A 576,716-nucleotide genomic window follows, 5' to 3' on the forward strand; every position below is an offset into this window, starting at 1 on the left:
TAATATCAGATGGCATGACAAGCTGATATTGGGGTTCTGGGATCTCATCAAATCTGCATCTCCAGTCCTGATCACTCTCCCTCTCTGCAATCTCTCATTTCCTCCTGCCTTTAAGACTTCTCTACTTGGTTGTCCTCCTATCATCTCAAGCTTAACATGTCCAAAACAGAATTCCTTAACTTCCCACCCAAAACCTGTCCTCCCTGGGACTTTCCCATTACTATAGACAGCACTAACACTATTCCTGTCTCACAAGCTCAAAACCTTGGCATTATCCTTGACTTCTATCTCTCATTCAACCCACTTATTCAATCTATCACTAAGTCCTGCCGGTTCAAACTTCACAACATTGCTAAAACCCATCCTTTCCTCTCCATCCAAATGGCTATCATGTTAATCCAAGCACTTATCCTAGCCCATCTTGATAACTGTATCAGCCTCCTTGTTGACCTCCCTGCCTCCTGTCTTTCCCCACATCAGTCCATACTTCACTCTGCTGCCTGGATCATTTTTCTACAAAAACATTTGGTCCAGGTTTCCCCATTCCTCATGAACGTACAGTAGTTGCCCACCCACCTCTGTATCAAACAGAAATTTTTTACCATTAGCTTTAAAGCACTCAATCAACTTGCCCCCTCCTACCTCACCTCACTTCTCTCCTACTAAAACTCAGCCTCCACATTTGCTCTTCTAATGCCAACCTACTCACTGTACCTTAACTCATCTGTCTTGCCACCAACCTCTGGACCACATCCTGCCTATGGCCTGGAACACCCACCCTTTTAATATAGTAATAATAATTATGGTACTTCTTAAGTGCTTACTGTGTACTAAGCACTATTCTGAGCACTGGGGTAGATACAAGTTAGGTTGAACAGAGTCCCTGTCCCACACAGGACTCGCATTCTTAATCCCCATTTTACAGATGAGGTAACTGAGTTCCAGAGAAGTGAAGTGACTTGCCCAAGGTCACACAGCAGACATAAGGCGCAGCTCTGATTAGAACCCATGACGTTCTGACTCCCAGGCTTGGGATCTAACCACTAAACCATGCTGCTTCTCACTAAGACGCTCTCCCCACCTACAAAACCTTATTGAAGGTACATCTCCTCCAAAAGGCTTTTCCTGACTAAGCTCTCATTTCCTCTTTTCCCATTCCCTTCTGCATCACCGTAACTTGCTCCCTTTATTCACCACAGCCTTATGTACATAACCACAATTTATTTATTTATTTTAATGTTTGTCTTCCCTGATCTGGAGTGTAAGCTCATTGTGGGCAGGGAATGTGTCTGTTTATTGTTGTATTGTATTCTCTTAAGCACTTAGTACAGTGCTCTGCACACAGTGAGTGCTCAATAAATATGGCTGAATGAATGAATGAATGTATATGTATACTAAAATGCTGAGGTTAAGTTTAGGTAAGTACTGCTAGAGAAGGTTTTGGGTTTCTTGATTTGGAATACTGGAAATTAATCAGTGTAATTAATTCTCTCATGTTCTTTCAGAGAGAGTACATGTGGCTCAGTGGAAAGAGCATGGGCTTTGGAGTCAGAGGTCACGGGTTCAAATCCCAGCTCCGCCAATTGTCAGCTGTGTGACTTTGGGCAAGTCAATTAACTTCTCTGGGCCTCAGTTACCTCATCTATAAAATGGGGATTAAGACTGTGTGACCGCAGTGGGACAACCTGATCACCTTGTAACCTCCCAGCGCTTAGAACAGTGCTTTGCACATAGTAAGCGCTTAATAAATGCCATTATTATTATTATTATTATCACAGCAGAAATCCATCCATCACTCAATCGTATTTATTGAGCACTTACTATGTGCAGAGAATTGTAGTAGGCCCTTGGAAGAGTGCTGTACAACAGAGTGGGTAGACGTGTTCCTTGCCCATACCGAGTTTACAGTGTAAAGGATGAGCATGTACACAGAGGTAGGGGTTACATATTTGTATGAATTACAAACTGATATATTCTCCTCTACCTATCTCTCTTGGAAATTAAATATTATTGACTTGCAATGAAGAAATCATTTTTAACAATCTATGAGAAAAAATGTGTTCTTTTGTAAAGCATAATGAGTCAATGAAGACAAAATTGTAAAAATAATACTCTGCTAATAAAGCTACATACAACAGGTATATTCAAATAATTATCTAATTTATTGACTAGCAATAAACCATTCTTTGGCTCTAAAAGGAATTAATTATGCAATCCAAACTATTAATGTCTCTTACCTTCAAGATTTTAGATTTTTTCTACAATTTAATTTACCATCTCGAGATAATTCGTCAATATACTTTTAAGAATGGACCTTAAAATTTGAAATGAGTCATCTCAATGAGTTAGAAAGGCAAGTTCAAGTAGACAGGGAAACAACCTCTCCCTCAGTTTAATGCATTTCCCCATGGAAACTTAACCAAAGAGATTTAAAAACTATGAAGCAGCATGTTTATCATGTTTGTGTGCCTTTTCAGGGTTGTAGTTTCAAGCCCTCTAATCCATTTTGGCATTTCCTCTGAGGGAAATATAAGAATAGCAATCAAGACTCCTTATTTAATCACAGGAAATAGCTCCGCTTTCCATCGATCAGAATATCACAATGACAAGGCGGTCAGGAAATTGATAATGAGGAATGGAGCCTGGTCCCCAATTAACTTAGTCTGGTGGCCACCTAGGAACCAAAGTAATTGCCATTCAATTATCTCCTCTTCCTCCCTCAGGACTACTGTCCTCACTTCAGTACTATTGCCATGGATGCTTGTCTCTCTGGTGTTAATGATCAGGAGGTGAAAGAAACTGGAGTTGAGTTAGAGAAAGATATTTTCTCCTAATTGATTTTCCCTCCAAGCTGTGGGGAAGCTGGCTTTATCTGGGCCTCCTCAAGCTTTGACAAATATATCACTCCCAAATCATACCTGACTCACGCAAAGTGGGCTGGGTTTTCAGAAGATGTGATTGCCCTGAGCAGTGGGGACCCTCTTGGGTGGCAGGGGACAAATCATCTGATACTAGGCCATGATCTGTTAGCCTGAAGGGAAACCTCCCATGGTGCAGTCTGAGTGAGCAGAAAATGAGGAAGCAGTGTGGCCTAGTGGAAAGAACATGGGCCTGGGCATCAGAGGATCTGGATTCTAATCCCCGCTCCTCTATTAGCTTGCTGTGGGACCTTGGGCAAGTCGCTTAGCTACTAATTTCCTCATCTGTAAGTGGGGATTCAATGCCTGTTCTCCTTCCTACTTAGACTGCGAACCCACGTAGTACAGGGACTGTGTCCAATCTGATTATCTTGAATCTACCCCAGTCATTCATTCATTCACTCATTCAATTGTATTTATTGAGCACTTACTGTGTGCAGAGCACTGTACTAAGCGCTTGCGAAGTACAAGTTGGCAACATATAGAGACGGTCCCTACCCAACAGCGGGCTCACAGTCTAGAAGGGGGAGCATAGTAAGCACTTAATAAATAGCATAATAATTATTATAAGTCAAATTTGGTTCCCTTCTAGACTGTAAGCTCATCTCTCTAGACTGTAAACTCATGTGGACAGTCAGTCAGTCAATCAACCTCAATTGTTGAGCACTTACTGTGTGCAGATCACTGTACTTAGTGCTTGGGGAGTACAATATAACAATATCACAGACACGGTCCCTGCCCACAACCAGTTTACAGTCTAGAAATGAACTTACTAGTCATCTCTAGACTGGGAACTGACAGGGAACATGTCTACCAACTTTGTTATAATGTACATTCCCAAGTGCTTAGTAAAGTGCTCTGCATACAATAAACACTCAATAAATACAATTGACTGATTGATTATTGATTATACTATCTCCACCCTGAGAGAGAGTGGATGCTGAAATGCAGCATTTTTGTGTGTTTCCTCTTGCTGCCTCTATGCCCCTAATTGGCAAGCAGCTCTGATGACCTGACAGGACTTGGAAAACTGAGTTAAGACTCTCTGCCCCATGTAGCCTGGCTGTGGGCAACCACAGCGATTAACTTACCCACAGCGGTTTGCCAACTACTTTAAACCCGATACTGGGAGACCAGAGGCTTTCTCCACAAGAGACAAGACAGTCTCCTGGCTGGTCAAATTATCCCGACCAACAGTATGCCAACATCAGTATGGTTTTGTTCAAACATGAGGATTAAACCCACACCACAGAGAGAACAAGGTTTTCTTCAGTAGGATGCTGAGCAAGTCAGTTTGGGATGTGCCAGATTGTTTCCAATGCTAACATTCACCAATAAGTATCGCATTTATCTTAACTGAGACAGAAAGGAAAGTAAAGATGGTCTCAGAATGTTTCTCTCATAGAGTTGGAGGGTGAATTATTGAGAAGCAGTATGGTCTAACCAAACAGAACTGGCCTGGGTATCAGAGGACCTGGGTTCTAATCCCAATTCTTCCACTTGGAGAAGTTGCTTAACTTCTCTGTGCCATGGGGATTCAGTAACTGTTCTACTTAAACTGTGAACCCTATTCATTCATTCAATTGTATTTATTGAGAGCTTACTGTGTGCAGAAAACTGTACTAAGTGCTTGGGAGAGTACAATATAGCAATAAACCCATACATTCCCTGCCCACAACAAGCTTACAGTCTAGAGGAGGAGACAGACATTAACATAAATAAATAAATTACAGATAAGTACATAACTGCTGTGGGGCTTGGAGGGGGGATGAATAAAGGGAGCAATATATGGGACAAGGACAGTCTCCAACCTAATTATTATGTATCTACCCCAGCACTTAGTACATTGCTTGGCATATAGTAAGTACTTTAGAAATTCCACAATTTCTTCTTCTTATTATTATTATTATCATCATCATAGTAATTCAGACACCCTAGCTAAAGTGTACTTATTAAGACCATTGAATAATCCCCTCACTAAAAGTCCACCTGAGTTATGTAAGCAACCTGCAGAATAATAATAATAATTATGGTCTTTATTAAGCACTTACTACTATATGCCAGGCATTGTACTAAGCACTGGAATGGATACACACAAATCGGGTTGAACATGGTCCCTGTCCCACGCGGAGCTCACTGTCTCAATCTCCATTTTACAGATGAGGTAACTGAGGCACAGAGAAGTGAAGTAGAGGAGGCAATTCAGGGCTGTGCCTTTCACTGTGAAAACATGCTGCAGTAGGAAGGAAAACTATAAAAACCCTGGGCAATTAGGACCCCAGGGAACATCAATCTCTGGAAATGCAAAGGAAAAAAGGGCAAATAGTAGAGAACAGTGACATTTAAGGAGGATCAAATTTTGGTTTGAGTACTCTTCTGGAAATGTTTTTCATCTACATTGTAGACAGTAGTACTGAGTTGGCTTTAATACTTTCTTTCAGTGTTGGATGAAAGAAACGGAGGTAGTCATATGAGAGAGGCACAAAATGGCTTCAGTAGAAACTGATTCTCTGAGACAAAGTGAGGAATTTAGATCAGATCCTGAGTAGCTTATTTCATGGGTTCCAAGTCTTTCCTTCACCCCAGTGGCTGGATGGCCTCATTAGCTATTTTTCCAGTAGCTGATGACTGTTGCTTGCAACAAAAACAGAAATGTTCTCATTTTCAAATACTAAAGAAATCATACCAGTACAAATCATGATGGGGTGCTGGGTCAACAAATAAAATACATTTTTCCAATCAACCTCAGAAGACGGTGAAGCATCTCACCCCCGAGTAGTTAATTCTGGGAAAAATCCACCCACCAAAACTCTTCTGCCAAACTGTTGCTTTTGTTCTAGTTAAACACAGTCTCATTAAGAAGTTTTCAGTTTGACACAGCCTCACTTTAGTTGTTTGCTCTTTTAAAGTTTCTTTTTTCAGTCACTAGGAGATTTGGAAAGTGTTATTTTAGAAGAGTGACGTGCAAATAGGGTTTCTACTGACCTGTGACTGAGCGTAGACAGAGCCTGTGGCGAAGAACTGGATTTAGTTAATTAGGCCCTGGCTGAGTTGGTCCAAATCCAAGTCCCAGGCACTTTACTCTTTCCTGTGGGGTTGGAGATTTACCTTAATGCAATAGCTCCCCCCAGCCTAGCAGCACTTTCCCAAATGCATATGTTATATCTTGACATACAGAAGTATCTGCTTCTCCCATTTTATAAAAACAACAGGAGTACTCAGGCTTCAACCAGATCTGGATGGCACTGTGCTTTTCCCACTTTTCTCTCTGTCCGTTTTCTTTTCTACCTCTTTTTTTTATTCCCACCATGCTCTTTCTTGACAAAATGTGTCTTTGCTCTTCTTTCCCTCAATCAAAAAAATCATACTTATTGAGAACCTACGGGCCATAGAACACTATACAAAGCATTTAGGAGAGTACAATGGAATTAGTAGTTGTGGCCCCTGTTTACAGGAGTTTGTACCTTAGAGGGGTAGACAGACACTACTTTAAATTTTATTATGACATTTATTAAACATTTGCTATGTGCTATGTGCTGAGGCAGATACAAGGTTAAGACACTGGATATATTTTCTGTCCCAAATGGGGCGCCCATATGGGGCTCGCAACTTAATGGAACTCCATTTTACAGATACGGATAAGAAAAATAAGAAAATAAGAAAAATTGTCACTTGTTCAAGTTTACAAAGCAGGCTAGTGGTAGAGATGGCACTCAAATTCAGGTCTCCTTGAGTGCTTTTTCCACCAGGACAAGCTGCTTTCCCCCAGAGTAGATTACAATAACACCCTCATTGCTGTTTCACAAGCCTACAACCTTGTCATTATCAGTGGCTCACTGCTGTCCTTGAATCAGTCAATCCACTGATTAGTATTAAAGCTAAAGTACTAAAGCACTGTACTAAATGCTTGGGAGAGTATAGTACAACAGAGTTAGCAGAAACATTCCCTGCCCACAGTGAGTTTGCAGATTAAAGGAGAAGACAGACATTAATAAAAAACCAATAATTTTTAATATATAGAGAAGCAGCATGGCATAATGGATAGAGCATGGGCCTGGGAGTCAGAAGATCATGGGTTCTAATCCCATCTCCACCACTTGTCTGCTGTGTGACTTTGGGCAAGTCACTTCACTTCCCTGAGCCTCAGTTCTCTCATCTGTAAAATGGGGATTGAGACTGTGAGCCCCACAGGGACTGTGTCCAACCCAATTTGCTTGTATCCACCCCAGCTTTTAGTATAGTACCTGGCATATAGTAGGTGCTTAATAAATACCAGAATAATAATAATAATTAAATTTAAAGATATGTACAGAAGTGCTGTGGGGTTGAGAGTGGGGCGAATATGCACTACCCAAAGGTCACAGATGCAGGACCATGCAGAAGAGAGAGCAAACTGAGGAAAAGATAGCTTAATCAGGGAAGACCTCCAACTCACATATTCAGTGAATGAATCATATTGATTCTACCATGGGAAAGTTACATAGCTTAGTGGAAAGAGCACGGGCTTGGGAGTCAGAGGATGTGGGTTCTAATCTTGGCTCCGCCACTTGTCTGCTGAGTGACCTTGGACAAGTCACTTAATTTCTCTGTGCCTCAGTTACCTCATCTGTAAAATGGGGATTAAGACTGTGAGCTCCACGTGGGACAACCTGATTACCTTGTATCTACCCCAGCGCTTAGAACAGCGCTTGACACATATCAAGTGCTTAACAAATACCATAATAATAATTGTTATTATTATAACCCTATCACCACATCATCTCCGGAATTCACTCATTCCTCCCCATCCAAACTGCTACCACACTGCTGCAAGCACTTGTCATATCTCATCTCATCTACTGCATCAGTTTCTTCGCTGACCTCCCTGCCTCCAGCCTCTCCCCTCTCTAGTCCAAACTTCACTCTGCTGCCCAGATCAATTCTATAAAAAATGGTTCTGCTCATGTCTCTCCACTGCTCAAGTTCCTCCACTGATTGTCCATCCACCTCTGCATCAAGCAGAACTCATCATCAGATTCAAGGCACTCAATCAAATTCCTCCCCACTATTTCTCCTCACTCCTGGCCCACTACAATCCAGCCCACACATTTTGCTCTTCTAATACCAACCTACTCACTGTCTCTTGCTCCTACCGCTCCCACCACCGACCCCTTGCTCATGGTCTCATTCTCACATGGAACGCCTTCTCCCTATGTATCTGAAAGACCAGCCCTCTCTTCATCTGTGAAGCTCTACCAAAATCATATCTCATCCAGGAAGCCTTCCCTGACTAAGAGCTCAACCCCCCCCCCCCCCACCTCATAGTCTCTCCCTACTGCCTCTCCCACACAGCCCATACTCTATCCTCTAGTCCATCCTGCTTCCCTAGTAGGAGAAATTCTTAATTTAAGTTCTGGGACACAAAAAAATAATAATAATGATTACAATGGTATTCATTCATTCAATCATATTTATTGAGTGCCTACTGTGTGCAAAGCACTGTACTAAGCGCTTGGGAGGTACAAATTGGCAACATATAGAGAGGGTCCCTACCCAACAATGGGCTCACAGTCTGGAGCCCACTGTGAGACTTCTAGACTGTGAGCCCACTGTTGGGTAGGGACCGTCTCTATAAATTGCCAACTTGTACTTCCCAAGCGCTTAGTACAGTGCTCTGCACACAGTAAGCGCTCAATAAATACGATTGATTGATTGAAGACTGTGGTAGTATTTTTTTAGCACTTAGTGGATAGAGCATGGGCCTGGGAGTCAGAAGGGCCTGGCTTCTAATCCCAGCTCTGGCACCTGTCTCTTGTGTGACCCTGGGTAAGTCACTTAACTTCTCTGTGCCTCAGCTAACTCATCTGTAAAATGGGGATTCAGACTGTGAATCCCAGATGGGACATGGACTGTGTCCAACTTGATTAGCTTCTATCTACCCCAGCACTCAGTACTGTGCCTGGCTCATAGTAAGCACTTAACAAATACCATAAAAAAATTTCCACATGTCTCACACTGTTCTAAACACTGAGTAGATCCAAGATAGACAGGTCAGATGCAGTTCCTTTCCCTCATTCATTCATTCATTCATATCGTATTTATTGAGCGCTTACTATGTGCAGAGCACTGTACTAAGTGCTTGGGAAGTACAAGTTGGCAACATATAGAGATGGCCCCTACCCAACAGCGGGCTCACAGTCTAGAAGGGGGAGACAGACAACAAAACAAAACATATTAACAAAATAAAATAAATAGAATAGTAAATATGTACAAGTAAAATAAATAGAGTAATAAATATGTACAAACATATATACAGGTGTTGTGGGGAGGAGAAGGAGGTAAGGCGGGGGGATGGGGAGTGGGGGAAGGGGAGAGGAAGGAGGGGGCTCAGTCTGGGAAGGCCTCCCTGGAGGAGGTGAGCTCTCAGCAGGGCTTTGAAGGGAGGAAGAGAGCTAGCTTGGCAGATGTGGGGAGGGAGGGCATTCCAGGCCAGGGGGATGATGTGGGCCGGGGGTCGACGGCGGGACAGGTGAGAACAAGGCACAGTGAGGAGGTTAGTGGCAGAGGAGTGGAGGGTGTGGGCTGGGCTGTAGAAGGAAAGAAGGGAGGTGAGGTAGGAGGGGGAGAGGTGATGGAGAGCCTTGAAGCTGAGAGTGAGGAGTTTTTGCCTGATGCGTAGGTTGATTGGTAGCCACTGGAGATTTTTGAGGAGGGGAGTAATATGCCTAGAGCGTTTCTGCACAAAGATGAACCGGGCAGCAGTGCATAGATTGAAGTGGGGAGAGACAGGAGGATGGAAGGTCAGAGAGGAAGTTGATGCAGTAATCCAGTTGGGATAGGATTAGAGATTGAACCAGCAGGGCTCACAGTCAAAGTAAGAAGGAGAACAGGTTTTGAATTTCCAATTTTACAGTTGAGGAAACTGAAGCACAAAGAAGTTTAATGAGGCCCAAGATCACACAGCAGACAAGAGCCGAGCTGGGACTAGAACCCAGATCCTCTAACTCCCGGGCCCTTACTTTTCTCACTGGGTCACGCTGCTTCTCATCACATCGTCAGATTACAGTTTAGAGGATTTGCAGCATAGGTATCACCTCATTCATCCATTCAATCATATTTATTGAGTGCTTACTGTGTGTAGAGCACTGTACTAAGTGCTTGGGAAGTACAAGTCAGCAACATACAGAGACAGTCCCTACCCAACAAGGGCTCCCACTCTCAGTCCTGAAGAAAGGTAGGACTTTTGCCATGTGAATATGAAAAAAAACCATGCACACATTCCTCTTCCTTATACAGGATTCTGAGAAAACAGGACAAGACACAGAAATAAAACATAATCCTATTCATGGGACTCCTTACTCCTAGAAACCTTAGTGGAGACAAGTCAATAGAAAATGACAATAGTGATGTCCTCCCAGTCTTCTCTCCTCCCCTAACCTTCCATGGCCTGGCTTTCAGGATTCTAAAACAGCCTGAGGGGAGGCAGATAATTAAAGGAAAGAGTAGAATGGAGCAGAGCAAGTCTTTCATATTTAATGTAAACATCTGTTGTTGGGGAAGTTGGAGGACTGGGTGGGTAAGTATGGAAAAGGTAGAGGAGAAAGAAAGAGGAGAGAGGTAAAGAAAAGGGAAGGGAGGAAATCACAAGAGAACAAAGGAGAGCTTCCTTCCCTCTATCTCATCTCTTCCCCTGTTTTCTTAAGAACAGACAACATCAGTGACTCTGTAGTCACTTAATAGGCTTAAAAGACTATCAAAGCAACCAAGGGTAGCCTCCCTCTACTAGGGCATAAATTGCCTGTAGCAAGACTCCTTTGGAACAACCCCATTAGAAATAAAACTGCACAAATACCTTCTGTCTGTGTCGCAGGCAGTTCCATAAATCAATGAAAGTGAGACATTCTTTTAGCTAATGGCAACATAGTCCTTTTTCAGGGTCAAACACCCCACAGTTTTCAAACTTCAAGATTTCTTACATCTTTTTACATGATTTCATTTACATTTCATTAAATTCTGTAGAAACAACTGATATCTAATTCTCCATTGTTCAACCTCATTAGAGACCAATTCAACAAAGGGGTTGGTTTTCTTTCTAAAATATTGCTGCAGTGAAAAGTTTCAACAAGGAGCAAGCATGTTGTAATACCTTAAATTCTTTTTGAATACCATTTTAGATATCCTACTCACCTTGAATAGTCTCTACTCAGCTGAGGCTCTGAGCTCAAATTATATTTATGAAACCCTCATTTGACAGTACCAGAAATTTCCAATTTCCTATTCCTATGCCAATTTCCAATTTCCTATTCCTATTCCTATGCCAATTTCCAATTTCCTATTCCTATTCCTATTCCAATTTCCTATTGCTTGAAATTATTATTTTTTCCATTTCCTAATGATATTTTCCTGGGTCAAATAGCTGGAGTTTCACTATTATGACTGACTCTCTTGGTGCTAATACATAGCAAAACCATTTTCACTCTTTAAATTGAGAAGCCTGATGTTGCTTAACAAGCAATTACAGCAAATCAAACCGCCATTGTTCAAGTGGCGTTAAATATGGTCCCTTGATAATGTTCATATGTATAATATATATAGCTATAGTTATATAGCAAATATGTATCATATATTCATATATTGTAAATATATACATTTATATATGTGTATACATATATAAAATCAAAGATCATGTGTTGATGAAAATCAATCACCAAAATATTCAGGTTTTCTTTCCCCATAGCTTGTGATACATTGTAGAAGTCCTAGGGATTTATTGCCATTATCCTCTGTCAATTGAGTGCATCTCCCATCCTCTGGAAGCAATAAGAACAATTCTGTGAGTGCTTGTGTAGTTAGAACTGTAATAAGTGCTTAGGGGAACATACAGAAGCAGCAAAAAATGTGATGCTTGCCTTCAAGGACCTCATCGAGATGGCAGGGAGACCAAATCGATCAATAAACAATACTTAAAGTGTGCTTTAAGAAACACAAATGAGAAACACAGGGGGATGAATAAACCCAGAACAAACGAGTGGTAGAAGTAGGTGAATGATAAGGTGATGGCATGATTGGGAAGGGGTACTGACAAGGAATGCCTGGCAGCTTTCTATTTCTATATAGCACTAGCTGCTGGAAAAATAAAACATCACAAAATCATAAAATTGCCTGGCTGGATTGGAGAGTTATCTAACATATTTGACTTGCTTTTGGGCAGATGCATATTAAAAACATTTTGGAAATAAAACTAAGCTACCACCCCTCGCTTTAGAAATCTCCAAAGAAAGAATCTGAGGAAACTGTGATTAAAAGAAGTGAAGTGACTTGCCCAAGGTCACACAGCAGGAAATTGGCAGAGCTGGGATTAAAACCTAGGTTCTCTGGCTCCCAGGCCCATGCTCTATCCACTAGACCACACTGCTTCCCAATATCCCACCATCTCCACTCTTAGAAGTCTGTTCTGTTACCCAATACTAGGGATGCAAGTTGATTGAGAATATTCCTTGCCCATGAATAAGAGCTCACTCATCACTGCTCTTTTAGTAAGCTAGTTGTCAAGGGAGAAAAGTCCCAGCATATTTTATGCTAGCAATATATTCCCAGGAGTCTGACTTTTATCACAGGTTTCATCCACAAAAGACTCTTCTTCCTGTAGTGGTTTGACCTTTAATTATGAAAAAGGTCTTTTCTTCCATTTCCTGTCCCTTTCTAAAGGCCCTTAAAATGCTCTAACTCAATTTTTCCAAAGCCAACTTCTCTAGGGCCTTGTTACTTTTGTGATATAAAGCAGTCATGCCCTTTTCATTGGTACCCTTGGAATCCATTTTACCTCTAGAAGAACTCTTTCTTTACATTTTAGTTGTTCTTCTTCTCTTCCTTGAACCACTTTTATGAAATTCTTTCCTGTTTTTCATTGCTTTCTGATAATGGAACCTACTACCTCATGCACTACATGATACTATGCACTTGATATTTTTCCCACCCTCAACCCCACAGCCCTTTATTTTTGTGTGTGTGGTATTTTGTCAAGTGCTTGCTATGTCTCAAACACTGTACTTATCCCTGAACTAGATACAACTTAATTAGGTAGGACACAGTCCCCATCCTATATGCCTAAGAAGGAGGGAGAACAGGAGACCTGAAGCCCAGATAAGTTGTTAACTTGCCCAAGGTCACACTGCAAGCAGTTGACAGAGTCAGGATTAGAACCCAGTCCTCTGACTCCCAGGCGCCTACTCTTTCCACAAGGTCTTGCTGCTAGCCCTTGGGCACCTGTCTACATGTTTTGTTTTGTTGTCTGTCTCCCCCTTCTAGACTTTGAGTCCGTTGTTGGGTAGGGACCGTCTCTATATGTTGCCAACTTGTACCTCCCAAGCGCTTAGTACAGTGCTCTGCACAGAGTAAGTGCTCAATAAATACTATTGAATGAATATTCTTAGTCTGCCATTTCCCCTATCTCTAATTTATTTTAATGCTTGTCCCCCTCCATAGACTTTCAGCTATTCCTCAAGATGTTCTCTTGTCTCCTTCTCTATGCTGTGAGCTCAGTGTTAGCAGGGATCATGTCTACCATATTTTGTATTATACTTTCCCAAGTTCTTAGCACAGTACTAGCAAACAGTACTACCAGTCATCATTATTTTGCCAAGATTTCTTCCTGGGAGATAAAGTAATGGGTTCACAGGCTTTCAGATGTAGCATCTCCATTTTGACCTCTGATACCTTGGTCTTTGGCGACGGGCAGGGAGTTCATAGCTTTTCAGCTCTAAGAACAGAATTACATTAAAATTCAGAGAAATTTATGCTGTTTCCCAAACAGGAACCCAATTAAAAACCTACTGCTTTCTTATAACACTCCTGTTCTCTTTCCTACTGAAATCACATCTCCTCAAGGAGGCCTTCCCAGGTTTTTTTTCTTACCAGTCATAGTCCCCCAACTTTCAGATCATAACTTTTGTGCCAACCCATACATTTTTGGGAAGAAGTATGGTCTAGATGAAAGAGCACGGGCCTGGGGGTTCCAATTCCAGCTCTACCACTTACCTGCTGAGTGATGATGGGCAATTTGATTAACCTATCTGTGAAATGAGGATTAAGATTGTGAGCCCCATGTGGGACACGGAAGGTTTCCCACCTGATCAACTTGTACCTACCCCTGTGCTTAAAACAGTGTGTGGCACATTGTAAGTGGTTAATCAGCACCATTAAAAATTTGATAATAATTATAGTTATGGTATTTGTTAAGCACTATGTGTCAAGCAGTCCATTAAGTGCTGGCATAGATACAAGATAATGAGATAGGACACAATCTCCATCCTGTATGGGGCTCACACACACCCTTAGTATTTCTGTACATGTAAACTTACAAACTCTACTATTTAAGCCCCCTCTCAGGATTGCACCTGGAGAGTTTCCGGTGCTCTTCCAGTCTTGGCTATGGGAGGGAGAGTCAAGCAGAGGCATATCCATTCCATTCCTAGCTTGGGCAGTGGCTAGCAAGTGGAAGGCAATCTACAAGTCAAAACTCACCTGTGCTGGGCAGCAGCAGCATGAGGGAGAGTCATGGGTGGAGACTCACATCCACTTCTGTATTTTTACCAATAAAAATTTATGGATACACTACCAGAACAACTGTAGATGGAGAGCGGAGTGTCCTGGGTGAGATGTGTCCCTGGAGTTGCTATAGGTCAGAATCAACTCAATGGCATAAGACAGGACTATTTAAGCTCTTAATCATTTACATAGCTGACTTCCTTTTCTCTTTTTTGTGTCTCTCTGAGAGTAAGAACTGTTTCTTTAAGTCCTATTTTACTCCCCAAAGAATTTAGTATAGTGTTCTCACAAAAGTTGATGTTTAATAAGTACTATTCAATGATTGGCTGATGAGAAAAATCATTTCTCCAAAGAGTAATTCTAAATTCTCACCAAAGTCAAATCCAAGAAGAGCAGGTGGAAGGGAAAAATTACATTAGCCAGAAGGAATTTGTATTCATAACTATCTCCCCTCTTGAAAATGTAATTGGACCCCAAGAAGACCTCTTCTTTATGCATCAGCTGACCATGAGACTTGTGACTGACTATATATAGCCTTTGGTACTTAGAATCCCAATTAAGGATCATCTAGGGGTTTTTCCCCTCTTTTTCTTAAGGAGGTGGTGAAAAACCCTAAAGCTTCTTGATCAGTTTGAGAATTTCAGGAGAAATGAATAGCTGGAATTGAATCTTGACATTTGCTACATTTAAAAATAATGATATCCTGAGGGTTAAAAAAAAAAGCTTATGTGGCTTTCCCAGTTAATGAACCACCAGTCTAGCTTGAGAAAGGGAAGATTCTGTTAATCTAATCTTCATGACTGCATTCTGGGTAGGGAATGTCTTGCAGTTTCCAATAATAATAAGATCTTTTTAAGGAGAGATAGAGGAAAGGCAGAACCTTGAGATCGGCTACGAGATCTCCACTTGCTCCTACAACATTGAATATGTGCATCTTGGTCAATCTAACCACAAATTTGACATGGAATCACCTGGATATTCTATGTCACGCTACTCTTTTAAGCATTTAGTACAGGGTTCAGCATTTAGTAAGCAGTAAATAAATACCACTGATTGATCAATCGACTGATGTCATGTTTGTGCAAGATACCTGCTAGCATTGCTTTTAACACAAAACATCTCATGTGGCAATTCCAGTATGAATAATGACTGTGTGACTTCCCATAAGAGAGTCTGCCAGCTGGCCAATGAAAGTGGATGACATCATCCCATCATCCCATGCCATCAAGGTCAGTTCAGTGCGGTAATGCAGAGATCAAAAAACACTCTGACGATCCCAGACAGCTTTTCATAGTCTCCAAAAATGGACCTCTTACAGAAATCTTGACCTTTCTTTCCTCCTCTCTCAGCCCCACAGAACTTATTTACATATCCATAATTTATTTATTCATATTAATGTCTGCCTTCCCCTCTAGTTTGTAAACTCATTGAGGGCAGGGAAGGTGTCTACCAACTCTGTTATAGTGCATTCTCCCAAGTGATCTGCACACAGTGCTCTGCACACAGTTAGTGCTCAATAAATATGACTGATTGATCGACCAATTGATGAGTCAATAGAAGAGATCCAGGGCTTATACTGGCTGCAAATGGCTTTAGCACCACAGGTATGTTTCTGACATATCTCCCAGAGAAATGATACGAGAAAGGGTGTAGGGGGAGGTTGGTGTGTGTAAATTCTACTTTCCTCCAACTCAGCAAGCTACCATTTGGTGACTTCTAAGGGAATTAATTCTTGGAACATGTGTGGACAGTATTGCAGCCTTAGGAGTAATTCTATAGCAGTAGCTTACCAGTGCTAGTGGGATTCACAATGTTTGGAGGCATACATGCTCCCGATATCACATTTCACAAACGTGTTTGTGGTTATCCTTGCCCTAGCTATGCAGATGAGCACTGACCATAGAAATTGGACAAGGTCTAGGCAAAATCATGCCAGAGGCATGCAAATATTTTAATAACTTTTGAAAGCATGGGCTACAAAGGCAGTACTGTATAAGTGTTGTCAATTTTCCATCACAAGCTCAGAGCACTGGTAACTATAGGAACAGCTAAGGAAAAATTTGTGATTCAGTAAAAATTTCGTGCTCATGAAGGATTTCAACCCCATCTATCAGACTGTCTTTTGCTCTGGAATGCCTTAATACATTAAGAAATGTAAGCCAAAATGAGGTAGCATGACTTTATGAGAAGAGCATAGAATTGGGAGCCAGGGTCTTGTGTTCTCCTCCCAGCTCTGCCACTTGCTGTATGACTTTGGATGAGTTAACTTCTCTGTGCCTCAGTGACCTCATCTGTAAAATAGGGATTAAAGCCTTCTCTCTCTGATTTAGACTGTGAGCCACATGTGTCCAACATGATTCTCTTGTATCTATTCCAGTGCTCAGTACAATGCCTGGCAAATAATAAGTTCTTAACAAGCACTATTTAAAAAAGGAGGTCAACCACTGGACTGTTAGCCTATTTCCTCTCTGATAATATTAACTGTAAGACTTACTGCTCTGGGAATTCATAAACTGGAACCCTGTTTTATGAAGGGAAGTCAACTCTTCTCACAGATACTATTTAATGCCAAGGGGAATCAAAGAATCTTTCACAGAGCAAAGAACATTCCTCTAAACAAAAGCCAGAGGCTCAATTTCAACTACTAGATCTTAGCACAGTGCCTGGCACTTAATACAAATAGAATAAAATGCCATTGACCCCAATTAAGAAGCCCTGTATGATCAAAAATCAACTGAGTAACCAGGATTCTGAAGATAAACCACCCACAATTCAATATCTACTGCTTTTATCTTACTCTTGTACACTTGTCTGCTCTGTGAACTTGGGGAAAGCACTTAACTTCTCTGTGCCTCAGTCACCTCATCTGTAAAATGGGGATTAAGACTGTGAGCCCCACGTGGGACAACCTGATTACCTTGTATCTACCCCAGCACTTAGAACAGTGCTCGGCTTGTAGTAAGCGCTTAACGAATAGTCACATGTGGGACCTGGACTATGCCCAACCTTATTAGTTTGTATCTACCCCAGCACTTAGTACAGTTTCTGGCCCATAGTAAGTGCTAAATAAATACCAATCAAAAAATTAAAAAGGGAATATTAGAATGGAGTCTGGGAGGGGAACCATCAATGTTTCCTCTGAGTTTCCTGGTGCAGCATGCTGATGGAGGCTAACACATAGTAAATTAATGGCATTAAACAAAAAGAAATGGCATTAAAAAACGGTGAAGGGAGCTGATGCTGTCAGGATTGTTGAGAACCCAGAAGCAGGAGGGTCAGGGAGCCTCAGAACCTGAAGCCACATAGCCTGGTGGAGAGAGCACAGAATTAAGAGACAGACAACTTGGTTTCTAATCCCGGCTCCGCCACTTGCCTACTGGGTGATGTTGGACAAATCATTTAACTTTTCTTGCCTCAGTTTTCTTCTCTGTAAAATGGAGATTCAATACCTGTTCTGCTGCCTCCTTAGGTTATGAGACCCATGTGGGACCGGGGCTAATTATCTTCTGTCAACCCCAGCATTTAGTGCAGTGCTTGGCAGGTAGGAAGTACTTAACTAATTCCACAATCAGTATGGCTACTGCCCTTTGATTCTGTGCTACGCTTTCTGCTTTGTGGTTGGTTGATCTTTAATGAGGTTTCTGCCTGACATTCAAGTTCTGTGGTGGGGCGGGTCAGAAGAAAAAGGAGTTAAAAAAAACCCATCTATTATTCATGATTTAAAGTGGGGAAAAGGGACAGGCATTTGCAGCTGGGAAGGAAACTGCAAAAGGAAAAGACTATTTTTTAAATTTCATTTTAAATAATTTTAATTAAATCCTGCCACAAAAGGGAGAACCAGGGAGGGAATCTTTTCAGCTGGAAAGGGAATAGGAAGCAAACACATATTTTCATGGTTAATGATTTTATTATTGTAAGGTGCACCGTTCATTTGGAAAAGGGGAATTCCGCAGCTGAACAGGGGAAGGAAAGATCGGTTGCTTTCGGTAGTCTTGTCATTTTAAAACACTGCTCTACATTTATACCTTTCAAAAAAAGGCCACTCTTCCCTAGCTAGAGAAGCTGATGGAGATGTCTGATATGATTATTTTGTATTTTCCACCATGATTGCCGTATACTGCCTGGAGCTTCATGTTGTAAGCAACTAGGTGAGCCTCATCCTAGTCATGAAGACTTTGGGATTGAGAATCCGTGCAAAGGAATTCATTAGCAGGCTAGTGGTTTCCATGGCATCACCTTCCCCAGTCTGTTGCCTCAGCCAGTCTTGTGCCCATTGAGAAACAGTGTGGTCTAGTGGATAGACCACAGGCCTGGGAGTCAGAGGACCTGGGTTCTAATTCCTGCTCTGCCAAGTGCTCACTGTGTGACCTTGGGTATGTCACTTAACCCCACTTTACAGTTGAGGAAATGGATAAGTTAACTCTCTCCTACTTACACTGTGAGCCCCAAGTGAGACAGGAACTGTGTCTGACCTAATTAACTTGTACCTCCCCCAGAGCTTAAAGTAGTATTCAACACATAGTAAGCTCTTAAAAAAATACCATAAAAAAGTTTGTAACAAGTGAGGAGGGTATGACATAACTGAATATACAAAATGCATTTCTGACCAAAGGAACCGCAGCACAGTGCTTACGCTTTGCTATGGTTCTAAAAACCAGCAGGTGGTTGCCTTGGTAACTACTGCAATTTCTACCCACCATCCAGGATTCCTGCTGGGTTTGTCACCTTGCAGAATGTCCTAGGTGGTTCTTTGGTCCGAAATCGTCATAGAAATAGTATAGTCAAGCAATCGATCAATCATATTTATTGAGATCTTGTGTTCAGAGCATCTTACTAAGTCCTTGGGAGAGATTAGTAGAGTTGGAAGATGTGAATCCCTGCCTTCAAGGAGTTGAAGTTTCATCAGCAGCACACCCACCGGATTCTTCCTACTTCTGGCTGTGTTGGCACTCTGGTTTCTCTGAGGTGTGGGTTGAACTCTTGAGGGAGAGGTTTAACAAATATTTAGTTATGCTAATAAGCACTTTCTAAGTAACTGATGTGGGTGGTGGGTGAGGAAGATCAGGAGGGGATGGGGAATAAGGGCGGGGACAGTTTTAAATTCCTGCCCATTCTCAACTAATCAAGCATGGATTACTCCATTTATGGAGAATCAAGGAACCTGGCTTCTCTTCTCATTCCTGCCCCATCTTCTCTGTTCTACTGTTCATTAGTATCTTCCCACAGGGACAGTGAGAAGCACATCTGTCAGACCTATTTTCATCAGATGACCAGCAGGGGATCTAGAATGCAAGCAAAGCAATGTGCCTGGAATACCGAAACATCATAACATCAAGGTCTCAGGGAGGCAGAGGCAAAGAAAGATGTTGGGCCTGACTGGAGCTAGGGTTGTGACAGGTGATGGATGATGACTCTCTTTTAGGTGAATCTGAAACCCTCTAGACTGTAAATTCATTGTGGGCAGGGAACGCTTCTACCAACAGTTACATTGTTCTCTTCCGAGAGCTTAGTAAAGTGCTCTGCACAGAGTAAGCACTCAATAAATACCACTGATTGATTAATTGTTCTGTGGGTTCACTGCTGTGACATGTGACAGGACAGAGGAAAGGATGGAGCAATTATTATACTTGTTAGCCTCTCCAGTCGAAGGTGGGATAGAGAAGAAAGAGAGGGGGGAGGGAAATAGAGAAAATATTGTAGCTATTGGCTTAATTCAAAATATTCTCAATTTATCTACAGTGTTTACATGCCAAATAATCAGAAGAAAAGTAACTAAAATCAAATGACCTAAAAAAAAGTCCAATTTTTGAATCACCCAAAGCCGGTAAAAAAGAAACTTTACAAAGGATAAAAGGTCAAATGAGAGCTTCCCGAGCTAGACAGTGACTGACTTTTAGTTGGATGGATTTGATTTCTGGAGTCTGCAATGATTTCTTTTTTTAGCCAATACTGTATCCCCAATCCCCAAGGCCATTGATAACTGAGAACGGCTAACGTTCTAAACGAGTTAAGCTTTCTTCTAAACCAAAGAGATCTTAAATGTTTGTTCTGTGTTTTGGTTTTCCCTCAGTTTGACAGCTTTACTAATTAAAATGTGGCAAAAGTAGAAAACGTTTGTCATTATTTCCGTTATCAGTCCCTTTATTACTAGAGGTTTTTTTAGAACATCTGCTACAAAAATTTCCACTCATCTGCCGCCTAACCCAAAACTCAATTTTGCAGACAATACATTATCTGAACATTCATTTTCACAATAAATGGAACTGTTCACGGGTTTGGGGGGCAGTGGTGGAGCTTTCAAAAAGCCCTTGTGAATACATCATTTGCATTTGTAAGAGTTTATATGGTCAATGTGAATGTAGGGTCAGAATAATACAGATTCAGCAGTCCCGTCCTCTATTGTTCATCTGCAAATATTCTGTAGATAACTTCAAAATTCCACCTCTCATAACATTTCACCTGTTCCCAAACAATTACAAAAACAAAGGAAAATAAGGAGAGGAAAAATACTTCATTACTTTTAATGATTCGCTAACTCGCAGCTAGTCAAAAAGAGAATTCAACCTGTAACCAATGATAATAATATTATTCATTAAGTACCTTCTATGTGCTATGCTCTGTACTAAGCCCTGAAGTACATAATAAAATAATTGAGTTGGATACAGTTCCTATCCACATGGGACCCACAGTCTATGGAGGGAAAAATCAGGTATCAAATCCCCATTTTACAGTTGCGGAAACTGAGGCACAGAGAAGCGAAATGATCTGCCCAATATTACACTGCAGACAAGTGGTGGAGCCGGGATTAGAACCCAGGTCCTCTGACTCTCAGGCTCACGCTATTCCCACTAGGCCACACTACTTTGGGATTCTAGGCACTAGGCCACACTACTTTCATCGCTAAGTATCACAGTAAGAATTCTTGGATCAGTTGCATTCATTGAGACCTTACTGTATGCAGAGCACTGCACTAAGTGCTTGGAAGAATAAAATATAACAGAGTTGGAAGATCCGTTCCCAGCCTACAAGTTCTGTTTGCACACCATCATGATTGTCTCCGTATCTCAAATTCCTTCATGTACTGGCCAAACTAAGCTGTATTTAAATTATTTTCATTTTACTTTCATATTACAATTGCTTTACCTTGTGTAGGATTCAAATGCTTAATCCATGTATTAACATTGACCCTTATCTGCGTGCTCTTTGTATCCATCTGTAACATTATTGCCTGTCTCATTAAAAGTATAAGCACAAGGGTTTTATCTTTGTCTTACTCTAGTGATCAGCAAAGCAAGACATTCACATAAATCTTAAAAATGATGAAGATGATACTTTCTACCCACTCATTTCCCCGTAGATGTTCCTGTATAAACAGAGGTTCTAACTAGGGCTACCTCTTTCAACTACCTCCTCCAGTTACGGAAAAAAAGGCAACATTTATTCAGTTTCTCTTACTGGAATAGCAACAGCATTTATTAACTACCTATTTGGTACAGATCCATGCATTAGACGTTGGGAACATGCTTTAAAAATGAAAGACACAGTTCCTGCCCCAAATTGGGCTCACAATCTTAATCCCCATTTTACAGATGAGGAAAACTGAGGCATAGAGAAGTGAAGTGACTTACCCAAGGTCATACAGAAGATGAGTGGCAGAGTCCTGATTAGATCCCAAGTCCTTCTGTCTCTCAGGCCCATGCTTTATCCACTAGGCAACACTGCTTCCGTTGGTGGCTTTGCCAAGAAACAACTAGATTCGTTGGATGGAAATACTAATAAATGCAAGCAGCTGCTAGGGACCATGAATAATCAACAGTGAGCTTGGATCCTGGACAGGAATTCCACTGAGAAAAATGTGACCTACTATCACACCAAGAAACTGGCACAAACCCAGCTATGCCAGATGAAGAAGAGGTGGTGAATGATGAAAGCTGAGAGACCTAAAGCAAAAAGTTTTTTTTTAAGACTCTGTGTAGGCTATGAATTGCATTTTATGAATTAAAGCCTAGTGGGCCTAATCCTATCCTAAATGCTGATAAATCTCCCCTGCTCTCAAATCACTCATTCAGGATGTTTCTAGCAGTAGGCTTCTTTGACTGGGTTTGACCCCGATGAAAGGAGATCCGGTCCAAAATGATAGAAACAATTCTTACACCTTCTTGGTGGGACCAAGAATGCACCCCAACATAGCAATGGTATTTATTGAGCTCTCAAAAAATACTTCTCCTTCCTAATTCACTCCCATACCCATTGCCCCTGTCAGCTGTTCAAGACATTTAACTCCCTCCTCAAACCTCCTGTCTACCACCCACCACCCTCTCCATCTCTTTCCCCTAATGTCCTGGCCACATAATTCATCATTCATAATTGTAACCATCGGATGTGATCTCCCTAAAATCTCCCCTGCTTCTCTCCAGTCCCCCATTCCTCTGTCACCCTCTTTGACTCTTCTGACATTACCTGCAGCATCCCTTGCCTCCTTTCTAAATCTACCCCCATCATCTGTGCTTCTGACTCCATCCCTTCATAACTTACTAAAACACTAACTCCCCGTCTTCCCTCCTTGACTGCCATCTTCAACTGTTGGCTTTCCATCAGCTTCTTCTCCACTGCTTTCAAACATGCTTGCATTATCCCCTATCCTAAAAATAACCCTCTTTTGACCCCATGGTTACCTCCTACTGCCTTATCCCTCCTACCATTCCTCTACAAACCTCTTGAGAGAGTTGTTTATAGCTACCGTCTTTACTTCTTCTCCTCCAATTTTATGATCCATCACCTCCAATCTGGCTTTCACCTCCTTCATTCCGTGGTAACAGCCCTCTCACTGTACTAAGTACTTGGAAGAATGCAACACAATTTCTAGACATGTTTCTTGCCCATAAGGAGCTTATAATCTAAAGGGGGAGATGACATTAAAATGAATAATGGACATGTGGGGCTGTGGGGCTGAGGGTGGGGCGAATATAAAGTACTTTAAGAGCACAAATCCAAGTGCAAGGGTGACACTGACAGGAAAGAGAGTGGGAAAAATGAGGGCTTAGTTAGGAAAGGCTGACATGTGAACCTTTTATTCCCCTTTTGTCCCACTAGGGCTGCCTGAGGGCTGTAATCAGCAGCCAAACACTGATAACGTCTCCCTTATAGTGTACATTCTACTCTTATTCCTCCGTTTCTGGTCCTGGTTGGGCTTGGCCAACATTCCTGGTTCCTCCCTCATGCTCTTCCTCATTTTCATCATCCTCTGCCTACCACTCCCCATTTTCCTCCTCCCCAGGATTTTGGGGGAGTGTAGACTCTCTGTCTCTGTGCCAGGCTTCAAACACTCATTGTAATTTCCCTTTCATCAGCTTGTCTTATTTGTACTAGTTCTGCATTTTAATCTCTTAGTGGTAGCCCTCCACCCACTTTTTTATGGTTGTGCTGAATATCCCATCACAAAGACTGGGTAAAAAACTCAAAAGATAGAGAAATCACCCCAAGGCAACCTCCGCTCAAAGACAACAGGGCCAAGGAGACTATTTCTCAAGTTAGGGAACCAGTCACAGCAATCTTACAGTATCAGTCAATTATGTGTTAGATCTCACAGGAAAGAACCACTCAGAGGATAGGACAATCCAGCCATGGGCTTGATCTCCATCCCTGTTTGGATCAGCCAAGTCAACCATCAGAACTTGTCCACTGCCTGGGCAACAAGAAACCCTGACCATTTAGGATGAAATCCTGGATGTGTGGGCTGAACACTCTGACAATGCTGAAATTGACCATTAATGATCTCAGATCCCACTTTAAGTGATCTGGAGCCACTGCCTATTATTGTTGACCTCGTAATTCCACCCACCATGTCAGAAGACTTGAAGGCTATAAATCAAGCTTCAGGCAAAAAATCCACCAGTCCAGACAGCCTTCCTGCAGAGGTATACAAGGATGGTGGGTACTGTAGATAGTACCACCATCCTTCCTGTCTCACAAGCCTGTAACTGTGGTGTTATCCTTGACTCATCTCTCTCATTCAACCCACATATTCGATCTATCACTAAATCCTGTAGGTTCAACCTTCCCAACATCACTAAAATCTGTCCTTTCCTGTCCATTCAAACTGCTACCATATTAATCCAAACAATTATCCTATCCCACCTTGATTACTTTATCAGCTTCCTTGTTCACCACCCTGCCTCTTGATGCTCCATACTCTAGTCCATATTTCACTCTGCTGCCTGGATCATTTTTCTACAAAAAGATTCAGTCCATGCTTCCCCACTCCTCAAGAACCACCAGTGACAGTGCATCCACCTCCATAGCAAACAGAAACTACTTACAATTGCCTTTAAAACACTCAATCACCTTGCCGTCTCCTACCTCACCTTGTTGCTCTCTCACTACAGCCCAACCCTCAAACTTCACTCCTCGAATGCCAACCTATTTATTATACCTCGATCTCATCTGTCTCAGCACCATCTCATCCACGTCACGCCTCTGGCCTGGAATGCCCTCCCTCTTCATATCCTATAAACAATTACTCTCCCCGACTTCAAAGCCTTATTGAAGGCACATCTCCTCCAAGAGGCCTTCCCTGACTAAGCCCTCATTTCCTCCTTTCCAACTGTCTTCTGCATCACCATGATTTGCTCCCTTTTAATTCACCCCTCCCTCCGCCACACAGCACTTATGTCCATATCCATAATTTATTTATTTTGATGTCTGTCTCCCTATCTGGACTGCAAGCTCATAGGGGGCAGAGAATGTGTCTACCAACTCTGTCATATTGTCATATTGAACTCTCTCAAACACTTCCTATAGTGCTCTACTTAAAGTAACCATTCAATAAATATGATTGGTTGATTGATCAATTGAGCTCAGAGTTTTCCAGTAACTTTACCTATCTGGCAGACACAATCTGATTTGGGAGGAAGTGCCGCAGTTATTCAAAGATGCATTCTCATCATCCTACAGAGGAAGTGATATTGTTAGAGGAAGTACAATATAATAACTGGTAGACAAAATTAAAAACCTGTGTCACACTATCCAGGAGTGAGGGAACTTTTGTTCCCCAATCAATCAGTCAATCATATTTATTAAGCTCTTACTGTGTGCAGAGCATTGGACTAAGTGCTTGAGAGAGTACAATTTAGTAGACAGACATGAATCCTGTCTTCAGGGAATTTACGGAAACTCCCTTTTCTGAGGCAGGTCAGTGTGGGGATACATATGAAGGAGAAATGGCTTTTTCTCCTGTGCCTGGATCCAGTTCGTACACTATCATTGAGTGAGATACTCACTTTCCATGTGTGAAATATTCATAATCACAAAGGGTTCAGTTTTGGGGATCCAATTACAGATAGTGAGAGTGGGGAAGCAAAAAATAAAAGGAAAATATGAGAAGTCCCGGCACACTGAACTTTACATTCTAGTCCAGATTAGCCTGAATCATGGAGCAGAGTAACCCCATATTTCCCAGAACACGCCCACTTCCCTTTTCTGAGCTAAACCAGCAGACGCTTGGCTTGTGTAATGTCTCCTGCAGCATAGAGTGCCTGGTGACATTAACAAACTCAGTTACCCAAAGCTAGACCTATACTACCCTTTAGGTCTAAATTAAGCTTTCCCTTCAACAACTATCTTGGTTGAAAGAAAGGGTGAACACACTTTTGATTTAGAGAAGCCGCATGGCCTACTGGTTAGAGTTTGGGCCTGGGAGTCAGAAGGATCCAGGTCCTAATCCGGGCTCTGCCACTTGTCTGCTGTGTGACCTTGGGCAAGTCACCTCACTTCTCTGTGCCTCAGAGAAGTCATCTGTAAAATGGTGATTAACACTTTGAGCCTCATGTGGGAGAGGGACTGTATCCAACCTGATTTGCTTATATGTACCCCAGCGCTTAGTATAGTGCCTGGCACGTAGTAAGCACTTAAATGCAATTATCATTATTACTATTATTATTTTAAAAAACATCCTTAACATACCAAAATAGGAACTTAGCCCTGAATGCCTCTGAAGGATGAAATCGAGTTATTAACCTGTCCAAATTCATCTAGAGCAGCTTGTATCACTCATCAGAATCTCATTTATCAGCCTGTGTCTGAATTTGGATATCTAGCACTTAGACCTTTCAGTTATAGACCTATTCGACATTTATTAAGCTTGTCCTAGCTAATCATTTAAAGTTCTGAACAGCTTCCTAGAAGTGGGCCTTGTTTTGCTGCAGAGAGGAGTTTATAATTTATTATTATGATTATTATTGTGCCGTTGAGTCATTTCCAATTCATAGCGATTCCATGGATATACTTTCTCCAGAATGTCCTGTCCTCTGCCATAATCTGCAACCTTTCTAATAGTTCTTCCATTATTGTTTTTATAGTCTCTATCCATCTAGTTGCTGGTCTGCCTCTTTCAAGTTTTCCCTGAACTTTTCCTAGCATTAGTGTCTTCTCCAGAGAATTAGTTCTCCTGATTATGAGTCCAAAGTATGCCAATCTAAGTCAAGTCCTTTGGCCTTCCAAAGACCACTTTGGTTTAAATTCAAGTTAATTTTTAGTTTAGAATTAGGAGTTTTGATTTCCTTAGCTTTGGTGCTGCTGGGGCCAGTAATTCTCTGATGGCCTACTGACAGTACCTCAATGAAATAACAATGAAATAGACAAAGCAATACCAGAACCAGAAGAAAAGCAGGACCCCAAAGAACAAAATGAGAGTTTAAGCAAATTGCTCTGCCAACCTCCACGTTAGTCCTGTAGAGACTCATGCCAGCTACTAGAAGTCCCAAGGACATGCTATGTTTATGTGATACCAAGAACTTGCTTTAGAATGAGAGGTTTATGTTCCAGTCCTGTTAAAAATAGCTAGATTGGTATGTTGATGATTTGCCAAGCACACAAGGTCTTTCCCTGCCTTTCGCTCTGCACCTTCTTTTACAAGAAACCAAAGACATTCCTTGTATGATCAAAACTGATACATTGCAGCTATTTTGGAAGAGCTCAGAAATCTGCGGTATTTTTGTCGAACATTTTTTATTCCTTAAGGGCTAGAAATGAGCTAGCACACTAGATTATTTCAGTAATTGCTTTATTGGTTAGAAATAACACAAATGGTGAAATGAAAAGAAAAAAAATGCTATTCCATCTGTCCTCTCTAAACAGTATAAGAGAAATATCTCCATTAGTTGCAGTCTATTGGAATAAGATTGCAATGTCATTAAGATTTGTTTTTATCAGCTCATCAACTTTCATCACACTGAACATATTGTGGGCAGCCCAAGAGCATCATCCCAATATACTTAAATACACAAAAAATCCAAGTAATATACTGTGAATCTGGAGTCCATCTTTTCACATTATGGGGGAAAGATGAATAAAACCAGGAATCCTCTTCTCCATGTACTTTTAATAAATGGGCAAAGAACAATTGCTTTTATAATTGGCTTCTTATTTAAGCAATGGATGTGAAACTGAGAAGCAGTGTGATCTAGTGGGAGTCCTGGGAGTCAGAAGGATCTGGGTTCTAATCTCAGCTCCTCCAGTTGCCTGCTAAGTGACCTTGGGCAAGTCACTTCACTTCTCTGTGCCTAAGTTTCCTCATCTGTAAAATGAGGATTAAGTCTGTGAAACCCCTGTGGGACAGGGACTGTATCCAACCTGGTTACCTTGTATCTACCCCAACACTTAGTACAATTCCTGGCAGATAATAAAGTGCTTACCAAATGCTACAATCAATATTATTATTATGTGAAGCAATCGGATCCTGGTTTGATGACCCTGGCCTGGTGTGGGCACTGGGGTGGGTGGCAAGACATGGGCCCATCTGGGAAAGGGAAAAGAGAATTCAAATCCAGATTTATTTTTTATCATTTTTTAAAATAAAGAGAAAACCAACATAAGGGATTGGGCGAACCCAGGTTTCCTCATGCTGGAACCTGCCTCTCTGAGTGGAGACATGGACCTCGGGTGGCATGAACCCTCAGGATTCAGGGTCTGGAGAATGAGCTAGATCAGTAGAGGAACTGGGATTAGAACACAGTCCCTCAGGCTTCCAGGCACATACTATTTCCACTAGGTCACGCTGATCAATCAGTAGCCATTCAAAAATGCCCACTTATCATATTGTCTAGGGGGAACCTTCTCCTCATTAACATTTCACAATGCAAAAATGTGCCAACCCTCTGTGGACCTCACGTCCTCAGTGCCTTGTTCAATAGTAGGGGAGGATTCATTCTCCTGGGCTGCATAATTGTACGTACAACTTTTCTTTTCTCCACCCACTCACCTTCCCTGTCCCCTCAGCCGATAGCCCTGATCTTTTGGGGCATCATTCTGTACATTCTTTCTGGTTTGTCACAAATGATAACCGCCTGGATGGTAGGGATATGGGCTTATGTGAATTTTATTTAATTATATTTCAATATCACTACGGGTGCAAAAAGGATGCTTCAGATTCCTTTAACGGAATATGGGATGGTATCATCTATACAGATGCAGGATCAGGGTGTAAATGATTAAAAATCAACTTCTGTTTGAAAGCTTGTTTGAGTTTTCAAAAAAATTGGTGTTCCAGAGATCATCAATCAGTAGGATTTATCAATGTCTTGAGGGCAAGATTTGTGTGGAAAACGCATGGATCTGGGAATAAGAGGTCCTGGGTTCTAATCCCAGCTCTGCCTCCTGTCCACTTTGAACTTGGGCAAGTCATTTTACTTCTTTGTGCTTAAGTTTCCTCATCTAAAAATTAGGATTAAATCCTACTCCCTCTTAGACTGAGCACCATGTGAGACAGGGACTGTGTCCCATCTGATTAATCAGTACTTACCCCAGCCCTTATCACGCTATTTCGCAGATAGTAAGAGCTTAACAAATACCTTAATAACCATTATAGTAATAGTGGAAGATATAAAGGTTCTTAGGTGATATAAACAAATAAGAATGCTAGATCATAAACTTCCACCTACACTAAGTCAGAGGGCAGGGACACATATCAATTTCTTAAGAATGATGTCAGTTTCGAGTGTGGCCCGGGTCATGGGCTGATATAGAGAAGCAGCTTGCTGTAGTGGAAAGAACACAGACCTGGAAGTTAGAAGGACCTGGCTTCGAATACTAGCTCCGCCACGTGTCTGCTGTGTGACCCAGGACAAGTCATTTCACTTCTCTGTACCTCAGATGCCTCATCTCTCAGATGAGGATTATGACTGTGAGCCCCATGTGGGACAGGGAGTGCATCTGACCCAATTATCTTATATCTACCCCAGTGTGCAATACAGTGCCTGGCACATAGTAAGCACTTACCAAATACAACAATTATTATTCTTATTATTCCTTTGGCTGGTTATCTGTGTGGGCCTAACCTCTTTGTTAACCCAACTCTATAGGCTTTTCAGAAGCCCATACCCTCTCAAAGTTGCTTTCAAAGTGGAAATGCAGCAGCGTGGTCTAGTGGAAAGAGCACAGGCCTGCGAGTTAGAAGGACCTGGGTTCTAATTCTGCTGTGCCACTGCCATGCAATCTTGGGAAAGTCACTTAACTTCTCTGTGCCTCAGTTACCTTATCTGTAAAATGATAATTAAGACTGTGAGCCCCATATGGGTGACAGGGACCACGTTCAACCCGATTAGCTTGTACCTACCTCAGCACTTAGTACAGTGCCTGGCACATAGTAAGCATTTAACAAATAACATTAAAAAAGCACACAAAAGGTAGATATTAAAAGTAGTATCCTTTATCCTTTTCTCTATAAAATTCCCAAGTCACCCAAGATAAAATCACAGCATTCCATGCATAATGAAGATTGTAATACAGGACGTTACCAGGATTTATCATTGCTGTAAGACAGTTTTGTCAAGCACATTGCATTGTGACTTCTTTTAATTTATGGCATACAATAAATCTCAACGTTCTAAAGGTTTTATCCCACTAAAATTGTTCCCCATGAACACAAAACTGAGAAAGAACCCCCACTGCATATAATAAAATAGTATACAATTACCCTAAATGTACTGTAACATACAATTGACTTTAATGTACTGTAAGGGAATTCCCATGAAGCCCTTTAATGGGGAAATTAGTAAAAGAACAGCCAAAGAAGAACACATTTCTCAATCTCTCCTACTGGCACCTGCCAGATAAAGTGCAGTTTGTTCTGCACAGTTCTTAGTTCCACTATCTGTATTGGCTAAAACATCCCAAGGGAATTGAGAACACTGTATAAGCGGTGTGGTCTAGTGGAAAGAATATGGTCTTGGGAGTCAGAGGAATTAGGTTCTAATCCCAGCTCCATCACTTGCCTGTTGTGTGACTTTGGGTAAGTCACTTAACTTGACATTAATATAAATAAATTACAGGTATGCACACAAGTGCTGTGGGGCTGAGGAAAGCGTGAATAATGGAAGCAAATCAGGGTGATCCAGAAGGGAGTAGGAAAAGAGGAAAGAGGGCTTAATCAGGGAAGGCCTCTTGACAGAGATGTGCCTTTAATAAGGCTCTGAAGGTGGGGACAATAGTAATTGTCTGTCGGATATGAAGAGGGGTGATGTTCCAGGCAAGAGGCAGGGTATGGGTGAGAGGTCGGTGGTAAAGTAGGTAAGATTGAGGTAGTGAATAGTTGGCATTTAAGGAGTGAAGTGGATGGGTTGGGTTGCAGCGAGGTAGGATAGGATGATGATGATGGCATTTGTTAAGCGCTTACTATGTGCAAAGCACTGTTCTAAGCTCTGGGGAGAATACAAGGTGATCAGATTGTCCCACGTGGGGCTCACAGTCTTCATTCCCATTTTACAGCTGAGGTAACTGAGGCACAGAGAAGTTAAGTGACATGCCCAAAGTCACACAGCTGACAATTGGCAGCCAGGGGACAAGGTGATTGAGATTTAAAGCTGGTGAGTTTGTGTTTGATGCCGAGGTGGATGGGCAACCACTGGAGGTTCTTGAGGAATGGGAAAACATGGACTGAGTGGGGTTTTTTGTAGAAAATCGATCCAGAAAGCAAAGCAAAGGATGGATTGGAGAGGGGAGAGGGGAGAGGCAGGGAAGTCAAAAAGGAGACTGAAACAATAATCAAGGTGGGATAGGATAAATGCTTGGATTAACATGGTAGCAGTTTGGATGGAGAGGAAAGGGCAGATTTTGGTGATGTTGTCAAGATTGAACCTATAGGATTTAGCAATAGCTCAAATATGTGGGTTGAATAAGAGAGATGAGTCAGGTATAATACCAAGGTTATTGGCCTGTGAGACAGGAAGGATGGTGATGCTATCTACAGTGATGGGAAAAGGATAGGGAAAAGAGCATGGGTTTGGGAGTCTGAGGTCATGGGTTTTCATTCCAGGTCTACCACTTATCAGCTATGTAACTTTGGGCAAGTCATTTAACTTCTCTGTGCCTCAGTTACCTCATCTGTAAGATGGGAATTAAGACTGTGAGCCCCACGTGAGACAACCTGATTACCTCATACCCCTCGCAGCGCTTAGAAAAGTGCTTGACACATAGTAAGTGCTTAACAAATACCATCATCATCATCATCATCATCACCATCATGATTACTATATAAGCTGGTATGTTAAAGCAAGTCATGGTATCTAAATTGTTGTTACATAGGCAGGCAAGCACAAAGCATAAGAACCAGTGAATTCTGTAGCAGAAGTTTCCCTAAGCCAGGGTTTGACAAAAATTTGACCCCTGTACTTATGTACATCTCCAAAATTTATTCATTTATGTTTAATGTCTGTATCACCCTCTAGACTGTAAACTCACTGTGGGCAGGGAACGTGTCTATCAACTCTGATAGATTGTACTTAGTACAGTGCTCTGCCCACCGTAAGCACTCAATAAATATGATTGATTAATTGATTGGATTGATTGATTGACTGATTGATTTCAGTGCAGGGGATCTGGGAAAACTGGAGTCCAGATAAGTGCTGCTGTACCTTGAGATCCTGCTGTTTGCTGTTGCCATGCAAATCCAAGGAAAGCAACAAAATTGGGTGGGGGGGGGGAATGATTAATTTTTTTAAAAAAGGTATTTGTTAAGCACTGACTGGGTGCCAACCATTGAACTAAGCACTGGGGTAGATACAAGTTAATTAGTTAAGACACAGCTCCCATCCTGCATGCGGCTCACAGTCTAAGTAGTAGGGAGAACAGGGTTTTAATTTCCATTTTACAGTTGAGGAAAGCAAGGCATGGAGAAGTTAAGTGACTTTCCCAAGGTCACTCAGCAAGCAACTGGCTTCTGACTCCCAGGCCCATGGATTTTTCACCAGGCTACACTGCTTCTCGTGAATGAAGAAATTTGTGGGTAAGGTTTACCAATTGATCAATCTATAGTATTTATTGAGCGCTTAGTATGTGCAGAGTACTGTATAAGCACTTGGGGAGAATACAATTCAACAGAATTAGCAGAAACGTTCCCTGACCATAACAAATTTACAAGGAAGTTAGTTCTCCCCTGGATGAAGATGATCTCTAGATCCAAATCTGGTCATTGAGAGAAATAGTGACCAGTGAGTATACAAACATTTCCTTTTCCTTTTTTAAAATGGAGCAATTATAAATTATACATTCAAATTATGAAATCAATCAATCGATGGCATTTATTGAGCACTTACTCTGTGCAGAGCACTTGGGTAGAGTACAGTATAATAGTGTAGCAGGCACTTTCCCCGCACAATTAAAACCAAAAGATTTGCCAGGAGACCTGGACTGTAGTCCCAGCTCTACCACCAGCTTCCTGTGTGACTTTGGGCAAGTCACTTAACCTATTTGGGCCACAGTTTCCTCATCTGTAACATGAAGATAAGATGAATTGTGAGGCCAATCTGGGACAAAGACTTTGTTTGATCTGAAAACCTTGTAATGAATCCCACACTTAGCACATCATAAATGCTTAAGAAATGTCATAATCCAAAGTCAACTAGCACTTGGAAAACACTTACTTCAGAATCAAAACATATATTTAACAGTTAAAGAATGATGGTAACTGAATATTGGAAACTCTACATGCTATTACAACACAGTCGTGAAGCAATGAAAACTTTGGCATTTCCTCATCTTTAATTTGTAGTCTCTGCCATGCTTTTTTTTACTGTTTAACATGATTATATTAATTGTATCAGATAAGATGCATTACATTCTACTTTGACTTATTGCCTGAACAGAGCTTTATAAAATAAGCAATCTGTCTAGCATAATAATTATATTTGATCAAGTGCCTGGAAGTTTTATTTATTTGGTGCTTTTCCCAAATGAAATGATTCTTTGACCAAGTAAAGCTTGAATCATTTGGCAAAACAACCAGCTAGAAAACTTTAACTCTGATCTACTCAATAAGAAATGTTGCATCCTCAGCCTCTCTTTTCCTCTGATTAAAAAACTCGATTATTCTTTAATTGAGGAGATTGGTTCTTGGAACCCCACCTTTCATCTCTTTGAATTTGATCTTGCACGACCATATATGAAGATGGAGCTGGAAAGGGCCTAGAAAGATTGCATCATCCCGCTCAGAAAATAGAGGTTTGCCTTAGACCTAGGGATTTTCTGGAAAGGTATATATATACATATATATATGACTCCATTCTGATCCATTAATTTTAATGATGTGCAGTTTTCTCCCTCCCTCAATTTCATTACCTTATATGTCTGTATGCACCTTCCTTAAAGAAACACCTTGTTGGCATGTTCCTTGGAAGTGATTCTAGCCCTTCAAAATTCTGTGAAGAATTCCATTTGTCAACTACAAGGCATGACCACTAAGCTTCTTTGTGACAAGCATTTGGCTTCACATCAAACAAGCACTAAGCCATATCTGTAAAAAAATGATTTTCTGTACAAAGTTTCAGTTATAAATTTATTAAAATATTCTGAAGTGAATACCATAGAGAATGGCAAAACATTGGAATTTTCTATTCCCATAAAAGTTGAGGTCTATTTTTCACATACTGCTTGGGCAGTATGGTCAGATACCATGTTGTTTTTTAAAAATGTGGCACTTCATTTGCTGTAGGATAAAGCCATTTCACTTGAAGTCACAACCAAAAATGAACTGCTCCCCTCAAAACACAAACCATAACTGAGCAGAATCAATTAATTATACTGTGAGTTCACTGTGGGCACGGAATGTGTCTACCAACTCTGTTGTATTGTACTCTCCCAAGTGCTTAGTACAGTGCTCCTACTACAGTCCAGCCTGCACATTCTGCTTTTCTAGCCCCAGTTTACTCACCATGTGCTGATCTTGCTTATCTCACCTACCCTTTTCCCACAACCTTCCTCTAGCCTGGAACTCCCTCCCTCTTCACATGCACCAGACCACCACTCTCTCAACCTTCAAAGCATTATTAAATTCACATCTTCTCCAAGAGATCTTCCCCAATTAAGCCCACTTTTCCCTCTCCCTTCTGAGTCATTTATGCACATGTATCTGTGACCTTTGAACATTTGATATTCACCTCACCCCCACAGCACTTATGTACATATCTTTAAATTATATATTATTTATCAGTCTTTCATATTTTAGATCTGTCTCCCCCTCTAGGCTGTGATCTCGTTATGGGCAAGGATTGGGTCTGCTAAATTATGTTGGATTGTACTCTCCCAAGTGCTTAGTGCAGAGCAGTGCAGTGCTGTGCCCATAGTAAGAGCTCAATAAATACATTTGATTGATTGATTGCTTTGGACACAGTATGCTCTCAATAAAATAAAAATGATTGATTCATTGATTGATTGATTTGGTGCTAGGTGCTAGTCACCAAGACTAGGTCTGGGGGAAGGATAATTTGGCAAGGCAGGAATCCCAAAATGTCGACAGCACTCATGGCTTCTGTTCCCAAGCTGAGCCAGCAACAAGCTGTTAGCATCTGGCGGGCATTACCTAGCAGGATTAACAACATTTTGTGTCAGAAATTTGGGGAGTGGGCACCAAATGACCACAAAAGACAGAAATTGGCATTATAACACAGAAGACCCTTGCAGGGGCCCATGAAGGGAGATTTGAACCAGGACAGACAACCCTGAATTGGGTTGGGGAGAAGAGGGACAGCATGGCCCTCTAGGGATAGCTACTTCTAGTGGATAGAGCATGTGAGTCCTTGTTCTGTGTTTTAGTCCTAGCTCTGCCATCGGCCTGCTGTGTGACTTTGGGCAGGACATGGCCCTCATGACTGCCATTTTCTCACCTGTAAAATGGAAGTAAAGATACATTGTGAGCTCTCTCCAGGACAGGGACTCTGATGTGATGACCTCCCCAAGAGGTGGACTTCCCGCCTACCTCCAGGACTTTGCTCTAGGTGAAAGAGTTGGGGATTTCACAAGTGGTATTTATTGAACCCTTACTGTGTGCAGAGTATTGTTCTAAGTGCTTAAGAGAGCACAACATAACAGAGTAGGTAGAGCCGTTTCCTTCCCACAAGAAACTAGAGAGGCTTTTAGAAGCCAATGTCATGCTGTCTTCAAAGCATGGCAAAAAAAGGTTTTCCATGTCTCTGAAACTGACATCCAAGTTCACCTGTTTTTCCACTAACAGTCAATATTGTCATTCCAAATCCATGAATTTATCTTCTAATAGTCTTCTAAGCCCTCATTTCCTCTTCTCCAACTGCTTTCTGCATTACCTTTGCAAGTAAATTTGTACCCTCTATTCACCGCCCAACCCGCCCACTCAGCCCCACAGCATTTATGTACATATCCTTAATTTATTTATTTATAATAATGTTTGTCTCCCCCTCTAGACTGTAAGCTTGTTTTGAACAGGGAATGTGTTTACTACCTCTATTGTATTGTACACTCCCAAGCTTTAAGTAGAGTGCTCTGCAGACAGTAAGCACTCAATAAATGTGTGAGAAGCATCATGGCTCTGGAAAGAACACGGGCTTTGGAGTCAGAGTTCATGGGTTCATGAGCCTGGGTTCTAATGCCGGCTCTGCCAATTGTCAGCTGTGTGACTTTGGCAAGTCACTTAACTTCTCTGTGCCTCAGTTCCCTCATCTGTAAAAAATGGGGATTATAACTGTGAGCCCCCTGTGAGACAACTTGAAATCCTTGTAACCTCCCCAGCGCTTAGAACAGTGCTTTGCACATAGTAAGTGCTTAATAAATGCCACGATTATTATTAAATACAAGTGATTGATTGATTGATAGTGTTTTCTGAATATTTCAACTAGTCTCGAGTTCTCTTTTCATTCTGTTTCTTGAAATGATAACTAATGAAAGCAATCAATATGGGGATTTTATAAGATGATTTCTTGAGATTTCCCTTCTATCTCTGGCATACTATTTTTAATGCTTAAGAATTGTAAATAAGTTAAATTCTGAGAGGAATGAAATTAAATGGAGCAGCATGGACACCTTGAACATCTGTTAGTTTCTAAAATGGAAAAGAAACAATGTACAGGCCATGGATTTGGTTTGAATTACCAGAAAGGCTGTGGGTTTTTCACAAAGAGAGTTTCTCATCAAAAAGGCTGTGAAAAATGTCTGGAAAGATGACCAAGAAACCGCTCTCCCTGAAAATCTTTGAGAACAGGATACAGTTGTATTTACCAAAACTGGTTCAGTTTTTCAAAGAGAGAAGGTAATTATCATTATTCCTTCTAAAGATACTTCCCAGTTTTGGCTTCTAAAATGCTGAGGCCAGAGTAGTAATTAATAACTGTGACATTTGTTAAGCCTTTACTATGTGCCAAGTACTACTAAACACTGGGGTTGATAGAAGAATCCCATGTGGGACAGCGACCGTGTCCAACCTGAATACCCTATAACTACCGCAGTGCTTAGAACAGTGTCTGGCACATAGGAAGAGCTTAACAAATACCATAAAAAAAGATAATCAGGTCCTACATGAAGCTTACGTAAGAGGGAGAAGAGGTATAGGATCGCCATTTTGCAGAGGAGGGAACAGAGGCACAGAGAAGTTAAGTGACTTGCCCCGTGTCATACAGCAGACAAGTGGCAGAGCTGGGATTAGAACCCAGGTCCTCTGACTTCCAGACCTGTGACTGTTTACTCCTTGAGGGGCTGGAAATGCTTCTGAGGAAAAGTACCAAATAATTAGTTCAGTACAGCAAGTCACTTCTCTGGGCCTCAGTTGCCTCATCTGTAAAATGCGGATTAAGACTGTGAGAGCCCCACGTGGGACAACCTGATCATCTTGTCTCTCCCCCAGTGCTTAGAACAGTGCTTGGCACATGGTAAGCGCTTAACAAATACTATCATTATTATTATTATTTTGCATTCAGTAACCATTCAGCTAATACCACAAGTCTGTATCGGCTGAAACTGAATTCAACCATGTACGGACTTCACAGTAACAGTACAGCGAAACTGACTCTATCCTTTGATTGCATTGTTAAAGATATTCTGCATTTAGGCCAAAGAAAGCAGTAGAGGCCTCAGGAATAATTTACCTGCCTTAGCTCATTGTGCATCAGCATATTAGGAACAAGAAGCTTGGCTATGTTGAATACCCACCTGAAGCTTGAAAATGGTAGATGGACTAATGATCCTCGGTGCATTTTGCATGTAATTATTTGCGGTTTTTTTTTTTTAATTTAAGAAAGACACCTAAGGACAACAGTGAAACATAACTCCTCCCACAAGGAACTGCCCTAGTCTTAAAGGGAAAGAGGAAGAGAGGAGGAGGAGGAGAAGGCGAGGTAAATTGAATACTGATTCCTTGCCAACAGTTTCAGCTCTGTGGCTTGTGCAAACAACTCTTGGATTCTATGGCTTTGGTACTTTAAATGGGCTCAAATGCCCTGCTCATGTGCAAATACACTGAGAGAAACCAGGAGCAGAAAACCACAGCTACAAAGACAACTAAACAATGAGCTCATGTGTTTACAAAAACAACTTAGTCACGGAAATAGCAGCCTAACAATGCTGGAAATGTTTGTGCTACGCCAGCAAAAATGAACTTTTCAATAGTTCATGATATTATTTTCCATTTAAATGACCCCAGAGACATGCCTCCAAAAAGATTAGACATATTGAAACTTTCATTATTAAATTTCATCCTTTGAACTCAGCTTAACAAGAAAGCAGAGTCTCACACTGATTCGAGATAGGAAAGAGAGAGCATTTTTTCTGCTCTTCCCTTATATAATGGCAGCACAGCTTATCTGGTTTTAGTCCAGTGTTCCAAGAAAGTCACACCTCTGGGTAAGGGGCTGATTATGGGGCTGAAGAAAGGGGAGCCGCTCTGAGTTGGCTTCATTAAGAAGTAGCGTGGCTTAGTAGAGAGAGCGTGGGCATGGGAGTCAGAAGGACTGGGTTCTAATCCTGCATCCACCACTTGTCTGCCGTATAACCTTGGGCAAGTCACTTCACTTCTCTGGGCCTCAGTTACCTCAACTGGAAAATGGGGGACTAGGAGGGACAGGGACTGTATTCAACTTGACTGATGTGCATCTACTCTGTGCTTAGAACAGTGCTTGGCAGATGGTGCTCAACGAGTACCATTTTTATGATTATCATTAACTGTATGCTCCCTGCCCTTGTCAACTTGGCCTGTGGCTGTGGCATTTGAGATGGCACCATACTGGACCAAACTAAAATGGCTGTGGTACATGTGGTTATGTCATGAGGAGGTGGGGCAGCCCTGGAATTGAAAAATGGTCCCTGCCATTCCCTCTGGCATTGCTTGTGCATGGCTGCTTTCTTAAGAAGATCTCACTTACCCAGAAACAACTGTAAAATGGGGATTCAAAACCTCGTCTCCCTCCTTAGACTGAGAGTCCAATGTGGGACAGGGACTGTGTCTGACCTTGGCTTAGTGGAAAGATCACAGGCTTGGAAATCAGAGGACATAGGTCCAGCTCCTCCACTTGTCTGCTGTGTGACCTTGGGCAAGTGACTTAACTTCTCAGTGCCTCAGTTACCTCATCTGTAAAATCGGGATTAAGATTGTGAGCCCCACCTGGGACAACCTAATTACCTTGTACCTACTTTAGAGCTTAGAAAGGGCTTGGCGCACAGTAAGCGCTTAATAAATACCATCATTAAAATTTGCATTTACCCTAGCTCTTTGAACAGTGTTTGGCACCTAGTAAGCTCTTAATGAATACTGTAAAAAAAGTGGAAAGTAGCTGAAGATGTATGACTCTCAACGATGAGAGTCAGTCATGAAACATAAGCATTTCTATGTTTGTATCATTGAAACACGGAATTCGCACTGGAAGAGCAATTTGCTCAGTTCTCTCTCCTTAATCCAGAGGCAAGATGAACCTCTCCTTGTCTTGTCTTATACCAGCAAGTCATCTCCGACCCATAGTTACGCCATGGACACATCTCTCCCAGAACTCCCCACCTCCATCTGCAATCATTCTGGTAGTGTACCCTTAGTGTTTTATTGGTAAAAATACTCAAGTGGTTTACCACTGCCTTCTTCTGTGCAGTAACCTTGAATCTCTGCCCTCGACTCTCTCCCATGCTGCTGCTGCCCATGCGGGTGAGTTTCGACTTTTGCAGATTGCCTTCCACTCACTAGCCATTCCCCAAGCTAGGAATGTAGTGGGTATGCCTCTGCTTGACTCTACCTCCTGTAGATGAGATGGTAGAGTACAGGAAACTCCAGGTGCAATCCTGAGAGGGGGAACCCCTCCTATTGAAACCTGTGAAATAAGTTCTCCACAAAGTGAGGAAGCATACGTATACACAAAGGAACATGATGGAAAAAAGATCATAGTCCATCTCTGGCCATTATCATAATGAAAGTTGAAATATGCCTCATCGAAACTCACGTGGCTCTTGCTGATCTGGACTGTCATCTAGACTGTCTTGAATAGTAAAGAGGTATACAAATTTTTACTTCTATTCATGTGAACTAAGTGAAAACACCATAGAAACTGACTGTAAATTCATTGTGGGCAGGTACCATGTCTATCAGTTCTGTTGTATTGTATGCTCCCAAGTGCTTAGTACAGTGCTCTGCACTCAGTAAGCACTCCATAAATACCACTGATTGATGAAGCAGACTACAGTCTATTTGTAAAACATGTGTACAATACCACATTCCTTTTCCTGGTATATATCAGAACTGTATTTAAGGAAATTACACTGAAAATCGAAGACTCTGAAGTAAATAGGTATTACTGTACTCTCACAACTTGTTTGGGAAAACTCTGAATCAGTTACAGATTTTCTACCACAAAACTTTAGAAAATAGCACTAGTGTAATGAAAATCACATGGCGTCTTCTACCTTAGCTGATAATAGGCAACAGATTTCTATGCCCAAAACAGGCACCCTGTGTTTCAATAAAAAGGAATAGAACCCAGTTCTTTGAACAGGCTAAAGGAATATCATTGATCTAATTCACTTCTAATTTACTTGACGTTTCATGAAAATGGGGAAATTTCTGAAAACTTTTAAGTACAGTTAACCAATGTCAACCTACTCTGGTTTTGGTAGGCAGTTTAAATAACATTATTGTAATTGATTTGAAAGGGACATCGGTTATTGTTGTATGTAAGCTCTCCTCTAGAGAGGGAGAGAAAGAAAAAAACTATAAAAAGAAAGGAAAGAGTGACTGAGTGACACATTCCATTCTTTCCTAGAGACAATTTTGTGTAATTTTTCTAGACATAGACAAGGGGGCCTGGGAGAGCTTTCATTTCATCTGGACCAGCTGTACTCATTTCAGAGGTAACTGTCTGTCAGCACCAGGAAATCGTGTGCTGCTGAGGGGTTCAGGGCAAGGGTAGGTTGTTTTTGATTTTTGCTTTGTATTTTAGCAAGGAGTTAACCAATTGTTTCCAACCTTAGCTCTTTGCAATCCTGCCACCCAATTCAGAGTGATGGGAGCTGACACCCGGTCTTGTGGAAGAACCAATATTTCTCATCCTTATCTTGGAGTTTTTCAAACTCCCTGTGAGAGTCTGATGAGGCAGCATCAGAGAAAGGAGTAAGTAGAATGGAGAAGGTCATGACTATTACACACGAGTTTGGGAGTCAGAGGATGTGGGTTCTCATTCCAGCTCCTCTGCTTGTCTGCTGTGTGTCCTTGAGCAACTCACTTAACATCTCTGCGCCTCAGTTATCTCATCTGTGAACTGTGGAATAAAACTGTGAGCCCTATGTGGGACAGGCAGTGTTTCCAACTTGATTACCTTGTATCGATCCCAGTGCTTAGAAAAGTGTTAGGCACATGGTAAACATTTAACAAATACCATAATTATTATTATTACAGTGATAGAAGGGAAGATGCATGGTGGAAAGCAGCTTGGTGAGTCTTCTCCCTCTCTTATATCTTTCTTTCCCCTTTATCATCCATCTTCTCTCCTCTGTCTCTCTCCCCCCATGCCTGCTTTGAGCTCCCTCTTTGTCATCATTTAGGTCACTCTTCTCTCTCCTCAGTTTTTCATCCTCCTCCCACACTCTGTGCCCTCACCTTGGCTTTTCTTCTTTCCCCAGATCTTTTCCCCTCCTCCACTGCTTTTCTCCCCAGTCTTCCACTTTACACCCCCAGCCACACATGCACACTCATTCATTCATTCATTCATTCAATCATATTTATTGAGCGCTTACTATGTGCAGAGCACTGTACTTAGCGCTTGGGAAGTACAAGTTGGCAACATATAGAGAGAGTACCTACCCAACAATGGGCTCACAATCTAGAAGGGGGGCAAAGACAACAAAACAAAACATGTAGACAGGTGTCAAAACCATTAGAATAAATAGAATTACAGCTATATGCATATCATTAACAAAATAAATAGTAAATATGTGCAAGTAAAATAAATAAGTAATAAATCTGTACAAATATATACAAGTGCTGTGGGGAGGAGAAGGAGGTAGGGCAGGGGGGTGGGGAGGGGGAAAGGAAAAAGGAGGCTCAGTCTGGGAAGGCCTCCTGGAGGAGGTGAACTCTCAGTAGGGCACATACCCTTATATGGAGACTGTGAGCCCCAAGTGGGAAAGTGACTGTGTCCAACCCAATTTGGTTGTATCCTCCCCAGAGCTTAGTGCCTGGCACATACTAAGAGTTTAACAAATACCATTATTATTGTTATTATTATTATTATTATTATTCCTGTTCTGTGCAAAGCAGAAAATTCAAAATGGCAGGGCCAAGGCTGGGGTCTGAGGGAATCAATCAATCAGTGATATTTATTGAGGGCTTACATTTTTTTTCCAATAGTATTTGTTAAGTATTAGTTAATTTTGTGCCCAGAATTGTACTAAGTCCTAGGGTAGATACAGGACAATCAGGTTGGACATAGCCCATGTCCCACATGGGGCTCACAGCCTTAATCCCCATTTTACAGATGAGGTAACTGAGGCCCAGAGAAGTTAAGCAAATTGCCCAAGGTCACACAGCAGACAAGTGGCAGAGCTGAGAGTAGAACCCAGGTCTTCCAACTCTCGGACCCTTGCTCTTCCCACTGTCATGCTGCTTCTCTGTAGTGTGCAGAACACAGTACACTTGGGTGAGTATGATACAGCCGAGTTAGCAAACATATTTCCCTGCCCACAAGGAGCTTGCTTTCTAGAAGAACAAAACGCCTAGGGTTGTCCCTCTATAAATGCTATGAGGGCCTGATTCCTCAGGGCTTCTTTAAACTTGGAACACAGTTTAATTTTAATTTTCAGGCTTTTTAGATAGTTTTAAGTTAAAGTAAGGGGTTTGGGATCTTTTCTACTATTGGGATTTATAGTACAGAGAGCTTTCCTCTCAATCCAATTTGAAATTTAATAGTTACCCTCTTCCACTCACATTTACTACAGTGAGAAATTGTGATTGTTCCTCCAGTTCCTGCATCAGTTCTTTTACATTTAAAAGGGAAATGCCTGCAAAGGTCATTTATCTTCTGGAACAGGTGTGTGATTGTAAAATTAAGAAGTCTTAGAGAATACTTTATCTGCCAGACAACCTAAAACAATAGGATTAAAATAATAATCCTCTGATACCGGAGGCTGTGGTTTATTTGTCATATAATTCATTTTTTGGTTAATAACTCTTAACTTTCAGGCCTGGGTTGGAAAGGAACATTTGTTTCTCTATAAAGTGAGCTAATGTTTATAGCCATTGTGGGATCTAAAATGTAGAAATATTGTTGAAAAATAATGATCAAGTGTGTTAGTAACTTGGAAAGGAAATTTACACTTAAATTAGACTGATAGCCTGATTTATTCCAAGGTCCTTAAAGCTAAAAGAACAGTACACTTCCCCTTTCTTATCCCGTTGTCTGAACAAGAATAGATTGGACTATTGGTTATTTCGTTTATGTAGTGCCACTTCCTGCACAAATCACATACAGACACCTATTATCTCTTGAAAATGAATAATATGGTGTTTGAAAATCAATCAATCAATCGTATTTATTGAGTGCTTACTGTGTGCACAGCACTGTACTAAGCACTTGGGAGAGTACCATATAACAGAGTTGATAGACATTCTCTTCCCATGACAAGCTTATATTGTCAGGGGTTGGGGCATGTCCTACTAAGCCCTTAATCAATCAATCAATCAATCAATCGTATTTATTCATCAGTGGTATTTATTGAGCTGTTACTATATGCAGAGCACTGTATTAAGTGCTTAGGAAAGTTGAATGTAACAGAGTTGGTAGACATGATCTCTGCCCAAGGAGCTTTCACTCTGCATGGGGAGGCAGGCATTAACATCAAGGACCTGAATTCCAACTTGTACTTCCCAAGCGCTTAGTACAGTGCTCTGCACACAGTAAGCACTCAATAAATACGATTGAATGAATGAATGAATAATCCCAGCTCTGCCACTTGTCTGCCGTGTGACCTGGAGCAAATCACTTCACTTTTTGGGGCTTCAGTTCCCTTATCTGTAAAATGGGGATTGAGACCATGATTCCCCTGGGGAACAGGGACTGTGTCCAACCCGATTTGCTTCTATCCACCCCAGCGCTTAATACAGTAAGCGGTTCGTGCTTAACAAATGCCACAATTATTATTATCATTTTTGTTATCTCTGCCTCAGTTCACTCATCTGTAAAATGGGGATGCAAAATGGGGATGTAAAATGGGGATTGATTGTGAATCCCATGGGGACATGGACTGTGTGCAACCTAATTAGCTTGTGTCTAACCCCAGTGCTTAGAAGAGTGTCTGTCACATAGTAAATAACAAATACCATTAAAAAAACAAAAACAAACAACCCCCCCCCCCCCCACCCCATTAATTCCTGGTACAGAAAATACTAGAGTAAGAATCTTTCCATATGTGCTATGGGGATGTGGCGATTGTTTTTTAAATTACCATTTTTAAACTAGCCTGCCATGGTGAAACAAAATTTTCGAGTGGCTCCCATCAAACTAGAACTGAAGACTTGTTCCAGTAGTATAATATTTCTGGCCACTCTGCAAACAGATCAATAATTCCAGGAATTCTGGTGATATAAACCATAGCCTTAGGATTATTGTATTTCTACCTACAATCCATATTTTTTATTCTATCAATTAAGATAATTTTCCTTTCGCATTCCAAAAAATGAAATAATGGTATATCTTTTCCACAGAACTGTATGATATCACCACTATGACATTATGATTTTCAAATTATCTGCTCTGGGGGAGTTTTTAAACCCAGAGCAAGCATTATCATGTGTGCTTCTGGGTGCCTAGGCTAGAATTTTTCTGGCACGTCATTGGTTTCCTTACAGTTCTGGCAGCATTTCAGAGTTGCAAAAGCATTGTAATCATTTTTCTGGGCTGTAGGGTACAGCTACTTATTTTAATAATGAAATGTTCAGGAAAGATTACATTTTTCTCTGAAGAGATCAGTGCCTATCCTAAGAGCTTCCCTTCACTGTTAATGGAAAACAAAACTTTGGAGATGAAGCCAAAATCCCTGTGGAAAGAAAATGGGCAGTGTTAGCTGGAAGGGATTCAAACAAGGAGCATTGGGGAATTTTCACACAGGGAGCGGTCTAACTGAAAATTCCCCCCATTCTTTTCTTTCAGATCAATTTCTAACTATCTCTCAAAGATAAAGGCAACTAGTTTAGGTGATTGGCACCTTCAGTGAATGTGTTTATCAAAGAATGTTACTTCTGTCAGATTGGATGATAGAATATTAAGTAGCATTAGAAACATCCACCTAACCTCAGTGTGGACTTTCCCTAGACCCCAGATATTTCACAGTAAATACTTGCATTGTCACATGAAAGAGAACAGGAATCTTGTATGGTTCTAGTAATAATAATTGTTTGTATGTATTAAGAATTTACTATGTGCCTGAGGTAAGTCCTGCAGTAGATACAGTATCATCAAATCAGCTCCAGTCCCTGTCCCTCATGGGGCTCTCTAAGGGGAGAAAAGATATTCATGCCTTCCTTCAATTCATCTGTTCAGTTTGTATTTATTGAGCACTTACTGTATACACAGCATTGTATTAAGCACTTGGGATAGTGCAATATAACAATAAACAGACACATTCCCTACCCACAATAAGCTTGTAAGTCTCGAGTTTTAAGTCTAGAGTTTACAGTCCAAAATATAATCCCCAATTTACAGATTGGGACCGTGTCCGATGTAACCTAATTATCCTGTATCTACCCTGGCACTTATTACAGTGCCTGGCACAGAGTAAGCACTTAACAAATACAATAAAAAAAAGTGAAAGACAAGATGAACAAAAATGAAGTCCTGGAATGCAATCAGCTCACTAAAATTGAATGAAGTGTGAATGGGTAATGGCAGGGTGTCCAGGCAACTATTGTACTAGTGAACTGAAATTGAAATCCAAGATACCATCTGGAAAATTACTTGCAGGGATCGATACACCCCAAGGTTAGATTGAGAAGGAAATAAATATACTCACGCCTCCCTGTACTGATGCCCCTGGAAGGCCGAAGTCTGGCTTTGTGCCAGCGGGGAAGGAGAATGTCTTGATTGCGATTTTGTTCCTGAGCTGCTGGGCAACCAGGCCGAATTTGTCATCAGTATCATGAACAGCTGACCCACCCTTAGATGGACTATCAAGGTCCTCACTTCATAGTCTCTCCCCATTAGCCAAAAGGCCAGTGGTACAAGAAAATGTTCCACTTTGGAACAGGGATATGGTAGGAACAGAGACAGTAACTGCTGTGATGAATTCCAGGAAGCTTGTGGTAGTGTCGAGCTGTGCGAAAGCCACAGAAGGAGGAAGGTTCAGCAGATGGCAGGTACAGCAGTGAGAAGAGCAGTTTCCATCTTTGCTCCTGCCTCTGCTGGGCCCAGGGAATGTTCTTTCTATGGGCTCTGCCCTGAGTGGTCACACAGTAACTTCGAGGAGCTGGCAGCTGCTGTAATTGCCTGCTTAAGTTTTGCTGCTTCCTCTGATTTTCCTTGACTGCTCCCCCAGTGTAGATAATAATAATAATGGCATTTATTAAGTGCTTACTATGTGCAAAGCACTGTTCTAAGTGATGAATGTGTATGTGTGTGTTTTTGTGTCTGTGTGAGTGTGCCTGGGTGTGGGAGTGTGTGTGTTTGTGAGACATCACTCCCACCTGTGAGTGCACGTGCCTTCTTCTGCTTTTGGAGGCTGGAAGCTCTACTCTTATGAATTATCTATCATTCTTTGCATTCGAAAGTCAGGCCACTGAATGAATTTTTCCCCCAAATGACTATGTGCTTGAAAAGGCTGATGTAGAATGGGTAGTTTCTCCCTCACAGTACAGGCTTCTCTCCCTTCCTTCATTTCCCATTTACAAACAACAATGCAGACTTGCAAATGAAAACTTTGGAGCATTTGAAATACTCACAGGTACTTGTGTGAATTATTCTTATACTCTACTATTTCCCCTATCCCTAATTTATTTTAATGTCTGTCTCCACTTGTAGACTGTAAGTTCCAGTGGACAAGAATTGCATCCACAACTCTGTTTTATTGTATTTTCCAACTGCTTAGTATAGAACTCTGCACACTCTGGCACCTGCATTTTAACACATCTCCTATTTAGTGCAGTGAACTATCCATTGGAAATGAATTCTCAGTGATGTGGGTTACAACCTTAAGTATGTTAAGGTTGTGCCTGGAAAACACATTCAGTTGTTTAAAGGGGTGATTAACAGGGATGACAGTTTTCTGCATACAGACGGATACCTGAAAATAGAAAGCAATGGACATAGATGTGCATCAGCAAATGTGTTATCAAAATTTTTTCTCCTTTTTTCACTTACGTTTCCTCTAAAAAGCACCTGAAAATTCCCACCCTGAACACAAAATGGACGCACAAAGGGAATGAATCACCAGATTTTATGAGGTGTGATTTCCCCTGCCATTTCACTGAGCCTTCCTGTATGGAAGGATTTGAAATCCTTTCAACCGACAGATCATTTGGGAAGATGTGAGTTTGGTGATGTTTCCACTCCAAAGGCCTATAGAATTCTAGTGCTGGCCTCCTGTCTAGTTAAGATCTGGAAAGTCCGTGAAACAATGCATGTGTTTTAGGAATGCTGGCAGAGAAATGTGCAGGTTAGGTGGAAGCAGGAAATCAGAGCAGTCTAAGGTTCACCAGTCCATCTGGAGAGGAAAATGTGGAGTCATTTCCAAGAGTAACAGTGTTGCCTAGTGGGAAAAGAGCACAGGCCTGGGAATCAAGGGACCTGGATTCTAATCCCTCTGCCAGTTGCCTGCTGTGTGATCTGGGCAAGTTACTTAACTTCTCTGTGCATCAGTTTCCTCATCTGCAAAATGGGAATCCAGTGCTGGTTTTCCCTCCTACTTAGTCTGTTAGCCATTTGGCCTGATTAACTTGTATCAACTCCAGAGCTTAGAACAGTGCTTGACACATAGTAAGCACTTAATATAGATCATAAAATTATCATCAATGACATTTATTGTTTACTGTGTGCAGAGCACAGTATTAAATGCTTGGGAGAGTACATACAACGAAGTTGTTTGCTCACAACGAGCTTACATAACAATAGCAATGTGAAGGCCTATGGCTTATGACCAGAGACTGACCAGCAAGGATGGATAATAATAATAATGATGGTACTTGTTAAGCACTTACTATGTGTCAAGCACAGTTCTAAGTTCTAAGGGTAGATACAAGTTAATCGGGTTGGACACAGTCCCTGCCCCACATGGGGCTCATACTCTTAATCCCTATTTTACAGATGAGGTAAGTAAGACCCAGAGAAGTGAAATGACTTACCCAAGGTCACACAACAGACATGTGGTAGAACCCAGGTCCTTCTGGCTCCCAGGCCCCTGCTCTTTCCACTAAGGCAGACCACTTCTTCAACTGCATGGACTTGGGAATCAGAAGGGCTTGGGTTCTAATTCCAGCTCTGCCATTTGTTTGCTGTGTGACTTTGGGCAAGTCACTTAACTTCTCTGTGCCTCAGTTAATTTATCTGGGGATGAGGACTGGGAACTCCATGTGGGATATCGACTGTGTCCACTTTGATTACTCTGTATGTACACCAACGCTTAGAACAGTGCCTGGAACACAATGAGTGCTTAATAAGGGCTCATTCAATAAGTGCTCATTCAGATACACTCAAATCCCACTTTGCCATTCCAGTAATCCAAAGCAAAGCTGCTGAGGCGCCCCAGAATATTTCTTGGGGTGGGTCCCTGTTGGGGACACGGAGACTGGCAGAGAGAGAAACGCAGGTTCATAGCCTAACTCATCCCTGCCTCTTTCCCCGGGAAGCAAAAAAGTGAATTTCTCAAGCCTGAGCTGGATTCAGGAAGCTTGGCAGCCTGAAAGTGCCAAGGCTCAGAGCAAGAGGAAATCCCAGGGCCTCTTTTCACCTAAACTGGCCCTCCAGAGCAGCAGCATAAAAGGCCAGTGGAGCTGAGTCATTTTGTTCCCTTTTTCAATTTGAAGTTGTGTTTCATCACAACAAGCAACACAAAAGGCTGGCATTTTGTTGCCGGGATTGAATGTCATGCTGACTGGAGAGTGAACTGTGTGACTGAAAGGACTGGGCCAATCCCTTACTCTGTTGGGTTATCTGTTTGTTCAACCTTAGAGAAGCAGCATGGCTCAGTGGAAAGAGCATGGGCTTTGGAGTCAGAGGTCACGGGTTCAAATTCCAGCTTTGCCAATTGTCAGCTGTGTGACTTTGGGCAAGTCACTTAACTTCTCTGCACCTCAGTTCCCTCCTCTGTAAAAGGGGGGTTAGGACTGTGAGCCCCCCGTGGGACAACCTGATCACCTTTTAACCTCCCCAGCACTTAGAATGGTGCTTTGCACATAGTAAGTGGGGAAGCAGTGTGGCTCAGTGGAAAGAGCATGGGCTTTGGAGTCAGAGGTCAGAGGTTCAAATCCTGGCTCCGCCAATTGTCAGCTGTGTGATTTTGGGCAAGGCACTTAACTTCTTTGTGCCTCAGTTACCTCATCTATAAAATGGGGATTAAGACTGTGAGCCCCCTGTGGGACAACCTGATCACCTTGTAACCTCCCCAGTGCTTAGAACAGTGCTTTGCACATAGTAAATGCTTAATAAATGCCATTATTATGATTATTATTACTATAATTGTGGAATTTTTTGAGCACTTACTGTAATCCAGGTACTGTACTAAGCTCTGGGGTAGATGCAAGATAATTGGGTTGGACACAGTCCCTGTCCCACATCCCCATTTTACAGATGAAGTAACTGAGGCCCAAAGAAGAGAAGTGATTTGCCCAAGGTCACACAGCAGACAAGTGGTGGAGCTGGAATTAGAACCCAGATCCTTCTGACTCCCAGGTTCGGGTTCTTTCCACTAGGCTACATCTATCAGCGAGGTGTCTTTGTGGCTCCAGGATATAGGCCACCCACCCATCAGTCAGTCAGTCAATGGTATTTATTGAGCGCTTACTATGTGCAGAACACTGTACTAAATGCTTGGGAGAGTACAGTACAACAGAATTAGCTGACACGTTCCTGGCTCACAGTGAGCATACACACTGGGGACAAGGAGACCCCTACCATCACTTGCCACATGAACCGTCCACTGGGATCTCATCATCCCCTGCTTCAGCGTGGAAAACCACTGGACCATTTGCAGTGTGGCTCAGTGGAAAGAGCCCGGGCTTGGGAGTCAGAGATCATGGGTTCAAATCCTGGCTCTGCCGCTTGTCAGCCATGCGGCTTTGGGCAAGTCACTTAACTTCTCTATGCCTCAGTTACCTCATCTGTAAAATGGGGATTAAGACTGTGAGCCCCACGTGGGACAACCTGATCACCTTGTCTCCTCCCCAGTGCTTAGAACAGTGCTTTGCACATAGTAAGCACTTAATAAATGGCATTATTATATTATCATTATCATTATTATTTGCAGAATGAGGCCTTCTCCCCCCATCCCATCTCTGCTAGAAACAGCAGATGCGGCAACTGGCTTAATTAGGGGCCATGCAAGCCAAGACATTTTCTGCCTGCTATAAAACTGAGTGCTTGCTTTTTTTCCCAAAAAATAAAATGCTGTTTTCCGAGCCGAGATTCAAATACAGTCTGCAAAGAAAAAAACGTAACAGCAAAGGAATCAAAATAGAATTCACCTCTTATTAGTGATCCTAAAAAGGATCATAGGTGAATCAGAGATATTCTAGAGGATTTGATATCGGCATTTTTGTCCCAAGTCAGCATGATGGAATTGAAATGCGGTAGGTTGAGCCGGCCGGAGAGGGATTTTTTGCTATAAAATTGGGTTCTTGGGCTGAGCTCCAAATTCATGTGAGAGGTTGCCCAGGAGGCTGGTGGTCTGCCTTGATTGCCCCCAACTCCCCTGCCAGGATTGTTCTGAATCTCTACTCCCATCCAAGAGGAAGCAGCATAGCCTAGTGGATAGACCACTATCCACTGACCTGAGGACCTGAGTGGACCGCCTGGCTCCACCGCTTGTCTGCTGTGTGACCTAGGGCAAGTCACTTAACTCCTCGGTGCCTCAGTTACCTCACCTGTAAAATGGGGTTTGAGACTCTGAGCCTCAGTTACCAGGGACTGTGTTCCACCTGATTAACTTGCACTTATACCCCATCACTTAAAACTGAGCTTGGCGCATTGTAAATTGTAAAAGTGCTTAACAAATTCCATTAAAAAATAAGTGAGGCAGTGATGGTGAGGAATGGAATAAAATGGTTAGAGTTGGAATTGGAGAAGATCAAAATGCTATTTGTCAATTAGGTGGAAAAGCTGCTTATGGACAAGAATTGTGTCTATCAGTGCTATTAGATTGTACTTTCCCATGTGCTTAGTACAGTGCTCTGCACACAGTAAGCACTCAATATATACCACTGACTGATTAATTGACTGAAGGATGATGAGCAAAGCTGTGGGAAATAGTGCCAGAAGCACTAGCCCTGTCCTTTGGGGTGATGGGTTTGGTGTGGACCATATCAAGGAAAGAATGAATCAATAAATCATATTTATCAAGCACTTACTGGTGTGCAGAGCGCACTGTACTAAGCATTTGGGAGAGTACAATGCAACAGAGTTGGTTGACACTCTCCCTGCCCACAAAGAACTGATGGCATGACAGTGCAGCATGGCTTAGTGGAAAGAGCACAGGCTTGGGAGTCAAACGACGTAGATTCTGAACCCGGCTCTACCACGTGTCTGCTATGTAACTTTGGGCAAGCCACTTAACTTCTCTGCACCTCAGTTACTTCATCTATAAAATGGGGATTATGACTGTGAGCCTCATGTGGGACAACCTGATCACCTTGTAACCTCTCCAGTGTTTAGAACAGTGCTTTGCACATAGTAAGTGCTTAATAAATGCCATCATTATTATTATTATTACTGATCGTACATCAGAAAATACTGATCATGGCATCAGCTTACATCAAAATCAGAGAAATCAAACATTCAAAAAAAATCGTGACAACAGTTTCGGACAATGATCTTCATTCAATCATAATTATTGAGTGCTTACTGTGTGCAGAGCACTGTATTAAGCACTTGGAAAGTACAATTTAACAATGGGCAGGGAACATGTCTAACAACTCTGTTATACTGTACTCTTCCAAGTGCTTAATATAGTGTTCTGCACACAGTGAGCACTAATTCATTCATTCATTCATTCAATCGTATTTATTGAGTGCTTACTGTGTGCAGAGCACTGTACTAAGCGCTTGGGAAGTACAAGTTGGCAACATATAGATACGGTCCCCACCCAACAGTGGGCTCACAGTCTGGAAGGGGGAGACAGACAACAGAACAAAACATATTAACAAAATAAAATAAATAGTATAAATATGTACAAATAAAATAAATAGAGTAATAAATACATACAAACATATATACATATATACAGGTGCTGTGGGGAGGGGAAGGAGGTAAGGCAGGGGGATGGAGAAGGGGAGGAGGGGGAGAGGAAGGAGGGGGCTCAGTCTGGGAAGGCCTCCTGGAGGAGGTGAGCTCTCAGTAGGGCCTTGAAGGGAGATAAATATGAATATGATTGATCGATTGATTGAACTAGCAGGATAAGTTCATTTAAGAAAAACAACTGAGTTGCATCAGGCCTCCCAAACCATTCTTCAAGCTCTCAACAACATGTTGGTTGACATAAGAGATACATATTTCTTTAAAATGCAAATGACTTTTAATATCATAACACATAAACCTAGTTCTCATGGTAACAGTATGTTCTTGGATTTTTCCACCAAAACTTTGAATTCATTTGTCAACTAAAAAGCATTTCCCTAGCCCTACTGAATGCTCAATTCTTAAAGCAAATACAAAAAAAAAATGATTTGATATTAGTTTCTTAGTAACTAAGCAGTCTCCAACTCAGGCAGAAATATCTAGATATGAATTAACAGTTCAGTTTCCTGGGATATGACTTGGGCTTTGAATAAATCATAAAATAAAAATGTGGAGGGGCTGAAATTACCACATGAAGCAGAAGAGAAAAAAAATCCTCGAACTTTAACGAAGAATGAGGCACCAGCTGAAGTTGCACTTGAGTCCATACCCACGAGCACCTTCTAAGCATCCAACCTCCGTTCTTACAGAATTTATGTACGTACCTTTTTACTCAGTTGCTTTCCTGATCTGTACTTCATTTAAATGTTGGCTTCCCCACCAGGCCAGAAACTCAAGGATCATATCTACTAAATTCAATATACCTTCAAATGATTAATACAGTGCTCTTCACAGAGTAAATGCTCAGTAAATATGAAGCAGCATTGCCTAGTGGCTAGAGTATGGAACTGGAAGTCAGAAAGACCTGGGTTCTAATCCCAGCTCTCCCACTCATCTGATGTGTGATTTGGACATGTCACTTCACTTCTCTGTGCTTCAGTTACCACATCTGTAAAATGGGGATGAGGACTGTGAACCCCATTGGAAACGTGGACTGGGTCCAACCTGTTGACTTTTTATTTACCCCAGTGCTTAGAACAGCACCTGGCACATAGTAAGTGTTTAACAAATAGTATAAAAAATCAAATAAATAAATAAATTCCATCAATTAGAGGAATGAGATCAGAAAAGGCTGAAAGACGTGAGACAACAGGGAGGAGAGGGGATGGGGGTAGGTGCAGGGGTGGGGCAAGACTAGCTTGAATAATAATCATGGTATTCATTAAGTGGTTACAATGTGCCAAGCACTGTACTAACCACTGGGGTAAGTACAAGATAATCAGGTCCCACATGGGGCTCACATTCTAAATAGGAGAGAACACAGACATTGAATCTCCATTCTGCAGATGAGGGAACCAAGGCACTGAGACATGAAGTGCCTTGCCCAAGGTCACACAGCAGGTATGTGGTGGAGCTGGGAATTGAACCCAAGTTCTCTGATCTGGATGTATAAAACAGGAGGCATACTTGATCTCCAATGATCTCAGTTGGAGTCATCTAAACATCTGATTTTTTTTCCCTCCAACACATGCTCCTTTTTGAGGTTTGTTCTTCCCGTCCTTGGGAAAGGAGATGCTGCTTAGCTGAACACAAACTGGGACATGTGTAAAAAGTCTAGTTACCATGGTGACAGTTTCGGCTCTTTGTGGTCACCATTTTTTCTCATATTGAGGTATGTATACCTCCTTGCATCGGGTATTTCAGACTCCAAGAAACAGGGAGAGGAAAAGCATTTATGAACTTGTGCTGAGCTTTCTATAGTCTTTCTACTGGGGAAAGACATGATGAATGATTCTGCTCGATTTCCATCTGCCCACCTTTGACCCTGAAGTCCAGTCAAAAGGGTCATAGCTTCTTCCAGTCTCACAGTGGCTACAGTCAGTGAGTAAGTAGCAGTCACAACTTAGCCAAGGGAAGGCACTGGCAGTGTGCCCTCACCCTTTTGTCTTTGGAGAAGATACTGTGCTGAGTGCATCTTCTGTCTCTCTTCCATTCTTGGCAGAAGTTCCACCCCTCTCACCCGGTGGCCTGAGATTCAGATCAGCTCCTCTTTTTATGTAACATTCTTTGAGATTGACTTTAAAATACCACTAGTGACCTTCTTCCCCTGACTTATATAAGGAATGAAGCTGGCTCCAGTCGAGAACATGGTTTTCTACTCCAACTGGCTCGGGCATAATCCAAGGAGAAAACAGCATCTCAATTCTAGCTCTTTTCCAACTCGCCAATGCAGGGCACTTTTGCCAGGAAAACCTTTGAAGAGGAGCCGGGCTGTTGTTAGCCAGGTCGAAGCATCATGGGAGTTGAGATATAGCCATTTTGGGGGTGAATTTAAACAAGAACATAATTCCATGTGCTCTTTTCCCCTTAGTAAACTCACTTGGTGAGTTTTTTTCGTTTTTCCTTTTTTTTTCCTGCCACCTGGGATTTTGGCCTTTAACACCTCCACTGACTGGTTCTTCACTTGTGGAAATGTTAGAGAAATTATTGTTTGAAGTAATAGAGCAAGAGAAGATGTTCTTATTTCATCTCCACTGTGCCTAGTGGATAGAGCAAAGTTAGAGCATGAGTGTCAGAAAGACCTGAGTTCTAATCCCAGCTCCGCCACTTGTCTGCTGGGTGACCTTGGGCAAGTCTCCGTGCCTCACTGACCTCATCTGTAAAACGGGGATTGAGACTTTGAGCCCCATGCGAGCCCCATGTGGGACATGTACTGTGCCCCCACCTGATTAGCTTGTTTCTATCCCTAGCACACATAGTTGGTGTTTAACAAATACCATTAAAAAAATTGTTATAAATGCAGAATGTGATAAGTATTTACACAGTAAGCACTCAATAAATATGATTGAATGAATGAATGAATGACTAGCAGTATTTGTCAAGCACTACCTTTGTGCCAAGCACTGTACTAAGCACTGGGGTAGATGCAGTATCATCAGAACAACCCCAGTCCCTGTCCTACCTGAAGCTCACTGTCTAAAGGGCAGGGAGAATAGATCTTTAATCCCTATTTTACAGATGAGGTAACTGAGGCATAGGGAAGTTAAGTTATTTGTTCCAAAGGCATGTAGCAGACAACTAGCGGAGCGGGGATTAGAATCCAAGTCTTTTGACTCCCAGGACCATGCTCTTTCCATTAGATGTTACTGCTTCTCTGTAGTGGTGATACAGCTAGGTAAACTGATACAACAGAAATAGATGGTGGATATTTATTAGGACAATATACAATTATTTTATAGCAGCAGACAGCTCATGAATAAGGACGTATGAAATGCATTTTACCTGTTTCCTAAAAATGAATTTCAGGCAAACATCAGGGTTATTGTTTCATTATACATTTTAAAGCTTACATTAGGCAATGTATGGGCTGACTTGATCCAACAAACCCTCTAATTTTTGTACTCATCAAAGTTACAACACCTCAAGGGTCTACAGGCAATGAAACTGGGAATATAGTTCAAGTTCAGGCTGAAGAATCAACTTGCTACATTCTGTTGATGGCTGGATGTTATTGCTGTACCTCCTGGCCCTGCACAAGTTCATAGGTACGAGTGAGACCAATATTCCATCACAGGAGTGCTTGACCCATCTGTTTCATTTTTCTGACTTCAAAAATGATGTCAGCTCATTGGCTGCTGGGTGGTGCCAATGGCCTGCCTAATGGAAAAAACACGGAAATAGGATTCAAAAGACCTGAGTTCTAGTCCCTGCATGGCCACTGACCTGCTGGTGACCTTGGGCAAGTCAATTCTATGGGTTTTCTCATCTGTAGAACAGGGATAAGATACTGTGAGCCTTGTCAGGGACCGGGAATGTTTCCAATTTGATCATTTGTGTCTTCCCCAGAACTGAGCATATTAAGCATGTGCAAAATCAATGAATCAATCAATAACTCAATCAGTGGTATTTATCAAGGGTTTAACGTGTGCAGAATACTAAGCTAACTGCTAAGAGTACAATGCAATAAAGTTGGTAGGTACCATTTCTGCCCACAAGGAGCTTACAGTCTATAGAAGAAGCTTACAGCCTACAGGAAATACTATTATTATTATTTTAATTAAATACCATTATTATCAATTGACAGTTGGCTATTAATCCTGAATAATTTTTTTCACTGAAATTGCTAATAGTGCTATATAGTTTGTGGGGTTTTCAAATCAATCACATCTTCAATGGCATTTATTGAGAACTTAGTATGTGCAGAATACTGGGTGCCTCAGTTTCCTCCTCTGTGAAATGGGGATAAAACATCTACTCTCCTCCCCTCCCTCTTGTTTGTGAGGGCTATTTGGGCTGGGGACTCTGTTTGATCTGATTACTGGCATCTACCCCAACATTAGCACCTGGTAAGCAGTTAATAGATACCATAATTAAACAATTTCAGCCAAAGACCTGGTGGAAATCAAAGTCTGGTCATGAAATCTAGGACATCTAGATTTAGAAATCTAGATAAAATCTAGAACATTCTATCCTAATCCTCCTCGACCTCTCAGCTGCCTTCAACACTGTGGACCACCCCCTTCTCCTCAACACACTATCCAACCTTGGCTTCACAGACTCCGTCCTCTCCTGGTTCTCCTCTTATCTCTCCGGCCGTTCATTCTCAGTCTCCTTTGCGGGCTCCTCCTCCCCCTCCCATCCCCTTACTGTAGGGGTTCTTCAATGGTCAGTTCTTTGTCTGCTTCTGTTCTCTATCTACACTCACTCCCTTGGTGAACTCATTCGCTCCCACGGCTTCAACTATCATCTCTACACTGATGACACCCAAATCTACATCTCTGCCCCTGCTCTCTCTCCCTCCCTTCAGGTTCATGTCTCCTCCTGCCTTCAGAACATCTCCATCTGGATGTCTGCCCGCCATCTAAAACTCAATATGTCCAAGACTGAACTCCTTATCTTCCCTCCCAAACCCTGCCCTCTCCCTGACTTTCCCATCACTGTAGACGGCACTACCATCTTTCCCGTCTCACAAGCCCGCAACCTCACAAACTTGGTGTCATCCTTGACTCCACCCTCTCGTTCACCCCTCACATCCAATCCATCACCAAAACCTGCTGGTCTCACCTCTGCAACATCGCCAAGATCTGCCCTTTCCTCTCCATCCAAACCGCTACCTTGCTAGTTCAATCTCTCATCCTATCCCGACTATATTACTGCATCAGCCTCCTCTCTGATCTCCCATCCTCCTGTCTCTTCCTGCTTCAGTCTATACTTCACACTGCTGCCCGGTTCATCTTTGTGCAGAAACACTCTGGACATGTTACTCCCCTCCTCAAAAATCCAGTGGCTACCAGTCAACCTACGCATCAAGCGAAAACTCCTCACTATCGGCTTCAAGGCTCTCCATCACCTTGCCCCCTCCTACGTCACCTCCCTTGTCTCTTTCTGCAGCCCAGCCCGCACCCTCCACTCCTCTACTGCTAACCTCCCCACAGTACCTCATTCTCATCTGTCCTGCCATCGACCCCCAGCCCACATCCTCTCCCTGGCCTGGAATGCCCTCCCTCCTCACATCTGCCAAGCTAGCTCTCTTCCTCCCTTCAAAGCCTACTGAGACTCACCTCCTCCAGGAGGCCTTCCCAGACTGAGCTCCCTTTTTCCTCTCTTCCCCCCCAACCCCCCGCCCTACCTCCTTCCCCTCCCCACAGCACCTGAATATATGTTTGTACAGATTTATTACTCTATTTATTTTACTTGTACATATTTACTATTCTATTTATTTTGTTAATGTGTGCATCTAGCTTTATTTCTATTTATTCTGATGACTTGACACCTGTCCACATGTTTTGTTTTGTTGTCTGTCTCCCCCTTCTAGAATGTGAGCCCGTTGTTGGGCAGGGACTGTCTCTCTATGTTACCAACTTGTACTTCCCAAGCACTTAGTACAGTGCTCTGCACACTTAAGTGCTCAATAAATATGATTAAATGGATGAATGAATGAATATCTGGTAGCCTTGATTCAATTTTTCCATATATGAATAGAAAAAAGAAACCCTTCTTAATCCCAAATTACAATGTTGTTGTTTTTTCTAGAAACTCATGTGGAAAAGATCGGCATCATTAAACTATAATTTGGTGAGGAAAAGCACAATGGCTCGTTTCAACAAGAACCTCACCATGGCAGCTTTATTCTTGATGAAAATTGAAATTTGGGTTATGAAATACAAGAACTGATAACTGGAAATGAGTTTGGGCTTGACTGATAAAAGAAATAAGCAGAAAAGATAATCTCCATAGCAATGCAGAGCTTTTGAAAAATGCAAACATGACATTTAAAACTCCCTGGGTTCCCAATAAAGCCATTTTCAGTTAACCGTATAGAACCAGATACAAGCCTTTGTAATATCAACTGGATAAGAATTAGAAAATCTAGTTTGAAAGTAGAGATCATTAGCTTTCAGAGCCATTTCAGAACACCCAGATTGTACATCCAGTTCTTTTGCACTCCCAAAATGTGCATCTGTGCTCGCAAATTTGTCACAATAACAGATTTGGGAACATCATTCCAAAACCCAAACACTTATTTTGAAAGAAACAACTCTGAAAAACCGTATCCTAGCCAACCTTCCAGTTCATAGGTTCCCATGGAATCCACAGATTTGAAGCTATATTTCTCACTGAACCCTACTTGTAGTGTGTGTAAGGGCTATCAGGGAGAATCGACTCTCCTACACACTGCACTTGGGTTTCTGGAACCTTGTATAATTTTTGAGATCTGTAGAGTCTGAATTTAATACAGTGGGCATTCAATGAACCCTAAAGGTGATTTTGAACATATATACCAAAAATTCAAACACACTGAATCCCTCCTAATATTATCATGGCTTCAAATTCTAGGCCTCCACTAGCATATGAGGTCATGGGTTCAAATCCCAGCTCCTCTAACTGTCAGCTGTGTGATTTTGGGAAGTCACTTCACTTCTCTGTGCCTCAGTTACCCTCATCTGTAAAATGGGATTAAAACTGTGAGCCCCCCGTGGGACACCCTGATCACCTTGTAACCTCCCCCAGCACTTAGAACAGTGCTTTGCACATAGTAAGCACTTAACAAATACCATCATCATTATTATTATTATATGAACAATTGGGGGATTTTTCTGAGTCCAAGCTTTCTGCCATTTGAGTTAGAATATAGGATGGTAAAAAATGAAGCATTCTTCTGTTTAGCAAAATACTTTTCAATTGAATAATAATAATAATAATAATGTATTTATTAAGCACTTACTATGTGCCAGACACTGTTCTAAGTGCTTGGGTAGATACAAGGTAATCAGCTTGGATTCAGTCCCTGTCCCACACAGGGCTCAGTCTTAATCCCTGTTTTACAGATGAGCACATTGAGTCACAGAGAAGCTAAGTGACTTGCCCAAAGTCACACAGCAGACAAGTGGCAGATCCTGGATTAAAACCTGAATCCCAGGCCTGTGCTCTATCCACTAGGGCATGCCGCTTCTCTATGAAATTGAGGTGTAGACTGTTTTCTAAATTAAGGTATAGATTGTGATTTGCTATGTAACCTGAAGTTTGTCTGTGTGGGACTGGTGATTTAAAAAAGACAAAAACCCACACATTTTCTGAACTATAGTTCATTAGGCTTATGAGAAGCAGGGTGGCCTATTGGATAGAGCATGGTCCTGAAAGTCATCAGGACCTGAGTTCTAATCCTGACTGCCACTTGTCTCCTGTGTGACCTGGGGCAAGTTACTTAACTTCTCTGTGCCTGTTACCTCTTACTTCATCTTTAAAATGGGGATTGAGATTGTAAGCCCCATATGTGACAGGGACTGTGCTCAAGCTGATTAACTTGTATCTACCCCAGCACTTAGTAGAATGCCTAACACATAGCAAGCACTTAAACACTATTTTTTTTAAAAGAGTGCCTCACTGGCTTAAAATGAAGGTATCTTTGCTATATACCCACAAATGATCCCATATTAGCCATCCCGTGTTTAGGATGAACAAAGGAAGATAGATCAGAATATGTCCAGGATCCAATTGAAAACTCTGTTTAGAGAATACCCTCCCTAATTTATTGACCAAATGAATCAGTTCTACTCCCCTTTTTCCCCCAAATGTAGTGGGAAATAGATTGTCAGAAGGGTCTCAGATGTGTTAATATCAGGGAGCACAGAGGATGCATCAGGTAGACAGTTTATCTAAATTGCTTCTTCTTGCTCTGTACAGTCAATTGTATTTATTAAGCACCTACTGTGTGCAGGACACTCTACTAAGCACTTGAGAGAGTACAATATAATAATAAACAGACACATTCCTTGTCCGTAATAAGATTACAGAGAGCTCAGCTCCCCTTGCCCAGGCCTCCAGGGGTGATGGCCTTTTGCTTCAACTAGTTAAAAATCCATTCCTCCCCCAGGCTGTCCCCATGGACTCTGGAAAAGGGATTAGGATAATATTTTGACCCTCTTTCTAAACCCTAGACCTGCTAACAGAGTGCAACACTGCTATATTGATATCTAATCCCATGTAGTTTGCTGCATTTTTTTTCCTTTCCCAAATTTTGGCATTGCTGCATGTACTAGTGCATTGAAATCTCTTAAAAGCTACACTTAACAAGGATGAATGAGAAGAGGTATGAAGCAAACACTCTTTTTGCACAAAAAATATCAGAAAGTGTAATAAAGTGATCTCAGATTCCTGCATAATCTAGAATTCATTTTTATCACTTCAGAACAAATGTGGGGGGCTGATTTCAGGGTCTTAAGACATAACCACCATTGTAAATTTAATTTCTGTAAATGCACGATACTCCATCTTGTGTCACTCTGGCAAGGAAGGTTAAGTGTTTAGAATCTATATTAAGCTCGTCTTTGTGATAAAACAGCAGCAAATATGATGGTGTATCATATGGAATGGTGTGGTCTTGTCTTGAAATCTGAGTTGAATGGCTCCAAAAAGTATGTGATCACAATTTGGATGAAGTTTAGCAGCTCATTAATTGTGTATATTTAGAAGCAGCATAGCTTAGTGGATACAGAATGGGCCTAGGAGTCAGAAGGCCCTGGGTTCTAATCCCTGCTCTGCCACATGTCTACTGTGTTACCTTGGGGAAGTCACTTCTCTAAGCTTCAGTTACCTCATCTGTAAAATGGAGATTAAGAGTGTGAGCCCCATGTGGGATAGGGACTATGTCCAGTGTGATTAGCTTGTATCTACTTCAGCACTTAGAAGAGTGCTTGGCATATAAGTAAGCACTTACTAAGTACTATTATTATTATTTAGGAAATGAAGCACCCTTGAAACAAAAACCCCTGCTCAAGGCTGCGGTAATTTTCTATTAGGTGGCAATGTTCCTCATAATTTCCTGGATGGCACTACAACATATCTCGGAAACTTTTCTAGATTGATCATCAAGGAATGCCAGATTAAAAACATGCTGTCTTCCTATTCCTCTATAGAACTATTCTCTCTTTAGTACCTGATAGGATTTCAGCAAGCAATTTAATGCTGAGTGGTTTTCATTTAATTGTTTGTCTTGATCATATAGCTATGCTTTGTTCAGGGTACAGCTTTGAGGTCACATGCATTCGAATCTGTAAATTGTTTAGAACTGCAAAGTATATAAGCAAAAACAGATCCAGCCTTGAATGATACAGCTTTAAAGCAATATGAGATCACACTCTCTCCTCTGCACTGGAAGTGCGTCTTGAAGAGAGAGGAGTTAGCAAAATACTGCTTAAACTCTGCTTCAAACAGAAGCAATGTCACTGGGCATCAGACTCTCCACAGCTGGAAATGGAGCTACTGGGTCAATTCCCTCATGGGAATTTGGTTAGGTTACCCATGATGTCATATTGCACTACCCAGTAATCGGTAGTTAGGTACTTGGAAAATAATGTGTGTTACACTGGTCAAAACTCAATGGCAATGATCCATCTTGACAGTTCACAAGTTGGCTTGCAGCTGCAGAATCGGCTCCAAATGGAGAAAAAATGAGTATAGTTGGAAGCTGATATTTTAGACCCCAAACCCCCAACCAGCCATATGGCTAACCCCTGCCTGCTGCTACAATAAACCCTCTCTTGTATTCTGTGAGCTCAGCCCTCTTTACAACACTTAGTAAATGTTCCAGCAACTCAGTAGTTCTGAATCACTTCAAAGACTGAGTGAAAAGGAGAGTGTTACTCTGTCGTATTGCAATGCTTCTAAAGAAATGGTTCCCCTCGGGTTGACTTGATTAGAAATCATGCTGGAAATGAAAAGTTCAGTTTCAACAACACCTTGAAGGAAAATGCAAGAGAACTTCTTGGAACACATTTGGCAAGACTTCCTTGACCACACCACAAATGGCTTGTTAATGTAAAAGAGAGATAACCCAGAAGACCATGTCCTGCCATCCTGAATGGATTGCGTATTTTCTTTCTCTGCCATTGTTTGTTTCACCCCAGTTATATGATTTTCACCCCATCATCTCTTCTGTATTAGAAGTCATTGAAGGATTCAGTTTCCTGTGAGGATTAGGAGTGTGCATCACACACAAGCATTCATTGTCCTTCGGGAGGAAATAAGCAAGAAAAAGCAATACATGTATTTTTTTTGATTTGGCATTTAAGAATTTATTATGTGCCAGTCATTGCACTAAGCACTGGGGTACTACTAAGCAAGCCAATCAGTTTGGGCTCAGTCCATGTCACACATGGGGCTGACAGTCTTAATCCTCATTTTACAGATGCAGTGAGGCACAGAGAAGTTAAATGACTTGCCCAATGCCACACAGCAGACAAGTGGAAGAGTCAGGATTAACTCCTAGCCACCTATGGGTGGATTAACACAATGGTACCCTCTGAAGCCTGGGGTCAAGTATAACTTGAGAAGAATGAAGAGGATGTCAGCGCAAGGAGAGGCTAAGTTAGGAACACCAGACTTTGCCTTGTGTTTTTTACTAAATGGAGATTAAGAGGGGGATTGGGGAAGTGCCCTAGGAAGCCTCATATGGGAAAGTGTGGCACTAAGAACAATTCATTAATGCAATTGTATTTATGGAGCAAATTGTGCAGAGCACTGTAGTAAGTGCTTGGGAGAGTACAATACAACAATAAACAGACACACAGTGTCCCTCCCACAGTGATTTTACAGTCTATCCTGGGGAGACAGACATTTATAAAAATAAATTACAGATATGTACATAAGTGCTTTGTGACTGGGACTGGGGAAGAATAAAGGGAGCAAGTCAGGGCAATGCAGAAGGGAGTGGGAGAAGAGGAAAGAAGGGCTTAAGCAAGGAAGACTTCTTGGAGGAGATGTGCTTTCAATAAGACTTTGAAGAAGGGAGAGAGTAATTGTCTGTCAGATTTTAGGAGGGAGGGTGTTCCAGGCCAGAGGCAGAAAGTAGATAAGGGGTTGGCAGTGAGAAAGATGAGATTAAGGCACAGTGAGAAGGCTAGCATTAGAAAAGTGAAGTGTGCAGGCTGGGTTATAGTAGGAGAGTAATGAGGTGAGGTAGGAGGGGACAAGGAGATTGAGTGCTTTGAAGCCAAAGGTGAGGAGTTTTTGTTTGCAGAGGTGGGTGGGCAACCAGTGGAGTTTCTTGAGGAGTGGGGAAACATGTTCTGAACATTTTTGTAGAAAATGATCTGGGCAACAGAGTGAAATATGGACTGGAGTGGGGAGAGATGGGAGGCTGGGAGATCAGAAAGGAGTCTGATGCAGTAATACAAGTGGGATAGGATGCATGATTGTATTAATGTGGTAGCAGTTTGGATGGAGAAGAAAGGGAAGATTTTAGTGATGCTGTGAAGGTGGGACCAACAGGATTTAGTGATGGATTGAATATATGGGTTGAATGAGAGAGAGGAGTCAAGGATAACACTGATGATATGGACTTGTTCATTCATTCATTCAATCATATTTATTGAACACTTACTGTGTGCAGAGCACTATACTAAGCGCAGGAAGGATGGTGGTGCCACCTATAGTGATGGGAAATCAATCTTCATTTTCCCTCATCCTAGCAATCCCTAGAAGTAAGTTGTGTGCCTGTTTTGGTGTACTGTGCCCAGAACATGGTAGAGGACCTTAAGTGTTCACGGGCCACTTTAAGTGGCTACCTTCCTTCCAGGAGTGTCTTAGACAAAGGGTCAATAAATAGAGTCTGATGCTCTGGAAAAACAACCTCTTAAGTAAAATGTGAGTCCGTTTGTCCAAAGGTGATGGCCTTATCCATACTTTAAAAACCAAAATTATTATGGATATCTGTTTTTAAGTAAAGGTGTTGAAAGTTGGGATACACAGTCAAGGAAATCATAACAGCAGAATTTTATCTTGCTTTGGGGAAGTAATAGTAAGGTTGGAAGGGGTTGGGAGGAAGGGAAAAACATATAAGGTCTTATAAACATGAAATCACCAAACTGCTGAAACCAGGTGTCGAATCAAACTCAAATAGGAATGCTTAAAACAAAACCTGACAGTTCATGTAAGAGTTGAAATCAATAGTATGTGTAGGGATAATATATGAAAAAACCAAGTTCATGAAAAGGGAAGGCAACGCAACCCAAGGAAAAATCTGTGAAAATGCAGCTTTTTTGTAATCAAAAGATGAAAAGGTTGAGAAGTAGTTAAAATATTGACCAGAGTTCTTGTGTATTTATCTTAATGGTGGCATGGAAAACAGGCCAAACATAAGTGAGCAACCTTGCTCGGTAACACACCTGCCAGCTTGCAACCATCAATAGTCTTCCAGTACTCTTAACTGTAAACACACTGTGGGCAAGGAACATGTTTGCCAACTCTGTTATACTCTTCCAAGAGCTTAATATTGTGCATCACAGATAGTAAGTGCTCAATAAATATGTTGATAAATGCAATTAATTGGGAAGATCAGTCCCATTAGTTATAGATAGGGTATGTATCTGCTATGTTGTCCTGTACTCTCCCAAGCAATTAGTAAAGTGCTCTGCACACAATAAGCACTCACATACCATGATTGATTCAGAGGTAAATTTGCCTCCCTTTGCACACAGACACACCCCAACTGCTGCACTCAGAATACCTCTTAATCTTAACCTGTTTCATGGCTGGGCTAGCTGTTTCCCTGGATTCAGCCACTAGGATGCTTAGAGAGGAAAAGACTGAGCCAAATGGAAGAGAGGAGAAAATCAGGGACACCTTTATCCTCCTAGGCCTCTAGGGACCTTCACCCATCCCTTGAAATCCCCTATCTTTGCCTCCTACAGAAGCTCTGGCTAAAATGGAGCAACATGTAATTTATCCTTCTACCCGGAGCTGCTTAATCTGATACTATGCTGAGCACTAGGTCTCTTGAGACATCAAGTAATAGTAATGAATCATCATTACAAGTGAGATTGTCAGTTGCTTAAGGACAACTAATGTTCATTTGTCCTTGGGTTATTTAGCTAATCGTTGTACTGACTCATAGTGTACTTGCTGAGGTCCTTTACTTAGAGTTATCTTACTGGTTATCTTCAATAGAACCAGTCGGCGGATTATTTATTTTTTCCTGAAGCAGGGAAGAAAAAATAGTTTATATTTTGTAGTATAAAAGGCATAAAGAAAACCATTACCCACACTACAGATCCAGAGTGACGATCCCTCGTCCATAGGGAGAAGAAACAGCTCTTAGAAAAGCAGGTACCAAGATTATTTGTTAGAGAGAGAAAATATTTATGTTCTCTCTTGGATAATCTTTTTCAATCATTCTGTTAGGGCTCCCCCAAGTGGTGAAATACAATCTGGGCCACAAAAGTGCAACGAAATAACTCCTTGGAAGAGCTTCTGCAAACAATTTCCTTTCAATCAATCAATCAATCGTATTTATTGAGCGCTTACTGTGTGCAGAGCACTGTACTAAGCGCTTGGGAAGTACAAGTTGGCAACATATAGAGACAGTCTCTACCCAACAGTGGGCTCACAGTCTAAATGGGGGAGACAGAGAACAAAACCAAATATACTAACAAAATAAAATAAATAGAATAGATATGTACAAGTAAAATAAATAAATAAATAAATAGAGTAATAAATATGTACAAACATATATACATATATATATTCCTTCCCAGACTTCCTACTACCAGCAGAATTTTCCGTTGCATTTCTAAATCTGCCTTGGAATGTTGCCAAAACTATTTTTGTTCACACCCAAAGCAAGTTGAGTCAAACTTTCTAATCCTAATCTTGGCCATATGGAAAGCATTTGTTTGATTATTAAGATAAAAATGATTTGGCATGATGGTGTCTCTCTCCGTTTGGCCCCTCAGTCCTCTGCTAAAATACTTACGGAAAATACAGGCATCTTATTTATGCACCTCAAGATCTAGACCAACCCTTAGCACAGGATTTGGCACACAGTAGGAGCTAAGTAAATACTATAAATAACAAACCAATCCAATAATCTGTCCATGTAACTTTGGGACATCCCAAACCAAAAGTCTAGGTATGTGTATCGCCTAGATATTGGATGTTCTGATGTTGAAGAGGTGACAGTGTGGTGTTACATTACAGTGTGAGTAAATTATGTTACTACAAATATGTGTACATATGTATAAAGATTATATATATATATATATATATATTTTTTTTTTTATTAACAGTTCACCTAATACTTCTATTTTAAGGGGACCATCTGTCCTAACAGCTCATTCGAATCCTATTTGCTCTTTAGCTGGTAATTAGGAGTGGAGTGGAGTTTGGGTATAACGGAAGAGGGAAGAATGGGAAGCAGTGCTGTCGGGCCTCTGGGAATCAGAAGATCTGGGTTCTAATCTCATCTCCACCACTTGTCTGCTGTGTTACCTTGGACAAGTCATTTAACTTCTCTGTGCCTCAGTTCCCTCATTTGTAAAATGGGACTTAAAACAGTGAGCCCTATATAGAAGAGGCATTGCATCCAATCCAGTTATCTTGTCTCTTCCCCAGGACTTATTACAGTGCTTGGAACATAGTACACACTTAATAAATATTATTAAAAATGGTATTTGTTATCTAGGTATTTTTTGCCTAGTGGGCAAAACCTATTAACCCTCATTTTCTGTTGGGGTAACTCAGATGGAACTTGAGTATTTAAGCAAGACCTCACTTCCTGATAGCTGGGAAGAAAATCCCCATTTATTCAAACCCAGCATTTTGGTTTTGATCCACTACAGTGGTCGTCATTTTGCTAATACAGAGAAAAACACACTCGTGGAAGTGATATCCATCAGTAGTCCATGGCTCAGTGGAAAGAGCATGGGCTTGGGAGTCAGAGGTCATGTGTTCTAATCCCGGCTCTGCCACTTGTCAGCTGTGTGACTTTGGACAAGTCACTTAACTTCTCTGTGCCTGTTACCTCATCTGTAAAATGGGGATTAAGACTGTGAGCCCCATGTGGGACAACCTGATCATCTTGTCCCCCCCTCCCCAGCGCTTAGAACAGTGCTTGGCACATAGCGCTTAATGAATACCATAATAATAATTATTATTATTATTATGAGCACTTACTGTGTGCAGAACACTGTGTTAAGCACTTGTGCTGAAATTGAGGAACTTTGCCCAAATGTAGAACCAAGCCAGAGAAAGTCTAGTAAGATACAGCTAATCTTGAGGTTGCCCCAACAATGACCAGAGAAGAAAAAAGCCCAGCCAGCCTACAGAGCTCGACTGACACTAAAAATTAATTCAGGAGATGCCTGTTAATGGTATTTAGTTCATCATGTGTGCAGAACCCTATACTAGGCTCTTGAGAATGCATCAATCAATGGTATTTGTTGAGAGCTTATTATGTACTAAGCACTTGGGAGAGTGCAATACAACAGAATTAGCAGATAGAAACAAAATGCCTGTTCCTTGTCCTCAAGAGTTTACAATCTAATGGGAGATATAAGCATAATAATAATTGTGATATTTGCTTAGCACTTACTATATGCCAAGCACTGGACTAAGTGCTGGGGAGGATACAAGATGATCAGGGCTCACACCCTAAGTAGGGAGAACAAGTATTGAATCCCCATTTTGCAAATGAGGGAACTGAGGCCTGGAAAAGTGAAGTGACTTGCCCAAGGTCACACAGAACTAAGTGGAGGAGTCACAATTAGAACCCAGGTCCTTTGACCCCTAGGCCCATGCTCTTTCCAATAGGCCACAGGGATTATTGGGTAGCATCATCTCCCAAGTGATCTGCCTTTGCACTCTGTTTACAAATAATCAAATGTACGTTCATTCAATTGTATTTATTGAGCACTTGCTGTGTGCAGAGCACTGTACTAAGCACTTGGGAAGCACAAGTTGGCAACATGTAGAGACAGTCCCTACCCAACAACAGGCTCACAGTCTAGAAAGGGGAGACAACAAAACAAAACATGTAGACAGGTGTCAAAACCGTCAGAATAAATAGAATTATAGCTATATGCAGATCATTAACAAAATAGAGTAGTAAATATGTACAAGTAATAAATCTGTACAAATATATACAAGTGCTATGGGGAGGGGAAGGGGATAGGGCAGAGTGGGGGTATTGGGAGGAGGAAAGGAAAAAGATGGCTCAGTCTGGGAAGGCCTCCTGGAGAAGGTGAGCACTCAGTAGGGCTTTGAAGGGAGGAAGAGAGTTTGGCAGATGTGTGGAGGGAGGGCATTGGTAAGACCAACTCACTAAATACGATTGAATGAATGAATGAACTGATGAAATGAGAAGCAGCGTGGCTCAGTGGAAAGAGCATGGGTTTTGGAGTCAGAGGTCATGGGTTTGAATCCCGGCTCCGCCACATGTCTGCTGTGTGACCTTGGGCAAGTCACTTAACTTCTCTGAGCCTCAGTTATCTCATCTGTAAAATGGGGATTAAGACTGTAAACCCCATGTGGGTTTACAGTCCCTCACTGTACCTCGTCCTCACTGTACCTCGTTCTCGCCTGTCCCGCCGTCGACCCCCGGCCCACGTCATCCCCCGGGCCTGGAATGCCCTCCCTCTGCCCCTCCGCCAAGCTAGCTCTCTTCCTCCCTTCAAGGCCCTGCTGAGAGCTCACCTCCTCCAGGAGGCCTTCCCAGACTGAGCCCCTTCCTTCCTCTCCCCCTCGTCCCCCTCTCCATCCCCCCATCTTACCTCCTTCCCTTCCCCACAGCACCTGTATATATGTATATATGGTTGTACATATTTATTACTCTATTTATTTATTTATTTATTTTACTTGTACATTTCTATCCTATTTATTTAATTTTGTTGGTATGTTTGGTTCTGTTCTCTGTCTCCCCCTTTTAGACTGTGAGCCCACTGTTGGGTAGGGACTGTCTCTATGTGTTGCCAATTTGTACTTCCCAAGCACTTAGTACAGTGCTCTGCACATAGTAAGCGCTCAATAAATACGATTGATTGATTGATTGATGTGGGACAACTTGATCACCTTGTATCCCCCCCAGCGCTTAGAACAGTGCTCTGCACATAGTAAGCACTTAACAAATGCCATCATTCCCCTTTTAGACTGTGAGCCCACTGTTGGGTAGGGACTGTCTCTATATGTTGCCAACTTGTACTTCCCAAGCGCTTAGTACAGTGCTCTGCACACAGTAAGTGCTCAATAAATACGATTGATGATGATGATGATGAAATGAGGTGCTGATACATGATTAGTAGGGGAAGGGGGGAACCCCTATTTGTGTGCTTCAATGTATAGCCAGCAGAGAGCATTGCTGGACCAATTTACACCAAAGCTGGTGTGACAGAGCAGAATTAAACTTGTAAAAAGAACACTGGTCCTGGTAATTTACTACCAACGCAAGAAAGCCCCCTAGCCTCCTCTGTGTGAATGCCATTTAGATAGTTTTCACTCTCCCCAGTTTTTATGGCTTTTAATTCAGGTACCTAGGGCTTTTTAAGGGTAGTGTGGGGGGACAATTCACAGAAGCAACATGGTTTAGAGACAGAGCATGTAGCTGGGAGTCAGAACGAACTGGGTTCTAATCCTGACTCTGCCACATGTCTGCTGTGTGACCTTGGACAAATCATTTCACTTCTCTGGGCCTCAGTTACCTCATCAGTAAAGTGGGATTAAGACTGAGCCCCATGTGGGACAGGGACAGTGTCCAAGCTGATTACCTTTCATCTACCTCAGCACTTTGAACAGTGCTTGGCACATAGTGAGCACTTAAAAAGTACCATAATTATTATTATTAATATATTATTAGTATTGTTACAGAAGTTTTTACAAGCAAATGAAGATTAAAATGCATTGCCTTTCACATCCCCTCCACCCTCGACCACCCCTACAAAACACACACACACACACACACACACACACACACGTAATGCTGCAGTCAAGTTCACAAATCCTTCAGAACAGGGGATAAGAATGAGTCTTTTTTTAAAGTTTTCTTAATAATTTTTCAATAATACTTTTGGTGTGTATTAAAGGTTTACTGTGTTCTAAATGCAGGGATGGGAATAACATGGTGGGATCACACACTATAGGTCACTCGTGAAATTCAGTTGACTCTCAAATTGACTTGCCAATTTTTGAATTGTCCACAATAATTTGGTTTAAATACAAGCTTTGACCTACATTCCTGAATATGTCATAATCTGCTTCAGAGAAGCTGTAGTGCCCTCCGGCAGACCTGGAAACATTTTATTGGTTGCACTTATTCTAAATGAAATATCACACTAAAGAAATTTAAAAGTTTTCATTTTTGCAGCTAAATATCTGGCTTCCTGGGTTGATACAACATCTTTCATTTTATCCCATTGTAAACTTCTATTGATTTATCTAAGGCTTTTAAGGTTTTGATTTGACTTTTCCCAACTAGTGTCTCTTAAAGCTTTTATGGTCACTGCAGAAACATGTTTTTGTTTTTTTTTCTTTGAACACAACTCCTCCCATTGAGGAGACACAGGAAAAACTTACTTACAATTCTGCATCACAGGAAAAAACCCTAGCTGCTTCATATTATACTTTTGAAGCAACATTAGAGGATAGCTGGCAGGGGGCAGGGAATTTCTACAAACTTTGCATACAGTAAGTGCTCAGCACATACTATTGAGGAGGAGGATGATCTCTGACTGCTAAATTTAAAGAATGAGCAAAACAGGGAATTTACTAATGATGGTATTTAAGTGCTTACTATGTGCCAGGCACCGTAAATGCTCTTGTCCTTCATGAATTTTGCCTTGCCCACCTACATGTTTCATCATATCTTTTCACCTCTCATCTTATGGAGCTAACTTTGCCAAATTCAGCTCCTTCAAGTAAAAGGAAAAATTAAAAACCTTTTTACTTACCACTGTATTGTGGAGTGGTGGAAAAAAAGTAGATCTTAATATTTTCACCTTCATTAAACTTACCAAGAAGAAAAAAAAGGATAATTCTGACATCAGATGTTATCCAAAATCAGAGTAATATTTTTTGCCTTCAAATGCCATACCTATATCATTTTATATTTCTTGCCAAGACCCTAACTGTATGAATTCATTTGACATTTTCCCCAGGCAATGTTATAGTAAATGGGGGGAAGAAATGATTAGACATCAATACAAATAAATAAAATGACAGATATGTACCTAAATGCTGTGGGCCTGGGAGGAGGGGAGGAGCAAAGGGAGCAAGTCAGAGCAACGCAGAAGGGAGTGGGAGATGAGGAAAAGTGGTGCTTAACTTGAGAAGGCCTTTTGGCAGAGATGTGCCTTCAATGAGGCCTTGAAGTGGAGGCGTATAATTATCTGTCAGATTTGAGGAGGGAAGGCGTTCCAGGCCAGAGGCAGGTTGTGGGCTAGGGGTTGCCGAAGAGGCAGGCAAGATGAAGGCACAGTGAGAAAGTTTAGCACTAGAGAGCGAAGTGTGCAGGCTGGTTGTAGAAGGTGAGAAGTGAAGTGAGGTAAGAGGGGACAAGCTGGTGGAGTGCTTTAAAGCCAATGGTGAGGGGGTTTTGTTTGATGCGAAGGTGGATGGGCAACCACTGGAGTTTTTTGAGGATCCAGGTGACTTGTCCTGAATGTCTCTGTAGAAAAATGATCTGGGAAGCAGAGTGAACTATGGACTGGATTGGAGAGAGACAGGAGGATGGGAGGTCAACTTAAAATCAGTCCCGTGAAACTGCTTCTTACTCTGTTGTGGGTTTTTTTTCCCCCAAAAGACCAACCTAAAACACATGCAGGCCCAATTTTCTCATTCTAAATATTTTTCAAACATCCCATTCTTTTTCATTCGTTAGAAAGAGGTTTCCACCGTAATAACAGGAAAGCAGCATGGCCTAGTGGAAACAGCATAGGTCTGGGTTCTAATTCAAGCTCCACGCTTGCCTGCTTTGTGATCTCGGGCAAGTCACTTAATTTATCTGTGCCTCAGTTTCCTCTGTAATGTGGGGAGTAAACATTTGTTATTCCTTACCCTTGGACTGTGAGTCCCATTTGCAACAAGAACTGTGTCTGAACTGATAAACTTGTAGTAGTAATGGTTCCTAGAAGTCGGAAAGACTGGGTTCTAAACCCGGTTCCACCTCATGTCTGACATGTGACCTTGCGCAAGTCACTTAACTTCTCTGTACCTCAGTTATCTTATCTGTAAATTGGGGATTGACTGTAAGCCACATATGGAACATGGACTGTGTCCAACCTGATTAGCTTAGAGTTACCCCAGCACTTGTACAGTGCCTGAAATATAGTCAGTGTTAATACCAAAAAAAGTAGTATTAGTAATATGCATTAAGTGCTGTGTAAAGGACACTCTATCTCATTAAGGGCTTAGTACAGTGCTTGGCACATAGTAAGTGCTAAAATTCCACAATTATTATGATTCTTAGTAATTCTCCTTTGTCAAGACTCGGAAATTCCTGAAACATGAAAAAGCATTAGTGCTAGCTGAATCTGTTGAAAGGTACCTGGGCCAGTCATTCAGTGTGTTGGCATGAAATGAAAAATGAGAAATGGAGCAGGACAGTAGTACAGTGCTCAAGCCAACTGGACCAGCAGGTAGCAAGGAAGCCAAGATTTGCACAGCTGGTTCCATTGGTTCCAGTCCCTCTAGACTGTGAGCCCATTGTTGGGTAGGGACCGTTTCTATATGTTGCCAACTTGTACTTCCCAAGGGCTTAGTACAGTGCTCTGCACACAGTAAGCACTCAATAAATATGTCTGAAAGAATGAATGAATTGGGTGGTAATGCAAACGTTTTCTAGCTGGCAGAAAAATAGAAGGAAACAGGAAGAGGTCGCTCCAGTTAGAACACTGATTAACTAGAGCTTACCTTCTTCACAGCCCATGAAATACTAATAGATTTTGATCCTGGGAGTAGTCAAACAAGTTCATTTCTTTCTGCTCTTCCTTGACTGGAGTGTCACGTCGCTGAGTCAGGAGTTTAGAAAAACAGGCTGGTGAGTTGAGTCACATTCGGTTCAGGCGATGCCTCCTTAAATGAAAGAAACTGTAGCAGTCTGAATCTAAAAATATGCTGGCTTTAAGTTTGGGAAATAATAATAATAATGGTATGTTTTAGGCACTTACTCTGTGCCAAGTACTGTTCTAAGTGTTGGGGAACATCCAAGCTAATCAGGTTGTCCCTCATGGGGCTCACAGTCTTACATCCCTTATTTTACAGATGAGGGAACTGAGGCCCAGAAAAGTGAAGTGGCTCACCCAGTGTCACACAGCTGACAAGTGGCAGATGTGGGATTAGAACCCAAGCCCTCTGACTCCCAAGCCTGGGCTCTTGCCACTAAGCCACAGGAAAGTTGGTTTGCTCTCAGTAATCGACAGGGGAAATTCAAATCTGTCACATCTCCTACTAGAGGCCTTCCCCGACTAAGCCCTCATTTCCTCTATCCACCGTACACTCTACATCGACTATGTATTTGACAGCATACCCCTTATCACTCTGATACTCCTCCCAGCCCACAGCACATCTGTAAATACCTTTTATACTTTACTATTTCCTCTATCTGTAATTCATTTTAACATCTGTCTCTCCAGGTAAAGGGTAAACTTCATGAGGCAGAGATCTCATCTACTGAATCTGTTGCATTGTGTTTCCCAAGCACTTAGTACAGTACTCTGAACACAATAAGTGCTCAATAAATGCAATTGATTGACTGAATGAATCGAGGCTTTGGAATTGTTTTCAGGTAGACCATAGTAGTAGAGAGCTAAGTGCAGAAATTGAATTAGGAATGGAGTGCCACTTATCTATTTCTTCTCTGAGTCACCTAATGCCAGTCTCTTGGTCCCGCTGGGTTTCATTTCTTACACCTTCACAGATATGCAAAACTGTGTTTGATTTGAATCATGTTACGATAGAGTAAGTGTACTTAAGTGCTTTATAGAGGGTGTCTGAAATTAAGCGATTTCGATATTGAAAATATCCTTCCCTGTCATCTATGAAGCTGTTTTTTTTCTTTTTCCCCCAGTGAAGTAGAAATTCAGATTGATAGTGGCAGTTGCTACCTTGAACCAAGATGTGCTTAAGAAATATGAGGTGTAAAGTGGTGTCCTTGGAGGAAAGAGTTTAGGAATATCAAGGAAGGATGATGAAGTTTCTTTCACTAAGAAGTCATAGAATTTGCTGTGAAAAATTGTATTTCTATATTTACAATCCCTCCCTTTGAAAATAAAAATCCTTTGGGGACTAGAGGTGATGTATTTTAGGATGAGAATTTATGGAGGATAGTTTTTAATGAGGGCAAGTCAATCAACCCCTGGTATTTGTTGAAGATCTACTATGTGCTTAAGTCTGGCTTCAGACACTTAAGTTCCCTGAGGCAGTCATTACAACGCGTTACGTGCACAATGCACATTCTAAATGATATCACATTGAATAATAATAATTATAGTACTTGTAAAACCCTTACCTTGTGCCAAACAGCTTACTAAGCACTGGGGTAGGTAAAAAGTAGTCAGACTGGACAGAGTCTGTGTTCAACATTGGACTCACAATCTAAAGTAGAAGGCAGTAGGATTTAATCCCTTCTATAGCTGAGGAAACTGTTAAAGAGAGGGTAGGTGATCTGCCCAAAGTTATACAGCCAACAAGTAGTGAAGTTGGGATTAAAGCCTAGGTCTTCGGTCTCCCAGGCCTGTGCTCTTACTACTAGGCTACAAAACCATAAATAAGAGTGTTTTTTGCTAGTGGAACCCTTGGCCCCATTCCCTTGTCCCATGGCTATAGAGTTCCCTCCCAGGCTTTGTTACTTCAGATGTGGCTCTGATGGGTGGGACTCTTAATTGCCTTCAACCAATTACTGCACCCCTGACAGTAGTTCCCGAGGCACCTGCCTCACCCTCGTACCAACTGAAACCAGTCCTGGGCAGAGCACTGTTCTGGGCATAAGGGAGAGTACACCCGAAGAAGGAGATGCAGACCCTCAAGGAACTTAAAGTAAAAAACCGATTTGAGTGAATGAAAATAAAATTACATTTCACATCTCCAGGTTTTTGCTGGCTAGTGGAATCAGTCAGTCTTATTTATTATGCACTTACTGTGTACAGAGCACTGTACTAAGTTCTTGGGAGAGTACAATATAATAGACCCAGTCCCTGCTCACAACGAGCTTACAGTCTAGAGGGAAGGAATCCCTGGTTCCTACTGTGGCTCAAGACAGAGAAAGAATGCCCAGCTAATATATGATTGAAGAGGGAGATGAAAGCAAATGATGAAGTCGCGGTATTGTGGCTGGGCATCAGCAGAAAGTGGCAGATTGCAAGCTTGGCCAGTTTAGCCCAACACATTCTGGGTCCATAGTCAATCAGTCAATGGTATTTATTGAGTGCTTATGGTGTGCAGAACACTGGGAGAATGCAATACAACAGAATTGGTAAACCCATTCCCTGCCCACGTTGAGTTTATAGTCTAAAGGGGTAGACAGTCCCAAGTACTTGCTACAGTGTTCTTCACACAGGAAGTGCTCACAGTAAGGAGATCGGTGAGTTAGGTGAACTGAATGAATGCTTTAAAGACTGGTAGCAAAGGGCAGGGAAAGTAATGGCCCGGAAAAGGTAGTATCTCCTTGACACCCAATTCAATAAATAGGGTGCCCCCTGACCACACTGGGGCAATGTGCATAGTACCCTTCAGACCTGTAAATTGTTATTAACCCAAGTCATTAATATTCTCAGGTAGTGATAATGTGTTCACTTAGAATCTGGAGGATAAATGGTATCCATGAGTGGAGTTAATAATAATAATGATGGTATTTGTTAAGCACTTACTCTGTGCCAAGCACCAGTCTAAGCACTGGGGTAGATACAAGGTAATCAGGTTGTCCCATGTGGGGTTCACAGTCTTAATCCCCATTTTACAGATGAAGTAACTGAAGCACAGAGAAGTTGTGACTTGCCCAAGGTCACACAGCTGATAAGTGGCAGAGCTGGGACCCACGACCTCTAACTCCCAAGCTCGTGCTCTTTCCAGTAAGCCTTTCCAGATGAAACCACACATAGGGCCCAAGAGTTTTAAGGGTACCATGTCAGAGAAGCTTAAAGTCTTGTGAAACAAAGACAGATCAACATTAGGCAAAACACATTTGGGATTTTGACAACAAAGCTTTCGTATGAGAGGGACTCATTTCATTAGGAATGCAAGTAGCTTGATTAATGACAGTTAGTCATTTTTATAAACACTTTAAGAAAATTGGGAAATTACACAATTAGTAATTAAGTTGTAATGAATGATATCCTTGTGGGCAGGGGTCATGTCTACCCTCTCTATTGTATTGTACTTTCCCAAGTGCTCAGTACAGTGCTTTGCACATAGTACACACTCCTTAAACTCAATAAATACCATTGATTAATCAACATCAGTGGTAGTTATTGAGTGCTTAATGTGGGCTGAGCACTGTACTGATTGGGAGAGTGTGATACAACAGATTTGGAAGCCCCCTCTGTACTTATTAGTTGTTTTACTGGAAACCCAGGGATAAGTAATTATTTTGAACCATAATGCCAAACAAAATAGAAAAGCACAGTACCTACACATCAGTCTTAGGTACTTTCAACACATGAAATTCGCTTCTGTGGCATATCCCAAAAGTAATCTTGCACTCACCCCAAAATGTACCCCATGTACCCCACCTACCTTCTCTACCACAGAAATCAATAATTTTTTTACAATGGCATTTATTAAGTGCTTACTATGTGCAAATAATTGTGGGGGATGACTGAGGAAGCTTTTGTCCTCTTCTGAAAGCAGCAGTCATAATACAAACAAGAATAATGACATAAGAAGTGCTCGTAATTGGTCATTAGAGTTGTGATTTACTATTGCTGCACCCTTTTTCTCCTCCTTCCCAGCAACATTTTGAATGTCTGAGAGATACGTGATTGGCATTACATAATTTGGCAGTTAGAACGTTTCCTTTTGTTCCCGAGTGTATACACTGATTCATCTTTTATGATTGTACTTTTTTTTTTCAAATTCTGATGAACCATCTCACATTTGACCAAACCAAATTCACTGCCCTGAAATTCTAGGGTCCTCAGGTTTAGAAGCAACTTTTTCCTTTCTTCACTAACTAGGTTCCACTCCATTCTTTGACAATTTGTACTTCCCAAGCGCTTAGTACAGTGCTCTGCACATAGTAAGCACTCAATAAATACAATTGATGATGATGATGATGATGACTGTGAGGTCCATGTGGGACAGAAATTGTGTCTAACCTGGGTAACTTTTATCTACCCTAGTGCTTAGAACAGAGTTTGACACATACTAAGTGCTTAGCAAATATAACAATAACAATTAATGATAATAACACTTATATTGTCAACTCCTGGAGGGCAGGGAATGTGTCTCTGCTTGCATTCTCTCAAATGCTTAGTTCAGTGCTGTGTGCACAGCAGGTGCTCAATAAATACAATGAATTAATGCAATCCATCAATAATTGGTTATTACTAGGTAGCATGTTTTAAGGAACGAGCTGATATAGCGGAAGTTGGATCAGAACACTAATTTTAGTAGGAGAAACAGGGATGCCCAGTGTGTCTGAAGGATTGCATGGATTCCGCCAAATGGCAAACATCCTAAACTACTCACCTGCTTTTAATCGAAAACCTGCCAGTCTCTTACGTTTCAGTGGAAGAAAGATTAGTTAAGTGCTCTTTAAGGATTCCCCTCTTAGTTTCCTTCTTTGTTTTTCTTATTTCATGAATTGTCCTGTAATTTTTTTCAATTCTCCTGAATTGAATGTCCCTCCAGAAACACAAGTGTTGGCTTGGTTTTGTAAGAGAGTGAAGCACTGGTTCTGATAACTTTCCTGTAGAATTCAGTCAGTAAGGAGGGGATTTACTGCTAGATAGTTGCCGATACCTTTTTCTCCATTTATGGAGTGATGAGGAGATGCCTAGATTTAAAAGTTTACACCAGTGCTTTAAGAAGCAGTGTTGCCTGGTGGGAGTCAGAGGACCTTGGTCCTTCTAATCCCAGCTCTGCCACTTCACTGTTGTGAGACCTTGGGCAAGTCACTTAACTTTTCCATGCTTCGGCTACTCCATCTTTAAAATGGAGATTAAAACTGTGAACTGTATGTAGGACAGAGACTGTGTCCAACCGGATTACCTTGTATCTACCCCAATACTTTGAGCTGTGTCTGGCACATAGTAAGTGCAAAACAAATACCATTAAAAAGTAAAAAAAAAGATAAAGACCATTTTCAAGGAGAAAGGAGACAGATATTACAATAAATTATAGATAGGTACTTAAGTGCTGCAGGGACTGAGGGTGAGGGGCATAGTAAGTGCTTAAAGCTTAATAATAATAATGGCATTTATTAAGCGCTTACTATGTGCAAAGCACTGTTCTAAGCGCTGGGGAGGTTACAAGGTGATCAGGTTGTCCCACGTGGGGCTCACAGTCTCAGTCCCCATTTTACAGATGAGGTAACTGAGGCACAGAGAAGTTAAGTGACTTGCCCAAAGTCACACAGCTGACAATTGGCGGAGCCAGGGTTTGAACCCATGACCTCTGACTCCAAAGCCCGTGCTCTTCTCCACTGAGCCACGCTGCTTCTAGTGATTAGTACAGTGCTCTGCACAGAGTAAGAGCTTAGTAAGTACGACTGACTGATTAAAGGGTACAAATCCAAATGTATGGACAATGTACAGAGCCGCTAGTGGGAAATACAAGGTGCCACCATATGTTCCTATCCGAGTGCTGCTTCATTACCTAATTAAAGAACATTTTTAGCTAGACAGGTGCACATTTAACACCTCAGACCTGATCTTCGCAACCCAACTGATAGGGGAAAGTCATTCAATCAGTTGTATTTATCAAACATTTACTGTGTGCAGAGTAATGTACTAAGCAGTTGGGAGAGTACAATATAGAAATAAACAGATACATTTCCTGCCCACAACAAGCTTACAGTCTAGAAAACAGACATTAATATAGGCACAAGACCACTATTACATAAATCACACAATCGGATCTTATTCCATCCGAGGCCTGGGCTCTGGCAATACTTAGCAAATCTGACTGCCAGGGTGGGACAGTTCACCAAAATCATGAGGCTCTTCATGTGCCAGAACTGTTTGAAAAATGGGACCAAACAATCCGAGTCAATGTGGTTAAACCGCTTGCTGTTCAGAATAAAAACCACAGGCAAACCCTGCTTGGTATGTGGCAATAGGAGACATGTTCTGCTAGAGCAGAGGCTTCAGGAAGAGACACAGTGGTACAGTAAAGGACTCTTTTAACTGCACACAAGGTGGATTAGATTATTTGTGATATTTTAGTCCTTTAAATCATGCACATTTGCATAGATCTCACTATCAGAAGGATAATCTTCAACCATGAAGATCAAAGGAGTGTGTGTGTGTGTGTGTGTGTGTGTGTGTGTGTGTGTGTGTGTGTGTGTGTGTGTGTGTGTGTGTGTGTGTGTATGGATGATAGGGCAAGGGTTCTGTTTTGACCTGTGAATTAGATTTATCCATTCTTTAAGGGCATATATATACCTTAAGCAATTGGGCCTGGGCTGGCCTCACTGTAGTTTGAGATATTTGTGGATTTACTGGCCAGTCTTATCTTCAAAAGGCAAGATTGTTTTCTGAGGCATGGTGTTTGAAGTACCTGTTTCTGAGCCAGATCTGCAAAAGCCAAATCTATCATTTGGCTCTAAACTGACACAACAGAGGAGAATGCTGGGAAATTCACAGATCAAGCCATGATCCTTTTAGTCCTGCTTCCAGCCTGCCTTAGAACTATTACATCAAGAGATCTAGCAGATAGACAGAGAACACTGTGGGATTTTCCCAACTTCTGTCCTGTCTCCTTAATGCCCTGCAACCTTGAGGAGTCTTGTATCAGAGTTCAAGCCTTGGCAAGTCACTTCACTTCCCTGTGCTTCATTAACCTCAACTGTAAAAGAGAGATGAAAAGTGTGAGCCCCATGAGGGACAGGAACTGTGTCCAATCCAAATTGCTTGTATCTGCCCCAAGATTTAGTACAGTGCTTGGCACATAATAAGCGTTTAACATACCACTGTTGTTACTATTATTATGTGGGCAAGAGGCTGGCAGTGAAATAGATGAGAAAGAGGTGCAGTGAGTAGGTTGGGGTTAGAAGAGGGAAATGTGTGGGCTGGATTGTAGTAGGAGATCAGTGAAGTGGGATAGGAAGGGTCAAGCTGAGTGTTTTAAAGCTGATGATAAAGAGTTTTTGTTTGGGGGTGGAGGGACAACACTGGAGGTTCTTGAGGAGTGGGGAGACTGACACACTTCTAGAAAAATTATGGAGGCAGTAGAGTGAAGTATGGACTGGAGTGGGAGGAGGCAGTGAGGTCAGCAGGGATGATAGAATCAAGATCGGTTAGGATAAATGCTTAGATCAGTGTAGCAGCAGTTTGCATGGAGAGAAAAGAACAGATTTTGGCAAAGTTGTGAAGGTGAGGAGGGAGGGAGTTTGAGGAGGTAGTTAAACCTCTGAAACAAGCAGTCAGGGCAATGGGCATGGAAGTCAATAAAGATAGAGAAATAATTTTGCTGGGTGGAGGAGAGGGCAGTGTTAAGAAAGTAAGAATGAATTTGTGATGGATGAGATCAGTTTGATGTCTGGATTTCCACCAGCAGCACTCTGCGGCTCAAATCCAGCAGTGAAGGAAGTGGACTGTGGGGGTTATCCAGGGCTAAAGGTTAGTGGTACGAGATCAGTGGAAGAACAGGGGAGAGGGAGAGCTGGGTTTAGTGAAGAGTGTGGTGTTGAGGACAATTTGTGTACCAAGAGAAAATAGTTTGATTCTGGAGACCAAATGGGGTATGATAACATTAGAAAATGGAGTGGGTCAATAGATTAGAGGACTCTAACTGGAGAACAGGGTGATTTTATGGGATGAGCCGTGTCAATGAATCTGAATGGCAAAGAGAGGAAAAGAGCATGTATCACTGCTAAGGGAACAGATTGAGCTCCAAGTGTGTACAAATTTGGGTTACACACTTGTTACCACGAGACCTCAACCTAGTCAAATGTGGGTTAATGTTCATATTTATGGCACATTCTCTGTGCTCAGTGTTCTATACAGTGCTTGTCACATAGTAAGCACTTAACAAATATCATAATCATCATTATCATTCTCTGTCCTACCTTTGGACTCAGCTAAATCACAAGACTGTAATGGATCGGGAGAAGATAAGCATGGGGCTTTTTCACTGTCAAATTTTGAAAAACGTTTTTGAAATGTGGCCATGATGTTCTCATCTTTGAATTTGTGTGCAAAACGAATGTGTGAAAGAATCAGCCCCCCGAATTGCACTTGCATGAGAGACTGAATGAGCAATGCTGAAAGTCAGAGACTTTCCTATATATATATCAGTATACATATAAGCATAAAAAACACTGTTCAGGGGATGCATAGACTACGATTGGAAGCATCTGAAAGCTTTAGATAGCCTAGAGAAAATGTATTTAAGCAAATCAAACTCTTGGAAGACTAGCAAAATGGCAAGGAACTGAAACAGCACAATCAGCATTGTCTGCGAAGACAATAGCAGTAATTAATTTCATTCAGAAACAGTCCTCCCCTGCAAACATGTATCTCATGGACTTAATTAAGGTGCAGTTTTCCCCTTGTGTAGGGAAGTCTTCGTTCTGTTTTATTTTCTGGGAAAAATGCTTTGTCTTCTGAGTTTATCCGGATTTTCTATCTATGAACTCTTCCAACTTCATCTGCTTTTTCTTCCCTTGCTCTTTGTATATCCCACCCAGGTCCAAAGTCCAACCCACTTCTCTCTGCAGAGGGAAACGTGAAACTGCCAGAAGTAGAGAAATGACAGTTGGGCTTGGGAGTGGTGATGAAGGTTTCTGATTAAAGAACCACCTAGGGTTCTTCAAGCCCAGCAGAAATCCCCAAAATAACTGGATAAGGAGGGTGGTATAGAACCAAATAACTACCTTGGCATCAGCTGGGTTATGACATAGCATTGGCATTATGCTGCAGTTGCTCTGGCCATGAATGGGTATAAATGTAAAACCCTTGAGAGTTACCATTATATTTAAGTGCTTACTGTGTGCCAAGCACAGTTCTGAATGCTGTGATAGGTACAAGTTCATCAGGTGGAACAAAGTCCCTGTACCACATGGGGCTTACACTCTCAATCCCCATTTTACAAAAGAGGTAACTGAGGCACAGAGAAGTCAAGTGACTTGCCTAAATTCACACAGCAGACAATGGCAGAGTCAGGATTAGAACTCAAATCCTTCTGACTCCCAGGCACATATTCTATCCACAGAGGGAGAGAGAGAGACTGATTTCGATTTCCCCTTACTTTTTCTGGTGGCTTGGTAGGATCAGACTTAAGCAAAATGGGGACTTAAGCAGGATGAAGGCCTGATCTGTCTCACTCCCTGGTCTGATGACTCTCCATCATACACACCAGGTTTGTATGATGAGATGAACCCATTAACCAATCCCAGTTGCTTGATGGGCCCTTTTTTATATTTAAAAGCAAAGCCTAGCCATGACTGCTTAGAACAGGGTTCTTCATTTCTATTAGAAACTGTACTAATACCCCTGAGGACATAATGTTTCACCTGTAGTTCTTTCTCCCACCAAAATACTTACTCCCTGCCCCACTTCAGTCAAGCCTTCTCCTCATTCCCAGAGTCCTCTCACAAACCTGGGGAGAGTATAAAGGAGTGAAGAGAGAAAGTTTTGAAATTTGGTGAAAAGGGGAAAAGCAAATATTTTCAATTCACACTGAAATAAAGTGGTCCCGAGTGGAAAATGTCTATTTAAAATTTCTTCAAAAGAAAAGAATAGCTTGAGATGGAAGACGGAAGCATCAAGGACTAAAAACACTCCGTATCATTTTATGTTAAATCTGGCTTTTTTTTCCTTCTTCAGGATGGGGTATGGTTCTATTTTTAATGCTTAGCCGATCGCTTTCAGAAAGCAATAGGAGTGATACTCCAAGGACAAAGGTCTTGCTCAGAAGGGTGTGGGCTGCTTTGTGCTGGGGCAGTCATCAAGTTTTGTTCCATTGATTCAGGGCCTCATTAGATCAGGTAAAAGATAGAAGTTCTAGCTGTCAGCAAATTGAGCACTCTTCCTTTCACTCATGCCAAATCAAGCAGGAATATAGCGTCCCTAGTCCTTTTTATCTGCTTCATCTTCAGAGACGATTTTCTAGTTCTATTTTGTGAATAAATATCAAGGAGTTCATTCATTCATTCAATCATATTTATTGAGTGCTTACTGTGTCCAGAACACTGTACTAAGCACTTGGGAAGTACAAATTGGCAACATATAGAGATGGTCCCAACCCAACAACGGGCTCACAGTCTAGAAGTTAGGTATCATGCCCAAGTCCACGAAGTTCCTAAAGGAAAATGTCCTCAAATAGAAAGAGCACAGGACTCTAAATCAGGAGACTTGGAATCTAATCTCTGTTCTGCCACTTGCCTGCTGTCTGGCCTTGGGCAAGTCAATGAACTTCTCTGAACTTCAGTTGCCTCTTTTTGGTAAAAATCAGGTTTAATATCAGTTAAGAAGCAGCATGGCATAGCGGATGGATCACGAGTCTGGGAGTCAGAAGGACATGGGTTCTGATCCCGGCTCCTCCACTTCTCTGCTGTGTGACCATGGGCAAGTCACTGAATTTCTTTGTGCCTCAGTTACCTCATCTGTAAAATGGAGATTGAGACTGTGAGCCCCATGTGGGACAGGGATTGTGTCCAACCCAATTTGCTTGTATCCACCCAGCACTTAGTACAGTGCCTGGCACATAGAAAGTGCCTTAAAAGTACCATAATTATTATTATTATTCTCCCTCCCACTTAAACTGAATCCTGCCTTCCAGGGACTGTGTATCATCTGGTTGCAATGTACCACAGTACTTAACACAGAGTGTGGCACATAGAAAGCGCTTAACAATCTCCATGATCAATATCATTAATATTATTTTATTCACAAGGAATCAAGGTTACACCAACACTGAGTAGGGCATGCCTAGCAATGTTTATAAACTTCTAGAGCTGAAAAGAACCTGGAAATTCATCTATTTTCTGCAGAATTACACAGACTCCCATATCTGTCCTCCTGTCTGTTCCCCTTCTCAGTAAATAGAAAACATTGTTTATTGGGGAAGCAGCATGGCTTAGTGGATAGAGCACAGTCCTGGGAGTCAGAAGGACCTGGGTCCTAATCCCAGCTCTGCCATGTGTCTGCTGTGTGACACTGGGCAAATCACTTCACATCTCTGTGCCTGTTACCTCATTTGTAAAATGGGGATTAAGAGTGTGAGCACCATGTGGGACAGGGTCTGTGTCGAACCTGATGAATTTCTATCTACACCAGCACTTAGAACAGCGCTTGGCACATAATAAGCACTTAACACATACCATTATTATTATTGCTTTTTTGGTTACTTTCCTTCCCAGGGAAGAGAACCTTTTAGAAGACCAGAACCCTGTAAACAGCAACAAAATCTTTGCCATAAACCCAACAGCCCATTTCTGATTAAACAATGGGAAGGTCCTAGGAAGATGAAACCAAACTAAGCTCTCCTGGGCTAAACTGGGTCCCATATCTAATCTGAGTGGTCAATCACCCAGTGGTATTTATTGAGTTCTTACTATGTGCAGAGTAATAAGCTAAGCATTCGAGAGACTACAATTCAACAGATTTGGTAGATGTGACATCTGTGCTCAAGGAGCTCACAGGCTACTGGAGGAGTTTACAGTCTCAGAGGAAGAATCAGAATCAGAGGACCTGGGTACTAGTCCCAGGTCTGCCACAGGCCTGCTGAATGACCATGACTAAGTAGCTTAACCTCCCTGGGCCTTATTGTATTTATGTTTAAAATAAGGATTAATAGACGTAAATGTTGTCTCTCCCTTTCTCACTGAGTCTTTAGGAGAACAAAAATAATGTGAAAACCCTCTGGAAAATATAAATTTGCTTTCAGTTCAGAGATATATAATCTATACTCAGGAAAACAGAGATGATTGTATTTGAAGCTAAAGTATTGCGTTTTTGCTGCAGAGACACATATTTGTTTGGTATTTGTTAAGTTCTTACTATGTTCCAGGAACTGTTTTAAGCACTGGCATAGATACCAGGTAATCAGGTTTGACACAGTCCATGTCCCACATGGGACTCCCAGTCTTAATCCCCATTTTACAGATGAGGTAACTGAGGTAGACAGAATCAATCAATCAATCAATCAATCGTATTTATTGAGCACTTACTATGTGCAGAGCACTGTACTAAGCGCTTGGGAAGTACAAATTGGCATCACATAGAGACAGTCCCTACCCAACAGTGGGCTCACAGTCTAAAAGGGGGAGACAGAGAACAGAACCAAACATACCAACAAAATAAAATAAGTAGGATAGAAATGTACAAGTAAAATAAATAAATAAATAAATAAATAGAGTAATAAATATGTACAACCATATATACATATATACAGGTGCTGTGGGGAAGGGAAGGAGGTAAGACAGAAGTGAAATGACCTGCCCAAGGTAAAATTGCAGACAAGTAGCAGAGTTTGGACTAGAGCTGTAGGTGCTCTGTTGTGTTCTGCCTCTAACTTGGCATATAATAACGATGGTGTTTGTTAGCGCTTATTATGTGCCGAGCAGTGTTCTAAGCATCGGGGTAGATACAAAGTAATCAGGTTGTCCCATGTGGGGCTCACAGTCTTAATCCCTATTTTACAGATGAGGTAAATGAGGCACAGAGAAGTGAAGTGACTTGCCCAAGGTCACACAGCTGATAAGTGACCTGACCCCTTTCAAGCCTCAGCTTACTCAAGGCAACAGAATAGCAGCCAATCCTGAAAGGTTGAGGTCATGACAACCTAAGCACACAGGGCTTTGCTCTCCCTGTGGGCCACAGGGAGCATGGGACCTGACCCAGAGAGCTTTGTTTTTGTTTTTCCCTGCATGCCTGTCAGGGAAAAACACCAGCCAGAGGGGAAGATTACCCAATCACCGCTGCTGCTCTATCCTGGCTGTTGCAGATGCAGAGCAGTAAGCAGAGCTAATAATAATAATGTAGGTACTTGCTAAGTGCTTACTATGTGCCAAGCACTGTTCTAAGCACTTGGGTAGATACAAGTTAGCAGGCTATGCACAGTCCCTGTCCCACCTGGAGCTCACACTCTTAATCCTCATTTTATAAATGAGGTAACTGAGGCCCAGAAGTTGTGACTTGCCCAAGGTCACACAGCAGATAGGCGGCAGAGCAGGGATTAGAACCCAGGTCCTTCTGATTCCCAGGCCCATGCTCTATCCAGTAAGCTATGCTGCTTTTTGAGATGTACCCACTTCCCTTCAATTGAGTGGCTAGCTTGCTGCCTCTGATTCTCTCCCTCCTGGCACTCTTCTCCACTGCTCTGTGCCACATTCAATCAAGGAGGTGAGGTTTGGGGTGCTGGCAGCATTTTATCATCCTAAGTGGTTGGGTTTAGGGTGTGAGTCCCCATTTCCCATCACATAGAAGCATGTAAGGGCATCCAGAAAGTTGTGCGAATTTTACCCTGTGTTCCACCTCCCTTGCCTGCAGGGAACATTTTGCCGATTGCAAAATGGGTGAGCTGGCTAATGACAAGCATGAGCAGTTTCAAGGTCTTCTTTGCCTGTATAAAGTTATGTGTGCAGGCACTGTCACCCATACCTTTCAAACATTCAAAAACAATAGAAAATGAAAGCATTGATCCTAAATCAAATGACACCAAAAACACCTATTATATTTCGGAGAGCCAAAAAATAGATTCAAAATTTCTAATACACTGTATGGAATTACTTGTACACTTTGAATAATTAAGATGTTAATTTGAACCTTGGGGACTTCAACCTCAATGTGGATAGTCCCCCTGCTTCCCTACTCCCTGCCAGCCATGATTCCTTTTTCAAGTGGTAGATCCGGGATTAGAACCCATGATTGTCTTACTATCAGGCCCATGATCTATCCACTATGCCATGCTGCTTCTCCCTGCCCACCATGAGCTTACCATCTAGAGAGGGCTTAACAAGTACCATAATCAATTTTGATCAAAATCTACTAGTGTTCTCCTTCACCCACACCTCATGTCCCTCAGATTCGATGCTCACCCCCTACCATGACCACCTCTATCCATCTTGGGCTATCTCATCCCTCCTGGACTCCCTGCCAGCCTTCCAATTCCTACATGCAAAAGTACACGCCCTCAACTCTGTTCTGTCCATCAGTCTTAACTCTCTGCCTCCCCGCCCTCATGTTGTTTGTTCCCCTCTACAATCCATTTCCTTCACTCTCGTACTTTTGAATGCAGCTGGGGGAAAACTCCACCCCACTGCCATTACAAATGCAGTTTGTGTTGCAATAGCAGGTCCCTCTTCTGATCAACAGCTCTACTATTTCTCCCTCACTGACTCCCGTAACTCTCTTCAAATTTTCCAAATCTTCATCTTCCTCTTGAAATGCCCTCCAGCTGCCTCCCTGATTCCTGATTTGAGCTCATCTGCACACATGCGTCAGCCACTATCTTCATCCAGATAACTCCTATATCTCCCTCTACAACACTGACTTCTCATGTAATCTTAGATCTCAGATCTCCAACTAGCTGTCCTGTTGGCACTTCAGACTTGAGCTGCCTGAGGAACTATTCATCTTCGCCTCCAAACACCCAACTCCTTGAGACTTTCTCATCTCTGTCAATGACACCATATCGCCTCTGCCCAGGAGTCTGCAAACTTGGTATCATCTTGGATTTGTGACTGTTTTTTAATTCTCACTTTGTTTACTGCCAAATCCTGCCCATTCTTCCCAAATAATTTCTCCCAGATCCATTGTTCCTCTCCATCCAAGCAGAAATCACTTTTGTACATGTTGTAGTCATATTCCCTGATTCCAAACCTCTCCCCATTCCATTCTATACTGTCCACTGCTACATTTATCACCTTCTTGAGCCTTGCTCAGCACACATACTTCTCCAAAACCCTTTCCTGGCTTTCTGAGTCCCTCTGCATCAAGCAAAGCTTCCTCACACTCAGTTTCAAGGCTTGCCACCAACTTGCCCCATCTTAAATATCCATTCTCTTTACCCTACACATCCAGATGTGCTTTCCTCACTCCTGTTGAGCCAACCTTCCAACTGCACTTTGCTTTAGCCTCTCTCACCTTTACTCCCTCACCCATGCTATTTCACCAGTGTAAAACTCCCTCCCTCCAGAAATCAGGAAGCTCAGAGCATTTCCCACATCTAAAACCCTTCGAAAACCCATCTCTCCCCACCCTCCCTAATTAGTTCCCAGGACTCCAAAGCCACAAGCAATCTCCAGTACTTATACCCATCCGGAGACCTCTCTCATGTATGCTATTCAATTATACCTACTTTCATTACTCAGTTGTAAAATATTTTCCTACACCCCCATTAGAGTGTAAGCTCCTTGTGGGCAGGACTTCTCTGTTTTTTGTACTCCCAAGTACTGAGTAGAGCACATTTTTGTACTCCCAAGTACTGAGTAGAACTCCCAAGTTCATTGCATCCAGTGAATGCTCAATAAATAATAAAAAAATAATTATGAAATTACACTATGATATGTTGCTACATAATTAATTACAATTTAAGGAAGCAATGCAGTCAGCATAATTTACCTTCTCGAAGAGACAATGCAGCCTAATGAAAAGAATCTGGAAATGAGGCGATTTGGGTTTTAATCTGAGCTCTTCCACTAGCCTTCTGAATGCCCTTGGGCAAATCACTTAACCTCTCAGTGCCTTAGTTTCCTCATCTGTAAAATGGTGATTCCAACTCCCTTTACCTGTTAGTTTGTGAGCCCCAAGTGGGACAGGATCTCTTTCTAATTGGATTATCTAGTGTTTATTCTAGAGCTTGGCACTTAAGTGCTTAGCAAATGTAATTAAGCTAAACTTCTAGAAAAATTGATACCCAGATGGTAGAATATTTTAGTACTACTATGGAAGAAAGTGGAGGGAAGTGGAGGGAGGGGACAGAAGATGCAATGTTGGGGGAAGAAGAAGAAGCAAGGGCAATGCTTCTGTGTCTTTGTACCATCAACGTCTTCAGCACCCAGGCAACTGCCCATTCCATCCACCCCTAAAGTTTGCCCTGCCTTGTGGAGGACCTGAAAAGGATTTGAAAGCAAAGCAATTAGTGGTCCCAATTACTTTGAGTTCAGCTTATAAGTTTCCTAAAACTCTAATGGAGAATGGGTTTAGTGAGTGGCAAGGGGTAATATCAGTTTGAATTTGGAAATAAAATAATTTAATCAGGTTCAAAAGAAAATCAGAAAATCATTTTCTGATTTTATAATGTTTTTCTTTCTTCAGGAAGCACCATTACTTAGTGAAAAGAGCAAAAGAATGGGAGTCAGGTGGCCTGGACTCCACTTGTCAGCTGTGTGATCTCAGGCAACTCATTTAATTTCTCTGTGGTTCAGTTTCCTCATTTGTAAAAATGGATTTTAAATACCTGCTTTGTCTCCCTCTTAGTCTGTGAGTCCCATGTTGGACAGGGACTGTGTCAGATCTGATTACCTTGTATCTTCTTTTACAGTGTTTGTTAAGTGCTTACTAGGTGCCAGGCACTGTAATAAGCACTGGGATAGATTCAGGCTAATCAGGTTGGACACAGATCAGGTCCAACATGGGGTTCAAAGTCTTAATCCCCATTTTACAGATGAGGTACAGAGAAGTGAAATAACTTGTCCAAGGTAACACAGCAGGCAGTGGAGCCAAGACTAGAACCCAGGTCCCTCTAACTCCCAGGCACATGCTCAATCCACTAGGCAACTCTGTTTCTCAGTATTATATCTAGCCTAGAATTTAGCATGGTGCTTGATACATAATAAGCATGTAACAAATACTATTGGTGGTTATTATTGTTTTCTTTTTTTTTGGCATTTTAACTCATTTGGTCAAATTTGGTGATTCATCAGTGGACCATTTAGAGTCTCTAAATCTTAGTGCATGGGCTGCTTAGTGGTCAATAAAAATATAACTTTTCCACCAGAAATTCAGGCAAATCACTGATGGAGTAAAAGGCATTTTTTTTTTTTTTGCTTCAGAAGGTTGTGTGGGAGAGAGAAAGGGAGATCAGAAGCCACCACTGGGCCAGACACTGGCCCAGAAAAAAAATCCAGCAATACTTTCTCTAGTTCTTTAGATCCAGTCCCTACCTTCTGCTGGTAGCGTCCATGGCCCCTAACAATAATATTAATAATTGTGGTATTTGTTAAGCACTTACTATATGCCAGGCACTGTACTAAGCACAGGAGTAGATACAAATTTATCAGGTTGGACACAATCCATTTCCCCCATGGGACTCACAGTCTTAATTCCTATCTTACTTACTTACTTACTTAAGGTCCCAAGTGAGACAACCTAATTAACTTGCTTTTACCCCAGTGCTTGACACATGGGAAGAGCTTAACAATTACCATCATTACCAAATATAACAATAATGCCATTTTACAAAAATGTCAGTTAATTCCAGGAAAGTTATGGTCATCAGCATTATAATCAATTGCCCACCTCTTAATGGGAATATTTTTTCCAAATGCCAATTTAAATTAAGCCTTTTTACTATATGTCAGTTTTGAATCTTTCAGGTTACTTCTCAAAACAAATCAAGCATATTTTAGGGGGGATACTTTACGACATAGCCAAGCTCATAATACATAATTCGATCATTTTATTGACTCTTGATCTTCTTTCTGAAATTTGATATCAACTGTGACATCTACATAACTTTAAAAAAATTTCAATTGGTTAATGATTTTTATTACCTCATTTAGCTTTACTAACCAGTTAACGTGGTCTAAAATCTTCCACATTTAACCATTACAATTTGATTATTTTGATTTTTCTAAAAATGTATAGTATGGTGATTACCACCCCAGAGAGAATAAGAAATTCAAGAAATGCCACTATAACATCAATTCATCATATTACTATGTGCTTGGTAGAGTCCAGTGGGAGTGAAGACATATCCCTGCCTTCAAAGACGGTCCATTCAAGTCTTTCTTGACCACTGAAATCCAATCATCCATCAGTCCCAAATCTACCTCTCAAAGGATGCTTGATGCCGCAGTGTGATGCTTGTTATTTTGGAGTCTATCACTGAGGAGAGATATACCATTTAATATTCTGAACCCTCCCTAACTTTTCTTTAAATAACCAGTTATGCTCCACAAAATCTTTAAAATTCCTCTTGAACCTGCTGTGACATTTTCAAACTGCATAGCTTCCTGTGGTAATGGATCCCACTTGTTTGTTACCAGTCTGTGGACTGATGTCTTATTCACTCTAAATTGTGACCTTGAAATATTACCGGAAAAAAAGTATTTAAATGTAATTTCATTTTTCTAATACTTAAGTTCAGATTCAGTGCTGTTTGGACTCGTCTCCTCATTCTGCTTATTGGAATTGTAAAATCTTATCTATTTACTCATCCACCTTGCATGAATGCATTTAAGTCACTGATAAAAATTAATTTTCAGATAGTGAACATTCACTAGTGAAATAAGAAATATTTAGCATTTTCCTTAAGGGATCAGAATTCATTTTTCTAACGTTAAAGCATCACCTCCAGCAAATATCCTGGTGAGTTATTTCACTGCCTGCATTTCACATTAAGGTGAGTTTGTGATGTGTGGTTTGATAATATTTTGTGATGCCATTATCAGCTTTGTGCATATATTGCACACTCCCAGAATTCACAACCTGGTATTTAGAGCTAGTGCTTAAATACAAGCTCTTTTTCTAACTTGGGGAGAGTCAATAGAAGGGATGTTATTGAAAAATAATGCTCTCCTTCCTAATAAATAGCTAGGAAAACAGAACATGTTATTGAAACAAAAGACATTGACTCTTTAACAATGTTCCATTTCAACTATGTCATTGTTTCATGCTGCCATGTTGGATACCACTGACAGAAATGGCTGTGCTCCACATGAAACAAGCAGATATGCATAATGGCTCTTGGTCAGGGTGATCTTAAGGGATCTTTCCCTGCCCTTCCTGTTTGCTAGGGACATAAATGAGAGTTGGAAATATAAGGAAAAAGAAGAAAGAAATTGGGGCTCAATTGTGTATTGGGCTCATTCATTTGTTGTTATGGTATAGAATAATGAGCAAAGAAGGGAAACACTGACAACTAGATCACTGATATGTATCTTTATTTTAAATAGAAAAACACATGCTACCCTTGTCTCTGATTTGACCACAATTATTTCAGGGATGGAATATTGACCCTACAGGGGACTTCAAGCATAGTTCATCAATTAAATCTTCTCAAAAATTCTATTTATCTGATAGATATTACTAATATATGCCATTCTTGGGGCAGATAGCATGAAACTAGATTTTGTGGCAGCTAGTGCAAAATACACTTTGTATAATCGTACATACTTAACCAAAGCAACAGTCTGCATTAGGCTGCCGGTAAACATCTTCCCTTAGTTATGTCCTTATTGTAAGAGGAAAGTGAGAAATAAATGAGCAGGGTTAGGGGTCAAGAAAACGAGCTTATTTCTGGATTCCCCATGGACTTAGGCACTCAAAATACCTTATTAACTGAACCCGAAATGTCCCTGTATTCTGTTAGCATATATTGGTAGGTTATTTTCCAGTGATGCCAAGCTTGACAAAAGTAAACAACAAATGAAGGAGCCTAGCTTGTGCACTGTGAGGCTGGCAGATGGCAGGACCAAGAGACCATAAAGTTTCAGATGAAATTAATAATAATAATGGCATTTATTAAGCACTTACTATGGCAAAGCACTGTTCTAAGCGCTGGGGAGGTTAAAAGGTGATCAGGTTGTACCACAGGGGTGCTCACAGTCTTAATTCCCATTTTACAGATGAGGTAACTGAGGCACAGAGAAGTTAAGTGACTTGCCCAAAGTCACACAGCTGACAATTGGCGGAGCAGGATTTGAACCCATGACCTCTGACTCCAAAGCCCGTGCTCTTACCACTGAGCCACGCAATAGAGCAGTTGTGGTCTCCAAATTATTCTAAGTCTGTGAGGCCTGGTCTTATCACAGATGGGAAGAGGTCTGGTGGAAAAAGCCAGGGACTGGGAATCAGAAGACCTGGGTTCTAATATTGCCTCAGCCACTTGTCTGCTGGGTGACCTTGGGCAAGTTATTTCATTTCTCTGGGCTTCAGTTGCCTCATTTGTAACAGGAAGATTAAATCTTCCTCCCTCCTATTCAAACTATGTAGAACAATCAATTAATGAGCACTTATTGTGGGCAGAACATGGGGAAATACAATATGAGTTTATAACAGAGGTGGTAGACATGTTCCCTGCCTCCATCGAGCTTACAGTTTAGATGGGGCAGAGACTGTGCTTAACCTCATTATCTTGTATCTACCCTAGTGCTTAGAACAGTGCTTGGCACATAGCGAACATTTAACAAGTGCCATAAAAACATGCTACATCTGACTTTTAAAACTGTTCAGTTGATACCACATCGATAACTTTCTTAATCTAAGACAGCCAGACTGTATCACTGTCAATGAAGTCCTGGAATACAGTCAGGCCTTCAGGATCAAAGCCATGCTCTTGGTATAGTCCTTTCTTTCAGCACTCAGCAGGAAGAACAGTGCATGTCAGTAGGGAAGCCAAACTGCTTAATGAAAGATAATACAACTTTGAAAGGTTTCTTCTGGAGGCAATTACAGAATTGTCACATGATCAATTAGAGACAGTGTCCCACATCACTTTTGGAATAAACTTGCTTAGTCCATCTTACTGACATTAGTTATGGTTAGCATGATGTAATATGGATGTAATCTTCTTGAGGGCAGGGATCATGTGTACCATTTCTGTTGTATCGCACCCTCCCAAGAATCCTATAAAGTGCTTCACACACAGTAAACGATAAATACATACCACTGATTAAATGAAGGCTTTAGAGAAGCGTCACCATTTAAAAATTGAAGCAAACTGTTTCTTTTGAATCAAATTTCAATTGAATTAAACCCCACCATGCACTTTCCACAGTGCTGAGAATTACATAGGTTTATCTTCTAGATGTAGATCGGGGAAAATAATTTCCCCTCTCAAGTTCCACATGTAACTTGAGAGTTGAATGGTACATCACTGCTCTTAACTGTGATGAGGTTTTTGAGCAAAGGGCCGTTTTAGAGCTGATGTTTAAGAAATTACAAGAGAGTAATAATGAGAAGCAGCATGACCTAGTGCATGGAGCACAGACCTTGGCGTCAGAAGGACGTGGTTTCTAATCCTAGTTCCACCACATGTCTGTTGTGTGACCTTGGTCAAGTTACTGAACTTCTCTGTGGCTCAGTTTTCTCCTCTGTAAAATGGGGATTAAGACTGTGAGCCCCATGTGGTACAGGGACTGTCTCCAGCCTGATTTGCTTGTATCTACCCCAGTGCTTAATACAGTGCCTGGCACATAGTAAGCACTTAACAAATAAAAGAGTATGAGAACTTCTTCACTCCTATTACAAATTACTTCACTATGAAAAGCCCCACCTCCACGACTACCACTCCACTTGGACCTGGTTCTGCAGGCCTGTGGAACAGAAAATGTGAGGGGCTTCGCATTGCCGGTAGAAGAGAGACAAAGGAGAGTGAGGGAACAAGGAAAACTTGGAGCTCTTCCAACTTCTGGACTGGTTACTCTTTCATAGTTGTTATTCCTCAACCTTTGTCTTGCCAGTTCTGTCTTATATGGTTGTCATTTTAACAGCAGCTAGGCAGATAAACAAAAAAAAATATGTGTTTGTGGGTATGTGTGTGTATGAGACAGAGAGAAAGAAGGGTGTGTGACAGTTTGTGTCAGAGAGAGAGGGTGTGCCTGAGAATGTGTGAGAGAGAGGATGCATGCATGAGTAAGAGAAGACATATGTTTAGGAGAGCATTTGTACGTGGGAGAGTCAGTGGGTGTGTGAGGCTATAAAGGAGGAGATCCTAATCTGTAAGCTCCTTGAAGGCAGGGATAGTCTATATCTACCTTGTATCTTTTCTTTTAAAATTGTATTTGTTAAGCGCTTAGTATGGGCCAGGTACATCTAATCAATTTGGACACAGTCCGTGTCTCACATGGGGAACACTGTCTTAATCCCCATTATACAGATGAGGTAACTGCAGCACAGAAAAGTGAAGTGACTTGCCCAAGGTCACATAGTAGGCAAGTGGTGGAGCCAAAACTAGAACCCAGGTTCTTCTGACTCCTAGATCCTTGTTCTATTGACTAGTCTGCATTGCTTCTCCAATCACTTATTACAGTGATTTACACACAGTAAGCGCTCAAGCACTGAATGAGTGAGGGAAAGTGTGAGACTGTAAACATGGAAGATAAAGTTGTGCTGCGGCTGAGGAGGAGACGTGTGAGTGAACACTTACCTTCTCACTGTACCTCGATCTCATCGATCTTGTCACCACCCCTCACCCAAGTCCTGCCTCTGGTCTGGGACGCCCTCCCTCCTCAAATCCCACAGAAAATTACTCTTGCCTCCTTCAAAGCTTTATTGAAGGCACACCTCCTCCTAGAGGGTTTCCCTGATTATGTCCTCCTTTCCTCTTCTTCCACTCCCTTTATTCAGCTCCCCTCCCAGTCCCACAGCACTTATGCACATATCTGTAGCTTATATTAATGTCTGTCTCCCCCTCTAGACTGCCAGCTACTTGCTGGCAGGGAATGTGTCTGTTTATTGTTCTATTGTACTCACCCAAGCACTTAGTACAGTGCTCTGCACATAAAGCCCTACTGAGAGCTAAAGCCCCACTGAGAGCCACCTCCTCCAGGAGGCCTTCCCAAACTGAGCCCAATTTTTCCTCTCCTCCTCCCCATCCCCCCCGCCCTACCTCCTTCCCCTCCCCACAGCACTTGTGTATATTTGTACAGATTTATTACTCTACTTATTTTGCTTGTACATATTTACTATTCTATTTATTTTGTTAATGATGTGCATATAGCTATAATTCTATTTGTTCTGACGGTTTGGACACGGGTCTACATGTTTTGTTTTGTTGTCTGTCTCCCCCTTCTAGACTGTGAGCCCGTTTTGAGTAGGGACCGTCTCTATATGTTGCCGACCTGTACTTCCCAAGCGCTTAGTACAGTGCCCTGCACACAGTAAGCACTCAATAAATACAATTGAATGAATGAATGACAATATAAGACTGACTGAATGAATGAACTTACACATGAGTGCGAGTGCCTCTGATTTGCACCTGAAACATCCAGGCTAGTTGCATTTTTAGCGCATTTTGGTGCCTTGCATATCACTCTCTCGGGGGAAATTCAACCACAGTGAACAAAATCACATTGAAAAAAATGAAAGAGAAACTAACAACTGCCATTATTGGTCCTGGGATTAAATCCATGGTATCCCAGCCCAGAGTGGAGAGAGAGAGAGAGAGAGAGAGAGAGAGAGAGAGAGAGAGAGAGAGAGAGAGAGAGAGAGTGTGTTCTGGAGCAGGGGAGGGGGCATCCCCTGATTCCTTGGTAATTCATTTAAATTCATCCCAGGATGGTCTCAGCTCAGACCCTAATCCTCTAAGTCTTCATATCTTAGAGTCCTGAAGCAGCGTGGCCTAGTAGATAGACCACAGATCTGTGAGTCAGCAGAACCTGTGTTCTATAAGGCACTGCAATTTATCTACTGTGTGATCTTGGGCAAGTCACTTCCCTTCCCTGTTCCTCAGTTACCTCACCTGTAAAATGGGAATTAAGACTGTTAGCCCTAAGCTCATTGTGGGCCGGGAATGCATGTTTATTGTTGTACGTATTTATTACTCTTTGTACATATTTATTACTCTATTTATTTATTTTACTTGTACATATCTATTCTACTTATTTTATTTTGTTAATATGTTTGGTTTTATTCTCTGTCTCCCCCTTCTAGACTGTGAGCCTACTGTTGGGTAGGGACCATCCCTATATGTTCCCAACTTGTACTTCCCAAGTGCTTAGTACAGTGCTCTGCATACAGTAAGTGCTCAATAAATACGATTGATTGATTGATTGACAGTATTCTCCAAAGTGCTTAGTATTGAGCTCTGCCCAGAGTAAGCACTCAATAATCACAATTGACTATGTGGAACAGGGCCTGTGTCCAACCTGATTAGTTTGTATCTATCACAGCTCTTAGAACAGTGATTGACACATAATTCTTATAATTATTATAGTATTTGTTAAGGGCTTAGCGTGGTTCAGTGGAAAGAGCACGGGCTTTGGAGCCAGAGGTCATGTGTTCAAATCCCGGCTCCGCCAATTGTCAGCTATGTGACTTTGGCCAAGTCACTTAACTTCTCTGTGCCTCAGTTACCTCATCTGGAAGATGGGGATTAGGACTGTGAGCCCCATGAGGGACAACCTGATCATCTTGTAATCTCCCCAGCGCTTAGAACAGTACTTGGCACATAGTAAGCACTTAATAAATGTGATTATTATTATTATTATGTGCCAAACACTGTTCTAAGTGCTGAGGTAGACACAAGGTAATCAGGTTGTCCCACGTGGGGCTCCCAGTCTTAATCCCCATTTTACAGATGAGGGTACTGAGGCCCAGAGAAGTAAAGTGACTTGCCCAAGGTCACACAGAAGACAAGTGGTAGAGCTGGGATTAGAGCCTACGTCCTCTAACTCCCAAGCCCAGGCTCTTTCCACTAAGCCATGCTGCTTCTCACATACTAAGTGCTTAACAAAACCATCATTAATATTATTCAGACCAAGCCTGGCTAGAAGCCTATTCAGCCTATCACACCAGCTAACAGACATTTTTTAAATCTTCTGTTTGCTTGGTATTTCTAATACATGTCTCTGATACCTAAGCAGGTTGGGAGTATAAAACGTGTTAACCATCAGATCGGTACCCAAATATCAGTGCTGTGGATAATGACTCAACACATCACTCCAAGAACTGCACATCCATTTTCCTTTCTGAGATGTTTATAGACCAGTTTTATCTCCATGACTGTTCTAGTGGTGCTTCAACCTACATATAATAGCCTACTAAGCCACACCTCTTTGCACTATTACAGCCATTTGAATAGTTTGCAAGCAGGTAAGGAGTGTGAGAGAGTACTGGCATGCATTTCCAGCTCCATAAAGAGGCATGAAAGCATTGCTAATTAACTCCAGAAAGTTATAGTTCTTGAATCATTAACCTGCTAGAATTGCAAGGTCAGAGACAGCTCATTCAAGTTGACAACAAAGCAAGAATGGAAGATTGTCGTTTGTGAAGTGGTTGGTGGAGCTAGGTCATTCCCAAAGAATTAGCAGGTAAGAAAAACGCTTTTACTGGTTCCGCCTTCAAATCCAAACTGAGATCACGACCGGACACTGATCATTAGAAAACTAAGGCAACTCAAGTACAGGTAAGTGAAATTCTGTTCTGTTTCTGGCACTCACCAGACTTATAAGGCATGCTACTGAGTCACCAGGGCTAGGGAATCAGGTGGGGGAATGAATGAATCAAAAAATAAAACAAAAACCAGGGCTTTGTCTCTTAAACTGAGTTCCAGCTGCTCCTGAAATTCTAGGGGCATATCAGCAAGGATGTGGGGAAGCAGTGTGGCCTAGTGGAAAGAGCAAGGGCCTAGGAGTCAGAGTTCTAATCCTGGCTTTCTCACTTGCCTACTGTGTGACCTAGGGCAAATCACTTAACTTCTCTGTGCCCTCATCTGCAAAATGTGGGTTCAATACCTGTGCTCCCTCTCATTTAGAGTCTATATGGGACCTGATTATCTTCTATCTACCCCAGCACTTAATACAGTGCTTGACACATAGTTAGCACTTAAAAAATACTACTGCTATCATTATCTTATAGTAGAGAAGCAGTGGCTCACTGGAAAGAGCACGGGCTTTGGAGTCAGAGGTCATAGGTTCAAATCCTGGCTCTGCCAATTGTCAGCTGTGTGACTTTGGGCAAGTCACTTTACTTCTCTATGCCTCAGTTACCTCATCCGTAAAATGGAGATTAAGACTGTGAACCCTCCGTGGGACAAACTGATCACCCTGAAACCTCCCCGGTGCTTAGAACAGTGCTTTGCACATAGTAAGTGCTTAATAAATGCCATTATTATTATTATTATTATTATTATTAGAGGAAGGTACAAAAAGGGAGAACCGAAATAAGCAATGGGATGGACAAGTACATATATGAAAACTAATTGTACTGGACTCTTCCAAGTGCTTAGCACAATGCTTTGCAAACAGTAAGTGGTCAATAAATATCACTGATTGATTACTGTGTACAAAGCACTTATGCCCTTGAGAGTACAATCTATTCATATCAACATCTGTCTCCCCCTCATTATGGGCAAGGAATGTATCTGCTATTTCTGTTGTATTGCACTTTCCCAAGTACTTAGTACAGTGTTCTGCATATAGTAAGCACTCAAGTACTGTACTAAGTGCTTGGGAGAGTACAGTACAATAGAGCTGGTAGACAGGACCCCTGTCCTCAAGGAATTTACAATTTAGTGATCTCTTCAAAGCTTACTGAACCCTCAAGAGAGGGAACAGAGTTGCAAGCCCCACTCCTATCCACCTTATTACCAGGCTCTCTGCTCACTTATCTGATCTGTGTCTACAGTTCCAGCTAATGGAACTACATGAATAAGTCAATGCTAATTCCATTTCCCTCTGGCCCATTTAAGAGTGGGATGGCTTTCACTCCCAGAGTCCTGTAAGAACAGTCTCTGAAATGGTAAAGAATTTCAATTGCCCGGTGTTTGCTTGGAGTCAGTTGAATGATTTCTAACCATATCCTAGAATCATAAAGTTGATAGAAGTCTCTCAAGGACACTTAGACCATCCTCTGCTCTCCTCTAAGAAGAACTTTATAGGACATGGATGGGGAACATTTCTTCAGCTGAGCGGGTGGAAAAATCCAAACATAACCCTTGGGCAAAAATGGGCAACTTTCACTGTGAATTACCATTTCACTTAGGGTAATGTGACAGTGACAATTCATTTGTTCTTACTTTCAATCGGGCAGGGTGGACTTTAAACTCATATTGATTTATTGTTACATTTTATCCCTGGGGATGTGAATTCATTCTTCCTAGAAAATTGGTGTCCAATAGCTTTCAGAAAAACAAGGTCACAGCATGTATGGGTTGACAAGAATCTGATCCTTCCTAGTTTCCTTCAGCTTAATCATAACGTTCCATAGTTGGAACTGCTGTTTGGTAATTTTGTGCCAGTCTGCAATGACAGAAAAAATGTGGTGGTTATCCACTGTGTTCACAATTTAAGTAGATTAAAACAGTTTCTTGGTAGCACAAATTTTGTGCTTTGAAATGGATTCTTTCTCCTGGATGAATACATCTCAGCAATGCAGTGAGGACCATTTTAGATATGCAAAGTGCCTGAGCAAAGACTGCAGGCCTGTGAGTTAGGAGACCAGTGTTCTAACCCCAGCTCTAATGCTTGCCTGTTGTATGACACTGAGCAAGTCTCCTAACATTAACTGTAACTCAGTTTCCTCATCTGTAAAATGGGAACTAAATACATATTCTACCTTCTCCTGAGACAGTGAGTCAGGTGAGTCATGGACTGTGTCACACAGGAATACATTTTATCAGCACTTAGTACTGTTATTGGCATATAGTTAGCATTTAATGAAACAAAAATTATTATTATTATCATTTCAGTTTTATAATGCCACTATTACATTCTTGCAGTATCTGCATTAAGAAAGACTCAATTTATTAAACTCCTGCTGAGTGTAAAACATTGGAAATATCCTGATGAGTACTAGCTTAGAACAGTGCGTGGCACATAGTAAGCACTTAAGAAATACCATCATCATCATCAACTAACAGTTTCTGTTACAACTACTGAATTTGAGTTCAGAATCCCTGAAAGGTATCAAATTTCAGATTATTTTATATCACATGATGTGATTTCATCCCATTGGCATGAAATTGAACTCCATCATATGCTATATGAATATATATATGTATATGCTATATGAATATATGTGTGTGTGTATATATACATATATTTGTATATAGATATATGAACATGCCATTCATTATACTAGCACTTAGTGCTAAAATGTATTGACAACCACCACTTGCCAATGGGTTAATAAAAAATATCCCATAATCTGCAATTCAAATTACTTTTATTATGTTTGTTAAGCACTTACTATGTGTCAAGCACTTAAGCATTGGAGTAGATACAAGTTAATCAGGTTGGACACAGTCCTTGTCCTACAAGGTATTTATAACCTAAAGTAAGAGAGAGAACAGGTATTGAATCCCCATTTAGAGAAGCAGCGTGGCTCAGTGGAAAGAGCCCGTGCTTGGGAGCCAGAGGTCATGAGTTCTAATCCCGGCTCCACCACTTGTCAGATGTGTGACTGGGCAAGTCACTTCACTTCTCTGGGCCTCAGTTACCTCATCTGTAAAATGGGGATGAAGACTGTGAGCTCCACATGGGACAACCTGATGACCTGGCATCCCCCCAGTGCTTAGAACAGTGCTTCACACATAGTAAGCACTTTACAAATTCCATCATTATTATTATTATTATTATTATTTTACAGAGGAGGGAACCCAGGGCCAGAGAAGTTAAGTGATTTGCCCAAGGTCACACAACAGTCAAGTGGCAGAGCCAGGTTTAGAACCTAGGTCCTCTGACTCTCAGGCCTGTGCTCTGTCCACTAAGCCCAGCTATTCTACTGTACAGTTGGATGCACAGAAATACAGAAGTGTGGAGGAGAATTATAAATATTCAGGTGTTCAGGGTGTTTAAGTGACTATAACTCAGGGTTTTGGGAATTGATAGGGGATGGTGGTTCAAGGAGGTGGGATTGTACAAGAGTTTCGGAGAACTAGCAGATGCTCTCTAAAGGCCAAATATTCCCTTTAACAGGATTGCAATCTAGAGAAATGCTAATACAATAAAAAGTAAATAACATAAACACAAACCTCTAAAGAGAGCAGCAGGTGGTCATTATCTTATCTGTTTGCTATTTAATATGGTTGTTTAAAGGGGCAAGTTGGGACCCACATCTGAACAAGGATCAGGACACAAAACAAGGGAGAATATCTCTCTTTATAACTCAAGGGGACTGCTGTGCTATCTTGTAACCCTGAATTTGGCAAGCTCCATTCTCAGGAAGATGTAGAAATACCAGAGGGATTTCAGAGGCACATTTCTTAAATATGATAATTGAGGATCCCACAGGGAGTGGCCTAAGAGGATGATTTTAAAAAGAGTCAAATAGGCATAATTTAATTAAAGGCTGGCTGAGTGAGAAGTAAGAGCAATCTAAAGGATGTAAAGTGCCATGGAGAATATTGGAAATATTTAGCAAGAGCTGATGGGTTGTAACACAGGTTAATAGGATGTTACCAAGTTAAATTATTGCTAAATGTCAAGAAAACTTCCCAGTGTTTAACACCCCTAGAATTAGAAAACCACTTTGCCAAGTGTCTGAAGCACTGAAACAATGGATAACAAGCAGTCCTAGATTAACAGAGGATGAGGTAGGTGATTGTATAACTTACTTGCGTAATTCCTATGATGAAATAATTTCCACCCAATCACCCTGCTGTCAATCATCACAATTCAGAGTGAAAGCTCTGTACTGAGCACTGTGGTAGATGCCATATAATCAGATTGGACACAGTCCCTAACCCTCATGGGACTCTCCATATAAATAAGGGGAAGTAAGATATAATGGTCATTTCACATATGAGGAAACTAAGGCACAGAGAAGTGACTTGCCCTAGCAGGCAAGTGACAGTAATAAAACCCAGGGTACTTATGGGTCCCAAGCATGTGCTCTATCTACTAGGCTGAGGGAGGCAAATGAACTGTTCTCTAGCTCTGGGACCAGAGTGCGGAAGGCAATAAGGGAAGTCTTAGCCTGTGGCCTTCCATTCATTCATTCATTTATTCATTCGTATTTATTAAGCCCTTACTATATGCTGAAGACCTTATAAGTGCTTGGGAAAGTACAGTACAATAAACAAATGAAATAACTGTTCCCTGCCCACAACAAGCTCGCAGTCTAGTAGGGGGAGTCAGACATCAGTACAAATAAAATTACAGATAGATATATAAGTGCTATGGGGTTGGAATCCATCACCAAAACCTGCCTATCTCCTCTCCACATCACCAGGATCGGCCCTTTCCTCTCCATCCAAACCACTACCTTGCTGGTCCAATCTCTGATCCTATCCCGACTGGATTACTGCATCAGCCTCCTTTCTGATCCCATCCTCCTGTCTCTCCCCACTTCAGTCTATACTTCACTTGGCTGCCTGGATTATCTTTGCACAGAAACACTCTAGGCATGTCACTCCCCTCCTCAAAGATCTCCAGTGGTTGCCTATCAACCTTCGAATCAAGAAAAAACACCTCACTCTCGGCTTCAGAGCTCTCCATCACCTCGCCCCCTCCTACTTCACCTCCCTTTTCTCCTTCTCCAGCCCAGCCCACACACTCCACTCCTCTGCCGCTAGCCTCCTCACTGGGCCTCGTTCTCGCCTGTCCCGCTGTCGACCCCTGGCCCACGTCCTTCCTCTATCCTGGAATGCCCTTCCTCCACACATCAGCCAAACTAGCTCTCTTCCTCCCTTCCAAGCCCTACTGAGAGCTCACCTCCTCCAGGAGGCCTTCCCAGACTGAGCCCCGCCTTTCCTCTACTCCTCCTCCCCTCTCCATCACCCCCCTCCCTCTGCCCTACCCCTTTCCTCTCCCCACAGCACTTGTGTATATTTGTACATATTTATTACTATATTTTATTAATGATGTGTATATAGCTATAATTCTATTTATTCTGATGGTATTGACAACTGTCTACTTGTTTTGTTTTGTTGTCTGTCTCCCCCTTCTAGACTGTGAGCCCGTTGTTGGGTAAGGACCTTCTCTATATGTTGACGATTTGTACTTCCCAAGCGCTTAGTATAGTGCTCTGCACACAGTAAGTGCTCAATAAATACGATTGAATGAGTGAATGAAGGAGAAAGAGCAAAGGGAGCAAGTCAGGGCAATGCACTGGGAGTGGGAGATTTGGAAAAGTGGAGCTTAGTTTGGGAAGGCCTTTTGGAAGAGATGTGCCTTCAATAAGGTTTTGAAGAGGGGAAGAGTAATTTTCGGGTTTTGAGGAGGGAAGGTGTTCCAGGCCAGAGGATTTTTTCATTTAATCGCATTTTTGGAGCGCTTACTGTGTGCAGAGCACTGTACTAAGCGCTTGGGAAGTACAAGTTGGCAACACAGAGAGACGGTCCCTACCCAGCAACGGGCTCACAGTCTAGAAGGAGGAGACAGACAACAAAACAAAACATGTGGACAGGTGTCCAGTCATCAGAATAAATAGAAGTAAAACTAGATGCACATCATTAACAAAATAAATAGAATAGCAAATATGTGCAAGTACAATAGAGTAAAAATCTGTACAAACATATATACAGGTGCTGTGGGGAGGGGAAGGAGGTAGGGTGGGGTGGATGGGGAGGGGAAGAGGATAAAGGGGGCTCAGTCTGGGAAGGCCAGAGGATGTGGGCCAGGGGTCAGTGGCAAGACAGGTGAGACCGAGGTACAGTGAGATGGTTAGCACTGGAGGAGTGAAGTATATGGGCTGGGTTGTAGAAGGAGAGAAGTGAGGTGAGGTAGGAGAGGGCAAGGTGATAGAGTGCTTTATAGCCAATGGTGAGAAGTTTTTGTTTGATACAGAGGTAGAAAGGCAACCACTGGAGATTTTTGAAGTGGTGGGGTGGGGTTTGGGGGGTAACAAGACCCGAACATTTCTGTAGAAAGGTGATCTGGACAGCAGAGTGAAGTATGGACTGGATGGAGTGGGAAGAGATAGGAGGCTGGGAGGTCAGCCACGAGGCAGATGCAGTAATCCAGGCAGAATAGGATGAGTGATAGTACTAGTGTGGTAGCAGTTTGGGATGGAGAGGAAAGGGCGGATTTTAGCGATGTTGTGAAGGTGAGACTGATAGCATTTGGTGATGGATTGAATATGTGGGTTGAATGAGAGAGCGGAGTTAAGGATAACACAAAGGTTACAGGCTTGTGAAATGGGAAGGAGGGTGGTGCCGCCTACAGTGATGGGAAAGTCAGGAAGAGGACAGGGCAGGAAGATGAGGAGCTCTGTTTTGGACATGTTAAGTTAGAGGTGATGAAATAACTTCCAAATAGAGATGTCTTGAAGGCAGGAGGAGATGTGAACCTCCCACCTTCACCACTCTGGGATCTAACAACATATCTCTTAGTTCTTAACCTGGGGATTTTTCCATTCTCCTGTGTACCCATGAGAACTTAAATGTCAGTACCATCATGGCAGAGGAAGTTTTCCTGATTTCGAGGCTCAGATTGACACTTTAAAGGTTGGACCCTTCCCCATCTCTCCCACCCACCCAATTTGCTGGCCCATTTGCTTTCACACTGAACAAGTACATCTGGCTAACACCACATCTGTTACAACATACAGAAGCTGTGTAACCTAGTGGAAACAACACAAGCCTGGAAGTCAGATGGCCTGGGTTCTAATCCCAGCTCTGCCACTTGTCTGTTGTGTCACCTTGGGAAAGTCATTCCATTTCTCTGGGCCTCGGTTCCCTCATCTGCAAAATGGGAAATCAATACTATGGGACTATGAGCCCCATGAAAGACCTGATTATCTCGTATATACCACAGTGGTTAGTACAGTACCTGGCACATAGCACTTAACAAGTAGTATCATTATTATTATTATTATTATTGTTGTTGTTATTATTACTCTTACATAAGCAGTAACTAAGCTATCTTCTAAAATTCCTCTGTCCCAACTCTGGGGTCCCCAATTTTGAATTCAGACTACCTTTGAGCTTCCTCCTAAGTGATAAAATGCTTGATGTGCACTCAGCATCATCACAGGTTCTTTGAGAAGGCAACAAATAAAGATAGTGCACTTGTTTTGCAGATGGTGGATCTAGCCCTCAGACAAGGTAACTGACTTCTGCTGAATCACCTAGAGATGGGTTAAGAACATTTTTTTTGTGATACTTTTTAAACGTTCACTGTATGCCAGGCATGTAGTCTAAGCTCTGGAATAGATACAAGTTAATCAAGTTGAACACAGTCCAGATCCCACATGAGGCTCATGGCCTTAATTCCCGTTTTACAGATGAGGGACCTGAGGCACAGAGAAGTGAAGTGACTTGCCCAAGGTCACACAGCAGACAGGTGGTGGAACCCAGGTCCTTCTGACTCCTCAGCCTCAGCTTCTGCTCTATCTACAAGGTCATGCTGCCTCTGGCAGGGGATGGTTCTACGTGCCCTGCCATCCTAGCAACCTACTGTGGTTCTCTCTTGTAGTGAGGGTGCCAGATATAGTCTATCAGGTATAGTTACAGTTATAAACACCTGTCTCAGGCCAAGCACTGTACTAAGCACTGTGGTAGATGCAAAATAATCAGATTGGACATAGTCCCTGCCCCTCATGGGACTCTCAGTCTAAATTTGAGGGAGTTGAATTTAATCCCCATTTTACAGATGAGGAAACTGAGAGACAGAGAAGTTAGGTGACTTACACAGCAGGTACGTGACAGAGCTGGTATGAGAACCCAGGTCTTCTGGCTATCAGGCCCATGCTCTTTCCACTAGGCAACAGTGTTATCTCTAACAAGTATCAAATCTGATTTGAAAGAATCTGGTCAGTGCTTTCTTTGCTTTTATTCCTTTACTTACAAATCAATACTTGCATGAAAAAGAATATTTGATCAGAAGGTTGATTCTTTGTGTGTAGGGATCATGTCTACCAATTTTATTGTATTGTACTCTCCCAAGCGCTTAGTACAGTCCTCTGCACGAACAAAGCATTCAATAAATGCCATTGATGATTCTGTTAGAATGCATTATTCTATTAGGAAATGTGCTTCTCGTAACACAAATCCGTTTTGGGTATAGCACAATTCTCAGGATGTTGGAAGCAGATTGGGTATAAGAATAAAGGTGTTACACTCTCACATGCTCTCAGTCAAGATTAAATTACCGTGGCTACAATTTCCAGTCTGTACCTCAGTTTCACAGCTTCATTCGACTATATAATAGCCAATCAATCAGTGGTATTTATAGAGCACTGATGGCGTGCAGAGCACTGTACTAAGTTGTTCACAGTTTTACAGTTTCATTCGACTATATAGTAGCCAATCAATCAATCAGTAGTATTTATTGAGCACTGATGGTGTGCAGAGCACTGTACTAAGTTGTTGAGTGTTCAATACAATAGAGTTGGTAGACACATTCTCTGACTACAAGGTACTTATAATTTAGGAGACAGACATTAAAATAAATTATAGGTGTGTGTATATAGTGTGTGGGACTGAGGATGAGGTGAGTATCAAGTGCTTAAATGGTAATAATAATAATAATGGTAGATGTTAAGTGCTTACTGTGTGCCAGGCCCTGTACTAAGTGCTGGGGTGGATGAAAGCAAATCAGGTTGGACACAGTCCCTGTCCCATGTGGGTCTTACAGTCTCAATCCCCATTTTACAGATGAGGTAAATGAGCTACAGTGAAGTGACTTGCCCAAGGTCACACAGAAGACAAATGGTGGAGTCAAGATTAGAACTCATGACCTTCTGACTTCCAGACTGTGCTCTAGCCATACTACTTCTACAGACATAGCACCTCCATATATAGGTGCTAGGGCAACACAGAAGGAAAGGGGAGTAGGGGAAATAATGGCTTAGTCGGGGAAAGCCTTTTTGGAGGAGTTGTGATTTTAGGAGTGCTTTGAAGAGTAGGAGAGTGGTCATCTGTCAGATATGAAGGAAGAGTTAATTTCGGGCCAGAGGGAGATCATGGGCAACTGCTGTGTTGATGAGATAGACAAAATCGAGGTACAGAGAGTAGGTTGGCATTAGAGGTTGGAAGTGCGTTGGTCGCATTGTAGTAGGAAATCAGTGAGGTGAGGTAGAAGTGGGAGGGCTGACTGAGTACCTTAAAACTGATGGTAAGGAGTTTCTGTTTGTGGAGGTGGATGGGCAAGCAGTGGAGGTTTTTGAGGAGCAGGGAGCTATGGATTGAATTTTTGGGTTTTTTTTTTTTAAGAAAAATGATGCAAGTAGCAGAGTGTAGTAAGGACTGGGGAGAGACAGGCAGGGAGGTCAGTGAGGAGGATGATGCAGTAAAGACAGAATGTAAGTCTGTACAGTATTTTCAGTTCCTTTGTGATTTTACACCTTTACAGTGTTTAATACAGTAAAACAGTGTTCTGGGTGTGTAATATTTTGTTAGTGGGCAAAGTAAAATTGAATTTTCATTGATAAATGTCAGTCTTGGTGGTATTTACGAACCCACTGATTGAAGGTTACTATATAACTTTCCTCTAGAACATAACTCCTGTTTCCTAGCTGTTTTCTGAATTCATTTTGAATGCCTATGGTGACCACTAGATTTAATCATTCAGCTATTTTCTCTGGAATATCTACTTGATTCCTGCTGGTGACTGCTATATTTGATCATTCAGCCATTTTCTCTGAAATATTGAGTTGTGTTGATCCCACAGCAGATATACTAGTACATAGAAGTCTGTGTTTTGCAAATTCTTTCATTTGGAGTGGGAACACCCCCTTGATCTTTATGTACATGAACTGCTCCCCTAAAGTCAGCCCCTGATTCAGCCAGAATGAATTAGCTGCCACAGATTTTTCATCTCTCTTCATCACTGAGAAGCAGCCTGGCCTAGTGGAAAGAACACACACCTGGGAGTCAGAGGATCTGGGTTCCAATCCTGGTTCCTCCATTTAAAAATAATAATAGTAACAATAATAATGGTATTAAGCACTTACTACATGCCAGGCACTGTACTAAGCCCTGATGGAGGGGTGTTCAAGCAAATCAAGTTGAACACAGTTCCTGCCCCATGTAGGGCTCACAGTGTCAATCCCCATTATACATACGTGGTAACTGGGGCATAGAGAAGTGAAGTGACTTGCCCAAGGTCACAAAGCTGACAAGTGGTTGAGCCGGGATTAGAAAACATGACCTTCTGGCTCCTAGGCCCATGCCCTATCCACTATGCCATGCTGCTTCTTGTCTGCTGTGTGACCTTGGGCTTCACAACTTCACTCCTCTGGGCCTCATTTGCTTCATCTGTAAAAGGGGGATTAAGATTGTGAGCCTCATGTGGGACATGGGCTGTGTCCAACCTGAGTAGCTTGTATCTATCCCAGCGCTTAGTACAGTGCCTGGCACATAGTGAGTCATTAGCAAATACCATTTAAAAAAAAAATGGTGAGCCCCTTGCCCTGTGTCACAACCTTCACAGGGCAGCACCTGCAGTCAGTCACCAGGGAATCTACCTGGGAATCTATTTTCCCCTTTCTTTCTACCTTGGCCTCAATCTGTTAACCCCGTTCTAACCAATGGGTCATATAGCAGCAGCTGATGCATCTGCTACCAAAGGATCGAAGCTGTTGGCTTCTGGGACCAAGGTAGACATGAGAGTGGAGGCCTGCACATAACACTGCTCAGTAATGTCGATCATTATAGTCTATTTCTTCTCCTATCATATTCAGGCTCCACCAATTGTCAGCTGTGTGACTTTGGGCAAATCACTTAACTTCTCTGTGCCTCAGTGACCTCATCTGTAAAGTGGGGATTGACTGTGAGCCCCCCATGGGACAACGTGATCACCTTGTAACCTCCCCAGCACTTAGAACAGTGCTTTGCACATAGTAAGCGCTTCACAAATGCCATCGTCATTATTATTACTATTATTATTTGAATGTATGTCTCCTTTACTAGATTTCAAACCACTCAAGGACAGGGATCGTGCCTGCCAACTGTAGTGAACTCTCCCAAGCACCTAGTTACAGGGCTCTGAACACAGTAAATGATCAACAGATACCACTGTTTGAAGAGGGGCTCTGAGGTGCTGTTGGATGGAAACTGAAACAAGGAAGTTAAAGAAAATCTCCTCCAGTCACATATCTCTTCTCTGCTCTGATATTTCCTGTGCCTTTCCCTTTTTGGTTGACTTTTGACAGCATATCTTTTCATTTTCTCATTAGCCAAGGTGCCACATATGGATGGATGCCTGTGTCTGTTTTCGACAGGGAAGAACTCCCATTTATCTATGCCACCCCTCTTCTTCGGTGTCACGGCTCTGCAGGTGGTGGATTTTCTATCTGACAGCTGATTTGGCAGGGATACACCATTTAGGGTGATGGCACCCTAAGGAGGTCACCCCCCTGCAAACAGGGTGAGAGAGGATTTCTAAACCAAAGCGCATTGCTAGAGTTGTGATACTAACAATGCCTAAATCACTTCCCTGAAATTTAGATGCGGAAGGAGGCTCATTTACTCTTGGAAGTCACAGCACCTTACTTCATTCATTTCCACCCTACGTGGTTGAACTTTTACTGTAAATCCTGATCTACCTCATCCTCCTACCTTATTTCCTCCCAGTCTTTGCAGTTGAGTCCATACCCGCTAAGCACTTAGGTACTCACCCCACTCCCTATCCGCACAACATATACTGCATGCTGTGCACTGTACTAAGCACTTGGAAAGTACAGTACAGCAATAGAGACAATCCCCGCCTACAACGGGCTTACAGTCTAGAGGATAAGCACTTTTTAAGCACTTACTTTGTGCCAATTATTGTACGAAGCACTGGAGTAGGTATAATCAGGTTGGACACAGTCTCTGTCCCACATGGGGCTCACTGTCTTAATCCCCATTTTACAGGTTAGGTAACTGAGGCACAGAGAAGTGAAGTGACTTGCCCCAGGTCACCCACCAGGTGAGTGGTGGGGCCAGGATTAGAACCCAGGTCTTTCTGACTCGCAGGCCCAGGCTCTAGCCACTAGGCTGTCGTCATTGGCTCCTGCTGCTGCCATTCCTTGTTTCCAGCAGCAGTGGCTCAGCCCTGCCGTGAGATTCCTTCCCAGTTTTCTTCCAACCCCACCCCACCCCCGCCTGCCATCCCCACCCCTGGGAAGCAAGCAGCCTTGAGCAGAGCCTCAAGTAGAGCCTTCCTGGTTGAGTGGGAAATTTGAGCCAGCCGAGCGGGAATGGGATAGAGGAAGTGGGGATTGGGTCTTGCTCGGCCTTTAATTGGCAACTTCGCTCAGGAAAAGTCACTGAGAGCCTCCATCTTCCAGGAGAAAAATGATTTCTCCTTTTCCCTTCCTCATCCTTTCCCTTTCTCCCCTCCCCCCGACCACCCCCAGCCAGTCACTCTAAAACCCACACACCCACTGCAGGCTGAAAACAATTTTCCTTGACTCACGTTTTGCTTAAGACTGTCAGCCAGATTTAATTTTTCTGGAGTTTATTGATCATGTGGCCTGGATTACGGGCCACTAATATATTAAGAAGGGAGATGTAGCTGTGTATTCTTCCCACAGTAGCATAGATCTGTAGGGAAAACTCCATCTTTTTGGTTGTGGAAGTAATAATTGGTCCAGTGTGGTATATAAAACGTCTGTAAGTGGAAAGAGGACCCCATCAAGGGGTTGCAGAGACTCCCCTGACTCCTCCCTGCAGCACCTTATAACAACAATAATAATAGTAATAATAACAATTACAGTATTTGTTAAATGCTTACTACGTGTCAGGCACTGTTCTGGGTGCTGGGGTAGATATTCATTCATTCAATCATATTTATTGAGTGCTTACTGTGTGCAGAGCACTGTACTAAGAGCTTGGGAAGTACAATTGGGTTGGACACAGTCCCTGTCCCACACGGGGCTCACAGACTAAATAGGAGGAATAACAGGTTCTGACTCCTATTGTACAGATGAGGAAACTGAGGCACAGAGAAGTGGAGTGACTTGACCAAGGTCACCATGGCTGAGAAGTGGCAGAGCTGGGATTAGAACCCACATCCTTGGACTTCCAGTCCAAGGTTCTTTCCACTAGGCCATGTTGCTTCTTTTTCTCCTCTTTCCTACTGCTCCTCATGGGCCTCACTGCCTATCTCCCCCAGTGAGATGGTAAATTTCTTGAGGACAGGAATAGTTTCTGTCACATCTGCCGTTCTTGCCCAAGTCCACAGTTCAGCACTCTGCACATAATTCTATTTTTGATGGTATTGACACCTGTCTACTTGTTTTATTTTGTTGTCTGTCTCCCTCTTCTCGACTGTGAGCCCGTTGTTGGGTAGGGACTGTGTCTATATGTTGCCGATTTGTATTTCCCAAGCACTTAGTACAGTGCTCTGCACACAGTAAGCGCTCAATAAATACGATTGAATGAATAAATGTACATACTGTTATATTCTGTGGCTTCCTCTATCATATATTGAGATATCCATCTTTCCTGCTAGACTGTAGGCTCGTTGACAGCAGGCATCACGTCTAATTACTCTATTGAACTCTCCCAGATGCTTAGTACAGTTCTCGGCCCGGAGTAAGTGCTTAATAAATAGCATTGACTGTTCCTCAGAATTGCTCAGGGCCTCGGAGAGAGGTGGACTCTGGTGTATGAGGTGGGACATGAGGCACTCACAGTGATTTATTTTGCTATTCCATCATGACATATTCACACTACCACCTGCTATGTTCTTGTAGAGAAGAACCATGGACTGGAGGATAGAGCACGGGTCATGGGTTCTAATCCCAGCTCCACCACATGTCTGCTGTGGGACCTCGGGCAAGTCACTTCACTTCTCTGTGCCTCAGTTACCTCATCTTTCAAATGGGGATTGAGACTGTGAGCCCCACGTGGGACAGGAACTGTGTCCAACTGGATTTGCTTTTATCCACCCCAGTGCTTAGCATATAGTGCTTTACAAATACCACAATTGTTGTTATTGTTCTTCCTTTTTTGTCCATTATTTGTAAATAATGTATACCTACCTATCTCTCTCCCCCAAGCACCATTCATTCATTCATTCAATCGTATTTACTGAGCGCTTACTGTGTGCAGAGCACTGTACTAAGCGCTTGGGAAGTACAAGTCAGCAACATATAGAGATGGTCCCTACCCAACAATGGGCTTACAGTCTAGAAGGGGGAGACAGACAACAAAACAAAACATGTGGACAGGTGTCAAGTCACCAGAATAAATACAAATAAAGCTAGATACACATCATTAACAAAAGAAATAGAATAGTAAATACGTACAAGTAAAATAAATAGATTTTCTGTACAAACATATATATAGGTGCAGTGGGGAGGGGAAGGAGATAGGGCAGGGGGGATGGGGAGGAGGAGAGGAAAAATGGGACTCTCCATATATAGTGTTCTGCCCATAGCAGGAACTCAATAAATACTACTGATTGATGTTTCACCCCAGGGGTCTATGGGATATGTAGTCTTAATAATGCTAGCCATTTCATAGGCCAGAATTCCTAAGACATCTGACCCACAAACACTTGGAAAACCTTCATGGGGTGCACTGGAGAGCCATAGACCTCTGCAGTCACTAACATGAGTTTGTTCCCTGTGAACATTTTTGGGAAGTATCTGGTAGACTGACCAATTTTGCCAGCCATGGTTGTCGCTGCAGCCAAACTTACCCTTCCTTTGAATGGGCAGTGACCATGCACACCTACCAACTCCTTTTAGCCAAAGACAGTGAAGCACCATATGCACCTGTACCGATATTTACTCCCTTTTCTCATCACTGGACTCACAACTGGTTTTCAGTTTAATCCTGGTGTCATGTTTCATGGATTCTGGCTGGCTGAAAAAAGCCGGCCTCTCTTTGGAGTTCTAGAAAAAAGAAACAGTCTTAATGCAGGGTTTAAACATATGTGGGTTTATGGAAGATCGCTTTCTTAACAGGTGACTCACCTTATATGAATGATTCCCAAGAGAAAACAACTCAGTTTTTACTGCATGAAGATGTAAACTGAGATGTATGTTCAACCTCAGTAAGGAAGGGAGCAATGCAAGCTGAAACTTTACAATTATATTCCCATCTCAGCCCCACCCTGTGAGTGTATATTCAGCCAGGTGTGGTGATGGCTTTCAGGCAAACAGTAATTTAGGTGTTCAAGTCATTTCAACTTCCTTGTCCTTCCCATCCTGCTCCATTAGCATACTCGGGTCCTTCAGCAAAATTTCATCAAACAGACACACAGGTGACTCTGAGATTCTCTCTACCATTCAAAACTGAATTACAGCAGAAGCTTCTTGTCCAAGAAAATCAGGCCCTATCGAAACTTGGTGGGATTGGGGCAAGGGGAGGAAATGAATCACCAAATGGGAATAAATAAAATCATTTTTCAAAGGCTTCCTTTCTGAATTCAAACATAGCATGGGGAAGAATCCCATCTCTATGAAGAATGTTATAAGAATGTAAAAATGTTAATAATCATAATAAGTGTGGTCTTTTGTTCCCTTGGAGAACAAAAAGAGGTATATCTCTTTTGGATAGCAGATTGGAATATAGATGATGTTCTGTTTGGGTTCAATTTAAGTACAGCATGTATTTGGGGAAGGGAGAGAGGTAAATGATGGTAAATGAAGGAAGACATTATTCATTCATTGTCATATTTGAGCGCTTATGGTGTGCAGAGCACTTGTGAGAGTACAAGACAAAAATACACATTCCCAGACCACAACAACAGACTTGAACCTTTTAATTTTTCTTGCCCAGTAAAAACTATTCCAATCTTTAACATTTTAGCAGTCTTATTTTCCAAACTTTTGAATGATTTTATGGAAGGAACTTACCACTATCTGGGGCATGTGAGAATCTTAAACTAGTAACAGTGAATCTACAGTTTGATGCAGTTGAACAATGGTACTTATTTAGTGCTTATTTTGTAAAAAGCACTGTACTAAACATTTGAGAGAGTGCCCTTGAGGAGCTTACAGTCTAGCTGGGGAGACAGACATTAAAGTGAATTACTGTCAGCAGGACCCCTTTAGACTGTAAGCTTGTTGAGGTCAGAGAACATATCTACCAACTCTGTTGTATTGTACTCTCACAAATTCTTAGTACAGTGTTCTGCACGTAGTAAGAGCTCAATAAATGTCACCAATTGATTGACTGATCTCTATCATATTGTATTTTCCCTAGCGATTAGTACAGTATGATGTACTGTGTGGCCTACTTGACAGAGCACGGGCCTGGGTGTCCGAAGGACCTGGGTCTAATGACAGCTCTGCCACTTGCTTGCTGTGTGACCTTGGGCAAGCCACTTGACTTCACTATTTCAGTTTCCTTATCTGTAAAATGTATTTTCTCCCTCTCCCTTAGAAAGTGAGGCCTACGTAGGACAGAAAGTGTCGGATCTTATTTCATGGTACCTACCCTAGCTCTTAATGCAGTGATTGGCACGTGGTAAGTATTTAACAAATATCACTATTATTATGATTATAATAACAAAAACTAAAACTGGCCCCAGAATCCATCCAAACAATACCCCTACCATGCGTGAGAAAAAAACTGGTCCATATAGCCACTCTGAAAGTGGCTTTTAGTAGCAGCTATATATCTAAGGGTCACATTATATGATGTTCAAGGTCCCCTCCCTTTATTACTTCAGCCTCTTGATTAGTAGTAATAAGATTACTACCCTAAGGAAAGCACGGGTCTTAATGTTGGAAAAAATAAACAGGTGAGTCTTAGAAAGAGTCCCTGGCTCACAGAGGGCTCACAATCTTAGAAAAAGGGAGAGAGGGAAGGTTATCCATAAGGATAAATGAAACATTAGAATGCAAAACAAGCTAAAAGATAAGAACAGTGATAAATATGATATGATCAATAATGGGAGGTGGTTCAGAGGAGCAGTTTCAGACCCCCCTTGGTTCAAAGTCCAGTAGTTCCAACAGGCAAAGCTGCAGCCAGAGCCCTATGCCCTTGCCTTCCCAACCCTCTAAAGGTTCAGAGATCCTCAAGCTGCTGCTTTTTCTTCACCCTGAGGGACAGAAGGGGATGCTGGAAAGTCCAGTATCAATCAATCAATCAATCAATCGTATTTATTGAGCGCTTACTATGTGCAGAGCACTGTACTAAGCGCTTGGGAAGTACAAATTGGCAACACATAGAGACAGTCCCTACCCAACAGTGGGCTCACAGTCTAAAAGGGGGAGACAGAGAACAAATCCAAACATACCAACAAAATAAAATAAATAGGATAGAAATGTACAAGTAAAATAAATGAATAGAGTAATAAATATGGAAATAGGGCAGATTTCTTCCCCGAGCCTGATGGTTGGCAGTCTGGAGATTGTAAACTCCTTGAGAGCAGGGTTTATGTCTATTAACTCTATTGAACTCTCGCAAGTAGAGTTCAGTAAAGAGTAAGTACTATTGAATGATTGACTGATAAAAGACTAGAGAAAAAATAGTGATGAAAGACTAACAGAGAAGCATCATGGCCTAGTGGGAAGAGTACAGGTCTAGGAGATGGAAGGACCTGTGTTCTAATCCCAACTCTACCACTTGTCTGCTGTGTGACCTTGGACAAGTCACTTCACTGCGTCTCAGTTATCTCATCTGTAAAATCAGGATTAAGACTGTGAGTCCCCTGTGGGACATCGACTTTGTCCAATCTGATTACCTTGTATCTACCCCAGTGCTTAGTACAGTGCCTGACATATTAGTAAGTGCTTAACAACTACCATGAGCAAAAAACAAAACAAAAACGTGGTCAGCTGAAAGTCAACAGCCAATCAATCATTTCCATGTTTACTGTGTGCAGGGCACTGTACTAAAAACTTGGGATAGTATAACTATAACAGAGTTACAACAGAGTCAACAGCAAAAGAAAATGGCTAGGGTAGGTATATGTCAGTGTGGCTTAGTGGAAAGAGCACAGGCTTGGGAGTCAGAGGTCATGGGTTCTAATCCCGGCTCCGTCACTTGTCAGCTGTGTGACCTTGGGCAAGTCATTTCACTTCTCTGGGCCTCAGTTACCTCAGCTCTAAAATGGGGATGAAGACTGGGAGCCCCATGTGGGACAACCCCCTTACCTTGTATCCTCCCCAGCGCTTAGAACAGTGCTTTGCACATAGTAAGGGCTTAACAAATGCCATTATTATTATTATTATTAAATGGAGTGAGTCCCTTAGAGCAAAGGCTTTGAGAACATCACTACACCAAGAGAGAGGCCAAATTGAAATGCTTCCAGACTGTGAGTTTCAAAGCTACAGCCCAGCAAGAGATACTCTTGAGAGAAACATTTTATGGAAGGGATCATCAACTTTATCAGGCAGAACTGCACCCACAGATTGCAATCTCTCTGCCTATAGCATCATCACTGAAGCCTGAAGGTAGTTCTACCTGCATATCCAATCCTCCCTGGTTGACAGTTTAGAGGAAAAACAAAGCAGCGGCAAGCAGCCAGCTATTAGGTTTGCACAACCTACATCACATTAGCATCTGTAGCCCAGAGACACACAACTCCTGCCCATAAGGAGTTCACAGTCTAGAAGGGGAGAAGACAGACGCTAAAATGGATTGTGGCTAGGGGGAATAGTAGAGTAAGGGCATTTACACAAGTATTGTGTGGCTGGGGTGAGTATCCAAGTGCTTACGGGGTCCAGCCAAGTGCGTAGTCATCACAGAGGGGATGGTGAATATGGGGAATGAGTTAGGGAAGGCCTCTTGGAGAAGATGTGATTTTAATAAGGTGGGGAGAGTGGTGGTCTGTCAGCTATGAAGGGAAAAAAGAGTTCTAGGCCCAAGGGAGGATCTGGACAAGGGGTCGGCAGCAAGATAGAAAGGATAGAGGTACAATGAATAGGTTGGCATTAGAGAGCAGAGTATGCTGGTTGATCCTTCTTTCATTTCTCCCACCATTGCCCCATGTGATCTCCTGTGACATCTGCTATGCCTACAACACCCTGTTATACCAGCCTTTTGATCCAACTCTCTCCATTCCAGTCACATCTCAAGACTTCTGGGAATCTTGAATCCTCTTTGAGCATTGAAAAAACTTCAAGCTGGCCACCTAAACCCTGGCTCTTGGTCTATGCCTCCTCGGCTGACTTCCTTCTTATGTGTTTATTTCTTTTTCTTCTCTCTCTAGCTGTCAAGCCTAAGTCACGGGACCAAAATGTACTCACATACAGTACTTTTAGAGGCACTCATTAAATGTGGAAAAACTGATAATGTTAAATGAAGTGATGTATGAACAAGGAGGCAGTTAAAACAGTACCTTGCTGGTTTATCTTTCCATAGGACCACAAAGGGAAATAAGGAATGTTTCTCACCAAAATGTCAAAGGTGAAAAATAGACTAGAGAAAACATTTTAAGTATATCTTCATCGAGGAGTTTTAAGAAACAGAGAGGCAAATCAACTTGAATGCAAATTCAGGCAGATTTGAAGGAAAATAATTTTGCAGTGCCTCATGAAATGGTTCTAGTAACATCTATTGTTTTCAATGTCCCTAAAATGTCTTAAATAGTCTTCCATAGTTGAATTACAACTTCTGATTTTAAGACACTCTGTTCCTGCTTGCACATTAGTCAGGTAATGAATAGAATATGGTACAGAAAAAAATATATACATTTTAATTTCAGCTTGTGTATGGCCTTATTGTTGACTTCAGCCTGCCCGGCTGAAACTCCTTGCACTACACGCCTCTGGTAGCATTCCACTCAAGACAAAGGCAGATTTTTAGGGGTGTACCTCTCACAAAGGGATATTGATGGACCAGGAATCAGCATTTGGACAAATGACCATTTCATTATAACACAGCCCATTTGTTTGAGCTTTTCTTGCTGTAGAGAATAAAAATTTCATTCGTCATCACTGTAGCTCAGAACAAACTTGTTCCCTCCTCCCCATCCCACCCTTCCTCCCACACACCCCTCCCCCCGACTTAATGTATAGGCCACAGTGGAGAAATTTGTTTCATGTTCATCAGCCGTTGACTCTTTTTTCAACATTCTGCCAATCCTTGTTCTTGCTAAGGAGATTTTTTGTGTGTCTTTTTATAACTAAAAAATAGTTCTGTTGCAGTTTGAAATCTTAATTGTAGAGATAAGTCTGTTCCCAATTTTAACTACCACTTCCTTATTGAGATATAACTTCTTTCCTTTCCCACCTAGGCCTGAAGTACCGAAGTACTTAACTACTTGGTTAGTCAAACTTTCTTGGAAGAGAAATTCTCAGGTTGCCAGCCAACAGTTAGAGAAGCAGTGTGGCTCAGTGGAAGGAGCCCAGGCTTGGGAGTCAAAGGTCATGGGTTCTAATCCCAGCTCTGCCACTTGTCAGCTATGTGACTTTGGGCAAGTCACTTCACTTCTCTGGGCCTCAGGTCCCTCAACTGTAAAATGGGGATGAAAGACTGTGAGCCCCATGTGGGACAACCTGATGACCTTGTATCCCCCGCAGTACTTAGAACAGTACTCAGCACATAGTATGAGCTTAACAAATACCCTAATTATTAATTATTATTATTAATTTAATTGGGAATTTATTAAGCACTTAGTGTGTACCAGGCACTATATTAAATACTGGGGCAGAAATGAGAAAATCAGTTCAGACCAAGCCCTGGACCTTACAGTGTTCACAATCTGAGAAGAAGAAAGAACAGATATCTCATCCCTATTTTAAAGATGGGGAAATGAAAGCAGAAGATGAAGTACCTTTCTCAAATTCACAAGCCAATGGTTGGCAGAGTCAGGATTAGAACCCAGATCAACAAACTCCCAACCTTATATTCTTTCCAATATATCTGCTTCCTCCTTAGACGTATACCCTCAGAAGCTCTCCAATCGATTGATCCATTTACTAAGTATCTACTGTGTGTGCAGAACACTATACTAATTATTGGAAGGCTAAATAAGGTTAGACATGAGCCTGTAAGCTGACCCCATGGGGCATTATGGCCATCTCTGACCTCCCTTTTGGCAGATCTTTTTGCCTGATGGTGGAACGCTGCTTTGACAGGGGCCCCTGAGACCACAGGATCTCAGGAACATGCAAGAGGTTGACAGCCAGTCTGAATTGACATTTGAGCTGTCCAAATGGAAACAGATGAGGATGTGTAGCTCAATCAAGTCTAACACAGTCCCTGCCCCACATGGGGGTCATGGTCTAAGTAGGAGGGAGAACAGGTATTGAATCCCCATTTTGCAGTTGAGAAAACTGAGGTATAGAGAAGTTAAGTGATTTGCCCAAGGTTACACAGCAGAGAAGTGACAGATTAGAACCCAGGTCCTTGGACTCCCAGGCCTGTGCTCTTTCCACTAGGCCATACTGCTTCTCCTTCTAGTCCTTGAACTACTATATGATGGGCCCCTCTTTGCAACATCTTATTTCCTTAAAACCTAGCTGAAAATGTGAAGTGCAGAGGGCAAAGGATCCATTATAGGTTGGGTCACTTGAGGACATTTATTCTGCACCACTCCCTCCTACCCTCTATTTCCACTCCCATGCAATCTCTGGTCACATATCTCTCAGCATCTGAATTGTTGGCCATATGCTAATGTGTCAGAATAAATGGGAGCAGCATGTTGTTTATATGCAGAGAAGCAGTGTGGTCTAGTGGATAGAGCATGAATTTGGGAGTCAGAAGACCCCGGGTTCTAATCCCAGGTCTGCCACTTGTCCACCTGGGCAAGTCACTTCACTTCTCTTCACTTCTCCGTGCCTCAGTTCCCTCATCTGCCAAATAGGGATTCAGTACCTGTTCTCACTCTTACTTAGGCTGTGACCCCCAGGTGGACCTGATTATCTTGTATCTGCCCCTTGCTTATGTCCTACTTCTGGCCTGAAATTCCCTCCCCCTTCATATACAGCAAAACACTATTCTCCCAATTTTCATAGCTCTTTTAAAATCACATTGCCTCCCAGAGGCCTTCCCTGGCTAAACTTTCATTTCTCCTACTCCCTCTTCCTTCTGCATCACCTATGTACTTTGATCTCTACCCTTCAATTATTTTATATTTACTCCACCATCAGCCCTATGGCACTAATGTACTTATCCGTAGCTGTAAGCTAGACTGTAAGCTCCTTGTGGGCAAGGAATGTGTCTACCACCTCTGTTGGATTGTACTATCCCAAGCTCTTAGTTCAGTGCTCTGCACATGGTAAGTGCTTAGTAAATTCCACTGGTTGATGGATTGATTGGTTAAGTGACTTGTCCCAAATCACACAGCAGGACAGTGGCAAAGCAGAATTATACCTCAGATCCTCTGCCTCTCAGGGCCGTGCTCTTTCCACTAGGCCACGCTGGGTGGGTCATCCCTGGAATTTGTGTTTAGATGCAGATTAGAATGTGATTATGCTGGTGCATGGTGTGTATAGCAAAGACTCCCAGTGGTCGCCCATCCACCTTTGTATCAAAAATAAACTCTTCACCATCAGCTTTATGACACTCAATCAGGTTTCTCCCCATTCTACCTAACCTCGCTGATCTCCTACCACAACCCAACCCACTCACTCTGCTCCTCTAACATCATCCTGCTCTCTATACTTCGATCTCCTCTACCTTATCGCTCACCCGTAAAGCACATCCTCCCTAGGGCCTGATACTCTCACCCGCTTCAAATCTGACAATCCACAATCTCCTTACCTTACCCCAGCCCCACATCATTTCTGTATTGTTCTACCATTCTATTTCTCCGAGCTGTAATTTATTTTAATGTTTGCCTCCCCCTGTAGAACATAAGCTTCTTGTGGGCAGGGATTGTGTCTTCCAACTCTATCATATTGCACCTTTCTAAGCATTTAGTACAGTGCTCTGCACATAGTAAGTGCTCAATAAATACCACTGAACGATTGACTCTAAATACTCCACAAAGCAATGAAAAACCCCTTACATCCTTTCCATGAATACTTCTGGAAAAGCCTCACTTGCCTTTGGTGCCATTTTTTCCTACCAAAAGGCTACTGTTCCTAGATACCTTATAAATTCAAACCTCACAATTGTATGCTATAGTTGATATGTAGGAGTCAACAAGAGTTGGCTTGACTAGCTTCCTTTATTTCTCCCTAGTTCAGTTCCCCTGTTGATAAAATGTGAATAGTGAAGTCAACCTTCACATGCATATTGGTTGTCTGCAAACTGCTTCTGAAGTGCCTGCATAAAAAATTAAAGTTGTTGATATTTTTAAAAACTATTTTACGTTCTTTAGAGGAAGTACAGGAGGTTGGAATCTGAGATCCTTGGAAGTAGAATACTACGAATTATGTTTATTACTTATGGGATGTTGTTGTTGTTTTCAAGTTGAGAACTGTGGTAAAGCCAAAGTTCTCTCAAGCCAATTTTCTAGGCTCCAAAATCCTTACCAAAATTAATTAATCAATTCATGAAAAGCAGCATGGCATAGTGGAAGAAGCACAGGCCTGGGATTCAGAGGACCTAAGTTCTAAACTCAGCTCTGCCGCTTATCTGCTGTGTGACCTTGGGCAAGACACTTAACGTCTCTGTGCCTCAGTTCCCTTGTCTGTTAAATGGGAATTTTAAGACTGTGAGCCCCAAGTGTGTCCAACCTAATTAGCTTGTATCTACCCTAAATTTTAGTAGTGTCTGGCACATAAAAAGCACTTAACAAATTCCAGGGGAAAAAAATAAATGCATAAATACAATTTATAAGGAATAAGCTCTTTGTGTTCAAGGATCATATTTACCTAGTCTGTTGTATTGTATTCTTCCAAACACTTGTGCTCTGCACACATTAACCATCCTATACCCTTGACTGATTGATTGATTACCTCAACTACCTTCTAACTGTGGTATTTGTTAAGCCTTTACTTTGTGCCAGGCACTGAACTAAGCGCTAGGGTAGATACAAGCTAATCAGGTTGAACACAGTCCCTGTCCCACTTAGGCCTCACAATCTTGATTCCCATTTTACAGATGAGGTAGCTGAGGCATAGAGAAGTGAAGTGACTTACCCAAGGTCACATAGCAGGCAAGTGGCAGAGCTGGGACTAGAACCTAGGTCCATCTGACTTCCAGGCCTGTGCTTTATCTGCCAGGCCATGCTGCTTCCCGTATGTCTACCAAATGTATTGTATTATACTCTCCCCAGTGCTTACTACAGTGCTCAGCGCTCAGTAAGCGCTCAATAAATACCATTTATTGATCGATTAAGTGTACCTGTGGATGCACCACTCTTGATTCTGCCCATGATGGGGAGACTTGACAGACCTCAAGTATGGCATTAATATTCTGGGAGTGCTACCACCCTGAATACCATCACTAAAGAAGGATATTGGTTTGGGACATTTTTACTCAGGAACAAGAGATTCTTGTTTATTTGGAAAAAAAAGGGGGGCAGGAGTTAAATGTACAGTTAACACCAGAAAAATCAATTTAAATACCTTCCACAAGTCTTTTTGAGGGAGAACACCATGTTGTTACACCCGTTTCCCTTCTCTTACTATTTACTATCAGTTCAATGCTTTAATTCTGAGATTTAGTAATGTTTGGGAAATACTGATGTCCTAGTGCAGAATCATCTTAGAATAAACAAAGGAATATGCTGCAACTTCAGACAGGTGTTGGGAGAGGGTGTGGGTGTGTTCCATTTTGTCAAACATTAAGGTTGTCAAAAAATATTTATGGAGGAACTTCTGGGTAATTGGCTCAGGAAAGGATTGAAGATGACAGGGAGAAGCCGGATGATCTGTTCTTCAAGAACTTGCAGGAGGTAGCAAAATGGTTAGACACACCACTTTCAGGTTTAATCCTATCATTACCTATACCTCTACTTGCCAAGGCTCCCAAAGGCCTCAACAAACTGTGGGACCACTAATAATAATGTGTGGCATTTGTAAGACACTATGTGCCAAACACCTTACTGATTATCTTGTATCTACCCCAAATACAAGATATCCAGATCTCACATAGGGCTCAATGCCTAAGTAAGAGGGAGAACGGATACTGAATCCTCATTTTGGAGATGAAGGAAATGAGGCACAGAGAAGTGTTAAGTGTCTTGCCCAAGGTCACACAGCAGACAAGTGACAGTGCCTGGATTAGAACACAAGTCCCCAGACTCCCAGGCCTGTGCTCTTTCCACTCAGCTCCACTCTTGATCTTGTGTATTTTGTCAATCATGCAGCCAATCTCTCGCTCATGTCCTGCCTCTGGCCTGGAACACCCTCCCTCTTCAAATCTGACAATTACTCTACCCCCTTCAAAGCCTTACTGAAGGCACATCTCCTCCAAGAGACCTTCCCTGACTGAGCCCTTATTTCCTATTCTCCCACTCCCTTCTGCATCATCCTTGTTTGCTCCCTTTATTCCTTATGTCCATACCTGTAATTTATTTATATTAATGTCTGTCTTCCCCTTTAGACTGTTGATGGCAGTGAATGTGCCTGTTGTTCTATTGTGCTCTCCCAAGCATTTGGAAAGTGCTCTACAATCAATCAATGAATCAATTGTATTTATTGAGCGCTTACTGTGTGCAGAGCACTGTACTAAGCGCTTGGGAAGTACAAGTTGGCAACATATAGAGACAGTCTCTACCCACCAGTGGGCACACAGTCTAAAAGGGGGAGACAGAGAACAAAACCAAACATACTAACAAAATAAAATAAATAGAATAGATATGTACAAATAAAAGAAATAAATAAATAGAATAATAAATATGTACAAACATATATGCATATATACAGGTGCTGTGCACACAGTGAGTGCTCAATAAATATGATTGATTGACCTGACTCCAAAGTCAAAGCTGTTCCTATGGCACACCCCACTGATGCTCTCCCCGTGGCTGGCTGAACCAATCTGCTAATTCAAGGTAGCCTGTGAGGATTTCAACATTCATAGAGTAGAAGGATCAGGATTAGGGTCCCATCAATTACCTCCTCTATTCCAGCTCTATTTTAGCTACCATCGATTTCTAGCCCAGTACAAGTCTCCTATTAATAAAGTACTACTATTATTCTTCTTCTTATTATTATTATTATTTTTAGAGACAAGCTAAATACACATGACATGCCCTCAGTTTGCAATCTAAGGGAGATCAGTGGGGAACAATAAAAGTGATTTATAAAGAACATCAAGTTCCAAAATCAACAGTCCAATGTCACAATCCTAACCCTGATGATCTTGCATCAACCCCCACATTAGTATCCTGTTTGGCACTTAGCAAGCCCTTAATAAACACAGGCCAATTAATCAATCAATGGTATTTAACACCTACTGTGTGCAGAGCAAACATCCTCGGAGCTTGGGAGGGTACAATGCAACAGAATTAGCAGAGGCATTCCCTGCCCATAATGAGCTTGCTGTACATTCATTCATTCAATCATATTTATTGAGCGCTTACTGTGTGCACAGCACTGTACTAAGCACTTAGAAAGTACAATTCGGGAACAGAGACAATTCTTATCCAAAAATGGGCTCGCAGTCTAGAAGGGGGAGGGGGACAGACAACAAAATAAAACAAGACGACAGACATCAATAGCATCAAAATAGACAAATAGAATTATAGATATTTACGCATCATTAATAAAATACATTGAATAATAAATATGTACAAATATACACAAGTGCTGCGGGGAGGGCGTTAGAGCAGATGGAGGGAGTAGGGGCAATGGGGACGGGAGGAGGAGCAGAGGAAAAGGGGGGCTCAGTTTGGGAAGGCCTCCTGGAGGAAGTGAGCTTTCAGTAGGGTTTTGAAGGGGGAAAAAGAGATAGTTAGGCAGATGCGAAAAGGGAGGGCATTCCAGGCCAGAGATAGAATGTGGGCCGGGGGTCGACAACAGGACAGGAGAGAATGAGGCACAGTGAGGAGGTTAGCGACAGAGGAGCAGAGTGTGCGGGCTGGGCTGTAGGAGAGAAGGGAGGTGAGGTAGAAGGAGGCAAGGTGATGGAGAGCTTTGAAGCCAACAGTGAGGAGGTTTAGCTTCATATGAAGGTTGATAGGCAACCACTGGAGATTTTTGAGGAGGGGGGTGACATCAGAGCGTTTCTGAAGAAAGATAATCTGGGCAACAGAGTGAATTATAGACTGAAGTGGGCAGAGACAGGAGTTTGGGACATCAGAAACGATGCTGATACCTCCACATCGCCAAGATCCACCCTTTTCTCTCCATCCAAACCACTACCTTTCTGGTTCAATTTCTCATCCTATCCTGACTGGATTACTGCCTCAGCCTTCTCTTTGATCTCCCATCCTCCTGTCTATCCCCACTTCAATCTATACTTCACTCTGCTGCCATGATCACCTTTGTGCAGAAAAGATGTGGATGTGTTACTCACTTCCTCAAAAATCTCCAGTGGCTGCCTGTCAACCTATGAATCAAGCAACAACTCTTCACTCTCGGCTTCAAGGGTCTCCATCACTTCACCCCCTCCTACCTCATGTCCCTTCTCTCCTTCTCCAGCCCAGCCCGCACCCTCTGCTCCTCTGCCGCTAACCTCCTCACTGTGCCTCAATCTCGCCTGTCCTGCCGTCGACCCCTGACCCACGTCCTTCCCCTGGCCAGGAATGCCCACCCTTCGCACATCCGCCAAGCTAGCTCTCTTCCTCCCTTTAAAGTCCTACTGAGAGCTCACCTCATCCAGGAGGCCTTCCCAGACTGAGCCCCCTTTTTCCTCTCCTCCTCCCCATCCCCCCGCCCTACCTCCTTACCCTCCCCCCAGCACTTGTATATGTATTTGTACAGATTTATTACTCTATTTATTTTACTTGTACATATTTACTATTCTATTTATTTTGTTAATGATGTGCATATGGCTTTAATTCTATTTGTTCTAATGATTTTAACATCTGTCTACATGTTTTGTTTTGTGTCTGTCTCCCCCTTCTAGACTGTGAGCCCGTTGTTGGGTAGGGACCATCTCTATATGTTGCCAACTTGTACTTCCCAAGCACGTAATACAGTGCTCTGCACACATTAAGTGCTCAATAAATACAATTGAATGAATGAATGAATGAATAATCCAGTCAGGATATGATGAGAGATTGTACCAACAAGGTAGTTGTTTGGATGGAGAGGAACGGGCAGATCTTGGCGATGCTGTGAAGGTGAGATCGGCAGGTTTTGGTGATGGATTGAATGTGTGGGGTGAATGAGAGAGCAAAGTCAAGGATGACACCAAGATTGCGGGCTTGTGAGGTGGGAAGGATGGTAGTGCGTCCACAGTGATGGGAAAGTCAGGGAGAGGACAGGGTTTGGGAGGGAAGATGAGGAAGCGGGTGGACATCCAGGTGGATCATCATTAATCGTATTTATTGAGCGCTTACTATGGTGGATATGTCCTGAAGGCAAGAGGAGATATGAGCCTGGAGGGAGGGAGAGAGAACAGGGGAGGAGTTGTAGATTTGGGTGTCATCTACATAGAGATGATAGTTGAAGCTGTGGGACTGAATGAGTTCACCAAGGGAGTGGGTACAGATGAAGAAGAAAAGGGGACCAAGAACTGACCCTTCACTGACACTGTGAGGTTCACAGTGAAAAGGCTCCAAAGTCAAAAAAGTTTCTGTAACATGTAAACTTGAGAGCAGCAGCCAGGGGGAAGACTGTTGATGTAATGTGAATGTGTAATATGCATTTTGGTTCTATTTTTTTGAATTGATTTTCTAATTTCATTTTGAAACCTCAGATCAACCCTGACTGCCCAGAGATTTGCTATGATAGGGGCATCTTGATTATTTTACACTTAAGCAAACTTCAGCCAAATTTCTAAGTTTGTAGCCATTCTACACCTCATCCAACTTGTACTTCCCAAGTGCTTAGTACAGTGCTCTGCACACAGTAAGCACTCAATAAATATGATTGAATGAATGAATGAATGAATCTTCTAGACTGTCAGCTCACTGTGGGCAAGGAACATGCCTACCAACTCTGTTATATTGTTTTATTGTACTCTCCTAAGTGCTTAGTACAGTGCTCTGCACACAACAAGTATTCAATAAATATGATTTATTAATTGATCTCTACATTCCAGATGGCAGTGAATACAAATGTTCTAATGATTCATGAGGGATGAAGGGGAACCAAGTCCTTTAAATATCAGTTTTCCCTCTCGTCCTCGGAATTCGATCCCTGGCAAATTTAAGTTTTACCTATGGTTTTGCCCTCCAGACTCAGTCATATATATAGCGAAGAAAATTTTGGGTATTTAGTTTCATTCAACCCAATCTAAAGTGGAGTGAAGGAGCTGAGTGAAATCCCATCAAAAGGAGAGTGAAGACCGACTCACTATGCAATTAGAAATATATAGGCTTTGAGTTATCCTGTTGCTTTGCTGTGCAACCTGAGGCAACTTGCTTTAACCTCTCTAGCTCTCAATTAACTCATCTTCAAAGAATAAAAAATAAGGATGGAATTCAGGTCTATATTAATAAGTACAACCTTTCTACAATTAAACAAAATCTATATAGACTTTTTGCAAACTGAAACTATTCCCTCAGATATATATCTGCTCCTTGGGCTCTTTCATACAAAAACCTGGATCAATTAACTAATGGTATTCACTGAATGCTTACTGTGCACAGAGCAACATACTAAACGCTGGGGTTAGGAGAACTAAGTAGACATGATCCCTACCCTGAGGGAATTTACGATCTGGTGGGATGATTCCTTTTGAGATCCTGGAAATACTGATAGGGAAACTGCACAGTGTGATAAAGGAACAAAAACTTCTTCTCTAATGATGGGGGAAATTTGATTTTTGTAGACCATTACACACCCGAATGTGGTTGAGTTGGAGAGAAACTTCAAAGGTAATTAATTGCATAACATCCCTCTTCTCCCTGGCCTTTGTGCTTAGAGGAGAAGGGATGGGCAATGCTGTCAAGCAATATCTTACTGTGATAAATCTCCTTTAGGAAGAGTCAAAGTTCTTGGGAAAAACTTAACTCCATATTTCCTGGACTATTTCCTGTAACCAAAATGGCAGTCAAAAATGTATTTTAAGTAAATGCTTTCAATTGCTATTATGGCTTGGTCTAGTAGATATAGGACTTACCAAAATTTCCACATTACATTGATCATCAGCATCAGTCAGAAGGTCATGGGTTCCAATCCCAGCTCTGCCACTCATCTGCTGCAGTGACCCTGAGCAAGTCACTTAACATCTTACTGCCTCATTTCCCTCCTCTGTAAAATGGGGATTAAGACCGGGAGTCCCACGTGGGACAAGGGACTGTGTCTGACCCGATTTGCTTATATCCACTCCAGTGCTTAGTACAGTGCCTGGTACAGAATAAGCACTTAACTAATACCATAATAATAATAATAATTTATTGATTAGTGTGTGCAGAGCACATAGAGCATTGGGTTGAATACAACAGAGTTATTATTATTATTATATTTGTTAAGCACTTACTATGTATCAAGCACTGTTCTAAGCACTGGAGCAGTTATAAGGTGATCAGAGTTGGCAGATACATTCCCTGCCCAAAACGAGTTTATTGATCTATGACAGTGGCCAAGTAAGTGGCTTACCTTCTTGGTATCACAGTTTCTTTCAATGTGCCATGAGTGGCTGGAAATATTTTCCACCTAGCTTCTCCAGAGGGATCTAGTGGGGATGAATGACATACTGTTTATAAAGTTCTTAGAGCTTCTCTGATCGAATTAATCTATGCCAACTGATATAGCAGAACTTTGCAAATGAGATATTACAGAATCTATTGTGGTGTTTGCAATCTATTGACTGTGCATTCTCTAAAAGCACAAAGAAACAGGACAAGGGGGAGGGATTTGAGAACATTCCACATCTCTATCAGCTGGGAGGGGAGACATAAGCATTGCCTGTGCTTGGGGGAGTTAGATCAAAGGCAGCTGATCTGACTTAAACAGTCCTCTTGGAGCATTTTACCTGTGGCTAAATGAATGAATGCTTCACCTGTACCTTTATTCTTCTTTTTTAATTCCTCACAACACCCAGTTCAGGGCTGTGCCCAAATGGGTGTTTTTGTAAACACTGGTGTTGTTAATTATGGTGATGACGATGATGATAAGATTGGGTCTAATGTATTGTCAAGTGCTTCAGGATATTAGAATGAGAAGTAATATAAAACACAAAATCCACTGGGTATCAATTTGTCCTAATTACCCTTCTAGTACCTGCATTTAAGATTTGAAGAACTCGTCTTAAATCTAAAGATCAGTGGGATGGAAACTTTAGTCTTTTTTTTTTTACTGAGTAGAAATTGTTTTCATTAGTAGTAGTAATGATACTTATTAAGTTCTTACTGAGTGCAGAGCACTGTACTAAGCACTGGGAAAGTATATACCAGTGGGAATTAGATGTGGTCCCTGTCCCTCAGAGGAGAGGGGAGTGGTGACAGACACATAAGGAGCAATGAAACGAAACACTAAAACAACAGACAAAAACAAAGTTCAGTAGGGTACTATGGCAGGATGGGCAGAATTTCAGGCTCCTCACAGCTGTGAATCCACAGTCCTTAAGAATCTCTAGTCGTTGCCCATCAGCCTTCACATCAAACAGAAACTCCTCACCAAAGGTTTTAAAGTTCTTTGTCACCTTGCCTCCTCCAACCTCATTTCCTACTCTCACACTACAGCCGAGCCAGTGCACTTTGCTCCACTAATGCTAACCTTCTCACTGTACCTTGATCTTGTCTATCTTGCCACCGACTTCTCTCCCACACCTTGCCTCTGGCCCAGAACACCTCCCCTCCTCATATCCCACAAACAATTCCTTTCCCCTCCTTCAAAGCCTTATTGAAGGCACATCGTCCCCAGGAGGCCTCCCCTGACTAAACCCTTCTTTCCTTTTTTCCCCACTCCCTTCTGCAACATCCTGTCCTGCTCCCTTTATTTATTCTCCCTCCCAGCCCCAAAGCACTTATGCACATATCTATAATTGTATTTCTTTATATTAATATCATTCTCCCAGCTCTAGACTATTAGCTCACTGTGGTCAGGGAATGTGTCCGTTATATTGTTATATTGTACTTTCCCAAGCGCTTAGTACAGTGCTCTGCATACAGTAAGCACTCAATAAATAGAATTGACTGATTGACTGATTGACAGGGATGACTGCAGCCATCATAACCGCTACAGCAGCAGCTGCCTCCAAGGTCTTCCCAGTGTTTTGCCGGTGGGGGTGGCTCCAGATTGTGGCTGCTGTTCTCTGTCCCACTGGAAGGCGGGTCTGGATGGTGATACCTTGGTGATGTGGAAGAAAGCCAGTAAGAAATCACAGGTGGGCAGCTATGGTGAGCTATATGAGAAGCAGCATGGCGTGGCAGCTAGAGCACTTACCTGGGAGTAAGAAGGTCATGAGTTCTAATCCCGGCTCCTCCATTTGTCTGCTGTGTGACCTTGGGCAAGTCACTTTACTTCTCTGGGCCTCAGTGACCTCATCTGTAAAATGGGAATTGAGACTGTGAACCCCATGTAGGACAGGGAATGAGTCCAACCCGATTTGCTCGTATTCACCCCAGTGCTTAGGACAGTACCTGAAACAAAGTGCTTAACAAAATAACATAATTATTATTATTGTTATTATTATTATTATTGTGGTCCCATAGAGGGGGCGCCAAGGGTCTGTGAGTCGTAAAGATGGGTAGTGGGTAAATGCAGGAATCACCTGGCTGTCAGGTGGAGAGGTCCAAGGCACAATCAGCTACTTAAGTCAATCAATCACCCTTATTGAGCTCTTACTCTGTGCAGAGCAGTGCACTGACCACTTGGGTGAGGATCCATACATTCACTCAATCATATATAGAGAGCGCTTACTGGGTGCAGAGCACTGTATTACTATCTTGGGAGAGTACAGTACAGAGATGGTAGACACGTTCCCTGCCTTCTACAAGTTTACAATCTAGCAGAAATAATAGTTATGGTATTTAAGCACTTACTTTGTGCCAAGCACTCTACTAAGCGCTGGGAGAGATAAAAAGATAATCAGGTCCCACAAGAGCTCACATTCTAAGTGGGATAGAGAACAGGTATTGAAACCCCATTTTGCAGATGAGGGAACTGAGGCACAGAGAAGTAAAGTGACTTGCCCAACATCACACAGCAGGCATATGGGAGAGATGGAATTAGAACTCAGGGCCTTTGACTCTCAGGCTCGTGCTCTTTCCACTAGGCCAGTACTGCTTCTTCTGAGTCCATGTGGGCAGCTGGCCTAAACTGATGTGAGACTACTGACATATGTGGATAGTGGTGTTGTCTAGGGCCTTGCCTATTGGCATGAATTCATCTGGGAAAGTTTTCCAGAGATTATATGGGTTGATCCATATAAAAATAGTAGAATGATTCATCATGTTTCCCTGCTTACGGGTCTAGACTAGAGGGAACTGCCAATGCCAAAGCAGCTATCAGATCTTCATATCAATCTCACAAATAGTTTAATGAAATGGGCTTTTTAGCTGACTTCTTTCCTGGTCAGGATCCTGAAAAACAGCTGTGCCCCAGAAAGCCCCACTGTTGCTAGGGAACCTAGTGAGAAAACTCCTAAAATGAGTTATCTAAATTAGACCACCGTACCACCTCTCCTGTTGTGAGACATCTACCCTTTTGTATGGTATTTGTTAAGCTCTTACTATGTGCTAGACACCATACTAAGTGCTGGGGTTGTTAGTAGAAAACCAGGTTGGACATAATCCCTGTCCCAAATGGGGCTCGCAGTCTTAATCCCCATTTTACAGGTGCAGTACCTGAGGCACAGAGAAGTTAAGTGACTTTCCGGGGTCACATAGCAGGCAAGTGGCAGAGTCAGGATTAGAACCCAGGCCCTTTCGACTCCCAGGCCAGTGCTCTCTCCAATCAGGCCATGCTGCTTCTCTACTTTGACATGTCTGTGGGGCTGTAAGGATCTCCTCCAGAAAACACTCCAATCTCTACTTTAATGTTATTCTTCCTAATACAGTACAATAACAATCTTCCTTCTGGTAAGTTTAGGAGAGATGAATTGGGCAAGACAAGATTTACATACACCTACCATGCCCTAGGAGACAAGGTCCGATGAGATTCAGTTAAACAAGCCACTCGCCTGGAGTGGATTTGTCACAAAAGCACCCAAGAAGCAAAGAAGGTTACCCATCCAGGAAGGGCTGAGAACTTTAATGTAAAACAGTTCCCACAGTAATCAAGTTGGCCATGGTCGTCACACCTCGAGGGCAAAGGCAACAGTGAAGCAGCTGACTGGGGACAAGTAAGGAGCAATCTGAATATGAATTGGCTTAGTGGGCTGGCTCCATCCTAGTTGCAGGCCTGGCTCCTTGTTATTCCCTGTGTTTGAGCTGGTTCCCTGTGGTCCAGGAAGCCAAAGAGTGGAGCTGGGAGACAGGTTTTGCCCCTGGCTGGAGTCCAGGAAATGGGGCAGCTCAGTACTCATCTCTCTTTAGAGCAGCATTCCCAGAAGGCCTTGCCAGCCATCAGGGAGGAAAGGGTGGGCAGAATGCTGGGCTGGGGGGTTACGACAGGAGTGAAGCATGAGTAATCAACACTATCTCATTTTCAGCCTGTATAGGGCCTGATTAACTCCCCAGTCCCTGTGAGCCCTGAACTAATGGATTTGGGGTGTCCCCTACATGATGTTACTCCATAATACTGTGAACGATGATGCTCTTGACAAACCTTTCTCCCCACCGCACCATCCTGGGAATTGGCTCCTCTGTGCCCTCTGCCAGCAGGGGCTCATGGGCTAGTAATAATAACAATAATTATGCTATTTGTTAAGCGCTTACGATGTGCCAAGCACTGTTCTTGGCACTGGGTTTGATACAGGGTAATCAGGTGTCCCATGTGGGGCTCACACTTCTAATCCCCATTTTACAGATGAGGTAACTGAAGCACAGAGAATACAGGCCTGAGGTGGGGTCTTTCTCCAGGGTCCAGCTGTTCAACCACCTTCTGAGTTGCCCCCTCACAGTCCAGGGTGTTTGGAACAGGGGGAGGAGAAGAGAGGGCAGGAAAGGAGGTGATCCTCTGCTCACCCTTCTCCCCTACCTTCAGGACTGGGCCCTCCCTCTCTCCCCTTCCTTCCCAACCTTAGGAAGTCGAGTTGGGGTCTTCTGAGCTAGGCTGGGTGGGGCAGTGGCACCCTAAGTCCGGGGGCTTTGGGATCCACTGCATCCTACACACTGATCCCAGTAGAGGGTCAGAGCTGCAGGGCAGGGAGAGAACTCTGAACTGGAAGGGGGAACTGGGATGTTGGGGGGAGGTGGTGGAGAGGGGAAGCCTGCTGTATCCCATTGTCTTTGAGGGTGGCTTGTGGCATGGACAGGCTTGTGGTACAGCCAAGTAGTGGCAGTTCCCTTAGCTGGGGGTGGCACTCTCAGAGTTCCAGCACCCCAACCCTTTAGCCCAGGGTGCCTGGGCTTTGGCCCCATGAGCCTCTGGGCCTATCCAGTTGGCAATCAATCAGTCATATTTATAGAGCACTTACTATGTGCAGAGCATTGTACTAGGCGCTTGGGAGAGTACAATAGAACAGAGTTGGTAGACACCTTCCCTGTCCACAGTGAACTTACTCTGGATATTTAAGCACTTAGATGATATGAAAGTGCTGATGGGGGGAATGCAAGCATGAAGATACTAGATTAATCAGGGAAGGCCTCTTGGAGGAAATGTGACTTTGAAAGGGCATTGAGTTTAGGGAGAGCAGTGGTCTGCCTGATGTGAAGGGAGTAAGTTAAGGCAGGAGGGAGAGTGTGATCAAGAGAGAGAGGAAGAAGTCACCAAGATTAGGTTAACTTGAGAAGAAAGACAAGTGAGAGCTAGGTGTACTTAAAGAGCAGGTATCATGTCAACAAACTCTAATGAACCATACCTTCCCTAGTGCCACCTACAGTGCTCTGCACACAGTGAGCACTTCAGGAGAACCATTGATTGATTATACGGTTCCACCCACATGGCCAGGGAGGAGACAGACCTTGTGAAAGATACTCTGTAGGCAATCAGTGGTATTTGATTGCTTACTGTGTGCAGAGCACTGCATAAGTGCTTAGCCCAGGGCTTTCTGGCTCCAGATAAGGTTGTAGGCCTCCCATAAATATTGGTGAAGTACTTCAGGTCATTTTGACTGGCAGTTTCTTCTCAGAAAATGTAATGTATTTCTGAACCCGACAATTGGTGCAGACCCCATATAATCTGGAGCTGTTGTATTGAAAACCTACTGAAGTGCACCAAAGGCACCTTAAGAAAGAATAAAGGAAATCAGCCTGACAAAAAGCTTACAGACCTACAGAGGGAAGACTGGGACACTGGATCTTTGGGCAGAGATGAATTTGTTCCCAGGGATTCCCTGACAGCAGGAGTGAAGGTGGGTAGGAGGAAGGGAGAAGGAGAAAGGGATTTGGAGGGAGGGTGAGACAGGAAGTAAGAGGGATTCTTTCAATCATATTTATTGAGCACTTAATTTGTGCAGAGCATGGTACTAGGCATTTGGGAAAGTAAAATGTTACAATAAAATATAATAGTATAACAACAACAATAACAATAAATAATAATGTAACACATTCCCTGCCCACAGCAAGCTTACAGTCTAGAGGACAAGCTTACAGGGGCAGAGAGACAAAGACATGTATACACTCTCACCGTGTTCAATTATTTCTTCAGGTATGTATGCTCATCATCGATTCTTGACATGGTAGGAATGATTGGAAAACAAAAAAAAAGGCTCTCCATCACCTCGCCCCCTTCTACCTCACCTCCCTTCTTTCCTTCTACAGCCCAGCCTGCATCCTCTGCTCCTCTGCTGCTAACTTCCTCACTGTGCCTCGTTCTCGCCTGTCCCGCCATCGACCGACGCCCCCTGGCCCACGTCCTTCCTCTGACCTGGAATGCCCTCCCTCCACACATCCACCAAGCTAGCTCTCTTCCTTCCTTCAAAGCCCTACTGAGAGCTCTCCTCCTCCAGGAGGCCTCCCCAGACTGAGCCCCCTTTTCCCTCTCCTCCTCCCCATCCCCCCGCCCTACCTCCTTCCCCTCCCCACAGCACTTGTATATATTTGTATAGATTTATTACTCTATTCATTTTACTTGTACATATTTACTATTCTATTTATTTTGTTAGAAGTGCATATAGCTATAATTCTATTTGTTCTGACAATTTTGACACCCGTCTACATGTTTTGTTTTGTTGTCTGTCTTCCCCTTCTACACTGTGAGCCCGTTGTTGGGTAGGGACCTTCTCTATACGTTGCTGACTTGTACTTCCCAAGCACTTAGTACAGTGCTCTGCACACAGTAAACGCTCAATAAATACGATTGAATGAATGAATGAATGAATTATCAAGAATAATGGAGAGTAATTGATGGATCTACAAATGTTCGAGGGAGACTGTTAGGCATAGCACAAGAAAGTAAAATTCAGACTGATTTTCATGTGGCAGTTGGGGAGGGGACTAGTTTAATGAGTATTTCATATGCATTAGTGAAATGTGGAGAGAGTTTGAGGCCAGCACTTGAGGTTTGGGTGAAGATGATGCAGTTAGTATGGACAGAGAAAGCAATGGAAGACCTCGAATTAACTAAACAAGACAGGCTATCTAAATGAAATGTCTAAAATTTTGTGTTAGAAAAGCAGCTGTAAAACTTCTGACCTGGAGGCAGGAAAGCAAAACTCGTTTAATTTATAATTTATAATTTTCAGTTAACCAGATCTGGAATATGTTATCAATTGACAATCTTTATTGAGCACTTACTGTAAGCTGTTCTTACTGTGTGTATATTCAGCAATTGGGAGAGTAGATGTGACCCCTGACCTCAAGGAGAAATTCTGAGCATTACTGATAAAGAGTAGAAAAAGACCCAAAAGACTGAGTTCCTTTTGGTAATATTCAACCGATGTGGATGCAGTTTAAATCATCTGGATTGGAATAATTATGAATACACCTTTATACAGAAGGGCAGCTCTACTACTCTTTGGATGGAGACACCTGTAAAGCAGTAAAGTGGAAAGAACCTCAGGGCAATATATTATTAATGAGTTTGCAATATGATATGTCAGGGAATAAAAAGACTAATGAGACAGTAAGCCAGGCTAGGCTAGATAAGGTTTGATTTGAGGTGTGGGAGTACCTCAGTCTATCTCTCTTCTATCTTAATTTAAACAGGCTCCAGGGGCCTGATTAGACTCCACTCAAGCTCAGAGTTGGAACCTCAACCTAAGCAGTATGAGCAAGTCTGCAAAAAGGTGGGGTTGCATGTGAACTTGAAGGGGAAGTTCCCCACCGCCACCACCCAAAAAAAGCCTTTTAGGCATATCTGTGGGAAAATCAGTATTGAGTGGGACTGGCATGGAGAGCTGCCAAAGGCAACTGAACTACAGAACCTGTTGGCTCATAAATGCTTTTTTTTCTTCCCAGAAAGCTAGCTGTGTACCAATAGGTTATAGGGAGAACAGGATTCTAGGACTCTAGGCCTATCAAGGATTAACTTGAGAAACATAGAAGCACTTTGATATTCATTCCCCCCTCAGCCCTGCAGCACTATATATCTCTATGCTAAAGTAGAGTGGCCTCGTGGAATGAGCACAGGCTGGGAGTCAGAGGTCGTGGGTTCTAATCTCCACTCTGTCACTTGTCTGCTGTGTGACCTGGGGCTAGTCACTTCATTTCTCTGTGCCTCAATTCTCTCATCTGTAAAACAGGGATTAAGAGGGTGAGCCCCATGTAGGACAGGGACTGTGCCCAACCTGATTATCTTGTATCTACACCAGCACTTAGAAAGGTGCTTAGTGCCTAGTAGGCACTTTAGAAATACCAGTTATTAATATTCTGCCCCTTCCCGTATATGTAACTTGTTTTAATCAATCAAATGTATTTATTGAGTACTGTTTGCAGAGCATTCTACTAAGCACTTGGAAGAGTGGAATATAACAGACACATTCACACAATGAGCTGAATGTCTGTCTCCCCAACAAGACAGTAAACTCCTTGAAGGTAGGGATCATGTCTACTAACTCCATTGTACTGGACTCTCCCAAAGGTTTAGTATAGTGCTCTGATCACAGGAAGTGCTTAATAAATACCATGGGTTAATTGGAAAATGGGGGCATGTTTTCTGGCATGAGAAGTATCATTGATTTCCTGAACTATCAATCAATAGTTTTTATTGAGCACTTAAAAGTGCTGGGGAGAGTATGACAGAGTTAGCAGAAACGATCCCTCTCCACAAGGAGCTGACAAACCAGCAAGGACCTAAAATTTAGCAGGGGTTTATATTGGAGGGGTTTGTTAGCAGGATGTGAAGAGGAAGCAAGGGGATTACAGGTAAAGGAAGAAGATGAAAGTCCTAGTTGTGAAAAACACCCTTAAAAAGTAGCACCTGCCTTCCTCCCCTCCCTCCTCCCGATATTATTTGGGGTTCACTGACTAATTGGGAGCAAGATGGAAGCAGGACAGAGTTTGCCTTTGTTTTGTAAAGAAAAGGAGCAATGCAGTCTAGGGAATAGTCAGGGACTGAGGTGAAAAACTGGGAGGAAAGAAGAGTGCGAGGAAGTGGAGAAAAAAACAGAAGGCGTAAATGTGTGATCAGGAATCAGTCATCAAAATTAAGAAACAGATCTTGGAATGGTAATGAATGACACTGTGAACATGCATCAGCAATGCAGCACAATTTAAAACAATGGGTGCCAGGGATACATGAAGAGAAGGTCTCTTCATGAAAGAGTTGTCTTCTAGTGTTATTTTCTGACAGCACAATTTCCATATGTTTACACATTAACTGGGAGAATTAGTACTCCCATTGATTTCTCATGAAACTTCCACCTTCAGATTTCAATAAGTACCCCTTTAGTCCTGGTATCAATTGGTTTTAGTGAACAATTCTGCCCTGTCCACACCTTTAATTATATTGTACATTTCCAATATAGCATTATCAATGGTTTTTATAATAATAATAACAATGGCATTCATTAAGCGCTTACTATGTGCAAAGCACTGTTCTAAGCGCTGGGGTGGTTACAAGGTGATCAGGTTGTCCCACGGGGGGCTCACAGTCTTAATCCCCATTTTACAGATGAGGTCACTGAGGCACAGAGAAGTTAAGTGACTTGCCCCAAGTCACACAGTTTACAATTGGTGGAGGCTGAATTTAAACCCATGACCTCTGACGCCAAAGCCTGTGCTCTTTCCACAGAGAGTGCTCATTGTGTGCAGAGCACTGTATTAAGCTCTTGGGATAGTGCAACACGAGTAGGCAGACACGTTCCTTGCTCACAATGAGTTTACAGTCTAGTAATCTCCTAACAGCATTACCTCTTCCAGACTGAAAAGGTCAAATTTGTTACAGTCCTTGGATAACCCTCCGAAGAGGTAAAAGGAAAATAGTGAAATTGAACATGGCAGAATTAATGCAGATAACTAAAGTGGTTTCATGACTTACATTATGGGAAAATAAAGCTTAATATTTTTCACCAAATTAGAGAATATAGTGTTCATGAGTAAGGATTTGAAATGCTTCCCTGGTCTTGGCCATACGTCAGTCCAGAAAGCTAGCCCATAATTTCTCTGAATTGCTTTAGCTTAGTTCCTCATCTGGATGTTTTTGGATCACAGGGAATTCTGGTTTTGTGTCTAGCGGGATCGGCTTTTCAATTTCTCTCCTTGAGTTACAGATGCAGCTCTAATTGCAAAAGTATACCTTTTACAGGCTTTCCCAAGGCTAAGGGGAATTCCGATCAAGTTCTTTTAAATGTATGAAAATTAACTTTGTAGTCTTGCCACTCACCATAGTGTCACCAACTACTCTCATCAGCAGCATTACACTGTAAACTCCTCTCTAGACTGCAAGATCTTTGTGGGCAGGGAATATGTCTGTTTATTGTTGTATTGTATTCTCCCAAACAGCACTTAGTACAGTGCTCTGCACACATTAATCGCTCAATAAATACAATTGAAATGAGTGTTTACAGAGAACACAGTGCTATCCTAAACCCAGTTCCCCATCCACACTCAACACATGACAAGTGTCCTGCCCTAAGGGAGATTGTAATCTAATAGGAGAGACAAGTGGACACAAATTGTCAAATGTACAGTAGAAAAAAAGCATAAATAAAAAAGAAGCTGCTGATAAACAGAGAAGCAGCATGGCTCAGTGGAAGGAGCACGGGCTTTGGAGTCAGAGGTCATGGGTTAAAATCCCGGCTCCGCCACGTCTGCTGTGTGACCTTGGGCAAGTCACTTAACTTCTCTGAGCCTCAGTTACCTCATCTGTAAAATGGGGATTAAGACTGTGAGCCCCACATGGTTCAACTTGATCACCTTGTATCCCCCACAGCGCTTAGAATGTGCTTTGCACATAGTAAGCGCGTAGCAAATGCCATTATTATTATTATTATTATTATGAACAGGTACAAGAAGGCTAAAGTAGTCGGTGCAAGTCATGGTGATATGACCAGTAACGGAGAATCTAAAATTGAAAAAAAAAAACATTTGTAAGCACAATGAAAACATAGCCTACACATGCCTAGGTTATTTTCCCTTTTTTTCATGGTATTTGTTAAGTGCTTACTCTGTGGCAGGCCCTGTATTAAGGCCTAAGCAGATACAAGATAATCACACCAGACACAGTCCATTTACCATAATGGGGCTCACAGACTTAATCCCTCTTTTACAGATGAGGGAACTGAGGCCAAGAGAAGTGACTTCCCCAACGTCAAGCAGCAAAGTGGTGGAGCCAGGATTAGAACCCAGGTTCTTCTGACTCCCAGGCCAGTAGTCTAACCACTAGTCCACACTGCTTCTCCTGCCACACCTCACCAATGTGGTTGTGGCATGTCCAGTTGTATTGTAAGGCACATTTGACTGGTGGCTGGGCAAATAGGAAAGTCAACATTTAGCTTTAAACCTCTCTGTCCCTAGCATCTTCCTTGGAGCCACCCCGCTTTCACCACAAACTTGAACTCCTGTTTTCCTATACCTCCCCAATCACTCTCCACTGGGCTTGATTTTTGTCTATGTTGGTTTGAACATCCCAATGTGGCATTGACCTGTCGCTTTCTCTTCCCATTTCCAGCATGTAGCCCCACCTTCCCTGGCCTCAACCCCCTGTCTCAAGGATGGGCAGGTCCAGGGAATTGAGGCTTCATGCTGGAGACAGGAAAAGAAAGGGGAAAGGCAAGGCAGTTGAGGCTACAAAAGGGAAGGGGAAGAGGGGGAGATTCTGTGAAGCAGCATGGCCTACTTGGTAGAGCAAGGGCCTGGGAGCCAGAATGTCATGGGCTCTCATCTCTGCTCTGCCACTTGTCTGCTGTGTGACCTTGGGCAAGTCACTTAACTTCTCTGGACCTCAGTTACCTCATCTGTCCAACTGAAACTGTGAGCCCCAGTGGATCAGGGACTATGTCCAACCTGATTTGCTTGTATCCTCCCCAGCGTTTAGTACAGGGCCTGGCACATAGTAAATGCTTAACAAATGTCACAATTATTATCATTATTATAGGGGTGGCACCAAGGCATCAGAGTTTAAAAAAAAAACTTCCTGGAACATGGTATGGGAGTACTGAGGAGGCCAAAGAGGCTATGCTGAATTTAGGGAACAGGAAAATGTGCATGAACAGGAGGGAGAAGAATGTGGGGTGGGAATTTACCTGTCACGATTGGATTTCACACTGGGGCTACATTTCAGGCTATCTGGGATATATCAGCTAAGGTGGCAGCTTGTATCCCCATCTTGCAGATATTGCAGGGTGTCAGGACTTTGATAGATCCATGCATATCTTATTCAGAGGAAGAGAGCATCCTGTAAAAATGGGATAGACACCGAACCTCAAAGCCTTCTTATAGTTTCACAATGCAAAGGTATAATCCCCATGATGGATGGAATGGAATTGTGCATCTTCTGTAGTGAGCATTACTAGTCTTGGTTCTCTACCACATAATGCAAGTTGAGAAGCTGAAGTAAAATCAGCTTAAAAAATCCTACCTGTTTTTTGTGGGCACTTGAGACAAATTCAGTTTTCAAGTTAACTAGGGCTTCAAGCGCTTAGTTCAATGCTCTTCCCAGAGTAGGCCTTTAATAAATATTATTGATGGATGTGATTTTGTGGAAATTGTGCCTAGGGGGGCTGGAAAATGTTAGGTTGGGATTGTTTCAATAGGTCTGTCTCTTTGGGAAGCCAGGAGATCATACAATTGACAACCGATAACTGATATTGGCGGTCCTGAGCCTTCACCTTCCCTCTACTGCTTGGGCTCTGGACCCAATAATAATAGTAATAGCCTTTGTTAAGCACTTACTACATGTCAGACATGGTACTAAGAGCTGGGTGGATACAAGCAAATCGGTTTGGACACAGTCCTTTGTCCCATATGGATCTCACAGTCTTAATCCCCATTTTACATATAAGGTAACTGAGGCACAGAGGGGTTAAATGACTTGCCCCAGGCCGCACAACAGACACGTGGCTACTGTGTCACAGGACTGTTTAGGAGGTGGAAAATCCTGAAATCCAGTCAATCAAGCCGACTTTAATACAAGGGCATTAGGGGCAGGTTTAGAAAACATAATGGATGTGAGTGGTTCTCCAGCCTCACCCCTTTCTAATACATTTAATTAAGTGTTTAAAATGCAATGTTTTGTAAAGTAAAAGTAATGGAATTAAATTTTACTGGGTTTATGTACACAGTTTTCGTTATTATGAGTCGACGATGAGATGACTTGACAGCATAAGACAGGACACAGAAATCCACAATAAAAAAAAGAAAAAAATCCTAAGCTTTTATAGAACCCAACCCTAAAATTAAGGCATGAGAAAAATACGTTTTTTTTTAAAGTGTGATGTGGCAATGACATTCTTTTAGGGTCATTAAGTGGCATTTGTAAATTACTTGGAATTTGCTTAGGCTGCACAAACCGTAAATGCCTCACCCTTAATGTCAAGGGGACGCTTCCTCTCTGAAGATTAGTTTTTTACTGGGTTCATGTACAGTTTTCGGGATTATGAGTCGACTAGGAGATGACAGCATAAGACAAAGAAATCCACACTAAAACAAAAGAAAAATAAGTCCTAAGCTTTCCACAAAACCCAACCCTAAAATTAAGGCATGAGAAAAATATTTTTGTTTAAAAAGTGTGATGCGGCAATGGCATTCGTTTAGGGTCATTCAGTGGTATTTGTAAATTATTTTGCATTCGCTTAGGCTGCGTAAGATGTAAATGCCCCACCCTTAAGGTCAAGGGGATGTTTACTCTCTGAAGATTAATAAACCCGTTGTTGGGTAGGGATTGTCTCTGTTGCCGAATAGTACTTTCCAAGCGCTTAGTATGAATGTGTGAATGAATGAAGTAGTTTTTCAAGTCTTAATTTTGGTGATAACTTTGCTTTGTCTTCTAGGATGAGGTATTGTAAAACATCACTCTTCAAAGAGAGTGGGGGTTTGAACAGCCAGCCCATACATTAGTAAAAACAAACAAACAAACCCACATATTAACAACAATGCTCAGAGAGCTATTTTCGAAAGGGCTTCCTTTTGATCTTCTAATTGCTTTAAAAGGAACAATGATCTTGAGGTTTTGAGTGCGGATATACTCAATCAGAGGAACTATTTGAATTTAGAATTGCTCGATTTTCAAGAAGGCCAGGTGGGCCCACTTTTGCGGTCTCTTTAGATTAAATGTCTGGAGGGCCAGCGCCATAGCTCTCATTTTTCCTCCCCTTCCTCTATTTATGCACAACACCTGGCTTGATGACTTTACACCTGGTGGTCTTTCAATCAACCGGTCTGGCTGCGGATCTAACTTTTCTTGAGACCAGTCCATCATACTTACTGAGCCCTTACTAAATGCAGAGCACTGTGTTGCGTGCTTACTGAATTTAGAATACTGTACCAACAAGCTTGGGAGAGTACAATTTAATAGAGCTGGCAGAATGTTCTACACCCACTACGAGTTTGCAGTCCTGAGCGCTTAGTAGAGTGTTCTGCACGTAGTAAGCAAATGTTGAGTAAATATGATTATTGGAGGATGAGCTTTGGATGTGGAGGGCATCTTATGGATCCAAGCTTTTTCTGGGGTGGCCAGGACTTTGTCTTGTAGTGGTGTACTGGGCACGATCATGGCCTAGACAAAGCCTGGGCAGGGTCACGGCCTGGGAACAGTCCGGGCACAGTCTGGGCATGGTCACAGCCTGGGTTCAGCCTGGGCAAAGCCTGGGTACCCGGCTCCACCAATTGTCAGCTGTGTGACTTTGAGCAAGTCACTTCACTTCTCTGTGCCTCAGTTCCCTCATCTGTAAAATGGGGATTAAGACTGTGACCCCCTCGTGGGACAACCAGATGACCTTGTAACAGTGCTTTGCACATAGTAAGTGCTGAAGAAATGCCATTATTATTATTATTACTGTGGCACAGTCACGACTTGGGTACAGCCTGGTCAGTTCTGTTAGTGGACAGGAAATTGCCCTGCATTTATCAGCAAGAAGGGAATAAATTACTTTGGGGTGGTGGATTAGCTCTTTCAGACCACTGTCAAATCATTCTCCAGAAAGTCTCTAAGTGGATGTCCTGAGTTTCAATACCTTTTCTCTTAGCTCAATTATTTCAACACTTGACAAATGGTATCGCCGACATACCAGTAATTAGTTACTGGACCTTATTCCCAGAGAATGTGTATTTGTGCTAATTTTTTTATGGTTCATTACTTGTCAGCTGTGTGACTTTGGGCAAGTCACTTAACCTCTCTGTGCCTCAGGTACCTCATCTGTAAAATGGAGATTAAAATTGTGAGCCCCCCGTGGGTCAACCTGATGACCTTGTAACCTCCCCAGCGCTTAGAACGGTGCTTTGCACATAGCAAGCGCTTAATAAATGCCATTATTATTATTATTACTGTGGCCCAGTCACGACCTGGGTACAGTCTGGGTACTTTCATTCATTCAATCGTATTTATTGAGCGCTTACTGTGTGCAGAGCACTGCACTGAGCGCTTGGGAAGTACATGTTGGCAACATATAGAGACAGTCCCTACCCAACAGTGGGCTAACAGTCTAGAAGGGGGAGACAGAGAACAAAACAAAACGTATTAACAAAATAAAATAAGTAGAATAGCCTAGGTACATTCATTCATTCAATCGTATTTATTGAGTGCTTACTGTGTGCAGAGCACTGCACTGAGCGCTTGGGAAGTACACGCTGGCAACATATAGAGACAGTCCCTACCCAACAGTGGGCTCACAGTCTAGAAGGGGGAGACAGAGAACAAAACAAAACGTATTAACAAAATAAAATAAGTAGAATAGCCTGGGTACATTCATTCATTCAATCGTATTTAGTGAGCGCTTACTGTGTGCAGAGCACTGCACTGAGCGCTTGGGAAGTACACGTTGGCAGCATATAGAGACAGTCCCTACCCAACAGTGGGCTCACAGTCTAGAAGGGGGAGACAGAGAACAAAACAAAACGTATTAACACAATAAAATAAGTAGAATAAATACGTACAAGTAAAATAACAGTCACAGCCTGGTCACGGTTTACGCACAGCCTGAGCGTGGTCTGGGCCTGGGCTCAGCCTGGACATAGACTGGGTACAGCCTGGGCATAACCTGGGCACAGCCTGGGCCCAGGGGGGAGAAGGGTGGGGCAGGTGGGGGGCACCCGGCTCTGGACCCCCCCTGGGTGAGTTACTGCCCTCTTGGCAGAGAGCGGACTGTGAGCCCACTGTTGGGTAGGGACTGTCTCTCTATGTTGCCAACTTGTACTCCCCAAGCGCTTAATACAGTGCTCTGCACACAGTAAGCGCTCAATAAATACGATTGATTGATTTGTGGGCAGGGAGGGGCCAATCAGGGGCTCGTCCTCCTCTTCCTCCTGGCCGGCTCTATCCGGGCAGGGGGTAGGGCATCGTTCCCAACACCTTCCTCGCCATCATCCCCCTCCTCCTCCTCCTCCTCCCGGGGCCGGCGGGCGGGGCCCCAGTGCGCCCAGCGCGGGGCAACAACTCACAGGGCGCCAGGACCGGACCGCCCCCGGCTCCCCCGGGGTGGGGGCGGAGCGCAGCGCTCAGCACAGCGTGGCAGCACCAGCAGCGGCCCCCCCGCTCCTCTAGCAACCGATTGGAGCCAAAGCGACGGGATTCTCCCCCTTCCGAGCCCGCCCGCGGCTCCCCGGGAGGATAGCACAGCCCCTCCAGCGGGGCAGCCTGGAAGCCAGGTGAAAACGGGGAAAATTTAAGGGGACGGGGGGGCGGCCGGGATTCTCCCTCCCCGTGCATTTGGGAATTGCAGGAGGGAGGTCCCGGATCATGCACGGGCTGGGGGAGGGGGCGGCGTGCATTACACCGGAGCTGCTGCACATGCATACTCGGGCTTTGCTGCCAATGCACGCCCGGGTTTGCTGCAGGTGCATGTTCGGGTTTTGCTGCAAGTGCCTCAATCAATCAATCGTATTTATTGAGCGCTTACTGTGTGCAGAGCACTGTCCTAAGCGCTTGGGAAGTACAAGTTGGCAACATAGAGAGAGAGGCCGTACTCAATAGTGGGCTCACAGTCTAGAAGTGCATGCTCGGGTTTTGCTGCAAGTGCATTCCCCGGGGGCTGGAAAGTTCCGCGAAGGATCGGCGGAGCCAACTTTTCTCCTCCTCGAGCCTCCCAACTTGGAAAGCGGCGTGGAGGTTTGCCACCGTTTTTTTGCCACCTTTACCCGTCGAGTTCCTACACCCTGCGGACCTGGGGATTCCCAGGCTCGGAGGTAGGGGATGGCTAGTACGCGGTCGACCCATCGAGCGCCGAACATTGCACTAAACGCTCGGGAAAATACGCTTTTCCTGGCCCACAAGGTAGAGGGTCCCGGTCCCAGGAAAGGGGGTGAGATGGGGAGATCCGGGCCTGTATTGTGCTTTCCAAGCGCTTAGCACAGTTCTTCTGTACTGTTGAGCCCGTTGTGTGCAGTGATTGCCTCTTTTTAATGCTGTATTGTACTTTCCAAGCGCTTAGCACCATTCCTCTAGACTGTTGAGCCCGTTGTGTGCAGTGATTACCTGTTTTTAATGCTGTATTGTACTTTCCAAGCGCTTAGCACAGTTCCTCTATTCTGTTGAGTCCGTTGTGTGCAGTGATTGTCTCTCTAATGCCGTAGTGTACTTTCCAAGGACTTAGTATAATCCCTCTAGACTGTTGAGCTCGTGGTGGGCAGGGAGTGTCTCTCTTTAATGCTGTTGTGTACTTTCCAAGCGCTTAGTACAGTCCCTCTAGGCTGTTGAGTTTGTGGTGGGTCTCTAATGGTGTAGTATACTTTCCAAGCGGTTAGTACAGGCCCTCTAGGCTGAGCTCCTGGTGGGCAGGGAGTGTCTCTAATGCTGTAGTGTACTTTCCAAGCGCTTAGTACAGTCCTTCTAGACTGTTGAACTCGTGTTGGGCAGGGAGTGTCTCATGCTATAGTGTACTTTCCAAGCGCTTAGTATAGTCCCTCTAGACTGTTGAGCCCGTTGTATGCAATGATTGTCTCTAATGCTGTATTATACTTTACAAGCGTTTAGTAGAGTCCCTGTAGACTGTGAGCCTATTGTGTGCACCGGTTGTTTCTCTTTAATACTGTATTGTACTTTCCAAGCGCATATTACAGTGCTCTGTGCACAGTAAACGCTCAATAAATACGATTGAGCGAGTGAATGTTCTGCACACAGTAAGCGCTCAATGAATAAGATCGAGTACATTGTGGGCAGGGATGGTCTCTTTTGCTGAATTGTACTTTCCAAGCGCTTAGTACAGTCTCTCTACTGTTGAGCTCGTGGTGGGCAGGGAGTGTCTCTTTAATGCTGTATTATACTTTCCAAACGCTTAGTACAGTGCCCTGCACGGAGTGGGCTTAGTACAGTGCTCTGCACAGAGTAATAGGGCTTAGTACAGTGCTCTGCACAGAGTAATAGGGCTTAGTACAGTGCTCTGTACACAGTAAGCACGCTTAGTACAGTGCTCTGTACACAGTAAGCACGCTTAGTACAGTGCTCTGCACACAGTAAGCGCTAAATACGATTGAATGAATACGATTGAATGCTCTGCTCACGGTAAACGCTCAATAAATATGATCGAAAGAATGGTCCGCACACAGTAAGCACTCAAATACGATCAAATGAATACTCTGCACACAGTAAGCGCTCAGTAAATAGATCGAACGATTGAATGTTCTGCACGCAGTAAGCGCTCAATACGATCGAATGAGTAAAATGCCCACAGTAAGCGCTCAGTAAATACGATGAATGACTGCTCTGCACACAGTAAGCACTCAATGTCTACATGTTTTGTTCTGTTGTCTATCTCCTTCTAGACTGTGAGCCCGTTGTTTGGTAAGGACCGTCTCTATATGTTGCCAACTTTACTTCCCAAGCGCTTAGTACAGTGTTCTGCACACAGTTAGCGCTCAATAAATACGATTGAATGAATGAATAAATAGATCGAATGATTGAATGCTCTGCACACAGTAAGTGCTCAGTAAATAGATCGAATGATGGAATGTGCTGCACACAGTAAGCGCTCAATAAGTACGATCGAATGAGTGAAAGGGGACTGGAAGAGGTTGTGTAAATTGCATGAGTAGCCCAACGTGCATTTGCAGGCGAAGGAGTGGTTTGGGCCTGGAGGGGGGTTGGAAAGCCCAAAAGGGAAAGTGAAATGGATAGGGCCCTGTGCCTTGTTGGAAGAGCTCTCGGTTAGCAGGTGCCACAATTGACTGGTTTCAGCTGGAGCGTGGAGAAAGGTGTCAGGTGTGGTTTGATTCTGCGCCATTTTCCTCCCTTCTTTCCCCACCCACTCCTCATTGCTGGGAAGGTGAGCAAAATCCCTTTCCCTTCTTCTGCAGGGGGTGGGGAGCAAACCCCATTTTCCCCCGCAGGCCATCGCCTGAGCCTCCACCAAGTGAAGGGCTATCGCCCTCCTCAGGATTTCAGAATTCCCTAAAAAAGATTCCTTTTCCGGGGAAACAGGACATGTCTGTCTGTGCTTTCACTTTTGCTAAGGGATGCACCTGCTGGCTGTTTCAACGTTCACCTCCCTGGCTCTTGTTCTTGTTTTTCTTAAAAAAAAAGAGGCTCAAAAATATTGCCTTTTGGTCTGAAACGTTCTGGTTCTGAAGCTTTTTGCCCCCCTGCCAAATTCAGCCGTTTACCCTTCCAACGCTCCCTGTTTATCCCAAAGCATTCACCCTTGCCCCCCACCCCCCGAGGAGGAAGATCAAAAATTGTTGGCTTTCATTTGGAGTTCAAAAAGTTAGGGATTTTACCAAGTGTTTTAATGGTATGAAGAGGAAGAGTCCTGTCAGAGGTGGCTTGCATAAGGGCATCTTTACTTTCCCACCTCCCTAACCCTAAATGCAAGTCAATCTTTGAGTTTTTATTTTCTTCAGGAGGAGGATAGAGGGGAGAGGAAATTGAAAGTGGTTCTGGATCATCATCCTCAATCGTATTTATTGAGCGCTTACTGTATGCAGAGCACTGTACTAAGCGCTTGGGAAGTACAAGTTGGCAACATATAGAGACAGTCCCTACCCAACAGTGGGCTCACAGTCTGGATCAGTCAAGATTGAGGTTGTGATACCTGGAAAATGTGTGACAATGTCACCCATATCAAATATGGCTTCGTGGGCAAGGAGGCTCTGAATTTCCCCTGCAGTCATTCAGAGAGGCCAGTTTGTGGTTAGTCTTTGAAACCTTTATGGTGTTCCAGCATTTTGGTTCCTGTCTGCACTACCTTATGTGTTGGTTCATTGTCCTGGCTCTGCTTTTGTCCTTTTCTGTGCTGATTTTTGGACTCTCACCACCCCCCACACACTTCACTTAGTTTCTCACTTCTTTTGCTCTTTGTTCTTTCTCCTGGATTTCTCCTCTCGTCTGCTGTTTCTTCTCCTTGCCAGGTCTGCCCCTTGAATAATCGTTCAGCTCCCTTTTATAGTCTCGCTGTGGGCCTCCCTGTCCACCTCTGGACCTTTCCTCTCCCTCCCCCTCCTGTGTGCAGACCACTGAGCCTGAGGTCTCTCCCAGGTTCTCCATTCTACTATGCATATTTTCAGCCTTTGTCATCCTCATGGCATTGTTGGAGTTTCTCCTGTGGACAGAGCACTGGACTAGGAGTTTGAGATGGAAATATTTACAAGAAGACCCGGTCACTGCCCTCAAGCAGTTTAGAGGCTAGTAAAAGGGAAAAAAAAAAAATCTTAACGCATTTATATCATGCCTGATGAGAACTGGCTCATGTGGGTTTTGTGTTTCTCTTCGAAATGTTTTATCTATTTAGGAAGTGCATTTTCAGTAGTAGTTATAAGAGCCTGCTCAACTCTGGCCCTAGGGCTGTATCCAGCCGTGGACTTTAATCCAGTGCTTAGGGTTGGGCAGCACGGGAGATTTTATAGTATTGCTGGCTAACATGGCCTGGAAGCAGCACAGGAGCAGAGAATAGATGAATTAGGAGCGTGCTAATGGCCCTTAAGCCAAAAAATGTGCCCCTCTCCTTCCCCTCCCCTTCACCTCCCCTCAACCCGGACCACCTGCTACAGACAGAGCTCTAGATAGAGAAATAGTAGCCCAACCCCTCTCAGCCTTACTCTCTCAGTAAATGATTATCTTGTATATACCCTAGGGCTTAGTGTTAAGTAACTGCAATACCATGAATTCCAATATAAAGATCACCATTGTTCATTGGTGGATAAAAACCCTATCTTAAGCCTCTTTTAAAATTAAAAAAAGCTACAATGATGAGTCTTTGCTACAGGTTGAAAATTTTAAAAATGATTGCAGAAGAATCAGTAGTCCGAATTTATATTTGAATATGAGCCACTCTGTTCTCTTATAACATGGGGCTCATGATCCTGAAGAACTCCACCTTAACAAAAACTTTTTCTTTTATGGTATTCATTAAGCACTTGTGTGTCGGGCACCGTACTAAGCTCTGCTAGTATGGTTAGAAACTAATCAGATTGGACATGGTCCTTCTCCCACATGGGGCTATGGTCTTAATAACCATTTTACAGATGAGGGAACTGAGGCACAGAGAAGTTGTGACTTGCCCAGAGTCACACAGCAGACAAGTGACAGAACCAAAATTAGGACGCAGGTCCTTCTGACTCTCAGGCCCAGGCTCTGACCATTAGGCCATGCTGCTTCTCATGCTAGTGGGTTTTCCTTGCATTGTAGTACTCCTCTCGTGCAAAACTGCACTCATATGTCCAACCATTTCTTTGACGCCATATCACATTCCATTGAGATTCGTTGTCAGAAGAACATTCCTTAAGGTGCAGTTATGTCCTCTCCAAAGGCAAATTAAAAATGCATTGGGAGAATTGGATGAACCTTAAAAAGCGTTCAAGGTCATCTATGCTTGAAAATCTAATTAGAAAATCATATTTACATCTGACCCAACTTTTCAAGAATCAAAAGCCAGTTAATTATTCATTTTGCTCAGTAATGTACTGAGTTTACTAAATTTTTCTTGTTCTGTGGCCCTACTTGATGCCACAGGTTTCTTTCTTTTCCTGGAATTTCAGATTACCTTTCTCCCAAATTCATTCCAGTTTTAAAATGCTTTTATTTGGGGCTTCATTTAATGATTAGACTATAAAAAGGGAAAATTTTTTTGTTCAATTTTAAGGAAATTTCTGATCTTATGAGAGCACCATTTCTACACCTAATCAGTCGTATTAAAATCAAAATAATTTTAGTTTGAAAATAAAGAAAACCAAGGCTGAATTTACACAAGCCAAGTAGAAAGTTGAGGTTTAATAAATCCTGGGTCTAAGGTTTTTTTAAATTAAGCAATCAGTTGTATTTATTGAATGTTTCCTTTGTGCAGAGCACTCACTATTCTGTGATACACAACTTTAAATTGTATATTCTAAGTTACTTACATTAACATCTGTCTCAACTCTATTATGGGCAGGGATCGTGTCTGCCAAGTCTGCTGTTCATTACTCTTGCAAGTGTTTAGTACAGTGCCCTACACATAATGCTCAACAAATACCACTGATTGCTTTAGAGAAAACAATTAGCAGACATGTTCCCTGCCTATAGAAAGCTTACAGTCTACATATATAACTCATCCAGATTATCTTGCATTACAACATTGGTTTTGCTTTGTGAAAATACAGGATATCGGAAATTTCATTTTTATAAAATTCTTCCGGTGCTCATGTTTGCTTGGGCATCAATTTGAAATGAGTTACTTTTGGCTGCAGATGTCACTATTTGGTGCCTTAAAGCAGAAACCTAAACTCAGGATGAGTAAATTCAACAACAAAATGCAAATGTATAAAACAAATTATCTGCTTGAGAAGTTCCAATCATCAACACAGAAAAAGAAGTGACTTGGGTTTTTTGTTCATAGGTGTGTTGACAACCATTTTCTCACATGTACTAGGTAAAATTACCTTAGCTAGTGCTCCAGAAATAGTAAACTTCTGAAGAATGGTTCATATTATATACATTTTAATGACTTATTACTGGTTCTCAGTGCCAATGAAGATTGTGCCCATGAGATGATATTTTTCTGTTATGACAGTCTGGGAAAGCTCCCTTCATAAAAGCTCTGCCCTAATCCAATTTTCAATATGTGTTTATAAATTGATCCCAAGTGTTTTGAAACACCAGACTCTATCCTATTCAAGTATTCAATTTGTGGTTACAGATTAAACCCGAGTGTTTTGAGACACCTGTCTCATAACGTTAACGAAAAACCTGTTCTTATGATGCGTGGTAAACAATTTGTCAAATCATCAATCAAAATCCCAACTGCTAAATGCCACAGGAAGTTGTGCCAGCTGAGATATTCAGCCTGTTCAAGAGAAGTTAGAGTAAATACATGAATGAATCATGCACAGAGGCTGCAGTCAGAAGGGAAAATTAGGGATGCAGCAGTTTAAATTTAGGGGGCATGTTAGCGAAGTCCCTCCCTAATTGGGAAGTTAAATTTGTGAGTGAGGGGCACATGAAGGAGTGCTAGTACACTTAATTACAATTCTTCTTTGAGGTGGTTTCCATTGTCACTATTTAAGGGTGTGATTGTTGCCATTAGATGTTGTTTGGCTCAGTCCTAAAGGAGGTTTAGAGTGGAAACTGCCTATATCAGTTTACATGATACTCTTTTTCCCAATAATATTAGAAATTATTACTTAGATCTTGTAAAATTATCTGGTAAAATAGCAATCATTCTAATATGTGGTGAAATACTGTGATAGTCAAGTATATTACTTAACACGCATGCTGTAGAAATCTAAGTGCATGATCTTAAGTAGAGCCAATTAAGCTGTCTTGTGCAAAATCATCTTCTTCTACATTAGAAATTTAAACTGAGACTGTCTTTACTAAGCCCCTGAGGGCAGACAAAACCAAAGTTCATGTTCAATCCTTTAATCTTTCAGAAATTTTTCAATTGTCCTGGAAAAGGATATTTTTCAGAGTTGCCCTTTCATTTTATCTTTTTCAAGGGAGGGATTTAGGAGCACTTTCTTTATGGATAACTATTTTTTTGCTAATCCAGACCATTAAATGGAGATGCTCCAGAGGGAAGGCTGCCTTCGTTGACCTATTTTATCATTTAAATAGCGCAATATATTGCTCCAATATGCTCTCTCTGGGGAGAATGGAAAATGCCTAAGGAGACTTATTTAGTATTAATGAAGAGAATGGTTGACAATTGGGGGAAGTAGTGTGGCCTAGTGGGTAAAGCACAGGCCTGGGAGCCAGAGGAGCTGGGCTGTAATTTTGGCTCTGCCACTTGCCTGCTGTGTGACCTTGGACAAGTACATCTCTGTGCTGTAGTTTTCATAACTGCAAAAAAGGGGATTTAGTACGTGTTCTTTACTGTGAGCCCCAAGGGTGAAAAGGTCTGTGCCTGGCCTGATTGGCTTGTTTCAACCCCAGTGTTCAGAACAGTCCTTGACACATTAGAAGCACCTAAATGCTGTACAAAAACTGGCTGATGAATTTGAACAGGGAAGACTGCCAAGTGCTGAATTTCATTAAAAACAAGAAAACTCCAAAACTTCAGTTGACTGATGTCAGCAAAATGCGTTTTTGGCTAGGGATTTTTTCCACTTTCCCCTCCCTCTCCTCAGTCATCCACATAGTTGTGGCTGAAGAAAAGCCTGATCTTTTTCATGGTAGCCAAGAGCTATTTTCCAGGTTAGCATCATCACTTCAGTGGTTGGGTGGTGTAGTGTCCTATTAGAGAGACAGCCTAGGGGGATAGTTTAAAGGGGCTAAAGGATTGGGAACAATCAGTTGAGTGTGAAGATCTTTTCAAGAGATGTTGGTTAGTATAGTGCTCCGCACATAGTAAACATTTAAATACCACAATTATTGAAAACGTTTTGTGTTTCTGGTGACAGTGAACAGATTTTTCCATATTGAACAAGTGACATAGATTTTTACCCAGAAAGGGTCTTGCTTTTTCCTTTTCCTATTTGCCTTTCATTCTGGCCTTCTGAGAAAGGGTATGAATTCTGATCAGTCCATGGGTCAAACCCTACCTATGGGGCAAGGTTTAACTCCCACCTGTGTATTCTCTCCCAGTGTTTAGCACAGTGCTCTGCACACAGTAAGCCCATAGTAATGTTAATACTAACCCATTTCTAGCCTGTGTGTGTTATGCTTCTCAAGGGCTGCATTTGGGTACAGTCTCCCCCTGAAAACAGTTAGGTTCTTGTGGACAAGGAACTTGTCTAACAACTCTGTTGTAGTCCCCCAGGCGCTTGGTGCAGTGCTCTGCATACAGTAAACACTCCATAATTCCGTTGATTATGATGATGGCTTTAAGATTATGCAGGGGCAAATGAATCAAAGGAAAGGATAGTCTAGAGGAAACTGTTCAACCTCTCTTGGCACGTAGGACCTTTATGGTATATTCCGTTATTCAGCCACTCATCCTGGTACAAATGTATTGTTGCCTGTTATTCTTGTTTACCCTCCTGGTCCCACTATTTGTAAGTAATTTGTGTCTACGTGTGTTCCCCCATTAGACTTTAAGTGCCATGAAGGCAGGGAATGCTTGATTTTGCTTTAATTATACTCAAGCACTTAGTACAGTGCTCTTTGCACAAGTGATCACATCAGTGCTGAGTGCCTACTAAATGCGGAGAAGTATAACTAAGCATTTGAGAGGGTACAGTACCTCAGAGTTGGCAAACACCTTTCCTGCCCACCACAGGCTTTCAGTTTAGAAGGGGAGGCAAACATTAATATAAAGTATTTTCTACACTGTAGATATGTACACAAGTGCTGTGGGAATGAGGGTGAATAGCAAATTCATAAAGGTCACATATCCTAGTGCATAGATGACACAGAAGGGAGAGGAAGCCAGGGAAAAGAGAGTTTAACTGGGGAAGGCCTCTTGGAGGAGAACTCAGGGACTGAACTTTTTTTTTACTGTTATTTAAGCAGTTACTATGAATTAAACAGTGGTCTAAGCTCTGGGGTAGGTACAAGTTAATTATGACACGGTCTCTGTCCCACGTGGGCCTCACAGTATCAGTAGGAGGGAGGACAGGTATTTAATCCCCATTTTACTGAGGTGGAAACTGAGGCACAGAGCAGTTAAGTGTCTTGCCCTAGGTGCCGCAGCAAGCAAATGGCAGAGCCGGAATTAAAACCCAGGACCTCATACTCCCAGGCCTGTGCTCTTTCCACAAGGCCATGATAATGAAGTTTCAAGAATTTTTAATGAGAAAGCTGAATATCTGAATAGCTGATTTTCTTTTGATTCACAATGAATGTGGTTCATTGCAGGACTTGATTTGAATTTGACCTGCCTCCTTTTTTTTTTTTCCTATAAGAGAATGCCTGATAGTGCAAACAATTCTGCTTATCATTCCTGTGGCTATAGAAAGACAGTAATTAGAGAACAAGTTAAATTGATGTTAGAATATTTGAGTTTAGTTTTTTTCCAGTTGTAGGACTTATCAGAATTGACTGTCACTGTGTTCTTTATTAATTTTTTTTAAATTTGTTCCAGAATGAGGTCAGAATCAAAACAAAGAAATTCTTTATTGGCCTTTGGATGCTATTGGCTGCTTAGTTTGTCAGGTGATGGTGTGACATGGGAAGAGCTTGTACAAGCCAGTCCCCATTGTGGAAGAATACAAGATGCACCCCTCCTTTCACAAGGCACATGCATTTTCCCCTCTAGTTCATTCTCAACCAAACTCAAATAGACCAAAATCTGTTTTCAACATGGGTATAAATTTGAAACGTAAGTTCCCTCTTGCTTTTAGTGCAAAATATATTGCGATGTGGTATTTGGAATTCATTTTTCATATTGAAATCTTTGAGCAAAGAACCATTGCTTGTGCAGGTGAGTTTAAGCAAATAAGGGTTGGCTTTAATGATTTGAACTCCCTTTCCCACCACTAAATATCCCTCTGATCCTTTCATCAGAGAGGTTAAAACAAACAAAACTGATCACTGTTATGGCATTTTGTTCTGTGACCCAGAATGAGAAACATATCTCAATGATGTAAAGGGAAAAAAAAAGTATTTTCACTGAAAAATGGTGAAAGGTGACAGATTTATTCGTTTGAACCTGTTATATTGAGCAAATACCGCAGGACTTGTAAACAAAAGTGATTAAGGGCACTAAACTAATGGGTAGCAATAGATAATTTCCCTGAAAACAGTCATGAGTCATGACTTTGAATTTGCAGAACTGGCGTAAGGAATGCCATCTCTATTATTCATTGCATGGTAGTTATCAAACTTCATCACGCTACACCAATGGTGTCTCAAACCTTGCAGTTTAGTTAGGTCTCAGTCTCCCTAAGAAGTCTGTGGACATCTCCAGTTGCAAGTATGACTCCAATTACCCCTAACCCTCACTTCTTAATGATGTTGTTACTTTCATCTGTTATTGGCTTTTTAAGAAAGATTGATCTTGTATTTTCCTTTTCAATTGACAACACTGTGCAGTTCCAGAATTCTCAGGTATGTTTTCTTTGTATCCTTGATCATTTGCTGTTAGAAAGTAATTTAGTGCCTGTGTATGGAAATCATGTACTCTTTTTCTTTAATTTCCCCTTTTACCCTTCAAAACTCCTGGAATCACTTAAAGCACTTTCTTTTAAACATAGTTCTTAGCATTTCCATATAAAGCACTGCTGGGGCAACAGCATTTTAGGCTGAGTGCGGTGTAACTACTAAAATTGCTCCGTTTTCTACAAAGACATTATTAAAGTAAATCAACGTTACTGTTATTAAGTGAGGGTTAGGTGGACGACTTGAAGGCTGACTGTACTCGATTAAAAAAAAGCATTTGATAAAATTGACTATGCAGGCTGTAGTAATATCCCGGAAGCTCATCACTAGTGTTAACACTAAACCAGGTGAATAAACTGAGTATGTAAACTATTTTGTTCTTTTCCACTTATTCTCTGATTTGGCAGATAAATTTGGTTGGTATTGAAGGCTAGTTAAACTCTTTAGCTTCCCTGATAAGAGTTCCATCAGAAAGTTGAATGAACAGTGTGACAATGCTTTTGATGAAGGATAAGGCACCTTCTGTGTTTTGGGTTTTAAACTCCAATATTAATGCAGGGTTTCTTTAAGCTGATATAGCACCTTCCCTAATTGCTTTTAAAACAGATTATACAGATTATTAACATCTCAGCACCATTTAGAAATGGTTTCTAGATCCCTGTTTTTTCATTTACATTTGGTTGTTCCTTATAGTTTTTGCTTTTGTTTTCAAATTATTGTTTTGTTAATACTTTTATAATTGTACTTTCCAAGTGCGTAGTACAGTGCTCTAAATATAGTAAGCATTCAATAAATACGATTGAATGAATGAATTGCTCTTTTTATGTAGTGCTTACAAGGTGCCAAGCACTGTGCTAAGTGCTGGGTTGGATACAATATACGCTGATCAGATGCAGTTCTGTCCCACGTGATGCTCACAGTCTAAAGGTGAGAGAACATAGGTATTTAATTTCCATTTTACAGATGAAAACCCAGATCTCCAGAAACCCTGTCCTGTGGTCATGCTGCTTCTGAACTTCAGTTGAAGCCTTCGTTAACTTTTCTGTAAAATGAAATGCAATGGATTCAATATGTAATCCATCAAGGTTTTTTTTGTTTTTGTTTTTTCAGATTTCTCTGCAAACAAGTCCTTAAAGGAGTGGTAAAATTATTCGAAAAATGTCAGGGCATCATATGTACCTCTGCTGGTAGTAATGATCAAAATTTCCCTATTTCCATTCTTTTATCTCATTTTCCCCATAAATTATTTTGTGCTTGTCAGTGTCCTTCATAAGACTGTAACCTTCTCAAGGATATGGATTTTGTCTCTTACTTTTATTGTACTATCCCAAGCTGTTAATTGAGAGCACTGTGTACTGTAAAGCCTGGCTCAACAAATACTAGAGAAGCAGCGTGGCTCAGTGGAAAGAGCCCGGGCTTTGGAGTCAGAGGTTGTGGGTTCAAATCCAGGCTCTGCCACTTGTCAACTGTGTGACTTTGGGCAAGTCACTTCACTTCTCTGGGCCTCAGTTCCCTCATCTGTCAAATGGGGATGAAGACTGTGAGCCCCCCCATGGGACAATCTGATCACCTTGTAACCTTCCCAGCGCTTAGAACAGTGCTTGGCATATAGTAAGCACTTAACAAATGCCATTATTATTACTATTGGTTGACTCGTTTCTGGCTGTGTTTAGGCTGACATAGCATCAGATAAAAGGGAGTTGTGAATTAACAGATTCCTGGTGGCTTAGTGGCCAGATGGAAACATAGAATGTAAAAATACTCTTTGAGACTCCAATTCAACAAATTATCCATTTTAAATTGCACTGTTGTGTTGGTAAAGGCCCAGCGTAAGTGGTGGATCTGTCCAAATGGCTAACAGGTTTGAAAAATAGTACCAAGCTTAAAAAGTTTAAAAAAAGAAGTACTAATATTGATTCATAGATATATTGAGGGAGGACATAGGAAAATAGTTTGCCTCCTTAAGCCATTCCTAGCTCAGATTTCTCTTGTCCCTTCCTACAAGTGGTAGCACTCAAATATGATTGAATGAATAAGTGATACAGCACTTGGACAAATGTGATTGTGTGTTTGTAAGGTCAGTTCTCCTCAACTGTGGGAGTAATATTCATGATGAAGCCCATGTTAAGGAAAATTCATGCTGACCGCCACAAATGAGCAATTCTTTTTTTCTGACATCATATCACATTCTATCCAATGAGACTTGTTGTCAGACAAATGTTTCCTCATTCCCTACAACGTCTTATCAAAGTTGTGTATTAAAAATACACATTGTGGGAGAATGGACTAGTTACATTTATTCATGATTGTGTCAGAGTTCTCACAAGAGGCAGACTTTTTGTGTGCATAATGTGGCTAGGACTTTGGGTCTCAGGTCGGCTCTTTTAGTCATATACTCATTTTTAAGAGAAATTCACCATCAGAGGTTTCTCCTTCCAGTGTGGAAATCAACTACATGCTTATCAGAGTGAGGTCATGATTTTATTTAAATGACCATTATATTCAATTGTATTAATTCAGCGCATAGTGTGTGCAAAGCACTTTACTGAGCACTTAAGCACTGTACTAAGCTCTTGATATTCAGCTCAGGCTATATTCAGCTCATAAGGAGCAAATGCAATACAGTAGCAAAATGAACTAAGACTGTCACATGCCAGGACTGACACTCATTTATGATTCTTAACTTTCCAGATCTAGTAGTAGAAGCATGTATTTTATTTCAGTGAAATTCACATCAAATCATCTGATCACATCTGGGCAATTATGATAGTGTCATGATAGTGATAGCCTGTAAGTTCGTTGTTATTATTGTACTCTCCCTAGCACTTAGTATAGTGCTCTGCATACAGTAAGTGTTCAATAAATACAATTGAATGAATGAAATATAGCTCTGTGGCACCAAAATTTGGACTTTGGCACAGCATTTTTTGTTCTCATCTGGACTGTCTAAGTTAATGGTAAATTGGTATATGGCAAACTTGGTCTTTATTAAGTACTTACTGAGTTTGGAGTACTATACTCTAGACTGTAAACTCATTACAGGCAGGGAACATTTGCTAATTCTTTTGTATTGTACTCTTTCAAGAGCTTAGTAGAGTGCTCTACATCTAGTAAGTGCTTAGTAAATATCATTGATTGGTTGGAAAATGCAGCAGAATTCAGTTAGTTTCCCTGTGATTAGCAAGCTCACAGTCTGATGCAGTTGACCAACCCAAAGTATTGAGCAAATAACGTAGGAGGGTAAAACAGGAAATAGTTCAAGTTTATTAGGATGAAACAGTTGTCATTAAATATACAAATGTCCATCCAAATAAAAACTTACACATATATAATATACATAAAGGCTGAGGCTAAGAATAAAATAAATATGCTAAGGGTGACTCTGAGTTCGCATAATGAGGCTGTTGTAAATTATTTGGAAAAGCATTTTGAAATATGTGGGGTTTTAGGAGGGCTTTGAAGATGGAAGATCTGTTGTCTGATAAATTGCTTGTGGAGATAACTTCAAACTGGGGAAGCAGCAAAGTAGGATAGATGTGAGAGACTAAGCTTAAAGGCAGGGATCCTAATAATAATAATAATAAAACTTTAAAAATGGTATTTGTTAAGCACTTACTATGTGCCAAACACTGTACTAAGTGCTAGAGTAGATGCAAGATAACCAGGTCCCACATGGGACTCACAGCTCAAGTAGGAGGGAGAACAGGTATTGAATCCCCGTTTTGCAGATGAGGGAACAGAGAAGTTAAGTGACTTGCCCAAGGTCACACAGGTAAGTGATGACCCTGGGTTAGAACCCAGGTCATCTGACTCCTGAGTCCGTGCTATACTTGTATACTTCTTGGTTTATGATGTCCCTTTTAGGGAAGAGGATAGGAGTTAGAAGTGGAAATTAAAGGAGGCCGGGAACACAAAAGTGGGAAGTGGAGAGAAAAATGAGATAGAAAAAAGGGGAGACATCTTCACCCCATTATTCAATTATTCAGCTATTCAGTGTATGCCTTAAATTTTCACTTGGTCTGAAAAAAATTTAAAATGACCAATATACATATTTGAAATTCAGAGGAGAGATGTTGCCTTTCAATTTAAATTCAAATGAACACAGTCATACAGTCCTGTCTGTATTTTGACATTGTGTCCTAATCTAGCAGTGTCTATTCTGGTATTTTATCCCTAATTTTGTTTTTTTTTCAGCTGTAAACAAGGACATTTCCTCTTAGGCATTGATGCATTTAAATTGAATTGGGTAAATTATTCTTCCAAAGCTGGGTATGCCCCATTTCCTTTGTGTGGATCTGTTGCCAAATGGTTTAATATTTAACTTCTGACTTGCACAGTATGTACATTAAATCACCCTCTTTTCTGGGGCACATGCCCTTGTTTCAAATATTAGTCACTCCCCACTTTGATTTCTTTATTTTTGAACCTTTCTGGGGACCTGCTGATATAGCAGGGGTCGTTTTTCATGTAGCATATTTTTCCTTAAAGAAAAATCCTCAAATGTGTATTAGATAAATATTCATAATTTCCAACCTGAAGTTGTACCAGAAATGTCTCTGGCCTTTGTGGAACATTTTATTTTTAATGGCCCTTTTCTTTTTCTCCCATTTTAAAATCACCTCAGTCATTCTTCAAATATTCCAAAGTAGGCTAATGTTAAAGTGCCAAAAGGAACTTTCAATTTGAGATTGGTTAGACATTTTGAGTTTTAAATATTTTAAGTGCTAATAAAATACTTCAAGATTTCATGCACTATTGTGGCATCACGTCTCCGTGTCCCATTTAGCTGTGTTGAAATGCTGACAATCAAAGTTTCTTTTTTTTTTTGACTCTTCGAAACTGTGACATAAAAATTGTGAGAAAGTCAGTCTTAGCCTCACCAGATTTCGTCTTTTAGTGAAGCATGCTCCAGTTCAGTCTTTTTTAACACTGCCTATAAATGACACGTGTTCTACAAAGCGGGAAGCCAGTCCTTAAATTTCTGAGATAGGCCCTAGTGTGACCATGACAACCTTCATAAATACTGGGCCAAGAGGCCCCAAGTGATATCACACATGTTATGCTCAGCCTTTGCACCATTTTATGGAAGTACATCTGAGTTTTTGGCCCATCCTAGAGTGTTTCTGTGGATGGGAGGGGGCGTCCAGCCCATTGACTTATTCCAGATCTTTTTCCAGGTCCCTCTCTAAGTGGGCTTTGTGTCTGAGCTGTGAAACTTGGTGGTGTAGGGAGAGACTGGATGCTCAGAGTTAAAATACTGGATATAAAGGTGTTTAGCATAGAATCATACCAGATAGGAGACAGGCCAGCTGAAAGCAAGACTCTCTACTATAAAGCTGTGCTTCTGGCTACCTTGATAATAATAATAATAATAATAATAATTGTGGTGGTTAATGGTATTTCTTACTGTTAGTATCATTATAAGATGATATATCATAATAATTGTAATAGTAATTACAATAATTGCAGTATTTAAGTGCTTACTATATGCCAGTACTGTACTAAGAGCTGGGGTAGGTACAAGAAAATCGGGTTAGACACAGTCCCTCGTTTTAGAAACGAGGTAACTGAGGAACAGAGAAGTAAAGTGACTTGCCCAAGGGCACATAGCAGTCACAGCCAACAGTAAGGAATTTCTATTTGTTGTGGATATGAATGGGCAAACACTGGAGGTTCCTGTAGTGGAGGAGCTCGGACTAGAATCCACGTCCTTCTGACTCCCAGGCTTGCTCTGTCCGCTACGCCATACTGCTTTCCCTCTTGTTATAATAATAATAATGGCATTTATTAAGTGCTTACTCTGTGCAAAGCACTGTACTAAGCACTGAGGGAGATACAAGGCAATCAGGTTGTCCCACGGGGGGCTCACAGTCTTAATCCCCATTTCACAGATGAGGGAACTGAGGCCCAGAGAAGTTGAGTGACTTGACCAAAGTCACACAGCTGACAAGTGGTGGGGTCTGGACCATGACCTCTGACTCCAAAGCCCAGGCTCTTTCCACTGAGCCACGCTGCACAGTGAGCATTTACTTTGTGCAGTGCACTGTACTAAGCACTTTGGGAGAGTACAGTACAATAGAGTTGGTAAATACATTTCCTACCTGCAAGGAGCTCATGGACTAGAGGAGGAGACAGGCGTATAAATATATTACAGATAAATATGTAAATACTGAGGAACAGAGGGTAGGGTGAATATCAAGTACTTAAAGGGGTAATAATCCAAGTGCATAGGTGAGCCAGAAGGGAGGAGTAGGGGGAAAGATGACAATCAGGAAAGGCCTCTTGGAGGAGGCTTTGAAATAAAGCTTTGAAGGTGGGGAGAGTGATCCTGTTGGATATGACTCGGGAGCCTGTTGCAGGACTTGGGCAAGGGTTTGCAGGCAAGATGGATGAGATTGAGGTATGTTGAGAAAATTAAAGTTAGAAGGAATGAAGTATGCGGTTTGGGTTGTAGCAGGAAATCCGGGACGTAAGTTGGGGGTGAAGTGACTGAATGCTTTAGAGCCAACAGTAAGGAATTTCTATTTGTTGGGAGTTGAACGGGAAAACACTGGAGGTTCCTGAAGTACTTTCTATTTGCAGTCCCTGTCCCATATGAGGCTCACAGTCTTAAAAGGGAGAGAGGCAAGGTATTTAATCCCTATTTTCTAGGTGAGGAGAATTGTGCGTCAGTGCGTGGGGGGAGAACAAAGGAAATGAGAAAGGTTTCAGTTATTTCACTTTCTTTTAAAGTGTTAGGCAACTATTCAGTAACTCTTGACTCTCCATATCACTCCGGATCTTAAAACTAAATTGATTTCTGTTGGAAACAATAAGATTTCATGATTGCACAGTGACTTTCTTTTCCACACAAACCCAAGTTATTGTTAGTGTCCCATTCTGACATCCATCCAGGCTCCCAGTCACACACCCCTTTCTCCCCCAAGCCTGTCTCCCATCCTTGTGGTCCTTATTTCCTACTCCACATCCCTTTGGTTTCTTGCTACTCTCCAGCTATAACCCATCCTGCACACTTCGCTCCTCTACTGCCAGCACTTCTTACTGTGCCTCGATCTCGTCTGTCACCGCTGACCTCTCGCTTATGTCCTGCATCTGGGTTGGAACACCCTCCCTCTTTATATCCAACAGACAATGACTCTTCTCCCCTTCAAAGCCTTATTGAAGGCCCATCTCCTCCAAGAGGCCTTCCCTGACTAAGCCCTTTCCTCTTCTCCCATCCCCTTCTGCGTCACCCTGACTTGCTCCCTTTATTCATCCCCCTTCCCAGTCCCACAACATTTATGTGCATATCTCTATTTTTATTTACTTACATTAATGCCTTTCTCCTCCTCTAGACTGTAAGCTCGTTGTGGGCTGGGAATATGTCTGTTCTATTGTTCTCTCCTAGGTGCTTAGTACAGTGCTTTGCACATGGTAAGCGCTCAATAAATACATCTGACTGACTTGGGGCCAGCTCAGTGCTCAAAACCAGTTCCCTTTGGAGTGACAGTTTTTAAACTTGTGCTGTTTTGGTCCCTGCAGAAGTTGAATAATTGCTGCCAATAACAGTCCCTGTTTGTGGGAGTTTGGTAGATCCAGGAGGTAGGGGCTGCAGGGTAGTGGGAGATCTTGGCCTGCAGTGGGGATGAGGTGGGCCATCGTAAGAAGGGAAGACAGTCAGTGATATCGTAGCCCAGTGGGAAAACTGCTGACCTGGGAGTCGGAAGACCTGGATTCCAGTACCAGCTCTGCTGCTTACCCATTGTGCTGACCTTTGGCAAGTCACTTAACTGCTCTGTGCCTTAGTTCCCTCATCTACGAAATGGTGTATAGTACCTGTTAAAAACAAATGGTATTTAAGCGCTTACTATGTGCTGAGCACTGTTCTAAGTGATAGAGTAGATACAAGGTAATCAGGTTGTCCCACTTGTGGCTCAGTCTTAATTCCCATTTTACAGATGAGGAAACTGAGGCAGAGAGAAGTTAAGAGACTTGCCCAGGGTCACACAGCAGACATGTGGCGGAGGCGGGATTAGAACCTACATCCTCTGACTCCCAAGCCCGTGCTCTTTCCACTAAGCCGTGCTGCCTCTCCACCTGTTCTCTTTCCTATGTGGAACAGGGTCTGTATCTGACCAGATTAACTTGAATCTACCCCTGTGTTTAGTACAATGTGTGGCACTAATAGGAAGTATTAACTATCACAGAATACTAATAACATTATTATTGTTTGTATTCTTGTCCATAATAAATCCTATTGATATTCAGTCATAGTATCTAAAGGGCTCTTTTTCAAATTCTCTTTGAAAACAAAATGAGCTCTAGTGCTAACGAGTTTTCAAGAGAATTCGATATTTCCCTGCTGTTGATTTTCCGTAAGTTGCTAGTGTTGGCTGATAGGCAATGGAAACTACTTCAGTTAGAAAAGGTAATGTATAATAAGGTTTTTTTTTAATCAGGAAATTGCGTTTGATCTAAATGGAATTTTTCTCAAGCCTTTTCCAGCATTTTGCCTTCCAAAATCCTTGCATTCTTAGTTGACTGTAAAGAAACATTCAGTAAGCTCATTGTGGGCAGGGAATCTGTCTACCTACTCTGTGTTGTACTCTCCCAAGTATTTAGTACAGTGCTGTGCTCACAGTAATCTCTCAATAAATGCCGTTGATGATGACCATTCAGAGCTCTTCCTCTCTGTGGTAAGATGGGCTACCCATTGTCTTTTTCACATCACGTGGTAGCTCTGAGCTTTGTGAGCTTCCGTTATCTGTGAAATTGGGCTAGTAATCACTTCTATTACCCTCATATGCTTTGTGAGACTTTTCAAGTTGTTACCTTTCCAGTTCTTCCTAGCAGAAGGGTGGAACACCCCAAGCCATTTGCCTGTCTGAGCCTTGGATAACATCATTATGTGGGGTCTACTGATGTATAAATACTCTAAATCTGATGGCTTGTCGGTTTTAACTGGTTTCCTGATTGTCATTTCAGCTATGAAGACCTACAGTCTGTTTCTCCTACTCCTGTGGAGTGCCAAGGCTGCCAAAATTGTCATCGTGCCGCCTATCATGTTTGAGAGCCATATGTACATTTTCATGACTCTAGCTTCGGCCTTGCATGAGAGAGGCCATCAGACGGTGTTCCTCCTCTCCGAGGGCCGTAACATCCCTGCCTCGAGTCACTACCGAATCCAACGCTATCCAGGAATCTTTAACAGCACCACCTCAGATGCGTTTCTCCAGTCCAAAATGCGGAACATTTTCTCCGGGAGCTTGACGGTCCTGGAGCTGTTTGACATTTTGGACCACTATTCCAAGAACTGTGATGTGATGGTGGGGAACCAGGCCTTGATGCAGAGCCTGAAGAAGGAGAAGTTTGACCTGCTGCTGGTGGATCCCAATGAGATGTGTGGGTTTGTCATAGCTCATCTTTTAGGGGTCAAGTATGCTGTCTTTTCGACCGGCCTTTGGTATCCGGCTGAGGTGGGGGCTCCTGCTCCCTTGTCCTATGTTCCTGAATTTAACTCACTCCTAACAGACCACATGAACTTGCTCGAGAGGATAAAAAACACCGGCGTTTACCTCTTTTCCCGATTGATGGTCAGGTTTGTGGCTCTTCCAAAGTACGAGAGGATAGTGCAGAAATACAGCCTGCAGCCAGAGAGGTCTATGTACGACTTGGTGCACAGCTCCAGCCTGTGGATGCTCTGTACTGATGTAGCCCTGGAGTTTCCGAGACCCACGCTGCCTAATGTCGTGTACGTGGGAGGAATCCTAACCAGACCAGCCAGCCAACTGCCAGAAGTAAGTTTTGCTGAACTCTCCGGTAATTCCCTTGACATCCAAGAACTTCATTTCCGAGATTCAACTTGTGGTCAATATCTGTTTTCTGTGAAATACTGTCGGAGGGGTTTCTAGCAGTCTGAAGTGGTAGGAGGGATGGGAAGAGGATTTTATGGTGGTAGTAAATAGTAGAACTCTGGAAACAGGCATAGACAGAAGTCCCCAGAGTGTCTTGTATTAGGAAATGGATTTTTGGCAGTGTGCTGCTGCCTTCCTTCCTATTAGATCACTGCACTCTATGCCCTAGTGTGAACATGGCTAGCAGGGATGCAAGAGTGAGGTGTTGTTACATAAACCACTGTCACTAGAATCAATTCAGGTGCACTTGTTCTCGGTCCTGACATCTTAGGACCTGTCTGTTGGTCTCTACAGTTGGCTGCTTCGTCGCCATCTATATGCAGAACACTTTGGTGTCAATCAATCAATCAATCGTATTTATTGAGTGCTTACTGTGTGCAGAGCACTGTACTAAGCGCTTGGGAAGTACAAGTTGGCAACATATAGAGACAGTCCCTACCCAACAGTGGGCTCACAGTCGAGAAATAGTGTCCTATTGTGTAAGTGACTAATTACCTACTAGAAATCACATGTACCCTGGAGACAAAAGAAGTTCCTCATTTTGCATGTTGGGGTCTAGGATCTCAGGTTTTGATTGGGGTTTGCAAACCCAATATATGATTGTAATGCTTTGGGTTTGGTCTCGGGTGATCTGGGAGGCCCTGGGGCAGAGGGAAGGAACAGTAGGGCTAATTTGGGTGTGAGTTCTGTTTATGTGATTTCATCGTTTTGAAGGGGTTGTTCCTTCACACTGTGACCGTGCGATACCTAAAAGTTGAGTGTGTCAGCTAGACTTTGCACGTTGTGTTATACAAGGTGTTGATGTATGGTGTCAGTGCAATCAATCAATCATTTATTGAGCGCTTACTGTGTGCAGAGCACTGTACTAAGTGCTTGGGAAGTACAAGTTGGCAACATATAGAGATGGTCCCTACCCAGCAGTGGGCTCACAGTCTAGAGTTTGAGTGACTTAAACTTGTGGGCCTTTTGATAAATTGCAAAGCTCATGTCAGTATGAGTCAGATCAACCCACTTGTATTTTTTAAATTTACTTTGAGATGCTTCATTGGCTTGAAAGGAGCAGTTGTTTTTGATCAAATTCATTTGATTATACTGACATAATATAAAGGTGAGTGGAGGTGCTTGGTTTTGGAACCAATAAAAAAAATAGTAGAGTCAACTGCTATTACTGGCATTTCCTTCCCTTCCTTCCTCCCTCCCTTGCTCGGGTGTGGCCAATGGAAAAAACACAGTCCTTGAAGGCAAGACACCTGGGTTCTAATCCCAGCTCTGCCACTTGTCTGCTGTGGGATCTAATAAAGAATTATAACTATGGTATTTGTTAAGTGCTTACTATGTTCCAGGCACTGTACTAGGTGCTGGGGTGGGTATAGACAAATAGGGTTGGACTCAGTCCCTGTCCACATTGGGCTCACAGTCTCAATCCCTATTTTACAAATGAGGAAACTGAGGCACAGAGATATGAAGTGACTTGCCCAGGATCATACAGCAGACAAGTGGCAGAGCTGGGCTTAGATCCCAGGTCCTTATGACTTCCAGACTTGTGCTGTATTCATTAGGCCACGCTGCTTGCCTACACCTTGGGCAAGTTACTTCTGTTCCTCTGTTTCCTCATCTGTAAAGTGGAGATTTATTGTATGGTGGTCAGTTAGGATAGATGTTCATTTTCCTGCTGAGATTGTTTACTGGCCCGCAAGGCCAAAGTAATGGAGAAATAGGCAGTCCAGAACTCTGTGGGCCTCAGGGAGTCAGTTGCCTGGTTTTATACCGGAGTGTCTGTTTCTTCAGCAAGTCTGTCCCCTGTCCCATATACCTTGTGTGAGTGCTGGAGTGGAGGAAGAGAGTTCTCTAAGTGGTGTCTGGAATTTTTGAGGGCCTTTATTGGGCTGACCAATGAAAAATTGTGAACAGTAGGGCCCCAATCAAACTGGGGTAATACTGCCTCTTCCGCTCCCGTGATTTTGTCGCTTGTGGCTGAAAATGCCTCTGTAGTCTCAGAAAGATGAACCCATGAATTCCTCCAAACAACAGTACATGAACGGTCATAAACTGGCATATTTAAGGAAAAGAAGCAGCCAGTGACTGAACTAAGCCTCTGTTATGCCCCAGTACAGCTGGGGGCGGGTAGGGGAGAGGGACACTACAAGTAGAATAGTGGATCTTCGTGAAAGATGGGCTGTTGTTTGCTAAGACCTACCTCCCATGGAAATTAAGATGAGACAGTAAGTACTGCTCACACTTTGTGTGGCCCCATATCCATTTTATTGTACTAGAAATATTAATGCAGCTTCTTCCCTTTGAGTTTTACCAAGCTGATCATTTTAGGCCAAATAAAAATGCCTTCCCTTCAAACAAGTTATAAAGATGGTGGTATCTGCACCTACCCCTTTCTCTGTTGCCTGCATTTTTTTTTTTGCTCCTTGAGCCTTTTATTTCAGTGGCCTATTAGAGGGAGATCAGAAGACCTGGGTTCTAATCTCTGCTCTGTCACCTTCCTGCTGTGTGACCTTGGTCAGATCTTTAAAAAAAAATACCAAAATTATTATTATTATTATCATTAAGTTGACTACTTACTATATGCCAAGCATTGTGCTAAGTGCTGAGGTAGAGACAAGACAGGTCAGACACTGTCTCTGCCCCACATGGGGCTCATAGTTTAGGAGGGAGAACAGATTTCCCCATTTCACAGATGAGGAAACGGAGGCATAGACATAAGTAACTTGCCCAGAGTCACCCCAAGTAAATCATGGAGCCAGGATTAGAACCCAGGTCCCCTCCCTCCCAGGCCTGTGCTCTTTCCACTAGGCCACGGCCTTTGGGCATTTGATACCTTTTCTCACTCCTACTTACACCAAGCTCCCTTTGGGATAGAGACTATGGTTAAGTGGGGATATGCCAAATTCTTGGAGCAGCGTGGTATCAATTTAAATGGAAGGGAAGGGGTGGATCCTGGAAATACTGTGAAGGAAGAACAAACAGAACTGGTGACAGACTGAATATTGGAGTGGAAATAAGACTGCAGAGTCAAGGACAATGCCTAGGTTAATAATAGTTGTATTTAAGTGCTTACTATGTCCCACTTATGAGAAGCAGCATGCCCTAGTGGATAAAATACTGGCCTGGGAATCAGAGGACCTGGGTTCTATCTTGGCTTTGCCCCTTGCCTATTGTGTAACCTTGGGTAACTCATTTTTAGCTTCTCTGTGCTTGTTTCGTCAACTGCAAAGTGGGGATTCAATTCCTCTTCTTCCTCCTGTGAGCCCTGGTATATTCAGCCAGATTATTTTATATCTACCCAAGTGCTCAAAACTGTGCTTGACATATAGAAAGTGTTTAATAAATACCATTAAAAGACAAAAAAAGCACTCTACTAAGCCCTGAAATTGTACAATCTGTCCCTGTCCACATGAGGCTCCAAGTCTGAGAGACTTGGTGATGTTGTCAGTTGAGTTTGGAAAGTCAGGTGGAGGAGAAGATATGGGAGGGGGAATGAAGAATTCAGTTTAACACTCAATCTTTGCAGCAGTGACACACGTATGTCCTGCCTCTGGCCTGGAACTCCCTTCCTGTTCATATCTGACAGATGTTCACTCTCCACACCTTTATAGCCTTACTAAAACACAACTTCTCCAAGAGGTCTTCCCTAAGCCCTCATTTTCCTTTTTTCCCATTCCATTCTATGTCAGCCTTACACTAGGATTTGCACCTTTTATTCACCTCTTTCCTCAGCCCCATAACACTCATGCACATATCTGTAATCAATTTATATTAATATCTGTTTCCCCCTCTAGACTCTAAACTTGTGGGCAAGGAGTGTGCCTTACAACTGTGATATATTGTACTCTCCCAAGTGCTTAGTACAGTGCTTGCACTGTAAGCACAGTAAGCCCTCAATAAATATGGTTGATTGATACTTAGACTGTGTGCCCCATATAGGACAGGGACTTTGACTTGACTAAATATTTGCCCCAGTGCTTAATATAGTGCATGGCACATAGTAAGTTCTTAGCAGGCAACATAATTATAATTAATGACATTAAGCATTTTTGTGCAGAGCACTGTATATGTGAGTGTGTGTTCAACTTTACACTAATATAAAACAGTACATTTGCAATGTAAAGTTGAAACATAATTACAATGTGGGTGAGTTTTTTTTTTAATGGTCTTTGTTAAGCACTTACTATATGCCAGTCACCATACTAAACACTGGTATAGATACAAGCTAATGAGGTTGGACATTGTCAATGTCTCACGTGGGGCTCATGGTATTAATTCCCATTTTACAGATGAGGGAACTGAGGCATAGTGAAGTGATTTGCCCAAGTTCATACAGCAGAAAAGTGAGGGAGCTGGGACTAGAACCCAGGTTCTTCTGACACCCAGGCCCATGCTCTGTCGACTAGGCTACGCTGCTTCTCAGTTCTGGGATTGGGATGCAAGACAAGAAGGTGAGTGGAGGGGAGGAGGAAAATTTTCTGAAGGAGATGGGTCCGGGGCTGTGACTTTAACAAAGAAAATGTGTTTTGGTAGCAGAAGATGGAGCAGCCTACTCTGAAGGTTCAGAGTGTAATGTATCACTCTATATTGGCTACTTAACCAGTGTATCCGTGTCCTTGGGACCAAATAATGCTGTAAGAGAAAGCTGTAAATTGCTGTATCTAGAAATGAAATGTCAGAGCTTTTCACACTGCCTGGGGAGCAACATTTATCATCCTAATCAACAGAATTTATTGAAGGACTATTAGGTACAGAAAGCACTGGAGCTGCCAACAAACAGCTAAATTCTGCTGGTATCATGGGAAATTCTCATTTAGTTTTCACTTTCAGCCTTCATTTGGTTTGACTCACAGGGTACAGTGCGGAAGCTTGACTGTCAAATTAATATTTTTCTTGCTGCTTGATCTATATGAAAGGCCACATCATTTATAATGTGATAGTAATGTTACCTTTCTGAAAACAGTACTGAAAGTCATGTCACAGCTGCAGTGAGTGGTAAATGTGTGGATTTGTATAGTGGAAGAAGTTGAACACATTGGAGAGATCAGTTCTGGAGGGATTTGAATAAATTAATGGAAGAGTGGTTCACAGTCGCTTGTTAGAATGTCGGGAATTTAGAAAGAAATGCTATGGTTGTGACACCTCACAGACCTAAATGTTAGGATGCATATCCAGAAGGAATCCAAGCATCCTGTTGATTTGGTCAGCCACAGAAGGCCGGACTAGATTGACCAAGTAATGCCTTTTTTATGTTCTCATGTCCTGAAATTTTGTGATACTTATGGCAATCAGGCAATGGTATTTTATTGAGTGCTTACTATATGCAGGACACTGTGCTGAGCACTTGGGAGAATAAAAACCTTAGAACTGGTAGACGTAAACCATACATGTAAGGTGAAGCAGCATGGTCTAGTGGAAGGAGCATGGTCCTGGGAATAAGAGGACCTACTCTGCCAGCTTTCTGCTGTATGACCTTGAGCAAGTCACTTAACTTCTCTGAGCCTCTGTTACCTCATCTGTAAAATGGGGATTAAGACTGTGAGCCCCCTGTGGGACATGGACTGTGTCCAACCTGATTATCTTTAGTATACCCGAGCACAGAGTAATCGCTTAACAAATTCCATTTTTTTTTAAAAAAAGGAGCTTACAGTGTGAGTAGACTAACATTAAAATAAATTGCCAGTAAGGGAAATGACAGTGTGTAAGAATATGCCCACAACTGCTGTAGGGCTGGGGGTGGAGTGAATATGAGGTGCTTCGGGGCTACAGATCCAAATGTATAGACAATGCAGGAGGAATGGTCATGGAATGCCTTTTGGAGGTGGTGTGATTTTAATAAAGGCTCTGAAGTTGAGGAAAGTGATGTTGTCAGGTGTGAAGTAGGAGGATGCTCCAGGCCAAAGGGAGCATATTGGCAAGGGGTTGTTGGTGAGAAACTCTCTTAAGAAAGTGGCTTAGCAATCAGCAGAATCAACTTTCAACCAAGCCTGGCACTTTCCACTTGAGCACGCACGGAATTATTGCAGCATCTGTTGGACAACCAGGCAGGCAGTGCTATGCTTTAATTCTTCCATTGACTCTCCATGTTAATCCGTCCTCAAAGAAACATACTTTTGTAGAGACTGAGGGTATAACTTCACCTGATTTCTAGTTTTCCAGTAGAAGTGAAGAAAAACCAGTCCCTAAAAAACACATAGGTTTGAAGATGAAGTGGAATCTTTGGGCTCTATGTCAGATCCATCCCTAGCTGGTGACCTGCTACCTTCATCTCTGTATGGAGATTAGTAAGGACATGAGTGTTTTGGGGATATTTGTGGAGGGTTTTGGTGTGGGATTGGGAAGAAATTTGATTACTGGGCTATAGTAAATGAATCAAATGAATCTAATTTCTTGGGAATTTTTTAGTAAGGATTTTTGGAATAAAAAAGTTTTGCGTTCTCAGACTGGACAGGAGTACCCCTTCCTCCTCCCATAAGTCTCTGTTTTGGGCAGTTAATTCCAGGGTCTTTATGACTGATGATTATGTAAACCATTCAAGTGGCAAAGATTATCTAGGGATACCTTCACGTTCAGATTGTTTTCACAAAAAGCAATGGAAAAATGCTCTTGATTGTTCAAATCATCCAATAGAACAAATCAGAAATATATTACCATCAACTCTATTTTTAGCAAACATCACAAAAATCTGTATTTTCATTTTCATGAGGAAACCAGATTACCAAGTACAAATCTATGGCCCCCTCAAAGTTTGAAATGAAATTAAAAAGGCAAAATTCACGTGCTATTTATACCATTATAAATCAAACCATTTGATTTTTAACCTAAAATGAAAATGGATGAGTTCACAGAACAGAGTATTATTGTGATCTATTAATATGGATCAGCATGAACCCTGAAGAGCTTTAGAACCATTCATTTAATTCAGCCAGTCCCTATTCTGTTTGTTAAAATCATTTTAAAACTTTCCCACTCCTGTAAAAACCATTTTTCCTTAAGTGGAATTCATAAATTCAAAATTAAACAATTTTTCTTACCCTAAGCATTTTTTCATGAATAGCACACTGCAGGACAGTCTTTTGCTGTTTTTACTAATTTATGATTATTTTCACAGCCAGTTATGGAGAAGGAAGATGGATAAACTCTTCTGTCTGCTGAAAGGAGGAAGCAGCCTCAAATTTTTGGCCCCATTATGTTTGTATTTGGGGATGTTGTTTATTGGGAGGGGCGGGGGGAACAACCAGTATTAGGCACCACTGGTTACTGCCAGCTGGAGATTTGCTCTTCAGTCCCAGCTGGCATTTAGCAATAACTTGTGCTAAGAATGGCTAATTAGAAACTCCAGTAGAACAAAGCTCACATAGAGGGAATAACACAATACCATTTTTGTCTACAAATAATAAGAAATCATTTTTTTTCCACAAGAAATTATTTTTTTCATAAAGTAATGACTTCAGCCATAAGAGTTCTGAGAATGCCAGTGCTGGGGAGACTTGAGCAAAATATGATAATTCAACTAGAAAACACCATGGCATTACTTTGGTCTTTTCTAGGAATCCAAAACTTCTCTCCTGAAAGTCTAATATTCACATACCCTAATCAACGCCCCCAGTTGGTTCCATGCAAATAGTACTTGGTGAACTATAGTTTCCTTTAGGAAGTAAATGTGAGAAGCAGTGTGGCCTACTGGAAAGAGCCTGGGTGTCAGAAGAGCTGGGTTTTAATCCTGCTCTGCCAAATGCTTGATCTGTGACCCTGGGCAAGTTACTTCACTATGCCTTAGTTACCTTATCTGTAAAATAGGGATTAAGACTGTGAACCCCATGGACCTGATTAACCTGTATCTACCCCAGCACTTAGTATAGTGCCTCGCACATGGTAAGTGCTTAACAAATACTTTTTTAAAAAAGTGGAAAGGGCAAATTGCATTACTACAGTCCCGTGGTCCAAAAAAATTGACCAAAACAATGTAAGTATAGTAAAAACTGACATTTAACATAGTACAGTTACAAGATCAAATAGCAACGTAAACATCATTAGTGAAAGATTTGAGTTCTGCTTTTTTGTATCCATTTGCAAAGACAGTACTTTATCTTCAAAGGGTGATCATTCACATCCTAACTAGCAAAAAGGCACCTTGTATTGGAGGAGCCATTATCTATGTTAAATAGATTTTTTTTTACAAATGCTAAATTGAAATGAGCATTAATGACTTCTATCAAGTTAGTCAAAAACTTCAAAGGTGGAGGAATGAAAGTACTTAAGCCAAAGTAAACCTAGCAGTTATTGTTACAAAGGGAAAGAGGGCTATTGCAAAACCACCAGAGGAAGAGCATTATAATAAGGAATTGCTGTAGTAACTGTTCTTTTGTGGTCAATGGATTTACTAGAAAATGTGGTTCAATATTAATCGTGACAGCTTCACTAATAATAATTATGATTTATGGTATTTGTTAAGCACTTACAATGTGCAAGGCACTGCACTAAGCACTAGCACTAGTGATGCTAGAGGACACAAAACCACTGGCATCAGTAAAGCCCAGCATAACAATAATTGTGGTATTTACTAAGCACTTTTGCCGAGCACAGTGCCAAGCATTGGGGTAAATTCACTCCAGTCATGTCGGAAAAAGTCTCTGTCCCACATGTGGCTGACTAAGAAGTAGAGCGAACATGCATTTTACCCCCATTTTACAGGTGTGATAATTGAGGCACAGAGAAGTAAAGTGACTTGTCCAAAGTCACACAGCAAGCAAGTGGAGAATCTGGGGTTGGAACTCAGGTCCTCTGACTCCCAGGCCTGTGCTCTTAACATTTCTATGTCTGTTTCCTCATCTGTAAAATGGGAATTTGTTCCTCCCCCTTAGATTGTGAGCCCTGCATGGGCGTAAGTTCTCTGACCTGATTATTGTATCTACTGTATCCACCCCAGCATTTAGTAGATAGATCACAGTGTTAGATACATAATAAATGCTTAACAAATACAATTGTTATTATCATCATTATTATTACACCTCAGAATCTGCTTTTTCCTGAAATCCTGAATTCTCTGAGTGGGTTTTCCAAACTATCCCAGTTCAGGAGTTAATCACACACTCCACGCTTTGCATGTAGACAAACTCTATGGACCATCAGAGTTACCAATATCTACGGTCACATAGTAATTCTCTATAGATGATAGCAAAGGATCCATAGGGGATGAGGGAAGGAAAATTTTTAGATATGATATTTCCCATCTTAGATTGTGAGTCTAATGCAGGGCAGGGACCAAGTCTCCTGCCTGTGTGTTCTCTCCTAGCCCTTGGTACTGTGCAAAGTACACAGTAATCACTTAATAACTATTACTACTACTACTACTGTGTAGGATAAATCAGTTCATCAATGTTTTGAGTGCAGGTTTTAGAAGATTGAATGGAGGAGCTTGATATACTGTTGTTCAAGGCTCTTCATTTTTTAATTTTAATTTTCAGAAGCAGCGTGGCCTAGTGGATAGAGCACGGGCCTCGGAGAACCCTGGATCTAATCCCAGATCGCCCACTTGTCAGCTCTGTGACCTTGGGTAGGTCACTTCACTTCTTTGAGCCTCAGTAACCTCATCTGTAAAATGGGGATTAAGCATTAGTCCCACGTAGGATATGGACTGTGCCCAAACCTAATGATCTTGTATATATAGTACAGTGCCTGGCACATAGTAAGCACCTAACACATACCATTAAAAAGTAGTCTGTAGGTTTTAGTAAAGTGTCTGGGATCTTCATATTGCCCAGAGCAACATAATTCTCTGAGAAGAAAAAAAATGTTGTGTGATCTCTAAACAGGATTCAGCAAATTTTAAGGAAGGAGGTGTGCATGTCACAGTGTCTTTGAATGTTTGTTTTGTCCTCCCAGGCCTCAAGGAGTGTGATAAAGCTAGGTTGGGAGAAAATTGCAACAGTTAACCTTGGCCTGAAACGTGACCATCAAAAATTGCTCTCCTCGAGCTTAGTCTTTGGTAAGATCAGGATGCCAAGAAGCCGCCTGAAAACAACTGACCCCTTAATCTGCAAGTGCTTCAAAGCAGTCAAGGGCTTCGTTCGCCGGCAAATAGCTTTACTGGTACATTCCAATTAGTATTCTCAATTAGTTTTGTGAACAGAGAATGTCATGTGAAGTACACTAGTGCATTGCCAAGATCAAAAAGAAAAAATGACCAGAGAATGTGTCAAAAAATGATGCTAAGCACAATCATTATAGCTGCATGATCAAATAGCAGTGAAAATAGATACTGATAATCAATAAACCAGTTAGTAGAGTACAGTACAGCAGAGTTGGCTTACAGTCTGGATACAGCAGAAAGGAACTTGCTAACATCATCTTGTCTCCCCACTCTAAACTGTGAGCCCATTGGATAGGAACCGTCTCTATATTTTGCCAACTTGTACTTCCTGAGCGCTTAGTACAGTGCTCTGCACACAGTAAGCGCTCAATAAATATGATTGAATGAATGAATGAATCTTCATCAATGGTTGAGTGCTTATTGTGCGCAGAACACAGTACTAAGTGCTTGGGAGAGTACAACATAACAGAGTTGCTAAGACATATTCCCTACCCACAACAGCTTCAAGTCTAGAGCCAGATACATATCTCTAGCAAACCAGAGATAGATGTCATTATCTAAACCAAAATTGGATTGGTTACTAGTCCCTCTATTTAAGTTTGAGTACTTCAAAAGGAAGGAAATGGAAGTTAAGGTAAGCTTAGCAGTATTATCTCCACATGAATGAGCACTATAAGTAATTCCACTGAGCTGTAGTAGTAATTTAATGTAAGAACATTAAAATGGGGAAATTATTTCATAATCAACCAATTGTATTGAGCACTTTGTGTAGCGCACTATACTGAAGTGCTTAGGAGAGTGTAGTACAACAGAATTAGCAGGCACATTCTCTGCCCATAATGAGTTTACACTCCAGAAAACATCAATCTTTAGTGTAACTAAGGAAAATTCCTTTAGAGACTTAAGATAACTGTTGTTTTCCAAGTGCTTTTCCTCAGTGGGACGGTTGATAACATCAGTAAAAGGACGGTTGATAACATCAGTTAAACCACATAACATCTGCTTGGTAATTACAATTGGTGTTTCGGGTGCATTACTCCAACAAGGAAAAAAATTGAAGGGTATATTAGCCATTCTTCAGGCCAGACTGCTTTTCAGTAGCGGTGTGATGAGGACTGGATCTTATTTTTGAAAGCATGACTGACTCAAAAAGCAGCTCAGAAGGTCATTGGTTCTTATCCCAGCTCTGCCACTTGTCCATTGTGTGGCCTTGGGTAAGTCACTTCACTTCTCTGTGCCTCAGTTACCTCATCTGTAAAATGGGGATTGAGACTGTGAGCCAGATGTGGGACAGGTACTGTGTCCAACCTGATTTGCTTGTATCCACCTCTGCACTTAGTACAGTGCCTTGCACATAGTAAGTGCATAACAAATACCACAATGATTATTACTATTAGCCCAACTCTCACTTGGATTCAGTGTGGGAACATGCATGTTTGTGCAGCTGGAAGAGTTTTTAATCACTGATGGCTGTGTTCAGGAAGTCTTCAGTCAGTCATATTTACTGAGCACTTACTGTGTGCAAATCACTGTACTAAGCACTTGGAAGCGTACACTAACAGTAAACAGACATATAATAATGATGATGATGGCATTTGTTAAGCACTTACTATGTGCAAAGCACTGTTAGAAGCACTGGGGGGATACATGGTGATCAGGTTGTCCCACGTGGGGCTCACAGTCGTAATCCCCGTTTTACAGATGAGGTAACAGAGACTCAGAGAAGTTAAGTGACTTGCCCAAGGTCACACAGCAGACGTGGCGGAGCCGGGATTCGAACCCATGACCTCTGACTCCAAAGCCCATGCTCTTTCCACTGAGCCACACTGCTTCTCCAGCCATGCTGCTTCTGTCCCCCTGCTGATGATGTTGAACTATCCTTCACAGTCTGGGAGTGATTACACGCTGACAATTTACAGATTCCATAACAGTCTGTAGCAGACTGGTTGAAATCAGGTGCAGTTCTGTTGTAGAGACTGCAATGCCTCAATACTGCAACGGTGGATGTGTTCCTTGTACCAAGGGGGATGGTAATCATACCTTCACACAGATGCTGTGACGATAAAATGAGATCATAGATGTGAAGGCACTTTGAGCTCTCAGATGGAAAAGTGCTACCGAGGGTATTATTATTGCTCTCCTCATGGTGGAGGAGACAGAATTTTCATGGAACCGACTGAGCGAGAGAAACTCAGGAGGATTTTTTGTTTTTCCCCTCAGCGAGGGGCTCCTCAAATTTCTTCGGCCTACAACTCCCCTCACTCCCCAACCACAAGAATTGGCTCGCTTTTGAGAGAGAATCATCTTCCGTCTGTGTAACCTGGAGAAGCCACCGAGAGGGGTTGTGAGGAGGGGGCAGAGTTGGGGCTGAGAGGTGCAGGGCACATGAGGGTGGGTGTTGTTGGAGGGGCTTTTCTGCCTTGTGTCCCTTATTTGTCTCCTCCTCCTCCTCCCTCCCCAGGAAGCATCACAGCAGGGAAGGGGGCTTATCAATCGATCGACCGGTCATTTGTCTTTAATGAACACTTACTCTGCACAGAGCAAGCAGCGTGGACTAGTGGAAAGAGCAAGGGAATCAGAAGACCTGAGTTCTAGTCCCAGCTCCACTACTTGCCTGCTCTGTGAACTTGGGCAGTTCTCTGGGCCTCAGTTTCCTCATCTGTAAAATGGGGATAAAATCCCTGTTCTCTCTCCTACTTAGACTGAGCAGTCCATGTGGGTTAGGGACTGTGTCCGACCTGATCATCTTGTATCTACTGGCACAAAGCAAGCGCTTATCAAAGCCACAATTATTATTCATTCAGTCAGTCATATTTATTGAGCGCTTACTGTGTGCAGAACACTGAACTAAGTGCTTGGGAAGTACAGTTCAGCAACAAATAGAGGCAGTTCCTGCCCACAACAGGCTCACAGTGTTAGAGCACTGTATTAAGTGCTTGGGAAAACAGAATAGAACTGGGGGTCATTGGGCAAATCACTGTCCCGCTCTGGTCCTCAAACGTCCCATCCATCACAAACAGTCATCAGGCTAACCTTGCCTCCTCTGGGCTGCTGCAGCTAAAGAAATTAATCCATCAATCAGTCAATGGTATTTATTGAGAGCTTATAGTGTGCAGAGCACTGTACTTAGCACTTGGGAGACTCCGTACCCCTTTCCCATGCCCTCCCTCCAGCCTGGAACTCCCTCCCCCTCCATATATGCCAGACCACCACTCTTCCCCACCTTGAAAGCCTTATTGAGGCTTATTAAGCTGTTCCAAGGAAGCAACAAGGCCTTGTGGAAAGACCGTGGGCCTGGGAATCAGAGGACCTGGTTTCTAATCCTGGCTCTGCCACTTGTTTGCTGTGTGACCTTGGGTGAGTCACTTAACTTCTCTGTGCCTCAGATTCCTCATCTGTAAAATGGGGATTATGTCCTACTCCCTCTTTATTGCTGTTTTGTACTTCCCCAAGCGCTTAGTACAGTGGTCTGCACACAGTAAGAGGGACAAAGAAAGGTGCTCCCTCTCTGCATGCCCCTTCCCCCCAAAATTCTCCTTATCCAATATAATTCCTCATTTTCCCTGCTTTTCCAACTCTGGTTTGCCTGTTCATAGCACTGGATCAGCAGCTGGCTGGATTAGTGTGGTGTATGATGGGATGTGTACTTTCTCTACGACCTTGATGTGGCTGATAATGATGGTACTTATTAATCAGTCAATCGTATTTATTGAGCACTTACTATGTGCAGAGCACAGTACAATGCACTTGGGAGTGTACACTGAGAAGCAGCGTGGCTGAGTGGAAAGAGCACAGGCTTGGGAGCCAGAGGTCATGGGTTCTAGTCCTGACTCCGCCACTTGTCAGCTGTGTGACTTTGGGCAAGCCACTTCACTTCTCTGGGCCTCAATTACCTCATCTGTGAAATGGGGATGAAGACTGTGAGCTCCACATGGGACAACCTGATCACCTTGTATCCCCCCCGCCAGCGCTTAGAACAGTGCTTCGCTCAAGTAAGCGCTTAACAAATGCCATTATTATTATCATTACTACTATCATTATCATTATTATTATTACAGTACAAGAAGTAGCGTGGTCTACTGAATCAACCACAGGCTTGGGATTCAGAAGGACCCGGGTTCTAATCCCCGCACTGCCACTTGCCTGTGCTGTGACCTTGGGCAAGTCACTTAACTTCTCTGCACCTCAGGTACCACATCTATAAAATGGGGGTTCTAGACTGTGAGCCCGCTGTTGGGTAGGGACCGTCTCTATGTTGCCAACTTGTACTTCCCAAGCGCTTAGTACAGTGCTCTGCACACAGTAAGCACTCAATAAATATGAATGAATGAAATGACTGTGAGCCCTATGTGGGACATGGACTGTGCCCAATCCAGTTAAGCCTGTATTTACCCCAGAGCTTAGTACAGTGCCTGGCACATAGCAAGCACTTAAAAAAAAAGTCAGTAGACACATTCCTTACCCACAACAAGCTTACAGTCTAGAAGACTCTATTATTAATAATTATGATGGTACTTTCTAACAATAATGGAACAGCCTAATAATGATGATCGTATTTATTACTTAAAAAGCATTGTGCTTTGTGCTGGGGTATATACAAGATAATCAGGTCAGACACAGTCCCCAACCTACACAGGGCTTTCAGTCTCAGAGAGGGTGTTTTTCTTATGTTCTTTCCCATATTAGAGTTACTAGGCAGTCACATCTGCTGCTGATGCCTTTTCTGAGCTCCTCCCTGCATTTGTTCTGTCGATACGAATTTACAAAGAGGCTCCTGGTTACATCAGATTTTCTGGAGAATAGAAGGGGATCCAGAACTGAGCCTTGAGGGACACCCACACTTAGGGGGTAGGAGGCAGAGGAGGAGCCCATGAGTGGCCAGAGAGATAGGAAGAGAACCAGGAAAGGACGGTATTAGTGAAGCCGATGTTGGATAACGTTTCTGGGAGAAGGGGGTGATTGACAGGTCCAAAGCATCTGAGAGATGGAGGAGGATTAAGATGGGGGATTAAGAGAAGCAGTGTGGCTCAGTGGAAAGAGCATGGGCTTTGGAGTCAGAGGTCATGAGTTCAAGCCCTGGCTCCGCCAATTGTCAGCTGTGTGACTTTGGGCAAGTCACTTAACTTCTCTGTGCCTCAGTTACCTCATCTGTAAAATGGGGATTAAGACTGTGAGCTCCCCGTGGGACAACCTGATCACCTTGTAACCTCCCCAGTGCTTAGAACAGTGCTTTGCACATAGTAAGCGCTTAATAAATGCCATTATTATTATTATTATTATTAAGTAGAAATCAATCCGAGATGATCCAAGTGTCAGTTGGATGTGGTGCCAGTTGTGAGATCTAGATTAAGGATAGATACAACCTCCCCTTTAAATAGAGCATTAGTGTCATCTCTAGTTTGTATTTAATATCAAATCATCCTCATCACTGGTATTTATTACACACCTATTGAATGTGTAGCCAGGCACAGAAGGCAAACACGATTTCCCTGCCTTCAAGGGGCTTACAGGTTATGGAGGAGTTTATGATGCACACTCCAGGTTAGGTGTACCCCATAATGCATTAAAATCAGGAGCTACAACCCACAGTAATTGCCGATATTCCCCAGGAACTTTAAGTCCCGACCCCACGTCATCCAGTCACAGCAGGTAAATCATTGCCTCCCCACGACAGACCCAGAACTCGGTCTTCCATCTTTCCTATCTGTTTCCAGGGGTAAGAAGCTAGGAGAGGATCGCCCTCAGGAGTGGAGAGGAGACAGGAGAAAATTGTCAAAGCCACAATTAGGGGAGGGAGAGTTTAAAGAGACCGAGGAGACAGAGTGGGCCGGGGGAAAATTGGAATTTACCTGGTCTGCAGTTGAGGACAACAATAGTGCCGGATAACAGAAGTCAGTGTTGGGTCATTGAGGGGGGGACTTCAGCATGCAAAGGGGCTTTTAATATTGGGCCAGTGAAATAGAGCTGAGTTGCCAAAGTTAGGAAAGTCAGAGTGTTTTTAAAATATGCATTTCAAATGTAACGGGTATCTTGTAACACTTGGAAACAAGTCTGCCAGTGAATGACCACAGCTGCCTGAATCATCGGCATTCATGACCCAGTGAGGAGTGGAATGTAGTCCAGCAGTCAAGACCTTGATAGAACTTTGCTGAAATAAATTAAAGCAAGGTAATGAGTCCTGCCACCTCCAATTTGTTGTTTGTGAAGAGGAATGGGGAAGATTAGAGAGGAGAAATTGCATCTTTATATTTTCCAGTCTTGGATAATACCTGGCACTCATCCCAGAACCTCATTATAAAATAAGATTTGATGCCTTAAATACCACCCTTTGCCGAAGAAAAGAGAAACACAGATGTTCTTCAGAGATTCCCTGCAATTAAAAATTTTCTAGTGTTATTGTACTGTAATTCTTTGAGAAAGGAGAGAGAGAAATTTTCCACCTGGCCAATCAAGAAATAAAAGCCCAGAGAAGTGAAATAATTCCTCGGAGTATGAGGAACGTGCTGACTGTATTTTCTCTGAGTTTCAGATCAGCAGAAACGTAAGCCCGGATGGATCGCTAAGAGTGCTCGAGGAAAGAAGCCTTTGGAGAGGGAATTGTCTAGGAATTCACAGATTAAAAACGAGCTCCTTTGGCAGCCAGTTGGCAGTGTGAGACATGAATGATAATTGCCCTTAGCACTTACGCATCATCTCATCTTACATGAATTTACACCTATTTATTTATTTATCCTTCCATACTCATGCTGCCAGGTTCTGTAGTACTGCTACCCCCTTTCTCCCCCGAATTGTTTGAGAATGGCTGATCCCTGTCCTCCACCTCCAATTAGATGCAAAGTCCCATAGGTAGGAACAGGGCCACTTAGTTGTGCTCTACGTTTATTAAGTGTGTTAAGTTGTGCACTTAATACAGAGCTTAGTACCAAATAAGGGTAATAGCATTCCTCAAGAGCTGAAATTGGGAAACCAGAAGCAAGGAAGGCAGAGGAAATGATGCATCCCACATGAAAACTGGGAGTTTGTTGATGAGGGCAGACTTGTCTGATTCATTGCCATCAAGAAAGAAGGGCCTCTCTTGGAGCAAAAGTTTTGTTTGGAAGCCAGTCAAGGAAGCAAAAGAGAAAACAATGCCAGGTACTATACATACTAAGTATAGCAACACAAGGGACAGCCTTTTTGTCTGCCCAGTCTGGCCAAGATTGTGGATCCCCCATTGGATTTGAATCTTGCACACTCCTACCTCACCTTGCTACTCTCCTACTACAACCCAGCCCACTCACTTTTGCTCCTCTAATGCTTGCCTTCTCACTGTAACTCGATCTTGTCTCTTGCCACTGACCTCTTGCTCACATCCTTTCTTTGACATGAAATGCCCTCCCTCCTCATATATCAATCGTATTTATTGAGCGCTTACTGTGTGCAGAGCACTGTATTAAGCGCTTGGGAAGTACAAGTTGGCAACATATAGAGACAGTCCCTACCCAACAGTGAGCTCACAGTCTGTGACAGACAAAATTACTCTCTCTGCCGTCAAAGCCTAATTGAAGGCATATCTCCTCTGAGGCCTTCCCTGACCAAGCCCTTCTTTCCTCTTCTCCCACTCCCTTCTGTGTTGCCCTGCCTTGTTTCCTTTATTCATCCCACATCCCCACCCCACAGCACATACGTACCTATGTGCACTTTTATTCAATTATATTAGTCTGTCTACCTCGCTAGACTGTAAGCTAATTATAAGCAGGGAATGTGTCCGTTATATTGTACTCTCCTAAGCGCTAAGTACAATGTCTGCGTACAGTAAGCATTCAGTAAATATGACTGATTTTTCAGCCACACACATACCACACACATAGGTGAATGTCATTGCTAGTGGTTTTTTTGAATACAAAGGACAGGTATCTATCCATCTATAATCTATTTATTGATCTCTATAATACTATTGATTGAAACTGGAGTATCAAATTATGTCCTATGTATTGTCAGTATAATAGGTGCTCTTGGGCAGAAAATTCTTCACCAGTTCATTCATACATTCAGTTGTATTGAGTGTCTACTATGTGCAGAGCACTGTGGGTAGAGCACTGTACTAAGCTTGGAAAGTACAGTTCAGCAATAGAGACAATCCCTGCCCACACCGGGCTTACATTCTAGAGGGGGATAGACAGACAAGTGCTGAGTACAGTGCTGTGCACACAGTGAGCGCTCAATAAATACGAATGATTGATCAAACAAGTAAACAAGCATTAACATAAATAGAATTATAGATAAATACACATCAAAACAAGCAAATAGTGCTGTGGGGCAGGGAGCAAAGGGAGCGAGTCTAGGTGATGTGGAAAGGGGGGAGCTGAAGAAAATGGGGGCTTAGTTTGGGAAGGCCTCTTGGAGGATGTGTGCCTTCAGTAGGGCTTTGAAGGAGGGAAGAGTGATTGGTGGATTTGAGGAGGGAGAACATTCCAGGCCAGTGGTAAGACATGGGCCAGGGGTCGATGTCAGGACAGGCGTGATTGAGGCACAGTTGAGAAGGTTAGCTCCAGTTCAGTGAGGAACTTCATCCACATTCATGTTGAGCTTGATGACTCCATCTCAGGCACAGATGGCCTCAGATGGAGTCATCAAGCTCAACATGAATGTGGATGAAGTTCCTCACAGAGGTTCACCAACTTGTCCAAGGTCTCCCAGCAGGCCAGTGGCAGAGCTATTACTAGAGCTTTGTTCTCCCTCTAGACTGTAAGCTTGTTGTGGACAGGGAACGTGTCTACCAACTCTATTGTTCTCTCCCAAGCACCTAATACAATGTTTTACACAGAGTAAACACTCAATAAATCCTGTTGATTGATGGATCTCTTGAGTTCCAGTCCCTTGGTGTTTCCATTAGGACTTGCTGTCTCTGAAGTGGATTTTAGTCTCTGAAATGGATGGGGCCCCTCCTTGAAAAGCAGCAACAAATCAGACTCTCAGGATCATATGAAAATAGGAGATGAAATTCAGTAACCGGAATCCCTCTACTCCTGTAGCTCCAATCCCACTCAAGAACAAATAGGATATTTTTCCACAGTTCACTGATTCTTTTTTTTAATAGCGCCTTTTAGTCAAATCTTACTTTTTTCCTTCGTAAATCTATGCTACCATCTTCCACAATTGTATTGTTATTGATTAAAGTGCTGACAATATCCTATTATTTTACTAGGTATTCACATCAGATGTTCCAGTTGGCTGTGTCCCACCTCTTTTTCCAGAGGGTTACACAAGCCTATTTGGACATCTCCATCCATCTGGTTGCCCATCCACCTCCACGTTAAACAGAAACTCCTCACCATTGGCTTTAAAGCACTTAACCAGCTTGTCCCGTACTATCTTACCTTGCTGATCTCTTTCTGCAGCCCAGACTGCATACTTCACTCCTCTAGTTCCAGTTTACTCACTCTAGCCCGATCTTGTCTATCTCACTTCTGACATCATCTCCCTAGCCTGGAGCTCCCTCCCCCTCCATATACACCAGGCCAACTCTTTCCCCAACGTCATAGCATTTTTAAGGTCACATCTCCAAGAGGCCTCTTTTCTCTGGCTCCCTAATCTTTTTGTGTCATCTATGCTTTGGAACTGTGACCTCAGGATATATGATATTCACCCCACTCTCAACCCTACAGAACTTATGTATATATCTTTAAATCATATGATGTAAATTTTTTTTATTAATGCCCATCTCCCCCTCTAGACTATGGTGGTTATGGGCATGGAATATCAGCCAACTTTATTGTATTGTTCTTGCCCAAGTAGTAGTGTGCTCTGCACATAGTAAGCTCTAAATAAATACCATTGATAAAAATATCACTAATAATCTCTGTAATGAGAGGCAGCATGGCTCAGTGGAAAGAGCATGGGCTTTGGAGTCAGGTCATGGGTTCAAATCCCAGCTCCGCCACTTGTCAGCTGTGTGACTTTGGGCAAGTCATTTCACTTCTCTGGGCCTCAGTTACCTCATCTGTAAAATGGGGATGAAGACCGTGAGCCTCCCGTGGGACAACCTGATCACCTTGTAACTTCCCCAGCGCTTAGAACAGTGCTTTGCACATAGTAAGCGCTTAATAAATGCCATAAAAAATGGCTTGGTGTAGGCATCACCCAAACCTACTAGGTGGTTTTTTTAATTATTATTTGTAAGTTCACCAGCTTTATCTTGGGTCACTTGATTCTTCTGGAACCTCATTTCTGCTGTTTGCTTTTTCTTCTGATTTCTGACACGCAAGCAGTGATTGTAAAGGTGAATGGTGATTCACCCATAGCGGACCTTGTACCTCCAAGTTATCCTGCCTGTCCAAGGACAGTGCCCTTATATCACGTCATTCCCTTTGTCCCTCAGCAAAGTTGTCGCAGGTTGTCAGTAAAGACTGTTCCACCAATCCAGGAAGGACAAAATGAGGTCTCCTTCCCCTTCAGCAGAATTTTTAAAAGGGATTGGATCTTACTTATGGAGAAGCAGTGTGACCTAATGGAAAGAGCACACACCTGGAAGTCAGAAGACCTGGGTTCTAATACTGCTTCAACTACTTGTCTGCTGTTTGATCTTTGCAAGTCACAACTTTCCTGGGCTTCAGTTTTCTCATCTGTAAAATGAGGATTAAAAACCTCTTCTCCCTCCTACTTAGACTGTGAGTGCCCTGTGGGATGTATCCTGCCCGGATTTCTTGTACCTACCCCAGAGCTTAATACACTGCTTGGCACAAAGTAAGTGCTTAATAAATGGACACTATTATCATTATTATTAATAATAATAATATTACTAGTTGTTGTTTCTCAGTAGTCTGCCACTATCTTGCCATGTTATTTTCAAGTGGCATTATTAAAACGAGGTTTGCCCCCCCTTCATGCACGCACCCATTTCAGTTCATCTTATAGCTGTTGCTTGGGCATCTTGCCATCATTCTCTTCGTATGACCTACCCAACTGAAGTTGTATTGCAATGACTATTGCCCTCGTGGGTAGAACTGGTTGTGTTCCAGGACCTCGTTGTGAGATTGCCTTGCATCTGAAAGTGCTGAATCTGCTTGAGATGCTGAGTATTAATAATAATAATAATAATAATAATGATGATGATGTTTGTTAAGTGCTTACTATGTGCCAAGCACTGTTCTAAGCACGGGGATAGATACAAGGTAATCTGGTAGTCCCACATGGGACTCAGTCTTAATCTCCATTTTACAGATGAGTGAACTGAGGTACAGAGACGTTAAGTGACTTGCCCAAGGTCACACAGTAGACAGTTGGGGGAACCGGGATTAGAACCCATGACCTCTGACTCCCAAGCCTGTGCTCTTTCCACTGAGCCATGCTGCTTCCTGAATGTGCCTTTGTGGTCTTACAGTCACATCAAAGGTCAATATCCTCACACCTTTGAGATCTTCTGTTTTATAGGAATCTTATTGTACCAAGCTCTTCTTGAAAGGGCTTTTTGATTTAGTTTGCTTTTACTATGTTTATCTGTATGTTGTTGGAAAAGGTGATGGAATTTGGTAGCTGAAATAATTGGGAGTTGTGTATAGGGTTTCCCTGATGCAGGCTATTATGTATACTCACTTGTTTTAAGATAACTGCCATTTGTAGCTCTGTACTGTTGTGAAAAACGGTGCCTCATTAACTGCCTGTCATCTGTTTAGCTCTCATATTGACCCTTGGGGATGCTGTAATCAGCATGCAGTAGTTCTTGGTTGTCATTCCAAGGCCATGGGTGGTCTTGCCTTTGCACTTAAATTTGCTCCCTTTATTCATCCCTCCCTCAGTCCCACAGTGCTTATGTCCATATCCATAATTTACTTCTATTAATGCCTGTCTCCCCTTCTAAACTCTAAGCTCATTATGGGCAGGGAATGTGTCACCAACTCTGTTATACTCTCCCTAATGCTTAATACAGTGCTCTGTGCACAGTAAGCACTCAGTAAATACAATTGATTGATCATTGGTGCTCCTAGCCTGTTGGATTGTACAAATTTCCTAGTGGAAGGCAATAAAGTAGAGCTTAGTTTCTCCACAATAAACCTGGTTCAGAGACCCTAAGATTAACAAATTTGTTAAAAAGGAATTCCATGATATCGGTTTTTTAAGAATAAAGAATTGAGGATGGTCAAGCGCCTAGTACAGTGCTCTGCACGCAGGAAGTGCCCAAATATGAGTGAATGAATGACTGTAATACTCTTGTCAGGTTTTATAGGTGGAGCTTATTGTTTAAGCACACAAGCATGTATCTACACTTATGTGTGCCCACACAAGTTAGACTTTTGGACTACAATTAATCTCAGTTTCAGTATTCCAACAGGTTAGGTAATGGAGATTCAGTTGTAATGTGAAATTCAATATTATAAATCCTAAGGGAATCCCCATTCGCTCTCATTCCCTTCTCATGGCGGTTTGGGGTTTTTTAGGTGTTTTTATTTTTTTTGTATTTGTTAAGCCCTTACTATGTATCAGGCACTGTTCTAAGTGCTGGGGTAGATAGAAGCTAATCAGGTTGGACACAGTCCCTGTCCCATGTGGGGCTCACAGTCTTAACCCCCCTTTTACAGATGTAACTGAGTAACAGAGAAGCAAAGTGACTTGCTTAAGGTCACACAGCAGACAAGTGGCAGAGCTGGGATTAGAACACAGGTCCTTCTGGCTCCCAGGCCCTTGCTCTTTCCACTAGACCACACTGCTTCTCCTCCTACTGATGCTGCCATCTGCACCAGTGCGAAGGACACATTAGGTTGTTTTGCTGGGGTATTCCCTCCACCCATTGCTCTTAGGGTCTCACCAACCTCGGGGATTCCTTGCAGTAGCTACAGTCAGGGCCTCCGGGGTTGCACCCCATGCTGTGAGTATGTGTGCTGCTCCCCTGACCGAGGCTGTAGCCTCAAGAAGCAGCCCCCTCCCCTGCAGGAATCTGTATAATAATAATAATGGCATTTATTAAGCGCTTACTATGTGCAAAGCACTGTTCTAAGCACTGGGGAGGTTACAAGGTGAACAGGTTGTCCCACAGGGGGCTCACAGTCAATCCCCATTTTGCAGATGAGGTAACTGAGGCCCAGAGAAGTTAAGTGACTTGCCCAAAGTCACACAGCCGACAGTTGGCGGAGCCGGGCTGTATACCATTCCCGCTGTGTGTCTCCTCCTGGGGAATGGGCTGGTGCCACAATTTCTTTTGCAAAGCATTAATAATAATAATAATGGCATTTATTAAGTGCTTACTATGTGCAAAGCACTGTTCTAAGCGCTGGGGGGATGCAAGGTGATCAGGTTGTCCCACAGGGGGCTCACAGTCAATCCCCACTTTACAGATGAGGTAACTGAGGCACAGAGAAGTGAAGTGACTTGCCCAAAGTCACACAGCTGACAATTGGCAGAGCTGGGATTTGAACCCATGACCACTGACTCCAAAGCCCAGGCTCTTTCCACTGAGCCACGCTGCTTCTCTTCTTCTCACAAAGCATTGTGGGCAGGGAACGTGTCTGCCAGCTCTGTTGTGTTGGACTCTCCCAAGCACTTAGAATAGTAGTCTGCGTACGGTGACCGCTCAATCCATAACATTGATTGGTTGATAAAGTCCAGTCCAGTTGAGGTCCAACCTGTCCAGAGATCCTGCCCTGCCTGCTGGAAAGAGGCAGGCAGGAGGAGAAATGGTAGCGACATTCCTATTCCAAACATCTGGAACATTACGGAAGGTTGTGGCAGTTGGACTCAGAACTGGCTTGCCGGAGTGGTGGAAATTGTATGACCTAATGGACAGAACAAGTGCCTGGGAGCCAAAGGGCCTGGGTTCTATTCCTGGGCCCAGCTCTTGGCTGCTGTGTGATCTTGGGTAAGTCACTTCACTTCTCTGTGCCTGAGTTACCTCCCCTGTAAAATGGGGAGCGAGACGGTGAACTCCATGTAAGTCAGGGACTGTGTCCAACCCAATTTGCTTGAATCCATTCCATCACTTAGGATAGCGCCTGGCACATAGTAAGCTGTTAACAAATACCATAATAATTATTAGTAGTATTTTTATTATGTTGTGGGCCCAAATGAACCAGGATTGTAAAAAACACAGCTACAGACTCCAGTGTGAATTGAGACATATGCTAGCGTTCAGTATTGTCTCCCAGCATTGACTCTTGAGCGTGGTTTGCTCTGCTATTTTAGTAGCTTCTCTGTTCTTCACATCAGGTAAGGTTTGCTCTGACTCTGCAGGGTTCAGTTCCGCTCTGTTCTTTGGGATGGCCCATCTGCTTGCTTGCACTTTCATGAGTTATATAAACCTAATTTCTATCCACAAAGTCAAGTGAGGGTTTCAAATTTCGCTGGCTCATTTTAATTTTAACCCAAGAAAATAAATAGAAGACATGCAAGGAAGGAAAAGGAGACATTGCAGAACTTCACTGAAAATGCATGCAATGGCTTCCAGCTTCTTACTTTACACTCTGGAACATTCCTCCTGATCAATAAAGTGTTTTCCTGTTCTTGGAGCTCCAACCTAGTGCCATCCTCTTGACCTTGTTCCTTTCCATCACTTCTGTCAAAAGTGGGATTATATCATTGTTATCTTTTTTTTTTGAAGCTTAGACCCTGTTCTTTAGGCCTGGCAGCCAGGTGAAAATCTGGGAAGCTGATGATAAATTTGGAATGTCATCAAAAATGCCACTTGGGTGTTTAGTTTTATTTTCAAAGTACTTTTTATATTATTTTACATTATTAACGTTCTTTCCAAAGCGTTTTTACATTAGCTGTATTCTTCAGAGAGCAGAGAATTGTAGAAGGGCCTCCAGGCATTTGCAATGACAGTTCATTCATTCATATTTATTGAGCTCTTACTCTATGCAGAGCACTGTACCAAGATATTGGAAGAATACAATTCAACAACAAATGGAAACATTCCCTTCCCACAACGAGCTTACAGTTTAGAGGGGGAGACAGACATAAATAATTAAATTAAAGCCTGCAGTCCCCGCTCTGCAACACCTTCACCCTACACTGTACATGTAAAAGTGACCTATGGGAGATGGTCTCTTTGGGGTTCCATCTTCATAATATCCTTAGTGATGGCCAGGCTGGTAGGATTACGAGGTACAAGACCTCCTCGTGTGGAGCATCGGGGTCTTGGAGAAGGTTATATCTGGGTGCTCAGGGGTTACACCCCAAGAACCCCTGAACTGATTCAGCTGGACTTTCAGATTATAGGTATCCTTTTTTATGGGAGCCTTGGTGGGTGCATTCACAAAGTAGTTGTAAAAGTTAATATACAACTAGCGTTAACTGCTATTAAAGCTTTCTTCATAGCTGAAGGTTTATTGATGCTAATTTTGCAAGTTCTTGGTTTTAAAGCATAGAGCTTTCCTTATCAGTTTTTTACACCATTAGGTCCAGAGATCTCTTACAGTTGAGACACAGATCTTTTTTTTTGTTACAATAAAAAGACCATTCTCAGAAGGCAAAAATGCTCTACTCCTCCCAGTATGACTGTTTTCTATCATATTCAGAACAATTTCATCCTGTATGAGCAAGCTAAAGTAGTTTTTGGTCTACACTGACACAGAAAGAAGGGTAAGAGAGCATAAGCATATATGTTGCCAACTTGTACTTCCCAAGCGCTTAGTACAGTGCTCTGCACACAGTAAGTGCTCAATAAATACGATTGATTGATAAGGGATAATGCAGTCCATTCTGCTGTTTTGTTGTAGTTGTTATCTTGAAGAACCTGGCATTAGGGAAAGTCATGTTTTAATACTAAGGCCTTAGTGGAAATCCTTTATATGTGGAGAACCACTTTGGGTCATTTAGAACTCCTCACCCTGGGCTTCAAGGCTGTCCATCACCTCACCCCCTCCTACCTCACCTCCCTTCTCTCCTTCTACAGCCCAGCCCGCACCCTCCGCTCCTCCGCTGCTAATCTCCTCACCGTAGCTCGTTCTCGCCTGTCCCGCCATCGACCCCCGGCCCATGTCATCCCCCGGGCCTGGAATGCCCTCCCTCTGCCCATCCACCAAGCTAGCTCTCTTCCTCCCTTCAAGGCCCTGCTGAGAGGTCACCTCCTCCAGGAGGCCTTCCCAGACTGAGCCCCTTCCTTCCTCTCCCCCTCGTCCCCCTCTCCATCCCCCCCATCTTACCTCCTTCCCTTCATCACAGCACCTGTATATATGTGTATATGTTTGTACATATTTATTACTCTATTTTACTTGTACATATCTATTCTATTTATTTTATTTTGTTAGTATGTTTGGTTTTGTTCTCTGTCTCCCCCTTTTAGACTGTGAGCCCACTGTTGGGTAGGGACTGTCTCTATATGTTGCCAATTTGTACTTCCCAAGCGCTTAGTACAGTGCTCTGCACATAGTAAGCGCTCAATAAATACGATTGATGATGATGATTTAGAACTCACATTGTGGGGAAAAAATTTCCATAGATGTTCTGTTTTGTTCTCTCCAAATTGTGTAGCACAGATCTCACTATATCAAATGATCACAATGTGGAATGAATCGAGTCTGAATTTATGTTGTCTGGCTGTGTAACCTTAATTGATAATATGATTGCTATGATTGGATTGGTAAGAGTAATATTCAGCTGCACAACTGTGATTGAAATGAGAATTGCTTTCTAGGCTCGGGCCCCTGGTTTTCTCACAAGATGTTCCCAAGAAGCTAGTAATAAACTGAAAGAAAATTGCTTATGAGAAAATGTCATGGATAATGGATTCTAATCTTGTCTCCGCCACTTGTCTGCTGTTTGGTCTTGGACAAGTCACTTTACTTCTCTGGACCTCAGTTCCCTGTAAAATGGAGATTGACTGTGAGCCCCATGTGGAACAAGGACTGTGTCCAGCCCAATTAGCTTGTATCCATCCTGGCACTTAGTACAGTGCTTTGCACATAATAAGCGCATAACAGATAACAACTCCAGTGGTTGCCCATCAAACAAAAGCTCCTCACCATTGCCTTTAAAACACTCCACCACCTTACCCCCTCATAACTTACCTCACTTCTCTCCTTCTAAAACCCAGCTCATGCACTTGACTCCTCTAGTGCTAACCTACTCACTGTGCCTCGATCCTGTCTTGCCGCTGACCCCTAGCCCATGTCCTGCCTCTGGCCTGAAACAACCTCCCTCGTCTCATCCTAAAATTACCCTTCGCCCCTTCAAAGCCTTATTGAAGGCACATCTCCTCTAAGAGGCCTTCCCAGACTAAGCCCCACTTTTCCTCATTTCCCATTCCCTTCTGCATCATCCTGACTTCCTCCCTTTGCTCTTCCCTCCTTCCAGACCCACAACACTTATGTACATATCTGAAATTTTATTTATTTTTTATTGAAGTCTGTCTCCCCCATGCTAGACTGTAAGCCCATTGTGAGCAGGGAATATGACTGTTTATTGTATTGTACGGTCCCAAGAGCGTAGTACAGTGCTCTGCACAAAAAAGTGCTCAATACAATTGAATAAATGAATGAAATACCACAATTATTAGTGAAACAAAATCATGAGGAAGCTGATATCCGTGGTACTATTTTAAACCTTTGTAGGGGATTGGGGAAAAAAAGTCAGAGACAACTGCGTGATAGAAAATGAGTTCAGGGTTTTGGAGTACTATGGAAACTATCTTGACTGTATTGAAGACTATATTATGAGTAAAGTTTATTGGCACACTGTCATTTTATAGTGTGGGTGTTAAATACAACAAGGCTTGTTTTTCTTCCTGCTGTGGCAGGTCTGCACAGCCCTATGATGCAGGCTTACTAGTCTGTGCTTGGAAACAACCTTGGTCATAGATATTTGGAACATTTATTGCTACAAGGGCAGTGTTTTCTCAGTCATATAAATGAGGTACTGATCTGTGTTATCAGGACCTAAAATATCAGAGAGTGTCTGAGAGAAATTTAAAGTCAGTTAAATATATTTTCTTTACCATCCCCCATGGTTTTAACAGAAATCTCCTGGCCTAGTGGATAGAACATGGACCTGGAATTCTGAAGGATCTGGGCTCTCCTCCCAGCTCCATCACTTGTCTGCTGTGTGACCTTGGGCATGTCACTTCACTTCTCTGTGCCTCAGTTCCCTCATCTGTAAAATAGGGATTAAGATTGTGAGCCCCGTGTGGCACAGGGACTGTGTCCAATTAATGAGCTTGTATATACCCTGGAGCTTAGTACGGTGCCCGGCTCAAAGTAAGCACTTAACAAATACCATTTTAAAAAAAATCTGTGACTCTGTGTTTGTGAGAATGTGTGAGCTACACATTCTTCTTCCTTCCTCAGTCCTCCTAGACCCCCAATAACCTCACATTGTACAGTGCTCTGCACAACACTCTCCAAGGTTTCATTGTGTTGGCCTTTTCTGCACAAAATGTCCTCTGACTCCAAGCTCAGGGAGTTTGTTTTATGGTATTCGATAAGCACTTACTCTGTGTCAAGCACTGCTCTATATGCTGGAAGCAGCGTGGCTCAGTGGAAAGAGCCCGGGCTTTGGAGTCAGAGGTCAGGGGTTCAAATCCCGGCTCCGTCCATTGCCAGCTGTGTGACTTTGGGCCAGTCACTTCACTTCTCTGGGCCTCAGTTCCCTCATCTGGAAAATGGGGATTAAGACTGGGAGCCCCCCGTGGGACAACCTGATCACCTTGGAACCTCCCCAGTGCTTAGAACAGTGCTTTGCACATAGTAAGCGCTTAATAAATGCCATTACTATTATTATTCCCACACAGGGCTTACCATCTAAGTAGGAGAGAGTAGGATTTAATCCCCATTTTGCAGTTGAGGAAGCTGAGGCACAGAGAAGTGACTTGCCTAAGGTGAGGGCAGTAGTGAGAGGGCAGGAATAATTAAAAGAGGGGTGACTTGAGACCTTGACACCCTCCCAGCCTGGTCCTACTGTCACTGTCCTCTGTGCCCAGCCCCAACTCATCATTTCCTTGACTGACCTGGCAGACGAGCCGGTGGGGAGTGTCAGAGACACAGAGCAGAGCAGATCTGTCTCCTCACCTGGAGGTATCTGGTCAGTGGGATTGGCAGAACTCAGACCCCCCGTGAGCGGGGAAAGGGGAGAAATCAGGTGAGCACAGTTGTGTGCCAATAGTCATTAAAATCCCTGGTGACCAAGAGAAGCAGTTTATCATTCAGGCCCCAAGGCCTAAAGAATTCCTGTCTCTGTGTGTTTCTGGGACAGTGGAGGAGTAACCTGAAGCATCCAGCATCAGGGCTCCTGGAAGGGATAAAAGCTGGAACGGTTATTGGGCCTTTATGATAGCTGCAAGGGACTTCACACTACAATCCCCACTTGTCTTGTCTTAGGTTGTTGAGTCGTTTCTGACCCATAGCGACACTATGGATACATCTCTCCCAGAACGCCCCACTCTCCATCTGCAATTGCTCTGGTAGTGAAAACATAGAGTTTTCTTGGTAAAAATACGGAAGTGGTTTACCGTTGCTGCCTTCCACACAGTAAACTCAAATCTCCACCCTCGACTTTCTCCCTTGCTGCCCAGCATAGATGAGTTTTGACTTGTAGCAGATTGTCTTCCACTCGCTAGCCACTGCCCAAGCTAGGAATGGAATGGGTAGGGCTCTTCTTGACTCTCCCTTCCATAGCTGAGACGGGTAGAGTACTGGAAACTCCCCAGGTACAACCCTAAGAGGGGGACAGTCCCCACTAGACTACTCCATTCTAATCCTCCTAGACCTCGTCATTCACAAGCTCTGAGTAATGTGGTTCATTCTAGTACAGTGTATAATAATAATAATAATTGTGGTATTTGTTAAAGGGCTTACTATGTGCCAGGCACTGTTCTAAGCGCAGATAGTCCTTGTGCTTTCAGTGGACAGAGTCACAGGGAAAGTCTTTTTAAATAGTAGGTTCATCCATTTTGAGGAACATTTGAGAACATCAGATTTGAAATGAATTTTTTTGTGTTTTATTTTTACTCCTTACCCACTGATGTGCCTGAGAATGTTTGGAACTCGACTTTGTCAGGTGGAAGATGGGCAAAAGTTATTTTGCACCCTGCTTGTGAGATCTAGCAGTGTGTAATGAAAGTGACCATCCAATTTTGTTGTTCACAGGATCTCCAAAGATGGGTAAATGGTGCTAATGAACGCGGCTTCATCCTGGTCTCTTTTGGAGCCGGAGTGAAGTATCTGGCGGATGATATTGCAACCAAGCTAGCAGGGGCGTTGGCGAGGCTGCCTCAGAAGGTGATTTGGAGGTGAGAAAGAGAAAACACTGCACTGTTCCATGACCCAGATCTTGTATCCTTTATGTTCTGTCCGTCCATGAGTCAAAGGTGTTTTTAGAACGCTGTACTAAACACTAGACGAGCCCCATGTGGGACAGGGGACCGTGTCTGCTTTGTTTTATGTCCAACCGATCCTCAACACAGTGCTTGGCACCTAGTAAGCACGTACTGTAAATTAGAATTATCCATTATATTACTCTCCATTATCACTTGGTGAGTACTTCAGAAGGAGGAGACATAGTATCTGCCCTCAAGGAGCTTATTATCCAATGGTTCTGAGTGGGAAAAACAGAGGAACTCAATTTCCCGCTGTTGTTTTCATTTTTCCTTCTGAACTGAAGCCCAAGATTTTTTTCAGGACAAGGAAGTCTCCCCAGGCAATCAAAACAACATTTTGGTGACCCCGTCACATGGGGCTCACAGTCTTAATCCCTCATTTTACACATGAGGTAGCTAAAGCATAGGGAAGTGAAGTGACTTGTCCATTGTCACACAGCAGACATGTTGCAGAGTTGGGATTAGAACCCAGGTCCTTATAACTCCAGGGCCGTTTTCTATCCACTAGACCATGATGTTTCTCTCCCTCAGCTGAGATCATGAAATAATGGTGTCCTTATTGATCATTTTCCCCCACATTTTGTTGGATAATACTGTAAAAAATGTCCCCCTCTAGTCCCCTCTTCGTTTAAGTTGGAGAAAAAAAGACATATGCATAATTTGTATCTATCTCTCCCCAAAATCCAACTCTTATCGAAGTAAATTGCTCATTTCATGTTTTAATTTTCTCTTTAATTTTAACTCTTCGAAGTGTCAAAGTTTGATTTTAAAAAGTTGGTCTTCTATTTCTCATACTAGGTTTTCTGGAATCAAGCCAAGGAATCTAGGAAACAACACAAAACTCATAGAATGGTTACCACAAAATGATCTTCTTGGTGAGTCCCACATAATTTTTGAATTTGATTGTAATTCATTTTATCATTTTGAACCATATTAGCATTCTTTGGCCCACATTAGAATTCTTTTCAATAATTCTTCTCTTGAAAATACAGTTTCATTTTGGAAGGGTTTGCTTCAAAAATGGAAAGTTCCTGAATGATTTAGTATGCTTCTAACCAAATGTTTTCTTTTCTGCTTGCTGAAGGCCGGCTGGCACATCAATTTGATAGATCATTTATTTAGAAAGATGACTTTAGTGAGTTTTTTAGAGGTCTTGTTGTCAAAACATAGAGAAGCATATGAATGTTTTTTTGAAGCAATATAGTCATACATTTTGATTAGTTGGAAAGACAAAAAGACATAAAACTAAAGTAGAGATGGGGCATTGATTAAAATGTGAATGAAATGTTTGAGTAAACTAAAAGGAAAAGTAAACTTCATTGTTTTGGATGGGAGGGCTTACATCCCCTTCCCTTCATGGAAACATCCCTCTCTGAGGTCACCAATGGCCTCCCTCTTGCCAAATCTTGCCAAAGGGAAGGAAGCAGCATTGCCTAATGGATAGAGCTTGGGCCTGGGAATCAGAAGGACCTGAGTCCTAATCCCAGCTCTGCTGCTCTGCACACAGTAAGCGCTCAATAAATACGATTGAATGAATTAATTTGTCTGCCGTGTGACCTTGGGCAAGTCACTTAACTTCTCTGTGCTTCAGTTCCCTCATCTGCAAAATATGGATTAAGCTTTTGAGCCCACTGTGCAGTGGCCTCTACTCTATCCTCAACCTCCCCAACTTCTCAGCTGCCTTTAACATTGTGGGCCACCCCCTTTGTCCTTGAAATATTATCTAATCTCAGTTTCCCTTACACTGTCCTCTCCTGATTCTCCTCTTATGTCTCTGGCTGCTCATTCTCAGTCTCTTTTGTGGGCTTCTCCTCTGCCTCTCACTCCCTAACTGTGGGAGTCCTTCAAGGCTCAGTTCTGGGTCTCCTGATTCTCCATTTCCACCCACTCCTTTGGAGAACTCATTTGCTCCCATGGCTTTAAGTACCATCTCTACACTGATGATTCCCAAATCTACTTCTCCAGTCTTGACCTCTCTCCTTCTCTGAAGTCTGGCATTTCATCCTGCCTTCAGGACATCTCTATTTGGGTATCCCACCAACCCTTCAAACTTAACATGTCCAAAACAGAATCCTCACTTTACCTCCCAAACCCTATCTGTCTCCATTCCTCTCCATCCCAACTGCTACTATGCTGATCCAAGCATTTATCCTCTCCTGCCTTGACAACTGTACCAGTCTCCCGCTGACTTCCCTGCCTCCTTTCTCTCACCTCTCTAGGCATGGATGGAGAGGAATGAAGATTTTTTGTGATATTGTAAAGGCAGAAATGATGGGATTTGGTGACAGTGTGACTGTGGGTTGAATGAGAGAGATGAGTTGAGGACAATCCTGAAGTTATGAGCTTGTGAGATGCGAAGGGAAGTTGTGTTTTCTGTGGTCATAGAAGCGCTGGTGGCAGGGTTGGGGGTGGATGTATTGTGAATTGGCTGCAATTTAGGTTATGCCTGTACTCTGAATTGATGGAGCTCTTTCAAATAAGCTCTCACCCCTTCGTACCACCTCAGTTAGAATTCATGTTTCCAGTCTCCTAAATCCCAGAACACACAGCCTCCTTTTGCCTCTGTTTTCCAGTGCTTTAACATTATGTACAGCACCTTGAAAACTCATGTGCCGTGGGACCAGCTGCTTGATGTCAAGAACAGCAGTTATAAATACTGTTCTAGCCTCTGGCTAACTCCCCTTTTTAGGATTCCCTGCTTCTGCTGCCCTAGAAAATCACTTTGGATTTAGGTTGCTCCTGATAGACCTTTTGGGATCAGGAAACGTGTCCTCACCTTTTAGAATTCCCATTCATTCCCTGGCTGGCCAACCATCTTAGGAGCTATCCTCTCACATTCCTACCCTAATTGACTTGCTTGGGATTTTGAGATGAAAGGCCAACCCCTGAAGTTAAGAAGCAGACCAGTGGGAATCCCGAGGCCAAACTATAAACAGCAGGTGGGGCTCCCGGAAAGGATCAAGTCTCTGTCAGCATCTCGGATGGGGCGTGGAGGATCATGGGTCACTGTGTGACTTGACACAATGATCCCTTTTGTCATTGTATCTCGAATTGGTGACCAGAATAAGCTGAAGTAGGGCCAAAGAACATGTTTCATTGGCAGGGTCCCTTCAAAAACAAAAATGTGTTTTGCCGGATGCACAGAGGGCACAAGCAGTGATCCTTTCAAATCCAGTTGGTTTGGTTTTTTTGGCTTGTTCGGTTTCTTTTGTTTGTTTTCAGTAGAAGCAGTCCTGCTAATAGGACTTCAGATAATGATAATAATGGCATTTATTAAGCGCTTACTATGTTCAAAGCACTGTTCTAAGCGCTGGGGAGGTTACAAGGTGATAAGGCTGTCCCACGGGGAGCTCACAGTCTTAATCCCCGTTTTACAGATGAGTTAACTGAGACACAGAAGTTAAGTGACTTGCCCAAAGTCACACAGCTGACAGTTGGTGGAGTTGGGATGAGATGACTCATACAGCTAAAACAAAGTGGGGGAGGGAAGGTGTTTGTGATGATTCTTCCTCCTCCCTGTTGTTGACTTTTTTTTTTTTTTTTTAATTGTTATTTGTTAAGCGCATGCTATGTGCCCAGGCACTGTTCTAAGTGCTGGTGAAGATATTAGCTGAACAGGTTGGACACAGTACATATTGAACATGGGGCTCACACTCTTAATCACCATTTTACAGATGAGGTAACTGAGGCACAGAGAAGTGAAGTGACTTGTCCAAGGTCACACAGTAGACAAGTGGCGGAGATGGGATTTGAGCCCAATTCCTTCTTACTCCCAGGCCCGTATTTTATCCACTAGTCAGGCAGAGTAGCCTCCTTCTGGCTAGTAAGCTAAGGGCCCGCCTCCGTATTTTTAGTGGTTTTTTTTCTGTCAGAGAGTGTCAGGGAGATCTGTTTTAAACCCTCAATAGTCTGAGTGGGGAAGGTGAGGGGGAAGTCCCAACAGCCACAGGCAAACTATATTATGGGCTGATTTTATCTTGGATTGGCAAAATTGTGGGGGTGAGGAGAAAGACCTCACTCGCCCTGACACTCTCCCAGAGACAGGCTCCAGAAAATTCCCGTTCTCTCTTTCAGTTCCAAACCCTCTCCCCTATGTCTTAAGCCTCCTCATCCCTTCCCCTGGCATCAGTGTAAGGCGCTATGCTTTCACTCATTATTCACTCCAAGAGCAAAGCTGCTTGGAGTGAATAATGTCCCTGGTTTGCCCAGCCCCTCAACTGAAATCCTCCTCACCGAGCCTGTGTTGGTCCATCCCTTCTATTCACACCCAGCACCTGCGGCCCAGGGGACTCCAGCCAAGCCCTGGTCGTTGGAGTAGCCAAGAACACTGGCAAGCCAGGTCCCTTCATTTAATTCAGGATGTAGACCTCTGCTCAAAGACAATGCTTTTAACATTGTGTTTGAAGTGTTAACAAGTGGGACAAGGATGACAACTAGCACTGGGGTTCCCAGCCCAGGGCAGTAGGAGAAGCCACATGGGCCTCAGAGTCAGAAGGACTGGGTTCTAATCCCGGCTCCAACATGTGTCTTCTGTGTGACCTTGGACAAGTCACTTCACTTCTATGCACCTCTTACCTCATCTGTAAAATGGGGATTAAGGCTGTAAGCTCCATGTGAGATACGGACTGTGTCCGACCTGATTAGCCTGTATCTACTGCAGTACTTAGTACAGTGCCTGGCACATAGTAAGTGCTTAACAAGTACCATAAAAATTAGAACTAGTGTTTTATTATTCCTTAAAGTGTTTTATCTAAATCATGCAATGTTCATCACGTCTGCTAGAGAAAAAACAGCATGGCCTAGTGGAAAGAGCATGGGCCCGGGAGTTCCCTGGGACCCAGATCCCGGGTTCTCATTCTGGCTCTTCCACTTGTCTGCTGTGTGACCTTGGGCAAGTTACTTCACTTCTCTGTGCCTCAGTTCCCTCATCTGTAAAATGGACTGTGAGCCCTATGTGGGACAGAGACTATGTCCAGTCCTAATATCTTGTATCTACACAGTGCTTGGTACAGTGTCTAGCACATAGTAAGTGCTTAAATATTATTATTATTGTTGTTGTTCTTAAGAGCTGAGTGTTATTTGGTTCTAGTTCAACATCTTTTCCCTGGATATGGTCCTAAACTGCAAAGGTGGTAATGACAATGTGCAGATACAGTGGGTTGTCATGATCCCGTTTTTTAGAAAACTGAATTGAAATCAAGGAATTCTGATGTGATTTCTTTTATGTTTTGTTACGATATTGTTGTGCACTAGTGTACCATTTTATAGCAGTCCTCAATTATTTAAAGCTATCTGAGTATCTACATTATTAATGAACTCTTGAAAACCGAAAAAAATACATTTTTAGAACCTTACTGTTTTTATTGATATGGCATACACCTCTGCAGTACGTAACATATGCTCTCTCTGATTTTTTGTTATTTTTCCCCTTAGGGCACTCCAATATTAAAGCTTTCCTTAGCCATGGTGGCTTGAACAGTATTTTTGAAACAATGTACCATAGTGTGCCTGTAGTGGGAATTCCACTCTTTGGAGATCATTACGATACTATGACTCGAGTTCAGGCCAAAGGCATGGGGATATTACTTGAGTGGAAGACCTTTTCAGAAAGAGACTTGTACGAAGCCCTCATGAAAGTGATTAATGATCCCAGGTAAGGAGTATTTTAAGTTGCTTTTAAAGTTGAAACCGAGAAAAAGCACGTAGGGCAGGTTGAAAAGCAAGCAGCGTGGCTTAAGGGAAAGAACATGGGTCTGGGAATCAGAGGAGTTGAGTTTGGGCTTGGGCAAGTCACTTATCTGTGCCTCAATTTCCTTATCTGTAAAATGAGGATTCGGTACCTGTTTTCTTCCATTTGGAGTGTGAGCCCCATGAGGGTCAGGGACTGTGTCCATCCTAAGTATTTAGTATTGAGCACAGTGCTTAGTATGGTTTTTGGCACATAGGTGCTTAACAATGACCACATTGTTATTAACATCATTGGCCAGTCTTCCAAAATTGTTCTCCACTGCGCCAAGCACAAACCTCTGTGTGTATTGGACTGTTTTTGCATAATGAGGCTAGATCGCCAGTTTGAGGATGCCAAGAGAGCAAGCTCCCTCCCTTCCTTTTCCGAATCCCTGCCCATCCCACTTGGGCATCAGCCTGATGGCTCAGGCTGCCTCAACAGCACCCCACCCCTACCTCACTGTGGAATACCCGTGCTGCTGTCAAACTATGTGGGAGCCAGTAACACTCCACAGGTAACCTGAGTAGAGCAGTCTCCTGTACACTGTTAAGCTCACTGTTGGCAGGGAATGTGTCTACCATCTCTGTTATATTATGCTCTCCCAAGAACTTAGTACAGTGCTTTGCACACAGTAAGTTCTCGATAAATACAATTGACTGATTGAAATGGGCTCCATTTCCAGTGTGGCTAACCCCGGTCCAACGGTGGGCTCACCACTGGGGAGATTTCTGTCTGGGTACAGGCAGACACTGGGCTGAGTTCCAGGTTTGTAGCCTGCTCAGGACTCTGTTCCAGAGGATCAAGGGTCTGGGACGTTCTGGGGAGACCTTGTTCCCCTTGTCTTGTTCCCCAGACAAGGTTGAGTTCCAGCAGGAGACCTTTTTTGCCACTGCTGCCTTTGGGGCTGGCCTAGGGAAGGTTTTTGAGGTTGTTTTTTTCCATGGTATTTGTTAAGTACTTACTGTGGGCCAGACACTTTACTAAGCACTGAGGTAGCGTTAAGAAAATCAGGTTGGACACAGTCCCTGTCCCACATAGGCCTCACAGTCTTAATTCCCATTTTGCGGATGATGTAACCGTGGGTAGGGAACATGTCTACAAACTCCGTTGTTATATTGTACTCTCCCAAGTACTCGGCAAGGTGCTCTGCACACAGTAACAGCTTAAGAAGTACGATTGCTGCTAGCGCAACATTCAAACTGTTCTGGCCTACTGTGACCTCTGTGTTTAGGTCACAGGTCACGTACTGTGTGAGTGTAGTTCCAAGCCAGGGGAGGGAAGAATCCCAGCTGGGAAAGGGTGCCATGGTGAACAGCATCCTTCTCCTTTCCCAGAGGGAGCGTAGGCATTGGCTTGCACCAGCTTGGCAAAGGCTAGAGAGAGAGAGAACGCAGGAGGGAGTTAGGATGAGAAGACGACACAGCACTAAAGGGTACAGTGGTGACCCTTACCTGATAGTGAGACACCCAATAGAAACCAGAATGAAAGGAAACTGTACCAATGAACAAAATCAGGAAGGGGAGAGGTTTGCAGTAAGATCGACACAGGCTTAGTTCCATAAAGGAGTGAGCTTGAATAGCAGGCCCAAGGACACTAGGGAAGGGCCACAGGGCATGAATTGGTCTTTCTCAACTCAGATGTGCCATTTGCTTCACAGCCCTGAAGTTGGGGGTGTGGGAGGGAGCGAGATGGACCAGTTGCTGCCGTGGAGCTGGTATCCCAGGGAGGGAGTTTTGGCACCAACTGGGATTCATTCATTCATTCAATCATATTTATTGAGCGCTAACTGTGTGCAGAGCACTATACTAAGCGCTTGGGAAATACAAGTTGGCAACATATAGAGACAGTCCCTACCCAACAACGGGCTCACAGTCTAGAAGGGGGAGACGGACAACAAAACAAAACATGTGGACAGGTGTCAAGTCATCAGAATAAATAGAAATAAAGCTAGAAGCACATCATTAACAAAATAAATGGAATAGTAGATATGTACAAGTAAAAAGAGTAATAAATCTGTACATATATACAGGTGCTGTGGGGAGGGGAAGGAGGTAGGGCTGGGGAGATGGGGAGGAGGAGAGGAAAAAGGGGATTCTGGGATGCCCGGTACGACCATCTGGAAGAGCCTTACCTGAATGTCAAGATACCCTGCACAACTTGGCAGAAAGCTGGTGTTGGCCTTCCCAAAAGAATCATTCAATTCTGTAGAGAATAGGTTCATATCTTCTAATGGGTGACATGGGATGGATATGAGTGATCTTAACCTGAAATTACTTCAGGCTCGTGAAAGGAGTTATATAGCCAGGGCACTAAAGTAGATCATTTCAGTGGTCTTCCAGCCTGGCAGTGTATAAGTGATAAAGGCATTAGGGTGCGGAGAGGAACATTGGAGGCAACATGGCCTCGTGGGAGGGCACAGAGGCAGAATTGGGAGTCAGGGGACTGAGTTCTAGTACCAACTCTGCCATCGGCCTTCTGTGTGACCTCAGGCAAACGTCTTAATTTATCTGAGCTCAGCATCCCAATGTGTAAAATGGGGAATATTACCCACCTCTCCTTCCTTTTAGGGAAATTATGAGGATAAAATGAGGTCATTGATGTGAAAGTGCTTTAGAATCAATTGATGGTATTTACTGGGAGCTTACTGTGTGCCAAGCCCAGTACTAAGTAATTGGGAAAGTGTGATACAACAGGAGTTAGTGGATGTGAATGAAAGCACTGGGTGAAGTTGGAGTATTCATAATATCATTATGCATTGTCAGGGAGCAGAGTGACCTACTGGAAATAGCATGGGCCTGTGTGTCAGAGGCCCTGGGTTTTAATCCTAGATTCGCCACTTTGCTGCGTGACTTTGGGCAAGTCACTTAACTTTTCTGTGCCTCAATTTCCTCATCTGTAAAATGGGGATTGTCATACTCCCTCCTCCTTACAACTGTGAGCCCCAAGTGGCATAGGGACTGTGTCCAACCTGCTTACTTCGTATCTACCTCAGTGCTAACTTAGTACACAGTAAGCACTCAAAAAATATCAGCATCATCGTCATTGTTATTATTAAAGGTATACCCCTTAGATTCAACTGGATTGGGAAACCTTGAAAATATACCTGTTCCTTAGGGTTCAGTAGCAGCCAGTATTGATTACGTTCTGTGGTAGTTGTAACCCACCAAATGCCTTCCTGGACATTTATCTAGCTATGGATGGTAGATTGTGTCACCCTCAAGCTTGCTCTCTCTTCCCTTACTCTGCCTCTAACCACTAATTGTGGATCCTTTCAAAGTAAATACTTGTGACAGTTCTCCCCCCACCCCACCAGTATCATGTAGGACTCAAAATTCCAAGTCCCCCCTGCCACCCCCTTAAAATACTTTTCTCATTATAAAACGTGCCGTGCTAAGCCTCTGACAACTAAGGCCAGCTGACATTTCACACCTTCCTCAGCAAAATAAAATATTGCCATTCTAGCCACTGAACATGCATCTCTTCCCCTCCTTCCCTTCTTCAGCTACAGGCTCCGGGCGCAGAAGCTGTCTGAAATTCACAAGGATCAGCCTGGTCACCCCGTCAATCGGACCGTCTATTGGATCGAATACATTCTCCGGCACAATGGGGCCCACCATCTCCAGGCCGCTGTTTACCGTATTTCTTTCTATCAGTACTTTTTACTGGATGTTGCCTTTGTTCTGTGTGTCGGTGCTGCCTTACTCTACTTCCTAATGTCCTGGAGCGTGAGATTTATCTACAGACAAAGCAAACATCTCTGGGCTAGCAGGGAGCACAGTGCTGTAAATGGACATTACCACAATGGGATTCCAAATGGCAAATTCAAAAGAAATGGCCGCATTAAACATGAAAAGAAGGTGAAATGAGCCAGCTGTCCTCACCTGATATAAACAAGAGCTGATCAAGAAATTGAATTTTATTGTTGTAACTTGGATCTAACAACTACTTAAAGTAAAAACTCAGTAAACAGTTCTAACATTCCCCTATATAATCTTACGGGATCAAGATGTCTTAAAAACGGAAAAAAAAGCACAAGCTTAAAATGCAAAAATGTGTTTTATTCCTAATGGTGATGCAGAGAGTAATTTTGGCACCAATTTTTAGAAGTCTAAATTCTTTACATCAGTTTATGACCTAGTGGTTCTTAGTTTTAAAATCTGAATGCATGTGTCCCAGGGCACAAACGTTACTTTTTGTTCAGTAAGGTGTTTTTTATACATCTTTTGGTTAAGAGGATTTTAGTTAGCTGCAGTTGCATGATAAATTAGTTGGAGGTCCATCACTTAAGAATGAAAGTTCTGTTTTCTGCTGGACTTGTCAACCGGTGTTTAATGTGTTTAGATTCAGGATGCTCTGCAGAGGACATTTTCTCTTAAAAAAAAAAAAAAAAAAAGAAAAAGAAAAAAAAAAGCCAAACAAAATCCCCAAAAAACTGAGTTGTAAAGAAGAAATCAGTTTTTTTAAAGCCCCATTTTTTCTCTTAAGAGACTGTATGCACTCTTTTGGTCTCTGCTATTGAGAAAATGAAATTAAATTTGTCCACAAGATTAGTCCACCTTTTTAATGTACACATTTTACTTCCCCAACCCCCTTTCCTTTCTTCTTCCACTGGCAGCATTTTATAGGATTTTAAAAATTATTTCAACAAGTAGTGGGGCTGGGTTGAAAAAACATTATTAATAAGAAGAAAGTGTCTCTAGAGACACAGTCCTTCCACTAAAGAATGACTGGCCCCGTAGAACTAAGCCACATAGGTTTGGGGGTCATCAGAACTTGTTTCATGGATTTCCTGTCTTATGTTGTTTACCTAAATGTTACAGATGTTCTCTTTCAACAGTTCTATCCTGAAAAAAAAAATGCAGTATCTTCTACGATCCTTCTCTGGTCTGGGCCACACAAACCCGGTTGCCAACACAGAATTCTCTCAAAGTGGAATAGCAACAGTTCATTATTCCTTGATGGTGAGAGGTTTGAGATCAGTCAGGACCTCAGACCAAGGGTAACATCTGTAAAGATCATAGAGTGTATATGTTTCCCTTCACCACGGGTCCCCCATTCCTTCTCTCCCTACCTGCCCCAGTAGCCATCTCTTTCAATCATTGTGGCTGACATGGGACACTGACAGTATTGCTTTGGAAGTGGAGAATGCAGGACGTGAGACCCTAACAAAATCAGGACCATCCTTCTGTTGGCATCTCTGAGTTTTATTTCCTTGTCATTCTGTTTACCTGGAATTTGCACTACACATGTTGAGTGTATGCTTTATTTATTTGTCGTTTGAAATCCCATGTCTGGCAGTGGAGGGAAGAAAAACCAACCCTTTATCTAGTGTTGTTCACTAACACGGGAAGCATTGTGCAAAATTATGAGGTGCTTAAAATCCTCCTCATACACAGTGATGTAATATTTCATTGCTAGCCCACCAGGAGCCACTTTTTTGTAGTAATAATTGATGTCACAAATAGGTGTCTAATGTACAGTGCAGACAGATGTACTGCTTTCTGAATACTTGAACAAACGGAACTCTAAGCCTATAAGTTATACCTTTTTACAATCTTATACGATGTGGCAAGCTAGGGACCCTGAGTACAGGCAATGAAAGGTGTGGCAGTAACAAGACTTAGTGTATGAATGAGTTGGTTTTACTGTTCTTGGTTTAGAAGAAAGTTGGTAGCAAAAGCACTGATCAAATGATTAAGCCTAAGTTAATCTCCACTGTGATAAAAACTTAAACAATAAACATGGATTTAATAGAGAAATATTGTTGTTGGAATTATGTTATTCTCCGACAAACGTAGATTTACATTGCATATGCATTTGGTGCACCTGGATTCTCTGAGCCTTTTGTAAGTACTGTGATGTGTTCCGTGATCAATATTTCACTTTGTTTTTCCCCTCTCTATCTTACCTTTCGGAAATCTACAAAAGTTGACATCCCAAGCTTGTTTGGAGGACAGAGATCATCCTAATGAACAGGGCCACATCCTAATGGGGCCACTTTTACAGTCCTGGAATGCTCTGTCAAGAGAATGTAATGAACAGCACGTAGAGACTAGCAGAGTGAACAATAAAGTGACCTTGGTGTCACAGACAGCAGTAGAGGTAACAACTACAGGGTGCGGGATATTTTAAATGTCATTTCTATCCTCCTCTGCTTTCTTCCTCACATCCCTCATCCCTCTGCCAATACGCTGTCCTTTCCATACCCACAGTGCAGAAATTTCAATCAAAAATGGGCCAATCATAAATACCAAGTTTCAAGAACCCTTTGGAGAGGAAAACTGTCTAAGTATCAAAAGTGTTGAGCTGTACTAGCCAATCATTTTTCTTTTTAAAGATCCATTGGAATTTGCCATCTGTACTGCTAGACCACTTCAGCAATTGGTGAGTGCACAGTCACATCTGAAGAGAGGCTAAAGGTAAGTGAAAGTTTGTTTACATTGTCAAACGCATTATAGTATTTCATTAATAATCCAGTGCATTTGGATGCTTTAGGTCCACCACGGGAGTCCTATGGTGCTATTATGAATTTTATTCTGATTTTGAGTTCTATCTGTTCTTTAGTCTGAGTTTGGGGCCTTAAGGTTTTTTATGGCGTTTACTAAGCATTTACTATGTGACAATCACTGTTCTAAGTGGTGGGATAGATACAGGCTAATCAGGTTGGATACAGTCCCTGCCCCAAATGGGACTCACAGTCTTAGTTGGAGGCAGAACAGTTATTGAATACCCGTTTTGCAGTTGAAGAAACTGAGGCATCCAGAGAGAAGATAAGTGACTTGCCCAAGGTCACACAGCAGGTAAGTGATGGATCTGGGGTTAGAACCCATGTCTTCCGGCTCCTGGGCCACACTGCTTCCCTAACCTGTTGACACAGGTACTGTTTCATTTGGTAGATGGGTGAATCATTATTCTAATTTAGCCTTTGAACGTACTGTAAACTCAGACCACTGAGAATTGGTATTTTTCTAGTTGCTTCAGTTTAAATGCATGGTTCCCAGGGGAAAGAGGAAAAAAAATACACGATGGATTAAAAAATGCAACTGCTGCAGTTTTAAGAAAATTCTCAGAAACTTGTTGCTGAATTCAAACATGTTCCTGTTGTTGGAACAGTGTTTCCTAATTCCTTAACCATGTTCTAGCCAATCCAAAGTGTGATAACACACATTCTCATGTATTCTCATGGGACTGGCTGTTATATGCCCAATATGCTCTTTTTAAAAAATGGTATGTTAAGTTCATACCATGGAGCACTGTACTAAGTACTTGGAATAGATACAAGCTAATCGGATTGGACATAGTCCATGTCCCATGGGAGTTTACAGTCTTAATCCCCATTTTACAAGTGAGGTAACTGAGGCACAGAGAAGTTAAGTGACTTTCCCAAGATCACCCAAAAGACAAGTGGTAGAGCTGGGATTAGACTCTGATCCTCAGGCCTGTACTCTTTCCACTGGACAACACTGCTTCTGAATATACTGACAAGTTTTAAATTGGATTTAATATTTAATATGCTGATTTCAACTAGCTGGAAGCAAAGTCATTGTATGGTTTTAGAGAAAATATAAATTCCTAGTGTGAGCTGCTTCTTCCCCATCCTCCCAGCATTAAACTGTGCAAAAGTTGAAGAACAGGAGTAATCATAGATTCAATATTTTATTGGAATTCACAGGGTAAGGAAGAATAAGGTCTTTCAGCCTTTTATAAACTTCCTAGAGAGAAGCAAATTTGGAAAAGTTCTAAAAATCTAAGATTTGGAGAGAGCTTAATTTAAGCAAGAACATTTGAAGTGGCTAATTTTATACAATAAAAAATCATATCCCTATATGACCACTCAATTAAGTCACTAGGTTTTTGAAGCCGCTGAATGTGCTCTTTTATTTTCAAGAACTGATGATTTTAGTCTACCACAGGATTTCTCACATCTGGGTGAGGATGATCACAGGGAAATCCAAGAGAGCTTGGATCGCATTGTTCACTGCTGTTTGTGGCAGCAGTAGGCTCTAGGAATGAGGAGAGTTCCTAGTTCCTCACCCTGGGCTTCAAGGCTCTCCATCACCTCGCCCCCTCCTACTTCACCTCCCTTATCTCCTTCTACAGCCCAGTCCGCACCCTCCGCTCCTCCACCGCTGATCTCCTCACCGTACCTCGCTCTTGCCTGTCCTGCCATCGACCCCTGGCCCACGTCATCCCCCGGGCCTGGAATGCCCTCCCTCTGCCCATCCGCCAAGCTAGCTCTCTTCCTCCCTTCAAGGCCCTGCTGAGAGCTCACCTCCTCCAGGAGGCCTTCCCAGACTGAGCCCCTTCCTTCCTCTCCCCCCTCGTCCCCCTCTCCATCCCCCCATCTTACCTCCCTCCCTTCCCCACAGCACCTGTATATATGTTTGTACATATTTTTTTACTCTATTTAATTTATTTGTACATATCTATTCTATTTTATTTTGTTAGTATGTTTGGTTTTGTTCTCTGTCTCCCCCTTTTAGACTGTGAGCCCACTGTTGGGTAGGGACTGTCTCTATATGTTGCCAATTTGTACTTCCCAAGTGCTTAGTACAGTGCTCTGCACATAGTAAGCGCTCAATAAATACGATTGATGAAGATGATGATGAGAGTTGACCTCTTACTGATTCTCTTTCTAGACATCCTCACCATCCTGTAAATACAATTGAGTGAATGAACCTGAGATCCATGCCATGACAGCAAAAGGGAGAAGTCCTAGATGATGATGTCAGGTGGATGAAGGGACAGTGAGAGATGGGATGGATCATGAGATCCCATAGAGGATTTCAAGGTGAGAGGAGTTGGATTGTCAGTGTTTCTGAGACTCTGACCATATTTAAGAAGACATCTTCTAAGCCCAATTCTTCAAACCTTGGATATCACTGCTGTGTGAAGAATCGAGGTAAGTCATGTGACCTTGACCTTCGTGTCAGAAGGTACGTCTTTAGCACTACCTTGTGCTACCTGAAGTGATTTGAATTTTGCATGAGGCATGAGTGAACAATAGTGTGAGGTTCTACACACGCAAGGCGGGTTAATAACTGGTCAGTAGCATGGAATTAGATATGTTTCTCCTCCTGGGAAAGGCACTCAATAAGGGTTTCTTGATGTCCTAGCAACAGGTCTAATGAGAGAGATAGAGGATAAGATCCATCTGAAAGGTACTAAAGATTTTGGGAGCTATAGATGGTAATGTTTATGATACATTCCAGGATAGTCTTTTGTGGATGAACTGCATCCTAGTACAACATCTAATGTGGTTAATAGGAATTTGGTGACTTGATAAAAATAAGGCAACTAGGTATCAACTGTCATTTCCCTCGCAGCAGTCTAATGTGGCCAATGTTATTAATACGTATAATTATCATTGTAGTATTTGTTATAAGGTTACTATGTGGCAAGCACTGTACTAAAAGTTCAAGTGGATACCCTCGAACTCCATCTGGGTATATAGGAGAAGCAGCATGACCTATTCAGTAGAGCACTCCTGACTAAGAGACGGAGATTCTAATCCTGGCTTCACCTCTTGCCTCCCTTGTGACCTTGGACAATTCGTCTAACTTCTTGGGGCCTCAATTTCCTCATCTGTAAAATGAAGATTAAATACTTAACCTTCCTCCCCCTTAAACTGTGAACCTAGTGGGGGACAAGGACTACATTCAGTTTGTGTCTATCCCAGCACTTAGAACAGAGTAAGCATTTAATAACTATGATGGTATTTTAATAACTATGGTATTTAAGTGCTTTCTCTGTGCCAAGCATTGGGGTAGATATTAGGTTGTCCCATATGGGGCCCTCAGTCTTAATCCCCATTTCACAGATGAAGTTACTGAGGCACAGAGAAGTTAAGGGGCTTCCCCAAGGTTGTACAGAAGACATGTGGCAGAGCCAGGATTAGAACCCACATCCTCTTACTCCCAAGCCCGTGCTCTTTCCAGTAAGCCACGCTGCTTCTTCTCATAGATCTTAGTAGTAATAGTATTTAAGTTCTTACTCTGTGGAGAGCAGTGTAGTGAGTGCTGGGATAGATTCAGATAAATCTGGTAGGACACAGTGTATGTCCCACATGGGGCTCACAGTCTAAATTCCCATTTTACAGATGAGGTAACAGGCACAGAGAAGCAAGTGGTGGAGCTGGGATTAGAACAGGGGTCCTTCTGACTCAGGTACATGCTGGGAAAGAATACACAGGTGTGAATTAGATATGGACCCTAGCCCTCAATGAGCAGTTATTATGATTATTAGTCATTACAAGCAATTGCATAGTATTCTATTGCTCAACTGCACCAAAAAAATGAGAAAATTATTAATTCCTTGACTCAGTGTGCAGAGCTATATAATTATATCAGTTGTCATTTGAGAAGTAGTGTAGCCTAGTGGAAAAGAGCACAGGCCTGGAAGTCAGAGGACCTGAGTTCTAATTCCAGCTCCACCACTTTCCTGCTCTGTGATCTTAGATAAGTCACTTAACTTCTATGTGCCTTGGTTTCCTCATATATAAAATGGGGATTCAATTCTTCTCCCTCTTAATTAGACTGTGAGCCCCGTGTGGGACAGGGACTGTGTCCATCCTATCTTGTATGTACCCCGTCATTTAGTACAGTGTTTGGCACAGAGTAAGTACTTAATAAATAGCATTACTAGAGAGAGGATATTAAAAATATCAATTCCACTAAGTTGCATAGGTATTTACACCAAGATTTTTTAAATCCATGAAACATTTAGTATTTCCTGCTCCAAAAATAATTTTAGAGTAAAACAAAGAAACTATTAGTTAATTAGAAACTATGGGCTATAGCCACTAAAGCAAGTGTAGGTGTTCTTTCCTTGGGAAAAAGCTAGTTTAACGCATCAAATACATGCTAAGATAGCATTTGAGTGAAGACTTATACAAGGCACTCCATACATCCTGCCCATGTCTGGCATTTTGTCTTCTCTTTATTCTGTAATGAGAAACATTTTTGGTTAGGAATCAAAGTTTGTCTTAAATTCAGAAGAAGAAATGCCCTTGTAGCAGTAAGTCTACAGGTTAGAGTCAAGGGACATGGGCTTGGCATCTTGAATTCTCAGAATCTAGCCTGGTGTGGGCAGGGATTGTCTCTACTGCTGGATTGTATTTTCCAAGCACGTAGTACAGTGCTCTGCATGCAATAAGGGCTCAATAAAAATGATCACATGAATCTAAAATTGCCATAGAGATTAAATAAAGCATCACCTTTGCTCTAGCAGATAAGGCCTGACAGGTAAGCCTTACCATGCAAATCCATTGTTTAGTTATCACTAGATTTCAGGACAGGACGAAAAACTTCCATTAACCTGTCCACTAAGATATTCACCAATCCACTTGCTTTTCACCAGCCCTCTAAGCCAGTTTTGCCTTCAAGACACAAAACTTTCCAGATATTTGTCATGGTCTGGCAGGTTTTGGAGAGATTCTGAAAAAGGAAGAGAATTTATCCTAAATCTGCAAAGCCCAAGCCTAACACCAAGTGCCTATGTAATGTTAGGGTTGATTAAGTTTTGCAACAAAGCAACTCGGTCATGACCAAAACACATGATCATTCTGGGAGTGTCTGGTGGTGCTAGGGTGACATGCAGCAGTAATCTAATAACTTATCTCTCTCTCCAGGGCAGCATTTGTTAGGAAACCTTTCCAACTTTGGTAAGTCTCTTTCTCTGCTCCCTTGCCCATGGGGTGTGTAAGACAGGGTGGCGTAGGTGTCCATACTGTTAGACTGTGGTATCCTTTCAGAAAAAACCCTCCAGCCAGCCCCTACCAACACCCAGAGCTAAGTCACAACAGGACAGACTAGTCATGAAGCCTCATGAGGATGTAAGTAATACAGGCACCATTCATTTTATATTCATGCCCACATCTCCTCGCATTCACTTAGTTCAGATTCCATAGGCAGTGAGGAAAATGAAGACGCTTTGTTCACATTGCAGGCCGGAATGGAGTCATTTGGAGGGAAAACCATTAATACCATTAATGTCATTTCTTCCTTCATGTTGCCCATGTAATAATAATTGCCTTATTGTTGTTTTGAAAAGGTATTTAAGCGTTCACTATGATCCGGACGCTGTTCTGCATGCTGGGGGAGATACAAGGTAATCAGGTTGGACACAGTCCCTTTCCCATGTGGAGCTCACAGTCTTATTCCCCATTTTACAATTACAATTTACAATTACAGGAAACTGAAGCACGGAGAAGTAAGTGACTTGACCAAGCTCACACAGCAGGTAAGTGGTGGAGCCAGACCTAGAACCCTGGTCCTTCTGAATCCCAAGCCCATGCTCTATCCATTAGGCCATGCAGCTTCTGGCTTTTGTTAAGCGCTTACTCTGTGCCAAGCACTGGACTAAGCTGTGGTGTTGATACAAGATGATTAGATCGGACACAGTTCTCCCACATGGGGCTCTCAGTTTCAGGAGGAGGGAGAACAGATACTGAAACCTCAGTCAGTGAAAAAACTGAGGCACAGAGAAGTTAGATGACTTGCCCTTGGTCATGCATATTAACTTGGATAAGTATAAGGGTCTGTGTGACAGTTTGAGTGTATTGAAAAAAATCAGTTCTCAGTGACAGCAAGGTTATGTTCTTGAAAAATCCCATGTTAAGGAAAACAGTGTTTTAGTATGCAAGCTTCAATGGGCACATCACACATGCACACAACCATTTCGTCCTCCATTGCAATATGTTGTATGCAGACAGGTATGATTTGGCAGAGGACTGTTTCCTGGTAGTGCACCCCAAAATATGTTGTCAAACAATCTGTGAGAACTGATCAACAAAAGCCTTTAAATCTGCCCATCCCTTTTATTTTCTTTCAAACTGTGAGAGGTCTGTCTTAGAAGGAGCCTGAATTAAAAAAAAAAAACCCTCAGAGTTGCTGCTGCTTCCTTGCTTCTCTCAGCATTATCTTGTGGTAGACTCTCAACCAATCTGCCCAGAAGGTTCCTGTTGTGCTTTAGGAATTCTGGTTGTCACCAGTTTGGATTATTTTCTTCTTGAGCAGGTACATTCCTGAGCGTAACGGTGCCTGCGCAGTGAGTCAGTTAGCAGTGCTTTCTGTCAGAGTATCCCTGCTGATGCTTCTCTGCTCACACCCACACCAACTCCCCAGAGGCACTGGAAGGAGGAGAACTAATAGCTAAACTGCCTTAAGGGAAGAAGCTGGGAACCAGTAGAACCCCAGACTCTAATGGTAGGTCCCACCAACAAACTTCACTGTGTAAGAAGCAGGATGGCACAGTGGATAGAGCATGGGCCTGAGAGTCAGAAGGTCATGAGTTCTAATCTCAGCTCTGCCCCTTGTCTGCTTCCTTACGAAGCCTCGAATCAAAAAGAGCCATTCTTGATGGCAGTACACGCTGCTTTTCTATCTGCACCATTTGACTTCCGTTTTTTTAGCTGAGAAGCAGCATTGTCTCCAGTTTTGTTTTTACTCAGTCTTTAGAAAACGTTTCCTTTGTTCTTGGTTTTGTTTTCCATTTTCAGCTGAGTAAACAGCAACAATTTGAGCATCCTACTGCCATCCATTCTCTGGGGATGCACTCAGCATTGTTGAGGTGAGCATCAACTAACTAGCTTTTTTTTAGAGTCGAATGGAATGGACAGTGAATGTGACCTCTGAGCTGTATTAGGATTTGAAGCCACATGGTCATTCAGGGAATGATTGGTCAGTGATGTTCTTTACATTTAATACAGGATTGCTCTAGCTAGAAGGAAGCTGGAGAAATAAAATACCACTGCTTCATGGGCAGTAGGTGGTAATAGGGCAGATTAAGCCCATCCTGATCTATTTTGGGCCATAGCATGGCATAGTGGATAGAACATGGGCCTGACGGTCATGGGTTCTGATCCTGGCTCTGCCATATGCTTGCTTTGTCAATTTGGGCAAATTGCTTCACTTTTCTGTGCCTCAGCTCCCTCATCTGTAAAATGGGATTAAGACTGTGAGCTCCAGGGGGATCAGGGACTGTGTTTAACCTGATCACCTCATATCTACCCCAGTGCTTAGAACACTACTTGGCACATAGTAAGTGCATAATAAATACCATTATTATTAGTAGTAGTATAAGGAAATCAACACAAACATGGATATGAAGATAACTGCTACACAAGCTAGATTGTTCCTAGCCGTAGGCACCAGTGCCCCCAACTCACCATTCAGAATTCTAACAACCCCTTCACTCAGCCCTAGCTTAGTGGAAAGAGTACAGAGGATCTGGATTCTAGTCCCAGCTCTGCCAGTTGCTTTCTGTGTGACCTTGGGCAAGTTACTTAACTGCTCTATGCCTCCATTATCGTATCTGTAAAGGAGGTTAAGACTCTGAGCCCCAAGTGAGACACAGACTGTTTCCAACATGAATGAATATCTTGTAACTACCCCAGTGCTTAGTACAATGACCAGCACATAGTAAGCACTTAACAAATTCCATTAAAACAAAAAACTAGGGGGACAGGCAATCGGCCCTTCCTTAACTTGTAGGTAACCATCCTCTGCATGCTAACCGAAGGCTGATATTCTCCCTGAGGCATAGAGAATTGGATTGCGTGAGTTTGGTAAAAAAAAAAAAAAAAAAAAAATTCATTTTGCTTTCTTTGAGTTGGATAGTTTGCTTCAGGTCTAATTGCTCCGTGTCCCCCAAACACCAGGGAGACTACAATCTTTGGGGTGTCACCCAATATGTCCAGAGTAACCAAAGAACCAAGTCTCCAGATATGGATGGAATAGTACAGTTGAGAAATCAAGTAAATCCTTACCTCTCAGTTGAAGAGCCCTTATCATTTCAAGATAAGAATACATGTCATTGCTATCCATATCGAACAAATCAAGCTGCTCTTTCTTAGGTGTGTCATCTCCCAAAAGGCTTTCTATTTCAGGGAAAGTTAAATACCCATTTGCATTTTTGTCTGCACCATAGAAGAAGACTTGTAGGTCTATTAAAATAAAAATGCAGAACACAGAGAAGTTAAGTGACTTACCCAAGGTCACCTGCAGACAAGTGGCAGAGCTGGAATTAGAACCCAGTTCCTTCTGACTCCCAAGACCAGGTTCTTTCTGCTATGTCATGCTGCTTCTCATTGTGGGCCAGGGACGTGTCTACCAACTCTGTTATATTGTACTTTCACAAGTGCTTAGTATAGTGCTCTGCACATAGTAAGCATTCAAATACGATTGATTGTGCTTGAACAAATGTATATGAAAGTCTCATTCATTCAATCATATTTATTGAGCGCTTACTGTAGGTAGAGCACTGTACAATTCGGCAACAGATAGAGACAATCCCTACCACTCATTTTTCTCTTTCTGGTGCTGACGACATATGATTATACTCACCTTCTATATAAATTCTATATAATAAAGAGTTGAACTCAGATCCTGTAATGGGGACTTGACTCCTTAAGCACTTAAGCACTCCATAAATTGTGGCTGTGTATAAGTGCTGAGGGGCTGAAGGAGGGGTGAATAAAGGATGCAAATCCAAGTGCAAAGGGTGCAAATCTAAGCACAAGTTCAAACTTGATCTACTCCATCTTTTACCAAGTAATGAGATCTTGTCCGAATTTCTCTTTCTTTAGCTCCTTGTTCTGTACCCTACCAAACTCACCCTGACAAGGTGGGGCTCCAACAGAAACTTCTGCCAATACTTATCAACAACTTTCCCAGTGATGTGAGTAAGCACTCTCTTTTAAAGTTACTCACATGCCAGACTAGCTAGCTATGCCAAGTGATAGCTAATAAGGACCAGTTCTGAAAGGTAGTTCGGGAAAGTAAATGTAAAGAGCATATTAACTGTAGAGAGGAACCCTAAGTACCTTTGAGTTCAGAGGTCAAAAAATCTGGTAAATTGCCTCTATCATAGTGAAAGGTCACTGTTCAAAAAGTCCAGGAGATGGTGGGAAGCTCAAAAATACCATTTATGGAACCGTACCTAAAAGGTCTGCTATAAGCATGAGAGAAAAATCTTATAGATGTAAGAAAAAACAATAGGAAACTTTCACTAAAATTTACCCAGGGCTATATATGCCTCAGAATACAGTAGATCATGCAACTACTATAGGAGCTAGTATAAGCAAGAACTTAGTACAATGGTCAGCATAGAGTAAGTACATTAGAAGGATTAGTTTAAAGGAAATAAGGCTTTGTTTCTTTTTAGATGTTGTGGAATATTACAATCAATCAGGTAATGATATTTATTTAGGATTTCCTGAGTTCACAGCACTGTGCAACATGTTTGGGAGAGTAGTTAGTTATGCAGTTTATTGGAGAAGCAGCATGGGCTTGGGAGTCAGAGGTCGCTGGTTCTAATCCCCGCTCCACCACTTATCAGCTGTGTGACTTTGGGCAAGTCACTTAACTTCTCTGTGCCTCAGTTACCTCATCTGGAAAATGGGGATGAAAACTGTGAGCCCTACATGGGAGAACCTGATTACCTTGTATCTCCCTCCAGTGCTTAGAACAGTGCTTTGCACATAGTAAGTGCTTAACAAATGCCATCACTATTATTATTATTATTTATTAAGCACTTATTAGTCAGTTGTACTAAGCGCTTACTACGTGCAGAACACTCATGAAGCACTTGGGAGAGTACAACACAAGAGAACTAGGGACACGTTCTCTACCCATAAAGCTTACTTATGTGCCAAGCATCATGGTAAGCACTGAGATAGATACAAAATAAACTAACCAGATGCAGTCCCTGTGTCATGAAACCACAATTAGAAAGGTAAGACCTTTATCCCCATTATATAGATGAGAAAACTGACGTTAAGGGATTGCCCCCACCTCCCCCCTCTAGCAGGCTAATGACAGAACCAAGATTAGTGCCCATACTCTTATTCATTCATTCAGTTCAATTGTACTAGTTTAGTACTTACTGTGTGCCAAGCACTGTAAAATAATAATAATAGTGGTACTTGTTAAGCACTTACTGTGTGCCAAGCACTGTTCTAAGGGCTGGGGTAGATACAGATTAATCAGATTGGACACAGTCCCTGTCCCAAATGGGGCTAACAGTCTTAATCCCCATTTTACAAATGAGGGAACTCAGGCACCCAGAACTGAAGTGACTTGCCCATGGTCACACAGCAGACTTGGTGGAGGCGGCATTAGAACCCAGGTCCTTCTGATTCCCAGGCCCGTGCTTTTTCTACTAAGCCACACTGCTTCTCTACTAAGTGCTTGAGAGAGTAAAATATAACAATAAACTGACACATTCCCTGCCCACAACCAGTTTATCCAGTAAATCATGCTCTCTACACAACAGAAGCAAAATACATGTTCCCTCACTGTAAAGAAGACTACAGTCAAAACTGCGTGGGTGCTATGTTTTTACCCTCAGATTTGTTCAAATCCTTTCAATGCTGAATATCAAACAGTACAATTTGTTTTCAGAAAATTGTCTTTAGTTCCTGGCTATCAGGGTTTGCCACAAACTGTCTTCCAGGAATGACTGATGCCTAGGATATTTCTCATCCAGTTCTCTTTATTTGTGATATTCGAGGTCTTTGACCATCAAAATCAGGTTAAATTCTTTTGTACAAATTCTCTTCCATTTCCTCATTCATATTTAAGTGCTTACTGTGTGCAGAGCACTGTACTCAGTGCTTGGGAGGATACAATATGAACAATATGATAAAGTTGGTAGACAGGTTTCCTGCCATAAAAGCTTACTGTTTAGAGGGGGAGACAGACATTAATATTAGGGAATTAGGGATATATATATATATATCTATATAATATAGAATTAGGGATATATATATTAGGGATATATATATCTATATATAATATAGAATTAGGGAGATATATATATATATATATATATATATATATATATATATATATATATATATATATATATATATGTGCTGTGGAGTTGGGGGGAGGATTGAGTAAAGGGAGCATATCCAAGTCCAAGGGTGATAGAGAAGGGAATGGATCTAGAGGAAATGAGGGCTTAGTGGAGGAAGGCTCTTGGATAAGATGTGCCTACAATAAGGCTTTGAAGGTGGGTAGAGTAATTGCCTGTTGCATATGAGGAGGGAGGGTGTTTCAGGCCAGAGACAGAATGTAGGTGGCAAGATAGACGAGATGCAGGTACGATAAGTAGGTTGGTATTAGAGGAGCAAAGTGTGCAGGCTGCCTTGTAATAAGAAAGCAGGAAGGTAAGGTAGGAGGGGGAAGGTAATTGAGTGCTTTAATGCCGAGGGCAAGGAATTCCATTTGATGCGGAAATGTTCTAAACATTCTTGCAGCTCTGTTGATGGCTTCCTGCCCTCTGGCCTAGGTTGCATTCTCCTTTTCCTTCCATCTGCTCCTCAGACTGACTATCACTCTTCACCTGGAGATATTTGAACTAGGTACAAGGAATCAGAGATTTGGCTCCAAGTTGGAAACACCCTTCTTCACATAATATACTCTTGTAGGAAAGACAGCTATAATCCTGTTATCTTGCTGACTTTCATTCCAGGATCCCCAGAGTCATCTTTGCCATCGCCCCCAAAACTCCAACCTGACTAAGAGTACATTCTTCTCATATTATCCATTTCTAGGATCCCCATATCTCACATATCAGTTTTGTTCAACTGAAACATGTCACAGATGCATGTGGGTTCATTAATAGCTTGTCAAATTGGAAACGTAGGGATTTGTTTCCCAGTCCTCTAATCACACTTTGGGTTCATATCTAATTTCACTTTTTAGTTTGTGTTTGATGACCCACCTTCTGTAGCTTGATTTATTAATCTCCAAATATCAACCTTTCCCCTTAATTTTATTTATGGAATACCAACTGTATGCAGAGCACTCTACTGTTTGAGGGGGTAAATTAGAGCACAATTAGGTAAATTAGGCACAATTACTGCTCTAATCTGAAAAACAGCCTGTCCTGAGGGATAGAGCATGGGCTTGGGAGTCAGAAGTACCAGGGTTCTAATACAACTCGGTCACGAGTCTGCTGTGTGACTCTGGGCAATTTGCTTAACTTCTCTTTGTCTGTTACCCCGTGTGTAAAATGGAAATTACTACTGTGAGTCCCCAGTGGGACATGGACTTTGTCCAACCTGATGGATTTATATCTATCTCAGCACTCAGTACAGTACCTGACACATAGAAAGCACTTAACAAATACCTTAAAAAATAATTTATCCTTAGTATAGTGCCTGGCACATAGTAAATGCTTAACAAATACCATAAAAAATAATCTATACCCAGGATAGTGCTTGGTATATAAGTGCCACAATTACTAAAGGGGGAGGTAGACAAAACTACAGAGAGGAAGGATAGGTTAATAAGTAAATAAATGCTTAAATTGAAGCTCCTTGTGGGCAAGGAATGTTTCTACCAACTGCTGTATTGTACTCTCCCAAATGTTTAGTATACTGCTCTGCACATAAATGCTCAATAAACACCATTCATTGAATACATAAAATCAATACTATATATGGTATAGATGATGTGAATGTATGAAGACAAATATGGTAAATGGGAGGCTATGACCTGGAGAGAAGGAAACTAATTGGGAAAGCTTCCTTGGGGAGGTGGGATTTCAAGAGGGATTTGAAGATGGGGTGAGCTGTGGTCTGTATGCCTAAGCCAAAGTTAATGTTCTCTCTGCTCTTCTGGAATGACATGAATAGTAAGCTCTATGTGGGCATGGATAGTGGCTACCAATTCTGTTGTATTATACTCTCCCAAGAGCATAGCAAAGCTCAAACTCCATTGATTAAACAAGCCTGGTCCTGAGCCTTTCAGACTAGGATTACATGCCAGTTAAGGCATGGGTGGTCTTTGCCCACCAGCGCTAGCTCCTGGAAGAGCAAGCACTAGAACATTATTAAAATCACATCTCCTCCAAAAGGCCTTATCCAACTAAGCCCGCATTTCCCCTACTCACTCTCCCTTCTGTGTCACTTATGTACTTGGATCAATATCCTTTAAGCAAAGCACTTATGTACATATCCACAATTTATTCAGTTTATTTAATGTCTCTCTCCTGTTCTAGAATACTTAGCTCCTTATGGGTAAGGAATGTTTATACCAACTTTGTTGTACCACTGGTAAATACCACTGGTTGATTATTTGTTAAGTGCTTACTATGTACCTACCACTCCCCTCTTTCAAGGCCTTATTAAAATCATATTTCCTAAGCCCTCCTCTCTCCCTTCCTGCATTGCTCTTGTACTTCGATATGTACCCATTATTCATTCCACCCTCAGCACCACAGCACTTACATACACATTCTTAATTTATTTTAATATCTGTCTCCCCCTCTAGACTAAGCTCCTTGTGGGAAGGGATTTTTTTTTTGTCTACCAACTCTGTTATATTGTACTCTCCCAAGCAGTCAGTACAGTGCTCTGCACATAGTAAGTGCTCAATAAACACCATTGATTGATACAGTAGAGTTTGTCAGAAGAAACAGCATACAGGTATGTGGCTCTGGTCAATCGTGGGAATTATAATGCAATTTCATCATCACATAAGGTTTCTCAAGAACACAACTGTATAATAGGAGCACTGACTTTTTCAGTTCAAACGTTTTATATAGGATACATTGTGGACAGGGAACATGTCTACCAACTCTGTCATATTTTACTCTCCCAAGTGCTTTGTACAGTGCTCCTCACACAGTAAGCACTCAATAAATACAATTAAGGGGTTATTCCAAACAATGCATTTGATTCCACATCTACCTCTTCACCCTGCTCACTGCCTTTCTTGTTCAGTGATCATTTTCACTATTTCTTATTCAACAAACTAGACATTGCCCCAAAACACTATGATTGATCGACTGGTTTAGTGACATTCACTCAGAAAGCCCCAGGGAGTTAGAAATTAGAATCCCAGCATTTAAACTCACATCTCTGTCCTAATAAAGATTTTAACAGATCAATTTTTCAGCAGTCACTGTAAATTCCCTAGTCCAGTCGGGCATCATTTCATGAAGAAAACACCAATCTCTCAGTTAATTTGAAGCACTTTAAGCCTAATGGAAAGAGCATAGATCTGGTAGCAGAGGACCTGGTTTCTAATCCAGACTGCCAATTGCTTGCTGTGTTACCTTGGACAGGTCATTTCTCTGTGCCTCAGTTCCCTCAGCTGTAAAACAGAGTTTAAATCCTACTTCCTGCTACTTGGACTTGAGCCCCATGTGGGACAGGGACTGTGTCCAAGCTGATTAACTTGTATTACCCCAGCACACAGAACAGTGCTTGCCATAAGTAAGTGCTTAACAAGTATCATAACACTTGGCTGAGCGCGATAAATTGAACCCTCATGCAAGAGTTGTATCCAAAATGAAGTTGCACGCTAGAGGAAGATTCCCAACTTAGGCAAGTTTCTCAGATGAGACTGTTAAACAGCTGTTCATCCTGTATTGTTAACAATAGCATCCAAGAGACCCTTACCTGAAAGGTTCTTGATGAAAGATATGTTGATTTTGGGCATCTTGTCCGATGTCTCTGGCTCCACTGCTGCTGCTGTGGAGGTTTTTGCAGTTACGTCCTGCTCTGGTTGATAAAAAGAGCACAGTAACCAATCCTGATCTGGGACAGTCTCCAAATCTAGCATTTCCTGGGATACAGTGCTTTTCTGTGGGACTTCCTCGCTCTTTGGGGCCCACTGTCCCTAGGGGTATAGAAACTTTGTTTCCGGCTTTCCTTCTCCTGAAGTGAAGGAGGGGAGGATTGACCAAACAGACAACTGTTTGCCCTTTGCAGCCTAGCCAGTCCACCACCATTCTTGGTATACTTTTGGGTGGCTCCCTACAGGGGCCTGGGATTGCTAGATCATAAAAGGCAAGGTCAACTCAAGAAACAGTGTTGCCTTGTGGATAGCACATGGGCTTGGAATTCAGAAGGAGTTGGATTCAAATACCAGCTTCACCATTTCTGCTGTGTGTCCCGGGCCAAGTTGTTTCACTTCTCTAGGCCTCAGTTACCTCATTTGTAAAGTGAGGATTAGGACTGTAAGACCCATGCGGGACCTGGACTTTGTCCAACCAGAGTAACTTGTATCTATCCCAGCACTTTAATACAGTACCTGGAGCATAGTAAGTATTTAGCAAATATGATAAAAAAGGGTGGGGGAGCGGGCTTGGATGAGGGTAGGATGGTCTGTGCCCTTCCAGGTTTTTGGTCTCCACAGGCCAGATTTGGGAAGAGTGTCTCATGGTGGGTATTATTATTGTGGTAATTGTTAAGCACCAACTATGTGGTGAGTGCTGGGGTATTTAATCAGGTTGGATACAGTCCCTCTACACATGGGACTCACAGACTAAGTAGGAGACAGGACAGATATTGGATCCCCATTTTACAGATTAGGAAACGAGGTACTTGTTCCAGTTCACATAGCAGGATTAGAACCCAAACTCTTCTGAATCCGAGGCCTGTGCTCTTTCCATTAGGCCATGAAGGCCATGCATTTGCATGAGAGGCAGTGTGGCTTGGTGGATAGAGCATGGGCCTCAGAGACCGAAGGACCTGGGTTCTAATCCCAGCTCCGCCACATCTTCTGCGTGACCATGGGAACATCATTGAACTTCTCTGGGATCAGATAAGGACTGAGTCCAACCTGATTGACTTGCATCTACTCCAGCGTTTTGAACAATGCTTGGCACATAGTGCTTAGTACAGTGCTTTGCACACAGTGCTCAATAAATACAATTGAATGAAGTGATTAACGAGTAGCATAATCATTAATATTATGTGGGCAGCTGTCCCTCTGTGCTCCCGGACCCACTGTCTGAGGAGAGTTTGCAATGCTTTAGAAATGGAAATGTCATGTCTGTCGGGGAAACAGCATGGCCTAGTAGAAAGACTGTGGGCTTGGGAGTCAGTGGACTTGGGTTCAAAGCCTGGCCCTGCCATTTTGCCTGCTGTGTGACCTTGGCCAAGTCACTTAACTTCTCTGTGCCTCAATTACCTCATCTGTAGAATAGGGATTAAATCCTCCTCCAATTTAGACTGTAAGCCTCATGTGGGACAGGGACTATGCCCAACCTGATTATCTTTTAACTAACCCAGTACTTAGAACACAGCCTGGCACATAATAAGCACTTAACAAGTAGCATATTTTAAAAAATGTTCTAGAACCATCTATGTAGGTAGAGAGATGGACTTGGAAAGTGTGTATAAATTTGAGGTTTCCAGTAGGAGCAGCCTGGCCTAGTGGGAAGAGCCCAGGCCTGGGAGACAGAGGACCAAGTTTCTAATCTCAGCTCTGTCAATTGCTTGCCATATGACCTTGGGCAAGTCACTTAACTTCTCTGCGCTTCAGTTCTCCTCCCTCCTGTGTGGACTGTGAGCCCCATGTGGGACAGGGATTGTGTCCAACCTGATAAACTTGCACCTACCCCAGTGCTTAGAACAATGTTTGACATAGAGTAAGTGCTTAAATACCATTTAAAAAGAAAAAAAAAAAAGAGAAGCCACCCCATAAACTATGGTGTCATTCCTCAGGTTCCCAGGCCATTCAACCTTGGAAAACTTGCAACATACCATGAGCTTCATTTGTTGGGTTGGTGGTTGAAGATGGGAGGCCTGGCTGAGACAGCATCATTTCTGGATCCTCCGTAGGTTCTGCTGGTAGAGCTGAAGGAGTTACGTGTTGCGGACTGGTGTGGTTCAGGGAGTGTTCAATCAGGTAGAAGTCATCTTTAAGTTGGGAGATCTGCAGAAAGGCTGTGTCTAGGCCCTAGGGAGCAAAAAGTCAGTGAAAGGATAACATCTTTTGGGGGAAAACTAAAATTTCCCTTCCAAAATGCTCTGATTGCCATTTATTGCCCAACAAATACTACTCAAGTAGATAATACTACTACTCAACTAATGAATACTGCAAATCAATAATACTCTTCCCCACAACCAAGCAATTTCCTTTGAATGAGTTTTCCCAAAGCAGGCCCATTGTCTTGTACCTAGAAATGGTGTTTATCGCTCCGAAGGATTCTAATGAGAACTAAACAAGGGCCGTGAACTGATCCAAACTAACCCATTTTGAAAAATAGTGTCTTTTCAGTATTTTATCCAGAATCTTTATTGGAGTTTCTGCTTTCCATTTGCTGGTAGGAAATATTAGAAAGTTAAGCAGTCTAGATCAACAGAAGGAGCACAGGATTGGGACTCTAGCGACCTGGATTCTAATCATGGGACTGTGGCCAAGCCACTTAACTTTTCACACCTCAGTTTCCTCATCTGTAAACTGCAGAATTGAATACCTGTTCTCCCTCCCTCTTAGACTGTAAACCTCATGTAGAACAGGGGCTGTGTCTGGACTGATTATCTTGTATCTATTCAAGGGGGAGAATTGAGGCTTTCTAAAGGGCCAGTAATCCAAGCAGAAAGATGGAGTGGATAGAAAGAGTCTGACACACAAACACACATACCCTTCCCCCGCCACCCACCCAAAGTCCAAGAAAAAGCTAAATGTGGAATATCGCTTGTCCCTAACATAACCCCCAAGCCCACCACAAACGAGGCTGCCCATTGAGGAGATATAGCAGATGGGCATTGGCTGTGCTGGAAACCTTTATGAAGGCAGTTCAAGCACTTCCTCTGTGGCTCTGGCTTCTGCCTCTTGTCCACACCCGCCTCATGCTAATATCATAGCTGGACTTCTTGTTCCTCCCACAATTGTCCGTACCTGAGCTGACCCCACCAACCTGGCTGAAAGAAGTACTGTTGGGGCAGCGGGAGGTGGCCTTGTTGGCTGTTCTCTGATTGTGAGGTGGGTACTTAAGGACTACGGTCACCACACAAACATACATCTGTCCCAATGATGTGGAGATTGTACTGAGCTAGATTTCACAGTTGCTGAATTGGTCATGGTTTGACACCTGTCTAGTTGTTTTGTTGTCTGTCTCCCCCTTCTAGACTGTTGGATAGGGATAGTCTCTGTCTGTTGCTGAATTGTACTTTCCAAGCACTTAGTACACTGCTCTGCACACAGTAAGCGCTCCATAAATACGACAATGAACGACTGAACCACCTCCCAAGAGACATTCTGAAACACTTTGGTCCTGACCTGACGAATGCACATTTAGGAGTGGGAAAGACATTTATTCTAGTGGCCGTTAAATTCCTAGTTCACACTGAGGAGCCATGGGTTTATGCCGCTCTCTTGGGCCTTTATCACCCTGGAGTTTTTTTAGAAGAATGAGACATCTTCTAACTGGTTTGTTTTTTTTCTAACCACAGAGACAAACCCAATGTTATCTTGGGTTTTTGTTATAAAGTGGCTTGGGCTAAGACAAACATTTTCGGGACTTTCTCCACCAAGGACTTGAAAAAGTAGTCTGGAACTGCTTCCAGAGGTCAAATGAATAGCCGAGGTTGGTGTGCTTTCTTCCCCACAAAAACAAGTCTGTCGTGACATCTAGTGGTGCAAAATGAAACCACATTCATCAGCTCTGTTTAGATTCTAATTAAGCAGCTGGTAGAACATAGAAATTTAGAAAGAAGATGAAGAAACTTTGAACCAACACACATTTTTTTGCTTTTTTACAAGACGCATCGGTCTACTAGTTTCTCCGCTGTTGGAGTGAAAAATTCTGGCAAGGATGGAATTAGAATCCTTGTATCAGCATAAAATGTAAAAGTTACCACCGCCCTCTCTGAAGCTCTCTAGCCATTAAGTATCTGTTCCAATTAAATTAAGGACAGCGCTATCTAAATCGCTAAATCAGCGATTTAGCTGATTAACACTTTCTCTGAAGCCCGTTCCATTTACTTTCTACATGGTAGGGCAGGTAAGCTTGCTTTTGTTGTTATTGGACTCCGGATGTCACAGAACCACTTTCTGGACAATAATAATAATAATATTTGTTAAGCGCTTACTATGTGCCAGGCACTGTTCTAAGCACTGGAGGGATACAAGGTGATCAGGTTGTCCTACATGGGGCTCACAGTCAATCCCCACTTTGCAGATGAGGTAATTGAGGCACAGAGAAGTTAAGTGACTTGCCCAAAGTCACACAGCTGACAAGTCATGAACCATAAAAAATTATTGCAAATACACATTCTCTGGGAATAAGGTCCAGTAATAGACTACTAGTATTTAGGTGATACCATTTAATTGTCAAGTGTTGAAATAATTGGGCCGAGAGAAAAGGTATTAAAACTCAGGATGTCCACTTAGAGACTTTCTGGAGAATGATTTGACAGTGGTCTGAAAGCGCTAATCCACCACCCCAAAGTAATTTATTCCCTTCTCGCTGATAAATGCAGGGCAATTTCCTGTCTACTAACAGAGCTACGATTTGCTGTTTATCACATTTCAAGGCAAGAGTGATAAACCTGAGAAGGATCTCCAACCCCTTAATCTTTGGTATCTTCAAAAAAAAAAAGTTAAAAAAATCTTGTATTGGAAAAAAAAAGCCCTGCAGAAATAAACATGCTATTACACTCTCATTCAATCACATTTATTGAGTGCTTACTATGTGCAAAGCACTGTACTAAGGGCTTGGGAAAGCACAATATAATGAACAGATGCATTCCCTGCCCACAACAAGCTCATGTTCTCGATCCACTCTGCCTTTTCACATCCTTAGGAGGCAGGGAGAAGAGCTTCTTGTGGACAGGGATTGTATCTACCAACTCTTGTGTTGCACTTTCCCAAGTGCAGTGCTTAGCACATAGTAAGTGCTCAATAAATGCCATTGATTGATTACTTGGTTAAGAAGCAGAAGCTCCTGGGTATGTGCTAGGTGCTTTAGGCCAATCATTGATCATTTTGCTGCTTCCTTCAAAGGAGCAGAGGACTCTGAAGAAATCAGGGCTTGGTAGGGAAGGAGGCTTTAGAGAGGAAAGGTAGGTGGGTGGAGGAGGGGCCAGGAGAGCTGAACTCCCAACAACATGGTATCATGGAGATTCTCCCACTACTTCTGCCCCAAACTCCTTGTCTGGTATCTGACCCCAATAATCATGTTTATTGAGCACTTACTGTGTGCAGAACACTGTACCAAGTGCTTGGAAGAGTACAATATAGCAGAAAAGGTAGGCATATTCCCTGACCACAATGAGCTTACAGTTTAGAGGGAGAGGCAGACGTTAAAAGTACATAAATTACAGATATGTACGTATGTGCTGTGGGGCTGAGGGAGGGGAGAATAAAGGGTGTGAGTGTGACACACCAGGGAGTGGGAGAAGAGGAAATGAGGACTTAGTCATGGAGAGAGTAATTGAAGAGGGAAGGCGTGCCAGGCCAGAGGCAGGACATGGGTGATAAGTGGCAGTGAGATAGAGGTACCATGAGTAGGCTGGTATTAGAGGAGCAAAACCCATGGTCCGAGTGGTATCAGGAAATCAGCCAGGTAAAGTAGGAGGGAATAAGGTGATTGAATGCTTCAAAGCCCATTACACTAGTTAGCTATTATCAAGGATTTTGCTTTTTCCTTAAAAACAGAGAAGTTAACATTCAGACAAGTCAAATAATCTGTCTAAGCTCCCACAGCAAGTCACCAGCAGAGCTGAGGCTAAAATCTTAATCACCTCATCCCATATCCTGCTCTTGGGTTGCAGGGAGAAGGAGGCTGTAGCCTGTGAGCTCCTTGTGGACAAGGATTCTGTCTACCAACCCTACTGTATTGAAGTTTCTCAAGTGCTTAGTACGGTGTTTTGCACACAGTAAGTGTTCAGTAAATATGAGTGATTGGTTGATTACCTTGATAAGAAACAAGGCCACTGGTTGATTTGCAGACTCTATCTGCTTTGCAATAGTCAAGCCAGTGATGTTCCTCATGTCCGGGGTAATTGCAAAATTCCTTCCCCGATTTCTCTCCAGTAACCCAATGAATAATTGGTTCAAATAATACTACTGCAGAACACATTGCTGTTTTACCTCCAAAACCCTCTCTTTCTGATTGGGGGCTGGGTTTATTTCTGCAGCCTGCGAGAGTGAGTGAGACCACTCACTTGGCTTCACACACAATGACTCAGAGGGCCTGAGGTGACTTGCTCACCTGCACAATCTTCCTCATGGAAGCAGTGTGGCCTAGTGGAAAGAACACAGGCCTGGGACTCAGAGGACCTGGGTTGTCATCCCAGCTCCACTATTTGCCTGCTTGGGTGACTTTGAGCAAGTCATTTAACTTGTGTGTGCCTCAGTTCCCTCATCGGCAAAATGAAGGTTCAATACCTGTTCTCCTTCCTCCTTAGACTGTGAGAGCCCCATGTGCGACCTGATTGCCTTGTAATAACAATAATGGCATTTGTTAAGTGCTTACTATGTGCGAAGCACTGTTCTATACCAGTGCTTAGTATAGTGCTTGGCACATAGTAAATGCTTAACAAGTGTCACAGTTATTTGTTATTATCATCAGTCCTGGAAATTACTGCCATTTCTCTACCTCTTTATTGTGTGTTGTTCTTTCCCAAGCACCTAGTACAGTGCCCTGCCCATAGTAAGCACTTTATAAATATGACTGAATGAATGAATACCTCACCCAGCACTAACACAAGCTGACTGCCCTACTTCCTCCTTAAAATGTATCATCTACGCTCTGCTGCTTCCAGACTCAAGGGAAGAGATGAAACTAGATTCACTAATTGGAGATGGAGTTTCCTGTCACTGTTTCCAGGAAACGTCAGGAGGCTCAGATCCACCTGGCTCTTTGAATGTCTTTATCTAGCAAGAAGACTGGGCTCCTTCGAATCCCAGGAACAGTTTCAAATGAAAGGAGGGGGACAGATGGCAAATCTGGGAAAAAAGAAAACACAATGTCTCTGTCTCTGGCCTGTCCTTTCGAAGGATGAGGGTATGTTCAAAGATGCCCCGATACAGAATCCAGGATGGTACACTGGACTGTCTACAGGCTGAGGACAAGGAGGCCATTATGAGGAGGTGCCCATTGCTGTCTTAAAGCACAAAAGCACAATTCAAGGAGAATTAAACTCGTTGTTCTTGAATTCTGCAGAAGACGGGATTGTGTTATTTGCAGCCCAAGTCCTCAGCATACATTTTAAATGTTAAACAGATGAGAAATTTGAATATAAACCTAGCTGTGAATAGATCTACTCATTTCACAGGAAATAGAATGTTTGCAAATGGCCCCAATGTTCCCTTAGAGATTTATTTGTTTGGGGAAGAAGTCGCAGAAATTCCTTCTCCCTCCCACAAAACAATTTGATTTTGGCTCTTAATGTTCAGTTACTCGTAAGCAGCAGGGGATACATTTTCCTTCCCTAACCCAATGTGGTCTGCATTATTACTGAATAAATACATTATGACATATTCTATACCTCCATCTGCAGTTTCAACAGCTGCGTGTAGCTCCCTGCCACCCACATTCAAGATGAACAAATAAATTACTCTGTGCAGAGGGAGTAACCATGTATCTTTGAAAATGGAATTATCATCCTGATAAAGGATAAGCTCTATTCAATTATTGGAAACAACTGTACAGAGCACTGACCTGCTCGAGGCGGTTTTCAAGGTTATTCAGTGCCTGGGTGGTGTCATCAAAGTGTTTCTCCATCGCGCTCATTTTCAAATCAACAGGATTCTGCAGGAGGTTGAAGACAAGGATCACGCGAGAGAACCAAGCAGGCACACTGAACACAGAGTTTGACAAGCTACCACTAAAAACTGTATTTTGAATATGCACACTCGAAATAGAGTTCTCTTCCGCAAGACATTGGCACTGATGCCAGAGGAATTTGAGTGGCACAACACTGACATTCTATGGAAATACCAATTAATCTCTGTTGCTTTCTTAAGGAGAAAAAGCAGTGAATTTCTCAGAATAGCTCTAAACTAAAGGCTCTGGGTTGATTTTAAAGTTCTTACATATTCTACCTACTTCATTTCCTGGTATTCTCCTTATGAGGAAATAAGGGAGAGATTGCATTTAATGCTATCTTTTTGGGTTGCTCATAGGCAAAACAGATTCAGTTGAACATATTCCACTCACTTATCTCTTAACATAATGGGCTTTTTTATACAAAATAATACATACCATATGGCTATGGGTAAAGTTTAGTGGCCATCTCAAAATGAGATAAGCGATCACTAGCTTATAATAAAGCATCTGGTAATTGTGAAACTTCATAGTTTAACAATGTTAGTCTGGGTGAGTGTCCTACTCTTCAAATACTTTTTTTAAATGCTATTTTTCAAGCGCTTACTCTGTGCTAGGCACTGTACTAAGCGCTGGGGTAGGTACAAGATAATCGGGTCCCACATGGGGCTCACAGTGTAAGTAGGAGAACAGGGATGAAATGCACATTTTAGCAGTTGAGGAAACTGAGGCCCAGAGAAGTTAAATGGCTTGCCCAAGATCACAAGCAGACAACTGATATAGCTGGAATTAGGACCCAGGTCTCTGACATAATAGGCTTGTGCTCTTCCCACTAGGCCATACTGCTTCTCTGGTTATCAGGAATGTCTACTGGGGCATTGAAGTTCCCGAGGATCAGTGCAGGTAAGGAGAAGTTGAGAAGAAAGGTGAGAAAGGCATCTAAAGGACTCAGAAGAGCAGGGGCGAGGGAGGTTCTGTAAAGTGACAGTGACTAGTAATTGTAGTGGGTGTGTGGACGGATTAGGTTTATTTTAGGAGTTGGATAGGCTAATGTGATCTAGGGGGCAAGGAGCAGGCCACTTTCCCCCATCATGGCATAGTGGATACAGCACAGGCCTGAGAGTGAGAAGGATCTGGGTTCTAATCCTGACCCCACCACTTGTCTGCTATGTCACCTTGGGCAAGTCATTTCACTTCTCTGTGCCTCAGCTACCTCACCTGTAAAATGGGGATTGAGAATGTGAGCCCCATGAGGGGCAGGGACTGGGTCCAACCCAATTTGCTTGTATCCTTTCCAGTGCTTATTACAGTGCTTGGCACATAGAAAGCACTTAAGCACCATAATAATAATAATTATTATTATTATTATTATCTCACAACCTTAATTATGCTGCTTCCATGTGCTGCCTGGCAGACAGGAAAACAACTACTGTTAAAAATCCAGAACCTTTTGATCTGTAAACTCTGTGGAAAGGGAACATGTACACCAATTCTGTTGCATTGTATTCTCCTAATGCTTAGTACAGTGCTCTGTCCACAGAAGTGCTCAATAAATACCATTGATTGTTTTTGTATCTACCCCAAGTCTTAAAGCTGTGCTTGGTGCATAGTAAGCACATACATCATAAATACACAACCAACTAATTTGTAAATAGGGAGAAAAAGACGAGATGAAGAGGAGAAGCTGTGTGGCCCAGTGGAAAGAGCATCGACCTGGGAGCCAAAGGACCTGGGTTCTAATTCTGGCTCTTCCAATTGCCTGCTGGGGGGCCATTAGACAATTCACTTAACTTCTCTGAGCCTCAGTTCTCCTGTTCTCTGTCCTATGTAGACTGTGAGTCCTATGAGGGACAGGGACTGTGCCCAACCTGATCTACCCCAGCACTCAGAACAGTGCCTGGCACATAGTAAGCACTTAAATACCATAAAAAAGAAGGTTCCTTGTCCAAGGAAATCTACTGTGATGTTGCTTTGGTGTCTTCATTTTTTTTTTGGTATTTGTTAAGTGCTTCCTATGTGTCAAGCATTGTTCTAAATGCTGGAGTTGATACACATTTATCACACTGGACATAGTCCCTGTCCCACATGGGGCTCCCAGTCTACTTTAAGGGAAGAGGATTTAATCTCCATTTTACAGATGCAGTAACTGATGTACGGAGAAGTAACTTGCCCCAAGTCACACAGAAAGCAATTACCAGAGCCAGAATTAGAACAAGGTCATCTTACTCCCAGGCCCATGCTCCTTCCACTAGGCCATGCTGCTTCCATAGGAGCCCAACACTGACTCTCCTAGAGGGTTTGGGTGCCATTTCTCAATATATTAGCCATATTATTGAGTGTTTGATCAGAAGGGTGGAGAAGGGGAAATTAAAATGGGAGGGAAAATCTACAAATAGGTTAGTCAGCCCCTGAATAACTGAGATGAGTCCTGAACAGTGGCTCTTTCATGTCACATTGAGGATAATCTCAAAATCTATTAGCAAGGTTTTTTTGTTTTTGTTTTTTTTTTACTTTTCATGTAGCGTAAATTAGGGAAAGACTGCACTGGGCTGTTAACTGCTGCAGGGGATGCCAGCAACAGAGCTAATGAAAGCCATCTATTACATTTTCAAAATGTATTAGCATTTTTGAACTGCTGCATCAATCAGTGTGTGGCTTTTTATTGGTACTCAGCCTCAAAATCGGTTAGCCTTCTTTTGAGGATCAATAGTGTTTGTGTTTTTATTCAGAGTAAGATGGGGCAGGAAGCATGGATAGGGGTTTGGGGAAAGCAGGTGGCAGATTCCCAGGTATAAAAATCCAAAACTCCTGAATGTCAGGTCCTGATTTTTTTTTCTCCCTTTTTTGGCCAGTGGAGCAGGTCTCTAATGGAAGGCTGAAGGAGTGTCACATTTTGGAAAAGTAGCAAATGTTTCATACCTGGGCACTGACAGAACGAATGAGAGAATCCATGGCAATCTCCGTGGAAAAAAAGCGGTCTGTTAAATTAAGCAGGTGGTTTTGCAGCTGAGTTATTCTGTCCTTCACTTCTTGAAACTCCAAAGCAGTGGACTCATTAAGTTTGTAAACACACTCAAGTAGGTGGGAAATCTCCTGTGGGAGGGAAAAATTACAGGGGTGAGAAAAACAAAACCATGATGATTATATCGCTCTGGAAATGACTAGTTACTTCCATAGCAACTACTGTGAGAAGGAACCAATGCTGTAACCAGAGCTGATGTTAAGTAAAATGGCATTTTTGTGAAATCTGTCTGGGTCCTCTGTTGTTGGCACTGTGCAGTTTACTATTGAAAAATGACTCCGTCTCTGGATTTTTTTCTAACTTTTGAAATAGGACTGCGCCCCATGCTATACATCCTAAGAGAGGTGGACATATTTCATCCACCTTCTTAAGCCTGCTTATTTGTGTGCCCCGGGTATATCATAAAAACTGAAGTTCTTAGAAATCAACCAGCCCCCACTATTGGATAATCTTCTTGGCTCTGACTGCTAATTGAAATCTTTAGTTGGTTGAAAAGACATAGATTTTCCTTCAGCCTCAGTAGAGCCAAAGCAAAATAGGACATGCCTCAGACTCAGTCTTCCATCAAGACAGCAACATCAACTCTCAAGTCTTCCACAATAATCCCACAGGGTCCTTGCTGCAGAAGTATGTTTCGTAATTATTGAATATTGAAGACTTGTGTGTCAGTTGTCACTGATGGAAATGCAAAACACCTCTAACAGTGGGTTTATTCTCAGGCACAGGGACCAGTGCAGATATGTGTGTGGTGTCACACATTACAAGGAAGAGGTGCATTTCTCTTAAGATATCATCTACTCAGAAGGACATGGTGTGAGCAGATCAATCCTTCTACTGCACAGAAGTTATCTTGTGGGAAAACTCCAGAGATGGATAATTTCAGTTTTTCCAGATTGGTCACACTGAGGAAATCCAGTCTAGCTCCAGTTTTTTGCACCTACTCAACAGACTTTGAATATCTTCAACCCTGTAGGGATCTCATTCAAGACAATAGATCATTGTTCTTCCTCTTGCTCCCAGTATTAGTAATTAATTTTGTCTGTCATCATTCTTGAAGACAGGGAAAGCACCCTTAATTTTCTCCATCCTCAGCCCCACAGCTCTTTTGTACATATCAGTAATTTATTTATTTGTATTAATGTCTGTCTCCCACTCTAGACTGTAAGCTCCTTGTGGGCAGGGAAGATATCTACCAATTCTGCTATATTGTACTCTCCCAAGTACTTGGTTTATAGTGCTCTGCACAGAGTAAGCACTGAATCAATATGATAGACTGATTGAAATGTGTGTCTTCAGTTGTACATTCCCAAACAGTGCAATGCTTTGCACTCCTTAGTACTGAATAAACTGATGCTTAACTGAACCTATATATTGTATTTATTGAGCACTTACCGTGTGCAGAGCACTGTAGTAAGTGTTTGGGAGAGCACAACATAACAGAGTTGGTAGGTATGTACCCCACCCAATTGAACATTTAAATGACACACAAGCAGTGTGAAAAACTCTAGGAAAAGAGGGGATCCAAAGAATGATAACCCCATGAACCACTCCTCACTCCAGACACATCAGTCAATTGTATTTATTGAGCACTTACTGTGTGCAGGTTACTGTATTAAGTGCTTTGTAGAGTACAAAACAATGATACTACAGAGTTGGTAGACACATTCCCTTACTACTATGAGCTTACAGTCTAGGGGGGAGACAGAAATTAATATAAATTACAAATTTATTCATAAGCACTGGGACATGGCGTGAATAAAGGGAGTGAATCAGGGCGATGCAGAAGGGAGTAGGAGAAGAGGAAAAGAGGGCTTAGTCAGGGAAGGCCTTGTGGAGGAGCTGTGCCTTCAATAGGACTTTGAAGGGGGAGAGGGGAGGGGAAGAATAATCGTTTGTCCGATATGAAGGAGGAGGGTGTTCCAGGCCACAGTCCGGATGCGGGCAGGAGGTCGGTGGCCTGTCAGTGAGGGAATCCCTCTCTTTGGGTCCAAATTTCAGAGTACTATTCCCTTACTTCAGTGCTCCCTCCTAATGTTAAGGTTCTTGGAAACTTCATTAATGAATGCTTTTCCCTTTAGTGGTTCTTGTTGAACACACGTCTGTCAGATTCCCTCGCTGCCTACTTAGTAAGACAACTACAACCACCTTCCCAACTCCTGTGGGTCCGATCTAAAATCAAAACGCTCTTTTGAAATGCCACTCTGTTAATCAACAGGATCCCTGAAGTCTCAGAACTATGCTAACTCATATGCGAGGATTTACAGTTGAATTTTGATAGGGGAGGGGGAAAGCCTGGAGTGAGCATTTTCTATTTAAATAGTTTTTCCCATTGCCTGTGATTGATTATGCAGAAGCCCTGGGCTTCCCAGAGATCAAAAATAAATCATTTTGAAATGTGGCCACCTGAGGGAGATGAATAACAGTATTTGCTTCATTTTTCTCTATCCAACAGACTGAAAACAGATCGGAAATTGTTGTTTCTCTTCAGGACTGTAGGGGTTGGGGTGTGTGTGTGTATGTGTATGTGCGCACACGCACATGTGCTCAATTCTAAATGTCCCTGCCTATAGCAGACCGAAAGATGTGGAAAAAACAGACAGAAATGAGAATATACAAGTTCATTTCCAAGAAATGGTAAAACCACATAAGGGGAGTCAGTCAGTCAGTCAACTGTATTTACTGAGCACTTACTGTATGCTGAGCACTGTACTAAGTGATTGTGAGAGTACAATATAACAATAAATGGACACGTTCCCTGCCCACGAGATTACAGTCTAGAGAGGGAGACAGACATTAATAAAAATAAATTATGGATATAAGTGTTTCTTTCTACTTCTAACCTCTTCTATCATTCTCCACCTAAGTCAAGAGTTAGAGGTTCTTCCTATCTGGTTCTCTTCTCACCTCTCTGACTGTGGCTTCTCTGTTTTGTTTGCTGACTCTTCTGCCTTCCATCCTTGTATTCTTGGCCTTCCACAAGTACTGGTTACTTTTGACCCCTCAACCCTCACTTCCTCACTTTGCTTCAGCTACCCTCACTATGCTCTCACAACTCATAACATCTCATAACTCTCACATTTATTCATTCATTCTTATTGAGTACTTACTGTATGCAGAGCATTGCACTAAGCTCTTGGGGGAGTACAATAGACACACTCCCTGCCCACAACGAGCATACAGTCTCCTCTAGCCCTGACCTCTACAAACCTCTTACCCAAGTGCTTAGTACAGTGCTCTACCCACAGTAAGTGTTCAAGAAATGTACTTTCCAAGCACTTAGTACAGTGCACTGCACACAGTAAGCACTCAAATATGGTTGAATGAATGAAGAAATACCACTGATGGATCGATTGATTTGAATGCTGTTTTCCTAATTTGAAGAGCAGCCAAATCACTAAACCTGAAAGAGACCTTGACATCCAGGACACTGTGGGTGCTGAGTCCCAAGCAGAGATGGAACGATCTGAACTCTGAGGTACCTCGCATAGGACAATAGTGACCCAAACTTCCATTTGCTAGGAATAAATTTGTTTTCTAATTTCTAAGTATGGTCAGCTCATCAGTGATGCCACATGCTACTTGTACATTGCCAGTTATTGGAACTCAAAGCTCATCCAAATGAGCAGAACATCAGGATGTCCAAGGTTGCATATTGGGCTACTCCGGAGGAATATTTTCCTCCTCAATGCTTCAGGACAGCATGCATGTGGAAAAATGAGAGTGAAACTAATAGCAATCCAGAGCAGATTGCTTAACTCAGCAAATGCTCTGCTAATTCCACTGCTGCTTTTGAACATCATAGTTTTCCATCCTTCTGAGAAACTGTATGGCAGAGGATAACCAATTTATCAAAACATCTCAAGAATCTGCTCCTTCCTCTCCAAACTGCTATTGCACTGGCTCAAGCACAAAATAATAATAATAATAATAGTTAAGCACTTACTATGTGTGAAGCACTATTCTAAGTCTTGTCTTGTTCTGTCAAGTTGTTTCCGACTCATAGTGACTCCATGAACACATCTCTCCCAGAACACCCCACCTTCAACTGCAATTGTTCTGGTAGTGTATCCATGGAGGATTCCTCGTAACAATACGGGAGTGGTTTGCCATTGCCTTTTTCCACACAGTGAACTTGTGTCTTTGCCCTCGACTCTCTCCCATGCCTCTGCTGCCCAGGACAGGTGGGTTTTGACTTGTAGTAAATTGTCTTCCACTTGCTAGCCACTGCCCAAGCTAGGAATGGAGTGGGTAGGCCACTGCTTGACTCTCCCTCCTATAGCTGAGACTGGTAGAGTACTGGAAACTCTCTAGGTGTGATCAAGAGAGGGGCTGTTCTAAATGCTGGGGTAGATACAAGATAATCAGCTCAGGCACAGTCCCTTTAACACAGGGGGCTCACAATCTAATTAGATGGGAGAACAGGTATTGAATCCCGATTTTATAGGGAAGCAACGTGGCTCAGAGGAAAGAGCATGGGCTTGAGAGTCAGAGGTCATGGGTTCGATCCCCTCTCTGCCACGTGTCAGATGTATGACCTTGGGCAAGCCACTTCACTTCTCTGTGCCTCAGTTACCTCATATGTAAAATGGGGATTAAGTCTGTGAGCCCCACGTGGGATAACGTGATAACCTTGTATCCCTCCGAGCGCTTAGAACAGTGCTTTGCATGTGGTAAGTGCTTAACAAATACCACTATTATTATTATTATTATAGATGAGAAAACGGGCATAGAGAAGTTAATTGACTTATCCAGGATCATATAGCAGGCAAGTGGCGAAGCCTGGATTAGAACCTAAGTCCTCTCACCCCCAAGCCCTCAATCTTCCTCTAGGCCATGCTGTTTCTTAATGTATCCTACCTCCACTACTGCATCACTTTCCATGCTGATCTCCCTGCCTCCAGCATCTCCCCTCTCCAGTCAAATCAATCAATCAGTCGTATTTATTGAGCACTTACCGTGTAGAGAGCACTGTGCTAAGAACTTGGGAAAGTACAGTACAACAGAGTTGGTAGTCATGTTCCATTCCCAAAAGGAGCTTGCAGTCCATACTTTGCTCTGCTGCCTGGATCATTTTTCTAAAAGATTATTCTATGCATGTCTCCTCAAGTCCTTAAAACCTTCCAGTGGGTTGCCCATCCATCTCCACGTCAAGAAGAAACTTTGCATCATAGGATTCAAGGAACTCAACCAGCTCTCACCCTACTTATTTGCACTCCTCTTCCACTAAAACCCAGCTTGCACACTTCGCTCCTCTAATACCAACATACTTTCTGTGCCTCAATCTCATCTCGCCCACTGTTGACTCCTTTTTCACATCCTCCCTCCAGCTCGGAACTCCCTGCCACCTTTTTTAATAATAATCGTTAAGTGCTCACTATGTGCCAGGCACTGTACACAGCACTGGGGTAGATGCAAGCTAATCAGGTATGACAGTCTATGTCCCACATGGGGCTCACTGTATTAATCCCTAGGTAACTGAGGCACAGCTATGTTAAGTGATTTGCCCAATATCCTACAGCAGACAAGTGGTGGAACCAGGAATTGAGCATGGGTCCTTCTGAAACCCAAGCTAATGCTCTATCCATTAAACCATGCTGCCACCTCATATCTCCCTTTCTTCAAGGTCCTTCTAAAATCTTACCTCTTCCAGGAAACCATTCCTAATTAAGCTCTCTCCCACAATACTATTTTCCCTTCCTAAATCCTCCCCCATGCATTTAGTCTCACCTGCTAAGCACTTAGGTGCTCACCCCACTCCCACATAGCTTTATCCTTGGTTGCTTCCCTTTTCTGTCATTTCCTTTAAGATCTGTCTCATCCATTAGATTGCAAACTCCTTGAGGGCAGGGACCAAGTCTTCCAATTGTATTATACTCTCCCAACACTTAATATAGTGTTCTACACATAGTAAGCATCAAAAAGATACCACTAATTGATTGACTGGCAACAGATAATCTAGTGGAGAGAGGCAGGTCAGGACTTGGAGTCAGACTTGGACTTTGAGTTCTAAGAAGCAGCGTGGCTCAGTGGAAAGAGCACGGGCTTTGGAGTCAGAGGTCATGGGTTCAAATCCCAGCTCTGCCAACCGTCAGCTGTTTGACTTTGGGCAAGTCACTTAACCTCTCTGTGCCTCAGTTACCTCAACTGTAAAATGGAGATTAAAATTGTGAGCCCCCCGTGCGACAACCTGATTACCTTGTAACCTCCCCAGTGCTTAGAACAGTGCTTTGCACATAGTAAGTGCTTAACAAATACCAACGTTATTATTATTATTAATCCCAGCTCTAACACTAGTCTGCTATGTTTCCTTACCTTCTCTATGGCTGTTTCCTCCTCTTTAAAATGGGGATGAAATACCTATTCTCTCTCCCTTTTACAGAGAGAGCTACATGGGAGACAGAGGCTGTTTCCAACTTTATTATCTGTATGCACCCCATTGCTTTTTTGTTATTGCCATGCTATATCAATTTATGGGCCGAGGTTTCCGTACCTGGGAACTCTCACCTCAATATTCTAGATCACACATGCAAGTTGAATTGATTAAAATAAAGGTCCTTGAGCTTTTCTATAACTACAGTGCATCCTTTTTTAATTCAATTTTTCTGTGTTAGTTTTGCATCTCATACAACTACTGCACTGTAGGATTCGAAACCAGATAGCCCCCTAGCAGATTTTAATACACTCATTTTTACCAACATCCTAGTATATGAATTGGAACACATGACTCAGGAATTCTAGAGCTCAAGGAAAAACCGGCACAATTCCAATTTCACTTGCTTTTTCCCTAGGTCTAGGGGAAGTTGCCAAACAATATACCTGGATTTTTTCTGGAAAGTAGCCAGTTGTGTTCTTCTCAGTCAATACAGACTGTTTTCTAGACTTCTTGGAAACCATCTTGTCTTTGGAAGGAATGCTCTGAAAGAAAATAATATTCCATTCTTGTTCAAGATCTTTACTTCCTAGGAAACCCAGCCCCACAAGAGAGTCACTTGAGAACTGGTGACTGAGACCCGCTTTGACTTCCAAATCTGACAGGGTCTTCCAACACTCATAATGCTAGTTCCATGAATGCTAGTCATAAACTCTTTTTATTTATTTTTTTTTGTTTTTAGGAAGAACAACCTAAGATAGTCATATGCCTAAGGTGTTCATAGGCAGAACAGCATTCTTTGTCTACGTGTTTCCTTAAAAATGATTGAGATTGCAAAGAATGACTCAAAGACTTTGAAGGAGCCTATTGGTGCTATTAGAGGTTGTGGGAAAGATCCACTGGGGACATTTGCCCAGCTGACAGGATTTTGCAACCTCTTAGAGAAGTCTGCAAAGTTATTGGTTGCTAACACATTTTCATTTTAGTTGTGCCCTCCTGTAGCTCTTTACACTTTGCCCACATCTGTTTCAGCTTTAACCAGTGTGTAAGTTCAAACCCGGTCTTGAATAGGGAAGGAAGCTATGAAAAGTCATACAAACTCAAATTCCATTAGACATGCCAGAGAGGAAAGTGTAAATCCTTGTTCACAAAATGGAAACAGTCAAAAAATTTCACAGTCCTGAAATGGAGGCAAAAAGAAGTAAAGGGAGAGTCCAAAGAGAAAACTGACTGGCCCATAAAACAGTTCTGTTCAGTATATTCTGTTCAAAATATGTCTACACGATGCAAATACACTAAACTTTTCTCATTAACTCTTTAAAATAAAATTTCTTCCTCCTCCTCCTCACTTCCCCTCAAATAGTCTGTCCTGTCAGCTAATCTAAAATACAAATCAAAGTTGGGTAGATCATGTATCTTCCTTACCTGCTGGCTTGAGTCTTTGAATTTGAATTCCGTCTGTTCTTCCCTGCTGTTATTTATTTCTGCATCCTTCTGCTCACTGGTAATACTCTTCAGAGAGACTGTTCCCATACAAAAATACATCATAGAGCATCAGTTTTCAAATCTTCATGGGCACCTACACCCAAAGTATACACAATGCATCTAGACATGGTCCTTTTATAGACATACTCACTAGAAGTACATTCATTTAATCTCTAGTCCAGACAATGTACAATAAAATGGGATTCTGAGTTTCAAAGAGATGTGAATTTACAATTGTAAATTAGAATGCCTTTCTGGGTATGATCTCTTGTCAGTTTAATCTTCTGTCTCATATTGACACTAAAAAATATAAGTGGAGAGGTGTTGGATCTTCAACTCCATGGTTATAGAGAGAATGGCTAATTTTCCCATCTTTTTCCTCTAAGACCTCATCGTGGATCGTTTTGCATGCAGCCGTTTAACATTTCTCAAGCCATCAACAACCCCAAGTAATCTGTCATCCTTACATTTAAGCAAAACCTTCTTGGACTTACTGATATGTTCTGCCTCCACAATTTCCTGTGGAATAAATTCCATATGCTCCCCACCCTCTGTACCAAGAAGGCATTTCTTTTATTTGCTTTAAACCTCCCACTTTCAAATTTCAAAAACTGTCTTCTAGTTTTGTTGCTGTGGGATTTGGTAAGCAACAGTTCCGTGTTCACTCTATCCACACGCTTCATGCCCTTGATAACTTGAATCATGCCACCACTCAGCCTCACACTTTGAAGACTAAAAATAACTAAAACTTTTTGTCTAGTAAAAACCGAAATGATAAATCAGTCAATTATCTTAGCTGCTCTTTTTTGTAATGTGCCCTCCTAATAAAGTGGTAACCAAACAATAGGTAGTATTCCAGGATCTGTCTTTGGCATTCAGTGATTTTATAAAGGAACAAAAATATACTTTTTGTTCAGTCATTGAGGTAATTGTTAAATGCTTACTGTGTGTCAAACACTATACTAAGTACTGTTCCTTATCTTACCTCCCAAACCTTGTCATCTCCCTGACTTTCCCATCACTGTGGATGGCACAACCATCCTTACCATCTCACAAGCCCGGAATCTTGGTGTCACCCTTGACTCTGTTCTCTCATTCACTCCATATATCCAGTTCGTCACCAATGCCTGCTGGTCTCACCTTCACAACATTACCAAGATCCACCCTTTCCTCTCCATCCAAACCACTACCACATTAGTACATGCACTCATCCTATCCCAACTGGATTACTGCATCAGCCTCCTTTCTGACCTTCCAACCTCCTGTCTCTCCCCACTTCAGTCTATACTTCACTCAGCTGCCCGGATTACCTTTCTACAGAAACGTTCTGGGCATGTCACCCCTGCCTCAAAAATCTCCAGTGGTTGCCTATCAACCTCTGTATCAAGCAAGAACTCCTCACTATTGGCTTCAAAGCTCTCGGTCAACTTGCCCCCTCCTACTTCACTTCCCTTCTCTTCTCCTACATCCCAGAACACACACTCCACTCCTCTGGTGCTAACCATATCACTGTATCTCATTCTTGCCTATCCCGCCAAGGACCCCTGGCCCACGTCCTACCTCTGGCCTGGAACAACCCCCCTCCTCAAAACCACCAAACAACCACACTCCCCGCCTTCAAAGCCCTACTGAAGGCCCACCTCCTCCGGCTTCCTTTTCCTCAACTCCCCCTCCCCTCCCTGTTGCCCCGACTTGCTCCCTTTCCTCTACACCCACACCCCACAGCACTTTTGTATATATGTATTTAAGCAATGTATTCTATCCAATATATTCTATTTATTTATATTTATTAAATAATTATTCTATTTATATTGATGCCTGTTTACTTGTTTTGATGTGTGTCTCCCCCTTCTAGACTGTAAATCTGGCGTGGGCAGGGATTGTCTCTCTCTTTATTGCTGAATTGTACTTTCCAAGCCCTTAGTACAGTGCTCTACACACAGTAAGCACTCAATAAATACATTTGAATGAATGTATACAAGATAATCAGATCCCACCTGCGGTTCACAGTTTAAGTACAAGGAGAACAAGTATTGAATCCCATTCTGTAGGTGAGGGAACTGAGGTATAGAGGAAGTAAGTGACATCCCCAGCATCACACAGTAGACCGGTGGTGGAGCTGGGAGTAGAACCCTTGCCTGTGCTCTTTCCTCTACGCCACACTGCTTCTCCATGACTGAATATATGCATGACTGTGTGCATATATCCAAGTAGCAAATAACAACCGCTTTACTTGCTCTTTTGCAAATTATGTGCAGAATGTGCTCTGAAGCTAACTAGGAGTAGTTTATTGACTTTTCCCAAGATGCTTTGATAGAATTCACTTTGAATGTTTCTCCTTGGTGTGAACTTCCAAAATCTAATCAAGACACAATGCAATGCAAAACCAGTTTGCAAGAAATGAAGATGGATAAAGGATACTTCAACACTTATCCCAATCATTCTCCCTCTACTGAAACAGTTTAGCAGGGCAATAAATGAACCAGGACTCTTCCCAGATATTAAATTTCTCAGATTGGGGTGCTCTAAGGTTTCCATATAAAGACTGAGCCTTTGAATCACCCAGAAAAGATACAAAACCATCTCCAAGTCACTGGCTGGAATGTTTGCTTTATAGTACAAATGAAATTCATAAATAAAAATATGAGTTTCCAGGTCTCTGCTTGTACTTAACCTAACAGTTGTGCCTTTTAAGCAAGAAACTCCAATTCTGTCTGGTGTTCCGAAGCATTTTTCCTAGTTTCAGTTAAAACTCAGCGTTGTCTATAGTGAGTTATACTGTTAGCCTTTCACTTCTCGAGATTTCACTTCACGTTTGAGATGGCCATGGATAATGACTTGGCTCATTTCATCCAAATTCCCATCTGTACACATTCTGAAGCCACCAGCTAATGCATCATATCATCATGTAGTTTGCAGGTTGGTAATATATACACCCAATTCTGTGTGGTAGGTGAAGACTGAAATTCATTGACAAAGCAGTAAAATAAATTTGGAAGATTCTCTATCCCTACTATTCTTTATTCAATTCCTTACTATCAATCCCTTTCACAACACTAAATAGCATAAATACAAATAACTCCAAGAAAACTCTGCCTTGTCCTTATATCTGAAAGCAAGAAACTATTTTAAGAATTCGATTTCAAGATTTCACTTCCAATATTTATATGAACTCATTGGATATACTCTGCAGTCACTTAGCAGCATGGCCTAGTGGCAAGAGCATGAAATGATACCTTCCCTTCCAAATTCTTAATGTTTGTCTTCCCCTCTAGACTGTAAGATCATTGTGGGCAGGGAATGTGTCTGTTATATTGTACTCTCCCAAGCACTTAGTATAGTGCTCTGAATACTTTAAGTGCCCAATAAATATGAATCATTGAATGAATGAAAGTTTCATCCTTCCTCTTCTCTTCCAACTCTCTTCCCTGGGACTCAATTTTCTCATCTGTAAAATAGGGATAGTATATCCGTTCTCCCTTCCCCTTAGAGTGAGAGCCTCATGTGGGGCAAGGACTGTGTCCAATCAATCAATCAAAGTTATTTATTGAGCGCTTACTGTACTAAGTGCTTGGGAGAGTACAACAGAATTAGCAGACATGCTCCCTTCCTATACAGTGCTCGGCAAATAGCAAGCAGTTAAATACCACATTGATTATTACTCCCCGATTCTTGGACTCTAAGACCCAGGAGATGATGGTGTAGGAAAACTGAAAAAGAGCAGTACAAGATGAAAGTACAAAAAGCCCCTCAAAACATGCCGGAGGGCCCAGGGACAGTAGGAGAGTGAAATGTGTCTGTTATACTGTTACACTGTACTCTCCCCAAGTGATTAGCAAAGAGCTCTGCAGAGTGGCTCAGTAGAGAAGCAGCGTGGTTCAGTGGAAAGAGCACGGGCTATGTAGTCAGAGGTCATGGGTTCAAATCCTGGCTCCACCAATTGTCAGCTGTGTGACTTTGGGCCAGTCACTTCACTTCTCTGGGCCTCAGTTACCTCATCTGTAAAAACGGGGACTAAGACTGTGAGCCCCCGGTGGGACAACCTGATCGCCTTGTAACCTCCCCAGTGCTTAGAGCAGTGCTTTGCACATAGTAAGCGCTTAATAAATGCCATTATTACTGTAAGTGCTCAATAAATACCATCGATTGAAATATATGAACACTGACCCCTACATCTGTCCCTTTAGCACTCCAAATCATATAAGAAATTATTAGAGCTCTCTAGAATTCTGTCAGTAATAGTAGCATTAGGAATAGTAGTAATAGTAATAGTAATGATGTTTATTGAATGCCCACTGGTTACACTGCACCATACTCAGAAATTGGAACATAACAACTGAAGCAAAATGATCAGTTCCTGCCCACAAGGAGCTCAGCCTCCCATCACTAGCCAGCAAGGTATAGTGAATAGAGTGCAGGCCTGGGAGTCTAATCCCACCTCTGCCACTTGTCTGCTGTGTGACCTTGGGCAAGTCATTTCACTTCTTTGGGCCTGTTTCCTCATCTGTAAACTTGGGATTGAGACAGTGAGCCCCATGTGGGACAGGGACTGTGTCCAACCTAATTTGCTTGTATCCACCCCAGTGTTTAGTACAGTGCCTGACACATAGTAAGCATGAATAAATACCATAATAATTATTAATATTATATATATTCACACTTCATCATTTCCCCTATCTCTAATTTAATGTCTGCCAGCCCGTGTAGACTGTAAACTCCTTGTGGGCAGGGCTTGTGTCTAACTCTGTAATGATAATAATGATGATGACAATTATGGTATTTATTAAGCACTTCCTATATGCCAAGCACTGTTCTAAGCGCTGGGGTAGGTACAGGTAATCAGGCTGTCCCACATGGAGCTCACAGTCTGCATCTCCATTTTAAAGATGATGTAGCTGAGGCACAGAGAAGCTAAGTGACTTGTCCAAGGTCACACAGAAGACAAGTGGTGGAGCTGGGATTAGCACCCACATTCTCTGGCTCCCAAACCTGTGCTCTTGCCACTAGGTACTCTCCAAGGCACTTAGGATAGTGCTCTGCCCATAGTAAGTGATCAGTAAATATGATTGACATGTTTTAGGAGTGTGGGGGGGGTGTGTTTGTGTGTTCTACAGCAGCAATGGAAGCAACTGGCTCCAAAACAATCTATCAGCAGGGGTTTGATAGGCATCATAGGATTTTACATTGGAAAAGTCATCTCAGCAATTCACTTGTCTTGGGCAGTGGATATTCTTTACCAGACTGTGCGGACTGAAAAACTGATTTCTTAAAGGGGGCAAGCACTGCCAATTTAGAACATGTCATCTCTTTCCATGTCGCTTTTTTCTTCCTTTTCTGTATCAAAAATCATTGATACTGTTCATATAGGAGTATTAAAGGTAGAAGAGAATACACTAAAATTGGACAAAACTCAGTATTTCCTTAATCTGGCTGATTGTCCAAAATCAAAATGGAAAAGAGTTAATGCATCATCTTGCTGGGGAAGGGAAGTGTACAGAATGCTAAATCCACAGGAAAAAGTCCATAGCACTTCACAAGGCCATCTCCACATTGCATATGTGTTTAGAAAGGACAGATGCAACTATGCATATGCCTGCAGAGAAGTGATTTGTAAATGAAAAACCACAATGCAAATGGATCAAAGGGGTCAGGTTCAACAAAAACCCGAATGTATCAGGCAAAAATTGATTTCTCCACTCTGAATGTCAATGGTCATCTCTAAAAACCACCTGACTAATTTTCAATCCTACATTCATTCATTCAATTGCATTTATTGAGCGCTTACTGTGTGCAGAGCACAGTACTAATATTCTCCACTACCTTTGGTATATGACTCTTATTGATGTCATGTGCATATAACATATACCCCCGGGGACAAGAATGATCAGAGAGGCTTTGAGAACAATAACAAAAGAGTGCCCTGAAAATACAACATGAGGAAAAACAGGAGAGAAAAACCTGTGAAGAATTAAAAGTCAGTAAATATTAAGGTTCTGCTTTGCATTTCTAAAAGTCAACCGCTCTCCTTTCAAATATGTCTTTCCATTACAAACATTACCAAGAAAGGACCACTAATTTCCTCCTCTAAATTGGACTGGAAGTTGGTAGGAAATCCACAGAGAAGGTGTCCATCCCATCACCCCCGCATCCCCCTCCAGCCACGACTGGAAGGTGGTCTCAAGGAATTTTCTATCCCCCTTCTGTCCTGCTGGAGGGGTTGTCCCAGGAGATGGGACTTAATGGATAGAGATGCAAAAGATGGGAAACTAAGTCAGGGAACGTACAAAAGAAACCGTAGCATTCGTCCTTGCTCAGGACAGTTTTTGCAGGCTACCTTTTCAATTGCATCCATTGTATGATTTTCAGGCATCTCTTCTTTTATCCAGAGAGCCATCTGGATCAAAACAGTAATAAAAATCTGTTGACGGCTGCCACAAAGCTGACTCTGTTCTCAGAGCCCTTCTTGAATTTCTGCTTAGTCACAGCCAGGACTCAAATGAATACCAGGAAGGTCTTGGGGAGCAGAGTCTAATGTTGGAGCACTGCCAGTGATCCTCTTAGCAACTTGCGTCAAATCTCACAGTAGTGATTGTGGGTTGTGGTGTCCCGGGGGGAAAGTATACCAGTTTCGGGCATCCCCTGAGGGACATTTTGACAGGGGAAATCAATGCAATGATAGATTCACAACATGTTATGACAGAAGCTGCCAGGCTCAAAATCATTTTTTTTCCCCCAGTCATTCAGTGACAGGGAAACTGTAAAATTCGGGGAAGAAAAACACAAGATTTCAAAGGTGTACCACTACCCAAGGAGGACGGGGAAGAAAGTCACTTCCCCTTGGGAACGTCAGCTTCACATCATTTGGGCAGTCAGATAATCTCTGGTGAAAGCTTTCGGAATCCAGAAAGCTGCCATAATTTTTAAGGCTCCTGCAGGGCCTAAAAGCTTGCAATGTATTTTCCGTTCAGCTTAGATCGAAAGGAGAGGGGAGCGGGGCGGGGAAAGAGAGAATTGTTTTTTCTGTCTGACATTATTTGTTCCATCCATTAATAGACAGGCGGATCTGAAAGAGGGTAATGTGTTTAACAAGTCCGGTCCTAGGTGGATTTACTGAAATAATCGGAAACATCATCAGCCAGTCTGAGCCTTTCCTCGCTCCGTGTGAGCAATTTTACAATTCGTTTTAAGAGACCACTGTGTAGATTTCACCGGTCAAAACACTGACCTAGCAGCACATGATTAAACTCTCAAACATACATAAAAAAGAATCCTGCAGGACATCTCCATTTCAACCTGCTAGCTTTTCAGGCATCTCACAGTGATGCTTTTTATACCAGTCGGCGCTATGAGGAAGAAGATGAATAACTTAAAGAGCAGTGAGCAGTGCTCAAAAATTGAGTTATACAAACTGCAGCTATTCCTGGGTATCTGAAAACCTTCCTAGGGCTACAAAGTTCATCGCTTATTGAAAGAGCAACATGCTGTGATTCATTACAAAATACCACATTACAAGTACCTAGCTGTAGGTATACCATATGTGAATCTATCAGTGCTTCTATTTTCAGTTGTTTCTGCTATAATGCATATTTTCATTATCTGATTTGGCTAGAATGCAAATGGAGGAATAAAGGAAATATACTTACCATAACGCGGTTATAAATCAGCTACAATTGCTCTGCCAGCAATGCTGTTTCAAGTAAACGACAGTATTATGGGGCTGCCCTGTTAACAACCCTTCATTAACATTACAAAGAGAACCAATTGTCATTATTTACAATTCAATGAACTAGAAATTTACTTTAGACAGCTGTAAATTGATTCCCAGTGGGGTGCCATCACCACTGACAGAGATATAGAGGAGGAAAGAGTAGTGTGTAATAAGTTCCATTCAAATTTCCACCTGGTAAAGTTTGAAGCAAGTTTGAAACTTTTTTATAAGGCTCTAGAAGGCCACCATATCCTTTTTAAATGTCACCCAGTGTGATACAAAGCCATAGCCTTTGTCTTCACAACATCTACCCAACCCTGTGTTTCCCACTGAGGCAACTGCAGCCGGATAGGCCAGTAACTTGGGGTTTGCTGCAAGCAACTTCTGTGCTGTAAGAGAAATGTTTATGGGTGTACAAAGCTGTTCTTTGTATTTGAAAACACAACTACTGTTTTCGAAAGGCATTACGGTGTTTGGATGGAACAAACTAAAGGAGGTTGTTCTAGGTGAAAAACGTAAACATTAGCCAACTGGGACAAAATAAGCATGTCAGATATGATTGACAATAAAAACATGACATCTAGGTGAACATTACCTGTGATACACTTTTCCAAAACTATTTATTTAAACCCAGTTGGGTAATACATCCCATGTTTCCTCTTAAAGATCTGAGTCTACTGCTTTAACAGTTCTTTCAGTATAAATGTTAGCATTATCTTTCCTGCTGGTGGCAGTAGATTAAAGCATCTAAATTACTAGATCACTAATGATACAGTGTTCTGCACAAATAAGCGCTCAATAAATATGATTGAATGAATGGTATTTATCGAGTGCTTACTGTGTGCAGGGTACTGTACTAAGCACTTGATCCATTGGAACTGAAGCCTCAAATTTGAAAGTATGCTGCAGGTCTCTACTTTTACCTAGCCGAAGAATATAGTTTATATATGCTTATATTTTACCCCTGAACTCCACATAACCTCCTTAATTCTTTTCATTTTGTTCATTCACTATAGTGGTAAAGGAACAATAGCTAGGAATGTCAATGCAACAATTATTAATTTTTTTGCCATTTTTGATGATGAATATAGAGCAATTAAATGAGGCCTTCCAGGATATAACATTTTTTCCCAGCTCCTTCTGTTTATGCACTTGTATCTGACCCCTTTGGGCATTTGGAGGCCTTCCCAGACTGAGCCCCCTCCCCCTCCCCATCCCCCCTCCCCTACCTCCTTCCTCTCCCCACCGCACCTGTATATATGTTTGTACAGGTTTATTACTCTATTTTACTTGTACATATTTACTATTCTATTTATTTTATTTTGTTAATATGTTTTGTTTTGTTGTCTGTCTCCCTCTTCTAGACTGTAAGCCCGTTGTTGGGTAGGGACCATCTCTATATGTTGCCAACTTGTACTTCCCAAGCGCTTAGTACAGTGCTCTGCACACAGTAAGTGCTTAATAAATACGATTGATTGAATGAATGAATTTGGAATTAGCCCCGCAGCACCTATGAATATGCCTATAAATTATTGATTTATGTCTTCCTCTCTAGATTGTTGTGGGAAAGGAATGTGTCTACCAACTCTGTTGTATTGTAGTCTCCCAGGCACTTAGTACAGTGCTCTGTACACAGTAAGAGCTCAATAAAAACCACTGATTAAATACTCTTGTGACCCTCATCGTCTGTTGACATTCATTGGCAAAACTGCAATTCGCTTCAGGATTCACATCATGTTCACGCTTTCATTGTTCAAATAGGTTACAGATTTTATCGCCAAATTGGAGATTATTTTTTTGGGGGTGACAAGCATATGACTTGCAAGGAATTAAGAGGTTTCATCTAATCTTGCATTAAGATACAAACGCTCCATATCTTTTTAAAACCACCTCCAAAAAGAGGAAGAAAACAGACATCCCTCCTATAGGGTCAGATTTACTACCACTGTTCTTTCTAGGTTCTCAAAAGCAAAACCATGACATCATCATCAAATCATAAAATGATAGAGGGAAGAGACCTTGCTTTGCTCCTGGGGGCAAGAGCCATCTTTGGGGATTGGAAAGCCAGGCACCGTATTAAGTGGGTAGATACAAGTTAATCAGGTTGGACACAGTCCATGTCCCACATAGGGCTCACAGTCTTAATCCCCATTTTGTAGATGAGGTAACTGAGGCACGGAGAAGTTAGACGACTAGCTCAAGGTCACACAGCAGATAAGTGGAGGAGCTGGGATTAATAATGATGGCATTTGTTAAGCGCTTACTATGTGCAAAGCACGGGGGGGGGGGATACAAGGTGATCAGGTTGTCCCACATGGGGCTCACAGTCAATCCCCATTTTACAGATGAGGTAACTGAGGCTCATAGAAGTTAAGTGACTTGCCCAAGATCACACAACAGACAGCGGGATTAGAACCCAGGACCTTCTGACTCCCAGATCTGTGCTCTATCCAGTAGGCCATGCTGCTTCTTTATGACAAGGAAGGGAAATGGTGGGTTCAAGATAGCAGAAGCCGTCTCTGGTGAAACTGGTTGGGTTTCTGAGGAAAGACTGGGGAGTCTGAGAAGATTCTGGAAAGGGCAGGAATAATTTTTAGAGCCAGGTCTAGAGGGATATGAGGGATGGAGTTACAGTAAAGTGCTCAGTCGCCTCAGGCAGAAGGAAATATGTTTAAGAGGCTCCAACAGGCATGGAAACAGTGGAAATTTAATCTGCAGAGGTCAATTTACATCTTATCTCTTTTCTGCATTTCGAGTGCTGATTCAAACTTTGGTTTCATTTTGCCCAAGAACCAAATGCCAGTTCCAGAAAACCAGTACTTCCATAAAAATAGGTAGGAACAAAACGATAAGGGATCTGAAGTTCAGAGGTCACTCAGGGATCTGTTTCAGAGGTGATGCAATTGAAAAAGTCAAAGCAATCCCTCCCCATTCCTTACCAGGCTTTAAGACTACAGCTTCTCTTTGCTTTAAGATCTCCAGTTCACGATGAAATTTCAGAACAAAGAAACTTAAAATCATTTGTGAAGTTAGTATCAGCAAGAGGAAAAAGGTATGGCAGAACCACAGAGGCCTTCTGGAATTTTGGCATCTAGAGTGTGGTTTCCTGCAAAAAACAAACAAAAGCAAAAGAAAAAGTTGTTTAATCAGTTAGACTAGAGATAACCTGCCTTCAAGAAGAAAGAACAATTGCATTTTGCTTTTAGTAAATACTGTTACTTATACATATTTACTATTCTATTTATGTTGTTAATAATGCACATATAGCTTTAATTCTATTTGTTCTGATGATTTTGACACCTATCTACATGTTTTGTTGTCTGTCTCCCCCTTCTAGACTATGAGCCCGTTGTTGGGTAGGGACCGTCTCTATACATTGCCGACTTGTATTTCCCAAGTGCTTAGTACAGTGCTCTGCACCCAGTAAATGCTCAATAAATATGATTGAATGAATGAATGAAAAACCTACCATAGTGAGGAGGGGAAATTAAAACAACATATTTGAGAGAAGAACATTACACAAAATCATATTCTTGTCATTCAGCAGCATTTGGGTGCCTCTAGCCACTTCTTTATCATCAGAGCCCTGAAGCCTGTCTCTCTGGAGAAAGAGCCCCCAGTCCAACCATCCTCCTATCAGGCCCTAATACAGCACAACTGTATGAAGTTCAAGACATTCGTTGATGCTAAAGTGCTCCTTGCACCCAGGACACTGGGAAGGATGCCTGGGGAAAAAAAACAAGGGCCTTGGGCCTAGGAGACCCAAGATTTTTTTGTTTTTGTTGCTGTTTGGTTTTTTTTAGTATTTGTTCAGCACTTTCTCCATGCCAGACATTGTAGCAAGCGCTGGAGTAGATATAAATTACTCAGGTTGGAAACAGTCCATGTCCCACATAGGCCTCATAGTCTTAATCCCCATTTTACAGGTGAGGTAGCTGAGACACAGAGAAGTGAAGTGACTTGCCCAAGGTCACATAGCAGACAAGCAGTGGAGCAGACAAGCAGTGGAGCAGGATTAGAACTCAGGTCCTTTTAACTCCCAGGCCCATGGTCTATCCACCAGGCCAGACTGCTTTCCTTAAGCAGCAGTTCTAGTCCTAGCTCTATCATTGGTTGGCTTTGTGATCTTGGGTAAGACACTCAGTCTATCCATGCCTCAATATCCTTAATCAATCAATGGTATTTGTTGAGGACTTAGAGTGTGAAGAGCGCTTTACTAGGCATTTGGGAAAATACAGTACAGTAGAACACTGTAGGCATGATTCCTGCTTACAGGGAGCTTCCAATCTACAGGCAACTGGGAGTCCCATGCGGTACAGAGACCGAGCCTGCTCTGATTGCACTCAATCTACCCCAGTGCTTGGTACAGTGCTTGGCACATAGAAAAGCACTTAAATACCACAATTATTGTTACAATTATAGTTAACCGAAAACAGGAATGAGATACCACCTCCGGCATAGTGGATAGAGCACGGGCCATGGCTTCCAATTCCGCTCCACGACTTGTCTGTTGTGTGACCTCGGGCAAGTCACTTAACTTCTCTGTGCCTCAGTTACCTCATCTGTAAACTGGGGATTGAGACCGTGAGCCACATGTGGGACAAGGGACTGTGTCCAACCCGATTTGCTTGTATCCACCCCAGAGTTTTCTACACATAGTAAGTGCTTAATAAATTCCATAATTATTAATTATTATCTTAGATTGTGAATGCAGGGAGGGCTGGGGACTGTGTCCAATCTGATTATTCATAGGCACACTCTCTGCCTTGAAGGACTTCAGGGAAAGACACAGATTGCCAGATCAGACTCAGTTCCTGCCCCTCATGGTGTTCTCACCATTTTAGACCTAAGAAAAGGAGGTATCTTTTTCCCCACTTTACAACTCTATTATACTCTTCCAAGTAGTTAGTACAGTGCTCTGAACACAGTAAGTGCTCAATAAATACCACTGATTGATTGAGGTCCAGAAATTTTAACCGATTTGCCCAAGGTCTCACACCAGAGGCTGGTGGCAGAGCCGAGATTAGAACCCAAATCCCCTGAGTCCTTGTACTATGATCTTAATTCTGAGCCACACTGTTTCCCTGTGAGATACTTAAAATTGTTTAGTACATTAGTTCATCTGTTCTATTGCCATGCTGGTGTAAACAGTATGTTTTGCTGGACAAATTATTTGAGCAAATTATTTCAAAATTATTTGAAATTTTGGCTCTCTCACCCATTTCTGGTTTATAATTAATTGGTTTCTATCACATCCTTCTAGACTGTGAGCCTGCTGTTGGGTAGGGACTGTCTCTATATGTTGCCAACTAGTACTTCCCAAGTGCTTAGTACAGGACTCTGCACACAGTAAGTGCTCAATAAATACGATTGAATGAATGAATGAATGAATCCAGAGGAACAGTAGACTTCATAGACATGTATCCTGGAGATAATGGCAGAGAGCAGTCAATGCCAAGGAAGAGGCCTCCCTGACAAACCCCCTCATTTCCCCACCCTATTAGCCCTCCCTCTGCTTCCCCTTAAGCATTTTGATACTCACCCCACTACCCACACCCTAATCAGTTATGTCAGTATCCTGATACTCTGTTACTTCCCCTATCTGTAATTTATTTTAATGTCTGTCTCCCTCCCCAGATTGCAAGTGCCCTGTGGGTAGGGATGTCTACCAACTCTATTGTGCTGTACTCTCCCAAGCATTTAGTATGGTACTGTGCATACATTAAGCACTGGTGGCTAGAGCACGGGCCTGGGAGAAGGATCTGGATTCCAATTCCAGCTCCACTACGTGTCTGCTGTGTGACCTTGGGCAAGCCATTTAACATCTCTGTGCTTCAATTACTTCAACTGTGAAATGGGAATTAAGACTGAGTGCCATGTAGGACAGGATTGTGTCCAACCTGATTAGCTCGTGTCTTTCCCAGGGCTAAGTATGGTGCCTGGCACATTGCATGCATTTAACAAATACCACTGAAAAAGAAATAACACTGATTGATTAATTATAGCACACATTTACCTCCATTACTCCTGACTACAAAGTCTTGGGCAAAGATCATCTGAGGAAGAATGAGGGCAAAATAGGGTAGAATAACCACTCAGGTCTTTCAAAATTTTCATCTCTGACTAGATTCAGTTTTCACTGGATCATCTGGGCTTGTGTCCATTTCATCTTGACGGTCTGTGTGAGTTCTACCTTTCCTTGTCTATGTTGTCTACTTAAAATCACGATTCTATATTATAAACAACCATTAAGTATAGTTTCATATTTGGAGCAATCTGCCAAAATGGCAAGCCCCACTTCCTTGAAAAAGTTGTTTGTAAATTAGAGGTGACAGGTTACTTGTGGGCAGAGAATGTGTCACTTTATTATTTTGTACTTCCTTAGCATTTGGTACAGTGCACTGCACCAAATAAGCATTTCATAAATGCTATGACGACGATTCATAAAATAAACTTCCTTCTAAAGTTAAACCAAGATGCACTATTTATTCTAAAAGATGTCCTCAGAAAATATCAAGTATGCAGGATCTTCAAAGGTGCTTGTATCAACCCATCCAAAGTATTGAGCTTTTGACACAAATAAATGTAAGATACTTGGAGATATATCTTTCAAAATGACTTACTTTATAACTAATCAATACTATACAAGAGGCATGTGGCCTTTCTATTTTCTGCTCTTCAATGCTCTATATCCACATCTGTGCCACAGATGGCAGAACACAGGTATCAGAGTTTAAAAATCAATATGAAATATGTCTTTCAGTTTACTGATTCCTTTCTACTGAGATACATAGCTTGATTTAATTCTGTGAATTACATTGATGTCAATACAGTTAAAAATGACTGTAGCTAAGTGCAATTAAAGAAATCTGGTAAATAGAGCAATAACTGCGATTGTGAATTTGTTTATGCATATATATGGATATACACCCCTCTCGCCTATATCAACATACAGTAAAGGGTAGTGTCCTGTGAATCCTTTGACTAGGGAAACCTGAAAAACGTATTCACAGAAGCAGAACAACAAAGGGAAGCAGAACACACTCCAAGTATGAAATCTATAACTGAATGTGTGTGTATCAGTCAAGAATGTTCAAAGAAAATGTAGCTGATGGAGATACTTCATTCTATATGTACACATACACATACGTTAGGGTTTCACATTTTGGGTGTGTGCTGGTATGGATTGGAGCCCTCCAAAAGACCTGAAGGAGTTGAAGAGAAGCAGTAGGCACGCAATACAGTAGTCAAACATCCCCAAATTTTTACTTACACCCACACACACACCCACACACCCACACACACACATCCACACACCCCCCCCCCCCCCAAACCTGGCTAAAAGGTTCTTTCCACCTTGTCATCCTGTATATTTACACTTATGTCTCCTTTAAAATAACTTGCTCCTTACCCAGCTGCCATGGAGTAGCAACCACAGCAACGTAGACTAGCTCAGTGGAGACTCCAAAATGACTAAACCTGTAATGTGAAAGGCTTGATGGGGTAATACAGTGTATGAGTCTTCATTCCACAGCTTTGCCCATAAATTCCACTAACTCGATGCCACTATTTTGACAGCATGTTTGTTCACTTAGAGCATAAACACATACACACACCCACACTCATATACAGAGAAAAATGAACCAGGTTCACTAATAGAGCAAACAGATCCTTTCCTCAACCCTCCAAACTCACCCATTCTGGGGATGTTGCATCAGCGACACTTTACTTTTATCAAACTCTTCCAAATCAGAGTCATTGTTCAAGAGGGTGTATTTTTCCTGCTTGTCTGCTTCCATCATTTTCATCTGGGGAAAAAAAAAACCTCGAGCTTCAACAGTCCCTGAAATCTACTCAAATTCCCTCTCTAGTTACAAAACAAACGTCGGCAAGCCCTGTCTGCCCTTCACCCCTGTGGCAAAGTTTCCAAACAATTTCAAAGAAAATGACCTCTTGGGTCAGCTCCTTGCCTCAGCTCACTCATCCCGGTGAATAGCTTTGGGGGCTCTTTCGGCTTTCTCCTGGACCTTCCTACAAGCCACTCCCCCAACTCGTACTACCGGTTAGGTTTCCAGTCCCATGCTCAGGGAATATCAGGCCGGGCAGTGAAGGAGTGTCTTCGGTGTACCTGAGGTCTGAAGCCAAAGGTGAGGAGTTGGCAAAGATGATGGAATGACAATAACCCCACTTTTCAATCCATAGCCCCGAAAAGTAACAAGGCACAGAATGAATGTACTGCTTCTCCAGTTCCCTCTCAAAAACTTGGTTGGGAAGCAATCATATTTATTGAGTGCTCATTGTATGTGGAACACTGTACTAAGCTCTTGGGAGAGTACACTATAACAACAGAGTTGATAGACATATTCCCTGTCCACAGTGAGCTTGCTGTTTAGAGGGGGAGACAGACATCAATACAAATACATAAATTACAGATATGGACATTAGTGCGAAGGGGCTGAAGGAGGGTTGATTAAAGGGAGCAAATCAAGGTGACACAGGAGGGAGTAGGAAAAGAGGAAATGAGAGTTTAGGGAAGGCCTCTTGGAGGTGATACGCCTTTAATAAGGCTTTGAAGGTGGGGAAAATAATTGTCTGTCAGATAAGAAGAGGGAGGGCACTTCAGGCCAGAGGCAGGACATGGGCAAGAGGTCGGTGGCGAGATAGATGAGATCTAGGTACAGTGAGTAGATTGGCATTTGAAGAGTGAAGTGGGTGGGCTGGGTTGTGGTAGGAGAGCAGCAAGGTGAGTTAGGAGGGGGCAAGGTGATTGAGTGCTTTGAGTGGCCTAGGGAAGAAAGCACAGGTCAGAACGTCAAGAGATCTGGGTTCTAATTTTTTTTTAATGGTAGTTATCAAGATTCAGTGCTTACTGCATGACAGGTACTGCTCTAAGTGCGGGGGTACCTACAGTTAATCAGGTTGGACACAGTCTCTGTCCCATATGGGCTTCACAGCCTAAATCAGAGGGAGGATTAAATCTCCATTTTGCAGAAGAGGTAACAGGTGCAGATAAGCAACTTGCTCAAGATCATATGTCAGGTAAGTAGCAGGGCCAAGATAAGAACCCTGGCCCATACTCTTTACACTAGGCCATGCTTTTCCCCCTAATTTTAGCTCTGCCTCTTTCTTGTTGTGTGATCTTAGGCAAGTCACTTAACTTCTCTGTAAAATAGGGATTAAATTCCTGTGCTATCGCTTCCGTAGACTGTGAGCCTCATGTGGGACTGGAACTGTGTCCTTTCTGATTATCTAGTATTTGCTCTAGAGTTTAGCACACAGTGAACATTATTCCTTATTATTGGCAATACCAGGAGTCTGGTAGACTGAGACAGATGAATAGTGTAGGTGGAATGAACCATATATATTGATATGAATACATTCTGAGAATGGGGATAAATAGATGAGAAATAAGGGGGCTGCTGGGAATTTTATTTAGTCTACAGAGAAGTTGATAGGTATGGTCAATCGGAAAATGCTAAGGATTTTTTTTCCAAATGACTAAGTCTATTGTACTGCATTCTCCCAAGCGCTTAGTATAGTTCTCAGCACACAGTGCTCAATAAATACCGTTAAATCCCTGGGGAAGAGAAGCTGATCCATTCCATAAGCAGAGGAGCCAAAGGTGCAGATATAATCACTAAGGTATTAGGTTGCAGCACTGAACAAGGAATGGAGGCCTTCCCAGACTGAGCCCCCTCCTTCCTCTTCCCCTCCTTCCCCTCCCCATCCTCCCCACCTTACTTCCTTCCCCTCCCCACAGCACCTGTATATATGTTTGTACATATTTATTATTCTATTTTACTTGTACATATTTACTATTCTATTTATTTTATTTTGTTAATATATTTTGTTTTGTTGCCTGTCTTCCCTTCTAGACTGTTGGGTAGGGACCATCTCTATATGTTGCCAACTTGTACTTCCCAAGTGCTTAGTACAGTGCTCTGCACACAGTAAGCGCTCAATAAATACGACAATGAATGAATGAATGAACAATGTGTTTATGCCCCAGCCCCTTGACAATGAGTTGCATCAACATAAACCAATACCACAGACGGAGTTCCAATCCATCACTGCCACCAGGACAGGGCCTTCCATGCTTTAACAACAGGGTGGCTTCTCTCCGGCTGCTTATTCAATTCCTGCCTTCCAGATTCTGGGAGACCTGGTCCTCCATTTCCTTAGGTGGAAAGGCAGTCTATCAAAATGTCATTATTCCGCAACTCTAATAGCACCATTACTCTTAGTTTCTTTGCAGGTTAAGTTGCAGGCTCTGTTTAGTAACTGTCTTGATGAAGTCCTGATGATTGATCCGCACACACTCAGCTCTTTTCCCGCTCACCAAAAACATGCTGATTTTAATCACCTTGGTCTCCTTTCCTTTGTCCATTTTTTAAGACAAGCAGCTAGATATGATTGATTAAAGGGACTCTGAAGGTCATGTGGCAGATTAAACGCTGGTGATTGCTGCAATATTGATGCCTAAAAATGACAATTTAATGAGACCTTAAACACAAACTCATTTGAGCTCCCGCCCGGCATGAGTAACCATTTGTATTGGGAGGCTTCATTGAATTCCCAAGGATTCGGGGCCTGATTTTTCCCCTTCTCCTTTTCTCGACTCTGCTGGCTGACTTGTGAGGTATTCACATCTCTTTAGCACATTCACCAATGGAGGGAGCTACAGAAAAATGAATGAGGAAACAATATGCCTAGTAGAAAGTGCAAGGGCCTGGGAATTAGAGGACTTGGGATCTAATCCTGGCTCCACTATTTACCTGCTGTGTGACCCTGGGCAGGTCACTTAATTAATGTGCCTTAGTTCCCTCATCTGCAAAGTGGGGATTCAATACCTGTGCTCCCTTCTACTTATATTATGAGCCCCATATGGGATCTGATTATCTTGTATTTCCCCCAGCTCTTAGTGCAGTGCTTGGCACATAATAAGCACTTAAATATCACAAATATTAATCTAACATGTAACTAATCATACAATCTTGCTATTTAGCAGCAGCTCTCAAAACCATTTAAGTAACTGAGGAAAGTAAAACTAAAATGAGATTTAGGGATTATCATGGCCAGCTCACTGCTTTTGGCTCTAGTTGCTGCTTGGGACAGGTTTATTTCAAGGCAGGGATAAATAACTTGCTCTGTACATGTAGACATGGACAATGGCTTTCATTTATCCATGTAGGCCCAGCTCCCATTACCTCAGGGAAAACAGTTGAAGAGTCATAAAGGTTGATTTCATTTATCCTATCCCCATGTACAGGCTGGAAGAGTTAGTTGGTTTTGAAACTAAGTGCGAACTGTAACTACAGACATTTGCAAAACTGCAGTGAAAATAGTTAGATTTTAGCTCACCTGTTTAATAGAACTTTATATTCATCCAGACCTCCCCAGGTACCTGACAGACATTTCACATTTTCAAATCAATCAATGGTATTCATTGAGTACATACTGTAAGGGGCCAGTTCATTTAGGGGGAAACTGAGCACCCTAAAAAAGGTTCACACAGAAAAAAAATAATCAATAACCTGATTTTCGATCATATGCTTCCAACCCAGAATTTCCACACCTGCTCCTATGGAGACCTCATTCTCATATAAGACAATTTCAGTGTTCCATGCTTGCTTCCCTTTCAGTCAATTAATGGCATTTATTGAGTGCTTACTATGTGCAGAGTACTATACTAAGCATTTGGGAGACTACAATTATAGCAGAATTAGCATATTGTTCCCCACACATAATGAGTTTACAGTCTAGAGGGGAAAACAGACATTAACATGAATATATAATTCATAAAATTCTTGCTGTAAGGTTTGGGGCCAGGTGAATATCAAATGTCCTGACATACCTGCATCTCCTGCTCTTGTACTTTCAGAAGACACTTAAAGTGAAAAGATCCCTGAGGTCAGGGACCATGTCTTACATTTACTGTATTCACTGCTGTGCTTCACCTCACAATGCTGCTGTGGGTCAAAGGGGGATCAGCTGAGAGTGTAGGTAGCTCAGCACATACTATGAACACTCCTACAGTCATCACTAAAGTGCATGTCCCATTGGAAGTGAGAAGCAGCAGGGCCAAGTGAAAAGGCCATGGGCCTTGGAGACAGAGGATTGGGGTTCAAATCCCAGCTCTTGCTGTGTGACCTTGGGGGAGTCACTTAAATATTCTGTGCCTCAGTTTCCTCAACTGTAAAATGGGGATTAAATCCTACTTCCTCCTACTTAGAAAGTGATCCCCATGTGGGACAGGCACTGTGTCCACCCTGATAAACTTGCATCTACCCCACTGCTTAGAGCACTACTTGACACACAGTAAACACTTAATAAATACCATAGAAAAGTAGGACATGCCATTCTCCTCTCATCCACTGGTGTCAAACAATCCTCTCCCCAATTGGGTGAGAGAGCACAAAGGGTACTTTCATGGGCAAAGTTTGCATGGGGATTTTCAGGGTGACACTCAGTCCCATGGATATGATCTCACTGTAGGGCAGCTTCTTGAGAAAACTGATATGGTCCATTTTCCTCTCATGGTGCACTTAGAGAAATTTTGTTTCTATGAGCATTACAATTACTCCAAACACTTTACTAAATCCTAGCAGACTGAGCAAAGGAGAATTATATCCAATGTGCCTTAAACTCAATAGCAAATCAAACTCCTCTACTTCTTTTAATCATCTAAAACCTATGCTCAAGAGCATTAGGAAATGGATTACTCGCACCAAGACAGGGAATTTCAGGTCTACAATTGAACGGTTCCTGATATACTGCAAGTGTCTTTTTAAAAGACAGTGAATCTCCCAATAATGTATAATATGGATACTTAAGATTTACATCACACTGTGTTAAAGATACACAATGTTTTACAAACTCCGGAGTGCACGAATAGTTCTCCAACTTGGGTGGAAAAACAGCACCTCGCAAAAATCTACTAACAATTTAAATATACTTTACAAAAGAATATGCTAGTCACTTGGGTAGCAAACCAAATTTAGAGAAATACCTCTAGAGAGATTCTGTCAGTGCAACAGGACTAACTTTATGCACCGAAGGGAAAAGGAAAAAGGAGTCTTGTGTTCTTTAATAATTATAGTTGGGGAGGGAGGGTTAAGATACAGACACACAGAAGCTGAATCTCCAAACATTGTAGGGCTCCATTTGGGTGCTTTACAAATAGATTTCACATATTTCCTTTAAGGTAATGGTGATGGGGAGTGGAGTCTCGCATAAAAAAAATGAGAATTCAGGAAAGGAATTGATGATAAAGCAAGTGGCTATGGCAGCCCTATTCATCCTACTCTCCCAACCCTGCCCCCAATATTTCCATTGGGGCACAGAGTGAAATGAGTGACTCAGTCTTTGGGGGCACCATAGATAGGAAAGGGCAGGTAAAGGTATTTTAATGGCCACAGTGACCTTAACACAGTGCTGAGGATCTGTCGGTGATGGCTACCTGAGGTTCAGGATTCCTACTGGGCTGCTTCTCCTCACCTAAGGATGCCCCAAGGTTACTGTGCTTCTGTCAGAAAGCTTCCCCACTGATGGAACGCAAGCATTTCCTTAATTCAGTGCTTTGCACATAGTAAGTGCTTAATAAATGCCATTATTATTATTATTATTATTATTTGCACAAATGGGACTAGATTCAAGGCACTGTACTAACCACTTAGATTCCATGTCTTCTGCTTCCCAGAGCTGTGTGGACTGTCAGCAGGTCTTTGCCTGCAGTTAATACTTTTTTTTTCTTCCCTGCAGCGTGGCTCAGTGGCAATAGCCCAGGCTTGGGAGTCAAAGGACGTGGTTTCTAATTCTGGCTCCACCACTTGTTTCTTGTGTGACCTTGGGCAAGCCACTTTACTTCTCTGTGCCTCAGTTACCTCATCTGTAAAATGGGGTTTAAGACTGTGAGCCCCATGTGGGACAACCTGATTATCTTGTATCTACCCCAGTGCTTAGAACAGTGTTTGGCACATAGTAAGCACTTAACAAATACCATCATTATTATTACTACTATGATGATGAAGGAAATTTTATATTTCCATATTGATGAATCTAATTTTACATCTTTTCAGACCCTGTCTGGATCAAACTCAGGGCATTTCCTTGTACTTTTTGGAGGCTGGAAACAAAAGCAGTAGCTGTAATGCACAAATTACCTGGCATTTTTATCTCTTAGTCGTATTTATTGAGTGCTTACCATGTGAGGAGTACTGTACTAAGTGCTTGGGAGAGCACAATACAAAAAGAGACACCTTCCCTGCCCACGACCAGCTGACAATCTAGAGATGAGCTTACTTAGTGCCCTTCTTCCAAGGAACTTGCTTGGTTGTTTATCATCTAATTTTTTGCTTTGCTTCAGGAAGGGGGTAGAGGAGTGATGAAAGACAATGGAGTTTGTTCTTATTAATAATAAATTGAATCATCACACTCAATCGTTTTTTATTGTCCTAGCCACAAAGACTCCTTAATCCCAGACTCCTGAAGCTTCTTGATTTTTATCTTTTTCCCCCTGTTTCTTTCCATAGCCCAAGGTGGCACATTCTCATTAACTGATAAGGAGGAACAGTGTTATTTTTCTGCTCTGTTTTCCCACAGGCAATGGAAATTTATTCCACTTAGCCTTATTTCTGTGATTCCCTGGAATAGGTGCGAAGCCCCTCTGGGTGGAGCAGAAGGCAGAAGAAATTCTTGCAAACCAGGTCACATATTAAGTGCATCCACAGGAATATAATATATACTATTTATTAATAGTACTTGGAAAATCTGACTAGTTCTTGGAATTAATGAACTATTAGAAGTGCTATTGGACTCTATTTGCTGACTACATCAGTTTCACAAGACTTTTAGGTGTGTTGCTTTTCAGAAGCCCTCCCTCCCCCCCAAAAAAAAGAAAAAAGAAAAAATGAACAATAAGAATCCAACATAACAATGCAAATTAAATAGTGAATGATGAACCAATTTGAGTAATACGGGGCAGAGGTTCTATGTCTTCCAATTACAATCTTGAACTAGCCTGGACTAAAGGGGAAGGAATAATGACTTCTGGAAGGAAGTGACTGATAGTCATGGCCTGTGTCAACAAGGGGAGGAGTTGCCCCTTTCCGTAAGATTATTGAAATCATCCATACGAACATACATCCACATGAATTACTCTTCATAGCTTAATGTCACCTGTTCTTTTGAAGCACTGGTTCCTCAAAAGGAAAAGGCAAATTGCTACCCTGTTAAAGTAGGACGAGTACTGTATGTGAAAGGGGTTTGGCAAGGGAAAAAGGGAAATGGAGCTCATCTTCAAGGAAAACATGATGTGACAAGGAAACTTGGAAAAGGCAAAATATGGCAGAGGGGATGGGCTGGGATAGTCACAGTAGGGGAATTAAAATTGGTTGCTTCTAGGGCAGAGACAATAGATTCTACCATTCCTTCCAATGTGTCCTTTCAGCCCTGGCATTGACACCAAAGGTGGAAATCTGAGCAGAGATTAATTTGGCTGTGATAACCAGAGAGCAGGAGGAATGGACCAAATTTATCCTGTCATCTTCTCTCATTAACATCTTGGACAGTTATTTAATCTGTCCATCACTCCTATTCCTCAGGCAACATTCTTAATTTGTGTTCATGAAAATTGAGTACAAAGCAAAAGAGTGTTAAATGAGATATAGGTTTCACACAGGGAAAACACAAGGTGCATTAATGTGCTCCCCCATCCCCCCAAATCATATAACTTTTAAAAACCATAATGATGAAAAACAAGATATAGCTATCAATGATTAAATAGCAATGCAAACACGCCTCAAGGACTTCCAAATGGTGTTACCTACATAAGTGCAGTCCTTCATTTTCAAATGATCTTTTATATCCTGCTGAGTAAAATGGTACCTTGTGCCAACAGATTAGCCATTATCTACAATAAACAGATATCCTTATCTATCCTAAATTGAAATGCGCTTTAATCACTGTAATCAAGTCGTCAAAACACTTCAAAGGATCAGAAAAAGAAGTGCTTAAGCCAAAGTCAACTTTGCAGTCTCATCTCAAAGTTAGTGTGTCCTCAGTAATAGCAGAAATAATAATAATAATAATAATAACGATAGCACTTATTAAGGGTTTACTATGTGCAAAGCACTGTTCTAAGCGCTGGGGAGGTTATAAGGTGATAAGGTTGTCCCACGGTGGGCTCACAGTCTTAATCCCCATTTTACAGATGAGGTAACTAAGGCACAGAGAAGTTAACTGACTTGCCCAAAGTCACACAGCTGACAATTGGTGGAGCAGGGATTTGAACTCATGACCTCTGACTACAAAGCCCGTGCTCTTTCCATTAAGCCATGCTGCTTCAATATTCAAGAGCACTTCTACCAAAAACCTCTAAAAGAGAGTTTTCTGAGAAGGTAACGTTTTGTACATTTCAATCAATTAATCATATTTATTGAGTGCTTAACTGTGTACAAAGCACTATACTAAGCACTTGGGAGAGTATAATATAACAATAAAACAGACACATTCTATTTATTGAGTTAAAATTGGATAAGACCCAGGGCAGTGAGTCCCATGTGGGTCAGAAACTATGTCCAACCTGATTACCTTGTATCCACCTCTGCACTTAGAACAGTGCTAAGTACATAGTAGGAGTTTAACAAATACCACAATTATTATTATTAGCAGCACCTGTCATCTACTTGGTGTAGTGCCCTGTACTAGAAACTAAGAAGTACAGTATAAAGATAACCTTGCATCTACCACAGCACTTTGAACAGTGTCTGGCACAAAGGAAGCAAATAAGTTCCATAATATAAATGAATACCTTAATATAGATGCTTTTTCAACAATTGATTTCCACCAAACTTTTCCTTATACTAATCTTCTAACACCACTTATTTTTTTCATTAAAGATCTTAACTACCCTGTTTTCTTAGTGAAGAGCTTGAATATTTCTGATGAGGTTGAGACCAATTCCTTCTGTTCTTTTCCAATTTCCCTTAAAACAAATGGCACATTCATTTTCCCATTTATTATCCAAAGGTAAACTTCCATGAACTCAATTTTACAGTCCTGTGTAACTTCATTGGGTTTTCAAATTCTGAACCTCTTGATATTTATCAACAGCATGGACGCTACTTCTCTCCACAAAGTTATGCCCTCTATGGAAGCTAATCAATCAAAACAGTGGTATTTATTGAGCACTTCTTATATGCAGAGCACTATAGTAAGCATTTGGTAGAGTACAACAGAGAAGAATTTGCAGGCATGAGCTCAGAGTTTGGGGGGAAACAGACATTAATATGAACAAATAATTTATGATGATATATAATTTAAAGATATGTACATAAGTGCTGTGGGGTTGGGGTAAATATCAAATGTCCAAAGGTCACAGATCCAAGTGCATAGACAATGCAGAAGGGAGAGGAAGCTGAGGAAAAGAGAGCAAGCTATTTTATGGTATTTATTAAGCACTTACTATGGGTCAGACATTGTACTAAGCTCTGGGGTAGATACAAGCTAATCAGTTCAAGATCCACATGCAGTCTTCACCCCCATTTTACAGACAAAGTAACTGAGGCACAGAGAAGTTAAGTGACTTGCCCAAGGTTACAGAGCAGACAAGTGGTGGAGATGGTATTAGAACCCAGGTCCTCCTGAATCCCAAGCCCATGTTCTAATCACTAAGCCACACTGATAACTACTGAGTGAAAAGCTCTAAGATTCTGTGAGATTTCAAAAGAAGCAACACTCTTGGTCTGCTCTGGACAGAACGGGATTATGCTGTTATAAATTTAGATACCTTAAAGGAAGAAATGTGTGTGTGCTTGGCACCAACATTTGAATACTAACATGCAGTGTTTTAAGAATGTAATCTCCACATTGCAGTGGAATGAACCTTACTTGGAGCTAAGCATATTTGAATCTTTTTTTCTGTCATATTTATTAAGTGCTTAATATGTGCCAGGCGCTGTATTAAGTGCTGGGGTAATTACAAGCTAATCAGATCAGACACAGTCCCTCTCCCACTTGGGGAATCACAGTCTTCATCCCCATTTTACAGATGACGTAACTGAGGCACAGAGAAGTTAAGCTACTTGCAGTCACATAGCAGACAAGTGGTAGAGACAGGATTAGAAGCCAGGACCTCTGACTCCCAGGCCCAATATCTTTTCTCACAGCACTTTATGCTGTGACATTTTAGATTCAATAAAGAAGTCCCTAGGACATTTTCCCTGATCATCAATAATAATATCAATCAATCAATCAATCGTATTTATTGAGCGCTTACTATGTGCAGAGCACTGTACTAAGCGCTTGGGAAGTACAAATTGGCATCACATAGAGACAGTCCCTACCCAACAGTGGGCTCACAGTCTAAAAGGGGGACTAATGATAGTATTTGTTAAGCTCTTACTATGTGCAAAGCACTGCTCTAAGTGCTGGGGGGATACAAGGTGATCAGGATGTCCCATGTAGGGCTCACAGTCTTAATCCCCATTTTACAGATGAGGGAACTGAGGCACAGGGAAGTTAAGTGACTTCCCTAAAGTCACACAGCTGAGAATGGGCAGAGCCAGAATTTGAACCCAAATCTGACTCCAAAGCCCGTGCTCTTTCCACTGAGCCATGCTGCTTGTCTAATGAGTAAAATGAGTAAAAACTATGGAACATTTCCTGTGATGTTATTTAAAACCTAATTACCCTTTAAATTAGACTTTGCCTTCACCTAAATGAACCAATTATGAAGCACCTTAACCCCCGCATCTTATAGTTCTTTAGGTCTGTGAAATGCCCTACACGGAGAACAACAGACAATCACGGAAGAGAACATTGCCCAAACTGTTTTCAGAATAGTGCTTAGGTTCCATTGGGTCTTCTCAAGATGACATTTTCCTTTTCCTTTTTTCCTTTTCCCCTTTTCCTATGCTTCCTTTGCAGTCCTTTTTGCTTTTGGTATTTCAGATCAGCCCATCAGATCGAAGTACACCTATCTCCTTTAAGTAGCTGAATATTTCTGAGCAGTTGGGATGTTTGTTTTTAGCCTTTAATTAGATATAGGATGGATTACAATGTTCCTGTTCTTCCTTGCTTCTTGTTCCTGGGTTCTCAGCCTCGTCTCGTAGCTAATTAAAAATGCCATTGTTGCTGTTATGCTGGTGGGAAAATTAAGGTCAACATCTGTGAGAACTTTGTGCATGAACAAGTTCTATTTTTAACCTCAAACTCTTTGTGCATGATATTATCTCTCCAAAAAAAGTGGGCAAGAGTGCATGGGCAGGTTATGGCAGCTGCTGTTTTGTTCTGTTCTTTTGTATTCTTTAAATGGCATTTGTTAGGCACTTCCTATGTGCCAGGTACTGTGCTAAGCACTGTCATAAGTACAAGATAATCAGGATGGACAAAATCCATGCTCCACATGGGGATTGCAGCCTTAATCCCCATTTTACAGATGAGATAACTGAGGAACATAGAAGTTAAGTGATTTACCCAAAGTCACATGGCAGGTAAGCGGGGGGAGCCAGTCAGGATTAGAACCCAGGTCCTCTGACTCACAGGACCATGCTCTTTCCAATAGGTCATGGTGCTCTTCAGTGGTTTAAATCACCTACCCTCTCTTAAAGGTCTAATCCAAGGTTGTGTGTTTCATGAGCTAGCTCATTCCTCACTGTTCCTTTGGAAACAAATCAGTGTGAAAAGTTAACTGAGAAGCCCAAAGAAATAGGAGGTCTGGAGTTGATGATGTGATTAATATTCATCAGATGCTCAGCTGGTGATATTCCTGCTCACTTTCTGGAATGTAATGTCTGGGGAATCTTTTACTATTCTTTTCTGATTAAAAACTATGACATTTGTAAAACCGACATCTTGCGGTTGTGATTAGAGCACTGTTCTACCTTCTTCTTCAGGTTAGGCTATCAATTTAGGTGACAGATCAATGTTACTTTTGACCCATTTTGGTTGATAACATTTCCTCTTTTGAGAAAAAAGCCTCATTTGAACACCCAAATTAATCAAAAATGATTAAGTCCTTCACATTGTGCCCCAAGCACATGTATGCTATTACAAATATTATCAGGGGTGGGTCTGCTTGCACGTCTGAAGACAGGGTATTTCTGTAATTATAACATCAGAGTGCTATGTTAAATAATAATAATAGTGGTGGCATTTATTAAGTGCTTACTATGTGCAAAGCACTGTTCTAAGTGCTAAAAACCAACATTCTTCGAGCCAGAATTGAACCAGCGACCTAAGCATGACCGCAATGCAACCGCTACAGTCCTCGACTCTACCGGCTGGGCTATCAAAGGCTTAAAGAAAATTATGTACCTTTAGACTGTTATTTCATTGTGGGAAGGGGTTGTGTCTACCTGCAGCAGCATGGCCTTGTGGATAGAGCACAGGCCTGGGAATCAGGATTTGGGTTCTAATCCCGGCTCTGCCACTTGTCTGTTGTGAGACCTTGGGAAACTCACTCACTTCTCTGTGTTTCAGGTACCTCATCTATAAAATGGGGATTAAAACCGTGAGCCGGGTGTGGGACAGTGATTGTTTCCAACCCAATTTCCTTGTATCTACCCCAGCACTTAGAACAGTGCTTGACACAAAATAAGCACTTAAAGGCCACAATTATTATTATTATTACTCTATTGTATTGCATTTCCCCAAGCACCTAGCACAATATTCTAGCATTAAATGGTTGATTGTTACAGAAAATTATTCAGCAAGGCTTGGAGCTATTCCTATAGTGGACAGTTTACTGTGTGACCATAGGCAAGTCACTTAATTTCTCTGTGCCTCAGTTACCTCATTTGTAAAATTTGTAAGCCTAACCTCAGTTACCTCATTTGTAAGCCTAACGTGGGACAGGGAATGTGTCCAAACTGATTATCTTGTATTTACCTTAGTGCTTAGGACAGTGCTTGGCACGTAGTAAGCATTTAAATACCACAATTGTTCTTATTATTGTTACTCTACGAGACCTGAGTCAGGGTACAGGGGGGCTAGTTGCATAAGAAGGGTTTGGTTGGCTCACAGATTTGTCTGGGCATCCTATCAGATCTACCAGGCCTGAGGAGATGGGATTGAACGACAATCCAACATGGTTCCTTCTCCTTCTCCAACCTGGTATCCACCTCCAGCGTATGACCCCGGTGTGCTAGGAAGTGGCCACTGCTCTGTCTGCTCTAGCAGTTTGAAGTAGGGGGGTCCGCCCCTCCCACCCCGTCTTCGACCCCTCCTGACCCTGGAATATTGATTTTTTTCTTAGGTTTTTAAAGAAACAGAAAAACATGAATCTGCTCTTAGGTGTTCTCCTTCTTTCCCACACCAGAGAGATGGATCTGAAGCCACATAGACACTCCTGAGGAGCTGGAACAGAGTCACTTCAGTTTGTGCCACTTTCCTTCTTGGAGGAGAAGGAAAAGGGCTTCTCCAGGCTTACAAGTGGGGAGATGGACCCCCAAGCCATGTCCCTGCCAGAGAAGTTTTACTATCCCCTGGTCTAATGGTGAAAACTTACCACATTAATACAAACACTTATCCTATTCTACATTGATTACTGTATCAACCTCCTTGCTGACCTTCCTGTCTCCTATCTCTTCTCACTCTAGTACATACTTTGCTCTGCTGCCTGGATCATTTTTCTACAAAAACGTTCAGGACATGTTTCCTCACTCCTCAAGAACCTTCAGGCTATCCAACAGAAACTCCTCAGCATTTACTTTAGAGAAGCAGCATGGCTCAGTGGAAAGAGCACGGGCTTTGGAGTCTGAGGTTATGGGTTCAAATCCTGGCTCTGCCTATTGTCAGCTGTGTGACTTTGGGCAAGTCACTTTACTTCTCTGTGCCTCAGTTCCCTCATCTGTAAAATGGGGATTAAGACTGTGAGCCCCTGTGGGACAACCTGATCACCTTGTAACCTTCCCAGGGCTTAGAACAGTGTTTTGCACATAGTAAGTGCATAATAAATGCCATCGTTATCATTATTAATTCAATCAACTTGCCCTCTTCTACCTCATCTCTCTGTTTGCCTACCCAGCTGCACACTTTGATCCCCTAATGCTAACCTTCTCACTGTATCTCAGTCTCATCTATCTAGCCACTGACCTCTCACCCATTCCCTGCCCTGGAATGCCCTCCCTCAAGTGCAACAGACAATTACCCTCCTCCCCTTCAAAGCTTTACTGAAAACATTTCTCCTCCAAGAGGATTTCCCTGATTAAGTTGTCTTTTCCTTTTCTTCAAGTCCATTCTGAGTCATCCCGACTTGCTCCCTTTATTCATTCCCCATTCCTGACCCACAACACTTACATACATATCAGTAATTTATTTACATTAATGTCTGTCTCATCCTCTAGACTGTAAGCTTGTTCTGGGAAGGGAATGTGTCTGTTATACTGCACTCTCTCAAGTGCTTAGTACAGCGCTCTGCCCACCGTAAGCACTCAATAGATACCTGTACCCTTCACCCTCAGTGCCGGGCAGTGGTAGCAATGGTAGCTTTCCATGACCTCCATGGAGGTAGCTCTCCACGCTCTCCATGAGAAGGAGTGTGGCTCAGTGGAAAGAGCCCGGGCTTGGGAGTCAGAGGTCATGGGTTCTAATCCCAGTTCTGCCACTTGTCAGCTGTGTGACCTTGGGCTTCTTTGAGACTCAGTTACATCATCTGTATAATGGGGATGAAAACTGTGAGCCCTAGGTGGGACAACCTGATTACCTTGCATCTCCCCCAGTGCTTAGAACAGTGTTTGGCACATAGTAAGCACTTAAATACCAACATTGTTATTATTATTATGACCATCCAGGAAAGCCCCTGGGCACACTATAAGTCCCCCTAAAACTTGTGGTGGGGGCAGGGAGGGGGGAAGTTCCAGGCTTATGCTTCTGTTTCAGAGAAAACCATGAATTACAGTATTTGCTAAGTGCTTACTTTGTGCCAGGCACTGTACTAAGCACTGGGATGCACCCAAGCCAATTGGGTTGGACACAGTCCCTGTCCCACGTGGGGCTCACAGTCTCAATCCCCATTTTGCAGATGAGGTAACAGGCACAGAGAAGTCAAGTGACTTGCCCAAGGTCACACAGCAAACAAATGGTGGAGCCGGGATTAGAACACATGACTTTCTGAATCCCAGGCCCATGCTCTATTCCACTATGCCATAAACTCACATCTCTAGAGAACAGAACACACGTCCGCTCTCGGTCTGGGGCCCTTCCTCCTGAGCTTCAAAGAAAGTCCTGCCTCCCTCTTTCCAGGTACCGCCTCCACAGCTTGGAAGGTTTGGCAACCTAGTAATTTAAACTATGAGCCAATTGATTGGTAGCCATTGTAAATCACCAGTTTGTCATGTCATCTTGATGGATTTTTCAAGAATAACATTTCATAGAGCAAATTGTGCCAACTCATGGAAGCCTGTAGACCATAAGCGCTAGACTATAAGCTCTTTGTGGTCAGGGAATGTTTGTTCTAGTGTTCTATTGGACTCTCCCAAGCGCTTAGTACAGTGCTCCGCATGCATTAAGTGCTCAATAAATACGACTGTCTGGCTGATTGAGTCACTAGCTTCTCATCTCACCCAGGCACAATGGCAGAACACCTCACCCTTTTAGACTGTGAGCCCGCTGTTGGGTAGGGACTGTCTCTGTATGTTGCCAACTTGTACTTCCCAAGCGCTTAGTACAGTGCTCTGCACACAGTAATCGCTCAATAAATACGATTGAATGAATGAATGAACACTACCAAATTTCAGTTCCTGATCCCTACCTGCTCTCCAGGAATAATAATAATAATAATAATAATGGCATTTATTAAACACTTACTTTGTGCAAGGCACTGTTCTAAGCACTGGGGAGGGTACAAGGTGATCAGTTTGTCCCACGGGGCTCACAGTCTTAATCCCAATTTTACAGATGAGGTAACTGAGGCCCAGAGAAGTTAAGTGACTTGTCCAAAGTCACACAGCAGACAAGTGGTGGAGCCGGGATTTGAACCCATGACCTCTGACTCCAAAGCTTGCACTCTTTCCACTGAGCCAAGCTGCAGGAAGAAACACTAGTCTAAACTGACCCATTCTCAGGCCAGGCATGCACTTTTCATTCTGGGCTCCAAACTCTTTCCCCATCTACTTGCCACTTGAGGCTCACAGTCTTAATCCTTGTTTTGCAGATGAAGTAACTGAGGAACAGACAAATGAAGTGACTTGCCCAAGGTCACAAAGTGGACAAGTGGCAGAGCCGGGTTTAGAGGCTGGACATTGCATATTTTCATTTTTGGAGCAATATCATTAGTATTATTATTAATAATAATACAGTGCTATTAGTATTGCAAACACTCTTGATGCAGACCATTGCATTAGGTTCTCAGGAAATAGAGAATAAAGTACACATTCTCTGGTCACAAGCAGCTTTCGCTAACGGGAGATAAACGTAAAATATTTACAATTAAAATGGGTAAAATAAATAACTGAATAAACTTAAGCATGATTGCTGGGGCTGGACATAAATCAGGCCACAGATGCCAGAAATGGAAAATTAACTGGGGAAGAAGTTGATGGAGTCAGAGTTGCAAAGCAGCATGTCCTATTAAAGCCCAAGCCTGGGAGTCAGAAGGACCTGGGCTCTTATCTTGGCCTCACCACTTGTCTGTTGTGTGACTTTAGGCAAATCACTTCACTTCTCTGTTTCTCATTTAGGATCTCACCTGTGAAATGGGGATTAAACAGGGAGCCCTAAGTGAGACATGGACTGTGTCCAACCTGATTAGCTTTTATCTACCCCAGCACTTAGAAGAGTGCTTGGCACACAATAAGCACTTAACAAATATCATTAAAGAATTGGTTGGGCTTCTAAGAAAGCTTTCAATGGGGAGCACTGTGGTCTATTGAATCTGGGGAGGGTGGGAATTCTAAACTTGAGGGGGGATCAGTTTGCATGAGGTGGGCTGGGGGGTCTTTTGAGTTGAGAGTGAAGTACAGCTGGAAGGTTGGTTTGAGAGGTACAAAGAGAGCAGCTGGTAACAACAGGCTCAGAGAAAGGGGTGACAATCAGAACAGCCTTCAGACCTTTGGTTTTCGTGATCAGGATTGGGGCAACTCCACCTTCCCCCTCTAAATCTGCCAGAGGATGGTAAGCCTATTCCCTAAGTAGGCTGGCAAGTGACTTACCCAAGGTCACACAGCCAACAAGTGGGGGAGCTGGGATTAGAACTCAGGTCCTCTGATTCCAAAGCCTGTGCTTTAACCACCAGGCCATGCCTCTCCCTTCAGCATTATCTATGCACTTAGATCTGTAACTTCTGGGCATTTGATATTCGTCCTACCCCCAACCCCACAGCACTTTTGCATATATTTTTAAATCGTATATTATAAATTACTTATTTATATTAATGTCTGTCTCCCTCTCTATACTGTAAGCTCAGTATGGGTAGGGAACATGTCTGCTAATTTTGTTGTATTTTACTCTCCCAAGTGCTTAGTACAGTGCTCTGTGCATAATAAGCATTCAATAAATATCATTGATTAATCATCCTCACTCTGGAATTTGTTGTTACTTCTGGAAAGATTTGTGTTGTTCAAACCCTTCTCTTTCTTTCTTCCTCTACCCTCATTCCTCTCTCACACACACTCTTTTATCTCACACTCAAAATTAAAAGTTGGCATTTCTGGCTAAGGAAACCCCACAAGGTATTCATTCATATTTATTGAGTGCTTACTGGGTGCAGAGCACTGTATTAAGCACTTGGGAACATACACTATAACAATAAACAGACAAGGTCTCAGTTCCATGGGGTATGAAAGTCATTTTCTCATAGGATCATTTTCACTTCCACAGCACATTTGAGAACAGTCTTTTAAGCTATTTATAATCAGGTATCATTTTATCCTCTTTATAAATGAGAACCTTGAAATCCAAACAACCTAATTACAAACTTTCAGCCTAGGTGCTTGACTCGATCTTTTCTTGACTACACAATAGAACGTAAAATCCATCAAAAGATCAACTCATTCCACTTTGCTTTCTGAAACTCTCAATGGCTTTAGCAGCTTACCCCATTGTACAATGTACCACCGATTTACTAGGTGATTTTCTCCATAACATGGTAATAAAAGCTGAGTTGCCCTCCATGACTTCTGCAGACTTTTAATTTCAGGTTGATAATCATAAGATGTGCATATTGTGTTTTAAGTCAGCAATGCCTTAAAGTAGTTTCCTGTCTACAAACAGTGAACTTTGCTCTTACCTTCCACAGGCTGCTTTCCAAAGGCTTTATCGACTGCTTTATCATCTGCTTTTCTTCTTCAGTCTTGGATACCCACACTAGTCTTTCCCTGCACAATGCAGAAGAAGACTGTCATTTTCTAACAAGTGGCAACATGTTTCTTTCTAGTCAAAAGTTCCAAAAACAATTTTCTCCAGAAAACACATTTCACTAGCCACAAGCACAGGGTTTGGGTGATTCTGAAAGAGATGGCGATGCTCCCGTCGATGATTCATGATTTGAATCACCTGAAAAAGGGTGGGTCAGGGTTCCATTAAAGTATGAACTGTGTTCACCTGTGAATTTCTAGGAATTTGGGAATTAACAGTGCTTTAGAGAGTAACTGACTAATCCTGGGAAAAGAATTAGCTGTTTTATCCAGTATCACCAATCCTGCATTTTAGGACTTCTCCACTTTCTACCCATATGATAATACTGTAATATTATAATATAATAATAATACTAATAATCCCCTAAACAAACTAGTTTGCAGATTTAAGCATACTGTCTTAGAAGTTGGAGGCAAACACCTTTACCAGAAGTACAAGTTTCAGGTTTATTTGGAAAAACTGCAAAATTAGTTTAACTTTGAAGATCTATGTAATCAATCAGTGGTATGTATTGAGCTCATGCTGAGCACTGTGTGACATTTGTTAAGCTGTTTCTATGTGCCAGTCAATGATTTATTGAACACTTACTGTGTGCAGAGAACTCTATTAAACACTTGAAAGAGTACAATAAAACAGTTGGTAGATACATTAAGCTAGTTCTCTAGAATGTAAGTTCCTTGTGGACAGAGAATGTCTGCTTATTGTTATATTGTGCTCTCCCAAGTACTTACTATAGTGCTTTGCACACAGTAAGCACTTAATAAATATGCTTGAATGAATGTTCCTTGCCCACAATTAGCTTACATGGAGATTGGGAGATAAGTATTAATATAAATAAACTACGGATAAATTCAGAAGTGCTGTGGGGTTGAGGGGGGATGAACAAAAGCTGCAAATCCAAGTACAATGGTGACACAGACGTGCCAAATACAGTGCACAGCTGTAGGTAAATACAAAATAATCAGGTCCCACATAGGGCTCGCAGCTTAAGTAGGAGGAAAAACACATACTGAATCCCCATTTTTCAGATGAGAGTACAGAGGCACGGAGAAGTTAACTGATTTGCCCAAGTCACAAATCAGATATATGGTGAAGCCAGAATTAGAACCCAGGTCCTCTAACTTCCAGGCCCCTGCTCTTTCCACTACGCAACTCTGCTTCTCTTAGGAGAAGTTCAATAGAATTAGGAAACACTATTCTCTGCCTTCAATAATTCTACCATCTAAAGGGGAAGACAGATGCTAAACTAAATTACAGATAACAAAGAGGATGGGAAGGGGGGATAAGTACATGAGTTGGTGATTAAGTGCTGAGGTAAGCAAGATATGAAGATAAACGCTATGGCTGGTTGAAAATGCTTAGGCATCCCCCAACATGCAGAAAGGGCAGTTGGTGGGGTATATTTACTGCCAATGTTCTCCTCTGAAATTACTAATTCTCTCAGTTTCAGCCTGGTGCAGGAGGCCTGACCTGGGAGAGAAAATCAAAATGAGAGTACAGTGAAATATGCATCTAATCATAGGAATATATTCATTTCTGTCATAGAGCAATTTTAGAAAATGTTTTTTAGCTAGAACAGGGAAGCAGCCTGGTCTAGCAGGAAGAGCACAGGGCAGGGAGCTGGAGGACTTGGGTTCTAATTCTAGCGCCACCACATACCTACTGTGTAATCTTGGGCAAGTCACTTAACTTCTCCGTCCTTCAGTTACTTCACCTGCAAAATTGGGATTTACTATCTGTTCTCCCTCCTACTTAGACTATGAGCACCATGTGGTATCTTATCTGGCATTCACCTGAGTGCTTAAGATAGAACTTGGCACATAATAAGCACTTAAAACACATTATTATTATTATCATTATTATTATTATTACGTGATTAAGGAACTAGGAGACATTTGTCTAACAAAGTCAGTTTGATTGGGCTTTCTGGGCAGTACTATGAAGGAAACTGTGTAAGCTCACTGTGGGCAAGGAATGTGTCCTTTATATTGTTATGTTGAACTCTTCCAAGCACTTAGTACAGTGCTCTGCACCCAGTTAGGGCTCAAATCATACCACTGATTAATCATATGTCAGAATAGATAATAATAATAATAATAATAATGGCATTTGTTAAGCGCTTACTATGCAAAGCACTATTCTAAGTGCTGGGGGGGATACAAGGTGATTAGGTTGTCCCACGTGAGGCTCACATCTTAATCCCCATTTTCCAGGTGAGGTAACTGAGGCACAGAGAAGTTGTGACTTGCCCAAAGTCACACAGCTGACAAGCAGCAGAATCAGGATTAGAACCCATGACCTGACTCCCAAACCAGTACTCTTTCCACTGAGCCATGCTGCTTAATGAATACTATAGTGAGGGTTGTGCTGAGCACAGGGTATCACCAGAATTCAACCTGTGTTTTTCCAGCAAACTGGGCGAGATATGTCACAGATGCACAGAATTTATGATTTGTTTCAACTCTACTAGTACCTGTGGTAAATCATGATCATGAAAATGGGGCACACTCAAACGTTTGTTCTAAGATTTTCTAAGACTAGCTGCATTTCTTATTCTTTGTTCTTCAATTAGCATTTTAATCAAATTCCTTTAAGTCAATCATTTAATTAAAACTTGCTTAATCTCTGTCAGTTTTCAGCAACTGCTTTAAAGAAATCAAAAAACAGGGAAAACAGTGAATATTTTAGCATTCTTTATCCATAATTTTTCACCTGTCGATTACATTTAAAGTCTCCTTTTGAACCACATTATTGGTTGCTAACTTATTACTTGTTAAATTATAATGTGTGGCAGTTAACTATGATTTTTAATGCCCCAAACATAGACTACTGTCTCATTCTGGTTTTTAGGATGTGGTTGAAATGTAGTAGCTTGGCTTGACTTTGCAGCTGACTCCAGCTATTCCAGCCCTGGTTTCTTCCTCACTGACCTAAATCCAGAACAGTGACACATATCAACATAACCCTTCTCTGCGGAATTAGTGATTTAGGAAGCAGTAATCAGCGTCAAGTGTGAGGGAGTAATTACAGCATTGCTGAACTCTCTTTGGGTTCCATTTAATAGCACCAATAAAATAATCCCCAGTTGGAGTTTAACAACTGAAAAGGAAAACGTCAGTTTGATAGGGCTTCTAGTGTTCTGGCCTTTACCTGTTTTGCAGCTCTAGGAATCAGTCCATCTGATGTGGTCTTGGCCTAGCCAGGGCTCCCTCTCTCGAACTCTCTTGTCTCCACATTAGCCATTCTGGTCATTCCACCTGCTCTTCTCAATTCTCATCTTCTTGGCTTTCCTCTATCTCCACAGCTCCTTGAAGTTCTCAGGGCCAGCCTGCTGTCCATCAGGCTCGTCAAGTTCTACGGTTTCTCCTTCTGCTTCTGTTTGCATTTCCGGGAAGGATTTTGTTATTGGTCAAGTTCTCTGAGGAGCTGTGGATTGTCAGTTTTTCTGGGTCACTAAACAGCAGGAAGCTCTCTTGAAGAAAGACGTATGTGGTATGTGCCTGGGAATAATTCAGTCTTCCACATCTGCTGGGTAGCGGAGAGTAATATGGTAAATCTGTGGTGCTTTCAGATGCAGCCTTCGAATCTTGCCCCCCACTGTTGAGCCAATAGGCTTCTGTGTCCTATGGGCTCAAAAATCATCAGAAGACTGCCAGGGGAATGGGCAGCGCAACATCTAGTCCACAAAATCAATCGTAGTGCCTGGAGATGTAATACACTTGGGACAAGTGCCAGAAAAGGAATAAATGGCATGTTTTGTTGAGTAATAGCTGGGTTTTCAGTGGCATTGTATTTCAGGGTGACCTTGTTTAGGGGTGCATGTGATGCTGAGGTAGAGATAGAGGACTGTGGTCCAGGAGAGGGGATCATGGGGAATGTGGCCATTGTGACTGGGTCCACAAGTCAGTGGATATCTGACTGGGGACCATTATCACCCAGGAGATCTGTGGTTTGCTAATGAGGGTTCCAGCTCTCTGGTTGGTTGATGAGTTCCATCCTGGGACAATGGGGAAGCTGAAGGACCCCTTGACTCTTCCTTTTTATCCCCCAAGCCATGTTGATTAAGCAACCAGATTCCTTTGAACCCAAAGTGGAAAGAGCTGCCACTGGGGAGCCCAACCTGCAACAAGCACCTGCAAGGTGCGAAGAAAAGAATAAATGAACCAGGAGAGCAAACACCTAGGCCAAAAAAAAAAAAAAAAGATCTGTGCAGGGAGGAGGTTTTTGTTTTTTTTTAAAGAGCCTCCTTCCCTCTGCCAACTCCAACCATGGCCTACTGGAAAGAGTCTAGGTCTGGGAGTTAGTCTAATTCTGAATTTGCCATTTGTCTGCTGTGAGACCTTGGGCAACTCACTGGACTTCTCTGTGCCTCATTTTCCTCATAATTAAAAATAGAGATAAGAAAACTGTTCTCTCATCCCATTAGACTATGCACCCTAGGTGGGACAAGGATTATTCATTATTCATTCAATCGTATTTATTGAGCACTTACTGTGTGCAGAGCACTGTACTAAGCACTTGGGAAGTACAAGTTGGCAACATATAGAGACGGTCCCTACCCAACAGTGGGCTCACAGTCTAGAAATGCCCGATCGATTTATAATTTTTCTATTCAAGTACTTAGTTCAGTGCTTAGCACATAGAAAGTGCTTAACAAATACTGTTATTAATTATTATTATTATCAGGGATGTGTGAGGAATTCTATATACATTTGCATACATGCGTGTGCATGCGCGCACACACACATACACACACACCTCTCACAGAATGGCTTGGTCCTCGAAGTGGACAATTCCAGGAATAATTTTTGAAATTCTTTTTATTATTCCCATCTCATCAAACACATCCTAATTCCTCACTAGACAGTCTCATCTATAAAATGGGGACTAACCTCTACTCCCTCCTACTTGAACTGTGAGCCCCATGTGGAACACAGACTGTGTCCAACTTGATTTACTTGTCTCTAAGTTAATAGTAAGTGCTCAACAAATAGCATAAAAACATGGCAGGGGTTGGGAGGACAGAGCCCTATGGAAAGACAATGTAAAGGCATGACTAGAAAAGTCATTGGCAGGTAACTGGGTGGCTTTAAAAGCTGTTGGTCAGAGGGTGATATGCCAGCTCAAATTTCTGAGGGCTATAGGGCAGGGTCGCTCATCTCCCTAGGAGAGCTACAAAGTGGGAAAGAAGAAAAAGCAAAGGCTCAGATGCAGTGGGGTATACACGGTGAAGGTATACCTTTAAATCTTTCAGAGGCAACAAAGATGAGCTTATTGTCGTGACATACCGGCAGAAGTGTTTATTCTGAAGAAATGAGAACCAATAAGTTGTATACAGTACATCAAGTATTTTGAACAATTTCAGCAAGTACAGATTTTCTCTCCCTCCACCCTCAAGAAAAATACTTTGAGTGATCAAAATTTAAGATCTTTCTCCAACACCAGATACCCATTCACATAGATATACACATATATGAGATTATGTATATAGCTATATTCAGAGTTGAACTGGATTTGTGACATAAAATCCCATTTTTTCCACAGCTAAAATGTTTGAATATGGCATTATTTTTGAGGTACTGCCAAATGTCACTTCCTGTGGTAACAAGGTGTCCAGTCACTGAAATACTAAGCATTTAAGACACTGTTTTGCTTCTTGAGACATTTTATTTTTGATTTTGTTAGCCTTCCCAGAGAGGATAGCAATAGGGAATCCAAGCCTTATGATGGACGGGTCTGGACCTCTATAGTCACAATAAAAGGAGGAACTGGAAAAACAAAAAGAGACAGAGAGGAAAAACAAGAAAAGAAAGGTAACTAAAGTAATTTTCTCAGAGCAGAAATCAAAACTCATTTTGACCTAAATGCTCCATCTTTAAAATGAGTCACTGGTTTATTCACCTTTATCAAAACAGAAAGATGCAGCAGAAAGCACAATAACTCAAGCTAGCCTGCCCCTATCTTATCTCAGATCTGATAAGACAATTAGATATTATATGATATTGTCTAGGAACCAGAACATCCTCACTGAAAAGAAGGCTGGTCAGTGTAGGGCAAACAGGTTTTTGGCAGAGAAGTTTTTCTTTAGGTAATACTAATTTAGTCCAGTGCCAGCCTGCGAAAGCCTCACCCAGCATTAAGTCTGCAGAGAACCTATATCAGTGTTTGGAGCTCTACCAAAGGGGAAAGTGATAAACTGGGGGAACATGTAACCAGAAAGTCATCAACAATCACAGCAGGTGAGAAAACACCTACATTAGGAAAACTAAGTTTAAAAGGAGATTCTTTTCAGGAGCAACCTTGCTCCTGCAGCTGGGTTCCAGGCCCAAGATTTTAGAAATTTATCCCTCCTCTGCACCTTGCCTTCGTGTTTCAGAACTAAGAGGGGCTTGGGAAGTTGATGGTCCCATAATTCTTTAGAAGAAAAACACTGTACCTATTTCTAAGGCTGGTTGAGCTTGACAGACAAAACCAGCATTAACTGAACCATGACAGCAGCATTCTTGCCATTGCTTATGCCTGCGGAATCATGGCTTGCTTGTCTGTCTGACTGGAAGACAGCATTTTGACTCTCAATCACAGTAGCTGCACTGCCATGGGCCAAAGAACCAATTTCCCAGCAATCCTACCTTGGCTACTCAGATTCAACATGGCATTTTAGGGGTCTCACTACCACCAGTAAGAAATAGACAAGAACCAGGTTAGGTAAGCCCCTTTAAGACATTCCTCTATGATGTCCAATATATTGACCTTGGATTTGACAAAAATGTGCAAGCCGGTGGAGAGAGATACACCATTGTGGGAATGGAACCTTTAGGATAATTGCAGACTAAGATAGAGGTCACAGTGAGAATCATCATGAAGGAAGCCAATAGTCTTTAAGACCATACCAGATACCTTGAATGGATAAAAGTTAAATAAATTCAGCACATGAAAAATGCCACCAAAGCATCTGATCAGTGATCCACGTAACCCTGTACTCTGTCTCCAACAGTGACCAAACGGATTCTCAAGACAATGGGATGGTTGCCCTCCTTTACATCCTTTCTGATGTTTCCAGAAGTGTCTTGAAACATACCTGCCCTTCTTCTATATTCTGTATTTTCCCTGTAGAAATCCATTATGGATCTCTCATCGATGAATTCATCCAGATCCCTTTTGAACTTACTGATCTTTCGGTACTGCTACTCATCCAGATGTAACAGATTCCAAATGCTTAGGGCACACCCTGCCAGAGTAATTTTTCAAAAGCACACCGTTTCCATCTGGTTTTAAAAATCAGAGAGAAAGGGAATGCAGCTAGAAGGGGGTAGGCCATAATATTGCCTTTTATTTTTGAAACTCTTAAGATCTCTTTCCTCTGCTACAGATGTGTAATGGCTTATAATGTTTCATTTTCATACAACAGGGGTAGATGTCTTTCATTTAAAAGATTCTTTTTTCAGTGGGTAGAAACTTCTTCCATTTCAGAATAATTGTCCAGGTTAGAATCTGGAGTGCAAACCCAAGGGTTCAAAAGAATTGGGGTTTTTTTTTGTTTGTTTTTGTTGACACCTTTTATCAGCTGGAGATACAAAGCAAGTTGAGGGGTGTTTATGGACATCATTTGGGGAAAAAAATCATACACACACAAGAGCCCTGGTATTAAAAATTTGGCATCATTTTACCTTCACTTTTAAAACAGGAAAATTATTGGTTCCAGTTCCAGTGAGGAAGACTGAATCATCTATAATAGTGGAATGTTTTCAATACACCAAAGAAGGCAATTCAGGCCCAGGGGTGGGAATAGCTTCCCCTAGTTGGTTTGATGTAAGCCCTTCCTGAAATGTTGAGCAGTGGAGATGCCTTGTGGAAAAATTCTTGTGGCACACCAACTATATATTGGAATAAAAAGGCATCTTACCCAATGGCCCAACTTAAACTCATTAAAGCTGAGAAGCAGCGTGGCTCAGTGGAAAGAGCACGGGCTTTGGAGTCAGAGGTCATGGGTTCGAATCCCGGCTCTGCCACGTCTGCTGTGTGACCTTGGGCAAGTCACTTAACTTCTCTGAGCCTCAGTTACCTCAGCTGTAAAATGGGGATTAAGACTGTGAGCCCCACGTGGGACAACCTGATCACCTTGTATCCCCCCAGCGCTTAGAACAGTGTTTTGCACATAGTAAGTGCTTAACAAATGCCATTATTATTATTATCATTATTAAAGCTAGAAGAGTCAGTTGGATTTCATAGTCTATGTTCCACACTCTCAGACACCCAATGGGTGAAATACTTAAACCTCGAAAAAAAATTGTACTGGTCTTTGCAAAACCCTATCCATACTAAGTCAACCTCCCAAATGTTTGAAATGACATGGAGAAAAGGAATATAAATTCTGGGTAAGATTACACTCTATGTAGTGCTTCTTTGCAGATCTGTGCTCCGAATACTTGGGTCCATTCACTAAGAAAACAAGAGTCCACCAGGTGTAAATTCCTGATAGTATTGATGAGTTAAATGAGGTTGTCATAAATCAAGCAGGTTAAGAAAATGAAAAAAATAAAATATAAGGGTAGGGTTATTTTTCCCTCTTGCTAAAAAGCCTCAGTTGGTCAATTTTTCTTTGGAAACACAAAGGCAGAAGCACATTCAGTCCTTAAGATGACAGAATCCTGTTGGCATAATTTCAGTGGGTTTAAGACAGTGGAAAGATAGACACCAAAACAGCAAATCAGTGCATCAAAACTGACCTCCATTTAGCCCAGTTAAACACCAGTGGGATAATGGTTTGCAATGCTCTTCTTTCATCCTACACAAAACCCACCATTTTTAGAGAAATGCCTAAGAAACGCACACAGCCACAGTAAAGACCAATGACAACTGCAGGACATAATTTAGTCATTAAATCCTTAAAATTGTGATTCTCTTTTTCAGAACCTAACTTCTATTTGCTATTCAATCTCAGACTTGTTTGGGAGTTTTTCTTGAATGGACTAAAGCTGGTCTTTCAGGATCTCAACAATTATATAAGGTCCGGAGCAGTGTTACTTAAATTACTTAAAGAGAAAAAGAGATTATTTACAGCCAATACACAAAGAGACTCAGGCCCAGCCAAAGTCTTCGAAGGAAAAACAGAATAGTAGGCTCATGTTGCAACAGTAAGTTTGATTCACTAATGCGCTGTCATATTATCTTCTGGTAGCATATTACATTGAAACAGAGACACATTAATTCTTGGTTGAATAATGTGGAAAAAATGAATATCCCAAATTAAGAAAGAACACTGAAACACAAACATTGAAAGGTAGATCAGATCCTTTGTCCCACTAAGCCTTTTAAGTCCTACAATGGCCTCAGAAATAGGACACTGGTGAAAGAATTAGTCGGGTCTTATAAAAAAAATTAGCTGAATTAAAAGTTTAAAGTTTGCTTTTTCAACAGGGCTAGATGACCAATCTTTCACAATAATAAAGTCATAAAATGTTGGTTTAGATAAATCAAAATGCTCTACATTTCTTGGCACCAGAAAACATGTCAATGCTTTGGATGCCTTCAAACAGGCTGAAGTGTTTTCAACTGTCAGCACTTGAAAGCCTTGAGATTAAAACCATTTTCTTTCCACCCTGGATGGTGAAAGTGTCCGAATTAAGCTGTTGCCAATGCACAAATAACTGGGCTAACAGCGTGGTTAGATTTTTGACCTTTAAGATGATTGTCGTACGCCCAGCGGTGAAATGATGACAAACTAGGGAGTGTGATTTCTACTCTCAAAGCTCTGATTTAGGCTCTGGGAGATTTAGACAAGCAGGATGGAAAATCTCTTCAAGGGCAGGGGTGGTGGTGGCTGGGGGGGTGGTGTGGTGTGTGTGTGTGTGTGTGTGTATAACGGTGAGGGGTTGGAGGGGGAGACAGAAATTGTGGCATAAAAACAGCAGTTCAGGGAAGCAAGTGCACCAAGTTTTTAATCAGCTAACTTTCTTGAGGTTCTTCTGCTTTAAAAAGCAAAAGCATCTTTATCTTTCACCTCAACATCCTACACCTCTTTCATAAACCAGGTAGAGAAGCCAGTGGCCTGACAGAGAGACCCAAAGATCTAGTCATGCTGAGGACCACAAAAGGTGAGAAAACAAATGGATGTGGGAAGATACCCTTTCCTGTCCTAAATTAAAAAAAAAAAGAACACAAAGAGAAAGAAACAGTTCATGAAATTCATACGCTAGGTTTATTACTAACCTTATAATCCACTGATGGATGCTTTGGTCCTTTGGTCTTATCCTGAAAGACTGTAATTTGTCCATATGAGATGAAGACTATCAGTCATACAAAGAATTTCCAAGACTTTCTGGGTAACAAAAGAACTGCACTAGGTTGCCATTCCCAATCTGGGTTCCAGAGAATGCTGCAGAATTCTGTATTAGTCCCCGGAAGCTGACTTCAGCGATTGATTGAGGCTAGAAACTGTCAGCACGTGCATATATATAACAGTTTTTCTTTTTCTCCCCCTTTTTGTCTGCCTTTTTCTTTGAGAAAGGCTGAAAGTCATTTACAAGTTCCTCTACTTACAATCACAAGTGCGTGGGGGAAGTGACGGTTGTGGAGTTGGTTGGTTTTTTTTTTTTTGTTAGTTTTTCCTTTTCTTTTTTGTAAATAGTGATGGTAACTGGCAGGAGAGGCTTGGTCCCTTGTTTTAGCTGCTACCTCACTTTCTGCAGCTCCTGCCTCAGCCAAGATGGCAGGGGCTGCCCCAGTCTATGCAGCAGTTTGGACAGCTCCACATTATGGTCCCGGTAGTAGTTGGAGAGGAACGCTCTGGACTTGAAGGGTGGGAGGAAAAGAAGAAGAGAGCATGAACACAATGGGCGGTTGAATAGCTTAGTAGTAAACTTTTGACAGTGTCCCTGTAGCCACAAGGCTGATATTTAGAACGATTATCCATACTCTGCCATTGTTGACAGGCAACAATTGGACTTTCTCTTTTCACCAATAATAATGATATTGAGTATAATAATAGTATTTATCAAGCACTTATTATGTTCCAAGCTGTCTGGTCTAGTGGGTAGAGCATGGGGCTGGGAGTCAGTAGGACCTGGATTCTAGTCCTGGCTCTGGCATTTGTCTGGTGTGAGAACTTGGACAAGTCACTTCACTTCTCTGTATCTTAGTTACCTCATCTGTAACATGGCGATAAAAACTGTGAACCTCACATGGGATGGGGACTGTGTCCAGCCTGATTAGTTTGTGTCTACCCCAACGCTTAGTAATTATAACAATAATTATTATTATGGTATTTGTGAAGTGCTTACTATGTGCCAGGCACTGTACTAAGCACTGGGGTGGATACCAGTAAATCAGGTTGGACACAATCCCTGTCCCACGTGGGGTTCACAGTCTCAGTCCCCATTTTACAGTTAGTAAAGGATCTGGCACAAAGTAAGCACTTAGTAAATACTATTACACAAAAAAGCAGTGAACTAAGCACTGGAGTAGGTATGCGATAATCAGGTCAGGCACAGTCCCTGTCACTCATGGGGCTCAGAGTCTAAGTAGAAGAGTGAGCAAGTATGTCATTCCCATTTCCAAGGAAAATAAAAGTTAAAGTCAGTGAAGAAGTTTAAATGCCATTGGCTGGGAAGTGTCCTATTAATAAGAATCCTGAACACCTCTGATCCCTGTGGGCATTAAGAGTCTCCTAGAAATTTCCTCTAGGAGATTGGGCTTCTCCTTAGCATTTTCAGGCCATGTGTATAACAGCAGAAGGGCTCACACGACATTTCTGTAGAGCTGAGCAACAAAAGGCCAATATTCCTCCTCTCATTCCTAATTTGCCTGTGAGTCAATCAAACATATTGAGCGCTTACTGTGTGCAGAGCACTGTACTAGGCGCTTAAGTCCCCAGTGGGACAGGGACTGTGTCCAATCTGATTAACATATATCTATCCCAGCATTTAAAATTGCACTTGGCCCATAGTGAGTGCTTAATACCAAAATTATTATCACTATATTCTAAATGAATCAGCTCAAATGATTTCTCCATTTCCTCTATACGCTATTGAACTTGTCTAATTCTGGATCAGAAGAGTTCTTTCCCAGTTTATGATACCAGGGAATGTGGTCTTGGAATGCGGCAGTGAACAAAGCCACTTGGCAGAGGCTCAAGTTTCAGCAAACTCATCACTCACTCGTGGGACTCCACACTCCTTGGGCGAATGGGACCGAAGGTGGGAAATGCTGTGGAACGATAAAATGGTAGTAGAGGGGAAAGATATTTCACAGTACCGAAGGAGAAGTGATCTAATAACAGATTCCTTTCATCTCCAGTTTTCAGATTCCTATGAATTATGAAGTTTAGGTTTCCCTGACACTTGTATTACTATTCTGCCTGGAGTGATTGATCTGTTCTTTTTGTTACAAAGGGGCTGTGAAGAGTAAGAGTCACTAGGGATAGCAAAGACATTAATTCCAAATCTGGGCTCTTTCTCTTATATGACTGCTTTGCTCGAATGCAGGTGTGTAAAATGGATAATGTTTTACCTAGTGGGAAGTCCCACTTAATTAACATAATCTCTAATTCTAATACAAAATAGGGGAAGCTACTTCAAGTGAGATTTACAAGACAGCCAAAGAGAAGATTGCAAGCTTCTGGGACAGGAAAGATTATTCTTATTATTACTGTAAGTAATAGTAATAATAATTGTGGAATATGTTAAACGTTTACTATGTGTCAGGCACTGTACTAAGTGCTGGGATAAATACAAGTATATTGGGTTGGACACAATGCCTGTCCCACATAGGGCTCATAGTTTTCATTCCAATTTGACAGAGGAGGTAACTCAGGCACAGAGAATTGAAGTGATGTGCCCAAGGTCACACAGCATGCAAGTGGTAGAGTGGGGATTATAACTTGGGTCCTTCTGATTCCCAGGCCCATGCTCTTTCCACTAGTACATGCTGCTTCTGTGTGACTATGGACTGAATGATATTAGTAATAACTGTGATATTTGTGAAACGCTTACTCGGTGCAAGCACTGTAGTAAGTAATGATAATGATAACTGTGGTATTCGTTATGTGCTTACTATGTGCCAGGCTCTGTTCTAAGCACTGGGGTAGATTTAAGGTAATCAGGTTGGACACAGTCCCTGCCCCACATGGGGCTCACATTCTTAATCCCCATTTTACAGATGAGGTATCTGAGACACAGAGAACTTAAGTGACTTGTCCTAGGTCCTAAAGAAGACAGGTGGCGAAATGGGGATTAGAACACAGTTCCTCTGTCTCCCAGGCCCATGTCCATCCCCTATGCCATACTGCTTTTCACTGCTGGGGTAGATACAAAATAAGCTCTCTAACATGGCACTCACAGTTAAGGGGGTGGGAAAACATATATTTAATCCCCATTTTTATATATGATGAAACTGGGGCACAGAGAGGTTATGTGATTTGTCCACAGTCACAAAGCAGGCAAATAGAGGAGACAGGATTAGAATCCAGGTCTCCTGACTCCTAGGCTCAGGCTCTTTTCTCAAGATCATGAAGCTCTTCACTTTCCCAGAGATGGAAAAATTGGGAGGAGGAGAAGGTTTAGGAGGGAAGATGATTTGCCTTCCCTTCTGCACCACCACCACTTAGATCTGTAATAATTTTTTTTAATGGTACTTGTTAAGCGCTTACTATGTGCAAAACACTGTTCTAAGCGCTGGGGAGGTTACAAGGTGATCAGGTTGTCCCACGGGGGGCTTACAGTTTTAATCCCTATTTTAAAGATGAAGTAACTGGGGCACAGAGAAGTTAAGTGACTTGCCCAAAGTCACACAGCTGACAGTTGGTGGAGCCGGGATTTGAACCCGTGACCTCTGACTCCAAAGCCCAGGCTCTTTCCACTAAGCCACGCTGTTGTGGTATTTGTTAAGCAATTTCAAGCACCGTACCAAGTTCTGGGTTAGACAGAAGCTAATCAAGTCCCACAAGGGGCTCACAGTCTAAGTAGGAGGGAGAACAGGTATCTACACCTTTAAGTACTTTGATATTTGATTCACCCACAGCCTCAAAGCACATACGTTCATATCCTTCTATTCTGCCACTTCCCCTATCTGTAATTCATTTTAACATCTGCCTCCCCAGCTAGGTTGTAAGCTTCTTGAGGGCAGGTATCATGCCTTCCAACTCTACTGTATTGCAGTCTCCCAAGAGATTAGTCTAGTGCCGTGCATATAATAACCGATCAATAAACACCATTGATGGATTGACTGGGCATTTGGTGTTTGACGTGTCCACGGGCTATGCAAAAGTGAAAATGTTCTGGTAGCAAGAGGAAAGGTGAGACTGAAAACCAGGAAAGGAGTCAGGGCTTTGGAGGTAGATTTGGGTGTCAGCCCCATCAAGGCAGAAGCTGAAGTCATGTGAGTGGATGAGCTAACCGGGAGAGTGCATGGAGTGAGAGAAGAATAGGGGTCATTCATTCAATCGTATTTATTGAGCACTTACTGTGTGCAGAGCACTGTACTAAGCACTTGGGAAGTACAAGTTGGCAACACATGCTTAGTACAGTGCTCTGCACACAGTAAGCACTCAACAAATACGATTAAATGAATGAATGAACATATAGAGACGTTCCCTACCCAACAACGGGCTCACTGTTTAGAAGGGAGCGACAGACAACAAAACAAAACATATTAACAAAATAAAATAAATAGAATAGTAAATATGTTCAAGTAAAATAGAGTAATAAATCTGTACAAAGATATATACAGGTGCTGTGGGGAGGGGAAGGAGGTTGGGCGGGTGGATGGGGAGGGGGAGAGGAAGGAGGGGGCTAAGTCTGGGAAGGCATCCTGGAGGAGGTGAGCTCTCAGTAGGGCTTTGAAGGGAGGAAGAGAGCTAGCTTGGCGGATGTTTCGAGGGAGGGCATTCCAGGCCAGGGGGAGGACGTGGGCCAGGGGTCGACGGCGGGACAGGCGAGAATAAGGCCCAGTGAGGAGGTTAGCGGCAGAGGAGCAGAGGGTGTGGGCTGCGCTGTAGAAGGAAAGAAGGGAGGTGAAGTAGGAGGGGGCGAGGTGATGGAGAGCCTTGAAGCCGAGAGTGAGGAGTTTTCGCCTGATGCGTAGGTTGATTGGTAGCCACTGGAGATTTTTGAAGAGGGGAGTAACGTGCCCAGAGCGTTTCTACACAAAGATGATCCAGACAGCAGCGTGAAGTATAGACTGAAGTGGGGAGAGACAGGAGGATGGGAGATCAGAGAGGAGGCTTATGCAGTAATCCAGTTGCGATAGGATGAGAGATTGAACCAGCAGGGTAGCGGTTTGGATGGAGTGGAAAGGGCGGATCTTGGCAATGTTGCGGAGGTGAGACCAGCTGGTTTTGGTGATGGATTGGATGTGAGGGGTGAACGAGAGAGCGGAGTTGAGGATGACACCAAGGTTGCAGGCTTGTGAGACAGGAAGGATGGTAGTGCCGTCCACAGTGATGGGAAAGTCAGGGAGAGAGCAGGGATTGGGAGGGAAGATAAGGAGTTCAGTCTTGGACATATTGAGTTTTAGATGGCAGGCAGACATCCAGATGGAGATGTCTTAAAGGCAGGAGGAGACACAAGCCTGAAGGAAGGGGGAGAGCAGGGGCAGAGATGTAGATTTGGGTGTTATCAGCGTACAGATGATAGTTGACGCTGTGGGAGTGAATGAGTTTACCAAGGGAGTGAGTGTAGATAGAGAACAGAAGGGGACCAAGAACTGACCCTTGAGGAACCCCTACAGTAAGGGGATGGGAGGGGGAGGAGGAGCCCACAAAGAAGACTGAGAATGAACAGCCAGAGAGATAAGAGGAGAAGGAGGAGAGGACAGAGTCTATGAACCCAAGGTTGGATAGCGTGTTGAGGAGAAAGGGGTGGTCCACAGTGTCAAAGGCAGCTGAGAGGTCGAGGAGGATTAGAATAGAGTAGAAGCCGTTGGATTTGGCAAGCAGGAGGTCATTGGTGACCTTTGAGAGGGCAGTTTTGGTGCAATGTAGGGGACGGAAGCCAGACTGGAGGGGGTCAAGGAGAGAGTTGGCATTGAGGAATTCGAGGCAGTGGGTGTAGACGACTCATTCAAGGAGTTTGGAAAGGAATGGTAGGAGGGAGATACGGCGATAACTAGAAGGGGAGGTGGGGTCAAGAGAGGGTGCTTTTTAGGATGGGGAGACGTGGGCATGTTTGCAGGCAGAGGGGAAGGAAACAGTGGAGAGTGAATGGCTGAAGATGGAAGTTAAGGAAGGGAGGAGGGACGGGGCAAGAGATTTCATAAGATGAGAGGGAATGAGGTCAGAAGCACAGGTGGCCGGCATAGCACTTGAGAGGAGGGAGGAGATCTCATCTGAGGATACTGCTGGGAAGGATGGGAGAGTAGCAGAGAGGGTTGAGAGGAGGGGGGTTGGAGAAGGGGGAGGAGTGACTTTGGGGAGCTCAGACCTGATGGAGTTGATTTTACTAATGAAGTTGGAGGCCAGATCGTTGTGGGTGAGAGAAGGAGGAGGGGGAGGAACTGGGGGCCTGAGAAATAGGGCCTTGTGGGACACTAGTAGTGAGTGGCTGAGTGCAGGAAAAGGATCCAGGAAGAGAAACTAAGCAGAAGCAGGCACTGTAGTAGGAAGAGACACAGTGAGCACTATCAATCGATCAACTGATTGACTGATTTATGAGAAGCAGCATGATCTGATGACTAGAGCATGGGCCTGGGAATCAGGAGGATCTGGGTTCTAATCCTAGCTTCACCATTTTTTTTCTGTGTGGCCTCGGGCAAATCACTTCATTTCTCTGTGCCTCAGTTACCTCATCTGTAAAATGGGGTTTAAGACTGTGAGCCCCATGTGGGACAGGGACTGTGTCCAACCTGATTGCTTTGTATATAATAACGATGGCATTTGTTAAACACTTACTATGTGTGAGGCACTGTTCAAAGCCCTGGCGGGGGCGGGGGGGGGGGGGGATACAAGGTGATCAGGTTGTCCCATGTGGGGCTCACAGTCTTAATCCCCATTTTACAGATGAAGTAACCGAGGCCCAGAGAAGGTAAGTGACTTGCCCAAAGTCACACAGCTGACAAGTGGCAGAGCTGGGATTAGAACCGATGACCTCTGTCTCCCAAGCCAGGTCTCTTTCCACTGAGCCACGCTGCTTCTATCCCAGTGCTTGGTGCATAGTAAGCACTTAGAAAATACCATAAAAAATTCAATGTCGTATTTGTTGAACACTTACTATATAAAGTGCACTGTACTAAGTGCTTGGGAGATGCAATCCCTGACAACACAATGTCAACAAAACCAAGACGTGATAGTTTGTGAGTCTCGAAGGCTGCTTAGAGATCACAAGCCCCCACCTGTTTCACTCCCAGGACCTACTGTATGCTTATTGGAAGGGTCTTGGACAAAGAGCTTCCCTTTTGTAAAGTAGCACTTCACTAACAAACCAAGCTGCAGCCCAAGTTCCGCCCTCCGTCCTGGACACCAGACACAACTGCTGTTCCCATCAACATCGACCCCAATCTGTTCTTTCCTCAGGGCCTGGAATGTCCTCCCTTCTCATATCCAACAGACAATTACTCTCCCCACTTCAAAGCCTTAATGAAGGCACATCTCCTCCAGGAGGCCTTCCCTGTCTAAACCCTCTGTTCTGCTTCTCCCACTCTCTTCTACGCCACCCTACCTTGCTCACATTATTCATCCCTCCTCCCAGCCCCACAGCACATATGTACATATCTGTAATTTATTTACTTATATTATTGTCTGTCTCCCCTCCAAACTATAACATCATTGTGGGCAGAGAATATGTCTGTTTTTTTGTACTCTCTCAAGTGCATATTACAGTGGTTGACACACAGTAAGCGCTCAAACAATACCATTTTTGACTGATGGGACAGCTGCACAACTTCTGACATTTTTAGAATGTTGGGTTGGGTTTTTTTGTTTCTGTTCTCATTGGATCTGTCTGTCACCAACACCCACAGCCCCTGTCCCACCTGCTCTTAGATGTAAGCCCTTTGGAGCCAGGAGCCATATCTAAGTTTAACCTTCCTACTTTTACCCAGCTGTTAGAACAGTGCTTTGCACAAAGTGCTTAATAAATACTATTGCTACTTCTATTTCTATCCAAGTATTAAAATAATTATAACAACAACAAAACTGCACATTGCTCCATTATCTCTCTGCCTCCACTCCCCTAAATTTCAGGGAGGGCCAAATTTTGGGCAAATTAATGGAAAAATCTGGAGCACAATACCTCTAGGTCCATTGAAGGATATTTTCGGCCTTTGCTTTTTCCAAGACATTTTGTCTTTCCTCCTTCCAGTAACTGACACCAGAAGCCTTTCTGAGGGTCAAACCTATAAAAGAATTTATTTTACAAGATGTCTGTGAGAAAGAAGTTATCATTTATCCAAATTTTATTTGAACTCTACAAATAAATGGTTCTCCCATAACGAAAAAGACAGGTACGTTTCTGTCATAGCCTCTTTTCGGGCAACCTTCATTCACCTTCCGTGATCCATTTATCTATTAAAACCCCTGGTCTAGGTCCCAGGGACACTTTGGTGAATCTGTTTAATTCGTTAACATTAACAAAGGTCATACACACATGCATTCAGAGAGGGATAACTCTGATTATTTTAGCCCTTGAAACACTCTGGGTTACTGTCCCGACCAAACTTTATCCTACTGGAAGATATCTGTGAGAAAGAACTTATTCATCCAAATTTGATTTGACCTTGGCAATTAAATGGTTCTCCTGTAATGAAAATCAGAAAGCTCCCAAAGGTACGGTTTTGTCATAGCCTCTTTTGGGGCATCCTTCATTTGCTTTCCATGATCAATTCACCCATTAAAGCCTAGGTCCAAGGGACCCCTCAGTGAATATGTTAAATTTGTTAACATTAACAAGGGTCATAGACACATTCATTCAGAGAAGTCTATCTCTTGGGTTGTTTTAACCCTTGAAGCTTTATGGGTTGCTGTCCTGACCACATTTTCTCCACTGGATTCCTTGGAGATACAACCAGAACACGATGGAAAATACAACCCCCATGAGTCTGAATCTCTTCTGCAATCCATGGTGGTTTATCAAGAGCACTTTAAAGCAGAAGTTGGTCCTTTTTTAAAAAATGCTTTTGTTAAGTGTTTACTCTGTTCCAGGCACTGGACTAAGCTCTGGGGTAGTTACAAGTTAATTAGGTTGGACACAGTCCATGTCCCACATGGGACTCACAGTTTTAATCCCCATTTTACAGAAGAGACAACTGAAACACAAGGAAATGAAGTGGCATGCCTAAAGTCACACAGCAGACAAGAGGCGGAGCTAGGAAGAACCCAGGTCCTTTTGACTTCCATGCCAGTGTTCTATCCAATAGGCCACACTGCCTCCTTATGTTGATAATATTTTTTGTTTAATTTCCTCAGCATTTTTAATGGCAAAGAGCTTTTAATTTCACTTCCCTGGAAGAAATAAAAATCCAATATAAATTATCTGAAATAATCTACTGTTGTTTTCCTGTGATTGAGACAGAGTACCTGGAATTGTAGCATTTCTTTCACTCTACTATAAACGTTCTGGTGTAAAATATGGGAATCTTAATAGAGATCTGAAGAAACTGCTTATTCTGTTGAAAAACTAAAGAGGAAGTTTAGATTAAGACAAGCACATAGAAAATGGAGATTCCCCAAAACCTAGGGTGGTGTATTTCAAAAGTATCACGGTGAAGTTGTTGGAAATATAAAACACTGGAAGAAGGTTTGCAGTGACTTTTCAGAAGGATGAAGTAGAATTGGCTACAATTACTGACTATTGTGTGGCTCTGGTCTTGTTTCCACAATCTAGGTGCACCTACAATTTGTATGGCATGCATGTGAACAGATGTCAGAGGAAGGGAGAAACTTCACAGCTCTGTGCCCTACCTATTGTCAGACACACCTGAACTTTTCAGCCCCAGTTGTGTTGCTATTTGTAGCAATTAAAGTGAAATCCATCACTGATTAAATGGATACATTGATGGTAGATCCAGCTCCAACCTTTTCAATTTGCTCCTTGCCCAATACGTTACTTTATCTGGCTTTCATTAATTTCCCAGGAGGAGAGAGAAGTCAACACGTGGGACAGAATGAGAAGTGGAACTCCACACACTCACATCTCAACATTTTCTGCCTCCAAATGAGTCAATTGAACCGCACCAAGGTAATATCCGATAGCAGAAATCCAAGCTGGGCAGTGTATGCACAGACTAAACCTACCTACTTTGTGCTCAGGCAGTAAAGAGAGGTGTCCAGATGGCGTATGATTTTTCTGTATTCTTCCCAGCAACTGATATGATGCAATTAGTGTGTGAGATCAGTGGCAATACTCACGGATGTAAAATCTACCTGATGTCAAGTCTTTGCTTTGGATGAGGCAGTCAGAGCCTTTGCAGTATGCCTGGGCACCATTATACTGGCTGTGAGTCCATTAATCAAGAAGCAACCTCTTTCCTATAATGCGACACTGAAAACTCACTGGTACATATTTCATTTTTAAAGTGGTACTCGATAAGCTAAGGAGTCAAGACTCAGAGATGTCTACTGGAACTCTGTCAGTGTATAGCTAGATATTTTACAGATCCATCAATGCACCAATTACAAAAGGGACTTTTCCATCTGATTTGATGTCTTGGCCTTTGACTACTCTGAATTTACAGTCACAGTATCGTTCAATTTTATCTCTCATTTGGTGTAAAACACATTGAGAGTCGCTGCCTGTATGTCTAAATCTCATCTGTTATTCTTCTAAACTAGGATTGTCTTGGCATGTTCAAACTGTCAAAAACTCTTTGTTTTAGTCACCAGGATAGGTCTGTTAGAAACATATCCAAACATCCCCCAGGTGGGCTGAGGCAGGTATTCAAGTGTTATTAATTCAGCCATTTCTCCAAAAGGACTATCAGTGCCTTGCCTACAGTAGGGATCACAGATGGTCAAATTACAGTTGAAAAAATCAAACCAATTCACCAATTAGAGGAAAAACTTGGGCCAACCGTATGTTGAAAATTTAAAAATCAAATCTCTCAAATATGAGATGAAACAGCCCAAACGGCTCTTCCATTTTGGTGATGAGACTTGGATCCAGTCAAAAGCCAATATTTAAGTCTGAAATGTGATGGAAAAGGCCATTGAAATCGGGGCAGGGGGAGGGAGTTGGAAGGTTCCAGAAATTGAAAGGCACCAATGCTAGTACAGTGCTCTGCACACAGTAAGCGCTCAATAAATACAATTGAATGAATAAATTAACAAGGCCATTCCTTCGATTGCCTCTGTGCTGCCCACCAAAGTATAAATTCATGGCAAATATCCATAATATAATATCTGCCTCTGAGAGTAGTAATTTAGGATTTAAAATAAAATAAAAACCAAATGCAAGGATGAGACTCACGTTAGGGCGTCAGAGTAATTATAATGAGGAGTAACTCCCAGGAATTTCTGTACTTCATCCATCACAGTAGCTGGATCAGTTCTCAACTGCTGTCCATCAATGATTAGCAACTGGAAAAAACAAAAATAGCCTATTTAAGAAAAAACCTCAGTTCAATAGACTAAATTGCCTCCTCTGCCCTGACCTGAGACAAAAGTAGGGCAATGTCAAGTGGAATAAATAGTGTACTACCTGGAGAGCTGCAGATTCCTGCTGAATCATGCCTCACTAGATGCCAAATCAGTACTTCTGAGCACTTCTTGGGCACAGAGCACTGTACTAGGTGCTTGGGAGCATATAAATAAAATAAATGTCATGATTCCTGTCCTCTAAGAGCTTGAAATCAAATGGGAAAGAAAAGGAAATTCAATTATTTAGTTGAAATAAGGCCAGGAGTAAAAATAGATATAACTGAAGAAAACAAAACCAATACATACAATAACCATTCAGAATTACATGTGAGTGCTAAGAGCTGGTTTATGGGATGACATAACTAGGGAAGATGGGAATTAGAAAATGATCCACGTAACCTCTTCCTCAGTAGGTGGCTCTTTGGGGGGGGTGTTGGAGGGTGACATAAACTTTGAAAGTAGACATTGCTGGGCCTTGCTCATTAGACTGAAATCAGAACCAATCTGGAACTATCCTAATTACAGTGAAAACTTGGTTTTCCATATCTGTATTAATCAGCTGAAGAGGAGCTTGTCATGAGCAAAACTCTGTGATGAGAGGCAGTAGTCAGTTGAACATAGGTACCGGTTTGGCTGAGAAAGTCTCAGTTATTTTTTAGGGTATCATGGCATTAAGTGCCTATTAGCTCCCAGAGCATTCTGGGGCTTGTCATATGGCTCTCTCAAAATCCTGGTGGACGTTGGTCTTTCCCTTTTAACTTCCTCCATCCCCTGATATTTGTAGCATTAGGGAAGCCCAATTCTCCATTTGCCTTATTCACATGCTCAAAGACTTTGCTATTTCAATCATATTCTTGAGCAAGCAACTTTCCAGCTAGATGGCTTATTCTTTTCACAGGGAAGGCACTCAATCCTCCAATCATGATGGTTGCTCTCTTTTCCTTTCCTAGTTCTTTATGACCTTCCTCAGATGCACCCAGCAGAAATGCATGCAGATTTCCACGTGTGGATGCACTGTCTCTCACAGAATTGCAGAACTAAGCTTTCTCTTGTTTTCAATACCCTTCCTGATGATGTCATATGGCAACTGCCGTTGACTTACAGATGCTGTGATCTGTTCTCCTGCTACATCTCAAAGACACTGTATTGATGTCAGATACCCAGATTAATCATTGATATTTCCCTTCTCCCATTCATCTTTATCTTTCTTAAAACTTGCATAGGCTGCTTCTTTATGTTTTTGTTTTCAGCTCTCTTGTTTCTATCCACAGCACATTGTAAACCCTTAGAGGGATAAGATGATATTTTTCCCTGTTCCTGCTTATATCTTCACAGCAGGTAGTACAATGCTAAGGGTTCTGTAAGAACTCAATAAATACTTTGTAGTCTGATGACATTTAGGGGAAAATCAATATTTACTATTTACTTATTGACTGACTGCTATTTACTTTGTCTTCACTGTGGTATGGATAACTGTGTCTTTGTGTGAACAGCTATGTTATGGATTCTGAAATCTCATTCTCTGGAGAGTCTTGAGAAAAAGTTATACAGATCTTTCCTGCTGCTATTTCCAGGGAGAAACTCTGCTTCTTGCAGGAGTAGAAGGTGGCTTTGGGACACCAGTGAGAACGATGCACATCCTGGTGATGGTTTTTCAAACAAAGTATTTTGTTCTGATCTGCGGACTGCCTGAGGACAGTGCAGTAAAATATTATTTCACCTTTTGTTGTTAAAATTGTTCAATATTTAATCTAGTTTTCTAATTGATTGATTGGTTTTCTCTGTCCTGTTGCATTTTCATTGTTGACCTTTTCCCGTGTGCTTTCCTTTGCCTTCTCCTCCCCTGATTCCTAGGAAGATCAATCCAAGTCAGTATCTAGGCATCCCTGCAGTGCTTATTTGTTCATTTTGCCCACTATAAGCATTACATACTTCTCAATTTTTTAATGGTATTTGCTGTGCACTTACTGTGCATCAAGCACTGCTCGAAGCACTGGGGTAGATACAGATAATGAAGTTGGACACAGTCCCTGCTCTGCATGGGGCTCGCGGTCTAAATACTGAATCCCCATTTTAAAGTTGAGGAAACTGAGGCCCAGAGAAATTAAGTGAATTGCCCAAGATGGCAGTAAGGAAGTGGCAGAGCCAGAATTAGAACCCAGTCCTCTGACTCGTAGGCACAGGCTTATTACCCCTAGACCAATTTTTAGAACTGTGGCTAAGACCTTCCTTCCAGGAGGTAATGGATGGGTGAGATCGGAGGTAGGAGTTTAAACCTTGGAGCAAACCAAACCCATCAAAGTATTTATTGAGTGTTTACTATGTGCAGAACATTATTCTAAATGCTTGGGAAAGTAATAATAATGATATTTGCTAAGCGGTAAGCACTGTAACTAAGTGCTGGGGTTGATACAAGCAAATCAGGTTGGACGAACTCCCAGTCCCACATAGGGCTCACAGACTTGGTCCCTATTTTACAGATCTGATAACTGAGTTACAGAGAAGTGAAATGACTTGCCTAAGGTCACACAGCAGACAAGTGGTGGAGTCAGGATTAGAACCCATGACCTTATGACTCCCAGGTTTGTGCTCTTTCCCCTATGCCAAAACAGAATTAGTAGACACATTCCCTACCCATGAGTTTGCAGTCTAGAGGGGGAGACAGAGATTAATATGAATACATAGGTAACGTATTATCTATAATTTAAAGATATGTACAGAAGTGCTGTGAGGTTGGGGTGAATATTAACTGTCCAGAGGTCACAGATCCAAGTTCAACTATCAAGTGGTGGTCCTGAGAATCTCTACTTCTGCCCACAGCAGCTGCTACTTGGACAGTTACTGGACCACTCAGCCCACTCTGGGCATGCTGGGCTGGGGAAAGCAATGGCAGGATAGGGTACAACAGAGCGGAGTCTCAAGTTCCCCTTGCAGGAGGAAGTGACTGATCTACTGCATTCTCAACCTGAGAAGCAGGGTGGCCTAGTGGAAAGAGCACAAACCTGGGAATAAGAGGACCTGGGTCCTAATGCCGGTTCTACCAATTGTTCTGCTGATTGCTTGCCGTGTGAACTTTAACAAGTCACTTCACTTCTCCATGCCTCAGTTTCCTCAACTATAAAATGGGGATTTGATATCTGTTCTCCTTCCTAGACCGTGAGCCCCATGCGGGACAGGGACAGTGTCTGACCTAAGCAACTTCTATCTAGCCCAGGACTTAGAGTAGTGCTTGACACATAGTAATGGTTTAATACATATCATAAAAACAAAGTGAAAATGAAAAAAACCCACAAACCCACTCTGCTCTTCACCAGCCAACCTCCCACAGTGACATAAAGGGCAAATGACCTTTGGGCCAAAGGAATTGATAATTACCCTTCAATAAACCAGTGGTATTTATGACCATTTACTGAGGGTAGAGGACTGTACTGAACACTTGGGAAAGTACATTAAAAGCAAAAGTCAACCATTCCTCACAGCAGTAGTTCTACAATCTAACGTGGTTGATCTCTCCTCATTCCTTCTAGACCTATGATTGAGCAGCTTGGCTCAATGGAAAGAGCCCGGGCTTGGGAGTCAGAGGTCATGGGTTCAAATCCCAGCTCTGCCAACTGTCAGCTGTGTGACTCTGGGCAAGTCACTTAACTTCTCTGTGCCTCAATTACCTCATCTGTAAAATGGGGATGAAGACTGTGAGCCCCACGTGATCACCTTGTATCCTCCCCAGTGCTTACAACAGTGCTTTGCACACAGTAAGTGCTTAACAAATGCTGCTATTATTATTATTATTATTACATATAATTCTGATGATTAGAGTTAGTGGTCAAGACCTTGTGGGTCTATTGAACTGGAGGAGATAACTGCAAAGCACTACCTGCGAAGTGGCAAAGTAATTGAGCCATCTCCCTATGTGGACCGCATACCATCCCGGGATCAGACATCTCTTCTGTAAAGCCTTTAACTCTGACGGTGCCCAGGATCCTGTCGTAATCACATCATAGAAGTTGAACCGCACAGCCGTTGGATCCTCATGAGATCGCTGATGCTTTGGGTGGGGGAAAAAGAAAATCCCATTAGAATCTGATGCCTAGAAACCCATGAATATATCCGTCGCCTAACCAAGATTGTCAGAAAATTAGCGAAAGAAATAATATGCAATGCCAGACTCCCAAACAACAACCAAATGGGCAGTTTTGGCTACTGAAATTTAGACATCTGCTTGAGGTTTACTTGAAAACAACATAAGCCTCAGAGCACACTGACTGAAAAAACAATACATTTTAAGTGAGTTTGGAAGACCTACAATAGCCGTCTTTTCTACAATGTCTAACTCTAAGACGAAGAGGAGGATAAGAATTAAGGAGCTCCTGAGCCTATTTCTCCTGCTGGCAATAGGAAAGCATATGATGTCATAAGATCACAGAGTTCCCTTTGGGGGAACTAGGGAGGCCATGGAAAAAATACTTCTAGTCTCTGTGCTGGAAAAAGGGGACTTTGATAGGTTTTCACAACTTAAAGAAGGCTGATGGGGACCACTGCTTCTAGGGCTGCCCACCCACCCAAGAAATCTCAGGAAAAGCAGAAACAGTCTCAACAGGGAATGGAAGGTCAAGATCAAGCCCTTTAACTGAAAACCTATAGATTCCAAGAATACAAAGATGCATTCAGAAGGCCCTGAAGGAAAATATGTCTATGCCTAGATGCTATCTTTATTAAAGAGAAGCTGTACTGGGCCTTCCAAGGAGAAACAGAAGATAGAGCCTGGGCCTGGGACTCAGAAGGACCTGAGTTCTAAACCTGGCTCTGCCACTTGTCTGCTGTGTGACCTTTGGCAAGTCACTTCACTTTCTCTGTTCCTCAGTTACCTCATCTGTAAAATGGAGATTTAGACTGGGAGCCCCACAAGGGACATGGACTGTGTCCAACCTGATTACCTTGTATCTGTCCCAATGCTTAGATAAGTGCCTGGCAAATCCCCTAAGCCCTCCTTTCTTTTTCACTCACTCCCTTCTGCATGACCCTGACTTGCTCCCTTAATTCTCCACCTGCCCGCCCCTCCCTGCCCCCAGCCCCACAGCACTTACGTATTTATTAATATTATTTTCTGTCTCCCCCTCTTGACTGTAAACTCACTGTGAGCAGGGAATGTGTTGGTTTGTTTTCATATTGTACTCTCCCAAATGCTTAGTACAGTGCTTTGCACTCAGTAAGTGCTCAATAAATACAATCGAATGAATGAACATAGTACACACTCAACAAATGCTATTAAAAAAAAGAAGACACTGCATTGGGCCTTAAGGGTGACCACTTTTGGGATCTACTGTATTCTTCCCATGGCCCCCAAGCTACCTGGGCTTGGAGCAACTCACACTTTGGACCCTCACAGCTCTTGGCTGTCACCCTTTCAGGATGTACCTGATACCAGGAGTAAGCACGGTCGGAGGGGTCGATGAGAATGCTGATGATCTTGGCTTTGGGGATCAGAGAGGCTGCTCGTTTTGGAGCTTCCTCCGAATGGAAGTAATTAGCGCTCTTCTCAAACAGAAAGTCTGTGGTGGTGTTGGAGGGCGTGGGGAAGAACTCCATGTACCTGGAAGAGGGAAAGGCAATGAGCAGAGTCACAGAAGAACCCTAATTTTAATCACATCTGGTCTAGACTAATTATAATAATGCATAATAATAACAATAATAATGATAACAATAAGAAGAAGAATGGGTTTTTATGGTATTTGTTAAGCACTTACTATGTACCAGGCACTATACTAAGCACTGGAGTGTGGGACACAGTCCCTGTCCCTCATGGGGTTTATAGTCTTAATACCCATTTTAAAAGATGAGGTAACTGAGGCACAAAGATCACACAGCAGACAAGTGGCAGAGCCAGGATTAGACCCAGGTCCTTCTGATTCCCATTCCTGTGCTCTATCCACTAGGCCATGCTGCTTCTCTAGGTATTTGTTAAGTGACTACTATATATCCCAGCACTATACTAGCCATGGGGTAGATACACATGAGGTTCACAGAGTAAGTAGGAGGGAGAACAGGTATTGAATCCCCATTTTTCAGATGAGGAAACTGAGGCACAAAGAAGCAAGGTGATATGCTCAAGATCATACAGCAGGTAAGTGGCAGAGTTGGAATGAGAACCCAGGGCCTTTGACTCCCAGTCTGTGCTCTTCCCACTAGGCCTTGCTGCTTCCCTATGTTTGAAAGTGCATTAAATTTTGCCATGTAACACATGTTTACACTATGCATTATGATTAGCATGCTGTTAGAGAATTAGGAACTGTTTAACCAATAATGCAGTGGCTAAACTGCTCATGGTGTCTTGAGAAACAGTTTGTGCACATTGCAACAAGTTGGCATGGATATTTCAGTGCAAGATTTCCTCAACATAGGAGATTGGACTCTCCACATGATAAGAGAACTCTGGGTATCTTAGCTTGTGGATAAGTAAAAACTCTAGATTATTCAATGACTTTTTGTTGCTGTTTTTTTTACAAACTCCCCAAATCAGTACCTGCAAAAGCAAGCTTGTTGAGGTCAGAGACCATGTTTGTTGCTTCTGCTGTACACTCCTAAGCACTTAGTTTGGGGTTCTTAGAAGGAGCTCAAGAAATTAATTAATTCATTCAATCGTATTTATTGGGTGCTTACTGTGTGCAGAGCAATGCATTAACACTACTGATTGAAAGAAACAACGAGTAAGTATGCCAAAGATTTAATCTACAGCTTTAGAATTGTCAAGAAATGGGCCAAAAAAACACCGAACAATGGAATTTACAGCCTCAGTCATTTGAAAGAGTTACAAGAATTTGGTCCAAATTATTTTACTAATTAACCTTTTAGGACAACAAACTCCTGAATAGAAACTTGAACATATACCTTCCACCTGTGCTTTTAGACCACTCTCTAGAACTTGTAAATGGTAGTCTGAAAAAGGCTTATTTTTCAGCCAACTGTGTTTTTTGGCGGGGGGAGGGTCAAAGCCGGCAGCGTTTTTTCAAAAGTCTTCCCAAGTCTGCACCCCAAACATGTGAGTTCAACTTGATTTCCTCTTTCACATAAAATAATCTTGATTAAGAAATTAATAAATACAACCATGTAGGAGAAATGGGTATTGTATTTTTTAGCACATCTTTATAAAACAGATTACTGGATATGAAAACTGATGGGGTATGTTTTCTTTTAAGCTTCTACATACTTACTGGCTATGAAAACTGTTGGGGTATGTTTTCTTTCAAGCTTCTATATACTTTGTAGGAAACATAATTTATAATAAAATAAAATACATTAGAAACTAAAGTCATTAAAGCAGTTCTTCTTCTTGGATTTATAATGCCTTTCTAGGTTGTTTGCTCCAAATGCCACCTAAATAAATGCATATGATGAAGAAGTGTGTGCTAAGATATATACAGTAGAACCCTTTAATGCCATCTTCAACCTCTTCGTATCTTTTACTGTGTTCTCCCCCAAATTCTACCCATCCCAGAAATGAACAGTGACAATACCTAGAAATACATAAAGATGTTTACGTTCGTTGGAATCGAGCTAATGAAAGGCATGAGGCCTTTACCAGATCAATGACAATAGCAGGCACTTTCCATTACAGTCTAGGGAAAAACAAATATGGGCTTCAAAGTATTTGTGGTCTTGGTTTTCATAATTTATGAAATAGAGTCGACGGATATTTCTCTTAGGCAATAAATATGTGACTAGGGATGAAGTGGTTTCGGTAATGTTCTGGTTTTATCTGAATGACAAATATCACTGTTCTCTATTGGAATGCATAATGTGTAGTCTATGTGTTTAATGAAGGCATGCTTAAAAAATACAGTATCTGTTGTTTCTTCCAAGTTTCAACTCTAATGCAAATGTGACAACTAAAAGTGTCATTGAAAGCTGTTTTCTGGGCATGAACAAACAATATGTTTAAAGCAAGTTTTAAATGTCTTCATTAAAGACTCAGGGTGAGAAAACCACCCATAATGCTCCTTATTTAATCATATCCATTTACTTGAAAAATTATTACTATTAATGAAGCATCTAAATAAAATTATGGCTAACAGTGATTAAATATTCCCATCATTATATATGAATTTCTAATTCACTGTGATAGCACTAAGCATAGCAAATTCATCTGATAAATATGCAGCTGTCACACACACTTCTATAACTGCTCCACTGTGACTTAACATGCGTTAGTAATGGACAGTCCTTTTTTGTTATCCTCCTTACCAGTCAATTCCCTTGTGATAGTTGTTTCCATTAAAGAACTGAACTTCTTCAAAGGTTTTTGGACTGGGGAGATTGCTGATGATGGAAGGATGCATAAGGAGAAATAAATAAAGTGCTGTTGTTCCTACAGCAAAAAAGAGGACAAAGGATTAAGTACCTAGAAATGAAAGGGAGAACCCAAAGATTTTCTTTACAAAAAAATGCATAAACAGGTCCAATTCTCTGTGGTGCCTAAGCTACTCTCTAGCAGTAAGGCATTTAGAGGAATATTATAGTAGAACTAAATTGCTCCCTAGGGCTTCAGCACTTGATGCAACTCTTAAAATGCTTAATTTAGTACCAGAGTAGAACCATAGGGTAGGGAGGTAAGAGTCAAAACAGGGCCTAAAGAACCCTAGGAGAGATGTGGGATCTGAATACCAGCAGCTCTCCTGTCACCAACCGATCTTCTGCCAGTCCTAGTCGAAGACGAAGTATTTCCACTTCTCTAGCCACTGACATGGCTCATTTTTGTTTCTGAGAGATTCCTTACTGTCTTGGGTGATTCTCACACTCCCTGAGCTCTTCCTTTCGGCCTCTCCTTCCCCAGAACAAACCCTCTACCCTCCCAATGGCCTCAAGACATGGTCAGTAATGTTCCCTCCCATGCTGGCTGTCCAAACAGTCATCTGGTCTACTACCATGCTGGTCTACTCCGTGGCTCAGCGGAAAGAGCACGGGCTTTGGAGCCAGAGGTCATGGGTTCAAATTCCGGCTCTGCCAATTGTCAGCTGTGTGACTTTGGGCAAATCACTTAACTTCTCTGTGCCTCAGTTACCTCATCTGTAAAATGGGGATTAAAACTGTGAGCCCCCTGTGGGACAACATGATCACCTTGTAACCTCCCCAGTGCTTAGAACAGTGCTTTGCACATAGTAAGTGCTTAATAAATGCCATTATTATTATTATATCTAGATATCTGATACTCACTTTCTAGAACAGCAGTTAGAATAACTGAAAGGATCTAACATTTCAACTCTATGGGCAATTGTCACTCAGAAGAAGAGTCCTTGAAGATCAAATGCCTTCAGTCCCTATCTTTTGGGCAATAAAATATTTTGTGACTTAGCATCACTGATATTCACATTTCTGAACTGGGAATTATTTCAATCATTCAGTGTGAGCAATGAGTGAAAATCCTAAAGGTGCTGATTTTAGTAACCAAAGAACCTGAGGAGGTTTGTTCTTGTAGGAACCATGTAGGGGACTTACAATTGCCTGGGGACATACTAGAAATGTGTGGAAGGAATCTTCAGATGTCACAGTAATGATAAATCTGCTATAGCCCAGGGTTTACCTCCTGGCATTCCCCTAGGAAGGCAGACAACTCTTTATCACCTTTTCAATAAATTGACTTTTTTAGCTGGAAATTCTAAAGACCAAAGCTGATGCTTTAAATCTGGGGGCAAAGGGAACATGGGATTCACTGGTGTACAGAATTGCAGGTTGAAAGTCAGACGATCATATTTATTGAGAACGTACTGTGTGCAAAGCACTGCTCTAAGCACTTGGGAGAGTACAATATAAACAATATAATGGAAACATTCCCTGCCCACAGCGAGGTTACAGTCTATAGGAAGAATGGGAAATATCTATTTAGTCCATCCCCTGCCTCTAAGAAGGATTAATTTAAAAAAAAAATAATCTGTCATCACATCTCTAAAGGCAAACTCTCTTGGAAAGGGTCTTATGATCCATCTCGAACACAAATTAAATGGAGGAATGAATGTGCTCACAGTCTTTAAAAATCCTACAAAAATATTTCCCTTTTCTCTTAGCCTTCTCTTCCTGATTCCAGTGGAAGCATTCAGACAAATTGAAGGGCTGTTTTTGATTATTGTCTGCCTAACCACAATAGTTGGTACCACCACAAAGAAAGTCCTATGCCTGAGAATTTCATGAGATTCTGAACTTCCTGAGGGAAGGGATCATGTCTAGTAGTATTGCTCTATTTTTCCGTGTGCTTGGTTCAGTGCTCTATACTGAGTGGGCCCTCAACTAATGCTACATTTTGAGAGACTGAAGTCCAGATAGACTTCAAAAAGAACATGGGCATTTCACTGCTTTCAGAATAAAAATTACAAATATTCTGGAGTCAAGTAAAAATCAAATGGGAATTGCAGATTCAGCACTTTTTCCTTCCAAGAACCACATGTGTATCATCATCATCATCATATTTGTTAAATGCCTTCCCTGTATCAAGTACTGCTCTAAGCACTAGGGTAAATACAAAATAATAAGATCAGAAACAATCCTTATTCCACAAAGCACTTAGTACAGTGCTCTGCACATAGTAAATGCTCAATAAATACCATTGAAGGGCCTCACAGGCTAAGAAGGAAAGCAAACAGACATTGAATCCCCATTTTACATAAGGAAACTAAGTTGAGTGACTTGTCCTTGGTCACACAGCAGGCAAATGGCAAAACAAGGATTAAAATCCAGGTGTTCTGATTTAGGTCTGTGCTCTTTCCACTTAACCTTGCTTCTCTTCATACATTGGATGGAATCCAGGGACTGATTCACCTTCTCACCTGTTTTCTGTGGTCCTATCACAAGAAACCTTGGCAAATGGTCGCAGGTTTTCTCTCTGGACCAGATGTCTCTGTGTCGCTTGTCATCACATGGATTCTGCAGAGGAAAACAACCACTCAATAAATAAAATCAAATGAATGAATGAACAATTATTCCCATGTTCCTGCTATTCTTATCTCTCCAGGTTAATAGCCACTTAAAAAATCATTTTCTCTGCATACGGAGACTTGGGGATTTGTCCATGACTACTTTATTCCTGGAAAATGGTTGTGCTCATTTCTAAAATAATTAAACTGGAATATGTGTTCTGCACGCAATAAGTGTTCCATGAATATCACTGATTGATTGATAAGTTCAATCATGAAAATAATTAGGGATGTAAATGTGGCAGGCTTATTAAATAATGCTCAGTAACATCTCAGTGTGATTCTGCAGTCTCCCAGAAAGAAGCTTATCTGGTCGAGTTAAACAAGCCACAGTGATGGCTTTCATAATCCATTATTACAGTTTATAACTCTCCTGGCTGATTTTTATGAAGTCATAGATTGGCCCAGTTTATTGGATATTATTTATGAAACTAGACCTGCCAGAATGGTCTTCATAAATTGATCATGAGTTTCAGAGACCTCCACGAGATAGCACACTTTAATGATCATGAAGGTAGTGGTACAGGATGAACACAAATATGAATGGTTATGCAGTGGCAAAAGATGATACCTTATCTTTCCTCTGACAGGGTACCAAAATTAGGTATTATGTAGGACAGATGCAAAGATGTCTTTGAGTTGATTATCCCTTGAAAACACAGTGCATCCAACAACCCAGAGAAGTGAAATAATTTACCAGAGACAGTATAATCTTTAAAGTTACAAATATCTCATCAAGCTTTAGCTTTTCAAAATGTCAAGCAGAAAGGTCAGTGAGAGATACCTTAGAAAGTTACCAGTGGCCTGCTTGCTGTCTGAGGAATCTTGAAGTTGGGAAATACATTAGAAATGGACCTTGTTTATCTATTTTTTAATTTGGACTTAGGCTTTTTAGATATAACAACATTCTTCCTAAGGCTAAAAAAAAAAAAAATCAGTATCCTTCCCTGTCCCCAGCCCCACTGCCCCTGTTATGGGAAAGTTTTGGAATGGAGGCTGCTGCTACTTCTTCTTCATGCCCATAGCCACTCCGACTCCCTGAAGAGCAGAGCCACAGAGGGGGACAGAGAAGAGGTGGAATAATAATAATAAAAAATAATGGGATTTGTTAAGCGCTTACTATGTGCCAAGCACTGGACTAAGCAAGGAAGGGTCTGGGAGTGGGTGAGGGTTCATCCTCGTTTTTCTAGAATACTCCTGGATTTTTAGAGGCTGACTGACAAGTTTTGGGGGAAGTACCGTGGCCTTCCCCCAAAGAGATGGACAGACAGAGCACAGGCTTGGGAGTCAGTAGGACCTGGGTTCTAATCCCTGCTCTGTAACTTGTTGGCTGTGTGACCTTGATCAAGTCACTTCACTTCTTTGTGCCTCGGTTACTGCATCTGAAAGATGGGGATTAAGACTGTGAGTCCCATGTGGGACATGGACAGGGTCCAACCTGGTTATCTTGTATCTACCCCAGTGCTTAGTATAGTGGCTGGCACATAGTAAACACTTAATACCATAAATAAAAAATAGAAAAAAATTGTAGGCCAATGTTCCAGGATTGGAACCATCCCATTTAATCAGGTCAACCTACCTTGCACCAACTCCCAGTTATTTTCACTTTTTAAATTATTATTATTATTGCAATGTGCTTATTACATGTGGAGCATGTTCTAAACACTGGGATAGATAAAAGTTAATCGTGTCAGACACAGTCCCTGTCCCACATGGGGCTCACAGAGTAAGGAGGAGAAAAAATACGTAAGACTATAAATGTCCCCAAACTGTAAGCTCACTGTGGGCAGGGAATGTGTCTGTCATACTGTTGTGTTGTACTCTCCCAAGAACTTAGTACAACGCTTTGAGCACTGTAAGCACTCAATAAATATGATCGATTAAATCCCCATTTTACAGATGAGGAGACTGAGGCAAAGAGAAGGTAAATGACTTGCCCAAGTTCAAACAGCAGGTGTGTGGCAGATCTGGAATTAGAACCCATGTCTTCTGACTCCCAGGCCCAAGTGTTTTCCATCAGATCCTGCTGCTCACTTACTTTAAATGTTTGCATTGGTAGGTTTGAGGTAGAGAAGGCTCAGTTCAGACATCACAATCATTTGGAACTTTCAGCACAGCCTTCTCAGAACCTAAGAGGACTGACCCCTGATTTCCCTCTCACCATCCTCTTTTCCCCAACTCCATGAAATGCTGTGAGGTAAGGAGATGGAAGCCAAGATTGGGAGAGTATCCCTAGAGTCCGGTTTTCAAGAAATATAGGGCCTGCCCATGACCCCACGTCTGCAAGCAAACTGACCAAGAATCGTCAGCTCCGCTAAAAAATCGACTGTGTTTTCCTTTTTTCCAAATAATGAGTAGATAGAATGACAATGCGGACAACAATAAAGCTGAAAAAAACCCAGCACTGGTTCTTATAATGTTTCCTTTAATAAAGCTGAGAACAAGAGTGCTCTTTTTCTTACTTGGTTGAGTCACTTCTACAGTTGTCAATACCTCAGGGTATTTAGGAAGTTATGTGATAGTCTTTGGATTTCAGCTGCTTGTTGTGTGAAAACAACTCCACCAGGCTGCTAAAATGTTACCCTAAATCCTTTTTCTTCATCTATGCTTATAATGTTAAATTCCAGTTTGCAGCCACTTAATCAATGCATTTGGCTGTCTATGTAAGGGGAATTGGCCTTTTCTTTAATAAAATCCTCTGCACATCCTTGGGGTGTGTCTTTGTTGAAAATTAAACCAGCCACTGCAGGTTTAATAAAACACATAACCCCTGTTTGTGGTTCTCTCTGTTTCCCACACCACCTTCCTTTCTTAAAGGAATATTACACACCAAAATCCTCCAAGAATACTGCCAGATTTCTAGGTGCTGGGAGAGATGGTACATCTATAGAGGGGGATAAGGGTGAGAATGTTTGGAATGGCACAAGAAATGATAATGAAGAGCCCTAGTATTTTCACTAAGGCTTGCCATAGGAAGACACTGTGCGAATATTTAGTTTTGCTTGTGTGTGTGTGTGTATTGGAGGTGAGGGGTATACATATGAACCCATTGGGAAGAAGTGAAAGAAGTGAAGATGTATAGAAGGTACATCTATAGAGGGGGATAAGGGTGAGAATGAGTGCTAGTATTTTCACTAATATTTGCCAAAGAAAGACAGTGTGAATACTTAAGAGTGTGTGTGCATTGGGGTCAGGGGTGCTCAGGTGTGAGGGGCATGCATATGTACACCCAGGGAAGAAATGAAAGAAGTGAAGATTCAGATTCAGCTTTCTGCATTGCTACAGGCAGGGACAGCTTTTAGGGAGCTGTAACTAAGCAGCATGGACCAGTGGAAAGATCAGAAGGCCCTGGGTTCAAATCCCTGCTCCAGCCAATTGTCAGCTGTGTGACCTTGGGCAAGTCACTTCATTTTTCAAATATGTAAATGGCTTCTGTTTCATCCTTATTCTCCATTGCACATAATTCCCCTTCATTGCCCTGACTGTATGAATCTGTCTACTCTCCTGCTGTTGGTAAATTATGGCTTGAGTTGGATTTCTGTGCCAATCAGTTGAAAATATGTCCTGATTTTTAAAATTCTGTATTCTCCTCCAAGTAAGCAAGTACACACTCACACATACACTAAACTCAATTAGTCTGAAGCTTGGCCTTGGAAAAAATTTTCATCCCTCTTGTTCTTTATGACACCTGCAAAGTACAGGAAAAGTGCTTGGCAAGCAAAGGGGTCTGTGGTTCACAGCTTATGCAAGAAATTGCTGCTTGATAGAAAGATAAGCAGTAGATTCATTTTCTAAGCTGTATCACTATACATATGAATATTCTATTTCTTGATCTAGCATCAAATGATTCTGATAAAATAAAGAAAAAGTATTTAATTGTATTATACCAGCATCTTGCAGCATCCTGAAGAAGAAAAAAAGATTATGCTGAAGAGATGAATAAAGTGAAACATGAAGAGTGAAAGAAGCATCACAGGTGAGCACAACTAAACAGCCAAGGAAGAAATGCTGTATTTTCACACTCTTTCCAAATATCCCACCAAGGTCAATGAAGGACACAAGATGGGAGACGAGGAGAGGAAGTGACTTACTAAAATATTATTGATTTTTCTATCGTCCCCTCCCTTTGCGACTTTCTTAATGAGAGGAAGCTGCTATAAGCCCTGGACTCAAGACTAGTGGGGGGTATTGAGACTGTGGAGTTTTTCATAGCTAGCACGAACAGACAATTATTATTATTATTGTGTTGTCGAATCATTTCCAAATTATAGTGACTCCATGGATATACTTTCTCCAGAACATCCTGTCCTCTGTCATAATCCGCTTAATGGTTTTTCCGTTATCATTGTTATGGTCTCTATCCATCTAGCTGCTGGTCTTCCTCTTCCATGTTTTCCCTGGACTTTTCCTAGCATTAGTGTGTTCTCCAGAGAATTAGTCCTCCTGAATAATGTGTCCAAAATATGCTAATCTAAGTCAAGTCATTTGGCCTTCCAAAGATCACTTTGGTTTAATTTGCTCTAAAATCCATTTGTTTGCCTTTCGGGCAGTCCTTCACAAAGGCCTTCTCCAACACCACATTTCAAAAGAGTTGATGTTCTTTCTATCCTGCTTTTTCACTGTCCAGTTTTTGGATCCATAAATTGTCAGTGGAACCACCACAGAGTTGACAATTTGTATTTTTGTAATACTAGCAGTGAAATGCTCCTAAAAGTAGTAGTAGTAGAAGACATACTGGGACTAATGGCATTCATTGGCAACTTAGTGACTGCCATGCATTGTACTAAGTGCTAGACAAAGCATAAGAGATGCAAAATTTGGGGGTGGCTCTGGTTATGACTGAGCTCCAGGTGATCTGAACTGCAATGTTGTGAAGATTCAGAACCCGGCCAAGCTTGGAGGTTGGAATGAATTAAGTCAGTGGCCTCCTCTCCTCTGTTTTAGCGAAATTTGGGGGTAATTGTAGATTTTTAAAAACATTTCTAAATGGTATTTGTAAAGCGCTTATTAAGTGTCAGGCACTGTACCAAGCACTGCAGTAGATACAAGCTAATCAGGTTGGACACAGTTCCTGTCCCCCATAGGGCTCACAGTCTTTATACCCATTTGACAGATGAGGTAACTGAGGCATAGAGAAGTGTCTCCACAAGATGCTCTGTTCTTAGCATGAACTTGTGCAAAAAGCACTAGCCTGGGAGTGAGAGGACCTGGGCTCTAATCCTGGATCCTCCACTTACCTGCTGGGTAACCTAAGACAAGACACTAAACCTTTCTGTGCTTCAGTTTCCTCATCTGTAAAATGAAGATTAAATACCGTGTCACCCTTCTACTTTGATAATGAGCTCCATGTGGGACAGGGACTGTGCCCAACCTGATCAACCTGTATCTATTCTTGTGCTTGACACATAGTAAATACTTAACAAATAACACAATTATTATTATTAGATATTCCCTTCTCCCTTCCCCTGTACTGCTCCTCTCTCAAATTTTGAGTGTGTTCACCAGGAAATGAGAAGCCCAGGAACCACTATATATTTGGTGCTAGAGATCAGAAAGTGATCTTAGAGCCAATGAGGTTTTCAGGAACTTATTTTGTGTGTTACTTAGTTGTCTCCATCAGCCTACCCTAGAAATCACAAATCACCAGGCACCAACTCTTATGTGGACAAAGTTAGTCAGGGGCACACCAAGGCTTCTACGTAGCCAGCAGTAATAGCTCAAATGCTTTAGTTTCTTGTAGGATAACATGCAGTTCACCTATGAGAACTAATATGTGTGTGTATGACTCAGTATATTTAAAGATAGCCTCCTGGAAACTAAGGCTACTTTTGCTACACACAAATCAAGGTGAATTAATTGGTTTTCTAAATGACAGTTTCAATAATGGAAAAGAAAATCATCATCACAACTCTAAAAGGTCTAGGAGGAAGCAACTGTTTCATCCAAAAATGCACCTCACTGGGGAGACACTATTGTAAGGATAAAAAAACACCTCACTGGATGGGTTATTTTAGAGAGCACACTCACCTATTTCGTTACTTCAACCAAGCCACACAGCTGGTGAGGGCTTAAAGGAGTCACCAAGGCAAGTATCTTGTGTTCAGAAAGAACTACCCCTAAATTAATCAGATGAATATCAATGGCATTCTTAGAGACATCAAGGGATGGGCACTTCATGACTACTTTCATGTGTCCCCCTGGATCCCTACACCTTACTAAAAAAAAAAGTTTCTCCTTTATGCCTAATTTAAAACCCTCTAGCCACAATTTCAACTCATTTCCTCAATCCCTGTCCTCTGTGGATTTGGCAAACAAGTGGTCTGTACAAGAGTCTTTCAAATAAATGGTTAAGGGAGATTTAAATCACCCTTTGGTTTTCTTTTCTCCTAAATAATCTCAACGCCAAAACTATTTTGTGCTTCAATTACCTTGGGTGTAAAACAAGAATGATTTTATGTTGTTAAATTATTATAGCTTGTTAATTCATATGCATGCTATTGAGAGAAAAATCAGGTTATAGATGTCAAGTGAGAGATGAGTCCCAGGGGAAACAGGTAGCATACCTGATTACCTGATATCATCCCATCTCCCTCTTCTCATTCCTGTCCAAACTCTTCAAATGGGTGCCTCAGCTTCCCCTCTTTGACCCTCTACAATCCAGCATAAAACCCCCTCACTCCACTGTGACCACTCTCTCCAAGGTCACCAATGATTTCTATCTTGTCAGATGAACTCTATTCCAACCCAATTCTTTTCAACCACTTTGCTTTGGTTGGTACTTCAGACCAACCCCTTCTCTGGAAATACCTTGTTTCTGCTTGACACAGACCCCTCTCCTGGTTCTCTTCTTTAGTCTCTTTCACAAGCAATTCCTCTGCTCCCCACCCACAAACTTTGGGAGTCCTTCAAGGTTCTGTTCTTGTCTCCTTCACAATCTCTACTCACTCCTTAGGACAGCTCCCCAGCTCCTACAGCTTTAACTATCACCCCTATTTGGATCATGTCCAAATCTACCTTGCTAACCCCTCTTGCTCACGGAAATCTCACATTTCCAATGGCCTTCAAGACATCAGTATAGGAAGGTCCCCCTAATACTTCAAGTTCCCAAGTTCTCTCCTCCATCTAACTTTTCCAACACAGTTAACACCACCACTACTCTCCCCATCTCTCAATCTTGGCATTGTCCTTGATTGTTCCCATTCAACCACCATATTCAGATTGTCTCCAAATCTCCTGGATTCTTCCCCCGCAATATTTCCAGAATCTACCCCATTCTGTCCATTCAAACTGCCATCATGCTGGTCCAGGCACACTTCATAGTATTGCATCAACCTGCTCACAGACCTCTCTGACTCTAGCCTCACTCCTCACCATTTCCTACTTCCCTAGGCTGCTTGATTTTTTTATGGTACTTTTTAAGTGCTTACTATGTGCCAGGCCTAGTAAGCACCCCAGTGCTAGTTGGAACACAGTTCATGTCCCACATGGGGTTCACAATCTTAATCCCCATTTTACAGATGAGGTAACTGAAGTACAGAGATGTGAAGTGACTTGCCCAAGGTCACACAGTAGAAAGTGGTGGAGTTCCCATCAGAGTTCAGGTTCTTCAGACTCCCCGGCCCGTGCTCCATTCAACCAGAGCTTGGAACAGTGCTCCAGCACTTAGAACAGTACTTAGCACATTGTAAGTGCTTAACAAATACCATCATTATTATTATTAGGCCACGTCATTTTTCTCCTCTCTCTTCCATACTTCACTATGATACCTGGATCATTTTTCTTTAGAAACATTCAATCCCTATCTTCCCACTCTTTAAAAGCCTCCAATGATTGCCCAACCACCTCCACATTAAAGAAAAACTCTTTACTATTGGCTTAAAGGCTGATCTCCTACTACAATTCAACCCAACCCTCCTTTAATGCCAATCTACTCATCTATCCCACCACCAACTCCTTGACCTGAAACTCCCTCTCCTCCTTGTCTGACAGACTACTACTCTCTCCGTATTCAAAGCCCTCCTAAATCACATCTCTTCCAAAAGGCCTTCCCTGATTAAGTCCTCCTTTCCCTTTTATGTCTTCTATGCACTCAGATTTGTACCCCTTAGGAATTTGGTATTTACTCCAACCACATCCCCACAGCACTTTGGCACTTTTTTACATCCTGCCATTTCCCCATTCTGCAATCAATCAATCAATCAATCAATCGTATTTATTGCAATTTATTTCAGTGTCTATCTTCCCACATAAGTTATACTTCTGTGAGCAGGGATTATTATTTTGTAGTAGAATTTATTAAGCACTTAGTGTGCAGAGCACTGTACAAAGCACTGGGAAAGAAACACAAGTGGGAATTAGACATGGTCCCTGTCCCACTTTCCCAAGTGCTTAGTACAGTGCTCCCTAGAGAGTGCTCAATAAATACCACTGACTGATTGACTGGTTGGGAAGTCATGTGACAGAGACAGGGTGAGGGGAGGAAGGGGGAGGAGGGATCTGATCATTGTACTTTCCAAGCACTTACTACAGTGCTCTGCACACCATAAACGCTCAATGGGAGTGAATGAATGAATCTGATCATCAACCATTAGTACATGATGCATCTCCAGATAATAGGGATTTTATTTCATTCATGGTTGGTATACTACACTTTTTGATAATTAAAATTTACATAAATAACTGTAGAGCTAGAACCGTTAAAAGCTGATAATAAGTATCAGCATCTTCTCTTTCTTTGCTTGGCAATTAAAAAAATTAAAAGTGCGAATTGAAAACCTAAAGAAAAATAACAGTTTATTAACTGTTTTTCAAAGCAGTTATCACTTTTCAGTTGTCTCTACAAATTTTTAGAGATGTGGTGGGACAGTTAGGAGGGAGGTATTTGATCAATGGAGTTAAGTGGAAAAAAAAAAGTAAATGCTTAATTATATGGGATTGTGGATTATCCAGTCTCTATGTGTCCTCCCCCACCTAGACTGTAAGCTCGTTGTGTGCATGGAATGTATCTGTCTATTACTGTATTCTCCCATGCGCTTAGTACAGTGCTCTGTACACAATAAGCACTCAATAAATACAATTGACTGAATGACTCTTGCTTCTTTTGTCTGTTTCTGACTTTGATAGCAGGGAAATGAAAGAAGGTGCAACTGAAATAGACTGATTGTACTAACTGGTCATGGCCCTGATCGAGAAAGGGAGAATGCTACAACTGCTGCTTAAGATAAGGTTTGGGGATTATCCATGGCTATCAAATAGCCAAGCTCCTCTGCCCCTGCTGAATAATCGTTCTCCTGTTTTCAGCCACAACTGCACACAGCCACGCAACATCTTTAAATAAAAAATGAAGCCCTGTCTCACTTCCCATAGTTTCCAATGGGAAATTAGCTGTTACCTGCCAGAGGGGGTCTTTCTGCTCCGGGAAGAGCTCAAAGTACTTGTGAGCCAGGGACACAGGAGGAAGGGTCTGCAGCCTCAGGTTAGTTCGGCTCTGCACGAAGTTGGCCAGGTTCACGAAGGTGTATAACCCCAGCCTGTCATTCCCATAGTTGGACAGGTGGGTCATGAAGATGCTGATCTGAAAGAGAGATAAAAGTGCTCATGAAGCACTCCAGGTTGAGTCCTCAGTACACTGCTCTGCTCTCAGTGGTTCCTCAGTAAATACCATTGATCGGTGGATTGATGGAAGTATTAAACCAGTAAATCATGCAGAAGATCTTGGAAGTCGTACTTGAGCACAGCTGTTCTGAATTGAGTGTTTCACTCTCTGAATTCTGATAGCCACTCTTGGTCTGCCACTCCTGGTTACACCTCCCTGAAGTGGGGAGCTTCACATAGCAGCTCTAGATGTATTTCCCACTCAGGTGGAGAATACATAAAAGCAATCCTACAGATGACTATGCCCTCCTCTGCAAGTCTGCTTAGATTTGCTGACCCCAATTCCACACTTCCATTCAAAAAATGGCAGACTCGGGAACTGGGGGTGTGGGAATGACCCGGAGTGGAGGGAACTCTCCTACGGAGAAAGTTTGCAGGCATTTCTTCCATCCGAAGTGATCCTCGAATGGAAAAGCTCAAGTGGGTGGACTATCAGGATCATTGTCACGTATTTATTAAGAACCTTTGTCACATATTTATTAAGAACCTTCCTCATGCAGAACACTCTCCTAATTACTGAGGGACACATAAAAGAACTGCTCCATCTCAGGATTGCCTCTGGGAAGGAGGGCAGTCTTGGGGATGGGATGCAGGAGCAGTTGACATGGAATTCCTTGCCCAGGTCAGACTGGTTTGAGGGAAGTGAGAAGAAGCTGCAGCCCAGATAGGAAAATCTCGGAGGCCCTGGCAGTGTCAAGATGGGGCTATGCCCTGCCAGTTTTGCAGAGAAGCACTGTGGCTGGATGGAAAGAGCACAGGCCTGGGTCTGGCCCCTGCCTACTGTGTGATCTTGGGCAAGTCACTTAACTTCTCTGTGCCTCGGTTTCCTCAACAGTGGAGATAATACCTCTTGTCCTGTCTACTTAGACTTTGAACCCCATGTAGGACAGGGGCTATGTCCAAGTTGTATCTATCCCGGTGCTTAATACAGTGATTGACAAATAATAAGCACTTATCTATTATTATTATTGAGACATCCAGCCTCCAGGTGACATATACCCATGCCTCTCGTAGAGGAAGTGTCATCTGTACAACCCCCTCCTCAGTTAGTCCTACGGATCTGCAGGGAGAGAAGTGTGTTCTGCAAAACTATCAATATCAAATGACTGCTTCAGGGCCATAACAGTTGAGGGCATAAGACCTCATAGCTTTATCAGAATTTACAAGCAAAAGAGCATTGAGATTTACATTTTAATTATGTTGAACTGATTGGGCAGGCAGTTTCCACTTATTGTGTATAAGGAATTAATATAAAACCCTATTTTGGGAAAGCCTGGGTATCCATGCAATCAGTGTAAGACCTCTTTACTCTCATATGAGACGTAATTGCCCTGTTGTCTTCATTTTTTCCTGCTTTTATGAAAATAAGAGAGATAAATTACAGCAATTTTCAGAGGGAAATGAAAACCTGCATAAAAGTGTTATCTTGTCAATGTTATCTTGCATAAAAGTGTTTTATTGTTTTCCTTTTCTTTTAAATCGACAGGGTGGGAGGTCAATGATTTCTCTAAATGAAAATGAAAAATTTCAAGCCTTTAGAAATTGTAGCTTCTCAAAGGAAACATCATTGATAGACTGTGTGTTTCTCCTAGAGGGCGGTATCAATCCTGTCCTACTTTTGGACTATTTTTTTTGTAATTGTACCTAAAGGTGAATTATTTCACCATTTTTTCACCTAAAAAAAACTACACAAGTTGAAGTTTAAACACTGAAATAAATTGGTTTAATCTAATCTCCATAATGGTGTAGGAAAAAAGACTTTGGTAAGAACCTGGAATCATGTTTTTGTGTTGACATCTTTCAAGAACTGGCCCATGCATGATTATTCCTTAGATTTAGTATGAAACTTTCACTGCAGTGGGGGCAGGACTCAATCACACGGCTTCCACCAAGTATTGGAGTGACAGTTGAAGTGGCTCTTTTTACAAGAAGGACTCTATAGTAATCACCACAGGATAATATGCATAGGATGATCATAAGAGTGGTATTTGCTAAATGCTCACTATATACTCAATACTGTACTAAGCACAAGATACAACAGAAGCAGATCAGATGTAATTCCTATTCTACACAAGGCTGACAATCTAATGGGGAGGGAGGACAAGTATCTTATCCTCATTTTTATAAATAAGGACAATGAGAAACAACATGTCCTAGTGGACAGAGCCTGGGCGTAGAAGTCAGAATGACCTGGAGTCAGAAAGACCTGGATTCTAATCCTGGCTCTGCCACTTGCCTGCTGTGCAACCTAGGGTAAGTCACTTCTCTGTGCCTCAGTTATCTCACCTGTAAAATGGGGATAAAGACCGCAAACCCCATGTGGAATAGGGCTTGTGTCCAACCCGATTTGCTTTTATCCAGCACTTAGTACAGCGCCTGGCACATAGTAAATGCTTAACAAATACCACAATTATTATTATTATTATTATCATCACTGAGCAACTTGTAAAACAGCAGGCAAGTTGCAAAGCGGGCATTAGAATCTGGACTTCCTGACTCTGAGGCCAGACCTCTTTCCACTGGCCCTGCTGTTTCTCAAAGAAATAGGGTACGAAGTCACTCATCACTGTGGTAATAGTAGTTTGAAACAGTGATACTTACTGAGTGTAAAGCACCGTACTAAGCACTTCAAAAACTACAGCAGAGGCAAAACACACATTTCCTGCCCACAAGAAACTTACAATCTAATTGGAGTTTACGGTTTAGCTTCCCCAGAATGGTTTTATTATGAGCCACTGGGCTGAAGGTCTAGTGACTTGAAAACTGTACTGCAAAGTTCTTAAAGAAACATACAACCTACAGGGCAGTGTTGTTATGGTAGAACTTTTGAATACATACAAAGTCCTGAAGTCTGATGGAAACATCAGTTCACTGGCTACCTCATTGAAAAAGCTCTTAGGATGGCAGAATATTCTGCTATTTTTTAAGTATTCAGCGGCAAATTTTCTAATTCAAGCTTTTTTTACCACAAAAAAAGTCCTAAGGTCCTGTTTTTTTTTTAAATCAAGTATATAATAATAATAATAATGATGGTATTTGTTAAGCACTTACTATGTGCAAAGCACTGTTCTAAGTATATGTAGATGTGTGGAAGGAAAGGTAAGGTAGGATGTGCGGAAAGAAAGGCAACAATCAGCGAATGCTATTTATTGAGTACTGACTGTGTGTAGAGCACTGTACTAAATGCTTGATCACTGTACTAAGCACTTAATACATGTGAAATGGAAGATCTGCTTGTTTGGACAGAAGAGGAGAGGATATTGTAACGTGATGTTCTAAGACGGGACAGCACATGCTGATGTATCACAATTTCCCATTGCCAGAGTGAAAACACAACATTCTCACCCTCCTGCTATTGCTATCATATAGCACTTGATATATGACAATGGATGACTGGATTACTGGATGACGACTGGATTACTGCATCAGCCTCCTCTCTGATCTCCCATTCTCCTGTCTCTCCCCACTCCAATCTATACTTCATGCTGCTGCCCGGATCATCTTTGTGCAGAAACACTCTGGGCATGTTACTCCCCTCCTCAAAAATCTCCAGTGGCTACCAATCAACCTACGTAGCAGGCAAAAACTCCTCACTCTCGGCTTCAAGGCTCTCCAACACCTCGGCCCCTCCTACCTCACCTCCCTTCTTTCCTTCTACAGCCCAGCCCACACCTTCCATTCCTCTGCTGCTAACCTCCTCACTGGGCCTCGTTCTCGCCTGTCCCACCATCAACCCCAGGCCTACGTCCTCCCCCCAGCCTGGAATGCCCTCCCTCCACACATCCGCCAAGCTAGCTTTCTTCCTCCCTTCAAAGCCCTACTGAGAGCTCACATCCTCCAGGAGGCCTTCCCAGACTGAGCCTCCTCCTTCCTCTCCCCCTCCTCATCCCCCCACCCTACCTCCTTCCCCTCCCCACAGCACCTGTATATATGTTTGCACATATTTATTACTCTATTTTACTTGTACTTACTTACTATTCTATTTATTTTATTTTGTTAATATGTTTTGTTTTATTGTCTGACTCCCCCTTCTAGACTGTGAGCCCGCTGTTGGGTAGGGACTGTCTCTATATGTTGCCAACTTGTACTTCCCAAGCGCTTAGTACAGTGCTCTGCACACAGTAAGCGCTCAATAAATATGATTGAATGAATGAATCACTTGGGAAGAAAAAGTGTAGTGGAGGAGGCTGAGTTATTAGAAGGGGAAAAAAATGCAGATGTGGTGAATTGTCCACTCCAGAAAAAAATTATGCAAGGGTATCTTGGCTGTACACACATGGTAAGCTAAGAGCAGCTGATGTGCAGACAGAGCATTTTTGGTTTTAGGATGACTGGCCAAAAGGATTTGTGTTTTTTTAATTTTTATTATTATTATTAAGCACAGTCATCACAGAGAAAAGGAATGTGGTCTAATGGATATAGCATGGACCTGGGAGTCAGAGGACCTGGGTTCTAATCCTTGCTCCACCACTCTTTTTTAAAAAATGGTATTTGTTAAGTGTTTACTGTGTGCCAGGCACTGTACTAAGCACTGAGGTAGAAACAAGATAATCAGGTTGCAGAGTCCATGTCCCACACTGGGCTTGCAGTATTAATCCCCATTTTACAGATGAGGTAACTGAGGCACTGAGAAGTGAAGTGACTTGCCCAAGGTCACACAGCAGACAAGTGGCACTGCAGGGTTTAGAACCCAGGTTTTTCTGACTCCCAGGCCTATGCTCCATCCACTAGGCCATGACGCTTCTCGAAAAATAATAAATAATTACGGAACATGTTAAAAAGCACTTACTGTGTGCCTGTTCTAAGGACTAGGGTAGATAAAAATCAATCAGATTGTATACAGTCCCTGTCCCACATGGGGCTCACACTCAATCCCCTTGGTGTTATCCTGGACTCCTCTCTTTCATTCAACCCACGTATTCAATCCATCACTAAATCCTGTCAGTCCCACCTTCACAACATCACTGAAATCTGCCCGTTCCTCTCCATCCAAACTGCTACCATGTTAATACAATCACTCAAACTATCCTACCTGGATTACTGCATCAGCCTCCTTGCTGGCCTCCCTGCCTCCTGTCTTTCCCCACACCAGTCCATACTTCACTCTCCTGCCTGGACCATTTTTCTACAAAAATAATCAGGACACGTCACCCTGCTCCTCAAAAAACACCAGTGGTTGCCCATCCACCTCCACATCAAACAAAAACTTCTCACCATTGGCTTTTAAGCACTCCACCACCTTGCTCCCTCCTACCTCACCTAACTACTCTCCTTCTACAACCCAACCCATACACTTCAGCTCCTCTAATGGTAACCTTGTCACTTTGTCTCACTCTCTCCACCGAATCCTAGCCCACATCCTGCCTCTGGCCTGGAAAGCCCTCCCTCCTCAAATCTGATGGACAATTACTACTGCCCCCTTCAAAGCCTTACTGAGGGTGTATCTCCTCCAAGAGATCTTCTCTGACTAAGCCCCTCCTTTCCTCTTCTCCCACTCCTTCTGCATCGACCTGACTTGCTCCCTTTGTTCTTCCGCCCTCCCAGCCTCACAGCACCTATGTACATATCTGCAATTTATTTATTTGAATTGATGCCTGTCTCCCCTCTTCTAGTCTTTAAGCTCACCGTGGGCAGGGAATGTGTCTGTTTATTGTTGTATTGTACTCTCCCAAGCATTTAGTACAGTGATCTGAATATGGTAAACTCTCAATAAATACGATTGAATGAATGAATCCCCATTTACAGATGAGGTCACTGAGGCCCAGACAAGTAAAGTGACTTCCCCCTTCTAGACTGTGAGCCCGTTGTTGGGTAGGGACCGTCTCTATATGTTGCCGATTTGTACTTCCCAAATGCTTAGTACAGTGCTCTGCACACAGTGAGCTCTCAATAAATACGATTAAATGAATGAATTTGCCCAAGGTCACACAGCAGATATGTGGCAGAGCTGGGATTAGAACCTAGATCCTTCTTACTCCCAGACCCATTTTCTATCCTACTTGTTTGCTGTGCAACCTTGGGCAAGTCACTTTACTTCTCTGGGCCTGTTACCTCCTCTGCAAAATGGGGATTAAGACTGTGAGCTCCTTGTAGGACACGGGACTATTCCCAACGTGACAATCTTGTATTTACCCTACTGGTTAGTACAGTACCTGGCACATAGTAAGTGCTTAACAAATACCACAAAAAAAAAAAGAAGAGAAGATTCAAATCCTGAATGGAGAAGTCTGACAGAAGTGGAAGGAGGTGGCGGCACAGTTTGCCTGGTGAGCAACCTCACCAGGATATAACTTCCTGACTCTTGCAAAGCTCAAACTCTGAAGTAACTATTTTTCACCTTATGCGGCCTGTAAACAGCTGCAGTTTGGCACTGTTTATTTCTGGCATCTTTATTGTTTTCCTCAGTTTATGATAAAAATGTTCCGGCTCAGAGCTCCAACAGGTGGCACCTGGGAAATACAGCACTGTGTTTTAGACTGTGACTGGCTTCTAAAAGAAATTCAGTTCTCCTTGAAATGCCACAGTTTGGAAATACTGATTGAGTACATGCAACTTTCATGTTCCAAATGGAGGTCCAAACTAGAACACAGACTCAGATGCCCCAGAATTTTCTGTCTATGGCGGGATGGGAGAAAGGTGTGGTATAACTATGATGATCATGAATGTGGGAAGGAGGAGAAAAGGTGAAGTTAGAGCCCTCCAGCATTCTGGGTTGTCCATTCTACAAATCCCAGAATGCTGAGCACTGAGCATCATAAGCCCAGATGTGGAAAATCAAGCCCTTAAAGTGAGCAAAAGGCAGTTTATTCTGGCGCAGTCTCCAAACCCCCAGAGTTGCTAAGAATAGACAGTCTAGCTATCAATCAATCAATGGTATTTACTGAGGGCTTACTATGTGCCAGCACTGTATTAAGGGCTTGGGAGAACCCAGTATAACAGAATTGGTAAACATGTTCCCTGCCCACAGTGAGCTTATAGTATAGTTATAAAGGATAGGACCAGCAGCTCATTTCAGGCAGGAAACATGTCTACTGACTGTTGTATTGGACTCTCCCAAGTGCTTAGTACAGAGCTCTGCACCAGTAAGCACTACATAAATCTCAATGGGTCTCACAGGAGATGGACTGATTGGTTGACTGACTGGGTTTGAGATAGAATAGGTACAAGTACCTACGGTAGTATTTGGTATACACTCACTATGTGTCAAGTGCTGTTCTAAGTGCTGGTGTAGATACAATCTAATCAGGTTGAACACAATCCATGTCCAACAGGAGGATAACATTCTTAATCCCCGTTTTACAGATGAGGGAACTGAGGCCCAGAGAATTGAAGTGATTTACCCAAGGTCACACAGCAGACGCGTGGCAGAGCTGGGTTTACAGGCCCAGGTTCTGGCCACCAAGCCCCGCTGCTTATCTCTCCTACCCACCCTGACTCTGTCTCCAGAGAAAACAGAACATAAAGGACTTTTTTTGTCTTTCATCCCAGTCAAATGAGCCATCTGGTAACTGCAGCTGTGCTTTTCTGTACATTCTTAGTTACTGCCCCATGATGGGCCACTATTTCTCTACCTGTACCCGGGGAGACCTGTGCCCACCAGAAAGGGTATCCAAGCCACAGCTGAGTCTCCTCATCCTCTTTCCACCACCGAAGCCAGGCAAAACATTCAGCCTCTGCAGCTTTGTCTTTCTGGGACTCCGACAAAACTCAGCATGACTGGTGACTGCTGTAGTGGGGTCACTGTGGCGATGGGTGTACCTTGAACTCTGAACCATGAGGAGCCTGAAATTTTGTTCTTTTAGCTAGAGAGCTCCTTACTTTGTTTTTTTATTTTAATAATAGCAATAACAACAATAATAATGACAATAGTGATATTTGTTAAAGGCTTACTATCTGTCCAGGCACTGTACTGAGCACTGGGGTGGATACAAGCAATTTGGGTTGGACACAGTCCCTGTCCCACATGGGGCTCAATGTCTCAATCTCCATTTTATGGATGAGGTAACTGAGGCACAGAGAAGTGAAAAGACTTGCCCAAGGTCATACAACGGACAAGTGGCAGAGCTGGGATTAGAACCCAGGTCCTTTTGACTCCAGGCCCATGTTCTATATTTTCTTGTCTCTTATGCTCATCTGAGTATTTGAGTATTTCATTGCTCCTGATGTGGCTGTGTCCAGTCACTTCCCCCAAGTATAAAGAGTGTGAGTCCCTGAAGAGACAGAGTTCGTGTCTTATTCTACTCTTCTTTCTTTTAATAAATTGACTAAAGCAAGAAAAAACCTATGTCTCTGCACTACTGACAACAAATTTGTACCCAAATTGGAAGAGCTAAAACACACACTTTCGGAATATAAGATTTCTAGGGATTGTCCTCTGGTCCCATTTGGACTATTCTGGGGGTGCCTCATATCAGTTTATCCCACCCATAAACCTAACTTTCTTAGTGATGGAGAAACCCCTGCCTCCCACCCCCACCCCAACATCTCCTAACCCTCCTGGCGGCTCTCTGACTCTTTATCTTTGCCATACGATGCCATGCCTGGAGAAGAATAATTGGGACCAGTGGTCATGGTTCATAAATCATTTCAAGATCCTCGGAAAAAAGCCAAGCTTTCAAACAGTAGAAGAGTAGAATAGTCTGAAGAATTAGTCCATGGGCGATCCAAAACCCTTTCACTCTCGTCCCCCACCAAATAATATATTTAAAAAAGAGAATGGTTGAGTTGAATCACCTTTTACTTCTCTTGTCCCACTTTCAGGTAGAGGTAAAAATGATCAAAAGGCAAGGATCAGAGAGGAAAGAAGAAGCAGAATGGCCTAATGGATAGATCACGGGCCTGGGAGATGGAAGGACCTGGGTTCTAGTCCCAGCTCAACTACTTGTCTATTGTGTGAACTTGGGCAAGTCACTTAACTTCTCTGTTCCTCAGTTACCTCATCTGTAAAATGGGGATTAAGACTGTGAGCCCCATGTGGGACAAGGACTATGTCCAACCCAATTTCTCCCCGCCTCTGGACTGTGAGCTCATTGGGGGCAGGGATTGTCTCTCTTTATTTGCTATATTGTACTTTCCAAGTGCTTACTACAATGCTCTGCATACAGTAAGTGCTCAATAAATATGATTAATTGATTGATTGAATTTGCTTGTATTCACCCCAGCTTTTAATACATTGTTTGGCATATAGTAAGCACTGAATGAATACCACAATTTATTATTATTATTCTTGGTATTATTATAAAGGAAAACACAAGGACATGGGTAATCCCCAAGAGGTTAAACCATCTTGCACAACAATCTGCAGTTGTATCGGAGTGGCAAATCAGGTCCAAAATAAACCTTTCGAGAAGAATTTCATTTACCCTTTCCCTACTTACTTCATTCATACTATGGAAGCATTAAAGGCCCTCAACTTGGATAAATTCAGAACTCAGTCAGTGGGTCAAAATGATTGTTTCCATTAAAATCATTATTTTCCCAGAACACAATTTTTTCCAAGAACAGGAATCATATATTCCTAGAGAATATCTGGGGTCTTTAAAACCTGATCATTGAGGCCACACACCTTTGGGGAACAAAGGCGGTTACAGCTGCAGATATGAGAGGGACCATGACACTACAGAGCTAAAGGAGACGCACAAACGTTTGCGGTTCCTTAACCTCATGCTCCAACTCTGTTGCCTTTTAACGGAGTTTTATCGAGTTTTAACACTGCCTTTTATCGAGTCAGGGCTGCTCGCTTCCATTTTCACCTTCATGACCTTGTGAAAACAGCTCCATTAGTTCCTTAAATTATTTATTATGCTTTTAGTACTCATAAGAGGTGAAGTTGGATGGAGCAGAGGGGAAAGGGCCCCTGATGTCCTATCTGCAGTGTTTTAGCACTGTACCCACTTTATCCCATAAAGGGTAATTTGTTTGTTTTATTTTGTTTTGAGCCACCTTCAAGCATTGCCTGGCAACAAGAGAGGTAATTTACTGAGCAGGGCCTGTGCTGAAATTGCCAGTTTCCATGCTGGGCAACTTTTGATTTGACATAGCTTGACACAAACCGTACAATAAAGTATCTAATGTGCTCATATTTTGGGCACCAACACATTCAATGCTCCCTCAGTCTTCGGATAATGACAACATGGCTAATGTCTGTTGTTTCGGTACTCAGCTAACAAAGGGGAGAAAAAAAAATTATTTCCATATCATCTTCTAATCTGCCACTGATTCATTACAAAATGATGAATATTTGTAGGAAATGTTAATGGTGATTACCTTATTTGCACAAAGCAACTCACTGTGTGTACCCAAGTATTTAGTGCAGTGCTTGACATATAGTAAGAACTTAACACATGCCACAGTTATTAACTAGTCTTTGAAAAGTCAGAGAATAGCCTGCCACTTGCCCTTATAAATCTTTGAGCAAATGAGGCATATGAAACATAAACCACTATTTTGTGTTTTCATATCACTGTTTCTCTGTCACCTTGAATTCCTGGTTCACAACCTGTTTAGAATGTGAGCCCCATGTTTTATATAAAAACACATTCAGTTCACTTTTCCACTCCTCAAGAACCCTCCAGTGGTTGTCCATCCACCTCCACATCAAACAGAAACTACTTATCACGGGCTTTAAAACATTCAATCAGCTAAACCCCTGACCTTACCTCTGATTTCCTACAACCAAGCCCACAAACTTCACTCCTCTAATGCCAATACACCCATTACACCTATCTTTTCTATCTTGTTGCTGACCCCTTGGCAAAATCCTCCCTCCGGCCTGGAACGCCCTCCCCCTTCTTACATATGACAGATCACCGTTCTCCTCACCTTGAAACCTTATCACAACTCCTCCAAGAGGCCTTCCCTGACTAAACCCTTATTTCCCCTACTCCATTTCCTTTCTGAATCACCTCTGCATTTGGATCTGAACACTTCAAGCACGTAACATGCATCCCAACCTCAGCATCAGCACTCGTGCCTATTTATAGATATCCATATGTAAGTATGGATATCTACATCTATACAATTCATTTTAACCTCAGTTTCCAGCTCTAGACTGTAAGCTCCTTTTGGGTAGAGAATGCACTTACCAACTCTGTGCCATTGCACTCTCTCAAGTACTTAGTTCAGGTCTGTGTATGCAATAAGCCATCAATAAATATCTCTGATTGAAAAGTTGGCTTTTAGATGTCTAAACCAGGAGGCATTCAAACTGCCCTCATACAGGGCAAGATTACAGTGAGCACTTCTGTAACTCAGGAAACCTGAGACAAACAGGACAAGCAGAACCCAGCTGAGTTAGACTGAGTTTAATAACTGATATAAAACCCCTTGTATTCCAAGCGAAGTTTCCCCTGAGAACACCGTTGAAAGAAATTGTTGGTAGGTTATCTTTGTCTCAACTTGAGGGTTAACAGATTTAGGAAGGTCAATGTTGGGGGGAAGACAATATTGATCTTGTTCTATCATGGACTTCAGTGTCCAGCCTCATCAAGTTACCTTCCAAACACAAAGGAATTTTTAAAAGAAACATTAAAGGTTGGGTTGGAAGGTTAAATTGTTTCCCCTTTCCTCTTGGTTGGTTTCCACATCCTCAATTTACATTAACAAGCGATGAATTGCTCTCCCATAATCCCCTTAATTCGGAAAAAGAAATAAAACGAGATTGGAAAAGCAATCTGTACTCCTAAAAGTTTGAGACCAGCTGTGCATTTCACATGACACTGCAGATTGCTAAATTACATTGTCCCATTTTTTTCATTCTGTTTTACATTTCCATTATCTGCCTAAATGCAACAGAAGTTACATTCCGCATTGGGTTATTTATCAGTTTCCCAGATTCTCAGTCACAATATTTAGTTGGTGAATTATTAACAAATCACAATTGTTTTGACTCAAGACAGATGAGAGTGTAAACACTGATCTTCCTGAATAAAGAGGCTGGGCAGTGACTTCAAAGGAGCACTAACAGGACAGCTGTTCGAACAGAGCACAGAAGGCACCCTCTATAATTCAGAGAGCAGGATCTTGACTTCTCATTTTTCTTTTCCCGCGATAGAGGCATGAGTCTTTGATAAGCAACACATGGTAACTGAAGTACATATCTTCTACCACAGGGTTTATAAAATTTGGTTTCCTTCTAGACTGGGGAATGGCACTGAGATTGGGGTTGTTGGGCTAGTCATCCCTACTCCCCTTCAGTTGTCCTTGCCTTGGAAAGGAGTGTTTGGGTCATTGTTCCAATTTGAGTGTGAAACAAACCTGCCCTCCAGCATAATAGTCCTAGGACAGCGCTCCTAGATCAGCCAGAGATTGGGATTTTTAAAATAGTTTTTATTAAGCATTTACTATATGCCAGGCACTCAGCTAAATGCTGGGGTAGATAGTGGTTAATCATGTTGGACAGTCCATGTCCCACATGGGGCTCACAATCTTAATCTCCATTTCACAGATGAGGTAACTGACACAAACAGAAGTTAAGTAACTTGTCCAAGGTCATACAGCAGACAAGAGGCAGAGCTGGGATTAGAACCCAGGTCCTCTGGCTCCCAGGCCTGTGCTCTTTCCACTAGGCTACACTGCTTCATTTCACTGAAAGCTCCAAGGACAAATGCCCATGCCACAGGAGCTATGGGGCAATTAATAATAATAGTAGTATTTGTTAAGCGCTTACTATGTGCCAAGCACTATTCTAAGCACTGGGATAGATACAAGGTTATCAGATTGTCCCATGTGGAGCTCACAGTATTAGTCCCCATTTTACAGATGAGGGAACTGAGGCCCAGAGAAGTGAAGTGATTTGCCCAAAGTCACACAGCTGACAAGTAGTGGAGCCAGGATTAGAACCCATGACCTCTGACTCCCAAGCCCGTGCTCTTTCCACTAAGGGACACCACATAGCTTTTGGAACTGAACTCCCAGATTTGCTCAGCCCCATTGAAAAGGTTCAGTTAGTGACTTTTGAGTCCACTGAGTCACTGTCTCCTTCCAGTCCTCATCCGCACTAAAAACCCTGCTTCCTTCAGCACCCACACTCACAGTTTGAAGTTGGCCCCATGCCTTTAGGCCACAAGAAAAACATCCATGGAACAGACTCTCAGATCTTGGTTAGGTCAAAATGCAAGAGGAATGTTGCTGGGGGATTCCAGTGGAACATCACTATTTAGACACATACATTCAGGAGACAGTCTGGTGGCCACCTGGATATTTCTTTCCCAAGTCAGGTAACACTCAGCAACCTGGATTTATAGAGAAGTTTCTGTTTGGAAAGAGCTGAACTGGTCCAGGACAAGTTCATAAAAAAACCCCTTCAGAATCAAGAAAACAAGGCACCTTCATGAATGGAACAGGAAAATGTGCCTTATGAAATGCACAAATGGGTTTGCCATTGTTTACTGATATACTGAGGCAACCTACTCAAGGATGACCAAGGCTCTTAGTTTTACTTGAGGCAAAGAGAGATAGCAAAGATGTCCTGAAACCACGCTGCTCCTTCATGGGATCTTTTTTTTTTTAATGGTATTTGGCAAGTGCTTACTATGTGCCAGGCACTACACTACACGCTGGGGTAGATACAAGCTAATCAGGTTGGACACAGTACATGTCCCCACATGGGGCTCCCAGTCTTAATCCCCATTCTATAGATGAGGTAATGGAGGTACAGAAAAGTGAAGTAACTGGCCCAAGGTCCCACAACAGGCATGTGGTGGAGCTGGAATTGGAACTGAGGTCCTTCTGACTCTCAGGCCTGTGCTTTATCCACTAGGCCACACCACATCTCAGTTTTACATTCACTGGTTAAATGAGAAGCTAATTACAGTAAAATTGTTCTTGCTGATTATCATTAAAGTACACTGAGAAGAGCAATCCTGGAGTAGTATCTCCAGTAGAGCTCTAAACCAAAAGAGGGCTCCCCTGCATCAGCTTTAGCCCAATCTCAAACAGTCCAAGTGCTCAGCTATGTAGGTGGGAGAAGGTCCATGACATGGCATAGATTAGCATAAATGCCAGAGCCATTAGCTTATTACTACTATTATGACTACCACTACTACTACTACTAGTCAATCAATCAATGGTACTTTTTTAATGTTATTTGTTAAGTGCTTACTCTGTGCCAAGCACTGGACTAAGTGTGGGGTTAGATACAAGCTAATCAGGTCCATTGGGCCCACCATCTTCATTCCCATTTTACAGATGAGGTACCCGAGGCACAGAAAAGTTAAGCGACTTGCCCAAAGTCACACAGCAGACAAAATGGTGGAGTGGGGATTAGAATCCAGGTCCTTCTAATTCCCAGGCCCATTCTCTATCCAATAGCCCATGCAGCTTCTCTATTTCTTCAGGTTCTCAGTTTCTACTTATTGAGGACTTACTGTACTAAGCACTTGGGAAAGTACAATTCAGCAGAGTTGATAAGATACATTCCCTGCCCTCAAAAAACTACAGTCTGGAGGGGGAGACAGACATTAATATAAATACATTACACATTTGCACATAAATGTTGTGGGGCTGAGGGAAGGGTGATTGCCAAGTGCCCAAAGGATACAGATCTTAGTGCACAGATGATGCAGAAGGGAGAGGAAGTTGGGGAAAGGGCTTAATCAGAGATGGCCTCAGGGAGAAGATGTGTGCCGAGTGGTAGTCTGGTATAAATGAAGGGGGAGGGAATTATATTACTACTACTACTACAATAGGAAAGAACTATGGGAAGATAACTTCACTACTCAGAGTATATTTCCTGAGGCCGAGAGTAACTACTGAAAACAAATGAATATCTTTAAAACATTAAACACAGAAGGGTTGAAACATTTCTCTTTCTCATTTTCCCTCTCCTCATCATTAGTCACATCATGAATAGTACTTGCTGAATATCTACTCTGTGCAGTGAACAGAGCTAAACGCTTAGAAGGTAAAGTCTGGATCTCTGCTGCAAGAATCTTTTGTCTGATACAAATTTCCTCCAAGAGGCCTTCCCAGACTAAGCCCCTCCTTTATCTGCCACTCCCTTCTGCATCACCCTGACATTCCCTTTACTCTTTCCCCTCCCAGCCCCAGAGCACTTATGCACATATTTATAATTTTATTTGTATTGATGTCTGTCGCCCCACCTCTAGACTGTAAGCTCGTTGTGGACAGGGAATGTGTCTGCTTATTGTTGTATTGTGCTCTCCCAAGTGCTTAGTGCAGTGCTCTGCACACAGTAAGTGCTCAGTAAATATGACTGAATCAATAGGGAGACAGACAGACACAAATTGTTTACCAGAAGAAGGAGCAGAAGGTAGAGACAGGGATACAGCTGGCAGAAGCCGGCTAGTATGGACAGATGAAATGAAATGTGATTAAAAAGTAGCTCTCGCCCACCACTTAGCACCGCGATGGCACATATCAAGCACTTAATAGTAATAATCATAATAATAATGAAAGTGGTATTTGTTAAGCAGTTACTAAGTGCTGAGTGCTGTACTAAGTGGCTGTGATAGACACAAGATAATCAGTTCTCCCACAGGACTAACAGTCTAAAAATGAGGGAGAACAAGTATTGAATCCCCATTTTTCAGATGAGTGATCTGAGGCACAGAGAAGTCAAGTCACTTGCCCAAAGTCACACAGAAGTTATGAGGCAGAGCCGGGGTTAGAATCCTGGTCCATGCTCTTTCCACTAGCCCACAGTGCTTAATTATTATTGGAATACATGAATCATAATTGCTAACGTTGGTTGTAAATTCTCAGACGATGGTTGGATTGACCCATTCTTCAAAGCATGACACAGAATTTACTGGGGAATGATTCCTGAAGGAGGTGAGATTTCAGGAGGCTTTGAAGTTTGGGGAGGTTGATCTTCTGGAGGATTTGAGGAGGGCAAACAGGGGAAAAGCATTAAAATATGACTTCTAATCTGGAACTTTTTCAGCCAAATGTGTTTTGTGGGCCTGGGTCTTTTTTTACTGTGCCATAAAAATGTTCTATAATTTCCAGGCTGTCATTATCAACTATGTGGCTACACCTTTTTTTAAGTGCAAGCAGCATTGTAAAGAAAAGCAAAAAAAAGGTCAAGTGCCCATTTCCCAGCACCAAAACACCTCAATCAGTGCCCAGCTATCACAGCAATTCTTTCAGCTTCAAGAGTTGAGGATGTGTCATATCCTGCCAATCTACCATTATAGATTAGCGTCCACTCTTCCAACTCATGGGATGGAGCCCTGTCATTGAGGCTGGGTCTCCCAGAACACTTGGGCCCCAAAACTCCACAAACAGCTGCACAAACACTAAAAGGACTGCTGAAACAGAGATTTTGGGTTGACAGAGCACTAATTTTAATAATGACAAATCGTCTCTCCGGAATTCAGCACTATTCATATTCATGACCCTTTGATTACCAAGGCAAAGTAATGTGTGTGTCTAAAAATTGTTCATGCGCTTTAATTCCATTCCCCTTGGAGATTGCTTGCATTTCTAGTCCACCACATTTGATGGTAGTCAAATGCTTCCTAAATAACTTCTCTCCAGTGAAAAGCCACAGAGGAAAGAAGGGGTGGAAGGATACTTTCCTTTCATCCAAAGTGCAATGATGAAAGGTCATGAACTGTCTCATATCCAGGCAGGCATATGCATTTATAGTGGCATGGCAATTCCCCTAGTGATGTCACAATATTACTAACAGCCTTTGGGAAAAACAGGGCCTGTAAATGATACATTTCTATAAAAAAAAAAGAAAAATATAATGAAATGGAGTCTTAAAACAAAGCTAAATTTGTGCTCAGGGTGACTGTCAAGGACGTGGCCATAAATAGAAGAAATTATTTCAATTTCATTATTTAGGCAAGGCTCCTTGAACAGGAAAACAAATTCGAGTTTGTAAAAGTGAGTCAATATCAGGATACTAGCTGATATTGGGCTACAACTCCTTGTTCAAATAATTATTGGGAATTTTCTGCAGGCTTAGCAGGGCCCTTTAAAGTTACAATTTACCAAAAGTGGATTTCCAGTGATTATTCTATAACATCCCAAAATCTTTAGGAATCTCCAGTGGGCCACTATCTGAGAGCCACTGAGTACTTTTACAAGAAACATAGCAATATAGGTGAAATCGCTCCTTTCGATTACAATGGGCCCCTGTCTGGTTCTTCTATTTTGTGTTTTTAAGTGGTCAGTTAGTGCAATTTCTGCACTTCATTGTCATAATAATCTAACTTCTTGTTTCATCAGTTCGACCTTTTCTGTTGGCTACGGGAACATACTCTTAGATGCTAAAGACTGACCAAAGGACGAGGCCTTAGCACCAAGCTATGTAACAGAACCATCCCTAAATTCCTATCCTAAACCACACACAATCGAAGCAAACCATAACAGCCTACACTTTATAGCATTTCCTAGACAGCCTTGGTGTAACTTTATACTGTCAGTGCTAATCTTTACACCTTGCTTTTTATAGCCATCACAGCATGCTATAAAACGTGCTGATTCCCAAAGCAGAGTGAATCAACAGAATGATGGCTTTGCTTAAAACAAGTGAATTCAATGCTGGCAAAAGTTGCAGAATAAGGGGCCTAAAAATTAAAACTTAAGGAGTTCCTGGCAATATGAGATCTCGAGTGAAAAGCAACAGCACTCACAATGTTTTTACATTTACAACATTTCAGCTTTTCAAAACATCAGCTTTGACTTTAAAACACTAGGCTTCACTATGACACTTGTTCCATCGGCGTAGTAGGTGAGAAGGGTAGAACACATGTGGAAATGGGGAAATATTTTTTAAAAGCTGTGATGGGAAGCAGGAGAAAAGGAAGGGAAAGCTTAAAAAAGATAGGAGGGATGAGGCAGGAGAGGCTGAGGGATGGGATCGCTAGATGAAGACGTCAAGGAGGGTTAACACCCATTTTCAATCAATCCATCAGGGGTATGCATTAACCTATTGTGGAACGTCTCTGATATATCTACATTAATGTACCTAGATTCCACATCTCTAATTACCTGAATACACAAGCCTGGGCAACTTTTGTTAAAACTAAGGATCCAAATGGGGTTCAGAAACTATTTCTGAACATTGTTTATATGATAAAACAGGTTCTAACTTATATAACTTATAACAAGTCACAGTGGTCAGGAATAACCTTCCAAAACTGCCTACGTACTCCAAGTTTCTCACATATTTGATACTGTGATGTAGCATGGTCAATGACACTCATGACTTTCTGCCTCACTTGGACCATGGCTATCCTATATGTTGCCTATGGCATAGTTCATACCTATTCAGCTGAATTCTCCATTCAGCTTTAGTGATCATTCAGTGTAGCCTCTAAGCATACTGCCAACACTGATAGTAAATGATGCAACCTGCAAGAATTTTTTTTTTGTGTGTGTGTTAGTGCAATGAAGGCTGTAGAGGTTTTGATGCTTCTACCTTTCTTCCTACTGCCAAAGTCCAGAGAATTGACTCAGCATCCAAGGGATTGGAAGCTCTTCTAGGATATTTATAGGAATTACTCAGAACTCTTACAGGTTTGTGATGAAAACTTCAGGAGAAAAGGCTTTTCTGGAAGATGTTCAGCATCCCCTGCTTCTGATTTATCCAGAAATGCCAAAAGAACTGTTTCCTTGATGGTTTTGACATCTGCTTTGACTCCATGCCATAAATCAACTGTGGATGATCCTTTGGTGGCTGCAAAAGATGAATGGTGGGGATAGGGGAGAAATACTCACAGGCTACACTTGGAACCTTCAAAAGAGAGTGGTTTGGAATTGGGAATTTAGAGAAGTGGAACATTTCACTGGTGGCAGCAGCACTTTCTTAAATGGCTATTTTGGGCAAAGAACTATATTGCACATTTGATTACATATGTCAGAAATAATAGAGATTGTTCCTGCCCTGAGGAGTTTATAGTCTACTGGTGTGGAAGACAAGCATTTGAAAACAGTGACCCTGCAACTTAGTTCAGTGCTTTGCACACAGTAAGCACTCGATAAATATGATTGAATGAATGAAGAGCATAGATTTAAATGATAAATCAAAAGTAAACAATTGAATAAGCAAATAAGTACATACACAAGGACTCAAATAGCTGATGGGAGGCCAGGACCATACAACTGGAGATTAACCAAGAGTGCCTCTTTAAGTGAGCTTCATATGTGGGGAGGGACTTGGTGTGGCCAATTTGAATGAAGTAAGAATCCCATGGAGGGAAAGAGATATGAGCCAGAATGAAGACATAGGGAAGTTGTGAGCAAGATACACTTAAAAATTAGGGGACAGAGAAGCTTTACTTTTCTAGACCTCATTTTTTTCCCTCTTGGATTAAGATAAAATGATTTGTTTTCTCCTGTGGGCGCTGTATCCTAAGTATGCGCCTATTCTCATTTTGGGCAGGGGATGTATCTGTTAATTATGTTGTATTGTAGTTTCCCAAGTGTTTGGTACAGTGTGCTGCACATAGAAAGCTCTCAATAAATACTATTGATTGGTGGATTTATTAACTGATCACCTATGAAGTCCCTTTAGCACTTCTGAACCACCTAGAAATGCTGGAATCACTTAAAAGTAAACAGGACCTTAAGCATCACCTACTCCTGAACTCTGAAGGAAATGAGTGCACTCTCCCACAATGAAGACTGTTTGTAATTAAATCTCCTAAAAGAACCCCTGAATGCCTCTTGGGCTTCTAAAGCTGCTTCACTTCACAACTTTGTAATCAAAAGACTGGGAGGACTTCAGTATAATCAGAACTCTTGCAAAAGGGAAGATTAAATACCTCTGCCAATTTGGAAGCACATGGGAGGGGGATCGCAAAGATTCCAAGCAGGATGGCAGAGTGGGTGAAGCAGGCAGGGTTGCCAACTGTCTGAGAATTCACAGACTGTCCATTAAAATGAACAAGGATCAGTCCTACCCTGAAAACTGGTAGAAGTAGTCCAAGACTGGCAAATACCATAGAGGCAGACTCCGGGGATATTGGGGGCAGTTATTGCAGGCACATCGATGCACATTTCTGGATGATTGGAAAACTTGTTGGCTGGACAGAGCAGTGTCCATTCCTGGGATAGTTAGAGGCTATCACAAAGATGAACACTTGTATTCAAAAAAGCGTGAACTGTTGGGAGAGTCAAGCTTTAAGAGAGGGACAATCCTAATGGAAAGCACAGGAATAACTCAGCAAGGGACAGACCTTGAGACAGAGGGGCTTATAATTGGCTTTATTTCCATGAATTATCTATAGTCTTATAAAACATGCAGCTAGTAGTTTGAGTCCCAGTGAACACTGGTGACATCACTGACTTCAACAAGATGGATATCAACTGATCCACAAGATGGATATCAACTGTTCTGTACAAACTAAGATGTAAAGCTCCAGTGAAAACACCTCATTGATCAATTTGAAAATGACCATAAACATCTTTTTGCAGTTAAAGAAACACAGGATTGGATCATGCAGATTCAGCCCATGTCAGGATCATCCTGAACCAAAGGTAGAAGCGAGGAGTCATTCACTCATTCAATTCAATCACATTTATTGAGTGTTTACTGTGTGCCGAGCACTGTACTAAGCACTTGCACAAGCAATACAACAGTAAACAGACACATTCCCTGCATCCTATCCATTCCTCTTGGCACACCCTTCTGGATATCAACCAAAATGAAACCCTACCAAGGATTGAATGATGCCCTAAAATATCAACTGCTTCCTGCCCAATTGGTGAACAAGTGGGCAAGCAGTAGGGGAAAGTTAAAAAAAAAAAAAAGAGAGAGAAAATTGGCCTGTAAAGTCACGATACTACATACACCGGGCACACAGTGAAACAATGGTGTCACAGATGGGACCCTATAAATACAAGGGCAATATAAAAATGAGAGTGAAGACTTTGAGTTGGGGGGTGCTTGGGTGCCTTTCCCTCCCCAGTAACTTATCTGTGAGGCAGGGGACAGACATCCTCAAAGAGGGGTCCCTAACTCTCTCCACCTTTCCCAGTCCCCTGGGAGTGGGGAGAGGGAGGGGGCATGAAGAGATCAGGAGGGTGGGTAGGGGAAGAATGGAGCAAGATAGCCAGCACTGCCTCCTTCAATCTGGGAATAGCTCAATCGCTGTGCTTGGGGTGGGAGGCTGGGCAAATAACTAGGTGAATGGCAAAGTGGTGGCTGAGGTTTGCTAAGCCAGAGCAAGCTGGAGTGGTGCCACAAGGCATGATCTTGCCCTCCTCCAAGAGAGCACTGGCAAGGCTCACTCCCTCAGACTCCCCCAGGTCATGTGAACCCCCACCATGTGGAGTGGCAATGCCTTCCCAGAGCCACGCGAGGCCTGCTGTGGACATCTCCAATGCCCACGGATGCCAGGCTGCACCTGCATTAATCATTTTTATCTCAGGTCAGCAAGGTCTGCAGCAGCCATGTTGAACCCAAGCTTCTAGATTATTCCTACTGGAATGACCTGTCTGGCTCTCATCATTTTACTGGAACCATAATATGGTGAATTCTGGGTAATTTCACCACTTCCTGTGAGACACTATCTCACTGAGGGAAGGAATGTGTCTGTTTATTGTTGTATCGTACTCTCCCAAACGCTTACTACAGTACTTTGCACACAGTAAGCGCTCAATAAGTACAGTTAAATTATGGAATGAATACTGGCCTTCTGGAGAGTTGTTCTTATTCTTTCAAGGGAGAGTTGGACTTTAAAGTAACCATTTGTCCTGAACCAGGGTTCAGGCAGAACAATTCTGAATAGGGGGTCCCATCCTCCTTTTGCTTTAATTTCAGTTAGGGTGGAGGGAGGGGATGAACACTAAGGAGAAGGAAAGTTGAAGAAACTTCCCAGACACTCTCTTCATTGCGACCTCCTCTTCCTCCCCACTTCAGTTGCCACCACCTTGGCTGGAGTTGGAGTGGCTCCTCAGGCCTTCCCCTACAGAATCTGGACAGGGCTACCTGTGTACTCCTGAAGCATGCTATGCTTAGTGGATAGAGAAAGGGCCTGGGAGACAGAAGGTCATGGGTTCTATCCTAGACTCTGCTGCTTGTCTGCCTGTGTGACCTTGGGCAAGTCACTTCACTTCTCTGTGCCTCAGTTACCGTAAAATGGGGATTAAGGCTGTGAGTGTAATGTGAGATAGGGACTGTGTCCAACATGATTTGCTTGTATTCCCACCCAGTGCTTAGTACAGTGCCTGGCACATACTAAGGGCTTAAATACCAAAATTATTATTATTATTACTGCTGTGGCACAAGTGTTGGCAATAAGAACAAAAGCATCAGTGTTGGTATAGAATGCAGGTTTCTGTGTTTCCCCAAATTCCCTTAGTTTTTCCCTCCGCTTTCTCTGCATCCCACCTCCCCTTTACTCTTTCTCTCTCTCACCATTTCAGGCCCACCCACTCAAGTTCCCACATTTCCCACCCTAATTAGATTTTTGCAAAATATGCTCAGTGGGACTTGAACCTCCAGAGATGATCAGAACAGTACTACGAGGGAAACTGCCACGGAATCCATATTTTCCAAACCCTCAATCATTGCTAATTTAATTGGAAGAATGAAGCCATTCAAAGCCAAACGACGAGGGAGCTCTTGAAAAGTGTTTTGCAGCTTTCACTGGCTCAACCTCTTGGTACACTGTAGCAAGTTTTTAATGGCTTATCAGTAATCCACATGGGCGCTTTTGAGGCTGTCCCTCAGTCAGATATGTGCTATAACGATGGACAAAGCTTTTTCTTCCTCCTTCCACTAAAGATGCTTTCCTTTATATGAAGTGAAAAGAAACCCCAACACACCCATCGAAGAAAGAGATAAAAGATGCATCATCTGTTTTCATAACTTTCCCATTGTCAGACTGCTATTCTTGCAGTTTTATGAAAAGCTGACTCTTTTATGGTCTGAAGTACCTGCAAATGATGATTAATTAATCCTTTTTGTTGTGCTACTATGTGCAAACAAACCTCTGAGTTAATTTAATTCTCTCCTCTTGGTTTCTGGAGAAAAATGTATTCAGTCCACTAGAGGATATAATATCCTCAAATCAGCCATTTTCCAATTAATTTTGAATAGTGAACACCACAGTTGCAATTTTGTTCTTGCCCATTTACTTCTATTAAGGATTCATTTTAGGTAATCAGAGAATTCTGTATAAGCTGTTTTTACCTTATAGCTCTGCTTCTGACACTTTAATAAATTATATTGTAGTATATGCTAGAAGTTAACAGAGTTTTTTAAATTCAGTAGCCCTCTCTCCACCCCTAGTTGATACATGGTCATTTATTAGTGGTTCTGCTTTCACCTGACTCACTTGAGGTTAAGTCTGATAATGGGGTTTCAAACAGGACCAATTATTAGTTTATATGAATGAGGAAAAAGATTTGATGAAAGTTCTCTAAAAGGAAACAGATAGAAATTATAAAAGGAAGTAGTCTAAGTGTAAGAACAGGTTTTTTGTCCTCTGGGTCATAAGCTGATTAGTTCTAAATTGGGATGCTGCTCTAGGCCTTGCTTTCAGAGCTCATTGACAACAGGCCCCATTTACCGGCTCCGCGTTGAGAAAGCAGGAAGTGGCAGAGCAAGGTTAGTAGAGGAGAAAGAAAGGAGATGTACGCTCAAACTCATATTTATGAAAGAAAAATTGGTCAAAAAAGACCTGAGTTAGGAAGGACCAGATTTAATCTTGCATCTGGAGTTAGACGATAAAAGTGGCTTCAACTTTTATGTTTGTGCAGTCATTTTTCCATCATGTTATCGGCCCTGGCAATACTTCTTGTTATGAAAGGCGATGTAGCGGGGGTAGGTGATTGGACTGTAGATAAGCGTTTTTTCCCAATATTGTCTCTTTCCATACATATTACCCTGAACTGAAAACCACCCCATGAGATAAATATCTTGAAGCAACTGAAGGTATTTTCACCAGCCTATTTACCAAATATTATCTTTAGTGATTTGTATATGTAATCCAAGCACAACAGATGCTAAAAGATTTAGTTTTCATGTTTCCCACTTCCGTCCCCTTGCTCACACTACTCCATTGGCTTGAAACTCCCTCCCACCCCCCATCAGACCCATCACAGCCTTTCCCTGATCCTTCCTACAATCCCACCTTCACCCATTACCTTCCCTAATTAATTTCCCAACATCCAGAACCAACTGATTCCTTCAGGCAACTTTAGAACTTTCTTATATCCTCCTCAGTGCTCATCTGTCCCGGGCAGCAGCTGCATGGGAGAGAGCCGAGGGAGGAGACTCAAGTTCATTGCGCGGAAGGAGGCAATGGTAAACCACTTCCATATTTTTACCAAGAAAACTCTATGGATACGGTACCTGAATGATTGCAGATGGAGGTGGGGTGTTCTGAGAGAGATGTGTCCATGGCGTTGCTATGAATCGGACATGACTAGACAGCATAAGACAACAACAAACAGTGCTCATGCATAGATGAACACCCCAGGTGTAACTATTTTCATGTCCATCTCCTCTGTTAGGGTGTCAGCTCCTTGTGGGCAGGGAATATGTCACTTGGTTAATCTATATCTCCCAAGCCTCTATTACAGTGCACTCCACACACTGGAACCAGTGTGGCTCAGTGGATAGAGCACAGGCCTGAAAATCAGAATCCCAGCTCTGCCACTTTGTTGTTCAACCTTGGGCACTTAACTTCTTCATGCCTCAGTTATTTCATCTGTAAAGTGGGGATTAAGACCGTGAACTCCATGTGAGACAGGGATGGTGTCCAACCTGATTAAATTGTATCTACCCCAGCACTTAGTACGGTGCCTGACATGTAATAAGTGCTTAACTAATTACATTAAGCACTAATAAGTGCTTAATTAATAAGTGCGCATCAGGAAGAAACTCCTCACCCTGGGCTTCAAGGCTCTCCATCACCTCGCCCCCTCCTACCTCACCTCCCTTCTCTCCTTCTACTGCCCAGCCCGCACCCTCCGCTCCTCCACCGCTAATCTCCTCACTGTACCTCGCTCTCGCCTGTCCCGCCATTGACCCCCGGCCCACGTCATCCCCCGGGCCTGGAATGCCCTCCCTGTGCCCATCCGCCAAGCTAGCTCTCTTCCTCCCTTCAAGGCCCTGCTGAGAGCTCACCTCCTCCAGGAGGCCTTCCCAGACTGAGCCCCTTCTTTCCTCTCCCCCTCGTCCCCCTCTCCATCCCCCCGTCTTACCTCCTTCCCTTCCCCACAGCACCTGTATATATGTATATATGGTTGTACATATTTATTACTCCATTTATTTATTTATTTATTTTACTTGTACATTTCTATCCTACTTATTTTATTTTGTTGGTATGTTTGGTTCTGTTCTCTGTCTCCCCCTTTTAGACTGTGAGCCCACTGTTGGGTAGGGACTGTCTCTATGTGATGCCAATTTGTACTTCCCAAGCGCTTAGTACAGTGCTCTGCACATAGTAAGCGCTCAATAAATACGATTGATTGATTGATTGATTAACGAATCTCATTAAAAAAAAAAAGATGGGCCACAAGAAATGCTGCTGCTACTACTAACAGGTCTGTGATTAGACCCTAAAATAACTGCATGCCAGCCTCTCCCCTACTGTAGAAGATCATTCTGCCAGTATTGGGAAGTAGAATTCAACAGTAAGTAGTTTTTACATACTGGGTTAATCAGAGTAAAGAAAACTGGAAGTTTGGAAACACGAAGTTCATGTCCTCCTCTGCCATCTCCTCTCTGATCTTCCTTAATCCTAAAATGAGCATCAAAATACTTTAGAGGGCAATCTATTTACTTGCAAAAAGACCTACCTAATAAAGTACACTCTCCTTCCATATTGAGGTGCAACAAAGTCACAAACTAATTTCTGTGCACTCAGGTGGGTTTTTCTGTGCAAATGAATTATTTTCTCCACCCCATCTGCCCTCTCTTCTGCATCGACTACGTACTTGGATCTGTACCTCTTAAGATCTTTTATACTCACCCCACCCCCAGCCCTACAGCACTTACACACATAGCCTTACACTCTACCACTCCCTCTATATGAAATTTATTTTAATGTCTGTCTTCTACACTAGATTGTAAACTCCTTGAGGGCAGGGATTGTGTCAGGTGAATATCCAAACCCCAACCACCTGATATCCCTAGGAACCAAATTTTACTGTATTTCACAATCCTTGGCTAAAATGTAAAATTAAGATTTTAAAGCCAATTTGTATCTTTTATTTATGGAAAAATCAAAAGCCTTCTAACCACATTCAGTTGAGTAGAAAATCCCATTATCCAAGCACTCAAAACCTTTGAGACATTCTAATGAACCTCAATATATTGGTGGCGGGGGTTTGTTCCTCTATGACTGTGTTAATTACATTTATTTTCATTATATAAAGTTTACGATAAATGGTGCTTAGGTCCTCCCTACTCCCTGAGATATACAGAGTCACTTTATTTGCTAGCTGCTATGGAACACTTATATGAATTGTACTAGGAATGATTTTAGGGATTATGGTCTAATTTTTTCCCATATTCAAAGTTAAATTTTTGTCCTTTAGACTCAGAGGCACAGGGCAAATGAAAAAGACATATTAACACTGAACAAGATATTTTACAAAAAAACCCTAAATCTTTCTTGTGGCAAAGATAAATTAACACCTCTCAGCAACTACTTTTAATATTCTGAAGAATTCTGAATTGACACTCATTTTCATAAACAGAAGAAACCTGGAGAATTTACCCTTTGTTATATTGCCTATTGGCGGGGGCAGCATAATTTCAGGCAAAAACTGATCTGTGAGTTCAATGATCTTATTAAAATTGAAATGTCTTAACAGGTACACAATCTGTTTTCTTGGCCTTAAAACAGGAGTGACTCTGAAGTGATTCAATGACTCTGAAAGGTTTAATTTAGTGGCAGCGCTTCTGGATAGAAAAAAAAAATATTCTTTAATGACATGATTTGCAACTGGTTCAGTTTATTTTCTTTAAAATTTGTTTTACTAATGTTTTTATTTCCAAGAAACTACATTTTATCGTCCAAAGCTTTATGCCTTGCACTATAAAGTGAAGCAGATGTTAATCATTTTAAATGAGCTAATGCCACTTTTTGAAGGCTTTCCAATTTGATAACACCAGGTTAAAAAATCCCACTTTTTCCCTCAGGATACAAATCACTCAGAGAAAAGGAGATATGGGTTGACTTTAAGCTAGATAATTGTACCTTAAGACTTTCAAATTGAAAATACTTCCATCAAAGGTGCCTGTGGAATCTAAATTCCTTACCAATCAATGGTATCTATAGAGCTTGTAGTGTGAGCAGAGCACTGTACTAAGAGTTTGACCACTTCCCATGAGGGCAGTAAAATAGATGGATCCTCTTCTCCTACCCAGGCTCCCAAGGATACCCCTTAAACATCCTGAAGAATTGTGGGGCAGGTTGAACATGCCTTTTGCAACTGGAGGAAAATCCCCAGAGTTCAGCCATCAACTCTTCTCCTCCTCAAAGGACCTCTTTAAGTTCTAGATTTCAGTTAATCATGTCAAATGATGCAAATCAGGAGAGGTCAGAAGAGTTACCAGAGCTCTAATTCCACCTCCCCAAATGGAAATTCCTACTATTGAACAACTGTCAAAGAAAAGCTGCAAACTGGTTCAAAAAGAGATTGGTATCATCTTGACTTGAGGCGGGGGGCGGTGGCGGGGTTTGTTTCTGTTTCCTCTTAAACCAGCAACTTAATAGAGAACCAGCCTTGCTTGGCATAAGGAATGATTCTGGGAGAGATCACTCTCTCTTATTTGTGAGGAGATGCTATTTACAGCTGTATTTATTAGCTCATCTTGCCTTTGAAACATTTATGAGCTTGTTCTTTATCACCCATGAAGTAAGGGAGCATGAGAGATGAGCTAGAAAAGAAGTACCATGAGACCTTGTGGACTCCAGAGAGATATGATATATAACGTACATTCTGTCTCTATGAACCTTAAATATGTCAGTGCATATCCCTTAAAAAACAACCAAATGGCCTTAGAGAAGGCATACAAGGGAAACCCACAATATCTAATGAGGTACTAAATCCGTGCATGAATGCCCCAAGTACTCTTCATTCATCCATTTCTTTAATTTCTCTGGGATGCTTGCTCAGAAAATAAGTACCATACACCTAAACAACTTCATCCACCCTCAGTCTCAAAAAGTAATTTTACTCAGGTGACTTTTTTTTTTTTTTCCCTTGTGCTCTGGTACTTAGCCATTCCCAACATAAAAAAGCCACTAACAGCATAGCTTCCTGAAATATAGAGTGGGGTCAAAACAGAAAATTGCAATTTATTCTCTAATGTAAAGAATGTGGTTTTTAGAAGTACTCCTGCTCCTCCAACTGGCCCTATATGGGCAATTTTTTTTTCTGAAAGGGTCTGTCATTGGAAAGGAATTTAGGATCCATGGACCATTAGTTCTACCTCCAGGCCCACTCAGAAGAACCCTGAAATCAGCACATTTACCTGATTGCTAAGAAGCATTTCAGGCTATTTCTTTTTACAGTATTTATTAAGTGCTTACTATGTGCCAGGTACATACTAAGCACTGATGTAGATATAAAATAATCAGGTTGGACACAGTTCCTGCCCCACACGGGGCCCACAGTCTTAATCCCCATTTTAGAGAGAGTTTAAGTGACTTGTCCAAAGTCACACAGCAGGCAAATGGCAGAGCTGGGGTTAGAACCCAGGTTCTCTAACTCCTAGGAGATATGTACCCGTGCTCTTTCCACTAGACCACATAGCTTCCTGCCCTGATCCCTCATCCTTATCCTGACTGCTGTCATCACTAGCCTGGGACAGCTTCAGGGTCCAGGCAGGTTGGGTAGGGTCAGGTTTCCAGAACCCGTGGTTAGAAGCTACTCCTCGAGGAGAATCTTGGACCAATCTTGGGAGACACCTTAAAGACAATCTCACAGGTTTTTTAGGCTCGGGCTCAACTTCATACTTTCCAGTCTTCCATGATGCACTGTGACAAAAATCAGATTACCTTGGACCTACCCCAGGGTTTAGTACAGTGATTGGCACTTAGTAAGGGCTCAGCAATACCAAAGTTAGTTTTAAAAATAATTCATACCAAACCACCCTTTCATGTGCTGGCTAATGAGTCAGATTCCTTGCCTTGGTATAGTACTAGTTTTTCCAAAATGTTTTCAGGCCACCCATTTTATTTTGTCCTCCCAACATTCTGGTGAGCTAAGGAGAGGCAGGGATTATTATCCACATTTTACAGACAGGAAAACACAGGTACAGAGTGGGTAAGCGACTTACCCAAGGTCACATGTCAGGTCGGTAGCCAAGCATGGATTGTAACCCAAGTACTCTGATTCCCAGTGCCATTCTCTTTCCACTACTCCTCGTTGCTTCCCACAACAGTACAAATTAGAAAAAAAATCAACTTCAGTCACCTGACATTCAGAATTTTTTTAAATCTCTCTGACTGTATTAAAGGATGGACCTAAATATCAAGACTTCAGTTGAAGGGCTGATTATAAATTTCATAAAGCAGATCCTTAATCTCCAACCAATATGACTTCGAAAAGTCACAGCTAGTTTCCATAATTATCTTTTTAGGTCTTTCTGAGTATGAGACAAGTAACTACCATCATTACAGGAAATTACTCTGTAAACTTTTCTGTAAACAAATCAAGTCCTGATTCCACATTAGGAAAGCCAATATTGCCTCAAACTACCCCCAGAGCTGAGTAAGCGCATGGGGTCATTAGAGTGTGGTTAAAAATGGATTGAGAGCCTTAGAATAGAAAAATAAAAAGTATGTGTTGATTAGCTCTGGCAAAGCAACAAATTTGAAGTGGTACAAAAATCCAGCTTCATAAAATTAATAACAGTGTACTCATGGAATTTCATACTACCTTTCTATGAGCTAAGTGTACTTCAAAATTTATTATCCCATTTTCTTCCCCAAACCCCTACGGATTGGGTCTGGCAGGGGAAGGTGATGTTTTCCCCATTTCTCAGACAAACTATGGTTCAGAAATGCTTGCCCAAAGTCATTCTCCAAATCAGTAGCACAATCAGGACTTAGAACCCACATTTCCAGTTCTTTACAGATTATGAGAGGGTGCTTTTCTGCAATGTATTTCAAAAGCTGTACCAAAAACATTAAAGCACCAAACCTATTAAATAACTTGGGTCACTAGTGTCCATAGCATGGCCACAGGACTTGAACAGGAGAATTTTTTTAGTGTAAAATTGCAACATGGATCTTTTTAGAATCAATAATGTTCTTTTTCTAAGTGTCTTTGGACTCCCCAGCAGAAATGGCATCAGCCTCAATGACTGTTTTGTAATTTTCTCATGTAAAAGCTGAGGTAGCAAGAATTTGAGATGTGCAATACTTGGTTCTTTAGTTCATGCTTTTAATCTCTGTCTTTTGTAAAGGCAAGATCAGCTGCTTGTTTCCCTTTAATGTTTCATTTAGCTCATTTCACTTCTGGCACTGGCCGGGAGACGACGGACCTGAGGTAGCGCTGTATGGCTCCTTTCCCTGCTTTGCTATTTTTCATCTTTTGCATTTTATCTTTCCTTTTAATTTCTTTATTGGTATTCACTAAGTGCTTACTTTGTGTCAGGCACTGTATTAAGCACCGGGGTAAAAAGAATAATTAATGTATTTTTTAAGTGCTTACTGTATGCCAGGCACGCTACTAAGTGTTGGGGTGGATATAAGCAAATCAGGTTGGGCACAGTCCCTGTCCCTCATGGGGTTTGCAGTCTCAATCCCCATTTTACAGATGAGGGAACTGAGGCACAGAGAAGCAAAGTGACTTGCCCAAGGTGACACAGCAGACAAGGTACTACACCAGGTAATAGTAATTAATAATAATAATGGTCTTTGTTAAGCATTTACTATGTGCAAAGCACTGTTCTAAGTGCTGGGCTAGACACAAGGTAATCAGGTTGGACACAGTCCATGTCTCACATGGGGCTGGCTCACAGTCTTAATCCCCACTTTACAGATAATGTCACTGAGACAAAGAGAGGTTAAGGCACTTGCCCAATCTCACACAGCAGGCAAGTGGTGGCGCCAGAATTAGAACCCAGGTCCTCTGACTCTTAGGCCTGTGCTTTTTCCATTAGGCCATGCTGCTTCTCTTTAATTCACTACCTTTCACTAATTCCCCCACCTTCAAAGTCTTATTAAGGTCACAAATCCTCCAAGAGGCCTTCCCCGACTAAGCTTTCTTTTCCCCATCTCCCTCTCCCTTCTGCACTGTCAATGCCCTTGGATCCGTGACCTTTGGCATTTAATAATAATGATAATGTTAATGATGGCATTTGTTAAGCGCTTACTATGTGCAAAGTACTGTTCTAAGCGCTGGGGGGGATACAACGTGATCAAGTTGTCCCACATGGGGCTCACAGTCAATCTCCATTTTTACAGATGAGGTAACTGAGGCTCTGAGAAGTTAAGTGACTTGCCCAAGGTCACACAGCAGACTTGTGGTGGAGCTGGCATTCGAACCCATGACCTCTGACTCCAAATCCCGGGCTCTTTCCACTGAGCCACGCTGCTTCTCCTATATTCACTCCTATATTCTCCTATATTCTATATTCTCCTATATTCATTTGATATTCACCCCACCTTCAATCCCACAGCACTTGTGTACATATGTATACATTACATTATGAGCCCACTCTTCTAGACTGTGAGCCCACTGTTGGGTAGGGACCGTCTCTATGTGTTGCCAACTTGTACTTTCAAGTGCTTAGTACAGTGCTCTGCACACAGTAAGCGCTCAATAAATACAATTGAATGAATGAAATTATATTAATGCCTGTCTCTCCCTTTAGACTGTAAGCTCGTTGGGGGCAAGGAACTTGTCTACCAACCTTGTTATATTGTACTCTCCCAAGCTCTTAGTACTGTGCTCTGCACACTGTAAGTACTCAATGAATACCATTGATGACGAAGCTTTCTTAATCTTGTGATAAAAAATATCCAGTGAAAGCAACACTCTGCTCCACCACAATGGTAAGCCAGCAGCTCCAGAAAACAAGGGTTTTAGTAATAATAATAATGATGATAATGATGATGGCAATTGTTAAATGCTTACAAGTGCCAAACACTGTTCTAAGCACTGGGGTAGAAACAAGGTTATCAGGTTGCCCCACGTGGGGCTCACAGTCTTAATCCCCATTTTTACAGATGAAGTAACTGAGGCACAGAGACGTTAAGTCACTTGCCCAAAGTCACATAGCTGACAAGTGGCGGAGACAGGATCAGAACCCATGACCTCTGATTCCCAAGCCCATGCTCTTTCCACTAAGCCATGCTTCTTCTCAGTGCTAGTACTGCTAGTACTGTGCTTGGCATACAGTAAGGACTTAAATACCACAATTATCATTACATACATATTTTGATGGTCTTTCTAGACATCAATTTCATCTTATTTTAATGGCCTGTGAATGAATTTGTGGATGGATGGCAACCCTGATTCCCCCACCATAGCCCTTGCGACTCCAGAGCACAGCCGACCAAGCCTTTGGGGCAGCAACTGCAGCTGCCAGGACTAGATCTACTCAACATGTCTCTGGGCAAACGTAGGTGTTAAAAAGCCATGTATTAATTCCTGGGCTTGCAGACAGGAGGTGAAACAATCTTAAAAAGAGCCAAAATGGATTTTCCCTAGTACCCACGCTGCATCTTTTCTTAGTCCAAAATCATGAAAACCTTCACTTTCCTGGATACTAATGAAAATCGATTACTGCTATCATTATACATGACATTAAGTCAGTGAACAGTATAATATTGCTACATGGTACTTTGGAGCTCTAATAGTACCATGATGGCAGGAATAATCAGTTGAAGTTACTTATGATTATGGAAAAAAATGGAGAAAATGCAGACACAAAATGTTAAAAACTGCAATATCCTCCCAATTGGTAACAATCTATTTAAAACTAATCTAGGAAAGGGTAATCTTTAAAATGCAAAATTCATTCCAGTTACACTCTCAAGATAAAGATATTGGGTTAAGCTGCTGGGATTGAAACTGAAGTCAAAATGCCTATAAGCATTCCTTGTGAAATGTCCCCTGCATTTCCAGTTTTCTGTTTGGCTGAAAGGGACATGAAGGCTGCGTATTGCTTTGATAATTCTGATTCTGGCCAGGAAAAACAGAGGTGTGCCAAACTTAAAAAGAAATGAGGGGTGGAGTAATATTTTGTTGGACTCTTTCCTCAAGCGCCTACCTCTTCAATATGCAGCAATCTTGTCGTTTTTCCTATTCATTCATTCATTCATTCAATCGTATTTATTGAGCGCTTACTGTGTGCAGAGCACTGTACTAAGCGCTTGGGAAGTACAAGTTGGCAACATATAGAGACGGTCCCTTCACTTTTCTTGGCCTCAATCACCTCATCTGTAAAATGGGGATTGAGACTGTGAGCTCCACGTGGGACAGGGACTGTGTCCAACCTGATTTGCTTGCATCCATCCCAGGGCTTAGTACAGTGCCTGGGAAATAGTAAGTGCTTAACAAATACTGCAATTATTATTACCCCCCGCCACAGCACCTATGCACATGTTCTTATATTCTGTTGCTTCCCCTATTTGTAATTTAACATCTGTCTCCTCCACTAGACTGAAATTTCCTTGAGGGCAAGGATTGTGTCTATCAACTATCAACTCATCTTTGGGAGCACTCAGTATAGTGTTTCGCACACAGCACACACTCAGTAAATGCCACTGGTTGATTGACCGACTTCCAGGTCTTCAAAATATCTGGGATCATAATTCCAAGTCACCAGACTGCTGTTACTCTCAATATAGCACTTGGAGAATATTGTTCTTTAGAGTTACTGGGAAGGGGTAGGGGCAGGTTAAGACTCGAAATTCTGTCTCTCAGGATTACCTGCTTTACCCGTCTGGTTTTAGTCAGCTAGAATTAAAATCTCATTACATAAATCTCATTTTAAAAATTCCAGAAATAGTTGCTTTTAAGACTAATTTCAGGTTTAGATAATGATTACGTTATTTGTCAAACACTTATTATGTGCCAAGCACTGTACAAAATCCTGGGATGATATGGTGTTTTCTCTCTCTCCCAAAGTGCTAACCATCCCGTGAACTACTTATGTTTACACCTTGACACTTTATACTACTAGAAGACTCCAATCACACAATCATATAAGCTATGTTAGTGAAAGACTAAATGGACTTCTGAAAAGATATTTCAGAGAAATGGCAATTTTCAAGTAGCGTTTTTTTATTCACATTCGATTTGTGCTTGTGTTGAGCGAGTTTAAATGGATATAATAACAGCTTCAAGGAGGAGCTGAAATTCACTGTTTATCTTTTTTTATGCTTACACATTATTGAATCCTTGAAAATGTGTGGAAAAACACCACTATAAATCAAGACAAGGGCTCATGCTTTGAAATCTTATCTTCTAGATTGCCCAAACCAGTGTTTTACTGATAGTGGAAGAGGTATGTTTCTGGCCTCATGCCGTTTCAGTAAACAGGATCCAATCTTTTACTTCCCTTTTAATTCCTCTGGTTGCTTCTCTGGGATTAATCAATGCGATCCCATAGAGGTAATTGGGACCTATTGTGTGTGATGAAGAAGGTTGTATTGGATCAATGGCTGTAGTGATAAAGAACATTTCCTGCCCTCCAGTGACTGGTAATAGAATATAAATTTGCTGTGCTGTCACTGGTTCTGTTGCACTGTGTCCCTTATTCCCGCCAAACTCAGTTTAGCCACTTGACGGGTCTGTTTACACAAGTCTGATTCTTGGGAAGGTGACCTAGTCTCCTTACTCACGGGAACTCCACTTTTAACAGATCCGGAATTCTATTTTGCTGCCATTCATGTAACCTCCCAGAGTGGGTCCAGGGAAGATGAGATTAAGCATTTCAATATAATGATTACTAGATAGTCCTAAATGGGTAGAAATTGTGTTTAAAGGGGACTATCAGTACCATTCGTTAAGACAAGTTCCCCAGCATGCTATCTAGTGTGAAACAGAACAGGCATTAGTGTGAAAAGATGGAAATAGGGGACTAGAGAGCAGAATGTTTCTATATACTTTACACACTGGAAACTCTGGATTATGCTTGGAAGGTCATTCTTGCTTGGTATTTGCATGTCATTCCTGGGATATGGTAAAGTTTGACACTACGGAGCAGACTGTCTTTAAACGCTCTGACGTTACACAAAAGTGCAGGAAAACAGCTGTCGGGGAGGGGAAGTTACTTAATTCCATGTTGCTCAAGTTTCACTTGGGTTATTAACGTTTCGTTTTTGTGAAAAATTCATTAGCCGTCACATTTCCTTGACAAGAACTGAGGAAAGCAATGACTTTCAACCTTTCTTGAAAGAGCTATTGTCGTTTTTAGATGGAGCTGGACTTTATAACAAAAATCATGTTTATTTCTGTCACAAAGCAAAGCTTAAAGTGGTTTAGAAATGCTCTAAATATTTAGTTTTTCACTCCCAAGAGTAGTGATCCTTTTGTAAGGGCTGAGTAGGGTTTAGCCCTGGTGAGGACAGGTGATGGTCCTAGTCTTTTCAGTATCAATTAACACAAAGAGGGGAAAACATCCCGAGGCCTCTTCTGAGGTAATCACTGTAAGGCTCTCCTCTCACTTTCCACTGCTTAGCTCAAGAGCTCCAGCTCCCTGGAAACAGTTATGTATAAATGCCTTGACGTTTTATACAAAAATACAGGAAAGAACTCAGCTGGCTGGGGGAAAGTAAACATACTCAATTCCAGGTTGCTCAAGTTTCACTACTGTCATTAACGTTTCACATTAATGGGGCGACAGCATGTGGTCCCAGAGGCAGAAACATTTCCACTGTTTCACATTCTCCCATACTTCCGTTGATGGGCCTTTCAGTGGGATGCTTTGCAATGGAAACTTTGCATTAGGTCAGTGGGAGGAGGGGGAAAGATGAAATTTTCCAGTACCCCTGTCTTATCCTCAGTACATACTGAGCAATGATAATGACGGTATTTGTAAAGCGCTTACTATGTGTCAAGCACTAAGCATTCTAAGCACTGGGGGAGATACAAGCTAATCAGGTTGGACACAGTCCCTGTCCCACATGATGATGAGTGTGGTATTTGTAAAGCACTTACTTTGTGTCAAGCACTGTTATAAGCAGTGGGGTAGACAGGGAAGGAGCATAGCCTAGTGGCAAGAGCATGGGTTTGGGAGTCAGAGGTCATGGGTTCTAATCCTGGCTCTGCCACTTGTCTGCTGTGTGACCTTGGGCAAGCCACTTAACTTCTCTGTGCTTCAGTTACCTCATCTGTAAAAATGGGGATTAAGAATGTGAGCCTCTCATGGGACAACCTGATTTCCTTGTTATCTACCCCAGTGCTAAGTACAGTGCTTGGCACATAGTATGCACTTAAATATAATAATAATAATAATCATTATTATTAGATACAAGCTAATCACGTTGGACACAGTCTCTGTCCCACATGGGGCTCAAAGTATTAATCCCTATTTTACAGATGAAGTAACTGAGCCACAGAGAAGTGAAGTGACTTGCATGCAACAGGCACAAAGAAGTAAAGTGACTTGCTCAAGGTCACAGAGCAGACAAATGGCAGAGCTGGGATTAGAACCCAGGTTCTTCAGACTCCCAGGACTGGGGCTCTATCCACTAGATTGTGCCACTTCCCCATGAGCTGCACAGAACTGATGCCCAGCAGGGATTTAATTATCTGGCTGTTGGACAGTTGGAAGCTCTGGACAGTTTTGTTGAGGGCCAGAAAATGACACTAGAATTTAGGGACACTGCAAACCACAAGCTCCAGAGTGCTGCTGGCCGAAATCTTGGTAGCACATCTAACATCTCAAAAACATCCTATTCTGTTATAATAATAATGGCATTCATTAAGCACTTACTATGTGCCAAGCACTGTTCTAAGTGCTAGGGTAGATAGTCTTAATCCCCATTTTACAGATGACATAACTGAGGCCCGGAGAAGTGAAGTGACTTGCCCAAAGTCACACAGCTGATAAGTGGCGGAGCCGGGATTAGAACCCATGACTTCTGACTCCCAAGCCCAGGCTCTTTCCACTAAGCAACACTGCTCAGTTGTATTGTACTTTCCCATGCACAGAGTAAATAATACTGCTTGATGATTCTGTCCTGCTTTAATTCTGCCCTTCTCATCTGCCTGGCAATAATACTTTTTCCAGCCTTACTGGCTCCCATGTGCATGGCCTGGGCCCGCTCTTTCAGACATTTAACTCCCTCCTCAAACCCCTTGTTCTCCCACCCTCTATCTCTCATCCCAATGACCTTGTCACCTACTTTATAGGTAAAATTGAAGCCATGATCACCTTAAAATCTCCTCTGCTCCTCTCCACTCCCTCCCCCAACACCTCTTTGACTATCCCATCTTTCCCAGCAGCATCTCAAGGCAAGATCTCCCAGCTCCTCTCAAAATCTACCCCCTTCACCTGTGCCTTATCAAAACACTTTCCCCCTTCCTTTTCTGACTGAAATATTCAACCACTCACTTTCCAATGGGTCATTCCCCACTGATTATGGACACCCAATAATCCCCTATCGTGAAAAATCCTCCCCCTTTGGCCCCACAGCAGCCTGAAATTACTGCTCAGTCTCCCTCCTACTATTTACCGAGCAAGTTGTCTACACCCACTGCCTCCACTTCCTCTCCTCGACTCCCTTGAATTTGGCTTCCACTCCCTTCGTTCCAAAGAAATGGTGCTCTCTACAGCCACCAATGACCTCCTTCTTGCTAAATTCAATGGCCTCTACTCCAGTTTAATCTTCCTCAATTTCTCCCCTTCCTTCAACATATGGACCACTGCCTTCTCTTTGAAATATTATCTAGGTTTGGTTTCTCCAACTCTATTCTCTCCTGGTTCTCCTCCTACTTCTCTGGCTATGTCTTTTCAGTCTCTTCTGTGGGCCCCTCCTCTGCCTCCCACCCTCTCACTGCGGGGGGCCCTTAAGGCATCCCAAGTCCCCTTCTATTCTTCATCTACATCCATGCCCTTGGAGAATTAATTCACCCCCGTGGCTTAGACTACCATATCTATGAGGATGATGCCCCAATCTACCTCTCCAGGCCCAAACTCACTCCCCCTCTAAAGTCTCACATTTTTTTCTTGCCTTCAGGACATCTCTACTTGGTTGCCCCACTGACACCTCAAACTTTACATGTCCAAAAGAAAACTTCTCATCTTTCCACCAAAACTTTGTTCCCTTGACTTTCCTATCCCTACAGAAAATACCACCATCCTCCCTGGCTCACAAACCCATAACCTTGGTACCATCCTCCACTCATTCCTCTCATTCATTCCACAGATTCAGTTTGTCACCAAATCCTGTGAACTCTATATTCATATTTCTAAAATCCTTTTTCCTAAAATTATTTTTCCCCTCCAAACTGCTACTTTGCTTACCCAAGTACTTACATTTTGTCTTCACTATTAAATCATCCTTCTCACTGACCTTCCAGCCCATGGTCTATTGCCTCTTCTCAAACTTTATCTCAAAGACATACACCCCACAGCTTCTCTCAAAGATGACCACCGTATGGCATCCTTCCAAGATGGACACCTCCACCCATCTTCTCTCAAAGATGGCCACCCCAGAACATCTTTCAAAGTTGTCACTCAACATCTACTCTCAGATTGCCACCTGCAGCTTCACTGAAAGATGGCCACTATGTAGTTTTTCCCAAAAATGGCCATATCCCTACCTTTCTCAAGAATGGTATCATTGGTGAGTGTCTTAAATTTGGCCTCTCTCAAAGACCACCTCGTTGTTATACTCCTCACAAAGCTGGTTTGTTAGTAGGGTGTAAATTGGGGTGGGCCTGGGAGCTCAGTCAATGAGCTGCCAGAGAGGCAGCTGTGGAAAAAATGCTCTTCTGCAAAACATTCTATGAGACATGCACACAGGGTGACTTGATAGTGTCACACAGAATCCCCCCCACACCTAGATTAAGCTTTAACTGGGCAGGGAACATTTCTGCCAATTCTGTTTTACTGCGCTCTCCTAAGTGTGGCTTTATTGTACTCTCTTAAGTGTGGATAGAGCATGGGCCTAGGAATCAGAAAGATCTGAGTCCTAATTCCCAGCTCTGTCATTTGCTGGTGTGACCTTGGGCAAATCAGTTCACTTCTCTGTGCCTCAGTTCCCTCGTCTGTACAGTAGGATTAAGACTGTGAGCCCTATGTGGAACAAGGACTGTGTCTAACCCGATTATCTTGTATCTACCACAGAGCTTAGAAAAGTGCCTGGCCTAACAAATACCACAATTATTATTATTATTATAGTGCTTAGCCCATAGTAGCTTTCAAATACCATTGACAATGATGATGATAACAATGATGAGGGGGTGTCTGAAGCCAGCCCTTGTAGGAAGGTAAAGTTCCTGGGTGAATTGGCAGAGCAGGCTGGATGCCCATACTCATTACTTCTCCAAATTGGACTTGATCTCAGGCTGCCAGGAGAAACAAGATACTACTAGTAGAAGTAAAGAAAGGATTAAGGTCTTGGGTCCACCCCATTTGTCTCTTATTTATGCTTTTCTAACAAGACAATTTGTTGCAGGCTGAATCTGGATAAAATGACTCACCCAGCAACAGAAAGCTTTTAGAAACAATGTCTGTTTCTCAAATAGTTTGGACTTTAAATTTCTTTGTAATGGGCTATTGCAGTTTGATTTGGATGCTTCTTTCTGAACTTCCATCGCATCATTTGAACCTCTTTGATCCATTCTTCTCGCCTAGAAATCTCAAGAGAACAGCTGTTTCATGGGATTTGGGAACTATATTTCTGAACACCAGAGTAAAGCCAGTTTTATGTCAAGCCTCAGAAGGAACCAATACAAATAACCTTCCACTTGGACTGAAAACCTAAATACATCAGATACGATTGAGTGTGTGGTCCAGCTGCTTCCCATAGTCCCAGATGATATAGTCCCATATGATATAGTCCCAGATAATAGCAGATGATAGAGATCAAGTAGGTATGATTTTAAAATTCACAGTGAAAGCAATCTACCTGCACTTTTGTGAGAAACTAAGTCAGAGATACAGTCTGTTAAATGACGAGCTTGCAATGCATTATGTAACACAGATTGTCCTTCTCATGATCACAGAATAGTGGAGAACAGGCAGGGTAATTCTGCCTTTCAGAAATGAACCCAGGCTATGATAAATTCACACTGTCCCTCTCATTCTCCACCTCAATATTCTCTCTAATCCTGCAGGAGTTGCCTGACTTAAGTACTTCAGGCACTGTAAAGAAACTGTAAAGAACCCATCAGATGGAATCAAACAGACTCTCCTCTTACCCTGCAGTAGGTGTGACTCATGCCATTTGGCAAACCCTCCTCTGATATGATAGTACTACAAGCCTTCTAAAACAATGAGAGTCAACTTCAGCCCTCAGTGAATGGAAACAAGGTTTTACAAAATCTCTTTCTACATATACACACATTTTAAGGGAGCCCATTTTCTTCCCAGCTGGGGAAAACCCCCAACTTGAGAAAAGCACAGAATTCCCAATAATTGCTAACTGGTGACATAACACTTGACTTGACCACAAGCCCGGATTCCCTGTTGAAAGATTTTCAGGAAGTCCCTCCCATTGGAATGACCAAAAGATAGGATATAAGGAAAAATCTGATAGCCAAATTACAGAACCTTGGTCTCGGTGTTGTAAGAATTTTCAGGACTTTACCACTTTTATTTACAAACAGTGGCCCTTCCCAAAAAAATGCACAACTCTAATATTATTACATAAGAATATTTTCTAATACCTATAGCTATCTGGAGAGCCCAGCTTAATGAAAAGCAATGTAAAAATATAAATCTTCAACAATAGCAACAATAGAAAATAATAATAAATGGTACTTGTTAAGAACATACTATGTGTCAATCACTGTGTTACACACTGGAGTTGATCACATAAAATCAGATCAGACAGTCTTTGTCCCACATGGGCCTCACAGTCACAGTGGAAGGATGGATGGACATTTAGTCCACATTTTACAGTTTTGCATAGGGAACTTAAGTGACATGCCGAAGGTCACCCAGCAGGCAACAGAAGAGATGGGATTAGAACTCAGGTCTCCAGATACTCAATCCTATGCTCTTTCCACTAGGTCTCACTGCGTCTATGCACACCCCCAAACCCCAAATAATTTAAACTGCTATAATGTAGTTCCTAATTTGGGTCTCTGCCAAACCCAATCTTGGAACGATGCAGAATTTTTATTAGTTTTCATTCCATGCTTATAATTGTAGCCATACGCTACCTCAAATTGTTGATCCTGAATTACTATTGAATTTTAAAACAGAACAAGATACTCTAGCCCTGATTTTGGGTTGATATGGTTTGCTAGCCATGACAACTGTCTCTTCCTCTATCTCTCTGAACAGCAACCAGTACTCCATAGTATACATGCACCCGCTCCTAGATTCCAGGAAACTCAAAGATTGCTATACCAACAGGAAATAAAACTAATAATAATAATGGAATTTGTTAAAGTGCTTACTATGTGTCAAGCAATGTTCTAAGCACTGGGTTAGATACAAACTAATCAGGTTGAACACAGTCCCTGTCCCACGTAGCACTCACAGTCTCAATCCCCATTTTACAGATGAGGTAACTGCAGCACAGAGAAATGAAATGACTTGCCCAAGGTCACAGAGCAGACAAGCAGTGGATCCAGGATTAGAACCCAGGTCCTTATGACTCCAAGACCCAGGATCTATCCACTAGGTCATGTGGATGAAAGCTTTGCAGACAGTTCACTGGAAAAGCCTATCATCACAATCCTATTGTGCCCTACTGTAAATTTCAAGCATGAGAGTAATAATAATAATAATTATGGTATTTGTAAAGCACTTACTATGTGCCAAGCACTGTTCTAAATCCTGGAGTAGATACAGGGTAATCATGTTGTCCCACGTAAGGCTCACACTTTTAATCCCCATTTTACAGGTGAGGTAACTGAGGCACAGAGAAGTTAAATGACTTGCCCAAGGTCACACAGCAGACGAGTGGTGGAGCCGAGATTAGAACCCATGTCCTCTGACTCCCAAGCCCGTGCTCTTTCCACTAATAATATCGATGGCATTTGTTAAGCACTTACTATGTGCAAAACACTGTTCTAAGCACTGGGGAGGATACAAGGTGATCAGGTTGTCCCACGTGGGGCTCACAATCTTAACCCCCATTTTACAGATGAGGTAACTGAGGCCCAGAGAAGTTAAGTGACTTGCCCCAAGTCACACAGCTGACAAGGGGCAGGGGCAGGATTAGAACCCATGACCTCTGGCTCCCAAGCCCGTGCTCTTTCCACTGAGCCATGCTGCTTCTGTATGAGAAGCAGAGAAGTATGAGCAGCACCGTGGTTTAGAGAATAGAACATGAGCCTGGGAAAATTATTAATTTACAATTGTATTTTACTGGTCCACTTTTCCTTAGGTAGGTTTATTGGTCACAGAAGCAAGGAAATCATAATTACTTTCCACTACCCCAAATATACTGTTATCTCTCTCTAGCTAGGTGAGGCTGCCTAGCCAGCTGCCAGACAGCTGTGTCTTCACACTGAGTATTAAAATTGATGATAAAGAGTCATAAAGTCGAATGTCAGATGATGAAAACCTTCCCATTCCACAATCAATTCTGAATTCATTCCCTCTGCTCTTAAATCAAGTACTACCATGTTCTGACCTTCAGCATCAGGCACAAACTATATAACAACTTGGTGCACAATCCTAGTACTGTATATGGAATTTGAACACACCTAAATGTAAAAGTTGAAAGGTCTAAAGTTGCCAAGTCCAAAATGTAGCCAAAAGTGTTGAATTATCTATTCCCCCTCCTTTTCCCTAAAGCCACGTCATTAAATATCAGTGTTAAAATGTAGGGTCCACATAAGGTGAATTTGTATGATACTACGCATGGGGATGTGGGATTGTTTAGGCAGGGTTCTTGCAATATTCTCATGAAAATTTAGGCAACTATTAACTAGTGAACGGGAAAGAATATGCTCATTGCTGTCTCTGAGCCTACTCATTCTAAAGTCTAAAGTGATCTTACCAATCAATCATATTGATTGAGCAGTTACTGTGTGCAAAGCACTGTACATTAAGCACTCAGGAGAGTACAATACAACAGAGTCAATTTGTAGAAATGTTCCCTGTCCATAATGAGTTTACAGTCTAAAGGATCTTGGCTTTTGGATTTTGCCACTATCAATATAAATGTGTAAACTGCAAAGATGTACAATTTTCACAACCAAAATTAAGTACAATAAAATATTGTTAATCTCCAATGTAATTATTTTAGAAAGACACTAAAAACCTGCACTTTCTGAGACTAAGGACTAACGTAGATTATTTTGGAAGAATCCAATGATGTTCATCACAGTCCCTGATTTGTTTTTTAGTCCTCTTCACTGGAAGATTAATGGACTGACAAGCAGGTGGTTAAATAAGGGCTATGTTTGGCTGTTTGGTGTTGCTGTAAAATAGAATCAGTTAATACGTACAGGATTTAGAAGAATGGTGAGAAAGAGTTCACCCCCTTGGATACTTCTGTCCAGTTCTTGAGGCCCTCCTGGATATTCTTTGTAGAAAATTGTGTGGGTGAACAATCCACACGTTTGTCGTGGAAGTACCTGAAGAAAAAAGAGGAATATGGTGATTTGGATTAATCAATAAATAGTATTTTTTGAGGGTTTACTTGTGCAGTATGGAGTATTTCCACCTTCCTGCATCTTCAGTAATTTCATATTAATTTATTTGTTGTTCCAGCTGCGATCACTTCATTGAGCAAGAGTTGATGCAGGGGCAATTTTGCAGATGTTTCAAAAATTCCACTTAGGTCATTCTGTCAGTTTTATGTAAATAAATGGTTGGAATTTTTTTTTCCTGTTATTTCCTCCCAAGATTTTAGGAGAGGAAAACAATTTCATATAACTCTATTTATTAAAAGCCAAATGGGATTTCTCAAATACCAATTCTTCAATATATATTTGCTGTGAATCTTCTTGCTCCTGTGGTGCAGTATAAAACTGTACCCAGATTCATGGATCTAAAGTAATTGGCTCAACCTTTTCTTCACCCAGAAATTCAAATGGGATCCTCACTAGTGAATTATATACATATTACAGGAGCAAAAATTAGGATAACATTTCTATCAAATGCCCAAGATTCACAGAAAATCTAGTGAAAAACAAATGATTTTCCATGCCCATTTTTCTACCCACTTAAGGCAGCCAACTGATTGCTGAACATGTGCTAATAATTTCCTTATGAATATTTTTCTCATTAGGTTTAGCCTTTTACAGTTAACAGAAAGCCAGTATATTGTTAGAGTGTCAGTTTGAAAATGTGTAGTTTTCATGTTGTAATACAACTATAACTAAATGTGATGATGATGCGGAGGGGAACAGTGGATAGTCTCCTGTTATAAACAGTGTGCACATCTCAGTCTGGTCAGAAAGACTAGGAGACCTATACAAAGCAAATGATTTGGGTGTGTTTGTGAGAGAAAGAGAGAGAGAGAGAGAATGAATATGCATGTGGTAATTTCCACTATTTAAATGCCATAGATCACTTTGAATTTGAAATCTAATATGGTTCTATGTTATCTTTCACAGCTCAGGTTTTGTGTTTTCTAAACATCATTTAATGGCATTTACAGGAAACACCTGGAGATTTGGAGGTCTGCCTGCCCAAACATTATGAACCATATCAGCATTGGGGACCCACACTTCTGGCAAATGCCCACCTTTGCAGGCAATATTTGAAGCTATTTTAAAGATCTACAGCTTAATGGAATTACCCAGATGTATAATTGTCTTTTAAAATGAGTGATGCTTCCTTTTGGTTTCTGAGAAATAATTATAAATGGCCTCTTAATTGGTGTGGAAAATTGTTCTTCTTCCAAGAAGGGGCTTCTTTGAACTGTTTGAATTGTCCTCCCCATTTTTTTACCTTCAGGGAAAGAGAAGATTTCTGGAAAAAAAAGACATGGAGAAGCAATCCAGCTCACCATGATGCTGTTGTGGATGAATCCGCGTCTGTACCGAGCAGGTTTCAGATGTGGATACTCTTCAGTGCTGGTGACTTTTATTCCCCAGACCTTCTTCCAGGCCTCATAGAGCTGGATATGGACCGGGTACACCCCAGAGTGATGTGGGGCCACCGCGTACCCCATGTCAATAGGGATCCCATGCTCCTGAAACAACACCAAGGAACCACGTTGGAATGGTGGCCCATCCTTCCCTTTCCCAGAATTTGATAGTGGAACTGTGGCAGCTGACCCTGGATCACTCACACGATGATGATGATGATGATGATGGAATTTGTTAAGTGCTTACTATGTGCCAGGCACTGTACTGAGCACTGGGGTGTATACAAGCAAACTGAGTTGGAGACAGTCTCTGTCCCATGTGGGACTCAGTCTCAATCCCCTTTTTACACATGAAGTAACTGAGGCATAGAGAAGTGAAGTGACTTGCCCAAAGTCACACAGAGACAAGTGGTGGAGCTAGGATTAGAACTCATGACCTTCTGACTCTTGGGCCTGTGCTCTAAAAAAATTAATTTGTTTTTATCTTTATTTTGCATAATTCTACCACCTCCCTTAAATGGTCATTTTCATTTTGAAGGAATCATTCATCAAGGTTATAAATAAAAGTCTCAATAAAATTTTAAATCTCCCAGATCAATAAGGAGGACTCCATCATCTTTTACAGTTCATAAAACCTAGGAAGAAAATTCAGGTTGGAACAATATGCAAATGAAATATGCCATTATATACAAATGTCTGCTCTTCAGTATTGCTTCAGCAAAGAAAATGGAGTTCACATATTTCCCACTTTTTCATAATATAATAATAATAATGATGGCATTTGTTAAGCACTTACTATGTGTGAAGCACTGTTCTAACTGCTGGGGTGGATAAAAAGTGATCAAGTTGTCCCATGTGGAGCTCACAGTCTTAATCCCCATTTTACAGAGGAGGTAACTGAGGTCCAGAGAAGTTAAGTGACTTGCCCAACGTCACAGAGCTGACAAGCGGCAGTCAGAATTAGAACCCATAATCTCTGACTCCCAAGCCCATGCTCTTTCCACTGAGCCACGCTGCTTCTCTAATATGAAAACTCTTTATTCTACATCCAAGGTTATCCTTGCTGTATCAAGGCTGTGTTTTCTCCCATCAGCTGTAGGGAGAGCAAGGTCATAGATTATGTCTAAATTGATTATCATGTAATTGCCCCAGGACTTAGACCCATAGCAGGTGCTTCAAACCAAAACTAACACAAAAAGAGTAAAATTAGGTAATTCAGGCTACAGAAGGAGTCATGTAGTTGAAAAAAATAAAGGCCACGAATGTCAAATTTTTGTTCTGCCTATTCTCAGGTTACCCTCATTTTGGATCCTTTCTCATGCTCAACATTTGGGGTCTAGATGTTCAGGGAACATGAAAAAGTCCTAGAAACCAAGAGGTTAAAAACCCCCACAATCAATGGATAGAAGCAAAATGCCAAGCAACTATCTACTCTGGAAAAAAAAAGGCATTTCACTCTTGACAAGCGATAAAATGAATCCCAGAACTTTCTTGGGGAAAAAAAAGAGGTAAAAGTAATTGATTCAGTGAGGAGGGAGAAGGGGCCAGTTTAAAGAAAAAAAGAGTTTTATTATATATATTGATTTCTCTGGGCCCAATGTAATGCTGCTCATAAGGTCACCTTATCACACTGGCAACTTGAGAGCAATCAAAATAGGAAATCACAGTAGATAATTTGCAGTTGTGCTTCCCTTCATCTAAATGACGCCACCAAATGGGAAAAGTTTATGGATTGAGGTGATAGGGACACTGGAACATTTCTGTCTTTGCTGTCTGGAACTTCAATTGTCAGAGGGTCTTCTAGAACACAGAGTCACCTACTTATTTTTACAGGAATCAAACCTTGTTGGCAAGGGGCATTGGAAAACATATCTATTAAAATATCATTAATGTGCAAAAGCAGACAGGAAAATTTCAATGCCACAGAAAAAACCAAAGGTTTGAAACAAAATGAAAATATTTTCTTTCCCTGACTCTTCTTATAACGACATGTCTTCATACAACCAACATGGGGCTTCTGGGATGTCAAAATATTTTAATTTTCCGATAATTTCTATACAGCTAGTACCACTTTTCCTGTTACTAATAGGTCATATCCCTCTACTAGATGCCTCTATCATAATGCCAGAATTCCAATGAAGCAGAAAATTCTACTTCATTTTACTCAAAGGGGATGGGGTGAGGGCAAGAAAGACAAAAGAACCTTGCATAACCCCACTTCGTTATAATCATGGGTTAGACCAACATGAATGTGCAAAGATTGGGGAGAGAGAGCTAAGAAAGGAACTGTTCTGGTAGAGTTCATGGATCGTAAATGCTTCACATTCATCACTGACTCGAATACCAGCATATGAAGATTTGGGGGGCCATTACACGGGAACAACTTGGATAAGACACATTTGTTTGGATCACACATGTTCTGGGCATCCTGTCAAATCTACTAATCACTAGTAGAAAGAGTTTATTAATAATAACAATAATAGTATTTGTTAAGCACTTACTTCATTCTAAGCACAAGGGTAGTTACAAGATAATCGTGTTGGAAACAATCCCTGTCCTACATAGGGTCACAGTTTTAACCCCCATTTTACTGATGAGGGAACTGAGGCACAGAGAAGTTAAGTGACTTGCTCAAGGTCACTCAGCAGACAGGTGGCAATGTCGGATTAGAACCCATGACCTTCTGACTCCCAGGCTTGTGCTCTATCCACTAGGCTATGCTGCCTGTCATAACTAGTCTTCCAGACTGTGAGCCCGCTGTTGGGTAGGAACCGTCTTTATATGTTGCCAACTTGTACTTCCCAAGTGCTTAGTACAGTGCTCTGAACACAGTAAGCGCTCAATAAATACGATTGAATGAATGAATGAATCTGGTCTGACTAGGCTTTGAGGTGTAAAAGTACCAGAGTACCCCTCAGATGCAAAACTCTTGGAGAGGTAAAACTCTTTAAACTTGTGCTAGGCAGTTGATACTTTAGTAAATGGTAATGTGGGGATCAGGACACAAGCAATTCATGAGAGAAGGAACGCACTGATCCCCGGATGTGGCTGTTTGCTACTTGAAGGGCACTTGATAGACTTCTTGATGGGTTAGGATTTTGGAATTACTAGCTCAAAGAGACAATGACTCAAGAAGCAGTGGGGCCTAGTGGAAAGAGTACAGGACTAGGAGTTCAGAAGACCTGGGTTCTAATCCTAGCTCTGCCACTTGCCTGCTGAGAGCCCTTGGGAAGTCATGTAACTTCTCTGTATCTCAGTTTCCTCTTTTTTACGGTATTTGTTAAGCACTTAGTGAAGGTCAGATACTGTTCTAAATGCTGGGGTAGACACAAGTTAATCAGAATGTAACAGTCCCACATGGGGCTCACAGTCTAATTAGGAGGGAAAACATCTCCATTTTACAGTTGAAGAACCTGAGGCACAGAAAATAATAACAAAGATGGTATTTGTTAAGTGCTTTCTGTTCTAAGCACTGGGGTAGATACAAGTTAGTCACATTGTCCCATGTGGGACTTGCAGTCTTAATCCCCCTTTTACAGATGAGGTTACTGAGACACAGAGAAGTTAAGTGACTTGCCCAAGTCACACAGCTGAGAAGTGGCGGAGCCGGGAATAGAACGCACCACCTCTGACACCCAAACGTGCGCTCTTTCCACTAAGCCACGCTGCTACTCTACTTTCTACTAGAAAAGTTAAGTAACTTGTCCAAGGTAATACAACTAGCATTTGGCAGAAACAGGATTAGAACCTAGTGCTCCAACTCCCAGGCCTGTGCTCTTTCCACTAGACCAGGAAAATACTAGGACATGAAAAGCAGGATGGCCTAGTGGAAAGAACACAGGCCTGAGAGTCAGAGCACCTGGGACCTAATCCCAGGTCTAATCCTGGTTCTGCCAATTGCCTGCTGTGTGACCTTGGACACACCACTTAACTACTCAGTTCCTCAGTTGCCTCATCTGTAAAATGGGGATTCAGTGCCTGTTCTCCCTCCTATTTGTACTGTGAGCCTCATGTGGGACTGTGTGCTACTTGATTGACTTGTATCAGACCCAATGCTTAGAACAGTTCTTGATACATAATAAGCACTGAAAAAATACCACTAAAAGCTCCCCAGCCTCACTCAACAGCAGAAAAAGACAACAAAAAACTATTCTTCCTACTTAGACTGTGAGACAAAGATGTATTGAGTCCAATCTGCCTCTATTAGGTCTACCCCAGGACTGAGTGTAATGCTTGGCACATAGTGAGCCATTAATAAATTCCACAATTAAGCTCACCTTCTCACCATACCTTGACTCTCTTGCCTCTTATCCTTTCTTTAGGCCCTTCCTTCAGGCTTGAAGTCCTTTCAAATTTATCAGTTTAGTGGTCTCCCTAACTTCAATGTTCTCCTGAAAACCCACTTCTACCAGGAGACATTTCCCAACTAACTTCCACCCTCCAGTCACATCAACCCAACTGCCACCCTTAGCACTTCTGTTTATACAATAAAGCTTAGGAATAGATATTATGTACGCTACTTTTTTCCACTCATTTCTTCAACTACTTCTCCATTCACCTGCTATTACCAGTGTAACACTGCATTTTTCCAGCTCCCACAATTTATAAAAGAGGGTCAGCATGGCACAGTGGATAGAGCACAGGTTTGGCAGCCAGAAGGACATGGGTTCTAATTCTGGCTCTGACACTTGTCTGCTGTGTGACCTTGGGCAAGTTGCTTTACTTCTCTGGGTCTCAGTTACCTCATCTGTAAAATGGGGATTAAGAATGTGAGCCCCACGTGGGACACGGACTGTGTCCAACCCAATTTGCTTTTATCCATCCCAGTGCTTACTTAGTACAGAGCTTGGCACATAGTAAGCACTTAAATACCATAATTATTATTATCAATGTAAACTGTCTATATCTACTTGTCTACCACAATAACAAGTAAGTTCTTGGAGGGCAGGGATCACCTCTTGATTTTGTTGTACTCTCCCAAACATTTAGTGCAGTGCTCTCTACTTGCTGTGCCTCAATCTTGTTTCTCATCTTTGACCCCTTGCTCAAGCCTTCCCTCTTTCCTGGAATGCCATTCCCCCTCATATCCTGCAGACCACCACTCTCTCCATCTACAAAACCTTATTAAAATCTAATCTCCTCCAGGAAGCCTTCCCTGGCTAATCTCTCATCTATCCACCCTTTCCCCCTTCCCTTCTGTGTCACTTAGGCCCTCGATTCCATTTCCAACTTTGGTACTCACTCCACCCCCATAGCACTTCCACATAAATCCTTCTACTCCATTGCTTCCCCTAACCTGTAATTTATTTTCAAGTCTGCCGATCTCCTCCACTAGATTTTAAGTTCCTAAAAGGCAAGGATGACATCTACCTACTAGTTACACTCTCCCAAGCAGTTAATACAGTGCTCTGAACACAGGAATAATAATAATGATGGTATTTGTTAAGCACTTACTATTTGTTAAGTGCTTAACAATGGGTAAGTGCTCAATAATTACCACTGGATGATTAACACTTAGAAACAACTCTACTCACTGAAGAGACAATAAACCACTACAATTTCTGTAGATTCATCCAGTTCACACTAGTTTCCCAAAGTTTCCCCTACAGAATTATTTATATTGGGAGAATAGACTGTTTAACCGATGATGATGATGATGATAATGATGATGGTATTTGTTAAGTGCTTACTATGTGCCAAGCACTGTTCTGAGTGCTGGGGGGGTGGGGGGGGGGGAGACAAGGTAACAGTGAACCTTGTGAACAGGAAAGGAACTAGTGCTTGATGAGAATGCAGTTAAAGTAACCAAATGCCTATAAACCATTTGTTTTTGTCTTTTTAGGAAGGACGAACTTTCACTTTCTCATTCCTCATTTATCTAATCCTATGAACATTTGACAAGGCATATTTATTAGTATGTGCTCCTAAATTAAACTTGAGGCAATCTCAGTAAAACATGTTAAGTAAAATGTGGGGTAACCTGAGATGAAATAAAAAGAAACATCTGCAAATGAAATGTAAAGAGTCAATAACTGAGAGTGTTGTACAAAACAAAGCATTGCACTCTAGCCTCTGAAAAATAAAAAAATGGATAGAAAAATATTTTAAAACTAAACTGTCATCATTTAAGAAAACAGAGCATTTTCAGTGTACGTCAAATTCTGTCAGACCTAGGAGTCAAGATTTAAAAAGCCTTCAAGATCTATACAAACTGCCAAATAGTTGCATTCTCATTTCTTTTATTTAAAAGTTTTGTTCAGAAATAAAATTCACTTAAATTACAATATTATTTATAATAAAGCCAACATACAGCCAATACTGGCCGGGGGGAGGTGAGTCCAAGAGCCTGGCTGGTGGAGAGAGAGGAGGACAGGCATTCTTAGAGTGGGATTTTTCTAGAGCTCCCTGACCCATTTCTGGGGCTTCCCAGAGCACCCCACTGGTCCTAACCTAATGGACTGGCTTGGACAGAGTCTAGATTGCTCTGTTGGTAATCTAGAAAACCTAGAAGAGCACTGCAGCAAAATAATTTTCAAATGGGAACAGATATTCTGGGACACTTTTTTTTTTTTTTTTTTTTTTTACTAGAACTGAGTTGTGCCTTAATTCCTCCATCATCCAAGAGAGATATTGCTCCTCTCTGAGAAGCTAATTTACCTGGAAATAGTTTAGGCACAAGGGAGAAAAAGCCCATTCTCTATTATGTCTTTTAGTAGAACCAAGTTAACGTTGTGTCAAGTCAGACTAGCTGATTTTTCACCAGGTCTTTGGGGGCACATCTAGCTGGAAAGATCTTCAGTTTTCAAAAGTGATAAAGGCAATGGAAAGTCTGACCTGAAAATTGACCGAGTTGGTCCTCAGAATTTGGTCTTGGGACTCAAGTAAATGGTGATAAGTCTCAGGAGGGCTTTGTGTTTAAATGGATTTTTCCTCTGTAAAAGAACCAGGCCCACCTTATACAGAGATTTTTGGGAAAAGGGTCTTTGGCACCAAGCCCTTCATGCCCATGATCCTGCCAAAAATGTGCGTTAGGGTTGTCATGGCTCTAGGAAAGGTGAGAAAAGCTCAGTGCTCTAGTCTGGAGATAATAGAAAGGGGCAGACATATTGGCTTGGCACTTGGTTATTGAGTGGGAGAACTGGAAACCCTGAACTAGAGGTATGTTATCGCTATTGAGAATCAAACCATTTGTACCTAGGGTGAAGATCTGCAAATGGATGGAGTTGGATTTCCATAATCTTGCCTCTTTCCAGGTCTGCTGCCACAGGAAAATTTAAGGTGGATTTGGTATTGAAGAAATCTCCCTGAAATCAGGAGAAGGGACGATTTTATAAGGGTTTTGAGTATGGGGAGGGTTATAGTAGGTCAAATTTGGGAAGGGTAGAAGCTCCAAGTCAGAGAAATAGCATGAGGGTGGGGATGGTGGTGGGAGGGTGGGGATGGAGGTTCAATTTGAAAGTTAGTTTGGGAGGACGTTAAGACGTAGCTGAAAAAGACAGTGGATAAGGAAGGTGGGGTAAATTGATGTGAAGCCTTGAATCCAAGTGTGAGGAGAATTTGCTTGATGTGGAGGGGCATGGGGAGCCAGTGGAAGATACTGAGAAGCAGAGAGACGTGGGCCAAACTATGCTTCAGGAAAATGAGTCATGCATTAGGGTGTACTGGTTCAAGCACTTGTCATGTCTCATCTCTACTACTGACTTCTCACCTTCCAAGTCTCTTCCCTTTCCAGTCCATACTTCACTTTGCCACCCATATTATTATTTTTTTAATCCCTTTGTGGACATCTCCCCACTTCTCAAAAACCTCCAGTGACTGTCCATCCAGCTCCATATCAAGCAGAAACTACTTACAATAGAGCTATTTTAAGATACTCAGTCAACACTTCCCACTATCTATCCTTGGTCCTCTCCCGCTACAACCCAATCTTCACACTTCACTCCTCAAATACCAACCTATTCACTGGGCCTCAGTCTCATATCTCTCACCACTGACCTCAGGTTCATATCCTCCCTCCTACCTAGCACACCTTCTTGCTTTGTAGGTAGACCACCACTCTCTTCATCTTCAAAGACCAGTAGCCTCACCTGACTATTCTCTCATCTCCTTATCCCTTTTCTCCCTCCCTACTGCAACACAAAGAGGCATATCCATTCCATTCCTAGCTTGGGCATTGGCTAATGAGTGGAAGGCAATCTGCTACAAGTCAAAACTCACTTGTGCTGCACAGCAGCGGCCTGGGAGAGAGTTGAGGGTGGAGACTCAAGTTCACTGCATGGAAGGAGGCCATGGTAAGCCACTTTCATATTTTTACCCAGAAAATTATATGGATACACTACCAGAACAATTACAGATGGAAGTGGGGCATTCTGGGAAAGAAGTTCCCATGGCATCACTATGGGTCAGAGAAGACTCGACAGCATAAGACAAGACTGTATCACATATGCATTTGAATCTATATATCCTAAGCACTTAGCTCATACTTCCACAGCAATTATGTACCTATATTTAGACCCTCTTGCTCTCACATCTGTAAGGTCTGTCTCATCTGCTAGATTGTAAGCTCCTTGCGGCCAGTGATATGTCTACTTACCCCATTGTACTCTCTCCAGTGCTGAGTACAGTGCTCTGTATATAGTAAGTGAACACAAATGCCAGTGAAATATTAAAGATGGGTTACTGAAGGGAAAGTTAGGGGTATTAGATGGTATCAAGTCTTCCCTTGAGCCATTTTATTGCCACTGTTGAAGACAGAATATTGGGCTGGGAGGACCACTGCTACGTCCAAGTAATATTCTTTATGGTCTTATGCTTTGGATAGTCCTTACTCCCTTGGATGCATAATAAACACTTAAACACTTCTACAACAAAGAGAATCTTAAAGATACATGACTGACCACTCGCAAAGCAAAAAAAAAAAAATGCACAGGCAGGATTTGGGAATAAAATTCTTCTTTTGTTTTTTGTTTGTTTGCCAAATAACAGACACTCCTAATCAGGTCTGTAATCATTTCCCAGGAGAGAGCAAGAAATGCCTTTTCACCCAGGCATTTGAAAAGAAAACTGGATGGGAACATAAAGGCCACTTTTGGAGTCACAAGATTTTTTTTTCTTTCTTGATTTTTTTCAATGAATAATTTGACTGCATATAACTACCACTCAACCCGAAGGGGAGAGAAGGGTTATAGGACACACAAGAAAGGGTCAAAGGCATAAAATCTATTCTCATAACAATATTAAGTTGTCCAGAACAGAAAACTCCAAGCCCTGGTAAAATCATATGAATAAATTTTGATTGAGATGGACAGCTCATTTCCTTCAGTTATTGCTTTCCAACACTACAGTGCATTCTGTCAGTGGTGTTTATCCCTTTGGGGCTAAAAGATATCGAAAAGCAAGACAGGCGCTTGACAGGACAGAGATGCTGCAGTTGAGTTAAGAGTTGCTGCTGCCAAGCAAATCATATAGATAAATACGTATCTCAGAAATATCCTGTCCTAGGGAAACTTGCTCACCCACATGTCAAAGCCAAATCAGCAAGTCAAAGGCAATCATGGTACAGCTCATGACAAGAAAATCTATTGGCAAACAGTGTGAATATAAATCATAAAACAGCATCTTACTTGCAGAAAAACACTGTGCCTAAAGAATATTTTCTCTGTTACAATTTTGTTAAAAACAGTGTGATGAGAAATAGAGATTAATAAGAACTTTATAAATAATAATAAAAATAATGAGTGCTATACATTGCCAGCATATTTCTAAGTTTATGGAATAGGCAACTTTTAAATAATAATAATAATAACAATAATAACTGTGGTAATAATTGGGGTTTTTGTTAAGCACTTACTATGTGCCAAGCACTGTACTAAGTGCTAGTGTAGATACTAGCAAATAGGGTTAGACACAGGCCTTGTCCCACATGGGGCTCACAATCTTAATCCTCATTTTACAGATGAGTAACCACGGCACAGAGAAGTGAAGTAGCTTGCCCAAGGTCACACAGCAGACAAGTGGCAGAGCTGGGACTAGAACTCAGGTCCTTCTGATTCCCAGGCCTGTGGCTCTAACTAGGCCACATTGCTTCTCAGCATGAGGGCTGGGGGGGCTTCTTTTTAATTAGCTGTTTTCTTTAATTAACTTTGGAATCATCTAACAACTCCCTGCTCTTTCCTGAAATTTTCCTTCTCATACAAAGGTATAAAAATATTCAAACAGCTTCCTCTTATTAGTAAATGTGAATATATATTTCAACTTTGAAACATACACTTAAGTGATTTGGATTTCAAGTACTTTTTTAGGTTGTCAAACCACTCCGGGCAAGCTTCTTAAGGTTATTAACTCTCCTTCATTCAGATATTGCCTTTATTCCTTCCTTTTTTCACCCATATTTCAGCACTTCTTGTGAGCCCTATGTCAGACCTGATTATCTTGTATCCAGCCCATTGCTTAGTATAGTGCTTGGTGCATAGTAAGTGCTTAAATACTATCATCATCAGGGAACATGCCTAACAATTCTGTTTTACTGTACTCCCAAGTGCTCTGTTGTGTGCTCTGCATACTGTAAACGCTTTGTAAATATCAATGATTGATACTGGATAGGATAAGCCCCATGAGGGTAAGGACCATGTCCACTAATTCTATTATACTGTATTAAGTGCTTAGTACATTGTAAATAGTAGCTGCTCAGTAAATACTATTGATAGTTACTTCATTTTATTTTCCACCTATTCAGTTTTCCACAACCTTTATAGGTACTCAGATGCTTCATTCTCCTCAGATGATAATCATTGTAAATACATCTGTGAATTTCAGGAGATCTGTCCCTTCTCTGGGGTAATTTCATACAGCCTGCATAAGCCCTTATCCTTCCTTTTTTTAATTGAATGACCTTTAATTTAGGCAAAGAGAATGCCTGTTATGCCGAATGCCTTTTCCCTTACAGGTTTCCAACACATTTGAAAGTGAAAGTCAGATTCAATTCTCTAACCAAATAACACATTAACTGCTTCTCATCTCATTGTCACAAGGTTTGTCTCAGTAATTGCATAAAGCCAAAAAAGGGTCTTTCCCCACTCTAGAATTTAAAAGAAGTCTGATATCCACTTCCATCCCAATTTTTTACTAACCTATCAATGAAGAGGTCTCATACTGGAAGTTAAACATAGAAATCAAATTCCAATTCACTCACTCCTAGCCCGGGCTCTGAAATAACTTTGGCATGCTTTGGATGGCAAAATGATATTTATACTCATGACATTTAATGAAGTAGTTCTAGCCAGTCTTTTAACATTTAAAAAGTTTGAGTACAAATAAGAAAAATACAAGAATGCTCTCCATAAACACATAAAACATTTGGAAATGCTAAGGTCTCAGTATTTTCTATATCATAATCTTTAGCTGTTTTTTTAAGTCCCTGGTGATATTTGCCACATTTTCCCATGTTTACCTATTTTTCTAATTCATTTGGCCAATTGCGCTTATGTTTCTACACACCCCCAATGATCCACATTTCACAATAATTTTTCTTTAATCAATGTGCTAGGAATTCCTTGTTACCTTTAAATGAACCCCAAATAGTAAACATAATTCATGACTAAATCCCCCACTGGGTGAAAGAAATCCTCTCTGCATCAAGTGAATCACATTTTCAGTGCTTCCCCCCATTTTGTGTCTCATTGCTACTTGTGCTTTTAATGTTTATATGCATCCAATCCAATTGACAAGCCTTTTGGCCTAATGGCTAGAGCATGAGCCTAAGAGTCAGAAGGAGTTCGGTTCTAATCCCAGCAGTGCCAGTTATCTGCCGTTTGACCTTGGGTAAGTCACCTAACTTCTCTGGGCCTCAGTTACCACATCTGTAAAATGGGGATTAAGACTGTGAGCCCCATGTGGGACAACCTGATCACCTTGTATCTCCCCCAAGGCTTAGAACAGTGCACTGCACATAGTAAGTGCTTAACAAATGCCATTATTATTATTATTATCATTAAAATGTGATCTAGAGGCTAGATTAAGCCCAACGATGTATTCGGCCTGGCCAATAGGGCTGACCTGGGATGTCAGACTCCCTGTGGAAGGGAGAGTGTGTCCATCAGCATCACGTTCTTCCTGATTCTGAGCCAGCACAGATGCTGCCAATAACTCTGTCTGCCTTTTGGCACTTTTCACGTGCTCTCTCTCACTCATGTCAGGGAAACTCTGCCTGTTTCAAAATTGGGAAAGTACTCCTCCAGCCCAAATAATCGCTCACCTTCGCATTAGACATTTTCAATAATTAACACTGTCATTGGCACCTTACAACTTCACGTAGTTCACAGATATAAATTCCAAATATAAACATGAAATTTTGTATGGAGACATAGCATATCCTCCACTGGCAGCATAGTGACTAGCATTGTGGTAGCTATGGATGGGTATGGAGTTGTTCTTTATATGTCTGCATCAATACTGCTTCTAGCCCTTGTTTTGACGCACCTATGATACATTAATAACTTTAACCTGTTAGTCTAACTGAAAATAGTCTTTTCAATACATGATCCTCCCCCCACCACTACCCAACGAAGACCTTTAATAGCTTATTTCTCAAATTCAAATGGAAACTTCTTTCCAACAACATTTACCATGATAATGCTCTCTTTAACCCTTCCTTGACTTTTGGAGCAATCATATTTTTAAGTGTCTTTATTAGGCTCAGATCTATTTCCATACTACTTGCTAAGAATTTTTCCCTAAATATGAAATTTTCCTTCAAAGTTTGCATTTTCTTTTAAAGTTTCATGTCTGCAGTGCATATTTTAAATAAATGTGCATTCATTTCCCTTATATTCATTTGAGTGCATCACAAATCAGTACTGAATCCATGTACATATTTATCCTTCTGTTTGTTAAACTTTTATGGAAAACTAAGGATGCTGGTCCTCAACCTAATATATTGACTCTACAAATTAACTCAATGGATTTTTCCCAAATCCTCTACAGAGGCATCTTGAGAAGAAAAGTATTGGGTTTCTGACACTTAAACAAAAGTTTTCTCTCAGGAACTGGAGTTCTTGGGATTAAAGATGGTTTAAGCAATCCACCACCCTCTTCCTTACCCAACCCCCACTTATTAATTCAGGGTCCACTTTTTTCTTTAAAATTCTTTGCATTTATAATTTATTAATTCCATCTTTTAACTAAAGTTTTCATTTACTGATAAAATTTTGTTCCAAATCCAACATATAGCTGCCTCAAAAATCTTCTGTATTTTCAAATATCTCTTCATAATGACCTTGAATATTACAATATTTTCCTGGGGTAAGTTATATACTCAAAATATTTTCCAAAATGTTTAAGTTGAATTTATAGGTTCCTTGAGCTCATGGTTCAAATACCATGTCTAGTGTTTTATCTTAATTTCCCCACCCCCCACAAAAAACCCCCAAAATATTCAGTTCAATTTTAAATCTATTATGGTAGTTTTTTACCTGGGCAACCAAATCTAGCAAAATCATTTAAGATCTACTTAGTATTAATTCTCTTCTCCAATCTGGACTTTCCATCTGCTTCTATATTTCCCAACATACATAAACATATTTGAAATAAGTAATTTTTGCTGATTGTTAAAGGGATTCCATTACATGCTTTGGTCCCCTATTCCACTTTCCAATTGAGAAGATGTTCATAGTATCTGTAGCCAAGGGTGAGGGGGCCACAGGGAGGTGGAGAGTTGCAATCTGAAATGAACAGACTTCGTGGTTATCATATTTGTGCTTGCAAATGTGAATTTGAAGTTGGAATGGGGCAATATAAGCACAAAGAACGAAGCCTGATTTACCGGTTCCCAAAATATCATTCTGCACATGTCTCCCCACTCCTCAAAAAACTCCAACAGTTGTCCATTCCTCTCCACATTTTTTCATGGTAAATGTGAAGTGCTTACTACATATCAAGCACTGTTCTCAGCACTGGGACAGTTACCAGTTAATCGGGTTGAAAACAGGCCCTGCTCCTTAAGGGGCTCACTCTAACAATGAGGGAGAACAGGTTTTGCATCCCCATTTTCCAGTTGAGGAAACTGAGGCACAGAGATGTTAAGTGACTTATCGGAGGTCATACCAGTAAGCAAGTTGCAGAGCTGGGATTAGAACCCAGGTTGTTTGACTTCAAAGCCCAAGCTTTTCCCACTAGACCACCCTGCTTCCCCCAGAAACCCCTGGAGATTGGCTTTAAGGCAATCAGTTCTCTCCCTCCTACATACCCTAACTATTCTCCCATTACACCCTAACTCACATGCTTCATGTCCCTCTCCCTCATGTCAACCTGCTCACTAGGCCTTGTTCTCTTTATCTCACCCCTGACTTCTTGCTCATACCCTCCCTTCTGCCCAGAACTTCCATTTCCCCCATATTTAAACCCCTTCTGAAATCACATCTCCCTGGTGGAGGCTTCTGTGATTAGTTTCTCATCTCCCCAGCCTCTATCCCCTCAACAAATGAATATACATACCCTCCTGTTACACTTCTGCATATTTATACTCTATTCCTTCCTCCTGCTTGCAATTCAATTTAGTGTTTGTCTCCCCTGCTAGACTGAAAGCTCACTGAAGGCAAGGATCATGTCTATCAACTCTACTGCATTCTCCTAGGAGCTTAGTACAATGCGTGCACACAGTAAATCGCTTAACCAATTCTGCTGAGACAAAGCAGGGTTTAGTGGAAAGAACAGGACTGATGATCGTGACAGCCAGGATCTAATCCTGTGCGATCCTGATTTCTCCATGCTTCAATTTTCTCCTTCATAAAACAGCTATTCAACATCCTTTCTCCCTCCCTCTTCAGTTGTGAGCCTTGCTTGGGAAAGGGATGGTGTCTGTTAGGATTGTACTGTTTCTAGCCTAAGCTTCTCACAAGTGCTCAGTGCACAGTAAGAATTTAACAAAATGACAATTATTATTATGATTATTATGGTGGTTGAGCTGTGGCAGTAAGGCAGCCCTCTTTGGTGTAAGAATGGAGATTAAAAAGTGCCACATTCTGCTTCATGGATTTATGACCTGTTTATTGTTCAATCTAAGTCAGCCATCCTGGCCTAAAAGGAAGTGGAAGTAACTTTAATCCTCTAATGATGGCTCACTGTTCTCTCATCAGGAGAGAGGGAGGTAAGTTGTTTTTGATAGTGTGAAGCTAATTATAAACAAACTAGAGAAGCAGTATTGCTTAGTAGATAGAGCATTGGCCTGAAAGTCAGAAGGCTGTGGGTTCTAATCCCGGATCTGTCACTTGTCTGTCTGCTTTGTGACCTTGGGCAAGTCACATCACTTCTCTGTACATCAGTTACTTCATCTGTAAAACAGAGATTAAGACTGTGAGCTCAGTGTGAGACAGGGAGTGTGTCCAACCTGATTTGCTTGTATCCATCCCAGCGCTTAGTACAATGCTTGGCACAAAGTAAACTCTTAAATACCACCATTATAATAATAATAATGATAAACAATCTCTTCAACACTAGATTCATTAATTTCAGTATCATCTGTCTTTCACTCAAACTTGTTTATCCATCTGTGTTTCTTTCTTATGAATTCTTCCCCAGTTTTCTCTGTCCTAAAGATTTAGAGTCCAGATTCCTCCTGCACTCTCTTTCTCTCCCTCTATGATCCTCAACTCCTCTACCTCTTTAGATTGTAAAGATACTAGACTGTAAACTCATTGTGGGCAGGGAATGTGCCTACTAATTCTTATATTGTACTCTCCCAAGTGCTTAGTACAGTGCTCTGCTCACAGTAAGCGCTTAGTACATATGATTGATTTTACCTCCTTGAGGATAGGAATCTTGTTTTTTATCATAGTCACCTGGCTCTGCCATTTGCCTGCTTTTTGACCTTGGGCATGTCACTTAACCTCTCTATGTCTCAGTTTCCTCAATCGTAAAATGGGGATTCTATACCTTTCTCCCTTCCCCCGTATATTCTGAGCCCCACATGAGAGAGGGACTGAGTCCAACCTGATTGTTTTGTATCTCGGCACACAGTACAGTGTTTAGCACATAGCACGTGCTCAACAAATATCACCATCATCATCATTAATTTAATGATTTCAAATGCTTAGTACGGTGCTCTGCAAAGAGTAGGTGCTTGATACACAGTATTAGTTGGTGGAGTACAGTAACCTAGAAGTCCAGCAATGCTTAACTGAGGGGAAGATGATTTTTTTTTTCCGCAGTCCCACATTCACTCCAGTTCCTCACTTTATTTCCATCATAACAGCACTAACTTTCTGAGTCATATTCAAGATGTGGTCCATATGGCCCTTAAATATTTTCCATGCCTTTTTTTTTTTTGGAACAGGGTGGGAGGTAAAGAGAGAAATAAGAAGGGATGAGAGGAAGCTTCAGGTTGAATGTAAAGGAAGAACAAGTTCTGGCATTTGTAGCTAAATTGTCATACTGTTTACTTTGGAAAAGCAAATCTAAAAAAACTAGACAATGATTCATGCCATGTTTTTAAAAAAGCAGAGTTAGAAAACAGGGATCTTCCACTAAATTAAGCATGTATAAAATCCCAGACAGATAAATAAAACATCAAGCAAAAGCTGCTAATATCAAGGGGCTCCGCAGTACCGAAAAGCAATTGATCATCACCGTTATAGGATATTTTTTATACAGTGTCCTGCTAAAATTAATGAAACTAAAGGCATCATCATCTTTGAAATTGAACCGAGTCCAGAGGAAACACTTTAGATAACAAAACACCATTTCTACTTTTTTTTTTTGAGGCTGGGGGGCGGTGCACAGAGAGGAGGGTGGTGAAAACCTAGTCTGGGAGTAGATGAAATAAGACTACATTGCAGTTCTTCTCGACTTCTCCTGCCTCATTCTAGAACAGATGCAGGTTATTTGGGGAGTTTCCTCAGAATTTTATCACATTACTTAACATGAATGGACCCGTGTTTGCCAGCTCTCACGTTTGAAGCTCAGCATTAATCTAGGAACACATTTTAATGACCAAATACCGTAAGAGTTTGACTATGGGTTGAAGAGAAAAACATTTAGAAAAAAGGGAAGGCTTTTGTTACTTCTGAAATAAGGAAGGAGGACTAATAACCATTTCAGTCTGGATAAAAAAGCATGTCATTGGTTCAGATCAATTGTCATCCAACCTAGTATTGCTTCCAGTTAGAGGAAAAGAGTAATAGTCCCCTTTCTTGATATTAATCATTATGGTTAATCTAGTATTCTTACTTAACCTGTATAAACTTTTCATTTGTGAAGTGTTCCAAATTTATTTTAAATGCACAACTATTTTAGGCCTGTACAACGTGTTATGATAAATGCTATTTTCTGACACTTGGTCACAAGGAAATATTTTCTCTCATTAAAAACCTATAAGCATCAGTCTTCATTCAGTGAATCCTCTGATGCTCATCGTGAGCAGGGAATGTGTTGACCAACTCTTGTTTTATTGTATGCTCCCAAGTGCTTAGTACAGTACACGTCAAGCACTCAATAACTGCCACTGATGATATTTATGTCTTGGGATTTACTGAAAATTATATTTTTGCCCTGCCCACTTGTTTCATATTTTGGAATCGTTTAATCATATTCAATCTTGGCCCTCATCATTTTCAGAGCGAAAAGTCATAATGTTTTTATTCTATCCTTATATGAAGTGCAGTCACAAACCTTGATTGTTTTGGTTACCCATCTCTGTATCTTTTCTTATATCTGGACTATAATGGCCTCCTCCTCACTGGACTCCCTTCTTCCAGTCTCTCCCCAACTCCAATCCATTTGATACATTGCTGCATGGATCCCGTTGTTGGGTAGGGACCGTCTCTATATGTTGCCAACTTGTACTTCCCCAGCGCTTAGTACAGTGCTCTGCACACCGTAAGCACTCAATAAATATGACTGAATGAATGAATGGATCCTCTCCTTGAACCATATCCCCTCTTCCAAAAGCAACTCCAATGCCTTCCCATTTCTCAGAGCGAGTAAGCCTTCAAGGTGATCCATCAACTCTCCCCAGCTTACTACAAATCAACTATCTCCAGTCACTACTCTCCATCTTGCTCTTTCTCTCTTCTTTTTAATGGTATTTGTTAAAGGCATGCTATTTGCCAGGCGCTGTTCTAGGCACTGGGGTAGATACAAGGTAATGAGGTTGGACACAGTCCTTTTCCCACATAGGGATCACAGTCTTAATCCCCATTTTACAGACGAAGGAAATGAGGCACTGGGAAGTTAAGTGACTTGCCCAAGGTCACACAGCAGACAAGTGGAGGAGCTGGGAGGCCCTCTCACTCTCAAGGTCCATGCTGTTTCCACTAGACTTCACAGCTTATCAACAGTCACTGGGGTTGGGCTGCAATTTGGCCACCCAAGTTCTAACCAGCTCATTCAGAGCCCCATACTGTTAATTGGTTTACTGAGATCGTTAATTGCAAAACTGTCAAGCAAAGGTCATGATCGAGAATTAGCATGACATCCCCAAACTTCTTGGCACCAATTGACCTGGGAATAATGAGCCCAACTCTTGTCAGACTGACATTCCTAACTGCCAGCCATGGTCGCGACAGGAACAGATGACAGAAGTCAAACAACTGTCTTTTGCTGGCATTAAATTGGACTACCACAAAATAGCAACTTAGTGGTTTTAATTTGAATAAATTTCAATGAGTGTCTCTACGATGACGTAACAATTTCTGTGGACTGTCCACTTGAATTCTCTGACATTTAAAGCCAAATTTAATTCAGACTTCACCTCCAAATTGCTTTCATCTTCTAGATGAGTAGGATTTTTTTTATTATTCATTGAAAAGCATCTCCAACCAGACAGATCCAATGTGAACTCAATAGTTACAATTGCCTGACTAAAAAAAAAAAAAGCCCTTTCGTATCAATGCATTAAACTTCTAGTACAGCCAACAGTTGACAGATACTGAAGGGAAGAGAGATTTGTCTGTATGGGGAATGATAGAAGAGTTGAGAAGGCAAGAAAGAAGCATACATAGGGAATGCTCAATCCATCCCAAATAACAGAGAATCTTGTAATATATACTGCTCATTACCTGGTTGCATAACTGGAAAACATTTTAAGGTATTTCTCCTGGTATAACATTCACGAGACTATTCATACATCTCTGTCTTAGCCAGGAAAACTGTATCCTCAAACAAGGTGGCTAAAGATTGCCCAAGAATACAATCATTGGTGATTATCTACAAATTTGAAATGGGAATTTTTTTGGTTTAATGATATTTGTTAAGCGCTTATTATGTTCCAGGCACTGTTTGAAAGATGGGGTAGATACAAACTAATCAAGCTGGACACAGTCTATGATCCACAGTACTGGAACATATTGGGGCTTACAGTATTAAATCCCATTTTACATATGAGGGAACTGAGTCACAGAGAAATTAAGTGATTTACTCAAGGTCACACAGAAGAAAGGTCAGAATCGATCACCTTCTTGCCAAATCCAACAGCCTTTATTCCATCCTAATCCTCCTTGACCTTTCATCTGCCTTCAATACTGTTGACCTTCCCCTTCTCCTGGAAACATTATCCAACCACAGCTTCACTGACACTGTCCTCTCCTGGTTCTCTTCCTATCTCTTTGGCCACTCATTCTCAGTCTATTTCGTGAGCCTCTCCTCTGTCTCCCATCCCTAACTGTGGGGGTCCTTCAAGATTCAGTTCTGGGCCCCTTCTATTCTCCATCTACACCCAATCCATTGGAGGACTCATTTGATCGCATGGCTTCAACTATCAACTCTATGCAGATGATTGCTAAATCTACATCTCCAGCATGGATTTCTTTCCCTCTCTGCAGTTTCACAGCTCCTCCTGCCTTTAAGACATCTCTACTTAGATGTCCTCCTATTGCCTAAAACTTAAAATGTCAAAAACGGAACGCCTTATGTTCCCACCCAAACCCCACCTTCCCACTGACTTTCCCATCACTGTAGACAGCACCACCATCGTTCCTGCTTTACAAGCCCATAATCTTGGCATTATCTTTGACTCCTCCCTCTCATTCAACCAACACATTCAATCTACCCAAATGGAATAGGTTCAACCTTCACAACATGGCTAAAATCCACTCTTTTCTCTCCAAACAGCTACCACATTAATCTAATCACTTACCTTACACCACCTTGATTACTCTATCAGCCACTTTGCTGACCTCACTTCCTCCTGTCTCTCCCCTCTCCAGTCCATACTTCACCCTGCTGCCAGGTCATTTTCCTACAAAAATGTTCAGTCCATGTATCCCTACTCCTCCAGAATGTCCAATGGTTGCCCATGCACTTCTGCACCTTTACCTTTGGCTTTATTTTTCTCCCTCCTACCTCACCTTCCTGCTCTCCCACTACAACCCAGCCCATACACTTTGTTTTTCTAATGCCAACCTACTCGCTGCACTTTGATCTCATCTATCTCACCAGTTGATCTCTCGCCCACATCCTACCTCTGGCCTGGAACACCCTCCGACAGACAATTACTCTTTACGATTACTCTTCCTCCCTTCTAAGCTTTATTGAAGGCACATTTCATCTGAAAGACCTTCCCTGTCTAAGGTCTCTTCTCCTTTTCTTTCTTTCCTTTGTTGCCTTGACTTGCTCCCTTTATTCATTCCCCTCTTCCAGCCCCACAGCACTTAGGCATATATCTGTAATTTATTTATTTATATTAATGTTTGTCTCCCTGTTTGTACTGTAATCTCATTGTGGGCAGGGAATGTGCCTGTTATATTGCACTCTCCCAAGCCCTTAGTACAGTGCTCTGCACACAGTAAGCACTTAATACAATTGATAGATTGAAGTGAGGGAGTTGGGATTGGACTCCCAAATTCTCTTTCCTTTAGGTCACTCTACTTCTCTAATTCCTTGGATTAAAATGGATCAAAACTTCTTAGAACCTAGAGGACAATTCTGATCCTTGTTGCAAAGTATCCAGTTGGCACTTTTGGGTTTGGCCTAAGGTTTAGCAGACACTAACAACTCTGTTGTATTGTACTCTCCTAAGTGCTTAGTATAGTGGTTTGCACACAGAAGGCACACAATAAATACCAATGGTTAGTTGATCGATTGACAGAAAACACTGTGAAAGAGTTAAAAATGAGAAGCATTGTGCTCTAGAAAAAGAATACAGGCCTGGGAGTCAGGAGACCTGGTTTCAAATTCCAATTCGGCTACCTGCCTGCTGTGTGACTTTGGGCAAGTCACTTCACCTCTCTGTGCCTCTGTTTCCTCATCCATAAAATGGGGACTGAATAAGCTGTTCTTCCTTCCCCTTAGACTGTGCACTTTGTGTGTGAAAGAGACTGTATCTGACCCGACTTCTTTTATATCTATCCCATGACTTAGTACGGTGCTCGACACCCTATTAAACACTGGGAGAATACAACAGAGTTGGTAGATACATTTCCTTCCCACAAGGAGTTTACAGTCTAGAGGGGGATTACAGATATGTGCATAAGTGCTGTGATACTGAGGGAGGGGTGAATAAAAGGTGCAGCTGGGGTTGGAGAAGTAAATTTGGGAGTCATCTACACATGGAGGGAAGCTGAAGGAGACCCAGAACAGAGGTTTGCAGGACACCTTCCATTAGGAAATTAGAGAAGGAACAGGAGCCATGAATGCGACCAAGGAAGGGTGCTCAGATGGAAGGAAGAGAACCACGTGAGTACTGAGTTAGTAAAACCATGGTCTGAAAGAGTTCATACCATATCATATTGAGTACATATTTTAGAGTTGCTCCTTTTGATTTTTTAAGTTTAGCATGTTTTCATTATTGATTGGAATCTATCATTCCTTGCATTTGTCCTCTTCCACTTAGATTATGAGATCCTTTTGGACCAGAGACGAGTCTTAAAGGATGTTTAGAACCTTGACTTGCCTGCTTGTCAGAGCTCAAAAGTATGGGTAATGAATAAAAACAGGCAACACAATTTCATATGGGGCATGTTCCACGTCATTCATTATGTAACATTCTATTACAAAGGTCCCAAACACAAACACTGCTCAAAATAAGACCACCCTCTTCCTTATTCTCTCCATCCATCATGGTCAATCAATCATATTTACTGAGCACATACTGTGTGCAGAGCACTGTACTAAGCGCTTGGGAGAGTACCCTGGAACAGAGGTGGTAGACATATACCCTGCTGACAATGAGCTAGCAGTCAAGAGGGGGACTAGGACTAGAAGACATCATAGGTACTCACTAATGCAAACTCCTTGTTGAGAATCATCTGCTCCATGAGGGACGACTCGTTTTGGAAAAGATGGGGCTGTAAGTGACTCCACATATGAGGAAACCACCAGAATTCATCCACAGACCCCAGCAGGAGGTCGTCACCTTCATCTTCCTCCTCAGTTCCTACAAAATAAGTGAATTCCCACTTAGATAAAAATAGTGCATCAGCCTACAGGTAACCCTAACACATTGATCATTATCATTGAACCCTTACTGTGTGCAGAGCACTGTACTAAGCACTTGGGAGCATACAATACAACAAAGTTGGTAAACACGTTCCCTGCCCATGCCTCCCTTACTGTCTATATGAGAGGTCCAATATGAATTATAGAAATAATCTGAGGAATAGCATTTGGGAGGAATGACCCCCAAACCCATTTTGGGGGTTTAAGGTTCAGTCGCCAACTTTTCAGCTAGTGACAGGAGATCCATCTGCCACCTCTAATGCATCATCTCAAACTAAAATCTGCAACTGAATCTTAACTGATAATTTTGTTGTTACCGTACAAGGCACGCAGAAACCTGCTTGACCTTCTGTTGCTTTACAAGTTTTCCCAGGTTAACAGTAGCAGAAATGTGTTTTTGTCAGTAAGATGAACCAGCATGGAACCCAAACCCAGAGAGCAGGTGCTGTGAGCAAAGACTGTCACTTTACAACAGCTGTTTTCTGATCAGAAGAGCACTTGAAAGAACGTTCTGAGTCTTTGGTTGTTTTCATGTTATTAACTCATAAAGGAAAAAAAGAGAAATTTCATGAACTGGAACCAACTTGTTCTAGGGTTCAAATGATCCAAGTTCAGCCTGCTTTTGAAGGTGATTATAGGAATGGGCAATATGACAACTTCCCCATCTGATTGGAGATGAATTACCAAAGAACTTTTTGACTAACTCCTCTTTCTTGAGTTTCCCAGCAGACTGGATTTAAGCTAAAATGTCCTGAATTGAAGTAATTTCATGCATAAATTTGTTCAGTTTCTAAACGGTTTCCACTCTATGTTTGTTTGCCTAAAACTGGGAGTATCTGGTAGGGAAGGACATGAAAAGCTAAACTATTTTTGAATAGCCCCCAGAAAAGCCTCCCAAAAAGACAATATATCCTTAATGATATTGATGAACTAGGAGTACAATGACCAGGAAGGGGAAGAAAGGAATCAAAGAATAAAGGGAAGGGAGAGGAAAGTAAGGCTGATGAATTTCTTGTGATTGAAGTAATAATAAAAATAATTATGGTAGTTGTTAAGTGATTACTATGTGCCAAGTACTGTTCTAAGCATTGGAGTAGATGCAAGCTAATAAGGTTGGACACAGTCTCTGTCCAACACAGGGCTCACACTCAATCCCCATTTTACAGATGAGGTAACTGAAGCCCAGAGAAATTAAGGAACTTGCCCAAGGTCACAGGGCAGAAATAGGAACCCAGGTATTTCTGAATTCCAGGCCCATGCTCCATCCACTATACCACACTGCTTCTCACAGAAGTACACATCTACAGAAAGCTTTGTCCAAATGAGACAGGGGAAAACTGTATATCATTTCTTTAGATTGAGGTAGAAATACAAATCTAAGAAAAGGTTCCTCCAAGTGAAACAGGAGAAAAGTGCATCTCCTCATTAACAAATTTTAAAGAGGAAGCTTTGGGAGAAGCAGCTTGGACTGTGCACAGAATTGAAGAAAAAAGGTGGGAGGGGAATGAGCAGAGTTGAACTCTAAGGACCAGAGTGCACTCAGGACTCTGGGTATCACAGAGCTTCTCTGAGCATCCAAAGCGGCACTGCCACTGGTTTCACTCAAGCTCTGAGGATCACCCCATGCTGGAGCTGGGGTCCCTGCTGGGTAGCAGTGTTTCTTTGTGATCTGGAGAGGTGGGCAGCAGCAGCAGTGGTGATGAACACCCTAGCCCAAGTCAACAGGCTCTTGGGGGCACAATGCTGTCTTTAAACCAGGAACTAGGACTCCCATGGGGGCCGAGGGAGATGGACTACTCCAGCAGAAATGCCACACCTGGGCCAGGTTGGTCTTCAGCTATGGTGGCCTGAAGCAAGTGCCACAGTCACTGTGACTCACACTCTTGCCATCATAACACTGTACCAACACAATGCCTTACTTTTCTCTTGGTCTAACTGCAATATCCAGCAATCAGCCCATCTCTCTCCTCCCACTTCTGTCCCAAGTACCAAATAAATTCTTTGCACTCCTCTTCTCCAGTCCCCCCACTCGCCTTCTACAATCAATCAATGGTATTTATTGAACGCTTACACTATTGGCAAAGCACTGTACTAGGCCCCCAAGGTGACCAGTTTTCTCAGGTATTTGTTAACTGCTTACTAGGTGTCAATCACTGTTCAAAGCACTGGGGTAGATATAAAATAAACCAGGTCAGAGCCAGTCCCTGTACCACACAAGGCTTGTGGTCTAAGTATAAGAGAGAACAGGTATTGAATACCCATTTAACACTTGAGGAAACTGAGGCATACAGAAGTTAAGTGACTTGTTCAAGGTCATACAGCAGTCCCATTGCAGATCCAGGATTAGAACCCAGGTCTTCTGACTTCCAGGTCCCTGTCCTTTCCAGTAGGCCATGCTGTTTATCAAATCTGTTCCCTCCTTTTGCCAAATCTCCTTTTTACTGTCTTAATCCTTCTCGACTTCTAGACTGCCTTTGATGATATGAAACCCTCCCTTCTGGAGACACTTTTGAGCCTTGGTTTTTCTGATGGAGACCTTTCTGGCTTATCTCCTACAGCTCTGATCCTTCTGAGTTTCTTTTGACATCTCTTCCTTTGTCTCTTACAGGTTAACTGGGTATCCCTCAAGGCTCAGTTCTGGGTCCCCGTCTCTTCTCAATCTCTCCCTGGGCAGCTCACCGATTGTCTTGACTTCAACTACTGTCTACACACTGATGACATCCAAACATATCTCACTTGCCCTAACCCTTCTTCCTCCTTATATTTTCATATTTCCTCTTGTCTTCAGGACCCCTCTAAGTGGATGTCCCACCAGCACCTTAATCTTTACTCCTCCCTCTCCTTCAAGTCCCTTTTTCAGTTCATCACTCCTGTTGGCTCTTCCTTGACAGGATTTCCATAATCTTCCCACTTCCTCTCCATTTAAACTGCCACCACTTGGGCCCAGACCCTGGTCATATCCCGATTTGACTACTGCATCAGCAATCTCACTCATATCCTGACTCTCAGTCCCTCTCCCTCTGCAGCCCATACTTTCAGACTGCTTTTCAAAAACCTCCAATAGTTGCCCATTTCTCTCTGAATCAAGCAGAAAACCCTGACTGTGTGCTTTAAGGTATTCAGTCAGTTCTATTCCTCCTGCTTATCCTCACTCCTCTCCCATTATATGCTTCATTCCTGTCAATCCAGCCGACTCACGCTCTCATCTTTCCAACTGATGACTTCATACTCTCCCTTCTGCCTGAAACTCCCCGCCTTTTCCTATCTGGAAAACCACTGCTTTCTGCAATCTCAAAGCCCTTCTGAGAGTATATCTCCTCTGGAAAGCCTTCCCCGATTAATCTCATCTCCCCATTTTATAACCACCCCTCAACTGCCATTTTAACATTGTGCATAGCCTAGACCCTTGGGTACCCACACCATCCCATTGCATTTATTCCATCTTCATATTCTATTCCTCCCTCTTATCTGCAATTCCTTTTAGAGTAGGTCTTCCCAGTAGATTGCCAGATTATAAACTCCTTGAAGGCACATATCATGTCTACTCATTCTATTTTACTCTCCCAAGTGATTAGAACAGTGCTCTGCCACATAGTAGGTGGCCAATAAATATTACCGACTGATTGACGGTTCTCATCCTACATCTGTATCAAACTGACTTTGCTGACAAAATAGGAAGTAGCATAGGCTAGTGGAAAGAGCAAACAAGAAAGCAGCAGAAGTAGCAGTTAGTTTGGAGACAACAGACCTGCTGTCTAATCACACCTCTGCCACTAGCCAGCTGGGTGGCCTTGGGCAAATCCCTACTTCCTGTGTCAATGATTTGTCATCTGTAAAACTGCGATGGTAACTACTCTTCCTTCCTCAGAGTGTGAGCCTCCATGTCTGATCTCGATATCATATCTACTAGAGTACTTGGTACATTATAAAAACATAATACCACAATTACTACTATTATTTTTCAAATTCCATTGCCTACATTTCCCTAAATTTTGAACTTGAAACTAAAAGGTTTCTCCCATAACGTATTTTCAACCCCAAAAGGGATGCCAACTCAATGTTTCTTACCCCTTCACCAAGGCAGAGTGAGATGATACCCAGAAAAAGTTATTTCAGGGACTCTCCAGTGGATCGAAATAAAACACTGTTCCTGTGAGTGTCCTTATGTATTCTGAATACACCTCTTTAGTGAAAAAACCCTTTCATTTAGTGAAACTATTATTCATTCTGGGAAATGGCATGGAGAATAAAATATGTGCTTCACCAGCAAGCACAGATTTAATGAGAATTTTGCTGCCTGTATAAGATGATGTATCATTGTTGAAGTGTTAGAGGGGCAAAATTTCAATATTGGAGTTTCAGCTAATTTGGTCATTCACACCTCCCAACCTGGTAGTGATTTTCAAAATCTTTTTGCTCTTTTTTGAATCCATACAGGTACTCACCCCTTCAGAAGACTTGGTTTTATAGAAAATAAAATATAGTGGGAAAAGCAAAGATCTGGGAGTCAGGCATCTAATCCCAGAAATATCACTTTCCTGTTCAACCTTGGGGAAGTCAATTAATTTTTATGAGCCACAATTTCCTCACATGTCAAAATGGGGCCTAAATACCTATTAATAACTAATAATTGAAAATTATAATATTTGTTAAGTGCTTAATTATGTACCATTGTACTGGTGGATACAAGCAGATCAGGACAGATATAATCCCTGTCCCATGTGGAGTTTACTGTCTCAATCCCCATTTTACATATGAGGCAACTGAGGTGCAGATAAGTGAGTGACTTGATCAAGGTCACAAAGCAGACAGGTGACGGAGCCAGGATTAGAACCCATAACCTTCTGACTCGCGGGACCATGCTCTATCCACTACGCCATGTTGCTTCTCTATTCTCAATCCCCCTCAGCCTGTACAGAACAGGTTCTATGTCCAAATTGCTTATGCTGTAACCCAGCACTCATTACAGTGCTTGGCACATAGTGCTTAACCAATACTGCACTTATTATAAAGCTAGATTGCAAGCTCCTTAAGGGCAGGGATCATGCCTACCCTACTGTATTCTCCCAAGTGCTCAGTGCAGTGCTCAGCACAGAGAGCTCAATAAATATAATTGAATGACTGAATCAGGCTGAAGAGAATTAGTACAAGCACATATGTTTTCTGGCTGAATCCCAGGTAGTCCTTTAAGGATAACAACATATCATGCTATGGCTAAACTAACAATTGCATGCAAAGTAGTACATATCGATTTTAGGTCTCCTTTTCTGATACAGATATAGTTCAATTGGTGAAAAATTTCCATTGAAATTTTATTCTCAAACTTGACCTGAGTTGTTCCTGAATTTAAACATTATATTTTTCTTTTTTCTCCCTACGGCTTCCATATCTCTGTTCTTTGTAGGTTGAGAATTGAAAAGCTGGAAGTGCCGGAATATATTGCGAGAGTTTTCACAGGGCTTCAGCCTTGTTCTGAATATCTATCTGGTTATTGGCCAAGTTACTTATCAAGCCAGGTTCAGTCCGGCTCCCTGCACAAGGGGACAAGTTGGCTGCCAGGTGGGCCCTTCTTTGGAAGGTCTTTCTGTAGTCTGGGAGAATGGGGGGAAACAGATTTCTCTTTCTGTTTGTCTCTGGCCCTCAGTGTTGTCTCTTAGACCTGCAGTTTCATTATTTAGACTAAAGGCCTAATGTGGGACAGGTACTGTGACTGACCTGATTATCTTGCATCTACCCCAGCACTTATTATAGTTCTTGGCACACAGTAAGCACTTAACAATAATTGTAATAATGATAACAATGGTATTTGCTAGGTGCTTCCTATATGCCAGGCACTATATTAAGCACTGGGGTGAATACAAACAAACAAATCAAGTAGGATACTGTCCCTCTTCCATGTGGGACTCAGTCTCAACTCCCATTTTACAGAGGAGATGACAGGCACAGAGAAGTGAAGTGACTTGCCCAAGGTCACACAGCAGACAAGTTGCAGAGCCGGGATTAGAACGCTTGACCTTGTGACTCCCAGGCCCATGGTCACTATTATTAAAAACAGGCCCATATCTTAATGTCAATTTTTGGCAGATCATTTATGGGACAGAATTTAGAAAAAAATGAAAACTGATCTGTCGTCCTTTATCAACATCATTCTATTTTCAATAAGATTGCTAACAAAATCATATTGACAAAATCAGAAGCAATGTAGAGAAATGTGTAGAGAAATACAAAAAAACTCGGCTTTTATCACCAAATAAAATAACTGAAACCAAGTGTTTCTATGCCATAGAATCTGTTTCAAGGGACAAATACTGCCAAATAACTAATTGACTCCTTGGAGAGTAATGATATGGATACTCACAACTTCAATCCTCTGGGGTCCTATTTAGTAATTATGGCATGACAGGAATAGACACTTCCTTACTCATGAGTAATTTCCTAATGACTTGATGAAATTGATAGGCCCCTGAACAATCCAAATTTTCAATCTGGAAAGAGCCCATCTAACCCTGGATAGAACTGTCCCTTGAGTTGGACTTTTCAGTCTAGTGAGGAGAGATGAAATCTGAGTAAGAGGCAAACACAATTTCAGGCTCAATACATTCCCATCTTTCAGGGTTAGGTTCTTGATTTAAAGGCTTTAGACAGCTAATGGTTAGCAAGTTGGAGCCATGTCTGTTAAACTTGTAAAATGCTCAGCACAGTGCAATCCTTCAGGGACCAAGGAAGGGATTTAAAGTGCTTGATGGTGGTTTAATGATGTCTGTTAATTTACCTATCAGTAACATAAAGCATTTGGAATCAAAGATCTTGACTCTCTGGGATTTAACTGTTGGTTTTTCCCTTTAAGTGCTGAGGAGGTCTTTTCCTGGAAAAATGTGAACAGAATGTTTCAGCCCCTGAAGGGGGCAGTTGGTGCAAAACACACCGTACCACCTTGTATTTGAAAGGAAAAACAGGAATTGAATTTGTGGAAAACATAAGCCCTGGCACAGTATTAATCATGTCAAGAATATCAATATCGGCCAACCTCAATCGATTAATAATACTTACTGACCATTTACTGTGTGCAGAACATTGTACTAAGTGCTTGGGAGAGTACAATATAACAGAGTTGGTAGATACATTCTCTGCCCACAAGGAGCTTACAGTCTAGAGGGGGAGAAAGACATTAAAAGAAGTTACACATCTGTACATAAGTGTTCTGGGGCTGAAGGTGGGGTTAAGTGCTTTAAGAGTACAAATTCAAGTGCAAGGGTGACTCGGAGGGGAGAGGAAGTAGGGGAAGGCCTCATGGAGGATATGTGGTTTTAATAAGACTCTGAACGTGGGAAGAGTGAAGGTCTGGGGATATGAAGGGAAAGGGAGTTCCAGGCCAGAGGGGGAAGATATGGACAAGGGGTTGGCTGCAAGATAGAAGAGATCGAGGTACATTGAGTAGATTGGTGTTAGAGGTGAAAAGTGAGCATGCTGGGTTACAGTAGAAAATCAGTGAGACAAGGTAAGAGGAACAGAGTTGACTGAGGACCTTAAAGCCAATGGTAAAGTGGATGGGCCACCACTGGAGGGTTCTTGAGGAGTGGGGAAACAAGGACTAAACATTTTTGTAGGAAAAGGATCTGGACATGAGAGTGAAGTATGGACTTGAGTGGGGAGAGGCAGGGAAGTCAGCAAGGAGGCTGTTGCAGTAGTGCTTGGATTAACATGGTAGCAATTTGGATGGAGAGGAGAGGGTGAATTTTAGCAATGTTGTGAAGGTAGAACAAATGGGATTTGGTAAGAGATTGAATATGTGGGTTCACTGAGAGAGAAGAGTTAAAGATCATAACAAGATTACAGGCTCGTGAGACACGGAGGTTGGTGGTGTTGTCCACAGTGATGGGAAAGTCGGAGGAGGATAGGATTTTGGTTGGAAGACGAAGAGTTCTGTTTTGGATAAGTTAGGTATAATGTGCTAACGGGAGGCAGGAGGAAATACAGGGCAGCAGAGAAGCAGAAAGATAAGGGCTGGAGATGTAGATTTGGGAATCATTGGCCTAGAGATAGTAGTAAAGCAGGTGAAGCAGCGTGGCTCAGTGGAAAGAGCACGGGCTTTGGAGTCAGAGGTCATGGATTCAAATCCCAACTCTGCCAACTGTCAGATGTGTGACTTTGGGCAGGTCACTTAACTTCTCTGTGCCTCAGTTACCTCATCTGTAAAATGGGGATTAAAACTGTGAGCCCCTAATGGGACAATCTGATCACCTTGTTACCTCCCCAGCGCTTAGTACAGTGCTTTGCACATAGTAAGCACTTAACAATTACCATCACTACTATTATTACTATAGTGGAAGCCATGGGAGGGAATGAGTTCTCCAAGAGAGGGGTAGGAGATGGAGAGCAGAAGCAGACCCAGAAATGAGCCTTGAAGAAACCCAAAGTTAGGGGATTGGAAGCAAAGGAGGAGTCAATAAGAGACCAAGAATGAGCAGCCAGAGAGATAAGAGGGGAAACAGGAGAGGGTAGTGTCAGCGAAGCCAAGGTAAGGTAATGTTTCCAGGAGAAAGGGGTGGTCCACATCAAAGGCAGCTGAGGTTTCTCAAGAAAGCATCCCTCAAATTACAGGAGAACTGCAGCATTGAGTTCCCAATAAAAATCTATACTCTGAATCCTGCTACCCTAGTCAAGGAGAGTTTTTCACAATCTGAATATTACTTCTGTTGAGTTGTCCACTGGAAGAAATTCATCTTCCAAGACTTACTTCCTCAGATGATTACAGATTCATCTCAGGGTGAAGCTGTCCTTTTGACATTTCACAGGTTCACACCAGTGTTTGCACAGAGGAAATGGCAAACCAGCAAAAGAAAACCAAACAAACTGGGATGAAATGTGAATGAAGTGCTTTGCAGCAATAAAATAATACTTAGTTCTATTCTAAACCTTGAAATATGGGTGTAACTCAGATTTTAAATATCCACTTTTAGGGGGATTTTATACAAAGGAGTATTCATTTTTCACTGGTATTTCCTACCCACTCCATGCAGACCAATTGCAATGGGGTCTAGGTTTTCTAATACTTTTGTCAGGCAAATAACTAACTTAAAAATAAGAAAATATTGCTATCGATACTTCCTTACCATATATCTAACCTAGAGATGTGTGCAGTTTTAGATTGTTTACAGATATTTGTTTGCCTGTGCAAATAATCAATTGTATCGTACTGAGTGCTTACTATGTGCAGAACCCTTTACTAAGCACTTGGGAGAGTACAATAGAGCAGAATGAGATACCTTCCTTTTCCATAAAGGCTCCAAATCTCTGCCTGAAAAATATCCTTTTCAAAATGCATGGATTTGATTTACCTACAAGAACAAATACTAATTTTCCTACTACAGTTTTATATAGGCAGAGCATGTTCAATAGAGAAAATAGTCATTAAGGACAGGCATTAAGGCATGGCAATTTCAATATTCTAATAAACGGTGTTGAGCATTTTACACTAAAAGGCTCTTTGGGCAAACAAGCTCTATTTATGGTAATTAAAGAATACCTTTGCATGTGTTATTTATAATGAGCCAATAAAGTGTATACACACATGGAGAATATTTGGAAATGTTTCCACTAAGTTGATGGGATAAAACAACAATTGGAGGTCATAAATGAAGCACTGAGTTCCAAACCCAGATGCACCATTGCCTACAGGCTGTCAGCAATCCCTTAATGAAGACACACATATAGCTTTGAGCTATTTTAGTAAGCCTTATAAGCCACTTGACATTACCCACACAGTCTCTCACTAACCATCCTGAGAAATTACGCTGCTAATGTTCACATCAAAAGGGTTACGTTGGAGAGGGGCGGGAGGAGGAGGTCAGAGGGGGAAGACAAATTGAGATGAGAAACTGTGAACATCAAGTCTGTGTTTGGGGATGAAAAATCTGTATCCATCTTCTGTGAATCCTTGACAGGGGGAGGAGAAGCATGAGAGGGGAAAGAACCCGGGTTTAAGCAAGCCAAAATGATTGGAAGTTAGCTGAGCAAAACTACACCCAACACCTCAGTGGCAACCTGCACAGGTAACAGGATGGGCCAACAAGCCTTTTCTGAGGCTTCCCTTTCCGGAGAGACAGGTTATACCACTTGGTACAACTCAATGGCAACACAAACAATTTTGGGATCCTGAGGAAAAGCAAAATCACTTTTGCTAACCTGTGCTGATTTAAAATGCAAAGAAGTATAAACTTTCCAACAACGTAAGCAACAGGTGGAGAAGGAGGAAAGCAAAGACAGTAAAATACACCTCTGACCTTGAACCTTGATTTGAGAACACCTCCATCAACACACACTGAAAACTGTTCTGTCTCCAACATCCAAGGTTCTACTGCTTGCTTGCTTGTTTGATGGTACTTATTAAACACTTACTATGTGTCAAACTCTGTTCTACGGGCTGGGGTAGGTACCAGTTAATTAGGTCGGGCACAGTCTTAAGTTGGAGGGAGAACAAGTATTGAATCTCCATTTCACAGTTGAGGAAACTGAGGCACAGAAGTTAAGTGACTTGCCCAAGGCCAAACAGCAAGCAATTGGCAGAGCCAGGATTAGAACCCACATCCTCTGACTCCCAGGCCGTGCTCTTTCCACTAGAACACGCTGCTTTTCATAAACTTAAAATGGTCTGCAGCCATCATTCTACACTGGCCCAGTGCATTTCCATTTCCCAATGGGTGCTTAATACCCTACCACCTATTTATTGGTAGCTTCCTGAGAGCACAAAGTTCCTTCTTACCTGTGTGGTAAAACTTCCCTGAAAATCCAAGGTTGAAGGTAAAATTTGCAACATGAGTGCGCAGTAAATTTTGAGTCTCTAGTAATGCCTGAAATAAATAAGAAATTAACATGGGTTTAGAAAAATAAATATGAAGCTTAAGAATGCCTCGTTTTCAAATGCATGTGCATGGATGAGACATAAAATTAATGTGGCTCTTGATAGTTTGTGAATCTGGCTTTTTAATCTCAGATAGGTAAAGATGGTCAATCAATCAATCAATCGTATTTATTGAGCACTTACTGTGTGCAGAGCACTGTACTAAGCGCTTGAAGTGACTAATAGGAGAGAAAGTGACTAATAGGAGAGAAAGTGCCAGTTTAAGTGCAGGGCCTTGTTAGGCAAATCTCCTCATAGCTCAACCCTATAAACATATTGATTCTGGCCTGAAATATTGCTTGAATTTCCAGGCCCTGACCACATATTCTTCTGAGAGAATAGCAAGTCATATAATGGCATTCTTAAGGTCAAGGGATCTTCAGGTTGACAACCTAAAGTGTGACACAAATAAGTTCGGGATTCTACTGGAGAAGCAAGGTAACTTCTGCTAAACTGTGCTTAATTAAAATGCAAAGGAGTGTAAATATAAAATAGGAAAACTACCCGACAACCCAAGCAACGGGTGAGGAAGGAAGAAGGCAAAGACAGTATAATGCCTCTGCCCTTAACACTACTTACCTGTAAAAGAGACTTAAGGTCTTGATTTCCATGTTATGATGTGAATTGTGTGATGATGGATATAAGAGTAGGGGGGCTCATATCTGTATCAGAAAAAGTATCAAAGCCAGGCAAAGCTTGACCCCTCAATTCCTACATCGCCCTCCTAAAGGAAAGGTGAAAATCAAGCTCAACTGTTAAGTTTTTTCCCTCTTCACTGATTCTCCCAGCCAAAGTGCCTTGCTGGATGATGAAAGTGTACCAGGACTTGAATGGAAATCACAAGTATTTATGTACTTACCAGATAAACCTATTTCTGAAGCACTAACTCATCTGCATAGCTCTCTTTCCTTTGTCTTCCTATGCATACATTTTAGTGCAGTCAATCTCTCCTGCTAGACTGTAAGCAGAGAGGGCATGATGTCTATTAACTCTTTTGCATGTTTCCAAGCACTCAACACAGAGCTCTACACTTGATAACCACTCAATGAACACTATCTATTGATTGATTAAAATTCATTTCCCATAAGGCCACCAAACACTATTGCATGAGCAGTTTTTTTGCTGGATAATACTGCTTGGGTGATGATTTGACTTGGACATTGTGAATTTTGAAGGATGGTAACCATTCAGGACCCATTCATTCTGCCGTTCAAGAAACAGACCCCTGATCTGTTAAAACATGGAAAAGGCCATAGAGAAGCTAGTTAGGTTTTTAAATGTCACTAGGTCAACAAAAAGTCAGGCAGAAGCCAATGGTTGTGCACAATGACCATTTAACAGAAGAAAATTGTGAAGAGATTAAACTTTGGCAAATTAAATTTCACCACTATCAATTGAATTAAGCAATTACAGGAAATTGCACTGATTTTGTTCAACTCAATTATCTGAAGTCTGAAATGTAAGAAGCACTTTGTTCTCACCATGAATAAACTGAGAAGAGCTTTGTAAATAAAGTCTAATGGGTTAGATGGCATCTCTGTGCCTGGATTTGTTGGTCTAAATGATAATAATGAAGGAAATGTTACTGGTTAGAATCCTGAAAGGATGAAAAAGCCTAGGGAATACCAGGTAAATCACAAAACCACATCTAATCTGCATGAACAATGTAGGTTTTAAATATTCCACACCATAAAATGGTCTGATCCAAATACTAACCTCTCTCAGTCCCTGAAATGTAAACATTTTAGAAGCAAATACTTGTTTCTTTAGGCTGAGACACCCAATAGCTACTTTCTAAATGTAGGTCACTTCTCTGGCCTCAAAGTACCAAAGCATTCACTTGGAATGAGTAAAGTAGTGAGAAAGAAAGAGCAAGTCCTATGAGAACCCCAGGTTATTATGTTGGTGGGTGAAAATAGTCTGATTTTTAAAAGAAAAGAGGTGGAAAAAAGGAAGCATAGTATTAATGAATGTCACCTGGAGCAATTGCTGATGTGTATGTGGGTGGGGGCAGAGGGGTGTCATGAGGGAGAATAGGAAGAGGATGGAAGCCCAAGAAAAATATGAAGAAGCAATTGAAAAAAAAAAAGAGGAGAAAAATGTGAATAGTGAGGAAGAATGTCAGAGGAACAATTAGAGAATGAAAAGCAGCCTAAATAAGGGTAAAAATCTCTTGGAAGATTGAAATTTGTTTTGGAGGAAAACATTGAAATATAAAAATATTGACTTTAATGGGATTGAGCCTACTGAGGCAAAGCATGAGCACTATAACTTAAACCCGTACTGTGGAGAAAATATACCGCTAGACTTATTCAACATTAAAGGGAATCATTGGCTAGCATATGAACACAAACACTGTGGAAGTCAGGCTTTTCTTTGTTTTATATGTTTTTGAAGGTGCAAATATAAATATTTTTACCAATTGTATTTACAGTTATGGTGCAAAAGTCTACTCACCAACTCAGCTTACATATCCACAAACACAATGACAATAATAATTTTGAATTTAAAGGCCAACCAATAAGCTCTAAGAACTTCCCAGAAGTGATTTTAACTGCGCAGCATCCCTTTTATTTAACATGGCTGAAAAAGGTTAAAAATCCTGCCCAAGGTCAGCCAGCTAGAATGATTTCTACTTCTGCTTAAACACTCTCCTCTTTTCATTAGATTACTCTCCATGCCTCATGCTATGCTCATATAGAAGTAGTTTAAATGCATCCACATTCATTCAGGCAACATGCATATCGGTGCCATTATGATTATTTTGTTCAGCCAAATCCGTATCCAAGAAAGTTCATTTTCATGGATCTAGAATCGGTTATCCTTAATTAGCTCCTAGTCAGGCTCTCAGTGATATCACAGGGTGCTGGCATTGTGTTGGGAAATAACAATGATAATTTTCATAAAGGTAATGCTCTAGTTCACAAAGTAGTTTACTACTGCTAAGTTCTTACTTTTTCAGCTAATAGACTTGGGATGAATTAAAGCATTTTTATTTAAGCATAAAGCACCCTGGTGTACAGGATGGCAAATGAATCAAAGTTTCTAAATATACTGGTCTCATTTTATGCATACTCTTTAATTTCATTTTACACAATTATATTTTATAAAATCTCAATCTCATTTTCTAAAATCACATCTCTCTTCCAAGAGGCCTTCCCTGAGGATCCCCTCACTCCCCATTTCTTTCTCTCTCCCTTCTGAGTCACTTGAGTCTATACCCCCTAAAGCACTTCGATTCTCACCTCAACCCCAGCTCCACAGCACTTAGGTGTGTACTTAATTTATTTCCATGCCTGTCTCCCCGACAAGATTGTAAACTCCCTAATGGAAGAGAGCCTGCCTAACTCTATTGTACTGTTCTCCACGAGGCACTTAGCATAGTGCTCTGCACACAATAAATGCTCAGTAAGTACTTAACTCTTCTGAAGTTTTTCATTTCTTTCCCATTAAGGTGCATTTTGTAATGACACATATTAAGGATTCACACACACCCCATTGCACATATTACAATGCTCACTCCTCATCTAGGATTCCCTTTCATAGTCCCAACACCCTTTTTGCAGAAGAGAGGACTCTGTTTTTGGGTTTTTTTAATGATAATTGTTCAGGGCTTACTATGTGTCAAAGCTGTTTCATGCTCTGAGGAAGGTACAAGCTAATTAGGTCAGACACAGTCACTGTCCGGCACAGTCTAAGTAGGAGCGAGAACAGGTATCCCCATTTTACAGTTAAGGAAACTGAGGCAAGGAGAACTGAAGGGACTTGATACAGCAAGCAATTGGCAGAGCTGGGATTAGAACCCAGGTCCTTCTGATTGCCAGGCCTGTGCTCGCTCCACTAGGCCTCATTGCTTCTCTGTTCTCTCTTTATGCTGTGGGTGTAAGAGTCAGGGTATCTTACTATGAAACGTCCTGGCCAGAATGTACCTTGGGCCAATGATGGGGGAGGATAGGTGCTGAAATCACTTCATAGAAATAATCAAGTGAGCCTCAAGAGTCTACAGTTTATTTCAGAGGCTGGGTTTTCAAATCATGACCATTTCCCTAGCTGCTGAGGACTAAGTTTAGAGGCTCTCTGAATTTATATACCAGTCACCTGATCCTTGTACTTGCCCTCTAATCAATCAATCGGTGGTATTTACTGTGTGCAGAGCACTGTACTAAGTGCTCAGGAGAGTACAAAACAATAGAGTTGGTAGACATGCTCCCTGCCCACAATAAACTTACACTGTAGAGGGGGAAACAGACAATATTATAAATACATTATGGATATGAACATAAAGTGCTGTGGAGCTGAGGGTTGGGGTGAATACCATGTGGCCAAAGAGTAAAGATCCAGGATCATAGACCACACAAATCACTGATGATCCACAATAACCCCAGAATTTTTTCCTCTCCATTCACCAAACCAGGTTTATTCTTCGTAATGTCCCCGCTTGCTTGACACTCAACTTGCTAACCAGTACCTGATTCTCAGACTTGATCACTCAGTGATGTTTTCTCCCAACCTCTTAGTACAGTGCTCTGCACACAGCAGGCACTCAATAAATACTACTAATAGAATGATTTTCTTACCCTTTGACTACAAAATTCTTAGTTGAGACTCCTGGAGGACAAATGGATCAGGGCACTCTCCCCGGTACTGTACTAAGTGCAGGGGAAAGTACAAGAAAACAGAGTTGGCAGACATATTCCCTGCCCAAAAGGAGGTAATTGTCTAGAGCCACTTCCTCCAAAATAGCTAGAACGAGGGAGAGAGAGGAAGGGAAACCAGAACACCAATTTGAGGATATACTTCCTCCTCTCTGCCACCCCTACTATCACAGCTAGCACTATGATGGCAAGAGCTCGCAATCTGGGTGGGAGACCAAACAGTGACACCCTTTTGGACTGCTCCGCCAAGCCCCACAGCCCAAGATCAATCAGTCAATCAATGGTATTTACTGAGCACTTTCTGTGTGCAGAGCACTGTATAAGCACTTGGGAGAGTAGCAGCATGAGAAGCAGCATGACCTAGTGGATAGAGCATGGTCCTGGGAGCCAGAAGGACTTGGGTTCTAATCCAGGCTCTACCTCTTGTCTGCTGTGTGACCTTGGACAAGTCACTTCATTTCTTTGTGTTTCAGTTATCTAATCTGTAAAATGAGGTTTGAGATTGTGAGTCCCATGTGAGATTGTGGTCCCTTCTAGACTGTGAGCCCGTTGTTGGGTAGGGACCGTCTCTATATGTTGCCAACTTGTACTTCCCAAGCACTCAGTACAGTGCTCTGCACACAGTAAGCTCTCAATAAATATGATTGAATGAATGAATGAATGTGGGACAGGAACTGTGTCCAACATTTTTGAGCTTGTATATACCCCAGAACTTAGTACAGTGCCCGGCACATAGTGTTTAACACAAAAATACAATAATACAAGAGTTGGTAGGCATGTTCCCAGCCCACAAGGAGCTTACAGCCTAGAGGGCTGAGATATTTGCTCCCAGTCACTCCATGGTAAAATCACCCCTAGCCACATACTCTAAAGAGTTCCTTCAAACTTTAGCTTATAAATCCCATGAGGATATCACAGTTCTCAGGTCAACATTTTCAGAAGGAATTTGGAATTCTTTCCAGCCACCTAAATTGGGACTATAAATGCATACTCCATTTGCTTTGTAATGCGCTTTTCCATTTACCAAAAAAAGATCAGCAATAAAGATTGTGTAGCCCATTCTCAGTAATCTGCCATACTTTCCAATCCTATTAGTCGAAACCAACTCAGTGAGCTGGGAATTTCAGATACCAAATCACCATTTTAGCCTGACTTCTTTTAGGGATCTTGGCCAAGTTGCTCAGTGCTAATTCTCACTTCTAAAACAGAATGTGAAGAAGGAGTGAGTGAATAGGAGAGATTTCTAGTGAATATGCATTAAGACTTTTAAAGATTAATTACACAGTGGAAAGCAGTGTAGCCCAGTAGAAAGAGCCAAGACTGGGAATCAGAGGACCTGGGTTCTAATCCTGGTTCCACCATTTGCCTGCTGTTTGACCCTGGGCAAATCATTTAAACTTCTCTGTACTTCAGTTTCCCATCCATAAATCAGGGATTAAATACCTGTCCTTCCTCCCCTTCAGAGAGTGAACCCCATGTGGGAAAGGGACTGTGTCTGACCTTATTGCTTTGTATCTACACCAAGCTTTAGTAAAGTGCTTGGCACATGATAAGTGCTTAACAATTATTACTGTTATCATTGTAATTAATTGTAGTTGTGAGGCACCATGTTCTAGTGGAAACAGCATGAGACTGGGTGTTATGAGATTCAGCTTCTAGGCCAAACCCCACCACCTGTCCAATGTGTGACCTTGCGCAAGTTGCTTAACCTTCCTGTGCCTCAGTTTCCTCATTTGTAAAATGGGGATAAGATACCTGAATTGCTGAATTGTACTTTCCAAGAGCTTAGTACAGTGCTCTGCACACAGTAAGTGCTCAATAAATACGATTGAATGAATGAATACCTGCTTTCCCTTCCTCAGACTATGAGCCCCACATGAGATAGAGACTGTGTCTAACTTGGTTATCTTGTATCTACCTGTATCTACCCAAATAACTGGCACATTTTAAGTACTTAATAAATGACATCCCTATTATTATCATCACTATTGAATTATGAATTGAATATTCATAATTGATCATTCATAATGGAATTATGTAGTCATAATTTAACAATTGTTAGTAGAGAATAGAGAAGCAGCATGGATTAGTGGAAGGAGCACAGGCTTGGGATTAGGAGGACATGGGTTCTAATCCTGGCTCTACCACTTGTCTGCTGTGTGTTCTTGGGCAAGCCACTTCACTTCTCGGTGCCTCAGTTACCTTATCTGTGAAATGGGGGTTATTACTGTGAGCCCCACATGGGACAACCTGATTAGTGCTTAGAACCCAGCGCTTAGAACAGTGCTTGGAACATAGTAAGCATTTAACAAATGCCATAATAATAATAATAATAGTAATTATTATGATTACAGGGGTTTGGGCCAACTGATGAATGTATCAAAAACAATGTGGTAAGAGATCAGTGCTTTACTTGGCAGCTCTGTAATTCGCACATCAAAGGCAAGTGCCACAATCAACAGTGGTTTCAAAGGCAATTTAGGGCCTTCTCCCAAACTTCTTGTGGGCAGGGATCATGTCTACTAACTTTTTTGGAATTGGTATTGGTAGCTACCAAGCCCTTAGTCCACTGCTCTGCACACAGTAAGCACTCAGTAGACACCATTGATTGACCAACTCATTGCTGTTTCTGCAGAGGACACCCAAGGACACTCTGTTCCAAAGTCGCAGATACCACCATCTCACAGTGCCACTGATGATGGTAAAGCCCCTTCCTCTAACAAAAGTACTGAGCAAGTTGGTGCTTCAGGACAAAAATCCTCCAATCGCTATCGAGGCAGCAGATGCTTTGGGTGACATCTCCAGTGTCTGAGTACCCCTAATCGGGGAGGGGCCGGTAAAATAGTAACCATAATAATAATAATAGTATGTGTTAAGCACGTACTAGGTGTCAAGCACCCTTCTAAGCATTAGGGTAGATACACTGATCGGTTGGACACCAACCGTCCCATATGGGGCTCGCAGACTTAATCCCCATTTTACAGAAGAGAGAACAGGTCCAGAGAAGTTAAGTGACCTACCCAAGGTCACGCCAGGATTAGAGCCAGGATTGGAACCCTGATCCTTCTGACTTCTAGACCAATGATCTATACACTAGGCCATGTTGCTTCCCCAAAATGGTTTAAAGCCTGCCTCACCTCAGGCCCACACCCGGCCTTTGCAGACACAGTACCTTATGGCTAGGACCGGCTATCAGAAGCATCATCTTCCATTTACATTTAAGGTAGTTTTTATATAAAATGGAGGAGATTGGAGCCATTTGACACATTGGCTCCATTATCTCCTGCATTTTCTGTCTCAGAAAACATAAGCACAGAAAGGTTAACGTGAGACTTTAAGCAAAGATAACAAAGGAGACTGTAAGAATGTGGCTTCAAGCAGTCTCTTAAAAATTACAAATTCTCTATTTAAAGTTTACAATAAAAAATTGGAAGAGTTAGTAGAGTTTGATGGTGGTTAATTAAGAAACCTCTATGATCTGGTCATCTCTGGGCATTTATTTGTTCCCATTACATATTCTAGCATCCACCTAATAAAAACAAATCCTGAATTTTAACAATAAACATAAAAGCCTGACACCCTCATTGCCATCGACCAGATTTAAATCTCCTTCTTTTCCAGTATCATAACATCACTTTGCTTATTTATCATTGGATATACTCCTAGTCTACCATGTCCCTGTCTCAGCACGGAAGGAACAAGGTTTAAAACCGTTCACTATAAAGGAGATGCAGAATTAGCAAATATTTTAGCACCTTTAAACAATTACTAATGTTTGAAACACAACTCTCTTCTTGTTCTGTTAGAAATATCAGTGCTACTAAGGTCACGTATTTATGCTTATTCAATTATTTGTTTTGATAACTCTAGTAGTACATACTTTTAATGTTTGTCTCCTCCATTACCGTGTAATTTCCTGTGGACAGGGAATGTGTCATCTCTTTATCCTGTATTTTCTAAGAGCCTAGTTCAGTGCACCACATAGGCTTGTTGTGGGCAGTGAATGTGTCTGTTTATTGTTGTACTGTACTCTCCCGAGTGCTCAGTACAGTGTTCTACACACAGTAAGCGCTCAATAAATGACTCAATGAATAATGAAATGGATAGTCAATTGACATTACTATTAAGCATTTTGTAAGGGTCTAGTTTTAGGAGTGGCCAAGTAGGCATGTCACATTTTTTCACATACAACTGAATTTAATTTGATTTTAACTGTAAAGTGGATCATTTAATATGATGCTTTGTATTATCTGAGTGTGATGAGGAAAGTTCCCTAGACTCCACATATCACTATACATTTCTCCTTTCTTAAGTTTGAAAACAGCTTTATTTTCATAATAGACTTCTTTTTTCTCTGCTCTGACATGAAAAATATCCCACTAACCATTTTCAGTTCTTAGTTGGGTCCTCACGCCATTTATCCTCAAGCATGTCCTGTTTACCATGATTAATTCAGGACAGACTCAAGAGATTCCAAAGATATGATAATCCAGACATAAACAATTGACACAAGGAAAGCCTGGATCCGGGTAAACTATATCAGGATGCCATGCTCAATCCAATAAACCCTGTCAGGCTGATGGTATGAGAGTATGTGGCTGTACTAGTGCCCTAAAGGGATGGTCTGGCAGTCTGAAAAAAATCTCTAGGTCCCCAGAACTGCCCAGGTCTCTCACCAAAGCACTTGCAAGGGTCTGTTAATCAGAGAACATGATTATTTGCAAAAAGCAAATGACAAAGAACCAAACTAGTGAAGAATGCAGAATTCCCCAATTATCATTTCTGTATACATATTTTGACACAGCACAATTAGATTAACATCAGAATTTGCAGATCTTTATTCTGTTGGTTCAGCCACTGAATAATCACAATAATCACTTCTAACTGGGATTCTGTAATCCCTATTTCATTTTGCAGACTGAGTGAAACTTCACCTCACCCACAGCATTTATGTACCAATCCTTATTCATTCATTCATTAAATCAATCGTATTTATTGAGCACTTACTGTGTGCAGAGCACTGTACTAAGCTCTTGGGAAGTACAAGCTGGCAACATATAGAGACGGTCCCTAACCAACAGTGGGCTCACAGTCTAGAAAGGGGAGACAGAGAACAAAACAAAACACATTAACAAAATAAATTCCCTCCATGGTTCCCACCTGTAATCAGTTTCAAGGTTAGTCTCCTCCTCTAGATTACCTGCTTGGGCAGGGATCCCGTCTCCTAACTTTATTGTATCATATTTTTCCAATCGCTTAGTACAGTGCTTTGCACTCAGTAAGTGTTCAATAAGTACTATCAACTGATTAATGCATAAATTTGGTTTGAGAAAACCAGATTTCAACACAAATTCTCCAGATTAATTTCCTTCACAACCTTTCCTTGCAAAAACATTATAGAATTGCCTGCATTTGGGTTCAATTGTTTAAGTGATACTTTGTATTGACCATGGCATTTCCTACCTCCTGATGTCTGTCATCCATTATCCATAACTTGCTTGATCTTGCTTTAATAATAATAATAATCATATTTGTTAAGCACTTACTATTTGCCGAGCACTGTTCTAAGCGCTGGGGGAGATACAGGGTAATCAGGTTGTCCCACGTGGGGATCACAGTCTTCATCGCCATTTTACAGATGAGGTCACTGAGGCTCAGAGAAGTCAAGTCACTTGCCCAAAGTCACATAGCTCATAAGTGGGAGAGCCGGGATTAGAAACCACCACCTCTGACTTTCAAGCCCAGGCTCTTTCCAATAAGCCATGCTGCTTCTCTCAATCCTCTCTCACATTAATTCATGTAATTACCTTTACTACTTTTGAGTTGTTTCATCTTCATTCGTCATAATTGCTTGCACCTATTCGGCAAGACTCATATTTTCCTACAATGTCCCTGCTAATTACAACTGTATCCTTCATTTGCATAATACACTTTTTGGGGCAATTTCTGCAGCAACATTTCATGGCTAATAGGAAGTAATTTGCTTTCCTCTATTAAGTACATTAAAACTTCATGCCCCAGACATCATTGACTGTAAACATTTGATTCCGCTCAAACTTAATGCACCGAGGCATTTTGATGTGCCATATTAGGTTTATTTATGTGCTGTGTTCTGGATTGTTAGCTGCTAATGAGACTTCAGTTCTTATTGCTCTGAGGCCCGAACACTAACCTCATTTTAATGAGTTCATTATTTGCTGTCTTCTCAAAGGAAGACAACAAATTTTCCTTTTAATTAAAGGTCAAAACACCTCTGACTAAGAAAAGCGAAGAGGTTATCAAACCTCGGAAAGGCAGAAGCAGTGCTCTGATTTCTATGCTGGGTACAGCTAGAGCTAGCTGGTGGGTGGACTTTCTTTTCGGCCTAGGGCCAAGTCTATCTCTGGAGACTGAGGCTCCAAATTTAGGCTAAGTGAAAGGAAGACTAAAACTTGGAAGCTGGGGTTCCCAAGACACTGCAGAAAACGAAAGTCAGCCAAAGTAATTACAGAGGCTTTTCACCTAACACTCAGGGCTGCATGGATCAATATTACCGCTGGAAGCTGATTCCTCGTTTGCATGAAGAATGATTTATAGGGTGCAGAGGACAGATGCCAGATTAATTGAGCCAACAAAAATCTAATCTCATATTTCTTATCAGAGAAAGTTAGGCTCTGCAATCAATAGTTTTGGAATGGTTTTTAGAAGGGGAAGGAGGAAGGAAAGAAGAAATATAAAATACTCCCTTCCCATTACGTTTGAGCTATGCATTACCATATGTACACATGTAATATTCAAATATCCCAAAAAGAAAAGACACAGCATCATCTATTTGTAAGGCCTGAGAGAATTATTTAGTTGCTTATTTTTTTCCCCGATTAGGTCACTGAATGGTCAAGGAAGTATCTGCAGTGTTTAAATGAAGCACAAAATTCAACGGTCTTACTTTCCATTGATGTGGGTAGAATCCATTCATATATTTTGGAGCTAATACATTATTTTCCATTTACTCAAGGCTCAAGGTTTAAAAGGTTAAAAAAAGTTGTGTTTTTTAAAAAAATTTAGGGCCTGAATGGTCTTCTAAAGTTTTTTTTTCCCTAAGGGTATTTGTTAAGTGCTTACTATGCTCCAGGTGCTGTACTAAGTGCTGGGGTATACACAACATATTTAAATTGGATATAGTCCCTGTCCTAAATGGGGCTCTTAGTTTTAATCCCCATTTTACATATGAGGTAACAGACACAGAGAAATCAAGTGACTTGACTAAGGTCACACAGCAGACACATGGCAGAGTACTGGATTTCAGTTGCAGTTGTACAGGTTTGGGAGAACTGTTCCCAATTCTACTTTTGAAGATCCTAAAATACTGGATAGATTGGTTCTTTGGAAGGGAAATTTTGGTCCATAGGAGACCAGCAGACTGGGACCCAAGATAGAGAATACATGCAAACTTAAAATATGTGGAATATATAATGTGTATCGATGCTTATACACCTAGAAAGTATATATCAATCAATAGTTTGTAATTGATGGCTTACTATGTGCAGAGTACTGTACTAAGCATTTGGGAGAGTACTACAATATAATAGAGTTGGGGAGACACATTCTCTGCCCACACTGAGCTTGCAGCCTAGAGGGGGATTCAAACATTAATATAAATTTTACAAATTACAGATATGTATATGGGTGCTGTGGGGCTGAGGGACATGTGAAAAAAGGGAGCAAGCCCAAGAGTAAGGGCGACACAGAAGGGAGTGGGAGAAAAGGAAACGTGGGAAGTCCTCTTGGAGGGGAGGTGTCTTTAATAAGGCTTTGGAAGTGGGGAGAGTGATGTCTGTTGGATATAAAGAGGGAGGTCGTTCCAGGCCAGAAGCAGAACTTGGGCAAGAGGTGGGTGGTTGGTATTACATATTTCAGTAAGAAGAAGCATGGATTGAATGGCTCACTGCATTTTTCACTGGTTCAAAGCTGCATAAAATGGACAGAGCTGATAAGGGAATATAGGAAGAACTATAATCTATAAACTGGAATTTATAGTACAGTGCGCTGCACACAGTAAGCGCTCAATAAATACGATTAAATGAATGAATGGAACCAACATAAGCTTGAGGCCAGCATTTCAAACTTGTAACTGTGGTGACTCAATATTTGAATTGATATATTAGCAGAGGAAATACCACTAATCCCCAAACAGCAGAGCCCTTTCTCTGTTTACCCTAAATACTGGGTGAGCCACTACTAATTTGCGGGTTCACTGAGTGTATGTAGGAAACATTCACCTGCCTTAGTACCTCAAAGGGAGGGTCTTGCCGTTTTTACAGAACGTGTGACACACTGTTTGTGCTGACACGTGTATATGTAGATTTCTTTCACCCATCCCATCGAAGCCTGGGTAGATTTCATGGGTTGCAAGGACAGATCTGCTTTCTGGATGCCAGAACAGCTTTCTTTATCACCTCCAGAATATGAGGGAAGCAGTGTGACCTAGTGGAAAGACTAGGTTCTAGTCTTGGTTCTTCCATTTGTCTGCTGTGCAGCATTAGGCAAGACCCTTCATTTCTCTGTGCCTCAGTTACCTCATCTGTAAAATGGGGATGAAGACTGTGACCCCTATGGTGAACATGGACATGGAATTAGTAGCTCTTCTCAGAAGAGCTACCACCAAACCCCACCAAAATGCACTATTAAAGAACTGTCACTGTGGGCAGGAATGTGTCTGTTTATTGTTAGTTTGTACTCCCTCAAGCACTCTGCAGACAGTAAGCACTCAACACATAAGATTGTATTAATGAATGAACTGTGACCCCCAAAATATCTGGTTCTTTCCTAGAAAAGGGAAATAATAATAATGATCATTACAATAATGATAATTATAGTAATAATAATGGTATTATTAAAATGGTATTTTTAAGCATTTAGTATATGCTAAGCGCTGTAAATACAAGATCATAAGGTACCACATGGGGCTTGCGGCCTAAATAGGAGGAAGGACAGGTTTCGATTCCCCATTTTGCAGAGGAGGAAAGTGAGGCACAAAGAAGGTAAGTGACTTGCCACAGGTCGTAAACAGCAGTAAGTGGTGGAGCTGGGATTTAAATCCAGAACCCCTGACTCACAGGACCATGTTCTTTCCACTAGGCCACGTTGCTTTCCTAATCTTTGTGTGAGACCTAGTACGTTATTCATTTGAAAGAAGCAGGGACCTGCAGGCCTTGCATTCAAAGAACATTTATTTTGACCAAGTTTGCACGTAACAGACAAGAACCTTCTTCATTTTGCATGATGGGAGTTCTCCTTTAATTAAACTACTGGTCCTGTTGCTTCACAACCTCTAAGCATTGAAAACTGTCTGGAGTCTAATTGCCCACAGTTCAGTGTGCTGAAGTGGAGCTATTCCAGCAAAGACAACCAGTTTGTGTTGAGTGAGATGAATGGAGCAATCTCACCCAAATATGCAGTCGCTCGTCTGTATTACAAAATAATCACACTACTAGATTGTTTAGAACATCGGGTTGGGAGAAGTCAACAATGCCAGGATCTCAATATTGCAACTTGTACATGGGCTGGTGAAAAGTAGAACCATTTAGTCAATAAAAAGGCAAACAACTATCATTTTCCACCTAACTCAATTAGTTTGGATGCCCAGGTTCAGCACTCTCTTGGAATTCATACAGCTATTATAAGATTTACTGAGCAGTAAGCGTTGGGCTATGAGGATCTAAACATGATTAGTTGTCAAAAGCCACCAGTTTGCTACCACCTGTTCTGTATGGGACAGAACATTAGTTGATTTTTTTTTTTAAATCAGCTAATGTTCAACTGGAATGTAGGCCACTGTTAGGGCATTCTCTGACAATCACACTCCCCACCTTCAAAGCCTTATTTTAAGGCATATTTCCTCCAAGAGGCCTTCCCCAAATAGGCCCTTATTTCCTCTTCTTCTACTCCCTTCTATATTGCACTTGCACTTGGATTTATCCCCTTTCTTAATAATGATAATGCTATTTGTTAAGTGCTTACTATGTGGCAAGCATTGAACAAAGTGCTGGGGTGGATAGCAGCAAATTGGGTTGGACACAGTCCCTATCCCATATAATGCTCACAATCTTAATCCCCATTTTATAGATGAGGTTCAAATGTGTCTTGTCTACCAAAACTTGGCACTCTGTCTCTCTACCTTGGAATCTTCTACATATTCTATCTAAGCAGTGCCTGACAGCAAATTGCTCCAAATGAGTATGGGAGAAGCCGCGTGGCCTAGTGGAAAGAGCATGGGCCTGGGAGTCAAAGGACCTGGGTTCTAATCCCAATTCTGCCACTTGTCTGCTGTGTGACCTTGGGCAAGTCACTTCACTTGTCTATGTCTCACTTCCCTCATCTGCAAAATGGGGATTGAATACCGGTTCTCTGTCCTACTTAGACTGTGACCTGGTTATATCTATCCCAGTGCTTAGTACAGTTCTTGACATTCATTCATTCATTCAATCATATTAATTAAGTCCTTACTATGTGCAGAGCACTATACTAAGTGACTGGGAGAGTACAACATTAAATAGACACTTTCCTTGCCCACAACGAGCTTATCGTCTAGAGGCAGGAAGACATGTTAATATAAATGTAAAATCACTCAAATCTACTCTTTTCTCTCCATCCAAACTGCTAGGACATTAATCCAAACATTTATCCCATCCCTTCTTGATTATTGCATCAACCTACTCGCTGACCTCCCTGCCTCTCCCAGCTCCAGGCCATACCTCACATTGCTGCCCAGATAACATTTCTACAAAAGTATTCAGTCCATGTTTTCCCACTCCTCAAAAACCTCCCAGTCACCCATCCACCTCCATATCAAACAGAAACTCCTTCCGACTGGGTTTAAAGCATTCAATCACCTTGCCCCCTCCTACCTTACCTCCCTGATTTCCTATTACAACCCAGCCCACACACTTCACCCCTCTAATGCCAACCTACTCACTGTACCTCAATTTTATCTATCTTACCACTGACCTCTTGCCCACATCCTGCCTCTGACTGGAATCAGTTTGTATTTATTGAGTGCTTACTGTGTGCAGAGCACTGTACTAAGTGCTTGGGAAGTACAAGCTGGCAACATATAGAGACAGTCCCTACCCAGCAGTGGGCTCACAGTCTAGAAGAGGTGGAATGCCCCACCTCTCTTCATATCTGATAGACGATCACACTCCCCACCTTCAAAGCCTTATTTTAAGGCATATTTCCTCCAAGAGGCCTTCCCCAAATAGGCCCTTATTTCCTCTTCTTCTACTCCCTTCTATATTGCTCTTGCACTTGGATTTATCCCCTTTCTTAATAATGATAATGCTATTTGTTAAGTGCTTACTATGTGGCAGGCATTGAACAAAGTGTTGGGGTGGATAGCAGCAAATTGGGTTGGACACAGTCCCTATCCCATATAATGCTCACAATCTTAATCCCCATTTTATAGATGAGGTTCAAATGTGTCTTGTCTACCAAACTTGGCACTCTGTCTCTCTACCTTGGAATCTTCTACATATTCTATCTAAGCAGTGCCTGACAGCAAATTGCTCCCCACCTTCAAAGCCTTATTGTAAGGCATATTTCCTCCAAGAGGCCTTCCCCAAATAGGCCCTTATTTCCTCTTCTCCTACTCCCTTCTATATTGCTCTTGCACTTGGATTTATCCCCTTTCTTAATAATGATAATGCTATTTGTTAAGTGCTTACTAAGTGCCTGGCATTGAACAAAGTGCTGGGGTGGATAGCAGCAAATTGGGTTGGACACAGTTCCTATCCCATATAATGCTCACAATCTTAATCCCCATTTTATAGATGAGGTTCAAATGTGCCTTGTCTACCAAAACTTGGCACTCTGTCTCTCTACCTTGGAATCTTCTACATATTCTATCTAAGCAGTGCCTGACAGCAAATTGCTCCAAATGAGTATAGGAGAAGCCGCGTGGCCTAGTGGAAAGAGCATGGGCCTGGGAGTCAAAGGACCTGGGTTCTAATCCCAATTCTGCCACTTGTCTGCTGTGTGACCTTGGGCAAGTCACTTCACTTGTCTATGTCTCACTTCCCTCATCTGCAAAATGGGGATTGAATACCGGTTCTCTGTCCTACTTAGACTGTGACCTGGTTATATCTATCCCAGTGCTTAGTACAGTTCTTGACATTCATTCATTCATTCAATCACATTAATTAAGTCCTTACTATGTGCAGAGCACTATACTAAGTGACTGGGAGAGTACAACATTAAATAGACACTTTCCTTGCCCACAACGAGCTTATCGTCTAGAGGCAGGAAGACATGTTAATATAAATGTAAAATCACTCAAATCTACTCTTTTCTCTCCATCCAAACTGCTAGGACATTAATCCAAACATTTATCCCATCCCTTCTTGATTATTGCATCAACCTACTCGCTGACGTCCCTGCCTCTCCCAGCTCCAGGCCATACCTCATATTGCTGCCCAGATAACATTTCTACAAAAGTATTCAGTCCATGTTTTCCCACTCCTCAAAAACCTCCCGGTCACCCATCCACCTCCATATCAAACAGAAACTCCTTTCGACTGGGTTTAAAGCATTCAATCACCTTGCCCCCTCCTACCTTACCTCCCTGATTTCCTACTACAACCCAGCCCACACACTTCACCCCTCTAATGCCAACCTACTCACTGTACCTCAATTTTATCTATCTTACCACTGACCTCTTGCCCACATCCTGCCTCTGACTGGAATCAATCGTATTTATTGAGAGCTTACTGTGTGCACAGCACTGTACTAAGCACTTGGGAAGTACAAGCTGGCAACATATAGAGACAGTCCCTACCCAACAGTGGGCTCACAGTCTAGAAGAGGTGGAATGCCCCACCTCTCTTCACATCTGATAGACGATCACACTCCCCACCTTCAAAGCCTTATTTTAAGGCATATTTCCTTCAAGAGGCCTTCCCCAAATAGGCCCTTATTTCCTCTTCTCCTACTCCCTTCTATATTGCACTTGCACTTGGATTTATCCCCTTTCTTAATAATGATAATGCTATTTGTTAAGTGCTTACTATGTGGCAGGCATTGAACAAAGTGCTGGGGTGGATAGCAGCTAACTGGGTTGGACACAGTCCCTATCCCACATAATGCTCACAATCTTAATCCCCATTTTATAGATGAGGTAACTGAAGCACAGAGAAGTTAAGTGTTTTGCCCAAGGTCACATGGCAGACAAGTGACAGAGCCAGAATGAGAACCTATTTCTTCACCCCTCCTTCAGTCCCATAGCACTTATGTACAAATCGATGTGCATTTATTATAAATAAATTTCATTTATTTATGCTAATGTCTGTCCTCCCCTTTAGCTTACAAACTAATTGTGGGCAGGGAACATGTCTACCAACTCTGTTATACTGTACTTTCCCAAGCACTTAGTCCAGTGCTCTGCACAATAAGTGCTCAATGAATACGATTGATTGGAGAGAATTGTACTAAGGTACTGGGGAAATATGTCCTGGGGTGATTGGTGGGATGTTGGTGGTAACACTGATCAGTTTCAGGGCATGGACTGGCAGGAGGGCACAGCTCCTCTCTCTCTGCAGCTTCATCCCACTCAGGATGCTAATGAGGGGATGGAATTTGCCTGGTCTTCCACCTCCTCTGGCCCACCTACAATTCATGAGTTGTAACTGGCTATTCTTAAAACTGGGTTGCTTCTCCCTACCTATTTACTGCAGTATCTGTCTCCCCTGCTAAATGATAAACTCCTTGAGGGCAGGGATCTCATCTATTAACTCTGCTGTGCTTTCTAAAGAGCTTAGTACAGTGTTCTGTGCAGAGAGAGAAGTAACATCACCTACTGGAGGCCTGGGAGTCAGAAAGACCTGGGTTCTAACCCTGGCTCTACCACTTGTCTGCTGTGTGACCTTGGGCAAGTCACTTAACTTCTCTTTACCTCAATTACTTCATTTATAAAATGGAGATTAAGACTGTGAGCCCCATGTGGGACACGGACTGTGTCCAACTTGATTAGCTTGTATCTACTCTGGCAGCCAGTTCAGTGCCTGGCACATAGTAAGCACTTAACACTTACCATAAAAAAAGAGAATGCTCAGTAAGGACTAATGATTGAGGAATTGGTAATCTCTTCAAAACATACAAGCAAAGGATCCTTGTTGATGTCCCCTCCAATGCCCTTCATCCCCAAGGGTGACTTTGTTTATCGTTTTCCTTATTACCCCCTGTTCTCTAGTGGCATCAATTACTATGTCTTAGTGGAAGTAAGTCCTCACTACAGTGATGATTGCATGTAAAAATCAACAGTGAGGCAACAAATAAAAATTAGCCACACTAATTAGCTAAAAAAATTTCTACTTTCAGCCAACTCACTATCCTACAGCTATCTGCCGTGCCCTGCAGTGTCTCATCCAGTGGTAACAGAGAGGTCCCAAGTACTGGAATAATGCATTTCCAAATTCAGCACTCACATTTCCAATTCATATTCTCATTTCCAGAACCTTGCTTAACATCAAATTGGTTTAAAAAAATAAAAAATACTTTTCAGGGTGAAACTTCATAACAGAAGGTTCATAGAAATGGGATAGATTTGTCTTTAACTTAAATTGACTGACACAACCAATCTTGAGAGTGTTGTCCATTCATTTGAAGAGGTCTAAGTAATCCAGAATGGACACTGGCCATTCTTTGTTTCAATCTTTTTCGCAGTTCAAATAGGTTTCCCAGCTGTGCAGTTTTTAATGAGAATGCACGGGTTTTGATTTTTTTTTTTAAAGCAGCTGTTTCCCTACTCGCCATAAATGGACACCTAAGGACTAGCTTCAACAAGATAGCTCCTTTTTTCTCCATAATTTTAGACTCTCCCACTGAAAGAGTTCAAGATGACAAGTGAAGTCTGCAGAAATCAAAGTTTCCCACAGCCCTGCAAGCACAGCGACTCCAACCTCAGGTTCGGCTCTCTGTTTTGGGTACACTGTGGTCTTTAATACCTTTGATATATGAAGACAGAGCCTGTACCTGTGCCAATAGAGAAGGAGAGTGGAAAGAGCAGGGTCTTGATAGTCAGTGGACCCGGGATCTAATCCTCAGTCTGCTGCTTGTCTGCTCTGTGACCTTGCCCACTGTTGGGTAGGGACTGTCTCTATATGTTGCCAACTTGTACTTCCCAAGCGCTTAGTACAGTGCTCTGCACATAGTAAGTGCTCAATAAATATGATTGATGATGATGATGAAATTTAATAAATAAATACGGCATTTGTTAATTGCTTACTATGTACCAGACACTATACTAAGTGCTGGGGTGGATGCAAGCGAATCAGGTTGGACACAGTCCCTGTCCTACGTGGGGCTCACAGCCTCAATCCCCGTTTTCCAGATGAGGGAACTGAGGCCAAGAGAAGTGAAGTGATTTGCCCAATGTCACACAGCAGCCAAGCGGAAGAGCCGGGATTATATCTCATGACCCTCAGACTCTCAATTCTGTGCTCTATCCACTATGCCATGCCGCTTCCCTGTGCCTCAGTTTCCTCACCTGCATAGTGGGGGGTTCAACAGTCCTCTAGACTGTAAGCTCGTTATGGGCAGGGGAAGAGTCTAATTCTGTTGTATTCTCTCAAATGCTTAGTAGAGTGCTCTGCACACAGTAAGCACTCAATAAATACCATTGATTGATTCAGTGACTTGCCCAAGGTTACACAGCAGGTAAATGGCTTAGAACCCAGATCCTTTAATCCACAGGACTGTGCTCCTTCCACTAGGCCTTGCCATTACCAGGCTGGACAGAGAATCAACACCTCACTGGGCCCCCTCCTCATCTTTCCCACCACCAATATTCCTTATCTCTCGAACACTGTAAGGATGGAAGGACTAGGGGAGAGGTTCTGGTCTGACACAGTTCTCTGAAGCAGAAACTTGTCTTTGTTAACCACAAACAAGGAGCAATAAATACTATGTGGCCATGATTCAGTTTCCTAGGAGACCACCTGAAATGCTATGTGCTGTGCTTTATGAGAAGGGAGCCTATCGCCAGAGTCAGATCAACTTTCATCCATGGATTTAAACCCCAGAGGCAGGGTGATCTCAGGGAGATTTGCTTGGTACAATAACCTAGTTTGGCATGTCCCCCTGAATTAAAAATGGGGAATGTGGTCCAAACCTTTCCTACTCCTGTGATGGTTGGTTGATGACCCTGACTTGATTCTTACAATCACTGCCGGTAGGTGGAGGGAATTTTTACAGAGGTGGTGGATTCATTCGGAGTTAGTAATTGATAATACACCCTTAGAACTGCATGACAGAAACACAAAAAACACAATGGTTGTGCCATGCTAAATGTTGCCTTGCTGAATATAGGCTTTAGAATTTAAGCAGGAGTTAGCTAATTCTGAAGTCCTTGGAGGCTGATAAAAGTAGCCGTTCCAATCAATAAATAATACTTAATTACAATTATCACCATGCTGCTCTCCAAAGCGCCCTATCTTTCGCCAGGCTCACTATAAAGCTAACAGCTTTCTGGTGCATCTGTAATAACCACTAATTAAATTATCCATTGCCGTTTCCTCTATCAGGAGAGACATAACTATATTCCATCTAAAGCTTTAATCAAATAAAATGGAAGCATACTCTATATTTTAAGACCATAATGATCATTATAGTTAAAATCTACATTCCAAAACACTAATTTCCCCTTTAAAATATCTTCACAGCTCTTACGCTATTTGCAACATCTGACATTATCAAGTAGTTGATTAGAATTTTATGAAAAATGCAAGGAATGCTTAAAACTGAGGAAAAACAAATGCTTGAGAATGTATGAAAATGAGTAAAATTTCCATCTTGTCACCTGCTTTAGTGAGCAGCTTGTAGTTGCCCTTTAAAATACTTTTTAAACATTTGATCTCTTTCGTGCAACATCATTGAAGAGGGCATACTTACCATCAGCCTTTGCAGTGAAACACTGCCTCTTCACCTTTACACTACTTTAAACTCAATGAAAACAGAGATTACACTTTATCCATTATCTTTCCCAAATGCCTAATATACACCTCTGTATAATAATAATAATAATAATATTGGTATTTGTTATGTGCTTACCATGTGCAAAGCACTGTTCTAAGCGGTGGGGGAGACGAGGTGATCAGGTTGTCCCTTGTGGGGCTCACAGTCTTAATCCCCATTTTATGGATGAGGTAACAAGCCCAGAGAAGTTAAGTGACTTGCCCAAAGTCACAAAACTGACAAGCGGCAGAGCCGGGATTAGAACCCATGAACTCTGACTCCCAAACCCGTGCTCTTTCCACTGAGCCACACTGCTTCTCTTAAGCAGTATAAACAGTAAGCAGCATAAACAGTATTGGAAAAGCCTTCAGGGTTTTTTTTATTATTACTTTTTTTTTTGGTATTTAAGTGCTTACGTTGTGGTAGGCACTGCACTAAACACTGGTGTAGGTGCATTGGACACACTCCTTGTCCCCCATGGGGCTCACAGTTTTAATCCCCATGTTACAAATGTGGTAACAGGCACAGAGAAGTGAGGTGAATTGCCTAAGATTACACAGCAGACAAATGGCAGAGCCAGGATTAGAACCCAGGCCCTTCTGACTCCCAGGGTGGAAGAGTCTACACTTTAAATATTTCCTATTCGAGCACTGTCAAACCCCTTGAGAAAAAAATCTCCAGAGACTAGGATTCCACAATCCACCTAACTAGCACCATCACACTTAACCTTTAACAGCCAGGTTGCTTTCCAGAATATCTAAGCAATCTGGCTTGTAATTCAAACTCATTCTCTCTTCCTGCTTTCCAGAGAAACAAGAGAGCATGCGATTTCTTTTATGGCATTTGTTAAATACTTACTATGTACCAGGTATTCTACTAAGCGCTGGGGTAGACATAAGGTAAAGTTGGGCACAGTCCATGTCTCACGTGGGGCTCACCTTCTTAATCCCCAATTTATAGATGAGGTAATTGAAGCAGAGAGAAGTGAAGTGACTTTCCCAAGAACATATAGCAGATAAGTGGTGGAGCTGAGATTAGAACCCATGTCCTTTTGACACCCAGGCCTGGGCTCTAATCATTAGGCCACAATGCTTCCCATAAAACCAGGAGGTTGTGAACTTGCAGAACCCAATGAAACACTCACCCACTGGCCATTAAGCACAGGTTCACACCCGTTCCATCTGATACCTCATTGTTCTGTGTCCCTACAGGCTCACATTATGAGGAGAGCTGAGTTGATTCTCTTTTCACATTCGCAGAAGCTACATTACCGTTTCCAGGAATATTTGGTGAGAAATCATTAGGGCTGTTCCCCAAATCGAGGATTGATAGAATGTTGGATGTCTTTGACTCACCAGTTGCTACTTTGTTTCCCCCGAAATACAGCATGACGTCCCCGAATGAGTTATTTCCCTTCCCACTATTGGTTTTCCTGTCACTTTGGGATGTAATAATAGTAATAACAATAATGGTATTTGTTAAGTGCTTACTATGTGCCAAGCACTGTTCTAAGCACTAGGGTAGATATAACGTAATCAGGTTGTCCCACGTGGGGCTTACAGTCTTAATCCCCATTTAACAAATGAGGTAACAGGCACAGAGAAGTTAAGTGACTTGCCCAAAGTCACACAGCTGACAAGGGTCAGAGGCGGGATTAGAACCCACTACCTCTGACTCCCAAGCCCGTGCTCTTTCCACTAATCCATGCTGCTTTTCTACCTAACTAGGTGGATATGGGAGCTATGCCATTAACTTTATCTAAAAAGCAGAATAAAGCAGGTTAAAGTGTCTTTCAGAAACAGCACAGTAATGGACAAAGTACTACAATATGGTGATGAATAGATGGATGGATGGTGATGGGGACAAGAGGTGAAGCCTTTGTCCTGTAATTTCAGGATGAAGTCTGTCCACAGAGGAATGGAGTATAGAGATATCAGGTTGCACAGGATCCCCCAAACGCTCTTCCTTGCCAGCCATGATCTTGCACTGACATAGAGAGCACTGAGCAAGTCGGCAGCATGTGCCATCAAACATTTATGCACGGGGCCATTTAAAGTCTAAGTGACTTCAGCAGAAAGCCGACTCCATGTGTCCAGCACCACAGTCCTGCAAGGAGCTGCCTCAATAGCCACGGTCTTTACTGCCCATTAGAACCCATTCTTTTTCCGGATTCCTGCCAGTCCTGTCATCCTTGCCAGATATCCTAAGTGGTATTTTTGTCAAAAAAAATCTTCTTCCATGGGTTTCACCTCAACAAGCTGAACTAGTATGAGAACTAGTAGGGGAGAAGCAGTGCTTCCTTGTGGATAGAATACAGGCCTGGGAGTCCACAACTCGTCTGCTGTGTGAATTTGAGCAAGTCACTTAACGTCTCTGTGCCTCGGTTACCTCATCTGGTAAATGGAGATTAAGACTGTGAGGCCCCATGAGACAGGGACTCTATCCAACCTGATTATCCTGTAATAACAATAATAATAATGTTGGTATTTGTTAAGCGCTTACTACGTGCCAAGCACTGTTCTAAGCACTGGGGGGGATACAATGTAATCAAGGTTGTCCCACGTGAGGCTCACAGTCTTAATCCCCATTTTACAGACGAGGGAACTAAGGCACAAAGAAGTGAAATGATTTGCCCAAAGTCACACAGCTGACAAGTGGCGGAGCAGAGATTAGAACCCACGACTTCTGACTCCCAAGCCCATGCTCTTTCCACTGGGCCACGCCGCTTCTCAGAAATGATGGCATTTGTTAAGTGCTTACTATGTACAAAGCACTGTTCTAAGCGCTGGGGAGGCCCAGTGCCTGGTACAAAATAAGCACTTAAATACCTTAAAAAAAAGAACCCGGTTTCCTGATACCCAGAACCACACTCTCTCCAGTGGACTTTCAGGAGGGCTTTCTATTAGGCAAATATAAAAGGCAAAGGTAAATAGTGGCCTGACAACGTAGGGAGAGGCTACCCACATGCTGAGCAGCGTGGCATAATGGATAGAGCACAGGCCTGGGAGCCAGAAGGTCATGGGCTCTAATCCCATCTCCATCACTTGCCTGCTGTGTGTCTTTGGGTAAGTCACTTGACTTCTCTGGGCCTCAGTTATCTGTAAAACAGGGATTGAGACTGTGAGCCCTATTGCTTGTACACACCCCAGCATTTAGTATAGTGCCTAACATAGTAAGCACTTAAATACCACAATTATTATTATTATTTCCCCTTCTTGGGTCCAGTCCCACAGGGCTATAGGAGTCATATCTATGCACTGCATTAACATGTCTTCCCCTCTAAACTGTAAACTCATTATGGGCAGGGAACATACCTGCTAATTCTGTTGTATTGTACTCTCCCATGCACTCAGAACAGTGCTCTGCACATAGTAAGCACTCAATATATACCACTGGGTAATTGGAGAAGCTGGGTATATTGACCCAGAGGGGTACCAGTTGATTCCAGTTTGGCCTTAATAGGAAGCAGTGTCAATTCTGGGGTCCAGGTGGAGGCTTGAAATGGCTTCTGAGAAAGACGAGGAGACACAAGACTGGACCAGGCTCCCTAAAATGAACCCAAACCATTCACATCAGCCTCCCCTCCCTGGCTCTTTATCGATGATCCTGGTGACTGGAACTGTCTCTGGCCAGAATGAACCCCCAAAACAGACCCAACCCTGGGGCTCAGAATCTAGTGTGTCAACCTTCGGTTCTCAGGAAATGGAAAGAAAGAGTAGGCAGATTTCATGAGGCATTTAGTCCATGGCATTTCACTCACTGGGAGACTTCAGACTTGTATGGTACATTAATAATAATAATATTAACAATGGTATTTGTTAAGTGCTATGTGCCAAGCATTGTTCTAAGCACTGGGGGGATACAAGGAAATCAGGTTGTCCCACGTGGGGCTCACAGTCTTAATCCCCATTTTGCAGATGAGGTAACTGAGGCCCAGAGAAGTTAAGTGGCTTGGCCAAAGTCACACAGCTGACAAGTGGCAGAGCCGGAATTAGAACCCACAACCTCTGACTCCTAAGCCCGTGCTCTTTCCACTGAGCCATGCTGTATAATTGCCATCATACTGGAAGAAGGCAACCCTGACAGGTTAATGTATGAATGCATGTGTGGCTGAGAGAGCCAATGTGGAATCCTCAGTCCTGGCCACTAAAAGGTGCTGAGCTCCACGTTTGCCATGACAGAGTCTGTACACCATCACTCCACTACTCAGTCAGTCGATCATATTTATTGAGCACTTACTGCAATGCATAACACTGTACTAAACTCTTGGGAGAATACCTTATAAATAAACTGACACATTCCTTGCCTACAATGAGCTTAAAGTCTAGAGAACAAGTTTACAGAATATCAGCATTTGTTCTCTCTCGCTCTTAGCCCATGAGTCCCAAATGGGACAAAAACTGCATCTAACCCGATTATGTTATCTTCCCCAAACCGTAGCCCATAGTAAGAAGTTAAATATCTCAATCATTATTATTCTTGTTATTAGACTCTTAGGCCTCTATCCCTCACTGCTGCTTTTCTCTTGCCCTCAGGTTTTTCATTTTCCGCAGATTCTGTTGTTTCCAGTGCAACACTGAATATGTGAGGTGAGAGCTTCTGTCCCTTTGCCCACATCTAAGGACAGGCTCTTCCAGATTTCAGTTGAGCATTTTTGAGGGCTCTGTTTCCATTGCCTTTGCTCTTTGTCTATCACGGAGGCAGAGAGGTTGCAGAGAATGTCAGGAGAAAGTGGACACTCCATGCTGGGCTTTCTCGCCAATCATCGGTACCGGTTAGGCTTTGGTCTAATAAGAAAAGTCATTTTGCCATTTGGCGGGTCATGTTAGATTGGTTAAAAATAGTCTAACAGCTATTTACATGGAGCAAAAACACTGGAGTACCATTAGCCTTGTCATTTTTCTCTCTCCTTACCTTTTTCTATAAATAGTCACACTTCCCCAGAGGGAAATCAGATGCTACATAGTGTTTTCTAGCCTACTGAACCTTGCCTATTTGCCCCTCCATAAATTTCAGGGTTTCAGATGTTTTGCGATGAGATCAGAGCAATTTCCTTGATATCTTACTGCTCTGCTAAATTATTTACTGAAGCACTCTTGCTACCAGCAGTTCCAGAAAATACACACCCATGACACCTACCTATAAACTGAACTGACTTCAAAACACCGACGAACAAACCACAATTTCATACATACGATTCACTGCTTATGAAGTAACTGATGCTTCCTTGCAGTTGTAGCTTTAAGATATTGAGGCTTCACCCTCCAGAGTGAAGATTAAAGCAGTCAAGATGCTCTAAACTCTGGATTGCCTTCCAGAGCTTCAGATGTGTGTGCTGCAGCTTCAGAAGAGTGGATAAAAATCCTGCCTCCAAAAACATTTTTAAAAAAGCTTTTGCCCTGTTCTTGAGAGGTGATGTAGGCACTGGAGCAGAAAGGAGAAAGGATCTGTGGCATTTTGATTTCTTTTTCTGTTTACGCAATTTAGTGTAAATTGGGAATACCAGTTTGTCATTGCTAGAGTCTATCACCACTGAAGCACCTTTGGGTTTTTGTAGGCCAGTATTAACATCAGAAGCAGCATGGCCTAGTGAATAGATTATAGGCCTGGGAGCTGGAAGGACCTGGGTTCTAATCCCAACTCTATCACTTGTCTGCTGTATGCCCTTGGGCAAGTCACTTCACTGGGCCTCAATTACCTCATCTGTAAAATGGGGAGTAAAACTCTGAGCTCCTGTGTGGGCCATGGACTGCATCCTACCTGATTATCTTGTATCTCCCTCTGTGTTTAGTACAGTGTCTGGCACTTAGCAAATACCATTTAAAAAAACCCAGAACAAACAGAAGAGCTTATCTCTTCAGGCATGGGAAAATTCAAACTGCTCTTCCTATCTTTACATGCTAGTTACAATCTTAAATTCTTTTTTTTTACTTGTACTTCCCAAGCGCTTAGTACAGTGCTCTGCACACAGTAAGTGCTCAATAAATACGATTGAATGAATGAATGAATGAATAAAGTTCTTATTTATGAAGTACAATACAAAGGAGTAGGAATAGATGATTGCTACCCATGAGGAGTTTACAGACTAGATGGAGAAGCTAATGCACCAATTAAAGTCTGTGTTCTAAAGTATGTAACAAAGCCAACAAGCCTAGATGGTGCCTAACAAATTAATAAAATGTGAATAGTGAGAAAGAAAGAGAAATGAATGAAGGAGCTGAGGAGGCTACTACTAGATATTTCTTGTAGGGTTTAGATGGGGTAGAGATCAACAATGGAAAGAGAAGAAACAGAGCAGAGTTAAGTGATGGTTCAGAGTGGTCACAGCAGGTAACAGAGGTGACTGAGAATGGATTCTGGTGGAGATGGGTTAGCCCGGGGCATAGTTATGTTAGTGGTTAGTTGTGCTAGATGTTGGCAGAGATGATCCAGATTTCACCTCCTGACCCATGGCATGGCAAACCAGGTCTGTCTCTTTGCAGGCTTGATAGACTTGAAATTCAGGCTCTCTTGGCCTTTGGTGTCTGCTACATTAAACCATGAAATAAGGGAGGAACTCGTAAGCACTGCTGCACCTGGCATAGTATTTTGAAGGATGTGTGGCACAAGCATAGTCAGAAGTCTGAGAACTCACCAGGAGTTCTATCTTTACAGGTAGACAAGTCATGATGGTTATAGACTGTAAGCTCATTGTGGACAGGGACTGTGTCTGTTTATTGTTGTATTGAACTCTGCTCTATCCACTAAACCATGCTGCTTTTCACACAGTGAACCTTCAATAAACCACTGATTCAGAATGCAGCCTTCTGTCCATCTTCAAGCAGTGAGTAATGTTGGTTCTGTGTCACGAGGAAGTTGTGCAGGACAAAAATGTCATTACATTTGAATCAGTTGGCAGAGATTAGTAGAATCAAAATATAAGGACGCAGAAGGAAAGGTTAGTGATGAGAGATAGTATATCTAATCAACCATTAGTATTTATTGAGCATCTACTGTGTGTTTAGAGAAAGCCACTAAATGCTTGGGACAATACATTAGAGTTAGAACACCTGATCTCTGCCCTCTAGGTACCTTACCTAAGCATCTTGTTACTAATTCTGCCAGGAACCAAACCCAGATGAATGGACTATTGGCTTACTTTAACAGCGTGACTCAGTGGAAACAGCTCAGGCTTGGGAGCCAGAGGTTGTGAGTTCTAATTCCGGCTCCGCCACTTGTCAGCTGTGTGACCTTGGGGAAGTCACTTAACTTCTCTGTGCCTCAGTTCCCTCATCTGTAAAACGGGGGAAGAAGACTGAGCCCCAGGTGGGACAACCCGATTAGCTTGTATCCACCCCAATGCTTAGAACAGTGCCTGGCCCATAGTAAGCACTTAACAAATACCACAATTATTATTTAACGGTGGCATCCCAGAGGAGCTGGGTTCTACATCTCGGCTCATCCAGTTGCTTACTATGAGATATTGGGCAAACCACTTAATTCAGATATCCTAACTTGCTCTTGCATTTGCTCCCTCTATTTACCCCTCCCTCTGCCCCACAGCACTTATGTACATATCTGTAATTAACTTGTGTTCAGGGATTGTCTCTCTTTATTGACGTATTGTACTTTCCAAGTGCTTAGTATAATGCTCTGCACACAGTAAGCGCTCAATAAATACAATTTATATTAATCTCTGTCTCCCCCTCTAGACCTTAAACTTGTTGTTGGGCAGGGAACATGTCTACCAATACTGTTATTTTGTATCATACTGTTCCATGTGCTTAGTACAGTGCTGTGCACACAGTAAGCACTCATTAAGTATGATTGATTGAACTTCTTAATGCCTGAGGTTCCTCATCTGTAAAGTGGGGATTCAATACTTGTTTTCCCTCCTACTTGGACTAGGAGGCCCATGTCGGACAAGGATTGTGTCTGACCTGATTAACTACTATCTATCCCAAAGCCCGGTGTGGGCAGGGATTCTCTCTCTATTGCTGAATTGTACTTTCCAAGCACTTAGTACAGTGCTCTGCACATGGTAAGTGCTCAAGAAAGACGATTGAGCATATTTACTATGCATCAAGCACATAGTAAGTGCTAAACATATACCATAATAAACATGTTCATCCATTTCCATGTTCATTTACTGTGTTTACATTAGTTTCATATGTTTTCCATGTTCCTATTCTTTCTATACCAAGGCAACTGGTAAATTCTTGCCCTGCCATCTTCTCTGCAAATCCTGATTTATAGGAAAAAATGCAAAGCATTTATCCTAGAGAATGTACAATCTAATTCTGTAGGTTCAGCTGAAATGAGTCAGAATTCAAAGAAAATATCTCATGAGGTCTTAACCCTATCAATAGAGAGGTTTTCAAAATTTATTCAATCGTATTTATAGAGTGCTTACAGTATGCAGAGCACTGTACTAAGCGCTTGGGAAGTACAAGTTGGCAACATATAGAGACGGTCCCTACCCAACAGTGGGCTCAGTCTAGAAGAATGTATTTATTTAAAAACAAAACAAAAAACTTATGCCCCAAAATGTCCAGCAGCCCAGACCACTTATTCCATGATCCTGTTCCTCATCTAAACCTCTCCCATCTCCTCTTAAACTCCTGATCCAATTCACTCGCAGTGGTTTTAGGAACATCCACGATTTTCCTAGGGCCTGCCATCGATTTCTACTGAGTTGCTTGATGTTAATTTTCATGACATGAATAACATGAGATTCATGTCAATTTCCTAGTTTAAAAAAGCTTGCAAACCCAGCGTGGCTCTCAGAGAAAGATCTTCCATGTATCATCACTGGTAGTGGGGAAAGCAGGAATGAAAATGCCCCATCTCCAGGCAGGCCAGAGAGAATCGGGGGAAGCAGAAGAGATGATGGAGTAAGGGGAGGAAGCCAGGAAGGTAAAAGGATCTTGGAAAAAAGCCACTGCTTCACACATTCCTGTCCTCTCACTGACCAAACATAGGCCATGCTGACCATCTCGTTTCCCCATGGCCCATGGACAGCTTTGGAGGACTGAGACTCTGTGGGTAATGGGTCTTCAGATTATGGAAAATCCATCCATAACTGGCAACCCTATGTATAATTCCTGTGCATTCTTTTAATAATCATAAAATGGATTTTAAGAGTGAAAACTTTGAAACAAGGAATCTACCTTTGGTGTTGGTTTCCAAACACCATGAAGAAGTCAAACAACCCAGCTCAAAGTCCCCACTCTAGATGAACATTTTGAATTTCAGTAATCAGGAGACATTAAACAAGTTGAGGACTTGAGAGCTCTCTAATGTAGGTATTATATCCAGAGCGACAAAGAACTGGGCTTTTTGAACTTGCCATCTTTACAATTACAACTTTCTTTTGTGTTATTTCATTGTAGATTTACGTGTTAGAATCCCTAAATTGAATATCTAAGGGGGCAATTTTCCAGCACTCTACATCTTCTCCACAGGACACTACTGCTTGATATAATTGTAACTGAGAAATGGACCCTCCCAACTAGACATCAACTAATTTACTGCTTTAAAGTTATAAATAAGGCCATCATCCCATCATACTTTAATTACTTCAGAGTTCTTCCTTACTGCTTAAATGAATCAAAATAACATGACACATAGGAGGGCTGCTTGTCATCAGGTGACTGGTAGAAGACTATTAAAGTTCTAACCATATACTGTGTTGTCAATCAGTCAATCATATTTGTTGGGTGCCTTTGTGCAGATCATTATGTCAAGCACTTGGGGCAAGCATCAGAGATAAACAGTGTGACTTTGGGCAAGTATAATCTCTCTGGGCTTCAATGATCTCATCTGTTTAATGGGGATAAAACTGATTGTGACATATTGTGGGACAATCTCAAAAAAATTTTTCTACTCAAGTGCTTAGCACATAAGGTTTTAATAAATATCACAATTATCCTAAAATATAATCCCTGTTCCCAAAGACCTAAGGGGTAGACTATCACAAAATAACTTACAATAAGAGAATGGAAGGATGAATGGGTGAATGAGCACTAAAGTAGGTATTTTGTCTCTCACACTCAAAGATAGAGATCCCTGACAATGAACTTCACCCAGAAGTGCCCATGTGGCTGAAAAAGCCAATGGGAGATCTGCAGTGCCAACCCCATGATGACCACAGAAAGGCAGCTGCTTTTACTGTGCTATGTCTAATGAATGAAGTGTCCATCAACGGTTTTCTCCTAAATGGACTAGGGCATATGCACACACAAATCTAACAGTACACTTTTATATATACACATATATTATATATACATCTACCTATACACACTTCAGGTGACTTTGAGTGCCTATGTAATGTTGTAGGAGTGGGGAGGATGTGATCAGGAGAAAATTGTCTCTATTGCTGAATTGAACTTTCCAAGCCCTTAGTACAGTGCTCTAAACACAGTAAGCACTCAATAAATATGACTGAATGAATGAATGATGAAGAGACTGTCTACTACAGGTGCGGGGGGGGGGGGTGGGGAGGAGTGGTTAGGAGTGGGAGGAGGAGGAGGCCATGGAGGAGGACTATGTCCAGCAGATTTGAAAGGGGACAGAGTTTCAGGCAGGATGAGGGCTTGAGGAATAATAATAAGAATTATTATTACTATTATTATGGGATTTGTTAAGCACTTACTATGTGCAAAGCACTGTTCTAAGCGCTGGGGGAGGGCTACAAGGTGATCAGGTTGTCCCACGTGGGGCTCACAGTCTTAATCCCCATTTTACAGATGAGGGAACTGAGGCCAAGAGAACTTAAGTGATTTGCCCAAAGTCACACAGCTGACAGGTGACAGAGTCGGGATTAGAACCCATGACCTCTGGCTCCCAAACCCATGCTCCTTCCACTAAGTCATGCTGCTTCTCTTGGACCTGTACTAGAAATGACAATATCAAATCATAGTCCAAGTATAAAAACCTAAACATTAAATGCTAAATGATAACCTTAGATGACATACCATGTCTTGCAAAAATAGATTGATTTGAATATTATGCTTTATGTCATTCTATTTAATATTGCAGTTTCTGGTAATCTAGATTAGTAATCAATATTCAGAGCACAAATTTTCCTATCATATTCAAATGATTTTTGCCTAACATCATGATCTCAGCATTCCCTTTTCACAGTACTCCACTTTCTATTTCAACTGATTTTTAAAAATAACACACAGCACTTTCTCCATAACTCAAGTGGGACTACCACAAGGCATCCATTTGCTCTTCTCCACACCCAAGAGACCTTTATCAATCAATAAATCACATTTATTGAGTGCTTACTGTAGGCAAAGCACAGTTCTAAAGGTTTGGGAGAGTACAACAGAGTTGGTAGACGTTTCCTGCCCACAATGATTTTACAGTCTAGAACCTTTACTTATGTACTAGCTTGTGAGTCTCCAAAAAAAATAGGCATCTCTACCTGGTTACTTCTGAAAAGTACATTTACTACTATATTATCCATGACTAAAGTCTGCACAGTGTAATAAAATTCAGTGTGACATCCCAAATTAAATAGAGAGGCAGTTCTCCCAAGCACTTAGTACAGTTTTAGTTTACTTTCTTAAGCACTCGGTAAACACCAGTGATTGATTTAGCACAGCAGGTGGCCCATAGTGATTGATGAAACAGTTGTTATTGTGAGAGTCCCCTGCTGTTATGTATCTTCAACCAATTCACGGCAGAATCCCAGGGAATTTAGGAGCATCTCCGGGGTTTTCAGCATATTGCCTTAAATCTTTCAGGTCTCTAAGGTACACTCCTAAACATCTAGTTTTCTAACAGGAAGTGACAGCCAAAGGAGAGCCCTTCTTCCTCTTTTTGCCAAATTTGGTCTCTTTGTGGGGAACCTGGTTAAAGCAGGTTAGCATGGTCTAGTGACAAGGTCAAGGGCTTGGGAGTCAAAGGATGTGGGTTCTAATCCCAGCCCTCCCACCTGTCTATTGTGTGACTTTGGGCAAGTAGCTTCACTTCTCTGTTGCCTCAGTTACCTCATCTGTAAAATGGGGATTAAGACTGTGAGCCCCATGTCGCACAACCTGATTACCTTGTATCTACACCAACGCTTAGTACAGTGCTTGGCACATAGTATGGGCTTAATATCATTATTATTATAAGCACTTAGCACACAATAAGCACTCAATAAATACAATTCAATGTCTGTAGACAATTTAAGGCCCTGTGGTCATTCACTCATTCATTCGATCGTATGTATTAAGTGCTAACTGTGTGCAGAGTACTGTACTAAGCACTTGGGAAAGTACAATACAATAATAAACAGTGGCTTTTCCTGCCCTCATCGAGCTCACAATCTAGAGGGGAGGAGGTAGCCATGGGGGACATGGGTGCTCAGACCTCTATCCAACACAGTTATTTGAAGAAATGTAAATTTCCTAACAGAGGATGCAATGAAATACTGTCAGAGATTTACAGGACAATAAAATAATGGCTCAGTTAATTCGCTTTACATAGGCAAGATTCTTTTGCTAACTGGCTCATTGTAAATTTAAGTACAAATCACCTCCAAAGCCATCAAAGGATGGGAATTTCACCCTAAATGTAATTTTGTAACACTGCTGGGAACCGTTAATGGGAGCACTTAAAGTCAGCCCAGCAAACCATAAAATTTTGAAGACACACATTTTTATCATAGATCTTTCTAGGTCGAGTCTATATTGTTTCACTTCACGTGTCAGTCACCAGTTCTTTCTCCCTTTTTTTACACTTAGATTTTGAGCCCCCTGAGGGCCAGAGACTCCATCTAATCTCACCCATGACTTCTTTTCCTGAACTTGGAATGGTGTTTCTGCACAGTAAATGCTTAATAAACTAAGCCCCCTTTTTCTCTGCTCCCACTCCCCATCACCCCAACTTGCTCCCTTTGCTCAAACCCCCCTCCCTGCCCCACAGCACTTATGTATATATATGCATATTTATAATTATAATTCTATTTATTTTTATTAATGTGAATATATCCATAATTCTATGTATATCTAATGTTGCTACTGATGCCTCTTTACTTGTTTTGATGTCTGTCTCCCCCCTTCTAGACTGAGCCCACTGTGGCAGGGATTGTCTCTATTTGTTGCTGAACTGTACTTCCCAAGTGCTTAGTACAGTGCTCTGCACACAGTAAGCACTCAATAAACACGATTAAATCAATGAAAACTATTCATACGTGGGAAGCAGTATGTCTCAGTGGAAAGAGTCCGGGCTTGGGAGTCAGAGGTCATGAGTTCTAATCCCGGCTCCGCTGCTTGTCAGCTGTGTGGCTTTGGGCAAGTCACTTAACTTATCTGCGCCTCAGTTCCCTCATCTGTAAAATGGGAATTAAAACTGTGAGCCCCTCTTGGGACAATCTGACAACCTGGTATCCTTCCCAGCACTTAGAACAGTGCTTTGCACACAGTAAGCACTTAAATGCCATTATTATTATTATTACTATTGCTACTGGTTGATATTTCTGTTTAGAAAGCTACACAGTCACAGAAATACAAGAGAGGAAAATGATCTTTGATTATCTTACAGAGTCAAGTTACTCTATAGCTTTCATTTTTCTATTCAGATTTTTTTCTTTCATAATAATAATATCCTTTTCAAAATCCTTTCCAATCAAAACATTTTGATTGCTGACTCCCTTTTAAATGTACTTGGTGAAGACAATTTCATTTTTTTTCTGGCATAAAACACTGTAATTAAGTCTACAATCCATAATGGTCCGATCATACTATGACTCACAGAGGAAACCATGATAGAAGAGGGCACTATGGTTATTATCTTTTCAAGAGTGCACTCAATGGGAAAAATTAAGTGTTGACCTAAGCATATCAACATTTGAAGCTGCTTGTGGGCAAGGATCATGTCTATCAACTGAACTATACTCTAAGGAACTTTGTACCATGCCATTTTAGCAGTGTGATCAATAAATGCCATTTATTAATTATCCATGCAGATATGACCCTTAAGCATATTTCAATTTCCCATAGGAATAGAGTAAAACATTCTTCTATTTTGTATTTTTTTTATCAAAGATAAAATCAAGGAGCACAAAATAAAATATTGCTCAACATTTGGTTTTACACTAAATATTTAGGGAACAGACTGTTTGAAACTGTTTTAATATTAATTTTTCATTTAGAATTTGAGATATATCTGTATCTATCTATCTATCTATATGACCTATAATGAACAACATATCTACATTCATTATAGGTAGATTTAACATTTGAAAATTTCAATGACTTCTGATTAAAGATGAAAGAAGATGAGATCATGGATTACATTGTATCATAGATGGAATGAGTTCAAAGCCTCATGTGATTGCACTTTTATTAGGATTAACCTTTTCTAGTTCTGTAACTGGGGATTAATTTTTTTTAGTACATTTCAAAGAGACAGCATTTTTTTTAATCCTGCTTGACACCAAATAATTCATTTGGAGAAGGCCAAGGGGAAAATAAGGAAACATCAATTTGCCAATTAAAAGGTTTAATATATTTTAATTCTGTAATTACACATGGTCTAAAGGTTTAAGAGATCAAGTTAAACATGACCTCCTGGAATACGAATAATAAAAAATATTTCCACTTCCCAAACCACAAAGAGAATTGTGCCTATTTTCATATTAAAAGGTATTTCACATTTGGATTCTCATATTCTGGATGGGTCCTCTTTCTTTTTTTTTTTGTATGAGTTATTTGGTTGGCTTACAAATTGTCTGGACACCCTACCCATTCTACCAATCCCAATCCTCCCCCTGAAAGTTATATGATTTAATCTGATAATAATAATAGTATTTGTTAAGGGTTTACTATGTGCCAAGTACTGTAATAAGCACTGGGGTAAATACAAGCTAATCAGGCCCCATATAGGGCTCACAGATGGAGAATGGCATGACATTTTGAAGAGAAGGGAACTGAGGCCCAGAGAAGTCAAGTGACTTGTCCAAGGTCACACAACAGACAAGTGGCAGAGCTAGAATTAGAACCCACCAGTGTTCTATCCACTAGGCCATACTGCTTCTCAACCTGATGTCTTGCAGTGCCGATGAGGGCAGCATGGAAAGCACTTCTTGGGGTCTGGCGTGGAGGCACAGATGTGCTTTCATGCTTTTCCCACTTCAGCTGCTGCTCCAGAGGATTTATTTGTTATCATATTTTTAAATTAAAAGAAAAAGAATGGGGTTTCTGGTGGGAGGGTCTTCTTCATACCCTACCAGGGATGTCATGGATACCACCCCTCCTGTAGAACCAAGCAGGGCAATGGCAGCAGCAGCTCACCACGTCCGGCTGAGAGATCCCTGGCTCTGGCAGTCCAGTCTGGCTCTCCATTGCCCCACCTTCCTCTTTCTTGGCACCAACCCTAGTAAAGTCGCTTAACCACTTTATGACTTAACAGAGCAGTAGTGTAACTTAGTGGATAGAGCATGGGCCTGCGAGTCAGAAGGACCTGGGTTTTAATCCTGGCTCTGCCATATATCTGCTGTGTGACCTTGGGTATGTTGCTTAACCTCTCTGTACCTGTTACCTCATCTGTAAAATGGGGATAAGAGTGTGAGCCCCATATGGGCCAGGAACTGTATCCAGTTTGATTAAATTGTATCTACCCCGGTAATTAGAACAGTGCTTGGCTTATAGTAAGTGCTTAACACACAGTATTATTATTATTATTATTAGAAAGAGCATGGGTTTGGGAGTCAGAGGACCTGGGTTCATTCATACATCATTTGAGCACTTACTCCGCAGAGAACTGTACTAAGTGATCAGGAGAGTACAATATAAAAATAAGCAGACACATTCCTTGCCCACAACAAATTTACAGTCTAGAGCAGGGGAGACAGATAGCAACAAAAATAAATTACAGATATGTACAGAAGTGTGGAGGGGCGGGGAGTGGGGAAGAACAAAGGGAGTAAGTCAGGGAGATGCAGAAGGAAATGGGAGAAGAGAGGAAAGAGGGTGCTGAGTCTGGGAAGGCCTCTTAGAGGAGATGTGCCTTCAATAAGGCTTTGAAGGAGGGGAGAGTAATTGTCTGTTGGATTTGAGGAAGATGAGTGCGCCAGGTCAGAGGCAGGATGTGGGCTAGGAGTCAGTAGCAAGATAGGAGAGATCGAGGGACAGTGAGAAGGTTAGCATTAGAGAAGCCAAGTGTGTGGGCTGGGTTGTAGAAGGATAGTAGCGAGGTGAGGTAGGAGTGAGCAAGGCGGTGGAGTGCTTTAAAGTCAATGGTGACGAGTTTTTGCTTGATGTGGAGGTAGATGGACAACCACCGGAGTTTTCTGAGAAGCGGGTGATACGTCCTGAACATTTTTGAAGAAAAATGATCTGGAAAGCAGAGTGAAGTATGGACTGGAGCAGGGAGAGACAGGAGGCTGGGAGGTCAGCAAGGAAGCACATGCAGTAATCCAGTCAGGGTAGGATTCATTCATTCACTCATTCAATTGTATTTATTGAGTGCTTACTGTGTGCAGAGCACTGTACTAAGCGCTTGGGAAGTACAAATCATCAACATATAGAGACAGTCCCTAAGGATGAGTGATTGTATTAACGTGGCAGTAACTTGGATGGAGAGGAAAGGGTGGATTTTAGCTATGTTGGGAAGGTGGGACTGACAGGATTTGGTGATGGATTGAATATGTGGGTTGAATGAGAGAGAGGAGTCAAGGATAATGCCAAGGTTATGAGCTTGTGAGACAGGAAGGATGGTGGTGCCTGGGAAACTCAGAGAGAGGACAACTTGGGTGGGAAGATAAGGAGCTCTGTTTTGGATGCAAAGTTTGAGGTAATGGGATGACAGCCAAGTAGAGATGTCTTGAAGGCAGGAGAAAATGTGAGACTGCAGAGAGGGAGAGAGATCAGGGTTGGAGATGTAGATTCTAATGTAGGTTCTAATCCCTGCTCCACCCCTTGGCTGCTGTGTGATCCTGGGCAAGTCACTTCACCTCTCTGTGCCTCAGTTACCTCATCTGTGAAATGGGAATTAAGACTGTGAATTCTATGTAGGACATTCATTCATTCGTATTTATTGAGCGCTTACTGTGTGCAGAGCACTGTACTAAGCGCTTGGGAAGTACAAGGTGGCAACATATAGAGTCGGTCCCTACCCAACAGCGGGCTCACAGTCCCTCTTTGCCTAACTCGTTGATCTTGTATCTACTACCCAGTACTTAGTACAGTGCCTGGCACATAGTAAGCACTTACTAAATGCCATTTTAAAAAAGTATGCAGACAAGAAGAGCAGGAGGTGTTACAAACTTATTTAAGGGATCAACTAAAAGAATCTCCTGATTAACAACTTTTAGGGCAAAATGTGCCAATCTGTCATGGAACATTTCGGGTGGCTAGAAATGAGAGGTGGTGTTATAAAACTGTGAATAAAGACACTCCACTGGGAATCTTCCTTTGCATCCCTTTCTCTCCTGCCTTTAAGACTGTGGGCTCTGCTGAGGGCTATTATGGGCAGGGAGTGTGTCTGCTAATTCTATTGTATTGGACTCTCCCAAAAACCTTAATACAGTGCTCTGCACATAGTAAGTGCTCAGTAAATACCACTGGATTGATGTTTAATTCCCACCTCCCAGTGCTTAATACAGTTCTCTGCGCAAACCTGTGTTCACAGTCCAAGTGCTTAGAACAGTGCTCTGTACACAGTAAGTGCTCAGTAAAAATAATTGAATGAATGTTTGATAAGTACACAGAAGAGGTTTCATTCATTCAATCGCATTTATTGAGTGCTTACTGTGTGCAGAGCACTGTATGTGACTCCTACCCTCAAACTGCTTACAATCAAATGGGAAAATACTGTGGCATGGTTTTGGACGGTGGTGAAGGCAAACTTTGGTGCACATTGGATACAGACGTAAAACAGGAATCAATAGTAAGTCATATTTACCAGTTGGCAGTACAGTGCAGATTCCAATTTTAAAAAGAGGATGATTTGTATAAGTCAGAGACTGCAAGAGGTGTGTGCCAGCAAAAGGCAAAAACGAAAACATCCCCAGACATTTATTGGAAACAACTGCAACAATTGTTGCATGGGGCAAACTTCATATGGATGTAATGTAAAGCAGATTGCTGGTCACATCAGTTTTAGCAGATACACTTGCTCCCACAGATAAATTCCCATTGTCAGGCAGCTTCATCTTTATGCCTTGATGTCCAGGGGTGTGTGGTGGATGTTAAGTGCTTACTTTGTGCTAAGTGTTGAGGTAGATAGAAGATAATCAGGTTGGACACTGTCCCGGTCCCACACGGGTCTCACAGCCTACATAGAAGGGAGTAGGATTTAATTCCCATCTTACAGATGAGGTAGCAAGCAAAGAGAAGTTAAGTGACTTGTCCAAGGTCACGCAAGGCAACTGGCAGAGCCAGGATTAGAAACTAGATCTTCTGCCCCCTAGGCCTGTGCTCTTTCCACTAGGTAAAGCTGCTTCATTCAGGTATGCGTTCTTCCATACAGTACCTTCCTACAAGAATGTTCTAAGGGATACAGATTTGTTATTGTTTCACCAGTGCTAGCACATATTAGTCTCATGTGGAACTTCACCATACTTTTGATTACCATCTCAGAGATTTCTTGCTTCTTTTCCCCTCTGTTATCTCTATCTAAATTGTCTCAGTCTTCTCCTGAATTTTCCTCATTGGTCTTTACAACTCTACTTGAGCCTCTGCATTCGAAATTGAATGCCGTCCAGAGGTGTTGAGGGATAAACTACCATATTTATTTGCATAATTGCTTGACTTTCTGCAAACCTGAAACAGGGAAGGACCTGTTACACAGGGAGTTAAGTCTAGCAATCGAAGAAAAGATTAGATGGAATAAAAAAGAATAAAAGGAGGAGAGAAGAGAGACGAAGGATGGGGGCACCAGAGATTGCATCTCTTACTTCTACTGCACTCACACAAGGGCTGTATATGATAGGCACTCAATTAACTATGGTCCCCTCTCCCCCCTTCTCCTCTTCCTACTCCAGAGTTCGCATATCTCTGTGAGATGCATCCTGACATGTTCTGATAACTACGTTTCCTACACCAATGAGCTCCACTATCGTTACAAAGAGAAAAAAAGAAAAAAAGTGTTATTTCCTCTTCAAAAGCCTGAGGGTAGGGAGTGGGGGAAAATAGTAGAAATCACACTGTGGATGCAATTATGCATACGAATATGGTATGTTTAGCATAAAACATATCTCCTCAATCAGTGGTATTTATTAAGCACTTACTATGCACAGAGCACTGTAGTAACTGCTTGGGAGAGCACAATGACAGAAATAGTGGACATGTTCCCAGCCCATAATGGGCTTACATTGGAAAGAGAGCTATGGGAACCTGTTCTATAGACAGTGTGTTCTTCCATGACACATATTTTCACTGTTTTGTCAAAAACACATTTAAGGAATTAAAAAACTTTCACCTGACAAAATAGTTGTGGTGTGTGTCAAGCACTGTTCTAAGCACTCGGGGAGGTAGAAGATAATCAGGTGAGAAACAGTCTCTGTTCCATACAGACTTAATAATAATAATAATAACTGTGGTATTTGTTAAGTGCTTACTATTTACCAGGCACTGTACTAAGCATTGGAGAGGAACACAAGCAAATCGGGTTCGACACAGTCCCCGTCCCACATTAGGCTCACAGTCTTAATCCCCATTTTACAGATGAGGTACTGAGGCCCAGAAAAGTGGAGTGATTTGCCCAAGGTCACACAGCAGACAAGTGACAGAGTCAGGATTAGACCCCATGAACTTCCAACTCCCAGGCCTGTGCTCTATCGGCTATGCCATACTGCTCACAGTGTAAGTAGGAAGATCAGGTATTGTTGGGTAGGGACCATCTCTATATGTTGCCAACTTGTACTTCCCAAATGCTTAGTACAGTGCTCTGCACACAGTAAGCGCTCAATAAATACAATTGAATGAATGAATGAGGTACCATTGTTACTCACTCTGAAGTGACCACCCTAAAATATCACAGCCTCTAAAGAGAGACTGAGCTCCCTAGCTTTGCTCAACTGTGTATTCAGAGTTTCCAGAAAGATATTCTACCTCATGAGAAGCGCCATTCTCTTCTCCAATAAAAAAGGGAAGAATTACAGACTCTAATACTCTAATCACACCTGATTATTGCTCACATGAATCTCGAAAGGTACAGTACTGCTAGGAAGACACATGAACTGCTTGGAATAGTCATAAAGTATTCACCTTCTTCAGGCACTTGCCCTGCCTCCCCGCTCTAAAGAGCAATTTTTTGCTATGTCTCCAAGACTGCATGAGGGAGCGCTGCATGACTTATGACTAATACTAACTTGGAAATTCATAACGCCACAAAATGAAAAGTAGTTAACATTACACTCAGCTTGTTTTGTTATCTAGTTATAATACCAAACATCTTTTTTTCTCACATAATGTCACTGGTAGCCAGAAGTCAAGTGAGATTAATCAAGACTCATGAACCAGGCTAACCTTTGGGTCTGTTCTTCTCAGGTCTTAGACAAATTCAAGAAAGCTTAGGGATTGGTCACGAACACTAGGCTTAGCCAACCGTACAAATCGAAGAACTAAAAATCACACTCTTTTTGGGGTGAAATCAGCTTTGTGAACATATGTATATGTTCACAAAGCTGATTTCACCCCAAAAGGAGTATGATTTATATACATATGAGAGAGACAGAGTGAGTGAGAAAAGCAACATGGCATATTTGATGGCTACAGCGTGGTCCTGGGAGTCAGAAGATCATGATGTTCTAATCTTGGCTCCACCACTTTGCTGTGTGACGTTGGGAAAGTTATTTAATTTTTCTGTGCCTCAGTTACCTCATCTATAAAATGGGATCAGGACTGTGAGCCCGATGTGGGACAGGGACTTTGTCCAACCTGATTATCTTGTATCTATCCTAGCACTTAGTACACTGCCTGGCACACGGTAAGCACTTAAATGTCATAATTATTATATAAATATATATATATTTAGTAAATGAATTAATTCCAGTCTAGACATATCTCATCTGATAGAGTTTGTGCCAGCGATTTTGTTTCCCAATATCTGACATTCCTGAAGCCACATTTATTTCAGATCCAATCTGAGTTTGTTCAGGCATTGTGCCTAGGTTAGTTTGCTTGCCAAACATTACTCATTCTGAAACTAGAATTCAATTTGCCAAGGGCTTGAAATTTCAATCGTACTCATTGAGTGCTTACTGTAGGCAGAGCACTATACTAAGCACTTGGGAGAGTATAATATAACAAAATAACAGAGTTAGTAGACACGGTCCATGCCCACAATGAGACTACAGTCTACTGGAGGAGCCAGACATTAATATAAATTTCAGATATGTACATAAGTGCTGTGAAGCTGAGGGTGGGGTGAATAGAGGGAGCAAATCCAAGTGTAAGGGTGACCCAAAATGGAGTGGGAGAAGAGGAAATGAGGGTTTAGTCAGGCAAGATCTCTTGGAGGAGCTGTGCCTTCAATAAGGCTTTGAAATTTGTACCAAAATAAGATGATTTCAGGCTTAAGAAATGACATTATTAATCGCAAACCCTGCTGTTGGTCCAGCATAAAGAGCACTGCTCTTTGAATCCAAAGAATTGGGTTATTTTTATTATTGTGATTTTTCTAAAGTGTTTATTACATGTCAAGTACTGTTCTAAATGCTAGGGGAGAAATAAATTAATTAGTCCCTGTCCCACATGGGGCTTATAGTCTCAGTAGGAGGGAGAACAAGCAGTGAATCCCCATTTTACGGATGAGGAAACTGAGAAACAGATATGTTAAGTGACTTGCCCAACATCACACAGCAGGCAACTGGCAGAGTCAGGATTGGAACCCAGGTCCTCTGACTCATAGGCCTGTACTCTCTCCACCAGGCCACATTGCATGGCTTAGTGGAAAGAGCATGGGCTTTGGAGTCAGAGGTCATGGGTTCAAATCCCAACTCTGAGAACTGTCGACAGCTGTGTGACTTTGGGCAAGTCACTTAACTTCTCTGTGCCTCAGTTCCCTCATCTGTAAAATGGGGATAAAGACTGTGAGCCCCCCGTGGGACAACTTGATCACCTTGTAACCTCCCCAGCGTTTAGAACAGTGCCTTGCACATAGTAAGCGCTTAATAAATGCCATCATCATTATTATTATTTTGGTTATGCCTGAAACTGGCTAGCATAGGTGAGAACTGGTTGTGGGAAAGCACAATAAAATAGACTGTAAACTTGATAGTAGGGATTATGTCTATCAGGATGAAGCAGACATTAAAATAAATTACACATAAGGAACACAACCGAGTATAAGTATGCATATATGTACATATAAGTGTCATGGGGGTGGGGTAAATACCTAAGTTCTTAGGGAGTGGGATTAAATGCATACATAAGTGATGCATTAGAGGGGAAAATAGGGTGGGGAGATGAGAGATTAGTTAGGAAAGGCTACCTGGAGGGGATGTGATTTTCATAAATCTTGAAGATGGAGAGAGTGATGTTATGAAGGAGGAGGGAGTTCCAGTTAGAAGGCAATGGAGCGAGTAAGGGGGTCGACAGTGGGAAGGGTGAGAGCGAGGCACAGTAAGGAGGTCGGCATTAGAGGAGCGATATGTATAAAGTGGGATGCACTGGTTCACAATTCACTGCATTCTTACCCACTAGTTGCAATGTTTCCCAGCAAGAACATTATGGGCAGGGAGAAGAGCAAGAGAGCGATTCAACACAAGCCACTAGCACTATCAATTCCTCTGAGCAGATTCCTGAAGTCTTAGGATTGAGGCCAAGCCATCCCTCCTATGTAATGGGACAGAACAGTGGCAGTTTGGGAGGTAGACATAGAAGACAGACCAGCTTGGCATGCATCAATCGGGAATGGGGTAACTATCATAGCATAAAGATTTTGGGAAAAAAAAATGTGATCCCGGGGGGAAGGCAAGAAAAAAAAAGTAGTACCAGGACCTGTGGGTAACAGATATGTTCTTGACACGTAGCAAGCACTTAAATATCATCTTCATCAGATATGACAGTGCAGCAAGTGACAAAGTTCACATGCTCAAGGTGGGAAAGTGCACTGGCTGAAACACATTGACTTTATCAACTCTACCCATCATAGGTAAAAATCTCACACCCCCATTCTTTAAAACCCGAAGGACATCCATATATGCATATAGATTTGCTACTTTGTTTCTCTGACTTGAAGTCAGTATTTGAGTATTACACTCAGTCCTGAATTTAAGAAAAGGTGCCAGAAGCGAAGACTTCAAGATTTCCAAGATTACGCTGTGATTCAAGAGTGCCAGTGGGAAAGAAATGAGTTCTAAAGTGACAGGTCATCAAATTAAAACATTAGATCATCCTCCTCAGCTTTTTCCTTCCAGTAAGTTTTCTGCAATTTCAGTATAGGGAACTATAATGGAGCAAAATCTTTATAGCTAGAATTTTCAGGGCCCCCTCCTGCCAATAAGTAGTAAAAGCCGATTTATTCTGCTTCATTTCTCACATTTACTCAGTATCAATTTGAACCAGTTGATAATTTAGTGAAGCGCTACGATGAATTTGGAATTAACTTTGTAATTACATCTTTTTTTTTTTTTTTAAAAAAAGGACACATCAGGATACCTTGAGTGGATGAACAAGATGGAAGAATACCAAGGCCATCTGAGATAAAATGATACCGGTATTTTACTCCTGAATTACCAGATGATGATCCATAAGGAAGTACGGGGATTTAATGAGCCCTGGAACACAGTGGAAAAATTTCTTGTCTGTCAGTATATGTGGAATAGTAAATAAAGGGAAATTTCTAACCAGGTAGACACAATGTATTTGCTGAAAGTAAGGGTAAACGAAAGACAAAGAACCAGAGCAGGGAGGAACTTTAAGAGGTTCTCAGGTGATAGGTCCCTTAGTGGTCTGCTCTTGGCAGGAAAAAAAAAAATCCCTGTTGTGGTCAGCAGTCACTAAAGTCACCCTTTCTTTACTGGTTTGGCTCTCCTCCCCTCAAAGCATCTTACACTTTTCAAGATTAAAAAAAAAGGTCTTCCTTTGGCTCTCTTGGCTCTGTCTCTCCCTTGATGTGCCTTACTCCCACAGCCTCCCTCACTTCAAACCTACCTCTTATTTATAAACAGGTCCTTTAGTCTACCAAACCTAATCAATAGTATTTACTAAGCACTGTACTAAGCACTTGGCTAACTTCAAAACAATAGAATTGGTTGACACAATCCCTGCCCACACGGAGCTTACAGTTTCTCCTTGCCTAGTTCCTGTTATACTGGTTCTATGGTCACTGTTTACCTATCACCAATGGCTCCTTATGGCTCATCATAGTTTCCTTCTATCATAGGTGCTTTTCGGTATTCATAAATGTTTTCATAATTTGTTCTAACAACTTCCCAACATCAATGCTGAGTCAATTATTTATTGAACACCTACTGCATTTAGGACATTACTAAGGACTTGAGGGAGTACAATAAACTTAGATATGATCCCTGCCTTTGACGGGCTTATTGTCTAGTAAATTTGAAATCACAGGACTGTCCTTTTCCTAGTTTTTAAACAAACAGCACTGCCTTTCTAAATTCAGGGATTTAGCTCCTCTTCTAATGGGGTTTTTCAGAATACAGATTGCTGCAGCAGAGATACCTTCAAGATGCACTGTTACACCCAGAGGCGACCTCTAAGTCTCTTCCTCTTCTTCCAGCGATCTACTTTTGTCATTCATCCATTCTCTTCACCAGCTCCTATCTTCCCTCTGATGTGGGGGTCCAGCACACCCCATGGTTCCTTTCCATCCATGCTACTTATTGAGCACAACACTGTGCTAAATACTTAGGAGAGTATGATGCAACAGAAATAGCAGACATGTCCCCTGACCATAACAACCTGCTCTCAGAGATTGGAAGTTCTCATTGACCAAACATCTCCCTGAAGGACAGCCCCTCATTCCTCTGATGATTGGTCAGTCAATCGTATTTATTGATTTCTGTGTGTACTGTATTAGTTGCTTGGGAAGGTATAATACAAAAGAGTTGCTAGACAAATTTCCTTGCCACAATGAGTCTCACACTTCCAGGTTGAGATACATATAGTATTTTGTGAGTATTGGGTAAGTGCTGCATACATTCTAGACTTTATTTCTAATGCAGATGCAGCTACTCCAGCCCTAAGAAGTCAAACCCATATTACTTTCACTGGGCACTTAATGTCAAGCCACAGAAAAAAAGAGTAAGACTGTGAACTCCTTGAGGGACGGGATTATGTATACCGACTCTATTGTATTGCAGAACCTAGAGGTATTGGACATTGTAAGAGAGGCATCAAATAAAGTTGCAAAGAGGGAAATGATGAATTAGCACATAATTGCAGGAAAGAAAATGCAGTATGTAATGATGAATTATTCAATGATGATTGCATAGATTCATAAAAACCTACAGGTGAATCTTAACGTGTTTTATTTTCTACGTGATTTGAGTCACAAAAATTAGTCATTTCCAATTTATTTAAAGTGCCCATACCATTTAGGAGATTGCAATCTATTCACTATAACTTGCAATTCTGAACTGATCCCTTCCTTTCTTTATCCATGGAAATAAGACCAGTATCTGAAGAGACTTTTGAACTACTTGAATACTCTATTTTACTTGTACATATTTACTATTCTATTTATTTTCTTAATGATATGCATTTAGTTATAACTCTATTTGTTCTGATGATTTTGACACCTGCCTACACATTTTGTTTTGTTGTCTCCTCCTTCTAGACTGTGAGCCCGTTGTTAGGTAGGGACCGTCTCTATATGTTGCTGACTTGTACTTCCCAAGCACTTAGTACAGTGCTCTGCAGACAGTAAGCACTCAATAAATACGATTGAATGACAATGATTGAATAAATTGTTATTGTCTTAAGTGATTATTTTTCTACTTGCACTTGGATGGCAAAGGTACTTTTAAAGTAACTTAAGTAATAACGTTATTAATGGAAGTGCACTACATATGGCAGACTTTGTGATGTGTTTATTGCTGCATCTAGGGGCTTCCAGGCAATAATTTATAGGACTGCCGCTTAAATTTGGATGAGCCTGATTTTGAGAGATGAGTGAGGACCTCAGATTAAACTATTTTTCCAATTCAGGAACTACTGTATTTCCTGATCTACCAACTCCGTTGTATTATAGTTTCCCAAGCATTTAGTATAGTGCTCTGCACACATGAAGCAGCAGAGAAGCAGCATGGCTCAGTGAAAGGAGCCCAGGTTTTGAAGTCAGAGGTCATCATTGGTTCTAATCCTGGCTCCACCACTTGTCAGCTGTGTGACCTTGGGCAAGTCACTTAACTTTTCTGTGCCTCAGTTACCCCATCTGGAAAATGGGGATTAAGACTGTGAGCCCCCTGTGGGACAACTTGATTACCTTGTATCTCCCCCAGTGCTTAGAACAATGATTGGCACATAGTAAGTGCTGAACAAATACCAAAATTATTATTATTATGAAGCACCCAATAAATACCACTGATTTTTTAAAGTGACATTTAAGTGCTTACTATGTGCCAGGCACTGTATTAAGCACTAGGGTAGATAGCTAGCCAGTTTGGACACATTCCACATCCTACACGGGGCTCACCATCATAACCTCCATTCTACAGTTGAGGCACAGGGAAGTGAAGTGACTTGCCCAAGCTCACACAGCAGGCAAGTGGGAGAGCTGAACCCAGGTCCTTCTGACCCTCAGGCCCGTGTGTTATCCACTGGAACATACTGCTGATTGATAGCTTATTGAATTTAGGTTGAGTTTTTAAAAATACTAGGTCATTTCACTCTTTTCTCCCTTTTTTAAAAAAGATGCTATTTGTGAAGTGGTTACTATATGTGCCATGCACTGTTCTAAGAGCTGGGGTAGATACAAGCTAACCAATTTGGACGCAGTCCTTGTCCCACATGGAGCTCACAGTCTTAATCCCCATTTTACAGATAAGGGAACTGAGCCAAAGAGAAGTAAGTGACTTTCCCAAGATCACAAAGACAACATGTGGTGGAGCTGGAACTGGAACCCAGGTCTCTCTGATTCCCCAGCCCGTGTTCTATCCACCAGGCCACACTACTTTCCTAAACAGTTACACACGGGGAATGCAGGCAGTTATCCCACTACCTGTCCCATGCTATGCAAGCTCTGCCCCGACTGTGAACTTCTTCGGCAAAGCATCTGAGGTGAGAATGCATTCCTCACAATTAACAATCAGTGCAATCAGATTCAATATTTTCAGGCCACTTTCGACTCCAACACTCTCCTGTCTTTACAGTAGTAATGGTGCCAAGTGAAACCACTCTTTAAGAGCTCAGAGGCTTTTTAATGGACAGAAATAAGGAAAGAGCCAGTGCTACTTTACAGGATTCTATAAAGCTGCAGGTAGCAAAAGAATCATTCCATTTTTTTTTTCTTTTTAAGGTGGGGTGTTAAAATTGATTGATGGTAGGTTTAAAAGGACTACAAAGTTCCCAAGGTGGAGGGTGGGGGGGAACCCAGAATTGGTTGAGGCCATAAATGAGACCATATTTAAATCCCATCTGCTCATTGAAAGGGTTTGGCTAAAAGTTAGAAACCAGAATCCTAATTTTCTCCCCTGCAATGGAACATAGAGATTTGGTTTCTCATTTTTTTTTAAAAAAAAAACAAAACGAAAACTTCCACCAACGCTGTCAAACTCATTAAGGGGAACTGGACTTAAACACTGAAAGCAACAGTTGGGGGGAGAAAAAAATGGGTGAGCACATTTCAAAGTAACTCAGACTTGAAGACAATTGATTGGAAAACAGATATTCATAAACCTTTGGGAAAGGGGAGGTTGGTTCTGATTTGGAATAACCAGAACTTTCTTCCCCCTCCCCACTAGTTTAAAAATACAAACAACAACAGCAAAAAAAGAGAACAACCCATGGCTAATGATTCCCAAATGGAAAGATTTAAATACTTTTCTAAAGACAGTTATTGGTTCCTTGACTTAATTTGAAATCCAAACACAAAACACAAGCTGTCTACCACTGAGGATAAGTAGTCATGGGATATAAGCACCCCTTCTAGACTGTGAGCTCAATGTGGGCAGGAATGTCTGTTTTTATATTGTACTCTCCCAAGTGCTTAGTACAATGCTTTGCATGCAGTAAGCACTCAATAAATACAATTGAATGAATGAATAAAGCAATCCTTGATATATTGATTCATTCAATCGTATTTATTGAGCGCTTAAAGCACTTTATTAAGCGCTGTATACCCGAGTCACAGTCAATAATTTCTTTAAAATCAGGGGTAATATCTTTTCACGGGAAATATTCCACATACCCCAACTTGTTTTTCTTATATCTTACCTAGCGACTGTCACATCCCTGAAGCATTTAAATGAGAAGTATCATTTTCAAGAAATAAAATACGACAATCAATCTAATCAATGAGTAAGTTGCAGAAGGGAGGTATGATGTACATCCTGTCTCACAGGGTAACTTTTTGGAAATGATTGCTCTATATGATGAAATACATGATGAAATAAGGTTCAGGAAGCAACAATAATCTACAAAGGACAAGCAGAAGCAGGTAAGAGTTATGATTTTTCTAGCTCCACTTAGTACCACTTAAGGGTACAACCTGAAGACATTTTCAGATGCACAGGGAATTACAGAATGTTTTCATCAAGACTTTGTCCTACATCATGAAGGTTCATTGTGTATGTGCTTGTTTCTGTGCCTGGATGTTGCACTGAAAACAATCAACTAAAATGAAAAGTAGCTTGAGGGAAAGTCAGGATTTGCACTATACCTTTACCTGTTGATGTCAATATCCTTTTCCAAATATTAATTGAAGAGTAATTAATCTTCACAAGCTCCCTCACTGGCAGAGAACCCTAGATAAGACGCCTTATTAAATAGCGATGACAGAATGCACTTTGTGAAGTTTAAAAGTCTTTCAAATGCTATTGGCTCAGAGTTATCATCAAATCCTCATGACTCAGTATCCATACTTTTATGTGAAATGCAACTTCTTGTTTAAGAAAAATCAATTTAACAGATTTTTGGAAAAAGCTACAGGGCTTCTTGGACATCAAATGGCTTTTACAAAACATCATTAAAAGGAGTTATGGGGAAATAAATCAAAACATACAGATCACATTTCACTGCAAAAACAGTGAGTCTTGAGGAAAAAAAAATGCTTGATGTGACAATTTTGGGCTTTTTCAAAATCCAAACTTTGAAAAGCTAGCTGAGCCAAGAATTCTACCCAAAATCTTTCTTCTTTTTCAGAAGTCCATAGGCATTCCTTTTGCCCTAGAATCATGACTTGACTTTCTCTAAATTGTCATCATATATTGTGTAATTGAGCCACTTAAAATTTGCTTTAGTTTTTTATTTAAAAATTTTAAATTATGAACCTCTTGGAAGTTGAAATAAATAAATATAGAGTTCCAAGAGTTTTGAATGGTGCACTTTGCCAGACTAGACCTTGACTTGTTTTTGAGTTCTCACACGTTAACATTAATCATGTGTAATTCTCCCGAGTGCCTTAATATTTTCTATGTCTCTGCTCATTACAGTCCCAAAATAAACAATGTATCCAAATAGCTCTAAACAGCACCAATATCATAAAACTTATTTTCACTGTACCTCCCCAGATATTTTGTATAGTGCTCTGTTCACAGTAAGTACTCAGCAAATACCATGACTGACCAGAACATCTGACTTGCAGTAACAGTTTTTAAGTTGAATGTAAAAATAGTAAATACTAGTCCTGAGACTACCCTCTGTGAATTATCACCCAACACGCTCTGAGCCAAACTCCACCTAGAACTCCATATGGTATGAGAAATAAAGCAATAAATTAATAGTTGCTCCTTACAGGCACACCATAATTCCTAAGAGTTTGGAATTTGGTTTAAGGAAGTGGGCAAGGATAATGAAATGAATATAACTTTACTTGAAAGTCAAGATGAAAGATGAAAAAAATGTAAGGCCACATCTACTTAGAATGGAGCTACAAAGAGGTTCTCATCTCAAAAGGGAGCAACCGTGTGCTAGAAGTTCAGATTGAGAGCATATCGGGCTCTCCCCAATCTATTGGAACAGGAGGCTGACTCCAAGGACAGCGTCAAGTCTCATTTATCTGGTCTCACTGAACCTGTAGTTGGTGGGATGAGTATTTACTGCTTGGCTCTAGATCTAACTGGGAACTGAAACACTCATCCTTTTAAGAAAAAAATGTATACCTAGATGTGAAAGACCACTGGGCATTTGTTAGAGGTTAGAAGTCATCTGCTAGCATCGCTTATTTATCTTGGCAATTCGCTAAATTGGTCTGCTGTAATGGAATCTTGAGTTCACATCTCCCTTTCGCTTAGCATGGCCAATGAAGTCATTTGAGAGGTCACCTGCTCAAGCAAAGGCCAAACTAAATTAATAATATCATATGAACTATGACAGGATCGCTCTCCAAAATGGCACGCTAGCCTATTTAAGGTTTAGGATTACAGGACTCATAGATGTGACTGCGAATCACTATTGCTTTTAGAAGGGAAAAATGGGAGGGGCAGATGAGCAGTTAAAAGATCTTTATTGTCTTTCAAACATCATGAGACATTTTAAAATTCCATTACCATATTCGGGTAAGGTGGTTATCCTACATGCCTGGTCACATATTTGAAACTAAATAAATAAGAAAAATAATTGGATATGTTAAACACTTAACTATGTGCCAAATGGTGTACTAAACACTGGGGTAGACAAAAGTTCATTAGGTTAGAAACGTAGAACTAGTACGTTATTGGGTTCATAATCTAAATGATGAAAACTCCTGAATGCACTACCATGGTTTACCCCATTTGGGAAGGCAAAAATCCAAGAGTTATACCTGATGGTCTTGACATTTATCTCAGATCATAACTGGCATCTAAACACAGGGAAGCCTTCAATTTTGGGACAGATACAGACTTTTCTCCCAGACGGGTTGGAGTAGGAGCAAGATCTTAAAATCAATCAGTGTTTCTTCGAGTGCTTACTGTTTGCAGAGCACTGCACAAAGGACTTGGGAGAGTACACTACAACAGAGTTGGTAAACACGTTTCCAGCCCACAGAGCTTACAGTCTAGAGAGGATGTAAATGTAATGTAAATAATTCAATATACAGTTTTTAGATATGTACATAATGCTTGTAATAAAACAAAAATGAAGAAGCATTATATGCATGATGATTCAAGTCAATGGTCTCCCATCAGGGCACTATTAGTCAGTCTCTCAGGCCCCAGGATTAGAACAGAGCCTCACAAAGGATTGAATGAGCAATAAGGAAGTAATGCTCAGTTGGTTTATCCTTTAGGATTCCTAAACTATGGGTCATTCCTCCCGGTTATGAGTGGTGACACATAGTGGCTAACAAAGATTTGCGTTGATTTGCAGAGAAGCAGTGTGGCCTAATGGAAAGAGCAGGGAGCTGGGAGTCAGAGGGTCTGGGTTCTAATCCCAGACTCACCACTTGTCTGTTGCGTGACCTTGAGCAAGTCACTTAACTTCTCTGTGCCTCAGTTCCCTCATCTGCAAAATGGAAATTAAATAAATACCTGTTCTCCCTCCTTCTTTGAATATGAGCCCCCATTTGGAGCCTGATTATCTATTATCTAACCCAGTGTCCAGTTCAGTGCTTGGCACGTATTAAGTGCTTAAAAAGTACTGCACTCTTTTTGTCAGTCGAAACCAACTGGATACGTTAGGCTACAAGTACCCACTTGGTTGCATTCCTTCTATTTTCTCTTTCCCACTGAAGTGACTGTTCCAACTCAACTAGGAACCCAGAGACTACGGGCACTTAACTACATTCTTCCCCTCTCAATAATTATCCCAAACTGTACATTAACCAACGTGAGTTCTAATTTCAGTGTTATATCTATTACCACCTAGCCTGTTCTGAATGGAGGCTTAAATATCTGTTGTATAAGTAAAGCCAAATTCGCAAAGCACACACTTGAAACATATCCTATGGAGAAAGGTCTTATCTGAAAGTTGACTTTCATAAATTTGCTTTTTCATAAATGGGGCTGGGGACAGGGAGGAATGAAAAGCTAGAATCCATTTATCGCCCCCATGAATAGATTTAAAAAAGACTATCTGCTACATATAGTATTCTCATCAGGAAATTAAAAAAACCCAGCCCACTATGGAATAAAAGTCACTGGATGGAACATGTTGAGAAGAACATGATTTCTAGCCAGAATAATTAATGGGAGAAGATTTAGACTGTTTCTCCTGACACTTACTCCCAGCAAATCATCTCACATTTCAGAGTAAATTAAGATGGATCCCACTTTACACAGCTCACATGTTCAAGTGGTAGAACTTTGACTCCCAAAATAGCCAATATATTCCATGGCACGCTGGGTTACCAAAAAATGCAGCACGTCTGTCACAGGTCAAGAAAAAACAAACAAATGAGAGTTTGAAGGTTAAATTTCAGGAACCTACACTGCAATCATCTGTAAAACTGTACATAAACACCTGTGGGGAGACAACAGTGTCTTCCAACTTTGTGTACTCTCTCAAGTGCTTAGTACAGTGTTTTGCACATTGCCAGCACTCAATAAATACAATTGATTGATACTTATTGAGTGCAGGAAACTATACCAAGTGCTCTGGAAGTACAGAGAGTAAAGTGAAAAGTTCTCTTGTTCAGGTGTCTTGATCTAATGCAAGGACCTTCATGTTTGTCCCCAGTCCCCCTCCATGCATAAATTAATGGAGCATCATGGCATGATGGATAGTATATGGGCCTGGGAGTCCAAAGGCCCTGAGTTCTAATCCTGCCTCAGTCACTTGTCTGCTCTGTGATCTTGAACAAGTCACTCCACTTCTCTCTGCCTCAGTTAGCTCGTAAAATGGGAATTAGGGCTGAGAGTGCCATGAGGGACAGGGACTCTATCCAACCTGATTAGTTTGTACGTACCTCAATGCTTAGAACAGTGCCTGGCATATAGTAAGTGCTTAACAAATGCCATTAAAAAAATAAATGTAGAAGGAGGGGATACCAGCTCTGTCACTAAGGGATGCATAGCTGAGATGCTCATTGAGCTCTCTGGTTCAACCTTAGTGCTCAGGCACAGAGTGAGCAGGCAAGTGCCCATGGAGGGACAACAGTTGAATCCTGGCACGCAACTCTGTGAGCATGTAATCTTCCTCATACTATAAGATTTCTTCAAGCCTACCTAGGTTCAACCTGTCCAGTTCTCAAAGCTGTAAAGTGCTGCTCATATCTGAGCTGTCAGCAGCATCACTACCCCCAGGTTGGTTTCCTGTGACTGAAGGGACACATGGAGCAATTAGGGGGGGTTCAGAGGGAAGCAATGAAAATGATTAAAGGGCTAGAAAGTTCTGAAAGGCTAAAGAAACTTGGATTATCTAGATTAGAGGTGAGACATCAGGGCTGACAGTGAGTTATTCATAATTTTCAGGACTATTAATACTGGATGAAAGTAAGTAAGGGGTTTTGTTTGATGTGGATGAACTATAGCAAGGATGGTTTAGATTAAATTCTAGGAAGAATTTTCTCTCTGGGGTTAAAAATGAATATGACTCGAACTGCAATAGTGTGGTAGGAATAGGGGTCAGGATCAAGGCTTTTCTAAAGATGTCTTTGCTCCAAAGAGATGACATGTTGTGTGAGTCAGGGAAGGCGGAGGAGGAGGGGGCAGAAGGGCAGAATGAGGTATTTTCAACTATAGGGGTGGCAAGATCCCAGTTCCCTCTGCAGCCTGGTATGGGCAAGCAGAATCCCACTGGATCCCAGGCTGGGCCAAAAGTCATATACTTCTAATCAAAGGCAGGCTGGAGTTGTTCTCCATGGCCTAGCCAAAGTCTTGCTGGCTCACTAAAGGAGCAGGCATCAGTGCTGGTGAGTGACTGGCCTCCTGGCACCCTGAAATCCTGGCCCTTGTAGTGGGCAGGGCTGGTATTCTGTCAGAACCAAGCCTGCTCTTCAGCACACATGGTAGTGGATTTCAGTCAGACCCTAGGACCACCGGGGGGCGGGGGGGGGGGGGGGGGGGGGGGGAGAGAGAGAGAGAGAGAGAGAGAGAGAGAGAGAGAGAGAGTGTGTGTGTGTGTGTGTGTGTGTGTGTGTGTGTGAGAGAGAGTTGGGGGGGGTGAGGGGGAATGGAGGGTGTCCACTTTGAAAGAATTCCAGCTAGAATGACCTCAGTGGCACCACTTTTTACCAGTTCCCTGCTCCACAGCAGCTCACCTTCCCTCCAACCTCCATTTCTCATTAAGCACCTTGTAAGGTGTTTTCCAAATAAAGAGGAGAACAAATCTCTTTTTCTACAAATTATTTGACAATCAGCAAACTGGAAACTTCCTGCAGCAGAACTATTAAACTGCTATCCTTTATAGGTTGTTGAGAATTCTAATTTACTTTGAAAGGGACAGAATTGATCACCAAATACTCTCATGGTTCTAAAATGCTTCCCATGGGATGTACAAATAGCAAGGCATAAAATAATGACAACAACAGAAACAAAACCTTTATCGTTGCCACACACGTCAGGGTGAAGCAAAGCCTATGGAGAGGTGAAAGAAGTTCAAAGTCAGAAGAGGGACTCAAAACCAGAAGAAGTTGTGATAGAGCGTGACAACTATTTCTAGAATCATCTAAAAATTCAGGAAAAGTGAAAAAAGATCTTTGTAATCCTCAACATCTCAGTCAGGTTAATGGCAAATATCCTTCTCCATTAATGGGGGGCTCCAGAAAGTTCTTATGCAATGACTAGCCACAAATTATTGGTAGAATTGAATACACTCCAAATTCTCTGCTCAGTTTATCGGCTAATTTTCCTGGCTTAGCAAATATTTAAGTTTCTTGGAAGACCTGGTCAGTAGGGTCATTCTTTCTCCCTGTGAACCTTAGGCTTCTCACCTCAAGCAGGAAAAGAGTGGCATCTGTTCCAGCCCTGGATTCCACCCCATCGTATTTAAATGAGAAGCTGAATACCAGATAGGGAAGAAGGGACTCTCATGGTTCCACTGTTCCCTACACAAGGACAGTGAGGAAGGGGATGAGTCTGAGAAGGGGAGAAACCGGTAAAGATTCTTAACCTAATTCACTTCAGAATCTGTGGTGAGGTGGGGAGGTCAAAGGCAGTTCAAAATCCTTCAGTGTCTGCTGCTCCATGAGGGCCTTTACACCTCTTAACAAAAGATTGGTACTTAGAAGGTCTCAAATTCACCTTTGCTTACCTACTTAGGCCTGGGCAACAGTTATTAAAATGAAAGGAAAGCCATTCTTACCTTCACATCCTCAATATTCATCCTTGTTCCTTCTTTCCCCACAAAGATGTCATCGATGTCTACGAGAATGTACCTGTCCAGGGACAGCGAGAGCTTCTTCCCTGACAGGAAGGAGACGGCATCTATGAAGATGAGTTTGTGTAACCAAAAGTTCAAGTTGTTGCCAAAAAGGACTCGCTGGATCCCATCATGAAGTCCCAAATCCTGGATCACCGTAGCATGAAAGGCAGAGCTAGACAAGGATTCGGGGAGAGTCTTGGGAGTCCGCAACTCAGTTAGAAGCACAGGCTGGTAGGTTGAATGGTTAAATTGAAAAATCGTCCAGTCCTCTCCAGGGAGTGGACCTTTCTCAACCCACGGTGCTTTGGTAATATGCAGCAGAGGAGACCGAGGGTTTACAAAGCAGTCTTTCAGGGCAACATTATTGTAAAGGTGCAGCGGAAAGCCTTTTAGTGTCATACTCGAAAGGCTGTTCTCATTGGCTTTATGAAAACCAATTATGCTAACACTGTATTCCACACAGTATTTTTCCAAAAGCTCTCTATTCCATGAGTCCATGGTGACATACTTCAAGATGTTTTCATAAATCACCAGTGTGTATTTCCCTTTTCCGTCTTCTGTGAGAGGAGGGATATCCCCCTTGCCGGAGGCAATGACCATGTGATACTGAAATCGGCTGGATTCCAAGATGGCTATGACATCTTGCCCAAGCTGAGAATACTGGCTCTCTACGAAGAGCAAGACTGTGGGTTCGGTCTTTGACGTATCAATCGGTTTAGCCGTTTTCAGCTCTATCGACCGGTAGGGCAAGAGTTTAACATCAGCACATTCCACTTCGGTGGTGGTTTCAATAAGTGCCATCTCTTGTTTGTAGCCAGTGTAGAGAAAATACGCAGAGATGAGGATGCTCACCAAACAGAAGGTGGCTAACAGGATGATTAGGGTTCGGAAACTTCTACGAAGCTTCACAATAAGATTCATTTTTTTTTAAAACACGTTCAGTGTCGCTCTCTGATCTCTTCCCCTAAAGTGCCATAGTGCATAGAACATGCTATGGTGCTCGTACCACTCCCCACAGGTTTATGTGACCATTGCCAGACATGCACATATGTCGGGGGAGCTTACCAAAGCAAAACAAAACAAAAAAACAGAGTTAAGGCTGAAGGTCAGTGTGCTGGAAACCTGAACCTGGCAAGACTGTCTTTGAAGAAATCCAGGAACAAAGATGGATGAATAATCCTTTTGTCATTATCTGCAAAACAGAAAAAAACAAACAGCTAGATTACCTTTGTGTCTCATTACCATTGGTCCATGTCAAGTTCAAGCCTGGAAAAATTTAAAATATCCACTGAAAGGTGCAAACATCCAAATACGAAAGAGAATATATTCATTTCAAAATATTATATGGATAAGGAGGTGATTCACTATGAACTGAAATAATCAATATGATTTACTATACCAAGGTTTAAACTCATAAACAAGACATAAGGAAAATACTGGTACTAATGCTGAGGTAAGTGGGTTTCAAAAACATGTCATACGGAAAGAATGGCATCTTTTATCATTTATAATTGTAATGTTCTTGTCTCAATATCCTTCCACAGTGGCAAATGCAGTCAGATAAGATATATCAGATGTCCATAGATTATTCCTGTGTCTATAAGCCAGAAAAAATAAAAAAAAAAATGTTAAAATGGTTGCCCGTGGTCTGAATGTAAAGACTACAAGGATTATCTGGAATGGTTGTGCTAATTTTACCATGATTGTGAGGACAAAGTCAGTGCCTATATATCAGTAGTAGGATGTGCATGTATTTGTAAAACCATATTCAAGAAAATATGTAAGACACTTGGGAAAAATGACTGACAACTCACTAGATGGAAACTGAAAACATCAACATGCTCTCTTACACTAACATTGGCATTTTAAAACACTTTAAGCCATGGGTAAATTATTTTAACTGAAAAGAAATGGAAAATATTGGACTGAAGTGTCCCAAAGAATTTCTACTGAACAATTTTCCAAGAAAGAGCTTTTATGACTTTAACTTTGTATCACCCATGAGAATTTATGTCAACAGTTTAGATGCCTGATGAATTGTCATCACTAGAATTTACCAATGCTTAAAAAGAAAGGCAGAATATATAGATTCTGGATTTTTTTTTGGTTTACAAATGAGAAAAACCATAAACATTCCATTTAATAATGAAGCAAAAAATTAGTAGTTTATAGATTTCAAGAAATCCTTCAAACAATTTCCATTTGAATTACTAAGTTACTGCAAATCCACCATGCAAATCCCTCTATGCTGTAAGATCCCTATAAACTGAAGCTCCATTGTGGGCAGGAACATGTCTACCAACTCTGTTATGTTGTATTTTCCCAAGTGCTTGGTATACTCCTCTGGATACAGTAAGTGCTCAAAAAATACTGTTGATTGTTATTGCAATAACATGCTTTTTCTTTGTAAAGTTCTAAAGTTTCCTATATGTGAGCTTAATATGCCTGACATGTTTTAAACCTCAACAGATATGTCACTGCTTTTTTATTTTTAAAATGGATCTTCAGCCTGCTTTCTATTTCTTATTTTGAGGTTGAGATCTTGGTTTCTCCATTAGCATCAAAATGCTTCAGGGTTGGTGTTCATTTAAATAGGATTTGCATTTTGCCAAATCCTTTCAGAAAAAAAATGCATCAATATCTCATTGTGTTTTTTCCACCAATAAGGGATCAAATAAGGGGAGGAGAAGCAGCAGGGCCTAGTGGATAAACCACAACACTGGAGTCAGAAGGTTCTGGGTTCTAATTCGACTCCGCCACGTGTCTGCTGTGGGACTTTGGGCAAGTCACTTAACTGTGCCTCAGTTATTACATCTATAAGCTAAGAGCCCTACATGGGATATGGACTGTGTTCAACCTGGTTAGCTTGTATCTACCCTAGTGCTTACTACAGTGTCTAGCATATAGTAAAGATTTAACAAATACCATAAAAGATATGCATAGGTTATTCAGCAAGAGTTGAATATGCTTTCCAAATGAAATATGCCAGATGGCTTTATTTGTGCATCTTTGTCTTTTGGAACAATCACGTTTCTAAGTGCTTATCATATACTTTTATCCATTTATGTACCATCTCCTAACAATTTTCCTCTCCAGAATATGACAATTCTGTCCATTGCGACTCATGGGCACTTGGAATAACAATGTGCTCAAACCTATCATATTTCTCTCATGACATAGCCTAAAATCAATAGGTCAGTATACACTTCTGTAAATAAACTCTCTCATGGAACTGTCAGGAACAGAACACGGTTGAAATGGTAGCCTTTTAAAAACATATTTTCCAAATGGCAAAGCACACTACTAGGTAAATCCTCTGGATAGTAACACCTACTGGTGGGTTGGATAGTCAGAAAGAATCATGATCCCTGACACTGGCCCTCAAACCTTCAGCTCTTCTAGAAACAATGTTCTCTCATATTCTTATTCAGCTGTTTGGGATCCACACACAGTCAGCATGGCGTGGCGGAGAGTGTACGAGACTGGAAGTCATAAGGTCCTGGATTCTAATCCCATCTCTGCCACTCGTCTGCTTTGTGACCTTGGGCAAATCCCTTTACTCTTCTGTGCCTCAAGTTACCTCATCTGTAAAATGGGGATTCATTCATTCATTCAATCATAATAATAATAATGGCATTTATTAAGCGCTTACTATGTGCAAAGCACTGCTCTAAGCGCTTGGGAGGTTACAAAGTGATCAGGTTGTCCCACGAGGGGCTCACAGTCTTAATCCCCATTTTACAGATGAGGTAACTGAGGCCCAGAGAAGTTAAGTGACTTGCCCAAAGTCACACAGCTGACAAGCGGCGGAGCTGGGATTTGAACCCATGAACTCTGACTTCCAAGCCTGGGCTCTTTCCACTGAGCCACGCTGCTCATAGTTATTGAATACTTACTTTGTGCAGAGCTCTGTACTAAGTGCTTGGGAAGTATAAGTTGGCAACATATAGAGATGGTCCTACCCAACAACGGGCTCACAGTCTAGAAAGTTTAAGACTGTGAGTCCCATGTGGGACAGGGAGTGTGTTCAATCTCATAACCTTGTATCCACCTCAGCCCTTAGAACAGTGCTTAGCACAGAGTAAGTGCTCAATTACCATCATTACTATTATTATAAACAACTCATTAATTCAGTAGCATTTACTGAGTGCCTACTGTGCATGCTACCAAGTGCAGTAAGCAACCATTAACAAGCTACAATGGTGTCAATTCTCTCTCTCTACTCGTGCTTGAGTTCTCTGCTTCAGCCAACCAGCCTGCACGCAATCCTAAACACTCATCTTTTCTACTGGTCTCTACAACTGGCTGTTTCCCCTCTGAAAAGCTTTCCCAGATACTCAGTTCACACAACATACCTTTTCCCTAAAACTCTGCTAAAAACTCATTCTATCCATGAAACCTTCCCATTCTAACTCCACCTGTTCCAACTAAGCCCTCCCTTCATGCATCTCCCTTTGGAGATCATGCAGACAGTGCTCAGTGCTTGTTATCTGTCATTTTGGTGTATTTCTGTTAATGACGATTTCTCCAGTAGAGTATAAACTGTTTGAGGCCAGAGACTGATTTTCCTTTCTACAGCACACCTTGTTAAGACCTGTCCACAGTGGGTTCTCAAATATACTTTTTGAGAATCCTTCATAACGAAATTAGAGTATTATCTGAGCACCAGGAGTGATTCATCTGATGATATTGCTATTGTACAGAAACACCTCCTTTCATTCTGGAAAATAACTCGTCTCAGTTTTGTCTAGCTTCCTGATATGTATTTCTGCTATACAGTATCTAATATATTTTAGTTCTAAAGATATTTTTTTCCCCAGTGTAAACTCCCGAAATGTGCCATTTTAACCTAAATGATATAATCACAACCACTATAATACAACATAATGGAATATAATACTACACCGGTAGCTTTGAGCTATCAACTAGATTCACATATCAGGAGATTCTGAAGCCGTCCATGTAACCAGAAGAAAGAATCTGGGAGATTTATTTTATCAGCTCTTTCTTCAAGATGTGTAAGTTTATTTATGATTTTCTTAGGACTTGTGTTGTAAAACAGGAAGATATAGCAAGATTTTAAAATGCTTAGTCCATTTTTAGCAAAATCACCCTGAAATCCTCCCTCTGGTCCTTCTTCCCAAGGGTCTTACTCATTAGAATGTCACAGGAACAAGAGGAAAAGAAAATCTTGAGTGCCTTCCTTCGGTTTTCCATTTTTGTATTTCTAAATTCTACTAGCTAAAATGCTAATCACAAAATGTTGCAGTCACAGTCAAGTTTAAATGTCTAGATCATATTGCTTTGAGGCACATATTTACTTTTCCTTAAAATTAAGACATCTGTTCAGGTTGGAGCCAAGGAATACTAATGGCATCATCCAAAAACCACTTACCAAGGCATAACAGAGTTTGCCCATTTCCTAAGGTTTGTTTCACTCCTGAGTATAGCTGAGAATTGCGACTTTTTCTCCCAGGTCATCATTTCAAAGGACCCTGGAGCAGGTCTGGAGCTAACCTGGGGATTCTGGTCCTTTCAATCAATCAATGGCATTTAATGAATGCCCACAGTGTAGGTTACAGTATGGCTTTAAAATACTGCCCTGAAGAGACTTACAACTTAGAGGAAGACAAAAGCAAAGTTATATAAAGATAGAATGGAAAAGGGAATGGAAAGTTGGAATAATGAATAAACAGATGCTTAAAGAGTAGTTAGTATACAAACACATACAATATTGTTATGGGTGGCTCTGAATACCTAAGTGTACTTTTTGGTTGGTTTGTTTTTAATGGCATTGGTCAAGTGCTTAGGATGTGTCAAAACTGTTCTAAGCACTGGGGTAGGTCCAAGTTAATTAGGTCAGACACAGTCCCTGTTCCACATGGGGCTCACAGTCTGAGTAGGAGGGAGAACAGGTATCCACATTTTACAGTTAAGGAAACTGAGGCAAAGAGAAGTTAAGTGACTTGCGCAAGGTCACACAGCAAACAATTTGCAGAGCCAGGATCAGAACCCAAATCTTTCTGATTCCCAGGCCCATCTCTACTAGACCACACTGCTTCTCAGTGTTGAGATGGTTATTGGGAGAAGAGTGTTGATAAGGGATTGCTTCCTGGAGGAGGACTGGTGGAATTGAAGGGACTGTTGCAGTGTATTCTCCCAAGCACTTAGTGCAGTACTCTGCACTCATTAAGAGCTCAATAAATATGACTGAATGAATGAATGATGGTATTCCAGACAGGGGAAGGGACATGAACAAAGGGCCAGAGACAGGAGAAGGGAGATCTTAGGGTAAACTGAGGATTAGCAGGTCAAGAAGTCAGATGAGTAAGAAGGAGAGAATACAGAAATTTTGCTGTTTGCAATTGGAAATGGATGTTCATCTCTGGGGCTGTGCCTATATGACAACACAACTCCACTTGAGATAGATGATCCCATTTCATTGGTGACGGGTGGTTTAGCCTGGAAAGGTATTTCAATAAATTAGGTGAAGAGTGTAATTTATTCAGGGGTAGCCAAGTACCTTTGAAAAGGATCACCTGAAGTGAAAGCAGAAATGTAAACCTGTACAAGATGTCACCAGCCCCGGCTTCTTCTTCGTCACTGAGCACCCAGTTCTGTGCTTCTGTATCTTCAGCTGTAAAATGGGGGTAAGATTTCTTCTCCATACCTCTTAGACTGTGAACACCGTGAGGGACAGGGACTAAACCCAATCTATCTTCCTCAGCAAATAGTAAGTCCTCTATTAATAGTACTCTACTAAGGTATCATTTTGGGAGGGTATAATGCAATAGAGTTGGTAGACACATTCCCTGTCCACAACAAGCTCACAGTCTAGCATAGGGGGAGACAGACATTAATATAAATAATTTACAGATACATACAAAGGTGCTGTGAGGCTGAGGTTGGGGTATATTCCAAATGCCCCAAGGGAATAGATCAAGAGCACAGACATGGTGGATAGGTGAGGGAGTTGGAGGATAAAAAAGAGGGCTTAACCAGGAAAGGCCTCTTGGAGATGAATGGCTCATTCAATCATATTTATTAAAGGTTACTGTGTGCAGAGCACTGTACTGAGCACTTGGGAAAGTACAATATAACAAAAAAGAGTGACAATCCCTGCCCATAATGAGCTCACAGTTTAGAGAGAGGGGGAGACAGACATCAATACAAATAAACAGATATTAATACAAATAAATAAAATTACAAATATGTACATAAATACTGTGGGGCTGTGGGGGAGGGCAAAGGGAGCAAGTCAGGGTGATGCAGAAGGGAGTGGGAGATGAGGGAAAATGGGGCTTTGGGTGGAAGGCCTCCTGGAGGACATATGACCTTAATGCCATATTTATCAATTACCAGCATTAATGGGGGGTTTCTTGATCACTTGCTATGTGCATAGCACTATACTAAGTTCTTGGGAGAGTACAATACAATAGATTTGGTAGATACGTTCCTTGCCCACAGTGAGCTTACACTCAAGAGGGGGAAACAGACATAAATATGCCATAATATCCAAATTTGACTAGTTTCAAAGTTGGCAGAGACCTAGGAATAATGGGGAGGAAATAGGAGTGAGGGTCAATATAGAAAATTAAATGAGAAAATAATAGTGCAGGAAGAAAACAAAAGGGGGGAAAGAAATATGTACGCAAAGAAAATGCCAACATGAACCAGGCCAACCCTCAAGCTTTTTTAGTTCAAATGGAATGAGCAATTACCAGCTACTTCAATTTTAGGGAGGAAAACTAGACTGTTTAGTTTTTCTATCTTTTGCCTGATTGTCATAACTCTCCACTTCATCTATCCTGGATGTATGTACATATATTAAAAAGGGGAAGAGTGTTTCGTTTTCTTCCTTTAAGTTTTGTTATTTTCCAGGGAAAGAATGTACAACAATGTGATAGTCTTTTCATATACTGATACTAAGCATTTTTTTTTGTACATAGAAAAGCAGCAAAGCACTAAAAACTACTCATTCTTTTTAAGGCTTTCAGCGAGGAGAAAATACAATGTATTTTGGAATGGTATATTTTAGGCAATACTGTACTAAGGTCATTAATTATAATAGCATAAGTATAATCAGCCTTAAGGACAGAGGTTTATATTGTTATAAGGCTTTTTTTCCCCCTCTGCTGATAACCTTGTATCTTTGTCACAACTTTTCTGTAACTTAAATGCTGATTGTAATCCTATGCCTTAGATTTAAAACAAAATATTGTTTATCTAGGGATAAAGAGCCTAGAATGTAAGTGATCCATTAATTCAACTTGCTCTCCCTAGCACCTTTATGCCATGGACTACCTAACAGTAACTGGGATCATTTTACATTGTGAAACTTCTCATAACTTTATCCAATCTTTGTAAACAAGTGACATTATACTAATACCCAAGGTGATCAATAACTCATTCCCATGGATCAAATTCCCCTTGAATTTGTGAGCGTCTCAAATCACAAGATTAAACAATTCCAATTCAAATTCCCCCAAAAGATCAAAACCATGTCATTTGACTATGGCAAAGCCTTCATGACCATGTCATTTGCGAATGTGTGATATTGATGAGGTATTATTTCTTGACTCATTTTAAGAGTTCATCTAAGGCTTAAATAGAATATTAGTCACATTAAGAAAATATGCTCCTATTAGAGTTGTATGTTAGTTTGAATTGTAGAGAAAAGGCAATTTTATCACCAGAGGGCGATGTTTTCTTGCTTTATTTGCTCAGCATCTGTTCCACTTTGGCTGCTTTTGAAACCAGCGGCCTCGGAATCAGTTTAAGTCTAAGAAGGTCACAGCAATCTCCACTAGCACGGAGAACCCTCGGTTTCTGACATTACTGCAAAAGCAATGGGATTCAGCTATTAATAAAACGAATAATGTCACAATTTCAAAAGAACCCCATGCTTAGTTCACTTTCCTGTGGTGAGTGAATGTCATGCAATTGGCATGTCAACATTCACATGTCCTGAATGAAGGAGGCTGGATCATATAACCTATAATTCCATCTTCTTTCTTAGTTTTTATTTCTGGATTCCCTCTGTCACAGAACAAAGCTTTCTCAATAATCATTAATGGAAAAGTAACATGACATCGGATGGCATGTGTCATACTCACTGTGAACTTGTTGATGGTTATTTTTAACTGGGTGAGGAAGGTTAAAGTCACGCAAAGCTCTATGAAGCAGACGCTTTTTCTTTCCATTTCCCATTTGCCCAGATTTATCAAGCCGATGTGACTTAGACGAGTTTGGCTAGCTAACACAATTAGGACTACTACACATTCATCCTTTTACCTTTAGGAAAATTTATGATAAGATCCTAAACTGTGATTTAGAGCTCTAAACAATTAATGGTAGGTCCTAAAAGTTGAAGTTAACAGCCAATTTTCTCCATTGTGATACAAGAGCGTTATGTGGCTTCTATGGCATGTTTTAAGTTCATTGCCCAGGGTATGTAATTATATGTAACTTCATAACATGAAAAAAGGAAAAAAAAGTATGCTGGTTCCAAAACAGTACCATTCATTGTTACAATTTCCTTTTAAAATTACCCTGAGATTACCTATCAGGAAAAGCATCCTTACTCTGAACTGTAACATCTTAGTCTTGTCACACTAATAAGTATCCATTGTAATTTATCAGACACCCGAGATGCACGAAAAAAAAACTCAGGGTCTATGCAGTTTCCATGCAGATTATTTTGAAAGATAATGGATCATTACCAGGTTGTAAGCTCACTGAAAAAATTTCCAATAAATCATGCTGACAAAAGAGCAATTATATAGAAATGGAATTGATTTTTATTCCAGTTTCCCTCCACAACTCCTTCATTAGTCAAGCAAACTTCAAAATGCAACAACATGCTTTCTAGTGGTAGAGAAAAAATATAAATGATTCAACCAGATTTATTACATAAAATTGTTTAATGTCTTCAAGGTGACAGTGTAGATTTTTTCCAAAATAACCACAGACATTTAAATTGATCACAGTTGGTAAGTCATGCAGAGAAATAGTTCTTGATCACTACCCTGTTGATTCCTTATATGATTTTTTTATGGATCCATGGTGAATATAAATACATTTGGTGAGTACATGGAAAAATCCATATATTTTGAGTTATAAGGTTTTGAACCGTTCTATCATTAAAGCATCTTCTCTTGACAGATAGCAACACTAGAAGAACATACTCAGATGTAATTGGAAAAATCCAAAGGGGGAAAGACTTCAACAAATCTTGATGAATGAGTGCTTACACTTACCATAGAGTCTTTAAATTAGGAGAATGATGGGGATTATGGTTTGAAATTAAGTCAAAACCAATAGTATTTATTGAGCACTTAATGTGCAGAGCACTGTGCTAAGCACTTGAAATGACTGTCTTTGCAATATTTTTGTCCGCCTAAAGACAAGGTGGATCTAAAATATATTTATTTTACTCCTAAAGTAAAATGACACAAATTGGAAAGTACTTTTTGATATGGTTTCAGCAAGTTATTTCAAATGTGAAACTATCCATATTTTAAGATAGTTGTGGTGGTAGCTATGAGCCCACAGAGAAAGGTAATAAAAATGAATAAAGGACAGAAAATAGATTGTGGGTGGATTACAGCCCAGGTGAGCTAGGCAATGGAAGAGGTAAGATACTGAAAATTATTTTCAGAAGATCACCAGTGTCCATTTCTTTGAACAACCAAAAATCAAGGAAAAAATGGGCTTCAATGCAGGAAGAGAAGTTTAAATAATCAATAGTATTTCTTGAGTGCTTACATTATGCAGAATATTGTTGTTCCAAGTGCTTAGGAAAGTATAATACAGAGTTGTTAGACATCTCTGGCAATGAGGAGCTTACAGTCTAGAGGGGGAGACGGATATTAAAATAAATTGCATAACTGTACCTAAGTGCTGTGGGCTGAATATCAAGGGTTTATAAAACAATAAGGGCAATAATACAAGACTAGGCTGCTGAAACTGATAAAATATTTCTAAAGAGGTTTAAGAAAACCACACATTTAAAAGCCATGTGTTATCTGGCCTGATTACTACGACTTTAACTTCAGGATTTCAAGCCTAGTATTAATATTTACAAGAGACCTGAATAAGTTATGTAGTAACATGATTCGGTGACCCAGGTTGTTCTGACCTAGACTGGAATCTCACTGTGGACAGGGAACACATCTAACAACTCTGTTACACTGTATTTTCCCAAGCACTCACGTGCCCTGCAAATAGTCAACATTCAGTAAACTCATTAATTCAATCATATTTATCACGTGCTGTGTGCAGAGCACTGTACTAAGCGCTTAGTAAATATCATTGATAACTTACTCTAAGGCACCAAAAACCTCCCAAACCTCATTTATTTTTAAATGGTATGTTAAGCACTTTCTATGTGTCAGGCACTATTCTAAGCATTGGGGAGGATACAGGCTAATCAGGTTGGACACAGCCTACGTCCCACATGGGACTTACAGTCTCATTCCCCATTTTACTTATAAGATAAGACCCAGAGAAGTTAGAGTGACTTGCTCAAGGTCACACATCAGAAAAATGGCAGAATTAGAACCCAGGTCCTTCTGACTCCAAGGCCTAAGCTCTATCCACTCTCATGCTGCTTCTCTACGACATGGCCCTATATCCAAACTGGTATTTGTTCTTGTCTCTGACTACTATGTTAACAATAATACTGCAAAGCCTAAATGAGAGAGCCATCTCCTTATTCTTAGTCATCACTAAAAAAAAGGGTGGTTAATATTTTGGCCACAAGTCCAGTTCTTCAATTTCACAAGCTGTTGATGGTCAGACTCACAAACTCATCCCATCCCATGGTTCTGTTTAAAATGGGGATGAGAGGAAGGCTCTAGGTTCAGCTGTGGAGACTCAAAGCATGTGAAAAAGGTTTCCAACTGCAGTCTCTCTGGCTTGAGACTGTAGAGCCATTATGGGTAACAAATGTGTCTACCAACATATCATATTATACTCTCCCAGGGGCTTAGTAGGGCTCTGTGTGGCCTGGTGGCAAGAGCACAGACTCAGAAGTAAGAAGACATGGGTTCTAATCCCTGCTGCAACTCCTATCTGCTGTGTGACCTTGGGTAAGTCTCAACTTCTTTGTGCTTCATTTCCCTCATCTGTAAAATGGGAATTAAAACTGTAAGCCCCATCTGGGGCATAGTCCAACCTGATTACCTTGTATCAGTGCTTAGAACAGTGCTCGGCACATAGTAAGTACTTAACAAAATACCATAATTATTATTGTTACTATTATTAAAAATCATTGTTTGGCAGAAGACTAGGAGGCAAAACAGCCTGTGCAAAGCAATCAGCCAATCAGTGAATCCAAATTTAGCCCACCACTCAGCCTTTTCTCTGATGACTGTCCATTCTCCTCTTTTTTTTAACATATATTTGTTGAGTGTTTACTATGTGCCAGGCACTGTACTAAAAACTGGGGTAGATACAAGCTAAGTAGGTTGGACACAGTCCATGTCCTACTTAGGGCTCACAGTCTCAATTTCCATTTTACAGATGAGGTAAGAGAGGCAGAGAGAAGTTAAGTGACTAGCTCAAGGTCACACAGCTGACAGGGTGGTAGGGACTGGATTAGAACTCAGAACCCAGGACCTTCTTATTCCCAGGCCCATGCTCTGTCCACTAGGCCATACTGCTCCTCAAGCATCATAACTCAACATGACTGACTTGCTGCAAGACAATGATTGCTTTCAGCGTGAAGTGGTTTTTGTTCAACTGAAGACTACATTACAAAGCCACCAAGATTTCTGGCAATAACTGAAGTAGTTTTTGTTGCCTCATCAGGTAAATTCTGGAACTGGGAACCAAACATTCTCTTTCAAGTTAATCTTCCAGAATGAAGGCCAAATACTTGAGGAAATCCTAATTTGTAATGAAGAGCAGGATGCAATCTTTAGGGCTGCTAATAGCCCAATTTCACCACTTCTTGAGATGTGTTAAAAGTAGGTCACATGCATAGGCACACTATGTTATTATGTGGTAAAATTATATTTTCGCCATTTTTTCAGTCACTTGGATATAATGGTCAGGTAACAACCACGTGCATTTTACTGATTTCCACTGCCTCTTGGAAAAACTTCTGTTATAATTTCTGAATATCTTGTCTAATTAAGGTGAACCAGTACTTGACCCATCTAAATGAAAACAACTGCCATTACTGGGAATGTAAAAATCAGCAGCTCTTAAAATCCATGCGTGGCAATTATCACTTCTAGAGTCCTGCCTTTCACCAAAATACACTTTCATACCCAGCTCATCATTTGCTCTGAGCAGTTTGAGAATGTTCTTAGGCAGTGACAGCTGGAGTCCAACATCTTATTTATAGAGAATTCCACTGAGCTATTTTACAATTTTCCTCCCATTATGAAGTCCCAACAATTTACGGACTTAAAGATGCAATTGCTTAGCTAACACCATATGTAATGTTCTATGCAGTCTCTACAATTCATTTTGAGTTGGCTTTAAACTCACTGTACTGAAAAAAAATGTATTTATTCAAAAGAGTGAGCAAGTCTAATACACCAGTTCTTATGAGGTACATTAAACATGATTATTAGGCAAGGATGCAATGAGGAACAAAAAAGCCCATCATGCTGTGCAGTGGATCTCAACTCGACTCTGTATAAAGAAAATTGATTGTGGCATTTTGACCCCAGTGGTCGTAATTTCATTTCTCTGAGTAAGCCCACCCAGGTAGTAATGCCTTTTCAGGAAAGAAGTTGGACAAGAGATTCATCAGTTTCTCCTTTCATAACGTAGTGTGAAACTAATAATGCCCTGAATTCATGTTGTATTTTTATTATAGTTTATCCCAGTTACTACTCACCAATGCCCCCAAAAGGTCAGGAAAATCTGATATCCCCCATATTGCATATGAGGAAATGGGCACAAAGATCTTCAGAAGATTGGGATCTAATTACAGCTCTTCCCTAAGCAACTTTGATCAAATTCCTGATTCCCAGACTTGCATTTTTTTCTCCACAGTGGCTGAAATCTGTTGTAACTGTTGAAATATAGATTGCGCTCTCCGTAGATGGCCAAAGAGTATTCTGAATGAAATGCATTTCAACATCTGCTCTGACACAGACTTCAAGGATATTAAGTGCATTTTACATTAAGGTTTCCTAATTTATTTCCAATGAGTAAATCACAATTGCTTATAAGCAAATTTTAGTCACAAGGAATTATGGACTAGACAATGTTAAAGTATATCATTGGAGAAAAGATAGCCTTCTGCTCTACACTCAAACATTTCTTGATTAATTTAAGAAATCAAGCATTTGTTTTAACTAAATGAAACACAGCAGGAACACAAAAATCTGGAGCTTTTAAAATTCAGGACCATAGGAACATACTTTAGATTTGCTTCTTACCAAATCTGGAAGAATAAAACTTAATGTTGTCCTTGGGTAGTTACAATGTATAGTTACTCGGCAAGTATTTCTGCAATACCTACTGGATACCAAGTCCTGCACAAGGTCATTAATGTAGATGAAACTCTTATAGGCAACCCTGCCAGTGAGAGAAGATTCTCTATGGTGACTTCTCTATGCTTTGCTGATCCTTATTTACTGACACAATCTCCAACCAATGCTACTGAAGAAAATTTTAGACAATATCCCACTGATAGAAAAATGCTTTACCTATTCACTTCTGCTCAATTTCATTTCATCTTATTTACTTGCACCCTTTAGGCACTTCAGTTGCCAAAAGACATTTACTCTCAACTTTGTTCTCCATTGCACAGAGTGGAGGGAATCGCAAGCCTGAAGAAAGGATGATTCCTGAGGATTGAGCCATTATTGATCAGAAGAGCTCCATGAAGAGAGAGCTAAGTACCCATGTCTACCGAACCGTTTCTTCAAATAGCAGTTCCAAGTACTGCATTTATTCATATTAACATCTGTCTTCCCCTCTAGACTGTAAGCTCATTATCAGCAGGGAACGTATCTGCTAATTTTGTTTTATTATACTCTCCCAAGTACTTAGTACACTGTTCTGCACATAGTAAGTGCCTAATAAATACCACTGACTGATTGCTGCTAGGATCCTCTCATACTGCACCAGAGGAATTACTATCGGAGTAGGAAAACCCTGGGTTTTTTTGGCCTAAGTCCATTTGGCAGCAGAAACTACCCTACACTACAGAAGATGCACACCTCCAGAGCACAGCTTCACCTGGGTCCCTCACCTAATGATCACTGTGGTATTTAAGTACTGACAATGAGCGAACACCGTACTCAGAGGAGATACAAGATAATCAAGTCCAACATAGTCCCTGTCTCACGTGGGACTCACAGTTTAAGGAGGAGGGAGAACAGGCATTAAATTCCCATTTCATCGATGAGGAAACTGAGTGCAGAGAATTTGTGATTTGCCCCAAGTCACCCAGCAGGAAAGTGGTGGAAATGGGATTAGAACCCAGGTGCTCTGATCCTAGGCCTATGCTTTTTCCACGAGGCCACGATGTAAGTGACAAAGGCTTTAATAAAGGGGATTCTCAGAAGAATTCTTGGGTTGGGAGTCAGAATGCAAGGGGTCTAATCCTGCTCCATCGCTTGTCTCCTTTGTTAACTTGGGAAAAAATCAACTCCTCTGTGCATCAGTTACCTCATCTGTAAAATGGGGACTAAGACTGTGAGCCCCATGTGGGACAGGGACTGTGTCCAAATTGATTACCCACTCAAGTGCTTGGCACATAGTAATAATAATAATAATAATGATATTTGTTAAGCACTTACTATGTGTGAAGCACTGTGGGGGGGCATACAAGGTGATCAGGTTTTGCCATGTGGGACTCACAGTCTTAATCCCCATTTTACAGATGAGGTAACTGAGCCGCAGAGAAGTGAAGTGACTTGTACAAAGCCACATGGCTGACAAGTGGCAGAGCCGGCATTAGAACCCATGACCTCTGACTCCAAAGCCTGTGCTCCTTCCACTGAGCCACGCTGCTTCTTTAAGTAGGCACCTAAATACCAAATTATTATCATTACCATCTGAAACTATTTCCCCCATGGAGAACACCAGCCTCCATTACAGCAAACTATAAGTTCCTTTGAATTGATTTCCCTCCCAAACCAGAAGCGTAAAACCACCTTCTGGATTTCAATATCAATTATGGTGCCCTGATGTTTATTCTAACCTCTTGAACACAGGTATGTTTTAGGTGCTTTAAAAAAAGTTCCCCTAAATGCAGTATTTCTCTTGGACAAGATTTTCTCACTGGTAATGTAACTAACTTTCAGAATGTTTATACAAAAATAGTTCAGTCCAAACTAGAAGGCTTTGTATGACTCACAGAAACGAAGCAGATATCCAAAGGAAGTACAAAGCCTGGGAAAAACAGAAGTACTCCTGAGGAAAAAGTGGGATTTTCCTTTACTTAAGATTGTCTATTTGGCTCAAATTCACAGTATCAGTGTTTACCTTCCATTTCTAGCTATATAAAGGCTAAAGATATTTAATCACAGAGACTAGGACTACAAGAGGAAAACTATTGTTATTAACTCCAACCCATACTTCCATGCCTTTGTACTATTCTATATAGTAGAAAGAGAATGGGCTTGGGAGTCAGACACGGGTTCTAATTCCTGCTCCGTCACTTGTCTGCTGTGTGACTTTGTGCAGGTGACAACTTCTCTGTGCCTCGGGTACCTCTTCTGTAAAATGGGAATTAAGACTGAGTCCCTTGTGGGACAACCTGATTACTTTGTATCTACCCCAGTGCTTAGAACAGTGCTTGGCACATAGTAAGGGCTTAACAAATACCATAATTATTTATACCAAGAAACCTGTAAAGTGGAGGTCAACGTTTAATAGGCAAAGCAGTTTACCAATGCTTAGAGTTCTGAAGTGCCAAGCGTCTAGCCAGTTAAAGACTCACACTACTGGGCATATTGCCACTAAGGTTTTCCTGAAAACAAAATTCAATTCCAGACTTTGCCAAGAGGTTGAGCAGAAGGGTGGAAACACAGGTAGCTTCTCCAGATTCCCTTAATCCTGTTTTCTCTGGACTTCCCCTCAACTCTTTCAGGTTTATTTCCCCAACTGTCCAGTATTTTCCTTCTCTTACTCTATCTCCTTATCCTTATAGAGATTTATGATTCCTTCAGGGCCTAGATACTGGTGAGCATTTCCAATAAGCAAAGCGTGGTTTGGCTGTAAGAAACTAAACAACATTGCCTTGGGTCACTAGACTGTAGGTTCCTCATAGGCAGGAATATCTACCAATTCTATTGTACTCTCCCAAGTGGGTAGTACAATGTTTAGAATACACACTCACTCACTAATAAAACTGTTTGATTAAAACCATTTGTCATGGATCCAAATTAAGCAACCCTTGAACAGACAGTTTTCCTCATCATGTCTATCTCACTAACTTTCTAGGTGTACTATTAGGAGGACACCCCCATTATAACCAGGCTACCTTGTATCTATCCCAATGCCTAGTACAGTGTTTGGCACATTTAGCATTTTACAAATACCACAATTATTGTTAATACTATGAATCATTTAATGCTTAAACAGTGTGGTTGAAATGCTGGTATACCTCATGATAAAAGCTCAAGTTCCGATTTGTCATGTGGTCATTATCTGTTTCCTGTTCTGAACTTTTACTTTTGAGTAGAAAAAAGCCCACACCCAGACAACTAATTAAGCAAGTTTTCATAATTGTTCATTTTAATATCTCCTACCTCTGTTAGGTCTGCTTCCACCTTCTTTTGCCTCAGAATTCTTCATGACTTCAGAAGGTAACTGTTTACCAAAGGCTTACTTCCCATTCTATTTCATTGCCAGTTCCTAGAAACTCATCATTTCATATCTAGCTGCTTTACAATCAAAGGAGTTTTAAGCTCTCAATTTAAAACATCTCATAAGAGATCAAATATAAAGGAAAAAAAATTAAAAATTCCAGCACAAAGGATTTCCCCTATTTGATTTCTTTGAGGTAGATGAAATGAAAAGCAAAGTTGTCTATTTTATACATATGAAAGGGATAGCAGCAGCACATGTTCACCTAGTCTAACTTCCTCCTTGATCTCGTCGCCACACAATCAGGACTTTGTAAACTTCCTTCTTAAGACCATGGCAAGAACAATTTTACGGCTTATTTAGACTTTCTTTCATGTGGAAGACTGTCGAGTAATTCCAACAGTCTTCTGAACAGAATCTCTTTGCAGAAGGCATCAGCCTCCTAGAGAGAAAATTTGCAGACTGAAGAATGAGGTATCTGATCTCCTTTAATGATCTAATAACCTACACCCGTGCCCCACGTTGCAACCCAGGTTTATGTCTTTACTAATCAACAACGTTCCATTAACCACCTCATTTTTATCAGCTGGGTTTCTTACCCTGCTCTCCATTCATTTCTGCCTTCTTCATCAAAGGCCTTACTCGTGATGATGGTGAAAGATTAAAAGCCATCAAGTCACAAAAAATACATATGTATATATGTCTGTATGTATTTATTACTCTATTTATTTTACTAGTACATATTTATTCTACTTATTTTATTTTGTTGATACATTTCGTTTTGTTGTCTGTCTCCCCCTTCTAGACTGTGAGCCCACTGCTGGGTAGGGACTGTCTCTATTTGTTGCCAACTTGTACTTTCCAAGCGCTTAGTATAGTGCTCTGCACACAGTAAGCGCTCAATAAATACGATTGAATGAATGAATGAAAAAGAAGTACAAGGATATTTTCAATGATAAACATTTACAAGTAAAATTGGAATGAACAAAATATAATGGAAGTGAGTTGTAGACAGTCAAGTTTATTGATCTCAGAATCTGTGGTTATTTTCCTAAGATCATTCACTGGTGGGTTCTACCTTAGTAGAAAGCTGAAACTAAGGGTGAGTTCTCACATCACAGAATACTACCTCAAAGCCATTTTCTCAGGCTTTGAAACAACAAGAATATGTGTCTATACCCCTGGGGAGAAGCCGAGTGCAAATCAGGTTCCAAATCTAGTTCAAGATTTATGCTTTGGAGCAGTCTGACTTCTGAGTTTGCATGGAAAAAAAAGCCCTATTGTGAAAATTTTATTTGTATGAATATAATTCCTGAGATTTTCTAATTTTAATGCAAATAAAACTAGCAATGTAAGAAACATGAAAAGCAGTCTTGTCTAGTGGTAAAAGCAAGCATATGGGAGTCAGTGGACCTGGGTTTTAATCCCAGCTTCACCTCCTGTCTGCTGTGTGACCTTGGGTGAATCACTTAACGTCTCTGTGCTTCAGTTACCCCATCTGTAAAATGGCGATTAAAACTGTGAGGCCCATGTGGGACATGGACTGTGCCAAACCTGATTAGCTGTATATACTTCAAAGTTTAGTACAGTGCCTGGCACATAAATAACCACTTAACAAATACCATAAAAAACAAAAAACAAAACACTTTCCAAGTATTAGTACTATGATGCTTAAATGACTGCTTCCCTTTTTATTGCATAACTCTTCTTCTGGTTGATGTGGAGGTTTAGGTGGGAAAATAAAAATGTGATTCTAAAAGCTAGTTTTCACTTTTAGAAGCTGAATCAACCAAATGAATATTCTAAATGTATTCACGGTGTTATTTCCAGGTCCTGGATTTCCCCATTACCCTTTTCATTTGGTATGGAGTATAGTGAATGAGGAAGAAGTAGAAATGTTGGGAAATTCAGTGTGGGAAAGCATTACCAGGTTGAAAGCAAAACAATAATAATTCATTACACATATGAAAACAAAAATGTTTACGTAATTCAAATTTTGGCCTATAAAGCATTGCATTCATTTCCTCAGACACCCTGGATTATATTCTACATTGTTATTTGGGCACAATTTTTTTAAATAATAATAATGGCATTTATTAAGCACTCAGTATGTGCAAAGCACTGTTCTAAGCACTGGGGAGGTTGCAAGGTGATCAGGTTGTACCACAGGGGGCTCACAGTCAATCCCCATTTTACAGATGAGGTACCTGAGGCAAAGAGAAGTTAAGTGGCTTGCCCAAAGTCACACAGCTGACAATTGGCAGATCTGGGATATGAACCCATGACCACCGACTCCAAAGCCGGTGCTTTTTCCACAGCGTGCTTTTCCCAGCATGGCTCATGCTGCTTCTATTAAGTGCTTGCTATTTACCAGGCACTGTATTAAACATTGGGTAGTTACAAGCTAATCAGGTTGGATACCATCCATGTACCACATGGGACTTAGTCTTAATCCCCATTTTACAGGTGAGGTTATTGAGGCACAGAGAGGTTAGGTGACTTGCCCAAGGTCACACAGCAGGCAAGTAGCAGAGCTGGAATTAGAACACAGGCCCTTCTGACTATGTATGTTTGAGCAGATTCCTTTAACCTCTTTTTTCTTGATGATTTCCTTTCAGGATTTGATGTCCACTGTGAGTTTAAACACTAGGAGATTTATAATCTGAAGATTTCCTTGGGGAAATACCTCTGAGTTAGTTATGGTATTAATTGTGTTCTTACCAAGAGCTGAGCATTGTAACTAAGTCCTGGGGTCAATACAAAGTAGGAAATTCTAATGCAATCAGCTTTCCCCGAAGGGCAAAAAATTAGGCAAGTCATGGGAGTGAAAGATTTTAGTCACTTGATATGGAGAATAGGTGCTCCTCTCACTTACTCTCCAACCTTACTTCATGGCATCAATATTCAGAGAAGGTTTAAGTGCATTTTCATGTGCCTAGAAGATATATGTGGAGAAAGCAGCTGGTAAAATGTTTAACTGTAGACAATTGAATCTTCCAGGTTACTAAAACCCTTGGGTTTAGCTCCTTCCTTCTGAAGGAAAAATAATAATAATAATAATAATAATAATGGCATTTATTAAGCGCTTACTATGTGCAAAGCACTGTTCTAAGCACTGGGAAGGTTACAAGGGGATCAGGTTGTCCCACGGGGGGCTCACAGTCTTCATCCCCATTTTACAGATGAGGGAATTGAGGCACAGAGAAGTTAAGTAACTTGCCCAAAGTCACACAGCTGACAGTTGGTGGAGTTGGGATTTGAACCCATGATGTCTGACTCCAAAGCCTGTGCTCTTGCCACTGAGCCATGGATGGGAACAGACTGGTTTAATATTTACAAAAGTTACCAATTGTAAACCACACTGATGCCTTTTATGGCTCACTGTTAATGACTGGGAAAGCTGTGTCTATAACTTGGAAGAGAGCTAAAATGTTGCGGGGAGGGGAAGGAAGGCAATGGGTTATTCCAAGGTAGCTGAAAGCAGTAGCTGGAAATCTGAAGCCTGAACCTTTTCTCCTGAACCAGAACCTTAAAGAGAAATCGATAGTCACAACACCAAGCATCTCTTTTTTTCTATGACTCAGGATACAAAAAACTTTGTTGACTTGATACTCGCTCTCTTTCCCTGACACTCCTAGGGGCATTGGCTCAGTTTTAAGACCCTCAGTCAGCTCTCTCTCTCTCCTCCCTGGATCTTTTTTTTCCCCAGTACACTCCAACTCGTACATTTTGTTCCTGTCAAGTTTACCTACCCACTCTGCCTAGTGCTGGGTTAGAAACAAGACAATCCGTTTCCACATGGGACTCACAGTTATAGTAGGAATGAGTAGGTCTCACAGCAGGTATGTGGCAGAGTCAGAATTAGAACCCAAGTCCTCTGATTCCCAGAACCCATGCTCTTTCCACTAGGCCATGCTGCTTTCCTACTACCTACTGCTATTATACTCTATTACCTCTTCCTATCCTATGTTTTTAATGTCCCTCTCTCCTGCTAGATTGCAAGATCCTTCTACCATACTCTTCCAAGTGCTCTATAGAGTGCTCGGCATACAACAGGAACCTCAAAATACTTTTGATTGATTAATTAATTACTCTTCTAGATGATTTTACTAGGGCATCCATTTGGAATGGTAGCCTGGTAGCATTCCTTTGGCAGATGCTTACATAGGAGAATGACTCCATTTCATTATGATAATGATCCCCATTTTAATGGTATAACATAACTGGATTTACTACACAATCTCTTTTTCCTTAAGGATAATATTGTAGAGGACAAACTACTAGGTTTACTCAAATTAAGAACATTCTGATGATGGACCACAATTCACTGATGGCATCACATAATTTATTATGATTGTTCATATTGCAACTCCAGTCTATTAGGCAAAGGGTAAAATTGGATTAACAAAACCCAATTTATTTTTATGAAATAAAATAAAAATGATGATAGAAATTAGAAATATAAACAATTGGCTATAAGTAAATTCCAAAATAGAGGATATCAGACTTCTAGAGATCTAAAGTCAGATGGCTCAATTATTCCCCATATTTACAAGAAGGGACCAACTGACATCATCTAGTTTGGACAGAGATGCTCTAACTTTGCCCATTGGACTGATCAGTGCTGAGATAAAGGTTTATCTTACATCTTTACTGTGAATGAAACCTTCTCTGATCCCATAACCAGAACAGCTGCCTAAAACATTGGAGGTACAATTGCACCAAGTCAAAAAAATCCATTGGTTGTCCCTTTTAGTCCCACTATGAGACTTTATTGAGAAGTTCTCTATATTAATAAAATCTAGATCTGAGTCATACATTGGGAAATAAGCTGTACTGAAATATTCTTAGTTGCATATCTTAAATTGATGCAAAACTAGTTTATGGGAAGAGTGAGCAGTTAAACTTTGGTGTAAATGGTAAAGATTTTCTTTCTTCTGAGCCACCTCTCATGGTGCACCTCTATTTCTAACACAGTTTAAGAATCTCCAAGTTCTGATTTATTTAATACAGAAAATAATAGCTAGCTCTCCCAGTACTCTTTCCTGCAGGTACTTAATGACAAACAAAATAATCAAATATCTTTTAATAGGAGAGTTATATCCTGGGATAGTAATGATAAACTCCATTTAATCATAGCCTTTACATTTAATGGACACAAAATGAATCAGTGCAGATATTCTGAAAGGCATCCATTTTTTGGGCACTGGGAATTTATTATCTAGTTTATCAACCTGTGGCTACATTTTCCTGATAGTAGGTCAAATACATTTTATAACTGCAATGACATAAACATTGCCAGATTTTTAAAAGATGGGTTGCATTGGGTTTGTGCATCACTAATATCGAGTAGAAGAAAACAGGTGCTACATCTTAATATTAGACTCCAAGATTATTACCAGAGTAATTCTCAATGGACCATTCATCATTCTAAATGCAGTAATAAAGGTGTCATCACAATGACAAGACACACAATGTGTTTAAATGAAGGGTGTCAAAACTTGGACGCTTTATAGGAAGATAGGTATTAGTGTGCCATAAACATGTTTTATTAACCAAAGCAATCTTATGAATCCAGTTGAAATATTTGGTTTCTTCTAGTCAGATTCAAACCAGCATGGAGATGTTCTACCGCAATGTACTATAAAGACTGGGGGGAAAAAATGACAAACTAGTGTGCCTATTTGAAAGTTGGATATATTTGCCATGCTTGCTTTGGAACAGAGGACACTAAACATTTTTTTCTGCATATGAAAATCCAACTGCCTGTTAGTCACTGGGAAAGATGGCACCAAATACCTAATGTCTTTAAAATCTTTCTTGTTGAGCTATCCTAGGATCAGCACATCATCCAAGGAGCCTTACATTGTTTCAATAATGTGGGTCAGAAGAAATTTCAAAACCAAAATTTTTCCTTGGAGTTAAGTGAATCTTGGCAAGCTTTTGGTATTTTTTTCTAGAATGAAAATTCCTCAAAATAGTTGTCCCTTTTTTAAGTTGATGCTCAAATTGCCATAAAAATATACTCAAGTGATAAAAACTTACAAAATGCCAAGGTGAGATGAGGGCGCATAACACCAAGCCAACCATCTCAAACTTACGAAATATTTTCAGGGCACTGAACTAACTGTGACCATAAACTAAAACTATTCTAAATTGGCAGTATTTCCTGCACACTACCCCTGTCAACTTACAGCATTTGAGAAATCAGAAAAACAGGCTACAAAAGGAAGAAAAGTCAAAAAACCAAAGTTAAATATATGAAATTTCCTGATAGAAAGTGTGGGGGTGGGAGGGATGAGCAACTGCCTTAAAGAACATTCTTCTTATGATTTCTTATCACCACTCCTCCCACCCCAACAAAGTGTCATTTCCACAATAAGAATGTTGCTGTCCAGTTTCCGTTCTAACTCTGAGTCACCAGACATACACCCCCCACCCCCTTCCAAGAGCTCTGTTTTAGCTTGTAAGGATCTAAAGAAAATCACTCAGTCCTTAGCAAAAATGTAATGACATGTAACATGCTTGGGGCAAATATTTCTCTAAAAGAGTCTGCAGGGAACTGAATGTGTCAGGAAATCTCAGCTCCTGACCAGAAGAGTAGCCACCCTGGGTCATCTGCATGGTACATGACTCGATGACATTCTTAGGACTGTTTCCCAGTGCCAATCTGTAGTTAGTTTAGTGCAATAATAATAATAATAATTATGATGGTATTTGTTAAGTGCTTACTGTTCAAAGTGCTGGGGAGGTTACCAGGTGGTCAGGTTGTCCCATTGGGGGCTCACAGTTTTAATCCCCATTTTACAGATGAGGTAATTGAGGCACAGAGAAGTTAAGTGACTTGCCCAAAGTCACACAGCTGACAGTTGGCAGAGCTGGCATTTGAACCCATGACCTCTGACTCCAAAGCCTGGGCTCTTTTTACTGAGCCACACTGCTTCTCCAGTGGTATGGAAGAAGGTGCTAAAAGTATGTTAACGCCTGATGTCTTTTTTTTCCCCCCTTATACTCTGACAATTGTTTATATATCTCATGATCTGCCCTTTCAGACAGGGCTCCTGATCTTAATTCACAGTGCATATGTGAAGATGAATGGCTATTAAAAACACCCCCCCCCACACCCACACACACAAAGTGAGAGCTGACCCTCTAGACTGTAATCAAAAGGAAAAAAAAAGTATACGGCTCTCTCCTATAGACAGATTCTTTTTATTGTGTTCACTGAGTTTACATAGCTTTGCAACATGTTGAAATATTTTACCCACCATTACATGCAGAAATTAAACAGAAACTTACCTAGAGAAGAACAGCTCTTCCTTTTCTAACTTGAATTTGTCCAGGGTCGGAAAAAGAGATATCCACAATTCAGATTCACTTAGCTTCAGGTAAATTCGGAGTAGTTCTGTTGACACCATCTGCCTCAACAATATCCCAGGAAGACTCCTTTAGCTCCAGTCCCTGGTAACTGAACTCTTCTAGCACAGCCTCATTTTATTTATACACACATTGTCCTTTTCAAAACAAGCAGCCAGCTGGAATGATTCAAACCCCTGTTCAGCACACTGTTAAAATGCAGCTTCCTTCCTGGACACGAGAATTACACCAGGGAGCAGTCAGAGTACAGCAAAAAGGCTACGAGAACTATTTAATCACCCGAATACCAGCTGCTGTGGCTGCTGCTGCTGTTCCTCTTATTTAGCCGTAGCAAGTCTCTCCCTCCCTCTCCTTTCTCTCATATCCACAGAACTATAAAGGCAGCTTTGCTGGATTTTGATTGGCAGAAGCAGCCAATCCCATCAGCTAATCGTCCTCGAGACTTCTAAGCACTAGATGTTGTGATGTCATTCTGACTGTGGGATGTTACACATGAATACATTCCAATAAAAGCTAATTCAGAGATCAGCTGCATTCCTCTCACACCACTGTGATTGATTAGACGCTCCTGGAGGATTTGCATAATCTGTCATTGTACAGTTGGCCCACCTCTCTTACGACCTGGCTCTCTTGAATACAACTTTGCAGCCTCTGACATCTCTGCCATAAGATGTTAAACACTACAGAGCATGAAAAGTTCAGGGACCAGTACTCCTGTTTAGTGTGTTTGAGGCAAATGAACAAATTCAAAGAGCTTGACACAGGAGGCCCATAGCATCCCTCATATATGCTGAATTAAAACAAAATGCAGGATTTTAGTCATAATAAGATCCCAGCCATTGCAGCTTGGATGGTTTCACGGAATGACTTATTGTCACACCACTGTAGTGCCATTATTGTTATCAGCTGAAAATGATTCCCTTCATCACAATAAGATTGAATACGGATAGTTTGTATCCTAATCCCAGTTTGGTCACTGACTAAAACATGAAATTTGACTAAAACATGCACATTGAAATTTCTTCAAGTTCAAAAGGAAGGATGTAGGATTAACCTCTGTTTCTTGATTAGGACACAACATCGAGATATAGAAGGAAAGTTCTTTGAATGTCTTGAATGAAACATGCTATGATCAATATTTATCAGATTCCTGACTCTCAGCTGTCAATTTGTGACAATATTTTAATGCAAGAGGATACTCTAACTCCTTTGGTCCAGTCCAGATTAGGCTTCCCTCACAATCAATCAATCAATCAGTGGTATTTACTGAGTACTTACCATGCACAGAGTACTGTACTAAGCACTTCAAGGAGCACAACGCAACATATTTGGTAGGCATGTTCCCTGTTCACAAGGAATTTACAGCCTAGAGGGCATGAGCATTCTCATTGCTATTAATCAGTCAAATGGTATCCCTTCCAGGCAGTTCAATTTTAGATATAGAGCATTGGGGATGCTCCTTTCCTGCACCCAAGTCATGGTCAATGGGTCATTTATCTCTCTCATCACACTGTTTATGGAGCCCCATGACTAGGCAGGCTAAGTTAAAGGTACTTTGGAGATTAATTCATGACATTTATTTGTCATTTGCTGTGTGCAGAGTACCGTACTAAGTGTTCAGGAACGGACAATACAGTAGAGTTGGTAGACACAGCTCTTATCCATGAGAAACATACGGTCTACAGGGAGAGACAGACAATAAAATAAATTACAGATAGGGAAAACAGTAAAGTAAATAAGGACACAAACAAAAGTGCTGTGGGGCTAGGGTGAGGATCAAAGTGCTTGAAAAATGAGAAGGTACCATCTCATAGATAACTACATTTAGATAATTTACTAAACAACCCTATCACACCTCTGGCACAATACACCGTGCTATACATCTTTTGTTTGCCCTTTTTAAGAAAAGTTGACAACTCCATGGGAGAAACAAAACTTTGTATTGAGTCTCCAATAAAGTGTGTAATTACTCTTGTGTAAATTTCAGGAGGAGTCTCAAAACCCATAGACCACTGAGCTGATTAAAAAGAGTTGCAGAAATCAAACTCAGGTTTATTTTCTCCAACCCTGCTTCCAGTGAGAAGAGCCAAATTCTAGAAGAACTCATGAATCTATTCGCCCAGAAAAAAAAAAGAGAGTTTGCGTGCTGAAGAATAGATGGAAAATTCTGGCTAAGAGATCTTAGAGCTACTAGGCTTCTCTTATGGAGTGCTTGTTTTTTTCTTGATTAATGAATCTTAGCAATCTTTTTCAAGCCCTGACAAAGCATACTAAGAGGACTTCTGAAAAACTTCAAAAATACTGCTTTTCTCTTGCTCTAACAAGCCACACTCTATAACCAAACAATGAGACATGTCATTTGGGACACTGATCAAATTCACTGGAATGCAATGACCAAAGACTAATTCCCTGCCATATCTCTATGAACTACAGAGGCACAATCAGTAAAACATTCAATTAACACCATCAAAAAAGTGGTAACTGAATTAATTGATTATGACATCGGTGGAGTTACTTCTTCATCTTTGTGCTCAATAACACGACCCTAGATCCTTAAAATTAACGGTAATAGTGGTATTTGTTATTATGTGCTAAGCCTCATACTCACCACCAAAATAATCAGGTCGCACACTGTCCCTTTCCCATGTGGTCTCACAGCCAAAGTGGGAGAGAGAATAGATATTTCATTGTCAATTTATAGATGAAGAAAATGAGTCAAAGAGAAGCTAAGTGACTTGTCCAAGGTCACACAGCAGTCAAGTGGCAGAGCCTGGATTAGAACTCAGGTCCTTTGATACCTAGACCCATGCTCTTTCCACTTGTCCATGCTGCTTCCTCATAATATACTTCTTACTGAAGTACAGTAGAAAGGTCCTGTTTATCCCAGTGGCATAACCATCTATTAAAATTTTCAATGTTCATTTTTTCAAAAGGAAGTCCAAAACAAATGCCCACAGATTCCCAGTTCAAATACATCGTAGGAGAGGAAAGCTCCATCATTTATTCAAGTTCTTAGTCCAATACTCAGTCTAATACTGTGGCAGCTATTCCCACATGAAGATTTCACTAGACCCCTCCTACAATTGGATGAATGAATGCCAAAGGATCCTCTACTTTACATAGTCTCATTTCTCCTCCAAAACATGTTTTTTTGTTTGTTTTTGCTATACTTTTTCGATATAATGCTATTTGGGAATTAGGGAACGGTCTTCTGACAGTGTGCTTCCACAATCAATCAGTCTGATTTAGACTGTGCAACCCATGTGGGATAGGGACTGTGTCCGATCTTATTAACTTGCATCTACCCCAATGCTTAAAACAGTGCTTAACATGTAGTAATTGTTTAATAAATACAATAATAATAATGATAAATGCTAATTTACATCTACCAGGTGTAGAGCACTGAACCATGTGCTTGGGAGAGTACTACTGAATTAGGAGACATGATCACTGCTCTCAAGGAGCTTTACAATCTAACAGACTGGAGTGATGCTGCAATAAATTCGACTTGGTAGGAACACATTTTGATATTGGCAGAAATGAGCATTCATGCAAGGTCGGTACTGTCGAAGCACACTACTAGTGCAGACTTTATCACAGAGTTTGTCAGAAACACAACCCCCTCTTTATAGAATAACTGAGTTGTAGATTGTATCAGATGCTTGAGCGGCCTATGGTATTACTGCTTTAAAAGATTTCATCCTCAAACTAAAATATTCTGACTATACTTGTCTGACAAGATCAGCTTGTCTACCTGTAATGGTATTGGATGTGCATTTGTGACTATCTCCCGTCAGCCATTTGCAAAATAATGACACTGTTGACCACATGGTTTGATTTGGGGGAAGACTTTTTTTAATACTATTTTAATAATCTGAAATATTTACAGTGCACCAGCAATATCCTTGGTTCTCTCCTGGAAATTGGAGTTAGAATTTGTCTGCCACAAAGAAAAAATATTGCTGGATAAAGATTATTAGATGCACAGATATTAAAGAAAATAGGTATGTTCCTCCATGAGGTAGGCTAAGGTTAATGAAGCACTGGAAAATAAATGAGGTAAGAACCCTTTAGGGACTGGCATTTCTTTATTCTATCACTGTCAAACTGCCATGAAGGTGGCACCTGTTCTTTGCTATATTTCTCCCTTATCCCTAGATATGTTGGCAATGATCTGCGCTCATTTCAGATTTTTTTTTCTTGCATTTATACGAAGTTTGCCACAAAGTACACTTTTGGGAAGACTCAAAACTGATGAACAAATTCCACAGCAAATGCTAGAATAAATGAAACTATATATAGGAAAAAAATATTTCCCTACATATCAGATAATGGAGTTTGGTTTATTCTTGGCTGCAGTTTTTCTATTCCTACATCCCAATACTGACTATATTCCTCTTAAATCCTATTTTTCTTTAAGCTTTGGAAACTCAGAATCATCTGATTTAAGGATACTAAGCTCGGGCTTTTGGTTACCGTGCAGTCCAAAACCTAGACCAGGCAGTGTCTTAAAAGGTGAGGCAAGACCTTAGTCAGTCAGTCAATCATATTTATAGAGGGTTTATTGTGTGCAGAGAAGTATACTAAGCATGGTTTAGTGGAAAGAGCACAGGCTTGGGAGTCAGAGTTTGTGGGTTCTAATTCTGGCTATGCCACTTATCAACTGTGTGTCTTTGGGCAAGTCACTGAGCCTTAGTTACCTCACCTGTAAAATGGGGATTAAGACTTTGAGCACCACGTGGGACAACCTGATTACCTTGTATCGATTTCAGTGCTTAGAACAGTGCTTGGCACATAGTAAGCACTTAACAATTATGATTATTATTATAACAATATAACAGAAACATTCCCTGTACACAGCGAGCTTACCGTCTAAAGGGTGAGATAGACATTAATATAAATATTGATATTCACATACATTTATTTGTATATATGTATTTTTTTCTGTCAAGCTTAATCAAATAGCCTATTAAGTACAAGTAGTATTTTTTCCATTAAATGCAGTGGTGTTTGCGAATAATATTGCCAGGTTTAGGTTGATTCTTCCATGTTTGCCTAATGGGGGATTACAACAAACCCCCAAGACACAAACCCCAAATACAGAAACCAACAAACAAATCAGGAGCCAGGAGCCTTCAACTGTAGTTCATCATTCCATAGCCATTGCAATTACATTTACAGCCAACCTCAGGTTTATAACTGTAGACCGTAAACAACACCACTATCCTCCCAATCTCACAAGCCTGTAATCTTGGCATTGTCTTTGACTCATCTCTCTTATTCCACCTACCTATTTAATCTGTCACCAACTCCTGTCATTTGTAACCACACAACAAGGCTAAAATCTGGCCTTTCCTCTTGATCCAAACTACTAACAGGCTGATCCAAGCACTTATTCATTCAATCATATTTATTATTCTATCCTGCCTTGACTAGTGCATATGCCTCCTTGCTGACCTCCCAGACTCCTGTCTCTCCACACTCCCATCCACACTGTAATCTCCTGCGTGAATCACTTACTAACAAAAACGTCAGTCCACTTCTCCCAAATCCTCAAGAACCGCCAATAGCTGCCAATCCACTGCCACATCAAAAACTCCTTACCATTGTCTTTAAAGCACTCAATCAACTTGCCCCATCCTTCCTAACCTCACTAATTTCCTAATATGCCCAGCCTAAACCCTCTGCTCCTCTAGTGCCAGTTTACTCACTGTGCCTGATCTTGTCTATCTCACCACTGACCCCTTTCCCACACCCTCCCCCTAGTCTGGAACTCCCTCCCCTTCCATATATGCCAGACCACCACTCTTTCCACCTTCAAAGCATTATTAAGGTCACATCATCTCCCAGAGATCTCTTTTCCCTGACTTGCTCTCCCTTCTTCATCTTCTATGCAATTCGATCTGTGACCTTAGCACATTTGATAGTTGTCCCACTCCCAACACCACAGCACTTACGTTCAAATCTGTAAATTTTGTTAATGACAACATTTCTATTGAGCATGTGTATTGGCAGATCTCTAGTATACTAGCCCGTGGTGGATGTTTTCCAGATTTTTTTTGCTATATCTACAAGTGTATACACCAAAAGAAAAAAAAAACCCAACCAAAAAAACCTAGTAGCAATAGCAATATTATGTGCCTACTTAGTAATACTTAGTACAGTGTATTGTTCTACATACCTGGGAAAGTATGACTGATGCACAAGACACATTTCCTGACTACAAGAAGTTCATGCTCTAATCCTGTTGCCTTGGTATAGAAAAATGGCCTGTAATGGCTATTTTTAAAGAGCGCAGTGTAGAAAGATAGGCTCTGCTAAATTTCTATGCCTGTGTGAAAGACCTATAATTGGGGAGGGGGGCTACGGTTAAAAACCTTTTCTCTCTTAGAAAAGAGCTTCCGCTCACAATTATAAAGATAAGAAATGTATAAGAAAGAATGCATCGGAAGGAGTGTGGCCTACTGAATAGAGCATGAGTCTTGAAATCAGAGGACCTGAGTTCTAATCCCAGTTCCAACACTTGTCCACTGAATGACCTTGGGCAAGTCACTGAACTTCTTTTCTCAGTAATCTCATCTGTAAGGGCAAAGAATGTGTCTGAGTAGAGTCTGCTATACTGTTATATTGTACCCTCCCAAGTGCTAAGTACAGTGCTCAGCACACAGTAAGTGTTCAATAAATACGAATGACTGACTAAAATGGGGATTAAGGGATTAAGACCGTGAGCTCTATATGGGGCATGGACTGTGTCCAATCTGGTTTGCTTGTATCTACCCCAGCTCTTAGCACAGTGCCTGACACATAGCAAGCACTTAACAAATACCATTTTCTTAATTATAAAAGAATGTAATTATGCTTTTGTTTTGTTGGTGTTAGAATGCTGGCTGAGAAAATGAGTATAGTAGAGTATTACTTGCATTAACAAGTGTACCAGTTATAAATGTATCTTATTTTATAATCTGGATATCCTACTATTAAAAGTCTTGGGGAAAAGAGAAGGGGGAGGATTCAGGGAAAGAGAATTTGATTTCCTGTATCACTGTAGTGCATTGTTTTAGTAATGGCTAAATCAGTATGTCCCTGCTTCAAATACCCCTTTGAAGAAACAATACTTCAAAGCTTCAATGAGGGAACAAACAGAGGAAGTAGTCAAATTTCAGTTTGGCTCCCAAAATGCCCAAAGGCACATGGTTTCTAATAAATAGGAATCAAAGGCAGCTGTTGGCAAACACATAGTCACATAATATAATTTCTCCATTCTATACAGTGGGTTATAGGAGAAAAGTGAAACGTTGGGAGAGTTCTCTGTAGAAGAGAAATCCAGTTGGTGACATTTGGATTTTAAAGCTTGAAATGATCTTTCCTTTTTGAGGTGCACAAATGTAGTAGCAAAGTTCTTGTTCAAACAGTGCTCTGCATACAAGAAGCGCTCAATAAATAAGATCAATTGAGTGATAATAGTAGAGTTTGTTAAGCACTTACTCTGTACCAGTGTACCATGGATTGCAGTAGAAACAAGATAGTCAGGTTGAACTCAGTCCCTGACTCAGATGGGGCTTCCATTCTAAAGAAAGGAGGAAAGGGATTCAATCAAAGTGCACTTATTGGATAGGCCCAAGATCTGCAGGAGCCCCCAAGGGTGCCTTCAAAGATGAACCTTAAATATTCCAGTCATTTCAGAATAAAAGATAAATCTACAAACATCAGTTTTGTTTGGTTTCTCTCTTCCATTCCTTTTCTTTGCATTGCAATGCAGATGTCAAACATCCATTGCACTTTAGCAACAATTTCCTCCCAGTTTGGTCCGAGGAGCCAAACCATTTTTATGCTCAAATTTAAAAGTCCCAGATCCTCAAACTGAAAAATCCACCGCAAACCACTCGCCAACCAGTACCCTAGCATCACAGTAATAAATTTGTAAAAACTGATTCTGTCGTACAGGGTATTTCGTTTCATCTGTTAGCAAATTCCTTTTATCTTAGGAATCTCAATATCGTTTGTTTTCTTTCTGCTCCAGTCCTACAGGGAAAGGCATCTCATTTATAAGCTACTCCTCTACTAATGCTTCGATCAGCCTGGGAAATCTTGATGTTGCACTAAGCTTTCGTAAATCAGTTTCTGTTCTCCTAGGTGCTCTGCTCTGCTGTAAATTACCATGACTCTGAGGTAATGTACTGTATGCTCCGAGGGCCCTCCTCTTTCTTCTTTTTGACAAATTGATTTCCGTGAAGCGACTTGGGGGGTGAGAGCATTGGAGACAGGTAGACAAAAGTGTCTTTGGTGAAGAAGCGGGTTCTCGTTGCGGGCAGGGCACGTGTCTGTTATATTATACTCTCCCAAGTGCTCAATATAGTGCTCTGCACACAAAAAGAGTTCAATAAATTGATTGATTGATCCAAATAATCTGTGACCATGGGCCCCTTCTCTGCTCTTGGTCAGCTATCCTGAGCTGAGGGAGGAAGCCAGCACGAGTACCTCAAGGCTGAGCTAAACAGAAGGACTCCACTTCCCCTCCCTCAGAATACTACAAATTCCCTGCTGCGGACCTGCCCACCTAACTTTAAAAGTAAGGGTTCCCTCACCCACTCTTCTGGTCAATACGCAATTCACCAAGTCAGTGTCAAGTGTCACTGACTCTGTGTTTCAGAGGTAGTGACTTAATATTGGACAGTAAGGGAAGGAGATGAAATACCCACTTCTGGTCTGTCCATTTTACAAGAGGATAAACTAGATCAAGAAATGGAAAGGATGTGTAATCTTTTCCTTTGAAAAAGAAATATGTCAACAATATGATTCCTTTTGTTCATGAATTAAGAACTGTACATTTATGCAAATGGAGGAAGTATACTGAAATGGAAAATAACAGCTTTTATTGTGTTAAAGTAAAGCCTGTGTTTCTTCATAGAATGAGTATTTTCCGTACTTTCCATTTATTTTTTTTTTTTGTAAAGCATGCCCTTTTCTAGCAGGAATTAGTATAATTGAAATGATCATGAAGGAACAGGGAATACTGGCAGAATCCAGGATAAGACACTCGTATATCCAAATTAACGGTTCAAAAGTCTAAGCACTGAACAGAGGGTAAAATTCAATACATTAAAGTGGTAGAACTGACTGAATAATGAAGGGGTAATGGGTTTGCTTGCTACTACATCTGTTTTATCCTTGCCAAAAAAGGATTAAATACTAAATTCACACAATTGTAAACCATTTCAAAAGTTGATCATCACCTTACTTAAATCTGTACCTTCTCAGGCTCCCATAGAGGGCAATATTGCATAAAAAATTGTCTTCTACAAATGAACTAGTGTTCTGACAATTCACTGGGTTAATATTCCTTAAAGAAAACTGCTGTTACCATAAATTTAATGCTGCATTTCCCCTCAGTCAAACTATGACTAATATATACAATAGCACACATAAAACCACATATCAGAGACTCATTAAAGAGGAAGCAAATTAATTTTTAGTCTACTTACTAGTAGATTGCAGAGAGTAAACAGCCCCATTTTAGCTTATATTTTTTATTCAGTAATTGAATCAGTGGAATTGCTGGTTATGAAAACTAATAAGGATATTCATGAAATAATGTCTTCCCTAGTGCCTAGAATAGGTATTTACACGTCAGATATCATAAAAATCTCTTCTATTTTTCTACAGGGGGGGTCTTGATGTTTGCTTCCCAGAAAACCTGGAAGGATTTATAATTTGCACAATCAGAACACTAGACTATTGCTTGCCCTACACTTCGAGGAAGGCAGATAAAAAATTTGTTTACTGGTAATACCAGTCCATCCATGCAGTACTCGGTCTCCAACAATAGCAAAAAGGTATTTGAAGGAACTGTAATACCTACTCTCTTTAACATCTAATATCTACCATCCCTCCCATTTCCTTCTGCATCCTATTGAGACTGTGAGCCCCAAGTGGGACAGGAACTGTGTCCAACCTGATTTGCGTGTATCTACCCCAGCACTTAGTATAGTGCCTGGGACATTATAAGAATTACAATTATTACACAAGATGTGGCAACCAGATATTCAGGTCTCACATGGGGCTCACAGCTGAAGTATGAAGGAGAACAGGTATTGAATTCCCACTTCGCAAATGAGATAACTGAAGCAATGAGAAGCTAAGTGACCTGTCCAAAATCTCACAGCAGGCAAGTAGCGGAGCTAGGATTAGAATCCAGATCCTCTGACACCCAAGCCTGTGCTTGTTCAACTACTCCATGCTGCTGGTAACCACCCTGGGTCATTTTCTGTGGATTTAGTTTAATTTTGTGTGAAGAAGTACTTTCTTTTGTTGGTTTGGATTCTATCATCTTTAGGATTCAATGGTTACCACTTTGTGTTGAAGAAATGTGTTCCCCTCTACTCTCTAGGAACCCTTAGGTTTCTGAATAAGATTGACTGAAAAAAAAAAAAAGAAAAAGGAAAGAACCATCCTAGAGTAACCTAGGGTTAGTTATCCCTTTGAATCAAGTTGAATAGCCAATTGGGGAAAAAAAAAATCAAATCTTTCAACTGAAACAACTACACATGCCAGCTCTACCAACTTGTCTGCTGTGAGAACTTGCGCAAGTACTTTAACTTCTCTGTGCCTCAGTTACCTCATCTGTAAAATGGGGATTAAAACTATCCAGCATAATGTGGAACAGGGACTGTGTCCAGCCTAATTAACTTGTATCTATCCCTGCTACATAGTAAATGCTTAACAAATCCCATTAAAAACAAAAACAAACTACAACATCTTGCCGGGTGCTCTCCTGGCCTTCCCCTCTAACCCTTGTAGTCCCACTATTTTGCATCACCAACTATTGTAAACTTTTTGTTGAGACAAAACTGGAGAATTCCTGCTATGCCACACATTTTCTTTTTATTTCCTATTAATCCCAACTCTATTAAAATTCTTTTTCCTCTTAATTTTCACTTTCAAACTGGGGAGATAAAGTTCTGACTGATTTCCCAAATACCTCCACTGATAACTACACCATTTCTAAGGATGTGGTTCTTGGTGTGGGTGTGCACTTGGACATATACACACTCTCACATGTGCTTTCTAATACTGAGATGTTTCTTGCTGATGCTAGTAATGAGGAGGTACAGCTTTCTACCTCTTGTTCATACCCTAACCCCTGCCAGGAATTCCCTTTTTCTTCATATTCATAGACCACAGATCTCCACACCATCAAAGCCATTCTGAAATCATCTTCCCCTCTTATATTTCCCAAACAGCCCTTTTAGCATTTCTGGACCACATAAGCACTTCAGTATTTACAATCCCATGTGGCACTTGATATATATATATATATTTTATATTACATATTACTTTCTCCTCTCTATAATTTATTTTATGGTCTATTACTGTGCTAGATTGTAAGCTCCTTAGGGGCAGAATAGTATACTTTAAGCCTATTGTACTCTCTCAATCACTTAGTAAAGTGGTCTGCAGAGAAAAATAATGACTAACCATCAGTCACGCAAATTTTTTTTTGAGGTTTTTCTTATGTGCAGAGCACTGTTCTAAGCATTTGGGAGAGAACAGTACAATAGAGTAGATAGACACAGAGTTCCTTTCCTGAATCTCCTGAAGCTTTACTAAATTGTGTACTAATTATTATGTTTTTCAGATGCAGACTGCATATTAAATTGAATTTGATATTGTGATGTCCAGTATTATAATTTATGAAATGTTTGAATACTGATTAGCTAAAATGTAAATATTCCCATCATGAGCAGAAAAAAAAATCAATTCCCTCCTCTAAAACCTAAATTTTTCATTGGTTGCTTATTCTACAACTGATGATTCTTTTCAAATAACTTTCAAGATATCACACTTTTATTTCTAACATTTTTGGACAATCAATACATAACATCACAAACACCTCCTTTATATTCCTCCAAATCCAAATGACTGTCATGGACTGAATCTAAACTTAGGATGATAAAGCAACGAAAATGTTGCCCTTGAAAAATGCCTTAATTTACAGAAAAATATATTTTTTATCCCATAATTGCTACACTACACCACTTGACCACAATAAATTAAACACTTTCCTTTTTCAATTTTAGTTGTACTAGAATAGTTTTAAAACCAATGGTTGCCAAAATATTTGTGTCATAAGATACGAATTTTCTTTGAAAATGCATACTATTACAACTTGATTTTTAACCTCATAAAATGTATTGTGGCATAATTTTTACTTGGTCACTCATGTCTTCCATTCATTCAATTGTATTTATTGAGCGCTTACTGCATACAAAGCCCCGTACTTCACGCTTGTGAGAGTATAACAATAAACACATTCAGTCACTCATTCAATCGTGTTTATTAAGCACTTACTGTGTGCAGAGCACTGGACTAAGTGCTTGGAAAGTACAATTCAGAAACAGAGACAATACCTGCCCACAGGGGACTCACAGTCTTGAAGGGGGGGAAACAGACATCAAAACAACATCATCAAAACATCCCCTGCCCACATTAAGCTTACAGTCTAGAGGGGGAGACAAACATTGATAAGCATAAATAAATTGCAGATACATACATGGTATGGGGCAGGGAGGGAGGATGAATGGGTTATAATAGAAGGCTGGGTTATAATAGAAGAGTAGTGACACAAACTCTACTGCAGATCCTCGTTCAGATCCACCTAGTATTAACTTCTTACTCCAGGCTGGAGTGTTTCAAAGCATTTTTATATTTGCTATCATTATATCTGCCTCTAAACAGTTAAACGTCTTTCTCACCTATTATGTAAGTAACTCAAGGGTGTTTCTTTTATTCTATAATTCAATCATTCTTATTTAGTGCGCTCTTACAGTCTTCAGAGCAGTGCTCTAATGACTCAACTGTACAGTAGAGTTGGTAGAAGCAATGCCACCCCAGAGAAGCTTAAAGTCTTCAAAGGGAGAAGGATATTGAAATAAGTTACAGATAAGGGAAATAGTAGAGTATAAGAATAGGTACATAAGTGATGTGGGGCTGGGGTGAATGAGTATCAAAGTGCTTACTAGGTAATTAACACAGGGGGAAGGCGGATAGCAGAAATGAAGGCCTCCTGGAGATGTAATTTTAGGAGGGTTTCGAAGGTAGGGAGAGCAGTGGACTGGTGGCTATGAAGAGGAAGGGAACTAAGACATGGATAAATTAAGTGACTTGCCCAAGGTGGAGTCAGGATTAGAATCCAAGTCCTCTGACTCCCAGGCCTGTGCTTCTTCCAATCAATCAATCAATCAATCGTATTTATTGAGCACTTACTGTGTGCAGAGCACTGTACTAAGCACTTGGGAAGTACAAGTTGGCAACATATAGAGACAGTCCCTACCCAACAGTGGGCTCACAGTCTAAAAGGGGGAGACAGAGAACAATACTAAGCATACTAACAAAATAAAATAAATAGAATAGATATGTACAAGTAAAATAGAGTAATAAATAAGTACAAACACATATACATTCCACTAAGCCATTCCACTTTCCCTTTTATTGAGCACTAACTGTGTGCAGAGTATTATACTAACTGCTACGTACTGAGTAGATGACACAATCCCATTCCACAAGGAGCTGACAGTGTAGAGGCAAGCTGAAATGTTCTTACCATCTCCTAAGGACTTCCACTCACTTATTCGTTCCTTCATTCAGTTGCATTAATTGAGCGCTTACTGTGTGCAATGCACTGTACTAAGTGCTTGGGACTATACAATACAACAATTAACAGACACATTCCCTGCCCACAACGAGCTTCAGTGTAGGGGGAGACAGACAGTTAATATAAATAAATTACAGAAAAATTGTCTGTGGAAAACAGACTGTCCTCATTGTATGTACTGAAATTGGAGCCATTTTCACTGTTCGGACATACTGTGATGGCATTAGGAAGACCTTATAATGTTTTTAGTGATATGAAGAGGTTTTTTGTTCAATGGAGGGCTGTATAGTCTTGTATCTCTTCTACTTTGGCCATTCATGTTTCTTAATTAGATTTATATGTAGCAGGAAAGGTTTCTGAAAGCCTCACTCCTGTCTGAGTTCTCAAGTGCCACTAGGCACTGCTGAGCAATCGATGCTTTGCTGCAAATTAGACTTTTATCTGTCAGTCATTTGGGTTGAACCAATCTTGGTGGTTTATCTGGATTGTGCTTAGTGCCTTAATAGCAGTGTGGAAAGCAGCATCCTGAAGAACTGTCCATTCATTGTGTATGATCAGGACTGTGGTTTGATTTTTCTTGTTTTTACAGGGCTGTTGTGGTATTGCTGCTTATATTTTTTGTTAACGTTCAGCTGTTTCGGCTATCCGGAGGCTCTGTTTTGATAGAATGGTTCTAAAGACAATGTGACCTTAGAGTATTTGGGATGATGGTTCATCCAAAAATCTGCTCTACAATGCCTGATGTGACACATACATCCTTGAGGTTCCTTTGCCACACTATGATGTAGTCAAAAGAATTTCTGGCTGAACTATTGGCACTGTCATGAAGCCAAAAACTTCATCATACCATGAAAGCCATTACATGGACTCCAGTCCTATTTCACACCTCCTTCTCATAGTCACTACCTTTTCTGTCTAACCTCTGTCTATCCTCTTGACCTCACCTCTCTCTCACACCATTTTTCTGCTTTAATTGTGATTAAATGAACAATATTTAGCTCACTTCCTCCCCAACCCCTACCACTGGACGTCTGCATTTCCTTGATCCATAAAGCCAAGAATTTCCATAATTCCAGAGTTGAATCCTCTTCCTAAATTCCTTTTCCTGCCCTTAGGCATGGCTTTATTCATTAATGTCCCTTTCGAGAACAGTCCCATCCTAGCTAACACCAAACAACAAGTAGGAATTGGAATGAGATTCTGGTATGCAGTCAATTCAACAGTATCGGCATGATGTATGTAACAAAAGTGCATTACAATTCTACAGTTCAGATGTTTCATAAATCCATTAATTCATTCAATCATATTTATTGAGAGCTTACTGTGTGCAGAGCACTGTACTAAGTGCTTGGGAGAGTACAATACAACAATGAAGAGTCACATTCCCTGCCTATAACAAGCTTACAGTCTAGACTGGGATAGAGAGACGATGCAAATAAATAAAATTACAGATATGTACACAAGTGCTGTGGGCCTGGGGATGGGGTGGGGAGAGCAAAGGGATTAAGTCAGGGTGACACAGAAGGGAGTGAGAGATGAGGAAAAGTGGGGCTTAGTCTGGGAAGGCATCTTGGAGGAGATGTGCCTTCAATAAGGCTTTGAAGGGGGGAGAGTAATTGTCTATCAGATTTGAGGAGGGAGGGAATTCCACGCTAGAGGCAGGACGAGGGCTAAGGGTCGGTGGCGAGACGGGCAAGACCGAGGCACAGTGAGAAGGTTAACACTAGAGGAGTGAAGTATGTGAGTTGGGCTGTAGATGGAGAGAAGCAAGGTGAGGTAGGAGGGGGCAGGGTGGTGGAGTGCTTTAAAGCCAATGGTGAGGAGATTTGTTCGATGCAAAGATGGATGGGCAACCACTGAAGTCTTTTGAAGAGCAGGGTGAAACGTCCTGATTGTCCTCCCCGGGCCTGGAATGCCCTCCCTCTGCCCATCCGCCAAGCTAGCTCTCTTCCTCCCTTCAAGGCCCTATGGAGAGCTCACCTCCTCCAGGAGGCCTTCCCAGACTGAGCCCCTTCCTTCCTCTCCCCCCTCGCCCCCCTCCATCCCCCCTTCTTACCTCCTTCCCTTCTCCGCAGCACCTGTATATATGTATATATGTTTGTACATATTTATTACTCTATTTATTTATTTTACTTGTACATATCTATTCTATTTATTTTATTTTGTTAGTATGTTTGGTTTTGTTCTCTGTCTTCCCCTTTTAGACTGTGAGCCCACTGTTGGGTAGGGACTGTCTCTATATGTTGCCAATTTGTACTTCCCAAGCGCTTAGTACAGTGCTCTGCACATAGTAAGCGCTCAATAAATACGATTGATGATGATGATGATGATGATTGTTTTTGTGGAAAAACAATCGGGCAGCAGAGTGAAGTATGGAGTGGAGTGGGGAGAGACAGGAGGCAGGGAGGTCAGCAAGGAGGCTGATGCAGTAATCCAGGCAGAGGATCAACATGGGATCTCAGCTCCACTAATCTGAATTAGTGAGTTTTCAAGGAAATGGGAATGGGTTGATATAACAAGGTAGGAACCAAACAAGGGCAATTCGACAAAAATATCTGAAGATGAGAGCCTAGTGGAAAGCGCACACATCTGGGAATCAGATGACCTGGGTTCTAATCCTGACTCCACCACTTACCAATTTAGCAGAGAACTGCGAGACTAAAGTAGCTCTTCAACAAGAAAGGAAAATGAAATGTCACTGTCAAGTCTGAAGGGGAGGAATTGGAAGATAGATTTCCAGTAAACAATTTGTTTGCTCATTAATATATTAACAGATGAGACACCCATGCTACGAAATAGCTCTATTATTTAGTAAGGGCTGGAATATAGCTGAATGGGAGGTGATATCCATCTTATCCAATTACAAAATAGAAAGTGTAAAATGTAAAGGTAAGGCAAGGCAACACTTGTTGAGACCTATATTGAATGAATCAGCTGACCATCTGTTCTAGTTAAGTTAGGCAGTTCCACGATTTGGGATTGGTTCTGAGTCCCCAGCTCCTAGCTGAAAAACAAAAACAACAACAACAACAACAAAATAACCTAACTCTCTGTCTCCCACAAGTTCCCCAATGTATATACAGGGTTCTAATCCCGGCTCTGCCACATGTCTGCTGTGCGACCTGGGGCGAGTCACTTAACTTCTCTGTGCCTCAGTTACCATCTGTAAAATGGGGATTAAGACTGTAAACCCCACGTGGGACAACCTGATCACCTTGTATCCCCCCCAGCGCATAGAACAGTGCTTTGCACAGAGTAAGCGCTTAACAAATGTCGTCATCATCATTATTATTATTATTATAAGACACAGGGAGCAGGTTAGGGTATGTCTCCACAGATTCATGACAGCCCCTGACTGGGATAGGAAAACAGTGAGGAAGAGAGAGAGTTAAGTTTATTGCATATTTTGAAAAGATTCCTTTTTGGCTGGCAAAGGGACCAAGATGACTACAAAGGTTCATTGTTAGAGAAGCAGAGTTGTCTAGTGGATAGAGCAGGGATCTGGGTCTTAATCCTGCTCTGCTACTTGTCTGCTGCATGGCCTTGGGCAAGTCACTTAACTGCTCTGGGCCTCAGTTACTTCATCTGTAAAATGGGGATTAAAACTGTGAACCCCATGTGGGATATGAACCGTGTCTACGCTGATTAACTTGTATCTACCCCAGTGCTTAGTACAGTGTCTGGTACATAGAAAATGCTTAACAAATAACATTGAAAAAATTAAGTCAATGTTTTTGTTCCTTGAAAATTCTGGTCATTTTGTTTGATATTTTCTGGAATGGATTTCCTACTGCATTTTGCCCTTTTAAGGATTTCTGAAAGAAAATTGGAATCCAATGGAGAACCCTCTATTTTCCTCTTGAAGCTTATGGAAAAGGTTACATTTTCAATTCACACATGCAGGGTGGGCAGCTTAAAACTGACCCTAATTAAACTCACCATTGCTTTAATTGGGCTCAGATTCAAATTGCTATTGCTACGCAAGTATCCGTGTGTTATGGCAAAATGAGAAGGCTGGATGGATAATATGCAAATTCTCTAGATAACATGCTAAGCATCTAAGAGGCTCACAGGAAGAAAAGCTAATCTCCTCCTTCTCCGATATAATAAATTTACTTTCAAGTGAGTTTAAGGACATCCTCTGGGACAGTAGATAAGAAATATTAAATAGAGAGTGAATAGGATTTTTGAGGATTGCTTCATAGAATAAAGTAAATAAGAAAGGAAAGCACATGGCAAAATTCAACATGTCATCTGTCTAATTTGCAAAATATTCAGCTTTCTGATTTGTGTGTCCAAGCTCACTCACCAAAGCAGGGCATTCCTTTCAGGAATCTATAGAAACCAACTGACTCAGGCTATTGGCTCAGAATACCCACTGGAAGTCAATCTCCTCACTGTAAGTTTTTCCCATGGATACTGAGATTTTTTTTTGTCAGCAGCTCCTTGTCAAAAAACAGCTGGACGAGTAAGTTATTTTACCTGGCAAAATGGAAACAAATAAATCAGCCTTTCTCCTTGGCTTGCTGAAATACCAAATGTGTCAGTCAAATGGCCCTTACATCTCATAGATCAACGTTAGATGCATATCTCTATATATGAACAAACTTCATAAGGTCATATGCACACCTACAAATGACACAGTCGGAGAAATAAATGTAAACTTGAAACAGATGAAAGGGTTATTTTGGTAAATATTTTTCATTACTCTTGTGTGCTGCACCAAAAATAAGATCTTGACTCACTGCATTCCTTTGAAGTAACGACCACTGATCTGAAGGAACTATTTCCACAGCATCTCAGATGGATGTGAGATCAACAAGGGAAATAGGTCCTTTAGGCTCTGAAAGCTTGCAAGCCAGAATTTCAACCAGGTATCAAATTCCTACTTGATCATTGCTTCTGAGAGGTAATAGGTGTCTATCTTAGTAGGCCAATTAGAGTGTTGATTCCCTCAGATTGTATTTAGCAAGATTTGCAGAGGTCATTATGACTGTGATATCTTGTATTAACACGTGTCCTATCAGCAGGGTTCCTTTTACGCAGGTGTTGGGCTGGAGGGCATTGATTCCTTGTGTGATGAATCCTCTCAGATTCGTAGCACCACTGTACTCTCACCCATCGCTCAGTCTTGTGGCCCTTAGCACATTCATTCATTCAATCGTATTTATTGAGCGCTTACTGTGTGCAGAGCACTGTACTAAGCAGTTGGGAAGTACAAGTTGGGCCAGTGGTCAGAAGTGTGGTGTAAGCACACACTCTTCCACTCCTCACCACCATAGTTCACAGTCCAGTGGAGGCAGTATTTGGAGAAAGGAAAGGAAAACCTCCCTTCCTGTCAAATGCACCCCCACAGCCTCTAATATCCACTGCCTCCTTCTCAGCTGAAGAAGGAGTGAACAAAATCACAGCTCAAATCGGGAGGTTTGAACAATACCTGTTCACTCTCCCTCTCAGACTGTGAGCCCCATGTGGAATAGGAGCTGTGTCTGATCTGATTATCTTGTATATACCCAGTGCTTAACAAAGAGGTTGGCCCAAAAAACGTGTTTAATAAATACAATCATTACTATTATTACTCAGGATGCTACAACGATTCCTTGGCTCACATGTTTATGATGTAGGTCAGGGGGTGTTGGGAAGAAGTAAAATCAGAGACATTTTTAATAGCAAAAGGTTCAATGAATTCAGCCTGCTGAGTGGGAATATGAAGCAATCAGGGATCCAATCTAATAGTATTGAAATCAGATATTTTTCAATGCACTTGCACTTTGACTTTCTCTGTGGTTGCTATCCCACCAGTCTCTTCACCTATAATAAAGAGTTTTGAAAGGAATTCGGCCCCCACAAGCAGTGTTTTCTTCAAATATATCAAGCCAGTCATTTTCCTTATTATGCCTGTGTTTCAAGGTACAGATAAGTCCCTCAAAGTTACCTAAAACATACCTGAGTCATTAGAAAAGTCTTTTCTTTTCCCTCCTCTCCACCTCTTATTTTTAATTTCTTTGCCTTCTATAAAATCAGCTAGGACCTTCTCCTTTCCCTTGACCTTCCAATGTATAAATTGCTATGTAGCAGTATTAGTGAATACATATTATATTGGGGATCAGTAAGTCAAGACCTTTCTGTACTTGTCAGAAAAATTACATTCTTCCATACATATTTTCATATTCATAAAACGAAAAAAACCCAACATGACCTAAAAAGCAGAACAATGTGACCTGAATTTGCATTCCCTATCAGGAACTAGTGATCTCACCATTAGTAGTCCTAAAATTATCCTTATTTTATGATGAGCCTGTAATGCATATTCAACTTTCTTTTGCCCCCATCCCATCTGGACAATGAACAATTATCCAAATGTATAGTCTAATTTCATGCCAAGTCTGAGCCACAAGATCAGAGCTGCAGTCCTGGTTCGTAAGAGTGAAAAGAGGAAGACTTAGGGAATTATGCCCACTGCAGTCCAGCAATGGTGACCAACTACCCTCCAATCAATCAATCAATCCCATCAGTGGTATTTATTGCAGACCTAACAGAGACAGAATGCTGTTAATGTACTAAGCCCTTAGAAGAGTGAAAGAGAGGAAAATGACATAATCCCTGCCCATAGGGAGCTAAAGACTTATCCTTGAAAACTGCCTGGGTTATCCAGTCAGATTTGGTCTTCACCGCATCATCATTTATACCTATTTACAATTTGAGTGCACCAAAATGAAATCAAGGCATAAATTATGAATTCCACGTGTGCAAGTAAACATATGATTTTGAAATGAATGCTTTGTCCTAAAATATTAAAGAAATCTAACCCAAGTATAAGTCTTTCTTTTTCAAAAGTTACATGTCTCATAATTTTGGAGAAGAGAACCAGTTAGCTGAACCTTTAGTCACATGCTTGCTGAAGCATGATTATCTTGTCTTACGCTGTCGAGTCATTTTTGGCCCATAGCGACTCCATGCACACATCTTAGGTTTATTCAAATTGTTCAGTCCTTATAGAATATTTTCTGAATTTATCCTGAATTTATCTTCTGAAAGTCATGTGGGTCATGAGAGAAAGGGTGAAGGACAAAAAGCAGCATGGCTCAGTGGAAACAGCACCGGCTTGGGAGTCAGAGGTCATGGGTTTTAATCCCGCTCCACCACTTGTCAGTTGTGTGACTTTGGGCAAGTCACAACTTCTCTGTGCCTCAGTTCCCTCATACGTAAAATGGGGATTAAGACTGTGAGCCCCAAGTGGGAGAAACTTGATTACCTTGTATCTACCCTAGCGCTTAGAACAGTGTGTGGCACATAGTAAGAGCTTAACAAATACCAACATTATTATTATTATTCTGAAAAATGAAAATGTGTAAGATTGGGAAGAGAAGCCAGCCCCTCCAACAAGACTTCCTCATTAAATACTGCACCCTGAACTTTATCAATCCATCAGACCCCTCTTGCACTTTTGCATGAATTAATGGATTTCTACCCTCAGTACTTCGGTATATATATGTATTTGAATGAACACTCATGTTGATTTATTCAGTTTCCATTGTTGAATATTTCTATCTATCCCTCTTATCATAGTTCTTTGTGGGTGGATAACATATGTATTATTTCTCAGGAAATTATTTTATTATTACAGGGCACTACAGTCAATAAGCTCAATAAATACTATTAATACTACTACCACTACTACAACTACTATCACCACTATTACTGCTGCTGCTAATACTACTACTACTGTTGAGATGTGAAGCTGCCATGCCCACAGCTATTACCACCACCTTAACTGTTTACATTGATCATACTTTGGCTGGTTGGGCAGCTGTGAAAATGCCCAGTAATTCAGAGACCCACTCCAATAGTACATCTTCGTGACATTAAATGTGCTTTCACCAGAAGAATGAATAGCAAATTGTGGAAGTAGTGGAAAGAAATGAAACCAGGGAGGAATGAAATGAGTTTAATCAGTAGGCACCAAAGCCATAGCAATTAAATCTGAAAATATGGTCCTTGTCTTCTCAGATTTGCCATTCAGGTGCTCTGGGGGCAATTCATGATTGGAGTAGTGAACCACCATTGGGTCTTCGTCGTACTACAGTTTGGCTAACCCTAAGAGTCTAAACTATTCAAGGGTGGGGACTGGGCTTTCTACTGTTACTGTACTCTCCCCAGACCTAGGACAGTGTTCTTCACCCTTAAGAAGCTCAATTAACATTGGGGACGGTGATTGATCAATCAATAATCATTGAGCACCAAACTCTGTGCAGAGAACAGTACTAACAGCTTGGGAAAATAACAACAGAATTAGCAAGCATGGTACCTACCCTTAAGGATCTTACACTCTTAAGGACCCTAAAGGACCTTCTCCTTAAGGTCTTAACCTTAAGGACCATATGCTGGAGAAGTGATGATGATGGTATTTGGAGCTGTTTACAGCTCATTACGCTAACCATACATTTTGTGAAGTGGCAGTTTACTTCATAGTGGATGGCATATTTAAAGTCCTACTCCCAGAGCTCTAATTTTTAATAGCCTGGATTGGGAAAAACATTCCTAGTCCATTTCAAGGAAAGAGCCCAATTCCAAATGGGCACAGTCTAATCGAATTGAATACAAGGTTAAAAAGCATGTGTTTTACAACTGTGTGGAACTCATAATCAGAGTCACAAGATGGATCAAATACAAACAAAATAGAGTTCTAAAAAAGAATTAACATAAATGAAATAGAGAACTCAGAAGTAATAGAAGGAATTTTATATTTGTAATAAAATATCGAAACACAAATGAAAATGTGTCCACAAACAAAGAACATAATCATGCAGTATAAATCTGATATTTACCTAAGGGTAGAAATAATGAAGAAAAAGAGAAATATACTAAAGAGACTGATTTCCTGAAGCTAAAACAAGTGAAATTCACATAAAATATTAAGGAAAGTTCTTAATGGTTAGATTAATTTGGCAGTGGACTGATGTACCTTTAGGAGAACTAGAGGTTCTTTGGAGGTATGAAAGGAAAAATGGATAGGAGATCAATTCAACATAATAATAACAATCATAATTGTGGTATTTGTCAAGTGCTTACTATGTGCCAGACACTGTACTAAGCTCTGGGGTAGATACAAGCAAGTCAGGTTGGACACAGTCCCTGGCCTGCATGGGGCTCACAATCTTAATCCCCATTTTACAGGTGAGGTAACTGAGGCACAGAAAAGTGAAGTGACTTGCCCAAGGCCACACAGCAGACAAGTGGCAGAGCCGGGATTAGAATCCATGATCTTATGATTCCCAGGCCCGTGCTCTATCCACTGCACCATGCTGCCTGTATCTAACTGGGCGCTTTGAACAGTGCTTGCTTAGTAAGCACTTAACTACCATTAAAAACAAACTCAGAGTTTTATCAGTAGCAGCAATAGTACCCATTGGTTGCAATAGTGGATAGATCATAGGCCTGGGAATTGGAAGGACTTGGTCTCTGATCTCAGAACAGCCACCTGCCTATCGTGTGACCTTGGGCAAGACACTTCACTTCTCTGTGCCTCAGTTACTTTATCTGTCAAATGGGAATTAAGACTATGAGCCCCACGTGGGACAGGGACTGTGTCCAACCCAACTTTCTTGCATCAGTCGCAGCCCTTAGTACAGTACCTGGCACATAGTAAGGGCTTAACAAATATCACCATTATTAAACACAAAGAAGTGATACATTTCCTTTCCACAAGAAGCTTATATTCTACTTCATAACAAAACTGCATTACAACTGCTGATTCCATGGGAATTATTAGGGGTGGGAGTAGTTGGTTAAGAGATAATACCATGATTGACATTTTTCTATATAAATTCCTATATTGTTGTTATATCCACCACTAGCAGAATAAATTACATATTCATTCATATTAATGTCTGTCTTCCCCTCTAGACTGCTCACTATGGGCAGGGAATGTATCTGCTAATTCTGTTGTATTGTTGTCTTCCAAGCACTTAGTACAGTGCTCTGTACATAGTAGGTGCTCAATAAATACCATTGCTTGCAAAATGTTTACACCATTGACACTCACTGTACCAAATCCACCAAATACTCTAGGTACTGTAAGGCTGAACAGAGTTTGGGAAGGGTAGCTGCACCATGACTTTTTTTTTTTAAATGGTATTTGTCATGCTCCTACTATGTGTCTGGCGCTGTTCTAGGCACTGGGGTAGATACAAGGTAATCTGGTTGGACTCAGTCCCTGTCCCAAATGGGGCTCACAGTCTTAATCACCATTTTACAGATGAGGGAACTCAGGTCCAGAGAAGTGAAGTGATTCACCCTAGGTCTCACAGCAGACAAGTGGCGGAGCTTGGATTAGAACCCAGGTCCTGAATTCTCAGGCCCATGCTTTAACCACTAGTCCACACTGCTCATCAATAGCATGAATTGAGCGCCTACTGTGTGCACAGCAGTTTACTAAGCATTTGAGAGATTTCAAAAGACTTGGAAGCCATGATACCTGCCCTCAATGGGCTTACAACCTAGTGTACTATTATATCCATTAATTATTATTAGATAATAATAATTAGACTGTGAGCCCATTTCTGATGACTTGACAGCTGTTCACAAGTTGTGTTTTGTTGTCTGTCTCACCCTTCTAGACTGTGAGCCCGTTGTTGCGTAGGGACTGTCTCTATATGTTGCCAACTTGTACTTCCCAAGCACTTAGTACACTGCTCTGCACACCGTAAGTGCTCAATAAATACAACTGAATGAATGAATTAGACTATTAATGGCCTCTTATTAGATGCCATTAGATCCATGCCATTTACCCATAAACAGCTGTTTCTTCCTACATTGAAACTACTTGCACCAACTTGCAGTTCATTTTATACCAGAAAAGACTCATGCTGTGAAAAGAATCTTCCCTGATTCTTCTATCGTGATAGGTCCTACTCATTGGATGAAACTATTGTAACCAAACAAGATGTACAGGAAAATTGAAGTCAAACCAGTATATCCATAAAGCCTATTCTTGTGGTACAAAGATGATGCTACTGATTGTGAAATTTTATCAGTGATGCTAACTTGTTCCTTCCATTTCATGTGCACAAACAAACCGTTCTCTCCTAGATTGTTGTATTAAATTATTCAAAATGTCTGGTGCCATTTGTGTTTCTTCCTTGGTGTAGCATTATTTTAAAAACACCAATTTCGGTCCAGTGGAAAGAGCCTGGCTCCAGGAATCAGGAGAGCTGGGTTCTAGTCTGGCTCCACACATAGAAAAATGGTGGGTGCAGCCATGTCATCAGTGGTGAAACCTTTAGACCACAGAATGACTTTGGGTAATCCATGAGGCAAAGAGACCAGGCTGGAATCTTGAAAAATCTGAGAAGTGAAGCTTGCAATGGCTTTCAGGCAACTGTGAGGTCCTTAAAGGCAGCAATCTCTACTGACTCCATTGCAGTATACTCTCCTGAGAGCTTAATACAGTGTTTGGCACAAAGTGTATAATAGGCAGCACTGATTGATTGACTGACCGATTGCCTGCTGAGGTTTGGCACTTGGGAACAGTATCAGCATGATGTTGAAGTCCCTTTGACTATCCATAATTCTTGCATATAAAAAGCAGCACGGCCTAGTGCACGGGCATGGGAGTCTGAAAGACCTGAGTTCTAATCCTGCCTCGGCAACTTGTCTGCTGTGTGACCTCAGACAAGTCACTTCACTATGTCTCAGTCACCTTATCTTTCAAATGGAGATTAAGACTGTGAGCCCCATGTGAGACATGGGCTGTGACCAATCTGATTACCTCCTATCTACCTCAGCGCTTAAAAGAGTGCGTGGCACAAAGTGAGCACTTAGCACTGCACATTACAGTTTGCTGCACTTCTGTGTGACTGTGCACTCATTGCACGCCATGCCACAGTAGGAACTCGACTGGCAGAGATAGGAGAGGGCAAGAAGTGCTATGCCAATCACTATCCATAGGGTTCACTTCTTTCTTTGATATAGGTTCTCAGGCCTGAAGCCTCTGGACCAAAGCTCATCCTTTGTTTTCAGTGGGAGATACCACCATCATCAATCCTCCTCATCTCATCTAAACAGTGGCTGCTGCTGTTTTTACCTCTTGTTCTGTCTAGAGGGGAAGTACGGGGAGAGTAACTGACCATCCTCTGTATGGAGCCAGTTCTCTGCTTTCTCATCTTTAAGACTAATGGCCCAAGTTCCTTACCGAGTTCTCATCAATCCTACTATATAGCTATTAAAAAGCATATCTGAAGCTTTCTTCAACATAGCCGGAAGGCATATGGTTTGCAAGCGCCATATGTTTCCTCTTAGATTCAAATGCGGCTCTTCAGCATAAGTGCCCGCCCGTGGATTTGGCAGGAAGAATGCAACCCCATTAGCTTTGCTTCCACGGTGAAGAACTGAGCAGGAAGCTCTCTGAATGGGAAGTAAGTCAGACTTCCCCCTCCTTTGAGAAGAAAAAAGGCCTGGAGGGTGGGTCAGTGGATCTGGATTCTAATACTGGAACTGCCACTTGCCTGTTGTGTGACCTTGGGCAAGTCGCTTAAGTTCCCTGAGCTTCGGTTCTTCCCTCTGCAAAATGGGGTTCAATACCTGTTCTCCCTCCTACATGGACCTGATTATCTTGTATCTACCCCAGTGCTTAGTACAGTGTGTGACACACAGTAAGTGCTTAACAAAGAGTATAATTATCATTATCATTATTTAGCCAGAAAGAGGCTGAGGGAAAGCCAAACTAGTCATCACTCTGGCTTACACGAGGGACAGAAACTCTCTCCCTGGCCAGAAGGGAGTGAGATTTCCTCAGTGAGTCTGTGCGCGGAGTACCTGGAACTGAGTTGAGGATAACGAGTAAGCTAGAAGATCACTACACTCAATGCTTCTGTATTATTATTCTTGTTATTAATAAAGTAATAATAATAATGGTGTTTACAATGGGCCAAGTACTGGGAAAGATGCAAGATAATCAGATGGGCACAGTACCTACCCTGCACGAGGCTCACAATCTAAGCATTATGCAGAGCAGGAATTTCAGGTTAGGAAAACGTTAGGAATTTCATTCCTCATTTACAAATATGGAAACAGAGACTCAGACAGATTAAGTGACTTCCCCAAGATCACAATCCCAAAGCCAGAGCTGAGATTAGAACCCAGGTCCCTTGACTCCCAGTCACAAGCTCTTTCCACTAATCCCCACTGTAACATTAATGCCAATTACTAGATCTTTTGCCCTTGCACACAGTAAACACTCAAATTCCACTGTTTGACTGATTTTGTCATATACACTTAGAGCCAATGTATGGGTAGAGTATTGAGTGCCATCATGAACACGACTGTGCTAGACGCCCTACAACATATATGACAATGCTTGGGTGCTATCCACTGAAAGTCTCATCATGGAGTAGCAGAAACCATGAGTTCTTCAAGAAGCAAAGAATACAGTGTGAGTGTTGAATTGTTTCCATTGAGTCTACTGAGGCCAATTCAGAGTCTAATTAAAACTTCTGAGTGGTCACTTTCAGGGTTGGGTTGGCAACCGGGGCTCATGTGGAAGAAGTCCAGAGATCCTGAAATAAGGCTGGGACCTCAAACAGTCCACAATGCAAGCACCACCTTCATAAATAATAATAATAATAGTGGTATTTATTATAAGCTCTTACTATGTGCCAGGCGCCATACTAAGCACACTGGAAGATACAAAGTAATTGGGTTGGACACAGTCCCTGTCCTCCAAAGGGCTCACAGTCTTAATCCCCACTTTAAAGATGAGCAAATGGAGGCAGACAAGTGGCAGAGCTAGGATTAGAGCCCAGATCCTTCTGACTCCCAGGACCACGCTGGGATACCCTGGGAGAGTGTCATGGGGGAGCCAGGATGAGTTTACAGGGAGTGCTTCTCCAGGGGCTCATCAGCTAAGCCATGGAATCAGCTCCAATGTCATCATACACAGTGGGATATAATAACATCACACATCACATGGGGACCTTAAAACATCCGTTAGTCCTGGACCCAAGCAGGGAAGGTTAGTAAGAATAATAGTACTAATTATGCTATTTGTAAGTGCTTACAATGTGCCAAGCACTGAACTAAGCAATGGGGTAGATACAAGATTATCAGGTGCCACACGGGACTCATAGACTAAGTAGGAGGGAGAAACAGGTGTTGAATCCCCATTTTACAGATGAGGGAACTGAAGCAGAGAGACGTAAAGTAACTTGCTCAAGGTCACACAAAGCAGGTAAGCGGCAAAGCTGGGACTAGAATCCAGGTCCTCAGACTCCTAAACCCAGGCTCTTTCCATTAGGCCATGCCCTAATCACCATACACATTACGCTGTGCAACTTATCAAAGAAACTTAGATGACTGAGCAATATATAGGCTTTTTAATGTGAATTCTACACATTGCCTACCTCTGCACAGGTGTTTGTGATGTGTTGGCTTGGAAAAAGGATTTATTCTTGGGTCTGTGCTTTATTTTGCCTTCCATGACTCCTCAGAATGAGGATCACAATTTATATAAAGAGGGCCTTGGCTAGTGGTGATCTTTGGACCTCTTGACTTCTGAGCCAAGATTCATTTATTTCCTCCCCAAAGCCCATTTTCTGTTTTGCTTTCCAAATCATTAATCAGAATGTCACAATAATCTAATGTTAACCCCATTAATTTCTTTTCCTTTTAGCTTTATTGAAATGAGATGGGCAATGAATGAAGAATTCTGAGTTCCATCAGACAGTCCTCAGACTCACAGACATCTTTGTCAATTAGACAGCAATTTAAGGTCAGGAGGGACTTGGTGATTAATTGCTTACCAATCTGCATTTGAAAACTTTAAAACCTTATAGAACTAAACCATGAGATGAAACAAAAAAAAAACACTAACTTTTTGTGGCTTGCTTGATTTTAAAAATTGTGCTAAGTACCTTCTCACTTGCAAAGGATAAACACTAATGTAACACCCAGAAATACAAAACTGCACTTAATAACATTAATTGTGGTATTTGTTAAGCACCTACAAGATGCCAAACACTTTACTAAGTGCTGGGGTAGATACAAGATAACAAGAGGGGTGTGGTCCCCATTCCACATAGAGCTCAAGGTCTAGGTAGGAGGGAAAACGGGTATTTTTATTTTGAATGGTATTTTCAGGTGGCTAAAAAGTTTCAATTTGATGTAATGATATAGATGGTTACCCTTAGGTTCTGCAGGACAAACACTATTATGGAGTTAATGTTGAAAAGCGTTTTAGATTTACCTTCTCCTTTCTCTTTCGAGGTCATCAGAGGCTGTGACAGTTTAATGGAACTAATACTGGCGAAAGCCCTGTTTACTCCCTAACAAAATTACCTGTTCTTTGTATTAACTCTAGTATAAAATTCAATCCAGTAGATGCGACAATCAGCGTGGCCTAGTGGATAGAGTAGGGGTCTGGGTATCAGAAGGACATGAGTTCTAATCCCACTCTGCCACTTGTCTGTTGTGTGACTTTGAGCAAGTCGCTTAACTGCACTATTCCTCAATTACCTTATCTGTAAAATGGGGATGCAGATTGTGAGCCTTACATGGGTCATGGATTGTGTCCAATCTTATAGCTTGAATCTACCCTAGTGCTTAGTACAGTGCCTGCCATATACTAAGCACTTAACAAATGCCATTAAAAAAAATGACTTGTAGGAATGCCCCACTACAAACAGCATAAAGAACACTGGGTACCTTCTGAATGAGAAAGTGGATAGACTGTTGTCTTCTAGCAGTATCTAACTGGATGAAAATGACCCCCCAAAAAATCATTCAGAAAGATATGAAATACTGGAGAGCAAATGAAATCACAAATCTTCCAGACACACCATTTGAATAAGCAGTTTTAACCTTCTATCCTGCAAAAGAACAAGCATGGCCTGTGGATAGAGCACAGGACTGGAGTCATAGGACTTGCATCTTATTCTGGCTCCACCCTTTGTCTGTTTGGTGATCTTAGGTTTGGCACTTAACTTCTCCACGCCTGTTACCTCAACTGTAAAATGGGGATTAAGACTGTGAGCCCTATGTGGGACAGGGACAGGGTCCAACCTGATTATCTTATATCTACCCCAGTGGTTAGCCCAGTGCCTGGCACATAGTAAGTGCTTAACCATTAAGAAAAAACAAAAAACAAACTTTGACCAGCGTAGCAAAATGCACAGATTTGAATTTCACCTCATTCTATTTCCCCTGACTAGGCTTCTTGGCAGTGGCAGAATGTTCCACAGCAGAACAACAGAAGTTAGGTTGAAGACAAACAGAGAAGAAGACAAATTAATCCCTACATTTGTGTTTATTGTGTTTATTAATACCGTGTGCAGAGCACTATATTAAGGTTTTGGGAGAGTACAACTCAACAAAGTTAGTTGATAGCTGTGTTTCCCTGCCCAAATGCCAGGACAATCACTGAGCCACTATAGTTAACATCCAAGCCACACTTCACTTTTTAGTCTTTCTGTACCTGTCCAATTCATTCATAATATAGATTTTGAAACATGTTTTAATAATTTTAGTCAAATAAAATTTGACAATTGAAACAACAGGAAAAGACCTTCAGGAGAAAGTCAAATCCTAATCAGAATTTCCCATTACCGCAACAGATCCTGGGGCTACTTAGAAGCCTAATGACTTAAGCATTTGCAAAGTGTGACCATTCTCCCACCTACAGCTTGTGTTTAATCACACATCAGAAAGGGAATAATTTTCCATCCACTGGAGTGAATATATACATATGCTGCTACTACAACTGTAGTGTGAAACATGAAGAACAGCTTCAGAATTGTAAATGAGTAAAAGAATTAGTTCAAACTGGCTTGAAGATCAAAAGGAGTTCTTCACTCTGAGATGGCACTGTGCCTACCAAACATTTTTATAATCCATGTTCATACACCTTAAATTTGGCCTTTGAAATAGCTAGATGTCCTTTGGGACAGAACAAATGAGCACCCCAAGGGAAATAACATTCCACATGTGGAGACAAAGGGGCTGAGGGTGGCTCCTTTTGTCTGTAGCACTGTTATTAAATTAACCTTTCATCAAGGGTCTGGGACAATTATATCCAGTTCTTGTCCCTGAGCTCTGGAGGACGTAGAATATTTATGGGCAGACAGAGCCCCACATCCTTTCTAAGGAAGGATTTATACTGCTTTACCAACTGAGTAGTGATGAGTCCTCTGATGACCATTTCCCAGGACTGCACTTTGGTTGATGCTTTGTGGAGTCTTGCCTACCAGGGCCTAAACTGAGAGCAAACAATTTATTTTCCTGAAGGACAAAGATTGAATCTGAACCTTGGTCTACAGATTGAAAGCACTAACTTGTCTCAAAAGTATTGTCTTTCTGGCACTGATGAATGGGAAGAAGGCGGCCCAGGTGACCGGAGAAGATTTAATAAAATTTGCAGATGTGAGTTCCCTTGGTAGATAGATTTACAATTGAAAATTTTACATCTTTCACTTTCTTCACAATTCCTAGAACAGCCAAGAGAATTGTATTTTGCCTAGCCACCACAAGACCTAAAAGTTTGGTCTTTCCAGGGCAGAAAGGAACTGATTAATCGCCTCAGTAAAATGGACAGCAACCAAAGTCCTCTCCTAGGAATAGTTTAGTTCTAACAAACTCGCCCTGAAAGAGTTTGGTTGGACAACGGTGTGGATGGTAGTGCCCGAAAGGCATGGAGACCAAAACTAGGAACTGTGGGGAGGGAAACAGGGGGGGAATAAGACTCTGTCTCCCAATGCTCGTGGCAATTTAAGAAGCAAGCCCAGATGGGCAGAAGCACACGGCGTAGTGGATACAGCACGGGTCTGGAAATCAGAAGGTCATGGGTTCTAATCCCAACTCCACCAAGTACCTGCTGTGTGACCTTGGACAAGTCATTTCACTTCTCTGGGCCTCAGTTACCTCATCTGTAAAATGGAAATTTAGATTGTGAGTCCCACAGACTGTGAGCCCGTTGTTCGGTAGGGACTGTCTCTATATGTTTCTGACTTGTACTTCCGAAGCGCTTAGTACAGTGCTCTGCACACTAAGTGCTCAATAAATACAATTGAATGAATGAATGACAGGAACTGCGTCTAACCCAATTTGCTTGTAGCCACTCCAGTGCTTAGTACAGTGCCTGGCATGTTGTAAGTGCTTAACAAATGCCATTATTATTATTATTTTTATATTTCCAAAAGACATTTGCCTTACAATAGTGAAGTTAGTAGCTCGATTGTGGAACTCAACTGTCTACCCTCAGCTCTACTGTCACTGTTGTCAGGCCAACAGAGTAGCCCCAATCAGCTATATTTACACTGATCCATTGCCTCCCAAAATCCAGATTTGGGCAAAAAAAACCTTTGACTCATTGCATTATTACCTCTAGACTGTAAGCTTCTCTCTAGACTCTAAACTCATTATGGGCAGGGAACTTGCTTGCTAATTATGATGTACTGTGCTCTTCCAAGCAGATAGTACAGTGCTCTGCAAAGAGTAGGCACTCCATAAAAATAACTGATTGATTGATTGATTGATCATTAATTATAATAATAATAATGATTGTATTTGTTAAGCACTTACTATGTGCCAAGCACTGTTCTAAGCACTAGATAATAATGGCATTTGTTAAGCGCTTACTATGTGCAAAACACTGTTCTAAGCACTAGGGGGATGCAAGGTGATCAGGTTGTTCCACGTGGGGCTAACAGACTTAATCCCCATTTTACAGATGAGGTAACTGAGGCTCAGAGAAGTTAAGTGACTTGCCCAAGATCACACAGCAGACATGTGGTGGAGTCAGGATTAGAACCCATGACCTCTGACTCCCAAACCTGGGATCTTTCCACTGAACCACACTCCTTCTTACTCTAACTAGTCCTGGAATTCAACTCCTTCACCACCCATCTGATTCTCCACTTATGCGTAGGCAGGAGGATTATGGGAAACAGCGGAGGAAAAACTCTTCTCTGCTGGCCTGACTGCAGTGATAAATGAACTGGAATTATACAATTGAATTACACGGTCGAGCCACTAACATCACTTTAGAAAACATCTGGGCTTGTGCATTTAATTACCCAAAGAACATGGTTTCCAAGTGTAGCGAGAACATGCTTTGTTCATATTAAGTTACAGAGAGAGGTGAGTTGTTCAAAATTGTCTTGAGTCTAGGGTTGGGAGGTGCTGAGTAAAAATCGTGGCTGACCAAAGTGTTTGAAGCTTTTACTTTCAACCCTACCTTAAAGACTTGATAACTAATTTGGTCTTATGTCAATTATTTTATGTTGAATCCTTGAAATCTCATTTCTTAAACACTGTTTATAAGAGGTTCATTTTGTAATGAAATCATTGAACAACTTCTACAGTTTATCAGCCCCAGGCTCCTACTGCCAAAGAAGAACATTGCAAAATCATGCATCATCACTACCATCATAATTATCATTTTCATTACTTATTGAACAGGACACTCGGCACTAGGGACCATGCGATAAAGCTAGAAGACCCAGTGTCCATGCTGAATTTGCAATCTAAAGGTTGTTTACCATGGATTATATGCTCACCAATGCCCTAGAATGGAGATTTCACAACTCTTCTCAATATGCTCTCCAGTATACATCAACTCTTGCTATTAAGGTTTCCTCCTAATGTCTACTGTAAATCTCTCAGTGCAATTGATGTCCACTTTCTTTAGTTCCTTCTTTGGTGTTTAATGAAATGATAGTACGAGTGCCAGTACAATATGATACAATGTCCCATTTTGTCTGGCCAGCATAAATTTCCAATTCCTAGGCTGGTAACCAATCTCATTGCTTTAGGAATAAGTAGAAGCTAATTCAGTTTTCATCATCAACAGCATCGTCATTTACCATGGCCCTGAATCCAAGTGCTCAAGCATTTCTTGGAAACCATCCTTTAGAGTGAAAATATTGTGTGGGCAGGGAACGTGTCTATTTTATTGTATTGTCCTCTCCCAAGTGCTTAGTAAAAGTGATCTGCACACAGTAAGCACTCAATAAATACCATTGATTAACTCATGGAAGATTCCTCATCTAAAATTAAGTACTTTTTGGTATATTTAGCTATGGCCTACTAAAACATTAAAAATAAAATAGCACTATATCACAAACTACTTCACTGCCAAGAAAGTTTCCTCTGCATTTTCACTCAAAGGTTTATTAGAAATGCCAGTGTCTCAGAAAAAGGAAAAGTTTGGTGTTTTAATCATAGGCACAGGAGTCTGGGTTCTATTCTCACAACTACCAGTGATGTATTCATAGACCTTTAAATACAATATGAGAAGCAACGTGGCCTAGTGGAACAGCATGGACCTGGGAGTGTCAGTGGGTTCTAATCCCAGCTCTACCATTTCAATCAATCATATTTATTGAGCGCTTACTGTGTGCAGAGCACTGTACTAAGCGCTTGGGAAGTACAAGTTGCCATTTATCTTCTGTGTGACCTTGGGAAGTCACTTAGCTTCTCTGTGCTTCAGTTATCAGTTTTTAGACTGTGAGCCCACTGTTGGGTAGGGACTGTCTCTATGTGTTGCCAATTTGTACTTCCCAAGCGCTTAGTACAGTGCTCTGCACATAGTAAGCGCTCAATAAATACGATTGATTGATTGATTATCTCATCTGTGAAATGGGGATTAAGACGGTGAGTCCCATGTGGGAACTGGATTGTGTCCAACCTGATTAACTTGTAGTAATAATAATAATAATAATAATAATAACAATAATAATAATAATAATAATAGTATTTGTTAAGCACTTACTATGTGCCAAGCACTGTTCTAAGCTATGGGGGTAGATACAAGGTAATCAGGTTGTCCCAGGTCAGGCTGACAGTCTTAGTCCCCATTTTACAGGTGAGGCAGCTGAGGCACAGAGAAATTAAGTGGCTTGCACAAGGTCACACAGCAGACAAACCCCTTCTGGACTGTGAGCCCGCTGTTGGGTAGGGACCATCTCTATATGTTGCCAACTTGTACTTCCCAAGTGCTTAGTACAGTGCTCTGCACACAGTAACCACTCAATAAATATGACTGAATGAATGAATGAATGAAAGTGGCGGAGCTGGAATTAGAAACCATGTCCTCTGACTCCCAAGCCTGTGCTATTGCCATTAAGCTACGCTGTTTCTCTATCTACCTCAGCACTTAGTATAGTGTCTGGCACACAGAAAATGCTTAACAAATACCAACAAAAATTCCACCAAACCCAACAACAACAACAAAACCATTCTGCCTTAATTTTCTTGGTCCATCAGGAATCCGATATGATAGTCTGGTGGAGTGACAGCTAGCTAGTGGGCAAGCTGAATTTGTTCCTGAACTTCACCTAGCTCTCTTCCTTCCTTCAAAGCCCTACTGAGAGCTCACCTCCTCCAGGAAGCCTTCCCAGACTGAGCCCCCCATTTTCCTCTCCTCCCCTCCCTCCCTCTGTCCTACCCTCTTTCCCTCCCCACAGCATTTGTGTATAGTGTACATATTTGTTACTCTATTTTATTAATATGTATATACCTATAATTCTATTTATTCTAATGGTATTGACACCTGTCTACTTGTTTTGTTTTGTTGTCTGTCTCCCCCTTCTAGACTGTGAGCCCGTTGTTGGGTAAGGACCATGTCTATGTGTTGCCGATTTGTACTTTCCAAGTGCTTAGTACAGTGCTCTGCACACAGTAAGCGCTCAATAAATATGATTGAATGAATGAATACGATTCAGTCCTCTGGAAGCTCCAGCTATGGGGGAACAATAGGGAAATGGACCAATGGAGGGCAGACAGGAAATTGGTCAGACCTAACTTCTCACAAGGACTTCTTCTTGGCTCTTGAGTATCCTTCCCATTTCTCATGCCCTTCCTCCTGTCTAGAACTCCCTCCCCTTTTCAACTCTCCAGACTACAGTTCTTCCTATCTTTAAAAGTTTTCCAAAATCGCACCTCCAGGAGGGATTTCCAGATCAATCTCCAACTTCCTGTATCATGTCCATTCAACAGTTGCCCTTGGGAATCTATATTTGTTCACCTACCCTTAGAGAAGCAGCTTGGCTCTGTGGAAAGAGTATGGGCTTTGGAGTCAGAGGCCATGGGTTCAAATCCCAGCTCTGCCAATTGTCTGCTGTGTGACTTTGGGTAAGTCACTTCACTTCTCTGTGCCTCAGTTACCTCATCTGTAAAATGGGGATTAAGACTGTGAGCCCCCCGTGGGACAACCTGATCACCTTGTAACCCCCCCAGTGCTTAGAACAGTGCTTTGCACATAGTAAGCACTTAATAAATGCCATTATTATTATTATTATTAGCACTTAAGCATATTCTAAATTTACATATACTTACATTTACTTAGTTCACCTATTTATCCTTCTATACTCTGGCTATCAGTAACTGAAACCAGTTACTGCTGTACTACTGTTTTCCTGCTGTAACTACTGGTTAAAGTCTCGCATTTTGTCAATTGCCTCTATTAAAATATAAGCTCCTTGATGGCAGGAACTATGTCTCGCACTCAGTGGTAGTCTACCAAAGGCTTAGTTCTGTACACAGCAGTAACTCAATAAATATCATCAATCAAGTATTTATTTAATGCTTCCTTGCTGTAGAACACTGTACTATCAATCAATCGTATTTATTGAGCGCTTACTATGTGCAGAGCACTGTACTAAGCACTTAGCACTGTACTAAACATTTGGGAGAGTGCAACTGTTGGCAGACATGACCCCTGACCTCAAGGATCATACAGTCAGTGGAGGAGACAAACACTGAAATAAATTACATTGGAAGGAAGCAACAGAGTATAAAACTATGTAGATAATAATAATAATAATAGTAATAATGGTACTTGTTAAGTGCTTACTACTTTCCAAGCACTTTTCTAAACACTAGGGTAGATAAAAAAAACTAATCAGGTTGGACACAGTCCCTGTCCCACATGGGGCTTACACTGTTAATTGCCATTTTACAGATGAGGTAACTGAGGCCCAGAGAAGTGAAGTGACTTGCCCAAGGTCACAAAGCAGACGTATGGCGGGGCTGGGATTAGAACTCATGACCTTCTGACTCCAAGGCCCAGGCTCTATCCACTAAGCCACACTGCTTCTCCTAAATGTTCTGGGGGTGGTGTGAGGTTTTAAAGTGCTTTGCGGTTAAGGATGTAAGCATGTCTGGGATGGAGAAGGAAGGGAGAATAAGGTTGAGACCTGAGACATCAGTCAAGGAAGGCTTCCTGGAGAGGATGTACATTTAGTAGAGCTTTGAAGATGGGGAGAAGAGTGGTCTGCCACATGTAAAGGGGGACGGAGTTCCTGGGAGGAAAGAGAGCATGAGCGAGGGGTCAACAGTGAGGGGGAAGACATCCATGTCATGTAAGCAGATTGGTGTTAGAGAAACGAAGACTGCAGGCTTGGTTGCAGTAGGAGAGGAGTAAGGATAGGATACTATCGATTGACTAATTTATCGGGAAAATAACAATAATAATAATTATGCTGTTTGTTTTAAATCCTAACTATGCGCCAAGCACTAAGGAAGATACACGATGATCAGATAATCAGAATAACCTTGCTCCCGGGAGTGTGGTCCATTTAAATGTCTCATTCTTTTCTTAGAGAAGGATGAAAGGGACAGCAGGAGGATGAAAAATGAAATACCTTCCTGAGAAAGGAGAAAGCTGATTCTTCCATCAGCCACAAAGCCACTGAAGATGGAGAAAAAAAATGATTAGAGAGGGACAGGATGTGCTGCCAATGTCAGTAGAGAGTAGGGGATGAAATAAATTTTATGAGGAGCTCATGTCCATGGTTAAATCACATAAGTAGGCAAGCTATTTGTTTTTATATAAAATATGTTCTATCTTGATGGAAGTGGATACATACTAAAAATTTGGGGGTAAGTCTTTCTTTATAAATTGTTTGCCTACTCTAATCAATGAATAGAGTAAAATAAAGAAAACAAAATCACAGTGAATGGGAATTTGGGAAGGATACGCCTTTCACTTTGAGATGATTAGGGAGGCTCATATTGATCACAGAAGTGAAAAAAGAATCATTCCAAATTGCTCTTTCCTGAGCGTGGACTTACAGATTTGAAAATGGTTATTAAAATTGCATGTACTTGTTATTCACAGGCACGCTTGGGCTGCCTGCAGACACTGGTTTAATGTGTTGAGCCAAATCCTCCTGAAAGTGTGTAAACTCCTACCTGTGAATAAATTGGGTGGGTTAGGAGGTTAGGTTAACTCTTCCTGGTCCCTAGAGGACTAATTATGTTCAAAAAGGAGTGATATTTGTAAACAGTACCACGGTGAGTGGCGGTAGAGGAGTCATTCATTCAATCGCATTTGTTTATTGAGCGCTTACTGTGTGCACAGCACTGTACTAAGCGCTTGGGAAGTACAACTTAGCAACATAACTTCCTAGTCTTCTCAGTGCTAATGGCAAAGACTACAGAGAATCAAGGTGGCATAGTAGATATAGCACAGGACTGGGAGTCAGAAGGTCAGGGGTTCTAATCCCAGCACTGCCTTTTGTCTGCTGTTTGACCTTGGTCAAGTCATTTTACTTCCCAGTGCCTCAGTTACCTCATCTGTAAAATGAGGATTGAGATCGTGAGCCCCACGTAGGACAGGGATTACGTCCAGCCTGATTAACTTGTATCTACCCCAGCATTTAACACATTGCCTGGCACATAGTAAGTACTTAACAAATACCATATATTATTATTATTATCCAACACTGTAATTCCAACTTGAGCTGAAGAAAGGCCTTTTGCAACAAAAGTCCCCCCCAGTCTAGGCTGGCCTTTACTTCTCAACTCCTCCGCTTCCCCTAGGACCCAAGGACACCGCTGGCAGCTCCTCCCAAAAACCCCAGTGCTAGCTAGAGTGGTCGGCGGCAACAAAGTGATAGCCCAGAATGAGTTGCTTAACTTATCCCCCAATGCTGCGCAGGAAACATCCTGCAACACTACCCCACAGTGTGATTTTCCTTCTCTTTGCCCCACTTCATAGAAGCAGCATGGCCTAATGGATAGACGATGGGCCTCGGAGTCAAAAGGACCTGGGTTCTAATCCTGACTCCGCCACTGTCTGCTGTGGGACTCTGAACACGTCACTTCACTTCTTTAGGCCTCAGTTACCTCATCTGTAAAATGGGAATTAATACCATGAACCCCATGTGAGACACGGACTACATCCAACCTGATTAACCTGTACCTACCTCAGTACTTAGAACAGTGTTGGGAACATAGTAAGTGCTTAAAAAGTGCCACAATTATTATTATTATTATTATTACCAGCCTCTGGGGTGGGCGCCAATCCACTCCTATCAGAACAGTCTTCATAATCTTGTTAGTTTGGAAATGACAGTTTCCTCTTGGTTTGTCTCCTGTTTGTGCCCAATTCTAGGAACAGATTTTTAGGCTACATAGTGATTCAAGTCCATATGCCAGAGCTGAAAATGCAATTGTGCTTTTAGGGAGATAAGCATATGATGCGTCTTTTTAATTTTTTTTACGAATTCACCAGTTTGTATCGCCTGCTGTCTATTTCCCGGCTCACGATGATGGCAGATATAGCACATAGAGTTGTCACTTGTGAGGGATGATTTAAAAACATCATTTCATGAATAAAGTGTGGTGAAATTTTCCTGTGAAATGAAAGCATCTTTTCCGCGGCTGCTAATACATATTTAATCTTTTCCTAGGAAAACAAAGATACACACTCTGTATTCCTGAAGAATAAAATGGGATCTCATCAGTGATGCATTTTGTAATATGCTATTAGGTTCTCTCTTCTAAAGTTATTTTTGGCAGAACTAAATTTAGCCCTTGGAAACCGTGTTGGCTTTTTTTAAAGCTATGAATTTCCTTCTCTGGATTATTTTTTTTTAATACTGAAGTAACCTTTACATGAACATAACATTAGGGAAGTCTCATGGCCTCATAGAAAAAGCCCAAGACAGGATCCTATTGATGGCTCTACCACGACCCTGCTAGGTGTCCTTCAGCAAATCATTTAGCTTCTCTGTGCCTCTGTTTCCTCATCTGAAAAATGAGGATTAAATACTTGTTCTCCCTTTCACTTAGACTCTGTGGTCCAGGTGGGACAGGGCATGTATCCGATCTGATTCTATTTCTCTCACTGCTTGCAACAGTGCTTGACACAGAGTAAGAACTTAAAAAATGCCCCAAATATCATCATTTCAGAAGCAAAAGACAGAGATTAAAGTAAAATGACGATGGTATTTGTTAAGTGCTTACTATGTGTCAGGCACTGTTCTAAGCACTGGGGTAATCCGGTTGTGTTTTGTTTTTGCTTTCAAATATGTTTCACCTCAGTCCAAATAAGCTTTTATTCTAACTTTTGAATCACTATTCCTACATGTCAATTCAATCAATCACTTGCACTTACTATATACCTATCACACACTAGGCACTGTACTAAGCACTTGGGGTAGTGCAACAGGATCAAGAAGATCCTTTCAAAGCCCTACTGAGAGCTCACCTCCTCCAGGAGGCCTTCCCAGACTGAGTCTCCTCCTTCCTCTCCCCCTACTCCCCCTCCCCATCTCCCCGGTCTTACCTCCTTCCGCTCCCCACAGCACCTGTATATATGTTTGTTCAGATTTATTACTCTATTTTACTTGTACATATTTACTATTCCATTTATTTTATTCTGTTAATATGTTTTGTTGTCTGTCTCCCCCTTCTAGACTGTGAGCTCGCTGTTGGGTAGGGACCGTCTCTATATGTTGCCAACTTGTACTTCCCAAGCGCTTAGTACAGTGCTCTGTACACAGTAAGCACTCAATAAATACGATTGAATGAATGAATGAATATTCATTCATTCACACATTTCCTGCCTTCAAGGAGCTGACAATTTAATTTGTGTCTGTCACTCCTATTATTTACAAATAATGAAAGGGTGAGGATGAACAAAGATAAAGCAAGGAGCAACACAAACCCTTCTGAACTAGATAGCTAAAAACATAAGTGAATACTTACATAAATACATAAGTAAATATTTAAGTAATAAAACTATGGATATAATCATCATAATGGTATTTATTAAGTGCTTACTATGTGCAAAGCACTGTTCTAAGCACTGGGGAGGTTACATGGTGATCAGGTTACCCCATGTGGAGCTCACAGTCTTAATCCCCATTTTACAGATGAGGTTACTGAGGCACAGAGAAGTTAAGTGACTTGTCCAATGTCGCACAGCTGACAAGTGGCAGAGCTGGGATTTGAACCCATGACCTCTGACTCCAAAGCCCGGGCTCTTTCCACTGAGCCACGCTGCTTCTCATGAGTGCTCATATGAGTGCTAAGGATAGAAATAAAGTACATGCATACTGTTGGTGGTTGTCTGACTTACACAACTGGTGTTGTGAATCAACTGGGGAAGTGTCCCTGGAAGAGGTGGGATTTTTAGGAGCACTTTAAGGGTGAAAAGAGCAGGGAGGTCATGGATTTTAGTGGTAGGGATGAGGATTCAGGGTAGGGGAACAGTGTGAGTAAGAAGGCAGTGCGGTCTAGTGGAAAGAACATGGGCCTGTGACTCAGCAGACCTGAATTGTATTCCTGGCCCCGCCACTTGCCTGTTGTATGATCAAGGGCAAGTTAATCAGTCATTTGATCGATCGTATTTATTACTATGTACATGGCACTTACTAAGCTCTTGGGAGACTACAATAGAATAGAGTTGGAAGACACAATTATCTCCCTCAAGGAGTTTACAATCTACCATCTTAACTAACTTCTCTGAGTCTCAGTTTCCTCAACCATAATATAGAGATTAAATATCCTTTTTCCATCTTATTTAAGACAAGGACTGTCTCACCTGATTATCTTGTACCTATCAGTGCCAGGAGTGGCACACACAGTGAGCACTTAACAAATCCCACAGTTATTATGATTATTAACTTGAAGCAGAAAAGTGAAGAGAGGGATACAGAAATGACAGTGAGCTTGTGATGCGTGAAAAGCACGAGTTGGGGAACAGCTACATTTTCTCTTGAACAATATTTTTTGAAGACAAATACATAAACTCCAATACTCAAAGTGATCTAAAATGTTCTGCCTCTGATGACTTTGTTACTGTTATTTCCTGTGCTTCCTCTTCTGGTTCCCAGTGAATATCTTTTAATCAGCATAATTTTCCACCTTTCCAAAGTACAATTTAGAAAAAAATCAGCCTATTTCATACACTCTAAAGTCCAAGCATATAACCTTTTGCAAATGAAAAAGCATGTGACATGCCATGCTCTACAGTGGAAAGAGAAAAACCTGCAGGGCATTTAACTTGAATTATTCCTATTGAGCTTTTCAAAGTAATTATTCCATTTTGAATTATTTCCTATGGACTTAAACTTTTATGTTATCATAAATGTCCTACACTGCAAATCATTAATCAAAACATTTTCCCAGCATGGACACGGACAATTAGAATCAGCAGAGTAGACATAGGTTGGATCAGAAAATCATCTTTCTATAAAAGAGCGGACTGGGAAAATAAAATTTTATACACAATTAGGTTCCTTTTCCTTTAAGGATGAGGGAAGAGAAAGTGGAGATATGGGACTCAAGGGATTTGTGATGGAACCCATTTTCATTCAGTGTATTTCAGTGAAAACCATGTTGATAAAAGTTCAAGTCTGGACAAGAGTTTTCCTGGTCTCCTAAGATTGTTTTTTGAGGACGGTTTTAGAATCTAAACTATGATGGGCATGTAAGGTCGCCCTCTTCATTCTCTCAAGCTCATCTACTCATCATGCCTTGGTCTCATCTCTCCCACCTCTGGCCCCTTGATCACATCCTTGCTCCTGCCTAGCACTCCGACCCCCTTCAAATCCAACAGACCACAGCTCCCACTGGTCTACAAAGTCAAACCATTTTTCTTGTCCTTCAGATTTTATCCCACAATTATCACTTTAGCACTTTTGCACCAAATACAACCTTCTGACCTCACAGCCATATGTAGCACTTTGGTACATATTAACTTGCATGCCCTACTATTTAAGGAATCATTTATATGCATATGCAATTATTCTATCTCTTATCTGTACATTATTTCACGTGTGGTTTCCAGACTAAATTGTAGGTTCCTTTAAGAGCAGGGCATCTCTCTACCACTTCCATTGCAATAATAATTATAATGATGGCATTTATTAAGCGCTTACTATGTGCAAAACACTGTTCTAAGCGCTGGGGAGGTTACAAGGTGATCAGGTTGTCCCTCGGGGGGCTCACAGTCTTAATCCCCATTTTACAGATAAGGTAACTGTGACACAGAGAAGTTAAGTGACTTGCCCCAAGTCACACAGCTGACAATTTGCGGAGCCGGGGTTTGAACCCATGACCTCTGACTCCAAAGCCCGGGCTCTTTCCCACAGTAAGCGCTCAATAAATACGATTGATTGATTGATTGATTGATTTCCACTGAGCCACGCTGCTTCTCTAAGCAGCATGAACTATCTTGTACTATCTTCTTGTACTATTACAAGCTTTTAGTACAGTATTCTTCACACAATAAACACCCAATAATTGCTACTGACTGATTAGTTCTTGTAAAGATAAATTTTCTTCTCAACAAATGGCCCAGGGGATTACCTTTTATTAGTGAGTCCTTTTTTCTAGGTTAAAAATAATTCCTAATATCGCCAATGCCTAATGATGTAGATGGTTCAGTGATTTCAAAGATGCCTCAGGGTATAATATGAAATGGAAATGTGAACAGTAGCTCAGGAATCTCTTGTGCCAGAACTGAGTTTTTGAGGAGAAAGGGCACTGTTGGACTAACTGCTAATGTTTTTCAAAAGGGAGTCAGAAATTGAGGAAAAAAAATATCACGGTGGTATTTTCATGAATGTCCTGGAGAAATTTCAGATTTGACTTTTTTCATTTCCTCTTCTAGTTATGATACTTTCATGTACCGCTAAACAAAACTGCAAAAATCTCAGTTCAAATAGAGTTCACTGAAGTTTTACAGGGGATTTGGTTGTTACAGTTTCATATCAAGAATGGTATTTTCAATTATTATTTGTCCAAAGTTAAAATTCTCATGGAAACTTCCATGAGAAGCAGTATGACCTAGTGGATAAAGCACGAGTCTGAAGAGTCAGGGGACATGGTTCTAATCTCACGTCCCCCAACTGTCTGCTATGTGACCTTGGGCAAGTCACTTAACCTCTCTATGCTTCAGTTACCTCACCTGTAAAATGGGCATTGAGTATGTGGGACATGGACTGTGTCCAACCTGATTAGCTTGTATCTACCTCAGCACTTAGTACAGTACCTGGCACATAGTAAGTGCTTAACAGATACCATAAAAAAAATAAGTCCTGGCTCCACCACTTGTCTGCTGTGTGACCTTGAGCAAGTCACTTAACTTATCTTTGCCTCAGTTATGTCATGTGTAAAATGGGAATTAAGTCTGTGAGCCCCATGTGGGACCTGGGCTGTGTCCAACCTGATTATTTTGTATCTATTCCTTACATAGTACAGTGCTTGGCACATAATTTGTACTCAACAAATGCCATAAAGCACCCAGAACTCAACAGTCTCATTCATGTGAACTGCCTAAGCATATGCCAGGTGTTGCTACAAAAGTATCGTTACAAATCAGAATGAAACCACACTTCTTAGTGGGTACATGGTATTTTCATCTCACCCAAAAGAGGAAGTGTGGTACTCAGGCTAAAGGAAGCCAAACTGAAAGACTATTTCAGAAAAATACTGCCTTGTAATTCAAGGGAGATAAATTCAAGATCATTATTTCAAGAGTCAATTCTGCTTTGGGTTTTAAGAATACATTTGAAGATTCAGAGAAAAATCCAGAAGCAACTTCATCCTCCTCCTCCTCATCATTATTACTATTTACTGGGTGATTGTTCAGTACAAGTCACTGAATTTGGAGCCTAGGAATAGAGCATGGCTTAGTGGAAAGAGCACGGGGTTGGGAGTCAGAGGTCATGGGGTTTGAATTTCATCTCTGCCACTTGCCAGCTGTGTGACTTTGGGCAAGTCACTTAACTTCTCTATCCCTCAATCACCTCATCTGTAAAATGGGGATTAAGACTGTGAGTCCTGCGTGGGACGACTTGATATCCTTGTATCTACCCCAGCACTTAGAACAGTGCTTGGCGCATAGTAAGTGCTTAACAGATACCATCAATATTAATATGATCTTGGAATCATATTAATGAACAGGACGTTGCTGTTTGTGCAGATGTGTCCTCTAGACTGTATAACTTGTTAAGGGAAGAGAACGTGTCTAGCAACTCTATTGTATGGTGCTTTCCCAAAGGCTTAGTACAGTGCTTTGCACACAGCAAGCACTCAATAAATACCACTGACATTCCCCAGCCCACCTTCTAGATGGTGAGCCCGTTCTTGGGTAGGGATCATCTCTATCTGTTGCTGAACTGTACTTTCCAAGCACTTAGTACAGTGCTCTGCACACAGTAAGCGCTCAATAAATATGATTGATTGAATGAATGAATGCATGAACCTAAGCTAGTGAAAAGCACACAGGACTGAAAGAAGGAAACTCAGATCCCTATTCTACTCATCTTCTGGAGGACCTTGGTCATGTAACTTGGGCTCTCTGGACCTCAGTTTCCTCATCTGTTAAATGGGGATAAAATAGATTGTGAGCCCCATATTGGCCAGTGTCAGGATATGACCTTGGAGCACACATTGAGCACTTTAATAAATGCCTTAAGTAATGAATTAATCAAAAGACTTGTTTCCTGCCCTCATAGAGTTCAAATTGATCAATGCCCTGTAGAAATCTTTCACTGTTCAAGCCATTATCACACACATACTTTTCAGTGGTGCCTTTAGAAACAAAAAGAATTTTGGAAGTTTTAGGAGAGATGCAACTTTTCAATGCTAGACTTGGAACAAAGGCACCACTTACTTATAGAAGGCCTTTTTTACACTCACTCTAAAAAGCACTGCTTATTTTGTAGTGCTTTTGGCTAATGTAAAACCTGATGAACTCGCTACTGCTGACAAAACAAAGTGGTAGCCAGTTAAATATTCCTTGGGAAGAGAAAAGCAGCAATAGAGGGGTATAGGTATCCTTCGGTACTATTGCCCACCTCCAAACAGCAATATTTGGGGCCACGATAGCTGTGAATTTCACCTCCAGCTTTAAAGCCCAATGGACTATGTTTTGCAGCAATCGAGGGCTCAAACTGAAGAGTTGGCACAGCATAATTAAGAAGTGCACAGCTGAGATTTAATTCAGAACTATTGGATGAGCTCCATCAGCCCGCACCGCAGCCTGAAGACAAGACAGTTTTTCCCGAGAAGATTCCTTTTTAATGCTAAGAACCCTTCTGTCTTTTCTGGCAGACACTGGAAAAAGTTTAAGGTTTTTTAATGTGGTGATAAAAAGAGTAAGAAGCATAAAATCCACACTTTCAGCCAAACCCACTAATGTTCTGCTTTTGATGGAATTCATTTACTGATTTCCAAGGATAAGATGGGCTGAACGTAGAAACATTTCTCTGTTGAGTGCCAATCTAATCCCCCTTTGCAGTTTCAGGTATGGTAAAGAGGGATATCATGATTCGTTTTGAAATCTGCTGCAATGTTCAGTTCTATCGGCAAATAAGGCTGAGTCACAGTTCTTTGTTGGTAAATTTTCATGGAGTTGCTACCTTACTTGGGCTGCTACTTTGGACAAACAACGGCTTCTGATAAACCAATGAAAAAATATGTTGGAAGATTATTTTTATTAGGGCACATGCCTCCAAAGTTTGGCAACTGCAGTGGTTGTACTTCCCAAGTGCTTAGTACAGTGCTCTGCACACAGTAAGCGCTCAATAAATACGATTGATGATGATGATGGTTTCCAAAAGATCTTGGACGATAGCCTCTGAAGCAGAATTAAGCCTGCCCATCCCACCGTAACTATGATAGTTTTCTTTAGCTTGATCCAGAAACTGCAAAATATTGGTGTTTTACCATCAGGAGATGGATAGCAAGTCTGAGTTACTCCGCTATAAAATTGGTTAGGGAACATGAAATATTTGTAATTAATCGATTATCCACTTGCAATCACTATCATTTAACTTTTGGAGACAGGAATTTTTTATGGATTCCTCATGTCCCACGTTGTTGTGAGTTTGTTACCCATCTACTGAGAAGCAGCATGGCCTAGTGGGCAGAACATGGTCCTGGGAGTCCGAAGGACCTGGGTTCTATTCCAGGCTCCACTATCTGTCTGCCGGGTGCCCTAGGGCAAGTCACTTAACTTCTCTGTGCATCAAGTTACCTCACCTGTAAAATGGGGATTAAGACGCTTGAACCCGATGCGGGACAGGGACTGTGTCCAACTTGACAACACTGTAAATATCCCAGCACTTAATAATAATAATAATAATGGCATTTATTGAGCACTTACTATGTGCCAAGCACTGTTCTAAGCGCTGGGGAGGTTACAAGGTGATCAGGTTGTCCCACGGGAGGCTCACAGTCTTAATCCCCATTTTACAGATGAGGGAACTGAGGCACAGAGAAGTTAAGTGGCTTGCCCACAGTCACACAGCTGACAATTGGCGGACTCGGATTTGAACCCATGACCTCTGACTCCAAAGCCCGTGCTCTTTCCATTGAGCCACGCTGCTTCTCTGATAATGACATTTATTAAGCGCTTACTATGTGCAAAGCACTGTTCTAAGTGATGGGGAGGTTACAAGGTGATCAGGTTGTACCATAGGGGGCTCACAGTCAATTCCCATTTTACATTTGGTATAATGCCTAGCACATAGTAAGCACTTAACAAATATTAAAAAACAAACAAAAAACCTATTATCACCCACTACTATGTTCACTTTGAGGATTTTTTTTTTTGCAGAAACACAATTTAGTCACATTTCAGCTCTACTGTTGACTCTAGAGTCAAACGGGAGGCAGGCCTAATACAAGGAGCAAAGGAATGAGGATTAGGTAGAGTTTTAGACCCAGGTATATCACCGGACTGTTGTGTGATTTAAACTCCTTGGACCTCAGTTTCCTTATCTTCAGAATGGTGATGACAAACTAAGCTTTTTGTGTGAGATAGAGACCATGGCCAATCTAATAATCTTGTACCTTCCCTTGCATTTAGGAGAATGAATTTCCAAATATTCCTCAAGGTATTTATTTTATACAGCACCTATAGCTATTCCTCTGAGAACAGTAAAGGTGTATGCATTATAAATGCTATATTTTCACCTATATATTAATATATATGGGTATACATACACATATATAATCAATCAATCGTATTTATTGAGTGCTTACTGTGTGCAGAGCACTGTACTAAGTGCTTGGGAAGTACAAGTTGGCAACATATAGAGACAGTCCCTACCCAACAGTGGGCTCACAGTCTAAAAGGTGGGCTCACATATATATATATATATATATATATATATATTCACACACACACACACATATATATATATATATATGTATATACTATGAAAAGCCTAGCCCATCATAACTACCCTCACAAAAGGAATCAACCCTAAACCTTTTGATATCTATTTCTGTGGAGGAAACTTGAGTTCCCTTTGGTTTTAAAATCAGAAAACACTCAAAAGGTTTTTGGGAAAAATTCTGTTCTTAAAATAGCATTTTTCAAAGTTCTAAGTACAAATGAAGAAGCATATGGATGCAATACCCTTTAATGGACATTAAACATTAATAAGAAATGTTTGCAGTTTCCCTCAATCTCAAATTTGAACATTTGCAATACTGTTCAGAGTCCAAGTCTGACAGTGGTCATAGCCACTTTGTTAAATTTTTCTGGTACTTCCTTAAGCCCTTACTTTGTGCCAGGCACTATTCTTAGTGGTGGGTAGAAACGATATAATCATGTTGAACACAGTCTCTGCCCAACATAGGGTTCACAATCAAAATTGGAGGAAGGAGGATTTAATTCCCATTTTACAGATGAGACCCAAAATGTGAGGTAATGATTGTGAAATAATAATAATAATCATAATTATGGCATTTGTTAAGCGCTTACTATGTGCAAAGCACTGTTCTATGCGCTGGGGAGGTTACAAGGTGATCACGTTGTCCCACGGGGGGCTCACAGTCTTCATCCCCATTTTAGAGATGAGGGAACTGAGGCACAGAGAAATTAAGTGACTCGCCCAAAGTCACAAGGCTGACAATTGGCAGAGTCGGGATTCAAACCCATGACCTCTGACTCCAAAGCCTGTGCTCTTTCCACTGAGCCACACTGCTTCTCAGCATGAAGTACTGAAATTGCATTCATTCAATCGCATTTATTGAGCGCTTACTGTGTGCAGAGCACTGTACTAAGCGCTTGGGAAGTACAAGTTGGCAACATATAGAGACGGTCCCTACCCAACAGCGGGCTCAAAGTCTAGAAGTACTTCAGTATATGGAAAAGACTACAGAAAAAAGACTATAAAAGAATAGTGCTTATAGAGACAAAGAAGATACAAAGTACCGTGCTACATTTCTGCCTCATTTTTCTATTAAACAAATCACATTGGCATGGTGTTTATTCCTTAGGATTCTAGCTTGATATCCTACTTTCTCACATCTTTGGTGGCCAGCGAGCTCTTTCTCACATTCATTCATTCAGTCACATTTATTGAGTGCTTCCTGTGTGCAGAGCACTGTACTAAGCACTTATCCAATAGCTTGTTCTCCAATGTAAAAAATTGTGTTCAACAAAATTATCTCATACCTACCTCAGTGCCCAGCACAGGACCTGGCACAAAGTAAAGACTTAACAAATATCAGAGGAACAATAACAAAAACAATAATAATTATATCTACCAATATTTGAAACTCACCAACATGGTGGGGGGGTTCGTGTTGGGGTGGTTTAAACTATTCATTTAGTGCCTGTGACTTTAGAATGGACAACTCGGGTAGAAAAACTCTTTTAAAATCACAAGCAATGTCCCCATTTTGTTCAGTTATTAAGCAATGGTAACCACTTACGCAGTGGCATGGCTTAAATTTTCCTATTAAAGAAAACGGTCATGACAATGCTCTACCTAATTAAATATTTCAAAATTGTAAAACTCTTCTCCCAATCACCACTCCACCCAGTAGTATGTTCATTCTTTTTAGGTCAGCCCTGGTGCTCAAGCAATGGCTTAATCTACCCTCTGAGGTACTAGATCTGGGATCCTGTGAAACCCCATCCTTTTTGAGGTCAGTCTTCCAAAGATGAAAATGGGACTAGGAAAGAAAAGATATCTCCTTAACGATTCCACTCATTTTCATGAAATTTCAGGAAACTACTCATAATCAAAATTTCTGAATAAACAGCTTGATAGGACCAATGAAACCTGAGAATTGGGCATCATCATCTAAGATGGATCCCCTAGAAAATGAATCAGATATGAACCAGACGAAATGAAGTACTGCTAAATGGCATGTAAACGTTTGCCTGGAAAGAAAGACATAGTCTCATCACTTAAAGTAGACATTTTGTATATGAAATTAGTTAGGTCCGCAAGAAATGAAGGATCACAAAAATACAGCCAAGAAGAAAAAACCTGTGGTTTGCTGAGCTCTACCTGTGTAAATAGACCCCTGAAAAGTCTTTACTTCAAATAGCAAATTCAAAATAACAAAATAAACCCTTCCCTCAATCCAGGTGGTTGATGAGTTCCAAGCTGTAGGCTGCGTTGGAAATGTGTTTGGATGTCCGGGGTGGTTGCAATGCTTGATGCTATAAAAGGACACTTTTACTGTAGGTGCTGACAGAGACATTAATATGATAGGATGCTGCCAACTTGCCAGCCAACAAAAGTAGAAAATATTCAAGACAGAAATGTTGTATTTTATTTATAGATGTTCTATCCCAGAAACAAAGTCTAAGTGGGAGAGGAAAATGCAGATTTAGAATTTTTTGAGAGTGTTTCTCTCTGCCAGTCAAAAGATATTCATCTCCAGACAACATGTTCAAGTAATAATAGGTGTAGTGCAGCCTCAGGAATGACAATGCATACTGCTGCAAAAATGGATGCTCTCTTTTAATGAAGATCTCTTTTGTGATTCATTGCAACTGGTCTGTCTGTACATAGGAGGAGGAGCATAAATGCCCATTAGTCAGGGCCATTCTAACCACCATGCCACATTTTTAAAAAAATACAAATCCTTCTATTTTTAAAGCAGTATAGAGGCTTTGGTGCTATTCCTTGTTCTTTCCTGTAACTGACAGGCTGCAAAGGCCACATCCGTTCTGATACCTCCAGAAGTTTGTGGTTAAAGATACTATTCAGTAGCTGATCCAGGAAAACTCTCTCTGGCTTAGAATTTATCAGCATCATCTCAACATCTCAAGGAGATGTCTCATTTTATTTTTCCACCTAAATTCCAGCCAGTCGCCAGGAGACTGGTCTCTTTTGGAGAGGTGTGATCCCTGGGGTTCACAGTTGTGTTGTGCTACATTCCCAAGTACCACCTCAAAGAGGTCCAACACTTATTCACAGAAAGAGCTTTAACATTTCTCTCCCCATTGCAGAAACTTCCCAAATCCCCTATCTGGATTTCCTGCTCTCAATGGCTTAGTATTGATTGCCCAGCCTACCGATCAGTGTTGAGCTGATCTTTCACCGCTGAACCCAACTTATAGGTGACAGGTCAGGGGAGAGGGGGGAAAGAGGAAAGAAGAGGGAGAACGGGAAAGGGGGTTAAAAAAATATCTGGGAAGTAAAATAATCTGTCAAAGGTGCATGGGTAATTAACAAGGAAATTAAATTCACCCTGTGAAATCTTTTTCTATAATTTTTGTTTCAGAATTTTGTGTTTGGTTCATTAAAAGGAGTTCTGCAGCCAAGATGTTTAATTAACAGCCAATCCAGTAGTACCAAGCTGTAAAACCATATTTAAATAAGAAGTGAAGAAAGAGAAGCAGCATAGCCCAGTGAAAAGAGCGGGGGCCTGGGAGTTGGATGATCTGGGTTTTAATCCTGGATCTGCCACATGTCTGCTGTGTGGATCATTCATCCATCAGTGATATTTAGGAAGTGCTTATTCTGTGTTACTCTCTTACTCCTCACCGTTGGCTCCAAAGCAATCAATCGCCATGCCCCCTCCTACCTCCCCTCACTACTCTCCTACTACAACCCAGCCCAAAAACTTCGCCCCTCTAATGCCAACCCATTCACTGTTCCTCTAACTAGTCTATCTCGCCACCAACCCCTTGCCCATGCCCACATCCCGCCTCCGGCCTCCGCAAATCCGGAAATTACTCCCCCCCATCAAAGACTTGTTAAAGGCAAATCTCCTCCAAGAGGTCTTCCCAAAGTCCTCCTTTCCTCTTCTACCACTCCCTCCTGTGGCTTGCTCCCTTTATTCATTCCCCCCAGCCCCACTGTACTTATGTACATATCCATAACTTATTTATTTATATTAATATCTATTACCCCTCTAGGCTATAAGCTCATTGTGGACAGGGAATGTGTCTGCTTCCGGTTCTATTGTACTCTCCCAAGTGCTTAGCACAGTGCCCTGCATACTGTAAGAACTCAACAAATACAATTCAATGAATGAATGAATGAAGAGTAAACAGAGATAATAGTTGCCCTCAAGGAATTCACAATCTAGCAGGGGAGACAGACATTAAAATGAATTACAGGTAGGGGAAGCAACCAAGTATAAAGATATGCACATAAAGGGTGAGGGTGGGGTGAGAAAAGTGCTAGGGGCTTATATATAATCCAACCTACCTTGTATCTACCCCAGTGCTTAGAAAAGTGCTTGGCACATGGTAAGTGCTTAACAAATACCATAATTATTATTATTACTCTAGGCTCAAGTAGATGGGTGATGGGCTAGGGAGGGAAAATAGGATGGAGAGATGAGAGCTGGAATACGTATGATCTGGGGCAAGTAACTTCGTGGCTCAGTGGAAAGAGAACGGGCTTTGGAGTCAGAGGTCATGGGTTCAAATCCCAGCTCCTCCACTTGGCAGCTGTGTGACTTTGGGCTAGTCACTTAGCTTCTCTGTGCCTCAGTTACATCAACTGTAAAATGAGGATTAAGACTGTGAGCCCCCCATAGGACAACCTAATCACCTCGTAACCTCCCCAGCACTTAGAACAGTGCTTTGCACATAGTAAGCACTTAATAAATGCCATTATTATTATTATTCTCTGTGCTTCAGTTTCTTCAACTGTAAAATGGAGATTAAGCTTTTAGTCCAGTGCTCTGCACATAGTAAGTGCTCAATAAATATGATTGATTAAATCCTATTCCCTCCTCACTTTCTTAGACTGTGAACCCCATATGGTCAGAGGCTGTGTCCAACCTGGTTATCTTGAATCTACCCCAGCATTCACTATGTGTCAAATACTATATTTTTCCACACCTAGTTGTAAGATAAATTCGAAAACAAGGATAAGCACTAAGTATCAAGCACTAAACATCTCCACACCCAGTTTTAAGATAAGGTTGAAAACAAGGTGGAAATTCTCTGATGTTGGAGGCTGGGGTTTAAACCTCCACAGCAGTTCCAGTTCTTCAAGCAAAATGTTAAAGAGATAGAAAACGCCTGTGGTTGGAGACACAATCTCAGATCTATTTGCTTCACTGCCAAATGCCAGACTGTAAAAACGTTTTGAGACCAGCATATCTCTACTGAAGAGAGTCATCTTAAATACTCTAAGAAATTGTAAAAGCTGCCATTCTTCTCAGGTAGGGGCTTCATACATCAAAAGAGGGAAAGCACTTTATTTTCTAGAGACTCTTTGGATAGTAATAATATTTTTAAGCACCTACCATGTGCCAAGTACTGTGGTAAATACAATGCAACAAAATTAGATAAAGCCCCTATCCTAGATGGGGCTCATGGTCTGAGGGAAGGGAGAACAGGAATTTAATACCCATTTTACAGAGAAGGAAACTGAGGCCCAAAGAAGTTAAATGGCTTGCTGAAGGTCATTTATCAGGCAAGTAGCAGTTTCAACATTAGAACCCAGGTCTCCTGACTCTCAGACCTGGGTTTTTTCCCTTGGGTCATGCTGCTTCTATTTGGAGGGTCATAAACCTAGTTTTAATCACATTCCTTTGAATATTATTTTCTACAGTAAGATATTTCTTCACTGATAGAGTGAAATGGAGAAAGGGGTCATTTTTTTAGACGAAGCAACACCCGAAATTACTTTTGCCTCTGCTAACTTTGTTGTACTCTCCCAAGCAGTTAGTATAGTGCTCTGCACATAGTAAGTATTCAATAAATACTATTGATTGATGGATTGATTGGATTAATTTTAAATAAAAATAATCAGGGGTATGACTGATCTGGGTAATTATCTGAATTCTCTGCTTTTCTAATGTTAGGCTCTCTCCCTTCAGATGAGGAATTTAATGCTTTGTGTCAAACCTTCATGTTGTTTAAAAATAAATTACTTTCTGGGGTGATGTATTTTCTTTCTTACACTATGGAAAGTCTTTTTTGCTTACTAGAAGTTCTTCCAAATCCATAGTACAAAGTGGATCCATTTTATAAGAAGCCACTCCCTAGTGTCTCTTAGGGTGTAGCCTGTTGAAATTCTTGATTCTCGATACCAGTCTAAAGGCTGCAGATGTTTGGTTTTATGCAGAGCAGAATGTAACAGCCCACCTGCTTACCCTAGCTACTAAACCATGCAGGTCATATTGCAACAATTCTCCATCTGCTATATTTACTCCTTTCTTATAGGAAATAGCTGGAAGTGTAGGTTCTACTTTCTAACTGGCCAGGATTTTGACAATTTTTGAAATCCCCAATCCCTCCCTGAATGCTCCTGACAGGATAAATAATGCAGTATGTTTGTTCTTCAATCCTGTGCCTTTATGTAGTGAAATAAACCCTCCTAATTAAAAGAAATAAAATAAATGGACGATCCCAATGTCTCATTATGTTCTTTTTATGTTATTTTTCAAGCATTTACTACTAATAATAATTCTGGTATTTGTTAAGTGCTTATTATGTGCCAGGCACTGTACTAAGGGCTGGGGTGGTTACGAGCAAATTGGGTTAAACATAGTCCCTGTCCCACGTGGAGCTCAGAGTCTCAATCCCCATTTTTAACTCAGGCACAGAGAAGTGAAGTGACTTACCTAAGGTTACACAGCAGACAAGTGGTGGAGGCAACATTGGAACCCATGACCTTCTGATTCCCAGGCCCTGCACTATCCACGATGCCATGTGGCAAGCACTTTACCAAGCTCTGGGGTAGATACAAGCATATCAGGTTGGACACAGTCCATGTCCCACATGGGGCTCACAGTCCCCATTTTACAGATGAAGTAACTGTGTCACAGAGATGTTAAGTGACCTGCCCAGGGTCATATAACAGACAAGTGGCAGAGCTGGGATTAGAACTCAGGTCCTCTGATTTGCAGGCCCGTGTTCTATCCACTAGACCATGCTGCTTCCCATGTTCTGGAATCCATTCTGTTCACTCTGCAGACTGGATCATTTTTATAAAAAAAATCACTCTGCACATGTCTCCCCACTGTTCAAAATTCTCCAATCATTGCCCATCTATCGTCACATCAAGTAGAAACTCACCATCAGTTTCAAGGCTCTCAATCAGCTCTCTCCCTCGTACTTATCAATTTACCAATCAATGATAGTGAGTGCTTACTGTGTAGAGTGTTCCACAGAACACTGTCCTAAGCACTTGGAACGGTAAAATACCAGAGTTGGTAGAAAGATTTCCTGCCCACGAGGAGCAATCCTTGCTCCTCTCCCAATATCACCCAGCCTGTACATTTTGCTACTCTTAAATACCAAGCTATTCACTTTGCCTCAATTTATTCTCTCTCACAGTTGACTCCTTGCTTATGTCCTCCTTCTCTCCTGTGACTCCCTGTGCTCTCTCTATCAGACAGAACACCATTATCTCCATCCTCAAAAACCTACTAAAATAATCTCTCCTCCAGGAAGCTTTCCACGGCTAATTTCTCAGATCCTCACCTTATTTTTCCACCCACCTGCACTGTCTATGCATTTGAGTCTATAACCTTTAAGCACCTGCAGCATTAATATACAAATCTTTATACCCTGTTCCTTCCCCTAGCTAATTATTTTAATGCCTGCCTTTCCCATTAAAGTGTAAGCTCCTTGAAGTCGGGATTGTAACTACCTACTGTAGATACAAACTTCCCAAACATTCAATAAATTCCCCTGATTGGTAGATGTACGGAGGAGGGTTGATATACTTTGATTTTTACTCATGTACTGAGAAGGGTTGATATACTTTGATTTGCACTCATGAAGACAGATGCTGTCGTCTTCTTGCCAGGAGGGCTAGGGGTTCAAAACGATTAATCCTATTCTCATATATCCAAATCCTGCTGTTTATCTCAATTCCTGAATCTCAGTCCTTCTCTTTCATCGCTGTACAAGGTGAGGGGAGAACCAGGAGAAGCAGTATGCCCTAGTGGAATTGATCACGGGCCTGGGACTCAGAAGGACCTGGGTTCTAATCTCAGCTCCACCACTATTCTGCTGTGTGACCTTGGGCAAATTGTTTCACTTCTCTGTTCCTGTCACCTATCTGTAAAATAGGGATTAAGACTGTGAGCCCCATATGGGACAGGAACTGTCCTGAACCTGAGTCATTTAATCATATTTATCGAGCGCTTACTGTGTGCAGAGCACTGTACTAAGTGCTTGGGAGAGTACAATGCAACAATAAAAGACACATCCCCTGCCAGCAACAAGCTTATGGTCTAGAGGGAGCTTACAAAGTACCAATTCACACATCCACCAGTGGCTCCGGATAACTTAAACTTCTGCCCAAACAGCTCCCAATGGCCATATTCCAAGCAGCCCTGGACAAACAGCCAGTGAGTCTCCAGGTCTCTCCCTCCCCATCCCACTCTCCTATGATTTTCACATTTATTGTCACTGAGAAGAGGAATCCCTGCCCTGTATTTCACCCAAGAGCCCATCAGAAAGCAGATCCACTGCTGCTGTCCACTGCTATCAGACCAAGTCCTGTGAATTAGCCAGCATTAAGGACAGAGCCCAGCCAGAGGCGATTCAATACAGAGGGATCATCTAGGGGATTTGTTTAAAGTGTGTTTGTGTGAAAACTTCTAAAGCCGATTTTCAGACAGCATGCTGGCTTATTTTATTTGGGGGCTTAAAGTCTTTTAAATACTCCCTGGGGCTTCACTAGGAGAGAATTTCATCCAAGTAGTACATCACCAAAGTATCCCCTCCAAAGCCCTTTCAGCTGCAATAACTGCCAACATGGAAATTCTCCCCAAATTTCTAAATTCCTCAAGTCTATGGAGAGGCTTCAAGATTTCCCAGCTATTTCTGAAGAATGGGAAGGAATGAAAAACTGCAAGCATGGGAACCTTTGGCTCAAAGAAAGGGGTGATCAGAAAACAAATGTAGAATATGAAAGAAGTCTCTTTGCCAGATGAAGCAGCATGGTGTAGGGGATGGAGCACACAGGCTTGGGAGTAAAAAAGACCTGGGTTCTAATCCTGGCTCCGTCACCCATCTGCTGTTTGACTTTGGGCAAGTCATTTTACTTATCTGTGCCTCAGTTTCTTCATCTGTAAAATGGGGATTGAGGCTGTGAGCCCCAGGAACAGGGACTGTGTCCAACCCGATTTGCTTGTAAACACTCCAGTGCTTAGTACAGTGCCTGGCACACATCAAGTGCTTAACAAATACAGAATTATTATTATCAGTATTATGAAACACAATGAGAGTGAAGGAACAGCTACATAGCCTGTGCTTAATTTGTCCTGGGAGAGATACCTGGTGTTCCCCCTCTAGACTGTAAATTCGTTGTGGGCCGGGATTGTGTCCATTTGTTGTTGTATTGCACCTTCCCAAGTGGTTAGTACAGTGCTCTGCACACAATGAGTGCTCAATAAATACGATTGAATGAATGAATGTCAGAAAATCAGGGAGCGCTCCAAATCCCTGAGTGAATCTACTTGGCCAGGACAGTGGAGGGTAGGAGGGGCTTGAGGAGAAGTTCCTATGTTTGTGGTATGAATTTGTAAATGGAACAATTTCTTCTGACATTTCAGCCTCGCATATTTCCTCTAAAATCTATCTGTTCCCTGTTCTTGCCACTCTTTGCAAATACTTTTTTTTATGTCTGCCTCCTCCATTAGATTACAAGCTCCTTAAGAGCAGAGAACATATCTTTTACCTCTGCATTTTCCAAAGCATTTAGTTCATTATGCTGCACTGAGTAGGCTCTCGGTAAATACCATTATGACCACTCTGCTATTACAAATCAATCAATCAATTGTATTTATTGAGCACTTACGGTGTGCAGAACACTTTACTAAGTACTTGGGAGAATGCCATATAACAGAATTGGTAGACATTCTCTGCCCACAGGGGGTTTCTGGTCTAGAGAGGATCTTACAGTCTAGGAACTATAGTCCATTACTAGTTCTAATGGGCTGATTTAGTTAACAGTCCCATAACCGTGGTATTTTCCATGACTCATCTCTCCCACTCAACCTAAATATTCAATCTTACAAAATCCTGTCGGTTCTGCCTTCACATCACCTCTAGAATCTGCGCCTTCCTCTCCATCCAAACTGCTACCGTTTGGGTTCACTTAGAGAAGCAGCGTGGCTCAATGGAAAGAGCACGGGCTTTGGAGTCAGAGGTCATGGGTTCAAATCCCAGCTCCGCCAATTGTCAGCTGTGTGACCTTGGGCAAGTCACTTAACTTCTCTGTGCCTCAGTTACCTCATCTGTAAAATGGAGATTAAGACTGTGAGCACCCCCCCGTGGGACAATCTGATCACCTTGTAACCACCCCAGTGCTTAGAAAAGTGCTTTGCACATAGTAAGCACTTAAGTGCCATCATATATATTCTACCCAGAGGGCTTTGATCAACCAGAAACTAAGTGAGAGGAGAGCAAATGACCCCCACCTCCATCGCCATTTCAAGGAAGGGGAGCAGAGAAGCTACTTGTTCTCCTACTTCCCCCATCACCCTCCCGCAAAGACATGCTAACTCATCCCCTGAATAAAATCCCACTGTGGAAGAGGATTTAGGAAGCAGAACTCATCGCAGGAGCAGGTACTCAGATATTTTGACTCAGCCTCCAACTTCACTGCCACCAGGCAGGGCGGGCACTGATGAAATTTTAGTGCCGCCTCTGTTCATTATCACTAGCAATAAACCCAAATGATAATCAATTGCTGTTCATTTTCTTACTTTGCAGAATCTTTATACAAGTCACCATTTTGCAATCTCTTGTTCATCATTAGTCAATGGTGAAGCAACCAAGGCAAGAGACCCTGTTTAGGGAACGTTATTTCTCCCCGAATAATAATAATGATAATAATAATGATGGCATTTAAGTGCTTACTATGTGCAAAGCACTGTTCTAAACCCTGGCATAGTCTCATTAGTGAAAAGCTCTGGCACAGATGCCCCTTTAGATAGAGCTCAGTGGTTTACAGCAGACAGGAATCTTAAAGGACAAAGAATGTGTTTGACATTTGAGTTTTTCTTTCTTAAAAAATAAAGGAGAAAGCACTTGGAACAGGCAAGGGTAAGAAGCTGCAGCCAATGGATTCTATGGGATAAAAAGGCAATAAGCTGGAAGAAAACATAGACGAAGGCACAGGTGCAGAATTTTCAGAGATCGTCAGTTCTTTCCGACTAGTGTTGAGGATGATTGTAAACTCCTCGGGACAAAGACTATGCCTACCAATTCTAATGTAGCTTCCCAAAGACGCAGTACAGTGCTCTGTACAAAGGAAGTGCTCAATACATGTGATTAATGGATTGATTGGGTGGATTCAGATTACACTAAGAGTCTTATCCTCATTTGGGTTTGCCTGCTATTAGTCAAGGATGGCAATTGTATCCCAGGTTTGGCATAATCCTGAGAGAGTCACTGTGTAAGAAAACAGTAAAACGACGCAGGTGAAGAAGATGCTAAGAATTAAAAGAGATTTCTGACACTTTGAGGAAGACAATAGTATAATAATAACGTTAATAATATTCATTAATCACTTACTATGTGCCAAGCACCGTACTGAGCGCTGGGGTAGGTGCAAGATAATCAGGACAGACATAATCCATGTCCCACATGTGGCTCACCAGTGTAAGTAAGAGGGAAAACAGGCATTGAATCCCCATTTTGCAGAGGAGGAAATTGAGGCACAGGGAAGTTACATGACTTGCCCAAGGTTACACAGCAGGTAAGAGGTGGAGTTGGGATTAGAACTCAGGTCTTCTGACTCCCAGGTCTAATGGCTAATTTCCACTAGGCCGTGGGGCAAGAGGCTCCATTGGGTTCATCTAAATTAGGGATTCTATGTTATCTCTGGAACAGTCACTTCCAAATCCTATTTCTCTGGGACTAGACACAGTCAGATTTGGAGAGGTACTTGGATGGCTCACATTGACTGAGACATTTTGTCACAGTCTTAGTTTTTGAAAGAGCCCGGAGGACAACGTTAGCTTTCTGAGTAGAGGACGGAAGATGATTCTATTTTGAGGAATTTTTACATTATTCATAGAGCTAGTGCCTAAATATGCAGTGCAAAAAATAACCATAACAATGAACTTATTGTACATTAAAGATTAAGGGACTTCCTCTAAAAAGATGAAAAAATACAGCAACCAATTGGCATATTTTGTTGTGAAATCATAATAATTTTCTGCTGCTCGTTCAATTTGAAAATCATCACACAGTGCAGTGCTTTCAAACATCCCCAGATGCAAAACCAGTTAAAAATAACTAGGACATAAGTCAAGGATTCTAGCAAAAGACAGCAGTTTGTTATTTATTTTTGCTTTGTTTTTGGATCAGGACTGAAGCAGTCCTGAAGTTTATCTGAAAGCCTCATACCAGCTAATGCTGGGGAAAATGGGTTTTGCTACATTTAAACTCCATTAGAGTAGTATGCATTTTACCTTCCTAAGTGAGTCTTTTGAGGTTCAAACACATTTGCTCTTGGCAAAACATGGCTTCCAGGTTCCAGGCAAAAATAAAACCAAAAGCCTGCCTGTGCTGTGCAGGCATAAGTTCGTCTTCAAAAAGACAATGCTTTAATGAATAAATTTACCTATCAGAAATCTCTGGGTAAAATGTATTTAAATCATGCATTTTAAATTTATAGAGTAAAATATTGCTATATTTCAATATAAAGTGAAGTACACACACCCCTGCATTTATAAGCTTCAAGCTAAGTATGTGGGACAGTTAGAAGTCATGCCCATTCATTGGCCATTGTGAATGAAGCTGTTATCTTTGATATTCAAGCTTTGATGGGGGGTTGCATTTCATTTTAGTCAAGAATCCCAATATGAGTCAACTAGAAATCTTATCCTGGTTTTCATTTTCTTATCAATGTACAAGGCAATTAAGCAGAATTAAAAAAACAAAAACAATTGCAGGTCCATCTTTTGTCTCCTGGGCCCTTCTCTATTATTATTACCATGTGTATATAATGGTATATGGTATCATTATGGTATATGTTAAGCGTTACTATGTGTCAAGCACTGTTCTAAGCACTGAGATAGATGTGAGTTAATCAGGTTGGACACAGCCCCTGTCCCACATGGGTCTCGGAGTCTAGGTAGGAGGGTGAGGGACTGTTCTTGAATCATTATTAGCACAGGACATTCAGAGCAATTTCACCAATTTAACACCTAAAGAATTCCACTGGGGGTGACAACTCTTCCATCAGAATTTGTGTTTAATGTTATTACAGCTTTCCAGGAAGGTTTCTCTTTTTTTCCCCCACTTTTAATTTAAGAGGCCTCAAAACTCCAAGTGAGATTTATTTATGTAATTGGAGTTATACCTGAGGTCTGAATGTATTACCTCACCAAGTTATGCTGGACCAAGAATCTGCAAATAGGAACTGATTAGTCCTGCAGAGATCAACTTGCATTCTCTTGCCTGGTGATCACAAGCCCCCTGGGCATTCTATATTATCCTGGCTGGAGTGTCAATAGCTCTAAGAAGTTTGTTGTGAAAAGAGGGTGAAGAAAAGAGGGAGAAGCAACAGTGGCCTAGGAGATACAGCATGGTCCTGGGTGTCAGAATCCCAGCTCCCCCACTTGTCTGCTGTGTGCCCTTGGTCAAATCATGTAATTTCTGTGTCAGTTACTTCATCTGTAAAAGGAGGATTAAGACTGGGAGCCCTATATGGGGCATGAACTATATATCACAAAAACAAACAAAAAACAAATACCATCCAGGTTCACCGTGGTCAAAATAAACTTTTCATTCCATAGTAAATAAGACTTTCAACTGTAGTGCAGTTAATACAATATCCCTAATCAGTTCCCTATCTAAGGTTTGGAGAAAAGTGCTTTAAGCATGCATCTTTAACCTTCACTGATTTCGAGGACTTTGTCATTATCTCATTTTCTAGGGTGAGGTGATTTCTAATCACTGCACATTCTGCTGTTTAATTTCACGTGGTAAGCTGGAAACCAAAAGATAAATGGCCTCCCTTGTTTCTGAGGACAAATCATTTGAAGAGATCAGGAAAAGAAAACATTCAAAAGTAATGACCCAACAAATATATATTTATAAGTGAGCTTCACCTAGAATTTACCAGCAGATACTCAAAAGAAATGCTCCCTTTATTCTCTCTTACCCTGTCAAACAACTCTCTACACTGTTGAAATGAGTAATCACTGCATCTTTAGTTTCAATTGCAGTCTCCTCTAAATATAGTAGATACAGGTTGATAAAAAGGGCATCATTCAGGTAGTTATTTCATTCACATCCAGAATTTTTTGAACCAAAAAGTCATCATGTGAGCATTTCAGATGACTGTTTTGTATTCTGATAACAGGTTTCTTACATTTCCTTCTTATTTAGATGATTACACAAATCCAAAGTGGAACATTGCTTTAGTTATACCTCTTTGTGAAAACAGTCATTCCCTAAACTTATTATTATCCCCTGTTTGGGTCTGGGAAAGAGTGAAAGAGAGGGAGGGAAACATTTAATGATAAGCTTTGTTAATGTACTCCAAACATTTGGTAAATAGCTTAAGAGCATGGGCTTGTCAGCAAGCTTGTACAGGGTTAATAAGATGCCCACTATAGTTATGATTATGTTCACAGGGAGAGTAGAATAATAGCTTGGATGAGAAATTCTCAAGCTATTTAAAGAAGCATACACTACATTAATGGACTGCTTGATATTACCTTACGGTTTGGCCTTTTGAGGGCAAAAAGTGGCATTTGCAAACTCCATTTGGCTGCACATAGAAAGCTAAAAAAAAAAATCAATAGCAGCAGGTTGATGAAACCCAAATCCATTTGATACCTTTCCACCACTGCCATTATGTAGGCAGTCAAGTGTGATGTATTTAGTTCATTCCGTACTTATTACTCCCAAGCACAGCTTGTCATCAGGGAAAAATTTAACCAGATGAAAAGCAATCAAGCCATTCTGGAAGATCTGGAAGAGTCTTCCTTTTCATGGTTTCTGGTTGCTATAGTCTCCATCTTCTCAATGCCTGACAAGCAGCTGGAAAGCAAACAGCTGCCACACCTCAGCAGAAGGAGTCAGGAGACTTATCTTGATGTCATTTGCCATCTCCCTTTCTCATTTCAAAATGAGAGCAAAATGCTATTGGGGAGAAATACTAGAATAAAAAGTCATTTCCGCACTATCGTCCTTATGTATCAGTAGTGCCGCAAACCTTTGCTCATCTCAACACTTCTCCACTATAGCTCCACCGTTTTAGCCAAGGCTGTTATTACCTGAAATTCTCAAGAAGCGTGTTTACACATTTTGTCATTTTTGGTTCTCACAATCATAATTGGCATTAGAGTGTTAATTCCTTGAGGGCAAGAGCATTTACCTAATTGCTTAGGACAGTGCTCGACACATAGTAGCAACACATTTGCCTGCTTTGTGATCTGGGGCAAGTCATTTAACGTCTCTGTGTCTTTATTTACTCACTTGTAACATGGGGATTAAACACCTGTTCTTTCTTCTACAAATACTATAAGCCTCACACGGGACAGGGACTGAGGCAGACTTGATTATCTGGGTACATTATTTTACCTAACTGTGACGCTGGCAATATAGCAAAGCACTTAAGAAATACCCAAATTATTATTAGTAGTAGTAGTAGTAGTGTGAACTCAATTGATATTAAGCGCTTAGTACAGTGTTCTGCACACAGTAAGTGCTCAATAAATATGACAATGATATCACTGATAGACTGATCAACATCATCTTCAACCATAATTTAGAAGAAAAACCACTTACTGTTAGTGGAGAAATATACCAGATGACTGGAGAACATATGAAAAAGCATGGGCCATGATCCCTGTCCTTGAGGTCATGACAATCTGTGGAGAAGATGAACCAACATATACTGATGATTATAAAAAAAAAAGCTAAATGAGGGTGACTATGCATAAACAGGGAAGCACTGTGGCCTAGTGGATAGCACATGAGCATGGGAGTCAGCAGGACCTGGGTTCTAATTCCATCTCTGACACTTCTCTTCTGTATGACCTTAGGTAAGTCACTTCACATCTCTGGGTCTCAGTGCCCTCATCTGTAAAGTGGACATTAAGACTGTGAGCCTTATGTGGGACAAAGACTGTGTCCAACCACTATCTTGTTTCTACTCCTGCACTTAGAACAGTGCTTGGCATGTAGTAAGCACTTAAATACCACAGTTATTATCATTACTACCATTACTATTAAAATCAATCAATACCAAATAAACAGATAAGTGCATGGGTGTTGGTGGTTGTGGAAATGGCATGACTGGGAAGGTGGGGGAATTGATCAGGACATTTTCTGTTGTGGTGAAATATTGATGTCTTATATTGCAGGCTACACATAAGGCCAAGTTTGACATGAACTCCCCCCCAACAAAAAAAAAAAAAAAAAAAAAAAAAACACGCAAAGAACCCAGACCACCCCTGTGAAAGCCTATTTATTTTGATTAATGTTTTCCTCAGAAGGGACTGTATTCAGACCAAGTGAAAGCGAACATAGTGAATAACAGGTCTTTTCTACTAAAACTTTGGGCTAATGTTAATTGTACTTTACAGGATAGCTAGTTCCATAAATAATAAATTAGAATTGTGGTACGACTATATTGAGAAAGGAAAATGAATGACATTGCTGACTGTCTGGCAGGTAGAGCACAAAGTAAGCAGGCTCATCCATTAGATCATGAGCAATTTTAGGTCAAGGACTGTTTCTGTAAACACCCATTAGACAAGTGTGCTACTATGGTGTTTGGTAAATATTAGTGGGTGATGATAATGATAAATAAAGTTTGATTTTGAGAAAGCTGCTGAAAGTCACCACACCTTTTCCATCTTGACAGTAAAACAAGCCCTCTTTGCTTTGGAGACTTGGCAAAGAAAATGAAATCCAACCAAGTGAAGATGAGGTGGCCTCTACTAACTGAACTCTCTGCTCACCTCTCAAAGACCTTGAGAAAAATCACTTAAAACCTATGCCTTGGTGGTATTTAATTGTCCTTATTTTAAAAGAAAGCATCAATCTTCAGACAACTGTGTAAATTCTTATTTCTTTCATTTCTATATAAAGGCCTAGATTTAATTCACTCGATCAAAGTCATGGACACTATATTCTGAGTAAGGAGACCTATCAGGTCCATCACACTTAAAAGTGCAGCAAGAGGGAGAAAGGGCAGACTCGCATGGAGGCTTGGGGGGCCATAGCAAGGGATTCTGGAGACCAGCTTGCTGCTTTCCCAAGCATTAACCCTGAAACTAAAGCCAGTTTCTCCTTAACTATAGCTCCCAAGATGGTCCTGGGTCTCTCCAGGACAGCAGACTCACAATTCTGCTCATTATACAGTGGACAATAGAGTGGTTTATTGTCTCTGTGCCCTACTTTTCTGTTTCTCCTGCTTTCTCCCTCTTCCACTCTGCCCCATATCATCATCTCCCTTGCTTTCCCTCTCTCCCCCTTTTCCCTTTTGTTTCCTCTTTTCTGCCTCCCCCTATTTTGTTTGACTCTCTCCTTTTCCTGGCTTTTTTGCCAGGCACTTCACCTCTATATATGTTCAGACCACTAGAACCATCTCTTAGAATTTGTGCTTTGCTGTAGTTCCTTTTGAGGTGGTGGGACAGGGGAGAGAGGAAGAGAGAGAAGAAAGGTAGATCATCATCATCATCAATCATATTTATTGAGCGCTTACTGTGTGCAGAGCACTGTACTAAGCGCTTGGGAAGTACAAGTTGGCAACGTATAGAGACAGTCCCTACCCAACAGTGGGCTCACAGTCTAAAAGGGGGAGACAGAGAACAAAACCAAACATACTAACAAAATAAAATAAATAGAATAGATATGTACCAGTAAAATAAATAAATAAACTGGTCAGAAATTCCTGACATTTGTGCAATCAAGATCTTTGCTGTGTGGTATAGATTTTAGCCTGATTCTAGCAGGTGACTGATAAAGACTTTCCCAAGATATAGATATGCAGTTCATAAGCACACTGCTGTGCTAAGGATGAGAACAGTGTAAAACAGTTTAAACAAGTCGAGACAAGAGGTGGTCTTGTGACAAGTCCAATTTGAGTGTCATGAGCAAGGAATGAGAGGCAGCATTTCATTATGCAAGGGTTTTATGAACAAAAGACAGTGACTGGGGACTCTAACTTGGATCACATTTATTTCCTTCTGCTCTTTTTTAGGAATGGAAAAGTCTTCAATTAAAAACTGGAAATATAATAATAATAATAATAATGGCATTTATTAAGCGCTTACTACGTGCAAAGCAGTGTTCTAAGCGCTGGGGAGGTTACAAGGTGATCAGGTTGTCCCACGGGGGGCTCACAGTCAATCCCCATTTTACAGATGAGGTAACTGAGGCACAGAGAAGTTAAGTGACTTGCCCAAAGTCACACAGCTGACAATTGGCAGAGCTGGGATTTGAACCCATGACCACTGATTCCAAAGCCTGTGCTCTTTCCACTGAGCCACACTGCTTATCTAAATATGAAAAGTATCTTGTTGATTAAAAGTAAAAAATGCATGCATGGAAAAAGTGCAATTGCTTGTGACTCCAAGGTTCCCTTTTCACACTCACCAACTAATCTTCACTCTGAGGGCAGGTTTTTTACTGTTCTTTTCCCGAGACTCTATCAGTGCCTATTTTAGATGTACATGCTAGGTTTCAAAGCTTTAATATTTTTAATATTCTTGAATATTTAACATCTTCACTTTCCAGAGAGAGCAACCTGGGTGCAAATTTAAGTTGGAGACAAACTACTTTTACATTTTACCGTCATTTTTATCTAGTTTTCAGAGAATAAGATGACTTTCCACTTTTACAATTGTGGTCACTTTCAAAAAGCCCATTAGGATCATCCCTAAGAGTAGTGAAATGTGGCACTCAGTGACATAAAGGGATGTCCCAGGATATAATGCAGGAGAGAGGGAAAAGGACCAGTTACACAGACACATCAAAATAATTTTTAGCACTTTCAACAACACTATTAGGCCATGAACCTAGGGTTTCCAGGCTGAGAAGATGAAAATGGAATTGATACTGCACAATTTCCATGAAATCTCAATTTCTTTCACTGAATGACACCACCCAAATATCTTATACAAATCAGAAGTGCCGCTTCTGCAATGATCAGTTGGTTTAATGGAAAGCTGAAAACTACCTCCAGTGAGTGGGAAGAAAACTATAACCATTAAAGAAGTTCAAAGCACAGAACTATCTAAGTCTTTGTGCCACAGGAAGGTGAACTCTCCAAATTTATTTCATTCTAAATTAAACTAGTGTTCTCTGAGATCACATTGGCTCTAGTTTTGCTGCTGTGTACAGTCAAAATAAGGATACTCACAGATCAAACAGCATAACCTGATGCCATAGGAAGGTTTGGAAACAAAAATGATCACACGATTGGACCTCAGTTAGGCCTGGAGCCTTGTGAAACACTGTCTTAAACACTTTATATTGCCATACATAGGTGGTAAGTGAATCATTTTACTGGATTGCTCATTCAAAAAGGTATATTAGTTTTTCCCAAGAAGAAATTCCTTTGCTTAAAAATTAAACCCTTTTCAGCATGGAACCATCTAGGAATGCTCTATTATGAGGTGCTTGTAGGGGCCTAGTGAAAAGAGCATGGGTTTGGGAGTCAGAGGACCTGGGCTCTGCCACTTGTCTGCTGTGTGACCTTGGACAAGTCACTTAACTTTTCTGGGCCTCAGTTCTCTCATCTCCAATCGGGCACTAAGTCTCTGTTCTCCCTCTTATTAGACAGTGAGCCCCAGTGCTTAGTACAGTGCCGGACCCATAATAAGTGCTTAACAAATACCACAGTTATTATCTTTATTATGATTTTGTATTATTATTATGCCTCTGAACAGACATTATTAGGCTGTGTAGATTGTAAACGTCCTAAAGGCAGAAACCAAGCCGTTTTTCTTTTATGATACCCTCTCATATGTTGGTCAGCATATTGAAGGCATATAGTGCTTTGACCATGGGAAGTTCCCAGGTCAGCAATCTGCACAAGTGAACACACAGTACAACACTCTGCTCACAATAAGCACTAGTAACTCCTACTTGAATAAAAGAATGGATTGAGGATATACTGACACTTTTAACCCGTCAATGAGAAATAACGAGACTCTACTATAAGGTCAAGGGTCTGTAATTAACGAGGTGCCCACGCTTAGTTAAGTGATGATGGTGATGATGGTATTTGTTAATCACTTATTACGTGTCGAGCACAGTTCTAAAGTAGATGTGAGATAATCAGGTTGGACACACTCCCTGTCCCACATGGGGCTCACAGTCTTCATCCCCATTTTACAGATGAGGCAACTGATCTAGCCCAGTTTATCCCATTTCTCCAGATGCATAATATGAAATCACCAGCTCGGTGGGCTCAGAGAGGTTGAACCCAGGAAGTCTCAGCACAAATCAAGTCCTAATCCAAAGAGTTCAACACAGCAACATTTCACAACTCCTGTACTTTTCTGCAAGTTCTTTTCCTAGCCTCCATTATATTTACACAAGAGCTTCCACTACACCAGCCTTTAAAATACGGGATGTGTTCGTAATTGGAAAAGGAATTTGTCAGGTTCATTTATAAGAAGACAGAATTTTACTTAGATTCAGAGACTAAAAAGCCCTTACACTATTGAACGCATTTGTGGGCATTTTTCACAACTCGTGATATAAGACCAATATTGCTAAATCTTTAATCAGGTTAGTTTGGAAAGCTATCACAGAAATCCCTTTTTGGTAATGGTGATCATAGTGATTAATTGTTCTGCAATTCAATAATCCCTTTTGCTGAATAATTCAAAAATGCATTTTTATTAGACTCGTTAATTGTTCTTATTTAATATTGATTTTCACAACCAAAAGTAAAATATGGAAAAGCACAGCCCTGAAACCTCAGGAATTTCCATTTTAAACAGAGTGCTCATACATTTTACGCATTTACACATTTGATATTAAAGAGTCATTTTTGTCCCAAAATAATGTTATGGATGGTAGATTTTCTTTAGTGTCATTTTTTCAGCATGATGGGCATATTTCACTTTTGTCTTAAAAAATTACAACACCACTATACAGGCTAATTTGGGGAGAGATAAGCCCTTCTTTGCTGGTTTCAGGTTCCCCCAAATGAGGTGTTCGCAATAGCATATTTCACAAAGTGGCAAGGCAGGAGGATCATCTCTGAGGTGGCTAAACATATTCGAGTACAGTTGTTCTTTGGTAAGAAGCAAACACCTTTGATGGCAAGTTAGCTCTAATGAGTGTGTAGAACTGATAAAGAAGCTCTCACACACTTCCACACTTTGTCCATGAATGTCCATGAACACGGAGTTGTTCACCTTTTCACCAGAAGCAGCGTGGCTCAGTGGAAAGAGCACGGGCTTTGGAGTCAGAGGTCATGGGTTCGAATCCCGGCTCCACCACAAGTCTGCTGTGTGACCTTGGGCAAGTCACTTAACTTCTCTGAGCCTCAGTTAACTCATCTGTAAAAATGGGGATTAAGACTGTGAGCCCCACATGGGACAACTTGATCACATTGTATCCCCCCAGTGCTTAGAACAGTGCTTTGCACATAGTAAGCGTTTAACAAATGCCATTATTATTACTATTATTATTTTCTAGCCTTTTACCATCTGGGGTAAGCATGACTCAGGCACTAGTTAGTGTATAAGACAGGAAAGGGCAGGTCTAGCTTTTATTTTTAAGGTATTTGTTAAGCGCTTCCTATTTGATATGGTCCTTGTCCCAAATGGGGCTCACGGTCTTAATTCCCATTTTACAGATGAGGAAACTAAGGCACAGAGAAGTTAAATAACTTGTCCAGGGTCACTTAGCAGACAGGTTGCAGAGTTGGGATTAGAACCCACATCCTTCTATACCCCAGGCCCATGCTCTATCCACTAGGCCACACTGCTTCAAACAGCAACCAAGGTAAGTGAGGGACGACAACAACATAGCTCCCTCACAAAGACGGTGGCGGCCTGCCCGTCCCACAGTTAGCAGTTCTGCAGCTCCTCTCAGAGATGACAACATCACCACCCTTTCCAAAGATGGTGGAGGGACCAAAGTAATCTCTTTCTGGAGTCTGTGGCCAGGCTGCCAATGGTGCCCAGTTGAGGAGAGACTGGAGTGATGGGGTGGCAAGACCAGCCACCAAGAAATGCTCTTCTGCAAAATGTTACATGTACATTGTCATGTGGATGTGCACACAACATTTAATAATCATAATAATAATAATAATTGTATTTGTTAAGCACTTCCTGTGTGCTAGGCACTATACTAAGGTCCGGGGTGGAGACAAGCAAATCTGGTTAGACACAATCCCTATCCCATGTGGAGCTCACAGTCTCTATCCCCATTTTACAGATGAAGTAACTGAGGGCCCAGAGAAGTGATGTGATTTGCCCAAGTTCACACAGTAGACAAGTGGCAGAGCTGGGATAGAACCCCTGACCTTCTGACTCCCAGCATGGGCTCTATCCACTAGGCCATACATGAAAAACATAAGGCTTTCATGCAGAACAGGGCAGAAACAGATGGGAATCCTGCCTGACGAAAGGGAAGCGCTATCCCTAGTAGGACCTGTGCTTGTGTTTCTTTTGCAGTAGTGATGATGGTTTATGTGGAGCCATTAGAGAAGCAGCATGGCTTAGTGGAAACAGCACAGCCTTGGGAGTCAGGGGTCGTGGATTCTAATCCAGGTTCCACCACTTGTCAGCTGTGTGACTTTGGACAAGTCACTTAACTTCTCTGTCCCTTGGTTACCTCTTCTGTAAAATGGGGATTAAGACTACGAGCCCCACCTTGGGACAACCTGATAAGCTTCTACCTTCCCCACTGCTTAGAATAGTGCTTGGCACATAGTAAGCACTTGAAAAATGCCATCATTATTATCCACAGTCTTTTGCCTGGGTCCCTTTAGTACAAGTAATTTAAAGAAGGCATACCACAGTCCCTTCTAGACTGTGAGCCCATTGTTGGGTAGGGACCGTGTCTATATGTTGCCAACTTGTACTTACCCAAGCTTTTAGTACAGTGCTCTGCACACAGTAAGTGCTCAATAAATACGATTGAATGAATGAATGAATAACGACCCTGAGGGATAAAAAATATTTCCTCAGGAGACAATAAATATATCACTTTGCAGATGGGAGGTATAGGAAGTTATGTATTCTAAGCATTCAGAAGGAGAGAATGGAAAAGGCCACATTTTAATTAAGAATGGGAAATCCATATTCATTTTTATATTCTCATTTGTTATGATTATTTTTTAATTATAATTAAGCATTCATTACACTCTCACAGTGTACAGAATAATTGATAGTTTCATTTCCAGTCTCTTGGAAATAACACATTTATCTCTTTATATTGTCATTGATATGAACACATACATCCAAGAATATTTAGGAAATGTACTCCTAAACTATACTAGATAATACAGTATGTGTTGATTTAGTTGATTTTTTTAAGTGCAAAATGGCTGTTTCACTTTAATCTCCTTTGTGCAATCACATAGTGACCTCCCATCCCCAACAGCTACAGGACAGGCTAGATTGCTACAATCCAGGTAAACCCAGAACTCAGCTTTCCATCCTAAATGATGGACATGAGGGAACTCACTGCCCTGACCAAAAAAAATATCAAGTCAGAAAAATGACTGGGTCCCTGGTTTTTTGGCTGAGAGGTTCAGGGCAGTGAACAAATACAGGGTTTTGGTAAGTGGGACGATGTAATGGATAAAAAATAATTTAATATAAAATGGGGGTATATACCTATATGAAACAGTCTGAAATCAAAGAGATTTGGGGAAGTAGCAGAGATAAGTGGAAAGAGCACGGACTTGGGAGTCAAAAAACCTGGATTGTAATCCTGTCTCTGCCACTTGTCCGCTGTGCGACCTTGAGCAAGTCACTTAACTTCTCTGTGCTTCAGTTCCCTCATCTGCAAAATGGAGAGTACATCTCTGAGCCCACACAAGACATAGACTGTGTCCAACCTTATTAACTTGTAATAACAGAGCTTGTATAGTGCCTGGCACATCCTAAGTGCTTAACAAATGCACAGGTGCTTAACAACAACAACAAAAGAGCCTTTATGGATGGAAAAGTTGGAAAAGTTCACATTCATTTGTAGTATCTTTTGCTAGCACCGACTTCTAGTGCTGCATTTGCTAGTCTTGCTTTGCTAAAACTTAGATGTCAAATTTCTCATTCTGTGATGCTCCTATTCAGTGCTATTTGTTATTATCAGCATGACTGCATTCAGATTTTGCTCTAAATGCATTTCACAACAACTCATGGAACAAAATACCATGATAAAAGTCCTGAGACTGGTCTCTCTTCTTGATGAAACCAGTTCACTTTGATCTTCATTCTAAGTCCATTTGGCATAGAAGTTTCTTTTCTTGGGTAAAAACTGTAAATCATATTAGAATTGATTATATTTGTAGGTTTAATGAAGTAAGGTACTGCATTTCTGACTAATGCTTTGCAGAGTATTTATATAATAGAGAGTGCTGCCATCATAAATCACTTTAGTGAATGCAACAATTTTTTATTGGAGGTCAGCTGGAAAATCAATTCAAATCAAATCATAGTAGCTGTGCACATAAAGATAGTGTAATGGAATTAATGTATTTACATTACGTTCACTCTAAATACTTATATCTTTTTTAAAAAATGGTAAGGAATTTTAGTATATAATTGCTATTTCTGGTAATGCTATCAGCAATAATGCAAGTAGAACTGCTTGTAGACATTACACATGGAGATTTGCTTTGAATGACATTCTACCAGAGAATTTATTCTTACTTCAAAGATTACATTATAAATTATGAACTGTGCCCTCAGATCAAGGGGCTATGGGATACTGAAAATAGAGGGATAAAACTAAAATTTCCTTAGGAGAAAAATGAACATTTACAAAGAATATATCCTCTTCTTTATTATCTCTGTAAATAGAAAAAATAAAAGAGCTAAATTCATTTAATCCATTTTCCCTCCAGATCTCTGGTACTCAAAAATTTGTTGTCCTGATTGGCCTGCATTCAGAACTATCCTTATTATATCCCAGCACTGCTAATGGAATACTAAAGTGAAGAGGATAAAAAAGGGATGTGTCTTCTGTTTTCCAGCTGTGAGAAGCTATGGAAGTTTAGGAGTAATCCATCTATCACCACAGCTTAGTGGAAAGAGCATAGGCTTGGGGGTTCAAAGGACCTGGTTTCTAATCTGAACTCCACCACTTGTCTGCTGTGCAACCTTGGGACAGTCACTTCACTTCTCTGTGCCTCAGTTACCTTATCTGTAAAATGAGGATTAAGACTGTGAGCCTATGTGGGACATGGATGACATCCAACCTGATTATGCTGTGTCTATCAGAGTGCTTAGTACAGTGTGTGGCACATAATAAACACTTAACCAATACCATAAAAAAATCACCCAAGAAAATGATAATATTTATTCAGAGCACTATATTAAGAAGTTGGAAGAGCATATCAGAATTAGTAGAGATGATCCCTACTCTCCAGGAATTTACAATCAAGTGGAGGAGACAGAGATATAAACTACAGAGAGGAGGAAAAAATAAATTGGGATATGTATGTGAGTTAGTGGTTAAGAAATATGATATGTAAGATATGGACATAATTTCTGTAGGACACTGTGAGTACTTGAGTCCTTAGGTGGCAGGTTGAAATGGTAGTTGGGGGGATATCATCAATCATATTTATTGAGCGCTTACTATGTGCAGAGCACTGTACTAAGCGCTTGGGAAGTACAAATTGGCAACATATGGAGACAGTCCCTACCCAACAGTGGGCTCACAGTCTAAAAGGGGAAGACAGAGAACAAAACCAAACATGCTAACAAAATAAAATAGAATAGATATGTACAAGTAAAATAAATAAATAAATAGAGTAATAAATATGTACAAACATATATACATATATACAGGTGCTGTGGGGAAGGGAAGGAGGTAAGAAGGGGCAGATGGAGAGGGGGACAAGGGGGAGAGAAAGGAAGGGGCTCAGTCTGGGAAGACCTCCTGGAGGAGGTGAGCTCTCAATAGGGCCTTGAAGGGAGGAAGAGAGCTAGCTTGGCGGATGGGCAGAGGGAGGGCATTCCAGTGGATATAAACTGGGGAGAGTAGAAATTCAATGGAAAAGGCCACCTGGAAGGGATGCAATTTCAAAAAGGTTTTGAATATAATTATAATAGTTGTGGTAATTATTAAATGCTCATTATGTACCAGGCACTATAGTAAGCGCTGGGGTGGATACAAGCAAATCTGGTTGGATACAGTCCCTGCCCCATGTGGGGCTCACGGTCTTAATCCCCATTTTACAGAAGAAGGAACTGAGACGCAGAAAAGTGACTTACCCATCACAGCGGACAAGTGGCAGAATGAGAACCTAGGTCCTTCTGCGTCCCAAGTCTGTGCTCTACCCATTTGGCCATGGAGACCTATGCTATGACAAAGAAGGAAACCTAGGTAGTGGAGAGATGAGAAGGTGGTACCGTGAGTAGGGTGGCTTGAGAGGTATGAAGACTGTGAGTTGGGGTGTAGTGGGAGGAAGAGTGGATAAATGGGATGGGGTGGGGGTAGCTGACTGAGCTCCTTAAAGCTACTGGAGAGAAATTTCTAGTTGATGTGGAAAGGGGTGGGTAACCACTTGAGGGTTTTTGACGAATGACATTTTAAAAATGCTTAGCAGACTGGAGACAGTCCTATTCCTTTTTTACAGATGAGGAAATTGAAGACCATAGGGATTAAGTGTTTTGCCCAAGATCACCCACAAGGCAAGTGGTAGAGCTGGGAATAGAACCCAAGCCGTTTTACTCTCAGTCACATATATTCAGAGTCTAGTTGCAGTGCAATATCCACTAAAATTATATAGTCTGCTTGTAGATTTTTAATATCTCTAATGGAAATGTCACTGTGGATTGAGAAACATGTAAATCCTCCCAAAAATTTAACCTAAAATTTTAGCAAATCCTACAGCTGACTTTTAATCACTTTCATATTGAAATGTATATGTTTATATCTTATTAGCATATCACCCAATTATGTGAATATATTCATGTTTCCTCACTGCTACTCTGGCAAGATCAAATACTCTACATAATTATTTTTAGCCTGATTGGAACAATTATCATCACCACTATTTCTAATGTATAGTTATTTGGATTTTAAAATGCCCATGAAAAAGGTTGTCTTTAATCCTCATTGAGATAGTCATGTGGGCTGCAAGTGCGAATGTGAGAGGAGAAATTGCAGTAAATTCACCATCATTGCTTTAAGATTTGATATTTCCCCTTAAGGCTCTTAGAGTCTGATGATTACCCTTTGGTAGATGCTGATTTAGAAGTTGACAGGACCCAGACCTCCTGACATAGCAAATAAGGGGGATGGAAGGCAAATACAGAATAGAAATCAATGTGGTAACTCTTCTACTGTATCTGACCCACAACAAAGAACACACATGCTGTACATTTCTGAAGGAACAATGTCATTCTGAGAACACATGATCAAAACATCTTTAGGAGTTGGTCAGCAAACGTTGTAGCTAAACTATTACAGAAATCAGCTTTTCAATTATTTTCACAGTCAGTTTTTTCACCTTTCTTCTAGAATATGGCAATGAATGTGGTTAGATATCATGACACAGCGTGGCCGAGCGGATAAAGCAAGGGCCTGGAAGCCAGAGGATCTGGGTTCTAACCTCAGCTCTGCCACATGTCTGCTGTGTGACTTTGGGTAAGTCACTTCACTTCTCTGTGCCTCGGTTGCCTCAACTGCAAAATAGGGATTCAATACCTGTTCTCTCTTCTACTCAGGTTGTGAGCCTCATGTAGGACAGAGACGGTTTCTGGTCTAATTAACTTGTATCTACCCCAGTGCATAGAATAGAGTTTGACATATAGTAAGTGCTTAACAAATACCCTCAAAAAATCCTTGTTCCAAATATTGAGAAAAAACTTTTAAATAAGAGTTGAGGATCTCAGCTGGTAGGATAAATCTAAGGGTTTTTACCACTTCTCATGACCCCCTGTCATCTCCCACGTTGCATTCTCTCTTCTTCTAGGTCTTTGACCTGAGGTGATAAGGGCAAAGGAAGTCACCAAAGTTTTATTGCTATCTCTGTAGGAGGTGCCTCTTGTATCCCAAACCCTTCCCTCAGAGTTTTTTGGATACCAAAGTAGATCAGCTGCCTATCCAGATGATCTTTTCCTCTTTTCCAGTGGGGTAGGAGCTACATTGCTCAGGATTCCTTCCTTCGGGATCCCCATGTGGGGTACTTCTGTCTGGCAAACTGTCATTCCAGGATTCCAGCTCAAATTTTAGGGGCTTTTCCTCACTCTAGCACCCACCAGTCCTCCCTTCACAATCCTCTCCTCTGATTTGTTGTGTTCCAAGTGGTGGCACCTGATCGATCTCTTTAACCTTCCCTCAGGGAGAGGTTCCTAGGAGTGAGCTTCCTCCTTCCTTTCTTCCCCTCCCCTCTTCCAACAATCTCAAGTTTCTCCTCCCCGATTTCCTCTGAGTGTGAAGCTGGCTCAAGTGCTCAGGTGCGGTGCTCTGCACACAGTAAGAACTCAATAAACACTACTGAACGAATGGTTTGAATGACCACCATAAGGATATCAGACAAGAAAACCTGTGACACAAGCTTGATTCATCATAGCCCCCTTTCACTGCAAATATTGCTCTGATATGGATGCTGACATTAATGTTGTTAATAAGCTCCTTGAAGGTCTCTTCATTCTTCAATAAATTGCCATTAGACTGTCAAAATACTGCTTTGTGATTCATTGGTCGTATAACGATTGACCATTTGGATCGTATCAAGTGATGATCAACTCACCCCACAAAACACCACGAGCATAGACATGTTTTAAGTCTGGCTATCAAATGATGACAGAGTTAATGCGATGTCACTGTTAAAATCTTGGGCACCTCTGTAATGCTTTGTTCTTTTTGTGAAAGGGGCATTTGTGTTTATTATAGGTTCATGTTTGCCATACTTTATGAATATGACTAGGCTACTGCTATTAAGCTTCACAATCGGAGTCCACTGATTTTTGCCGACATTTCCGCATCACCGCCTGATGCATATGTTGGACTCTCTCATGACAATCAGCTTGTCAGAAGTTGATATCACTGTGATTAATCTGTCTAGATCCTTACAGAATCTCTCACTGGTATTCATTGTGGTGAGAGTCTAAGCAATAATGATAATAGCTTAGCACTTTTCTTTTAAAGGCAGGGAAAGGGTCTATTAGATGCTCACTGCTGCCCAAGAATCCACAATATCAGACTAATTAAAGGCAATAGAATCCCTAAAGGGTTCTAGAAGAGTTCTTAAAGGACTTTCTACTCCCAGGTCCACAGCTGTGTCTGACTAAATTGTATCTAATCCAGCTCTTAGAGCAGTGCTTGACATAGTAAATGCTTAACAAATGCCATCAAAAAATACAAAGATCCATTTGTGAAAGCAATTAAGTATCTAACACTAAAATCTACGACAAAAACCTCCTTGGAACTTAAAATCAACTGCTTTTATTTTGGAATTTCAGCAATCTGCAATGATAGCTATAACTGATCATGAAAGAACAAATCAATGAATGAACTAATGAACACTCTGCCCCAACAGTAGGTGCTCAGGAGTACTTTTGGCATGCAAAGATTAAGATGATGGGAGTCAGGAAAACCTGGGTTCTAATCCCAGCTCCATTGCTTGTCTGCTGTGCAACCTTGGGTAAGTCTGGTCTTTTCTGGTCTCAGTTACCTCATCTGTAAAATGGGGATTAAGACAGGGAGCCCCATGTGGGACAGGGACTGTGTCCAACCTGATTAGTTTGTATCTACCCCAGCACTTAGAACAGAGCTAGAAACACAGTGAGCATTTAACAAATACCATCACCATATTTTAATCTTGACTCTGTATCTTCAAAGACTGTATACTCATTACGGGCAGGGAAAGCATCTGCTAATTCTTTTGTATTGTACTCTAAAAACAGTGCTTAACACAGTTGTTTAAAACAGTGAGCTTAAAACAGTGCTCTGCACAAAGTAAGTGCTTAATAAATACGACTGATTGATTGATGACATTGAAGCAGTGTGAGAAGCAGCTGAAAGAACACAGTTCTAATCCCGGCTCTACCATTTGCCAGCTGCATGGCCTTGGGTAAATCACTGAAATTCCCTAGGCCTTAGTTCCTCATCTGTAAAATGGAGATTAACTACCTATTCTCCCTTCCCCTCAGATTGTGAGCCCTAGGTGGGACAGGGACTATGGACAACTTCATTAGTTTTGTATCTATCCCAGTGCTTCGTAAAGGGCTTGGCATGTAAATGTAAACATCCAAAGTTCCTCCAAGTGATTCAACTGTAAATGAGATACCTATGTGCCTGCATTGCTTGAATTCAGTTTGAACCTCTCTTAGAACCATTAGATCAACCAATCTCCCTTAGAGTCATTACACCACACTACTACTACTAAGAGCCTGGCTCAGTGGAAAGAGCCCGGGCTTGGGAGCCAGAGGTCATGGGTTCTAATCCCTGCTCTGCCACTTGTCAGCTGGCTGACTTTGGGCAAGTCACTTAACATCTCTGTGCCTCAGTTACCTCATCTGTAAAATGGGGATGAAAACTCTGAGGACCCTCCGCTCCTCTGCCGCTAATCTCCTCACTATGCCTTGTTCTCGCCTGTCCTGCCATTGACCCCCGGCCCATCTCCTCCCCCTGGCCTGGAATGCCCTCCCTCCACTCATCCGCCAAGCTAGCTCTCTTCCTCCCTTCAAAGCCCTACTGAGAGCACACCTCCTCCAGGAGGCCTTCCCAGACTGAGTGCCCTCCTTCCTCTTCCCCTCCTCCCCCTCCTCATCCCCCCCACCCTACCTCCTTCCCCTCCCCACAGCACCTGTATATATGTTTGTACAGATTTATTACTCTATTGTACTTGTACATATTTACTATTCTATTTATTTTATTTTGTTAATATGTTTTGTTTTGTTGTCTGTCTCCCCCTTTTAGACTGTGAGCCCACTGTTGGGTAGGGACCATCTCTATATGTTGCCAACTTGTACTTCCCAAGCGCTTAGTACAGTGCTCTGCACACAGTAAGCGCTCAATAAATACGATTGAATGAATAACTGAGCCCCCCGTGGGACAACCTGATTACCTTGTATCCCTCCTAGCGCTTAGAACAGTGCTTCGCACATAGTAAGCACTTAATAAATGCCATTATTATTATTATTACTAATAATGGTGATAATAATTGTGGTATTTGTTAACACATGCTATATGCCAGGCACTGTACTAAGCACTGGAGTAGATACAAAGTTAATCAGGTTGAACATAGTTCCAGTCATGACATGTGAATTTGGCTTATGCCATATTCCAGTTTGCTACCTGCTGTACTATAGTACTTACTCCTCCACTGCATACTGCTTATTCAGAATGTGTGGTGTCAGAACATATTTAACAAGAATAAATATGAAAGCATCTGTTTTTCAAGCCTATTATAAGCCCCAGTGCCCTTTGGTATATTATTATTACTCTACTAGTACTACCGCACTCCACACATTTTGGAACTCAGTGAGGACAGATAAGAAATGTCTGCATAAGGGAGCAGGTGAAAAAAAAGGGCTGAATCAGTGTTGATACTGTAAATACTATGCTAATAATAAAATGGTTCCCTTTCATGCCATCCAGTCTCTTTTGTGCAAGGGTTATTAGTTTGATTATATAATGAAGCTTCAGTCTTAAACTTTCCCAGTGAATCATGTAATTCCAGACACATTTGGGTTTATTCTACCTTGTATAAGTAGTAATAATGGTTGTCATGAATAATGATATTCAATGGGAGCTGACATTAGGAGGAAATGAATGAGGACAAGGAAACAACATTTAGTACTAAAGAAAGAAATGACAGCTCTTTGTACATCTTTTTGCAACACGTAGTACAGAACATCACTGAAGGATTTGGGAGTTAAATGTAGTGTATAATTTTTAACGTTCTATGTTAAAACTTCAATATTACCAGTTTGTAAAGCTAGACTTATCACCTTTTAAAATACGCACTTTCTATTTCAGACGTAAATGTGAACTTCTGAACATCCTAATTTTACTTATATTGTTAAATAGCTGTATTTAAAAAGCAATATAAAAAATTACTTTTGCCTTGTAGCTTCTTGAAAAAACATGAGAAAATGATCTTTATGTGAAAAACAAGAGAATGAAACAGTATTAAGTGGAGAGACTGTCTCCGATTTCTCTTTCTTCTTGTCTTGCTTCTGTTTCCCTCTACAACTAAGTAACTACAGGTAATTACTTGGCTTGGAAGTTCATTTTTCTGAAAATAATGATAGTAGGATTTAGCTTTCAAGTAAGGCATGATTGACACAATTTCCGAATGCCACAAACTCAGCCATGCTGGGCAGCAGAGGCATAGGAGAGAGTCGAGGGTGGAGACTCCCGATTTTTACCAAGGAAACTCTATGGATATACTACCAGAATGACTGCAGATGAAGAGCAGGGCGTTCTCGGAGAGATGTGTCCATGGTGTTGCTATGGGTCAGAAACGACTTGCCCCCATATGACAAGACAATTTCTCAAGTCTTATGGTAATCAGTAATGGTATTTACTGAGTGTCTACTTAAGTAAAATGCCCTGTACTAAGTGTTTGGAAGAGTATAACAGAAGAACAGGACATATCCCCCTGTCCACCAGGAGTTAGGAGTCTAATTGGTTGCGTTTGATTGGAGATCCAAAGACTGATGGTGAATAAACACCAATCATCATCAATCGTATTTATTGAGCACTTACTATGTGCAGAGCACTGTACTAAGCGCTTGGGAAGTACAAATTGGCAACATATAGAGACAGTCCCTACCCAACAGTGGGCTCATCTCTCCTACTCCTGGGGCATAAACCTTCTCCATGCACCTTATTGCTCGAAGGGGCCATGAAGGCCAACAGAGGAGAGGAATAGGGTATGGTTATGGGGCATGAGTGGATACCAAGATTGTGCCTGAAACCATTTTCCCTCCTTGATTTTGTATTCTAGTATGGTTTGCCTCCAACCGAGGCAAAGATCTGCTCAAGGAAGGCAGTTCCATTTTTACGCCTCTTTGAGAATATGCAGCCAGTGTACACACTGATGTTGCCCCAGGGGAGAAGACATATGGGGAAACGAATGTGATTGGGGCAGGCGAGGGTTAACTCTTTGGAACACAATCTGGTTCACCCAGCATTATACTATTAATTAGCTAATCCAAATGTTGCTGGGAGGAATGTAGCATTTTCCCTGATGTACAGATGACTAAACTGAGACAGCAGGCTACTAAATTATACACCAAGGTCACACAGCAATTAAGAAACCAATATAAATACTAAAATAATATCCATTCCGTTGCTTAATTAAGCTATGCTTGTAGGCTGCACTGACATTATTCACATGGAAATGATATTCGGAGGTGGGCAGGGAGATTCAAAGTCTATATCACTAGATCAGTGTCTTCCAACCACTGGGGTACTATTTCATTGAAACCTAAATCTACTTCTTATAGGGGTAGTAATAGTATTTATTGAGTAGCAACTCCATAGACCACACTGTACTAGAGAAGCAGAATGGCTCAGTGAATAGAGCCTGGGAGTCAGAAGGAGCTGGGTTCTAATTCCGGCTCTGCCACATGTCTGCTGTGTGACTTCGGGCAAATAATTTTACTTCACTGTGCCTCAGTTCCCTCATCTGTAAAATGGAGATTAAGACTGTGAGCCTCCATGTGGGGCTGTGTCCAACCTGATTAGCTTGTACCTTCTCCAGTGTTTAGAACAGGGCGTGGCACATAGTAAGCACTTAAATGTCATTAAAAAAAAAATGACTGTAAAGCAAGAAAGCTATGGAACCAGTACAGAGCCTTGTGAGATACTTAAAGTTAGGCGATGAAGATAGGGAAGGGTGATATTAGCTCTAGTGTGAGCATCTGAACCTGATTTTGGAGAGTGTTTTGCTTGACAAAAAGCATGTTTCTCAGTTGATTCTCCACTTCTTGGTTAATTCCTACAGCTTCCCCCCCTCAGTTATTTTACAACATCTATTCTAGAGGTTAAGATTATTCCATTTCTTTAAGATAATTTATTACTCAGCGGCAATTCTATTGCTGCCTTACTATACATCCACTCTGAAGCCTCATGAATTGTTGGCATATTATAAATCAAGTACAGAACACAAAATAAATATTAAAAATAGCCATTCCTGAAGTTTTTCTAATTGAGTCTGTGCTCATATATTAAAATTACTCCTCTCAAAACATGCATTTGTCTATCTACCCCAGACCAGAAGTCATCACTATAATGTGGCTTGTGAAGTACCTTGACTAAATTCAAAATTTAATTGAAAATAGAGTTTAGAGCAGTAGTCTGAAGCTTTTCTTCATTTAAATGATGCACAAACAGGTGGTTACTCATCCTGCTTCTCTTCCCCATGGGATGGAAAGTGGGTTAGAGAATGCCTTGGTGTATCTCCACTTTGGGAAAACACTCTTACCTTTGAACTCTCAGTTCAGGCTTGGGCTTGGGAAGTGAAATCGTAGAAATCGTAAAGGCCTGGGAGCCAGAGCACCTGTGTTTTAATCCTGGCTCTGCCACTCGCCTGTAGTGTGACCTTTGGCAAGTCATTTAACTTATCTTGGCCTCAGTTTTCTCATCTATAAAATGGGGATTCAATACCTGTTCTTCCTCCTACTTGGACTGTAAGCCCCATATGGAAAAGAGATGTGTCCAACCTGATTATTATGTATGTACCTCAGCACTTAGTATAGTGCTGGCCCCTAGTAAGCACTTTACAAATATTATTATTATTTTTATTGTTATCCAGGAACAGACAGACTGATAATTAATGGCTGGTTCATTCTCAGGTTCAAAGAACAGAACAGCAGGGATGTAGTAGTAGTAATAGTGTAGCAATAGTAGTATTTTTTTTAACACCTGCTAGGTGTAATGCAGTGCAATGCACTGAACCCTAGGGAAAATACAAGAGAAGCAGGAGATTCATCTCCTGACCACAGTTACTTGGGTTGGAGTGCCCTATCAGTAGAAGTAGCATGGCATAGTAGATAGACCATGGCCCTGGGAGTCAGAAGGTCATGGGTTCAAATCCCGGCTCCGCCAATTGTCAGCTGTGTGACTTTGGGCAAGTCACAACTTCTCTGTGCCTCTGTTACCTCATCTGTAAAATGGGGATTACGACTGTGAGCCCCCCATGGGACAACCTGATCACCTTGTAACCTCCCCCCAGTGCTTAGAACATAGTAAGTGCTTAATAAATACCATTATTATTATTATTATAACCTCACTCTGTCACTCATCCACCGTGTGACTCTGGGCAAGTTACCGCGCTTCTCTGGGCCTCAGTTTCCTCATCTGTAAAATGGGGCTTGAAACTTTGAGCCTCAGTTGGGACAGGGACTGTGTCCAACCCGATTTATCTGTATCCATCCCAGCGCTTAGTACAGTGCCTGGCACATAGTAAACACTTAAATACCAAAATTATCACTATTATTACTATCAGGTCATCATGGCTGTGCCTCTCACTGGACTGGCTAAAGGAGCTCAGCCCAGGACCACTGGAAGCACTGGCTGGTGCATACTGAGCCCCCTTTTTCCTTTCCTCCTCCCCATCCCCCCCGTCCTACCTCCTTCCCCTCCCTACAGCACTTGTATACATATTTGCACAAATTTATTACTCTTTTACTTGTACATATTTACTATTCTATTAATTTTGTTAATGATGTGCAGGTAGCTTTAATTCTATTTGTACTGACGATTTTGACAACTGTCTACATGTTTTGTTGTCTGTCTCCCCCTTCTAGAATGTGAGCCCGTTGTTGCGTAGGGACCGTCTCTACGTGTTGCCGACTTGTTCTTCCCAAGCACTTAGTACAGTGCTCCACACACAGTAAGCGCTCAATAAATACTATTGAAAGAATGAATGAATACAAAGGGGTTTGTGGCTACCAGCCAGCATCTTTTAGGCTCTAAACTGTAGACATGTTCAGCCTTAAAGCACTCAAACATCTTGGCCCCTCCTAACACACCTTGCTGCTCTCCTATTACAACCCAACCAGCAGACCTTGCTCCTCTAATGCCAACCTTCCCACTATACCTCGAGCTCATCTGTCTCATCGCCGACCTCTAGTCCGTGTCCTGCGTCTGGCCTGGAACACTCTCCCTCTTCCTATCTGACAGACAATTACTCTCCCCATGGTCTCACATGGGGTTCACATTTAATCCTCATTTTACAGATGAGGTAACTGAGACACAGAGGAGTGAAGCGACTTGCCCAAGATCACACAGCAGACAAGTGATGTAGGCAGGATTAGAACCTAGGTCCTTCTGACTCTCAGGCCTGGGCTCTATTCACTAGACTATGCTTTTCAATGTGTAGTTGTGCCTTGTCCAGTTGTTTTACTCGCCTTTTTTCCATCTCTTTCGTGCAGTGTGATGTGGTGAGGGGAAAAAAACAAAATTGGAGGCATAATAAATGGTTTAGGGAGACAGTGAAAGGGCATGAGATGGGAGACAGGAGACCCGGGTTCTAGTCCCAGTTCTCCTGCTCTATTATTGGACTACAATGTGACCTTGGGCAAATCATCATCATCAATCGTATTTATTGAGCGCTTACTGTGTGCAGAGCACTGCACTAAGTGCTTGGGAAGTACAAGTTGGCAACATATAGAGACAGTCCCTACCCAACAGTGGGCTCACAGTCTAAAAGGCAAATCATTAAGCCTCTGTTTCCTCCTCTGTAAAATGGGGATGTTATCTGCTTTCAATCAACCAATCAAGCAAGCAATGGTATTTATTGATGCTTACTGTGTACAGAACATTGTATTAGGTTCTTGGGTGAGTACAAGATAACAGAATTTGTAGATACACTCCCTGTCCACAAGAAGGTTACACCCTATCTCTTGGATTGTGAGGGGAAGAGATTGCACCTGATCTGATTAACTAGTCTGGTCTTGCACTTAGCAGTGTTTGGCAAATACTAAAGTACTTAGTAAATTCCATAACTAAATCTGGTCAAGAAAGTGATGCAATTGAGAATATCAGCAACACCCTTGAGAATGTATTAATAATCAATGATAATAACTGTGATTTTTGTTAAGTGCTTACTATGGGTCAAGTGTTATTAAGCGCTGGGGTAGATAAAAGATAATCAGGTCCCACATGGGGATCCTGGTCTAAATAGGAGAGAGTACAGATATTGAATCCCCATTTTGCAGATGAAGGAACTGAGGCCCAGAGAAGTTAAGTGACTTGCTCGAGGTCACACAGCAGAGCTGGGATTAGAACCCTCATCCTTTGATTCCCCGCGATGTGTTTTATCCACCAAGTCACCCTGCTTCTCCGGGGCAGACCATCCATCTCAGTAGTCTATCATATTTATTGAGTGTTTACTGTGTGCAGAGCACTGTCTTAACTGCTTGAACAGGAGCAGCATGATGGTTGTCCTCCAGGCACCCATCCAAATGTTTCAGGATCTTCAGCACTGTCACTCTTCCCTCTACCAACCATTATGGCCTGCTCATTCATGAATCATCCCAACCCTCTTGAAACTACTAATATTTTTGGCTTGTACCACTTCCTGTGGTGAGTTACCACCTCCTATGTGAAAAAGTGTTTCTTTTGTTTATTTTGAAACTACCATCTTCAGGCTTCAATTGTTTGAAGCCTCATCCTGGTACTGTGGGGTTTGGTGGACATGTGTCCATCCACTCTCTCAGCCTGCATATTTTGAGAATAACATGTCCTAACCCTATGGAAGTTTCTTCATTCCCTCTTCACACCTCCCCGATTGTCTAGACTGTAAGCTTGTTGTGGGCAGGAAATGTGGCTTTTATAATGTACTCTTCCAAATACTCAGTACAGTGCTCTGCACAAAGTAAGCGCACAATAAATATGACTGGCTGACTGATCATCTTCTTTGCTCTTTCTGAACTTTCTCCAATGTCCACCTAGCTTATGATGACTAGAGCCATACAAAGAATTTCAGGGGCATGTGTAACTATGAATCTATATTGTGGCAAAACTCTGCCTTTTGTTTACTTTCCTCCCTCCAAATAGTCCTCATCGTGAAGTTGGCCTTTCTGACTTTGGAACATCGTAAGTTGGACAAATGTTTTAAAAGAACCGTCAACTGTCCACAATCTGAGATCGCTTCCCTGAGTTATGACTAACGGTACTGATTTTTCATCATTGTGTTATTGGGAGGTGGAGGAAGCTTGGCAGTGTGTCCTTAAAGGAAGATGAAATAATTAAAACGAAAAAATAGCATAAGAGGCACGGCCAGCAATAAAGACAACAAGAGTACGAGAGCATTGTGAAAGCAGGGTTTCAGATTTCTCAGTGCTCAGGCGGGGCTGGTCAGAGTCCAGCCATCACAACAACCAGAGTCTTCCCAATGTTCTATAAATTACCTTTCATTCATTCAATTTTATTTATTGAGAGATTACTGTGTGCAGAGCATGGTACTAAGGGCTTTGGAGGGTACATTGTAACAATAAACAGAGACATTCCCTAGCCCCCTCAGAAGTTACGACTGATATGTGTCATGGTAGGGACCGAAGGGCCACACTCCTGCTTTCATGAAAAGCTTCTCCAACACATGGAAGGGCCTGAAGGTTTCCTCATCCCATACTTCCTTGTGGTATAATGAATCCGCTTCTTTGTTCAGTGTGGCCTAGTGGAAAAACCCTGGTCCCGTGAGTCACGGTTGGGTTTGTATCCCAGGTCTGCCACGTGTCTGCTGTGAGATCTTGGGCAAGTCACTTAATTCCTCTGGGCCTCAGTTTCTTCAACTGTAAAATAAGAATTAAATCCTACTCCCTCCTACTTAGATTGTGAGCCCCCATGTGGGGCTGTGTCCTGTCTGATTAACTTGTATCTATCCCAGCACTTAGAACAGTGCTTGCCACATAGTAAGGGCTTACCAAATACCAAAATAATAATAACGATATAGACCACTGGAAGCAATTTCTGCCGCTCCTTGCATTTGAATTTGCAGGACTAAGGCATGAACTCTCACCAGCCTCTAGAAAAAATAACCCCTCACATTCCGTGAGACTAATGGTTGAGGCAGGCTCAGCATTTCTGACATCACTTAGAGGGGGTTGTGATTTCACGTAATACTTGCTGAGGTTCCAATATACTTTATATAGTACAAAATTATTTATTCATATTAATTTCTGTCTCCCCTTTAGACTGCATGCTTTTTATGGCAGGGAACTGGTCTGCTAATTCTGTTGAATTGTACTCTCCCAAGAACTTATACAGAGCTCTGCACATAGCAATCGTTCAATAAATACCATCGGTCAATTGATTGACTACTGGAGGGATAAAGAGGAGCGCTTCTGTTAGTTCTATCAAAATCCAAATACCTGAACTTAATACTGCTAATTTTAGGGGCATTCAAGGAGACTTTTCCTGCCAACTCAGGATTATCGTGCCTGATTGAGAGATGGCTACGAAAGGTAGAATGCTACAGGCAAATATAGAAAAATGAATGGGAAACCCAAATCCAAAATAGTCAAATAAAATATATCTCTAGTAAAAATTAATGGGTTTTGCCCTTTATAACAATATATTCTGCACTTGAAGTAGAAGTCTTAATCACAGTCACAATGGCTATTGATGGCAAAATAATTTCTGCAGATGGGAGTCTTCTACATATTCTTAAAGTAAAAATCAAATGATAGTTTCCATCAACCCATCAATCAGTTATCAATGACGTTTCCCTCAAGCTGTCAAATTAATACTGGAGAAAATTATTTCACATAGCAGAATGGTGCACGTTTTCTCATCATTTAAAACAAAATACCTATTGACATTTTGAATATTCTAATTCGGATCAAATTGGAATCCTATGCAAATCAGATTCTTCCCCACCAAACTGTAAATACCTTGATTCATTCATTCAATTGTATTTACTGAGTGCTTACTGTGTGCAGAGCACTGTACTAAGTGCTTGGGAAGTACAAATAGGCATTATATAGAGATGGTCCCTACCCAAAAATGGGCTAACAGTCTAGAAAGGGGAGACAGCCAAAAAAAAAAAAAAAAAAAAAATACAAGCAGACAGATGTCAATACCAACAGAATAAATAGAATTATATATATATATACACATCATTAATAAAATAGGGTAATAAATATGTACAAAGATGCACAAGTGCTGTGGGGAGGGGAAAGGGGAAGGGTGGGGGGGAGGATGACAACCTTGACAGGAGATGTGGCTCTGAAGCACTTAGCAGAGTGCTCAGTACCCAGTGGGTGCTCAAAAAATACCACTGATTGATGCAAAATCAACAGGCTTACACAATAGGTCCTACCAATCAATCAGTGGTATTTACTGAATGCTTACTGTGTGCAACACACTGTACTAAATGCTTACTTTCATCAGTATCTGTGTTGAAAATGGGCTTCCTATATTCCCTTGAATAAGCAGAGATGTCTTCTATTGGGCAACCTGAGCACTGAATCATTATTTCAAGACCTCAAGTCCTCTATTTCTCACCCAGAATGGAACTTCCCTTGCAATGTATCTTTGCATTGCTGAACCATTACTGACACTGTGGAAAATCACATATCTCCCACTCTCTATTTCTAGTATTGGAAATCTCAAGGAACACATTCTACCATGAAAGTGCTTTAGTGAATTCTGAATTTTACCTTACATCAATAACTAAACTACAGTTTCAACATTCTTCAGTAGTTTTCACCAGTTTGTTGTAACAGAAGAGGTTTCACTGACAAGTTTTATTTATAAAGCAGTGAATAGATGCGATTCTGTACAAGGAAAACCTCTCTTGCCCAAAGATGTATCAGAGGAAATGAAAAAAAGCAATACAAGGACTCAAGTGGTTGGTGTCCACTTGAGCTCTGTTTCCTAATAACTGCAGCATTAGAGGTTCTGATCACAGACAGAAATAACTGTCTGGATAACAATTCTAACAAATATAATAGTATGAGGATATTTCGGACAGATTAGACATTCCTGCCTTATTTGTGTATATCATCTCCCGGTCAAGCTTATTGTGAAGAGGGAATGTGTCTTCCAACTCTACTATATTTTACTCCCCCAGATACTTAGTACAGTGCTCTGCACAGTCATTCACTCATTCAATCATATTTATTGAGCGCTTACTGTGTGCAGAGCACTGTACTAAGCACTTGGGAAGTCAAGTTGGCAACATATAGAGACGGTCCCTACACAACGGTGGGCTCACAGTCAGCACTTAATAAATACGATCGATCGATGTGTTGGATACAGAAGAAAGGACTTAAAGAATTTACTAATCCCCTTCAAACTAAAATAAATCCATAAAATTTGCACAACTTTCTTCAATCAATTGTATTTATTGAGCATTTACTATGTGCAGAGCACTGTAATAATCACTTGGGAGAGCACAATACAACATTAAACAGACACACCTTCTGCCCAGTGATTTTTATAACTTAGTTTATCATCTAAAGAGCTGTTTTCACATTTTTCTTGACACACCGTTCTAAGAGTAACTTAACTTGTCTCATATTCACTGCCACCCACAGAAGCACCTTCTGTTCCACTTCCCGTCCCACTGGCACATCTTCCTTCTCTGAAATGATCCAGGTTTTCAACCCACTGGTCAGTCTCCTTTCCTAATCACATTTCATTAAAGTTTGTAAATCTCTTGCCTTCAATAACTGCAGATTAAACTCAGGTCCAGTGCCCCCCTCTAGGGCTACAGGCAATTTCCAAGTTCCCATAATCCAGTGTTACGGTCACCTAAGAAACAGACTTCTGATTCTCTTCCAGTGTTCGGTGATTTTAATTTAGCAACTCTACTACAATGCATTTTATTCCTCCAATAAATAGCACAGAAAAATCTTACAATTACCTTCTGCCCGTTAATTGTCCTCAGTTCACAGATCTGTTGACATTTCATAGTTTGTCTAGTGTTATATAAATTACCACTTCCTGTTTGGGGTCTTAGTCATGAGTTTCCTGCCTTCTGCGTGTATAAGTCTACACAAACACCTGTGGTTCAAGTGGTTTGTACTCTCCACGTCAAAAGTACAATATGTGAAAAGCGCAGCTAAGCAATGTAGATCTGCACATTCAAGAACCCACCTTTTCCCACAAAACAACTTTATTTACAGTAGGTTAGCTACTGCAACCACAACCACTCAAACTTTCCCTTTTAGTATGAGGGCTTAAACCCTGAATCACAAAAATGAAGCAGAAGTATTTTTAATCAATGCTATAGTGCTAAGCGACTGAGCTCTTAAAATACTGTGTTTACCTTATTCGTAATTCAAAGCAAAATAAACCCACAGTGTGCTATCACTTTGCATATCTTAAAACTGCACCCACTCCTCTCCTTCTACCAGGCTTCAAAACGTGCCCAACAACATCAGATAAAATGGGACTACATGTCAAGAGCAAATGAATGAATAAATATGAAGTTCCTAAGGATGAGATCGCTTGGAAAGGCCAAGAGTTTGCCTAAGGGATTCCTTTTGAGTTGCCTGCACAAATAAAGAAATTAAAATTAAACAATCTAAGATTATTGAAATGCTGACTTGCCCAACTTTCTAGTAATTGTGGGACGCACTCTACTAAGCACTGGGATAGGTACAACATCATTAGATAAGACACAATCTCAGCCCCAAATGGGGAACCAAACCTAAGCGGGAGGTAGAACATACTTAATCTCCATTTTACAGATGAGGGAACTGAGGAGGAGATATGTTAAGTGGCTTGCCCAGGGTCACACAAGAAGTGGGAAAGTTGGGATAGAACCCAGGCCCTCTGTCTCCCAAGTCCATGCTCTTTGTACTTTCCCAGCGCTTAGTACAGTGCTCTGCAAACAGTAAGCACTGAATATGAATGACTGACTGACTTTCCACTAGGCCACTGTTAGACATAAAGCAATACTTTCATCATGTCCTCTGCGACTTTTTGACAATGCCTGGTGTTTAATTTGGGCTGATTTCAATTTCTGGAGACTTTACAGTTGCAAACTCGGCTAAAATCACATCTCCTCCAACACGTCTTTCCCAACTAAGCCCTCATTTCCCCTACTCCCTTTCCCTTCTGCATTGCCTATGCACTTGGATCTGTATCCTTCAAGAATTAATATTCACCCCAACCCCATCCCCAAAACACTTATGAACATACCCATAATTTATTTTAATGTCTGTCTCCCTCTCTGGACTGTAAACTCCTTGTAGATGGGGTCCACACCATCAAATCTGTTGTACTGTACTCTCCCAAATGCTTAGTACAGTGCTTTTCCCCCTACAATAAGCACTCAATAAATACAATTGATTGATTGATTCTGGCAGTTTTTAACTAGTCTTACCTAATAAAGGAGTCTGCTGTTTCTCCAATGTGAGCACATTTTCTCAGAAAAAGACTTTCCTGATGGAGTCTCTCCAGCAAAACGTTTTTCATTTTTATAAATATGAGGTTTATAATTTTAAGATGAAACTGAAAGCATTTCTCCATGGCCATGTGTGGAGCATAGGATATATTTAAAACAGACCAGTAGTTAAAACTGTTCTTTTGGCTTTCTTTCTTGACTGCAGCACTGTAGGAAGAAAGAAAATTGCACTGAATGTTCCTCCTATTCTATCTCAGGTTCCTAATTGTGTGATTGTTTCATTAGGTTGCTAGTCACCAAACATAAGATGTGAATTATTCATTTCAAGCTCAGACTGCATTACTCTGTCCTCATGAAGCTTTTCCAGTATTGGAGAAAGAAATGGCGACATTGTTTAAACTGAAAAAATGAGATAAACCTAGTGGTAAAACTGGCCACACTGGTGATTTTTTTCAGAAAAATCAGAGCTACATGGGTTTTGACAGCTATCTGATCTAGCCCCTTCTTCCAGGCAGAGGAATCATGAAGCCATCCAGGAGAGAGATGTCCATTTCTTCTCATAAAAATCTTTGTGTACTTTGAAGACAGTTAAGTCCTTGTTTAGACTCCTCTTCGCCGAGCTAACTCCAATGTCTTTTGTGTTTTCTCATGTTGTCCATTTTAATCTCTTTACCATGTCTATCCTTAATTTTAATCATTTATTCTAAATTATTTATAAATATCTTTCTCCCCCTTTAGACTGTAAGCATGTTATAGGTAGGGAATGAGTCTGCTAACTCTGTTGTATTATGCTCTCCCAAGCATTTAGTACACTGCTCTGCACATAGTAAGTACTTAATATATACCAATGATTGATTGATTCCTGTGGGCAGGGAACATGTCTACCAACTCTATAGTACCAACTCTCCCAAATGCTTCGTATAGTGCGCTGCACACAGTAAGAACTCAATAAATATTACTGATCGTATAACTGAATGATTTCTGGACCCTCTACAGTTTTTCTCTTCACTACGGAGACTAACATTGGATAAAGTTCCCTAATCAGGATCTGAACAGTGCAGTTTATGAGAGGATTTCTTCTTAAATTTTGCCTTTTATATGGCAGTTGATACACCCCAGTGCTCATGTTGACTTCTTTAATAATAGTTCTACATTACATACTCAATTACCAGAAACATAACATAGTGGTTCTTTTTTGGCCTGAGATACTTTCATTACTTTCTAAATTTGGCCAGTGATGCAGATCAGTTTGAGAAAAAAGTTGCTTGTAGCCAATGAGATCGACAGTTCTGCAAAAAGCACCAGACCCTCAACAACCATCAAACCTTTAATTCCAAATCAATAAGCATTATCAATCAACAGTGTTTATTGAAAGGAAAACCAATTGTTCAATCAAGATTATTTACTGAGTACATACTATGCACAGAGCTCTACATTGAGCACTTGGAACAGCACAATAGAATTAGAAGACATGATCCCTACCATAAGAAAGCTTATATTCTACTTAGGAAAGACAAACGCAAACTAATTTACAGATAGAAGAAGAGAAAGGAATACTGCTTCTGTAGATAAGTACTTAAATACTAGGCTAGGTAAGTTGATATGCATTTTCCTGTGTCCATAAATCAGCTTACTCAATTTGGAACTAATTGCACCTAGCAGGAGATTTTTATTTTCCCTAAAAAAAATCAAGATAGTTAATGGAAAACATAAAAGAGTTATGGGCAACACTTTGTATCCTGCAGCTTTTCTAGACAGCTGTATTAACTCGTCTGGAAGAGGATTGTTACTAATTCATTCAGCACAATAGAGCATCTTGAAAATTCACAGCTGGTAACTCTCACTATTGTATCTCTGGGATGTTCACCTGCCAGCAACAACAAAAAACAGAGAAATGGAGCTTCACCATCATCTCACCTCTAATCTCTAGTTCAACAAATCCTACGCCATTTCTACCCAAGCCAGGAATTTCATATCACTTGATTAAAACATCTTTCCCATCTCATATGGTTCACTATGAAATAAAAGGATAGAGCAAAATCAAGTTTTGCGTGTACTGTGGCCTGAGAGTACACATTGTTTCACAGAAGTCTGTCCACTAGGTATCCATCCTCCAGACTGTAAGCCCATTGTGGGCAGAAAAGGTGTCTATCAACTCTTCAAGCACTTAGTACAGTGCTCTACACACACAACAATGCTTGTAACATAGCATATGAACTCTAATTGCTTCAGGACATTAAGGCAGATCAGGACTGGAAAGAGCATGGGGCTAGGAGTCAGACGAACCTGGGTTCTAATCCCAGTCCACCCCCCAGATCCACCAGTTAGTTGTCTGCTGTGTGACCTTGGGCAAATCACATAACTTCTCTGTGCCTCAGTTACCTCATCTGCAAAATGGGACATGGACTGTGTCCAACCTAATTAGCTTGTATCTTCCCCCAATGCTTAGAATAATGCCTGGAACATGGAAAGTGTTTAACAAATACCATCTTAAAAAAAAAAAAAAAAGAAACAAGAATGTTGAAGTCCTATTTTCAAATTCCTAACCAAAGGAACTTTATGGACCTTTCAAATCCTGGGACATGGAGGCAAAAGTATCACATCTTTTTCCCTGAAATATCTTGTCCTGGCCCAATACTGATTGCTTACAAACTGTCTTTCCTTATCCGTGTCTATCCAAATGAAGTCAGGGAATAAATACATTCGATGTCTTCAGGCATATCCTGCTCTCTGACCCTGCTCCTACCCACAATGACATCAAAGCCTCCAACAAGAGTTGTTGAACTGCTTCTCCATCGACATGGAGAAGAGTAAGCTGGGTAGCAAATAAGCCTTGCCTACTCTCAGAACGCTGAGCTAGGTTATGTGGTTTCTCCTCCAGACAATTCTGCCTTCTGAAAAAAAAAAGAAAATGAAAACGCCAGTCAAGCCAGAGGGATGATAGGGGCTGGGAACTGACTTCCTTTATTCCTCTTGGCTGCATTTTGCAGTCCTGTGATAGACTCTTCCCCACAGCATCTTTCGGTCCCTAGGAGAAGAGAGAGTGTTGAGACCCCGTGAATGATGGTAGCTGCTACAAGTTGGCTGTGAGTATTGCACTCTGCCACTACGAGGAACCATAACCTGCTCCTCTAGCCACAGAACCCTACTCCTCTTTTTGTTTTTATATTTTGTATTTAGCACTGTTCTTGTCCTATAAACTGTTTCATCTTTTCCTCTCTCCTCAACTTATTCTTAGATCGTGAGCCCCTGGGACCCAGGAATTATGTCTATTATACATGATTTTTCTTTCCAATGCTAAGTACAGTGCTTTACACATGGTAAGCACTTAATACATGTTTATTTCCTGCCCACAATGGGCTTACAGTTTAGAGGATGGATAAGTAGTGGACAGACTTCCATGAAACAATGTGCGCTGAGAAGCCACAATACACATTAAACCTGATTTTGCTCCATCCTTTTCTTTCCTAATGAACTACATGAGATGGGAAATAAGATGTTTTAGTCAAGTGATATGAAATTCTTGGCTTGTGCAAGAAGCCAAGTAGCAAGAACAGGGCTCCAGGAGTCAGGAAATTGCCAAGAGTTCACTGCACGCTAAAATTCACTCAGATCTTCAGTAAACAAGGACACCTAAGGGATGTTTAGGTGAAAGGGAGGCTGCCTCTTCTTACATTGCAAGGTTGTGGCTGTGATTAATGGACTCTGAGTCGTGAGGAGCCTAAAACTCTGCCCCTCAAGCCACAACACGCCATTCGTCTTGGTAACTATATGTATGTATATATATACAGATATAGATACACATATAAAGATGTAAATATAGAGAAGCAACGTGGCATAGTAGATAAAGCACAGGCCTTGGAGTCAGAAGGTCATGGGTTTTTATCCCAGCTTCATCACTTCCTTGCTGTGTGATCTTGGGCAAGTCACTTCACTTCTCTGTGCCTCAGTTACCTCATCTGTAAAATGGGGATTGAGACTGTGAGCCCCACATAGGACAGGGACTGTGTCCAACCTGATTTGCTTGTATCCACCCCAGAGTCTAGTACAGTGCCTGGTACACAGTAAGCGCTAACAAATACTACAATTATTATTATGGAGATGTAGATAAAGATAGATGTGGATAAAGATATAGATAGCAATGATATAGAGATACAGAAAAAGATATCCTTGTCCTTGTTTTGGTTTTTTTTAACATTGTTTCTGAGCATTTATTTTTACATCCTTCCTTGTCTATTGCCCTCCTCCCTCCCTCCAGGAACCAAAGCTGTGTT

At 41.5% G+C, this 576,716-nt stretch overlaps 3 protein-coding genes and 2 non-coding genes across 7 annotated transcripts; 2 read left to right on the plus strand and 3 right to left on the minus strand.

Moving 5' to 3' along the window:
- The first annotated feature begins 14,275 nt into the window (after window positions 1-14,275).
- On the plus strand, window positions 14,276-14,413 carry LOC119935956. Its single transcript, XR_005453552.1, has one exon. It is a non-coding gene; the product is annotated as a small nucleolar RNA SNORA7 (small nucleolar RNA).
- Window positions 14,414-146,608: 132,195 nt separating this feature from the next.
- UGT8 (UDP glycosyltransferase 8) lies at window positions 146,609-209,488 on the plus strand. 2 transcript variants are annotated; one of them, XM_038755130.1, is made up of 6 exons: window positions 146,609-146,942; window positions 166,702-167,513; window positions 197,772-197,914; window positions 198,800-198,876; window positions 203,435-203,654; window positions 207,232-209,488. In XM_038755130.1, the coding sequence occupies exons 2-6, from the start codon at window positions 166,704-166,706 to the stop codon at window positions 207,593-207,595; spliced, it is 1,614 nt and encodes a 537-aa protein (XP_038611058.1). In that variant the 5' UTR covers window positions 146,609-146,942; window positions 166,702-166,703; the 3' UTR covers window positions 207,596-209,488. The 2 variants fall into 2 exon arrangements, with proteins under 2 accessions (XP_038611058.1, XP_038611057.1); XM_038755129.1 differs by lacking the exon at window positions 146,609-146,942 and adding an exon at window positions 147,276-147,479.
- Window positions 197,213-197,350, minus strand: LOC119935926. Its single transcript, XR_005453523.1, has one exon. It is a non-coding gene; the product is annotated as a small nucleolar RNA SNORA7 (small nucleolar RNA).
- A 15,615-nt stretch (window positions 209,489-225,103) lies between the features above and the next one.
- LOC119935619 lies at window positions 225,104-278,105 on the minus strand. The gene is made up of 10 exons (XM_038755043.1): window positions 278,062-278,105; window positions 262,198-262,313; window positions 259,530-259,642; window positions 254,774-254,940; window positions 244,067-244,164; window positions 243,088-243,186; window positions 236,169-236,342; window positions 233,145-233,234; window positions 227,236-227,431; window positions 225,104-225,246 (listed from the first exon to the last, which is right to left on the minus strand). The coding sequence occupies exons 2-10, from the start codon at window positions 262,219-262,221 to the stop codon at window positions 225,104-225,106; spliced, it is 1,104 nt and encodes a 367-aa protein (XP_038610971.1). The 5' UTR covers window positions 262,222-262,313; window positions 278,062-278,105.
- Window positions 278,106-288,648: 10,543 nt separating this feature from the next.
- NDST4 (N-deacetylase and N-sulfotransferase 4) lies at window positions 288,649-481,182 on the minus strand. Of its 2 annotated transcripts, none has more exons than XM_038755183.1 (14): window positions 480,808-481,182; window positions 455,665-456,916; window positions 398,622-398,709; window positions 387,643-387,797; window positions 365,354-365,539; window positions 363,846-363,974; window positions 320,101-320,283; window positions 310,563-310,659; window positions 307,990-308,113; window positions 305,167-305,341; window positions 303,626-303,796; window positions 299,582-299,691; window positions 296,411-296,513; window positions 288,649-288,979 (listed from the first exon to the last, which is right to left on the minus strand). In XM_038755183.1, exons 2-14 carry the CDS (start codon window positions 456,643-456,645, stop codon window positions 288,860-288,862), a joined length of 2,622 nt encoding a protein of 873 aa, XP_038611111.1. In that variant the 5' UTR covers window positions 456,646-456,916; window positions 480,808-481,182; the 3' UTR covers window positions 288,649-288,859. The 2 variants fall into 2 exon arrangements, with proteins under 2 accessions (XP_038611111.1, XP_038611112.1); XM_038755184.1 differs by having other exon boundaries at window positions 288,844-288,974.
- Window positions 481,183-576,716: the final 95,534 nt, after the last annotated feature.

The sequence above is a fragment of the Tachyglossus aculeatus genome, chromosome 12, assembly GCF_015852505.1.
Source record: "Tachyglossus aculeatus isolate mTacAcu1 chromosome 12, mTacAcu1.pri, whole genome shotgun sequence".
NCBI lineage: Eukaryota > Metazoa > Chordata > Mammalia > Monotremata > Tachyglossidae > Tachyglossus > Tachyglossus aculeatus.

What these genes read in the sequence shown, in the direction of transcription:
- UGT8 (XM_038755129.1), top strand. Translation starts at nt 147,290, where the DNA reads ATGCTCGGGTTTTGCTGCAAGTGCATTCCCCGGGGGCTGGAAAGTTCC. An exon ending in GGGGATTCCCAGGCTCGGAG is followed by an intron (nt 147,480 to 166,701) that starts GTAGGGGATGGC and finishes TTGTCATTTCAG; the next exon opens with CTATGAAGACCTACAGTCTG. An exon ending in AAAGTGATTAATGATCCCAG is followed by an intron (nt 203,655 to 207,231) that starts GTAAGGAGTATT and finishes TCCCTTCTTCAG; the next exon opens with CTACAGGCTCCGGGCGCAGA.
- LOC119935619 (XM_038755043.1), bottom strand. Translation starts at nt 262,221, where the DNA reads ATGGACAAAGGAAAGGAGACCAAG. An exon ending in ACAAAGGAAAGGAGACCAAG is followed by an intron (nt 259,643 to 262,197) that starts GTGATTAAAATC and finishes TTTTTTCCCCAG; the next exon opens with ATGAAAATGATGGAAGCAGA. An exon ending in ATGCAACATCCCCAGAATGG is followed by an intron (nt 254,941 to 259,529) that starts GTGAGTTTGGAG and finishes TGTTTTTTGCAG; the next exon opens with GAAACCACACTCTAGATGCC.
- NDST4 (XM_038755183.1), bottom strand. Translation starts at nt 456,645, where the DNA reads ATGAATCTTATTGTGAAGCTTCGTAGAAGTTTCCGAACCCTAATCATC. An exon ending in GATAGGACCACAGAAAACAG is followed by an intron (nt 308,114 to 310,562) that starts GTGAGAAGGTGA and finishes TTTTTGCTGTAG; the next exon opens with GAACAACAGCACTTTATTTA. An exon ending in GTGCTTACTCCTGGTATCAG is followed by an intron (nt 303,797 to 305,166) that starts GTACATCCTGAA and finishes CCCCACCCAAAG; the next exon opens with CATCAGCGATCTCATGAGGA.